This window comes from Mauremys reevesii, linkage group 3 (assembly GCF_016161935.1).
Source record: "Mauremys reevesii isolate NIE-2019 linkage group 3, ASM1616193v1, whole genome shotgun sequence".
NCBI classification, from domain to species: Eukaryota; Metazoa; Chordata; order Testudines; family Geoemydidae; genus Mauremys; species Mauremys reevesii.
Genome location: NC_052625.1, coordinates 113,180,390 through 113,667,976, shown reverse-complemented (window position 1 = coordinate 113,667,976; position 487,587 = coordinate 113,180,390). Strand labels below are relative to the sequence as shown.

The 487,587-nt window shown below is 41.3% G+C and overlaps 1 protein-coding gene and 2 long non-coding RNA genes across 16 annotated transcripts; 1 reads left to right on the top strand and 2 right to left on the bottom strand.

Annotated features, from left to right (window-relative positions):
- Positions 1–2,982: 2,982 nt before the first annotated feature.
- Positions 2,983–480,293, top strand: LAMA2 (laminin subunit alpha 2). 13 transcript variants are annotated; one of them, XM_039528768.1, is made up of 66 exons: positions 2,983–3,117; positions 156,459–156,632; positions 161,026–161,138; positions 186,147–186,389; positions 210,196–210,375; positions 214,401–214,490; positions 216,168–216,285; positions 217,961–218,139; positions 220,450–220,549; positions 225,297–225,457; positions 232,984–233,124; positions 234,586–234,759; positions 286,091–286,192; positions 286,783–286,994; positions 294,211–294,322; positions 298,523–298,576; positions 298,738–298,851; positions 306,937–307,064; positions 311,943–312,029; positions 319,882–320,093; positions 325,459–325,565; positions 330,233–330,413; positions 334,833–334,853; positions 337,837–337,913; positions 339,482–339,625; positions 345,225–345,404; positions 346,240–346,428; positions 346,521–346,654; positions 350,742–350,859; positions 356,099–356,233; positions 357,307–357,431; positions 361,928–362,014; positions 363,292–363,485; positions 372,945–373,087; positions 373,625–373,723; positions 380,907–381,018; positions 386,890–387,052; positions 388,545–388,755; positions 391,092–391,208; positions 393,738–393,901; positions 398,348–398,486; positions 404,630–404,732; positions 415,734–415,850; positions 419,321–419,503; positions 421,667–421,821; positions 424,581–424,724; positions 425,882–426,015; positions 432,787–432,946; positions 439,163–439,287; positions 441,020–441,182; positions 442,965–443,109; positions 444,260–444,398; positions 446,169–446,180; positions 448,732–448,852; positions 452,591–452,767; positions 454,650–454,798; positions 458,257–458,433; positions 459,078–459,309; positions 465,634–465,693; positions 468,297–468,409; positions 469,661–469,850; positions 472,784–472,939; positions 475,355–475,508; positions 475,819–475,949; positions 476,758–476,980; positions 479,913–480,293. In XM_039528768.1, the coding sequence occupies exons 1-66, from the start codon at positions 3,006–3,008 to the stop codon at positions 480,068–480,070; spliced, it is 9,267 nt and encodes a 3,088-aa protein (XP_039384702.1). In that variant the 5' UTR covers positions 2,983–3,005; the 3' UTR covers positions 480,071–480,293. The 13 variants fall into 13 exon arrangements, with proteins under 13 accessions (XP_039384702.1, XP_039384700.1, XP_039384694.1 ...); XM_039528766.1 differs by having other exon boundaries at positions 334,833–334,969; positions 337,677–337,913; positions 363,292–363,347; XM_039528760.1 differs by having other exon boundaries at positions 334,833–334,969; positions 337,677–337,913.
- On the bottom strand, positions 10,861–12,535 carry LOC120400337. The gene is made up of 2 exons (XR_005595744.1): positions 12,416–12,535; positions 10,861–11,541 (listed from the first exon to the last, which is right to left on the bottom strand). It is a non-coding gene; the product is annotated as an uncharacterized LOC120400337 (long non-coding RNA).
- On the bottom strand, positions 433,737–445,667 carry LOC120400338. Of its 2 annotated transcripts, none has more exons than XR_005595746.1 (4): positions 445,524–445,667; positions 443,902–444,020; positions 435,229–435,291; positions 433,737–434,298 (listed from the first exon to the last, which is right to left on the bottom strand). It is a non-coding gene; the product is annotated as an uncharacterized LOC120400338 (long non-coding RNA). The 2 variants fall into 2 exon arrangements; XR_005595745.1 differs by having other exon boundaries at positions 433,737–434,294.
- Positions 480,294–487,587: the final 7,294 nt, after the last annotated feature.

Genomic DNA, 487,587 nt, shown 5'->3' with positions numbered 1-487,587 from the left:
ATCTATTATCAGCAAAATACAGTGCTCTCTTGAGTGTGAACCTGAAATGGCTGAAAAAAATTATCAACAAAAAAGTTCATGACTTTTAGAGCTGAAGTAGGCATACCCAGATTTGTGGGACTATGGCAAACTTTCCATGTCTGAAATTGCTTGACGAATTCATTACCCAAACTCCATTTAAACAGGAACTGTCATAGGAAGTTCAGATAATGATTATGGACTTCAGTGCATAAACACTTATATGAGGGTGTATTTATGCCTGTGTCATAGGTTTATTCCCCACTTTGAACTTTAGCGTTCACAAGATGGGGACCTGCATGGACTCCTCTAAACTAAAATCCTAGTTTAGATCTGGTTCTCGCTGCCACCAGTCAAGTTTTAAGTGTCTGACACACTCCCTGTTCCCCCAAAAACTTCCCCTGGGGAACACAGATTCAAACACCTTGAATCTCAACACAAAGGGAAATAATCCATTTCCCTCCTCCCCTCGCCTAGTACTTAGGAGAGATACCTGGATTCAAATTCCTTGAATCAAACAAAGAGGGATTCACTTTTCCCCCTCCCCTTCCCCTGAAAATCCAAACAATGGAAGAAATCAATCAAGTTCTAAAAGGAAAAGATTTTATTAAAAGAAAGAAAGTACACTATTTCTGTAATACCAGGATGCAAAAATACAGGGTCTAATTTATAAATCTGGAGAGGCTCTCCCCCCCTCCTTTCTCAGAATAATCAAAGTAACAGCAAACAGAAATAAAGATATTTCTCCAGCAAACACACAATTGCAAATGTAGAAATCAAATTATAAGACTAATTCGCCTTTCTAATACTCACTATACTGGATAGTAGGAAATACTCCAGGAGAACTTGGAGACATGTCTGGCCTCTCTTAGATCCAAAGAGAGCACACAGCTCAAACAAAGAACACAGACAAAGCCTTCCCTCCACAGAGATTTGAAATTATCCTGTCTCTTGATTGGTCCTCTGGTCAGGTGTTCATCAGGTTACTGAGCTTGTTAACCCTTTACAGGTAAAAGAGACTTTAACCCTTAACTATTTGTTTATGACAGCCTGACTTGAGCAAATACATATAATTGTTTAATCTGAAATCTGAAGATTAATTAAAAAAAGCTAAGAAAACTTTATGGATGCATGGGTAAGCATTCAAATCAGGAAGTAGTTGAAAGTGCAATCTTAACTACTCAGTTTTGTGTGGATGAATCATAATGCAGTCTCTAGTTGCATTATTAGATTCCATTTTTCTAATACAATCTATTATACATTTTTCTACCTCAGATACACATTTGTAGTAACTTTTATATGTACACTATTTTCATTGTCAGAATGGCTTAACCTGTCTTTGACATATTCAAGTCAACAAATTGACTTGAAGTTCTTTTTCCTCCTTTAAGAGAGATAGTTTAATAATTGTAGTCATCTGCCATGTATTATACATTTTATTTTAATCCAATCTCACAACCTTCCTTTTGTGCACTTCAGGAGATAAGGCAGTTAGCTATAGAGGGAACTAGTTGTAAATTGATTTTACAATGCCAGCAAATTTTGAAAGTTACTCAGTTGTAATTAATTTGTAATGCTGTGTAAGTATTGATTAGTTTGTAATTTTCATAAAAATGTTTTTATGGCTCTTTCTGACATATGTATAGTAGTACGCACAGATGTGTATCTAAGATAGCAGGAAAATTATACATGGTATACTTGCATTTCCTGACTTGATTGCTTGACCAGGCAACTTTAACTTTCTCTTAATGTAGCTTTTCGGTACATATAGGATTTTCCAATTATTTTTTAAAAGGAAAATTAGAAGAAAACACTTGAAGAGGAGAAGCTCCTCTCTCCAGCTCTTAGATACTCTGCTGGCTTGCCAAAGATCTGTGTGCTATTAAGCCATCACTGGAATACCCTAGTGAAGGTTGGTAGAGAAGGGGGTGGCCCTGCACAGGATTAAAAGTCAAATGCTGTTGCACCCAGTGCAAAGCCTCCTTACTCAGCCTTTGTATGGGGTGAAGCAGCATTTCATAGAAGATTAGGGTTGGAAGAGACCTCAGGAGGTCATCTAGTCCAACCCCTTACTCAAAGCAGGACCAACACCAACTAAATCATTTGACCTTTAACCCTGTATGTGCCCAGTTCAAGCATATACAGTGCTCCATGTACCATAGGAAACAAGCCACAAGTGGCAGGGAGATGGATTCGATGGCATGATAGATCTCTCCTCCTTAATTTCCACGATTCTAAGACATGACTGGAGATGGGCTTTGCACCATATTCTGTTGGTAAATGGTCCAGCACAGCCCAAACCTGGTAGGGGAAGCAAATTCCGAAGTTGAGGGCAGAGAACTTCGCAGAGAACTTTCCCTCCATCAGCCACAGCCAAACATGAGAGCTGCCAGGTCATGCCCCGAGCTAGTCACGCCTGCTGTGGCTGGGGGCTCAAGGAGAAAGTAGTCTCAGCCTGGGCTCGTGATTGGCCAACCCCTTGGTTTTCACCTGGCAGCGCGGCAGTTCCCGGAGAAGCAGGGTAGCCCTCGGCTGTGGCTAGCACCGCTCCGCAGCACGCTCTGCACCCGCTGAAGCGGAGACGAGGGGCGCCCCCTGCAGAGCCCGCTGGCATCCCCTCTAGCGGCCCCCAGACAGTGGGAGAGCCCGGGCCATCAGCTTTTGCCTCTCAGGGGTCCCTCACCCCTGGGGCTCGCCTCGCTTTTGGAGCCACCCATCCTGGCCGGACCCTCAGGACCCTGTGCCCTAGAAAGCGCCCCTGGAGGCTGGCTGGCCCGTGCCCCTTGCGCGCCGGAGGGCGCCCCTCGGCGTGGGGCAGCTGGAGCAGGGCTCTGCAGGACAGAGCAGGGAGGGGAGGACAGGGGTGTGTCTTCCCCCCTCCCCCCCCACGCCCCGAGGCTGCAGGGTCTCTGCCTCCTTCCTCCGCTCTCCCAGGCGGCGGCTCACTCGCCTCGCCTACCGGGGGAAGAGGCAGCGGCTCGGGAGCAATGGCACGGGGAAGTCTGGGTCTCCTCCTGCTCCTCAGCGCGCTGGCCGGCCGGGGCAGCAGCCAAGCTGAGCAGCGGCAGCGGACGCCGCCGCCGCCGCCGGAGCGAAGAGGTACCGGAGGGTTGGGGGCTGGCGAGTTGCCGCCGAGCTCTGAGCGGCGGGGCTCAGGGGCGCCTTTGCCCGCAGCTCAGCACCCCCCGATTCCGGGGCAGGCGGGGACTCGGCGGGACAGTCCTGAGGGGACCCCAGGGCAGGCGTGGTGGTTTAGCCGGGCTGGCACTGTTGGCATCGCCAGTGGGCCGACGAGGAGAGACTTTGAGGTCAGGCTCCAAGTTTCCGGGCGTTAAGGTGGGAGGCAGCCGGCTGGGGTCCGACCCAGCTCAAGCCAAGCGGCAGTCGGCTGCTTGTCCGTGTCTCTCCCAACCTGCACTGATCGGAGCAGGTTTGGGTCTGGTTCCCAGCCCTCCACCCCCACCTGCGCTGTTGACTGACGCTTCAACTTTCCAGGCACACCGTGCAGGGCAGGCTCTTTCACGTGCCAGCTGAGACCAAATCTGATTCCCGACTAATTCCCTCCCGCCCCACAACACGCACGCAAATCCCTGTTTCAGGAAAAAGCCGAATGCCAAGCATTTCTCCTTATTCCCGTTTCAAAATATAGGGGGGATACAGCTCCCAGCACTCAGAGTGACCATTTCAGACACAACACCGAATGGGATTATTGCAGCTTGAGAAATACACTGCCTACAACTCCCGTATCTGTAACTCACTAACCCCCTCTTTTTGTCCAGTGACTGCAGCGGTATTAATGCAACTCTGTCTTGAAAGGTCCCTTACAGTATGTGATAACTACTTATGCTAAACAATCCGTTCCACCTTGCATGTCCCTGTGGTGCTGGGAGTATCTTTCCCAAACTTGAGGAAGAGCTGTGTGTAGTTCAAAAGCTTCTCTCTCTGGCCAACAGAAGTTGGTCCAATAAAAGATATTACCTCACCCACAGTATGTCTCTGAAATTCAGGAGTAGTCACTCAAAGTGTGATATTTTCTGTTATACTGACATAGTTTTATATTGGATTTAGTAGGGATGGACTTGAATATGACTTCGGTTCTCCTGTCTTCTGTCCAGCCCATGCCCCATCTAACATACATCTACAGGCATCTCTGTGATTGTAATGAAATATATATTGAGATCTATGTAAATGCATGCAGTCTTTATATGGCATTCCAATTTTAAGCAAGATCATAGGCTGATGCGGTAGTTTCATGATAGTTTAGAAGACGTGGTGTTATTCAAACTCATATGCATCCGACGAAATGGGTATTTACCCACGAAAGCTCATACTCCAATACATCTGTTAGTCTATAAGGTGCCACAGGACTCTTTGCTGCTCAAACTCGTAATTTTTAAAATAGAGTGTATCACCTCAGTGGAAGTGGGATCATGCCCTTCCCAGGTACCCAAAATGCTGCGTCTATAGTAATAATATTTTTTCAGCTATACAGTGCTTAATTAGTAACTTTAAAATGAAATGACCATCTTTTTCTTTTTGTTTTTTCTTGCTAAGTCTATTACTGAAGGTGGAAATAGGATATGAAAGAAATGTTCATAAAAAGCCATATAAAAGAAATAAGCTAAACAAAACTTTTAAAAGTCTGTTTTCTAGTACACACAGTATCACTTTTAGAGCCTGTTCTTCCTACCCTAACATTTTTAGCTCTGCTATTTTAAAAAAAAAAAGGAATTCAGTAAGGAGATACCATGGGTGTGTGATAATAAATCTCTGATTAAAATAGCTAGAATAACAATGAGCTCCTAAATGACCTTGATATCATGCTATAGCCTGAGAATAACACACAGCTTCAGATTTATGTAGGGTTTTTTCCTCCATTCAGGTTTTGGGTACAGGGATTTGACACCTACTTTATAAAATATGATGTATTGTCTCAAGCAGCTGACTCCTTAATGCTAATTTTAACTCTGAAGATAGATGACAGTTGACTAAACTTCTTCATAGAAATTAAATAGTTGTAGTAAACCAAGAAAATCTCACCCAGCCATGTTGACTACATTTGGAAATTGACTCACTGTAAATACTGAAGAGTAAGGAAGATCTTCAGAGAGTAAAGATACAGCACTACATGCATTTGCCATAATTTGCTTTTGCCCCAAATAATTTAATTCTCAGCCAAAGAAACACTCATTTTGGCAGGGGTTCATTCCCCCTCCCCCAACCATCTCTTATTTCTGGGAAATGTACTTTTCTTTAATCAATGTTTTTGGTTTTTGACCTCCATGATGAAGAAACTTGCTCATTACTTTCCTCTTAGGAAGGAAGTGGGAGTCTTTGGTTTTAATCTACTTCAGCTGTTCTCAGATTTCATTGTACCCGACCCCCTTCTGACAACAAAAATGACTACACCACCACAGGAGTGGGGGGCTGAAGCCTGAGTCTGCCTGGGCCCCACCACCCCGAGTTAGGAGGCTTGTAACCTGAGCCATGCTGCCCACGGCTGAAGCCCCAGGCAGTGGGGCTCAGGCTTTGGATTTGGCCCTGAGCAGTGGGGTTTGGGCTTCAGCCCTAGCAAGTCTAATACCAGCCCCAGTGACCTCATTAAAATGGGGTCCTGACCCACTTTGGGGTCCTGACCCACAGTTTGAGAACTGCTGATCTACTTTATTTTAGTATTATGCTGTATGAGTCCCATTAATTCAAAGAGGAACTCTAGTACTTCTTGTAATGGAATGTTAAACTAAGTGTAAATGGGACCTTTTAGACCTCACTGCTGAATTCCAGTACTGGACTGACAGTTTTCCACTTTATTTATACTTGTCCCTAATCTCTTTTTAAGCTGCGCTACAGCTGCTAGGAGGTTCTAACACACTATAGAGAGATCCCTCTACTGCTGAAGAATGATACAGTCAACTGTACTGTGATTTTTAAGGTCTAAAGTCTGATCTCAGTGAAATCCAGTGAACATTTTAACACTGACTTCAGTCGGACCAGAACTGGCCTTAAGTTTGTAAGTTTATGTTCAGTTTTTGTTTTTCAGTTAATTCTTTATTTAATGAATAATACTGTATGGCTAATGCTACTGTGTGATTTTGGCAGCAATCTGAGATTTTAGAGGGGAGGAGGAAGCTATGCAACATGTCTTAAGTGCTATTTTCCAAATTGTTCAAGACCTCACATGGAATTTCCATATTGCCTTTAAAAAATGTAAAGTTCAAGAACATCTTGTACCTCAAACATGAACAGTCTGTAATTCTATATTTTAAGCTGCTTTGAGATTTACTGTGGTCAGAAACCTGGAGTTAATTTTGTATTTTGTTCTCTGCTACAGATGTTGTTGTTTGTTCTGTAGACTGAGCAGTAAGTATTTTTGTAGAATTCCTCATAAACTGACAGCATCATGTCTGGCTCACAATAAGCTCTGGTCTACACTACAGAATTAGGTCAACATAAGGCAGCTTACATTGACCTAACTCTGTGTCTACACTAAAATGTAACTCCATCGATATAACTCTCTCACAACACTGACTTAACTCCACCTCCATGAGAGGTGTAGTGCTTAAGTTGATGTAGTTGCTTAAATTGACAATTGCTGCCTTTCAGAAGCCATCCAACAATGCTCCACACTGACAACTAAATTGGTGCAATCACTCCTGGTGAGGACACGCACTGCCGACACAAGGAGCATAGTGTGGATGTGTAAAACTGATTCAATTACTGTGATGGCTGTAAGTTGACATAACTTAGGTCAACTTAATTTTGTAATGTAGACTTGCACCAAGTGTATTTTACAATGCTATTTCTTGTAGGTTTGGGTATTTTATAGTTCAAGCAAAAATGCCAAGGAGTAGCCCTTTTTAACGCCCAACTGGGCTTCATCCTCCTCCAGAATATTAGAAATAGACAAATTGGTGGGAATTCAGAAAGGAGCAACAAACATCCCTGTGAACTTGGAGAGAGTGATTTTAAAAAGGAGAGATTGAAAAACTAAGTGTCTTACTGGGGAGTGAACATAATCCTGCAATGGTTGAAAGGTGTAAGCACGAAGGACCAGAACCTGATACTTCTGCTGAGGTGCACTGTACTCCTTACCTGTGGAGTAGGGTGTCCCTGAACATGACGAATGGCATCAGAATCTGAATCCAAATTACCTACAATGCCACCTATATGAAATAGGAAGAAATTAATGAAAGAGAAATATAGATTAAGTATCAGGAAAAACATCCTGAGGCCACTCTATTAGGAATAGAGCCGTGATACTTGGTCAGTGGTTCTAGAGTTGTATGCAGTTCTTTTGGGCACCACATAGGGCTTTCCTGGAGTCTGATGGAAGCTCTTCTGTGTGCTGGCCTGGTCTCATGTCATTGCTGATGCCTGGAGTCACTAAAATTCCTTCCCTTTTCTGTCAACAGGAAAGAGAAAAGGTAAGAGACAGCAGGCTTGACCCCACCTCACCTCAGTTCCAGTAGACAGGAGTATGCATCAAATGGAGTTGCAAAGAGCCACGAAGTATCCTGTCAGATGCTGTCAGTGCACATAATGATGCAGAATAACAGTGATCCCCACAATTATTTTGTCACTATCTGCAGCTCCATTTAGTGGCATTTCTGTGATTCTACTTCATGTATTATCTCTTTGCCTTCTCTTATCTACTGGGAATGGTGTAAGGAAGGGGACAAGCCTGCTAACTCTAACTTGTCCTCCTTCCTGACTGCTGACAATAGCAGGGAAAACAACTTTCCCTAGTCTCTGTACAGATCCAGAATCAGATGGCAGCCCACTTGTTTTTATTGTTGCTAAGGGTCTGTGGTTGTCCCGTCCTGTTCAGAAAATTTATTACTCTATTTATATAGAATGACTGCCACACAGCCTGTTCATGGGTCCACTTCTACAGAACTCTCATGAGAACTCAGATACCAATGCAGTGGGCACAGTAAAAGAACCCAGATATTAGGATCTGGCCCCAAAGCATAGAAGCTTCAGGGAGATAGATTAATAAGGATACAGATATAGCTGTTAATATGAAGGTCCCATTACAAATATTAAATCTTCAGAGTATTATGTGGAGTTAGGCTCTGAAGCATCTGGTATCGATTGGTGTTTGAGACTGAATACTAAACTAGATGTACTATTGCTCTGACCTAGTAGGGCAATCCTTATATTCTGATATAGAGTACTCTCTGGAGGATTTTGTTCTGTCAAAGAATGTTAGAATCTTGTAACAGATCTAATCCTGCTCTGATATGTTACGTGGTACTTAACCCCTTTGCTGCTGCTTCCTGGTGCAACATTACTTGGAAGCGTTGGGTTTCAAAATGACTACTTTTGGTATGTGAAGAAGTACTTTAGATGTTTTTAATTCTATGTACTAGGCATCAGTGAGAAACTGTATATATTTTCCTCACACTGGCATACTGAAATTTAAGACAATCAGTTCACATCATGGATCTTACAGAGGAGCAAACTCATTTGGCACAATCTTTTGAAATTGATTACTTCTAGAATGAACAAAATACAGAATTCTTTGAAGTTTCTTCATTCCATGTGGAAACCTGGTCCAGCTTCTTCTTGAAGCAGTAGATAGATGGATTTGACTTACCTCAGTCAAGGGGACAAAAACAAGTCAGTCAATCTCCCAGCTTCCTTCTTGCCTGTGGCATGGCTGGATTTGGCAAACACTAACTCCCTCCCTGCCCCCACACAGACTTGATACCCTTCCCTTACTATTCCACTAGCTGCAAGAGACCAGAACACCAGTGAAGGAAGATAAAATAAAGCACTAAACTAGAGTTCAGGTCAAGTTCCTTTCTTCAGGTCTGGCTTTATTTACAACCACAGAAGCTGTTTCAGCACACGGCCACCACCTCAGTAGTCACCATTGTGGTAGTTTTTATAGCCCCATCCATGTGCTAGTCAGGGAACTTGCATTCTACATGTAACTCCTTTCACACTGGAACCTATGTAGCACCTTTATACCTTATCACACTCCCGTTTATACTCCTGCATCAATGAACCCCAGATCCTAAGAGGAGATGGTGCTGTGGGAGCCTGATGAGAAACAAGCTATTTTACTGCTGCCACATCATTGCAATTGTTATTGGTGGTTTTGTTTAGTGAAGAAAGCAAGCTTGAGGCTGAATCTTGTTGGATAAATGTTGGTGCTCTCTTTATTAATGTCCATCAATGGCTATTAGCCAGGATAGGCAGGAATGGTGTCCCTAGCCTCTGTTTGCCAGAAGCTGGGAATAGGCTACAGGGCATGGATCTCTTGATAATTACCTGTTCTGTTCATTCCCTCTGGGGCACCTGGCATTGGCCACTGTTGGAAGACAGAATACTGGGCTAGATGGACCTTTGGTCTAACCCAATGTGGCCATTCTTATGTTCTTATTAGAGGGATTCCAGCAGTCTGCTCCAAGCACTAATTGCTCATGCACTAGAATAACTTTCACCAGAACTAAGATTCCAGATTATAGTTTGGTGGCCTTAAAGGGAACATATCATAACTGCTTCCCTCTGGTTGCTGAGTTGCTGATTAAGGCTCCATGCCTCCTCCCTTTAAGGGAAGCTGCTTCATCTCTAGGGAATATAGGGGAAGGAGGGAAAAAGAGTAGCACAAAGAGTGGAAAGGCTGAGGGGGAAGCCCACTATTGGCGATATGAAGCAAAGGTGGTTCCTGGGTTGACTACCACTGCCTCCAAAGTTACAATGTCCATCTGCACCTCCAGCTATAGGAAATCAGCCTCTGGCTACAGAGAGATGGGTTGGGTCTGTGTCTCTAGATGAGCAGCAAGAGCTCCCAGTCATCCTCAGCCTGTCTTCCACTGCCTAGTCATGCTAAGTGCGTTTCCAAAGTGAGAGGAAACTATCATCTGGTCTACTGTCTTCGCTTTTGCACTGGAAAGGTCTGGCCACAGATACCTTTCTTGTAGTTTAGCTTAGTGCCTCTGCTTAACTTTCCTTCCTGGTCACAGCATGGGTAGAGGGATTCAGGGATACTTTGCCACTTTTGAAGATGGCACAGGAGTGTGTTTGTATTTTCCCACACCTGACCTGGTATGTGTATCATAGGCAATGTAATTGTATGTTTTAGTTTGGTGACTTATGTTAATACTCCCGGTTTTATCTTTTGTAGTATTGGCTTGTGGAGATGACTGTCATGATACTTCTGAGGAAAATCTGAAGACTTTAAAATTTGAAAGCTCAGATTTTAGGACTAGAAATGGGTTTTGCCAATCAGTCTCAATTTTTTTGCCCCTCAAATTGATATTTATGAGATTACAAATAGCACAAAACAAATCAGTGTGAATTTTCTTATTTTTCACCTGTTTTGCTTTGTTCTATTTGTAATCATGTTCTTAAGGCAACTATATATCTTTGTCTTTATTACATACTGAACATTGGGAGACATCTTAAACTTTTGGAACTCCCTGAATAGGTTGGTTTCTTTGAGGTTGTTGATACCAGAAGCAATAGTTCTTTAGAACTTCAGAAAGATTTTTTGGTGTCACCTTTCCTCTTTATATCCTTCAAGCACAGCAGGTCCTGGTTATCTAATTCAGAGAAAACAAAAGACACTTGATTTCTTGTTAACCTCTGAGGCTAGGACAAGCAGCAATCAGCTTAAATTGCAGCAAGGAAGTGTCACTGGGCCCCAGTGGGTCACAGCTGATAATACCAGATTCAGGACAAACTGCTGAGAAATAGGGCAGACTAACCACCAGTTTGGGGAGACTCTGCCGTTAGATAGAATCTCCAAGGCACACTGGTTATCAAGAAGTAAAAAATGCAGTCTCCTTAGGCATTCAAGCACTTGTTTCACCACCCAGGTTTTATGATGAATGATTATTGAAAACCAGTTTTATCGAACAAAGGCTTCTTCTGGTCTCAAGAGATCAGCCACACAACCAGGTCAATATATAACTCAGCTCTTACCCAATAATCATGCTGTTGCCAACCCTTTACTAACTAAAATCTAAAGGTCTAATTTTAAGAGAAAAGAAGTAGAGAGTTAACATAGTTCAGGAAATCCTGTACATACAAGTGACTGCAAAGTTCTTATATCAAGTTTGAAGCAGTGATTGAAGAAGCTGCTAGTTTGCAAAAGTCTTTCTGGAAATTATCCAAACAGCTTGCGGGGTCACCAGTCCTTGTTCAGAGCTTCCTTGTTAAAAATCCAGTCCAGAGAAATGAAAAGGGAAATGATGACAAAATGGAGATGTTTCTAGAGTCTTTTATACCCTTTCCCATGTGGATGGATTTTTACTGTCCCAAACCAAGCTCACAATGTAAGCGTGTGGAAAATTACAGGCACAAGCTGGAGTCCAGGGTCACATGCCCTTACATGGCTTTGACTCACAGGAGCAGCCATTGCCCACGTGGAGGCTAAGGCATCCACAGGAAGATTTAATGGGAGGGATGAGTTTCTTCTGTGGCCCATTGAGAGAGCCAATTGCCTTTGATGGGCCATCAGTAGCAAGCTGTCTGGCTTCAGTGTTGGTTTTTGGCTGGTAGGAGTTACCCCTGGAACAAACACATTTGGGATACAGATCTATACCCAATATTCATAACTTCAGATACAAAAATACATGCATAAAAACAGGATAATCATACTTGGCTAATCATGACTTTTCCATTGACACCTTACATGATATACTTTGTACAAATTTTGCTGCAATTGTCTAACAGTGGTAGCAATAAAAATATACAGTAACTCCTCATTTAACGTTGTAGTTATGATCCTGAAAAATGCTACTTTAAGCAAAATGATGTTAAGCAAATCCAATTTCCCCATAAGAATTAATGTAAATGGGTGGGGTTTAGATTCCAGGGAAATTTTTTGCCAGATGAGACATGTATAAACACACAGTATAAGTTTTAAACAAACAATTTAATACTGTACACAGCAATGATTGTGACGCTTGGGTGGGGGTTGAGTCAGAGGGTGGGATATTTCCCAGGGAATGCCTTGCTGCTAAATGATGAACTAGCACTTGGCTGAGCCCTCAAGGATTAACACGTTGTTAATGTAGCCTCACACTCTACAAGGCAGCATGAACAGAGGGAGGAGACACAATAGACCATGGCAGGGGCTGCAAACATTCCCTGCGGAAACTGAATGGGATGATGAACCCACGCTATCCCACTGGAACGCCCCACTCCCTCCACTTTCCAAAATGGTGGGGGGGTGCATGTATGTGTGAGAGACACACATTGCCCCTTTAAGTATGCTGGCTGCACTCTAAGTACACTGCCTTTTTAAGTAGATCATCAAGTTGAGACAGCACCTGCTGCCAGCAAGCTCCCTCAGTCCTGAGCCCTGTCATGTCCCCTGCTGCTCTGTGGAGGTGGGGTACAGGAGTGGGGGGCAGGAGTGTGGGGAGGGGGACACCCTGACCTCAGCACCACTCTTCCCCCTGACCTGCTGCACAGCAAGCAGGAGGCTCCTGGGAGCAGCTCCAAGGCAGAGGTCTGGAGCAGCACACCGGACGCCTGAATTGCCTGGCAATTTATAGCCTGCTGGGCAGCTGCTGCACAGGGAACTTAGGGGGGCTGCCAGCCCACCCTGGTTCCAAGCCCCAACCAGCTAGCTCCAATGGGCTGCTCTTCCTGCAAGCGGTGGAGAAAGCAGGCAGCTGCCAAACAAAGTTATAAGGGAGCATTGCACAACTTTAAATGAGCATGTTCTCTAATAAATCAGCGAGGAGTTACTGTATGTGGTCACATTTCAATCATAGAGCATCTCTGACAGTTGAGGTTGGACATTAGGAAAAACTTCCTAACTGTCGGGGTAGTTAATCTCTGTCATTGGGAGGTTTTAAGATTAGGTTAGACAAACACCTGTCAGGGATGGTCTAGATAATATTTAGTATTGCCATGAGGGCATGGGACTGGACTAGATCTCTTCAGGTCCCTTCCAGTCCTTCAATTTTTTTTGATTCTCCCTGAGATTTACACTGCAGTTTCAGACAATTTGTCCCTTTGGTTAATAAGTGTCCAATTACAACATCCACTAATTGCTTTTAATTAATTCAGAATGAAGGAAGGAACTCCACCCCCACAAATGCCTTCACAGTCAATCTGGCTACTTGGACTGATAGTACTTGGAGAAGATCATAATTCTGAATAGAGGAAGCAGGACTTTCTCCTAAGTTCCAAATGCAAGGGTGATAATGCTAATGAGCCTCAAATATATGTATAATAAAATGTATATATTTTGTCTCCATCTCTCCCACCCTTATGTTACTTGTCTTTTTAGACTGTAAGCTCTTTGCAGCAGAGGCTTTGTCTTTCTTTGTGAGGGCGAATCATGCCAAGCATATTTCTGCTAACACCCACATACTACTACTAATTGAGGTTGCTGTCAAGGCTGAAACAGAACACCCCTCCATTGTAAAATAAACAGACAGAACGGACTGTAATCTGTATATTAAATGTCTTTGAGGCAGCAATGGGACTCCTTTACTGCTGCCACTAATCTAGTTCATAGTAAGCATCCTACTAGGGGCTGCATATCATTGTCCCTCCAAACCAGCTTCTGTAACCAATCATAGATGCTTGGTTCCTGCTTCACTGATGGCAGCTTGGATGCCCTTGTCAATCAAGAAGAGCAGATAGTAATTGATGACGTGCCCCAAAAGAATTTGATAACTCTTAGAATATTGTTGCACTGTGTGTGAGATAAAGAGTGAAACTGTGGCTAGCTTGAACATTATAATTGCTCAGGCCTTTTTTATTGACAGGATTTCCAAGAAAAGTAATGTAAATTAATGGGGTTTTTTTGGTCCTGTCAAGTAATAAGATAACTTCTCAGGATTAATATATAAAAGTCATCTGTCATTGCAATCAGTTATTTTAGCAGAGATTACTCATCATCATCACCAATAAGACTTTGACAAGGATTGAACTCACTGCCAGATTCCTCCAGCAGAAAATCTGACTCAGTGTAATGTCATTACAAGGTCTGCAACAGCTGGAGCAGCGATATGCCAGTGAACACTTGTGAAACTTTATAATGAATAATAAACATACTTTTACAGGATCCTATCCAAATGCTACTAGTACGCCTTGTCCTACTCCTAACTGCCAATAGTACATGCATGTATTTGGTTGACTTGGGTTCATGGGTTTGAGTCGTAGTCATATTGGAAAAAAAAATCCAGCAAAGTTGAGGTTTGACTTCATGCCTATAAGATCCTGTCGTTCTCCACTGCTTCAGGAATAGGCACAGTTACTTTGGTGACAATTAACAGTGGAGTCACCATTAGACTTACCAGTCTGTAATTGCCGGGATCACCTCGAGTCCTTTTTAAATATTGGTGTTACATTAGCTATCTTCCAGTCATTGGGTACAGAAGCTGATTTAAAGGACAGGTTACAAACCATAGTTAGTAGTTCTGCAATTTCACATTTGAATTCTTTCAGAACTCTTAGGTGAATGCCATCTGGTCCTGGTGACTTGTTACTGTTAAGTTATCAATTAATTCCAAAACCTCCTCTAGTGACACCTCAATCTGTGACAATTCCTCAGATTTGTCACCTAGAAAAGCCAGCTCAGGTTTGGGAATCTCCCTAACATCCTCAGCCATGAAGACTCCACACCTCATCAGTCTCAGATTTTGGAAAGCACTTCAGATTCTTAAACTTTGGGTCAAGTGCTGTAGCTATCTTTAGAAATCTCACATTGGTACCTTCTTTGCATTTTATCAGATCTGCAGCAAAAGTGTTCTTAAAATGAAGAACATCTGCTGGGTCATCATCCGAGACTACTATAAGATGAAATATATGACAGAATGTGGGTAACAGAGCAGGAGACATACAATTCTCCCCAAAGGAGTGGAGTCAAATTTAATTAACACTTTTTTTAAGTGAGTGTCATTGGCATGGAACATGTGCACTGGTAATAATTGGAGATATACCTATCTCCTAGAACTGGAAGGAACCTTGAGTCCAGCCCCCTCCCTTCACTAGCAGGATCAATTTTTGCCCCCAATCCCTAAGTGGCCCCCTCAAGGATTGAACTCACAACCTTGGGTTTAGCAGGCCAATGCTCAAACCACTGAGCTATCCCTCCCTCCTGGAATAGTAGCTGAAGCATGAAGGGGCATACAAGTGTTAAGCATATCTGGCATGTAAATACCTTGCAATGATAGCTACAAAAGTGCCATGCACATTTCACTTGACATTGTAAATAAGCAGCAGGCAGCATTATCTCCCATAAATATAAACAAATTTGTTTGTCCTAGTGATTGGCTGAACAAGAAGCAGGACTGAGTGGATTTGTAGGCTCTAAAGTTTTACATTGCACTCAAACAAAACAGTTATGCAACCAAAATAAATTCTAGATTTGTAAGTTGCACTTTCATGATAAAGAGATTGCACTACAGTACTTGTATGAGGTGTATTTGAAGTCTCTATCATTTTTACAGTGGAAATATTTCCAATAAAAATATAAAGTGAGCACTATACACTTTGCATTCTGTGTTGTAATTGAAATGGGATGTTTTACTCCATATTTATGAAAACATGCTTATAATATGAATGACATAACAGATATATCTTATGCAACATGGCCATGTAAGAGGTCATTGGAAACATGATGATTTATTGAATGTGATTATCCAGTCTGTATGTCTATCATTTCTATATCTGAAGTTGCATAGTTAATATTCTATCTGTATTTCAAATGTGTTACTTTGGGTATCACCCCAACCAGCCCTTCAGGTACAACAATGGAAAAGCCAGACAGGGCTAATGGGCCATTAATAGAGACAATGGATTGTGAAGAAGCATAGTCTTCCTGTGAATGCTCCAGATGGCCTACGAGTAATGGCTGCCATAGCCCTGTAGAGACATGGGTCTGAGTCACCTGGTGACTGGTTGGCTACAGCATCACACTGGAAGCTCATGTTCAGCTAATTATCCTCCATGACCCCAAATATTTTTCAGAGACATTGCTTCCCCGTTGGGAATCCCCTATCTTGTAAGTATAGGCTACATTCTTTGTTCCTAGATGAATATGTTTACATTTAGATATATTAAGGCCACCCAGTGTTTGCTTTTGCCCAGTTTACTAAGCAATACAGATAGTTCTGAATCAGTGACCTGTCCTTTTAATTATTTGTCACTCCCTCGACTTGTCATCTGCAAACTTTTTCAGTGATGATTTTATGTTTTCTTCCAGGTCATTAATTAAAATGTTAAATTGTGTAGTGCCAAGAACCTATCGATGTGGGAACCGCCTGGAAACACACCTACTGGATGATGGTTCCCTGTTTTAAAGTTACATTTTGAGACTTAGCAGTTGGCCAGTTTTTAATCCATGTAATGTATGGCAGGTTAATTATATATTTTTCTAGTTTTTTAGTCTAAATGTTATGCAGTACCAAGTCAAACACCTATATTACATTAACACTGTTACTGTTATCTACCAAACATGTAATCTCATGGGGAAAAAAATACCAAGTTAGTTTTGACAGCATCTACTTTTCATAAACCTATGTTGATTTGCATTAATTGTATTACCTGCCTTCAATTCTTTATTGATTACCAGATCAGCCAGTCAATTATCTTTCCTGGGATCATTGTTATGCTGACAGCCCTTTAATTACCTAGATCAGGGGTCGGCAACCTATGGCAAGTGTGCCAAAGGTGGCACGTGAGCCGATTTTTTTTTTCCCACTGTCACGCTTCTGCCAGCTGGGGTCTTGGCTGCCGGCCCAGCTCAGCCCGCTGCCTGCCTGGATGAATGGAATCCTAGGCCAGCAGTGGGCTGAGTGGGGGCCAATGACCAGGACCCCGGCTGGCAGGAGCTGGGGGCCAGAACTCCAGACCGTCAGCTGGCTGAGCCGCTCAGCCCGCTGCTGGTCTGGGGTTCCGTCCACCGCCCCACTCAGCCAACTGCCGGTGTACGGTCCTGGCCGCCAGCCCCTTGCCAGCTGGGGTCCTGGCCCTGCTCAGCCTGCTGCCATCGTGAATGGACGGAACCACCATCTGGCAGTGGGATGAACGGGGCCGAGACCCCGGCTGGCAGAGGCCGGCAGACAGAACCCCAGACTGGCAGCGGGCTGAGCGGGGCCGACGGCCAGGACCGCGGCTGGCAGGAGCTGGTGGACAGAACTCCAGACCGGCAGCGGGCTGAGCCGCTCAGACCGGCGGCGGGCTGAGGTGCTGGCCTCCAGCCCCACTCAGCCTGCCACTGGTCTGGGGTTCCGGCTGCTGGCCCCTGCCAGCCGGGGTCTCGGCCCCGTTCAGCCCACTGCCAGCCTGGGTGGACAGAACCTGGGCCAGCAGTGGGCTGAGCAGGGCTGGCGGACGGAACCCCAGACTGGCAGCGCGGGTGGCAGACGGAACCCCAGACTGGCAGCAGGCTGAGCCGCTCAGCCCACTGCGGGTCTGGGGTTCCGTCTGCCGGCCCCTGCCAGCCGGGGTCTCTGCTGCCGGCCCCGCTGACAGGGCCGGCTTTAGGCTGATTCTCTGGATTACTTTTTTTCCTAATATATTTTTAAAACTCCTTCTTATTGCCCTTAACTCTGATGGCCATAGAGTTCTCTTTGTGTCCCTTGGCTTCCCTTATTAATTTTCTACTATTCCTGATTTATATTCATTACTATCAACTTCCCCTTTCTTCGATTTGTTTTATATATTTAATTTATAAATATCTGCCTTCACTTTCTCTCTAAACCTGGTTGATATTTTTAACCAGCATGGCCTTTTCCCTCAGCTGTGGGATTATGGCTTCTTAATAAGGTGTTCTTAAATGATTCCTAATTATTGTTCACATTTCTGATGAAAGTCTTCTTCCCAGCTGATTTGGCTTGCAATTGTTTTCAGCTTTGTGAAATTGGCCCCATTAAAGCACCAAGTATATATATTACTGGTATGGACTCTATTCTGCTTGCACATTATAAATGTGATCAACTCTTGATCACTTGTATCCAAGTTACCATTAATTTTTAGTTTTGTGATCAGTTCCTCTTTATCTGCTAGGACAAGGTCTAATATAGAATTCTTCCATGTTTGCTACAACACTTTTTTTTTGAGCTCGGAAATTGTCATATATAATGTTTAAAAATTCCTAGGATGTTTTAGTACTGACAGCATGAGATCTCCAGCATATGCCACTCTAATTGAAGTTCCCCATGATAACAGATTTCTCCCCCTCTACACATTAAAGATAGGTGTGCAAGGAGGTGGTCATCCTGTTCCTGAGTGTGAATTGGTGGATATTAGCGGACACCAGCTAATATCCCAACTAATACCCCAACTAATACACTAACATGACCCAGATTCAAGCCTCTGCTTTGCCCCACACTTCATGGGCTGGAAAAGGGAGTTACATACCTAGGTTATTTTAAAAATTCTGCTAGGCTTCTGCATCTTGCATCTGCATCTTCAGGTGCTTAAATACCTTTGAAAATCTGGCCTTTGGTTGCTAGTTACCTCAGTTCCCATCTGTAAAATGGAGGGGTTTATAGCACTTCGCTATCTCACAGGGGTATTGGGAATTAATCAGCTTGACTAACTGTTTTTTTTTTGTTTTTTGTTTTTTTTTTGGTTAAACTGAGAAATTCGGGGGGAGGGGAAACATTTTGTGTTGACTGGAAATGAATTATTTTTGACAAACCAAAAGAGTTTAATTTTTGTTTTGGGTATTCAACCCAAAGTGAAATGTTTCTAGGTTTTTTCCTTTGAGCTTTTTAAAATTAAAACGTAAATAAAATTGAAAGTAAAATTTGAAATAAAGTCCTTTATAATAATAAAATCAAAACTGCTCATTTCTATAATGTTGAAATAAAATGTGTGTTCTCAAATTTTTTTCTGGATGAAACAATCCAGCACATTTGATACAAATTTGCAACACATTTCAGTCAACCTAAATTTGCATTTCTTGGCAAAAAATGGTTTGACAAATTTTTTTGACCCAGCTGTAGTTCAGAGGATATATACATTAAAGATTGCGAGGCACTCATACTATGCTGTGACAGGGCATGACTCACTAGTACAGTGCCTCCTGCTGGCTATCCTGGGAATTAGCTCAGGATTGCCAGTGTGTCCCTCTCCAGGTGGTGTCTCGTCATTACTCCTGTCTCCACATCCAGAACCCATGTCGCTCCCCAGACTACATCATCCTCTTCTGGACACAGCCCTACAGTTCTTTCCCCCCTTCCAAGGGACCGACAGTCCTCAGTGGCAATCTGCAATCCAGGTTCTACCCACTCATCTCAGTGGCAGACTACAGTTCATGCAGCAGCCACTCCCCTCAGTGGCCAGTGGGGGCAAGCCCGGGCCTGCCTGCTACTCTGGGCCCTGACCCAAGGGCCCTATAGCCAGCAGCCACATACTGCCCTTCCTCCAACTCTGCTGTCTTCTTCCCTGGGCCACTTCCCCTGCAGCCCCAGCATCTCCTCTGCCCTTGTACCAGGGCCTAGTTTGGCAGTCATACTCTGGAGCTTTCTCATACTCTATTGTCCCTGCCCAGCACTGCTCTGTCCATGGTGCTCCAGCTCTCTGAGCAGCCAGTCCTCCTCCCTCAAACTCCAGGGAGTGACTGCCTTGTTCTGCTCAGTAGCCCCTTCTTATATGGGCCAGCCTGGCCCTGATTGGTTCCCTCAATAAATGTTTCCCTAATTGGCTGTTACTACAAGCCTTTTCCTTATTGGCTGCCTCCTGCACCGCCTCCCCAAGGTTGCTTTAATCCCTTACAAAGCAGTGAGGCGCAGTCGCCTCATCACATATGTTAATAGGGTAGCATATAAATACCTAAAACAGATAGATCTCATTTTTGTTACTGAGGACTGGTCTACACTAGAAAGTTAGGCTGTCATGGCTATACTGCTCGAGAGTGTAAAAAGCTCACCTCCCTAAGACATAGTTAAGCTGACCTAAGCCCCAGAGTAGATAGTGCTAGTTCAATGGAAGAATTCTTCCACTGACCTAGTTACAGCCTCCTGGAGAAATGGATTTACTACAGCAACAGAAGAACCTCTTCCATGGCTGTAGTATGTGTCTACACTACAATGACACAGCTGCAGTGCTTCAGCTGTGCTGCTGTAGTATTTCTAGTATAGACATAACCTAAGACCATCTCTGGGTCACCACAATACTTCCCTGTTGTCGTTGCTATCTTCCTTCAGTTTCTCTGCCAATTAACACTGCAATCCATGTGTCATATTTTAAATATATTTTCCAGTTTTCCTTAGATCACACAAATTAAATTTCACATTGTTGGCACTTGGCCCAGAGCATGTTGCTTAGTGAGGCACTTTCCCGCATGTATACTAGTAGTTCTAGTGGAGGGCAGTCAGCATTAGCACCCTGGTCATCTGTGCTAGCTGCTGAATGGTCTGTATCCTGTTGCAAAGCAATATGTTATGGCATCCTGTAATACTGGCTGCATATATACGTGGCATGCAAACATGCATGTAAGGAAACATATCACATAACAACTTATTTGGGACCTTCCCCTGTGCTGCAGGCATCTCTGGTGGATGCAAAACTATTGCTATAAATTTGTTCTTGAATATTTTTCAGATGTGGAAAAATAAATATACAACTTTTTTTTATTCTTTATATATGTGTATGCAAAAATACTCATTACAGCAACATCTATTATACATATATTTTCTAAATCTCATATGCTAATGGATGGTTGTATAGGAGCATGGAATTCCTCTGGGGGGAGAGGGTGCCATGGAATAAATTGTAAACCTTGCCTTTTAAATAAATGTATTGTAGTATGAACTAAAATATTTTGGGTTTGATTTTAAAAAAAACCTAGTAGGCATGCAATACTTGTGCCTATGTTGTGTGAGCAAATCCCAATACTGTTCATGCAAATGACCAGTCTAGTGATTTATGTGTGAAGTCATTGCACTAGCATATGTGAATTCAGGGTGCAATTGTCTGCATATTTTGTTGAGAATCCTCATAAGGTAGTGTAACTGACAGAGCATCATTAGAGGTGTGTTTTACCTCTCAAACCATGCAGTGGTTATAATTGTTTTTTTTTCTTTGTGCCATTTTCAGACCTTAGGATGATATCTAGCCCCACTATAATATTTAAAAAAAAAACATAACTGAAAAAAGTTTAAAATGCCAGATACAATATGCAGCAACAGAATAAACCATTCATTAGCAGTACAGAGTTGTTTTCTGTTAATGATGTAGTACAATATAACTGATCTATGATGCCACCACTTGTATTAACTCCTCTCAATACGTGTCTGAATTGAAAATGCATATTTAATTGGCAGTGTATTTTCAAATAATCTAAAGCTTGGAGGATTTCTCTTTTGAGCAAGTTGAGCTTTCTGCAGCTCGGCAGAAAGCCTTCTGAATTAGTACCATTGTAAACTTGTATGTTGTGTGGGTTTTGGATCTGCTTAAATGTGCTTCTCCCTCCCAGTCATTTCTTTATGGATGTACAGTAAATATGGCAAATATTTGCTACATTCAGAGTGGGCGGGCAGCTTTTACACGCATACCCTATCATTATTGATTATGCATGGGGCTACAGTTTTCCGCTTCCCCAGCTGCAGATTGGATGCATAGTAAGACACTAGTTTTCCAGCAAAGTGTATGAATATTTTGTGCCACTTTTATAGCTTGGCAAACAAAGGGAAAAACTCACTCAACTTGTTTGTTTTATTGTAGGATATGGAGTCATTTAAAAACTTTGTAGTGTCTTTAGAACTCACGGATTAATTGGAAAAAACTGTGTGTGTGTGTGTGTGTGTGTGTGTGTGTGTGTGTTTTAAAAGCAATAATAATCCAGGCCCAAGGCATTTTCTGGGGGATTAATGGCTGTCCAGGAGAGATGATGACACAAAGTAAGACTGAAGCTATTGTATCCAAATATTCATTAATTTCCCTGGGAAATCCCCTGCATCATAGTCAGTATTGCTACCAGATCATCATCATTATGTTCCCGCCCCACCATCACCATTTCTCTTCCTACAGTATAACTTGGGAAATACAGTGTTTTGAACAATTAGTGGATCCAACTGTCCTTTGTCAGCCTGAGACGATCTAGTGCAGACAAACAGATGGTGTAAAATCTTCAGAACAGGGACCGTTTCTACATCTGTTTGTAGAGCACCAACAGCAATGGAACCTGTATCCTATCTGGGGCCTCTGAGCATTGCAATAATAGACATATTTAATAATTTGTCTGATCAAAGGTGATTATGGATTCTTATTGCAACTTTCATTGTACCCCCTCTGTGTGGCATCCACTTGTTGTCTCTCATCTTACATGAGTCCCCTGGGACTAGTCATGGAAGTAAAGTTAAGCATGTGCATACTTGTTTGTAGGATCAGAGCCTTTGACTATCTTTTTGGTATATGATTGTACTGTGCTTTTCACTATGGATTCCTGTCCTTTAGTTGCTACCAGAATAATAACAACATCTTTATTTTTAAAAGAGGGAAAATAGCCTTTGAAAAGTTGTTCATGGCTTTTCTTTTTAAGCCCAATAACATACTTGGTTGATGTATATAGTCTGTCACTGCTTATTCCTAGAAGTGTTATTGTGGGGAAAGGCAGTGCTGTTTATTGGCTATCTGTGGGGGAAGAATTGGAGAAGAACCATTATCCTTGCATTTTTTGCCAATAGTATGTCTGTAGGAATGAAGATCAAAAAAAGTTAGAGGTTCTCTGAACAATAAAGACTGCTAAGAAACCAAGCTGTATGTGGCATTTTTCTTGCCACTTTAGGTTTGTAATAAATAATTATAAATGGAATTGAATGCTGAGACACAGTTCAAGCAATCTGACTGGATAATAGAGGGCATTAATTCTCTAGAAATGTCCTGTACAGCACAGAGCAAATTAAAGTGATTCACCTATGTACAACAAAACCCACTCATAACCCTTTTTTCTTTTTAATCTTACAATAGCAGTAGCTACCTTGGTGCAGAGCAATTTATTGAGAATTAATGATGGCCCACTCTGGTTAATGGCCTGAGACACAGCCAAGGGCCATCTACTCTCCCAGCTGGTCATTAATCCCTAGGAAATGCCTTATACCTTGACTGTAATTGCTTAATTATATTCTAACAATCTAGAAGTAGAATGTTTAATTTTCATACTATCAATCCACATTTATTCTGAATACTGGGCAAGTCTTTCTTTTACAAGCAATGCCTCTTGTGCATAACTCGAAAGAAATAAAACCCTTCCATTTAATAAGATATTGGGTTGTGTAAATGATTAGAGTGAAACAAAAGATTTATGAAATTAGTTTCAACATCTCCTAGTTGGTGAGGAGTATTGCCACTGTGTCTTTGGGGGCTGCAGAATTGATCTCTCATTCTAAAGACAGGCTATCCGTTGCTCTTGATCATTTCCAAGCTGCTAAAGCATCATCCAATGATATATAGCACAAGAGCCCAAGTATGAAATTTAGATCAGATTTTAGGATGAGGCTCTAATTGGCTATAAGAAAATGATGTTGGGGGTATTTCTCTGTTTGGCTGATTAAACTAATCTACTCACAATCAGGTGAAGTCAATTGGGGTGCTGGAAAAATTTGTATAGTGGGAGTTTTGAGAGCCATTGAACCAAACTGTAAACCCTGTATATGATGGGAACCACTTCAAGCCAGGGGTACAGCAGCACCCCCAGCACTCTTAGTTCCAGCACCCATAAAGTCAATAAAATGAGGTGTAAATTTAAGAAAAATTAAGCTCCTTCTTTTAAGTAAAGGAAAACCTTATATAATCCTTTTTTAAAAATCATGTAGTGGGTTGCATGTCAGTCATCCTTTTTCTGTCTCCTTGTTATTGTACCTGTGGAGACCGTAAAAGTTGCAGAGCAAGGTGGGTAGGTACTAACTACATACCCTGTATGAGTTGTGAAAGATGATTTAATCTTTACTAGAGAGATTAGGAGATTTTGGTAGCATTTTAAGCATGTAAATTCTATTTTTTAAAGGCTTTCTCATTCGCGTTATTAGATTTATCATCCCAATAATCAGGAAAGAATTTTATACAATGCTAACTAATGTTGATTGCTTCAGGAAGGAATCTTTGCTGATATTGGGTCTATTTTAGTCTCTTCCTCTCTAACTAGCATTGATTCTGGAATGTAATACAGTACTACACTGCACATGTGAGATAGCTCAGGTAAATGCAAGGGGGAAAATTGGGATAGTGAGCAACAGTAAATTACATGTATTTAATTGATGACTGTGCTTGACACTGTAGAGGACATAGTGAGTTCTTACCAGAAGCAGCTCAGTCTAAGGGCTTATCTGTATGAACACTTCATTTGCAGCAAGCTAGGGTGTAAATCTACCCCACACTAGGCATGCCATATACTAAGTGTCTGTGTGGAGCCAGCTGCCGTGCACTAAAAATTCTCCAGTGCACTTTGATCCACTGTGTTTTGAAACAGAAGTAGATTAAAGAGTGCTAGGGAACTTTTAGACCATGGCAGCAGAGTCCACATGGGCAATTAGAATGGAGCTGGCTAATGTGGGGTAGATTTACACCCCATCTTGCTGCAGACTAAATGTTTGTATCGACAAGCCCTAAGAGACAGACATGGGACAGAAATGCTCACTCCAAAAAAGTTGTAAAATATAGGATTTGGCATGGTAAATTTGGGACGCAGGTTAGGATTAGAATAGTTTCATCATCCCATGGTAGGGTTATTGTGTGGTGCCATTTGATGGTCTCAAAATCCATACCCAACACCTATTCCATTCTAAGTTTGGGCTAAGGTTAAAGTTATTGCAAATTTACAGGCTATGACTAGCATAAGGGCTGTGGGCAGTTCAAGGGTTTTGACTAAGAATAGGTTTGCCTGGGATTGGGTGAAATTTAGTGCTGATTGGTGGAGCTGGACTAGGGTAAGTGTTGCAAACTGTTCACTGTCCAATGGTAGGGTTAGCATTGGGGCTATCTGCAGTAGAGCTGGGTGAATAACTGATTTTTTTTAGTTTGCTGGCAGATCATGAAAATAAAAAAAAAATTCTGTTTGGGTTGACCATAGGCTGGTTACTCTTGTTCACATGCAGCACTCCAACTGATGTCAGTGGTAGTTTCGGGCAGAAATACAGGGTGGAATGGCTATCCTAGCAGTTTATAGATATAGGCCTATATCCAGCAGATGGATGTCTGCATACAGACCCCTGTGCCCCATTTGGAGGTCCTTTGGGCTCCGTTCAGGCACACTGCTGTGTCTGCATGCAATTAATTGCAGAATCCAGGCCCTACATTCCTATGAGAATGACTGAGTTTATTATCACGATTCTGTCTCTCTTAGTGTTAAGAGTTATGGGAATTGTGGTCATATAGCGAGAAAATAAATTTCTAACTCATTACTATATGAATTGTTACTAATGCCTCACTTGAACAACATTTTTTTGTGTTTTGTCAAGTGACACACAGTACAATTATTAGACTCATAGAATAATAGAAAATTGCATTGCTCGAGCTTGTGTTTTGCAAATGCAAATAATTATTAAATCACACATTTACATGCCAATACACTTCCCAGAGCAGAGATGTTTTTGACTTATTTTGAAATTGCAGTTTAAAAATATGTAAGCAGAGTCAGGATGAGCCCTACCCTGACATCTGGTGGTACATTATGAGGAGTGGGCAAAGGAATTTTAGGAATGTGCATTTGCATTGGTAAACCCACTCCACTTAGCATAACACACAGCAGCATGGGAAGGTTATTTTCACACTGTGGAATCCCCAATTTCTTTGTTATTGGGGCAGGAAGGAAAAAAAGGGGCTGTTACCTTAATTATGTGAATGAGGAACTATGAGACTGCTTTATGACAGAAATGACTCAACCTACATTAAATAGTACTTGCCAGACAAGGGACAGGGGTTCCAAAACCCAGTGAAGGGAGAGAGGCTGGGGACTGGTGTGTGTACCTGATGGTATGGGCCCCTTTTGAGGGCCTGGAACACCAATTGCACTTCCTCCTCTCTCCACTGTTAAAGAGCAGAGCTAATTTTAAATCCTTTAGGAGTCCATCTAGAGGCTGCTGACCTGAATTCACGTTGGGCCATGTGGCAGTGGGGCTCTCCTACTACAAGTTGAAATCACTAAAAGAGCTAAGCTTACTAAGCTAAGATCACTGAGTGCTGTGTTAAGTGGTGGGAGAGCCTGAAGATCTATCACCAAGCAGCTGGCAGAGCGGAGCAGTCTGCAGCACGTTGGAGCAGCCCATGGAACAGTGAGCAGTGTGGAGCGGTTTGCGGGGACGGCTGACGTGGTTCACGGGTCTGCTGGAGGAGCGGCACAGCTGGTGGAGTGGAGCCAGTCGTGGTGAAGGCTGCAGCAGAACTCCACGGAGAAGCGGGGCAGTCGGCCCTGGCCCACGTAAGGTGTCCCTAGCACCCTGTGTGTGCCCCCCCCCCCATTTCCACCCAGGCTGGGGGGGGGTAAAACTCTGCAGATAAACTTTTGAACTCTGGGGTGGCACTGACCGGAGACTGAGACTGTTGGGTTGTTGGACTGTGGGGTGATTGGACTTAAGACCCTAAGGACAGTGCCAACTGTACTTGGAGGGGGGTGTTGCTTAGGGGTTGTGTATAGTCCTGTTTGTGGTGTCTCTCCCACGTGATGCGACATTGTTTCCTCCTTTATTAAAAGGATTTTGCTACACTCAGACTTTGTGCTTGTGGGAAGTATTGCCTCCTAGAGGCGCCGGGATGGTAGGTAATTGTCCCAGGTCACTGGGTGGGGGCTCGAGCCGGTTTTGCATTGTGTTATTGAAACGGAACCCCTGGATACTGAACCCGGCCCTTGTTGCTGCCAACTCAGAGGGGCAGAAGGGTTACATTTTTGGGGGCTCGTCCGGGATCCCTGGGTCAGTACCCCTCGCAAGCACCTGTTGAGTGTTCCACTGTATTGAAACAATTGTCTTTATATTTTGAGGAATTACTGTTTGTATAATGGCTAATATGTCGGATTTGTTGGGCCCCAGTCCTGCAGCCCCTAGCTCAGGGCGGCAGCCTCAGCCAATGATTGGGCACAAGCACTGGGGCATATATTGGAAAAGATTGTGTTGGCCTATGCTACGTCAAACTCTTGTCGTAAGTTAAGGTTATTTGCTGGGAAGAGGAGTTTGAACCCTGGTTGGAGCATACCACTGAAATGCTGCGGGAGTGGGCCCTGATGTAGAAAAGCGAAGGTGTCTAATAGACAGCCTTAGTGGCCCAGCATTAGATGTGCTTCGCACCCTGAAGCTCATTGACCCTAAGGTCAGTGTGAAGGACTGCCTAGAGGCCCTTGATAATACCTTTGGGAGCGTAGAGAGCCCTGAAGACAGTTACTGTAAATTCCTTGATTCCCGACAGGAAAGGGGTGAGAAAATTTCAGCCTATATACAGAGGCTGGAGAGACTGCTTCAGAGAGCTGTTATGAGGAGCAGTGACTGCTGAGCGGATGGATCAGACCAGACTGGCTCAAGTTGTAAGAGGGACTCAGTATCAGAACCCGATCCTACTTCATCTCCGACTAAGAGAACGGCAGGATCATCCCCCAAGTTACTCCCAGCTGATAAAGGAGGTCAGGAAGAGGAAGAAAGGCAGGCTGCCAGCGAGTGTTGGGAAGCCCAAACATTGGAACCAGCCAGCACAATGCCACTGCAAATGGCCAGTGTACTGATGGTGAGCACTACAGAGGAACTTGCCCAACAAATGCAGGTCCTGACAGAACGGATAGCTGAGCTGCAAAGCACCGTTGACCGAGCTAAGATTTCCAGGAATAAGGAGCCTCAGACTGTGACAATGGAGAAGTCAGTATCTAGAGCCACTGTCCCACCCCGGCGAAGGGGGAAAGGGCAATTCTTTTGCTATCGGTGTGGCCAGGATGGGCACAGTGCTACTAACTGCCATAAGGAAGAGAACCCCTCCTTAGTGTAGCTGAGGAGCAGTTGGGAGAGACCCAGTAGCGGCCGGAAGGTCTGGGGACAGAGATCACCTAGACCTACAGGATTTGAAGATTCCCCCAAAAGAGACCGTCCAGCTGGGATCCCTGCAGGACTGATAGGGCCGCGAGCAGAGGTCATGGTGAGGATTGAAGGGGTGGAGTGTAAAGCCGTGCTTGACACTGGATCTCAAGTGACTATTATATTTCAGTCATTCTACCAACAGATGCTTAGGCACCTGCCTATACAACCACTGACTGGCATTGGTCTGTGTGGCCTCAGCATGGATGAATACCCCTACCAAGGGTATGTCATAGTGCACCTGGAATTCCCAGAGGAGGTTGCTGGGGTAACAGAAGAGGTAGACACAGCTGCCTTAATATGCCCTGACCCTAAAGGGACCTCTGATGTGTCTGTGCTGATAGGGACCAACTCCAGTCTCTTCAAGGTGCTCATGGATTACTGCAGACGACGGGCTGGGGACCAGTACCTGAGTACCCTGATGATCCATACGCTTTGTGCTGAAGCCTATAGGAAGATTGAGAGTGCTAAACGGAGACATCTGAGCTACCGATTGGGGCACTGAAGTACATGGGCACAACCCCCTTAGTAGTGCCCGCAAGGACAGAGCAAGAGGTGCTTGTCATGAGTACCAGGCTGAAAGGCAGTAAAGGGACATTAGCAATGATAGAGCAGCCAGTTGAAGGAGAGCTCCCGGAAGGAGTGCTGGTCCCCAGTGGAGTCATAACCCTACCTGCTGAAGCCCAGGAAAAGGTGACTATACTGATTGCTAATGAAACAAGTCGAGATGTTGTTGTGAAGCAAGGACAAAAGATAGCAGACCTCTTCGAGCCTGAATCAATTGTGAAACCCCAGTGTGAGACTCAAGTTCCGACAATAGACCCAGCAAAGTTTGACTTTGGAGATTCACCATTGTCGGAGGAGTGGAAAGATCGTCTGAGGAGGAAACTTTGTGAAAGACCCAAGGTGTTCTCACTGCATGAGTGGGATGTGGGATGTGCAAAAGGAGTAGAGCACAACATCAGACTACATGACTCCCGACCTTTCCGAGAGAGATCTAGGAGGCTTGCTCTCTCCGAGATGGAAGATGTGCGACAACATCTTCAAGAGCTGGCTGCAAATGGCATCATTACAGAGTCCCGCAGCTCATACGCCTCACCCATTGTGGTGGTCCGTAAAAAGAATGGGAAAATCCGGATGTGTATTGACTACCGCACCCTGAACCGCCGTACAGTGGTTGATCAGTACACAATGCCTCGAGTCCAAGATGCTTTAGACTGTTTACTGGGAAGCCAGTGGTTCTCTGTGTTGGATCTTCGGAGGATACTACCAGATCCCTCTGGGTGAAGAAGATAAGGAGAAGACAGCCTTCATCTGCCCATTAGGGTTTTATCAGTTCGAACGCATGCCCCAAGGGATTTCTGGAGCACCTGCCACATTTCAACGTCTTATGGAGAAAGTTGTGGGAGACATGAATTTACTGCAAGTGTTAGTTTATTTGGATGACCTGATTGTGTTTGGAAGAACTTTGGAAGAGCATGAAGAAAGACTTCTTAAAGTGCTTGATAGGTTGGAGGATTATGGTTTGAAGCTTTCAATTGACAAATGCCAGTTCTGCAGGACCTCAGTGAAGTATGTGGGCCACATCGTGTCCCAAGAGGGTGTGAGTACTGATCCTGATAAAATAGAAGCACTCACTACATGGCCACGTCCAAGCAACTACAGAGAACTCAAGACTTTCCTTGGGTTTAGTGGCTACTACCGCAGATTTGTAAAAAACTATGCTACAATTGTAAAACCCCTCAATGATCTTACCAGGGGATATCAGTCCAGCAAGAACAAATCTAAGACCAGGAATAAAAGGCCTTCCGTGCAGAGACACTATGGCCCCTTCAACCCTTTGGGCCACGGTGGAATGAGAGATGTGAAAAGGCTTTTCGAGAAATCATTACTTGCCTAACTCATGCCCTGTCCTAGTCTTTGCTGACCCAAGCAAATCATTTATCCTGCATACAGATGCCAGTTTGGAGGGTCTGGGAGCAGTACTGTACCAGGAGGCGGAAGGCACGCGTAAACCTGTAGCCTTTGCCAGCCGAGGACTGTCTGATAGTGAAACACGCTATCCCACCCACAAGCTGGAGTTCTTGGCCTTGAAATGGGCCATCACTGAGAAATTTCGAGACTACTTGTATGGTGCTCAGTTCCAGGTGTGGACAGACAACAACCCACTGACTTATGTGTTAACAAGTGCTAAACTGGATGCTACAGGGCAAAGATGGGTGGCCGCTTTGGCTAGCTATGACTTCAGCATTCAATACCGATCAGGAGAAGCAATGTAGATGCAGATGCATTGTCCAGGCGTCCACAAGCACCAGGAGTTGCTGTGATACCCATGGATGGAGTGAGAGCTATTTGCAGTGTGAGTCGCCGAGAGCCAGAGGCCCATGAGAGCCTTCATGGATGCGTTGCTGAAGCTTTGGGACTGCCCCCTGAATGCGTGCCTTCTGCTTCAGTGAACTATATTGCTTTGGACCAATCTCCTTGCCCGTGCTCAATGCGGCTGACTGGCAGGAAGCCCAGCTGCAAGATATTGACATTCGTGATACGCTACTTGCCAAAAGGGAGGCGAGGCCCAGCTGCGGTTGTCCCACCTACCCCAGAGGGCAAACTACTATTGAGAGAATGGACCAAGCTAAAACTGATTCAGGAGTGCTACACCGTGTGACCACAGACCCTCTACAAAGGCAACGGAACCAACTAGTGCTGCCCAAAGAGTACAGAGGCCTGGCCATGAGGGCCCTGCATGATGACTTTGGACATTTAGGGATGGAGAGGACCCTGGAACTTATCCGTAGGTTCTATTGGCCCCGGATGGCTGAAGATGTTCGCAGGAAATGTGAGACCTGCGCTCGATGTGTTCAAAGGAAAACTCTGCCCACGAGGGCTGCATATCTGAAGAACATTACCAGCAACAAACCTCTGGAGCTGGTTTGCATTGATTTCTTGTCTTTAGAAGTGGACAAGAGGAATATTGGGAACATTCTGGTTGTGACCGACCATTATACGCGATATGCGCAGGCATATCCCACACGTGATCAGAGGGCCACCACTGTCGCCGGGTACTTTGGGAAAAATATTTCTCAGTTTATGGATTCCCAGCCCGGATACACTCGGATCAGGGACGAGACTTTGAGAGTCACCTTCTGAAGGAGGTGCTGAGGATAGCAGGAATTAAAAGTCGAGGACAACGCCTTATCACCCGCAGGGTGACCCTCAGCCAGAGAGGTTCAACCGAACCCTGTTGGATATGTTAGGGACTTTGCGGCCAGAGCAGAAGGCAACCTGGAGCCAACATGTTGCATTTCTGGTGCACGCCTACAACGCCACCAAGAATGATGCTACGGGAGTCACCCCATATCTCTTGATGTTTGGGCGAGAACCAAGATTACCCATAGACCTGTGCTTTGGTGTATCAGAGGATGGCGATAGCTATGAAACCCATCAGCAATATGTATCCCGACTACGAGAAAAGCTGCGGGATGCTTACCACTTAGCTGCATCTGCAGCTCAGAAGAATGCAGATCGTAACAAACATCGATATGATGCTAGAGTACGTCCGCAAGAGCTCCAGCCAGGGACAGAGTCCTGCTGCGAAATTTGGGTATTGCTGGCAAACACAAGATAGCTGACAGATGGAAGGCAATACCTTACTTGGTGATGGAAAAGCTAGGAGACCTGCCGGTCTACAAGATCAAACCTGAAGAGGGTCCAGGGCAGACAAAGACCGTGCATAGAAACCTTTGCTCCCGGTGGGGGGTGGTAGGCAGCCCTTATGAGATGGGCCACAACAGGGCAATTGGGCAGAACGAAGGTGCTGTACCAAAGCCACTTCCCAACGTGGACAGCCAGCCTCCTGCAGCTAACCTACCCCTACTCAGCACATCTGAGAGTGAATCTGAGGAGGAAGACACAACCATGGTGTATCCTAGGATGAAGACAAGATTGCAGTCTCGATCAGCTGAATCAAAAGAGACTACCTCCTCTTCCGCCCTAAACCCTATGGCAGAAGTATTTAGGCCCATTCCTGACACTCCTGAGCCACTGGTGGAACCCCCATGTAATGACTTGCACAGATTATTGGACAGTGGCGACATACAGATGGAAGATGTCCCAAGCACCTTCGATCCTCCACGGTTAGAACTAGAAATGCAGGGGCCTATGCCAGTATCTGAGGGGAACTCACAGGAAACCTCCCCATCCGTCACTCAAGAGGATGTCCCCCCTACCACAGCAACAGAGTTTCTTCATAGGCGAGACAGAGTAATAAGACCAGTGAAACGGCTAACTTACGATGCACCTGGGGTGATTAGTGAGGAGCCAATACCTTTAGCACACAGGTGTGTGAAAGCTAAAGTGGGCTATCTGAGGCCCTTTGGAGGGGACCAGTAAGTTGGTATAGTAGGGAATGTGATTTGTCGGGACGACAAATTCTCGGCTGGGGGGAGGATGTAAGCAGAGTCAGGATGAGCCCTACCCTGACATCTGGTGGTACATTATGAGGAGTGGGCAAAGGAATTTTAGGAATGTGCATTTGCATTGGTAAACCCACTCCACTTAGCATAACACACAGCAGCATGGGAAGGTTATTTTCACACTGTGGAATCCCCAATTTCTTTGTTATTGGGGCAGGAAGGAAAAAAAGGGGCTGTTACCTTAATTATGTGAATGAGGAACTATGAGACTGCTTTATGACAGAAATGACTCAACCTACATTAAATAGTACTTGCCAGACAAGGGACAGGGGTTCCAAAACCCAGTGAAGGGAGAGAGGCTGGGGACTGGTGTGTGTACCTGATGGTATGGGCCCCTTTTGAGGGCCTGGAACACCAATTGCACTTCCTCCTCTCTCCACTGTTAAAGAGCAGAGCTAATTTTGAATCCTTTAGGAGTCCATCTAGAGGCTGCTGACCTGAATTCACGTTGGGCCATGTGGCAGTGGGGCTCTCCTACTACAAGTTGAAATCACTAAAAGAGCTAAGCTTACTAAGCTAAGATCACTGAGTGCTGTGTTAAGTGGTGGGAGAGCCTGAAGATCTATCACCAAGCAGCTGGCAGAGCGGAGCAGTCTGCAGCACGTTGGAGCAGCCCATGGAACAGTGAGCAGTGTGGAGCGGTTTGTGGGGGACGGCTGACGTGGTTCACGGGTCTGCTGGAGGAGCGGCACAGCTGGTGGAGTGGAGCCAGTCGTGGTGAAGGCTGCAGCAGAACTCCACGGAGAAGCGGGGCAGTCGGCCCTGGCCCACGTAAGGTGTCCCTAGCACCCTGTGTGTGCCCCCCCCCCCATTTCCACCCAGGCTGGGGGGGGGTAAAACTCTGCAGATAAACTTTTGAACTCTGGGGTGGCACTGACCAGAGACTGAGACTTTTGGGTTGTTGGACTTTGGGGTGATTGGACTTAAGACCCTAAGGACAGTGCCAAATGTACTTGGAGGGGGGTTTTGCTTATGGTTTGTGTATAGTCCTGTTTGTGGTGTCTCTCCAACGTGATGCCACATTGTTTCCCTCCTTTATTAAAAGGATTTTGCTACACTCAGACTTTGTGCTTGCGAGTGGGGAAGTATTGCCTCCTAGAGGCGCCCGGGGGGGTGGTAGGGAATTGTCCCAGGTCACTGGGTGGGGGCTCGAGCCGGTTTTGCATTGTGTTATTGAAACGGAACCCCTGGATACTGAACCCGGCCCTTGTTGCTGCCAACTCAGAGGGGCAGAAGGGTTACAAATATTAGCACCGTCTGCCTTTTCAAATAAATAAATAATTTTATAGTACTAGTGAAGAAGAACTTGTTAATTCCTCATCATAGACGTCTACTAGACAGTGTCCAGAAGGCATCAAGTGAAAATCAATATTAAAGAGAAGAAATTCATTTCATTTATGATTATTATAATCTGGAATTTTTACTATGATACTTCTCTTAATGTGACATACGAGTTAATATATCAGGTAGGTGCTATCAACACATCAAGGTGAATCCTGGCCTTACTGTAGTCAGTGGCAAAACTCCTATTGACTGCAATGGAGCCAGGATTTATTCCCCAGTCTTTATGAACTAAGCCATATAGTCCAGAACACTAATTCTGTTATATCCCAATTATCCACTGAATATATGTGAATAGCTACAGTTATTTATTTCTACAATAATCAAATGAACTAGAGAATTCAAACTGGAAGGTCCTGTAGCTATCAGCAAGAACAATGTAACATGGAGAATCAGTTGTAGTTGAAGGCTATAGAAGAATAAATCTTTACAAACAGCTATTAACAAGGATTTAGTAATTTCCTATGTAAGTGACAGATTTAGCTATTTTCTCTCTCCAAATTGTATCAGTACTGTAAATATTATACTTAGTGGTACCAAAAGGACAATAAAAAAACATTATGTTTTTAAGAAATAAACTTAGCGTGGAAATGGCATATGAGGGGAATGCTTTAAAGAAGACATATCAGGTTTAATAGTAATCAGTTTCCAGGAATTAAACCACTTTTGAGTCTGAGTTGAAATCTGTTCCTAAAATATCAGCTGGACCTAATAAACATCTGGCTCCAAAGCTCTAAGGAACAAAAATATTGATCAGTATGTCCTCTGACAGCACTACTGGCATCCCACTGATTTGTTTCAAGGACATAATTCATATACATTTAATTTAAAATGCAACCAGCAACAATTTGAAATATGCACTCTGTTGTTGTTTTTATACAATTTTCCCCCTCACTCCTTTGATAAAGACATTTGTAGTTTCCAGTAGTGCAGTAGTGAATTATTTGCCAAATTCTTCTCTTCAGAGACCACTAGTGACGTTCTGCTCAGGACACTCAGAACCATAAGAGACTGTGTTACCCTGCTGCTCAGCAAGAATGAGCTTGGTTGTCGATTAGACCATGTGTCCTCTCCCTGTCACAAAAGTCTATCTACTTCATCAGCCAACTCCTTGAAATTCTGCCATTCTGCACCTTGCCTTGCCGGTAATATACAGTGAACCCCAGTTTCTTAGTTTCTCCCTCCTCTCACTGGACACTCACAGAAATTAAGTTCACAGCCTCCAAAGAGACAGAGCACACACCAGCCTGTTAGTTTAGTTAAGGACACAAACCTACCACAATATAAGAGCAATGAAATGGTTTTTATAGTAAAACTAAGAATAAGTTTACTAACAATGAATAGAATTGTAAGTGATACTAAACAAGAGGAAAAAGTGACTGGTTTGGTTACAAAGAAAACAAAACAATACACACTTTCTAGTGATCAAAACTTAATTTTAGTAAGTTACAATATTTGCCTAAGCAGTTTTCTTACTGACAAGTACTGACAGCATCCTTAGCCCTCAAGGCTAAGGGACCCAACTTTCACAGGCTCAGAGGGTGCTGTACTCTCTGCCCCCTAGGTGATGGGTAACTAAAATGTCTTTTTGCTTCCTTTATATTACCCAAAGTCCATTGTCTCTACCTCAAGAGCTAGGAAGCATTCCTGGAGTGCTACTTGTTAGCTTGATGGCTTTGCTTACTTTATATATAAATGTACTTTCATTGTCCCCTGCCTGTAATCAAGCCAGTCAGACAGGGGAATACACATTCCTTTGTTTAGGGCAGGCTGGCTTTATGCATTGCCACCCAAACACATTTTAAGAACATATTTCTTGCACCGATCTATAACTGTTTGTACACAACTTGTACATACAACACACAATGATTTTCAGGATGAGTGTGTCACCAGTTTTCATATGACACCTTTAATGACATCTTTTAGATACATATTATGACAACAATGTATTGAGGGTAATGAGTGTGTCAGGCCTGATGGGTCCTGTGCCAGTTGGCATTAGTGGAATACACAAGAAATATTACCCCAGATCCTGAAATCCTTAGCTGTTTTCACTCAGTCCTTCCTCAGACAAATCTTGTATTAATGATCAATAGAAGTTCTTTATAACCTGAATTGCAATTTGTACATTATGGTGTGCTGGGGACACAATTGGGGAATGTGATTATATCACTGTATAAATTAAATTTCACTCTATTCAAATTCAATACAATTGGGTGTTAACATTTGGAATAACAGATGTTAGTAACCGTAAACTATTATACTCTATTAAAATGCTGTCTACATTTATTTTCCAGGAATTTCAGTTTTAGGGAAATGCCACTGAGAGAGGGGTATATATTCTGAAGGAAATTGTGAATAATAGAGTTTCACTGTATTTTTACTTTTAATTTTATAATTAAAACTCAGGGTGAGAGACAGAGAAAACTTCCCATCCTTAACAGCAACCACTTGTTTTCTTTATTTATCCCATTATTACATCTTCCAACTTTATTCTCCATTCATTTCCCATGCATAACTTCCATAAATGGGAAATACTTGTATGCATCAAGAATAGATGCATTCTTGGAGGGTTGACTCAATTGTTCTTTTCAAACTCCAGGGATGAGACAGTGATTGTGCTATTTGGGTAGGTACATAGCACTTCCAAAAGGTTAAATATGTAATGTGATATTGAATGAATTTGCAACAGCACCTCCATGAACATTAATATTAGATGCATAGTTTATACCCACATACTGACTCCCATCCATGAGCTACACTTGGTTCAAGATCTGATGAGGTGATTAGAGGAGGATGTATGCCACACTTCCCCAATTATCTAGGCCAGCCTGGAGGCTAAGGCTAACTTAGACTAACTTGTAAAACATTGCCTTAGGGGGCCATTACATCAGCCAGGCATTTCTGGACACAACAAGCTTTGGCTATTGCCACCTCTCTCCCTGATATATACCTAGTATACCCATAGGGTAGGGTCCAGGTGTGGGTGACGTAATGCTGTCTTCACACCAGCTATGTATTGTTTAGTTGTTCATTTAGTGCAGTGTGGACCAGGATTTCATCCACTGTGTTCAAGATTTTAATGTCTTCGCCTCTCTAATATGGTCATGTTCTTTTGGCCCAGGGATTTTAACTTGGCCAGCTACGGTATCACTTTAGAACATTGTTTTTCTTTCTCTCACCAGTGGCCCAAACTGTCCCTTTTGGTTATGGGAGTAGAAGGGTCTTAATACAGATGAAGGTCTCATTGGCTAAGCAGAAAGTTTAAGTACTGTTTGTGCTATTGTACTCCACAAAGACCTGTAATTGGAGTTGGTGCTTTCTAGGCTTGGAGTACAGGGCAGGGGTAAAAGAGAATGAGCAGCTTGCCAGATGCTGCTTTCTACTCAGCCTAGGGTTTCTCCATGTTGAAATGTAGGAGGTAATTAATCTTGTTTGAAGCAGCATTATCTCCTGAGAACTTCTTTTTCTTGCTGGCACAGAACCAAGTGAAGTGAGGAATGACAGTGCTGCTGCTTCTGGAACTGCTGCTGTGGGGAAGAGGAAATAGGTGTACCCTTCCCAAAATGTTTTCCACAGGAAAGGGGAATCTGATTCACATTATACTTTTTAAAATGTCATGTTTCTGATAAGACAAACAACTTTGCATTAGAATATAGACTCTTGTCCAGCTTTTGATTTGGCAAAACTTTTCAGCCTTGACTTTTTACACTTCCAGTCTCTTTCATAGTAGCAATATCTGTCCCTGGAACCTCAGCTGAAATGGTGAAGTGCCCACTTCCAAACCTGAAGTTTCATGGATCAGGCAGTAGGCACTGCTGAAGAGTGAGATGGTTGGCTGCCTTTCTTTCCCCATCTAGTTTCCACCTCCTCCCCTCTGATTCCAAGTGGTTTACATAAAAGATATGCCCCAGTTTCACCCCAAGTTATCAGGCTTTATGCAGGAATTGCTGAGTGAAGTTCTGCGGGTTGTGTTATGCAGGAGGTTAGACTTTATGATCATATTAGTTCGTCTGGCCTTCGAATCTATGTATCTATAATTGGTGTGTTTGGACCCTGTTGATCCAAGAAAAGAGAGTTTGGAGTTCCATTTTCTCTTCAAGTCTCAGTGCTTTGACCACATCAGGATACTCACCTGATTAAAGCTATTAAGAAGTGCATGATCTAGTGTCATGCTATTTCAGAACCTCTGTTGGTAGTTCAACTATAGTAGACCTTAATTACCCTAGAGATCGCTCCTCCATACAGATAAAGTTACCAGCAGAATACCATCATGATGAGTTATGTAGGTTTAAAATGAAGTAATACTTATATTATGGTAATACTCAAAGGCCTTAAACATAAGTGTTTCCAGGATCAGGACCTAAAAAGACTAGTAATACATGAAGGGTGGGGGACAGTCATAGCCTTCTAGGTCAGGTCAGGGTGTATCTTTTTGTTAATAAACAACTGTAAATTTTGAGTTAGAACAACGTACACAGGAAGTTATAAATTTAAATAATGGTTACAAAAATAAAGTCATAGATTTACATCTGGATTTTGTTACTAGCCTCAAGATGCTACTCAGAGCAATTGTAGTATAACATACTGGAAATCTGATTATGTTATACAAGTCAACATCATGCTGTCTAATTTGGAGCATAGTTTCCTGCAGTATTGCTGATATGCCAGATAAAACAAACACGTGTCCAAAATCAACCTCCATTATCACTGAGCATTCTTCGTAGTCCCTGTCTGTGCTGTAATTTGCTATTAACTGTTCACTGTCATAAAAGTGCAGCAAGAATGTTTTTGCCTGCAGTTCTGTGTGTAGTCTGAGCTCACTTCTGGATGAAAAAAACAACTGTGGTTTACATGATAGTTTGGTAAAGATAATAGACTTAGTATTGCTTTTCTGCGATGGTTAAGTATACAAATACTTTGATTCAACAAAAGTGTCACAGTAACTGTTAACTTTCATGAAACTGTCATGTCTTCTCATCACCCTGACATAAATATTACTGTGACCAAGGTTCTGCAAAATAATAAGCATGGTTCTTTCTCATTCAGTTAAAATGAAAAGTAGGGCAATCTATGTTATCTATAGAATTATTTTGCATAAGCAGATAAAAAATTATTTGTTTTGCTCTTTGTTTTTTCCCCTCTGAAAATGTTGAGTAGAAGCTGTGACTAAACACTGAAGATACCAAACCTTTTTCCTTCTAACCCTAGACAGAGTTTTTCATCAGAAGCATTGTAGTTTACAGTGGGGTTTGTGAAATGCCCAAAGTGACATTTTGTAATTCAAGAACTAAGAGTATGTCTACACTGCGATCAGGGTGTGTGACTGCAGAATGTGTTCACATACTTGAGCTGCTCAAGTTCCAATAACAGTGAAGCCATGACAACACAAGCTTCAACATAGGCTGTACTAGATTAAAGCTTGTGCATGTATGTCTACACATGCTGCAATTGCAGTGTGGCCATACCCGAAAATAAGAGATGTGCTGTGTTTGCCTGCAGCAAAACTGTAGTTATACTACAGGCGTATTGGTCACATTTAAAGTTTCTTCCATTTTGAAAGGTTCAAAGTGTTTGTTTGAGAGAGATTTGCTGTATTTAAAAATAGGAGAATACTGCTGTAACTGGTGGTGTATCTCAAGCATGGAAATCTTTAGAAGTGTGATCACTGTATTGCAGTATTTCACTGTGTTACACTAGTAGCCAAAATGGTATGGAAAATATACTCCTCCTTACCTCTCCCCCGCCACTCCCCAACCCCCCACATATGGCGCGATTAGACAACAGCTATTCTCAGCAGAGCAGACAAGTAAAGGAGACTGAACAATTATGCTGCCTTTAGTGGTCCCTCCAAGCTAAGGGTGAGCTACATAGGTGGAACAGTAGGAAAAAGTTTGCAGTGAGAAAGTGGCAGTGTGAGAGAGCTTGTTTGGACTGCACCTGTTGCATGGAAAAAGTAGGGCTAGTTTTTAGGCCCTTTATGAATGCTAAAACCCCGTCTGTGCAATGAGATGCACGCATGTGGACTCCTGAATCCATATGGAGCCCCACTGAGTTCACTGAAGCTGCAAGCACAGGAGTTTGCCTGCGCACATCTCATTGCAGAATTGTGGCATGAAATAGGCTAGTAATAATTTGCACTTTGGCACCTTCATCCAAAGATCTTGAAACATACTCCTGGGGGCATTCTGTGTCAAAAAATAAAAAATTCTGTGCATAATATTTTAAAATTCTGAAAAATTCTGCAGATTTTATTTGTCAAAATACCACTACATAATCACACCAGTTTCAAATATTTTGGTCATTTATTTCAAAATACCTGTCACCGAGTATGTCTGTAACAATAGAGAGAGAGACGCAAAAATTCCCCCAGGAGAAGAGAATTAAAGAAACCCTATGACAACCCAGTTCCTGTTTCTCTGCCCCTCCCCCAAGCCCAGATGGAGGGGCCAGACACCCAACCCCCTGAGCCCACTAGCCCAGATACCCGCACTCCATCCGCCCCAGAGCCCAGCCACAGGGTCCCTCCCACCCAGATACCCACACCTCCTGCTCCCAAGAGCCCAGCCATTCCCTCCCCCTCCCCCTGGTCAGATACCCACTCTCCTCTCCCCTCAGAGCCCAGGGATCCAGAGGGAGAAACAGCCTGATGCTGGGTCCCAGGCTTGCATGGAGTTTCCTGTGTGCCACCCTCTCCTTCCCACAGGGCATGCTGGGAACTGCAGCTGTCAGGAAACCCTCTCCCTCCCTCCACCCAGCAGTGACTTCTATGTGCGAACTGGGCTCTGCTGGGTCCAGTGGCCCCTAGTGGCAGCTGGCAGCACTGCAGCCCATTTCTGCATGGGAAAGGAAATTCTGCATGCAGAACGTCCATTTCTGCAAAAGTCTGCATTGCGCAGTGGCACAGAATTCCTCCAGGAGTAGAAACACTAAATAAATACTAACCCTCAAAACACCTATGGTGGTGCTAGAGTTGCTGACTTTAGGTGCATGGTTTTTTTTCCTTTTTCTTTTTCGTAAAACAGCTACTCATGGACAGCTGTGAATCTCTTGTGAATTTCTGCCCTTATACAACATGGATGTCATCTTAGCTTTTTTATCTTGGGACTGAAGACAGGATGCCCTCATTGAAGACAACTGCTCCCTGATCCTTACAATTTGTAATCTGAACTGAAAGGAAGCTGTGGGGTCAGGGGAATGTGGGATGCAAGAGGGAAATGGATGGGGGCATGCAATGGAATGTGGGACCAAGGAAAGGAATAAGGATCTGGTAGCCGGGAGATGGCATGGGGCAGTGGGACAGAGGAACAAAGATAATATGAGGGGTATCAGGCCCATGAGAAAATGAGGGAAAATGTGGTGGGCAATTATGGTACCAGAGACTGTTGGGGAGAAAAAGAAACTGGGACAGTGGAAAGGATAGTGAGGGTGGCAGGAGGGAGACTGATAGGGAAAGAAGATGTAGTGGACAGCACTCCACCTACGGGTGAAGTGAGGGCTACTGAGGAGGCTTTCATTTTCATTTTCCAGAGCTTAAAAGTTCCCGAAATGAAGAGAAATCAAAGCTTGTTGCTTACCCCAGAGGCTGGAAAAATCACCAGGCAGACCAAAAATGTAATTTATTATTCTTTGATTAAAATCTCACATGTTTGAGCACTTGGGCACGGCAATACTGTGTACACATCATACTGCTGGATAAATAGAGGCACAGGAAGGTTAAATGACTTAATCAAGGTCATACTGAAAGTTAGTGGCAAAACTGAGAATAGAAACCAGGAGGCCCAACTACCATTGTTGTGCTGCTACTAAACATTTTTGCCACAAAAATAGAGGGAAAGGTAGCATAAAATCCCTCCTTGGCAGCTGTACTGAATCATCTTACCTGTAAGTAATCCAAATAACCTAGTTGGCACCTGACCAGAAGGACCAATGAGAAAAGAAGATACTTTCAAATCTGGGGGGAAAGGGTTTGTTTGTGCTCTCTTTGTTGTTCCCTCTCCGGACGGAGAGAGAGACCAAGCAGGTATAACATCTCCTGGAAATATACCTGGAATAATACATCTAAAACCGCAGAAATTGTAAGTAGGGCAAGGAAATGCGTTAGGTTATCTTTTGTTTTAGCATGTGAATTTTTCCCATGCTACAGAGGTAGTTTTATTCCTGTTTTTATAACTGTGAAGCTGAGCCCGGGGGGGCGGGGGCGGTGAATCCTCTGTGTTTTTAAATCTCTTTATTATCCTGTAAAGTTATTTTCCATCCTGATTTTTCAGGTGTAATTCTTTGACCTTTTCTTTATAACTAAAGTTCTTCTTTTAAGAACCTGATTGATTTCAGTGTCCTGAAGACAAAGGGTCTGGTCTGTGCTTACAGTGCTAAGGCAACTGGTTGATATATTATTCTCAAGCATCCCTAGGAAAGGGGGTGAAGGCGCTTGGGGGGGATATGGATTCCAAGTGACACTTCCCTGAATTTTTGTGTAAATCACTTGGTGGTGGCAGCAATACCGTCCAAGGACAAGGAAAGGAATTTGTGCCTTGGGGAAGTTTTAACCTAAGCTGTAGAATATAAACTTAGGAGGTCTGTACTCCAGAGTTCAGAGTGGAGGGAGAATCTTGACAATTTCACCTCTCGATATAAACCAATTTCCTGGAACATGAGCCACCAAGGGGCAGCCTGTCACCAGCTACTTCCTCCCCCAAACATTCCTTTAGCTCTGTTATGGAATAACTGATGAACTGATACTCACTGTGCTCCTATGGATGCCTTGCTCTCCTAGGTTCAAGAGAGGCAAGTGACCACTTCCTCATCTTGTCCCTTTGGGGGTACCAATTTTTGCTGTTACTTTCCCAAATCTCCAAGGGTCCAGGATATGGCCTGAAATACATTAAAATATGGTTTACAGGATCAGAATTAGTATTCAACAGATAGTGTAAACTGAATTAGTGTATAACTGGAGTATGTGGACAGGAAGAATAAAAATTCGTCTTCGTTTGGGCAGCCTGACAATGCCTGACTCTTGTTTAGAATGTAGCTGCAGCAGCAGCTGTAGTCTTGGGTACCTTCTGAGAGTAGGTGTGGTTCACACCCACCAAACCCAGCAAGACTGTTTAGATTTATTTGAAAGGAACTTGGCTCTCTTGCAAATGAGCTTGAATAAACAAAGGGGGGAGGGAAAAAAGGAAAAAGTACAAATTTTCCTGTGAGATTTTCTTGTTCTTTCTTCTTAGAGCGATGAGCCAAAAAAAAAGGATCGTCTGCCTTAATGGTGACAGACATGAAAAACAACCCTTGTGGGGAAGTTCTGTTTTTCCTTTTCAGAATATTGGAACTATACATATTCCTAAGGTCAGTGTTCAGGGCACCACTGATATAACAGATCCTCAAACACAGGTGGCCATGTAATCTGTGGTGCACAGTGCTTAATTTGTGCGTGGGGTTGCAGGGCTGAGCTCCGGCACTTCTAGGCTTGGCAGTTCATAGCCCCAGCACTTAATCGCTTGAGCTCCGGCACCTCTTTCATTACAAATGAAGCACTGGTGGTACCATTTAATTCAGTAAAGTTCAATGGTGTTGAAATGCTGTTTAGGACCAACTGCTGTCATAATGGAGAGGGAATGGGAATTCTCTACATCTTAATGCTCCAGTCCTGCACACGCTACTTCAGGTGGACTATTCAAGCATTTAATATGAAACCACCGATAAGCACTTGCAGACTTGAGTCTTGGATCTGAATTTGTTTGACTATAGTGAATGCCCCCCATTGCCTCAAAGAAAAGAAACCAAAAAAGGGGGAAAATAGTTATCAACATATCTAAGCAAAAAGCTGATGCTTATCTGAATGATATGAATAACTCAGTCCTTTTGCTATTAACATAATATATTAACCGGGCCATGCTGCTACAGCTGAGACCCACAAAGGTGCTCAAGCTGGAGCACCATTGGTATAAACAAGGGCATTCTGTTTGAGCGCCCCACAGTTTTGGAATTTGTTCTCTCACTTGGATGAAGTAGCCTGAATCCGATGCCCTTTGGGGCATGTTGCAAAGCTCATTTTTCACCCAGGGATCTGAAAATGAGCTGAGGAATTGTGGGAAGGCCTGGGTGTTTTCTGATGGGTTTTCTTAAATTGCTCCCCCTTGTATTTTTAAATTATGTCAAAGGCCCAATTGCCTTTTTTGATCAGTTTTATAAATGCAAAATGTTTAAGAAACACTATCGGTGCTGGCAGGCCTAAGATGTAATCTCTCCCATTATTTGCTCATTTTTATTGGCCCACCAATACAGAGGTGAACATATCAGCCAAATAAGAGGCTACAACCTTGTTAAAATCCCAGATCATAGGCTGAGCAGCCCACTACTAATTGATAAATCTGGGACATTGGGTTGACTGCAACTTGTGATTGAGTGCACTGATTCTTTGGACATTATGGGCCTCTAAAGGAAGGTCATGCAGAGTCACGATCTAGAACTAGGTTTCTGTATCTGATTCTGCTTTGGAGTGTCCCAGTGTGCCGAAAGTTATTGGAGGACGCCCTAGGCTGCAGGCGAGCCTAGTTAGGCTCCGAGCCTTAGAAAAAAGCTGGGATCTTTTTCAGGGAATAAGCAGATGGGGATGTTATCTTAGAAGCTAGGACAAGGAGTTCTGGAGAGCTGCTCTGTTAATATTGTTTTGGAGTTTAGCTGCAAGAAGGGAATGTGGCCAAGGATTTAGCTAGTCTGTTTTTATTTTAGTTGTACCAGAAAAATGTATAAACTGGAAATCCTAGAGAGGGCAGTTTTTATGCTTAACCTCTGGCTTCGGCTTTCATTTCTGACAAGTTGTGCAGACTCTGGCCTTCCAACATAGTTGTTCATGCTCAAGCATATAAAATAAATGATGGTATCATTCTTTGATATTGCTGTAACTTTTACCTGTGTTTTCCCTATGTACTCCCCCCATGCCCAGCTTCCACTGCTGCCACTTGTGTCTAAACATATAGCAGGGAGTAAAGCCATGTTATTTATTCACATGTGGGGAATTCTTTTGCCCCATCAATACCCCCAAGGTGAGAGGAGCTATGCTCTTCATGCTTGTTGTAACAGTTTAGAGAGTCCTGCCCCCACCCCGATATTTCTCCTTTTATCTCCCTTCCTCCACCTAAGACTCATGGGACTGGCTTCAAGGGACAGCTTCCTGTTCTATTGGATGCAGGTTACAGCATATTGCCAGCTGCCATTTCCATCCACATTCCAGATCCCATCTGCATGGGGAAAAAAGGACGTTTGCAGTTCTAGATTGTTTTTATCTTAGACCCAGGCTCCATTTCAGAGCATCTTTCTGAAGACATCTTTGATGCTGAGGCAATTTCTTTCCCACTACAAATCTGCCCAGATACTTGCTTCACTGGTCCTTGATACAGGGACCAGTTGTGGTGGGATGGATGCTGTATTGACATAAGTACCGTGAGGTGTGCATTTTTCTTCTCAGGGAAGGCCTCTGAATCTATGGCATCTTAACCTTCCTCTCCAAGATTAGGATCATCCTTGTCCCATTCCTCTGGCAATCCTAAAACCTGGAGGAAACTTTTGTGCAATTCCTCATGAACACAAAGCTCATTCCCACTCATAAGCAGGGCCGGCTCCAGACCCCAGCGCGCCAAGTGCGCGCTTGGGGCGGCGTCCTGCAGAAGGGTGGCAGGCGGCTCCGGTGGACCTCCCGCAGGCATGCCTGCGGAGGGTCCGCTGGTCCCGCGGCTCCGGTGGAGCATCCGCAGGCATGCCTGCGGGAGGTCCACTGGAGCCGCGGGACCAGCGGACCATCCGCAGGCACGTCTGCAGGAGGTCCAGTGGAGCCGCGGGGACTGGCGACCGCCAGAGCACCCCCCGCGGCGTGCTGCCCTGCTTGGGGCGGCGCAAATCCTAGAGCCGCCCCTGCTCATGAGGTGAAAGATATCAGACCTGAGAAGCCAGCTGAGTAATGAGAGTGATCCAGTGGAAGGTGGTCAATTCTTGGGGCCAGCAGTGCAGAGGTTTAAAAAACAGAAGAGGATAAATGAACCTAAACTCCATATTTCCCAAATGAGAAATGGGTAAACTCAGTTTATCCAAGTTTACTCTCAACTACACCACCGTGTGGGGTCCTTTCTGATGATGTTGGTCTGTTTGGAGACTGACTACAAGTCTGAAAGTTGGGGTTGCCTATCAGATGCCTGGCTGAAAGGAAAGATTTTCTCCTTTGCATATAGTGTATAATATGTCATCCTGATAGCAGGGCAGGTGCCCTGTGTCACTACTGGGAATGAGAGGACTGCAATCTGCTGCTGGAGTATTGCCCCTTCAGGGCCTGGAACTGAGACTTCTAACATCCCTTTTGATGGGCTTGAAGTGATCATTCTTGGCAAGTAGCCATGCCTCCTCCTGTGGCAAAGACACCTCTATCTCTGGCAGAGGTAAGAAATGTTCAAATATTTGTCCCCTGGCCAAAAGGGTTAAACCTCTGAAAGCAATCTGGAGGGAGTCCCTCTAGTGTTTACAGAAGATGCCTCTGCCAGATCTATCTCTAGCAACCATAGGTGGGCTCTCTCACAGTGTGTCCAAGTCTGGACAAAATATTATATCTGGTCAGTGCTTAGATATTATGGTGATGGGTGCTATAGAAAAATAAGATTAGACCCCACTCCCACAGCAGCAAAAATGTGGATTACAGGTGATTTAGAAGACACCCCTGCCTCCAATCATTCCATCCAAGGCAGCAAGGAATTATTTAATGCTGAAAGTCCACTTGGTACTGTAAGAGATCAGACAGACACTTCTTACCCTGGGGTATTCTCCCAAAGATACCAGCGCCAGGACACAGAGGTAGTACCACAAGATAATATTTATGCAGGCTACACAAGCTGTATATTACAAGTTCTAGACTTGGTGTAAATTTGAAATTCTGAACCGATTCATACTGCCCAGCCATTTAAAATGTCTTCACAGCCTAGAACGTTCTAGGATGTCTAGGTAGTTATTTATCAGAGTAATGAAAAAATTCTCCCACTCTTTAGCACATGGATTTTATGATCTTTTTCTCCTCACCTTATAGGAAGTGGTATGCCTCACAAAGCATGGAACAGATACAGAAACAAGTGAGGTCTTTCCTATTTCTCTTGACTTTCCAGATGTTTCCTTTTGAAGATTTAGTTAGTTCAAATTAACCACTAGTTAGAATTTCAGACAAGTTAAGTCTGTCGTCTATGGGCTTGTCCACATTACTGCTTAAATCTACGTAAGTTCCATTGCTCAGGGGTGTGAAAAAGCGCCCCCCCAAGCGACGTAAGTTGCATCAACTTAAAGCGGTGTCTATACCATGCTATTTCAGTGGGAGAGGCTCTTCTGCTGGTGTAGCTTCCACCTCTCGTTGAGGTACAGTAATTAAGTCAAGGGGAGAGCAATTTCCCACCGACATAGCAGGTCTTCACCAGACCTGCTACATCGACACAGATGCATCAATGCAGCTGCACCAATGTAGTGTGGTATGACAACAAGCCCTATTTCATCTTCATATTCAGAGGAATTTTTGTTACTGTTGTATCTTTCAAAAGTTTTAGCAATTTGTTTTTACCCATTATAAACAGAGGTATCTGTTGTTTGTAACATGTTTATCTGCAATATGGAATCTTCTGGGTATTTAAGGTGTGTGTGTGTGTGTGTGTGTGTGTGTATTCATTTTACTTCTGGGTGTTATTGTTATCTATGTCATCCTATGCAGCCTTCTCTTTTGTGTCCATTTAAACGAATTTCCCAACTCTTACTTTAGATGTAAAGACCTTAACTCCAACCACCTGATGGATTTAACAGTCAAGATAATACCCATAAGTAAAAAACAGCGATAGTTTGTGCATATGAAGAGATGTGCTTATTCATAAAATCAAAAATATTCAGGCTATTAAGGGAGACATAATAATATAGACTAAATTGGTTAGATTTTGTCTGGGGAGATGTTCCACCACCTTTGCAGTTACATAAACTACCTTTCCAGGAGAATAGCTACAATTACAGCCAATCATGTATTGAACATTATAGCAGAACTATACTGAAGTTAAATTGCATTTTGACAATGTCAACAAGTCAATATAATATCGTTGGCTCTTTCCTTTCCCTCTGCATTTGAATAGTGGTAAGTGAAGACATGCTGTGAAAATGCTGTTAAAGTGGGTTTCTCTGCAGGTAAGCTCAGCAGTACTCACATATGACAGGCACCTAGTCAGTAGTTCTGATATATGGCAGTTTTTACTTAAACCGTATGTGTATGTGGAACACATTGCTTTAGGTACCTACATAGAAACATAATGTACAATTCAACATGACGATGTATATACAAGGAGGTTTTCTGACAGTAGATTGATAGTGTGTTTAATGGACCTCAAGATTAAAATCTAAAATTTAATACCACATTAGAACACAACACAACATTTCTAGTTCTAATGTGACATATTTAGGCACTTACATGGCTACTCACTGTACTATCTGAGCTATTTGGATATAATGTATCTATTACTTCTGGGAGAATTCTGCGCCACTGTGCATGCACAGACTTTATGCCCCCTGCAGATTTATTTGCTTCCCTGCAGAAAAATGACTTTCTGACAGGGAAGCAAAGGGAAGCCACGAGCAGTCATGCAACCCTTCCCAGCAGTATGTTTCTGGGGCCCAGGGAAGCCAGTAGAGAGGTAAATCACTGTGAGGCAGGAGGTGGGACTGGGGAAGACCCGGCAGGTGGGTCCTACCCTGCACCGGGCTCAGCTGCTGGTCCCGACTGAGCTGGGGAGTACAGGACTTCCTCTTCCGCTGCACAGCATCCAGGGCCAGGTCAGACCCACCCTCAAATTTCTCCCTCTGCTGCAGGAAGCTCTGCAGACTCCCATCCACCTGCTTCCTGCACCCATTGCTCCTTAGTTGCAGGGGGAGGGATCCCTGAAGAGTGAGCTTCTCCCCCATCCACCCAGCCCCAATCCACCCAGCCCCCATGCATCCAGATCCTGTCATAACCAGACTCTCCCGCCTCACCTCACCTCCCCGACGAACCATCCCCACCCGGATCCCCACCCCACTGAGCCCCAACCAGCTGCATCTGGATCCCCATCCCACTGAGCCAAACTCCCCCAGCATCTGGACCCCCCACTAAGACCCCACATCCAGACCCCTCTACCAAGCTCTATCCCCCCCAATGCTCAGGCCCCCCTGCTGAGCCCCAACCACCTTCACCTAGATCCCTCTGCAGAGTCCCTCAATTGGATTGCACCCAGAATCCCCCAACAAGCCCCAATGCATCCAGATCCCCGCCACACCTGGATCTCCCACTGAGATGCCCGCACCCAGATTTCCCCACACAGAACCCAGATGGGATGCTTCTAGGGTAGGACCAGTCCTTGTGCTGTGTCAGGATTGGGTGCAGCTTCTCCACTGAGTCTGTGTCCAAGGGGAAGCAGTGATTTCCCACCTCTGTGCAGCCAGTGACCTATGCTGGAGTCACCACATTTATTTGACAAGCAGTATTTTGCAGAATTTTAAAATATTGTGTGCAGAATTTTTATTTTTTTTGGCACAGAATGCCCTCAGGAGTAATCTATTAATGACTGTACTCAAGATGGTGAGCTTTTTAAAAAGAACCAACTTTGAAATAGACAAAATCTGTCAGTGTAAATTAACAGCTTTTTCTGCACTATTGTTGGTGTCAACTAACTGGTTTCAGTTTCAGCATTGGTTGGTGGTTTACGTATTCTACTTGGAGTTATTCTAAAGCAGGGGTTCTCAAACTGTGGGTCAGGACCCCAAAGTCGCCAGTGCTGATTTAGACTTGCTGGGGCCCAGGGCTTCAGCCCTGGGCAGTGGGGCTCAGGTTACAGGCCTCCTGTCTGGGGCTGAAGCCCTTGAGCTTCAGCTTTGGCCCCCCTGCCTGGAGCGGTGGGGCTTGTGTTTTGTCCCTCCCACCCAGGGCAGCAGCGCTCAGGTGGGCTCAGGCTTCGGTGCCCTCTCCTGGGGTTGTGAAGTAGTTTTTGTTGTCAGAAGGGGGTCGCAGTGCAATGAAGTTTGAGCACCCCTATTCTAAATAATACTGATGTTGTTATATAGTAACAAATTACTATTGCTTACAGGTCCTATACAGTGGAATCAGGGTAAAGGTTAAAAATGAAACTGCTTGTAAGCTGCTGCGTGTAGTTAGTGGCCTTGATTTTGGACCCTGCTTGTAGGGACTGATTCAGTGCTTGACACTACATAGTGTTCTCCTACAATATATGCTTCTGATAAATTAACCCTTATTAATCATGCTTAAAACTTCTCCTCTCTTTGCTATATTTACAATTGGGTTTGGAATAGCAGCTACTCTGTTCAGACTTACACCTCACCAAAAGATTTGTCTTGTTGCTTTGCAGTATCACAAAGAACAGAAGGCTAAAAACAAATAAACCCTGCAGATTTAAAAAGTTTTCATGTTGCTTTCTTTGCTGCTGCACCCTACTGACAATATCCTACTTATTCATCATTTAATTACTTGGCAACTTAGCAGCATTTCCTTGCTCACCTTAAGTTTACCAAAGTTGTATCCAGCCAGGCCAGTGAAATTTGACCTGATAAATAGTATGCTGTTGTCTAAAAGACAGTGGAATCAGGCTTTTCTGTAGCTTGTATGCATGTGTTGCTGCAGCACCAGCCCAGCACTCAGTCACACATGGAACAGAACCCAGATGCTGTGTGGATCAGTGTGACCCATGTCGGTTGGCCCACTGAGCCGCTAGGAGGCAGTGGGTAGCTACTGTCCCACTGGCCGGCCCGCATCAGGCTGTCTGTCACTAGGGAATTAGCAGAGGGAGGGACGCCGGCAAAGGTCTATAGCACGCCCCTCAGGCAGGGGAGCGCCGGCAAGAGTCTGTAGCGCTATCGGGACTTTGCTACCTGAGGTGGGTTGGTTGGGGCAGGGGGACGCAGGCCCACCCAACTCCACTGTGTTCCAGCCCAGGGCCCTGACAGTGGCGGGGCGAGAGTCCCGTCAGCGGGGTCCCTCCAACATGCTGACCAAACAGAATCACAGCACTGTGCAGTTCTGTCCGTGGGCTCCTTCCTACTCGGTCCCTTGAGCGAGTCCCTCTGGTCCTTCCAACTCATCCGGGTATTCTGCTGCTGGCAACTCCAGCCAGGGGCGGCTCCAGGCCCCAGCACGCCAAGCGCGTGCTTGGGGCGGCATGCCGCGGGGGGGCACTCTGCTGGTCGCCGGGAGGGCAGCAGGCAGGCTGCCTTCGGTGGCATGCCTGCAGAGGGTCCGCTGGTCCCACGGGACCAGCGGACCCTCCGCAGGCATGCCTGCGGGAGGTCCACCGGAGCCACGGGACCGGCAACCGCCCCCCGCGGCATGCCGCCGTGCTTGGGGTGGCGAAATATCTAGAGCTGCCGCTGACTCCAGCTCCCCCTCTGCCTCAGATCCTCCAGTTCCTCTGGATACTCTGCGGTGGGTAGCCCCTGTCCTTCCTCCAGGTCAGGTTTCTCCTGGTGAAGGGCCTCCTCTGGACCGGCAGCAGGGTCTGAAGGGAGCAGCCAGCAATCTGCGTCTGCCTCCCTCCCTGGCGCTGTCCTGACTGGGCTGAGGGCCCCACCCTTTGTACTTCCTGTTCCACGTCTCCCCTTCCAGGGGGTGGAGTAAGCTTGGTCTGGCCCCGCCCCCTCAGGCTGAGAGTGGCTCTTTACCCTCAGGTTCAGAGGGAAGTCACCCTGGCTCCCTACAATCAGATTATGGTTAACACTCTTTGCCAGTTAATGGAGAACAGGTAGGAAGGTGGGAAGAGGATAGCATATGTAAATGTACCTGAAATCCCAGAAAAGGGAGGCCACATTTATCTCAGGATTGGCAGAGATAATGCTGTAAAGATGTTGCCTCTTGGGTATTAGGAAAAGGACAAAGGGAAAGAAACAGAGAAACATTACAATTTTGGCTTACATGGGCACATACACAAATATGCACATGTTCTGTGTCTGGCAGTTGGGAGTGGTCTTTCTGCTACTGCTGGTACTTATCATAGCAGGGGTGCATAAAAGCAAGAAAAGAATAGAGACTGTGCCTGCCGTGCACAAACTCTTCAAAACGTCTCACAGCAACAACATAATGTTCAATAAGTGTGGGAAGTAATTGCATTTCAATTTCAGGGTCTTTCCTCAGCTGGGTCACTGTGTATGTGAGTGCTTATTTTTAAGTTTTGGAATGTTTTTAATCTTAATATAGACTGTCCTTAGTGAAAGGTTCTAACTTCCAAATCTGTGGCTGAATTCCTATTCTGTTTGAGCACAGCACATGCTGCAGCAGAAGCACATTCCACACACTTTGATGTCCTCTTCATGTCCCCTAATATTAATGTCCTAACATTATGGATGTGTGTCTGACATTTGTCTGAAGCTCACAACCAGTGAAATTCTTTGCATTACTGTTTATATGTGTGGGGCTAGGTTGTGCATATAGGAACAGCCCTGAGGAGGGAGTGGTGGTATAAGCTGTGGCACCTCGAGAGTAGCCTCAGGAAGCACTCAGAATCACAGTTCCCTGCATGCGTCCCCCTCACTCTGGGAGTGTGTAGGCCAGCAGGAAATTACAACATCCCGTGCTGGCTAAACTGTGCTGACTAGCATATATGGTAGTGGTGGCCAAACTTTTCCAGTATCGCCCCACTTACCAGTAATGGAATCTGTTTGGGCTGCCCCTCACTCCCATTACTGCACAGTCAGGGCTTCCTCAGCAGCAGAGCTTGGGCTGAGGATGGAGCTGGGAGCAGAACTGGGGATGTGGGAGGAGCTAGGGCTAGAGATGGAGCTGCAGCTGGGGGTGGAACTGGTCTGGAGTTGGAGGGAGCTGCGTCTGGGGTCAGAGCTGGTCTGGGGGCAGACCGAGGCTGGGTGTCCTGGGCCCCACTGGGTGCCCCCCAAACATTCCGCTGCATTGCCCTGTGGGGGTGTGCCCCAAAGTTTAGGGAACCACTGATACATGGGGATGCAGGGCCAAAGCTCTGTCCTTCCTCCATCCCTCCCTGGGAGGATGTAAAGTAAGAGAGCACATGCACCTGAACCCTCAATCTGGGTAGCTCTTACTTATCTTTAAGTGGAGGGTTCTTACCTTCCTGGGCAGGTGAATAGTCCAAACCACAAGTTATCTTGCAGTCTATTCTCTGCCTCTCATATGAAAAAATGAATTCTATAGCCTCATTTTAGTATTGACTGTTATAAGTAATAGGATTTTTTTCATATATTTTTACATGAATTACACAGTGTCATTCCTTTTTGGTTTTAATATAGAAGCTTAATGAATTTTTAAATAAAACAGCGTATTCTGTTGTGGGAGGGAGAAGGTATTTTCTTTTAGCAGCTGTCAAGTGTTCAGCAAAGTGGGTTGGAAAGATGTCTTTCTGTTACTGCAATGCACAGTTTGTCACACTTCTTGCAAATGATGTAACATGACATTATGCTTGAATTTGCAAGTGAAAAGATTGGAAACATTGCATAAAGCAAGTCCAACATTTGACAAAAGAATCCACTTTCTGTACTTCAGTAAGTGTTTTCACTCCTTCCCAATGCTCTGCCCTCACTTTAACCTAACATGTGCCTGATATACAAAAGGGGTTGGGGAGGCTCAGACTGTTCCTTACACGCTCACATTCCATTGAAACCACTGAAAGCTTTTGAGTGAGTGAAGGATGCAGCATTGGCCCTGGTTGTACAGATGAGATTTTACAAATTGCCCCTACTAAAGCAGCATAAATTACAAATCTAGGTAAAATATCTAAAATTGTATCTTCTTAGCAAATACATCATGTTCTAATATCTAAGTACACATCTTCAGAATCAGAGGTAGCCTAAGTAACTCATTTTGCTTGTTTTCTAAGCACTTCGCACCCATCTCAAAAGATATCTAGGTGGCATTTACATGTCATAGCCAGTGGCCTAGCTGAGAGAGAACCCTCAACTCTGAAATGTGTGAAAATGTTCACTGTATTATTTTGTATAAATACTTAATGATCTGTTGGTTGTTTGAAATTTTCTGTGGAGAAATGGGTTATTATACATGAGCTGAAGCATTACAGAAAGGGGGTGGAAAAATTACTAAAACTGGGAAACAAATGCATTCTAATTTTCATGATTAAGTATAGTATGCATTTTTTCCATTGGCAAATGGGCTGCTAATACTGCATTTTAATCTCTGCAGTTTACACAGACTACCCATGCTGTGCTCAGTGAGTAAAAGATATAATAGCTTTATATAACTGGGGCATTTTATCACTGAAACTCGTAACTATACAAGGAATCACCTTAAATGCTTAAGCAATTGTATCCCCAAAGGGATTAATGATTTAAATGTGCTACTGTGCTAACTGCAAGAGAGGTAAAATAAAGAATTCATCACTGAGGGAGAGGTCTTCAAAATAAATTAAATGTCTCCAAGTCAGAGAAGTGCAGGATTGTGGGGAAGGAAGCACAGAAAGAAAACTGGAAATTGTGGTGGGAAGAGACCTGAATAAGAAGAAGGGGTGCAGTGTTATTCTTATACCTACCCTCGATTGTCTGGGACACTACTGCACTAAGAGCTTTGCTCACTAGAGCAGCTTCATGCAGTGCCTTTGAACAGTATCCATCTACCTGATGTGGAAGGTCAGGCAGAGACTAGAGTGTTACATGAAGGACACGTGTCCTCCCTTCTCTATCTAATCATCAAGAATGCTCCTGTGGTGTTCCATTCCCACTGTTTTGTCCATCTGTTTCAGGCCAAGTGGGATGCCAATTGGAGGCGTTTCAGCTGTGATCTCAAAAGGAGACCCCTAATTTTGATTTTCCTCACAGGGACTTGAGTATGTCTCTATTTTGCCTGCTACAGGTGGGTTTATAGTTTAGTGCAGAAATGGTACATAAACCCAGCAATTTAATGGTATGATCCTGCTCCCATTGAAATCAACAGCAAAGCTGCCACTGATATCTATGAGAACCTGATTAGAGCCTGTTAGAGGACTCTATTAAATATACTGATTAAGGGATAAAAATATGAGGGCAAACCTGGAGAAGAGCAAGTGTGTCGTAGGCTGCTGACTTGAAACTGCCATATGGTTTTGACTGGATTTATCCTGAGTTCGAATGTCTATTGCTGGGTAAAATAAAAGATAGAGAAAGCTGGAAGGACCAATTAAAGGCAGATGTAATCCATATCTATACAAAGGGCCATATTATGTTTTCTCATGTACAGGATGAATGGAGTGGAAATCTTGCTGCTTTGGTCCAAAATTTTTTGTGTTTTTTTTTCTGTTAAGAAACCATGTTGTTGCAGACTGAACATAGAGAAGCAAATTATATTTCCATTTTCCAGCTAATTTGTTTTCTGTGGTTCTGTTGAAACAGCACAGATTTCCACCCTATCTAGATTTTTAAACTCTCATTTTAGTGGGGGTTGAAGAGCAGCCTAACAAATTTCATACAGATCATAAGGAATCAAACTGAAGAAGTAGAAAAGGGAGAACTAGTTGATGGGAAGATTCTGGGTGGTAATTGGTCATTGTCCTGTCAGAGCAAGCACTGAGGAATAATCCAGCATCTTCACTGTCTTGTATGAAACACAGATAGCAAAACAGCTGGTAATTGGCAATATAATTTATTTTCATTGAAGAAAACAGATAGTAATGCTACTTTGAGCAGTGGTAACTTACTTTTGGCAAAAACAACACATTAGCTTGGCAAAATAATATTTCAATGAATGTTGACGCATACGAGGATTGTTGGCAAAGGATTGCAAGAGGCTTGGAAAAGTTTGCTTATTATCATACGTCTTTACTTCTTACTACAGATTATTATTATTATTTATTATTTATTTGTATTATTATAGTGCTAGGAGAAGAAAACCTGGGGTCAAGGTATCATGGTGCTAGGTGCTCTACAAACACAGGGTAGGAGATTCCGCCATTTGAGAAAAGCATTGCATTTTAGCATGGATCACACAAAGGGAAAAATTGTCAAAACTAAGAGGTGGCATGGCTAGAAACACACAATGAAGATTATAATCTCTATTGACCCAATTCAGACCAGGTTTAGTGGGCTCATCTCAATTGACTAAACTTACATCTGATCTGAATTTAGCCAGTTTTGCCTATAATGTTCTGTGTTTCCAGTCATGATTTTATTTTCCTCATGACTGGATGGTGTGATCCATGTTAACTTACAGTTCAGTTGTGTAATATATCTTTGAGGATCTCGGCCCTTTAGTTCAAGGTTTATATGGCTCCCAAAGAGCAGATATTAATTTTTTTCTTTGGAACTAACTTTCACCTGAGTTCCTGCGGGTACAACATTTGGCTACTGTCTTCACAGTTGTTACAGATCTTAACAATAGCCAAATCTATCAAGTAAGGATCTCCATGATTTTATTATAACTCATTTTTTCACTATAAAATTAATATTAGGTAGATATCTGTGTTGAGAGAATTCATTTGCCTGGAGAATTGTATTGTATGAGATACATAAAAACTGTGCATTGATGGCCCTTTCAGTTGTTGATAGTGGAAGATTTAATCTTATTCATATTAGCGACTTGGAAAGCTTACACAGTCCATGAAGTAACTATTTTGCCTTTATAAAGGATGAATTGTGGCTTCTATTTAGCTAGGCCTGTTTTTATGTTGAGAGCTGAGCAAAGAATCAATAAAAATTATTTTCCTTTGTTGTGATTTCCTTAAATGTATTTGCTTGGAAGTCCTTCCTTCCTTTCTCCCTTCCTTCCTTTAAATGTTTTTAACTCCATGGATTGACTATGACCAGTTGTCTACAATATTTTGCTATTTGAATAGTGTTGATTGGCTTCTTCAACTTTTTTGAAGCCTGTTGTGGATGGCTGGATGAATAATATGTTGTTGTTTCTGATGCCTGACTGGATGAGGAAGCAAGCAATAGTGGCATGAATTTAAAATTGAGTTCTATTAATAGTTGCACATTCAACTTTGAAATCTGTTTTCTGTTGACATTTATGTGAGTAAAACACGATCACTTAAATATTTGTCTGAAGGGAACATAAAAAGAGCATGGCCAAAATTTTAAATTAAACATTCACACAGTGTTAGGTTTTTCAAAGACACAGAGGGTAATTAGGAACCTAGTTCCATTTGTGTCTTTGAAAAATCTATTCCAAATGTTTTTTGTAGTGTTTTTCCAGGACTGGCTATTTCAGATAACTTAATGTGCCAAATTTTAGTTTTGGTAAAATATTCACCTTAAATTGGGGAGACACAGACAAAGACACTTCAGCTGCTTGGTGTTAAAATAATCACTGTAGGCAATAAGAGCTGGCAGAGAGGTTTAGTACTCAGAATGACTGTACTTTGAGTATTTTGAGGTTGGTAAACATATGGAAACAGTGAATATCTTTGCTTCAAGGAGATGCTGTTAAAGAGGCTACATTCTAATTTGTTATGAGATGTTGGTAACAATTTCCCAGTGAATATATCATGAGAAGAATACATCCATATTTATTTCCATTATGTTATATACAGTGCTGCTGTAAAACACTTGTCCCAGTACAAGGTGTGACCCATGATCTTTTGAGCACTACTTTCCTGTATGTTAGTTTCTTCAGGTTATGCCATTTTGTGGGGTGAGCAACAAAGGAAAACCACGTGTCTGTGGATTTGAAGATAGTTTAAAAAAATCTATATAAATGACAGTGACAGCATATTATAAAGAATGGAACAATCGTACCTTTATTGTAGCACTGGGAGGACACACTTTAGGTAGGCGGTTCAAGAATACATTCAGATAGGAAAAAAGATTAAACACTCGCCCTCCACTAGATATTCTCACAGGCCTACTGCCTATGCTGCCTCAAATATTTGAAAAGTACAAAAGATACAACCTTGGTGGTGTAGGCGTCGGGGGTGTATTCTGTTCATAGTATTTCTTTGCTAGGGGAATACTAGTATTAGGGTCTCTCAGTAACTGCCAAACCAACTTCTGTGATACTACTTAGATAGTGCTGCACATTGGATAGTTCTTGCCCCAGACTTTTGAAGCAAACAATAATAAAGTAGACAACCAAAAAAGTGAGGGAGGCACAAAAGTATACAATTTGAGCAAAAAGGACACAGACACATAATTAAAGACAAGTCTATAATTCAGAGATGTTTTGCCTGTAATTATATCCATGCATCCCTACAAAATGTCTCAGTAAAGGACCACAATCCTGAGGGATCTGTTATCCAAAGAACTCTGCAGATGAATGGAACAATTAAACTGTCTGCACAATGTGTGATCTCACTGTGGATTTTGTTTTGTTATACATATTCAACTTGCCTGTTTCACATGGCTGTTTCTTGTAAAGTTTGCTCGTGTGAAACTGTAGATAGTGTTTAGGGGTTAACACTCCAAGAGCCATACAAGCAAGCAATCAAACAACCTTGCAGGTTATGTTGTCAGGTGCAGTTATGTTGGATATAACTCAGTCACGCTGTTCTGAAAAACTTTCTTTTGGAGTCCAACATAACCTGCAAATTCTTTGTGGATTTGAAGCAATTTTGGAATATGGCCCTGTATATGTAAAATGGGTGCTGTTTTTCATCACAGTTACCTAATTTGCTAACATAAGTGCCTATTGACCTGTACAATGAAGTGTTGGGGTCAGGGAAAGAATGGGGAAATTTCACTTTAATTAGATAATTACTTGGTCTTCCATACAGGTTAGTAAGTCTTCCATTATTAGTAATCAATCCATACAAATCAGTCCATAAAGAAAATGAAGTTCTCACAAAACACTATATAATCTGTCAGAACACAGCCAAACCATCCCAGATAGCGTCTACCCAAACTTTGCAAACTCCTCTGTTAGTCCAATTAACGTTGTAACCAACCTCTCATAAATTTGTCACTTTTTCAGAATGCAGCCAATGTTTTTTAATGTGATGGAAATTGTTACATGTGCATACAGCTACTTCTGTCCCTGATATATGATACTAAGGAATTTATTCCATCAAGTTGCATTGACTCTTCAGAGCTACTTTGAGTAAAGAAGAAGCAGAAGAAAAAAAAATGATGTTCCCCATCATGCTGGCTAGTGCCAGAACTGTAAGCTCAGCCAGCAAACATGTAAGAGGATCATATTTTCAAGTGATTTTTCCTTTTCCTCTCCAAATTATGAGTTTGTAGGAATTCCAAGTGACTCAGAACCAGGGAGATGGTGTGTTGCATTGATATAAAAACAGGCATAGGTCATACAAATTGCCACAGAATCCATCCCATGCTATAGATTTTTTTACCACGGAAACTAAGCTTTCATTGGCCCCTTCTCCCTCTAGTTAATTTTAGCCTTCATGATTCATAGATTCCCTGTCCAGAAGAATGATTTTATGATTTCATTACTGATTATTTTAGCAGAAACATCCAGGTAACATATTCATCCCATAAATACAAACTGCTTCCCATGCCTTGTAAGATGACATAAGCCCCAACTGGTTCCTACCCATCTGACAAAATCTCTAGCTACCCCATGATAAATTCTACAATGTACTTAGAGATGACCAGTAAAAAAAAAAACCCTGTAGCACATAGAAACTAAAAATATGAGCACAGAATAGAACTGAGTATAATACCAAGATAACACCAGGGCCACTGTGCTGATTTTATTACTTTTTGTATTAAATTAACTTCAGTTTTTTGTTTTATTTAAATGAAGCTGCCACATGCAGTTTGAAGCAAAATGGAAATCCAGTTTGTTTAGGAATATAGGAAATGCCTTGCTGCATCAAACTTGAGGTCCATCTTGTCCAATATTAAGTCTCCAGTTGTTGTTCACCTCAGCGGAAGGTGCAAGAATCCCCATAGCAGGCACATATCGGGTAATCTTCTCTGCATGGGACTCTCTTGTAACACCTAATAATTAGGATTGGAAGCCTGGAAGCATGGTGCTTTATATCCTTATTAAAACTATTGAAGAAAAGATTTACTGTTGTAGCTCTTATTATTCTTGTTATGCATATAAATGTCCAATCCCACTTTGAATCTTGCTGAGTCATTTCTTTAAATAATATCCATACCAAATCTAAGGGTTTCACTTCCTTTACTTTTTTGTCTTTAGGTCCTTTTTAACTAGTCTCCTTTTTTATTGAAATCTCCCTTTCTAAAGTTTAGTGTTACTGTGTCACTTTTTGGTAGCCTACCTCCTCCTAGTGTGTTGAACTTAGTCATGTTTGTGGTCACTATTACTTACTGGCTCACCTATTGTTACTTGTTGAACGAATGCTTGCACGTTACTTAGGACTAAGTCAAGATTAGTCTCTCTTCTCATGTAATCTAGAACTAGCTGCTCTAAGAAGCAATAATTTAGTGTTGAGAAACTGCTTCTTTATGCTATTGACTGCTTCATATGTGGACGCTTGAAGTCACCTACTATCATCATTTCGTAATTTGCTGCTTCCTTGGTCTCTCTGAGTATTGTGCACTCAGTGCCCTTTTCTTGATCTGGAGGCTGGTGGTATAGCCCTCCAAGTATATTAATAGTGTAAATACAGTAGTAGGGATTACCGCAGAGTGTGTTTGGCCTTGGGTATAGGACAGTCTGTGCTATAGGAAAGCAGATAAAGTTGACCTGATTAGAAATGGGTGAACTGGTTTGACTGGAATAAGAATTGGCCTGAACCTCATCCTAATTGAATCCAGTTTGGATAAATGAAATCCCCTATTCTGCCCCCCAAAGTGCACTCTTTCAGTTTGATAAAGCTGCTTGGCCCCAAAACTCTCACATGTTCTATTCAGCACTCTCTAGGTTCTCTAGGTGTTAGACTGGAAATCTTGAGCCCGGTAGTGAATGATCTGTCTCTTGACAGAGGAATCCATAAGGAACACAGAATCTGAATTCAGAGGTAACAGGGTTCATCTCGGGGAGTGATAAAGTTGTTGGACTGTTGCTTGTTTGTTAATAAAAGTAACGGGGGCTGTGTACAGATTGGGGAGGCCACGAAGCCTTTGAAGGTGGTGGAGGCAGCATCTTATTGAAGGGAATAGGAAGACTAGTGGATTGCCAGGAGACTGTCCTGGAGCAGGGGTTAGGAAGATAATTAGTAGGAAAAAGGTTTGCAGACTTGTGGTAGCCTTTCACTGCAGGTGCACAGAGTGAGGAAATAAAGGGTGTGCCACAAGGGTAGCTCTAGGTTGCCAGGAGTTTGTCAGGATGGTTACAGCAAAGAAAAGTAGTAGATGGCTAGGACCCTGCCTGAAGCTTGGTAATTAGGCATAGTGGAGCAGGAAGGGACAGCCTGTGTGGTGTTGTAGAGAGTCAATTTTTATATTAACCTCAAAATGTTTGGGTGCTAAATTGAGTAAATCTTGTTTTGAGGTTCACACGCTAGTCTTAACTAGCAGCTATCTGTCTCTACTGTTGTGCAGTATAATTAGGTTCGCCAATTTTGGTTGGACATATTCCTAAGGTTTCATCACATGACATAATCTTTAAAATTAATCTTTAATTCCTGGAGACTCCAGGACAATCCTGAAGGATTGGCAACCCTCTGTGTAGTACATGCAGATATGAAAATGATTTTTTTATAAAGAAAAAGAGAGAGATGAACATGTCATAGCTGGGAAATAATACATAGTAATAATGCATTGTGTCAATGTTTGAATTTGCCTTTGCACTGGGGAAACTTGGCTTAGTAGGCTTTATAAGGAGATATTTTGCATTCTGTTGGCTCTCTCTGTTATGAATGACTGTTTCTAACTGGGATGGTGAATTAGACGTGTATGGTTCACAGCAACGATGACTTGTTCAGTAGCAGAAGTGTACATCTTTGATAACCCCATCAAGAATGATCTGTGTGCATTATAGGCATAATGTAGAGTAGAAGGGCTGTGTCAGTTTAAGTTAACAGTGTTTCCATGGTGGGGAGAAAAAACTATTTTTCTGATCAAGGCAATAATTTTCCCTCAGACTTTATAGTTTACAACTGTGACATTCATCATTAATTATTTTTAGATCTGTATGCAGCGTTCAATGTTAAGTAAGCAAAGACTTATTCTCTCTGCTACAAAGCATACTTTTACTTAATCCTATAGGGGATTTGTTTGGAAATCACATCCTAAAATTCATTACCTATTTGAAGAATGGATTGAACTAGTTCTGAGAAGGCTAGAATCAATCAGAACATCCAGGTCATCCATTGTCGCCTTGATCTGATGCCTTCCCAGCTATTGACTTTCCTTGTTATTAATCTCACACATGATGTTAGGTACTTATATGGCCCCCATTACCATGGTGTCTGAGTGCCTCACAGATTTTAATGTATTTATTCTCTCACCACCCCTGTGAAGAGGGGGAAGTACTCTAATCCCTATTTTCCAAACAGAAAAAAATAGGCATAGAGAGCTTGTCTTCACTGCAGTGTTAGCTCAGGCTTTAACTCAAATGTAGACCAAAACCAGCTCCCCTCTACACAAATGCATAACTAGCTCACATTAAGTGGTATTTTAAATGTCAGATAGCTGGCCTGTCCAGAGGTATGTGTTGAAGTTTGAGTGCTGCTGATGCTTGAGCTAATAATACAGTGGGGGTGCACCTACAGCAGTGGTGCTTAAACTTTTTCAGTCACATCCCCCTCCCTTACTAGTAATGGAATCTGTCCGCACCCCCACCTCCATTACTGCACAGCCGAGAATTCCTCAGCAGTGGTCCTTGGGCTGAAGGTGGAGCTGCAGGCAGAACTGGGGACAGGAGAGGAGCTGGGGCTAGAGGCAGAGCAGGACTTGGGGCTGAATGGGATTCGGGGAAGAATGAGGCTGGGAACGGAGCTGGTCTGGTGGAGAAGTGGGGCTGGAAGCATGGCTCTACTTCCATGCTCTCCGTAGGGGCTGGCCCCAACCCTGCTGGGCCCCCCAAACATTCCTCCATGGCCCCCTAGGGGTTTGTGCCCCACAGTGTGGGAACCACTGACCTACATGTTACAGCCCAAGTTAGAACAACTGATTGGCTGCTAATCCAATCGGTGGATCTTAATTGTTGTTTTGCAGTGTGGACACCACTCTCACTTGAGCTAGGCTGGCTTGAGTGGAGTAACGTCAGCTAACTCTTTCAGTAAAGAGGAGCCCGATGTGACTTTCAAAAGGTCATGCATGGAGTCTGTAGTAGAGCAGGGAACTGAACACAGGTCTAAGTCCCAGACTTTCATCATCAAATGGAAGCTCCTCACAGACCAGGAGACACTAGCTCAAAGCAGCACCAATGCTGCTCAAACAACAGGTCTGCAGTTTGCATCTATCTCCCCTGCCACAATGACCAACACCCCCTATAGCACACCTTTCAAGATCCATGGATCCCACACATCTGTATCACAATATGTGGTGTACTTCATCTAGTTCACTAAATGCCCCAATACCAACTATGTGGATGAAACCAGACAATCACTACGTTCCTGAATGAACTCACACAGGAAAATGATAAAAGACAAAAACACCCTATCATCTGTGGGTGAACACTTTTCACAAAGTGAACACTCCATATCCGACCTGTTAGTCCTTGTCCTTAAAGGAAATCTGTGCAACACTTTCAGAAGACAAGCCTGGGACCTTAAATTCATAACTTGCTAGACACTAAAAATCAGGGATTGAATAGACACTGGATTTATGGTTAAGGCTAAGTTTTAGTCACAGTCCATGACTTTTACTAAAAGTACCCACTGTGACTAAAACTGGGGGGGGGGTTGCTGAGGGAGGTGGCCCGGGGCGTTGGGAGGTGGGGCGCCACAGCCCGGGACTATCGCTGGTGCGGGGGAAGGGGGGTTGGCGGGGCTGGCAGGGGCTTCCTACCCAGCTCCACATTCCTGCAGCTCCTAGGCGGTGGAGGGGTCAGGGTAGGGGCTCCACTGCTCCTGCCACAAGCGCTGGCTGCTGCAGCTCCCGTTGGCTAGGAATAGCAGCCAATGAGAGCTGCGGGATTGGGGCCTGCAGGCATGGGCAGCGCACAGTGTGGAGACCCCCCCCCCAGCCCTCTGTTGCCTAGGAGCTGCAGGGCCATGCCAGTGAGAGCTGGGGGACCCCCCCCACCCTGAGGTAAGCACCCCCTGAATCCCTCAACCTCCTTCCCCTAGCCCTGAGCCCCCTCCCAGATACCCAAACTGCTGCTGCTGGCCCAGCTGGACAGCCCCTGAGCCAGCACCAGCCACATAAGAAAGGCCGTACCGGGTCAGACCAAAGGTCCATCTAGCCCAGTATCTGTCTACCGACAGTGGCCAATGCCAGGTGTCCCTGAGGGAGTGAACCTAACAGGCAATGATCAAGTGATCTCTCTCCTGCCATCCATCTCCATCCTCTGACGAACAGAGGCTAGGGACACCATTCTTACCCAACACCATTCTTACCCAGCCACTGCAGAAGTCACAGAGGTCATGGAAAGTCATGGAATCCATGACTTCCATGACTTCTGTGACAGACTCGCAGCCTTATTTGTGGTTTCTTAAAATAATCTGTAACCCATTAGCAACGCCCCCATCCCCAACTGCTTCTCCCCGCTTCTTTCCTATGACTGGAGAGGTGTTAATGGGCTGCTTCACCTTGAATGGTCCCTTGAAATATATGTTCACTACGTATGCTAAACAATCTGTTCCACCTTGTATTTAGCTATGACACTCTGAGTATTTTTCCTAGACCTGAAGAAGAGCTCTGTAGAAGCTCGAAAGCTTGTCTCTCTCACCAACAAAAGTTTGTTCTACAAAAGATGTTACCTAACCCACCTTGTCTCTCTAAATCTTAGTTAACACATTTGTTTCAATCTCCCATCAAGTCCTGTCTAACTCAACTGTGCCTGTCTTTTAAACTATAAATTCCTTGGATTAGGGTCTGTCATTAATTTTTGTCTTGATCAGCATGAAGCACATCATTGATACTTTACAAATAATAAATAACCCTCATCCAAAATTTGAACCAAACATTTTTTGAGGTTTAGAAAAAGTTTAATGTTTCATTCTAACCCACAATTTAATATTCATCCATTTCTGCACTTTCTGGTTCCAGCTAGATTTGGAAGTGCAGATGCCATAAGGAAGTACACCCGACATAACGCTGTCCTCGGGAGCCAAAAAATCTTACTGTGTTATAGGTGAAACTGCGTAATATCGAACTTGCTTTGATCTGCCCCCCTGGAGTGCTGCTTTACCGTGTTATATCTGAATTCGTGTTACATCGGGTCACGTTATATCGGGGTAGAGGTGTAGTAGAAATCTCCTTAGAAAATTCCTAACTTTTATTTAAGCTGAATTTTCCTTGCCCTATTTTGAAAAAAACAGTACGTTTACCAAATTATCTCTGGCTGACTTTTGTGCTGTTATGCCACTCCTCCAATGTTTACTGTGTAATTTTGTCTTTTTTGCTTTTATGGGAATATTTTATGTGCATGAAACCTTATGGTTACCAGGTAATCTGTTTTTTGGAGTTCATGTCTTCCTGACCATTGGAATTATATTTTCTAATTTAGGAAAGAAAAACAGACTTTGTGTTAAAGCTGAAACACATTTGAAGTGCTAAGATATTGGCAATAACAAGCACAGAAGACATCAAAGGCTTATTTTGGAAACAAAATCTGTAGTTCAGAATGACACTTTATATCATTGTCACTGCTGAGGATGGCTATCATTTTAGCTGTTATAAAACAGACAAAGACATCAATGAGCATTAAAATATAATGCTTGCATTCACCATAACATAAAATTAAACAAGGTGAATACATGAGCATTAGTTTTTGATCTGAGACATTTAAATAAGATTTATTTATTTTTGATTTTTTTGTGATATATCATTATCTCTGGGAGAAACAGTAAACTGTGTGGCAATCCTTTGTGTCTCAGATTTAAAGAAGCTTTCGGTTTTTATGGAATCTTAAAAGAAACATAATGTACCAATGTAAGTCAGTTAAGAGTCATCAAAGTTGACTTTGTTTTGAATATGTTATGTTCACCTCAGTGGTTTTAATTTTTTTTTGGTTGGCTCTTTTATGTTGGTGATGACTCATTTTGATTTTTGCTTTAGATCTTGACATGTCACATGGTGTAAATCAATGTGGTAAAGCTCTGGTAGTCAGGTAAATGGTAGAAGATAAATTTCCATGAACAATTCTACAAAGCACAGGATAAGGAGAGGATATGAATAATTCTTGTGAAACACTTACAAAGGTTAGGATCAGTGGGATTTTTTTTCTTAGTAATCACTGAGGACCAATGTGTTGGTCTGAAGCCATAGGCTTCTGTAAGGTGCTGTGTGGGCAGACACTGCCTCAATTTGGAAGGGTGCAACCAGGGGCGGCTCCAGGCACCAGCGCACCAAGCGCGTGCCTGGGGCGGCAAGCCACTGGGGGTGCTCTGCTGGTTGCTGCTAGGGCGGCAGGCAGGGTGCCTTCGGCGGCTTGCCTGCAGAGGGTCCGCTGGTCCCGCGGCTTCAGCGGACCTCCCGCAGGCACGCCTTCGGGAGGTCCGCCGAAGCCGCGGGACCAGTGGACCCTCCGTGCTTGGGGCGGCAAAATGTCTAGAGCCACCCCTGGGTGCAACATGTGCTCCTCTGTTTATTTTCCTCATGCTTTTTAGGGAGGCTATCAGTTCTGGCCTTGCACTGACTTTGCACAATGCAACACTTTCTCGGGGTATCTAGAACTGTAATTCAACCTATCACCTTTCGGCCTTAACAAAAGAGGAATTTGTTAGTGCTACACTCTGTGACATCTCCCTGCCACCACAGTCTGCTAGCCAGTCAAACAAACTCCTTAAGACTCTGCCATTTCCAACTTTGCCTTGCAGGTTAACCCTTGTGTACTTCAGTTCCTAAACTCTCCAGAAGCATCTTTCTGCAGCATCCAGTCTCTGACACTGGATGCCCACAGTAATACCAAGTCTGCTGTCTGCAAAGAGGCAGAATACACACCAGCCTGTCGGCTCAGCTGGGGTTGCACACCTCACTTGAATGTAACAACACTGAGATGAATTTATAATAAAAGAAAAATAAGCTTTTTAGTAAAGAACAACGATGTGAGTGATACTAAGAAGAAATAATAGACACAGAAACAAAAAGATAACATGCTTCTAAGAGACTACATATAACTTTAGCAGGCTCCAAGCTTTGTCTAAAGCAGTTTTCTTACCTACAGCTACTTCTTGTGCCACCATCCCACGTGTCTGGGGATCCACCATTCATAGATACAAAGAGCGCTGACATCCTCGTTCCCACAGTGATGGATAACAAGATGCCCTTTTGCTTCTCCTTATATTCCCCAAAGTTCCCCAAACAAAGTTGTTTGTGTCTCAAGATTCAGGATGACCTCCTGGGGTTGAGACTCTCACATGTCCTCTGTTGTGCTGATGCTATGCTGTTTCCTAATTCTCCTGGTAACCAGTGTTTACCTCAGATGCAAATGAACTGCCCATTGTCTCTGGCTCACCCTGCTTAATTTACATTCAAGACCTAGTCAAACAAGCAAATCAACATTCCTTTGTCTAAGACAAACTTGTTTGTCAATTCTGTCTTCAAAACATTTTTTAAGAATGTATTTCCAGCACAGATACCTAACTCTTGACACACCCTGCCTTCCATACATCACTCAATGATATTAATGATTGGTGTGTCACCAGCTTTCATTTGCTACTTCACATAATATTTTTTAGAGATAAAAATCATGGCAGTAAAGTGTAGTGAGTTTGTCAGAAGATTTTCTGACACAGAATAGTGAACCACCAATGGGCCTCTGTGTCACACATGAATTCAAGGACCTGCCCCTGTATAGAGTATAAGGAGGGGATAGGGGAATACTTCTTGTGCTGGATTTTGGCCTTAGTGTAGACAACAATCCTGCATTAGTACATTGGGATGGACCAGGTGATCCAAAGGGCTCATTTCAGTTTTGCCATCTATAGATTCTCTTCTCCTTTTCAAGGGTTTAAAAATCAAGGGCAAAATACACTCCTGCAAATCTGTGATTGCACCCCAAAGGTCAGAGGTTTGCTTTGTGTATTGGAAGCAATCAAGTGAGACTTGCATGGATTGTACACAGGATTCTTTAGACTAAATCTAGCTAAACACCTTTAAATAAACTAGGGCTTTGTCATGAAGTCCATGTAGCCAGTTAGAAAAATCCAGCTCTTGAGCTCAGATGTCACATCCTGAGAAAATTTTCTGGAGGAAAAAGGATTGCTCTTTCTGAACTATGAAGAACAACTACATTTTACTTTAAAGGGCTGCTATCATGATTGGCAGGCCCTGTGTTTTACCAAACTTTCACTGTTTTCAAAGTCCATGTACTACAATGTTTCCTTCAAAAGCAAATGCTTTTTATGTTTTTAAAAGGAAGCCATTGCTAGCTTTTGAGTACTTATGAGCAACCCTATAATAATAATAATAATAATAATAATAATAATAATTTGCATGTGTCATGGAGGAAAACTCTTCAGGGCTATATTTTGCAACTCTTACTCATGCTGATGAGCATGTACTGGTATAGTGAAGAATAAATTCATTTCAGTGGGACTACTCATGTGAGTAAGTGCCCACCAACATGAGTAAGGGTTGCAAAATGTAGCCTTGAGCAAGGAAATGGATTTCAATTTGCAGCTTCCAAAAGGCTAATAGAATAGCAAAGTTATCTTAAGAACTATGGAAAATAGCTTGTCAGTGTCCTTTAATATTAGGTTTATTAATTCTATATTTGTAGTTTACAGTAAATAGTCAACTCTCATAGTTGTCCTGTATTCTAAACTGTTACAGAGAGAAAAGAACTTGTGTTAACATCCTTTTTAATATAACATCATCACTATTATATTATGCTTGCCATTTTATTCATAGTAAACTTCTGTCTTCAGGGGTTTAAAACTTGCCTGAAAAAAGTCTGAGTAAATTTGACACACAAGATTTTCCACCAGACATAACTTTGGTTTTAAAAGATAAACTAAAGTATAAACAAGACATAGTTAAGGATTTTGGATTATTTCTGTGGTCAAATGACTAATAAATGTTTTCCATTTAAACAATAAAAACTGGAAAAACTCATAGTGGGCCAGCTTAGTCTTGGTGTAAGCAGCTACTACTCTAAAATTCAAAAGAAGTAACAAAGCTTATGCAAATTCTATTAAGCAAAAATGTCTACTTTTTGGAAGGAATAGAGGGGCAGGGGGAGGGGAAAGATCCTAGGGTGCATGCAGCTATATTCTATTTGTTTAAAGAAGGATTAAAATAGCCATTGTTTTAGAGCTACCCTGTGTATTTGGAGAACCCCTTCATTCTTTGCCCACAGGATAGTCTAGGGTAGTCCTGCTTCATCTGCATCTAACCATTTTACATGCAATGTTCTAATTGGTCAATGAGACAAATTTCAAATAGAGAGTGATGAGTGGGTGGTATAGAAGGCATGAGTGTCTGCTGCCCTTTATGCTGCTGTAGTTTGGGAATGTGAATCTACTTATTTCCAAACGTCATCCAAATATGGTTACAATTTTTTTTTATCCATTAATATTCAGGTACCACATTTTGGTTATGGTGCAGTAGCCTTGTAAATGATTGTGTAGGCCAGCCACCACAAAACGGCAATGGTTCCTTCTGATAGCTGACTGAGATCGACTATGACTCCTATTTAACAGAATATATGTACTATGCAATTTCATTGTAAATCATACAAATTGTGCCCCAGAACTACTTATAGAGTTGAAAAATAATAGCACAGGAAGAAAGAAGCTTAGGAAGAAAGGACAGTGGCAAAGCCATGGCCCGTGTTAAATGAGCGGAGACATCATAGTCAGGAGCGAGAGAAGATGAGTTGCTTCTTAAAGCCTCCCTGATTGTCTTCATGATTAGCCATGTCAATGCTGGAAAGCCATATTCTTAGCTCCTGAATAGAACAGGGTTAGGTTTTTACTCTATTTTTCCTTACATTTTAATCTTTGTTAATATCTAGTATTGCCTGTATCAACATTTATGCACATAATCAATATGTCTGAGAATTAAAACTGTTTTTAGAAACTCAGCTTTTACCGCTCTGATGTCACAGCTGTGAAATAAGGCCTTCTGATGCTTCCATTCCTTTGAAATTAAATGGGAGGAAAAAATCAAACTATGTGAGTAATTGGGACTTGTTACAAGATGCCCCAAAAAAACCACAGTTTCACAATCACAAAAGAAGACTTTATTGGTTAAAAACCATCCCAATAAAACAGCAATATTTAACAAATGAAAAAGGGGAAATTTGACAGCAATGACTATAAACTAGCAATCCTGAAATGCAGACAATTAATGAGGAAAGCTACAAGTATCAATGAAAAAAATCAGGCCACTTAAGGCTAAGGACAATAAGAAGGAATTTTAAAAATATATCAGATTTAAAAAGAAATCCTAGGAATGATATAGATTTATTCTAGGGATTGGGAATGGTAAAATGACATTCTGAGCCATTGATATTGATATTTAGCAAATCTTACAATACTGTAGAAATTTGAGGACAGGAGAAAAGCTATTCTGGTGCCAACATTTAAAAAGAGTAAATGGGATGACCCATGTCACTATAGTCTGGTGTGCTTTACTTTGATACCAGTAAAAATCATGGCAAGGCTGATATTGGAGGCAATCAGTAAGGAAGAGAGCATAATTACTACTAGCTAATATGTTTCTCTGAAAAACAGCCCTTGTCAAATGAAACTCAATTTTTTTTTATAAAATTAAGATTGGGGGACAAAGGTTGACATAATATAATTAGATTTCTATAAGAAGGCATTTGACTTAGTCCTGTATGACATTCTGATTAAAGAATTAGCACTCTACCAAATCAGCACAGCACATATCAAATGGATTTTAAAAGTGGCTAAGTGATAGATCTCAAAAAGGAATTGTAAATGGGCAGTGCACATCCAATAGAGGTGTTTCTAGTGATGTCCCATGGGAATCTGTTCTTGGACCAGTATTGTTCAATATCTTTACCATTAATTTTCCCTCTGCTGATACTCACATCTTCTTGTCAGCTGTTGGAAATGAGCCACCCTGATTGCATTGGCCTCATTAGCACTACAAAATTAATTTCCCCTCCCTTGGTATTCACCCCTTCTTGTCAACTGTTGAGAATAGGCCACTTCCACCTTAACTGAATTGGCTCGTTAACACTGACCCCCCCACTTGGTAAGGCAACTCCCATCTTGAGTATGACTATGAGTAGGCAATGTGACTATGAGTAGGCAATGTGATGTGGCCGTTAAAAAAGCTAATGCGGTCTTGGGATGCATTAGGCAAGGTATTTCTAGTAGGGATAAGGAGGTGCTAGTCCCATTATATAAGGCATTGGTAAGACCTCATTTGGAGTATTGTGTGCAGTTTTGGTCTCCCATGTTTAAGAAGGATGAATTCAAACTGGAACGGGTACAAAGAAGGGCCACTAGAATGATCCGAGGAATGGAAAGCCTGTCGTATGAAAGGAGACTTGAGGAGCTCAGTTTGTTTTCCTTAACCAAAAGAAGGATAAGAGGAGATATGATTGCACTTTTTAAATATATCAGAGGGATAAATACCAGGGAAGGAGAGGAATTATTTCAGCTCAGTGCTAATGTGGACACGAGGACAAATGGATACAAATTGTTAGTCAGGAAATTTAGGCTTGAAATTAGACGAAGGTTTCTAACCATCAGAGGAGTGCAATTCTGGAACAGCAAACAGTAGGACCTCCATGACTTTAAGATTAAGCTAGATAAGTTTATGGAGGAGATGGTATGATAGGATAACGGGCTTAGTCAATAGGTCAATTAAGTGCCACACTGGTAATTAGTACAATGGGTCAATGATAGGATATTGTTAGCCTTTTTCCTGAGGGTATGGCTGGAGAGTCTTGCCCGCATGCTCGGGGTTCAGCTGACCGCCATATTTGGGGTCGGGAAGGAATTTTCCTCCAGGGTAGATTGGCAGTGGCCCTGGAGGAAAGCATGGGGCAGGGGTCGCTTGCTTAAGGAGTGGGTGGATCGGCTTATGTGGCCTGCATCTTGCAGGAGGTCAGACTAGATGATCATAATGGTCCCTTCTGATCTTGAATTCTATGATTCTATGATTCTATCTTTTCATGTGCTATGATACATATTTTGCTTACTGTATTTTTCACTCCATGCATCTGATGAAATGGGTTTTAGCTCACGAAAGCTTATGCCCAAATAAATGTGTTAGTCTCTAAGGTGCCACAAGGACTCCTCATTGTTTTTTTTTTGGATTGCATAGTAATCTAGGCTCTCTTGAATAACATGGGTTTTTAAACATCTAAATCTAAGATCATACATCTAGGAATCAAAAATATAGGTCACATTTATAGGATGAGAACTGCATTTTGGAAAGCAGGGATTCAACAAAGTATTTAAGGGTCACAGTGGGTAACCAATTGAACATGGACAGACAATGCAAAGTGATGGCTGAGAGCACATATGTGATTCTTACAATTGAATTATGTCTAAATTTATTTTATGCATTCATATTAAATATATCTGATATGCCTTAATTCTAAAATACTCCTCCATTTATTCTGTTTTGTTATGATCATTCTTGTTTCTCAGGTGACTGTAGTACAGGCTCAGAGTGGGAGCTGTATGGCATCACTTAGTGAGTGAAAGCATACACAGCATTGATGAAACAGACATATTTGTTTCTTTGGACAATTTATTTAAGGAATTTAGCACTTTTTTTGTACAGATTTGCTGATTATTTGAAATTGCTTGCTGAATCATAGTTATTGATTACTGATGCTACCATTGTATGAGCCACTCTACAAATACAAAGTTACACCCCAAAGAATTTACAGAGTCAGACAGCAGATTGTTCTTTTACTGTTTTTGGTGAGTATTCATTTGATTGTGGAATATCCCTAATTTGCATTCAAGCTTTGTGACTGCCATAAATCGTATTATCATACAATATAGGGCTGGAAGGGATCTCAAAAGATCATCTAATCCAGCACTCTGTGTTGAGGCAGAACCAAGTAAACCTAGGCCATCCCTGACAGGTGTTTGTCCAACCTGTTCTTTAAAACCTCCAGTGGTGGGGATTCCACAACCTCCCTTGGAAACCTATTCTGGAATTAACTATCCTTATAGTTAGAAAGTTTTCCTAATATCTAACCCAAATCTCACTTGTTGTAGATTAAGTCCATTCCTTCTTGTCCTACCTCCAGTGGACAGGGAGAACAATTTATGCTTGTCCTCTTTAAAACAATCCTTAACACATTTGAAGATTGTTATCAGGGGGATCCCCTCAGTCTTCTTTTCTCAAGACTAAGCATGCCCAGTACTTTTAACATTTCCTCATAGGTTGTGTCTAAACCTTTTCTCATTTCTGTTGTTCTCCACTGGATTCTCTCCAATTTGTCCAAATCATCTTTCTTAAAGTGTGGTTCCCAGAACTGGACACGGTACTCCAGCTGAGCCTCACCGCCACTGAATGGAGCAGAACAATTACTACCTAGTTACTTGGTATTGTTTGTATTTCCTGACTGGATGCCATAACCTTAATAAACTTGCACTTTTGTCAGATATTAATTTTGTTTGTTTGTTGAACTAATCTTTGCTACAGTTAAAACTGGACAAAATATTTCATTAAAAAAATTTTCAGCAAAACATAGCTGTGTGAAATGATGAAAATTTTCAGGGAATTTTTGAATCCCTCTACAGAAAAATGTCATCCAAAACTTAAAAAAAAAAATGTTGTGGCTAAAATCTGATATTTTTCTGATTTTGACTAAAATGTTCATTTTTGATACCTGAAAACAAAACTTTGTAGTCTGAGGTTTTTGACAAAAACTTTTGCAGAAAATTTTCAATGAAAATGATTTTTTTTGTTTTCATGGACGTATTCATGGAAACATAAAACATTTCCCCATAAACATAAAGCATGGAAACATAAAGCATTTCTCTGTGCTAGAGTCCTGAAGTTTGCTTTCAATGAACACCTGTATAAACAAAACATCCATTCACAAGTAGTGAAGAGTAGAGACAAAACTAAGATGAATCAAAAAATTATCTTTAAATTTCTTGTTTTTACACTATTTGACCAGCTCTTTTCTGCTCCATACTGGGCCTGCCCCAGCAGTGTCCTGTAGGTTTAAGACAAGTTTGACTAATTGGAAGTCTAAGCTATGTTGGTTCATAGACCTGGAGCATTTTACAAGGTATTTGTATGACAGGTTCACTGTCTTTTAGCTGTTTAGTGATTTACTATGAATTATTTATTATGATATCCTCTCAGTTCACTTTTTCATATACAATAAAATTGGTGGCGAAGTTCACATGTATTTATGCAAATAAAAACTTGATACAGCTTAGTTCAGTGGGATAAATATTCTTTGGTAATAGCAGGAGGGTTTTTTTTCCCTCATGAAGATAATTTAATAGACTATTTCATAAGTTCCCTAATTTCCTTGCTCAGTAATCAGGGTAGCTACAAGAAAGACATCCATTGTCTCCTGTGAGATGTAATAACTTATGTAGTATGGTTATCATACAGAGATTTCCCAGGGCTTCCCGTGGTCTCCTTGAGAGTTTATTATAACTATAAAGAAACTGTTGTCTGTTCCAATCTGGTTTATTTGCTTGCTTCATTTTATTTTTTGGACAGGTTATACTAATGCATTCCTCTAATTCCTCACTGCTTCAAGAAGTCATAGTAGCAGAGAATAAAACCAAAGAAGTTGAACTTATTTATTTTGTGTAATCATAAAATCCATATAATCTTTTTTGGATTTTTTGGGATGCAGGGGGGATGAACAAAGTGAATATTTTCCCACTGATAGAGGACTCCAGTGAAGGAAAGCAACTCTCCACAATGGCAGAGTGGAATCCTTCCCTCTCCATTTTTATAATATATATCATCTATGATTTCGAAGACCAGAGGAAATTCCAGGTGCCAATAGAGTGACCACCCATCCCAAATTGGCAGGGAGAGTCCTGCAATGTAGAGTTCAAGTCCTGATCCCTGGCTGAATGACTCTGGGACAGCATTTGTCCTGAATTCCCTGCGGCACTGCTATGCACCTGCCCAAAGCTGAGGGGTGGTACCAGCCTCTTCCTGGTGGGAGTGGGGACTCAGATGGGCTTTAGCCCTGCCCTGCCCTGCCCTGCGAGCCTGCCCCCTGCTTCTCCTCTTTCCTCTGAGGCCCCACCCTGGCCAGGCTGGAAGCTGGAGCTGCGCTGTGGTAAGAGCCACCCAGGGAGCCCAGGCCACTCTGGGGAGACATGGGCCTTCCACTTGCCCTGCGTGGTGTACCCCACGGGGGGCGGGCATTGGCTGGGGGGTTGCTCTTGGGCAGGGCCTCAGAGGAAGAGGAGGGACAGGAAGTAGAGTCACAGGGGTGGTGGGGCTTCTACATGTGTCCGCTTTTGACTTTTGAAAAGGTGATCACTCTAGATGCCATATTAATAAAGAACTACAGACATCAATGTACTAAAAACTAGCTCATCATTATGGTCAGATCCCTTTCTGACTAGTGTCAGAAGTGAAAGCTAAGAAGTGCCTTTGCAAAAAACCAAGCACATATCAGGTTAAAAGCTTTTTTGTTCTGGTCTAGGCCCCACCATACAATATAGGAAGTGAAGGAAAAATTAAAATTTGCACACTATGGGCATTATCTTGACAGTAGCAAAACTGCTACTGAAATCACTGGAATTTTTGCCAGAAGAAGGACCAAGTGAAGAGTTCAGGATTTGCCACCATGTTATTAAAGAGAGATAATTATCTTCTGCCAGTAAAGGCTCTTGAAAGACCTTGTGTTAATTTTAGTCATAGCAGAAACAGAATTGAGGTCACATGGATGCAGTAAATGTTTTGACTGATAGGGCAAAAGGCTTTGCTGGCCTAAGCAGCCACAACTCCATGGAAATGAATGCACCTGCTCATATGAGCAGTGTTCCATAATCTTTCAGCTAAATAAGTTGTGAGTACGTTGACCTTTGCCATTTGACCTTATCTCTCTCACAATAAAGTATGATTTTTAAGTGCTCCTCAGGGCTACCATGTTGACAGGTTTTGGGGTAATATTTTAATATCTATTTTAAAAAACTTTATTTTAGAAGAGGTATTAAGATACACAATATATGACATTAACCCGTATCCAGCCTTTTTAATGCAAGGACCTCAAAGCACTGTATAAATATTTTTGAATTAAGCCTCTCAACACCTATATGAACTATGTATATATTGTTGTTTGGGTGAATGGGTAATGGAGGCTTAGCTTGACATTTTTCAAAGGTGGTAGAGGAGCCAAATATCTTAGGAAGTTTTGAAAATCTCTGTTGAAAACACCTGCTCAATGGTATTCAATGAGTCATTGATAGAGTGGAGACTAAAACCCATGACTCCTAAGTACTATATGGATGCTCTAACCACCATACCAAACTTTCAGTCAAGGAGATAGTGATTGATGACATATTTTTATTGTCTAGAACAACTCAAATAAAACAAATGATTCTAGCATAAAATCTGTTCAAGTTGTCAATGAAAGCAGACAGTTCATGTCACTCCAACAGCTAAATAGACTCATCCTACTTGCATGGTAAATCCATGTGTGCTTTTGCTAAGGCCAAGATGCCTGCATATTATTAATGGACATTGGCACAGAGATAGAGGCAAAAATAACAGTCAAGTTCACATTTTAGTTGATGAAACATTCATTGAAATGTTATCTCTGTAAGTAACTGGGAAACTCATCATTAGGAAGTTAAATAGGCTGAATTATAGTACAGGAAGAACATAATCTACCAGGGGAATTTATCTTCAGCATCCAATTGGCCTAAATTAAGTGAAAGTACAGATGTTTATAATCTTCATATGTGGTATCCCATCTTCAGTTTAGCTATTCTGTTTATTTTCTGAACATTTTCACACAAAGACCTCAATTAAGAGCAGATTAGTTCACAACTGCTGTTTACAGTTTTTCCTTACTGCAGAATTACTAGATAATTGGATGGATGGGAAATGAGATGAGTTTTCGGTATTGCATTAACTATGTACATATGGATACCTTAAAAAAAACAAACGACTGTAGCAGCTTTTATTCCTGAAGAAAAAAAATCCTGCTTTTAAACTGGGATATGGCAAATTCAAGTTTTTACTGAAGTAGTTTAAATTGTATATGATGCCTGACACAGTAAATAAGAGGAAATAAGCAGAGATGTAAATCTTCATAACAGCTGCATTAGCCTGCATTGGTAAAGACTAGCTGTATTTTTAGTTAAGTGTTGTAGATGTGTAAAAGTTGAGTTTTCATGCACAAAATGATACTTGACAATTTTGAAATCTATTCCATCTTTATTTCAGGCTTAAAAAAACCGCACTTGTTAAAGCTGCAAAGTGAAGCACTCAAAAGTTAGGAAATGCCATAATGAAGGTTGTCTGTGCAACCTTGATTTGCCCCCCTTGTGCATATACATTATGATACAGTCTTTGAGTATGTCTAACATGTTACTGCGGTTCTAAAAACCCAAAGCTCTTGGTAACTATTACTCTGGGTGAGGCGTTAGCAGGAAATAAATTAGTGGAGACATGTCTGTCCGACCGATAGATGGCTGGCATAAACAGTACACCACAAGAGTGCTTTCTCTTAAAGCTGTACTTTTAGTTGCAAGCACTTACTAACCTGTTGCAGATACGTGTAAAACACCTCCAAAATCAATAATTACCAAAGTCTGGCACAATCTTCAAGTGGCACAATGACAGCCATCTGATTGGCCAGTCTTTCAGCTGCTATTGGAGACACTATGATGTGTCCACAAAGTGTTCCTGAAGAGCCCAACTACCCCATACTTTCTCTCCTTATTTATTTGGGTTAATGTAATAATAACATGTCAATTAAAAAAAAACTTGTTAAGCAAACAATTTCAAAGTCTAAGCAAGAGATTTCCTCAAACCATTAATTAGACAGATGTGTTTTTGCAGATTCTGCATGTCTTGTGGGCCCTGACAAACACATCCCAAAGGGCAGATATGGATAAGCTTCCTGTTTTTCTAAAACACATACCTCAGCAATTTCAACAGAGATCTTGTCAGGAAGGACAGAGGGTCAGTCTCTCCCCAAGCCCTCCTGACTGCTTGCTTAGTTATGCTAAGGCCATTGCAGAGGCCTGCTAAGACCTACTGATTTATCTGCTTTTGGCAATAAGCATGATAATCAATATTCCAATTATCTGTAGTGGTCTGGACATTTTGCTTGTCTGCCAAGATCTCCCTGTACATACACTGCATGCTTCTTTCAGCAGCAATTAGAGTACATACCCACATAGCCCACCATAGGTGCTGACTCTGTGGGTGCTCTGGGGCTGGAACACCCATGGGGCAGGCCCCCATCTACCCTCCCATCCCCCAGTGCCTCCTGTCCTCTGGTGGGCCCCATGGATCAACGCTTCCCCCTCCCTTCCAGTGCCTCCTGCCCCCCACGAACACCTGTTTTGTGGTGTGCAGGAGGCTGTGGGTGACGGGGGAGGAAAGAGGATGTGGCGCTCGCAGGGGAGAGGGTGGAATTGGGCGGGAAGAGGTGGGGTGTGGGTAGGGCCTTGGGGGGAAGGGGTGGAGTGGGGGTGGGGCCTGGGGCAGAACCAGGGGTCAAGCACTCCTTAGCACTTTGACAAGTTGGTGTCTGTGTAGCCCACCCAACATAGGTGTAAATAGTAGTGTAGCCGGTGAGGCATGGCTTAGGCAAGTAACGACATGCCTGAAAGGTGTGGGTATTTTTGCAAGTACAAACCCTACACACTCTCTCCTCCACAAGCTGTCCCTCCCCATCTACACTGCTATTTTTAGCATCATAGTGTCTTGCTGCCTCCCTGCTGCTGGAGCTCTTCCCCTCCACAGGAAAAGACTCCTCACAATAGGGAAAGGCTCTGGCAGCGGGGAGGCAGCTGAGAAAGGCTCTGCCAGCTCCCCACTGCTGGAGCCCTTCCCCTGCTGCAGGGAAAGACTCCAGCAGTGGGGCAAGGCTCTGGCAAGGGGAGGAAGTGGGAAAAGGCTCAGCCTTCCAGCCTCCCATCTGCCTTTCCTCACCTCAATGAAAGGCTCTGGAAGATGGGAGCTGCTGAAGCCTTTCCCCACTGCCTCCCCTCTACCAGATTATTTCACTGACATGTAGCTACACACTGGAGTATAGATGCAGCCTGCTTTTCAGTGCAGCGTGTAGCAACGTGTACTGTACATGCCGCCGCTGCCACCAGTGGTGTGTTGTGTAGACTTAAATCACGTGATCACATACAGTTTTTCCCCAGAGTAGTTATTCAATATTTCTTTTTATCATCATGTTTGGCCCCTGGCCTTATTCACCACACACCATTCAAACCCTGCACTGATGAGAGGACTGATAATTTCATCCTGGGCATTTCTATAGTGCTCTCACTATAGTGTTTGAGTGCTTCATGAGCATTAATGAATTTATCTTCTCAACATCCCTGTGAGGTTAGGTGGTGGTATTTACCCCCATTTTACAGCTGGAGAACTGAGGCACAGAGAGATTGTGGTAAAAATTGTCAGAAGTGTTCATTAATTTTGTGTGCCCAACAGAGACATCTAGGGACTGACTTTTCTGAGTACTGGGATGAAGCATGCTCAGTGTAGATAGAATTTTAGGAGAATCTTGCTGGCAAACTATAAGTCTCTAATGAGCATGTGTGAATATAGATTTTTTTTTTTAAATGGTGGTTCAAACTTGGCCAGATTTGGACAATTGTTAAGGCACATCCATGACACTGGGGTGACTCCCCTGCCAAATTTAATGTGCCTGCTCCAAAGCATGAAGGCACTTGTGCTTTTCAATGGAAAGGATGTAAGAAATTAATATGGGAAAAATATGTTTCCCTAATCTTGTCCTGAGAAACATCTGAACTGTTTAAGATGAAAGTTTCCAAAAAACTAATCCCGAGACAGACCTCTGATATGGAAAAGATCAGCCATATAGTTAAGCTTGGCAAAGTTATAAATAACTACAAATAGGATCTTATAATGGAACTCTTAATTATAAGCAGTGCTAACATCTTCACCTATAGTAAGAAGGGTTTTGCCAAAGTATTACTACTCAGTAAACTTGTGTGTAGGTTTGTTGGTGTAAGATTGCTCTTGTCCTTCTTCTTTTATGGGTTTTCTTAGGGTACTCAATGGTGAAACTATGCAGAATTATAGTTTTCAATCTTGAGTTTGAGGGTCTGGAAAAATTGGTATTTTGGTTTAATAAGAGGTCTCACTACAAATAGGATAAAAAAAATAAGTTGTGTCCTTGAAATAATCCAGTCAAGTCAACTCTCCCTTTTAGATAAAATGTTTATCTCACTACAAAATTGCTGGTGATTTTATTAATTGTTCTGGTGTGTTTTAATTGAAACTTCGTTACACAGTATTTTGGATGTATATTACTTTTTTGTCATTATAGTGCACCGTTCTTCAAAGTACTTAGTAATTAATAACAAAAGAGGATGTTAAACAGCATTTAAAACGGATAAACACTTTAAAATCAGCAGGCTTGCTGGATAACTTGCACCCAAGAGTTCTAAAAGAGTTGTCTGAGTAGATTTCTGGCTTGCAGATGCCAATTTGTAATACATTTTAGAATAAAAGGGAAATTTCAGAAGGCTAGAAGAGCACTAATGTCATGGCAATATTCAAAATGGGCAAGCATTAAGACCTGGGTAATTATAAGCCAGATAGCCCAACATCAGGCCAGGGCAAAATAGTGGAAAAGCTGACAATGAACTCAACATGAGCTCCCAGTGTGATGCTGTAAGAAAAAGGGCTAATTTGACCCTTGCATGAATAAACATGGAAGTAATGAATAGGAGCATGGAGGTAATTTTACCTCTGAATAAGGCAGGTGAGACTGATATTAGAATACCGCATACAGTTCTAGTGTCAACATTTTTAAAAGGATATGAAGAATTGGAGAAGTATAGAAAAGAACCACAAAAATTATCTGAGGGCTGGAGAAAAGGCCGTACAGTGAGAAGCTTAAAGAGCTCAATCTGTTTAGTTTATCAATAAATAAATAAATTAAATAAAGATTAAGAGGTGACTTGATTAGATGAGTATGAGTACCTTCACAGGAAAAAAAACAACCAGATATTAAAGGGGTTTTTAATTTAGCAGAGAAGGGAATATCAAGAACCAATGCCTGGAAGCTGGAGCCAGACAAATTCTGATCAGAAATTAGGCACACATTTTTAACAGTGAAGGTGATTACCATTGGGATAAACAACCAAGGGGAAGTGGTGGATTCTCCACCTTTTGAAGTCTTCAAATCAAGACTGGCTGCCTTTCTGGAAGGTGTGTTTTAATCAAATACAAGTTATTGGGCCCAATACATTGACTGAAATGTAAAGGCCTGTGTTATACAGGAGGTCAGACTAAATGAACTAATAGTCTCTTATGAACTTAAAATCTATGAACCCATTAAAAGTACTCAGCTAGCATTGGACTGGATTCACATTTTATTCCTTACAGGACTGGAAAACATACAATACTCTAATGCACGGAACACTGGTGTTCTGCATGATGTGAATAGGTGTTCTGTGAAAGAATCATAATTTAAAAAAAGGATCTTTAATTTTTTTTAATTTTAAATTTGGCATATTTGAAGTGTAGTTTACAACTCTTTTTGAATGACTATAATTTAACATAAAACTCTTTTTCCGGTTATTGATAGATCTCGTATTGAATATCATGGTGTAAAGAGAATGTGGCACAGAAGCATGTTGACGTCTACCCCTTTTGGGTACGTTTCAGTTAGTGATGTCAGACCCCTTCTGCTCGAGGCTGCGCGAACTGTAGTGGTATGCACACACCATTCTCTTTATGCCATGTTGAATATAACATATTCACACAACACATTCAAACCTGTGGGTCTTTACCATGTGTGCGGTAAGCACAACTAAACTAGCTTTGCTCAAAACAATATAAATATTTGTGACAAACAAAATTTAACAAAAATAAGTATTTCTAAATATTGTTACTAAACCTAATCACCATCGAATTGTGGCTAAAAGAAGGAACTTTGAAACGAAAAGCAAGTTCTTCTGGTACTCCAACTGTGGCTGAAATAAATGAGCAAAATATTGAGACACTTCAAAGTGAGGATGAACAATCACAGTCTTTTGTTGCTGAAAAATCTGTTAGTACTAGTGAGTTATCCAAGGTTATAGAATTTCTACCGAAGTATATAAAAAAACAAGAAGAAGCAGGTGTTAAAAGACTGCAATGAAAGTATGATGAAAGTTATTTGTCTTTCGGTTTTACGTGTGTTGGAAATAAAGATGTTCCTGATGCGCAGTGCGTCGTGTGCAACAAAATACTAGCAAACAGTTCATTGGCTCCTTCTAAACTTCGTAGGCATTTGGAAACCAAGCATGCTGAATACAAAGACAAAGATATAAGTTTTTTCAAGAGGAATCGTGACTCACTTGTAAATTGTAAACTTTCGATGATTAAAATTGCTAAAACAGACAACAAAAGTGCAACAGAGGCATCTTATCGAGTAAGTAACTCTATAGCGCTTACCAGAGAAGCTCACACTATTGGAGAAATGCTTATCAAGCCTTGCGTGAAAGATATTGTAACATGCATGTTGAGCGAGCAGTCTGGTAAAAAAAAAATGATTCTGTACAGTCGTCAAATAATACTGTTGCATGCTGTATTAAAGATCTTGCCGATGACATAGAAAAAGAGCTCGTTTGCCGACTGAAAATTTGCCATGACTATTCATTGAAGCTAGATGAGTCCACTGATGTTTCAGGACGTGCTGTGCTATTAGTATTTGTCCAATATAGATGTTATAATATTATTGAAGAGGACCTGCTCTTATGTGAATCTCTGCAAAGCAACACAACTGGAGAAGAAATATTCAACTGCATCAACAATTTTATCAGAAAACATGAAATTAGTTGGGGAAAATGTATTGATGTATGTACTAACAGTGCTCAGGCAATGATCTGGAAGATGAAGGGAGCTGTAACCAGGGGCAGCTCTAGGAATTTGGCCGCCCCAAGCAGTCATGCCTGCGGGAGGTGCACCGGAGCCCCGGGACCAGCGGACCTCCCGCAGGCATGACTGCGGAGGGTCCGCTGGTCCCGTGGCTCCAGTGGACCTCCCGCAGCTGCAGAGGGTCCGCTGGTCCCGTGGCTCTGGTGGAGCATCCGCAGGCATGCTGCGGATGCTCCACCGGAGGTCCACCCGAGCCGCGGGACCAGCGAACCATCCGCAGTCATGCCTGCGGGAGGTCCACTGGAGCCGTGGGACCAGCGCACTCTCCGCAGTCATGCCTGCGGGAGGTCCGCTGGTCCCGCGGCTCGGGTGGACCTCCGGTGGAGCATCCGCAGCATGCCTGCGGATGCTCCACCAGAGCCACGGGACCAGCGGACCCTCCGCAGCTGCGGGAGGTCCACTGGAGCCGCGGGACCAGCGCACTATCCGCAGTCATGCCTGCGGGAGGTCCGCTGGTCCCGCGGCTCCGGTGGACCTCCCGCAGGCATGACTGCGGAAGGTCCGCCGGACCCGCCTGCCACCCCCCCGGCAAAATGCTGCCCCACGCGCGCGCTTGGCGCGCTGGGGTCTGGAGCCGGCCCTGGCTGTAACGCGAATCATAAGTGTGGCACCAGAAAGCACTAAGAGCCATTGTGTTCTACACAGACAAACACCTGCAGTTAAAAAAATACCAGCATATCTGAAAATTGTGCTCTATTAAGCAGTACAAATTATCAATTTTGTCAAATCTTGACCACTTCAATCCAGGTTATTTAAAATGTTGTGTGAGGAAATGGGTAGTCAGCACAAAGCGCTTATTTTACATACAGAAGTGAGGTGGTTATCCAGAGGAAAAGTGCTTGTGAGGCTTTTTGAGCTTTGTAGTGAACTACTGGTGTTCTTCACTTCAGATAATTCAGGACGGAAATTTAATGACTGTCTGTCTGACAAATTCCTCACAGCTAATGAGACTTGCATATTTTGCAGATATTTTTGCAAAATTAAATGAAATTAATCTGTTGCTGCAAGGAAAGAATGTGACCATTTTTACTACAATGGATAAAAATTCATCGTTAAAAAAGAAACTGGAATCCTGGGCATCTTCTGTAGAACAGAATAACTTCGACTGCTTCCCTACAGTACAGAATTTCTGACTGAAATAAATTCTACAGTCCATGAAGAAGTTTCCAGCACCATTTTACAGCACTTACGTGACTTGCAGGCCTCTTTATTAGAATATTTTCCTATAACTACTTATGATAATACTTGGGTTTGAAATCAGTTTGTAATTACAGCCAAACCAGTCGGCTTTACTGCGCAGATTATGAAAGCCTAATTGACTTAATTTCTGACTCTGATTTGAAACAAAAGTTTAAGGATCTTCCGCTGAATTAATTTTGGAGCAGCCTAATAGAAGAGTACCCTAATGTAGCTAAACATGCAGTTCGAGTGCTCCTTCCTTTTGCTACAACTTATTTGTGTGAGACGGGATTTTCGTATTATATTGCAACAAAAACCAAATATAGGAATAGACTTGATGCTGCGCCTGACATGAGGATTCAACTTTCCAGCATTATTCCTAATATTAAGCAAATTTGTGATAGAAAAACGCAGAAACACTATTCCCATTAAATTCAAATGTGTATTTCTGTTTATAAAAATAGATTTTCCTAGTAAAAATCTAATTTGTTTGGTGTTTGTATATATATAAAACAGTTTTTTTAAGTAGAACACTGTTTTTAATTTTGACTCTTGCACTTGATTTTTGTACTACTTTATACACGCTTTCCAGTTAGAAATTGTTAGTTCAAGTTATTTTAAATTTGTATTTTTGCTTTGTTTTATAAAATAAAATATATTTGAGCATAAATAATGCAATTTTTTATTTGAAAACCAAATGACTACAAAATAATATTATAAGTGTTCTGTAATATGCTAGTATCAGAGGGGTAGCCATGTTAGTCTGGATCTGTAAAAGCAGCAAAGAGTCCTGTGGCACCTTATAGACTAACAGACGTATTGGAGCATGAGCTTTCGTGGGTGAATACCCACTTTGTCGCATGCATCCGACGAAGTGGGTATTCACCCACGAAAGCTCATGCTCCAATACGTCTGTTAGTCTATAAGGTGCCACAGGACTCTTTGCTGTAATAGGCTAAAAAATGTTCCATGGCCAAAAAAGTTTGGGAACTGCTGCTCTAATGTTACCTTTCCAAAGAAATATTAATACACCCAAAAAGACAGCAGAGTATGAATCTGATTCAGAGTAAATGAATTAAAGCATCTGTGAATTTTTGGAGGCAGGGCTTCTTATCTTAAAATGAATTTGTAGGGTGCCTAACATAATCAGGGGCCTTGCTCCTGATTGGGGCATTTGGGCTCTACCAAATCATAGATGATGGTGCTAAATCTGTGTGATCCCTTCATTTTGAGATGATGATTTTATGTAAATCTTTCTGAAAATGGCACTCTCCTCAGGAATCAATGCAATTCACTTCTTTTGTTCTCTAGGAAAACAGAGAACACTAAAAGATGCAGTCTTTTAGTTTTTGAGCATCCTCCTGTCTAGGACAATATTTCTGACTTTTCAGATAAATGCTCTCAGGAGTTGTTGTGGCTTGCTCATTAAGACCTCAGTCCTGCAAACAGTTGTGCCTGTAGTTAACTTTAAGTAGCCCCATTGGGACTACTCATGTGTTAACTAAGCATTTGTTTAAAGTGTTTACTGAATCAGAGCCCAAGGACCTGACTCTATACCATTGTCATCTTGCCTTTGACATTACTGGGAGCAGGAATAGTCCCTGAAAGACATTATTTATTGTCGAGTCCCCAAAAGTATGCGAGGTGCCGCGCAGTCCCTGCCTTTGACGAATTTACAGTCTAAAGAGACAACCCACAGAAGCCAGGATGGTGGAAAGGGGAGAAATACATTAGTGAAATGATTGAGATGAAGTTCTTGTTAGTTTCACTATTTTGAAAATATTAAGTCCAGCTCTTTTCTTTCCCATTCACTCCCCACCCCCAATTTCCCTTTTGTTACATTGTGGCAGGAAAATCTTATTTCCTGTCCTCATAACTGTTTTTTCTCCTTCAACATGCACTAGGGATCAAGGGGTGAAAGAGTCTACATTAATCACAGTATCTCTACTATTCAGGGTGTTCGTAATAGAAATCTAGATGCACTTTTTTCAAGTGTGTCCTCTTACAGCTATCCCTCAGTGGTTTGAGTATTGGCCTGCTGCTTAAACCCAGGGTTGTGAGTTCAATCCTTGAGGAGGCTACTTAGGGTTCTGGGGCAAAAAATTGGTCCTGCTAGTAAAGGCAGGGGGTGGGACTCAATGACCTTTCAAGGTCCCTTCTAGTTCTATGAGATTGGTATATCTCCAGTTATTACCTTTTTTATTACAGGGTGCTGCCATGAGCAATCTGGATGAATGGAGATATACTTAATATAAGACATTTGCAGTGGTGCATATCAATATATTATAAAACCTTTTGGGGGTTTTAGACTAAGATCCACTTTACTCATTAATTTTTTGCTAGGAAAGACAGGACTGAATCTTAAATTGTAAGCTCCTGAGTGCAGAGGCTGTATAAAGCTCTCTATTTGTGCAGTGCCCAGCATAATGGAGTCTGACCCTGGTCAGGGGTTGTGAGTGTTATCATAAACTAAGTTAAATTATTTGTAAATCCAACGCAAATCACCCAAATAACATCAGTTAATACTATATAACAGAAAAAGAATAATTTAGACAGCAGTACAGGTGAGGTAAACAGATTGAACACTGGAGAAGCAAGGGCATTAAAGTATGATTGTGGTGGTATTTCAGCCTTTTAGTTTCTTCTCTTTTTGAAGATGTATAATATTCATCTTTATTTCATTAATACCTATCTTCCTTTCTTGCTTAGCTTTGAGGGTTAGTAATAGAACTGTTGAAAAAACAGAGTTAGAAATAATTTAAAAATTCATAAACACAGATAAGACACTTACAACTACACCTTCTGAATATTTTGTCACAGGAAACAGTCAACATTTTAAAAAAACTCAGCAATTGTCCAGACAGTCTATTACAGTACTTTAGCACAGAGAAAAGTAAATTCAGTCTTTTGTAGTATTTTTTTATTTTTCTCAGTAACAATAATTATATATCTATATCTATATCTATATCTCTATATATAGCTTCTTACAGATATACTACACACAGTAAAATGAATGATTTCACACACACACACACACAAGATTATGGGATGAAGCTTCTCATCCTCACAGATCTTCTTTTCCCCAATGGCCTTTAGAGGTGAATCCTTCATAGTGTCTTTTTATTAGAAGACAATCAATTAATGCCCAAAGGGAGGAGGGCATAAAAGCATCTAAGTCTATCCATGAAGGGGAAGAAAAGCTGGAAAATGTATGCTGACATGCAAAATAGAAGAGCACTTCCCAAAATACTTTAGGGATATTTGATTGCTGAGGTGGTATAGAGATTATTTATAATCTGGTATATGAGAAACTGAGATCCTCATAGCCCAATGGAAAAAATGAAGATTTTTTTCTGAGAAAATCTGATGCTTAAAAAGATGAGGCATGAATAAAGAAACAAATGCTGACCTTTCATATTTTGTTGACTTTTGCACTGGGTTCAACATGTGTTCTGAAGTAGAATGACTAGGATGGTTTCACTTCAGTCACTGATAGACATTGCTTTGAGAAGGTAAACTATTGCACAAATTATGCAACATTGTTGACAGTCTGGGGTCTGCCTAGCATGGAAAAAATTGTCACCCATAGACTCTCTAAATTCAGTTTGTGATCACTGAGGTTCCTATCTGAGATGACATTGTTGTCGTACTTTTCTTCCCCTGTACTCATTTTGAGCCACTCAGACCAAAATAAGAGTGTTACACAAGCTCTACAGCTATGTCTACACTATGAGCTAGGGGTGTGATTCCTCTGCTTGCATATACATACTTGCACTAGCTCGTGTATAAATCATAGTGAAGCTATGGTAACATGAGTAGCAGTAGCAGAGGCACACCTTAGTTGTGACAAATATAAACCCACCTGAGCCTTGTGTATACGTACTTGACATAGCTAAGCCATACCTCTGCAATCCATACCCGTGATACCATGGCTACACGGCTATTTGTAGCTGGGCTAGCTTGAAGAGAACTACTACGTGTATTTGAACAGGGGATTCACACCCTTCATAGTGTAAATATAGCCCATAAACATACCTTTAAGTTAAACCAATGCAAGTTTGTGTGTAGACAAGGCCTTATTTCTTGATATACAGTATATGGACAGAACTTTGCAATCCTTATTGAGGCAAAACTCTCAATGCACATAAGCTGACACAAATTTAGAGACACTTTAGTATTTCTGATGGAGCGGTTACAGGTTTATTTTATGATGCCCACATTTTTAGAATAACAATTTATGGATAGCTGAAAACTGCTACCCAAGCATCAGAAAGTTGTGTGCTGGGATCCTAAATTAACCATGGCTGGTAAAAAACATGCCTGTGGCTCTGCCCCAGTGTTAATGCGTTCGGTATCCACTTCCCAGTGCTCAACAGTTCAGCTGGGTTCAGGACTCAGTATTTCTCTACTCCATGTTCTTTTTGCATCTTGCCCTGGCTAGGAGATAAAGCCCACACACAGGAAGGAACATGGCCAGACATTAGCTGAGCTGCGGCTTGAAGATTATTTTCTTTCTCTACAGGCGTTTTGTTATGATTCATAAATAAAGGAAGAAAAAAATTGTATGATGCTGGCTAGAAGTTGGGTCAAATTCATCACTGGTGCAATTTAGCTGGTGTCCTAGTTGTTACACCTGGCTTATTGTGCTTATATAATCTCGTCTCTTAATTCGTCTGTCTGTACTACACAGGAATCTTTCATTAAGGCCCTGATTCAGCAGCACACTTAAGTATATGCTTCTGAATAACTGAAAACAGCTGCCTAAGCATTAGAAAGTGAACCTTGTATGATGTGATCCTTAATTATATCTGTCTGTCAGAAGACATGTTAGTGGCTCTACCCCAGTGATTAAGACCCACTGAAATCATTGTAATTTAGGCTTGTATTTGAAGTTAAGCATATACTTAAGTGCTTTGCTGAAATGAGGCCTAATTTACTGGTGCAATTTTTTAAAAAGCATTTGAAAAGCTTGCTAATGGTAGCTAAACACATTAGAGCCGCTATTCATGCATTAGGTATTCATTGTGATAATGTTATTACTGTACTTAGTCCTGCCTGGAGTGCAGGGGACAGGACTAGATGGTCTGTTGAGGTCCCTTCCAGTCCTACACTTTTATGATTCTATGTAATTTATTATATTTATTTTTCTTATTAGTGTTTATTTTTATTAATGATAGTTATTATTGTAGAAGCAGCAAAGAATCCTGTGGTACCTTATAGACTAACAGACGTTTTGCAGCATGAGCTTTCGTGAGTGAGTACCCACTTCTTCGGATGCAAGAGACTAAGGTCCAATCAAGAATGAGGCCCCATTGTGTTAGATGCTGTACAAACACAATTAAATAGACAAGATAAGACCAAGGGTTGAGGGAGAGGCAGAACCCACAAGCTGAGTGAACAGTGTGATGGCAGCAAACACCATGTTAGTGCTATGATTTTTTTTTTGGTGGTGGGGGAGGAGTTAGGAGGGGATAAATTAAATGGAAAGAAAATAAGGGAGAGGGAACATGGAAGGGAAGGGGATGTGGAGCAGGGAAGAAGAAGATAATAGGGGCAGATGTGGAGTGAGGCTAAGGAGAAGGGAGGGAGGGAGAGAGTGGAAGGTTTGGAACGAGCAGCCAGGCAGCACAGGGCAGAAAAGGTCCTGTCAAAATGGATGTAAGCAGGATCTGAATGAACTCTCCTCTGACATCTTGTGACGCACTGGCGGGGGGGCAGGGAAGACTTCAGGAGCAGACTGTGTTTGCATAGACACGCCTACTCTGCCTAGGTGTGCAGCATAATGGAGCTACAAAAAATGACCAGTTTTGGCTGCTTTGGGGTTACAGATCATTCTACTATTTGAATGCAGGGATTATGGAATATTGTTAACCTTATTAAATGAGTAAAGGGCAGCAGAACTGTGCTTAGTATGCCCTGACTGATGGGATCACTCTAAACTGAACCTCACTGGCTAAGCAGGAAGTAGGAATACCAGTAGAGAGGGGGAAAGGGAAGAGAAGAGGTACCTGTGTTCCTACTTGGTGATATGGAGTCTACCTAAAGAGTTCTAGACATCATTTGACCTGTCCTTCTTTAATGTTTAATGGCACAGCTGTAGTAGATGCAATTAGGAGTTCATGTTTTCAGTTGGTGATTTTTAGAGCTGCCTTTACAGCTGAGCAAGTCTAGGGGCTAAGCCTCAGATCTTGTGTGAGAACAGTGAAAGGCAACGCAGAAACTGCACTGACGGTAAGGTTCCCCACTACCTGCTGAAATCACTGAAAGCTGGGTTAAGTTGTGGAATCTCGGAATGTGACATCACAGCAGCAAGCAGCACTGGCTGCTGGTGGTAGCAGAGAGATGGTGGCAGTGGTGGTAGATAGCAGTGGGAGAGAGACAGCAGTAGCTAGGAGCCAGTTGCAAAGGCGGCAGCAGCGAGGCATTGCTCAACACCCCACCTTGTGAACACACCTCTGACCTCTGGGTCACCAACTGTGAATGGGGTGCCGTGGAGGGAGGGAGAGGGTTGAGGTGTGTTAATGGAAATTTGTTTGTTGGACTTTCACACCACAAGGTAAGAAACTGAGGCAAAGGACACTGCCCAATGCACTGTGGGGTGGATGTTTGCCTATGGTCACATGCTTTTGAATCGTGGCTTTGGTGTTTTCCCAAATTAATGCTGGATCCCCTTTTTCCTTTTAATAACCTCTTACTTAGTTCCCCAAGGTCACAAGGCAGAGGGGAGGCATCCCTGTGGTGCTAGTTTGCTCATATTGTTGAGGAGGTATCTTCCCTGTGCTGTCCCAGATCCAGAGGGGTGTGGTTGGAGGATAGGTGGTGCCATCTGGGCACCATTTTACGCCCCTCACTACCAACGCAGCAGTCTCTGCTTTGGCAGCTGCTGCAGCTGCTGTTACCAGGGGCTGGAGCTGTTGGCTGATTCTATGATTTTTACCTACTTTACCCACAAAAACAAACTTCCAATTAACGATCAATCTTCACTTTGCTATATTTTCAGTCAGACATATTTTAAGTGCCACGGACAACAGAAAAAAGTTTCTAACAGAGCATCCATATTTCAATTGCATGACATCTCTGGAGCCCTTTATAGCTTCCGCTGTCTTATGGACACTGCAAGTTTTTGGGGAATTGGTAACGAGTATCCTGATTGTAAGGTTTTCTCTCCCACAGCACAGAAATAGACTGTGCGGCTATTTACAAATTTGGTTCTTTGATTAGCGGCTTCTGTATATTTGATTTTGTTCTTTAGCTAATCTCATTTGTATATAGAATTACAGGGATACTTTAAAATCAAATAAGAGACTTTAAACATTTCTGATGCTTCCCCCCTTGACTTACCACTTACTTACTGGGTACAGTACATAGAAGTTAAAGGATGGTAAACATTTGTTCACCTTGGTATTTAGCAGGAAAGCCCTACTTTTCAGATGGAATACTCTACCCATTAATATTCGTAAAAATTAAGTAAAGGTTGATATTTTCCCCTTAAGATTACCTGTACTATCTGCTCCTATCACTCTTCCTGGTGGTATTTGCAATGTTCTGAAGATCCTTTTGGTGAAAAAACTCCTCTCCATCAGCTTTAAATTATAACCACCAATTTTTGTGATCCCTCTGTTATGTGAACAGATCTCACTCAAACTCTTGTTACAGTCATTTTAAATACACATGTACCACCATGAAATTCCCTCTTGCTCTCCTCTCAAGGCTAAATGCAATCTACTCTTGAAGCCTTTCTTCATAAGAGAGACCTTCTAATCCCCAAATAAACCTTGTAACTTTTAAGAATGTGAATATCTTTTACAGTTATCACTGAGTCTTATTTTTTCATCCTTATTTGTACATGTGCTGGAGTAGTATTATTTATTAAGAATGGTATTGTACCATAGAACCTTTGTGGACAGAAATTCCATGCTTGAATAATAAGAGAATAGCAGTAGGAATATACTGTTGAGCACTTGACCAGGATGGTGATGGTGATTATAAAATGTTCAGGGTGATTAGAGAGGCTACAAAAACAGAAAACCCAGTAATAATGGGAGATTTCAATTAGCCTCATATTGTACATATTGTACATATTGTCACCTCATAATGGGATGCAGAGCTAAAATGTCTAGACACCATTAATAATTGCTTCTTGGAGCAGCTCGTCCTGAAACCCACAAGGGGAGAGTCAATTCTGGATTTAGTTCTAAGCGGACCGCAGGATCTGGTCCAAGAGGTGAATATAGCTGAACTGCTCAGTAATAGAAACTACAATGTAATTAAATTAACTTCCTTTTGGGGGGAGGGGGATACCAAAGAAACTCATCACAGTAGTATTTCACTTCAAAAAGGGGAACTACACAAAAATGAGGAAGCTAGTTAAATGAAAATTAAAAAGAATAGTCACAAGAGTGAAGTGCCTGCAAGCTGCATGGAAACTATTTAAAAACACCATAATAGAGGCTCAAATTAAATGTATGCCCCCAATAAAAAATAATAAGAGCGCCGAAAAAATGCCACCATGTCTAAACAGAGTAAAAGAAGCAGTTAGAGACAAAAAGGCATCCTTTAAAAACTGGAAGCCAAATCCTATTGAGCAAAATCAGAAGGAGTATAAACTCTAGCAATTCAAGTGTAAAAGTATAATCAGGAAGACTCAAAAAGAATTTAAAGAGCAAGTAGCAAAAGACACAAAAACTAACAGCATTTTTTTAAGTTCATCAGAAGCAAGAAGCCTGCTAAACAATCAGTGGGGCCACTGAATGATTGAGGTGCTGAAGGAGCACTCAAGGAAAATAAGGCCATTGTGGAGAAACTAAATGAGTTCTTTGAATCTGTCTTCAGTGCAGAGGATGTGAGGGTGGGGGATTCCCACACCTGAGCCATTCTTTATGTGACAAATCTGAAGAACTATCCCAGATTGAGGTGGCAGTTGAGGAGGTGTTGGAACAAGTTGATAAATTATACAGTAGTAAGTCACTGGTATTCAGATGGTATACACCCAAGAGTTCTGGAGGAGCTCAAATATGAAATTGCAGAACTGCTAACTGTGGTATGTAACCCATCGCTTAAATCAGCCTCTGTGCCAGATGACTGGAGGATACCTAATGTAACACCAATTTTTTTTAAAGGCTCCAGAGGTGATCCTGGCAATTACAGGCTGGTAACCCTAACTTCAGTACCCAGCAAATTGGTTGAGTAAAAAAAGTAAAGAAAAGGAATTATCAGACACATAGATGAACACGATACATTGGGGAAGAGTCAACATGGCTTTTGTAAAAATGAAGTCATGCCTCACCTCTCTATTAGAATTCTTTGAAGGAGGTCAACAAGCATGTGGACAAGGCCAGTTCATTGGATATAATGTACTTGGATTTCAAGAAAGTCTTTCACAAGGTCCCATACTAAAGGCTCTTAAGCATAGTAAGCAGTGATGGGATAAGAGGGAAGGTCCTCTCATGGATTAATAACTGGTTAAAAAAAGATAGGAAACAAAGGCTTGGAATAAATGGTCAGTTTTCATAATGGAGAGAGGTAAATACCACTGTTGCCCATGGATCTGTATTGTACAACATACTCATAAATGAAGGAGGTGAACAGTGAGGTGGCTAAGTTTGCAGACAATATTGAATTACTCAAGATGGTTAAATCTAAAGCTGACTGCAAAGAGTTACAAAAAGGTCTCACAAAACTGGGTTACTGGGCAACAAAGTGGCAGGTGAAATTCAGTCTTGTAATACATATTCAAAAACAAAATCCCAACTATACATACAAAATGATGGGGTCTAAATTAGTTATCATTCAAGAAAGATCTTGGCGCCATTGTAGTTCTCTGAAAACAATTGCTAAATATGCAGCAGTAATCAAAAAAAGCTAACAGAATGTTAGGAACCTTAGGAAAGAGATAGATAATAGGACAGAAAATATCATACTGCCTTCTATACAAATCCATCTTGAATACTGTGTGCAGATGTGGTCACCACATCTCAAAAAAGATATATTGGAATTCGAAAAAGTACAGAGAAGGGCAAAAATGACAGCTTTCATATGAGGAGAGATTAAAAAGCCTTGGACTGTTCATTTTAGAAAAGAGATGAATAAGGAAGGATATGATAGAGGTCTATAAAATCATGAATGGTGTAAACAAAGTGAATAGGGAAATGTTATTTATTACTGCACAATGCAAGAACTAGGGGTCACCCAATGAAATTAATAGGCAGCAGCTTAAAAAATAACATAAGGAAGTACTTCTTCACACAATGCACAGTCAACCTGTAGAGCTCATTGCCAGAGTATGTTGTGAAGGCCAAAGGTATAACTGGGTTCAAAAAAGAATTAGATAAGTTTGTGGAGGATAGGTCCATCAATGGTTATTAGCCAAGATGGTCAGGGATGCAATCCAGGCTCTGGGTGTCCCTAAACCTCTGATTGCTAGAAGCTGGGACTGGATGACAGAGGATCGATGACTCGATAAATTGCCCTGTTCTGTTCATTGCCTCTGATGCATCTGGCACTGGTCACTGTTGGAAGACTGAATATTGGGCTAGGTGGACCATTAGTCTGATCCAGTATGGCAGTTATTAACTGGCATCTAACTTTCACTTAATGGTGGTGCACTATTTAATTAGACTGTGATTGCTGATGAAGCAGTTTATAGTCTTCACGGCTCACAAGGAAGAGTGGTGAGGAAGGGACTGGAGCTAGCAGAAGCAAGCTTGCTATCAGGCACATGATGTTTCCTCAAGCAGTCATATGATACCCTTATTCATCTCTCTGGGGTTTTTGTCCTCTTTCATGTTTTTCAATTTTTTTAGGTGACTATCCAGTCTATAATACATAGGAGACCTTGGCGTATTGTCATGTATGTTTCAGCCCCACTCTGTAAGAGACTGAGATGGGAGCATTTAGCCCTTTTATGCTTAATTGTAAGTTGAACCTGAAGCTGTTGCATTCTTCACTGACTTTCCCAGCTAAACTATTGCAGGAATATTACTACAACCAACAGTGCATACTGAACAAGAATCTGGAGGTGGTCAAATTATAAAAACTATAGGTGCCTTTCACTTTCATTTCTCCCAGAGCTATGTCACAACAATGAAGCTGCAGGCTGTCTGATCCTCCTGGAGAATTGGTGTTAAAGGCAAAATGAAATGCTAGAAACTACAGATTACTAGAGGGAATGAGAAAACACTAAAAAGATCTCCTGAAAAGCAAGGATCACATGGGAGGTGAACTTATTCTAAGAACACAGTGACTCTCTTCTTGCAAGAGAAAACTGTTACCTGGATGCGTTCCAACTTGTCTGATAGACAAGGAAGTACTTCTTCACACAATGCACAGTCAACCTGTGGAACTCATTGCCAGAGGATATTGTGAAGGCCAAAAGTATAACTGGGCAGAAATAAAGAAACTTGTTTTTACACAGTGTCAGAATGAGGGGCAATAATCAGATGCCATGTAAATAGCATTACCACCAGCTGTAGTATCAGTCTGCTTATTATACATGTGCTTTGTTTGAGGCAATCTTTTCAGTTTTCCTGATTTAAAAAAAAAAATCTTTCTTGCATCTGTGCTTATTCTTATGATTTGATAAGCCAATATTTCATACACCTGGAAGGCCACAAAGCTGATATTTTGGGGTGTCTGGAGTCCATAGTTCCTGTGAAGAAGGTTTTTTTGAATCAGGTCTTAATTCAATATTTTTTTATTTTTACTAGTTTCATATTCGTGAAAGATGTTGGAATGGCAGCCCTGATGACGGGAGTCCCCTGCATAGGCCTGATCCAAAGGCTGCCATTGGTTTCAATGGGTTTTGGATTAGGGCCTATAACCAACGAATAGGTTCAGCAAGGATAACAATGAGGCAGACTTTCCTGCCATCATACCTTGTCTCTGAATTGGAGGGACCATTTCTAGGGCTGAGAGTTGCTCATTCTCTATGCCCTTTTCCCTCTTGGTTGAGATGCTAACAGTGGTCTTGTAGGTTTTTGTGAAGTAAAAATGGGTTTGAGGTCTGTTTCATATGGGTCACTGATGAGTTATGTCATTTTTATTGGCTTTTTAAATTTGTTGTTTGCCCTTTCTTTCATGCCATCTTTAATAATCAACATGTTTCTCTTGTTCTTGCTTACAGGCAGCGGGGCCACATGTGTTCTGCTGTTACTAATAGTGTGTGTTTAGCTGGTTGGGAGGCCATGGTGGGCAGAGTGTGACTGGATATGTGTGAGAACTGCTGTGTGAATACTATGACTAGTACGCTTGCCCTGAAGACCGAAATAAATACTCTGGGTAGGATTTGCAAAGCTACCTTATGAATTTGGGTGCTCATTTCCTGTTAGTAATCTAACAGCCAAATCCCAGTCCCACCCTTTATTCATGCCCATACTCCCTCAAAACACAGCGTGAAATCCTGAGCTTGTATTTATTATACGTTTTTGTAAAACACACTAACTTTATCAGTTCCCTATAATTATACACATTCTAACCCAGGTGCATCTAGTCATGATGTGCTGATGCTGTCACTTTGGGTCATGTGCAACAAATGATTGCAGGGGAGTTGGAAAATGTACTTTCCTGGAAACTGCCATAGAACACAACTCAAAATGTTGAGCACTTTGAATCAATGGCAGCTGCATTAATTTTACAATGTACTCTTTTTCGACCCTTAGCAAAAATTTTATTGTAAATCTTTCAATAATGCTGAGAACTTTTGATTATTCCACCCTACATTTCTCTGGTGTAAAAGCCTATTTTAAATTTGAGTAAAGGTCTCTGAAAATTAGTTACAGACTTCAGATTTTATGTACCTTTTTAGGGGTCAAATTCTGCCTTTGGATGCTCATCGATTGCTCCCATTAAAGTCACTGGAAGCTCCATGCACATGTGTGAATTTTCTGTCTGAGGCCTACAACAGAATTACAGCCAGTGGGAGCTGTGGGTGGCCATGCCTGCTGAAGGTCAATGTAAACACTGTCTTGCGGCCTGCCAGCGGATTACCCTGACGGGCTGCATGCGGCCCACAGGCTGCAGGTTGCCCACCACTGGGATAATTTATAAGCCTGTAGGCGGGGTAAAAGTCCCCTGACTCACACTATGACCCATATTGTACCATCACATGATGAAACACATAGGAGGGGAACAGAGGGCCCAAGAACTCAGTCAAGATTATTTTTGGAGTTTCCTTCAAGTGCTTCTAACAGGGTTAGGGGCCTGGATTGGCCTCAGAGGGAATGGAGATCAAGGCCTACAACCCCCCAGGATCCAATCCTACCAGGATTCTCTAGAAAAGAATGAATGCCATTTTTGGGCACACCTTTCTCATTGTTAGTATTCTTGCCCATGGTGAGGGGACAGTAAAGAGTAGGAATTAATACTGCTTCGAGCAGTGATCATTCCTGCTGGGTTAGCCAGTAGTATGAGGACAGAATGCTGCATAGACTGGCTGCTCTATCCCCTACTATCAAACCACAAGCATTCACATTTGACTCTGGGATTCTGGGCAGGCTTCTTGGGAACCGGGATGAACCTGGCACTTGCTCTGCTTTGCTCCCTGTTTCCACTTCTTTTGGGGGATTCTGTACTTCCCCTACAGAATAGAAGAGCCTAGGTTCCAAATAGTGGTATCTCTGGGATCCTCTGTAAAATAAACAAACAATAATCATCTCACAAGGGTCCCTTCTTCCCACACTATCCTTCACTGGACTTTCCTGTTTGCTCAGTAGAAAGCATTCTTCTTATTATGAACACTGTTTTATTTCTCGGCACTATTTCTCTTTTTATACTGTTTGTCCAAAGCTAACCAACTCTGGTATGAAGGCCTTTCTCTAGTGATTGGAAAAGAAGCTTCATGTAGTTACCGAAGCAACTCACTGAGGAAAGAACTGAACACGTTTTTTATTAGATGTCAATTAAAATGAAACAGATTGGGGCAGAGAGCAATGGGGATGTTTTAACCTCAAGCTATTGGATTCCATTTTCAAATTACACTGTAGTTTAATCCCAAGAATCAGTCGCTTGCTGCAGACAACCAAGTTTTTGATGTGTTCTTTGTTGTGTTTTCATTTCTGTAGGGCTAGCAGGGGGTGCCTAGGTTACTGTTATGGAACACAAATTGCATTCCTAAACCTTAGGAATCAAACATTTTGAAGCACTATAGTGTGTTAAACATAAAGGCATGACTATTTCACTGTTCTCTAGAAACTCTCACTTGCTTCCTTCTGTAGAATATTCTACAAATTAATTAGTTGGTGGGTCTGAATTACCTGTTTTTTATTACATATGCAAAGACAGAATACCACATTTTATTCTTTTGATGTAAATCATCGTGTAGTACTCTGTAAGTACTGTACTGCTCATTTTCCCCCCTTGTTCATAACCTATTTCATCCCCTTTTGATTTATGTCTGTTACATGTGTGTGGTCATGAATGCAAAATGTATCCCTATGAATGAAAATAGGTCAGTTGCTTGTACAGATCTGGGAGAAATTGATGCCTTTGTAGGCTCTCATCTGAAGAGCTCAGGTCTAAAATATAGATCAGTTAAGACTGACAGTGCTGCTACCAGATAGAACGCGTGTAATGGCTGTGAAGCTTATACTGCTTAATGTTTAGGGTCAAATCCTTTGCTTATGAGGATTATCTTTTATTTTAAGGATTGCTGGGATGGGGCTGGGATCTTGTTCATTCTCTGTGTGTTTGAATACAGACCAACATACTATGTGTTGTTGTTTTTGTAAGCCTACTTCTGATCATACATGGATGTTACTTCCCTTACTTTTATTTCTACCATGTGCTTCATCATTGATTACTGAAACCAAAATGGCATCACAGTTTTATCTTCCTATGCATGATTAGTAAATTAATGACTATTGTCAATAGTACTGCCCACCAAATAATCAATGGTCAGGTGAAAATCAAACATCAGTTATTACAAACATATTTACAAAACAATTTAGACATTTGAATACTGAAAAGACAGCTGAGACACCTTGCCAAAGGTTGCCATACTCCCTTATGTAGATCCAAATGTGTTTTTGTATATCCCCCAAAGTGCATCTATTCAGGGCTGGCTCCAGCTTTTCTGCCACCCCAAGCAGCCAAAAAAAAAAAAAAGCTGATCGACGGCAGCTCTATCGTGCTGCTTTATTCTTTGGCAGCAATTCGGCGGCGGGTCCTTCACCCCCTCTCTTCCTCTTCGGCGGCACTTCAGTGGCAGCTCAAAGTGGAAGAGAGGGACTGAGTGACCCACCGTCAAATTCCTGCCGAAGACCCGGACGTACTGCCCCGATACCGGACGGAGTGCCACGCCTTTGTATTGGCCACCCTAAGCACCTGCTTCCTTAGCTGGTGCCTGGAGCCAGCCCTGCATCTATTATAAATAATGTCAGAGACTTTCCCACACAATAAACAAACAATTCAGATGCAAGTTAACGTCTGTATTCTGGGCTGTATATGCTATATCCATTGCATGTGCAGAAACTCATGATAGGGCTCAGAAATCTCTGTTTCTCTGACCAGTAATGGCAACTGCAGTTATGTTTTTGCAGAACAGTAAAACTGAGTTTATATAATCTCACATTTTGGTCCAGTTGTGTGGGTTCCCTCTTCTCAGGAGATAGGTGGAGTTATCAGAGCTAACTTGATCTCAGGTTCAGTAATATATTCAAGGGTAAATATTTGTCAGATAGAATTCAAAGGATTCTGACATTTGAAGATAATCCTCAAGATATAGACACACACAACATAATCCATTAGCTGACTTTTACAGAACTAAACTGGCAGGATGAAGAGGACTGGGTGACATTCAGAGTACATTTTCAAAATGCTGTGCAGGTTTTTAGCCATGCGACTCGTGTTCGGGTCAATGAGAGCTGCACATCTAAAGCCTAGGACAATGCTTTGAAAACTTAGCCTCGTGTTACAGGATGAAATCTCAACAATGCTTTCAAAACCTTCTAGAAGGTGGCAGAGTTAAGTGTTAAAATAATGGAAAGGGGGGAGTCAGCTTTCACTCCTCTTCTAAAAGCGGATGAGTGTTCCTTTCCTCTCCTTGACTTGGGCAAGCAGACCATGCTCCCATGTGCAACTCCCCCTCCTCATTGGTTGGTGTAGTGAGCTCTCCTCCCTTTTCTTTCAATCTCCTTTAACCTCTGGGTTGGAGGATGTCAGAGGACACACTTTAAGAGCAGGCATCTCAGAAAGTTCCTTGTCAGCTAATGATTTTGGGAGGCTCAGGAGTTTGAGATAAATATTTCATTACAAACAGGGCTGGCTCATCAGCTCAGGAAAAGGAGGCACAGCCTAACCAAGATTTTCTAAAAACTACAAAATACATTTTGCATATTCTTTTAAAATTGATAAGTGTATAGGGATTTATGGTCAAATTATGATTTGATGTAAATGTCACAACTTATTCTCTCTCCAGTAGCCAAATGTAACACCAGAAATTGTGAAGTTTGAAGTGCTAGGTGAAGCTTGAATCTTGGTTTAGCTAATTGTGCCTCACAAAGCTGCCTCATTACCAGGGCAATTTACCACTCCCCAGAGTGACTTTGTAAGGGTATTGCTGTGGTAACCACTGCTTGGTAGGGACCACAGCTGGATTGTAGCAGTTAAGCCTGGACTACAAAGTGCTTGCAGCGGTGGAAATGGGGGCCTGTACCTCTCTGGCCCTCTTCCCCATGGGGGCAGGCCTAATGGATGTGCGTGAGGCGTCAACAGTGGTGGCTTCAACTCTCAGGTCCGCCTGCTGCTGCTTCACTATTAATAAGGTAGGCTTTTAATAGCTAGTAAGTTATACATTGGGTGGGGGAGGAAATAACTAATTGTGATTTGTGCCTCACCTGTTAAAAAAAAAAAAAAGCCACCAGCCACCGCTGGTTATGAATCTATTGTACGAACTGGCCATTTGTTTTCTGGAAATGGCCAGAAATAGCATAGAACTTGTGGGTTTATTTACTTAAATTATCCTGATTTGTATCAGAGCACATCCTCTCTCATGGAAAACTTCCACAAAGCATATAAACATCTACTTGCTACCAACCTAAGTGGGACCCGCACCATCCTGGATTAGGAAAACCTGTCTCAGGGAGTGGTTTTCCTGGGACCCGGGGAGAGCTGGCACATACGGGAACCTCCAAATCAAGTAATAAAACTAGTAGCTCAAACTACTCTGCTCCCTGGTCCACTTCTTGCAGGAAAACAGCCATCAGTTCCCCTGTTTGGCTTAAGCTGCTGCTGCTCTCCCAGAGAGAGAGCAGGGAGGATCCAGTTCCTGAGGAGCTAGGGCGGAGGGGCAGTAAAAGGAGCTGGAGCTGGGGGCCAATGAATTTGTAAGGAACAGGGGCTCTGCTCCTCCCTCCCTTCCAGTAAGACAGCTTTTGCTTCTCTTAGGTCTGAGTTACTAGTTTTTTTGGAGAGAAAGATTAGTAGGTTGTAGATTGTTGTAATAAGCCATAAATCCAGTGTGTGACTGAGGTCTGGTCTACACTACAGACCTATAACAGTATCCACACCCCAAGCAATATAGTGATACCGACCTCACCCCCCATGTAGACAGCACTATATTGGTGGGAGAGCTTCTCTTGTCGACATAGGTAGTGCCTTTCAGGAAGGTGGATTAACTATGCCAATGGGAGAGCTCTCTCCTGTCGGCTTAGAGCATCTTCATTAAAGTGCTACAGTGGTGCAACTGCACCGATGCAGAGTTTTAAGTGTAGATGTGTCCAGGGACTGCCAATGGGATGGTGTAAACATGCATGTGTATGGCACAGCTGTGAGCGCTCCTGAGTTTTGAACATCTTTGCTGCAGAACTGGAATCCTGGTCAGTACCCCAAGGCAGTGCCAGATGGCAGGTTCCTCACGGTCTGCTCCCTGCTTCCTTTCAGTAAGACAACTAGCAACTCCTGGTCTAGAAGGGTCTGTTACCGTTATTGGCGGGAAGAGGGAAGCAGAGAGCTCTGGAATTTGTGTGTGTCTGAGAGGGAAAGGAGCTGGAGCCCTAGCTACTCCAGGGCATCCTGGAAGCAAGAGCTAACTGGAGAGCACCCATGTGCTACTGTGGCTCTAATTCTCTCCCCCATAACAACCTGCGTAGGGGCTCGCTGGGAGCAGAAGCTGCAGGGTCATGGGGTAAACAGATGGAAAGAGAACTATACACATCCCTCCCACTCATCCCTGTGAAAGATGGGAGGGATGCCCCTTGAAAATACCAGAGTAGAGAATAAGCGTGAGGGGATTGCAGGCTACTAGTCCAAAGAAAACTGCAGATCATAGCAGGTATAGGCCTATAGGGAAGAAGATTGGTTGAGAAGGGATGGGCTCTCCATAGTTTACAGCTCCTTAGCTAAACACTCCAAACATTGACAGATTCATATTTAAAATAATTCACAATTCCCTAGAAGGTACAATTCTCCCTGTTAAGTACAGAGGGTGGTTTGAGATATTCACATTGTGTTGTCTTGTCAGAATTTGGCCCATAAGTGGCAATGAAATAACAAAGTGTCATCCATTATCTAGAACTTTTCATCTATTGATACAATAAATACAAGTTCAGTTACCACCACCCACTCTCTGGTGCTTGGGAAGCAATTTTCTTTTCTATACTCTCTCTCCATTGCTCTTTTTTATGGCTCAGACTCTTCTAGTGTTGCTAACCTTGAAAATCGTGAATCAGGCCCCAAGACAATCATGAGATTTTTAAAAATAATACATTTTGGATTCTTTTTATTTGCCTGCTGGATGTTGAGCCTTCAGGATACATTCAATTTGCGTTTTCAAGAGTTTCTTTACAATCATGAAGACAAGAAAATTACTTTTTAAAAAATGGAATCTGAAATTCCCACATAATAACCTCCAGGAGCTAGGACATTAAGAAAAAGTACCAAAGCAAGAATCGCAATAAAATGAAGGAAATTGGTAACACTGTTATAACGGAGAGCTATCATACCAATTTTGTGATACAAATGCTGGTAATGCAGTGAAATATTGCCTTATTATAAATGAGCACCTTTTAAAATCTTCAATATAAAGTCTTCTCTCATGGAAACAGGGATGCAAGTATCATGTCAGCACTGGCACTTGTTCCAAATATTAAGCTGGGTAACATACAGTGTATGTGAAACATAATTTTAATAAAAATATCAGATGTGTAAAAATCTATTGTTTATTCCTTTGGGCTTAGACATTAAGTATTTTACTTTTGGTCTTTGAAGCCTAAAGCTTTGAATGAAGTTCTCTTACTGCTTTAGCAAAACCCAGATGTTAAGAGATTTGGGTGTTGGTAAACACTCCATCATACACTCCTTGTGGTTTGCATTCTTGAGACTAGATTTGCTAATATAATAGAGACTATTAATAAAATGATTAACGTTAGCCTCCAAATTAAATTATCTGCTATTTTTGCTCAGTTGAATAAAAATGAAGACATCCCTTGCCGCTCCCCCCAAATAAACAAAAATTCCCAGAGCTTTCAAATATTTATGACAACAAAAACAGACTATATTATGCACATATACTGTTGTTATAGTTTATATATTATTTACATAGGACTACCAGTTATGATATTATATGTTTCTCCCCAAAGATTTGTTTGAAAATCCAGAAAGGAGTAACCAAAAACACCAGCCATGTAACCTTCAATTCTAGTTTCTCTTTACAATTGCTTTAAAGTAGCAACATAGCTTTTAGACTTGTCTATCTTGACAAGCTTACCTTGCCCCTTGGCCTGCACTGAAGAACTTTGGTGCAATCCAGATAGTATCTTGATTGTAAAAAGCAATGCATGCTGCCATTGGAAAACTCAAATAAAGGTTGATACATGATTTATTGCTAGACTCACAGGGGTACGTGTTCTGAATATATGGAAAGAGTTTCTGTCCACAGAAATCTCTTACTAAAAATGGGCTGTATAAATTGATATATGGTACATCCTCCACTCTGAGAGAAAACTGCAATAATCCACAGTGGGGGTGGCTGCCAACACCTGTTGAAGAGAACTAAAAAGTTTCTTTCTTTTGGGAGTGTCATAGGTTTATTCCCCACTTTGAACTTTAGCGTTCACAAGATGGGGACCTGCATGGACTCCTCTAAACTAAAATCCTAGTTTAGATCTGGTTCTTGCTGCCACCAGTCAAGTTTTAAGTGTCTGACACACTCCCTGTTCCCCCAAAACTCTCCCTGGGGAACACAGATTCAAACTTGAATCTCAACACAAAGGGAAACAACCATTTCCCCCCTCCCCTCTCCTAGTGCTTAGGAGAGATACCTGGATTCAAATTCCTTGAATCAAAACAAAGAGGGATTCACTTTTCCCCCTCCCCTTCCCCTGAAAATCCAAACAAGGGAAGAAATCAATCAAGTTCTAAAAAGAAAAGATTTTATTAAAAAGAAAGAAAGAAAGTACACTATCTCTGTAATACCAGGATGGAAAAATATCACAGGGTCTGACTTATAAACCTGGAGAGACTTCCCCCTCCCTCCTCCTCAGAATAATCAGTAACAGCAAACAGAAATAAAGAATTTTTCCAGCAAACACACAATTGCAAATACAGAAAGCAACTCAAAAGACTAATCCGCCTTTTTAACTAATACTCACTATATTGAATAGAAGAGGCTATTTCAGGAAACTTGGAGAACTTGAAGGATATGACTGGCCTCTCTTAAATCCAAAAAGAGACTAACTCCAAACAAAGAAACACAGACAAAGACTTCCCTCCACAGAGATTTGAAATTATCTTGTCCCTTGATTGGTCCTCTGGTCAGGTGTTCATCAGGTTACTGAGCTTGTTAACCCTTTACAGGTAAAAGAGACTTTAACCCTTAACTATCTGTTTATGACAGAGAGGATGAAGTGGTGGATTTCAGCACAATATGGTGTCATATGTGGAAAGCGGCTAATGCATTTGTAACTATTTAATGCTTAAATAAACTTGTTCCTTAGTGTTATATATGACGAGCACATACTGGCTGATGTTCCTCTGTACATTTAGAAATCTGGTGAACCATTTATGCCATCCCACATAATTTTGCGGATGTTTGGTACTCTCAGAAGCAATAACTTATTGTGTCTCTCTTATAATAAATTATGCTTTTTCAAGGTATCAGAGTGGGGTTTTTGGACTTTTCCCACATTTCTGCAACTACACCTTTCTCTATGCTTTGTGAATCTATTTTAGCACCTTCTGCTTGTGACCATTTTTGTGCTGTAACTTGGTATGACATGGGAGGTTTTGGTTTGTGGTCAAGCTTTTGTAGTAGGTAGCTATACTTTTTGGTGAATAGTCCATTATAATGCCCATAGCAAACAAACCAGTACAAATATACCACCTCACACAAGTGACTTCCAATTATGAATATGTCTGTGATCTGAAAGATGTGGCAATCTGATTCCACCAGAGCTATTCAGAGCACCATGAATACAGCTGGGCCCCATCCAAATTGCAGTCTCAGGGGTTTTGTCTTTCTTATTGCATATCTTTGTAGCATTCAGATTGTTCAAGATTGTACTCGGTAAAGTTTTTTCCCCTTGTGTCTAGGCTGACAGATTTGTGGCCTCCTTCTAAATATATGTATCCCCATTGAGGGCCTGCTTTATTTTATTGCTGATTCTGAAACTATTTTGCATCCTGAAAATGAAATATTATTGCTTTTTCTGATACAAGTGGTGCTATCAAAACTTAATTTAAGTGGGTGAAAACTGAGCCATCTATCACATGAAAGCAATACTCTCTTCATATTTTTCTTTTAAGAAAGTATTTCAAAGCATAACACTGTCAAGTTTCCAGCAACCTGCAAAAATCTTAAATTTTCAGAGTTCCACAAAATAAATTGTATGATATAAAATAACCTTTAAAGAAATATTAATACAGTGTGTGTGACTGTATTAGTTCCAAGAGCAATTTTAAGTTTGCTGTGTTGCCTAAGGTCACGGAATTATAGGTCAACCAAATAAAACTGTACTGAAATTCTGGTCTTAATTCAATAGGGCAAAACATGTAGAAATCTGACTCATTTCCATACAGTATTTCTGTATTCTGTAAAGAGAAAATGCAACCAGGAAGAAGCACTGTGAATATACCCTTGATTTAATGTTCTGAAATTTTGAGCCTTACTAGTAGTAGTAATAAAAATAATTTTTAAAAATTGTGTAACTTTCTACTGGTTTGTTGCAGAAGGATAAGTTATCCATCTGGTCATAAAAGACTTGTTTACATCTCAAAGACTCTTCAAAAGCTATGCATGGCCTGTTAAGATGCATACAAAGGTCAGTCATGTAAACAATTAAGCTAAAATATATTGTAGAAAAATTAATGAGACTGGGAAGATTAAAAGGAAGATAAAACATGTTCAAAGGGATTTTTTTTACTACTCTCCAGTATGTCAGTTGTGTAATTAGAAATATATTAGTTACTTGGTAGATAGTTCTTCATTGAAAGATGCTTGTGAAACCATTGTGCTGTAAGAGTGAAATATTATGTTAGTGTTAAAAGCCAGAAAATCAGTTTTTCAGATGGTTGCAATTAGAATTACATAGAATACTGTATAATATGGTGTATATCATCGCATCTGTGAATGCTGTTAAAAACTGATGGAGCAAATCAATGAGGAATGACAAGGAATCTTCCTAGGACATCTGTGTGCCTGGGATGGACGGCACTGTCATGTGGAAAGAGCAGCATGTTATCTAATATTTTCTAGAGAATGCCAACGAACACTAAAGCACAGACCAGCAGAGCACTCCTTGGGCATATCACAGATGGCATAGCTAGCTGGGCTTAGTATTTGAGGAGACGGAGAAAATGGTTCAGTAGATGAAGTGGTCCTAATATCTAGTGGATGTTGCCCATCTGCTTCACCTTAAGCTGTTGGCAAAGACATGAGGCAAATTTCCTACTTTTGTCTCCAAAAATAAGAAATGGGAAGACTACAAATGCCTTTGATGGGGTTTGACAACCTGCAACATGGTAGCATAAGCATGAGAAAGTGGTTACCATTCATAAACAAAATTTACTGGGAATAAAACAATAGAGCATGCTGATGTACAGTTTCAAGTGATCAATTTATCTGAATAAATCTTTATAGTTTTGCTTTCGACTATCAAAATCCATGCCTGAAAAATCTATGGCTCAAGTGCCACGCACCCCAGTCCTGTCTCTACCCTGACCCTGGTCTACACTATGGGGCGGGGTCCATGTAAGATACGCAACTTCAGCTACGGGAATAGTGTAGCTGAAGTTGACATATCTTATTTTGACTTTCGACAGCCGTGGCTCCCCCTGTCGACTCCGCTACCGCTGCTCGCCGTGGTGGAGTTCCAGAGTCGACGGGAGCGCGTTCGGGGATCGATATATTGCATCTAGATGAGACGCGATATATCGATCCCCAATAAACCGATTGCTGCCCGCCGATCCGGCGGGTAGTGTAGACATACCCCATGAGTAGGTAAGATTGGCAGAGAAATTGGCTGTGATAATTAGTTGATATTTTTGTCATCTGAAGTAAAGGAGGATAGAACTTAAGTGTAATATGTGTGGGTTTTATTCACCTCAGAGCAGACAGTGACAACATTAACTATCAGATGCTATGGACAGTACTGAAGCTACTTGAAACAAATTCTGCAGAAACTTTTGTCCGCAGATTTATGAAAGAAAAGGATGAGATTTTGGAGTCAAAGGGGATGATGCAAACCAGTTCAGACTAAAATTAGAGCTGAATATAAGTGCCTACTTATTTTTGTTCTCTTGCTTTTGTCATGAACATTCCTGTCACCTGCAATGTTCATATTAATTTTACTGGCAAATCAGCTGCCACCAGTGAGAATGTGTAATGTGCCAGTGCTGTCATTACTTCCTGGTGTGAGAGGGGAAATGAAATGTTCTTCACATCATCAAAGCTGATTTGGATATTGAAGTTTGTCAGTCTGTTGACAAATGATACTGAAGATTGAGGGCAAAAATAGTCCAAGTTGCTGTATAGCTCCTGTATAAGTGGTCTTATTTTGCAACTATGCACCAGACATTTCTTAATTATCAGGATATGCTTTCATATGAACTAACCCTTTCCCATGATTAGGAGGTGCTGTAAATCCATGTGTTGTGGTCAGGGGCGGCTCTACAAAGTAGGCTGCCCCAGCCAGCCAGCGCGCCGCGCCGCCCAGTCCCCCAGGCGGCGGGTCCCCTCCCCCCAGGGCAGGGCTCAGGGCCGACGGGGGAAGGCGGGACCGCCGCGCAGCAGGACTGACTGCGGCAGTCCCGGGTCCCGGGCTCGGTGGACCTGCGCATGCATGCGGCGAGCTCAGAGAGCCAAATGCCGCCCCCCCCCCCCCCCGCCCCCGCCCCGCAGCAGCCGCTGCTGGCCGCCTGAGCCCCTGGTTGTGGTTACAGGGCTAGCTGCACCTCTGACCCCTTTTTGGTCTCTCTGAGTGCACCCCCTTAACTGTCAGGTCCTAGTACTATAGGCAGCTTAGACAAGTCTCTGTCTGTTGTAATCTGTATATCAACTATGCTTACCCAACAGGTGTTACTGAGTCTGAGACTTGAAGTTCTTCCCTTCAAGAGTCTGAGACCAGTGGTGTATGTTGTGACCAGGCAGCCTCGTGGAAGCTGTTTATTTTAGAGAAGAAGGATTTTAAAATGGCAAATAGTATATTCACATCTACCTTACCTAAAGTCTTATCCCTAGGCAGGCCTAACTTCTTCAGACTTCCCTCATGAGTTTCTATGTGTCAGTCTGATTCCTCCCTACATACCCTGCACAATTCACTGAACACCTGCCGCCACTTGAAGGAGTGTTCCTTTTTCACTTGCTACAGTACTTTTGATCTTCTGGTTCCCAGGCCTTAAGCCTCATCATCAAAACCAGTTCTGTAAACTGGCTAAAGCCAGGAGGTAGAATCTTCCAAGGGAATTGTCTCTTAATCACGCTCAAGTGTTTTCTGAGAAGTGGCTTATCGTAAGCCATCTTCTTCTCTTCCTGCTTGTTTTCTGTACAGCCTACTATTAAACTAAATCAATACATTCATACTATGAACATCCGAATAACCAAGTCAACATACAGTATATATAGTCCCCCAAAAAGCTAAAAGCATGTTCTCTATGTACAGTTTATCATTAACAGAAAGACAAACATGTTTCATATATAACTTCAGGTGCCTGGAGAGGATTCAGTTTCAGTACTTTGTAACACTGTCATAAGTGTAAGTGATGGATCATTTTGCAGTGTAATAGCATTACTTCAGGGACATCATCCACCTAGCCTTTCGGGATTTTTCCAGATGATTCACACTTAGCTTATCTGCTGGGAAATACTTGAAAGATGACAATAGATACTTAGGTCACACCAGACGTGAACAGTTGGGTGTTCTGCAATTTTACATAAGTTGACTAGATTCCCTCACTGGCCATGCAGCTGTTATACAATACAAACAGTTTGGAATGACTGGTTATAGGAATTCCTGCTATGCTGCAGAAGAAATTCCAATAAATAGATCTTTCTTTGTGTTCTTACTCGCAAAAGTAGATATCTGAACAAACTACATAATTAACACTTGAACATTTTCATCCTAAGATACTCCCCATCATGAAACTGGAAGTTTGGGTGAATTACATGAATATAGTCAATTTGAAAAACAAATTTCCATCTGAAATTGTGGTAATAAATTTATACCTATAGATGCTATAACTGAGCAATGAGGGGAAATTATTTCTCTTTTCCTTTGTTTAGTCAGTTTCACTTTTCAAGAGGGGGTAGGTGTTCAGTTGTGCATCTGGTCGTATGTATTGCTAGGGGGTGAGCTCACAGCTCACATATCTTGCAGATCATGCAGGATGATGCTTGTCAGTGATACACAATCATAGCTGAAACTCAACAGGAAGCAGTCAGGATTGTGCACAGTAAAGGGAAGTGTAAACTCAAATTATATTTGGCAATGCAGCACAAAGGCTCACCCAAAAGACTCTTCTACACTAGCAGGAGAGCAGAAAAAGCCCCTGTAAAATTTTTTAAAGGAATTTATTGAAAAAAGTGTCAAGAAATGCTATTGAAAGGGTTTTATATTAAAATCTTTGATTTCAAAAATTAGTAAAAATATTTACAAGTGTCCTTGAAATTTCAGAGAACCTGCACCCTTATTCTAGGCTATTTTCCCATTATATGGGATGTGGCACACCCTTTCCTTTATAACTATGCTCATAGCATACTCTTGTGCTCTTTTCCTTCTCTGACCTATCTTATTTGAACCTTGCTTTCACAAGGTATCACCTCACTCTTAGATGTCCTGAGAATCACATCCTTTTGGAGTCCCGGTGTTCTCTCTGGCAGCACATATTGTGCTAGGATTTTCAGAAATAATGAGTGATTTTGGAGGCCTCAAGTTTTTGGGTGTCCAGCTTGGTACTCCTTAAAGGGGTTTGATTTTCAGAAAGCAATGAACATCTACCATCTGAGGATCAATCCTTTTAATCTCAAATTAGGGACCACTGGAATCCATAAAGTCTCTAGACAAGCTGGAAATTTGTTTTCTAATGCTAATAAAATATGTTATAGTCAGGAATATATTGTTACTATTTTAATTATTTATTATTTTTACAGGCATGGAACCAATTTCAAACAAATGGAGAGTTCTACATTTCTGACTATAAAATGTGAAATTACATATACATGAGATATATTTATATATATAAAATAATATGGCACATACATGAATATATAAAATGCATCACATTTTCCTTTCTGCTTTCTGATTGAAAAAACAGAACAGGTCTAAAACCAAGATCAGGGAGAAGCAAAAACTAAATCAAGGTGGGTGTCATGAAAGGGAATTAGAAACTTGGTATTGTAAATAAATAAATTTAATTAAATAAAAGATTTTCATCAGACCACAGGACTTTTACTTAAATATTAGACCTTTATGTTATATTAATGTCTGTTTTCAATGTGGGGGCAGTGCTTGGAGCACAAACTGATTCTGTGCAAAATCAAGGCTAACTGAGGAGGTTACCTTTATATTCCTCCTGTTGCTGATTCAGATTGCAAATGAGCACTTTTTTGAACTTAGACTCTGAGTAAGTTTTTTTTATTTTTTCTTCTAATACCGGTCTCACAACCTGTAAGCTGCATTCAGTTTTCAGAAGATGACCTTCACTGTAACTTCCATATATAACTCATAAAATGCATGGCTCTGGAGAACAATTATAATGATGGCAGGATGTACTTTCATGATTATACAGTAGGGTCCTGTTTCCCACCTCTGTTGCTGGAGGATATTAAAGGAAATGTTAAAAATGCTGCAGTTGTTCTGCTTGCCTGATTGTAGCAGTGAAGGAGACAAAATTTGATTCCAGCTTACGTCACTGTGTTTCAGTGTTGATCAGCAGCACCTGTTGGCTACCAGCTGTTCAGCATTGTTACAGGTTTCTTAGTCATGAAGAGGGTAGCAGCAATAAAAAATCAGATTTAAATTAGATACTCAAGGGGTTTGTTTAAAATATTTAAGTATTTTTATATTTGAAGATGTTAATTTTAATTTTTAAACTAGATATCTCGATAAATACAGGCAATTATTATACATGCACCAATATCTGTGGATTCCCTCTTAGATTCCATCATCACCAGAGGAAAAAAATGTCAAAATCAAACAAAACCTATAAGCAGAGAAATAATTTCCTTTCTGACCTTTAAATTCATTGTCTGGGTGAAATGAAGGGTACCTCATCCCGTGATTAGAATTTCTTACAGTTTGTCTCTCTCACAGACATAAGGATTTTATTTAATCAAATCTCCATTTTGTGAGAGGGGCTCTTTGCAATGAGAGTCAAGATATTTGCAGAAGAGTTGGAGAGTAATTAAATGCCATATTTACTGCTTCTGTCATGAATCTGAGGATTAGTGTTGTAAAGTCACTAATAGACTTTTTCTCTCTTATTGTTTAACCACAGCCATCATAAAATGATATGTACATTTCTTGGAACTGGGGAGAGGATGATAACTATAGCAAGACCTGATACTTTGCAAAATACTGTCGTGTTTGATTATTTTATGAAGTTATAATACTTCAGATTGGTTTAAAAAATGCAATTTTGTTGAAAAACTTCCTAGGTCTGTATTTTTCCCTAAAAGCTAAAATATATAATATGATGATAGCTTTTGTTTTTAAAAAGTTTTAGTTCCTTTTGCTTTAAAAAAGTATGGTTTTGTATAACAGATTGCCAGGTTTTAGATTTTGGATTTATCTTGGTAGGAAGGGGATATTTTTGATTATTTCAGAAGCACTTCATGTGGTTTTGTGTGAAAGCACATCTGTCCCTGCTCATTTTACTTTGTTCTTGAATAGCTGTTGTTTTTCCACTTACATCTTCTCTTACTAGCACAGCATACAGATCCGAGGGCATGAAAGGTCGCCTTCTGAAGAATAATTTAAGTTAACAACAGACATCATTTTGGTGGCAAACCACTTAGCAATCTCTTCTACTTATTGAAGGTTTTCACCCCTTCCAGTTACCATGAGTAGTGAATTTTGTGAAAGGGCTTCATATGTAGAAAATAATCCTTTGATTGCTTTCCTATTTCAGTTGCTTTTCTTCCCAGGTGTATGCCTCTGAAATAATACTAATTTATCCCTTTACGCTTTCTCAAGCTTTCTAATGACTGAACTGTACCTAGGTGAGTGGAAATTCTTTTGTGCTGTGCACAGGTGACCAGTCCGTCACTGAGTCTCATAAAGCATTTCTTCCGACCATCATTGTGCTCTGCTTCAAAGAAGAACTATGGATTAATCTTATGACCTCCTGTTCTGAGAGCGACTATTTTGGCTACACTCCCATTCACTTGGGTGTTTTCGGGCATACCAGGAGACTTATAGTGATTTATGTCATGAGTTATGATCAAGAAATTAATGAAAGGTTGTAACAGCAGAGAAGTTGTTATGGGAAGATCGGGATGGTCTATGGCTTCCTGAGATTACTACACTCACTTGCAGATAATCATTGGTCCATTAAATAAAAGATCCCTGTGTGAAAATATCTTGCCACTTTTGGAACAAATATACTGAAACAATAGGAAAGTGAGTCTTAGAAATATTTCTGCATGTTATGTTTGCTTTAACTTGTGTTTCCATAGGTAAGTAATATATTACCACGTCATCAGTTGATACTCAACAGTATACTCTTTGTGTATGTAGTTGTGTATAGTGGAAAAAACCTGGAAAGAAGGGAGAAGTGCAAAATATGATCCCACTTGAGTCAGTTTAACATCAAGATTCACTACAACTGAAATCAGTGACTTTATATCAGGATTAAATTCAAACACAGCACTGTATTGGTTTGTTGTAAAAATAAAACAAAAGGACATAGGTTAAGTGATACCAAGTAGAAGGAAAAAAATAGAAATGGTTAAAAACAAAAATAAAAATACACATTCGAAGACCTAACTTAACAAACTACAGTCTTTGTTCAAGGTAGTGTCCTCACCAGTCGTCTTTTTCCAGCAACAGCTGACTAACTCTTAGCCACAATCCCCACAGAGTCCAAGGCACTTATTTCCCTTGTCTCCTCAGGTGAAGGATAATTGAAAGTTTTTCTATGTGTTCTTATATCTGAAACTCTGCTTTTTTTTCGAGGGTCAGATTGATCCCCTAGGGTTCAGTCTTCCATCTTCTCCAGGGAGCTGACTCCATATTTATTAAGGGGCCCCTTGATCTGTTCCAATGTGATGCTTCCTGCTAACGTTTTACAATGTAAATGTTCTCTTCTTGCAACCTTTGATAGCCCATTGAATTTGGCCACACCTGATTTAAGATGTTGTCTTCTTTCTTTTGTCTTGAGAAAACCTGTTTATCAATTCTCCCTGACATACTTGGCTTAATCATTTTTGAGTCAGAGACTTCAATGAGTGAGTATCCATAATTCCACACACAGCATTGTCTCATGCATTTCAGAATGATATTATTGACCAGTGTGTTATGAGTTTTCAAATGATAACTCACATGGCATATGTTGTACAAATATCATTGTGGTGGCATGCAGGGTGTGAACAGAAAGGGTGCCTAGGGTCACACTAACATATTGCAGTTAGTCATATTTTTTACACTGTATGTTTTTACATTATTTGCACATTTTATGCCAAATTTATTAAAATTCATAGTTAAAAATATGGGCAAATCTTAAAAAGTCCAGAAATTTGGATGAGCCTGGAAAATTTTGAGGCTGACCTAAAATGGATCTAAACCATTTTTGAAGTCTCTCTCTCTTTCTTCCTCGACACTTCCTACTCTTCTGCCTTTAGTGACATTCCAGCTGCATATCCAAAGAAGAAGGGGTGTGCTTCAGTTTGAGATTTATGTGGAGGATTGCGCCAGTTCTTTTTAGTCTCAGACTGGCTTCCCTCATCCCTAATTCTGATATTTGTCCAAAATTTTACCTCCAGTCTAGACTGCTGTAGCTCTGCTCTAATAGACCTCCTGTCATTCAGAATTTCCTGTATTATATTCAGTTGATTGGTACTGTTTCACTTTGTTAGTTATGTCATAGTTATTTTTGATGTTGGTATTGTAAAGTTACGTCAAAGGTGATTAGAGGGTAAGGATAGGTGATATTTTACTGTTGTGTGTATAATAACAGAAGAAAAATGAAATAAATACTAGACTTACAGGTTAATAATCATCTTATATTGCTCTGGTTTTCCACAAGAGGTGCTAGTTTGTGCTCATATTAACTATTTTGCTTTTGACGTAGAAGGCCATTTTTCATATTGGACTTTATCTGCATAATTGATTACATTTTTATCACGTGCATTTCATGCTCTGTTTACTTCTAACTTCTTATCAAACTATAGTTTCTGTTACAGATGATGAGTGCTATGATCTCATGTGTATATATAAGAGGGATAGCTAACTCAGAAAAGTGTAATAGTCTTTTCACTTCTTCGGCAGGGGTTCTCCTTTTGTTTATTGGATAGAGCTGCTCACTTTGTATACTATCAAATCTTGGACAAATAAAAATAGAATCAATTTCTAGATTCATTGTATAACAAGATTTCCACTCTAAGCAGGTAACTTGGAAAATATTCTGTTTTTGAAAATACCAAGGATAAAACCAAGCAGAATTTTTGTCTTTCATTTAGATGCATAGCAGACCAAGAATCATTATAGGCTAACTTCTGCTTGCCTTGCTCAAGTCTGACTTCAGTGTGACTATTCATGTGAGTAAGAAAAGCATGATTTGGCTGTAAATGGGTGAGTCATAGCAATCTGCCCCATCAATCTCAGATTGGTTTTTGCAAAAATACAACACAACATAAGGCGATTTCAGGGCTACCCAGAGGATTCGGGGGCCTGGGGTCTTTGGCGGCGGGGGAATTGCTGCCGAAGACTTGGCACTTCGGCGGTGGGTCTCAGAACGGAAGGACCCCCGCTGCCAAATTGCCGCTGAAGACCCAGAGCGGAAGAAGCTCCAGGAGCCCGGGCCCAAGAGAGTTTTCCGGGGCCCCCAGAGCGAGTGAAAGGCCCTGCTCCAGGGGCCCCGAAAAACTCTTGTGGGGGCCCCACTTGCCCCCCCCCCCAGGCGGCCCTAGCCAATTTATAGAATGAACTTCCAGATAAATTGTTATCTTGATACTGTCCACTATGGATACAGTATCATAAGCTAGATTCTATGATAATTGGTTCTCTATAAATGGCAAAAATAGAATAAAAGGGCTTATGTATGCCTCTGAAGAGGCTGAATGATTCATAAGAAGTGGCAGTGCTGTGCCAAGAGGCAGTGCCTGAAAGCCTAATACCTTGAGATGCACGCAGGGGAGTGGAAGTGGGAGTGGGCTGTAAGACTTGATAAATTTGTTCAGCCAATGTAGACAGTGGTCTTCTCTCAGCTTAATACAGGTATGATAGTGTAGGAATGATGGGATGTGTGGGGCAGTGACAATGTCATGGCCTTGCCTAGACATGTGCTCACCAGCAGCTCTAGTGGAGCCCTCTTCCCAGTACCTGCAGCCAAATTATAACTCCTTCCTGCCTGGGTATCCTGCTGAGTGAAGGACTCCCTGAACCCTTTCCATCCTAACACTCGTACTGTAATTAGGCCCATAGAATTTAGAGATAGAAAAGACACTAACTCAGGTTCTGAGCATTGAATATAAATGCTAGATAAAATCTGTCATTGGTGAGTGCTTCTGTAATATCTACTAATTCTTGTGTATTTTCCCAGCTGTAAGGGTTATCCCAGTCTTAAACAGATTGATCCATACCCAGGTCACATTCATCCATGCCTGTTAGCCAGTAATGGGGGGTTGTTCTGTCCAACTGGGCAGTTTCAAAGGGTATGTCTACACTACAAAATTAGTTCGATGTAATAGAAGTCGATTTTTAGAAATCGATTTGATACTGTCGTTTGTATGTCCCCACTAAGCACATTAAGTTGGCGGTGTGCGTCCACAGTACCAAGGCTAGCGTCGACTTTCTGTGGTAGCTATCCCACAGTTCCCGCAGTCTCCGCCCCCCACTGGAATTCTGGGTTGTGCTCCCAATGCCTGATGGGGCAAAAACATTGTTGCAGGTTGTTCTGGGTACATGTCATCAGGCCCCCCATCTCCCTCCATGAAAGCAATGGGAAAAAATCATTTCTCACCTTTTTTCCTGGGTTACCCATGCAGACGACATACCACGGCAAGCATGGAGCCCACTCAGCTCACTGTCACTGTATGTCTCCTGGGTGCTGCTGACAGAAGTGGTACTGCAGTGCAACACAGCAGCAGTTCCTTGTCTTTGCAAGTTGGCAAAGATGGTTACCAGCCATACTGTACCGTCTGCTGCTTTGCAAGTTGGCAAAGACGGTTACCAGTCATACAGTACCATCTGCTGCTGTCTTGGGTGCTCCAGGCCAGCCTCAGTGAGGTCAGTCGGGAGCACTTGGGCAGACACGGGTGCTCATGGCTGGCCTCGGTGAGGTTGGCCGGGGGCGCATGGACAAAAATGGGAATGACTCCCCAGGTCATTCTCTTCTTTAAGTTTTGTCTAATGGAGAGTCAGTCCTGCCTAGACTATCAGGCAAGCCTACTAAAGAACCAGAGAGGCAAACGGCCACTCCAGGTCAGAGCCCCAGACATCCTGCAGAAACAATGAGCTGCATGCCATTCTAGGGGGTGCCCCTGCAACAACCCCACCCGTTGCTTCCCTCCTCCCCCACCCCTCCCGGGCTACCTTGGCAGGTATCGCCCCATTTGTGTGATGAAGTAAAAAAGAATGCATGAATTTGAAACAACACTGACTTTATTACCTCTGCAAGCAGAGAAGTAGAGTGAACCACCATTCTGCACTTGCTCAGCCTATTGTTGGACTGCTCCTTACTACTGTCCAGGCTTCATGAGCCATGGGAGCAAAGGGTAGGTGCGACCGCATGGTGCTGCCGACTGGGAGAGCAGCCTGAGGCAGAATCCTCCAGATGGCATGATATTCCAGGCAGGACTGAATCTCCACTACACAAAACTTAGAGAGAATGACCTGAAGTCATTCCCATTTTTGTCCAGCCACCCCCTGACCGACCTCACTGAGGCCAGCCAGGAGCACCCACGGGACGACGATGATGGGTACCAGTCATACTGTACTGTCCGTCCGCAAGACAAGGCAAGGGGATGCTGGTATGTAGTGCTGCAGTATGGCGCGTCTGCCAGCAGCATCCAGTAGACATACAGTGACAGTGAAAAAAGGTGAGAAACAATTTTTTCCGGTTGCTTTCACGGGGGCGGGGAAGGGGCTGACGACATGTACCTAGAACAACCCGTGACAATGTTTTTGACCCATCAGGTATTGGGAGCTCAACCCAGAATTTAAATGGTTGGTGGAGACTGCAGGAACTGTGGGATAGCTACAGACATCAGTCGCCCCTCCCTCCATGAAAGCAACTGCAGACAATCGTTTCACGCCTTTTTTCCACCGCAAGCATGGAGCCCGTTCAGCTCACCGCAGCAGTTATGAGCATTGTAAACACCTTGTACATTATCGTGTAGTTTATGCAGAACCAGAAGCTGAAAAACCAGGTGAGGAGGTGATGGCAGCACGGTGACGAGCGTGATGAGGACATGGACACAGACTTCTCTCAAAGCGCGGGCCCCGGCAATATGGACATCATGGTGTTAATGGGGCAGGTTCATGCCATGGAACGCTGATTCTGGGCCTGGGAAACAAGCACAGACTGGTGGGACTGCATAGTGTTGCAGGTGTGGGATGATTCCCAGTGGCTCTGAAACTTTCGCATGCATAAGGGCACTTTCATGGAACTTAGTGACTTGCTTTCCCCTGCCCTGAAGCGCCAGAATACCAAGATGTGAGCAGCCCTCACAGGTCGCAAGTGGAAGTTTGCAACCCCAGACAGCTACCGGTCAGTCGGGAATCAATTTGGAGTGAGCAAATCTACTGTGGGGGTTGCTGTCATGCAAGTAGCCAATGCAATCACTGAGCTGCTGCTATAAAAGGTAGTGATTTTGGGAAAGGTGCAGGTCATAGTAGACGGCTTTGCTGCAATGGGATTCCCTAACTGTGGTGAGGCAATAGACGGAACCCATATCCCTATCTTGGGACCGGACCACCAAGGTAGCCAGTACATAAACTGCAAGGGGTACTTTTCAATGGTGCTGCAAGCACTGGTAGATCACAAGGGACATTTCACCAACATCAACGTGGGATGGCCGGGAAAGGTTCATGATGCTTGTGTCTTCAGGAACTCAGGTCTGTTTAAATGGCTTCAGGAAAGGATTTACTTCCCAGACCAGAAAATAACTGTTGGGGATGTTGAGATGCCTATAGTTATCCTTGGGGACCCAGCCTACCCCTTAATGCCCTGGCTCAGGAAGCCATACACAGGCACCCTGGACAGTAGTAAGGAGCTGTTCAACTATAGGCTGAGCAAGTGCAGAATGGTGATAGAGTGTGCATTTGGACGTTTGAAGGGATGCTGGCGCAGTTTACTGACTCACTCAGACCTCAGCGAAATCAATATCCCCATTGTTATTGCTGCTTCCAGTGTGCTCCACAATCTCTGTGAGAGTAAGGGGGAGACGTTTATGGTGGGGTGGGAGGTTGAGGCAAATCGCCTGGCCGCTGATTATGCGCAGCCAGACACCAGGGCAATTAGAAGAGCACATCAGGAAATGCTGCGCATCAGAGAAGCTTTGAAAACCAGTTTCATGACTGGCCAGGGTACTATGTGACAGTTCTGTTTGTTTCTCCTTGATGAAAACCCGCCCCCTTGGTTGACTCTAATTCCCCATAAGCCAACCGTCCTCCCCGCTTCGATCAGAGGTTGGAAATAAAGTCACTATCATTTAAAAACCATGTATTCTTTATTAATTGATTATAAAAATAGGGAGATAACTCACAAGGTAGCCCGGGTCGGGTGTGGGAGGAGGGAAGGAAAAGGCCACTTCAATATTTATTGAATGACAGCCTTCTGTCTACTGGGGTGGAGTGGTTGGGTCCCCGGAGCCTCCTCCCCGCCCCGCATTCTTGGGCATCTGGGTGAGGAGGCTATGGAACTTGGGGAGGAGGGAGGGCGGTTAAACAGGGGCTGCAGTGGCAGTCTCTCCAGCTGACGTTCCTGAACCTCCACCAGATGCCGGATCATGTCCGTTTGATCCCGCAGTAGCCCCAGCATTGCATCCTGCCTCCTCTGATCTTCCTGCTGCCACCTCTCCTCACATTCACTGGCCACTTTCCTGTCCTGTGCTATTGAGTCCCTGCACACTTTCTGCTGAGCTCTTTCAGTGTGGGACCCCTGCGTGAGCTCAGAACATTTAATCGCGCATGCGTTTTTTTCGCCACCTTATCTGAGATAGCCTTTGGGATGGATGAGGGAGGTTTGAAACATTTGCAGCTGTGGGAGGGATAAAAAGGGAGAGAAGTATTTAAAAAGATACATTTTACAGAACAATGGGTACACTCTTTCACGGTGAACAACACTATTCACATTAAATAGCACATGTGATTTGGGTACAAGGTCATTTTTTACATCTTATATTGAGTGCCTGCGCCTTTGGTGTCAGAGATCAAACACACCGGGCAACAGAATTCGGCTTGCAGGTGGCCATGGTAAGCTATAGTCTTTCAGCTTCTGCAACCTTCATAACTGCAGCGCCCTCCTTTCCCATACCAAGCAAAGCCTGTTGAGTAGTCCATTTAGGGCTGCGGTTTTCATGTTAACGTGCAGCAGCAGAAACCAAACTAATCCTCCTCCCCATCCTTTCCTCTGGGATGACCGCTTTAACCCTCCCCACACCGCACCACGCGGCTGGTCTCAGGAAGAAACACAAACAGTTCAGTGCCAATGCCCCCCCCCCACCGCTTGGCTAACAGTGGGGAGGATTTCTTTTCAGCCACAGGCAAACAGCCCAGTAGGAACGGCCACCGATGAATGTCCCCTGAATTAAATTCCCGTATTTCAACCAGTGATATCGTTCATAATACCATGAACGATATCACTCTCCTGAGGAGATAAAGAACGGATGTTGCTTGTGTCAAAGTTAGAATCAAGACTCACAATTTGTCAGACCACTCTGTTTTTATTAGCAAAGCGCTCCGCCAATAACACTCAGATAATGTGAGTGGCCATGCAAGACCCAAACAGTCTTATTTATACAGATAAAAGAGCGGGAATCAAACAAAGGGACAAAGGAGAAAACAGCAAAATTCACCTGGGGCATAGCATGCATATCCTACTTCCTTACTAACTCCTATCGATCTAATTGTTCTATGTTAATGTCTGTTTTCCTGACACCTGGACTCCAGCATTCCAGCGACTTTCCTTAAAGGTACAGACAACATTTCTTTAATCCTATCTATTTTTGTAACATAATTCATTCTACTTTCACAATCCCTCCTTTTGGTCACATGACCAACGATGGACTAGGTTCCACATATTAACGTTCTTTATCTTTTTGTTCATCAGCAATATTTAAAATCATCATATTAGCACTCTGTTTTGGGGCAGTCACCTGGGTGGCATATTTTACACAATTTTGGATACAACAGGAGATTAACTGAAAACATACAAAAATCACTAAGATTCCAAACAGGATAGTCAGGGCTCCCTGAAACAACCAGTTTCCTAGGTCAGAGAAATTGAACAGGTTGCTTAGCCACTTCCATAAAGAACTCGGCTCTTCATGGGGAAGATATGCGATTTGTTCTAATCTATTACCTCATTGGTATTGTCAGGTATATACACAACATTCTTTTCCAATGAGTGCACAGGTCCCTCCTTTGGCCGCCAGCACTATGTCCAATGCCTGACGGTTTTGAAGGGCCACCTGTCGGATCGCCTCTGTTTCTTTGGCCAGAGTTTTTAAACTCTCTCCGGTTTCATTTGCCATTATTTCAACTACTGCTTGTAACCTCAGGAGCCTTTTTGCATGGTGTATTACTCCCCCAAGTGGGATAAGGGAACCGCCAATGGCATCTGGGGAAGGTTCTATGGCAGCAGCATGTTTAGCAGAGGCATCAGCAAATCAACATCAGTATCTGGTGGCCAGGGCACTTAACAATAGCTAGGGCAGAGGGAAGTAAAACTGCATACAGGAGAGCAGCAATGGGTGACAAAGTTATGTACAACCCCAAAAGCATAGCGGGAGTCAGTGTAAATGGTGGCGGAGCGTCCCTCCGCCAAAAAGCAGGCACGGGTGAGGGCAACTAATTCAGCAACTTGTGCTGAGGTCACAGAAGGTAAAGGCGCAGCTTCAAGGGTTTCAGAGAGTGACACAACAGCGTATCCTGCAAGGAGACGACCTTGGCTGTCTCAAACAGGAACCATCAGTAAACAAAACAAGGTCAGAGTTAGGGAGAGGGACATCGGAAAGGTCAGGGCGCGGGACAGTGACAGCAGACACAGTTGCAAGACAGTCATGGGGATCACCATCATTAGACAAGGGAAGGAGAGTGGCAGGATTTAACTGAGAACAACGCTTTATGGTGATATGACAGCAGTAGAAGTCGCTGTAACAGCAGAGTTTCCACAGAGTGAGGGACCATGAGAGTAAAGGACAAGGGATTCAGACATTTCAGCACGCAGGCAGGAGGTAGGCCTAGGGCCACAGGGTCCAAAGTGGCAGAGAAATAAGCTACTTTTCTCCGTGCACCTGAGTAAGAACTCCAAGTGCACATCCAGATTGTTCATGGCAGAAAAGGGTAAAAGGCTTAGAATAGTCTGGCAGCCCTAAAGCGGGGGCAGAAGCTAAACCTTGTTTGAGGGAAACAAAGGCAGAGTCTGCTTCAGGGGCCATGGCATGGGATTAGGCACAGAGAGTCGAGTGAGTTCCTGGAGAGGTTTTGCAAGGGAGGCATATTGGGAATCCATTGAAATCCAGCCATGCCCAAAATTTTCGGACCTGGCGTGGGGAGCAGGGTCGGGAAAGCTAAGGATAGCCTGGACACGGGTGGGAGAGAGCATACGGGAACCCTGGGAGAGGAGAAAACCAAGGTATGAGACAGAGGCTTGACAGAGCTGTAGTTTAGAGCGAGAAGCCTTGTGACCTTTGTTTGCTAAGGCAGTAAGGAGCACTAAAGAATCAGTTTTTGAGGCAGATAACGAGGGGAACAGAGGAGTAGATCATCCACATATTGGACTAGAGTGGACCCGGATGGGAAAACAAGGTCAGCTAGGTCTCGGCTAATGCCTGGGAAAAGTAAGATGGGCGAAGCATGGTCCATGTATATTGCTGTCCCTTGTAAGAAAAGGCAAAGAGGTACTGGGAGTCAGGGTGAACGAACAGAAAAGAAAGCAGAGCACAAATCAACAACAGTAAAATGAGTTGCAGCTGGTGGGATAGAAGCCAGAATCGTTGCTGGGTTTGGGACAACAGGAAAGGTGGGTATGACAATACGATTAATGGCTCGGAGGTCCTGAACAAATCGCCATGATTTGCCATCAGCTTTTCGAACTGGGAGGATAGGGGTGTTACAGGGACTGGAGCAGGGAACTTATGACTGGAGCAATGCCAGCCTCTGCCTCAGGGTTTAAAGGGTATTGAGAAAGGCGAGGCAGGGGTTTGGAGGAGTCCACAGTAATGCAGACGGGTCAGTGTTTGCGGCCCACCTCAGAGGGATGGGTTGGCCACAGAGAGGATGGGACCTGCAAAATTAGGTGTTCAAGGGATGGGACCAGTGGGCAACAAGGGACTGGAGTGGAAAGGGAAGTTTCAGACAGCAGGAGGCTACAGAATCACTCAGAGAGGACTGGGGAATTTGTAAATAGACCCCATCCGAGGAACAGTATATGGTGCAGCCAAGCTTACATAACAGATCCCGACCCAAAAGGTTTGTGGAATCAGAGAGAAGGAAGGCATGATCGGGACCAACCTGGACTGGTAGAGGTTTTGAAAGGGGATAAGAGGTTGGGACTATGCCCACAGCGGACACAGTTTTTCCGGAACCGCAGGCAGATCAGTAGTACGAACTGCAGAGAGTGAAGCTCCGTATCAACAAGGAAAGGGAGAGAAAGATCATTGATAGTTAACACACACTCACCCGTAGGAGTGAGTGGTAGTAAAGGAGTTAAAATTTCCTGAGGTTCCCCGGCATCCCATCATTGCTGTGAGACAAAGTAAGGCTGGGGACTGACTGGCTGTGCTGGCAGGGGGTCTAGCTGGTTATTTACAGAATTACCAGGCCGGCTGGGACATTCGTTCTTCCAATGTCCGGGCTGTGTACAGTAATTACAAACATCCCCATAAAAACCAGTTCCTTTGCCTGGTATTTTCCCCTTCCCCGGAACTGTTTGCCCTGCCCTGAATAATGCTGTATTTGCAGGGCCATTAACTGTTGAGCTGATTGTTCCTCCTTTCCCTTTAAAGTACGTTGGCAATGCTCTGCCACTGTTTGCAATTTGTCCATGGTTTCAGTCTCCCACCCAACACTTATTCGTTTTAGCATATTGCCAATAGCAGGTAGGAGGCCATTAACAAACGCACTAGCCAGGCGCCCTGTCCATTTCTGTCTGGCTGTTGTATACCAGAATGTTGCAGAAAAATGTCAGTTAGCCGAGTGCGATAGTCGCCCGGGTTTTCCCCTGTCGTGCTTACAGCCATTATGACCATCCAGTTGGTTTTAGGAGTCCATACCTGAGGTTGGCTTCAAATAGATTTTTAGCTCGCTCTTTACACTTTTTCCGTAATCAGTATCAGGACCAGTGTCTGGTAAAGTAGAGTGGCGGTCAGCAGTGAGCCAATTTGCTGCTGTGAGCCATTTTCATGCTCACTTGGGGCTGCTACAAGTAGCTTGCACAGCTGCAGGAGGTCTGCCTCAGAGGGTTCATAGGTGTCACATACTAACAAAAATTCCTCTGCAAATTTGGTAGGATTTTCCGGCTTTGGAAAGCCTTTTACAATTGAAAGGAGCTCTGTGCGAGTCCAGGGTTTATAGCTCCAAGTGCCCCCAGTATGCAGGATTCGGAGGAGCCTGGACATTTTAAGGCCCAAACGCGAGCGGCAGAGTGGGTTCAGAGGAATGGGCCTCAGCCGTACTGGATGATCCAGACAGGTCTGAACTGGAGATCTCTGGGAATTGTTCAGGAGCTGAGAAATCTGGTGACGGTTGTTCCTGAGCTGGGGCCGTGGGTGGCTGTCTATTGATCCGACGCAAGGCTGCCAGGCCAATTAGTGCGTCTTCCTCATCATCGTCCCCAGACTCTAGCTAGGGTTTTCTTTTCCCACCCGGAGACAGGAGTATGAAGGGGGGTCTGCTCGGAGAACAGGATAAAGGGGAGCGCTCGGTCTAGTGGTGGGAGAGGAGGTTTCCAATAAAGCTTTTAACTTATCATTTGAATCTTTGAGAGAGGCGAGTTTCGATTCTGTCCATCTACGATTTGCCTCTTCCCACCATTGCATGAAACAGTCAACCTCTCCTTTTGCCAATTTAGTTTTAGATTGGCCGAGTTTGTCTTTAAGAGTCCTTGTCCCAAGATCCTAACAGTGGCCACTGAGTTTTGGGATCTCCTGAGTTAGCCTAGACCATTTTCCAGAAATTTACAGGAGTCCGGACCCTTCCTAAAATGCATAAATGAGCCGGGTTCCTTTAGGGAACTGCCCCGACTTAGACGTCTGGTTACCCATACAGGAGGACTTTACACACCAATCACACAAGAAGGAAATTCGGGTTTGTCAGAGTGATGCCCGGTGCCACACACAAAAGGAGCCCACAGGCTACTGCCTCAATCGCCCTTGCTTTCACACCAGGGGCTTTTGCAGATTTCACTCACTCAGACCGCGGGGACAGGAACCCCTTGGTCGGCCAATCCCCGGACGGAGACGGCACCCAGACTCAAACACTCCACAGAGAGGACGGATAGACACAGAGACAGGACAGTCCTCAGTCCGGACAAAACACAGATATAATTACCTGACCAGATTCCTGATGCCAGATCCTGGGATCCCTACCAGAACAGAGTGGGAACCAACAGGTTCGATGGCGTAGACTTCACTGTGGTTGTGCACCCTTCCGTTCAGAAGGAGGACCGCTTGGGCCAAATGCCCAGGTGCTGGCTGCCACGGTCGTCCCACAAAACGGTCAGGGATCACACAGCCCCAGTGAAGACGGTTGCCATCTCGGTGGAACCTCCAAATTGTCAAAGTTAGAATCAAGACTCACAATTTGTCAGACCACTCTGTTTTTATTAGCAAAGCGATAACATTCAGATAATGTGAGTGGCCATGCAAGACCCAAACAGTCTTATTTATATAGATAAAAGAGCGGGAATCAAACAAAGGGACAAAGGAGAAAACAGCAAAATTCACCTGGGGCATAGCATGCATATCCTACTTCCTTACTAACTCCTATCGATCTATCACCAATTGCCCTTAAACGGTGCAATTGTTCTATGTTAATGTCTGTTTTCCTGACACCTGGACTCCAGCATTCCAGCGACTTTCCTTAAAGGTACAGACAGCATTTCTTTAATCCTATCTATTTTTGTAACATAATTCATTCTACTTTCACACTTGAATGCCAGCAAACACTGGGACCATACGCTGCCAGGCTTTGTCATGCAATGATACCAGATTACTTGCTACATGCATGGCGTGGTAAAGCGTCCTACCATGGAGGACGGAATAAGGCTACTCTCCCCAGAAACTTTCTGCAAGGGCTTTTGGAGTACCTCCAGGAGAGCTTCATGGAGATGTCCCTGGAGGATTTCTGCTCCATCCCCAGACACATTAACAGACTTTTCCAGTAGCTGTACTGGCCACAAATGCATCCAAAGTCCTCAGGGCAAATTAATCATTAAAAAAGCTTGGTTTTAAACCATGTTTTATATTTACAAAAGGTACACTCACCAGAGGTCCCTTCTACAGCTTCATGGTCTGGGATACCATGTTGAGAAGGTATTTCAGTCAGGGTGAGGAGAAGATCCTGACTGTTGGGGAGAACAGAGTGCTGTGTGCTCTCCTCAACTTCGTCGTCCTCCTCCTCCTCATCTTCCCCATCCGCAAAATCGTCAGGCATGGTGACTGAGAGTACCCCATCATCGGAGTCCACGGACATGGTGGAGTAGTGGTGGTGCCCCCGCCCCCCCCAGAATTGCCTGCTGCTCAGCATAGAAGCAGCATGTCTGCGGCTCTGTCCCGGAGCATCCCTTTGATTCTTTGCCTTTCTGGTACGCTTGTCTCAGCTCCTTAAGTTTCACGCGGCACTCTGGTGAGTCCCTGTTGTGGCCTTTGTCCATCATGACCTTGGAGATTTTTCAAATGTTTTGGCATTCCATCTTTTGGAACGGAGTTCTGATAGCATGGATTTGTCTCCTCATACTGCGATCAGATCCAGTACCTCCCGTACGGTCCATGCTGGAGCTCTTTTTTGATTCTGGGACTGCATGGTCACCTGTGCTGATCAGCTCTCCACTCTGGGCAAACAGGAAATGAAATTCAAAAGTTTGCAGGGCTTTTCCTGTCTACCTGGCCAGTGGATCTGAGTTCAGATTGCTGTCCAGAGTGGTCACAATGGTGCACTGTGGGATAGCTCCCAGAGGCCAATACCATTGAATTACATCCATGCTAACCCTAATTTGAACCAGCAATGTTGATTTCAGCGCTACTCCCCTCGTCAGGGAGAAGTACAGAAATTGATTTTAAGAGCCCTTTGTGTCGACAAAAATGGCTTTGTTGTGTGGATGAGTGCAGGGTTAATTCGATATAACACTATTAAATTTGACCTAAACTTGTAGTGTAGACCAGGCCAAAGAGATGGAAGTATAAAGCTGTGTGGTCATCCCATTGAAGACAATGCAACACATACTTTCTCACTAACTTCTCTAATGCCCCATATACTTATTAAACAAGAAGGGTGACAAGGGGTCTCATATGAGAGTGCATTCGTAAAGCACCAGTCACTGTCATTCACTATCATTAGTCTAAGGTGGTTCCTGGATAGATTCCCCAATGAAGCAACCATCCCAGCATGGCATTTGATACTGCAGTCTATACTTAAGCAAAACTCATTGTAGACAAGTCAAGTGTGCAGGATCAGGCCAAAAGTCCATTCAAATTGAGCCAATTAAGTGGAGTGTACTGTCGAGCTATAGCTACACAACATATTACATATAAAATTGATTAATAAAGGGAACAAACTTATTAGCTAATAAATGGTTCACCATGTTATTCAGTAGCACAGATAACTGCACAGGTGAGGATTTGCTAGGTATGTGTCATTGGAGTCACAAATCCATATGTCCAAAAGAAAATTAGTAAGAACAATCTGTTACTTTTCTACTGTATTTTACTGTTCTAAAATTCATTTTAAAATTAAATTAATATTAAGAAAAAGCCAAAAAAGCTCCTTAAGCCCTCTGTCATCTGAATTTGATGCTTCTGTCCCCTTTAAAGTACCCTTGACTGGGGCTAATGCTGATCTCAGCAGAAAAGAAAAAAATGATAGTTTTTTTAAAAGCATTTAAATCTAGTTGCAGCTGGCACCTGGGGGGGGAGGGCAGTGGTACAGTGCCTGTAAGTTAACTGTTTTTTTAAGCTTACAAAGGCAGGAGATGCTGCAGAGAAGGCGACAGTGTCTTCTGCCTTTGAAGTGTATATGCAGCACTTTTAGTCATTAATATATTTTCCTGGATGTCTGGGTTGTATCTAGAATTATTAAATCACAGAGTATAATATTAAACTGCTTTGTAAAGAGCCCCAGGATGTCTTTTCTATGAAAGATGGCACATAAATGTTCATAGTATGGTATATGTACATACTGACAGCATTTGTTAAAAAACAAACAACAACAACAAAAACCAACTTTACCTGTCTGAAGTTCATTATGAAGGGCTTCTATTCTATATAGGTTCTTATACCACTCATCATCACAGGATCTGAGGCCTTCCTGTGGTGCATTAAGTGATGTGACAAACATCTGTCACATGTGATTTGTTCTTCCTCTCGTTCTCTCCCAAGGGAAGAAGACCTGTGTGTGCAGTGTAGTGTTTTGTTTTGGTTGAGGTTTGATTTGCAGTTCTTTATTTAAATGTACATGCTGCTATGTGTGTTAGAGAAAGCAAGGTCAAAGAAGTGTATCTTTCACTTGGAATGGAAAGTGGTAAGGTTTGTGATGCTCCTTAGTTCTTACAGGAGTTGGTTCTGCACTCTTGGACTGGCCCCTGAAAAAGTTCTGTCACAGACAAAATTTACTCTTTTGATACAAAGTTCCATTAGGCCCGAGGACTGGAGTCTTCATCCAGGAGCTTTAGGTGATATTTTGTACGTATACGGGACCTAGGCATTGAAGATAAAAACCATGAACTTGACTCTGTAGCCTATGATCTCTTTGTAGATTGTGTTGGTGAGGAGACATACTGCAGCGTCCTGTATTATTTGGAGTTTCCTACGGCCTGATGGCTTCATACCAAAATATACTGCATTACTGTAGTCTTCATGGCAGATGACAAAGACATGTATAACTGATGCCAGGTCATTGTATGCCAGGATCAAGTTGAGTCTCCCTATACACCCGGAGATGACAGAAAGCATTACTTGAAATAGCACTTTATTATTCTAAGGCCAAAGTCCTTCATCCCGATTTGTTATTTTGGTGCAAATATATTCTATCATGGGTAGGAGAAAAAGGATATCACCTCCAAAGAATCAGTGGAATAGATGGTAGTGAAAGAATGTGTATCTGTGCAATAGCCTCAGCTAGTTTGTGCTAAATTAAGGTACCAGCCAAACCTATCTACTCTGTCTAGATATCTGTTCTGTGCTTATCACCTTGGTATCTGAGTACATATTGAACTTGACATGGGGATTCCACCACAAAGGGCATTAAAGGGGACAGTAAAAGGTTTAAAGCAAACTAACTTTTTATGCTGTATTGAGTAACAGAAAATAAAGTTATGCACAAGAACTGTGCAAGAACTGCCTCATAATGGTCTATGCTGGTTGACTCCAGCTACCCACAAAATGCTGCATTCAAATAAGCTGATACAGTTTCTATAGCTGGGAAAAGGGGCACTCAATCGTCATCTCAAAGTGAGAAAAATAATTTTTTTTGGTTCCTTACTAACTTGTGCTGAAGGTCTTTAGACTCTACTTCTACCAATTGTTTGAGCAGAACACTTTTCATCCAAGGATCCCTATAGGCTTTACAAAGGTGGGTAAGTATTATCCATGTTTTACAGATGTGCAAACAGAGAGCTTTCCACAGATGTGCAGAAAGGAAGTGACTAACTCAAGGTCTTACAGCAAGTTAATAGAATTGTGAATAGAACCTATAGCTCCTGGCTTTCTTTAATTTCAACTAACCACTTTAAATGCTGCCACTTTCTTTATGATAGTGAAATTTTTACAACTTAACCCCAATGAGAGATTCTAGATGGGATTAGGAACAAAATCCTGCTTCTTCTTAGGCAACTGCATGCAGGAAACTCATTTTTTCTTGTTTTATCCTCACAAAGTTATTTGCTAAAGAAAAAGTGAACATGAAGTTATATTAAAGCAAAGCAGGTTCATATTTATCATAATACACTGGAAACTGTAAAGGAACAATGCACTTGTATTTAAAGATGCCATTCTGTTGCCAAGGTCATCAACACCTTGGGTTATTTTTCTCTGTAACTTACTGCCATTTGCTCAAGTTACAACCAGCGGAGTCTAACTCATACAACTGACCCTTTTGGTGGTTTTTTTAAATTTTGAGGCCATTTGCTTTGCAAGGGGCTGTCCTCTAGTCTTTTCTTTTCCTCTATTCCCTACATATCTTTATAATTGTACATCTTCCTAGTACTTGAATATGTCAGATGTGTATTATAATATTCATTCCAAACCGCATGTGACAGAATACCTGTTTTGCATCCACTGGTTGGGAGAGCTTAATTTTACCATTTTTTCTGACATGAAAAAACAGATTTGCTGTGCATGCTGTAGCTCTTTTAGGAATACTTGTCCCTAAACTAAACATTATCTTGAGGCTGAAATATTAAAGGCGTTTGGAAATTTTTAACAGTTCATTTCACAGTATGATTTAATAGCCTGTAAAACAACTATAATACTTTCCCTACTTCCATAAATTGTTCCCTATTACACACTTTTTCTCTCTTTTATCTGTAAGGCTGATCTTTTCATATAGCTAATGAATCCATTTATTTTTAGACTATGCTGCTTTTTTGTGTTGTTTCGATCCCTATTTGCATTGTCAGTATGAAGTTCATTTGGTCATGTGATTGTATGTTTATCTTTAGAACTGAAGGGAAATTTAGGGCTTAATGGTTTTAAATGAGAGCACTGAGAGAAAAATCAGTGTAAAATGATAATGTTGAACGGAATTGAATAAAATCTGTTAAATTATTTGATAAAAGTTGCTGAGGTGATTCCAGGAGTCCAAATTTCAGACTAAATTAGAATTATAGAATCATAAAAGTATCGTTCTAAGGGCACCTGTTACATCCCACTGCATTGAGGCAACACCAAATTGTTCTTCAAACAGCTCATTCTAGCTTTGTTCCTCACATTAAAGGGAAGGTCTATTGTTGTAAACTGTACCATAGCATGAGTGACTGCTAGGAAGAGGGAAAGAAAGATGTAAGGTTAGAACCCGGTCCTATTAGATTCGCAGGAGAGATTTACTATAGACTAGAGCTAGTTGATTGTTTTCATTCAAAACATTTTTTTAAAACAAAAAAAAGGCCTTGTTTCAAAAATGATTTTTTTATGGAGAATTTTCAAAATTTTCAATGAAGTCCCCAAACCTGAATTTTTTTTTGTTCTTTCCACCTCTCTTCCCCTTCTTTCTTCCTCCTTTCAGAGTAAAATTGGGACTAAAAAGAGGGAAAGGGTAGATAGGATTTGGGGGAGGACTGCAAAAACTGATGAACTAAAAATTGAAACCTGAAAAATGTTTGGGTTTGAGGTTCTTTTAATCGAAAAAATCTAAAAATTGAGGGTTTTTTTAAATGTAGGTAACGTTTTTCAACCAAGTGGTACCATAGATTTAATGTGGGAGTTGGATCAGGTCCTGATGTTGTATCCGAGAGCTTTGTTGACAGGATGTAAAGGGAGGTACAATTAATTCTTCTGGGTCAATAAGCTGTCTTACGTATTTCAATGCCTTTGAAAGTGGGGGAAAAAGGGAAAATGTGGCAATTCTGTGCGAGTTCTTCACAAAAGAGCAGAGGCTTTGGTACATTTACACAAACAAAATGATTATTAGAGCTGGTCCAAACACTTCCACAAAAACTTTCTTCCAGTAGAAAATGACAGGTGAGAAACAGAGATAAAAACACCTCACACCCCCCAATCCATTTTCATCAAAAACCAAAAGCCAAATTGTATTTGTTTTTTTACAGAAATCTGAAACACTTCAAATATTTTTTCATTTTTGACATTTTTCTGAGTACCAAAAAAATTTTTTTTTTCCCAACCAGGTTTTCTGATCACCTATCTACCCATCTTGCATACTGCGGTTCCCTTCCTAAGCCACTGATTTTAAATATCTTCCCCCGCTAGGCCACTGAGGAAAACCAGGCTGAAAGACATGTCAATTGGGTTTATGATCTGCAGAGCTCAAGCACAGCAGGGCTCCCTGATGCTTTAGAGAGTGTCAGAAGTGAAGGAACAATAAGAAGAGCTTGCAGCATTAAACACCCTTACTGTGAGAGCTCCCTGAATGGGTGACCTCTGTAAAATAATAACAAAACAATTTTTTTTCAGGAACCTGAATACAATTACTTCATGGCCTTTCATTATTTTAAGGCAGGGATTATAAAATTCTTATATTTATTGGGGGGAACAGTAGCCATTATAGTGAAAATAAAAAACTTTCAGATCTGTCAAAAAATCTGTAGAATGGCAAATATAGGCACAAAAATGTGGAACCAATCTATACCTAGTTTAAAAGTAAAATTGTATTGGAAATTTAAATTACCACTTCACAAATAATTATGATTCTGCTCCATATTGGGGGGAAATAGGGGTGCTGGTACAATTTGTATAGTGGAGGTGCAGAGAGCCATGGAACCAAACTGTAAACCTTGTATATGATGGAAACCACTTAAAGCCAGGGGGTGCGGCAGCACCCCAGCATCTCTAGTTCCAGCACCTATGGAAAGTTATATAATTGTCTCAGTCTAAGAATCTTAATACACGTCTATCCCAATATAACTCAGTCCTTGGGAGACAAAAAAATCTCACTGCGCTATAGGTGAGACCACGTTATATCGAACTTGCTTTGGCCCCCCCATTCCTTGTTCCCTGACTGCCCCCTCCAGAGACCCCTGTCCCTAATCACTCCCAGGACCCCACCCAACCCCCCTGCTCCCTGTCCCCTGACTGCTCCGACCCCTATCCACGCCCCCACACCCCTTGACAGGCACTCACCGGCAGTGGCGGGAAGTGGTGCAACGTGGCCCCAGCCCGCTCCACTCTACCATCTCCCAGCCATGGCGCTCCGCTTCCCGCCACTGGTGAGTGCGGGGAGGTTGGGGAAAGGACGGCCCCCATATTCACCTGCAGTGGGAAGTGGAGCGCCGTGGCTGGGAGCTGGTGGAGTGGAGGGGGCTAGGGCCGGGCTGCTCCACTTCCGACCGCTGGTGAGTGCAGAGAGGTTGGGGAAAGGATGCCCTCCGCACTCACCGGCGGCGGGAAGCGGAGCGACGCGGTCCCAGCCTGCTCCGCTTTCCTTGCCCCAGCCCCAGCCATGTTGCTGCGGGATGGGGGTGAGTGCAGGGAGGTTGGGGAAAGGTCCCGCACTCATCTGCGGAGGGAAGTGGAGTGCCACGGCTGGAAGCTGGCAAAGTGGAGCTGGCTGGGGCCGGGCTACTCTGCTTCCGCCACTGCCGGTGAGTGCGGGGGTTGATCCCTTCCCCCAAGCCCCCTCTCCCGAGCAACATGGCTGGGACTGGGTGAGGGAAGTGGAGTGGGCTTCTCCCGGCCCCCCGCTAATCCCCGGGCCACTCTGGGACTGCGGGGCTCCCGAAAGTGCCCTCCCACAGCTCCTGCCTCCCAGACCCTGCGGGGGGGAGCCCTGACCAGCCCCGAGACCCTCTGCCCCTTATCCAACCCCTCGGCTCCGGCCCGGCACCCATAACACGCTGCTCAGAGCAGCGTGTCAGAGCTTTACACATTGTATGCGAACCTGCATTATATCGGGTAGCGTTATATCGGGGTAGAGGTGTACTAGAGACAGATTATACAATTACCTACTTACCCAGTAATGCAACTATAGGCTTTGATAATTTACATCCCCTACCTTCCCAATTTACTTACAATAGTATTTTATTATAACTGGTATGGCCCCCAGATCGGTTGATTTCTGAGATCTGGGTCATCCACACAGAGCTTCTGTGCCTGAAAGGTGTGTATTGCTGTGCAATAGCCTACACTACCCAGCATAAGGAAAGAATGAATCAGCAGGGACATTTGTACCTTTGAGTCCGCCCAATGCTGTGCTGCCATTCCTCTCCCCATCTGAAGAGTTAGAGCTGAACAAAGCCCCAACTTGTGTGTGTAAAAATACAGCAGGTCTTGTGCAGGAGTTGTGCTGGGTCTAGTTGGTCCGCACTCAATGGTAGTCAGTCTATAGAAGAGTTTAATGGAATGGTTATAACACACATACACTTTCCCTTGCAATTTTTTTAAAACACCTTCATAAATTTAAAACATAAATAAACTGGTCTCAGTACATGGACTTGATGACTTGAGAAATGGCATTTTGCTGTTGGGTCAAATGAACTTTTATTTACACAAAGTGACAGCAGAAGTATAGATTTTGATGTTTGAAAGCAAAGCTGACTAGAAGATGTAGCAAGAGGAGGAAAATAAAATCAGATTAGTGCTGAGTTCTGAGCTGCCACTCTAAATTAAACAAGAGTATGGAAGGCTGGGGGCTGGGATAGCTTAGTGGCCTAAGCACTGGATTTGTAATACTCCTTGAAACTACCAGTTCATATTCTAGCAGGGTCATCTCAGTGTTTCATCCATCTGAAGTGGGTAAACTATTTAGCATGCAGTTTGCTATCTGGGTGTCTTTCAGATGTGGCCATAAGAACTTAAGTTCAGTCTAGTGGGGGGACGTTAAAGATTCCCTGTCACTCTTGTAACAGAATGCTGTCTCCCTCCCACTACTTTCAGATTAATTGTACAGTATACATATTATCAAGAGTGACTAATGAAAATGAGGGAAGAAGTGGGGTTAAATCATAGAAACACACATACACACAGAGAGAGAGAGAAAATATACAACTCTAAAAAGATGATATACAAATGTTACACAGTTCAGCCAAGCCTTAGAGCAAGATGTATTAGGTAGTAGCACCTCTTAAAATCAACGGAGAATAAAAGCGTTGCCAGATGACAGCAGGGGTGCTTTCCTTTGATCACAGTATTGACAGAACAACTGAACTGTAATTTAAGACAGAATAAAACCTGGTAATATTATTTTACATGAGAGAATATTAGCAGAGAAAAAGCCTTCCACTGCCATAACAATATTTTAGTGAAATATTAAATGTATTGTATGCAGGCAAGTCAATGAATAGAGATCTGTATGGAACATTTGTATGTAGTTTTAATTTGGGTTGAATGGTAAGATAAAGAGCCTGGGGGTACTTATTAAATGTGAAGAATTAATTGAAATATATACTTCTGCTAGCTCTACAATAACTGCAAAACTTTTTCTAATCAAGAAACATTCTTCTCTTACAGGAAATTAAAGTGATCTGTTCTGTTTGGACTTTTCCATTGTCCCCGCCTATTAGTTACATCCATTTGTAGAAGAAAATCAGGGAAAAAGTATAAATAGATCGAAATCATTTTTAAAAAATTGAGACTGCTTTGTGTGGGACTACAGTATATGTCTGACTGCATAGCATGTAGGGCAAGTTTTAGCTGGCTGGGGTTACATAGTCATGTGGAAACCTGAGTTTTAAGGCGGAGCCCTGGCTAACACTGGTCTTGGTCCAATAATAGCTGGATGCACTGTTCTCTTTTCATATATGTAGAGGTCAATGCAAAAGCAGTAAGATTCTATGTTAACTAAACCATTAGGGGGAGTTCTCAACAGCTCCTGAAGTACAGAACATGGGTAAGAGGGTTGTAACATGTAAAGGTACTAGTCAGATAAGACCTAACAATCCAAGAGAGGAAAAAATTGCTAGATTGTAATGAGACCATGTGATACCCATAGGAGCATGAGTAAGGCATTCTAGTGTTTGTGGTCCCAGATTAGAGTAAACTGATTTGTAGGCACACATTTTCTTTTTTGTTGTTGCTGGGTTTTTTGTTTTAACTCTGTGCTGCAGTGACACAATGAGACGAGAAGTTTAAATGTCCTTTGTGGAATTCTCTGAAGAACATTAGTCTTCAGTCTATGATGAAGAAACTTTCATTTGTGAAGAATAAAAGCCAAAAAAATGACAAACTTAGAAAACCCCCACACCTGTCAACATCTAATAGAGCCTATGTACATAACTTCAGGGAAGTTTAACTATGAGAAGTTTGAAGACTCTGCATTATTCTATTATTAAGACTACTTGGTGCTAAAGAGCCCATTTTAAAATTAACTTTACCTTAAACTAATTTTTACAAGTAAATTCTCAGAAAATTCATTAGTCAAAGAGCTTGGTATTATAATTTTGGGAAGGATACACTGTGTTATTAATACATAACAGAAGCTGAATCTTTGGTTTAAGGCAAAGCCCAACTCAGCATTAACTGCCGCCTCTATAATGAAGGAAGTATCTAGAAAAGGATGTGCAGTTTTCTCCTCAGTACAATGTAAAATTAAGTGAATTTTTAATATGAAAGTTTTAAAGTTGACAAAAAGGAATTCCAGAATTGAGCAGTACTGTCTCTGTTAATGACCTGGAGAAGCTGAAGACAACCTCTGTAAATCTGAAGACCAGGTAAAGCAAAAAGCTGCTGCTGAGTACACAAGGCCACTAGAGACCAGTAAAATTTCCCCTGCCCCCCCCCCCCACTTTCCTACTTTCAGGACAACGGCATAGCCCCCCAAAAGCGAACTCCAAGGTAAACAAAGTTGCTTCAAAAAAAACCATTTGTCCCCAGGCTGAGAGCCCATGATTGCAATGCTTACTTATGCACTTCATCCCTTACTTTTGAGAGTAGTGTCATTGAAACCAATCAAAATCCTATATGAAGGACTGCAGGATTGGACTTCTTGAGGTCATCCTATGCATTTTTAACCTATCATCTGTATGCAGTTCCAAATTATATTAATGAAATGTAAAGATATGTTCAGCTTTGTGTCACTTAAATTCCAGAAGAGGACGGGTTTGTATAAGGGAATGTAGGACTTCCCTAGTAAGATTGTGCCTAGTAGATATGATTACAGTTTAATATTCCTGAATGATAAAATAAATATAGAGGAACATTACAATGATTTCAAGCAAGATATCTTTTTGGCATTTTATAAGCAGGAACTCTGAACTGTGTACCATGTTGCATATTTTTGTGCACTAATTCTAAGCCTCGGTATGCAGTCATTGGTTTGCTGACAGCCGTCTGCTCAGACCTCATTTGATCTTCCCATTCAACTGCAGTTTGAATTTGGTGGGGTGGGGGTAGAGAGAAGGAACACATTTTTTTAGGGAGAATATGAGGTTTTGCATAGATCCTGTGGAAACTTATGCTTTTAAAATGTTATTTCTTACTAAATATGTAAAAATAAAAATAATAGAAATGAGCCATTCTCTTATATTTTGGGATCAAAAGGAAAAGATTTAGACAGTGTACAATTTATCTGTATCTATATCTATCAATCTATCTATCTATCTGTGAGTGTGGCTATGCAGGCAAAAAGCAAATAAAATATTACTGTAGTAGGTACTGCATATGCAGCTTGATTCCTCATCCTGTTACAGAAAAAGCTATGACCTATGTAACAAATTGCTACAGTTCAAACATATCTGAATAAAAGCAGCCAGAGAAATTGATATAGAATTTTCAAGTCTTCCCACAGTATTATGTATAGTTCAAGAGCTTCTGCGTTAATCAAAGTACAGTAAACTCCAATATGTGTTAGTGCACAATCCATTTAATATGCAGTTTAATTGTGCACTTTTGGAGGGCTTCTAGGTACCCAGCTAATTGCTGCCTAACAAGTTGGTGGGAAGAGTGGGTACAGACAAAGAAATTAAATCAAATAAACCTTTTCTATTTAAAATTGGGAGACTGTGTTTCAGAGTTTAGAGCAGGGAATGGGGTCTCATGGACTCCCTAGTTCTGTCGCTAGTACTCTTGCAAACCTTTCTGCACATCTGCTAGCATGGAACAGCTTGCAGATTGGGAGCCTTCTGGTATGACCTAAGGAAAGTAACGTCTCTGTTCTGCATTTTAATAGTTGTAAAATCAGGCTAAATAATAACTACCTAGCAACGCTGTGTTGAGGTTTAATTGATTTGCAAAGGCTGCAGAGATCTTCATATAGAAGTGACTATAGGAATGCACAGCATTATTGGTGGTTTTGTAATATGAAAGAGATGTGACTCTCATTTGTTTTCATCAGCATGTATAAGTATAGCACTATGGTAGTTTTTCAAAATGGCCACAGGCTATTAAGGATGAGAAGAACATAAGAATGGCTATACAGGGCCAGACCAACAGTCCATCTAGCCCAATATCCTGTCTTCTGACAGTGGCCAGTGCTTCATGCTTCAGAGGGAATGAACAAAACAGGGCAATTCATCAAGTGATCCGTCTCCTGTTGTTCAGTGCAGTGATCCCTGATTTTTGTGTTATATGAAGGGGTAAATAATACTTATCTATTCATTTTCTCTGCCATTCTTGATTTTATAGACCTCTATCATATGCCCCCTTAATCATCTGTTTTCTAAAATGAATGGTCCCACTCTTTTTAATCTCTCCTCATACGGAAGCTGTTCCATACCCCTAATCATTTTGTTGTCCTTCTCTGTACCTTTTCCCATTCTAATATATATTTTATGACATGGGGCAACCAGCACTGGACGCAGTATTCAAAGTGTGGGTGTACCATGTATTTATATAGTGGCATTATGATATTTACTGTCTTATCTATTCCTTTCCTAATGGTTCCTAAGATTCTGTTAGCTTTTTTGACTACTGCTACCACTGAATAGACGTTTTCAGAGAACTATCCATGATGATTCCAAGATCTCTTTCTTGAGTGGTAACAGCTAATTTAGATCCCATCAATTTGCATTTATAGTTGGGATTATGTTTTCTAATGTTTATTATCATTTATCAACATTGAATTTCATCTGCCATTTTGTTACCCAGCTTTGTGACATCCCTTTGTAACTCTTCGCAGTCAACTTTGGACTTAACTATCTTGAGTAGTTTAGTATTGTGGGCAAACATGATTCTGATGTACTTTAAAAAATTTGCAATTAGTTTTTGACTTTGCTAGTTGCTCTTCAAATTCCTTTTTGGCCTGCTCATTTATATTTTTATATTGGACTTGCCAGAGTTTATGCTCCTTTGCATTTTCCTTAGTAGGATTTGACTTCCAATTTTTAAAAAGATGTCTTTTTGTCCGTAGCTGCCTCTTTTACTCTGTTTGGCCATGGTGGTGGGTTTTTTTGGCTCTTTAACTGATTTATTTTTAATTTGGTGTATACATCCAATTTGAGCCTCTATTCTGATGTTTTTAAAGTTTCCATGCAGCTTGTAGGCATTTCACTTTTTAGTAGATGGGTGAGGTTCTGTGGCCTGCAGTGTGCAGGAGAGCAGACTAGATAATCATGATGGTCTCATCTGGCCTTAAATTCTTGAGCCTGTGAGTTCCTACCTGTACTTTGTCAGTTTCTGTCTTCTCTTGGTTGCTAGGATATAGAGTATCCCCTTCAATAAATCCTCCCCTAAGAGTATATCTGTCCAAATCACATGCTCTTCTGCACCTGTTGGCTTTCCCCCAGGCCTTAGTTTAAAAAATCCGTGACCTTTTTAATTTTATATGAATGAATAATGAGCGAATAAGTTCAGTTCAAATAGGAAATGACCTGAATGTTTACCCATCCCTCAAACTGAACCCAGACTGATGAAGCTCAGTTAATTTAAAATTTCCCATCTCTACTCCCTGCTGTCATTTCCCCCTGCATCTTCCCATAAGCAAAATGTTCCTCTGCTCTTTCCAGCCCAATCTAAAACAGAACTGTTGGAAATCTCTCAAGGAAGCCTGTTATTCCAGCACAGTAGCTAGTATTTGGTGAAGTCCAATATAAACCAATAGTTTAGATAGCAAACTGGGAGCAGGGAATATATTTTTGTTTGGAAGAAAAGCAAAGGTAGGAAATAGGTAGCGTTCTTACTAGTGTTGTACCAGATTTCACTTTACACTTATTTGCATGTCAGATTTTGGTAAGTATGCTCGAGAACTCATATTTGAATATATACTAAAATGTGTGTTGCTGCTTTGAAATACAGGGATAAGTTATTTAATCATTTTTGCTCAAATCATTGGGGCTTTGTAGATGTAACTGAGGTGAGTTCTTTTTGCTATGAAAAAGAAAATTTTGCCCTGGAGATTTCTGAAATTTAGCTGTGAAGTCACCTTTTTTTTTTAAGGAAAGATATTTTAGTACTGCAGAAACCAGTGGAAAAAATAAAGGTGAGATGACATAGGGCTTGCTTTCCACACCTGCCATGCACATACAACTGCAGTTGAAGTTAATGGATTGTGCTGGTGCTCAGCATTTTTTAAAATCAGACTCCCAATGGGAAAGTGTTTTTTATGGCTGAGTAAGTGGTGAGAACTTTTTCAAAATAATGGCTTCATCCTACAAGATGCAGGCTTGGAATGTGGCATAAATAAGAGCAGGGTAACAAGTAGCAAGCAGCACAGAGAGCCTATTCCTGAATTAATGAGAATGAAGCCACAGGACCACCAGTTTACTCCTGGCTAATTGGAGGACTATGGACAAAGACTCCGTCTCTGTACAATAGGATCAAAATAAGATAGTTTGCTCTGGCATGAGTCTTCCATTTTTGTGCTCAGGATTGGGATTTTTCTTGCTTGGGATTTTTCTTCAATGCAGAGGAAGTGCAAGTGCTTGCTTTTTACCTGTGCTCGTGTGTTGCCTTTACCCCCACTTGCACTGGAACGGAGCAGATGTTCAGGCCGCTCTGGGTAACTTGCAAAGATTTGCAGGTCAAGTACCACAGTGGTTCGAATTCTGGTTCTGCAGCAAATTTCCCCAGGTGGATGGCAGTTTAGATGGTAATGTCAAGGCTGCACAAATGAAGTATAAAGCTTAGTGTTTGATATCTTTCCACATCCAGGAGGACAGGCACATAATAGTGCTTTCCCATGCATAAAACAATAGCTTTGTCAAGACAAGCGGGGAGTATATCTAGACAAAACAAAAGGTGCTGTTCATGTGGAAAATGAAATGTCTCTAAAAGGGAACATGTGTATATTTAAAGAACAACATTTTGATTGTAGGCTTAAGGCTTTGCCAGAGAGCAACTCTATCTGTGGCTTTTTCCCCCCCTTGACAAACTCCACTTCATGTTTTTATTCTTATGCATTGTCATTGCACCATATCAGTTATTTTGTTTTGTAGAGTTGGAATAGAATTCAGACAGGCCTCATTTAGCCATTTGGGAAAACCACAGAGTGTCTCCAGGATAATTAGCGTCTAAGGGAGATCCGGAAAACTCAGTCATAGCAGCTTGTAATCGGTTGCGCCGGGGCTCGACCCTCCTGTCGGCAGGAGGGGAGCCACACCGACTCGCTCCTTGTCTCCTCTAGCTGGCTGAGCGACAGGAAACAGTATTAGAACGCTCAGGCCCTTCGGTACAGGGGCTGAGTGGCAGTGCAGAACAATAAGCTCAGGTCCTTGGCTGCAGGGATTGAGCAGCAAATAGTCATGAAGCTCCGGCCCTCTGAAGCAGGGGTGAGCAGCAAATAGTCGATGAGCTCAGGCCCTGTGAAGCAGGGGTGAGCAGCAAACAGTCAATGAGCTCAGGCCCTGTGAAGCAGGGGTGAGCAGCAAATAGTCAATGACGAGCTCAGGCCCTTTGGATCAGGGGCTGAGCAGCTAATAGTCAGTAACGAGCTCAGGCCCTTTGGAGCAGGGGATGAGCAGCAAATAGTCAATAACGAGCTCAGGCCCTTTGGAGCAGGGGCTGGGCGAGGGGGAAAACTGCCACCCGTGAGTGGGGTGGCAGGGGGGGACACAGGCCCACCCACTCCACTGTGTCCCAGCCTGGGGCCCTAGCAGCGGCTATCACTGCCGCTGGTCAGTGGGGTCCTGACCGCAACACACTGACATTGGGACTTCTGCTTCTGTAGCCTGACAGGGGTCAGCTACCCCCGGGCTACTGTCCATATCCCCCTCAGGGCCTACCTCGTCAGTCGCACCAGATCCAGGCCAGTCTAACTGCATAGGCTCCTCGGGACCAGGGCTTGGTGGCAGGTCCGGTAGCTCTTCCGGGAAGTCTGACCAGGCGTGCTCAGGCGGCTCCTCCGGGTAACAGCAGGGACAGGGAAGCCCTGGCGGCTCCTCTTCGTACCGGGCGCGGGGCAGTTCCAGCGGCCCCTCTGGGTACCGGTCACGGGGAAGCTCCGGGGGTTCCTCGTCGTACCGGGTGCGAGGAAGCTCCGGCCAGTCAGGGCAGCTGCCTTGGGCCCTGGAGGGTTCCCAGTCAGGAGCTCCCACCGGCACGTCTGCTCTCGGCGGTGGCTGGGCTCTGACTGAGTTCTGGCTGCCGGCTTTTCTACTTCCTGTCCCGCCCCTTGACTTCCGGGGGGCGGGGACAGGTGGTGGTAGCTCCGCCCACTTGGGTGTCTGGGAGGGAGCTCCCTCTGCAGGGCAGGAGGGGAGCCACACCGACTCACTACACCCCCCCCCTTAAGTCTGGCTCCCGCCTGTCGGGGCCAGGCTCTTCCATCCCCCCAATACGGGACAGGAAGTCCACGTTGGCATGGTCCTTGCCAGCCCGATGCAGGATGGTAAAAGCATATGGCTGCAAGGCCAAGTACCAACGCATGATGCGGGCATTATTGTCCTTCATCCGCATCAGCCACCTGAGGGGGGCATGGTCTGTGACCAGGGTGAAGGGCGCCCCCAAGAGGTAAAAGCGGAGGGCTTCGCAAGCCCATTTGACGGCGAGCGCCTCCTTTTCTACCACCGAGTAGTTCCTTTCTCGGGGGAACAGTTTGCGACTCAGGTATAGCACGGGGTGGTCCTGCCCATCCACCTCCTGGGACAGGACCGTCCCCAGCCCTACCTCGGAGGTGTCTGTCTGTAGGACGAACCTTCGATGGAAGTCCGGGCTGTACAGGACCGGCTCCCGGCAGAGGCATCTCTGGAGGCTCCGGAAGGCCGTCTCGCACTCCGGGGTCCACTTCACCTGTCGGGGACTGTCCTTCGTTAGCAGGCCGGTTAGGGGTGCCACTATGGAGGCAAACTGGGGGATAAACCTTCGGTAGTACCCGACAATGCCCAGGAACTGCCGAACATGTCGCTTAGTGGTCGGGGTCGGACAGTCCATTAGGGCTTGGACTTTTCCCACCAGGGGTTTTACCTGACCTCCCCCAACCGTGTAGCTGAGGTAGGTAGTCTCCTGCCAGGTGATGCGGCACTTCTTGGGGTTGGCCGTCAACCCCGCCTGCCTCAGGGACCTCAGGACCACCGCGACTTGGGGCAGATGGTCTTCCCACCGGCGACTATAGATGACGACATCGTCTAGATATGCAGCAGCATAGTCGTGATGGGTTTGGAGCAAGTGGTCCATCAGTCTCTGGAAGGTCACGGGGGCCCCATGAAGACCGAAAGGCATCCTGGTGAAGTGGTATAGCCCCGTCGGGGTGGCAAGGGCGGTTTTTTCCTTGGAGGCCTCGTCAAGGGGGATTTGCCAATACCCCTTGCTGAGGTCGAGGGTGGTAATAAATCGTGCCTCTCCCAGTTGGCCCAGTAGCTCATCCACGCGGGGCATCAGGTAGGCGTCAAAGCGCGAGATGGCATTCACCCTCTGGAAATCGATACAGAAACGGCGGGTGCCATCTGGCTTGGGCACCAGGACTACTGGGCTACGCCACTCACTTTGGGATGGCTCGATGACTCCCAAAGCCAGCATTGCTTGCACCTCCTCCTCGACGGCCTCACGCATCCTGTAGGGCAGTGGCCGGGTGGCTTCCCGGACCACCTTCCCGGGCTCGGTCTGAATTGAGTGGCAGACCAGAGTGGTGTAGCCCGGGACTGCTGTGAAGGTCTTCTGGAAGGCCCGCAGGAGACAATTGGCCTGCTTGCGCTGGTCTTCGGATAGCGACTCGCCCAGCATGGGGGTCGGGGGGTCCTCCATCTGGGGCACACGGGGGCCCAGTTCTGGCTCGGGTGGGTACAGGTTGATTAAGAGGCCCTCCCAGTCCCGCCACGGTTTTAGCAGGTTTACATGATACTGTTGGGTCCCCTTGCGTCTATCTGGTTGGCGCACTTCGTAGTTGACCGGTCCCACCTTCTGGACTACTTCGTACGGCCCCTGCCAGTGGGCCAACAACTTAGACTCGCTGGAAGGTAGGAGGAGTAGGACTCAGTCCCCCGGCCTGAACTCCCGTACCTGGGCCTCTTGGTTATAGGCCCGCTCTTGCTGCTCCTGGGCCTTCTTCAAATTCTCCCGTGCTAGGGTCCCCGCCTGGGACAAGTACCCCTGCAACTGTAGAACGTAATCCAGGAGGCCCTGGGCTGGGGAGGCCGACTGTTCCCAGGTCTCTCACATCAGATCTAGGAGGCCTTGTGGCCGGCGTCCGTATAGCAGCTCGAACGGAGAAAACCTCGTCGAGGTCTGGGGGACTTCCCGGATGGCTAGTATCAGGGCCGGCAGGAACTGGTCCCAGTGGCGGAGCTCCTCTGGTGGGAACTTCCACATCATTCCCTTGAGGGTCCGATTAAACCGCTCCACCAGCCCGTCGGTCTGTGGATGGTAGACCGACGTGCGGAACTGTTTTACCCCCAAGTGGATGCATACTTGTTTCAACAGTCGGGAGGTGAAGTTGGTCCCTTGGTCCGTTAAAATTTCCCTAGGGAGCCCTACTCTCGCGAAGATCTTTACTAACTCCCCGGCAATAGCCCGGGCCGTAGTGCTTCGCAGTGGGATGGCCTCTGGAAACCGGGTGGCATAGTCCACGAGTACCAGAACGTACTGGAATCCGGTCGCACTTTTTGGTAGGGGCCCCACGAGGTCCATGGCAACCCTTTCAAAGGGTATCTCCACCAGGGGCATGGGGACCAGGGGCGCTCGAGGCATCCCCGGCGGAGCAGCGAGCTGGCACTCCGGGCATGAGCCGCAATACTTCTTGACGTCTTGATAGATCCCTGGCCAGAAGAATCGTCCCAGGATCCGTGCCAGGGTCTTTTCCTGTCCCAGGTGCCCGGCAGCCGGCACATCATGGGCTAATTTCATTACGGCCCGCCGGTGACACTGGGGAACTAGCAGCTGAGTCTGCGGTTCCCGGGTGCGCGGATCCCGGTCCATCCGGTAGAGGCGGTCCCGGCGTAGTTCGAAGTGTGGCCATTGGGCAGCTCGCTGGGGATCAAGGACTGCCCCATCCACCACCGTGAGTTGCTCGTAACAGCGGCTGAGCGTGGGGTCTGCCCGTTGGTCCCGGCAGAAGTCGGTGTAGAGGCGGGGTTCACGGGTGGGCTCTGGCCATCTCTCTGCTACGTCTGTAGCCTCTGCCTCATCGTCTGTGATGTCTCTGGTGGGCTCGGGCAGGGGCTCCCGGGGTTCCGCTTCTAAGGCCGGCGTGGCTCGAAGGACTTCTTCGAAGGCGGGCCAGTCCCGACCGAGGATAATGGGGTAAGCTAGGCGGGGGGCTAGGCCAACTGTCAAGCTCCGGGTGACCCCAGCAATCGTCAGGGAAACTCGGGTGCTGGGATAAGGCCGGACATCCCCGTGGATGCACTGCAAATGAATCGGCTGTAAGTGGGGGTCCGCCTGGGGTCCCAGGTCCTGCCGGACTAGCGTCTGGCCACAGCCGGAGTCGATCAAGGCCTTGATGGTCCGGCCCCCAACGACCGCTGGGACCGTGAGCTTGGGGTTCAGGGCCGGCCGGGCCCGGTTGTGCCCCGCCCAAACTTGCCCGTAGCTGCAGTCCATGTCAGGGCAATCCCGCTGGAGGTGTCCCATTTTCCCGCAGCCAAAGCAGGGACCGAGCTCAGGCCGTTTACTCCGGGAGGCCACTCGGCTCGGACTCCGGGGTGGGCTTCGTCGGATCCCTGGGGTCCCTTGGCGAGGGCCCGTTAGTCCTGTTCGGGGGCCTGCTTCCAGACCCCGGGCCCGAGACTCCGGGTGTGAGCTAAGCCCGCGGCCTTAGTACCGCGCCTCGCTCGGGGTGTTCCCCTTTTTCTCCATGCGGGCGGCTTCAGGCCTTGTGCTGGGACGCGGAAGGGTGGGGCCCATCGCAGTCTCGGCGGCGAGGAAGTCCTCCATGAGCGACACAGCCGCAGCGAGCGTCGCCGGCCGGTGACGGAGCACCCAGGCCCTTCCTCGGGAGGGCAGGGTGTGGATAAATTGTTCTAAGATGACCTGCTCAGTTACTTCCTCCGCCGTCCGGACGTCAGGCTGTAGCCACCGCCGGCAGGCCTCCTTTAACATCTGGGCCACTGCCCGCGGCCGAGCGCCCTGTGGATAGCTCTGGTTCCGGAATCATTGTCTGAAAGTCTCGGGGCTGACGTCCAGCACGTCTAATATCGCGGCTTTCACTCGGTCATAGTCCCGGGTGTCCTCCGTCGTTAGGCCGCGATAAGCCGTCTGGGCCGCCCCGGTCAAATATGGGGCTAACAGCGTAGCCCACTGGTCTCGGGTCCACCCTGCGACGAGGGCCACGCGCTCAAAGGTGACCAGGAAGGCCTCGGGGTCATCGTCCAGGCCCATCTTGGTCAATCGGAGGGGGGCCGCCATCTGGGGTGGCCCCGTCCCCTCACCAGCGGGTCCCTCCACGGGGCGAGGGAGTGTAACCAGCAGCTGTTGCATCTGGTTCCCCAGCTGCTGTAGCAACTGCTGCTGTTGTTCCAGCTGGGCCGCATGCAGCTCCTGTTGTAGCCAGAGGTGGGCGGCATCCCGCTGTTGCTGTTGCTCGCGTTGGGCAGCCTGCTGCTGCTGCTGCTGCTGCAATTGAGCGGCCTGCTGCCGCTCTTGACTCTCCACGAGCACCTGGACTAAATGCTCCATATCCATTCCGGTCTGGGGAGGGGTAGGCAATCACCGCTCCCCTTCCTAGCCCTTTCTCACAGGGCAGGAGTTCGTCTCCTCAGAGAAGGCACCAGTGTAATCGGTTGCGCCGGGGCTCGACCCTCCTGTCGGCAGGAGGGGAGCCACACCGACTCGATCCTTGTCTCCTCTAGCTGGCTGAGCGACAGGAAACAGTATTAGAACGCTCAGGCCCTTCGGTACAGGGGCTGAGCGGCAATGCAGAACAATAAGCTCAGGTCCTTGGCTGCAGGGATTGAGCAGCAAATAGTCACAAAGCTCAGGCCCTCTGAAGCAGGGGTGAGCAGCAAACAGTCACTAAGCTCCGGCCCTCTGAAGCAGGGGTGAACAGCAAATAGTCGATGAGCTCAGGCCCTCTGAAGCAGGGATAAGCAGCAAATAGACAATATGCTCAGGCCCTCTGAAGCAGGGGTGAGCAGCAAATAGACAATGAGCTCAGGCCCTGTGAAGCAGGGGTGAGCAGCAAACAGTCAATGAGCTCAGGCCCTGTGAAGCAGGGGTGAGCAGCAAACAGTCAATGAGCTCAGGCCCTGTGAAGCAGGGGTGAGCAGCTAATAGTCAGTAACGAGCTCAGGCCCTTTGGATCAGGGGCTGAGCAGCTAATAGTCATTAAGCTCAGGCCCTTTGAAGCAGGGCTGAACAACAAATAGTCATTAAGCTCAGGCCCTTTGAAGCAGGGCTGAACAGCAAATAGTCAATAACGAGCCCAGGCCCTTTGGATCAGGGGCTGAGCAGCTAATAGTCAATAACGAGCTCAGGCCCTTTGGAGCAGGGGCTGAGCAAGGGGGGAAACTGCCACCCGTGAGTGGGGTGGCAGGGGGGACACAGGCCCACCCACTCCACTGTGTCCCAGCCCGGGGCCCTAGTAGCGGCTATCACTGCCGCTGGTCAGTGGGGTCCTGACCGCAACACACTGACATCGGGACCTCTGTTTCTGTAGCCTGACAGGGGTCGGCTACCCCCGGGCTACTGTCCATATCCCCCTCAGGGCCTACCTCGTCGGTCGCACCAGATCCAGGCCAGTCTAACTGCATAGGCTCCTCAGGACCAGGGCTTGCTGGCAGATCCGGCAGCTCCTCCGGGAAGTCCGACCCGGCGCGGTCAGGCGGCTCCTCCGGGTAGCAGCAGGGACGGGGAAGCTCCGGCGGCTCCTCTTTGTACCGGGCGCGGGGGAGTTCCAGCGGCCCCTCTGGGTACTGGTCACGGGGAAGCTCCAGGGGTTCCTCGTCATACCGGGTGCGAGGGAGCTCCGGCCAGTCAGGACAGCTGCCTCGGGCCCTGGAGGGTTCCCAGTCAGGAGCTCCCGCCGGAATGTCTGCTCTCGGCGGTGGCTGGGCTCTGACTGAGCTCTGGCTGCTGGCTTTTCTACTTCCTGTCCCGCCCCTTGACTTCCGGGGGGCGGGGACAGGTGGTGGTAGCTCCGCCCACTTGGGTGTCTGGGAGGGAGCTCCCTCTGCTGGGCAGAAGGGGAGCCACACCGACTCACTACACCACTACACAAAGACTGGAGCCTTTTCATGAAATATAGGGAATGTGTAAGCTGCTGCACACTAGATTAGAATAAGAGACCAACATGAGTTTGGGATTCCTGCAGCATGTCCCACATAGCTCAATATGATCTCTCAGAGGTCCTTTCAACTTCTCCTCATTAGGCTTAGTTGGCTGATCAGAACCATGATATTACTCTCGTGTGGGCTTCAAAGACAGTCATGGAGCTGTCTGATTAATAGCTTTGAACATGCTGCCGTTTTCTTCAGATACTCTTTTGGTAGTTATTGCATTTTGCATTAATTGTTTAATTTCTACAACAATATGTATAGGGTGAGATTTTCAAAGGTGCCTAAGGGAATTGGAAAGTTAATGCGGTTTGAGTACCTCACTCTCTCAGGGTATGTCACACAGCCCATGGCAGCAAGCCTCCCACCCCAGGTCAGCACATTCGGGTTAGTGGGGCTCACGCTAGAGCTCTAAAAATAGCTGTGTACACAGTACTTTGAAGTTGTGGCTTGAGTTGGAGCTTGGGCTCTCAAGCCCAACCCCACCACCACCACCCCAGGCTTGTGTAAATGTACACTTATTCTCCCTTGAAAATCACAGCCTGAAAGTGACCCTGTTCCATTCTATTGAGCCCCAAAAGAAAACCAATGAGTTGCTCTAACTGAGCTCTAAATATGCTGTTAAGAATATTCTTCCACTGTCTCGATGGTTTGTGAGGACAGAATTCCTGGGGAGTTTTTTGACCTTCAATATACCTTAGTCCCAGTCATATCAGGAAGTTCCATTGCTTTTATTGCTCCCTGCATGGGACAAGACAGGATAAATCGGTAAAGTGATGGTGTAATAGGATGTACTTTACTGCATGAGTGCCTCCTCCTGACCAGGTGTGGCATAGCAGCTTTCTTCCTGTATGGCCACTTCTGCTGATGGTCATTCCATCACTGCAATAGTCTCTTTCCCCATAATTCATGGTGCTTTCTTTTTGTGACTCAGCTCTGACTAGGTCATTTTATGGTTCCCCCCACTTCTGGGGTATCAAAGTCTTGCCAGGCCAGCTGTCCAGATGGTACCTCCAGCAGTCCTGCACCACTTCCCAGTGGCTGGGAGGAGGAAACCAGGCCCTTCCTCTACACTGGGTTCCAGTCCAGAGACCCTATAACCAGTAGCCAAGGTCTATACAGTCACTATCCATGCTGCTGATTCCCTACGCTGCCTTCTCAGGCTTTCTTTCTTCACAACTCCCCAGGGTGACCCTTCTTCCAGGGCTAGGATCCCAGACTTATTCTCCCACCTGGGTTTCCTCCTCCCCAGTCTCTCTGCTCCCAGAAAGTAACTGCAGAACCTCTTGCTATAGCCCCCTCACTAGTACCAACTTCCTGTCTTTATATTTTTTGTCCAATCTTTGTTGTTGTTGTTTTGTTTCATCATCGTCTCCCCCAACACCCCAGGCTCCATCAGCATTAGTATTTATAAATCTCAGGGCCTCCCTTCAGGTGCAAATGTAAAAGTTAATTGGCCTCTTCTGGGACACCTTAACCCCTTCAGGTATGATGTGGGGTGAATACCCCATCACATATGGGTTATTGGGTAAAGTTCTGGCTCTGCTGATCTCACTGAGTGTTCCATCATCGACTGCAATAGGGTCAAGATGTCATCCATTTTCTGTTTTGCCTTCTATGCTTTGTAAACCAATTTGCTGCCACAGATCTGAGAGATGAGATCTGGGTTCTTTTCCTAGCTTTATGGCAGACTTCCTATGGAGTGATCAAGTATCTGTGTGACCCAGTATCTCTTTGTGACTCAGTTCCCAATCTGTGAAATTGGGGTAACTGAGATGTTGTATTGCTAAACCAATGAAGTTTCTATGGTCCTTCGAGATACTTGGATGTCAGGGGCCATAGAAGTGCACTAGAAATTATCACTAGATAATCAATATTTCCTTTTCCAGATGCCCCCACTAGTTATAAGTATTGTGAGCAGTCTTGTTTAGTGCTAGAAAATGCCTGTTACTTTGAGTTTCATGCTGTGTATTTTGACTTGAAGATGAAAATACTCTTTCTAAAAAGGTATTGTCCTACAGTACAAAGAGAGACATTTTCTTTCTTTAGAGGGATAGAAGAGAATGGGACTATTTAATACTATATGAACTGTTAGAGCAGCAAACGTGAACTGGAACTACAGTATGTGCTCTCTGATTTTGTCTGCAGCTGTGCAAATGGGCTTAGTGTCATTTTTTCCTGTCTGCAAGCACTGTCATGTCTGGACAGTTATTTTTTTCAAATTGGAGTTATTTTCCAGTTGTATAAAACTCTTAATCTACATTGTGGATCGAGTGCATTAAGTTACTCCCCGTAGTGCACAGCTGGAAACCATTCTTTGCTGCAACATTTTGTTTTGTTTTGTCCCAGTTTTTTTCTACCCACTGTGTTCCCACACACTAGCATAGCTTAGTACTACAACAGACAAGTATCTCTTTTTTTTCCACTGACACTTCTTAGAACATCTTAAATTGGCATGTTCTCTTTTGTCTTTTTAATACAAATTCAGTGGCAAACGGCTCGGCTTGCTTGCACGAAGATTTCAAAGTACTTTGCAGACTAGGAAGACTGGTTTGAAAAGTTAGACACATTTAGCAGACTGTTTTCTTTTGCTGCTTTGAAGAGACGAGAGATGTTCTGAGAAAAAGATTGGAGGAGTACACTGTGTCCAATAGTGGTGTGTTAAAAGAAAGCATGGGGACACAGGTCTCAGTAGAACTTTCTTTAAGAAAAAAATGGTAACAAAACCCTTCGGTTCCTTATGAGATATTAATGAATATATATATATATATTCATTATATATATAGTAAGATCTTTAGGGCAGGGACTGCTGTTTTCTGTCTGTTTGTACAGCTCCTAGCAAAATGGGGGTTGCGATCTAGGTGCTACCACAGTCTAAATGTTAAATAATACATACACGTATGTAGTACAATCAAGTGTTCCTTAGTACTGAATGTAAGGCTTTCTCCATGAACCTCCCTGTGCCATCTGCCATCAGCCAAATTAAAGGCAATGCCTAGGGGCCTGGTCTGACTGCAATTATTTGCAATGAACTGGTTATGTGAAAAACAAAATAAAACCAAAAAATATGTTCTAAATGTCAAAATAGCATATGTTAGAGTGGTTGGAAGATTAATGTGAAAGGTATTTTTTTTATTTACTTGGATTCATATCCACGTTTGTAAAAAAACAGATTTCAGTAGGTGCTCCTTGACATAATTTAAAAATAGTTATGCTAGTAGACTGCTACAGAGACCACCACCAACTTGTGCCCAACAATTAACATATAATCATCCAACAGTTGAAAACATACACCTCTACCCCGATATAACACTGTCCTTGGGAGCCAAAAAATCTTACCGCAGAAGGGGATGGGAGGGTGGCACACAGGGAATTTGTGGGGCAGGGAATGGAGGGATGCAAGGAGCCCATGGTGTGCTCAGTGAGCTCAATTTGCAGAAGCAACAAAGCGTGTGACCCCCGCCTCCTGTTATCCCCATTTTAGAGATAGGCAACTGTGTCACAGAGACCAAGTGACTTGCCCAAAATCACACAGAGACTGTTGCAGAGCCAGAAACTGAACCCAAATCCCTTGAGTCCCAGATCAGTGGCTTAACCACAAATCTTCCTTCCTCTCCTGCCCCCCAGCCTAATTGTCAGAATTTGGCAGGTTTTTCACAGTGAAGCTGTTCTCTGCAAAGGGCAGGAGGGAGGGAAAAGGGGGAAGGCCCGACGAACATGTCCATTGCCCACCTGGGTGTTGAGAGAGCTAGGCTGACAGAGGGGAGCCTTGACCCTCCAACACTTGGCACCACATGTGGTAGTTTTACATGCACTGTGCAAATGGGTATAAAACATTTTCATTCCTATTCAGTAGTACGTTAAACCCTCTTTGCACAGGTGCAAATGACTACCTAAGGATCCAGGCAGTGAGGAATCAGGTCCACCGAGTAGAATTGAAGGATTGTTCCTAAGCACCAAGGTCTTTAGGTCCGTGTAACAGGGCCGTACTCACCCCTGCCGCACCTCCTGCTGGTCGGTCCCGGAATGTCCCTCAGTCCGGCCCTGGAGCGCCCTCGGCAGGCTGGTGACCCGCTTCTCTCCTGGCCCCCCCCTCCCTCCCTGACCCCCCGCCTATCTATTATAATTGGGTCCCTCCCAGGGGGACCCCCACGCTCCCCGCCTTGCCTCAGTCAGTAGTACTGTCAGTGTCATGGGTCCCCACACCCCCTGGGGCAGACTGCAGTATCAGCCCACCATCACACACAGGGGGGGGGGGCTGCCTGTGCTGCTCTGCCCCTGGCCTGCCTCTGCTCCCAACAGCCTTCCTTCCTCCTCTGCTGGCCCTCTGCCGCTGCTGGGCTCCTGGCCTGCTCAGCCTGGCCCTCAGCTCATTCCCTCCCCAGCACTCCCAGGGCTCTTTGTCTTAAGCCCAGCCTCTCAGGCCTCTCTCTCCCTCTCTCTGAGCTCTGAGAGAGCCTCTCTCTGGCCCTGCCCTTTCTGCTCTTGGGGCGTGGCCTCAGCTGCAGGGCCCCAGCAATCCCAGCTCAGCTCCAGCAGCAATCAGTCAGCCAGCTTAAACTAATTTAACCCTATAAACTCCCCTGCTACAGTCCGCAAGACTGGAATTTCCTTTTCCTGCAGATTCCCAGATTTTCCTTCTCTTTATTGGAGCTCTCTGGGTGAGTTTCCTTCTGAGAGACAGTTTGAAAGAAACTCAACAAGGTGAGCCTCAGTATGTAGGGCTCTCTTGTCTCTTTCTCACTGGCTTTGGAGGGAGAATGTGATGTGAACCTTTTGGAAAGTATAAACAGTCTGGATCAGTACCACAAATGTGTTTAAATCTCCGTTTTAAATTCAAAGAACCTGTTTATAAGACTCAAGCCAACCAGTGCTTTCCATTTGTGAATTGCTAGAATTGCACACTTGTATCGTAAAAGTATGGTAGATCCTGGGTGCTATGAGTCAGTCTAAATGGCCAGGCTCCCCACTTCAGCACATGTAAAAGCACAGCAGTGCTTTGGGAGGCAGTGGCTGCAGAGGGGCATTGTTGCAACGAAAGCTTGAATTCTTTCTGTGGCTTGTGGAGAGAACTTGCTGCTGTCCTGTGAAAGGCTGCATTGTGAACAACCTTGTGTGCCTGGAAAACCCTGCTGGGTAGTTCAGAAGAAGAGAATCACCCCTTAGTTTGGACCAACTCAACATGGCTGAGAGTAGCTACAGCTACATGCTAGAGCACCACTAATGATGTTAGGCTCTGGAGAAGGAGCAGAGAGGAACTGTAGGGGATAGACATCTGATCCTACCTCTTCCTGCTCCTTTTGAGGAGGCTAACATCATTGATAGTGCTAGTATAGAGTCATGCCACTCTCCACCATGTTGGGGTGGCCCAAACTAAGCCATGAAAGCTCCATACGCCCGATCCCATACATCTGCACAAGGGAAAGAAGCAGGATAACCATATATCTGGCTTTAAAAGCAGGTTCATATTTTGTCCAAATAATGTATAAATAAATTGCAGTACATAAATTCTGGGTGCTGTTCATTGGGACTTGCCAATGTCTTCTGCATCCATAATTCAAAATGCAAATTGGGGGTCACAGAAAGTGCACCCTGAGAAAAATGTGTTTATTGCATCTCAATATTTCAAAAGCATAACAGGGCACTTTAATATTAAATTGCACAAATGCAGCCCGAACTGTAGGAAAGTTGACTATCATTTTGGATCCAAAAATGGCCTCTCTTGCAATCAACACCTGAGGCTGACAGGCTTTTGTCAAGAGAGACAACCTGTGATCTGCCCCATAAAAATTACACTTCCTGTTCTACAATGTCAACCTAAATGAAAAAATAACCAACACCCGTTCAAAAGAAGGGCTGGCTGCGTAAAACAGTATGCAAATATGTGTTTATCAACTGTGATAAAATCCCAGCTCCAAAGCTGAGTGACTCACTAGCAACAAAGCCCAAGTGCCGGGTATGTGGCAGAAGTATGCATGCATTTTGTGCAACTTCTGTGCTCTTCCTGTCAGCTCCATTCTTATGAGCCAGCAGGGAATTGAAAGTGACAAGTTTTCTTCTCTCTGAAGCACTGGGACCTTAACAGTGTCTCTTTAATGAAACATCTAACAATATGATGATTAACTAGGCTCTGCCTCATATAATAATAAATATCTAGCTCTGACATAGCATTTTCACTAGTAGGTTTCAAAGTAGTTGTGTGTGTAAATTTAACACACGCAACATACATGTGCATATATAAAGTGTGTGTATAATTAAAATATAGTGTGTGAATGTGTACAACATAGTGTGAATGTATATTTGTAGAAGTGAGCGAGAGACAGGCATGCTGTAGTCTTTTTCTGCTGCTATCTGTCACCTTCTCCATTACTTCTCGGGGTTTATTTTCACCAGATCATGTGCTGGAATTCTTTTCGTACAGTACCATATTCTCCTCTTATGCTGGGATCCCATTAGAGGAAGCTAGTTGCTGTATTCAAAGCTGAGTGCCAGTGTCATGTTGTGGCTAACTGATCACTGGCTTTTATGTTATTAACATTACACAGCCTCAAGATGGAATAAGGAGGCAGTAAGTCAAAGTGGTTCTACAGCTGTTCACAATTCATTTGCGCTTGCAACGCTTACCCAGTCTTTAGCATGCAACCCTATTGTAGATAGCAATAAATATCACTGAACGCTTTGAATAGAAATACAACGGGTATAACAATATAGATTTTAAAATGTAATGAAAATGAGCTGTAATCTGTAAAGAAGCAGCAAGCTGCAAACTCAATAAAATCCCAGTTATTGACTGACTGACTGTACAAATTGGACAAGCGACTAACTAATTGGATGCCTTACTCGAGCAATATATTTAACATTGTTTTAAAGTGAGCTGGAGAGTCACTAACTTATGTCAGAAGATAACTGTACCATGACCACTGAGCTCTGTAATTAAATGGCAAACAGGTTAATTGCAGGGACAGACAGGAGAACAGAGTTAGCAGGTCAAAATGAATCAGCTGCATGATGTTGTATTAATTCAGCTAGCACAGTACATCAAGGAGAAAGAGGAGAGTCATTACCAAAGGAGTTTCATAAATGTGCAATAATTTCAAGACCAGTTTTGGCAAAGGACCTATTTTGAGATTAGGTTTATGCTCTTTAAAATTGCATAAATTAAAGCCAATTAAACTGCCTAGAACCAGGCAAGGGGCAGGCAGACATTGGTGCAAATCTCCAGATAGATCTGTCAATGTCCCAATCCAAACTACTTCCACCTGTCTTTATTTTTGTTAAATTGCAGTAATGGCAGTTTTGAGGAAGCAAAACTGCGTTATAGCATGAAAGGTTAATGTGTAAGCTCAGCCCACCACATCAGTTTGCATCAGCAGATCATTTTTTTTCTACAGCTCATTGGATTTGATCAGCATTTGGTGGGAAGGGGAGTAGACTTTACTTAATGATTGTTCCTCAAAGGATTTGTAATCTTTATTGCTTGCTGTGTTGTTCATCGTATAGGCCTTGATTCAGCAAAGCACATGCTTAAGTGCTTTGCTGAATGAGGATCACAGCGTGCAATACATATAGCAGCATGTACATTATACACACACAACCCCCCCTCCCAACAACTATCAAAACAATACTGCACACACAATTCTCTCCCCGAGGAGAGGATGAGAGAGGGAACCAACCACACATGACAGATATTAGTCTTGTTGCTGCATGACCTATTGGAAAGTGCTCAGATACAATAGTGATGAAAGTCGTATAAGAACCTATACAGAACAATAATAAAGTCAAAATGTAACACAAATTATACAGCGTATGCAAGGCAAGATGGGTAATGTTCTGCCATGGAGATGAAAATAGAGTGTAAGAAGTTGTGCAGGTAATTTGCAGATGTGATTCAAATAATGTCCAACTTGTCAGTCACTGGAGAGTTTGGATTGCTTATAATATCATTTCTTGATGATACTTTGAGTAAGCTACTTTGCCCAACCTTTCAAATAACACAACAATAGTATGTTTTCAGATGTATGTAACTACAAGATATTTTTTGTAATCAGATTTTAGAATGTAGTAAGCATGATGACACTATTAGTAATGGCCTTTAATTAGATGTCTGAAATCTAGATTGAAAAATGGAAAGGTGTTTGCATTCTTCAGTATATACAGCCATTGAATCTTAGGTCTTTTGCTTTATTGCCTTAAAAAGGCTAAATATGTAGTATATACATTTCTGTTTGTGCTACTGAACTCGTCTTGTCCTCACTTCTGTTGTTTTTTTTCCCCCCAGGATTATTTCCAGCAGTGCTGAACCTGGCTGCCAATGCTATCATCACAACCAATGCTACTTGTGGAGAAAAAGGCTCTGAAATGTATTGCAAACTAGTTGAACATGTACCTGGACAACCAGCAAGAAACCCCCCACAGTGTCGTATTTGTGACCAGAACAGTAGGATTCCACATCGTATGTATGCGATTTTGTTACGTTAATAGACATGCGCTTCAGAAAATATTTCTATGGGAGTTTTGTCTAGGATCATTCATATTCAGGGACTTCGTGACCAAATGATTGGCAATGGATGGGGGGGAGGGGCGGAAGAGGAAGAATAAACTTTAGCTCATTGTCTTGGTTACTTTGGAAAATTCCTCTTGTTATGAGTAAAACAAATTTTTTGTGCCTGGGCTAGCTTTGCAAAATTCTTACCTGTAAATTAAATTAAACTCATTGGGTCAAAGAGTGCTTAATGTTCAGCAACTAAATCCAATATTAGAGTCTCTGAAGCTCTCACTGAGTTCATATGGATTTGTGATTGCTCGACACGCATAAAAATCCGGCCATTTTTTAGGTACCTAAATATGGGATTAGGTCCTTAATTTTAATCTGAAAATTCTGAGTTTTTTTAATAATTTACAAAATTTTAATTTGGGGTTAAGGCCAATTTTATTTATCTTAAGCTTGTTCTGTGATTTCCCCCCCCCCACCTCCACCCCTTCTCAGCTTGATGTTAATTCTAATTTCACTGACTAAAAAGCCCTCAAACCACTGAGTTTTTTTAACATTTCATTTTTTAACACTACAACTGATCTTTGCTAAAAAAATTTTTTTAAAGACCAGCCTCAGGGTAAAATCAGTTTTCAAGCATTAATTTATTATCAGGTACAAGGAGAGTTTTGTACCTCCTTCACGGTAAATGCATACAAGGAAGACTAGAACCTAGATAGAACTGTATGGTAGTATTCACATATTTTCACCCATCCTTTCAGTGACAGAGGTGAACAGCATATTAGCACTATTCTCCATGGTAATTCTGAAGAATTTCCTGTATGATTAAAATCACATCCTCCATTTTGGGAAGAGCCAAATATGTTGTTAATAATAAAAATACATAATCTGTGATAATTCACAAGGCAAACCAAACACACAGTGTGAGGAATAGATTTTGGGTTGCCACATCCCTGTGCCCTGCTCCAATCACTAGACAGCGCTGTCTCATTTATATATCAAAACAAACAAGTGTTATAGGGCTGTGTGTCTTTCCCTCTTATTAACCTTCAACTGTCCGGTTTTAGAATGCCTGGTCTTTCATAGCCAGCCACATCTCAGTTTAAGGTTTTCCTAATGTTAATCTGGCACTGTGAAGAGCCTTATTTAAACAGAGAGGACTCATTAATCAGAGTACCATGTAATGTAACCAGACTTTAAGTGATCCCCTTGGAATCTGTGAGTCTGGTGTGCCTCCCCTTAATTACTGTAGAAGGAAATGAACACAGACTCCCTGGTTAATCACATGTGAGCCCAAATTAAAGGAAACAGTGGGATGGGCTTACTTTAGGGGCGATTCCCCTTTTCATTCATCATTCAGGTTAGTCCTTGGAGTAGCTTTTCAGTCCTGTCCCTTTTGCAAATGTTATATTATTTTCTCTCTCATGTTAAATAGGGAAAACATGCCAGCAATTAATCAATGTTTTCAAATTAATTATGATTAAACTTTCATAATGGGGATTACAGTTAATTGTTGGTTCATCTTCCAACCCTACTTTTCAGGACTAAATCTCTCATCAGTTTGGCTGGAGGAGACTGATATCAAAATTTCCAATTAGACAGCTTCTATCACAATCACCTAGGAGCCCTGAGTTGAATTTACAGATGATTTTTGCAAGCACACATTTTAAGACAGGAGCTGTAATGATGATCAGAGTTGTTAGCTTTGACAATGCCTAGAGCATCAGTTTTCCTCTCTCTCTCTCTCTCTCTCTGTGTGTGTTAAATACAGAGATGATGCCAGTTGTCATGGTCCCCGGATAAGCTGTCCTGCTGAGGCCTTTTTTCCAGTCCTCTGTGTTTTGAGTGGCAGGCCTTGCCTCCACTCTGTCTGGGACATGGCTCTGTGGCACAACCACTCCCCAATTGGGTCTCCGTATTCTGCCCCCCCAGGTAGCCTACCGTAATACCTAGCAAGCCCAATGGACTTGTCACCTGCATGTGTTCTTGTGGATAGTGGTAATATGCAGTGACATTTTTCAGGGTGTATTTTTATTGATTTTTGAGTATTTTGTAGATGTCCAAAAATTGGAGTTTATATTGTACATATACAATGGTATATACTGTAATGAATAATCTCTTTGTAATGTTGCCTCGTTCACTTTAATGTAGTACTGTTTCAAACAGCACTACATTAAAGTGCAGTGCAGGAATCTTTAGTGCATGCCAGCAGGGTCTGTATGCACAACAGATTACTACACAATTCATTAATGCACAACAGATTATTGCACTTTAGAAATCACACCCTATAGAGCACATTACGCCTCTTTCTAGACAAGCCTTTAGATACTTAGTAACTGGAGTTTTTACATTGTTTATTGAATAAACCCTGATTTAAAAAAAAATTGTATTGTAGGTATTGATTGGTTAAAACCTAAAACCTAACCTAAAACCAGAAGCCCTACCTACTTTCTTGTTCCCCTTGAGGCCCTAGGTAGACATGACTTAGCCTTGAAGTCCCCCATTCTCTTGGGGACCAAACTGTAGCCCGCTTGCTGTAGCAATCTCGCTCTCTCTCGCTCTCTATCAGCTTTTGATCCCTCCCATCTTGGCCTGAGCCAAATAGCTCTGTTGCTAGAGTGGGATCTGAGCAGTCCCTCTTCATGGGTATAGACCTGATTATTGTATTTGAGGGGAAGCTTCTTATCTGGGCTGTTGTTTTACACTCCCTGCCTGATTTCTATAACAACTGCCTCTGATCTAACTGTATATTCAGGCAAATATTTCCCAATTACCCACACCAGTTATGCTTCCATTTGTACCACTAATATTATAACAAGCAAATGCTAGTGCTTACTGGTGCCACTGAATCATTTGATATTTAAATACACTTCTGGCATTTGCAGTTTTAAGGACTGACACCTCCCCTCACTCCCACAAAACACTTTAATTGTTTCTTTAAATATGTTCAGACATTCTGGCTTTCATTAATGAGGCAGGATTCCTGTCCTCCACAGACAGCTGACGTGATACGAAACCTCAAAAAAACAGACTCTCAATCTGCTTAGTTGACTTAAAAACAAATAAAAGGTCGGTAAACTCTCCAGTTTTAGTCCCCTAGGAATCTAAGAACAATAAATAACTTCTTTTTCTTCCCATTTTATATATCTAGCAATGTATTTTTTAGGAAGTCATTCTAGGTGAAAAGGTAACATTTATCATGTGCTTGATACCACAAGAATAATACCTTCTCTGACTGTGTATAATGTCTTCAATATCTAGCAGCTGGGGGAAGGAGACACATTATTTTGTAAATAACTTCTGATTTTTTCCCCTCCTTTGGATGTAGTCTTGCTCCCAGGTAAATCAGTGATTTCTGTGGGTGCAGGATCAGATCCTTTAGAATTGTGGGTGGGCTACCATCCTGTATGCACAAGAGCAGATCCTCCTGAAACATGGATAGACAAAAAATACTCTTTGCAATTACTGGGTGATATTTACCCAAATGCAGAGAATGCAAGCAAGACCCTATACCTTCTAAATACCATAACATAAATAGTTCAGAGGGTCTTGAGGAGAACCTTGAGGGGAGAGAGAGAGAGAGATGGAAACCTCTTAAGCAGTGGATTATAAAGCACTCAAATACTACAGTGATGGTTCTTGGATGAGCTCTGTGTAGAATAAAATAAAATTTCTTTCTGCATGAAAACTGCATGATTGCATATGACTTCCAAACATAAATACTAGCACATGAACCACAGTACCTTCTCCTTCACCTGCCTTCCAAGTCCTAAATTCCTGGTTTGTGTTCATTACATTAGCTGATGATCTCACACTACCTGTCTGGAGATGCTGGTTTAGGTGGCTGTGGTCTCCTTGGAGGTTGCAAGGCAAACATATAATATTAAACTTCCTTCAAAAGTAAAGATGATCAGTTATTTTGTTTTAATGTACTACTTTGTCATTTTAAGTCTATACTTGTATTCTGTTACTGATTTGGGGTTTTAAAATAAAATAAAGCTTTGTGGTTCACCTTTAATAATAATAGGAAATATACCTTGAAAGGTCATTGAGTCCAGCCCCCTGCCTTCACTAGCAGGATGAAATACTGTTTTTTGCCCTAGATCTTTAAGTGGCCCCCTCCAGGATTGAGCTTATAGCCTTGGGCTTAGCAGGCCAATGTTCAAACCACTGAGCTATCCCTCCCCCACAGGGGGAGCATGTTGCATACTGCGCCATAATACCAACAAACACATGGACGTATTTTTATGTACAATATTATATTTATATCCTGTATTAACTAAATGCTACCACCAAACCACTGCTGACGATTCTAAAGGTGTTTTTCTTTTACATATTGCCAATGGTTCAATAGAACGACATCCAATAACTAATGCAATTGATGGGAAGAACACTTGGTGGCAGAGTCCCAGTATCCAAAATGGGATAGAATATCATCATGTTACCATTACATTGGACCTTCGACAGGTACTGTTTGTTCTTTGTTTCTGCAAACCTTTCTCACTCACATAATTGCTGTCTCATTCGTCATTCCTTATTTTGTCAGTGATACTTTTGGATCATAAAGATACTGCCAGCTTCATTATAACATACTGAGTTATATGGACTATGCACAATGTAGCTTATTCATTGTAGCATAATACATATATCGTTTTTTTTGTTTTTTTGTTTTTTTGCAAAAAGATCAGATTTCAGGTTATTTGTTTTTAAGACATTTTGAATTAGTCTAAATATGAAGTATTCAATGTTTGTTTCAGCTGTGGGTTTAGATCTTTAGAAATAAGTCTAATTAAAATGGTATGTGTGGAGGCAACAAATTTATTAAAGGTTTAATAGTTTAAAATGCTGCATTTTTTAACTACTAAAATAATAAAGCACTAAGAATGTCTTCAGCTTTGCTAAGGATAGGTGCACTTAAAGTTGTTGTTATTTTGTTTTTGTTTTTTTGGGGGGCTAACAAAACCCTTAAATAAATTGCTTCTTGTTACTGAAAGCTCTGCAAGCTGTCAGCTGGTTTTAAATTAAACCTGGGCTACTTGGAGAGTTAACAAGGCTTGTTGTATTTGCATAGACTCAGTAGGAGTAGCCTCAGGTTTCATGTTGCATCTTCTGCCAATCATCTCTGACTCTTTCTATGGTATTCTTGACAGCTGTAGTTTTCTGGAATACCGTTATTTGATGCTCACAAATTTGCTGGATTATGCCAGACATGCAAGCAAAAGGATTTTGGGTGCTGGAGGAGAAGTAGTTTTATTTGTATTGTGCTAATGCAAATACAGAATAACTATCCGTCACCAGAAATACACATCATGCTATTAGACTTTTCATCCTGCTACTCAATATCATAGAAATTAAAGATGGACTAGATAATCCAATAGGCTTTGACCTTATCCCCAGAACAATGGAATATTGTCACCAGGTTCCCTCAAAGTTCCCTCTTTTCTGTGGTCTATAGGCTTGTCCCATATACCAAGATGATTTATAGGATGGGCTAATGTGAGGAAAATGCAGTTCTTTTTTCCTTTGTAAAAGCAAAAGGGAATGTCCCCATCTCTCCCTGGCTTGGGTAAGTAGCACAGTCCTCACAACTCTCCCTTCTCTGTAGCTAAGTGTGCAGAGATCCTCTTACAATCTCCTGATTCAATCTACTTTAATCCCTGGATAGGATTTCTTGGTTTATGACTTTCACCCAGAATCTGAGTGTTGCATATCCTCAATTATTACTTCTCAGAAAGACCATTAACCTCACCACAGGATTACAGGGGTTTGTAGCTGATTATCCCAGAAAGAGTCAATGGTCCAAAAGAGTCTTGAATAAAACACAGTTTATTAGAAAATAAAATGAAATCAAATGTAAGAGTACAACAAAAACATATCTAGGACTAGGAGTCCCTAGCCTTGTCTAGTTTGGGCCTCACCCTTGAAGTTAATCAAAATCCATCAAAAATATGATGGTTAATTTTCTAGAATTCTTTCTTTCATTTCCTCAGAACAGACAAACCACTATCTAGATACAGGGCGGTAAAAATGCTTGTGGTTGTTTTATATTAACTTTCCCTCTGGTGGTGCTGCAGTGGTCAGAGAATTTGAGAAAATGGATTTGCAGACATGGTCTCTTGCTCCTGTTATACGTTGGAGATACTCTGAAGTTCAGGTGTGAGTTCCTTCCATCATTAGCATTCTAACCCTGGAACCACCTTTTGTCATTACTGTGACATTGCACTCCATATGATTTTATGAAAATATGCTAATGAGTGTGAATATAATGTAACTGGAATATGCTTCATGCAAAAGGTCTCTTGTGTAAGATATCATTACAAAGCTTATAATCTACTGAATGTGTTCACCCTATTTGTATGAATGAATCATTCTTGTATTTGAAACTAGAAATATGAAATATAACTCTGAGGTCCTATTGTAATTATGCAAAGTGTGGGCCATTAATGGTGGTTTGGAATCTTGATGGCTCCCATTAACCAGGACAATTTACTGTAGATGGCTCTGTTTACTTGCAAGCCTTCCTGTGAGTTAGGCAGGGAAGAATGAAGGCTTGGGGTCTCAAAGGACATGTGACCATGTCACCTAGTATTGGAATCCATTTTAAACCTGTTGCTTTTCCATTTCAAAGGAGGGGTGGGGACCCAGAGAGACAAAAGATTCCCACCTTGTGCCAAAGGTATAAGGGGGTGGAACAGAACAAAGGGGGCTGCAGTCATGAGAAATCCTCTAGCTACTACCTGAGCTGGAACAAGGACTGTACCAGGGGAAAGAATTGGGCCCAGACTAGGAAGGAGTCTAGTCTGTGAAAGAAGCTTATTGGAACATCTCTGAGGGTGAGATTTTATCTGTAATCAGTTCCTTAATGTATTAGGCTTAGACTTGCGTATTTTGTTTTATTTTGCTTGGTAACTTACTTTGTTCTGTCTGTCATTACTTAGAATCACTTAAATCCTACTTTTTATATTTAATAAAATCACTTTTGCTTATTAATTGACCCAGAGTAAGTAATTGCTCCCCCAGGTATTAAACAGCTGTGCATATCTCTCTATCGGTGTTATAGAGGGCAGACAATTTATGAGTTTACACTGTATAAGCTTTATACAGAGTAAAACGGATTTATCTGGGGTTTGGATCTCATTGAGAACTGAGTATCTGGGTGCTAGAGACAGGAACACTTCTTAAGCTGTTTTCAGTTAAGTCTGCAGATTTTGGGGGACGTGGTTCAGACCTGGGTCTGTATGTGCATCAGGCTCGACAAGGCAGAGTTCAGAAGTCCCAAGATGGCAGAAAAAACAGGCTCTGAAACCCAACTCGTCACAATTACTATATTGAAAATGAGGTTGCTCCAGTCACTCACCTATGTCATCATCTCATATCCCTGGCCCAGTGTCTAATGAATATTTTTATTTTATCCAATAAGATATTTGTTTTTTGCTGGAACATGTTTGATTTTAGTCTTCTGCCCTTTAAAAATGTTCCTTTGACCTTACAGGTACTATTACCTGCCTTCTCCCTATACATTGATTTTCTCTCTTGCTGGCTCGGATACATTAACTAGCAAATAGCTCTCATGCATCAGAAATAAATTAGCATCCTTAGCCTTCACCATTCACCCCCACCCCCAAGACATTCCTTCTCTGATTGTTAGATGGTAGGATGGTTTCATTCAACTACAGTTTTAAGAATAAGGCTCCCTTATCTGCCAATAATTCCTTTATGTCAATCCCAGCCTCATAAACTATTCCATCCCCTTTAGTGCTGGTATCCAAACTATGACAGGGAAAAACCAAGAAGAGCTTTCTTTAATTATATGTTTTGCTTACATAAAAAGGGCTGTGGTGACTATAGAGTTACAGTGCCTAGACTGAAATGTACATGAGGTGGTGGTTTGACTGTATTTCAGGAATTTCTGCAGATACTAATAGCATATTACAATTAGCACACTGTGACACTGTGTTTGCTTAAATAAAACATAAAGTGTGTGATGGTGTGAAAGGGGGAGATTGTACTGTTACCGCTAGCCCATGGTCGCTGCACAATTCACTGTTCCAAGTATAGTCCAGAGAAAGCGTAGACCAGTATCAGATGACATCTTCTTCTGCACCAGCTCAGCTGTGCAGTCAGTGCTTTGGAGGAGCAGATTCAAAGATCTACCCTTTCATTCCCTATCCATCTTCACATAAGTGGGGGAAGTTGTGAAGCCTGTATTCTCCCCATGCTCTGGCTGGCAATGTGAGTAGTCCGTGCAGTTAAGGAGGCACCTTCTACCACTTACCACCTTGCATAGGCCAAGGGATAATTTTGCCCCCTAATGGTAGTGATATATATCAATATTCATGGCTTTAAAATGTCAAATATATAGCTCTATACTATAAGAAGTGGTTTTCTTTGTACACACAGAGCTGTAGGCTTTAATTGAGTATTCAGTAAAAAATGAGATGCCTATTCCAGCTGGGATCACAGACAGCAGTCACCATGAATGGATGAAGGTCACAAGATGCCTCTGATGCATCATTTAAAAAAAAAAGATTTTGTTCCTTATCTTTGTTGGCAAACATGAGATTCAATAATTGCCAGTGATTTTACTGATGTGTTCTTGCTGTAAGTACAAAAAATGTGTAACTTTTTAAAAACAGATTTGTCACGTTATTTCTGCAAATAATGGACTGTAATTTGCAGGAATGCATTAGCAGTATGTTCTATTACTAATAATTATGACTATACATGGAGAGCTTTTAGCAAATTCTAATTTTATGAAAAAAATTAGGAAAATAATTACTATTTCCTTCATTAAATAATTCCATACCTTTTGAGGGTAATTGCATTATTTTTCTATTATGACTGCACTGCCTAATAAAGTAATGGTGCATCATAGTTAGTAGTAACTAATGAGTTATTTGAATAAGTGACACATCTAACTTAGAAGAAGCAGAAAGATTATCATTCATTTAAAAAAGGCAATTATATTCTTTTTGCATTAATTAAAGAAAAGGGGTAAAATATTTTTAAAAGGGCTTAAGACCTGGGAATTAAGCTCTTAATTCACTTAGGTGCTGTTAAAAACTTTACCCATAATGCCTTGTGGTTAGGGTGTATTCTAGGAATCAGGACTTCTGGATTCTGCTCATGACTTTGATACTAAATTTGGGGGGTAGCTTGGGATGGTCACATAACTTCTCTCTGCAAGAGTTTATCATTGGTACACTCAGGGGCAGCTCTAGCCATTTCGCTGCCACAAGCACGGTGGCACACGGCCGGGGGCGCTCTGCCGGTCGCCGGTCCCGCAGCTCAGGTGGACCTTCCGCAGACCTGCCTGCGGAGGGTCTGCTGGTCCCACGGCTCCGGTGGACCTCCCGCAGGTGTGCCTGCAGATGCTCCACCGAAGCCGCGGGACCAGAGGACCCTCTGCAGCCACGCCTGCGGGAAGTCCACGGGAGCCACCTGCCGCCCTCCCGGTGACCGGCAGAGCGCCACACGCGGCATGCCGCCCCAAGCACGCGCTTGGTGTGCTGGGGCCTGGAGCCGCCCCTGGGTACAATGGTGATTACATCATCATTTACCTCCTCACAAGAGTGTTTTTGAGGTATGATTCATATGTATAAAGCATGTTGAGATTTGTAGATGAAAAGCATTGTACATATACTGTATAAGATTTATTATTCTGTTACAATTAATAGCTGATCAAAAATATTCATTCAATGGAATTTGGTAAATGTAACTGTGCTTTGTGCAGACTGTTCATATGGCAAGTTTACTTGGGTCTAAACACACTTACATTGAGCTGGTCTGGTAGTGTAGCAGGAGCAATTATGAATTTGATTTTAACTGGACCCTTCATTCCATGTAGTGGGAGCATCATATCTATGAAATGTGCATCGTATAGGAACAGGGAGTGTTGTGCCTCCTGCATGTGGTTGTGTTAGACATGTGGTTTTAGCTTTGGGAGCAAGGGGTAGTTTTGCATACATCTTCATAATGCAGCAGAGGAGATTCTGATGCAATGAGATCAATTCCAGCACAATGGAAAGTATTCTTTTTTTAGAAGGATTACACCCTTTCACAAAGAGCAGGGGAAGGAAGTGGGGAAAAGTTGGAAATACGTGGACTTTCATGGAGGCCTGGAATTGCAAGTTCTACTCCTTGTAGTATTGATTCCCTTAAGTCCTCTAATGGTCAGAAGCTACTGAAAGATTAGCAGGGTTTCTATAGGGAAAACAGGCAAATCCATGGGGAAGCTGATAGGTGGATGCAGGTGAGATGGTCATCCCTTCCAGTTCTGGTCCTGGAAAAGAAAAAGCAAAAACAACATAATTTGAAATTATTAGAATCTCAAAATATTTCTTTCAAATTTGGTTTAAAAATGAGGTAGGGTCCCTAGTTAAGCTCCCCATCACCTTTGCTTTCCTACTTCTAAAGACTTCTGATAAACATTCTGTTCTATTGTTCATGTTTTGAGTTGTATTTTAGCTGCTGGTGCCTTTAGAAAGCAAGCTTTCAGAGGCAGGGACTCTGCTATTCAAATAGCACGTTTAGTGCTTTGAACAGTGCCAGATACACCATGTGGAGCGAGCTATATAAAAAATAGAATGGCTGGGAGCAAGAGGGAGACATATTACTTCATCTGAAGCAGTTCTCCCATCCCCAGTGATGAAACATGTACAGCACTTTCATGGATGTATACTCTGAACTCCTTATTTCATGATTTTGTGTTGCCCAAACATCACTTTGAGGATTTTCATCTGGTTCAGTAAAATCTTTTATGAAGTGAACCAGTTGATTATCTTTTGGAACAGAACCAGTTGATTGCCCATGAGTGAAACCACAGAAAATGAACTTCTGCCTTATTACTAAGTTCCTCCGTAAACTTAATAGGACTAGTGTCACGAAGAAGAAAATTGCAAAAGGGAGAGTTATGTGTTTGGTTTTGTTTGGTTTATATACATGACATTGCAGAACTGGGACACTACGTGCTGAAAGAGAGACATGATGGAACTAGGCAACTGTGACAAGTTAAACTGAGAGAGGCTGGAACATGAAAACAACAGGATAGAATTCAGGCTAGTACTATAAAAACTCAGTATAGCAGTAGGTGGAAAAAGCTCCTTAGAGACACTGCTGTCAGTGGAAGGCAGGATGAAATCAAAGCAAAATTTTCTGCAAAACAACCACCAAATTAGAAAAAAATCATTATGGGGAGAGAGATGAATGGGAAAAATCATTTAATCCTTTTTGATTACTACAGTTATGGAAAGGACAAAGTAAGACCAATAGAAATAAGATATGATAATGCCTTTAAGATAATTTTTCACAGCTGTATTATGGGTTCCACATATAAAAATGGATGGTTTCATCATTTTGGTAAAGTACTTTTTTTACTTTCTGACTTTTGTAAAGCTTGAGCATATAGGTTTGTATGCAATGGAGTTGTTTATGCATCTGCAGCTGTGTTTTAAAATATATCTGTAATATGGGCTATATATGAATTTGAACATTTGGGGCCAGATATAAACAGAGCTAAGAAAAAAATATGAATATCAATGTTTTGTGAGTACCCAGCCTGATCAAAAAATATCAAAAGCCAAGTTAGTATCAAGAACCTATTAGTATTTATCTACCCCAGAGCTATGTTTCAGGATGGCCTAATGTAGTAGTATTGCTGATTCATGCTTGAGAAAAAGAAATCTTCTGTGAAGAGGCCAAGCACACTCTCTCCTCCTTAATTTGTGTCCATCTAAGGTCTGACTGGCCCTAATGGCTGCTTGGGAAGAAGTTCCCTACAGCCACCAGGGCAGGATTCCCATAATGCACACCACAGAAGGGATCCTGGAGTGAGGTTCAGCTGTTCTTTAGAGCTCTTGGCCAACAGAAAGCAAAGAAAGTCACACGTTCATTAGAGATGTAGCTTAGGCTGAGACACCAGTTTTTTCAAATTTGGGTGCCTAAAATTGGGCACATAAGGCCATATTTATATATCAAAATGAGGCCTGTTTTACAGAGATGTTGAGGAGCTTCAGCTCCTGTTGAAGTTTGTGGGAGCAGCGGTCAGGGTCTTATTTAGGTAGTTGAGTGCCCAAACCTCAGTGCCTCAAATTAAGCTCTTAAATCTGTACTTAATTTTCTCAATAAACTTAGCCTCATTTTCAAAGATGCTGAGCACCTGCAAATCCCATTTGACTTTGCAAATCCCATTTGACTTTGGGATTTGTGGGTACTCAGTACAAATGAACATTAGTGCCTTTTATTTATGTTCCTAAATAGGGATTTAGGATCATAACTTTAGGCACCCATGTTTGAAAATATTAGTCAGAGCTTTCCCCCCCTAAAAAGTGTTTGAACAAGAAAGTTACAAACACACTGAAGTTGGAATATGTATGTAAGCTGAAAAACATTATGTTATTTTTTTCTGAAGAGCCACTGCTGAAGTTTTGAGTAAACGAGTCTAAGCCTTTCTGCTGTCCCATCTCTGTTCACAGCTGTATTCCGTAGGAACTGTGTGTACCATGGTGTAAATTAAGTGCCAGATGTTTGGAATTTATTAAACCAGTGTCTGTGTCCACTTATTTCTCTCCTAAAAGAGATACAACCCACTTTTTGAGTCCTAAATCTTAATGATTACACAAAAGTTGTGGCATTATTTTGGATTCTGAAAGTAGATCTTTGCAGTCTCAGTTCAGAGACCCTCTAATTTAGTGGATCAAAGCCCCTTCTGTTGACCTGCCTCTCCTGGCTCAAATCACATGGTTGGGACTTGTTCAACTAATACTTTACGGAGCAACATCAGAGTCTCTCTTCCAAAGTAACTTACGGTAGAGCAGTAGGAAATGTTACTCACACAATAGGGTTTCTATATTGTTTATTATTTTGTTGCTGCAATTGAAAATGACTATCCAAGGAGTGGTTGGTGAACCAGAACCTGTTTTGCCTCACAGCCATATTGCAGTGACACTTGACACCATTGATATGGTCCATGCTGTAGTGGGTAGAAACTAGTTCTAGACATCTGTGCCAAACTTTGATCTTAACACTGTGCTGTAAGCCATTTTCTTGCCTCCAAGGAAGGGGAGTAATTTTTCTCAGATTGAAATTTTATGTGATGTAATAAACCACCTTTTCATATCTGAACTTCTGGCCTCAAAGATTAGGGTAAGGAGCAGGGCCGGCTCCAGATCCCAGCGCGCCAAGCGCGCGCTTAGGGCGGCATTTTGCCGGCAGGGCGGCAGGCGGCTCCGGCGGACCTCCCGCAGGCATGACTGCGGAGGGTCCGCTGGTCCCGCGGCTCCGGTGGACCTCCCGCAGGCATGACTGCGGAGGGTTCGCTGGTCCCGCGGCTCGGGTGGACCTCCCGCAGGCATGCCTGCGGATGCTCCACCGGAGCTGCGGGACCAGCGCACCCTCCGCAGGCACGTCTGCAAGAGGTCCCCCGGAGCCGCGGGACCGGCGACCGCCAGAGCGCGCCCCGTGGCGCGCCGCCCTGCTTGGGGCGGCGGAATTCCTAGAGCCGCCCCTGGTAAGGAGGCAGGGAATAAAGGATTGGTTTTGTTGTGTGCTAATCTTCATGCCATTGGTTTAGAGTGGAGATGGTAGAAATTATATTAGTCAACTTTAATTCCACTGGGACTTTGTGTGTTAGGAATGTATTTACAGCCATGCTTTTTACATACCTTTACTTAGATATCTGACCAATGGGGAAAAAAAAGCCAGATATCCTGGGCTTTAGATGTTTTTGACAAAAATCAAAGTATAGTTACATAAAAGATAAAGCCAGCAGCTTCCCTCCACCCCAAAAGCAGAGTGTAACCAAATAGGTATTAGATCAAGTCCAAATTGTGCACCTCATTACCAACAAATGCCAGCCTCTAGTATACTGGGATAAAGAGGGCAATGTGCACTGAAAATCAACCGAGTAAGTCCTGGGACACAAGAAAGAGGGCTCTGGAAAAGAGAGAGAACTAAGTTTGGAATATTGAAAGAGATCTAGCTCTGCAGGCCCTGAGAGATTCAGCCAGGGCCTGCAACTCAGAGATTGATTTTATATAGTTGTTTGTATTTTTCGCAATGTAGTAGAAGTAAATTAAGCTAACTATTTAAAATATTATAGTTTTTGAGACTTTGGAAACGTTAAGATTCTTGCAAGGAAGCCCTTGATTCTTATATACATAAAAGCACCTTTACACCAGTCTGACGACCATAAAGGGTCTTAAAGTGGATGTGAATTACATTTGTTACAATCATACTTACTCCTACTTGAGACTCCCTTATTTTGCCAGAATGGTGAAAAAGGGGCCTAGAGTAAAAGAATGAGGACCTCATTTCTAAGAAACATCCAGCGAAATTTCTCACACATGAGAAGCTTTTTTAAGCCATTGAACTTTTGGATATTTATCAGAATTTAAGCTGAACTCTGATCCTTTTGAGAGTCACTCATCACTACTTCAGGTTTTTACTTTGCTGGTACTAAGGGACATATACAAAATAGTGATTTATAGTATGTGGCAGATTATATTTTCCTCCTGGGTTCTCAAGGACTCTTTCTCTGAAATATGTGCCTGCTGGAGCTGAAGTTATTTTATAATTGTGCTCATTGTTTCTGATCATTTAAAGCAATTCTGCCATCAGCTTCTGATAACAAATATGCTGAGGATATATAATCATAAAAAAATATTTTTTAAAAACAAACAGAACTGTGGTAAGTGTTTTGACAACATAGTTAGCTTTTTAATCACTACCTCTATAATGTGTATTGTATCTAGTATACCTCCTACCCTGTATTTTTCCCAGCCTTTTCCTCTGTTTGTTTAAAATATACTTTTACTAAATTCAAAACAATGTACATACATTGTTGATAAATGTCAACCCTGGTAGAGTCCTGCCCCAGAACAATACAGTACTTACTATTTCCCCCACACTCCTACTCCTCAGACACATGTCCAAGCAAATAGATTAATCTTTCACCAAGATTAACAAATGCAGGTTCTTCCATACCACCATGGGAAAGGAGTTCTAGAGCAAAGGATTCTCCAAGAGAAGCTCTTCTATTTTTAATGGCTGAATGCTTAAGACATGATTGTCAATAAAACCAGTCCAGTTGATCTCTGCTTTTGTCACAGTACATAAGAAAGACAGGCTTCTCTTGGATAGCCAGGAGACAAAACATACATAGGGAATGTACATACATAGGGAAGCCATACCTTTCAGTTGCAACCTAAATTGGTTAGGAAGCAAATATATCCCTCCAAGAAGAGTCATAATATCCTCTGTGTACAGAAAACACAGCTAACTTGTTAGGTAATTGGGTTGCCAATAAATCTCTTTGGAATTATGCTCCCCAATCTCTTGAACTCATTACTGAGTCAGACTACAGAATTTTCAGAAAGAGAAACCCTTTCAGTTTCTTGTTTCATTTTTTTCCACAGATGACGGAAGTATTGATTAATATTATTTTTCCTCCTTCCCATTATGGCTGTTACCAGGGGCGGCTCTAGAAAGCGGCTCTGGTTGAGCTCCTGCCGGCATGCCTGCGGCAGGTCCACCGGAGCCCGGACGAGCGGACCTGCCGCAGTCAGCCTGCGGCGGAGCTCAACCGAGCGCGGGAAGACGGGACCCGCTGCAGTCATGCCCTGCGGCAGGTCCGCTGCCCCGGCTCCGTGGACCTGCCGCAGGCATGCGCTGCAGAGCTCCACCGAGCCAAATGCCGCCCAGAAACGGCCGCCCTTTCAAGCGCCTGTTTCATTTTTGGCGCTGGTGTCTAGATTAATATTATTTTTCCTCCTTCCCATTATGGCTGTTACTATAGTGGCATTTGCCTTTCTATCAATGGTGAGATAGTTTCAGGATATATGTCCTGGATACTGTGATGTGCCTCTAAATCCCAGATGACACACTGTGACCTAATGCACACCTGTATTCACATCCTGCACACTATTGTAATAGTCTTTGTCCAAAATATGCCTTGTGAGGTATCATTTGAAAACTAATAACTCACTAATCATAATATATGGTAAAATATGTGTAGCAACATTATATGTAAAATTATGAACATAAGCTGAAATTATGACTGAAATGTGTTTGCCAATCAAATTTTACACCTGGCCAGAGGCATTAGCTTATCCTTTGTCTTTGAGGAATAGGTTTACCCCCTCCCCAGATCTGTCTGGTAATCACCTGTCAAATGGCCATTCTTTGGCAACAGAAGGGAGAAGGAACAGAAAAAACTGCATTTTAACAAACCAACAACATGGAATCTCTTTCACCACAAGACTCCATATGTCCGTCCTCACAATGGGAAGGAATTTTATCTAGGGTAACCTTCCAGAAAATGCATTTTAAAGGGTCACTGGACTCTGAGGGGGAGGGATAGCTCAGTGGTTTGCGCATTGGCCTGCTAAACCCACAGTTACAAGCTCAATCCTTGAGAGGGCAATTTGGGGCAAAAATCTGTCTGGGGATTGGTCCTGCTTTGAGCAGGGGGTTGGACTAGATGACCTCCTAAGGTCCCTTCCAACCCTGATATTCTATGAATGTAGGGTCAAAAACAATACAAGTATTCTCTCGGTCTCTTGCTCTCTTTCAACTAAGAAGACAAAGGAGCCAGCTTTTGGATTTTCGGAGGCATTCTGACATGAGAATTTGGTGAGCCCTGTTGCTGGAAACATGTGGTAAAGATTTTACCTTGAACCAAGTCTAGTTGTTAAATTTTAGTTACTAGAAAGAGTTTTATCTTTATTTTTGTCACCATTTCTTTAATACCTGTTGTATATGTACTCACTTAAAATGTAGCTGTTTGTCGTTAAAGAAACTTGTTTTATTTTTTAAGCAATACTAATCCAATGTTGTGTTTAAACTGAATTGTTTGGGTAACCTCAGTTAAAGTAGCAAACTATTGCATGTTGACCCAGTATAGGGGCAATGAACCTATAATATCTGAACTGTCTAGGAGAGGGCTGAACAGTGCAGAACACATGTTTTGGGGGGAAAATCCAGGACTGGAAGTGTATTGGGGTCACCCTGCAAGTGGTAACCAAGGCTGGTGGAAGCTAGAGTGTTGACTGGAGTGTTGCTGACCGGCTGAAGTGATACACAGAAACTTAGGGTATGACCTGCATGCTGTTTGGCTGTTTGTGAGGGGGCCGAGGTTGGGAGCTACAGCAGCAAAGCATGGTGAGGCACCAAAAGTTGCGGAACATTTGGTGACACAAGTTCTCATTGGTCTAGATTGCACCCCAGAATGTGATACACACACACACACTGGTGCATTCCAAAATGATTATATTTATGACTGTGTTTTATTGGCAAGTCCTCTACTGAACAGAGTCCACAGAGAGTCTGAGAGACTGGTAGCATGACAGGTAGTAGAATCAGAGGAATCTAAGTCTTGGACAGATTTTGCTCCTCTTGCTGAAATGTGTTATAACTGAACAGTTGTCAGTGAATAAAAACCAAATCCTTAACAATTGATTTTTCTGGTGTACTATATGGGAATGCTGATGGTCATAAAATATGGCAGTGGTACGGTTACAGCAGACATTTATCACAAAGTCATTATTGAAATGTAGGATCCATGCTAAAGCTAAAGAAATTTAAGGGCAGCAAGATTCTGTGGTAGCTGTTGTGTCACAGGTGATGCGTGTGTGGGGGGGTATATGTGTGTGTGGGGGTATATGTACAGCCCCTCCCCAGATTTCTACTTGGCCTGATGTAGGGAAGGGAGAGGAGCTCTGTCCTTCTCCCACTGCACCTGCCCCCCCGGCATGCTCGGCTCCTGTCCCCAACAGGTAGGCCCGGGCAGGGAGCAGAAGGGGTGGGAGCAGCCACTTCTCATGCTTGCCATTCTGGCTTGGTGCTGTATGCAGCATGGCAGCTGGCTGCCAGAGCCCAGATGGGGAGGCAGTGCCTTCTGCCCGCCAGCTCAGGCCCGGCTGCCGGGGACTGGAGCCCTCTCCCTGGCAGATTTCCAGCTCTCTTGGCTCCTGTCCCTGGCAGCTGGGCCCAGGTGGAGAGTGGGCCGCTGCCTCCACAGCCAGGCTCTCTCTGTCAGGCAGCTGCTGTGCTGTGCAGAGCAATGACATAGAGCAGACAGCTTCAGCTGGTTTGACAAGTGGCTCCCTCCCACTCCCCACCTGGGCCCAGCTGCCAGAGAGAATGGCTGAACATGTAGAGGGAGAGGGAGGCGCCCCATTTTCCACAGGTAACTCTGGTGGGGTAGGGAAAGCACAGTGGCCCTGGGCTGGGCGCAGGGTGGTGGGTGTCACTGGGCAGAGGAGACACGTGGAGCAGTCATGTGTCCTCCCTTTTAGATTGTGCACCGCCTCACCCTCCGGTATCAGGAAGCACGAGTCCTCTATGTATGGTGTCATGAAAGCCCATGATGATAAAAGCAGGATGATATCAGCAGACCTAGTAGGAGGTTGGTTATTGATTGATTAAGTTGCTTTTGGTGGTATATTGGCTTTATGGTCATAGGGCCTAATTCTGCAATGAGCACCCTAATGGGAGTTCAGGATGCTAAACAACTTGCTGTAGGCATTCAGCAGCTTGCAGGATTGGGTCAATAGTAATAAACTGACCTACTGACATTTGCTTTATTTCCTGCCCTTTTTTGTATTAGCTGATTTTGGGCTGTAAATATTATTTAAAATATTTAATAAGATACCACTATCCCATATAATATGGGTTAATAATAATAGATATGCCAATCTCCTAGAACTGGAAGGGACCTTGAAAGGTCATGGAGTCCAGTCCCCTGCCTTCACTAGGCAGGACCAATTTTTGCCTCAGACCCCTAAGTGGCCCCCTCAAGGGCTGAACTCACAATCCTGCATTTAGCATGTTCAATGTTCAAACCACTGAGCTATCCCTCCCCCATGATTACATGTCAAGACATTGCCTAGGCCAGACCATTGCATTTGAAAAGATGACTTGCCAGCAGCCTCAACCCAGCAGTGATCTAGAACCACCCCAAGGTAATAATGGTGTGGTGATAATAAAGTAAACATTTTGGCAGAACCTGAGGTTGTTGAAAGGCACCCAAGGTTTATTGATTCAAGATGAGGAATGTGTATGTGTGACTTTTTCCTTTAAAGATGGGAGAATTCATTTGTTGCTGGCAATATTACTCTCTGTTTCTGCTCAGTTAAATCCATGTGCAGCAGTGTGCTGCAGAAGTGCTTGGGGAGTCACTTTTCAGTGATTCAGTTTAAACAAAAAGAAAAGACACTCATTACCACATGCCTCTTGATCTTTGATATTCTAAGTTACTGAACATACTTAACGAGGAGGATATTTATTGTGTCTCTTCTAAACACCAAATAGTAGAGGTTTGGTCTTTCCTTACATAAAGTGTACAGTTTTATTGCCAAGGAACAGCTTTTGCTTGACTCTTGATCTTGAAATATTACAGTTTCCTAGGGAAATTCTTTTTATATGGATGACATAATTTCTCTTAATACTTTTTCATCTGAGAGTCCATTCTTTATGGTCCTTCACCCCCCAACCTCATCCATGCTATCTTGTGCTTATATTTAAAGTAGTCCTCAAAGTACTTTGAAAATATTTGGTTCAGTTAAGCACCCAAAAATTCAGATGGTTAGCAGAATGTGCATAAATTTCTCTGAACTGCAAATCTCAACCTTTTTTGTGTGAAATTTCTAATGCTCCCTGGCATCAGCCAGGTTGGGAACACTGCCAGAACTGTCTTTTACAGTATTTCCACTTCCAATCCCAGGTGAGGCAAAGAAGAGCAGAGATGAGGAGCCATTAAAGAAAACAAACAGCTATATAATTTAACTTTAACAAAACTTTTTCTGTCATATGAAAATCTGCAGTTTTGGTTGGAGATTTGTTTGAAGGTTTGTGTCAGTTCAGTAGTACTTCTTTTATTATTCAGTTTATCCATTCATATTATTATTATTTATGTGTCTACATAAATAATTTCAAGTGTCTAAATGATATAGGAGCTTAAATCCTGTTTTCAGAAGTGTCTTAGGCACATAGGAACCTAAGTCGCATGGAAAGTCAATGAGACACAGGCTCTTAAATGCCTAAATTACTGTTGAGAATGGGACACACACTCCTAAGTCACTTAGACCCCTTTGCAAATGTTATCCCTAAGTTAAAATGAGTCTTTTGGATTTGGTGTTAAGAGTCCCCCTCCCCTCCCAATCTATTTGAAAACAGTTGAATTTTCATTAGAATAGTCTAAGCACATGCTCACTAAGATTTCAGTAGAAACATATAAAGATTTTAAATGTCAATTATATTAAAGTTGCTTTCTGCTCAGTGGTACAGCAGTTTCACAGACATGTGTTATATCCTTCTTTCCAAAGTGGGTAACAGATGGGTGTCACCTCAGATTAAAAATAAGCATTTGTTTATATAATATTCATGTAATTTTTTTCCACTGAATAGAAAAGTACAGAAATCATAAAAATGAATAAAATCTTTAGACTTCACATTCATAAAACTGCTTAATGTTGTGTGAACTTGCTGTCACTTGTACATAAAGCAAATCCTAAACAATTTCAGTGAGAAAATTAGGCTTTCTTTGGGGAAGATAGCTTAGTGCATGTTGTACCTTTATCTGACCAAAATAGTTTTATTTGTTTCGATATTAATATTAAGGTTCCTGTGGTGGAAATAAAGCATATATTAAAATGGAGGATATTATTGATGGTGTTTTGAGTCATTATTGGAATCTAAATGATCTTTCATTGTTGTAGGGTTGGCTCTGTAATTAGTGCTGAGATTGAGAGTGACATTGTAAATAACTGGAACTCCTGATCAATGTATTCCAGAAGGTTTCAAATGGCACCTGTAGAATTGCTGCCATCACTACCAACAACTCAAGCATTCAGACAGCTCACTTTGGAATGAAGTAGGTGAGAGGAGCCCCAGTGGAATTTCCATTAAAGTACATGAAAACTCTCATTGTCTTTAAAGGGAGCTGGATTGGCCCCAAAATTAACATCCCTTATTCCCACTATACCCCACCATGAGTGCAGTTCTGGCTTGCAAAGAAAAAAAAAAGCATCCCAGCCTGTCTTTCTTGAAAGTAATAAGAATATAAGAACGGCTATACTGGGTCAGACCAAAGATCCATCTAGCCCAGTATCCTGTCTTCCGACAGTGACCAATGCCAGGGAATGAACAGAACAGGTTATCATCAAGTGATCCATCCCCCATCGCCCATTCCCAGCTTCCGACAAACAGAAGCTAGGGACACCATCCCTGCCCATCCTAGCTATTAGCCATTGATGGACCTATCCTTCATGAATTTATCTAGTTCTTTTTTGAACCCTGTTATAGTCTTGGCCTATTACACAACATCGTCTGGCAAGGAGTTCCATAGGTTGACTGCGTTGTGTGAAAAAAATAATTCCTTTTGTTTGTTCTCTCCATGGAAAGAAATGTAGAGCCATAGGAAATGAAGAATGTAAGTTGCTTTCTCCCACTGTCATACAGGGGAAGTGACTGGGAAAGACTAACTTTGATCCTAAACTCTGGTGTGATAAAGGCTAAAGACAAGAAGCAGCAAAAGTTGTCCAGAGACAGCAACTAATCCTTTATAGGCCTTGACAACTAAGCAGTAAGTTCAGAAAGTAGAGAGAATCACAAAGAACTGAGGCTGCTAGAAACTATGCTGGCACTTATGCTCCTCACTCAGCTGAATGTGTCTCTTAAGTATTCAGCAGCTGGGCAGATTGGGAGTCAGGTCCAGTTTTGCAGTGCTCTGGCTTTTCACAGAGTGCTTGTTTTTTGTTTTGTTTTGTTTTAGTAGACTTTCCCTTTAAATGTTACAGTAATGAGATGAATTCTATTGCTCTGCTGCTTAGAGCATTATCAAAATGTGAGAGCTGTTATGTTAGTAAAGTATCTAGTTTTCTTAAGAAGAACATGTTTTTTAGAGGCTCTGTGGTCAGTCTGATGGTTAAAAGTGGTGGTAGTGGAGAAAGCTGGAACCGGAAAAAAAGGCATTTTTATACTCTTATTTAGGGTACATTTCTCAAACGATACATTTGATTGTATTGATTAACAGAATTGAAATGTCCATATGAGTGAATATTATTGTTTCATGAGGAAGATAAATACAATTTCTAATTGGAAAATGGATAGATTTACAGATATTTAGATTTTTGGGGTTCACTATGTCAAAGCTTTTCCCACATTTGCCCCCAAAATCTGTTCACTGGCACCTTATATTCTGTGACACTCTGTCCTGTTAAAATATCATGAAGAAAGAGTCCCACCCTCATCAGTTGTAACTAGTGAAGTCTGTCACATTATGGAGAAACTACCTTGGAATCAAGCATATGCTGCTTTAAGCCCAAGCTCCCCATCTGGTTGGAGCATTTCAGCTGGCAGCAACTCAGATGAGCAGGAGAGAGATACTGTCATTAGAAGGCAAACTACAGCATGGTAGGGAGCTGTTCAGTTCTCTAAATTGATATTAGTTGACTCCTACTAAGCATCTTTTTTCCCCATGCTGGCATTTTCAATTATAGCTTCTCTGACTGTGAGAGCAGAATGTTCAAAAGTGATGTGGCTGTCTCTCTCATGACAAAGTGTTAGCAAGAAATTTACATGGCAGCTTGAGGAGTTTTGAGAGAAATGCTACTCTTAAATGAGTTTCTTTTCCACATCTGAATTGGGCTTTAGAGGTTTAAAAGTTGTTGACATGAAGAAAGCTGTTTTTTTAAAAATATCCACTACTTTAAAAATTCTGATGTGAAAGATTCCTATCTTCTGTCAGAAATGAAAGAGGCACATGATTTAAACTCTTGTAATGGTCTCTGACCACACGCCATAACCGACAAATGACTGCCTACATGGGGTATAGGGAACTGAGTGCATGATGGCTGTCTTCAAAAGCATGAGCTGCTACACCAAGTACTAATAAAAACCCAGCTTATTAGCTATCAATAGTAGTTGGACTTAGTATTTCTTTCAGATGTAAAAGCCATTAGAAAGCAAGACTATTACAAAATGACAAACACTGCAGGTCTAATATTTCATCCAATGGAGAGATGTGTTGTTCTGCATACAAAGAAACCAGTATACACTGTTAATGATGATTTTAAAATATGGATAGGAAACTGTGTAGTACAGGAATTGACATTTTATTAATTTCATTCGGATGGTGATTATATTTGGATTTTCTGATGCACGGGTGATGTTCGGCACACAAAATCTGACTATTAGAATACTATTATTAATCTGAGGACTCCTTACTCTCTCACCCCAGCTACATCCTTCTGCAGCTGGCTCTGAGATCCTCTCTTACGAATATATGCATTTCAATATTACTCATCACCAAAGTATCATCTGGGCTTGGACTAGTCCCTCCTTTTTAATCAGGGTGAGGTGTCTACTCTTCCCATGTCCTCAGAAGTAAAGGTCCTCTGCAAGGCATTCTGCAACAGTGGGAACAGGAAATGTTCTTGCTGCTACTATCAGCCCTGATTCACTGGCTCCAGGCTGAGTTGCTTCATGAGCTTATGTGTGTTGCTGCTAGCCCAGGGTGGGCAAACTTTTTGGCCTGAGGGCCACATTGGGGTTCTGAAACTCTATGGAGGGCCGAGTGGGGAAGGCTGTGCCTCCCCAAACAGCCTGGCCCCTGCCCTCTATCCGCTCCCTCCCACTTCCCGCCCCCTGACTGCCTCCCTCAGAACCCCCGACCCATCCAATACCCCCTGCTCCCTGTCCCCATAACCACCGCCTCCCGGGACCCCCCTCCCCTGCTCCCTGTCCCCTGACTACTCCAACCCCTATCCACACCCCCACTCCCTGACAGCCCCCCTGGGACTCCCACCCCCTATCCAACTGCCCTCTGCTCCTGGTCCCCTGACCACCTCCTCCCGGACCCCGCCCCTAACTGCCCCTGGGATCCCACGCCCTTATCCAACCCCCCCTTCTCCCTGTCTCCTGACTGCCCTCCTGACCCCATCCACATCCCTGCTCCCCGACAGGCCCCCTGGGATTCCCACTCCCAACCCTCCCTGTTCCCCATCCCCTGACTGCCCTCCCAGAACCTCCACCCCATCCAACCGCCCCTTCCTCCCTGACTGCCCCCCAGGAACCCCCACTCCCTTACCCAACCTCCCCTCTCCCCGCCCCCTTACCAGCAGCAGGAGCTTGCAGCTGCAACACCTGGCCAGAGCCAGCTGTGCTCCTCACGCTGCCCAGCAGGAACAGTGGAGCAGAGTGAGGTCAGTGCGGCAGCATGGCTGCGGTGGAGGGGGGACAGTGAGGGAGGGGCCGGGGCCAGGCAGGACAGTCCCGTGGGCCGTAGTTTGCCCATGTATGTGCTAGAGAAATCCCAAGTTTTCAGATATGGGCAACTTAAATTCTGAAACATCCCTTTGTCCTGGTTCATTATCCACCACTGCATCCAGCATTAGTATATGTTTCTTGTAAAATGATCAGCAGTAAAACAGTTAACAATGTTGACATCCCATTTATTATCATTGCATTCCAGAGTTAATGCATTATTGAGATGAATGGGTAGTTCATACCTATCAGAGTTGTTTTAGGTTGCCTGTTTGTAAATTCAGGAAGATGAACTGACTATAAACAATGCTAGTGTTAAGTTTAGGAGGATATTTTTGCAACCATAAGGATTAAAAATTAATTACGTATGGAAAAAAACCCTCTTAGATTTATCAACACAATTTGTGGAATGAGGTTAATTATGTTCATACATCTTATGCATCTAAATAAGAATATAAACCTTTGTCCAAATTCTGAATGCCACATGTATGTTACAGCTTACCTGATTGATGTATAGAAGAAAAATCAAAGAGAGAGCTATAACAAGAAAGAAACAAGTAAAGAAACATTTTGCCCCAGATTGTTGGTATAACTCTGAGACATTAGCCCTGTTTTTCGGAATTAGATTCTGAGATGTTGGGCAATATTCTATATAATTGGTCATTATAACTGGTATTTAATTTGTGATGCTATTCTGAATTACAAAAAAATGCTATTAGCTGATGGATTTATTTTTGAAATAGACGAGCTGGTGGGAGTAACACACAAGGAAATTCCTGCTTCATTGGCTAACCTTATGCAGATTAATGATTCACTTCAGCACAATCTGAATAATATTAGTGTAGTGAATTATCCTGGACAGTAGGACACACTTTCCTATATCTTCTGAGCCATTCTTGAGAAGACAGTGCTATAACATATGGAAGTGTATTTTTCAATGTGTGTTTTGAAGACTTTGCTGCTGAGATAATTAGCAATGAAAATGAGACCCAAGACTCATTTTGTATGTCATCATGAGGCCCATTCTGTCTATAATTTGGGAAAGACTCAGAGGGCTATTTAGAGTATTCCCCTACTAATTATATTATAGTCACATGACCGAAGTAACTGGAAACAGCTCCATCTGTACAGTGGCTGCTGTGCTAATTGGCTGCTATATGCCACTTGGCAGTTTGGTACTGCTCTGCTCTTTTTTCACATTCAGATTGGCAAACGTTGATTACCAGGTTGTATTCCATTGAACTTGTGTAAAAAGAGAGATGCTCTAAGACTGAACTATTGTGATATTATTTACACGTATCAGCCTACTGATCCAATCAATCAGAAAGATGTATTCCATGAAATACCCTATGGGAACAAGCTCAGAGTGAACATTTCGCTAAGAATTTTGACTCCAGCTAGCAGAACTGGTTCACTTTTTGTGTCATTGTGAAATAAACATGGTGACAATGTGACATAAGTGCAGTAAAGCTCAAAGATACTTTAGGTTTTATCTGTATTAGAGCACACAGTTGCTGAGTTCCAGTTGGTTGTATTGTGCTAACTGAAGCACCATTGACAAGTCTGTCCACACTAAGGTAAGGTTGCACCCACACCAGGAGTGCCTTACACTAATTCAGGTGGGAATTAGTTTGGCAAAGATGACAGCTACCTGAACTAGAAAACCTCCTTTATCCACTGGCTGAGAGTTCCTTCTCAGCTACCCATCTTGCCACGCCCCACCAGTGCCCCACAGTACCCCCCTCAAAATCTTCCCCAGTCCTGGTCTCTTGCCATGCCCCCCCCCCACATTATCCACTGAAAATTCCCTGGCTGTGTGTTTATGGGTACTGTTCAATCATGGTGTGTGTGTGTGTGTGTGTGTATATATTTTCAGATGGTGTTAATCAATGGAGTTTATTGACTTACACTAACTGAGGGATCTGACACTGAACATTTACATTTTAATGGTGCGTATTGTAGCATTACCAGCCCGCCCAAAAGAAACTGTTTCTCCCTGAGCTCCTACTGGCGTTCACTTCCACAACTCTCCCAATGCATATCTATGTCTAAATAGGACCATTTAGTCCACACTCTTTTGTGGGGTTAAAGAAAAGCAGGAATAAATTCATTTAATTCCCAAGTTAGGCTTTCCTATTCTATTGCATGGCCCAGCCTGAAGGAATAATCTTGTTTTATTACAAAGACACCCTCTTTCAGGTCAGCTGATGAATGGAGACATGAACTAGAAAAATGGAATGTATTTCATAACTCTATGGAATGTAAATAATTTGGCATCATTTCAAAAACTACTTTTGGAATTCTCAAATCAAAGGCAAGACAGAGACAATGCTCTGGGTCAGCTGAAAACTCTAACTAATGTGTGTTTAAAAATGAATCTTTATGTACTACACTAAAGTGTTTTCTTAAGTTAAGAAAAAAATTCCATGAGCTGCAGCATGTCAACTGTTTATTTTCTTTCCCTTTATATTTTCTTTCAAACTTTATTGTATTTTTAACACAAACAAAACCAAAAGATATGTAATCAACTGATAACTCATCCATAATGTGCAATATGGAATACAAGAGAAAGGAATTAGGATAAGTCTTCTGCAGTATACACAGGACACTTATTAAAGAATGATTCCAATCTGAAGAATGATTATAAAAATGGCACCTTCATACTCAACAAGTTTGCTTACTTTAGTTGTAAAAGCAGCCTTTTACTTCCCTTTATTCCTGTTAGTCCTGCAGAGCCCAACACAACTGAGAGTGTTAAGTGAACACTGGCAGCAGTTTTTGCAGCAATGAGAACATCTATTTGAGCAATGATGATTTTGGAGAGTGAGGGTATTCAGCACTAGAAAATACTCCTAGTCCATCTCTGTTTTTCAGTGAATACTGTAGGGTTGTCAAACCAAACAATACACGTCTCATTTGCTATCATGTATTTCAGTGAGATTGCACAGATTTCAGCAGTTCTGCTGTTGTCCTAATATCTGATATTCGAGTATAAACTCAAATACTAAAGCATTTGTTAGGAATACTTCACATTGAGATCTCTGGACTGGATGTTTTGAGCCAAAAAAGTTTACATGGCTGGACTAGATAAGACCTATTAGTGTAATATAAAATTATTTAGTTCAATGGAGCCATTACCATGCAAAAAAAAGTCCAAAATAACTTTCTGAACAAATATATCAGAAATGGTCTCCTAGACAATGCAGTTTTTTCTTAACAATCACAATACGATGTTTGAAAAAAAATTATTGAGCACTCCAATTAGATTGTTTCTTTCCCAACAACATAATTTTGTGAGGGGAGAAAATAAAGTTTAGCTATTTTTAAACCATCTTACACCATTTACAGGAAATGACATATGTTAGTGTGATCTGGTGTGGCTGTAATTTATGGCTGCAATCCAATCTGTCAGTAAGTGGGAACAATGAAGAGAGTAAAGGGCATGTATGAAATAGGAGAAGAGTGATTGAACGAGAGCAATGAATAGTGCGGTTAGTCTTTCCTAGCTCAGGGGTTTGTTGGTTTATATGCTGATATACGTCCACCAAGAATAGTGTTCATAACCAAGTTCTAATGCCATGAGTGGACACAGTAATACTCACCATCTAAGGCAACCCTCAACAAATCCACTCCCATACACATGTTTTTCAAGTTGAAAAACAGATGGCAAGTGCTGTGACAGTATGGTGCTTGAAATTACTGCAGGAGTTTCTTCTTAAGAGGGCAGAGAACAGGGAGCTATTCTTGCCTGCCCCTAATCCCATCCCAAAGCTCTGCAAGCATTGTTAATACTTGGGCTTCACAAAGGGCAGAATTCACCTCTTGAAACTGCACTGTGGAACTTAACTATTTTGTTCTTGGTATGTGCCTGGAGAGCAGAATGATGGAGTTGAGGTGTAGATCTGATAATTTTTTGTCATATATGTTCTTCAGAGGTACTCTCCTAAATCCAACATTGAAGCCATTAAGCCAGAAATTAGCACAATATTCTCCCTCCGGCCTCCTTCTGTATGTGCTCACGGCACTACCTCATAGAAAGGTGACTCTAACTATTAATTCACTGTACATTCATCCCTTCTAACAGGGACCTATGCTGTCACTCCTCTGCTTCATTGTTAGCACTCTGGTATCTGTATGTTATTTGGGGGAAAGATGCTGCATCATTAGCAAATGTCGTTCTGGAGCTATAAATGTAACTATTGTTTGTGGCTCAAATCCCAGCAACCAGGATAGCAGAAAAAAACCTTGAGAAATCAACTGGAAAGACAGATGAAGCAGACAATAATAAGTGTTGATTACATGCTATTATTCTGTTTATAGTGACATTTCATAAGAACATAAGAATGGCCGTACTGGGTCAGACCAAAGGTACATCCAGCCCAGTATCCTGTCTACTGACAGTGGCCAATGCCAGGTGCCCCAGAGGGAGTGAACCTAATCAAGTGATCTCTCTCCTGCCGTCCATCACCACCCTCTGACAAACAGAGGCTAGGGACACCATTCCTTACCCATCCTGGCTAATAGCCATTAATGGACTTAACCTCCATGAATTTATCCAGTTCTCTTTTAAACCCTGTTATAGTCCTAGCCTTCACAACCTCCTCAGGCAAGGAGTTCTGCAAGTGTATCATGTATCTCTATCCTATTAGGCTTATTTATGGCATCTGTACGGAAGCCATGTGATGTGGCCAAGAATGTTTTATGGAGAGATTTCATATGACATGATTACCCACTAGTGTCTTAACCACACAGTTTCACATAAAAGAGAGAATCATAATCAAGTTTGGGAAATGGGTAACTGTTACAAAAGGGGTGTGTGTGTATGTATGCACAAATGCATTCGTATATGCACATATTGATATATAGTAAATTGTACAAATGTAAATACCATATGCAAAGATAAAATTTTGAATATTTCAAATGAAACTGAAGGAGAAGTTTGGCAATTCTCTAGTGAGTTAGATTGACTCTGGAGGGTTATTTTTTATCACACTTCAAAAAGTCTGGGCTGTCACAGTGGAACTTTCTTTCTTGCAGAAATTTTACTGGAGAAGGGATATTTTCACGGTCAAAGAGTTTCACTGCAAGGTGTTGCCTCCTTTCATTTTCAGGGAAAAATTCTCAAATGAGAATTGACTATATTTAGCTTTTTTACTTTGGCAGAAAACGAATATATAAATACACATTTACGTATATTTTTAATTGGTTCTCCAGGTATTCCAGATTGCATATGTTATTGTGAAAGCAGCTAATGCCCCTCGACCTGGGAACTGGATTTTGGAGCGTTCACTGGATGGTGTTAACTATCAGCCATGGCAGTATTATGCTGTAACAGACACAGAATGCCTGACACGTTACAACATTCATCCCCGCAGAGGGCCTCCATCCTATGCAAAAGATGATGAAGTTATATGCACTTCATTTTACTCCAAGATCCAGCCACTGGAGAATGGAGAGGTAAGATGGGAAATATACTGCAGCAAACATGCCAACCGAAATATTCTTTTGCTTAATTGATAAGTATATGCCTTGTGCAGACAATGTTTTTGTATGGGCTTTATATGTGAAGGATGGGGCTCTGTTCCTTATATATGCATCAAGAGAGGTTGCCATATACCCCATTAAACAGGGGGAAATGCACACTAATAAACACATGCAGTGTGAGGGAACTGTGTGGACCTTAATCTCTAGTACTTGCAGGCAACTCCTTTGTAGTTAGATAGGCAGCAATTCCAATAAGAAGGAAAGAAAGACTGGGTGAAACTCCCACTGACCTCAGGGAGGGTTATGATTTCACCTGCTGCATTTAAATGTACCTCTTACAACTGTAAGCAGCTTTCCCCTTCCCTTTTCTTATTAAAGTGGCAAGAAATGAATATTTTTCACAGAATAAATTTTCATATTTATTAAACTTACTCACATCCTGATAATTCATAAAAATAAAATGACAGTTGAATATGGAATAGATTTTAGGCAACACATTTTGGTGTACATTAGTCACAAAGTGGGATATTTTTCTATTACTGTATTGACTCTGATTGCTGAGTAATTCCTAACTATCATGCAAAATCTCACTCTTTTTTTTTTTAAACCAAAACTGCTTTTGAGTTTGTGGAGCTTCTGAACTTTCAGCTTTTCTTCTTTCATACTCCATGCCTATTTCACTTCAACTATGCAACTCACTACATATCCCAGCTAGATTTTTTTTAATGAATGGAATGGCATAGCTCCTAGTTATGGGTGACTTTATTGCATTTTTTTTCAGTAGTTTATATTTCAAGGCCCATGGATGCCTGACATGCTGCAGTCAGGAATGCTGTCTACAAACTTTTCACAATTCTGGACAATACTCAGAACATGCACGTTTCTGAGCTCTCAAAATGCTATCTGTCTAGAGACACAGTGGATTGAACTCGGAAGCTGGAGGTCTGCATTGAAGAATTTGTGTATTTGCAAGCTTATGTTTGTGTGTGTAATTACCATGATTATCTGTGCAAATTGGGTGCTGAGGCATGGAAAAGGCCATTTCCTAATGCGGTTGCAGAAATAATACATATAAATGTAAGCATGGAAATGTACACAATTTGTTGCAAAGAAATTTTCAAAGGGATCTAAATCTGCCCTTCTAGCATGTGCAATCAGATGTGTAATCAGTTGCACACAAGATACAACTCAAGACAGATACCATTTGTGTTCACTTTTCATGTGAAGTAGAGTTTACCATGTGTGCACAGATGTCATATTTCTAAAATATTTATGAGTAAATCCAGGGAGTGAATAGGGGATCTGAAGCATCAATTTTACTAATATAGACATTTCAGACAGTTTAGTTTGATGAGAACATTTGTATAGTTAAACCCGATGCCACCAGAACCCTTTCAGCTTCTCAGCTGATTTAAATTCATTCTCTTTCTTTAAGGGCATAATTCTCTTCTGAGACTTGCAGGCAAATCTTAACTCCAATCTTCTGCTGTCCCATGAATGAAACTGTTCAATCAGATCCATGCCTCCTTATGTTCTTAACGTAGATTAAATTGGTTTCAGTGAGCTATGGGCTCCCAAGTAACAAAGGGCCCCACTTCAGTAAAGCACTTAAGTATGTACTTAACTGTGAGCACATGCTTAAGTCTTATTGACTTCAATAGAATTTAGCCCATGCTTAAAGTTAATCACTTGCTTTAGTTCTTTGATGAACTGGGTTCCATGTGTTGTTAGATTGGGATGTTGCATCAAAGCTCATAAAGAACACATACCAGTGATTATGGTGCTTAAACAGGGCTCTGATTTTAAGAAAAGGAGACTTGGTTTGAACAAGGGATGTATTCAGCATAATGTCCAGCTAAAGCAAATTCTTATCCAAAAACTCTAGACCACTGGAGGCATAATAATAAAAACATCCCTCTGGAAGCTTCTCTCACACTTTTTAAGTATCCTTCCATGATGCATATCTATATGGAAAGTCAACTATCTCCAGTGGAGAACATCCAGTGGAGTTTGCACAATCATTGGAAGAGTTTGATTCCATGCAAATTAATAAACATAACCTATAGCCTACACAAACCTTTTACCATATGTGTAATGTCAATCTTATCTGTTTTATTATTACAGACAGCACTATGAAATAAATGACAGCCACAGTCAGTTTTTTAATGTTCAGTCAAAATGCGCATGAGGTGGGAGAAACAATAAAATAGAAATCCATACAGACTTCATAGTTAACCATATCTTACATTGCGGAAGAGTTGATTGGATCCTGGTCTTTCAGCAGAGCTAAATACGTGCATTACTTATTTCACTTTCCAGTATAGAACTGTGATCTATATACTAGTTACTGAAACCAAGATTTGCATGCATGACTAGTGATTGTGGGTATCTTCATATCTTGGTGTCCTGCTTGGGATACCTTGAAGGAGCCTGATTTTCAAATAGTGTGTACTCATCATCAAGCCTGACCATGTGCAGAATGTGTATGGATCTACAAGACACTGCCAAAATCAGATATATGCTCTGGTATTACACATTTGTTCATAGCAACATTTGAAATTAAAACCGGGCAAATTAGAGGGGGGAAACTCCTATGTTGGAGCCCTTTTAATGCACATTATCTACATATATTTTAGTCAATGAGTTTATTGATGATAATATTAATGGAAATGGCAATTTGAAGTAAATATTAGATATATTAATCAAAATGCAGATTTGGAATTCATTAACATGGTATTTGCTCCAGAAACAAGTTTCTAAGATATATTCTCAGCCAGTCAGGGAATAGAAACAGTACCACATGACTTGTCTCCAAGCCAGCCTAGCCAACACAGCTGAATTTCATATATCAGCTTCTTTACAATCAGGTGCTTGTAAACAATCTACAGGGCAAGAATTATTTACAGAGATGATTCAGTGACTAATTTTTTTAACAAATAAATTTGAGAAAATCAAAACCTGCTCAAGAAAATTTGCTGGATTACTTGATCAGCTCTATTTGAATAGCACCCTGAAAAGTGTTGACTTAATTAAATGCATCGATACCACTGAAACATTCAAACCCACCACACATTCTGAAGTCATTGGGACTTATGGCTTAGAGGAAAGGTAATATGTTAGTCACACTCCACTGCAAAGACTGTGACATTTTGTTTTTGGTTATTGCATGTTTCTCAAAGGACATCAATACATGAAAGGACCTGCAGTATGGTGAAAGCTTATTTTCAGTATGAAAACATATCTTCCAATATCTCAAATATATTCAGATAAGGGTTTCTTTCACATATATATTAGTGGATGACATGTTCTTTATTGTTTTTAGAAAGCAGGTTCCTTGATTTAATGTTATTTTGTTTGACATCAGTCGGGGGGCATATAAGGAGGCTGTGACTGCCATGTTTTGGTGTGGGGAGAGGACCATAAGAATTGGACCATGTTTCTTTTGGTTTCATGACATTTCCATCTTTCCTTGCTGGGATTACTACTTTTGATTTCCTCAGATCATCATTAGTCTGAGAACTAAAAATTAATAGTTACTATAGTGATTTTTTGCTTCATTTCCTTGGCACAGAAGTCTATTATTTACATCTAATTTGTTCCTTTTTTACTGCAATGACTTTCTTGTTTTTCTGGACTGTAACCAGTGCCTGGACTTCTGTTTGATGCTATTAGGTAGATATTGGTCTCTGGAACATTATCTTAGTACCACTTATTTTTCTGAGGACTGTATAGAGTTTTCATCTATTTTGATGTTTTAAACAGCATGTATAATGTCACATACTGTAAGTTTTATACTTAGACACATGGCGTTCCCCCATTGTATCCTGTCAGTCTTTGCTAGATGCTCCTAAGTGCATCTGAAGAAGAATGGGAACTGAGGTGCTTCTGCCTCTCACTGTAACTCATTAAATGTTTTAGACATTTTCATCAAAAATGACCTTTTCTGCTGTGCTGCAGCTTGATTTGGGGTGGGGGTGAAATGGGGAAGTCATCTCTTTTCACCTCCACCTACAGAAACATTCCCTCAGGCACAGTCAGATGTTTCAAGCCTATTATAGGGAACAGGTAGAAAATTAGGGGAAAATAAATTGTTTTGCCATTTTCTACATAACCAATTGTCCCTGCAAGCAGAGCTTGCAACTCTAATCTAGTGAAAAAGGGCAGAGAGAGCTCTACTCGGGGTCTGTGCCAAAAGCATTCAGGGTCACTGGTGAAGCAATAAGAGGGATAACTCATCATCCAGGAGGCTGCATGCTTCTTGTTTGGGCTTTCAGCCTTTGGCAACTCTATAAAAGATAGGATTTGAATTTAGATTCCTCCTTTGGCAGTGATGAAGGAATCTAAATCCAAATAGCCATTTGACTACCTGGTTCACTTTACTGTGATCCCATACAAGAGATCTGAAAAACTGCTTTTCAGAAGATATGATTAATATTGATGCACAGCAATTATGTAAACTTGCAAGGAGGAGAAATATTTCTCCCTGTGCGGGTACAGTCTGTCTTCCTGAGCTATTGCTTCAAAGTATCAGTCTGCAGTAAGTTTAATAAAAATGTGAATAGCTGAGAGTACATATAAATTGCAAAAGTTAGTTCAGTTTCCAGATTTAAAAGGCACACAGATTTGTATATGAGGAAGACAGGTTCAGGGAATCAGAGCTGGGAATGATTCTGTTGTGAATGGAGAGTGGGTATGCCTTGGATTGGTGACATGGTCACTTAACATGAATGGTGGGCCAAGCCACTGGGGGAAAGAAGATAGTTTGGATCCAGAGACCCTGCACGAGGAATAATTATTGTTCAGTCTCTTTTTAAAGTCCCACCCCCGCCCCACCTAGGGGGCATGAATTTTCAGATGTAGTGGTCCCTGCTGAGGGGAAATCGGATTAATTCCGGAGAGCCACACAGCTGGCTCTTCCTTGTACACGTTGCACTTACCACATCTCCTCTTCATTAGACCCAGCAGCAGAAAGGCAACAATGTTTAGGCCCCTGCCTATTATCCTGGACCGGCCATTTTTACACCTGATCTGTTTGACATATGACCTTGACAGGTCAGCACTAAGCATGGAATGCAGAGGAGTTGGTTTTCAAGCAGAGCCTAACTATGTGGTGCATAGTGGAAAAGAAGTGTGCATAAGGCAGATAAACTGACTCTATCCCAATATGGAAAGAAGTTGCTAGAATGGAATCATCATGTTATACTGCAGCTCTCTGAGAGTCAGAGGAGAGCACAGCCAGGCATAAGTCACAATCACTTTACTTTTGCCTTTAAGGCTCATATGCAGGGGGCTTATTTAGTTCCCTCTCACTGGTTCCCTCCCTTCTTTGTGAGCACGTTCAATTTACTAATACTGGTCAGTCTTCTATATATTGGAAAGAATTACTTCTTCCTAGACTGTAGTCAGGGGGAGGTTGTTGTAACTCCGGCTCTGTTCTGTGACAGCAGAGCTGAGACTTCCAGTTTGTTTTATAATCCTAAAATCTCATGCTTCAAGCTTCAGCCAGTCCTCTGCAGAGGTCAGAAATGGATCACCTCTGCCCCTCTCTCTCCCCCTGCCCAATTCCCCATGTATTCTGGCTAATTTTTTGTCTCTTTCCTCTAAAGTATCAGAGATGCCTACAGCTGGAGATGAGACACTGGACAGAGTGGGCCAGTGGTCTGAGGTGGTACTGAGCATTCTCTTTCAGGTGCTTGGCTGGCTGGTTCTTGCTCACATGCTCAGGGTCTAAGCATATGTAGGATGGGTAAGGAATTTTCCCCCAGGTCAGATTGTCAGTGGTTTTGGGTGGGTTTCACCTTTGTCTGCAGTGTGGGGTGCGGGTCACTCTCTGGGATCATCTCAGTTAATCATTTCCCTGCCATTGTGGGGACCTCAGCTATCAGTGCCCCTTGGTCCCTCCTATTCTCTGCTAATGGTACGTACTAGCCTAGTCTCTTTTGCATTGTAATACTTTAGTGTAATGTTGGGTGTTGGATTTAGTGTGTGGGTGCTGGGTGGTGATGGTGGCCTGTGATATACAGGAGGTCACACTAGATGATCTGGTGGTCCCTTCCGGCCTTAAACTCTATGACTTCACATGGACATCATTGCTCTGGAAAAGCAATCTGAGACGTAACAATTTAGCTAAGCACTGATGCATGCTTTTTAATTAAACCTTTCACAGTAATAATAAAAATATATATATTCTTTTTTCTGTCACACTCCTTTTCCCCCTCCCCCATCACCTAGAGAGTAATCAAATTAACTAGGATAATTGCGAGCTTTTCTGCTTTCCATCACATTGTAATTTTACTATGTTCTATTTCATTTTTCATGACAGTATAAGCTTCAGTGTTCAGATTAGTTATGTCAGGATTGTTAAACATCAGTCACTGGTAACCTAATACAAAGCCAATATGGTATCACAGCACAGAAAACACATGTGTGCACACACTCATCTCACCCCCGCCCCCGCTCCTCCCTGACACACACACATTTAGCACACAACATGCCACTAATGGGGAAAAAAAGCATTCCGAAAGCCACACGCTCCTGAATCTGGAGTTGGTATGGGAGAACTCAGAGTTTCAGGCACTAGCAAGTATATTTTGGTAGAGATGGGGAAATTATTACTGTTGATAAATACCTAACCCCCTTGTGGGAGATGCTTTTCATTAAAAAAATTAAGTCAGGAAGGTTTAATTTTGGGATGTCTTCCATTGTCTGTGGTCTTAACCCTTCCCTCATTTATATTTCTCGCTGGGGGTAGTACTAGTCTTTGCTGATTCCCGGGATCTGTAAAGTTATGAAACTTTTTAGCTGTATTTTTGCAAGGAATACCTGCCTGGGAATAGGAATCTGGCATAGATGGATTTTGGCCATATTTGCTATTTCCTAACATGTAGGCCAGGAATTTTGGTTCAAACCTAACATCTCTTCTCTGATCTTTCTGAGCCAGTGGCAGTAGATCAGTAGCATGCTGGAAGCAAAATATGTAGATAAAGTTAAGCATACAGTGGACTTCCTAGGATCTGTAAGCAGATACTGTATTTTCTAACCCATGAAAGTTACTTACATGATTCTGAGCCATTTCAGCCCAAATGTACCTTTAGTGGGTCATAAGTACTTAAGCAGTGGGTTATTTATTTTAACAGTGTCAACCTACTCTCACTGTCTCATTTAATTTGATAAGTCTGCAGCATAATGGATAAAAGCATGCTACCCATGGCCAGATGTACAGTGTTAATGTAATATTGATTCTTCATAAATAGAACAGGGAAATAAGAGGGATTTAGAACGGAGCTATTAGATGTCAGAGACAGCAAGGCAGACAAACAGGAGAAGAATACTGGAGACAAATAAAAAGACATGTATTGATCATGCATTCTCACACAGTCACTGTGTTCTGCTGATTTGGTACTTGGAGAACTACAGTTATTAATTGTGGGAACCACATATATTCACTGGCTTATATTTTATACAATCTTATGTATAAATAATGCTTCAGCTCCATATCTGCTCCATAAGCAAATATGAAATTGCAGAACTACTAAGTGTGGTATGTAACCTATTGTTTAAATGAGCCGCTATATCAGATGACTGGAGGATAGCTAATGTAATACCAATTTGTAAAAAGGGTTCCAGAAGTGAACCTGCCAATTACAGGCTGGTAAATCTAACTTCAGTACGAGCCAAATTGGTTGAAACTATAGTAAAGAACATAATTATCAGACACATACAGGAACATAGTATGTTGGGGAAGAGTCAACATGGTTTTGTAAAGGGAAATCATGCCTCACCAATCTTAGAATTCTTTGAGGGTGTCAACAAGCATGTGGACAAGGGTGGTTCAGTGGACATAATGTTCTTGGACTTTCAGAAAGCCTTTGACAAGGTCCTTCACTGAAGGCTCTTAAGTAAAGTAGGCAATAATGGGATAAGAGGGAAGGTCCTCTCATGCATCAGTTACTGGTTAAAAAAAGAGGAAACAAGGATTCCCCCAAGGATTTGTACTGGGACCAGGACCAGTGCTGTTCAACATATTCATAAATGATCTGGAAAAAAATCATTCCACAGATACAGGGGCCACTTTAATAGTATTGTGCCCCTAAATTTTGTCCTACTTGGACTTCATTTTTTCACTTTCTGTCTTTGGCTCTTGCTGTTAAGATTCTTCCTCCTCCACGTTGTTGCCTTCTCTCTCTAATTTCTTCATCCTTATTTGCTTTCTACCTCCTCTTCCCTTCAGACTTCTTGTTCTTGCTCCCTGATTTTTTGGCTGCTTTTTGGCCTGATTCTTCATCTCACAGAAACATTTGGTAATTACACTTCTCTTCTTTTTCCTTATAGTTGTTCTTGAAGCACTTGAGATGCCATGGTAATAAGTGTAGTACAAATACCTAGATACGTAGATCGATAAAAATGTAGTGTGCCAGTGTCTCATAGATAACTGTAACAAGGACTATAAAAATGTCGCTGATAAGTTGAGCCAATGTGTGACATTAGCCAAAAGGAAAGACCAAAAAGAGTAAAGGGAAGAATCTCAGAGGAAATGAGGAATTTGCTAGAGAAGCAGAGGAATATGAAGCAAAATGATGGTGACAAACTTGAGTACTCTCTCCTCTGCAAGCTGCTAAGAAGAAGACTAAGGAGAACTTTGAGAATCACCGAAATGAAAGGGTCTTAAAGACATCTGAAGATCGCAGAAGCCTCAAAAAATGCAAAGGTGAATTAATGCTATACAGGTTGACAATAAAGGTGCTGAAGAACGAGGCTAGAAAAGCAGTAATTGACAGAACAGGGATGGAAGTGGTCTGAAAAGATTTCTACACTGAACTCTTTGTGTCTCATATTAATGGTCCCACTATCAACACTTCAACAGACCAACGAGTGCGTACTTCCAGTCCTTGTCCGCAAAGTTCAACATGCAATTTACCAAATGAAGGATGGAAAAGCTCCAGGAAAAGATGTATTGACAACTGAAATTATAAGAACTGGAGGTCATGACCTCTGGAAAACCCTTGTTCAGAGGTTTAGCCATTACTTGGAAATGCAAATTTACCATCCGACTGGAAGGAGTCCAACACCAGTTTGCTGTGCAAGAAAGGCAAACATGAAGATCTAAAGAACTATCATCCAATATGCCTGCTCTCACATCTACAAGCTATTTACCAAAATAATAACAAATGAACTCTCACAGAGTCTGGATGAGCAGCAGCTAAGAGAGTAGGCATGTTTTCAAATGAAATTCAGTACATTGGACCTTTTCTTTACTATAAACCAGCTATTAGAGCACTCAGGGGAATACAAATTCAATTTATGCATTGCCTTCATTGACTATGAAAAAGCATTCGACAGCATAGAGATCAGTGCAATGCTGCAAACTCTTGCAGAGCAGGGCACTGATACAAACTACATCAAACTACTAAAGGAAGCAAACTCTGACTGTACTATGGACAGGGGAGGCTCCAGGCCTCAGCACGCCAAGCGCATGCTTGGAGCGGCATGCTGCAGGGGGCGCTCTGCCGGTCGCCGGGAGGGCGGCAGACGGCGGCTGGTCCCACGGCTCCGGTGGACCTCCCGCAGGCGTGCCTGCGGCGGGTCCGCTGGTCCCACAGCTCCGGTGGACCTCCTGCAGGCGTGCCTGTGGAGGGTCTGCTGGTCCTGTGGCTCTGGTGGACCTTCCGCAGGCAGGCTGTGAGACACAGTTTCACTGAAAATCTTCACAGCCTGCCTTGAAATGGTAATGAGGTGGATGAACTGGAAGGGTGGAATCAGCATGAATGGAGAGCAGTTAAGCCACCTCAGATTTGTGACTGATATTGTGTTGATTGCTGAAAACACTATCAAACTACAGAAAATGCTGCGAGAATTCAACACAAAAAGCAGCTAAGTTGGACTGAAAATGAACCTCTCTAAAACAAAATGTATGTGATTTGATGCCTTGCCAAAAGCCCAAATATTAGTCAAAGGAGAACAAATAGAAGAAGTTGAACAATACGTCTATATAGGCCAAGAAATTAACATGCGCCACGACCAGGAAGGGGAACTCTCGCAAAGGAAGAAAGCCGGTTGACGTGCATTCAGTTCTATCAAGGATGTCTTCCAAGGAAAAATCAACAAGGCAACGCACATCAACCTCTTAGACTCAACAGTACCGCCAGCAATGTTGTACTCCAGTGAAACATGGGTGCCGACGAAGATAGAGAGGACGATGGAAAGAAGAATTCTGGGGATTTAAATCTGTGACTGTGAGTCCCCAATCAAGTAATCAGATAGCAGAGTGGAATGCAGAACATCATTGTTCAAAGCAGGTACAGTAAAATGTGATGGGCCAGGCATATAGCTAGGCTCACTGACAATCGATGGACTGCAGCTGTCACTGAGTGGTACCCACAGGAACTGAAACGACCACTCAGCCGAACTCCAAAGAGATGAGAAGATTTTATTGTGAAAAGGCATGACTGCACATGGAGAAGGTAGGCCAGGATAAGAGAAGAGTAGAAAACCTGTTGTGATCGGTGCAGTCTATCTGAGGGCTGAAGGACTGATTGATCAAGGAGCCAATGTAACAATTTTGGTGGATTGTGTGGGTATTTCTCATCTCCCCACAACCATCATTGACATGATTTTACTGTTAAAACAAATGTCAGATATTGGAATGAAATATCTGTCTCTTCTACACTTCTTGTAGCTACTGTTTCCGATAGTGCTAACATTATATTTAATAAGCCCCTAAGAGCCTCTGTGTGGAAAGTCAAGATTTGGGAAGAGAGGCAATCCACAAGAGGATCTTTCTCTCAAAATGTGGGAGAACCATTGCTCTGAACTGCCCATATCCTCAAAGCCTTCAGAAAAGGATTTCAATTATAGATTCCTAGGAGGCACAAGCTGTTCTACAAATTACTGAACACTTAGCAGATGCAGCTTCTTCAGCTGTTTTTTAAAGCATTGTTTGTGTTAGGTGGGGGAACAGTGTTTTGAGGATATTTTCACAAAGAAGTTAATACCTCAGTCTTTCATTTTCTCTGACAGTGGCACACAGCAGTGTAGTCTCCTGAGGACTAAAATAATTTAATTTAACTGAAGCATTTGGTCTCAACATAGGGGTACTTGGGTGAAATATAATGGCATGTGATATGTAGGAGGTCAAACTAGATCATCCAAGGGTCCCTTCTGGCATTAAACTCTATGAAACTATGAAATCAATATTTCAATTTTCCAGAGCCCCTTCCAGATGAAGATTCACTGAGGTGGGAAAATGAGAGGCCAAATGACTTTCCCTGTGACTGACGTAGGGTGATCCAGGAATAGAAACCAGGTTTTTTGGGTCCCAATCCGAGGCTTTAATAACAAGACTTCCCTTCCTCCCTAAGATCAGTTGCCGAAGCCAAATGATAAACTGAGGATGTAGAGGAGGTGATGTAACCTTCTATTGTCTTTTTCCTTTTCCTTCCCTTTCCTCACATGAGCTTTCCTGTCACCATTTTTGCTATGGTGAGAATGTTGATATAGCGATGTTGACAATGCTGTGTTGCTACCTCAAACTCTTTACTCCATGGTCTTCCTGAGATGGTAATAACATAAGTGCAAGGTCAAGAGGTAATTTCCTGTTTCTGTGCTTTAAAAAAAAGTCTGATCTGACAGAACAGATGCATCAGTCTTTGTTTATTTCCTCCATACAAGTGGAAGCCTGCAGTACACATTAAGAGACTGAAGGATTATGAGAATCCTTAAATACACAGAAGAAAAATATTCTTTCATTAGAACAAATTTAGACACAATTTAAAATTACACTAATGGCTGCAGCTGAGAGAGAAGTGATTTGATTTAAAAATGTTGCCATTCCATTAACTTGCCATGTGCTCAACTTCTATCTCATTGCTCCTTCTTCCAGTCCTCTTTGTGTTGCAGGTATTGATTCTCTTGACTCCCTCAGATATTTTTTTGGGGGGTAAGCGGAAATTCCTCTCCCTCTGCAGGGACTTTGTTCCAGTCCGTGGTCACTTCCCCTCCCACATAGAGATGATGGGTTTTGCTTTGATGGGGAGCCTCCCCTCTCTCTTACTCACTCAAGGCATGAGCTGGTGTCTCTAGGAGTTGAGTTCTTGGTGGGCTCCCCTGCAATCTGCTTTACAGGTATAGACTCCCCATGCATCAGGTCACAACACTATTTATTTGGCCCAGTTACTTCTCCATCTGGACAGAGAGGTGGCCAGTCAAATTTCAGTGGTGTCACAATGCCACACATTGAAATTTGGTCCACCCACCCCTCTGTCTATAGGGAGGGGTGGCTGGGTCCAATTTCAGTGGCATTGCAATTCTCGGACAGTCGCCATACTGATTTAATACAGGTCTGCTTAAAACTGGCTGGGCCATGGCGCCTCCCCCGCCACCCCTGATCCCCCCGGCTCTGCAGCCTATGGAACTTTGAGGAAGTGCAAAAATTTGGGAGGCATTCACCCCATCAGGCCCCTCTCATAAGCACCACTGCTTCCAAGACCCCACTTACTTGGGAATTTACAGCTCCTCTGTGCTAGTATCAGACCAATGATGTCAAGAGTGTTGAACTCTGCCACTGCTCAATGCTTGCCTGTTAGTGTTTTCTTCTTTATGTCCTAATGCTTGGCCTGTTCACTAGAATATAACTGGCTGATAGGGAGCGGCAAAGAAAGGAAAGGGGAAAGGAATTTACAAATGAACTGTAAAGTTAATTCTCCCCACAGCCAGATTTAATCCTTGTACACTAGGAGTTGGGGATTGCCAACACTAACAGGACAAAGGGTCAGCATTTCCAACAGTACTCAAAACTAAAAGGTATTCAGTCCAGTGCCAGTGAGATTGAAAATTTGCGATGACATCTTTCTACCTAATAAAAGATAACTTGGTTCACATAGTGATTCCAGCATACATAAAAAGGGGTTTTGCATTGGAATTTATGGATAAACTCAATCATACCTACTTTACTATTTCCATTCTTACTTTGACCTTCTGAGCATGCAAACTGCATTTTGTATGTTGTCTTTGCCTGTGGGAATCTGACTCCAGACTTTGAACTGTCAATTTGCCTTGAGTTGCTACCATAGTTCTCTGCAGCAGGTACAGAAAAGATGCCTGCAACGTGAATAATAATGCAAATAATCTCTCTCTCCATGGGATCTGTTGCAATCTCTCAAGGCATTTCTCATGGACATGAAAAATTTCAATTTCTCTGAAATTATTATACAATTAAAAACAAGACACCTGTACTGTGCATTCCCCTAGAGTATTTATTTGTAAATGTGTGCACGGAAAGATGTTACTTTGTACCAATATTTAGTGAAGATACAGAGTATCTTCCCAGCTCAGATAGACAGACATTCTAACTTTGCTTGAGCCAGCATGCTAAAAATAGCGGTGTAGGTGGAGGTAGCACAGCTGGCAGCCTGAGTAACAAACCCACCAGGAACCCCTGTTACATACTGATGCCGCTAATCTGAGCTACCGCCAGTGCTACTCCGGCTACACTTTTAGCATGGTAGCCCTGAGCTAGAGTGTGTCTGTCCAGCTGGGAAGCATGCTTCCAGCTGCATTATAGATGTACCTACTTGTTTGTTGCACAAAGGATAGTGGGAAAACTTGTAGTAACAGTCATTTATTATTAATAATTCTGAAATTTGGCCTGGCTGTCCTAAGCATTTCCTTCAAACAATTTACACTTGAGCAAGAATCACACAGGCAACCTGGTCTCCTACATGTAACTTGGCACTTGGGAGTCCTCAGTGCTAATCCTGACTTTCCCACTGACTTGTTGTGCAGTCTTGGGAAAACAATTAATGTCTCTGTCTCAAGTTTCCCATCTGCAAAACAGAAATTGTAGTCATCTTATAGAGATATTGGACCTAATCTTATGTCCACTGTAGTCAAATGAAAGACTCCCATTGACTTCAGTGGGCATTGGATCAGGCCCTCATTCAATGCTTTGAAAATATACAGTGCTATACTAACATAAAGGTGTGGAGGGTGCAATCCGTACTCACATTATTTACTAGAATGAATAGTTCCATTGAGTTGAATAGGATTACTCATGTAAATAAGTGCTTACCCGTGGGAGTAAGAATAGTACAAACTAGCCCAAAATATTAAGTCTGCAAAACTGGGCTGGAGACCACCCTTTCTTCCAGTGTTTTGGCACTTACACTTTTAGCTGGAGTTAGAAAGTTCAAATGAGAACACAAACATGAAAAAAAAAACAAGTGTACAAAAAGTTTATCCAATCTTTTCCCAAACTAATACGAGGCAGTGCAGATGAGAGTTTTCGGCAAAGGTTCATGCCTGGCTCTACTATATTTTTTGTCTCGTTGAGTAAAATGGAACTCGAGTGACCCACACAGAAATATCTATCTATTTGTCTGTCTCTTACAAATGAGTGCCATATAAGAATACATTTTACATATTGGACTTCCACAATCATATATTGTCTCATTAACTAATATAATGGAAATAATGACTAATATTTCATATAATGCAGTTCACAAACATGTAACATATAGTAAAATATGGCATGCTGTCTATATATGTGACACATGGGGGGGAGGGATAGCTCAGTGGCTTGAGCATTGGCCTGCTTAAACCTAAGGTTGTGAGTTCAATCCTTGAGGAGGCCACTTAGGGATCTGGGGCAAAAATTGGTCCTGCTAGTGAAGGCAAGGGGCTGGACTTGATGACCTTCCAAGGTCCCTTCCAGTTCTAGGAGATTGGTATGCCTCCAGTTATTACCTATTTATGCTTGTTCCACATGGGGAAATTGTCTGGGCAAACTTTTATTATGTGGAAGGACCTATTGGTGCTATTAAATTACAAATAATTATAATAAATCAACTGTTTAACTGGTGTGCACCTCACTACTATACATTGTAGCAAGCTACACGCTTTGGTGTTGAGCCAGAAGAAGAAAACTATACTAGTTGTCGCTTCAAAATGTTGTGCTATTTTGCAGAGCATTAGCATCTCTTTCTTTGAATTAAACCTGGCTTGTGACCTTTTCAACTTGTAAAATGTAGTGAGGATATACAATTACTGGTAGATAAGAATATTTAAATTATGAACCAGAATGAAAGTGACTCTTAAAAGTTATTAATAAGCTGTACAGCAATCTGTCATTAGTTTGAAAACAAGGGGGAAAGAAGTTTGCTGTTATTTCCCTGGGGGCCAACTTGGAATGAAAACTTCCTCCTGGTAGCACATGAGACAATCCATTTTTCCATTTTGGCGTTTCCTCTGTTCTTCAGTAGACACTCTGTTGTAATTTCTACCATTTGTGGAAAACAGAACAATGATTTATAGCATGAATCATAAAGCTTTCTGGGATAATGTGTTGCAAATTATTTAAAAGTAACAATTTACAGAGTACATACTGTACAGAACAAGGTTTCATAGTTTGGGGGTGGAGGATAGAAAGGATTAGATAACCTGTTTAGTCTTTTCTCTGCCTAATTTTTATGATTCTATTGACTGTAATTGTTAACTGAAAATTGAAATGTTACAAATAGCTCAGATTTATATAAATATCTGCCAGTATCACCAAATAATAATCCAAAGATTTATACCTATACTTGCTAATCATATTTGTATATCATACTTGAAACCTGACTCACTGTTTTAGGGCTACATAAACTTGAGAGGTTCCTGAGGGAAATGCACTTCAGAATTTCAGCATTTACTTGGGTCATGGGGATGACAATTGCAATGCTGCTCTTTTTCTTTTAGGCTGGCAGCCATGCTTTGGCCAGTGGTTGGTTTCATTCCAGCAGAAGAATATCATGGTGCACTAAGCAAACTATACATATTTTTTTCTTCTTGTGCATGAGAGGAAGGAATTTAGGGTCCCTAAATAATTATTTTAAGGGAGTGGATATCTGAATACCCTGCACTGATGTCTGAAATATACAGTTGAAAATGTCATGTATATTGAATAAGATCATTAATAACTTTTCAGAACCTTTATGTCTCTCTCTCTCTCTCTCTCTCTCTCTCTCTCTCTCTCTCTCTCTCTCTCTCTCTCTCTCTCTCTCTCTATCGTATAGGGCCCCAAAGTGAACCAGTATAGAGGAGGATGTGAAAGAGTTAATGTGGTTGATTACTTGTTTCATTTTGTTGATTAGTAAATTCCAGGAAAGACTTAGTGGGGGGCTGGGAGAGGGTTGGTTTGGTGCTGGACGTGTGTGTGGTAGGGTGACTTGGAGAAAATATCAGAAGATAGATGAGGGGATGGGATCCGGGGAGATGAAGAGAAGGAGGAGCAGGCATTCATTAGCGCCAGGTGAGAGAGGAGGTAAAGGAGAGTGAAAGAAAGGGCAGGAGGAGGGACAAGGGATCACTTTTTTTATACATTTATAGTGGACTTTATGTCGTATTCTTTTAAACATGTGGAATTACAAAAACTCATTAAAAGTTTGACAAAACCCTCTCAGAACTTGTATTTATAGCCGCTCTGAGTAAGTGCTACAATTTTTGTAATATTACAGCAATTAGTGAAAGAAGTCCGGAGAAAGATATAATTGTTTCCATGGCTATAATTTTTAAATCTGCTATATTTTAAATTAGTTTGTTTAGACAGATTTATGATACTGCTGCTGACCTTTGCTGTTCTCTCTGTACTACTTTGAAATGGATTTGTTCTGTTTCTTCTATTAGCCCCCATAAAATAACACCAAATTTGGAAAGGCCTGGATCAGAGTGGGAGAGGGATAAAAAAAAAATGCTTATGTTCTACAGCAGAATGTCTTGTGTCTTCTCCTGTTTTGTTTTTAAAACATCTAAATGATTTAAAAGGCATTGAATGCTTCTCATTCAAGAGCCTCCCATCTGTTTTTTCAAAACTATTTGTCAAGTTTATGTTCCATTTGAAATGACACAGGTTCTGGCACTTTGGATAGAGCTTAAGCTCCAGCATTGTACTGTAATTGTAACTGGCTCCTCCACATGTGGAACTGAAATACAAAAACAAAGAAAAAGCACAATGTGTTACTTAAATTTCCCCTGATCAATCATTCTTGCAAATCATAGCTCAAAACATGCATGGTTGGTATAATGTAAAGGCACATCGGTGCAGTTTATGTAACAATATTCTGTAGCAGGTGTATTTGTTCGGTGTTTTAAAATGTACTGTTTTTGTACTATCCTCATCCTCCTTACCCTTTATTAAAGAAAAGATCCTTCAAATCCTCACACTCCCCATCCTTTACACCCTATTTGGGATCCCCTCAGAACTGCTTAAAAATCTGGTCAAGGTCAGGTGGGTTCTTTCCTCTAGTCATTGTCATGCTCTGGCCATGAATTGTCTGTGATCCCACAGTGCACACCATAAATGCTCTCTTATCAGAAGGTGTGCTAGGACATTTGTGGAATATGCAGTGGGATCACAGAACAACCTCATGGTGAACAAGTGAAATCAAGACTCTGCAAATTTGGGGAGTATGTTGGGGGGTGGGGGGGTGGGGGAGAGAGATCTCTCATCATTATTTAGATCCCCTGTTGGTTAAACTTGTGAATCAGTACTTTTTTTTTTTTTTGGTATTCTCCTTAAGAAAGCTTACAATTTAATAAATACTTGTCTGTTTTTGTATAGCTATGCTTATGGAATGGTTTGCTTCCTTAACAATCACTGTCCAAAAATAATAATAAAAATAAGCTCATAACTGTCAAAAGAAAATTATCGTGAACTAATGAAAACTATGTCAAATTAGGAAAATGTGCCATTTATTTTTAAAATGAATTTTTTAGTGCTTGTGAAAGATGCCAGATTGACAACCCCAGAGACTGAAGTACTTTATTTATAGAGTACAAGGTAAGAGGTAAAGTAAGCTTCATAACACTAGTGTGCTTCAACCCTGTGAAGAGGGACCAGGAGGAAGAGCTTATTCAATAATGTTCAGAGGTGCTATGCGTCTACAGCTTCCACTGCCATGAAGCAGTAAATTAGTACAGTCTCTATGTTCTCTGTGGGTATGTCTACAATTAAAAATCTGTGGCTGGCCTGGGTTTGCGAAGCTTGCGCTAAAAGGACCATATAAATGTAGTGTAGATGTAACCCTGACTGACCCCGGTTGGTGACAGGGGAGATTGAACTTGGGATCTCTGCAGCTTAGTGCATGCGCCTCTACTGCATGAGCTAAAAGCCATATACCTCTTAGCTAAGGCTGTAGAGCAGACTCATTAATCTCTCTCTTTAAATAGTCTTGGTGCCACTAGATGAGACAGAACACCACACCCAGGAGGTGTGTGGGTTGCATAGACATTTGGGCTTAGGCTGGGGCTCTCGTTCTAGGATGGTGGGAGGATCCCAGAGTTCAAGCTGCAGCTCAAATGTCTACTCCAAAATTAAATAGCCCCTTAGCCTGAGTCACCTGGCACAGGCCAGCCACAGGTGTTTAATTGCAGTGTAGCCATAGCTTCAGTCCTTAGCCTGGCTGCTAAAGGCAGTAGTTTTGCGATGCTGACATCTGTAAACTTGGACTGACACCACCAATTAATTTTTCAGAGGGATCAAGGGCCTGATCCCCAATGTCTTCGATGGAATTTGGATCAAGTACCAAATAGCCAACCAATGATAACTTTGAATCGCTGACAAACTGACAAAGGCTCAAACTGGAAATCTGGAGGTTGAAGATTCTAGAGCCTTTTACCAATCTCCTTTAAAAAAAAACAATTTAAAAAGGGCTCCAGAATTTTGCACTTTTGAGAAAATTGTACTTCCTGTAAGAGATGAGCCTTCAGCCTTTTTTCCCAACCAATTTAGCACATTCTGCTGTTTAGTCTTGAACACAAAGGAAGTAAGAGTCTTTTTTAAGGGTTTAAGGAGTCTCCAGAGTGATATGAATGAGATTTACATTTACAAGTATATTCTGAGAAGTCAATAGTACAGAACCAAGCAATGCTGTCTTTGTAAGGGTATGGTACGTTGTATCTATTGGCTAAATCCTTTATAGGTTTATCTATGCACAACTGTTGCTGAAACTTTCAACCTAATGTAATATTTCCTCTTAGCTGCTGCAGCAACAAAGGAAAAATAAAAAAAATTAAAATGACAAATATACTTTCAGGAGAATTGAATTCCATATTATACTATGATTTATTAATAACCATTGCTTTGACAAGTAACAATCTGTTTAAATATCTCATGGAGGACAATGTCGCTGACAAATTATTTTTCATCCAAAAATGACAAATGTGAGAATTGCAGTACTGTAGAAGAGGAATGGCTAGGGGAAGCAATTTAAGTTTCAGGTGCAATTGGAACAAGAAGATGTGAAGAGCAAGCAAAGTAGAACTGAAGAGAGGAAGTCCTACTTAGCCTAAGCTGTGGGGCATAGCTGTCAATGACACAATAGTATTTGCTAAACAGTTCATTAAGCGGATATTTGCCTGTATTCTTTGGGGGAATGAGTTAGCTGAGGTAGAGCCTGCATGCACAGCCCTTGACATTTTTCTGCAAGTTTAAAGCATTGCATTTCAAACAGCTCTGTACTCGTTAACCATACAGAGAATAGGAACCGGTCTTTGGTATAATAAACTATTAATTTGCTAAGAGAGTCAGATGTTTTAGAAATGCTGCAAACTCTGTTTAATACACAGTGTATTATACAGAGAAAGGAATTCTAACTATTTTATGTAGGAACATTATGACACAGGCTATGAGGAATCATCTGGATAGAAATCATCTGTTACATGTGCTTCCAGTCTATTTTTTTTTCTGTTTTGAAAACAACTGTAATGATGTCTGAAATTATGAGCTTAGGATCCTAATTTAAAAGCTCATGCTAAGAAACACCCACAGAGTTTTTTCTTTAGGCTCCATGAACTAGCTGCTAAGGGACTGATTTGCCAATAGTAATTTAAATGAGTTGAAAATGAATTGTTTACAATGGGTTTATTCCATCATTCCATTATTAAAGGCTGCAGCAAATAAAACTACAAGTAGAAATAATTGGAAAAAATGGTGGATTAAACCAGATGTGTTGTAGCTGAGCTAAAATATTTGGATAACCAGCAAATGGGACCTACCCAAATAACTGTATAATACTCATTTGACTGTTCTACTGCTTATTGTCCATCTTCATATATTTAATACTTTTGCATAATATTTCAGGATTATTTCACATTATGTCTTGCTTTTAATAATTTTAAGAATAAAATGTCTGCCTCCCACTCCTCAATAATTTATTGTTATGCTTCATGACAGAAGCTTCCTGCAGGGGCCAGAAAGGAATTTTCCCCTCCATTGCACTACTGGTAAGGTACATAAAGGGGGATATTCATCTTCCTCAGAAATATATCTCAAGTATTACCCACTGTCTTGCCCTAGGTAGAATACCAGGCTTGATATGCCAATGGCTTTACTCTGAAATCCAAAGCAAACTGGTGAGGAGTGGAACAAAGGGGTGCTATGTGGGTAAACAAAGGTTACTTTGAAGTGCTGGTATTCTCCTAATGCATCTCTGAGACAGGTCCCACTGAGATGCATTCATCTTTTAGAAAAGAATTACAACTTCCAGTAAAATCAGGACCTAGACTAGTTTATTTAACCATCAGCATATAGATATGCACCAGTGAAAACATCCCAGACAGTGGTTTAGTTTATTTGAAAGGAAAGTGAACATGAAGGTTTCAAACAACATAGCCAAACATCTGGGTTTTTTTTTTATATCCCCAAAACAGCTTGGGACTGACTGCACTCAGTAGATTGCTTGGCAAAATAGCTCACTTCAAATACCAAAGCTGTGAGTAGGAGAAATACTGTTTTGTTGAATTCCTCAAGTAGCTATCAGATGGTTTATTAATTTAAATGAGAAAATGTGCATGATTTAAAATAAGAAACAACCTTATTTGTTGAAATATGCGTTGATTTTAAGCTGAAACCATACTGCCATATGAAGCACAAGTGTTGTGTCTATTTTATTAATCTAAACAAAAAGAGAAAAAGTCCCCTTTGAAGCTGCAGGTGCTCTACAGAAAGCTTTAAGGTCATCATTGGGATTTTTCTCTACTCCAAGCACAAGATCCATTAGAAATGGAAGAACAAGGAAAGATAAACGTGACTGAGGTTTAAGCAGACGGATATGCAGTAGTTGTAAAAGAGCTTAGACTCCAAAATGAATCTAGAAAAGAGTTTATTTGGTAGCTATTTGAGGACATACAGCTATCACTGCAGATATCAGGCCAGATTCTGATGCCATTGTATTAAATAGTACCTAATTCAGCAAAGTGCTCCATTGAAATCAATGGCCTGTTGAATAAGTTATTAATAAACGCAACTGCGAGATGTGAAAAGCATGAGGTGTTTTGCCATGGTGGAAAACACCTTGGGCTGACCCTGGGCAAGGACCACATCTTCCTTTTTCATTGATTATCATCCAGCATGCTAATAGTGCTTTCAGTAAGTGCGAGAGTTTGAAAAAATGAATGTATGCTCTTGAAAAACACTAAAATCTTATTATAAAAGTGTTAAATTGAAACAATATTTTATCTGTCTAGAGCTGAAACTTCTTTTTAAAAAACACATATTTAAATGAGTCATAGTTAAAATTCTAGCTTCATATTCCTGATTTAATGGCAAATGTTTCCTGGGTACTTTTAGTTCTTTCCTGTTCTCTTCTAAGAAGTAGGAACATCTTAGTCTGCACTATGAATGGAGATTCTAAAATGTTTCTTGGGGGAAATTAATGATTTCTTCCCAGATGCTGAAAAGAAGGAGAAATTATTTGGGTAATTACATTTTGCCTACCTAAAATTCCCCCTACACATTCAATTTGATAAAATAATACTCATTTATTCTCCTAAACTGAGGCGTAGTGTTTGTGTGCAACATTTAACAGGCACCACATTTCACCAAAGAGGTGACTACATTTCATTGAGTATGTGAAGTGATGCCTATATAGATTTAAAATTGGATTATATAGTACTTAATGATCATTCTGTATGAAAGATGCAGTATAATTGGAACTCATTACTGTTACTGCGTTAGCTTGCAGAAGAGGTGGGTTCGTGGCAGATAGACCCCTGGAGCCTTTTAAAGTGTAGTTTTATTCTGAAAAGGCATTCCATAAAACTACAGTTATGGGGGATCCGTGTCCATGTCACAATGACTTCCAGAGTCAACTTGGTCTTTTTGTAAGTAAAAAAAAGTCTCATTCCTAGTTGCTAACTGTAATGGTTCACGGTCACCTGTAATCTCTCTCCCAGTCTCTCCTGTAGGCACTTTCTCCGCACTCTTTCCACAAGGCTACAGAAACCCCCATTCCCAGCATGCTGTCACAGCTACAGGCTGAGTGGCATCTTATACAGCCCCTTTGCAGCCCCTCTGAAGGGTATCCCTCAGGTGGCAGGTTCTGCTACCTTCACCACTCTCCAGGTGGTATCCTACAGTTCTACCACTCTCTGACTAGATACCAGGGTGTCAGCCTCCCTCTTTCCAAATGTTTTGTTCGTTCATCCAAAAGTACACAGCAGGCAGATAAGTGTTTAAACAACAAAAATCTATAGGTATCTGGTCTCACCTAAACTTTATCCTTCCCTTGCAAGTTTTGGTAGTTACCGCCTAGGCCAGTTAACTTCCTTGCTGGGCTGGAAAAGACAGTCTGGAAGCATTTTCCCCTGCAGTTCTCTCTCTCTCATTCATGTTTTCCCCCTGAACAGCTGCTGCCTGCGCACACCTCCTTTCTTTCAAGGTTAGGCTCTTTAATAGTTTAGTGCCCCGTTGATCAGAGGTGTGAGAAATATTAACCTGCCAGCATGCTTGGAGACAGGTAAGTGGGCATTTCCCAACAAATAAGTCCCCTATTGTTTCCATAAAAACCCTTGATATGCTCTCTGGTGGTAACTGATCTTGGTCATTGTATTGTTCCCCGTTTGCATCCCCTCTGGCAGCACCCTTTGATTTAATTCCATTCAGTGAGGCAGGATTATATCAAACAGGTGAACTCAGGTGAATAGGATAGTGATAAAAATAATACAGATAAATCCTTTGTAAAGCAACTGCTCAGTCCAACAATACAAAACAGGACTGTAGGCAGGAATTTGCTGCTTTATTCCACTGCCTCAAAAGTGTGTGTGAGAGGGAGAAAACTCTTACTTTCAAAACAGGAAGTCAGGGAGGAGTGGTGCATGGCTCTAAATCGTGTAACAAACTGGACAACCTAGTTAACCCTATCATGATCACTTTACTACAACTCCTTCATTCTCCACTCCAGCCCTGCATATTCAGTCTGGGATCTGAAAATGCAGTCATGTTCTTTTTGTTCATCAGCTAGTAATAGAATAATAGAATGTAGTTTCTGGAAAGGACCTCAAGAAATCATTTAATAAAGTTACACCAATCAAAAGTTAACACTCCAGACCATAGAGTAAAATGTTTTGGTTTTCCACAAGTGCTCAAGAATGGTATTTTATTACATGTGATGTTTTCTTCTGGCAGAACTTTTCCTAGAACACTTCCCCTGTAATCCCTTTTCTTAAATTTCTTGCTTAAAGACTTAATAGGTCAGTCTAGAACAGGAGAATTTATCTGCCTTAGGGTTGGACATATTATTATTTATGATTTATATATTGGTTGGAGTCAGTTGTGCTAAAAGCTGTTCAATATACAATAAATCATTTTTGGGTGGGCAGGGCGATATTTGCTTTCTAAAAAAGAAAATGTTTGAAATAGTACATGCTCATCTGCCTCCTTATCTGGTTTGACACCATAACCATGACATTTGCTGGTATCTTCACAAGCAATATTCATTTAACCTGATCATTTCAATAATTCTGTCTTTAGATTCACACATCACTGATCAATGGACGACCTAGTGCTGATGATCCTTCCCAAGTATTGCTGGAATTCACCTCAGCTCGCTTTATTCGACTGAGGTTTCAGAGGATACGGACACTGAATGCTGATTTAATGATGTTTGCACACAAAGATCCCAGTGAAATTGACCACATAGTTACAAGGAGGGTAAGTTCTGGTAAAGACACAGATTTGTATAATAGATGCTGGACTATCCTTACTAATACTGTATCTGCCTTTGATCACCACAGGAAATCTTGGCAGAATATGAATAACTTCTGTTAGCTGTCAAACTCCCAGTGGCAAATAAATGGCTCCCCTTTCTTCAGTCTTTTTTTTTTCACCTCAGCAGAAGGGAAAGTTTGTTTATATTTTCTGTTTAATGGTGTTATTAACTTGAAGAACCAGTAGCAGTGCAGCTCTGGCTATAAAGATTTGTGGGATTATTGTACAGATGATCTGCAGGAGATTGTTGTCAGATAATGTCTTTTGCTCCTCATGCTATCCCCTCAATATCCTTTGGATCATTGCACAATACTGGCGTTAACATTTTAATTCAAGAGCAGGGGTTGCTCTAGACATTTCACCTCCCCAAGCACAGCGGCATGCCGCAGGGGGCGCTCTGCCGGTCGCCGGTCCCGCAGCTTCGGTGGACCTCCCGCAGGCGTGCCTGCGGAGGGTCCCCTGGTCCCGCGGCTCCACCGAAGCCTGCGGGCGGTCCACCAGAGCCGCGGGACCAGCGGACCCTCCGCAGGCAAGCTGGCAGAGCGCCCCCTGCAGCATGCCGCCCCAAGCAAGCGCTTGGCGTGCTGGGGGCAGGAGCCGTCCCTGTTCAAGAGATTTATTTCATTATTATTATTCATATCAGTTTTAAAACATGTTTTAGTGTATAAGAAAAGGGGGTGTGCAGTGCTTTCATTCTCATCTCTGCACAGTTTAGTGTTTTACTCTATATGTTGTCATTTTGAAGACATATTCCATTTGGTAGCTAAAGTTTCAGGACTTTGTCTGGTGTTACAGTAGTGCTTGTAGGAAACTTCCCAGCTGTGTGAACACCAGCTAGCAACTAGGTAAACTTGACAGTTTAGGTGTGGGGAAGAGACTTGAAATAATTTTTGTGAGGGGAAAATAAACCTCGTAAATCCTAAGGTCAAAATCTGATTACCCTTCCCCGCTTACTGACAATATGTCTTTAAGGTGGAACAATGATTCTTCCATTGCTGTGAGTGTTATTTATTTTAATAGTTCCTAACTGTAGACAGTAATATTCTGGAAGCTAATTGCTCATATCTCATGACAGGAAGCACAGCTGATCTAAACTAAACAGGCTTGACAACTGAATCATCTAGCTAAGGCCGCCTTGTGCTGCTCAAGCCCCAGTAGGAGGATCCACAGGTAGTTAGAACGAGCACAGTGGTTTCTATACTACTTCCTACCTGTGGTTGCTGCATCCAGATGGTGTGGACAGGGGAAAGAGGGCATAACTGTTATTCCCTTGTATCCCGCCCACCCATTCCCTGCTGCCTCAACAGCCCCTTGGGGGCCATATTGGCTGACACATGTTTAGAGTAAACTTTAGGCTAAGTGACAGAAAACAAAGGTTAGGCAAAAATGGTAAATTTTCAATATGGCAACAGTTTAACAATTTTCAATATGTGCCCAAGGTTACATACTAGATCTACTATTGTTTAATGTATTAATGACCTGGAAAAGAGGATGAGTAGCAAGTTAGCAAAATTTGAAAATAACCCAAAATTACACAGGCTAGCCAAGATTATAGAAGAATGTGAGGTGCTTCAGTGGACACTAACCAAACTAGGTGAATAGTCAACAAGATGGCAGTTGAAATTGGCTTTTGACAATTGCACAGTGGAAGGAATAATTTGAACTGCTCATATATTTTTGCTGGTTTAAAATTAATTGTAGCTACTCATGAAAAAAGACATTGCAATAGCTCAGTGAAAAGGCTTTGTTCAAGATGCACCAGTGGTTTTAAAAAATGTTAGAATGGAAAGTAATACTGATATTATTATAATGCCTTTAGGTCGGGGTGGGCAAACATTTTGGCCTGTGGGCCACATTGGGATTGCAAAACTGTATGGAGGGCTGGGTAGGGAAGGCTGTGCCTCTCCAAACAGCCTGGCCCCCGCCCCCTATCCAACCCCTCCCACTTCCGGCCCCCTGACAGCACCCCTCAGAACCTCCCACCCATCCAACCTCCCCTGCTCCTTGTCCCCTAACTGCCCCCTCCCAGGCCCCCACCCCCTATCCAACCCCCTACTCCCAGTCCCCTGACTGCTTTGACTCTTACCCACAGCCCTTAAGGGGGGAGGGATAGCTTAGTGGTTTGAGCATTAGCCTGCTAAACCCAGGGTTGTGAGTTCAATCCTTGAGGAGGCCACTTAGGGATCTGGGGCAAAAATTGGTCCTGCTAGTGAAGGCAGGGGGCTGGACTTGATGACCTTTCAAGGTCCCTTCCAGTTCTAGGAGATTGGTGTATCTCCAATTATTACCTATTACCCTGCCCCTTGACAGGTGCCCCAGGACCCCATGCCTATCCAACCCCTATCAACACCCACACCCCCTGACAGGCCCCCCAGGAGTCCCATGCTTATCCAATCCTCTCCATCTCCTGACTGTCCCCCAGAACCTCCACCCCATCCAACTGCCTCCTGCTCCCCTGTCCCCTGACTGCCCCTTGGGACCTCCCACCCCCTTACCATGCTGCTCAGAGCAGCATGTCTGGCAGCCATGCCCCCCAGCTGGAGCCAGACACACTGCTGCACTGCTTGGCAGGAGCCAGAGTGCTGCCCACACAGTGGCGTGGCTGCAGGGGAGGGGCCAGGAGCTAGCCTCCCCACCTGGGAGCTCAAGGGCAGGGCAGGACAGTCCTGTGGGCCATAGTTTGCCCACTTCTGCTTTAGGTAAATCAGTGGTGTGTCCTCATCTGGAGAATAGTGTTCAGTTCTGATCCCTCCTTGGGAAAAGGATATGGCAGAAATATAAGGTGTGCAAAGACAGGCAATGACAAATATCAGAGTAATGTGAAGACTTCCATCTGAGGAAAGACTAAGAGTGAGCATGTTCAGCTTAGTTAGGGGATATTTTCAGTCTAATTAAGCTCGGTGAGAGGTCCCTGCCAAGCCAGACCTTGTCTTCAGTCTTCTACAGAATCTCGTGCAGCTGTGCTACTGCCAATTAAGTTTTGTATGGTTATATGCATCTGGGGGTTCTAGTGCGGGATCTGCAAGACCAGCCATAAATCTCTCCCATATATAAGCAGTTTAGCCCTACTGAAGCCTGTTTATTTGAAGGGTCTTGCAAGTATTCTTTCACTACCATGGATGCATTCCTGGCTTTTGTCTGGGCCTTTTAGCCCCACCAAAATCAGAAGGGAATGGTCAATGGGTGGACTGATAAACTATAAGTACAAGGATAGATCATTGGTTTGAGATTGGCCTACTAAATCCAGCATTGTGAGTTCAATCCTTGAGGGGGCCATTTAGGCATCTGGGGCAAAAATATGTCTGGGGATTGGTCCTGCTTTGAGCAAGGGGTTTGATTAGAAGATCACCTCCTGAGGTCTCTTCCAGCCCTGCTATTCTATTCTATTAAACAGGAGAGGGAACTCTCCCTTCTCTCCACCCCTGTTTCCTATCAGGTCAATCTGCAGACCAGCAGGAAATTTTAACTGTACTTCTCACTGTCTGGGGCATGCCAAAGCATTACCTTATTGAGATGACCAAAGGCCTTTGATAGATAGCATTTGTTTAAAAAAAAAGTGGGGGGGTGTTCTTTCTTTAATACATAGTATGTATTTGCTGAGTAATTTTGTACCATTACTATTAGTGTATTTTCTTCATGTGTTCTGAGCTTTCTTCCTTCACAGGTGTAAAATCTACATATATGACCTGATCTTTTATGCTGTATATGAACTGTGAGCCAAATTCTATGGTGTATAAATTGGTGCAGTTCCCCTGACTTCAACAGAGCAATGACAACTTACACCAGCAGAGAATTTGATCCCTTTTCTTTTTCACTGAGGCCCGAATCTGATGTTCAGGAAGCAGTTACCTATCTACCATCTGCTGTATTTATAATACATAAAAAGGAAATAAAATAAGCAGTTTCAGTACTTGGCCACCTGCAGCTTACAATCCATTTGGCAATTCCTTCTCTGTTTTGTCTTACAGTATTACTATTCTGTAAAAGATATATCTGTTGGAGGCATGTGTATCTGTTCTGGCCATGCAAGGGCTTGTCCTTTGGATCCAGCAACTAACGTACGTATATTTCTAGGCTCCTTGTTCATGGTGTAGAAAATGAATATTCCCGATTGACAGAGTTCTGTGAGTTGATGTCTGTTCCCCACTTAGACAATATAACCAAAACCTGTGCCAGGGTGAAATAACGTTGGAAGTCAGAATGATGAACTTTGAAATCCACCATCACAGTAACAGTGAACGATTTTCTCTTAAAAAAAAAAAAGATGTTGAATAAATCCATTCTTTTTGAAAACTCTCCAGCTCTGACAGCAAGTTCCATGATTTAGCTTTGGAGACTGAAAGCCCTCAGTCTTTCTATTCCTTCCATGGTATTAATCACGATTCTTCTTAAACACACAAACATCACCAATTTAATGGTTATAATATCTTCGATATTTTTAGCTTTCCACTCAAGTTCAACTCTATCAGAACATAATCAAGTAAAGAATTCAGTTTAAGACTGATTCTCCAGCTTCTTCCCAGTTCCATACACATGCATGAAATGAAATTGCTGAATTTATCTATAATGCTACTAGCAGGGGCGGCTCTAGGAATCAGGCTGCCCCAGGCAGCGCGGTGCGCTGCGCCGCCCTTCCTCGGTCCCGCGGCGGGTCCCCTCTTCCGGGGGGTTGAGCTCGCGCAGGCGGCAGGTCCCCCGGAGCGGGGACCTGGGACCTGCCGGCATGACTGAGCGGGAGGCGGGGCGCGCCGGGGGCAGCGCCGCCCCCGCGCATGCGGCGGTCGCGTCGTCCGCGGTCCCGGCGGCTCCGGGCTCTCCTGACGCAGCACTGCGGCACAGCCTGCCCGCCCCCCCTCCTAGCGCCCAGATTTGGCGCCCCCCAGTTGGTGCCTGGCTGCTGGTGTCCTGGCTACTAGCATGCAACAGGGTGAGATCACACCCAGGTTTCCGTTATGGAGAAATCCTGTAGAATTTTATAGAAAATAATAATCTTTCTATAGGATTCTGAACCATCCTATAGAATTTAATAGAAAATCATATCCCTGCTATAAAGTGAAATAGGATATTTCAAAAGCCCTCTAGAAAAATCTCGTTCTGCAAAAATATCTATAGTTCTGAATAATGTCTATAGAATCCTGTTGGTTTTATTCTTATAGGCCTTTTTCATAAGATCTGCATAAGAAATGCTGCACCATTTCTGCAGTTATTCTCAAAGAACAGCTGTCAGACTACGACCAGAACCTTAGAGCTATGCCTATCCATTGGGCTTGCCTTGGAAGAGTGATGGTAACATTGCAGACCCAGAAAGGGTTCTCTAGAAAATTCTGTTTCGATGTTCTCACTATGCAACATAGTGAGGGGTTGCAGTGGGGTGAAGTATCCTGTTCTGCCACTATGCAAATATTTGTTGTCCGAATTGTGTTAAATAATACATAGAAAAAAATAAATGAAATATACATGGAATCTGGTGTAGATCACTTTGCTTGCAATAATTTGCATAAATGTATTGCTGGAAGGGGACAGGTGTCAAATATTTAAGATCATTATAAAAATATGATGAATAGATTTTAAAGGACCACTGAAGAAAACAGGATAATATAAGAGAGGGTTTCAGTCATAGGTGGGCTGGTTTGCATGTATTCCTAACCTCCACCTGTCTCAGAGCTCTTCTCTTTGCTTTGTTCTAACATCATGCTGTGTTAATACTTTGTTTTCTTTTTTTTAATGTCAATTAGAGATCGACTTGTCAATGTGAGCACAACACATGTGGAGAAAGATGTGATCATTGCTGTCCCGGTTTTAATCAAAAGCCCTGGCGAGCTGGGACATTCCTGGTCAAGTCTGAGTGTGAAGGTAAGTTATAAAAAAGCAAAGCAAAATAAAAAAGTGTAAGCTTAACTCCTGGTCAGCTCTGAGTAGTATTTAGTCCTTAAGACTCTGCAGAATTCATTTAACTTCAAAATAACACTTGCAAGTGATTGTAAATGTAAACCACATGTTCAGATCCACTATGCTATTTTTTACCATATAATAAATAAATGTGGTTGAAAAAGTTTTGATTAAACAGATTTCCACCAAAAATGGAGTTTTGTCAAAATTGAAATGTTTTGAGAATTGAAAATTTAATCAAAATTGACTCAAGAGAATATCAAAACAATTTGTTTTGACTTTCTCATTTTGTTTTGATAAGGTAAAGATGGTTAATTTCAATTCAATTCATTTTGACTAAGATATTTATATATTTATATGAAATGTTTCAACATTATCTAATGAAATAATTTGATATTTCCAAATCATTTTTTCAAAATTTACATTTTGTGAAAAATATTGATATTCAACTTTTCATTCTGGTTTGAAATGAAAACAAAGTTCAAAAAGCTGGAATTTCTCCCATCTCTAATAATAATAGTTAACACTGATGTTCACAAACTACCTTAATTTCTGAACCGATTAAAATGCAAGGCTACTACTGTACATGAATGTTCATATGGCTACAGGAGTGCAGATGCATTTATTCTAATGCTCTTCACAGCCCTTTAGGTGCAGGGCTGTACCTAAATAGCGCAAACGAGCCCATAGGGTCTGATCCAAAGCATGCTGAAGTCAATGGAAAGACTCCCTCTGAGTTCAGTGGGCTTTGGATCAGGGATTCCTCTTTATTAAAATTTAGAAATGATAATTACCAACATTTTACTTATATACAAACCAGGCACCAAACTTGTTTATAACACACAGGAAACTATTAGAGGTTGGCCAGAGAAGTGGAATTTAGATCCCGGTTAAGTTGAGCCTAAGGTTGGGGGTCTGAGGCCAAATCATGGTAAAAGGGTTGATTCAATAGTGCTGAAATCTTGCAGACTGTTTTACACATTTTAATACTGGAAATCTCATGGAGCAAACCAGAATATTGTCCTCCTGTAATTTTGGGTCCAGCATGGAACAAAAGCCAAAGGGGCAATTTTGGATCTGAAGATTCAAATTTGAACTGCCCTGAAATTTGAAGGGGGTTGGATTCAAAGTCTCTGTTCTGACCATCTCCAACGTGCATTATATGTAGATGAAGTACTTCCTTTGAGCTTCCTTTTTAGCTTTGATGAATATTAATGTAGCCAACAGTTTTAACATTTCAACAGATTCTTTGTAGTTCTTGTATCTTCTTCTTGTCTTGTACTATCCAACTTTCTCATGAGCAACATGTGCATTCAGCAAAATGTTATGGGATCACCAATTTAAAATGGCATATTGCAGCATTTTTTTTTAAAAGAGCTTTTAGGGCTTTTTCCAAAGACAAGACCCTAGAAAGAAATCTTATCTGAAGGAACTCCAGGCACCATTTGTGAGTGGACCTTATTATATTTAAGAGTTGAAGAAGTGGTTTGCTCATGAGTAAAGGTGCTATTTGTTTCAATGTTCACGGCATAGATGTAAAAATGATGAAAGAATGTTGTTAATACTTCAGTAAAAATGTTATTTCTGCATGTCTGTAGCCTGGGTGTGAGGTTTGCTATTATGGTTGTCTCTTTTTCAGAATGCAATTGTCATGGGAAGACTAAGGAATGTTACTATGACCAGAATATTGCAGACAGAAATCAGAGTTTGAATATCCATGGAGAATACACTGGGGGTGGACTGTGTATTAATTGTACACACAACACTGCAGGCATAAACTGTGAGACCTGCACTGATGGCTACTTCAGGCCGAAAGGGGTAAAGTATGCTCTGCTGTCACTTCTGTGTAGTTCAAGCTATCACTTCTGTGTGGGGAGTTAGGTTATTAAGTAGAGCAGACACACTTTTGATTGCTATTTTATGAAGGTTAAGTTCTAATTCTGACAGCAAACTAGTCGCCTTTCACAGTTGGAAATCTGTAAAGTAGATGTTCACAGGAATATGAAAGCAAATTGTGTTGATATGAAGGAATGTACTTAAGGTCAGGGCCTCCAGCTAGTACTTCAGTTTGAATTAAAGGATGATGCAATCCTATAAACACAGCTTTTCCATCATAGAGAATTTCAGCATACATTCTCAGAAAGCAGAGAGATATTGCTGTAGTTGTTGGGGGTGGTGAGGAAATTGGGAGAAAGGAGAATCTCTAATTTGTTTAAGCTCTTTAAATATAATGTAGTAATACTTCTAAAACAATCTGTTAGCATCTCCTGACCTTTATCAGGCACGGCCAAAATGCAGTTGCAAACCAGACATAATCAACAAAATTCTACAATGTATCCTGGGGATGCCTTCCACTTCAGTAGAAAGAGATATGGTCTGTGGAAATGCTACGCTAAATTCCAGAAGGTGATGCTCCATCTTGGTCTGAAGAGGCCATGAGACGAAGCATGACATACTGGGATCCATTAGCTCCATGGGCTGCCGTCACTCTGTATTAAAGATCCAGAGAGCTGCTCTCTATTCTGTTTACGTGTGCCTCTTGGGTGACTGGAGGTTCCTGGTACATTATCATTGTGGCCCTCAGTTCAGCAAAGTTTGGCCACTAGGCCTGATTGTTCTTCCCTCTGCTACCATGGAGACTAACAACAAATGAATAAAATTAAAAATTCCCCCTATATAGCAAGGTTGGACTTCGTCTTTAAAGCATATAGAAGAAAGAGTTTTGGTCTCTTGTCACCAGCTGGATGGTTAAACTGATTTTGGAGCAAAATTTAAGCAGTCCTCCAACTACTAATTTTTGTGTCCACAGTCAACTGCGAGTATAGAAAATGTGGACAAGCTTCTGAAAATACAGTAGGAAGGCCAGGCTTTTGAAAATGTAGGGCTAAATGACTTGTCCAAGGTCACAAAGAGAGAGTATGGCCAGCCTGGGAATAGAACTCTCACGTCCGAAGTCATATGGTGGTATTTTCAGAAATGCATGAATGACATATAGGAGCACAAGTTCCATTAACTGTCAATAAGAATTGTGCTCTGAAGTCACTTAGGCACTTTTGAAAATTCCACTCTAACATCTTTGTCTTAACCATGAGACTGTTCTTTCTTCATAATAATGGAAAAAGACTGTGAAAACATTCTCAAGTTTCAGTGTGGTTTTAGCAGCTTTCAGTGTTCAGAGATGCTGGTTTATCAATGGTAAAAATGCAGAATCTTGGAATAAGGGTGAGGATACATAGGGTTCAATCTATGTTGGGTCTTGTCCCCTGTGTTGTTGGGGATCAGGCACAGAATGGAACTGTTAATAAGCTTTTACAACCAACATGATAGCTCTTTACTGCTTGTGCCCAATTCATCAGGCAACACCAAGTAGAGGCCAAGTGACCTTAAGGACACTTGAAATGAACAGCTACATGGGGTCCCAAAATGATGGGGTACTCACAGAGGGAAATATGATTACACTTGCCAGTCATAAGCAATACAAGTTCCATCCCCTTCCATGTAAATCCTCTGCTGCCCACAGGAAAAAAAGAATGATGGAATCTGGACATCTAGAGTTCTCTGCACTTTTTACTTTTTGTCCCAGGCATAATAAAATCTGGGTCTTGTCTGGTTCCTTTTCTAAGATGAAAAAAGGGAAGGTGAAAGCAAATTGTTCAATTGTCTAGTGTTCACTTTTCTTCATTTGTTTTTCACTCATCTCGGACTGTGTAACTGAACTACTAGAAACCGAAAAAGGTTTAAAAACTAAAGCATACTTTCACTCACCGAAATTAAAAAATGATAAAAATATTTCTGTTAACACTAGTTTATATACAACTGTTTTTCTTTAACAAACTAAATTTGGGACCTCAATTACTTGAGTGTCTCTTTGGTAAAAATTTGCTAAGATTAACATGCAGACTGAATAACAAACTAATAGACTGAATGAACAATGCTGTTTCAGTGTTTGTTAAAACTTGCACATTTATTTGAAACAAACAAACAAACCTTAAACACAGTATGATTCACTCCTGATTTTGTTGTTGTTGGGTTTTTTTTAAATTAAGTACCAGTTTCTAATATTTAAAAGGTAAGATTTAGCTTTGAAACTCACTGGGTTTTTTTTGTACTTTTATTTATTTATGATAGGTATTACCAGATGACCCTAACCCGTGCCGGCCATGTTCCTGTGATCCAGTTGGGTCTTTACATGCTACTTGTGTCAAGGATGAGAAACGTGTGGAAGGAGGTAAGATTACAGTTAGATTACAGTTACAGTGTAAACATTGTGCACAACATTGTTAAAATGAAAGCTGAATCATCTCCCTTCACTGAGCCAGCCCTCACAGCAGACCAGTGCTAATTCATTCACATGGTCACTAATCCGCCTGTGCTCTCACAGCGTTCTCTCATACTGTTTTTCAGTTTTGCAGCCTGCAGGCATGTGCACGCTGGGAAGAATATTCCCAACTGAACTCTTTTTATGTTGGCTTTTCCCATTATTCCATGGTTCTCTGAAATGTGGTAGATACTGGCATTCAAATATACACACATACTAGACTTCCCCCCAAACTCAGCCTATAGCATGTCTCCTGATTCTGTGCTGGGAAGCAAGATGCATGCATGAAGCACACAGCATGAAGTTGCATCCTTGTAAAGGATTTTCTAGTCCTCTTGACAAGAGCAAAGAGCTTTCTCTTTCAGAGACAGAGATTAAAATAAAGCAGAATCTTAATCTTACCCTCTCTTTTCTTCTGAGTGCCTATTTGCATTTGAAAACTAGGAAAAGTCCCTTTGAAAGATGTCACATTTACCTACCATCTCTATTATTACTGTAGGATTATAAATTTTTCACCTTAGTTTCTTTATAAGAGCCATCTTCAAATAGAGAACATGCTGCTTTCTTGTAGCTTGGAAACAATGTTTTTGTTGTTGTTGTTGACATTTGGTTGGAGTGCAGCAGAACTTCAAGGTCAGGTTTTAAGAGATTTTTTTAATTGGACTAATTTTACACCATTGATAAAAAATACTCTAGTGATCTTTTTTTCCCCAAGTAATTCAATGGCACATAAAAGAAGCACAACAGAGCTGTAAATACAGAGCCCAGAGGTACAAAATCTACTACATCAGCCATGTACTGCTTACATGAGTTAAATAACATGATTAAAGATTCTAAATAGAATGATAGAGCCTGATTAATACAGAAGTGAAAGGAACAGTATATCACACAGATTAATAGGAAATTGTGTAGAAACTGAAGAGAACATGACTCCCAGGGTTAGAAAAGACACAGCAAGACAATGTGATGTCTTTAGCAAACCTGTGGATTAGAGTGCACAGGTTATAGATGAAGGGTTTAAAAAACTAAAGGCTACCTTCATGCTGTTAAAAGGAATACCTTTTATTCAAACATCTGCTACTGCTGATGTTCAGTCTCTTTAGTAAAATAATGAGGCTATCATTTTGAGAGAAAAAGGCCTTAAATTAAAGAAATGTGGTGCCATGCATGCATGCATGTCTCCAGGTAGCTGTCAGCTACAGTACAGTTTATTTCTCATACCTACTGAACTAACCACAGAAGGGGGCATTCTACAGAGATTTGTACTGCGGTGAGCAGGATTTTAAACCTGATTAAAAATAACTGTATCCACCATGCCCTTCTTGAAACCTTGTCTTCCCTTGCTTTTGTGATTCTTGTCTTCCCCTGGTTCTCCTCCTGCCTCTGTAGTCATTACGCCAGTGTTTCTTCTGAAAGGTTCTGCTGCTCCCCTCTTCCTCTTTCTGGTGGTGTCCTTCAGAGCTTTATCATTGGTCCACTCCTCATCTTTCTCCACAGTCATTCTCTAGTGTCTCAATCCATCCAATTCCATATGTCAGTGTCTCTCTTTAACATGTCTACCTGGATGTCTTGACGTTTTTTCCCTCTCTTCACACCATTAAACCTTTTGTCTAGGCCCTCATCATCTCCTAGCTTGACAGAAGCTCCTCCTTCCTGACAACCCTCTTCAGCTCCATCTATGTTAGAACACTCTTTTATTTTCTCTGCTGGCTCTGTCTTCTCTATCATATCAGATACAGCCCCACCCTTTAAGGTCTCTAACACCTCTGTCCCTCCTTGCTTACTTGTTCTTGTAACTTGTCATATTGCCCTACAACTCTTAATTCTGCCAATGATGCCAGCCTGAGTTATCCATTTGTCCACATCTCCAACAAACTCCTCCAGTCTTTTTTTCCATTCCAGCCTTCATTCATGGAATAGCCTCCCTGAAGCAGTCCGTGCAGAAGGACAGAACACCTTCCCTGAAAAAGGCTGTAAAGCCACTCTTCCTTCCTCCTTGAAGTCCCTCCACAAGATCCTTTTCTACTATGTTGCTTATGGAAAAGGACAATTTGTGATGGCTGGCTAGAAGGCCAGTAAGGGAGTTCTGATATTTATCTTATATATATTTAAAATTAGCAAACTCAAAACCATCTGTGCATACAACTAGACTACATAATCACATTTCTGGCCATAGTACCTATATCCTTGCTCCCCTATTACCTCCAGTTATTTGTAACTCATTGCCTGTTGTCTTAGACTGTAAATGCTTTGGGACTGGAACTGTTGGTGGTGCTATTGTTGTTAAAGTCTTTGAAATCTTGTTTGATAGTCTCTTAGATGGGCTCAAGGATGATAATAACTGTCATCCCATGTGGTGTTTGGGATTCAGCTGGAGCTGGTAGGGGTGCAATGTCACTTGGGTCCCTCTCTTTCTGGCCTGTTCTGATCAGGATTAGGATGATGAAGGGCTGGGTTCCCAGGAAAAGGTGGAGGTGGCAGCCATGATGGTGAAACTCATTCCAATGAAGTCTGACTGTTCTTTCTGTCTGTTTTTTGTTTTGTTCTTTCATACTTTCCCTGCAAAAATCTTTCTTTTAAGAACCCCAAAAGGGAGTGATGGGTGGAATAGCCCATCCCATCATTACTTTGTCCTCCAATTAGGCCTAATATCAGATATGCCAATTTTGGCTCATTAACCTCTGGTTTCAAGTCTTCTATTTTTAACAAGTATAATTTTAACACAGTCCTTGAATCATATCAACTTGTCCTGTTGCATTTAGACTAATTTAGTTTCTCTGTCTGATTCTCTTGCACCTGTTTATAACATGTTTTATTGAAAATAACGTGACCTACTTTCCATGGTAAAGTAGGCAAAAGTTATAGACCAATTGTCACAACAGCTTTTATACTGCAAGCATCATTGTAATATCTAGGCACAGATCCAAACTTTTTTCTTACAGATCCCTGTTCATTTCTGTCTTGAATATGTGTTCTCTAGCTCAATGAAACCCTATGTATTTAAAATATATATATATTGTACCCAGCCAATTGTGAAGGAAGTACTATGTATTGAGCCCATAATAAGTTACCTTGACAGAATTTCTATTTCAGTGAAGATAGCAAAAAGCCTCTCATCCAAGACAGCAACTGAAAAAAAGCCAATTTACTTGAGTATTTGTAAACTGAAATGAGTCTGTTTCTTGTCTGAATGAAAGGCTGAGAAACATGATCAATTCCAATGGAATTTCTCTATATACTTGCAAATCAGAATGAATACACATTAGATATATTGAAACACATTCCAGAGGAGCTGGCTGGTTGTTTAACGAGAAATTGTTTGCATGGTGTAAAATGGAAATCTGCTTCTGAAGCATGTGGCACACCAAGCAATAAACAGGTTATAATTCTTAAATTTAAATGGGAAGATTATGATGATTGGGGGTATAGGCTAGTAATGAGTGCTTCTCACTGAGATGGAGGTTGCAGGATGAACACTCTGGGTATGTCAAGGCTGAGGATTATTGGGTATGAATATGTTCCACTGATAATCCTAAAGGTAAATAATGATGCTTCTGGCATAAATAGCACATTTTAATACACCTCTACCCCGATATGATGCTGTCTTCGGGAGCCAAAAAATCTTACCGCGTTATAGGTGAAACCACGTTTTATCGAACTTGCTTTGATTCACCGGAGCATGCAGCCCTACCCCACTGGAGTGCTGCTTTACCGCGTTATATCCAAATTCATGTTATATCGGGGTAGAGGTGTATTTGAATCTCAAAGTGCTCATTAAACACTGATTTTGATAATAGTCCTGTGTGATAGGTTTATGTTCAATATAGATAAGGGCCAGAACCAGAATCTTTTATGAAACCATACCCTACCTACAACCTTTGGTATGGATAAAATGGAGCTCTGACCCAAACAACCCTTGGTTTTGGATTTGAAAGGCCATAATCCATGCAAAATTTTGCCAGATTAAACAGTGACCTCTTTAGCCCATCTGTAATCTATGTTACCAGTGGATATTAACTGAAGTACAGAAGTTTAAATGTTTCAGTCCGTAATCACCCAATTCAGTGGCAGAGCTGGGATCTCTGAGACCTGGACCTCCACTGCTCTAAAAATTAGACAGCAATCCTTGACTGAATCAACCCACCTCTTCATCCAAGGCACTCTACTTTGGGGTGAAATAAATAATCTCCTAGTAATTTAGCTTTTAAACAAACTGTAACAGCTCCTGTGGTTGGATGCTTCCTGAATCAGAGACTCCATCATGCTGCCATTTTTTTTTGCCTGCATATTTGTATATGTAATGCTAAATCTCAATTATAGCTGTTTATTTTAAATGTAAAGCCTGCTCAGACAGTGTGGGGTAAATAAGACCTAGATGCTGCCTCCCTGACTCACATTTAGTAGTACTTTACTCAGGGAGCAGTCCCATTGATTTCAATGGGGTTTCTTGTGGGGTTAAGGTGCTACTCAATTGGAGTAAGAGCAGCACACTGGCCCTAGGATTGTTAGCTTTTCAGGGCATGGTCTGTGCACACAATTTATACTTGTACCATGCCTAACACAAGTGTGGCCCTGATCCTTGCAATCATAGTACAAATAACTAATAAAGATAAATCAATACATATATGGATTTAGTGTTTTCTTTGACTTTCCATAGGCATGCTCCCTGGATTCTGCCACTGCAAGACTGGCTACGCAGGTAAAAGCTGCAATCGATGTGCATTGGGTTACAAGGGTTATCCTGACTGCGTGAGCTGTAGCTGCTCTGTGAAAGGCAGCTTGAATGATGACCCTTGTATAGGATCCTGCATTTGCAAGGTATGAGTGTCAAACTATTTTCAGCCATAGTTAATCACCATTGATATTATGAAAAATTAAAACCCATTATCCTCTACCATCATTGCAATGTTGTTATGCTGTTCTTTTTCTTCGAGTGATTGCACATGTCTGTTCCACTTTGGGTGTCTGCACACCTTGTGCACAGTTGTTGGAGATTTTTCCCCTAGCAGTACCCGTCAGGGCAGCGTGAGCGCCCTCTGGTGCCTCATGCCACTGTACACAAGTATAAAGGGCTGTGTTGCCCCCGCCCTCCTTCAGTTCCTTCCTACTGCAAGTAATGGTTGTTGTTGGAACTGCCATCTTTGATTCATCATATTTTCCCTCCCTTAGTGTAAATAGTACCTGTAGCATTAGTTTGTAGTCTTGTATAGCATATCTGTAAATAGTTAGTTATAAAGATAAGTTTGGAATACAGTCTTTTAGTATACAGTTGCTGGTGCCTGATTGGGTACTGGGCTTGGTACCAGACTGATGCCCTGTTCTCCTGGCTTTAAGGCCTGTTGTTCAGGTCTAGGCCAGTGAGTGACCCATACCCCAGCTGCCTTAAGTTTGTGGGAGAGGCGCATGTAAGTGACAAATGTCACATTTGTAGAGGGTTCAAACCCTGTTGGAAAAAGGGCAGGACTGACAGATGCAAGTATCTGCTCAATGAGTCTGCACTCTATCCATCATCAGAACCTGCCCCCACTCCAAATGGGTTCCAAGCATGTCCAAGTTTCCTAGGAGTGCTCCTCCTGTTCTGACAGAGTCCTCAGGCAGATCCGTGTCACAGGAGCCTAAGAAGAGACTGCATGAGTCTAATAAAGATTTGGTACCACCACCCTGCAAGGAGAAGCACCAAGTGTTCACAAGACCTCAGAGGTGTGCTCAAAAAAAGTCACATCCCCAGGAGCAGGGTGGACCAGGAAGGGTCAGTTGAGACCATTCCCCAAAGGATTGGCACCACTTGTGGTACCTCAACAGGAGCCCTTTCCAGTGCCATTGACACCTGGGGCTTTCGAGGCAACCTGAGAGTTGCTTAATTTGTCGGTACCAACTTCTCCTCTGCTCAGTACCAGCCACTTCTACTCTTGCAATACCTCTATGTAGGATTGCATCTACAGGCAAGCCAGCAATGATTTGGCTGATACCCTCTTCCCAAGACTTGGAACCTCCCTCCTTGGTACCAATGGGTTCAGCTCCCCAATGGTCACAGGAGATAGACTCCTCCTCAGACTCAGAAGTTGTATCCTTTGAGTCCTGACATGAGCATGCCCAACAGCCCCAGTGGGGTGCCTGCCTGTTGTGATACTGTCCACAGGCTCATCATTTTAATAGCCAGTGGTCTGCACATCATCCTAATAGCCAGTGGTCCAACCTCCATACCAGTAACCCTTCCAGATCTCTTGAGGCTTCCCTCCATGTTCCAGAACCTCTCTGTTGCCTCCCCACACTTCTATGTCAGTCAGGTGCCAGGAGCATCTGCAAGAAGGTCACTATCTTCCTTCCCCTGGTACCAGTATTGGTACCATGCAAGTGGATCTGCATGCTCAGGACTCCCCGATAGAGGGATTGGAGGAGGTATTTTCTCAACCTTTAGCCTCTTCTATGTTGCCTGATGAGGCAGTAGTGACTGACTCTACCTCTTCCCCTCCTGATGATTTTAGAGCTCATCAGCCATTGTTGAGTAGGGTGGCTGTAGCTCTGGATATCCAGACAGAAGAGGTACAAGAAAGCTGTCACAAGCTTGTGGGTATTTTAGGTTCTGCGGGCCCCTCTATGGTAGCTCTCCCTATTAATGCCAAGACCTCCCATTTGAAGGCTGTTGTCCAGTAAAACTGATCAGAGGCGTCATAGCCTTAAGGATTCAAGGGCAACCCTTAAGTCTCTGAGGATCTATGCACTGGCGACAAAAAAGAAAGCCGTTCCACCCACAATATTCCCAGTGGTTTCAACTCTTCTTGCCACATTTCCAGGACCTGCCTAAAAAGGGGAAAGGAGTTACAAGATACATCTTCCTCCTCCACCCTCCTCTGCAGCTACCAGCTCTTCTAGGCAATCTGGATTATCTAAGCAATGATTTTCACCTACGGGTTGAGGACAGTATACACTCCCCATAGTACCATCTTTCCTGAATGCTATTTTTGCCAACTGCTTATCCCACTTACTAAGCATTTGGACCCACATCACTATGTATTAGTGGGTCCTAAGGAAGAGGAAACTGTAATACACCCTTCAATTGATTTCTACCTCCCTTCCCCATCCCTCTTCAGGGAGCACTCTCACAAGAGGACGCTACATCAGGAGGTCCAGTCTCTGCTCCTCCTGGGGGACATACAGGAAGTTCCCATGTTGTTCAGAGGGAAGAGATTTTAGTCCTGTTACTTTCTGATCCCAAAGGCAAAGGGGAGGGGTGTCCTCAGGGCTATTTATTCTGAATTGCCACTATAGCATCTGGTATCCCTTCCTTAGATCCCAGGGGACTGATATGCTGCTCTCGACTTAAAAGATGTTTATTTTCACATGGCAATTCACCAGAGCCACCAAAAATTCCTCAGGTTCATGGTCAATGGATTCCACTGACAATTTGCAGTGCTGTCTTTCAGACTATCAGCAGCTCGTAGCATATTCACGAAATGCATGGCTGTAGTAGCGGCATTCCTTAGCAAGTCTGGACTGCATGTATTTCCTTACCTGGCCAGTCCAGGTCTCTGGTAATCTCCAGTGTACCAACTATTCAGTCCACTTTTGACATACTGGGGGGCTACTGATCAAGGACAGATTTCACTGTATATCTCCTGTTTAACTAATAGAATTCATTGGAGTAGTTCTGGACTTGGCTTGACACAGCAGAGGTTCCAAATAAGGTGACTTATTACTCTAGATCTAAAGGCTCATTCTGGCATCAGAGTTTGAAACTGCCTCAAACTTCTAGGACACTTGGCAGCATGCCCCTACATAGTACAGCATGCCAAACTACATCTGAGATATCTACAGGGTTGGATAGCCTTGGTGTACTCACTGGCCCATCATCATATAGACATAGTGGTTCAAGTACCATCTGGGTCTTGTTGTCAGAGCGGTACCGGTGTGGTGCTCTGCTGTCTCCTTGTTGATATCACTCGGCTGCGTGCGTGAGTTCCCTCTGTGTGCTGCCCCAGCTCTGCGCAGATAGCTGACACAGCAGACCCGACGAGAACCCCCAATAACCACAGAGTCCAGTAAGATGCAAAGTCACGTCGACTAGGTTTATTGCGATCTCGGACACAATGGCAGTTCCCTGTAGGTTTCTTAGCCTAATTCAGGGCATACTACGAGAAAGTGCCTCTTGGCAAGGACCCGGCTTAGTGGCGGGACTTTCCACTCCCCCTACGGCCGGACAAAGACACCGCCCCAAGGATGCATTCTTATACACAGATACAAACACGTTACACATCACACCTGACGTATGGAGGTGCAACCTTTCTACGTAGCACGGTACAACCCCTCTACGTATTAAGGTGCCGCCTCTCACCTTGTACATGTTGGTTCGATCAAAACAACTCTATCCATCATTTTACCCTTTTGCCCCTGTCATTGGGATGGGTCGGCCTATCCTCCTGTTATCTAGGGAATGTTTCAGTATAGTGTGTTCTAGTGCTGTGTTTATGCTAGGTGAATATATGTTTATGCAGCATCAGCCCTTTTCATGCCAGCTTCTGTGAGCAGGGCCTACCTCTGGCTCACAGCTTAACTTTGCTTTATGTTAGCAAAGTCTTGACCATTACTTTAGTTCAGGCCTCAGGCCTCATACTGGGCCTTTATCAGGGCCTGCACTTACTACAGGTCTTATCCTCCATGGACTGATGAATGTTTGCAAGTAGGGGCCCAATCCACAAAGTTATGCCAGGAGGAAATCCTCCTGTGGAATTTATGCTTCACCAGTTCCATCAGCCTGAGAGCTGCTTACGTTCCAGGAGCTCAGACTACTCTGTGTTAGCAGGTCATTCACAGGCCAGCATGAGTAGTCTCTTGGACCAGACTTTTCCAGCTGCATTTTCCAGCAGAGGGGAACTCCTCAAGTGGACCTGTTTCCAACAAGAGAAAGCAAAAAATGTCATCTTTGTTGTTCCCGAGCAGGTCACAGCCCAGGTCACAGACAGATGCTTTCCTTCTGCCCAGGTTGAGAGGCCTACTCTATGCCTTCCCTCCAGTTCTGCTCCTGCCCAAAATCTTATCCAAAGTCAGCAAGATTCCATGCACTTTATTCTAATAGCTCTAGTATGGACATGTCAACATTGGATTTTGACTTTACTAGATCTATCAGTCAGACTTCTTCTGTTTATCCTGATGGATGTGGATATGATATCCCAGGATCACAGTCGCCTTCTTCATTCCAACCTTCAGACAAAAAAACAGTTACCTACCTTTCCGTAACTGTTGTTTTTTGAGATGTGTTGCACATATCCATTTCATGACCCACCTTCCTTTCCCTCTCTATTGGAATCTTGCTGGTAGGACAGAATGGAGAGGGGTCGGGGCAGCGCAGCCTTTTATAGCTATGTGCCGTGGTGTGAGTCACCAGAGGGAGCTCACACTGCCCCAGCAGGAACCGCTCAGGGAAAAATCTCTGACAACTGTGCATGGGCTGCACACACAACCATAGTGGAATGGACATGTGCAACACATCTCAAAGAACAACTGTTGCGGAAAGGTAGGCAACTGGTTTTTAGCTGTGGTGATATGTGTCAAAAATTGTGACTCCTTTTAGGGTTAATGTGTTTCTGGTCTGACTGTGACACTTCAAGTCTTGAGTACAAGTCTTAAAACAAGTAATTAGGAATCAGCTGCCATTCAGGTAAGCCCAATAGAATTATACTCAAGATAAGATATTTAAGACATTCAGAAAGCTGTGAATTGCTTATTTCAAATTCCCACTGCCATCCACCCAGGAGCTATACATTAAAAGCAGCTGAGCATTGTCAACTCTAAAAATAATCTGTCATATGTTTTTTAAAAAGCAAATATTCTGAACTATTGGTTAAGGGGAAATGGCATTTAAGGCCTCTGTTTTATAGGTTGTTATGTAGTATATTTAGTCATTCTGCTGCCAAAGTTTGGACAAAGGAGATTCTCTTTTCCATTTTGGTCCCTTTGTTTGGAAACCTCCAAGGTATTTCTGTCAAAGATGCTGTTAAAATCTGACTGCTGAGGCTGTATGTGATGTAGGCTGAAGTTCTTAGTGCTGTATGTGTGTAAATTCAGAAAGCCAAATATTGATATAGCTTTTGAATTAAAACACTATTTTAAAATGATACAAACTATTTTTAATTTAAAAATATCCTCAATACCAATAATACACATGAAGGTCCTGTTGTCCAAAAGATGCAGCTTACATGAGAAATAAGTCATCCTGAATATGCTCAGCAGAGAGCAACATGGTAGATACTGTGGGTTATTTTTCAATAATTTGTTGTGTATGTTCCATTTGGATGTTTAATTTACAGACTCTGATACAAGTGTAAAAATGCTTCTATTAAGTTCTCAAGAGCACAAGTGTACCAAAAAGTTTCATTCTATCATCTCATATTGAATACACTCATAAACCACTAGTGTGACAGTTGAACAGCACTGAAGTCTGTTCAGGGTATTAATCTTATCCTCACTTGGCACATATATAACACTCAAATGTTCTCTGTCAGAAGTAAAATCTCTTCCTATCAGGGTTTTAATTTTTAAGCTATCGTGTCTAGAGGATCAGACTTCAGGCACATTTCATTATGCTCTGATATGAAAATGAGCTTTGATGATGAGTTATATAGTCAAAATATACTTTACTGTAGGAAACAATTCTGCACTGGCAGAGGGATGGGTTACATATATTTTTCCACCTTCAGGGTTTAGGATTCTGTTAACTTATTGTCTGCTCACAAGAATGGTGTAGATTACTTGCAGTTATAGAGTACAATTGTGCTCTGCTTTGTTACTGAAACTTTTATTATAACAAATACATTTACTTTTCAGTCCTCACTTTTCTTTCCTCTTCCCACCCTGCCCACAGTAACACATCAGCAATTCAATTGGATCATATTAAAGGAACTTTTAGGGCCAGATTTTCAAAGTGGTTTCAAAAATTGCAGCTGCAAACATTTGTGTGCATAGAAACCAGAGGCCAGCTACAGTTAGAGTACAGTAGTACTACAGCTTAAATTTTCAGACCAACAGCCTTGACAGTTGCTTTAAGCTTTTGATGTACAGACTCCAAATGATGTTGCTAATTGGCGAGAGACAATGAAAACAGATAAAGGAATAGATACAGAATTACCACATAAGTGGTGATAACATCCTTATTTGAATCTGCCCTTTGCCTGTTTTTCTTTAGCTGTGTCCCGTTTTTCTCTCATTTTTCCCTCCTGTCTTCTCTTTGCCCTTTGTGTTTCTGCTTTTCTCCCCCTTCTGCCACTTATCCTTTATTTGCCTCACTCTTTCCATCTCTCTGGCATCTCTGACCAGAAGGCAGGCAAGTGGCTTTCAGTTAACTTATTTCTGTGCCACAAAGCCAGGATGATCCTAATTTACTTGTGTTATGGGCAGGCATTCCATAAACTATTCAGCCTCTGCTGGCCTGGAGCCAATGATTCTGGTACATCTGTGCACATTTCATAGTGCGGTGTCCAGGATTAAAGAGACCATGTGCAAAATAATTTGGAGAGAGTTCTTATAAGGATAATTCTTCTCTGGGGTATCTTTGAAAAATACTGTTGCATTATTCAGCTCCCACCACAGTGTGAACCTTTTTGTAATGCACCCCATGTGTCAGAGAGGCATCTCTGTCTCTGCATATGGGCCAGATTGATTACATACTGGTAACCCAGCATCTCAACTGGTAAAATAAACCTTTGCTGTAAAACAAAATTACAAAATGCTGCAATGATCTGGCACTTGGGTCCTTTGCTCCAGTTCTCCGTAGGTTCACAGATCATCTATGTGGTTGGCAAATACTGTCAGTCATGGAGGGAGAAATACAGGCCTTGCCTATACTTGGATTAGCCCTCATTTCAGCAGTCAGTGGCCAGCTACAGGAGTAGCTGCACTGGTGCAAAGCCCAAGCATAGACAAGAAGGACTGAAAAGCTGCATTTTGCGCTGGATAAGCATACCCTGGTTTCAAGTAGCTATTGCAGTTGATAGACACTGACTGCTGATTCCCAAGAATAGGCAAGTTGTACCCCATGCTTTCCTTCCTTTGGCCATCCATGTTTTAGAGGAGATTTATTAGATTATTGTGAAAAAATAATATATTCATGGAAAAGGTATAAAGTTAAATGGCCAAATTCTACCTTCAGTAGCACACATGCAATCCCTTTAACTTTAGTTGGGTTGCACCAGCTTAATTGTTTGGAGATTTAGGCTCTTATTTTGAAAAATTAGGGGACAGTTTCCCATAAATGTCTTCCTTTAGCATTGTTGTATCAAACCAAAAGAGAGCAAAAAGCCTTTAATTTTAATATGTGATAGCTGAAGTAATATTCTAATGTGCATTTCCAGGAAAACGTTGAAGGAGAAAACTGTGATCGTTGTAAACCAAGTTTCTTCAACCTGCAGCAAGATAATCCCAGAGGCTGTGAGGAGTGTTTTTGTTCAGGGAAAACAAACATCTGTATAGACTCTCACTGGACCTACAGCGGTGTAAGAAAAATAATAGTCAACATCATAGCAAAAATATGTCATTGGTTATGCTGTCTTTTAAAACGTATCTTGTACAACACATGTTATCCTAAGATCTGCAGGCACATGATATACCATGTAAGTCTTTTCAGGTATCCAAAAGAAAAGGATTTTTCACACACAAGAACTGATCTTTCTTTGTTTTCATTGTGAAAATGTTCTGAAATCAACATTGTGATTGATATAGAAAGCAATTCAGAAATGTCTGTCAGAGATGAAGCTGTGTGTGTGAAACAGTCATGGCATGTGCCGATGATGAAGTATGAAAATATGAGGATAATTCTGTCCATAGAACAGTCTCTTTTCTGGGCATGTAATAAATATCCATATAGACACATATGGGTTAATTAAGAGTTTGCACTTACAAATACACAATTTGTGTGAGAAATAATATCCTTTATCAGGGCATGTAAACAGTGAGGGTCTTATGCCTCTGGTGAATTTCTTTTGTACAATATGTATATAGCATTGAAGCTAAATGTGGGGTGACCCTTCCAATGGTCTTACTTGCAAAAGCATATTGTAGAAAATATTTTTTTTTATACAAGCATGCTCTATACTTTCAATAAGGTCTCAAAGTCTGGACACCAATTTCTTTATAAAGGGACTGTAATACATGTCTGTAAATCTAGCTTGGGAAAATTTGTTTCAGGTTAAATAGCTACTTGTTATGGCTGTTTGGTATATGGGAACTCTGGGAGTAAAGCAGTCTGCCTGGTGTACTGCTCTACATACCAGTATCCAGAAAGCTTTTCCAGCTCACAGCTGAGCCATTTCATAGCTCTGCTGGTATCTAGGCATCTGAAAACAAGCCAAAAGCCTTGAGCATGCTTGTATGTATATTAAGCTCTTCTGTACTGGTTAGTTTCCTGATAGAGGATTTCAGAGATTCAGGATCTGAGGTTTTTGATCTTTGCTAGCTGGTGCAGTAGAAGAGACCTTTGAGCTTCTAAGATACAGGTCTTTAGAACAATAATCTACATTGTCTATGTCTGAATAATATCTGTTCAGATTTGTTGAACTCTCACTTCAGGCTTCTGTACCATGTGGGACTTATATCACTTACAGAGTATTTGTGTTGTGTGACCTACAGTGTAAGCATGAATGGCTCTTATTCAAATATTATTGGGAATTCTCTGTTAAGCCACTGGGAACAAATATTTACCTATGGCATCCCCTAACTTTTTGGCAGCCTAAGTGGCTGTCCAGGACACAAAAATCCAAGAGCTGGTATGCATACAGTAGATTCATTTTCCTATGAATAGTTTCATGTCACTGAATATGATTCTTCACTGAGATTAATCAAGATCTTAAACCAAATGAAGCTGCAAAGAAGACAAAAAACAAAACAGAGGCTGGTGGGTGCTGGGACTTTGATATCTTGACTCTCCTTCCAACAGGTATTTTATTCTGTCATTATAGGTAGGAGACATGAATGGCTGGTATCTGACTGACGTACCTGGTCTCCTTCGAGTTACACCTCAGCAGGACAGTTTTGGTGGACCTCAGCAGCTTAGCATCAGTAATGTGGCTGCCAGAAGAGTGCTGCCGCTGATTTATTACTGGAGTGCACCCAGTCCTTATTTGGGCAACAGAGTAAGTGCAGATGGTCCTTACCTGTATGATAATTTAATTTATTGCTAAGGAAAGATGTAAGCAATTTTTTTTTTAGTTCCTGTTGAAGGGAAGATTGAGTTGGATAGATATTTGACCAGCAAAATTGCTTGCTGAAAAGAACTGAGTTGCGCATGCAGAGAATCCTTATGAGACACAAAGTATCAAGGGAGAGCAGAATTAACTAAGTACTTCAATTCTGAGACCTCTTGAGGCCTCTGCTGTCAGTTCTTACAGAAGCTCAGATAATTTGCAGTGTTGTTTTTTGAACAAATTGGTTGGCATATGAATATGTGTTTCAGGTTGTCCTCTTCTCTTTCCATCTCATCCTTGGATATGAAAGGCTGTTTCCTATCCTGCTTTTCACAGATGCAAACTGTATATCAGATGTTGTGAGTTAGGTTACAAAACTTTAATGCTTGGCATAAACTTGTGTAGGGAACTCTGCCCTGGAACTCAGAAGGTGCTGTATTAAACTTTGTGCCAGTTTCACTGCTCATCTTTATTCAGATCCACTCCCACCCCCCCACCCAAGCACGTAAATATATAAACATATAAGTGTCTGCCCTCTGAAGGTTACTGCACTACGTTACTTTTAAAATCTTTGAAGATCTCCCTGGCTGCCTTAGTGGTCTCAATATCAGGCTTGCTATCCACAGACTTTCTGTCATCACAGGTGGTGTGTTCTTAAAATGAGTTTTCTGTCAGTCTTTGGAATTTGGGACTGTGTTCAGAACTTGAGCTTTTTTCTGATTATGGTGAAGTATATGGAACTATAGTGTGCTTCAGCACATTTTTCATTCTAGTCTCTTCAAACTCATCTGCCTATTTTTGTCCTGTTGGCTGGAAATCAACATGACAAAAGGTAAGTGAGCATGTGAAGATTAAACAGCATCATTTCCAAAGAATGTGGGCATCCTATTCATGGCTATAAGATGCTTAAAGATAGTCAAGCCCATTCAGCTGGGTAAGGGAAGTTTTTTATAGCTTCCATACACAGTGAACTTTTCCTGTACCCTAGTGAAATTTTACACAGACAAACTTCTTTTCCATTTAGTGAACAAAATAATGGGAAGAGTGTGTGCAAATTGTCTGAACATAGAAGACATTTTTTCAGTGTAATTTGAAGGTCCTTTGTGGTTTACTGTCAGACATTTCTGTATGAATGAAACAATTTGCCTTAATAACTGAACCATATAAATTTTTGATACTACAATAATACTGAAAGCACTCACAAATTACCACAGTACATCTTAACTGTCATGTTACATCATGTAAATTATAGTCATGATGACATGCTTAGCTTGGATGATTTAGTGTATTGCTATGGAAATGGAGTATTGCAGGTTCTTATTTGTAAACTCAATAAAACATCTCTCTAAATAGCTGAAACTGGATTAAACCAGACCTTCTCAACTATGACTGCTAGCTGTGTTACACGTATAATAGTTGCTGTTTTAGGTTAGGTGTGCTTTACCTGCCTTAAAAGTATGCAGAAAAAGGTTTTAAGAAGTTTTATATCAAGACATTTAAGTTTACTGTAATCCATAACTCTGGGATCCATGCTACAACTTCAACCCCCTTTCTTTTTGTCTCTACCCCTTTCATTAAAATGTTCTCTCTAAAAATAAATTTGAGTAAAACATGAGGACAACTGTCCCTCTATATTGAGAGATCCCAGTTTTCAAACATACCTGAAAACCTTTATTTGAAAGGCTTCTTTTAACATAAGGCTGGCATGTGGTGCACATGTTGATTTCCATATGTATTCTAGCTGCATGTTTTCAACCCGCCTACAAGTGCTACTTTCACATGACACAAGAGTTGTAAAATGGGATGATACTGAGTTTGTAACCCTGAGCTTTGCTTAACAATGGATGACACTGGAGTTATATAAGATTGTTCTGTGGCAGATTCTGGTTTCTCTAAAAAGGTTGGGCTACAAAGTGAGTAACGGGAGACTGTAGGTAATGCTCTTAGGACTCTTGTTTATGTGAAAGTGACTGACTGTATGACTGGGGACAAGAAAGCAAGAAAATGAATGTAACATCTCAGTTGTTGTTGTTCTTGTTTTTTTAGAAAAACAGAACAACAACAACAACAACAAAATACTACTGCACTACTAGCAATGTCAGAAGTTAGGTGAAATTTTACCATATTAAAAATATAAAATACATGCAGTTCTTGTGTTATATAAAATGCAGATTGTTAGGGTTTTTTTTAAAACAAAAATAAAAGTTTTCAGATGCTTGTTTTAGCATATATTGGTTTAAAATGAAAATTTGAAGGCGTGGTTTATTTATCAGATGAAAGGCTGTTATTTGGATTATTCTGAAACAATATAATTTTGCAAACTGCTAGATTATTTTATTAAGAAGAAAGTTTTTGCTTGGCTACTATTAAGATTTAACAGGGATCATATAATAGCTTTTCTGTCTATTTTATGGCTTCCAATTTAATTCTGGATTGAGGCAGTCATAAGTACTTGGTAACACAATACTCTGTAAGGGTATGTCTACACTGCAATTAGACACCTGCGGCTGGCCAGTGCCTGCTGACTCTAGCTCCTGGGGCTTGGGCTAAGGGGCTGTTTAACTGTGGAATGTAGAGATTCTGGCTGGTGCTGCAACCTTAGCTTTGGGACTCTCCCACCTCACAGGGTCCTAGAATCTGGGCTCAGCCCAAGCCCCAACATCCATACTGCAATTAAACAGCCCCTTATCCCAAGGCCCATGAGCCTAAGTCGGCTGGCATGGGCCAGCCCCAGGTATTTAACTGCAGTGTGGACATATCCTAAGACAGGGATCGGCAACCTTTAACACGCGGCCCGTCAGGGAAATCCACTGGCATGCCGGGACGGTTTGTTTACCTGCAGCGCCCGCAGGTTCGGCCGATCCCAGCTCCCACTGGCTGCGGTTCGCTGTTCCAGGCCAATCGGGGCTGCGGGAAGCGACATGGGCTGAGAGATTCTGCCTAGTGTAGAAAATGCTTTTGTTCTATTAAACAGATAAATATCAAACATTTTAAAGCCCCTGTTTGGTAAAACTGTCTTTTTAACATTTGCTTCCACTAGGAATTTATTTTTGATTATCTTTAAAAGAAAAGGGAATATGTTAATATAATGTTAGCATTCTGTCTTAAAGCTCCAAGAACCAAAAAATTGAATTAAGGCTAAAATTTCATCCATAACTCTTTCCACTGTGCATAGGTATTATCCTTCTGTGTAGGCCCCAAAAGAATGGCTGCTTTAATGTCCCATATGATCTGTATCAGCAATGCAGCACAAGGTGAGTGAAGGGCATATTTTTAGCCTTAATTAGTTTTATTCCTTCAGTAGGTTTAATTTTTAGGGCTAAACCTTAGAATATTTGCATCTAAAGGTGTTCCTGAAAAAATACTGTGCGACTACACCAAGGAAATTCGGCAGGAATGGTGTCCCTAGCCTCTGTTTGCCAGAAGCTGGGATTGGGTGACAGGGCATGAATCACTTGATGATAACCTGTCTGTTCATTCCCTTTGGGGCACCTGCCATTGGCCACTGTCAGAGAACAGGATACTGGGCTTGATGGCCCTTTGGTCTGACCCAGTATGGCAGTTCTTATGTTCTTATGAAATTGCCCAAGCAAATGAACAATTGCACATGGACAAATAACCATTTACATGGGCAATTATCTGATTGTTTGCATATGCGTTGCCATGTGCGATGTATAAAATAACATCACCATAAAAATGCTATGACTTTAAGACCCTGTGCTGCTTGGTATTATTATGCAGCAATGGGAGTTTAGGTGTTGAAAACGACTGCAGGTACAGCTTAGTGAATGCTGCAAAATAGTACATCACCATAGTTTAAGGAAAAACAAAAACAGTGTAAGTGTCTTACTGCTATGTGTATAACAGGGCTTTGCGCTTTTATTTCCTTCCATTTGTGTTCATTTTTGGTGCAGTTCTGGTCCAAGAAACAGAATCATGCAAAAGAAATGACAGAATACAGATCACACAGAACCCGCCCCCCCCATAAACCAGCATAAATAATACAATGATGGACTGAAACAGAAATGCCAAGATCAATTGTCCTAAATTATTAATGCATCTGGACCCTCAAAACTCCATCTAGTATTCCCATGGTTTAGCTTCAGATAGCAAAAATTGGAGACTGTTTCTAGATCATCAGACTTGATAGCCGCAATTTGATACCAAAATATGAAAACATTTTGGCTTGTTTTCACTGCAAGCCTGGGAAAGGACAGCAGTCTCTGCTTGACACTTCCTGATAGTTGAGATGACAGACAAAGTGCTATTGGAAGCTAATTTTTTGATAAGCTTTTCTTTCGAGATCTGCTGGCACTTCTTGGAAAACCTTAAATGTTAACAAATAACATTGATAGCACTACGGTATGTCATAACTGACCGAGTGAATTTTGCTCAATTATTAAGAACTCTAGCTGCCCTGAGATATGTATATATATATACACACACAACACTCTTTTAAGTTTGTTAGTTTGTTTATTTTGAGCTAATCAATTCTGATGGATAAAATGTCATATTTATTTAAATGGAAGTAAAATCAAATGGGTGTCCAGCAAGGTGGATAAAATTGAATTCTTATGTTTCAAATCAGATATTTTACTTTATTTTTTAAATTTAGATTTGTTTAAAATTAAAATTGGAATTTACAGCTGTGCCCCAAGAACCCCTTAACCAGGGCTGGCCCCAGGCACCAGCACAGCAAGAAGGTGCTTGGGGCGGCCAATGGAAAGGGGCAGCACGTCCGGGTCTTCGGCAGCAATTCAGGGGCGGATCCCTCGGTCCCTCTCGGAGCAAAGGACCTGCCACCGAATTGCCGCCGAAGAATGAAGTGGCAATTTTGGGGGGGGGGGGGGAGAGTTCTGCCGCTTGGGGCGGCAAAAACGCTGGAGCCAGCCCTGCCCTTAACACCAGTTGGCAAGGGGGTGCAGAAGAGTTACAGGGATTTCCCAACTCTGGTATATACATAGAATCATAGGAATGTACCCCCCTCAGCTTTCTCTTCTCTAGACCAAACAAAGCCAGTGTTTTCAGTCTTTCCTCATAGGTTGTGTTTTCTAGACTGTTAATGATTTTTGTTATTCTGCTCTGAACTTTCTCCAATTTGTCCACAACTTTCCCCAAGTGTGGTGCCCAGAGCTGGACACAGTACTCCAGTACATTCTAGTTCACCAAAGAATGTCATATGAAGTCTCAAAAGCTGATGTCAAATTGGTCATCAGTATCACTGTGGAAGGAAATACATATAGATGCTTACAATTATATTCTTAAGATCTCTGTCTAGGGACTGGTTGCCAGCAAAGGTGAAAAATAGATTTCTGTTAGACAAGAAATGTTTATCTATTTGGCTGTTTGCATGTCAATTAAATATTGTATGGTTCACAGTGACTCTCCTCTCATCAGTCTGAACTGAATGCTAGTGAAAGACTGTAAAAATTTCAAGGGACAAAGAATAACAGGAAGAAGTAAACAGTGGGGTGGGGAGAACCCTATCTTGAGGTGTGCATCAAAAGCTTGCACTAGTTCATTTGGGGGACAAAGAAGACACTGTCATTATTCATCTACAAAGTAAATGGACAGTGAGTTTGCTTCATGAAAGACGGGTCTCATTCAGGCTTGGTTGAAATCACCGGAGAGAATGTTGTGTGAGACAAGTCTGTTTAGATAGGAGTATAATAATTATTATTATAATGATAATTACATAACAGTTTAAAAAACAGAAAGCATAATTCTATAAATTATCCAGAATCCTCAGTGTTTAAAAAAAGTACATGAACAATTAGACCATGGCAGAAGGGGTGTGAATCAATCCCCCACACCTGCCGCAGACTAACTGTTCCTCTACAGTTTTCTGACATGCGTTAACAGTTCGTTAGAGCACTTTGATCTAGTCTTCTCTGAAATGGGACTAGATGGACTAGATAGGCCCAAAGTAAGGTCTATGAGGCAGATCCCCAGCTTGTGTAAATTGACTAAGCAGATTACTTAACAGGGCCTGATTTTCAGAGGATGGATGTTCAGCACTTTCTGAAAATCCTTTCTTTAAGGTGTGTCAGGTTAGTCACCCAAAAATCAAGGCACCCAACATCACTAGGAACTTTTGAAAATCTTGGCCTAATAGTAAATAATAATGGTATGATTCTTCCAGAGGTTATCCAAGCATTCACCTAGCATTTAGCATCATCAATATTCCTGGAAGAAAATGAGCTTTTGAGAGGTCAGCACTGAAAACTGGAGTTTTCTGATAGACTGAAAAGTGGTAATTCCTTTCCTGGACTAATAAACAACTTTCTGTGTGCAATGTTGAGAAACAAATGCCAGTCAGAGATGACAGAAAAGCAACAGACCAACAGGAAACTTGAAAAAACAACAAGGAGTCCTTGTGGCACCTTAGACTAACAAATTTATTTGGGCATAAACTTTTGTGGGCGTATAACCCACTTCATCAGATGCATGGAATGAAAAATACAGAAAGCAGTATATATATTACAGCACATGAAAAGATGGGAGTTGCCTTACTGAGTGGGGGGTCAGTGCTAACAAGGCCAATTCAATCAAGGTGGACATCACTCAACATTTGACAATAAGGTGTGAGTATCAGCAGAGGGAAAATTACTTTTTGTAGCGACTGATCCACTCCCAGTCTTTATTTAGGCCTAATTTGATGATGTCCAGTTTACAAATTAATTCCAGTTCTGCAGTTTCTCGTTGAAATCCATTTCTGACATTTTTTTGTTGAAGAATTGCCACTTTTAAGTATGTTATTGAGTGTCCAGGAAGATGGAAGTGTTCTCCTACTGGTTTTTGAATGTTACAATTCTTGATGTCTGATTTGTGTCCATTTATTCTTTTGCGTAGAGACTGTCCAGTTTGGCCAATGTACATGGCAGAGGGGCATTGCTGGCACATGATGGCATATATCACACTGGTAGATATGCAGGTGAATGAGCCCCTGATGGTGAGTCTGATGTGGTTAGGTCCTATGATGGTGTCCCTTGAATAGCTATGTGGACAGAGTTTGTAGCAGGGATTGGTTCCTGGGTTAGTGTTTTTGTTGTGTGGTGTGTAGTTGCTGGTGAGTATTTGCTTCAAGTTAGGGGGCTGTCTGTAAGCGAGGACTGGCGTGTCTCCCAAAGTCTGTGAGAGTGAGGGATTGTCCTTCAGGATAGGTTGTACATCCTTGATGATGTGCTGGAGAGGTTTTAGTTGGGGTGCTGTAGGTGATGGCTAGTGGCATTCTGTTACTTTCCTTGTTGAGCCTGTCTTGTAGTAGGTGACTTCTGGGTACCGTTCTGGCTCTGTCAATGTTTCTTCACTTCACCACATGGATGTTGTAGTTTTAAGAATGCTTGATAGATCCTGTAGCTGTTTGTCTCTATCTGAGGGATTGGAGCAAATGCGGTTGTATCTTAGAGCTTGGCTGTAGACAATGGATCATGTGATGTGGTCTAGATGAAAGCTGGAGGCATGTAGGTAAATATAGCAGTTAGTAGGTTTCTGGTGTTTATGTGAACATTGCTTATTTGCACTGTAGTGTCCAGGAAGAGGATCTCTTGTGTGGACTGGTCCAGGCTGAGGTTTATGGTGGGGTGGAAATTGTTGAAATCCAGCTGGAATTCCTCAAGTGCCTCCTTCCCATGGGTCCAGATGATGAAGATGTCATCAATGTAGCACAAGTAGATTAGGGGCACTAGGGGATGAGAGCTGAGGAAGCGTTGTTCTAAGTCAGCCATAAAGATGTTGGCATACTGTGGGGCCATGCGGGTACCCATAGCAGTGCTGCTTACTTGAAGGTATAAATTGTCCCCAAATCTGAAATAGTTGTGGGTGAGGACAAAGGCACAAAGTTCAGTCACCAGGTTTGCCGTGACATTATCGGGGATATTGTTCCTGATGGTTTTTAGTCCATCTTTGTGTGGAATGTTGGTGTAGAGAGCTTCTACATCCATAGTGGCTAGGATGGTGTTTTCTGGAAGATTACCAATGGATTGTAGTTTCCTCAGGAAGTAAGTGGTGTCTCGAAGATAGCTGGGAGTGCTGGTAGCATAGGGCCTGAGGAGAGAGTCCACCTAGACAGACAGTCCTGCTGTCAGGGTGCCAATGCCTGAGATGATGGGGCATCCAGGATTCCCAGGTTTATGGATCTTGGGTAGCAGATAGAATACCCCTGGTCAGGGCTTTAAGGGTGTGTCTGTGTAGATTTGTTCCTGTGTTTTTTCAGGGAGTTTCTTGAGCAGATGGTGCAGTTTCTTTTGGTAACACTCAGTAGGATCATAGGGTAATGTCCTGTAGAATGAGGGGTCAGAGAGTTGCCTAGCAGCCTCTCGTTCATATTCCGACCTATTCATGATGACTACAGCACCTCCTTTGTCAGCCTTTTTAATTATAATGTCAGAGTTGTTTCTGAGGCTGTGGATAGCATGTTCTGCATGGCTGAGGTATGGGGCAAGTGATGCTGCTTTTCCACAATTTCAACCCGTGCACATTGGCGGTAGCATTCTATGTAAAAGTCCAGTCTGTTGTTTCGACCTTCAGGAGGAGTCCACGCAGAATCCTTCTTTTTGTAGCACTGGTAGGAAGGTTTCTGTGGGTTAGTGTGCTGTTCCAGTGGTGTGCTGGAAATATTACTTGAGTTGGAGATGGTAAAAGTAGGATTCTAGGTCACCGCCAGGGCCGCCCGGGGGGGGCAAGAGGGGCAATTTGCCCCAGGCCCCGAGCCCCACGGGGGCCCCCACCAAAGTTTTTCGGGGCCCCCGGAGCGGGGTCCTTCACTCCCTCCGGGGGGCCCGGCAAACTCTTGTGCGGCCGGGCGCAGGAGCTTCTGCCGCACACGGTCTTCGCCGGCGGGGGGTCCTTCCGCTCCGGGGTGGAAGGACCCCCCCGCTGGCGAATTGCCGCCGAAGACGGAGCGGGACCCACCGCCAAAGTTCAGCCCGGTCTTCGGCGGTAATTCGGCGGCGGGGGGGCCTTCCCTTCCGGGACCCACCGCCGAAGTGCCCCGAAGACCCACGGCGGGGGCCCCCCGCCGCCGAATTACTGCCGAAGACCGGGCTGCGCTTTGGCGGGTCCCGCCGGCGGTAATTCGCGCGGGGTCCCGCCGCGGGTCTTCGGGGCACTTCGGCGGCGGGTCCCGGAACGGAAGGGCCCCCCGCCGCCGAAGACCCCGGGCCCCCGGAATCCTCTGGGCAGCCCTGGTCACCGCAGAACTGTATCATGTTCGTGGGGATGGTGGGGCAGAAGGAGAGGCCCCGAGATAGGACACACTCTTCTGCCAGGCTAAGAATGTAGCTGGATAGATTTACAATATTGTTGGGTGAGTTAAGGGTACCACTGTTTTGGCCCCTTGTGGCACGTAGGAGTTTAGATAGTTTAGTGTCTTTTTTCCTCCGTAGAGAAGTAAAGTGTGTGTTGTAAATGGCTTGTCTAGTTTTTGTAAAGTCCAGCCACAAGGAAGTTTGGGTTGGTTTTTATGAGAGTCTCCAGTTTTGAGAGCTCATTCTTGATCTTCTCCTGCTTGCAGTATAGGATGCTGATCAGGTGGTTCCTCGGTTTCTTTAAGACTGTGTGGCACAATCTCTCACCATAGTCTGTGTGGTATGTTGATTATAATGGATTTTTTACCTTCAGTCCTTTTGGTATGCTGTCCATCTGTTTGCATTTGGAAAGGAAGATGATGTCTGTCTGTATCTGCACGAGTTTTTTCATGAAGTTGATAGTGTGTATTTCAATTGTTTTCTTTTACAGTTTTTAAAAGTAAAAACAACAAAAGTTTCTAATAACATGAATTACTTATGCTTTGATCTGATTATCTAACATCTGACTAGAATATTGTGTTTTTTAAAAGCCCTCAGGCCCTTGTCTCCTTTACTCTATCATTACCTGCTGCAAAAGATTTCTGAATGAGTCCAGACTGCTTGGTTAATCCCTGGAATGCAAGCTGAGTTGCATTCCCTTAGGATCCCATTAGCTTTCACTACCATATTTTGATCCTCAACAGGATGGTAAGGCGAGGCCAAAGATTTTGTTTTTCAGAGAGATAATTGAACTAATGACAGCAAATTTCTTTAGAAGGGAAACCTCAGCAGAGATTTTAAATATGCAATAAGTCTCTTGAAGCTAACTTTTTTAAAAGTTCTGTCTATTTCCATGGGCCCAAGAGATGAAAGAGTTAAGACCAGACGTTCAGCAGATTGAAATGGGAGTAATATGATAAAACCCCAATTTGAAATGTGATGAATTATTAAACAAGCAGTTTGTTGGGTGATTGAATATTACCTGCAAAGTACTGCTCATCTCCAACTCCTTGAGGCACATCCAAAGCTAACGGAATTGAGCCAATTAGACTGACTGTCTCTTCAATGAGTTGTGACCTATCAATGGTAATAGCTTATTATGATGATAAATGAACCCATCTCTCAAACTGAAGCCTGAGTACACAGTTCAGCAGTTTCCTTGAATCATGGGGCCATTTCCTCTCAACTTCAGATCGACAGGAGCGACAGCAATGCGAACAAATAGCATGCATGAATAGACACAGATGATTGTTTTACCCAAATGAATATATTTACAGTTATTTTTGGTGACGCTGGTTTTTTTTTTAATATGGACCTGTCTGAGCATTCCCTGTTTTCACTGGAAATATATATAGCATTTCTCACAATGTATGAAGAACACCACCCCCATCTCGTGAGATGGCTGGATGAATTTCTGATTGGTATCTACATGCCTTTTCAATCATCAGGGTTTCAGAGGCATTGCTATATGGCAGAATATCTTTTCTGACTGAAAAGTTTGCTTTATTTATTTAGTCCCATTAGCCCTTGTAATTATTGTGCCAGATGTAGTCCATTTTGGGGAGGAGGGGAAGAGGAAGGAGCAGGAGAGTTGTAACATCAATAGTTTTTTCATTAATATATTCTTGCTGTAAAGAAGTTTTTTGAAACTTTCAAGTGAAATATCATGAGGCATTTGAAAGTTTTTTGGAAGAATCTCATTTAGTTAGTTGTGAAGAAGGGACGTTTATGTAAGAACAGCACGTGTTTACAACAGTTTTCTTTCTGCATTAATTTGCTCATGTTTTGAGTAAGAATTCAGTTTTATTAACATGGTGATGCCAGAGGCGCACAGAGTACGTTCATAAGAACATAAGAATGGCCATACTGGATCAGATCAATGGTCTATCTAGACCAGTATCCTGTCTTCCGACAGCGGCCACTGCCAGATGCTTCAGAGAGAATGAACAAAACAGGGCAATTATCAAGTGATCCATCCCCTGTCATCTAGTGTCAGGAAAGATGACTGATTGACAGCCCCCAAACTGTACTTCTTTTATCCACCAGATAGTTACTTTGACCTGGAGTGACCACCTTCTTGAATGAAAGTGTAGTTCAGTCTCCAGAGCCAGTCAGTCACTTGTGTATATATAGTGTGACAGTCTTTAATTATATGATCACATGCTACTCTCAAATAATACAATTCATATCAAAATATCTCCTGCAGAGCCCTGTATCATTCAAATGCACACTTTATTGTGTATTTAATGAGGCAGGACTCCTACAATTACATCTACATTTTTGCATTGCAGAATTGCACAGCATGTCTGCAGAGGTATTAGTAGATGTGGAGAGTACTCTCTGCAATTTATCCACCAACTTTGCATCTTCCACCCTAAAGAACTCTACAGCAGCAATTATCACTTAATCTTCTTCTGGTTCCTCGAAGGTCATACAATCAAAGTTTCTTTCTTTCTTTCTTTCTTACAGATATTTTATCTAGAACTAAACACAGCTATACATTTTAATGTTAGTCATTTTAGTACAGTACATAAAAATATGAAGAAATTAGTCAATATTTTATTGTCCATGGCTTTGGAAACAAGATTTCCTAACTGGCAAGCCTATGCAACCAAAATTAATAAAATTAATTGGCTAAAACGACTTTATTTAACTTATGCCATAGGTTTGAGACAACAGATGCCTTTAAAGCTAATCAAATACATAAACACGATGATATTTGGTCAGCTGTGTCTTCTGATTTAAGTGTTTCAGTTAATGTTGTTTAGTCTGCTGGGATTGAAAGACCTCTCTGGAAAGAAAGTTTATACTGCATTGCTCCTTGAGGTCTTTTGTGACGTGAAGTGAAGTTCAGTTAACTCCTCATTGGTTTTTTTTGTTTTTTGTTTTTTTTTATATTGATATAAGATATATGCAGAGCTCAGGCAGAAATACACAAAAATCCCATTCTGTATAGCATTCCTCTTTTGTGTCTTTCATGGTATGTTGTGCAATCACATTTTTCTTATACTGATGTAAGTAACATATATGTCTGTATCTATATAACTATAAAGGAGGGAGGGATAGCTCAGTGGTTTGAGCAGTGGGCCTGCTAAACTGAGGGTTGTGAGTTCAATCCTTGAGGGGGCCATCTAGGGCAAAGATCAGTATCTGGTCCTGTTAGTGAAGGCCAAGGAGCTGGACTCAATGGTCCCTTCCAGTTCTAGGGGATAGGTGTATATCTCCAATTATAAGTTAAATCCCTGTAAGAAAAATATGATTGCATAATACACACAATTAGAGACAAAAGAGGAACACTACACCAAATAGGTTTGCAATTTTTTTAAAAACGGAAACTTACAAATGTGCTTTATGCTTATGTATTGGAATTGGTTGGTGTTTTCCCAGCCGAATATTTCCATGCAAAATTCTAATTTTGCCAACGATTGGGAAAAATCAAAATGAATTTTTTTGTTTCAGGTTTGGTCAACCTGAAATGAAATATTCTGGTTGTTGAACTGAATCAAAACATTTAGTTTCAGGTCAGTTTGACATTTATCTGTGTCTGCCTGAGCTGCTGCAGTGCATCATGGAAGTTGTAGTTGAGGTGCCTCATGCCCCTACTCTCTTCTGAAGATTGAAAGGGGGCTCTGAAGGAGTAGAGAAGGTGCAATATTTAGTGACAGAAACACCAGCCCACAATCCTTATTCTCATCCCCCAGTAAAGATTTGTTGCAGTAGGCATAGCCCAGGAACAACCTCCTAGTGGATGGTCAGACCCACAAAGTGTCAGGCCTCCCTAGACTCCCATGCAACAAAAAGCCCAGTCAAGGATCTGCAAATTGCATTGGTCAGTGAGACAAGCATCAGCCCAAAATCTGTTGACCCTTCCCAAAAACTGGGGGTCAGGAAGAGTGAAACAGCTCAGCAGCCCTATCGAGAATCCTATAAGCAGATGGTCAGTCACACAATGTATCCTGGCCTAGCCCCATTCCAAACCCAAACAGATTAGCAGTTTACCTTCTGTGCCATGAAGAACAACTGAGCCAATCATATGTTTTTCTTCAAATGATGGTTCCTATTGTATTCCACTGAGGGTTATATGCATGCACCTGGAGTCAGAACTTTTCAAAGTAGTAGTGTCTGTTGGTCCTTGCATGCACCCTTGTGCTACCATTCCAGCTCTGGTTCCAAATCCAGTTCCAACTGAGGAGCATGTACTACTGATGCCAGGGAGGATCAAATTGGCCCTCAGGCCTCATGAACTCTTTGCCTTGGAGATAAGGTCTCCAGCTCTTCAGGGGGTATGATCTCCAACATTGTACTTACCTTGTTTGGGTCATGTTCACACCCACTCTCCTACAACTCCTGTGGTTCTTCCGGTACTGCCATTTGAACTAGGCTCTGACTTCTCGGAATCAGAGGACTTGAATGGAGTGCAGGGTCCACCCCTCCTGTGCCATTGATATGACTATTTGAAGGTTCTACCAATTTAGTGTCAGCACTCTCCTTTTTCTCAGCAAAGGAATCATTGATACCCCACTCCTTGGAGTCCTCTGCAGCAACCATTGGATCCACCTTGTTGGCTGTCCCGGGGGTCCTGGCCCCAATATCCACCTTAGGAACCTTTCTGCTCAGCTCGGTAGGGGTTCCTCCATCTCACCTCTTCAACTGTCATTGAGTAGGCATTTAGAACTCGTATTAGGGGAAGAACTGCTTAGCCTGCCAGAAGTGGAGTGGTTCCTTTCCTTGTCCCTGGATGCAACAGTGTTTTTGGCTCCCTCCTCACTCCCGGATGACTACCGCCAGTTCCAGGACCTATTACGTAGGGTGACTGAGTACCTCCACATCCCACTGGAAGAGGTAGAGGATGAACACAACTAGCTGCTTGACATCTTATGTGCCTTGATACTCTTGGACTCTTTGGAAATTGTAAAATATGGGCTAAATTCCCTGACTCTCAATGCAGATCTCTCTTGCATGTTCTGCACAGGTTTTACTCTTGATATCCCATTAAAATTAGTGATAGTTTTGCATATGGATAGGATATACAGAATGTGCAGTTGTGCTCTGTTTGGTAGGGAAGAAGGGACATTGCTGATCAAAAGGAGAAATTTTATTTACAGACAATAACTGTAAATAAACCACCAGGGACTCTTGAAGTAGAGCTGATAAGCAGCAAATTCTTTTCTCAGTGACACCTGTGCAACATCACTAGTTTTCGTCCCCCTTGGTTTCAGTTGAGTTGCATGGTTGTAATAGAGTGCAAAATTTGGCAATGTTCTCTAGCTATCCATCGCATTATAGTCTGTAGAATCCTGCTCTTTGCTTAAACCATAATGAAAAGTAGCTGTGTGTGTTTTTCTGAAAGGTTCTTTGCAGGAATTTAGAAAACTATTAGGCTTGATGTGCTCCCTGTGACACCCAAAATTCTACTGGGGAGAAGCTGCACACTGCCAAAAAAGCTACACAAAAAAAATCAAACTCTAAACTGTGCTGTAGTGCCACTACTGTTTCATGTCTTAGGGCCACAATTTTCAAACAGCTGAAAACGTAGGCATCTAACTCCATATATGGGTATCAGCTACTCTTGATGGTAGTGAAACTCAATGTTTATTTAAATGGCTAACTTCAGTCATCTGTGTTTGAAAACTTAGGTCTGAGGATTCCTCTTCTTTCATTATCAATCACCACCCCATAGAAGCAAGCTGATTTCATGTATAAGACGGCTTAAAATTTCATAAATAATAAAGCAATGCTGTAGTATGTGTGTTTTCAGTGGAGTTTTACATCTGACTTGTAGAGCTTTGGGATTGCCAGTATCCCTTTGGACTACCCTGGAGCATCCTGAGAATTTAAGTTACCACTGCAAGGCAGGGTTTCATCTTCCCTAAGTAGGCAGTGAATACCACTTTATAATAAGTGAACATTAATTAATGCTCAAATACAATGGAAATATTACTGGAATTATTTTAAAAAATCTACATTATTACTGAAAGGAACCATCATAATGAATGCTACAGTCCATGTTGAATTACAATGTAATGCTTATGGAAGGGTATGTGTCATACATTAGGTATTATAATGAATGTTATTATGGTCAATGTTAATACAATGAATACCAAATTAATTAATATGAAAGGGACACTAAAAATAAAGTATAATCATTAGCTATGTTGGTAAAGATATGCAGTCTTATCAGACAATTATCCAGACACCACAGCTTACCATGCACTTGTTGTGGGTGATCTGAGAACTTTAGGAAAATGTCTTTACTTTGAAATTTGACTTTGCAGGAAGTCAGGAAATTATAAACCACTGAACCAGAAATACAGCCATATGTTCAACGTAAAATATTAAAAATGCTAAGAGTGTAGTACTAATACTGCCCAAAAGGCAATAATGCATCTTCCCTTTCTTTGATATGTGAGACAACCTACACAGAAATCCCAGCAAGCTGGCAATAGAAATTAAACAAGTAAACATTTTTCTGTTTGTGTGCTTTACGATGTTGATTGTGTAAACAAAAATGTGAATTCCCAGTGACTTGGCTTGCCCTTATAAATATGCCTCCATAGGACAGTATTCAACATTCTGTTTAGAGCAGAGAAAAAAAGGCCCAGCAAACTGGCCCAACTATTAATATGTATACCCGAAAGTTCAGTGAGCTCTTCGAAGTTCCGAAGATTCTTGTTGTTATCCCTTGAGGCTTATTTTTCATTGGAAGTCATAAAGTCTTCTGTATGGGGTTTTTTTATAATTATTATTAATGTGCCACCAGGACATGAGGAAATTCAGATTGCTCCAAACTCAGGAGACCGCAGGCTTGTGGAAAAACAAAGTGATACTCAGAATGAGAGTGTTACACATGATCTCATTGAGCTTTTCATTTTTTAGCTGGGATGAGGAAAAAGAGGGGTGGGGAAAAAATTGTAGAAACACATTGATTATCAAAGAACTCTTTCACAGTATTTATTTAAGCATCTAAGAGAAGAAAGAAGGAAAAGATTATTTTAGCCACAAAGAACAAAACATTTTCTTTTTTTTCCTTGAGTGTATAAGAAGCTACAGTTAAAATTCTGCTCTTTGATGTACAGTGTGGATCTGTATTAGATATTCTACAGTAGCTCTGAGGGAAGAACTTCCTCTGTCATCACTGGGAGTTTTGCTCATGAAACAGGTACACAACATATAATGTAGCTGCAAACTGAAGCCAGGAGATTCACACTGCCGTGAGAAAGGGAGTGTAGACTGAAGTCCATAACTACTCTTGTGCTTATTTTTTCTTGACTCTTCATAGGGGAGAAGCAGGGGTATGTGGTAGGGATTGTAGAATAGTCTTTTCTCAGGACATAATGCTTGGTGCAGGAATTAAGCACAGGCATTAAAAGGAGAATATGTACTTCAGTTCTTGGTGTCAAGTCCTGTGCTCAGAACTGCTTTCTAGAGAATGTGTTTGGAGGCCCTAAATCGGGCATTCAAATACTGAAGAAAAAGAGGGACTCTGAGGGGTCTGAGACTGAAAGCCTGTCTCATTGCTTTCTCCCTCCTTTATAATTAATTTTGTATTATTACAGAAAATTGTTTGAGGGTATAGAAAAGATGTTAAGCTCAGGAACAGCCCTTTCCCACAAGCCTCAAGAGCATTTTTAAATGTTCTGTTGTCTTGGGAGCAGAGTGTGATTGGCCTTAGTGTGGTTCTGCCAAGGAATAAAAGTGGAGTAGGACTCCAGATCCTGCATGGTTGTGTTAGTGCTTGTTGTGGCGCTATCACAGCTTTTTCATGAGTCCTTCTCCTAAGTGGCTGGGTGAGGTAGGATTGGAGAGATGCAGGCCAGCTGAGCTGAGCTGGCTTGATGGGGGTGGGGATGGGGAATAAGATCTAAGAGAAGGGCTGCAGCTAATTAGTTTCCCCTGGGAGTAGGGCAAGGAACTGTGACGCATTTCCTCCCCAGATCTCCTCCTTAGGCAGGGACAGCTATGAGCTGGGCATAAAGCTAAGGTTCAGTCTAGCCAGTTTGGGTTTGCTGTATTATATCTGACACCAGACAGAGAGAAAGGAAAATATTTTTGAGACTATAAATAGTAAAATTCTTTAATGCCTTTGTTCTTGTTTTTTCTTAGTGGCTTATTTTTGCCTCCACATGACATTCCCTGCAGTAGCTAATCACATCCCTTGTGTCAGCGATGCCTGGAATCTAGAGGATTTTAGGATTTAATCTGTCTTTTCCTGGATTGGCTTCAAGAAGATTGTAGCATTTTAAAATTCTTCTTGCTCAGGCTCAGAGCAACATCATGTACTAACACACCATCTATTGTTAGAGCATTACACTAGTTCCAGGTCTTAACTTCAGTACACCCATCACATGCTGCTCTTTGTGCTCAAGCATATCAAAAGCAATGGATCAAGGAGAGAGATTTGAAGTAATATGGGTACCCAGTCTTAAAAATTGCTTAATGGGGTTGAGTGAAGGGAAGTGAAAGGACAGGGCAGGCAAGGACACAGAAGGATTACTGGTACAGGAACAATCTCATTACTAATAATTTTATTCTTTAAAAGGCCTTCTCTTGAATGGGTTTGTACAAGGGGAGTAGAGAGAGGGCACGGCAGAGATTGAACATCTATACTTGTTCTGTGTTGTGGGCAGCTAGGATCTTGAACCTTGTGTTCTCTGCTGAACACAAGATTGGGTTCCTTTAGGGTGATCAGTTATATGAAACAGGAGTGTATGGCCATCACCTCAACACTTTTCTTCACCAGCTGGCAGTCTAAGACCAATGCTTGTGGTAGCACTCTGTGTACCCTTTTAATGATGTAGCAGTTGCTGCTACTTTGTGCACTGTCCCAAATACCTTGTGGTATTTTAGTTCTTAACCATGTAGTACGTTTGTAACAGACTCCCAACATGGTATTGGCTTTGAAAGCCGCAGTCTAGACCATAGAATGCAGATACACTGAGAGCCATAACAACCACAAATAAACTCAAGAATCCAGATCTTTAGCTGGTGTAAACTGACATGGCTTCATACAAGCCAACACTGCTCCATAGAATTATACTATCTGAAGGCTGGGGCTAAAGTGTCTAAATACTGTACTGCTAGTGTAACATTGTTGGTCAAATTATAACTCAGAGTAAGAGAGTGAAGTGGTTGAAATCTGACTGATGTGTTTAGAGATTGTGTTGTGACACCAACTTTAAAACAAAGCCTCTAAAAATTGAGGCAACTTTACTGGACACAACAAAGTCCTTATTAAAATTTCAAATCTGTAAGAGCTGTGGAGTTCATATACCTTGCAGAATGATTATGGGAGTCATATAAATAATTCCATTGTACAAAAATACATCACGTAGGCACTATAACAAATTAATTACTTTGCAGCAGTTCCTAAAAGTGGGTTGCATTATCAGATTAGTGATATAAAAACAAAATGACCTGAGAAATCCTTCTGCTTTAGGGACTGAGTATTAGGTCTGACCGTACCAGTCAATTAAGTTAATAAATTCTCACATCTGAAGTTACATTATCCACTTTTCTATCTTTTACAGAATCCAGCTAGGCTAGATCAATATCCTGAGGAAATGTAGCTTTCTATTTTAAGATGACATTTTCTTACTTGGCAGGATATTATCCTCATACAGCATGTGTACAATATGGTAGTAATTTGGGTCTCTATGTGTTAGTCTGGGAAAAGTCACCCGACTCTTACTACAGTGAGTCGGGGCTTAACTCTTACTTTTACATGCTTTAAAACACTTTTAGAATATCTTACTTTTCCTCCTCCTTAAATTATCGTCAGATGATATTGAATGAGTGAGAGAGGCAGTCAATCACAGAGTCTGCTGGTGTTGCAATACTGTGGATAAGGGCCTATCCCTAATTCCATAATGAAATTTTCTTATCAGGGTGTCAAATTTCATCTGAACACTGAAACTGGGCACATAAAATTCTTGAGGTCTTTGTGTCTATATTCGGCAAGAGGGTCAACTACAGGGTATGGTTTGATGCGGTTTTTTGGGTCCAGAGATTACCTGTGGGAAAACTAATGTGGAGGTTAGTTGGATAGTACTTTCTGAACTAACCCATCAGAAGTATCACCAATGTGGATACTGAAGTATCCCAAGACATTTAAACTTCATCACCATGTCACATAGGAAATGTCTACACTCATAATAATCCCAGGCTCTGACTCAACCCCCCCTTCCATCCACCTACAAATTAGTCTTACTTGGGTCAGCAAGCATTCAGGATCCAGATCTTAGGACCCTGTTGGGGTGGGGTGCAGTGGCGTTGGATGGGATGGGCTAGGGGAGGGAGTCGGGGCAGTCAGAACCTGAGTCCCACTGATACTCAGGTCCAAGCCCTGTCATTTTTCAGTGACACAGCTCAAGCCACAGACCTGAGTCAGAAGGGTCTGTGTACTGAAGTATGGATGCACTAGCACGACTGCGAGACCAAGGTCCAGCCCATGTTTACAGTGCAGTGTGGACAGCCTAGTGTGGGCTTGCTACACTGAGTCCACTAGTCCGGGTCCCATAGACATGGGATTACAATGCTGTGTAGATATACCCATAGTGTCTCTGTCAGCTCCTCTGGGAAGCCTTTGGTGTCGGGGTATTTGAAGATTAGCAGAATACCCCAATTAGGTTTGTCTCTGGAATCACAAATTAAGCAAATACATTCAGAGGATTTTACCTGAAACTGATACTATGACAGTAAAAACTTTTTTTTCTCTCTCTCCATCTTTATTTTCTGTCCTGCCCTTCCACAAAGACACTTTGCTGCTGGGTCGTATGCAAAATACTACTTTTCACCTATAAACTACTTCCTGACCTAATCCTTCTTTTCTGTTGCCTAAATAGAGTCCTATGGGCTAATATTTTTACCTTTCAGATTCAAGCAAAGCTGAAATTTTGCATCCAATTGATCTTAGAGCAACCCCAAAGCACCATTAATCATTTGGTAAGATGAACTCCACCAGAGAAATAGTTCTATGCACATTCTGATTAATTACTACTCATGCAGTTTGTAAAATGAGAGTCTCTTATATTAGAAATGGGAAAGACCTGTTAGTCCATGCTGCTGTGTTAGTATGGTTCCCAACAATAACTGAAAGTAACTCAAGTATCAGAGGGGCAGCCATGTTAGTCTGGATCTGTAAAAAGCAACAAAGAGTCCGGTGGCACCTTAAGGTCTAACAGATGTATTGGAGCATAAGCTTTCGTGGGTGGATACCCACTTCGTCAGACGCATGTAATGGAAATTTCCAGAGGCAGGTATAAATATGCAGGCAAAAATCAGTCTGGAGATAATGAGGTTAGTTCAATCAGGGAGGGTGAGGTCCTCTGCTAGCAGTTGAGATGTGAACACCAAGGGAGGAGAAACTGCTTTTGTAGTTGGCTAGCCATTCACAGTCTTTGTTTAATCCTGATCTGATCAGCAGTTTCTCCTCCCTTGGTGTAAAAACAAGATAGGTGAGGTAAAAGAGGTAAATGTGTCCAAAAGGAGCGGCATCCCTAAAATTGAAGATGAATTGAGAAGAATTTTGAGTAGGACAAAGGCAAGTGTGTAGGATGCTGATTTTTTTTTCTCCAAAAGTCACCCTCTGCCTGGATAGGTTTCAAGAAAAACACAGTTATTTAACTTGCGTGGGAATTAATTTAAAATTGAAAGTGTCTAAAGCTGTATAAATATTTGTACCACCCAAGAGAGTGTGAGAATAGCGGCAGTCTACATCCTGGTGGATAGTCAGTGCTTTCATGCCCTGCTTTGAACTCTTAGCAGAAACTCCATAACGTCCTGGGGGCCTGCCTTTGCAGAGCAGAAACTCCTGTTTTCTTAGAAAACAGCAAATAATAACACAGAGTCTAATATAATAACAGTCTGTGTCCTGAGGATCCACCTGTGATTTATGGTACATATCCAAACTAGAAGGAAGTCATAAAAACACTTAAATTATCTACATTAAGAAGGCTATAAAGATATATATTCCACACTTTGATGTTCATAGTCTCTTCATACAGGGTTAGATGTTTCATCTGCAGTGGGAAGGTCATGATTTGCACTATGTATAACTCATATGCATTGGAATTTTAATTTTAAGCACTAAAAGATACAGCCAATAAGAAAGAGGATCAGAAATGTAACAATGTGAATAGGCCCTGAGCACAAATTCAAAGGGCTCTTCTGCTCCTTCTTTGCTCTCAACATTAGTTTTCCCTCCTGCTCTTGCTCTATTCCTCCCACGGAGGCCAGTCAGAGATAGGAAGAGTAAAGATATTGGAGTCTTACTGTAGTTCCTCTGGTCCCGGGTAGCAGTGGTGCCTCTTGCAGGGCCCCTATTCTTACACATCGCCCAAGCATGATATTGAAAGGCGTATGCCATTGTGGAATGTGGATGCACCCCTAACTTATATTGTTTGGCTTGGGCGTGCCCCAGTCACCAATCACAGTGCAACTGGAAGAAGCTGCCTTATTGATAAAACATTTGTATTGGCTTGCTGAACCTTACTTAGATAAAACTGAATTAATTTGGAACATTTTGTACTGAAAATCCTTGAATTTTACTCAGATTATTGTTAACATTTAATATCGTAGCTCAATCCCCTCTGTTGCACTTCAGTGAAATGCTACCATTTAATAACAGTGTGACCCCTTTCCACAGCTGAGGGCTCAGACTGAAAACTCTAAGGTGTCAATGTGGTTTTCATTGCACCTTTTTTTTGCCTAAAGTAGTAACTAAATCTAAAACTTTCATGGCATGTTTTTCATAAACAAGAAATACAACATTGGAAAGATATTAACCACTTACCACTGAACACTGTTTTAATAACCTTACACGCACTACTCACAAGAACAAACACTTGTTTCATTGATTCTTCGATGCTTATGAGCACATTGTGATGGCTCTTGTTCTCTGATTTTCTGGGACAGATCTTTTGAGGTGCTAAGTATCCTGAGCTCCCCTTAATTTCAGTTCAGTTTACTGAATTGAGTTCATTGGACTGATGTCAGTGACAGCTGAGGTTGCTCAGAACTTCAAAGGCTCAGAGTCTGTGCCTTCAGGTCTTTGTCAGTCACTCATCTCATGTGAGAAGACCAAGTCTTCTCCACAAACAGTAACCAAAATGTCACTTACACTGATTTTTACCTGTTTCTGATAGGAATATCATTGCTATGCAAAAGTAATCTCTTAAATAAATCAACTATTCCAGTTAGATTATGAAAAGACAATAGGTTTTCAATTTCTGCTAAGATTCAGTATAATGAAGAAAACATTAAGTTTTAAATCCTGAAGTTTGTACTCAGGCAAAACTCCCATGGAGAGTTTTTTTTGTCTGAAGGAGGACTGATTAAGGAGTTCAGGATTTGGCCCTCTGAAAATAAAAAGCATTATATGTATTGCATGCTATCCTTTCATGCCAATAGAAATCTTAATTTTGGTAAGAAAAACTAAATTTAGCAAAATATCTTCTAGTCTAGTTGTAGAAACATCATTGATCCTCTATCCCTAGCACCAATGTTTTGTGCAATCCCCTTCCAAACCATAGTGTACACTAACTTTGTTCAGGCATATATGATAACAGTATATAAGGCACTGGAGAAACAGATGCATAAAGTGTTGTATGGGTGTGCGATGGGGTGAATAAGGCCCAAAGGCCCCCTGCTGGAGACCTCAGGGTTCTGCCACACCCATGCCAGGAAAGGAGCAGTGGAGAGGTCCTCCAAAGAGGCTAGAGTGGCTGCAGGGGAAGCAGCCAATCAGGGCCCAGGAGGGCCATATAAAGGGAGCTGCAGAGCTGGAGAAGAATGGACGGCAGGCCTGGCTACCTGGAATAGCAGTAGGACTGTGGACAGCTAAGTCTGCTGGCAGGGATTGCGGGAGTGAGAGGCTCCTGGCTGGCTGCTAGGACCTGAGTAAGGACTGAGCCTGGGGAGGGCTACAGAAAGATAGTGTTTCCAGGGAGGAATTCCTGGGGATATGGTCCCATACCAGGGCTGGACTACTTAAAGACTAAAGCTCAAGGAGGGCTTGAGACACCCTAGAGAGAGAGACACCACCAGAGAGGTACTGAAAGAGGCCTCTATGGACTGTATATCCCGGAAGGGGGTTGTGCTGGCTAATGTGCAGACAATGTGATTCGGCCAGAGGGCTGAGTCACTGAAAACCCACCTGAGAATCACCAAAACGGAGCTCCAGAACTAAAGAACACAGACACACCCAATCAGAAGGGGGTAAACATGAGAGGTGGGTGTCAACCCTGTTGTAGGGTGTCAATATTAATATGCAGTAAGAAGAGATGAAATTATAGTGATGCTTTTCAAAATGCACAGACACACACCAAACTAAAATCATCATCAACATTAAACTTACATTTATTTGTATAACGCCATTCATCCTGAAGAACATTTAAAGTGATCTTCAAAGAAAAATCCCTTCACCTGCTGTTTAAACACAGACACCTCTAGGTTGGAAAGTCAGCAACCAGCTGTATATCCAAGGGCTTAAGGTGAGCCAGATTGCGGCCCAAACAAACTATATATTGATATGGCTCTGAAGCAGGTTACTTGATGGCAATTGGGGTATTGAAGAAGATGTCTAAGTCCTACAAGTTTATTAAAAACAAAGGGTGGGATTTTCAAAAGTGCTCAGTGTTGGCCAGACTCTCTCCCACTGAACTCATATGGAGTTTTACCATTGATTTTCAGTAGAAGTAGAGTTAGACGTACATTGTACATTTCTGAAAATCAAATCCTGAAGCAATGACAGAGCTGGTACTTCTTAGAGACAACTGTAAGCCCTGTGGACAACTACACACATCACACTACAGTGCAGTGCGGGGAAAGAACATTTTTGATTAAGGATTCTGGGGAAAGCCCTTCGTTTTATTAATGGACCTTTACGGCCATGTTGACAGAGAGTCTCAAACTGGTCTCCATGTGTGCACAAAAACACTTCAGTTATTAATACCTGCTAATGCAGTTTATAAAATTACATGCACAAAACCCATCACAAGCACACAAGGTGGTAGAGTCCGTGCAGATGCATGTTCAGTCAGAGGTGGTTGTTCACGCAGAGTTGAGACACACAAATGGAAGCTGTGTTTTGTAAATTTGGCATTTTGATTTCCCATGCAGAGCACACGTCAGTTTAAAAGTCCCACCTGACATCCCACGTATGTAGAGTTGTATGGATTTAGTGTTCTATGAAATTCCACTGTTTCAATATATGTAGTGTATGTTGTATGTATGTTCCCCTCCTTCTTCCCTTTCCTCAACAATGGGAAGATCTTATTACCAGCTGGACAACATATTTTGGTAGATACAGTGGACTCAGGGCCGGCTCTAGGCACCAGCCCTCCAAGCATGGCTTGGGGTGACACTTTCTAAGGGGCAGCAACCCGCCCCTTTTTTTTTTTTTTGCTTGGAGTGGCAAAAAGCCACTCGCTCTGTCAGCGCACAAGCCGGGATCCGCGCCCCCTGCCCAGCCCGGTGGCACCCTGCACAGCCCACTCGGGTGGGGAAACACCGTGCCACCCTGGGGAGACTCAGAGCGGCAGCGGCAGCAGGACCACTCCTCCGTCCCTGCATCCCAGGCCCCACTTCCCTCCCTCCCCGACTCCTCACACACTCCGGGAGCCCCTCTCGCCGCCGCAGCCTGGGCTCGGCTCCCCCTCCCTCCCCAGCTCCTCACACACTCCGGGAGCCCCTCTTGCCACCGCTGCAGCTCCAGGGCCCAGGCTGCGGCGGTGAGAGGGGCTCCCGGAGTATGTGAGGAGCCGGGGAGGAAGGGAAGCAGGGTTCTCTGGAGCTGAGCCTGGGCTGTGGTGGCGAGAGGGGCTCCTGGAGTGTGTGAGGAGGTGAGTGGCTGGCTGGGCTCGTCGGTGCTGAGCAGGTAGCCCCGCAGCCGGAGATCCTTGCCTTCCTACCCGCCGGGGCTGGGCCAGGGCGCGGTGAGGCTGAAGAGCAGCAGGTCCAGGGGACTCACCAGGTCCTCGGCCACCAGCGCATCGGGGGTGAGGGCGGTGAGCATGAACTTATCCGCCTCGGCCACCAGCAGTGCCACAAAGCCCAGGGAGGGGGCCGTGTTCTCCGTGCCACCCCGCAGCTGCACCGCCACCTGGAAGTACTCCCGCTCCGTGCCGCCCAGCAGCTTCAACCACATGGGGATGGAGTCGCGGCTGGACCAGGGCTCAGCTGCCGTGCGCTGGTAGCGGAGCCCACGTTTGGGGGTGGGGAGCCTAGTGCTGGGGCGGCAGGGGTGGTGGGTGGGTGGGGGCAGCCAAAATTTTTTTTGCTTGGGGTGGCAAAAAACCTAGAGCTGGCCCTGAGTGGACTGCAAGTTTTATGAAAGTTAATAGCTGTGAACCTGCAAGTCATGTAGTAGCTAGGAGCCCCAAACTTGCAAACACGCATGAAAGTAACTTTACACACAAGATTATTCTAATTTAAATCAAACTACTTTACTTATGTGTAACAATTTACAACATATTCTTATTTCTCTGTTGTTTGCTGGCAAAGGTGATGGTCCAAATACTTGTGTTACATCATGTAGACAATTGTCCTTCACCTAACATATGCTTTGAACAACCCTAACCTAAGTTCAACACTTTTAATCATTTTTCTCTTAATGCTATTGTCAAGCAATAGCTCTTTTATCCACATTTTATCTTCCATCTATAAAGTTAATCATTGCTTCAGACTACACTATTTGCATTAAATCTAAGGCATCGTGAAACCCTGCTAACTATTAAAGAGTTTGAAACTGAAGCAGAACATTTACATTGTTAGTCAGGACATGTTTTATTAGGGCCTGGCAGCCTGATTTACATTGAAACTAAGCAGAAAATACACTTTGCCGACAGACAGAAGGAAGGCATAGTGTATTGGAACACTTTAATTAAAAGAATTTATGTAAGTAATATATGAATCACACTCTCTGGACCTCGTGTTTATATATTACATATGAACTAGACCTACAACAACTACATTTTGACTCGTGTTGAAGTTTTAAGTTAACTGTTGCAACATGAATTGAAAAAGTGATTAAGTTTAATTAAAAATGATATGCTGGAATAAGGATGAGATTTTCCCAACAGCCTAAGGGAATTAGGTCTGACTCCCATTAGGCACTTTTGAAAACCTCACCCTGAGTTCAGATGTCTCAAATATAGTGAGTGAAATTCTAGTCCCGTGGAAATCAATGGCAAATCTCCCACTGACTTCAGTAGGTCCAGGATTTCACCCTTGTGCATCTGATGAAGTTCTGTTCTGAGGAATTTCTGTTTTTGGCTGCCAAATTATATGACCTTAAATACCTTATACTAAAGAGGGTTCTCATTGCTGGGAAGAAATGACAAAGGTAAGAAAAATGCTGGTAGGAGTCTATTAATGGCTAGCAAGATTGCATACTTCCCCTCTTCTTGATTGGTACAGAAGATGCAGTGTTATGGATAATTGGTAGTTTGGAATATAGATTTGCAGAAGGTTATTTTTCAGTGGTAGTGAAAATTTCACATCTTTATCTTGTACTGCTCTATATATGATGTCTTATACAAGGTTTATCCTGTATATCCATTGTAATCATATTGTATTTTTAGAAACCAAGAGGTTGTAGCTTTACACTCCACTATGAAAAAATGATTACTTTTCTGCCATGTCTGATATTTTCCAAAAATTAAATAGTTGGAATGTAAGGAAATTTGGACAATGGATGGGGTGAGTATGTGGCAAGGAAAGGTGGCTACTGAGAAATATCTCACACACACTTTAATGCACATGCACACACATGTAGTTCCACTTCAATAAGCGTTGCAATATATCCATATGGCACAGGGCTAGGTTGGTAAAGAAGGCAGGCCCGGGAACTCAGGAAGGAGCTTGAGAACATTTTATAACAATAATACTTTAACTCACCTTGTGGAGCTTCAGTCAATGTGAAGGGGACAGGGTAGAGCATGGATTGTGAGCTTGGTGGGATCTGTATTTAGTGGGCATCTTGGTTCCCTCTAGATACCCACTTGCCACTCATTTTCTTAGCACATTTTCCTGCTACCAATGCACCTTCATCCTCCTTGTGGATGGTGCTAATGCATCCGAAACACAATGCACAGCCAGAGAATTTCTCCATTATATTGCCCAATGTTTTGTCCATGCATTTTTACACAGGAGGAGAACATAAAGGTCCTTTTTTCCTCAATACAAATTATATTACATGATTGTAATAGACAGAATCTTCTAAACAACAATGAGGAGTCCAGTGGCACCTTAAAGACTAATAAATTTATTTGGGCATAAGCTTTCATGGGTAAAAAACCCCCACTTCTTCAGATGCATGGAGTGAAAATTACAGATAAAGGCATAAATATACTGACACATGAACAGAAGGAGAATTACCTTACAAGTGGAGAACCAGTGTGGACAGGGCCACTTCATTCAGGGTGGCTTCGGTCCACTTCCAATAATTGAGGAGGAGATGTCAATACCAAGAGAGGGAAAATTGCTTTTGTAGTGAACCAGCCACTCCCAGTCTCTATTCAAGCCCAAATTAATGGTGTTAAATTTGCAAATGAATTGTAGCTCTGCAGCTTCTCTTTGAAGTCTGTTTTTGAAGTTTTTTTGTTCAAGTATGGCTACTTTTAAATCTATTATAGAATGTCCAGGGAGATTGAAGTGTTCTCCTACTGGCTTTCGTATGTTACCATTCCTGATGTCTGATTTGTGTCCATTTATTTTACATAGAGACTGTCCAGTTTGGCCAATGTACATGGCAGAGGGGCATTGCTGGCACATGATGGCCTATATCACATTAGTAGACGTGCAGGTAAATGAGCCCCTGATGGTGTGGCTCATGTGGTTGGGTCCTCTGATGGTGTCACTAGAGTAGATATGGGGACAGAGTAGGCAACGGGGTTTGTTACAGGGATTGGTTCCTGGATTAGTGTTTCTGTGGTGTGGTGTGTAGTTGCTGGTGAGTATTTGCTTCAGATTCGGGGGCTGTCTGTAAGCAAGAACTGGCCTGCCTCCCAAGGTCTGTAAGAGTGCAGGATCATTTTCCAGGATCGATTGTAGATCTCTTGTAGGAAGTGGATCTCTTGTGTGGACTAGTCCAGGCCGAGGTTGATGGTAGGGTGGAAATTGTTGAAATCCAGGTGGAATTCTTCAAGGGCCTCCTTCCCGTGCGTACATGTGATGAAGATGTCATCAATGTAGCGCAAGTAGAGGAGGGGCACTAGGGGATGAGAGCTGAGGAAGTGTTGTTCTAAGTCAGCTATAAAAATGTCGGCATACTGTGGGGCCATGCGGGTACCCATAGCAGTGCTGCTGACTTGAAGGTATAAGTTGTCCCCAAATCTGAAATGGTTGTGGGTGAGGACAAAGTCACAATGTTCAGTCACCGGGTGTGTCATGGCCTCATCAGGGATACTGTTCTTGATGGCTTGTAATCCATTCTTGTGTGGAATATTGGTGTAAAGAGCTTCTACATCCCTGGTGGCCAGCCAGGATGGTGTTTTCAGGAAGATCACCAATGCATTGTAGTTTCCTCAGGAAGCCGGTGGGGTCTCAAAGATAGGTAGGAGTTCTGGTAGCGTAGGGCCTGAGGAGAGAGTCCAAATAGCCAGATAATCCTGCTGTAAGATTGCCAGTGACTGAGATGATGGGATGTTCAGGGTTTCCAGGTTTATGGATCTTGGGTAGCAGATAGAATACCCCTGGTCAGGGCTCTAGGGGTGTGTCTGTGTAGATTTGTTCCTATGCAGGGAGTTTCTTGAGCAGATGATGTAGTTTATTTTGGTACCCCTCAGTGGGATTGGAGGATAGTGGCTTGTAGAATGCGGTGTTGGAGAGTTCCCAGGCAGCCTCCTGTTCATAATCCGACCTGTTCATGATGACTATAGCACCTCCTTTGTCAGCCCCTTTGATTATAATGTCAGAGTTGTTTCTGAGGCTGTGCATGGTGTTGCGTTCTGTATGGCTGAGGTTATGGGGCAAGAGATCCTGTTTGTTCACAATTTCAGCTTGTGCACATCTGCGGAAGCACTCTATGTAGAAGTCCAGTCTGTCATTTTGACCGTCAGTGTTGGTAGGAGGGTTCCTGAGGGTCAGTGCACTGTTCAGTGGCATGTTGAAAATATTCCTTGAGTCAAAGGTGGCAAAAATAGGCTTCCAGATCACTGCAGAACTGTATCATGTTCGTGGGGAGGCAGAAAGAGTGTCTCCAAGATAGGACAGACTCTTCCACTGGGCTAAGTGTGTGGTTGGATAGATTAACAATATTGTTCGGTGAGTTAAGGGTACTGCTGTTGTGGCCCCTCGTGGCACGTAGGAGTTTAGATAGTTTAGTGTCTTTTTTCCTTGGTAGAGAAGTACAGTGTGTTTGTCTTGTTTTTGTAAAGTCCAGCCACATGGAAGTTTGTGTGGAAGTTGGTTTTGCATGAGAGTCTCCAGTTGTGAGAGCTCATTCTTGATCTTCTCCTGTCTGCTGTACAGGATGCTGATCAGTTGGTTCCTCAGTTTCTTTGAGAGTGTGTGGCACAATCTCTCATCATAATCAGTGTAGTATGTTGATTGCAATGGATGTTTTACCTTCAGTCCATTTGGTATGATGTCCATCTGTTTGCACTTAGAAAGGAAGATGATGGCTATTTGTATCTGCATGAGTTTTTTCATGAGGTTGATGGATTTCCACTTCATATGGCTAAATTCAGTGTCTTGCATGGTATCAAGTATCAGGGGGTAGCCATGTTAGTCTGTATTCATAAAAACAACAATAATCTTCTCAGCAACTGACATCATATGCCATTTCATAAGCCATATTGCACAAGCCCACAGTAGGAAAATATTGCATTCTTAGGAATCAATGATAAGCAGAAGTGACAATTTATGTTGGGCAACAACAAAATAATCTCATTATCTCCTGATCAGTGTAACCACTGCAGAACAGATTTCTTTTTGCTGTGGTGGTGGTTTGGGTTGTTTGTTTTAAATGAAATAATAGTAATAAAATGACATTAAAGGTAAGAGACATAAACAAACAAAAGCCAGGAAATTCACAGAGATAGATTATCCTTATAACGCCACAGGGATTTCACATGTTCAACTCCCATTAGTGTGAATGGGAGTTACAAGTATAATTTCTCCCATGTATAGAAGCAAAAATATAGCCTTATTTAGGGCTAATAAAGCATCCCTATCTCACTCTCCCTTGTGCCTAGAAATCAATTCAGTCATCCTCACTATCTCTTTCCCCTTTATTTCCCCTCTAGAAATAAACACAGTTTTTTCTACATTGAATTTGATACATAGGGAAGTTTATATAATTCGATCTAAGAAAAATAAATTTAAGGAATTCCTCTAATGAACCACATTGTTGCAATGCAGGGAAGCTGCTATAAAGTAACAAGACTCTGCAAGGATTTTCAAAGAAAGCTTTTTTTTTTTTTAAGGTGATATTCATCACATTTTTTTAAAAGCATGAATGGTTGCTTCTATGTTTGTAGTTAGGCATATTTCCTACACATAATTTATAGAGACTAACACAAGCCAAGGTTTGTTTATATATACTATAAAAATTTTCTGGACAAGTAATCCATAGATTACCCTGGAAGATATCCTGAGTGTCAAATCATCTACTTGGAGGACGGGGATACAGTGGAGCAAGTGGTTTGTCTACTCTGTGATTTTTAATTGTGTTTTAACATGTTAACTTATGCAGTTGAGTTTTATCTACACTAGACTTTACGAACATTTGTTCCTCATGTAAAATGACTATTAAAATTCCCAGGATTTCTACACTGGGAAAATGCACTATATTAACTGACACATGTTTTAACTTGCACAGTGTTAAACAGGATTTTTGTTCTTAATGCAAAACAAAAACAGATGTGCTAAAATGTGTTAGCCAGTCCTGGGTTAATATAGTCAGAGGAAGGCTATAGTGCACATAAGCTCAGAAAAAGTGGCCATAAATTTATTTATGACAGATGATTGGCGGTAGGAGCAAAGTAACTCAAAAAGTTGATAGTACAAGCTGAAAAGGGTGTATGGTCAGAGCATCTGAGTGCTGATTCACTGATACTCCTTAACAGCTCCTGCTCTCAGAGATCTCATAGACCTCTGGTAGGATTTAAATTTGGGACTTTCTTAGAAATTCCAGGAGAGGGCTGAGGCAGTAATACTGCATAGGGGGATTCATTTATACTCTGAAACAGCTTTCCTGAATTTGAACCATCAGCAACTTGTTCAGTTAACTTTTTTTAAAGGGTTGAAGTGTACAATATCGAAATTTAACTTTTTCATCTCAGAACTAGTGTCAGTGAGTTATGGTAAATGGTGACATGTTTTTACCATTTTATGTTTGTTTAATGTTTCACTGTTTATTTTTACTGTCTATTCTTTTGCTGTATAGCACTTAGAAGTCTCCATGATATATAGTGATGTTCTAAATAAGAAATAATAAACGTGAGTCACTGAAATGCAAAGTTCTGGCCTTCTCAGAGTCCTATGTGGTGTTATAGGGAAGTGTGGAACCTGCATTAAATTGGTGGCTCTCTTCTTACAAAGCCTCCCACTTCATTTTTAAGGAAAAACATATTTAAAGCTAACATAGGGAACTTCTAAGCTAACATAGGGAACTTCTAATGGACAATGTATATTCTTTGTCAGAAACATTTACAAGATGGATGCTGTAGTTACGTGAGTCTTGTCAACTGGAAACATTAATCATAATAAATAATAATTTATATTTATGCATTCCTTTTAATGAATGATCCCCAAGTTCAAACTATGATATATAGTCATGAATCACTTCTGCAGCCATTTTGGGGTTGGTATACAGCAGCACCTGGCAATATTACAAAACAGCTTAGAGCAAGGAGATAAGAGTAACCATTTCAATTAACTGTACAGAAGGGAATTAGATAAGTACTATAAGTATTATTTATTTATACTGAAGTAATGACTAGGAGCTCCAGTCATGAACCGTTGTGCTCGGTGCTGTACAGACACAGATCAAAACACGGGTCCCTACCCCAAAAAGCTTACAATCTAAGTAGGTAAAATGTAGTTACCCAAAATGGAATTTAATCAGTATTTGCATTTACTCATGCAAAAACTGACTTTACCTCTCTGCTAAACATGATTGTTTGGGACCTTGGTTTCACATTTCATGCATAATATGTATATATTGACTGCCCCCAAAGGCATAACAAGGCTGAAGACAATATGTATCATCAAAGGTGCTATTTTTACCCATCTTTTAAACTGTTGTTGACCCTAAAGACAGTCACTATATGTTTCATTAGCCCCTGGGCTTTTTTTATTTTGTGTTTATGAGAGATGGCAAAGTCAGAGCTTGCAGTGGGATGGCTTCATGCAAGGAACCTACAGAAATACAGGTTTCCTTAAGTTTTGAAAAAAATATATGCATATTTTTGGTTTTAGCCAGAATCTTCATGCAGGAATACAGGGATGATGCGTCAGCTCTTGTCATTTGAAACAGGGAAGTTGGATGTAGACAGACATTCTTATTCTTATTTTATTTTAATATTACAGGAAGGCATTAATTGATCTATCGGCCGTAATTTGGCCATTTGAGGTCTATGGCTCAGGAACCGATAAGTAAACATTTGGTCAGTGAGATTTAGAATCAATAAAGTTGTGGGTAGTTGTCATTTGGAAATGCTTGCTGAGGATATACTATTTGGAACCAAAGATGAGACTCAGAGTGGATAACCAAATTGCTGAGTTTGATTTGCATCACCATTGGTTGTCTGTAACCTCTCCAACACTAAAAGAAAAAGTGGTACTTTGTCCAGCCCACTCCACCCCCCACTAAATTATTGTTCATTAAGGGAATAGCAGCTGTTGCAAAAATCTACTCAGCAGCTGGTGAGCTTGTATTAGTTTTTTTTGCAGTTTAACTACATTCAGACAGGGAATAGGGGTTTGGATAATATTTGTAATTCTGATGAAGCACTTAGTAGATTTTTTAATAGCCCTTCATGATGAGGGCCTGGCATATTCTATAGCAGGGTCACATCTGTTGGCATTTTTTTGCCAGACTGGGTGGCTTCCAAGGTCTAACTCAGACTGTTTGTCACCACGGTACTAGAGGATGTGAGTATATTGTACCTGAATTATCTCCACCTAGCTAATATCGGCATAATATATGGTTTAGTTTGGATTTTAAGAATAAGTTTGAGGCCTTGATCTAACTGCAAGCAATGTGTGGGAGTAGTGTGTAGGAAGGACACAACCACATAAGGTATTTTTAGTTATATGCAAGGCAGCTAACAATAAGGGGTATAATAGTGATCTTACACTACGTATTTCAAGAGACCATCATTGGCAGAGAGGATATTTGTCACAGGGAATAGACTTATGAGATGGACTGGAATCCCTACTCCCAATAAGAGAATATGGTAATGAGAAGCGGGAGTGGTGGCAGTGCTTTGTACATTCTTAGTACATGCGTTTACAGCAAGATGCACATTTTCAGTACCCAACAAACAGCATGGGGTTTGATACTGCCACCCTTATGTAACCCATGCTTCTGTCACGGTTCCTTTGAAACAGCAATAGTCAGTTTTGTTTTTTGCCAGAAGAGTGGAGCAGCTCTCCACTGACTCCAGCTAGTCTGGGATGAGTAGGTAAACAAAGGGCAAAAAGTTCACAAACTCTCGAAGCATGTTTAATAGGGCAGCTCCAAGAGTGGAGGCCAATTCCACTCCCAAGTATGTCAGAAAAAAGGGCACCAAACTCAGTTCAGCAAGATCCAGAGGGAGGCATACTGGCGGGGAGGGGAAGATCACTACCCTGAGGGCTGATGCTTAAGGCCTGCCTTTTTACTAACTGCAGGAATATGCTGGAGCCAAACTTAATTAGGGATTCCCTGTTAGGAATTGTTGTTGTTAGATGTTTAAGAATACTGTATTGTGTGTGTTTGAGACATATGTTTTATGTATGCAGGGGTGGCTCCAGGCCCCAGCACGCCAAGCACGTGCTTGGGGCGGCAAGCCGCGGGGGGCGCTCTGCTGGTCGCTGGGAGGGCGGCAGGCGGCTCCGGTGGACCTCCCGCAGACGTGCCTGCGGAGGGTCCGCTGGTCCCGCGGCTTCAGTGGAGCATCCGCAGGCACGTCTGCAGGAGGTCCACTGGAGCTGCCGGACCAGCGACCGGCAGAGCGCCCCCCGCAGCATGCCGCTGTGCTTGGGGCAGTGAAATGGCTAGAGCCGCCCCTGTATGTATGTGTAACTTTAGCACCCTCGTGGCCAAGATGGAGTCTGCTCTGCATGCAGCTCTGGCCAAGAGAAGGCGCGTGCAGGAATGCAGCAGGAGAAATCCCTTCCACCTCAGGGGCACCTGTTCCAAACCCCTCCAGAGTGAACACACACACGCACAGGAAAAGTACAATGGATATAAGAAAGGGAAATATTTATTTACAGAGGGATGAGAGGAGAAATACAACAAGGGGAAATATAGGGGGAGCAGTAAAACAGGGCTGCATCCAAGCCAAGGCCCCATGGGCCCAGTGGTAGCAAAGTCTGACAGGGCAGACACTGAGCAATGTGTCTGCACACAGAGTTCAGGAGGCCTGAGCAAAGTTCCAGTCCAGTGGTGAGTCTTGGGGGCTCCTGGTCGTCTTCGGTGCCAGTGAACTTTCCCCCAACAAACCCCTCCGGTGCCCTCTTCTGCCGCTCTCTGCAAAGCCCCACAGAGCGACCACCTCCCCACTTAACTAGCTACAACCTCCCTCCTTGTTCCCAGTGCAGAGTCACAACCCCCAGTACTCACAGCCCCATACAGCTCTGGGCAGCCATGATACTGGGTCCAGATCTGGCCTGTTCTTCTGGGGCGATTCCTCCCTGGCACAGGGCTCCTCCTGGCTCCTGTCCTGGGGTGTCCCCGATCGGCCTCTCTGTCCTTCCCAGGCTTCAGGCAGGTTCTCTCTGCTTCCTTTGCGAGGGCCTGCGAGCTGCTCCCTCTCTCTCCCTCCGAGCTCCAGTGCCACCCCCTGGAGTTTCCCTCCTTTTTTCTCAATCTTCTCCTTCCCCCTAGGAAAAAGATTTAAAGGGGCCATGTTCTCTAAACCCCCAAGGGGTTACGTGTGTGTGGGTAGGGTTGCCAACTTTCTACTTGCACAGAACTGAACACCCTTACCCCTCCTCTGAGGCCCCGCCCTTGCTCACTCCATCCCCACCCCCCCAGTCACTTGCTCTCCCCACCCTCACTTGCTCATTTTCACCAGGCTGATCACTGGGGGATCAGGGCTGGGACAGGGGGTTGGGGCATGTGGGGGGTGTGAAGGCTCCACCTGGGGGTGAGGGCTCTGGGGTGGGGCTCAGGATGAGGAGTTTGGGGTGCAGGAGGGTGCTCCAGGCTGGGACCTAGTGGTTCGAGGGTGGGGGGGGGATTGGGGCTGGGGCAAGGGGTCGGGGCATGGGAGCAGGTCAAGGATGCAGGCTCCTTGTGGTGCTTACCTCAGGCAGCTTCCGGAAGTAGCAGCATGTTCCCCCTTCCAGCTTCTATGTGGAGGTGCGGCCAGGCCGGTCTGCATGCTGCCCCATCTACAGGTGCCACCCCTGCAGCTCTCATTGGTCGCAGCTCCTGATCAATGCAAGCTGCAAGCTGGTGCTTGGGGAGGGGGCAGTGTGTTGAGGCCCCTAGCTGCCTGTAGGAGCTGGAGGGGGGGACATGCCACTGCTTCCGGGAGCCACGCCTTAGCTGCACTGTGCTGCTGACCAGACTTTTAATGGCCCTATCAGTGGTGTTGACCAGAGCTGCCAGGGTCCCTTTTCTACCAGGCGTTCTGGGTCGGGACTCTTGGGAAACTGCTATAATACATGTTCCGTTCCACTGATTTCAATGGCACTACTTGCAGAGAAAGTTATTACTCAGCAGGAATAAAGGTGGCAGAATGGAGACCATAGCAATCAGGACTGAGAAAATGGTGTCCTACAAATCCTCTCTTCCTAATGAATGAGATATTGTACTCAGGTGGTAAAAAAAAATTCTCTCAAAGTTCCATTATATCATTGTACACTTTGATGCTCTACAAAATGTGTATTATATACAATAAATTGTTGAACTTTATTTAGACAAGTGAGTCTTTTTTACTTCCAATGAATGATGTAGTCTGATTCATTTAAGAGTAGCTGGTAATGTTTATACAGTATTTCAATAAAAGTGAGATTGGGCTGGATTTATATGTATAATTTAGAAAATCCTCAGATAATAAGCTTTTTATTGTATTAATCTTTTCCATTGAAAGATTTCTCATTATGGCAGATATATTGAATTGAAAGAAAGATGTAAGACAGATTTTTAATTAATGTTTATTGCATGTGACAATCTGTCTGTTCCAAATGTAAGGTGCCCAATTGATACAAGAATTTTGATAGTCTTGTTCAAGATAGTAAGCAGCACAGACCACAGCTCAAGTGGCTGGGCCTCAATTCTTCTGCAGCAGGAAGCAAGAATAGATGAGACCTGAAGATCCCTACACATACATGCTGCAGACATTAGTATTACTGATGTACTCGTATTAGAGTAGCACTAATAATGTGTTTGGCACTGTGCAAACATAGAATAAGACACCAAAGCAATGGTTAGGGGACTGGTGATGGGAAATGGAGCCTTTTATCTGTCCAGTTTGAGTCTTGCTTGGTCTGAAGAGAATGAATGGATGGGTTTCTGTGACCTGTGTCAAGGGGGCTGTTGATCTCTTCCCATTTCCTAGTATACACAAAGCCACCACTACGGTTGGGACCCCAATAGGCACTCTTATAAATGAGGCCATGATTGAACAAGTATAGAAAGTAGACCAGTGGTTCTCAACCTGTTTACCATTGTAGGCCGCATATGCAGCTCTCTATGTGCTAGGTGGGCCGCATCCACACAATATATATACTACCTGTACAGCTACACAAAAAAGGTTTGGTGTTTGTTATATGACAGCAATATGATTCAAACTCATTTAGTACCTTTCATTTCAACACTGGCAAATGTCTACCAAGAGGATTTGCAATTAGCAAAATAAGTCAAAACATTAACTGTTAAAATTAACTAATTTACTGTAAGGGTAGCACGGCATAGTGTATTGCCACCCTCACTTCCGTGCTGCTGCTGGCAGTGCAGCTGGGCTGAGAGCCTGGAGAGAGCAGCTGCAGAGCCTGCCTACAAAGATGGGGAGCCCTGCCCACTGCAAGGTGCCCCCTCAGCCAGGGGCTGTTCCGCCTGCACCCAGCCCCCCATCCAGGGACAGTCTCCCAGTATCCAGCCCGCTCCAGCCTCTTCTTAGACTGCCGTCCTAGCCAGGGAATGCCGCACCATCACTCACCCACCTCGGGACTGTCCCCCCCCCCCCCGCATCCAGACCCCCCTGACACTGGCTGGCACATGTGCCAGCCCTGCAGAGACAGGATGCCCTTTCCAGGGCAGAATGCCCCCCCCTCAGGACTGCCCCCAGCATCCAGTCCCCATCCAGTCCCCAGCAACTGCCCCTAGCACTCAACCTCCCCTCCCCCTGCCTCTCAGGACTGTGTCCCGGTATCTAACCCCCCATCCAGGGACTGTCCCAGCCACCAGTTCCCCTACCTAGAGTCTGTCCCCCATGCACCGGCTGCACCCCCTGCCTGCAGCCCTAGCCCCCTGCATCCCCTCCACTTGCCCCACCCCCTGTGACCCCTTCCCCGCACCTGCTGGTCTCCTAGCTCGGCTGCACATAGCTAAGCCCTGCAGCCCACCCTTCCCATCAGCCATTGTGGTCCTAATGCCACTCCACCCAGGGTCACTGGACCTGCGATCCTGCAAGGGGGAGGCACTGAGCATCCTGGCCTCCTGCCAATGCTGCTGGGCCTGATTCTGCCAGGGGGAATGGTGGGGGGAGAGGGGCTGATGCTTGGCCCGATCCAGTGCCACCCCATTTTTGCATCCCATCCACCCCCTGTCAGCTCTGCACCTGGTGCAGGTGCCCCCCACCACTCCACCCTAGTTACATCCCTGAGGATGTCTCATGAGCTGCAGCTATGTGCTGATTGGGCCGCAAGTGGGCCACGAGTTGAGAACCACTGAACTAGACTATCCTTAGGGACATGGTCAAGGCACATAAAAGGTGTTGTGTGGGAACTCCGATTTGCTGTTCCTTCTCTGTGAATAGACGATATCATTCTCTTAGGTTGCCTTCTATATTCATTCAAAAAGAGAAGAGAAAAGCAGAAGAAGAAACAGATTCAGTGGTTTTTTTTTTTTTTTACTTTCACTGCTGGGAAGCAGCAAAACATTCAGGGGTCTTGTGAATTCTTGAAGCTATTGTCCTTTATCTAATATCTATGTGCACTGTGTAAAAAAGCTTATTTTATGAGTTTTGTGAGAAACTTTTATCTAGATTTGCCATGAAAATCTTTTGAGTAGAACTGAGGGGATGTGTTCTCAGTGATGTTCTTTATAATTGATGTTTATCCTCCCTAATATAGAACCTTGGTATGGTAGAACTAGCTCTGATAAAACGAATACCCACCCTGAACAAAATCACTATTGAAGTTTAAAAGAGTTAATTGTACCTCTGAACTGCCTGAACTTCCAGGCCTGCCTATGGGTCTGGAAGTGAAATATTAAAATACGAGTGCATAGCATAGTATTTCTGACATGGTTTCAAAAAAGAAGTAATGGAAATCCTTTGACTTCCTGAACTCATGAGATTTCCAGTCTGATTTGTTGATCAGAGAGGTACGTTCAAGTAAACTGAAGGTTGCTACTAAATGGTAATTTTTAATCATGTCAAATTAGTCTGAGTAGTTTATCTTGTAGAAAACCACTGACAGATTTGACGAAAGCTTCAGGACCAGGGAATATAGTAGTAGGTCTACAATGTACACTATGGAAGTGTATTCCTTAAGAACACGGTTCTGAAACATTTCTGGCTGTTCCAATGACTGTTCTGGAGTATTATTTTGAATGAATGTAGGTGATTTTAATGTACAATTCAGCTTGTGCAGATATAGAATTATTAAGTATTCAGAGTATTCCTAAATAGTAAGCCTGCATAAGACTAAGGGCTGGAAATGTCTTTTGTTGTGCACTGTTATTGCACCCAACAGACCGATTGGTGGTGATTGGAGGTGGATTCCATTGCACAATATAAAGACTACCTTCCTAAGAAAAATATTTATAGGAGGCAAAAACTCTAAACGGTGAGAAAAAAGTGAATCAGAACTATACAGTTATTCAAACAGAGCCTGGCATTACTGCTTTCTCCTTTATCTGAAACATTAATACAAACTCTTGGCAAAGTTTATGTATGCTACTTAAATTCAAGTCCTATCTAGTGCCTAGTCTACACTGGGGTGGGGGGTGTCGATGTAAGATACGCAACTTCAGCTATGGGAATACCATAGCTGAAGTCGAAGTATCTTATTCCGACTTACCTCCCATCCTCATGGCGCGGGATCAACGTTCGCGGCTCCCCTGTCGACTCCGCTACCGCCGCTCGCTCCAGTGGAGTTCCGGAGTCGATGGGGAGCGTGTTCGGGGATCGATATATCGCATCTAGATGAGACGCGATATATCGATCCCGATAAATCGATCGCTACCCGCCGACACGGTGGGTAGTCTGGACATACCCTAAAATAGTGGAGACTAGTTACTCTCTTTCCTAACAAAATGCAACTTGAATAGATCTAAAACAGTGAGGACCCCACTGGAATTTCTTTCTTGTCCCTTCCCCCACTCCACATACATGCACACCAAATGCAACACTAAGATTGAATCAGCCATACCAAACTAAATTTCCTTCGGAGTTTTCAGTCTGTATTTGGCTTTTGTTTTAAAAAAAAATGTTAATCCAGACCTGAGCTGGATTAATGATGGAACGTTGCCTTAAACGTAACAAGTAAACTCAGGACAAACAGATGTTTGGACAGTCCCATCTGTGAATCCTGCGCACATATATAAACTCTTCGTACTTACATCCATCTGTTAAGATGGCATGCTGTCCAGTCACCACTTGTCAAACCCAGTCACTATAGCATAGGTGCCAGTCAATCATGGATTGAGGAAACAGCCTATGGAACACTCTGAGTGCTATTATTTTTGTGGGGATTTCTTCCTTATTGCAACCACTGCTGTACTGGGATCAGATGTCTCTATATTTGCTAATACCTCTGACTTAAAAATAAATACATACCTGAAGAGTGGATGAAAGTGAGACAATCCAAATAATGTGGATTGTATATAATGTGGTTTCAGTATCTCCCGGCATTGTGTGTAAAGAAAATCTAGTGGCAGATACTACCACTAGTATGCTGACAGAACCCACAGAGTACTGAACAAGTTGTCAGGTGTCAGAATTTGGGATCATGACAAATGATGGGAAGTTCATAGGCATGAAGGGGGAAAAAATCTTAATAGGCAACATTTTCTCTTAGCATGCTCAGTTAGTATCAAATGGTTGGTGTGGGACACCTTCCCAACTTTGGTTTGCTGGAAGTAATTTGGAGAAACTCCTGACTAGAACATTCTTCCTATTAATATATTGATGGTAGCAGAAATACCGTTGCTTCTTACATAGTCTAAGTATACCATATAAAATGTGTTATCTAGTCAAATTTTTAAATCTTGGTAATGGATACAAATTGTTAAATACGATCTCTAACCATTGAAAAAACACATGTAACGCTGCTTTGATGACTAATCTGGTTTCTGATTGTCTAAAACAAAGGATCAATTTGGTCTTGGCAGCTACAAAAATAGAGGTTGGGGTCTGTGTCAGTAAAAGTGAACACCGATATTTTAGTAGCTTATTTGATATCTCTCATTCATTCTATTTTATATCTGTGTAATGGCACCAATGCCAATGGAATGTATGTGTAATAGTTATGGAATCACTGATATTAGAAATGGAAAAGACCTGTTGGGACATTTTGTCCACCCTTCTGCCAGTATGCACTTCTACCCCAGAGTGTATTCATTGCATTTCTAAAGCCGTGTAGTGTAAGTAGTGAAATCCCTGAAAACATAGCATGAGTCCGCTTCCCTGCAGTAATTTCCTTCTGCTTTTTAAAGTATCATGCTCTCTTGGATTAGGTCAGAGATTAAAGCCTCTCTGAAAGAAATCCATTCTGAGGCAGGAGTTTTACTACAAAATGCACCACTGCACTCATGGGCAAGGTACATACGTTTTATATTCAACATTACTATATCGGTGTTTTTACTGAGAGGTTTGGGATTTCTTTTGTCTTCCTAGTTCATTTTCACTGCCAGAAACAAAGGAAACTTTATAGAACTGACCTGAAACATCTTTCTGTAGAAAGATGTGAAAGCGATGCACCATATGTTAAAACCTTTTAATGTGTATATTTTAAATGTATATAACGTTTGCTAAAGATTACTGTCAGAGTTACAGGGCTAGCTGCACCTCTGTCTCCTTTCTAGTCTCTCTTAGTGCTGTCCTTCAAACATTAGGTCTCATGCCCTGACCTATCTGAGGGTGGAAAGTCACAATTCTCCCTGTTAGACCAGGATCTGCATGCAACACTCTGTCTATGCTAGCTTATTACTGTGCAGGTCTGACTGGACACCTGTGTTTCTTCCCTTCGGGAGTCATCACAGACTCCTGAAGGGAAGAAATGCACGTGTTCAGTACATAGTGATATAGTGAACAGCAGCCTTCTTAAAACAAACAAGTTTATTAGCAAACAGTACAAAGCATTAAAGAAAACTATTTCAAAACAACAAACAGCTGACACTCATATCTAAACTCATTTAATCTTGTTGTTCATTACAAGCTCATCTAGATGGGCTTCCCTTTGAGTTGCAGGAACAGAACAGACCCAATTTACATTCTTTACCCAATTACCACATATCCCAATGGATTTTCTTATAGAGCCTACATGTGAAGTCTTCTTTTAGCCAGAGACTTTTTTTTCCCCCAGGTAGCCAGCCAGACCATCTCAGATAATGTCCCTATGATGGCTGCTCCACTGTTTGGCAATTAGACCTAATCACCCTTAATGGCCTGTATGACACTCCGGGGTGCAATCCAGACCAGTGAGGGGCTGTCTCACACCTGTCCTGCAACCTGGGGTGCCTCAAAATGCTTTGCTGATGAGTCCAACCTGTGCAGCCTGGGTTCCTCACAAAAAACCAAACAGCATGCAGGTTACACCCTGAGACCTGGTCTACACTACAAGTTTATTTCGAATTTAGCAGCATTAAACCGAATTAATGCTGCACCTGTCCACACAACGAAGCCCTTTATTTTGATATAAAGGGCTCTTAATATCGATATCTGTACCCCTCCCCGACAAGGGGAGTAGCGCTGAAATTGGTATTGCCATTTCGGATTAGGGTTAGTGTGGCCGCAATTCGACGGTATTGGCCTCCGGGAGCTATCCCACAGTGCACCATTGGGACCACTCTGGACAGCAATCTGAACTCGGATGCACTGGCCAGGTAGACAGGAAAAGCCCCGCGAACTTTTGAATTTCATTTCCTGTTTGCCCAGTGTGGAGAGCTGATCAGCACAGATGATCAAGTTGCAGAGGGGGAGGTTTAGGTTGGACATTAGGAAAAACTTTTTCACTAGTAGGGTGGTGAAGCACTGGAATGGGTTACCTAGGGAGGTGATGGAATCTCCTTCCTTAGAGGTTTTTAAGGTCAGGCTTGACAAAGCCCTGGCTGGATGATTTAGTTGGGTTTGGTCCTGCTTTGAGCAGGGGGTTGGACTAGATGACCTCCTGAGGTCCCTTCCAACCCTGAGATTCTATGATTCTATGACCATGCAGTCCCAGAATCAAAAAAGAGCTCCAGCATGGACCGTATGGGAGATACTGAATCTGATCTCTGTATGGGGAGATGAATCTGTTCTATCAGAACTCCGTTCCAATAGATGAAATGCCAAAACATTTGAAAAAATCTCCAAGGCTATGATCGACAGAGGCCACAACAGGGACTCGACAGAGTGCTGTGTGAAACTTAAGGAGCTGAGACAAGTGTACCAGAAAGCCAAAGAATGAAATGGACGCTCACGGAGGGAGGGGCGACTGACGACTGTAGCTATCCCACAGTTCCCGCACTTTCTGAAAACCATTTGAATTCTTGGCTGAGCTCCCAAAGCCTGAAGGGTCAAAAACATTGTCGCGGGTGGTTCAGGGTATATGTCGTCAGCCCCCCCACCTCCCCACCCCCTGTGAAAGCAAAGGGAAAAAAATCGTTTCTTGGCTTTTTTCAATGTCACCGTATGTCTACTGGATGCTGCTGGCAGACGCGGTGCTGCAGCTCTACACAGCAGCATCCCCTTCCCTTCCCTTCCCTTGCGGACGGAAGACGGTGCAGTATGACTAATATCCGTCATCATCGTCCTGTGAGTGCTCCTGGCTGGCCTCGGTGAGGTCGGCCGGGGGCACCTGGGCAAAAATGGGAATGACTCCCGGTCATTCTCTTCTTTAAGTTTTGTCTCCTGGAGATTCACTCCTGCCTGGAATATCATAGCAGCTGGAGGCTGCCCTCCCCTCCCCCCTTTGATCTCTGCTTGCAGAGGCAATAAAGTCAGTGTTGTTTCTTATTCATGCATTCTTTCTTACTTCATCACACAAATGGGGGGATAACTGCCACAGTAGCCCAGGAGCGGTGGGGGAAGGAGGGAAGCAATGGGTGGCATTGTTGCAGAGGCACCCCCTAGAATGGCATGCAGCTCATCATTTCTGCAGGATGTCTGGGGCTCTGACGCGGAGTGGCTGTTTGCCTCTCTGGTTCTTTAGTAGGCTTGCCTGATATTCTAGGCAGGACTGACTCTCCCTTTAGACAAAACTTAAAGAAGAGAATGACCTGGGCAGTCATTCCCACTTTTGTCCATGCGCCCCCAGCCAACCTCACCAAGGCCGGCCAGGAGCACCCATGACAGCAGCAGACAGTACAGAATGACTGGTAACCGTCATTGTCAACTTGCAAGGCAGCAGACGGTACAGTAGAGCTGGTAACCGTCTTTGCTAACTTGCAAAAGGCAAGGGGATGCTGCTGTGTAGCGGTGCAGTACCGCATCTGTCAGCAGCATCCAGTAGACATATGATGACAGTGAAAAAAGGCTGAACGGGCTCCATGGTTGCCGTGCTTTGGCATCTGCCAGGGCAATCCAGGGAAAAGGGTGCGAAATGATTGTCTGATGTTGCTTTCACAGAGGGAGGATTGTCTGATGACATTTACCCAGAATCACCTGCGACACTGTTTTTGCCCCATCATGCATTGCTATCTCAACCCAGAATTCCAATAGGCGGGGGAGACTGCAGGAACTAAGGGATAGCTATGGGAGAGCTACCCACAGTGCAATGCTCCGGAAATCGATGCTAGCCTTGGTACATGGACGCACACCACCGAATTAATGTGCTTAGTGTGGCCACAGGCACTTGACTTTATACAATCTGTTTCCAAAAACCGGTTTCTGTAAAATCGGAATAATCCCGTAGTGTAGACATACCCTTAGTGTCTGTGTATAGCCACTGCCCTGGTCCAGCACCTGTGACCCCAGCAGCCTATTAGCAAACACCAGCCACACACTAGCTTCCAGCAGCCTTGGTTACTACTTGCAAGGTGACCCCAATGCACTCTCAGTCCTGGATTTCCCCCCCAAAACATACGTTTTACACTGTCTAGCTCTCTCCTGGACAATCCAGATATATTAGGTCCATTGCCCCTCTTAGGGGATCAATATACAAAAGTCTGCTACCGTAAATGGATTTACCCACACTGCTCACAACACTGGATTACTTTTGGTCCAAGAATAAAACTAGTTTATTTAACTACAAAAAAATAGGTTTTAAGTGAGTATAAGGCACTAAAAGTCAGAAATGGTCACACAAAAAAGAAAGATAAAGTGAGTCCTAGTACTAAACTTAACAAACTAGACTTGGTTCAAGGTGAAATTCTTACCACAGGTTCCCAGTAACACTGCTTAACAAGTTTCAGGTCAGGATCTGCTCCCAAAGTCCATAGGCTGTTTCTTTTGTTTTCTTAGGTGAAAGAGAGATGGATAGGGAGAGATAACTTGAGGTGGTTTTGCCCCTCACTTTTATAGTTCAGTGACCCTTTGAAATGTATTTTCTTGAGAGTTACCCTGAGATAAATTTCCTTGCAGCTGTGAGAATTGAGACATGGGGGTCTCATTGTGAAAGAGGTTCCATCCTGTTGTTTGCTAAAATGCAGATTTGCCTTGTTTTCCTCTTGCTGTCTCAAGGACCTTGTTTATTATTTGTATGTAAATGCGGTAAACACACATTTTTTTGTTTAAGTTCTGCTTGACCAGTCCTGGCTAATCGGGGCTAGGTGGGTTTGAACATGTGCTACCAACAATATTCGGGGAATTCATAACTTTATATATAATGTTGCTACATGCATTTCTCCATATTACTAACCGGTGAATTATTAGTTTTCAAAATATATCTCACAAGGCATACTTTTACAAAGATTATTACAATAGTGTGAATATAGAATCATAGAACTGGAAGGGACCTCAAGAGGTCATCTAGTCCAGTCCCCTGCACTGAAGGCAGGACTAAGTAGTATCTAGACCATCCCTGACAGGTGTTTGTCCAACCTGCTCTTACAAATCCCCAATGATGGAGATTCCACAACCTTTGCTGCAGTTTAAGCCCATTGCTTCTTGTCCTATCCTCAGAGGTTAAGAACAACAATTTTTCTCCCTCCTCTTTGTAGCAACCTTTTATGTACTTGAAAACTGTTATCATGTCCCCTCTCAGTCTTCTCTTCTCCAGACTAAACAAACCCATTTTGTTCAATCTTCCCTCATAGGTCATGTTTTCTAGACCTTTAATCATTTTTGTTGGTCTTCTCTGGACTTTCTCCAATTTGTCCACATCTTTCCTGAAATGCGGCACCCAGAACTGGACACAGTACTCCAGTTGAGGCCTAATCAGCACAGAGTAGAGCGGAAAAATTACTTCTTGTGTCTTGCTTATAATACTCCTGCTAATACATTCCAGAATGTTGTTTGCTTTTTTTTGCCACAGCATTACACTGTTGACTCATATTTAGCTTGTGATCCACTATGACCCCCAGATCTCTTTCCACAGTACTCCTTCCTAGGCGGTCATTTCCCATTTTGTATGTGTGCAACTGATTGTTCCTTCCTAAGTGAAGTACTTTGCATTTGTCCTTATTGAATTTTATACTATTTACTTTGGATCGTTTCTCCAGTTTGTCCAGATCATTTCAAATTTTAATCCTATCCTCTCCAAAGCACTTACAACCCCATAAGCTTTCATGGCCTAGAGCCCACTTCATCAGATTTCTACAATATTTCTTAACATTTGCTTACAGAGTTCGCCTGTCTGAAACATTAAACAGTCAAACCAAAAGTATTTTTCAGTTGCAATATAACTTAGGGCATGATCCTGCAACCTACTGAGCAATTCCTGGGAGTGCTGAGCACTCTGTTTATCTTGAATTCAGTGCGATTTTAGTGAGCTTGCAGGATGGAGCCTTAACTCATCATCTGGCACAGACAGAAGAGGAAAGATTATAGGGTTCTTTTGTAGAAAAGTTTTCTTCTTGCTTAATCATTCCCTTCTCTATTCCTCTTTCTTATTCTTCCCAGAATTTTTTTTCCAGAAGATACTTTGTGATCTCACAGCTATACTACCTTTGGCATTACCATACATATGGGAAAATCTGTCAGCCTCATTAAATCCCTGATGCAGTGTGTTGCATATGTACCATATTATTACTGGTGACATCAGGTTATATTGCTCAATAATTGTAAAGTTACTTGTAAATATGTTGTTTCTTCCCCTCCAGGCTGAATTAAGACAAGTGCACATGGAAAGGAGATTATTGGGTTTTTGTTTTATTTTAATTGGCTGAACTTGATACTTATGATAACGAAAGACTTGCAGTACTAGCTACCTTCAGGCACAGTGTGGACTGGTGCTGTGCAGTCTTTTTCTACAGATCTAAGGTACAGCACCTGAATGCTGACTAGCTTCATTCCTCTTATTTCTGTCCTTGAATCGCTCTTCAGCAAAGACTGGAAATCGTGTCAAATCATACTAACCTGTAATATGTGCTATTGATATGCATATAGTACCCAATACTTGACAACATTTGGAAGATATAAGGAGAGAAATAAAAAAGCAGATAGAATACCAGGCATGACTGCGGCAGCTCAATCGGAGCCGCCGGACCCGCGAACCGTCCGCAGCCGCGGGAGGTCCAGCCGAGCCACGCGGGACCAGCGGACCCTCTGCAGTCATGCCCGCGGGACGTCCGCTGCTCCCGCGGCTCCGGGGCGCCTCCCGCGCATGACTGCTTGGGGCGGCCAAAAACGTAGAGCCGCCCCTGAGCAGAACAGATGTGGGGGTAAAATTGATAGGGGGTGGATGGACAGGCAGGTGTGATATTGCTCTCATTTCTGCAGAAAATGATAGGGCCCTCCCATTTCTTTCAGACAACTTTAAGTGCTGGCTCTATGCTCTTCTCAATCTTCCTGTTCACTTCCACATGCAATTTAAAAAGTGTTGGTTGCAAAATATTTAGAATCCCTAATGGTCTCGGATCCAAATTTGCGAGAAATTCCCTACCATCCTGTGTCCTGCTGCAGAAGTTAAGATCTGCTGTGTTTCTCCTGCTGACTGGATCTGGAACTTAATTGTTTAAGATCAGTGGTAGGTCATTTTTGGTTGAGAGTAATCAATAGGAGGATGGGAGCAGGTGTGGCCTAGCCAAAGCTGTAAATGTAGAGGGCTCATGAGAGCAGAGAAAGCCCATGACAGAGTGAGTGTGAGAGAACATAGCAACTGAGTGAGCTGCCAAGGTAAGGAGAGTTTAACTGTAGGGAGAGGAGTCCGAAGGATTTAACAATTAGAAAGGCACCAAATTCCCAAGAAAAGTAACTGATGGAATAAAGAGATCCCAATACATTTCACAAACATCTAAACTTAGGCTGAATAAAAAAGCAGATAGAATACCAGTATCAGATGGGGGCTACCCAATTTATTGCACTAAGTGTAATATGTATGATTACCTGCCTCGCAGGCAGATGGCGTATGTGTGCATGCAACTCAAAGCCCTCAGAGACAGAGCATGGGCTCTGAAGGCAAAGGGAGACAGAGAGGCACACAGAGGACATAGAGCAGTCCCACCTCTTGTCCAACAGCCCTGTACTATTAAGGAGGATGAAAGTCTGAGGCTGGAGACCATGAAGATGGAGTGGAGGGAAATGATCCCATAGCTGGGAAGCATCTTCTAGATAATGTCATGGTATCTTCTCACACTGAGGATGTCCCTGTTGCGGGGTGGGGAGACGGGATTCTAATTATTAGGAAGACACAGGCAATAGCAGTGGAGGAGTCAATTTTTAGAAATACAGATATTTGGGTTTGTGATGACCAGGAGAACCACATGGTAAATTGCTTGCCAGGTAAGAAGGTAGCAGAATTGCCCTGTTCTGTACACTTCCCCGTGAGGCCCCGGTATGGGCCATGGTCAGAGAGAGGGTCAGAGAGAGGATACTGGGCTAGATGGACCTGGTCATAGTCAGTATGGGAATTCTTATGTTCTTATGAGGCATATTTGTTTATGCAGCACAGCGATGGCAGGACTACAGTTCATGAATTTAAACTGATAGCCTCAGAGTGACTATTTTATGTCATGAAATTTTAAATGTGTTATTAAATTGCCCAGATGCTATGATGGTAGTTCATAAAGATACCAGAATAAAAAACAGACTTGCCCTTCCTAAATGAAGATAGTTGATATCAGACAAAGACGAGACCACACATTCGTTTTTACCCATGACTTAAATTGTAACTTAAATCTAGGTTGCAACAGAGGAAGGCTAGTACATTCAAAAACAATGGCAAATGTAAGCGATAACTTCTATCATGTTGTGAGTCTTCAGTTGTATTGTTAACCACTTCAGTATTACATAGAATACCAGGTAAAATACACTTCCAGAGCTGACCAAAATACCTTGTAAGTGCCACTTTGAAACATTAGAGAGACATGGTGGGTGAGGTAATATCTTTTATTGCACCAACTTCTGTTGGTGAGGGAGACAACATTAATTGGTCCAATAAAAGATATTATCTCAACCACATTTTCTGTCTAGTATCCTGGGACCAAAGTGCAGCTACAGCAACAGTACATACAACTTTGAAACATTGGCATTCCTGTGCTACCATTATGGTGGCATTTAAAGAAACTCTTCTTAGCTGTGGTGGCACTATGCGTGGAAGGGGTGACCACTGAGAATTTATATTGCATCCATGTGTTCATTATCTGTGCTAGCTAAAAAGGGATGGGTCAGCTAGAGAAAATAAACTGACCTCATTCAGACCCTTTCTGAGATTAACTAGACAACTAGACAAAATAAGAACTGATCTGATTTAGACCTTTTCTGAGGTTGAAAAAAGCTTGACTATCTTTGCTTTCTTATTGCTTTTCATTCTCCTAAATCCCTTCAGGCTCAGTCAGGACTAGAAGTAGAAGTGCCAAAGCACTGCATTAGAGGCTAAGTTTTTTTAGGTGTTTTTGGTGTCACCAGAGGCTGGAGGTAGTTTTGTAGACCCGACTGGTCTGGATGACATTTGGATACACATTCAAACTTTTGGTTGCTAATGAATCCTGGGAGCCTTTTGTAGTTTTCACATGGCTACTAACTATACAGCCTAAATCCACAGATTTTTATACTTCCATATGTGATCTAAAATGGGCTGAGGCTGCATCTTAAATAAGGAGATTGATTTTTGTCCCCCCTTTTTTTAAATACAGTGCACAGGAAAATATGAGCGCCCTTTGCTTTCTGTTACATGTGTGCAAACACGCTGTGTAAAACATCCAGTATGATGAATGATAGAATACAGCACATTGTTCCCTTGGATCAGCCTTGAGAATAATCATACTGTTCTCCTTCCTGCAGAATACTCACAAGACTGCTCTGTGGTCAGCTACATGGATTGGAAGGGCAGGGAGTTTGATGTTGTAGGTTGTTCATCTCAGAGGAGGTGTTACACTGGAATACAAAACAGAGACTTTTTCATATTTTTTTAAAAAATTGTTGGGGTTTTTTTTAACAGTGTTTTGGTGCAATAAGCAAAGAAAAACTGCTGTATTTGCAGTGAATTCAGTCATTCATGACGGCAGTTTTGATTCCTGTCCTAAAAATGATCTATACGCGTTGTGATTTTTCTCCGGAAGGTTATTGTCAGGGCCCTGAATTTGGGTGCAAAAACAGACTAGGAAAAATATACTGAAATGACATGATATGACCTGAGGTTATTAGCCTCTTATTATGGAGAATGACTCAGGCTGAGATAAAGAACCATAGCATTCCTTTGTTTGACTGCATGGGGACAGATTATTACATTCCTCTATTTTAGGTTACAATTGATATGAAAGCAAAACTCTTTTTTTTTCCTTTATAACAGTTTGCCTTATGGGTATATTTTGCATCAGAATAGGAGCTGCTGTATCCATTATTAATTACCATTATTGTTGCTTATTATTTGTATTATGGTAGTGCCTAGCAGTTCTAGTCCTGGATCGGGGGGATCCTGTTATGTGAGGTGTTGTACAAAAGGCTGGTTGGTTGATTCTTAAGGAGGCAAGGACCAGATGTGGGCTAAAGTGGCTGAAAGACATTCAAAACCTATCTTTGAAACAGCCCTTAGCCTTTCACAGTGCAGCGTGAAGGGAGATGTATTTGCACAGATTTCAAAGCTGTTTCTGAAGAACTGCTGCTGCTTGGTTTTACTGTATTTGGGGTGATTTGCAACCTTTGCCTGGCACTGGGGAAAATATTAGTAGATGAGAGTGAGTCCACTCATGCTTGGGGCAGAGAGGGAATGGTTCATGAGGACTTCTCACTTGAGGCACTAGATCATCCACATCTCCTTTCACAACACTGGAAGTCTGTTTCCTGGAAATATTGTCATAGGAAAAGAGTAACCCAGGATGATTAAAGGCACGTTTCCTATCATGTAATAAGCGTTATTCTGCTTTATTGTAGATAACAGCTGCTGGAGGGCATCTGAAATTTACCGTCTCCTATGAGCTCACAGGACAGGAAGAAGCTATTCAAACAATACTGGAGTCTGATATCATCATAGAGGTAAAGTACTTCCATTTCCAGCAACAGACTTTTGTCCATCTCTTCTGTGAACACTGAAGGCTAATAGCATCCAAAAGTGAGCAGGCGAAACTGACATGTAAAGGTGTGTCTGCAGCCAATTTACAGCAATAAATAATGATCAGAGCTTAATGACTTAAAACTAGGTAGGCAAGACTAAATACCTCTACTAATGTTAGAAAATATTGTAGACTACATTTGTAATGATGAGGAAGAAAAATGAAGAAATATAAAACATTTGTTGATTGAAATAGCATTTGCAGACACTTTAAACCAATATAACACTCTAAACATCTGGGCTATATAGTATCATGTATACTGTGCTTCAGTGGGTTATCTGGATTTTCTCATGCCACTGGGTTCCAATTGGGTTACCTGGATTTTGCATGCACTGACTTTCTGCAACATAGTTCATATCAGGAACATTGGAAAATCCAGTGCATTCCTGATATAGACTGTTCTTATAAAATATGCTTTACAGTTCTTCTTTATACCAAATATCTACAATGATACAGCATCTTTTCTACCCTTTTTTATATTTAATTATATCCCTAACACACTGATCTCTCTAGGGAGCTGGCTTAAGAATCAGCACTTCAAAGGAGGGCATTCACCTGCAGCCATTTGAAGAACACACTGAAGAAGTTGTGCTGAAACCGGACTTATTTACTGTGCACGGCACTGACTCTCCAGTCAGCAAAAGGGAATTCATGACTGTGCTGGCAAATATAAAGAGACTCCTCATAAGAGCCACATACAGCTATGGGATCGCTGCCATCTACAGGTAGATGTGGGAACTGCATTTATGACTGTGTTCTGCAGGCCCTCTGATGAATGCTTTTATTTTCTTTGTGCAGGGCTGAGGCTGGTGTAATTTAGAAGGATGCTTATTGTTATTTTTCCTCAATTAAATATTTAACATTTATTTAAGTCTTAACATTTTCAAATAGTCCGCATTTTTCCCATTCTGACTCTATTTTTTGGCTTCTACTGGCAAACCCACAACAAAGTGAAATCATGTGGACTATTAAAGAGAGAATCACAATTCTATAAAATAAATCTATTTTGAAGCACTGAAATTCCCTTGTATATGATAAGTGATTCTGACGGCTCATAGTGCTGAGATGCCTTGGATATGAGAGGAAGATCTTAATTTTTGTTTCCTCATTTAAAGAATAGACTATGCCAGGATGTTCAGACCATGCATCAGAGAGGTGTCCTTTAGCACTCAACATGAATAAAAACCAAATTGACAAAATGTAGCTAGAGGGATTTTTTTAAAAAAATTGGCATTGTATCTACAACTAGGTAATCCCAAACCTTTCCCCTGATTTATGTCAGATTATTCTACTGTCTGGTCTTCTTAAAATCAATAGTTTCATTTGAAGTCTTCTGAACTCTTTCTATAAAATGAATGATGTGTGCACTGAGGAGCTTTATATGAGCTGGCACAGCAGCAGTCCCATCTAGGTGGCTGCAGTGTGCAGTCTACAATACCTACAAAACTCTGTGGTTCAATCTATAAAGCTAGCATTGGATTTGAAATTTCTGTTAGTGCATTAGTGGACGCTGCAGGTGGGCCAAAATCAGCCTGGTTCCTGGTACTGTAGATTTATCCTTTGTTAATACACTATTGCTCAGGGACTTGAATCATGTTTGTAAAACTTGGTACTGGAATTAATTCCAATTTATGTTGCATTGTGGTTTTCCACTCATGGGGTATAATATCTGAAGTGTAGACTAACCCACAGACCAGTCACTTCAGTGATCTAACCAACTGGAGGTAGAGGGAGCTGACTGCACTCCTGTGATTATTTGCCTTGAAAGAAGTATTATATGAAAGAGGAGAGTAATCAAAATCTCTGTGTTGCCCTGTTCCACTAGAACACATTCCTAGATATAGTACATGGAAGCATCTGCTAACATTTCCAATACTTTCCAATTTCACACCTTTGCTTAGGGAGCTCAAAACATAATCATTTTAAGTGGTATCCAGCTGAAACATGGCATATAATTTGAAAGCAAATAAATATCAATTTTGCAACTGTGCAGAGTGTCTTAAATCACTAAAGCCATTGTTTTAATTCCAAGTCGGTTAAACAAAGATTCCAACCTGTAGATGTTGAAATGCAGGTCATGGCAAGCATACAGCATACAGCTTGCTGACATCAACTTTTGTACAGATGTCCAGGGATATTTGTCCCTGTAACATTTGCATCTTTAATCTCTTCCTTCCACTTTGTTACTTAAGACACTTTTCTGTGTCTTGCTCCTTTAAACTTGAGAACAAGATAAGCTGCAAAATTTGGTTCTAGATCTAAATTTTCCTCAACTTAGTAGTGTTTGGATCTGGCATTTTAGTTTGACCCATTGTGGAGGAGAGAGCATGCCATCAGGTTTAGCTCCAGATCCAAACTTCAGCAAAGGTCAGGGGGTTTCAAATCTGAGTATCTTGGCATGGGCAGGTCTCTATTTAAAACTTTCTCCTACAAACTCCCAAGTACTGTCTAGAGTCCTGCCTGCCAAGTACCAAGTTTCCACTCCCCTTTTGATTCCCTAGTCATCTTCTTGACAGAGAACTCCTTTTAGCATTTAAAGCTAATATGCTGATTCATAAACTGTGCCATGCAGATTAAATATGCTAGCTAAACATTGTGAAAAGATGCATAGACCCCCAGACTCTCAGAAACATGGTAATACTTTTCTTATAAGCACTTTTTCTCAAAAGCAGATCTCAAAGCACTTTGTAAAAGAAGGCAAATATTATTTTCCCCAACTGTAAAATGGGGCCCACCATTGAAAGGACTTACCAGGGCATTCCAGAGGCTGCTGGCAGAACCCAAGACTCCTGATACCCCGTCCAGTGCACTATCCACTAGCTCACAGTGCCTCCCTTTTAAAGGAAGCCCCTTTGTTGCTGAGATGGCGCAAAGCATTTTGGGGGCACTTGAAAGTTTCATGGAAAAAGGAACCACTCTGCTGAGAAGTATCCTTAGGAAAGCTCACCAGGGGAACATATGGATGGGCCAGAATAAAAATCCCTAAGTGCTCTGCAGGTTTGTGGCAGTCTCCCTCCAGTTGCAATGGGATTATGGTTGGAAATGCAGGTCCCACAAGAGCTATGATAAAAAAGTAGCTGTTGGTCATGTAGAAGAGTGTTCTCTCTTTTTATTGTCTTTGGCTAAAAATTGACTTTGAGTTACTCTCAGTCCATATCTCTCACCATCTCTGGGGATGTTCTGCCTACATTCACCACAGACATACTACTCCTAATCAGTGCTGATGGTACAGCCTCCCTTCCGCACACAGCAGTGGCTGGTAAATTTGTGATCCACCCATTAGTATTGTTTAAAGTAGCTTTTTGTGTTTGTTTATAATACCACCAGTATCATGCAAAGCCTTTCAAACTCTGAAGATAGTAAACCATGATAACCAAAGAGCAAGTTGAGTGCCATCAGGGTGCTCAGTGCTGTACAATACAGAGGAAGACATGGTGTGAAACCCAGGCTCCCACTGAAGTCTATGGGAGTTTTGCTACAATTTCACCCAGGGCCTCTGTAATTAAGTTGATCTTTTGCTGTCCATTACATCACACATGTACGGCCAATTTCCAGTGAGTGCCTAGGTCTGACTGTTATTTTCTGTTAGATTCCATTTCATTCTAATAAAATACTGTAGACTCTGGGGCTATGTGGTAATACTCTTTACTATCTTGCAAAATACCTGATTCAATTCTCAATTGGCTGAACACTCAATAATAATATTGCACATTAAAATAAACGTATAATATTCTGTTCTCTCCATAAAGGATTTGGCTAAACATTAACTTTATTTCCCATTCCCTTGGCCCTACAAGTCTTGGGAGTACTGTAGGGAAAATCTTGAAGAGTCGGTGTGCTTTGTGTCACTCAGCAGTGACTCTTCTGGCTGTTTAAAGACTAGTGTTGATGGGTTTGGAAGGAAGTCAGACTTCCTCAGAAAGCTCAGATAGCCCCAAGACTAGGAGTGTGAAAAAAGAAAGTATGTGTGAAAATGTTCCTTGGGGGTGTGACAGAGATGCAGAAGTCCCCTCCATCTGGTAAGCATTTGAGGGTTATTAGGTTTCTCCAGTGGGTAAGTTCCACCTCAAAACAGCAGCAGAAATTCAGTAGCTTTAATACCCTGTTCTTTTAAATAGAGCAAATATTCAAACTTCTAATGACATCACATCTGCAAGGATTTTCAAGGGTGATTTGATAGTTTGTGTTTGAGAATCTCTCCACAGAGAGAGTAAATGAGTTGCACAAAGTCAGACAGAACTGAGAATTGAACCCAGGTGTTATGAGTCCCAGTCAGCCTGAGCCTTAACCAGAAGATCATCCCCACAGAAGGATAAAAAAAAAGCCATAAAAATTTCAGTATCATAATAATTTGAGAATACTTCTTATTAACGTGTAATGACTAATGTGCCCTTGACTAAGCAACAGCATTTGATCTTGAATGTCTTGTGGATTATTTTAAAGCTAGGGATGCAGTTATTACTCTATCTCATGATTAGGAAGTCTCCTCAAATTAACATCTAAATAAAAGCCCATTTAGAGAGGATAAAAACATGAGGAGAAGAGTGAAATGCAGCAGAGAGTTCGAAAGTGATTGTTGCTTTTCTGCCTAAATGGGGAGACTCTGTTAGAGCTGGTGGAATCTTTCAAACTGATCGGACTTTTAAGTGTATTTACTGTAGTTAGGCAGAACTGAAAAGCTCTGTTGTCATGTTACTTAATCCAGTATTGTTTAGACTCTGTTCCAAGGAAACCTGTAGTAATAACACTGATTCTTCACTGTTAATATTTGCCATTTCAGATAATGTAAATGTGGTGGAGACTGAGGTGGGCACTGGAGAGCAGTTCTAGAAATCCTGACCAAGACAATGTATTACTTACAATCTGAAATAGACTCGTCACTAAAATAGAGGGGAAAAGGATGGGAAAGGCAAAGCAGTGGGGTCCCCTAAGTATACAGAATTAGCTAAAAGACAAATGAACAATGCTCACGTCAGTACCTCATGTTCCTTACGCAGCTGATGTGATTCAGATGCTTGCCATAGCAGGCAGTAAACTATGCTGATACTGTCTGAAATGTCTCCTTCCTTTTTAATCTTATTTGTATTTAGAAGTCAGCAGTTGCCTGCTGACAGTAACAGTCAGCTTAAATATTTGGTCTAGATGGTGAATCTCAGATTGTTCATGTATCTCCAGGATCCAGTGCTCCATTACTGCCAGCATTATGTATTTTAATGAATGCAGAATGGCACTGAGGAATAGAAATTACAACAATGAAGTGGAAAAAATGCACTGCAGCTTTCTTCAATGAGTAACTATTTAACACTAAAAACTGTTAAACACATTAAAATCCCATTTAGCAAACAGCAGAACCTAATGAAAACTGGAAGTATTCAGTGAATACAAGTGTGGAATAATATTAGGTGAAATGTTTCTGTGTAACGGTTTCTCATTGTTCTAAATTATATTACACAGAGCTGGGAGCAGACCAGCTGTAGTCAATAGGCAAATGAGATTCAACATTTCACTGGCAATTTTTGTTTTGTTTATAGGGCTTTCAATCTAAATTCTTTGATTTATTCTGTGCCTTTTTCTAGCTTTTCAGTCATGTTTCTTTAATATCTGAAGGGCCAGGGATTGTTCACGGAAAGTAGATGTAATTGCACAACTGGTTTGTAGCAAGGAGCAGGGTGGAATAATGAAGGAGAGAGGGAGCTTGCTGGAGACTCAGGTGTGAACTCAGCTCACCTCTCTGGGTTGAGTTTTATTGCAGGGGTTCTAGGTTTTGTCTGAATTGACCCCACTTTGGCAAAAGTCTCTAGGAGGGGGTGTGGGCTCTAGGGTGGGGCTGGAGATGAGGGGTTAGGAGTGCAAGATGGTGCTCCAGGCTGGCACTGAGGGGGATCAGGGCTGGGGCAAGGGGTTGGGGCATGGGAGGGGGTCATGAGTTCAGGCTCTGGGTGGTGCTTACCTCAAGCAACTCCTAGAATCAGTGGCATGTCCCTGCTCCGGCTCCTGCACAGCCAGGTGGCTCTGCGTGCTGTCCTGTTTGCAGGCGCTGCCCCGCAGCTCCGATTGGCTGCAGTTCCTGGCCAATGGGAGCTGTAGGGCAGTGCTGGGGGCAGGGACAGTGTGCAGAGCCCCCTGGCTGCTCCTACGTGTAAGAGCCAGAGCGGGGACATGCTGCTGCTTCTGGGTGCCGTGCGGAGTGGGGCAAGTCCCTGACCCCACTTCCCGGTCAGAGCTCAAGGGCCGATGAAAACATCTGGAGGGCCAGATGCGGCCCCCAGGCCATAGTTTGCCCACACCTGTTTTAGTAGCTAATCCCTCTTCCTTTATTTTCATCTGTTCCCCTCTTTCTCTCTGGGAGCAATCCATATATAGCTGGTTGGGGAAATAGATTTTTTTTTCCTGTAGAAAATTTTGACTGTGTGCGCGCATTTTTTCAAATCAACATTTTTTTTTCAGTTTTTGGCAACCAAAATACCAAACTTTTTTGTTTGAAAACCAAACAATTTTCAGTTTTTCAGTGAACATTGATTTTTTTTTCACAAAAATTACCATTGTGTCAAAAAAAGCTATTTGCCTTTGAAAATGCAGTGCAGTGGAAAGTTTGCAACCACCACTAGTAACAAAGGCCTCCTTTAAGGGTGCTAAGTGAAAATAGGTCAGCAGCACCTCACTAATTCAAATGGAGTACCTCTGAGCCATAGGTGTAGTTTGACTTCTATATTTGCGGGGAGAAAGCAGCTCCAGTTAGGCCAATGGGGCCACAGGTGTGTGTGTGGGGGCGGATATTCTGTGCCTGCCTCAGGTTGCAGTTTTCAGGGGCAGCAGCCTCCTGTCCCCTTCCCCTCCCAAACTATGCCTATGCTCTGAGCCCTGGCTGAGACTCAACCTCACAAATCCAAGCCTGCTATCTGCCAGAAGGGTATCTCTGAAACAGGGTGCAGCAGGGACGCATGGTCCCTTCCAGGACTCACCAAAAAATTTGCATAGTCTGTCACAGTGTACAAGGAGATGGGGTCACTTACAACTCAAATTAATATTAAAATAGCTGTCAGCTGTAATGATGTACTTTCTTGATTTGCTGATTTATACGTTTTTGAGTGAAAGTTTTTTAAATAATAAAAATAATACTTAAAGTTTTGCCAAATCATTTATGGAGAGCACAGAATATTGGAGCATTTTCTCTGACTGGGTAAAATGATGATTATTTGTCTCCTTAATTTTTTCAAAGGAATAGAAAGAAAGTTACTAGTGCGGGGTTTTAGAGCTAGTTGCCACTGAGATAAATATCAGCCATATCATTGAGATGCCAAAACAATTCCAAGAGAGGTAGACTTAACATTTTCTTTCAGTTTTCTGCTGCAAGATTATGGAAACAATCGAAACTTCCTGTGTGTGTCTCTTCTCTTTTTGTGGCATTTGGAGAACTGGAACTAATGACTCTTTCTCATGTGCAAGGTATAGAATTCTTCCTGCACAGAGCTGATAAGTTGAAATCTTTTTCAAAAGGGCAAATCTGCAGAAGAAAAATGTCCTATAATCAAAGCTCAGTAATGTAATGTTTTAAGCAGGAGAAAGTGATTTCACAGTGTAAAATTCTTTGCTACTTCATTTACGACAAGCAGGCTATTTATATGTACATCTGTAATGGAAGCTAAAGCATGTAACTTGCGTGCCAAGAATAGCCTTCCTCCTCCAGATACAGTATTGTGAGTTTTCAAGTGTGTGCTGACCATATTCTTCTTCACATGATGAACAGAAATAGCTACAAGCCTGCAGACATTAGGCTAGGAATTAGAGACAGTGGATAAATGTGAATGCCTTCCTATATTTAAGCAAATAAATGAGAAAAGCACACTGAGTCTCCCCTTTTAGTTGCATCCAAGTGTACTGATGTGCCTTCTATATTTGGTTTGTGAGTTAACTATGTTATTTTTGTTAATCTAAACTCAGGTTGAGTGGGGTTAGCCTTGAAGCTGCTGATCGCTATTCAACTGGTAGGAAGGTGGCGTCTGCTGTGGAGGTTTGTCAGTGTCCTCCAGGGTATGGTGGTACCTCCTGTGAAGTGAGTATCCATGTGGAGCTGAGAGATATATCTCAGTACAAATCACTTGTGCTAAAGCCGCAGTCTATTGGAGCTGCCTGTTGATGCAACATACCAGCTGAGCCATCCCATTTAATAGATTCACTTTCGCTTGGATTTTGGATCGAATGGGAAATTGCTGCTTGAAATTTCAAGTTGCAGTCTTGTGGTGGTGGTGGTGGTGGTTGTTGTTGTTATTCGATTATTACAATTTCCAAAGTTCCCTAAGTATTTGCAAAACATAACTTTTGGTTCCAAGTGCCTCTTCTGTAAATCTGGTTTGGTCCCTTGTGTAGTTACCCTAATTCAAAAGCAACAGACTCATTATATTTGATAGTATTTCAAAGATGACATTTTAGACCCCAACAATGATTTCCACGTTATGGAGTGGAAAAGTATTTCTTTAGAAAATTTTCTTGTGCTCTTCAGATCATTTGTTTTGCAACTGCAAGATTCAGAGACATTTCACGTGTATGTAAGATATTGCTTGGCAATAATCTTATAATTTGTGAGCATGAGCTGGTATCAACCATTATCAGACTTTGGCCATGTCTGGATTACAGATGTCTGATGGCATAGCTATGTCAGTGAAGGCGATGAAGAGGTGTGATCACTGACCGACATAGCTGTGCCAGTAAAAGCCCTAAAGTAGATACAGTTATACAGCAAAACACATTCTTTCCCCAGTATAGCTTGTTTCCATCTGTGGGGCCAGAATTACCTATTCCAACAAAAGGACAGTTTTGCTGGTATATGCTGCATCCATGCTAGGAACACCTTGCTGGTACAGTATACCAGCTATACTGGCAAAGCACTTGTACTATAGACTTGGCTGCAGTGTAGTCATGGTCTGAGTGCAGCTGAATTCCCACTTTTGTTTCCCCTGGCTCTTTGCATGAGAACTGTTCAGGTTTTTCCTTTTGTTCAGTCTTGTTGAAGGTTAGAGGAGTAACATACACATGCTCTCAGAACATGCATATGTTCACACAAGCTCACTAATGCACCCTTAATGCATGCACACACATGCACTTATGCTTAACTAAGAAAGGCATGGCTTGAGGTAGATTGGAGCGCAAAAGTCTTCAAAAGCTATGCCTCTAAGGAAATGGTTTCAAACACCAAGATGCTCTGCTTCACAAAACTACAAACAATATGCCATTTACACAGACACTCTAGGCATTTGCTTGTCAACTCTCTTTTTCTTTAAATCACCCCATGCTTATATATGATATTTAGGGCTTTGAGTCTTGGTTCATGCCAAATGCTTTTGCTTTTTGCTGCGGCTAGTAATACTAATCTAGAAAGAAGACCTAAAGGAATTCACAGAAGCTCATATCACTTCCAAAATGATATAGATAGGAACAAAATCAAATGAGACCATTGCTTAGCTAGATAGATGCAGCTTTTACAGCCTGTCTCCAGTAGGTACAATTACTTGGGGAAGCACAATTGGCTGAAACACCATTATTATCCTGGACACTCATGCTTCTGACTCTGCCATTACTCTTTTTAATTCAGACCTTAACTTTGATCTCAAGGCCAGAAATTTTAGAGGCCCCTTGACTGCAATTGTGTCTAATTCTGCCTACTGCCAACTTTGGAACACTGGCAGAGCTCCTACTTACCTTGACTGTGCTGAAATTCTGACTCATGCCTTAACCACTTCTCATCTTCATAGTCCTAAATCCCTATTTTCTGATCTCCAGGGTGTCCCAGCCAGACCATTCTCTTGCTCCAGAAAGTCAGACTGTATTACCCTCATATTCTGTCTGCATATCCAATTCACAGTTATTGCCCATTTGCAACACTCCTTATGGATTTAACCTACATAAAGGCCTAGATTCTACAATTGACAGTACATGTGCAAACGGCTGCACTGTCACAGAGCCCTAGCGGAGTCCATGGGGCTCTGCATGGGTTCAGCAGTCTGCCTGTGTTCTTTCAATTACACAATTGGAGCCTTTGTGCTGAGCAAATAATGTGCTGTGGAAAATTCTGTTTGACAAGTTTAGCCTTTATTCCTGCTGACAGAATGCCAGTGAGCAGATCGTGATTTCCTTATATTTATTTATTGAATTGACTGTTGTGAGCACTCCCTACTAGAGATTCAAAGTCTGAGCTGTGTGCTGGCTAATTGAGATTGGTCAGAAAAAATCACAAGATATTGTTTCTGGTCCCTGACTGGATGACTATGACTCTTATAATCAGGAGACATGAGAAGGAGCCGGTGGGGCTTTGAATCTCCCAGGGAGTATAGCAGTTGAGAGAGTGCAGTTAAACAGGATTTTAAGGAACTTTAACCTCTTTCTTTCTCTGCAATATTGGGCCTTGCCCAAAGCTTTGTTTCTTCAGAACTGAGGCTACTGTAGATTTACTAATATGGTGCAGATTTTAAATTTAACTTTCTCTCATCCTGTTTATACAAGGCAATTGCATGTGTATATACAATACAACTGATAAATAGGCACTACAGCAAGATAAATAATCACAAGAAGAAAAATAGTTCTGAAAAGTGAGGTCAGACCCTTGTCTAGATCATTTAGTTGCACCCATGCTAATGCTCTAGTGAGGTGTTTGGGGAATCCAGTTTCCTTGCTATTCTAGAAAGTATCCAATCCCATATTAAAGATGTCACCACCAGGGAGAATACTCAAGTGCATGAGCTTAAATTCACTTTCTACAAGAATTTGGGCAAGGAAAATTGTTCAGTTAAATGTTCATGGCAAGAAGTATGGGCACAAGTGGATCAATTTTTAAAAATCCAAAAATGTTCATGCTTCACCTAGTTCTGCCCACGTCACCCCTCTGACCTTATATCCACCTGTTTCCTTGCATACTCACTCCTCCCTCTGGCCTTGGCTTCTTGCTGACTTCCCTGCCAATCTTCCACCGTGGGGAGTCAGTGTCTCACTTGTGCTGCCATGTTTATGTGGGATTCAGTGCCCATCCTCTAAATCAAAGTAATTTCCTCTCTTTAAATCTCATCCCATAAACTCTCTCCATCTCTTTGGTGCAGTTTCTTCAATTTATGCTTTGAATCTCATCTTGGATGTCCCACCACCAAACCAGGCTGGGATTAGGCATCCACATCCCTTGAATGTCTGAAAGTATCAGCCTTAAATAGTACAATGTGGTGCATGCTTGCTAACCCCTTCAGACTAGATTAAGTTTCTCAGACAAATTAAAAACTGTATATGCAGTTTATAAAGGAGGGAAAGATTAGAACATAGAAGGTGGCTGCTCAGGAACCTATTGATGTGTCTTGCACAGCAGGAGAAAAAAAACTTTGTTAAGGTTTTTTGTTCTTAATTTGACATCTACAGTTTATCTTGATTAAGAATGCCTAGCCAAAAACAAAACAGCAACAAAAAAAACCAACATCTTTTTCTGGAATGTTTCTCAAAGAAAATCTTCCTTTTCTAATTAATCTTCAAAGCTATCTCATGTTATACAGGAACATGACTAAAAAACATAAAAATAAAAAGCAACACCCCTTAAAGGGGAAATGAGATCACTTGTCAACTGTAGGTTGTTTGGAAAACATTTTTTAAAATGTAGGATAATTTTATTATAAATATCTCTGTTTCTGTAAGGCTACTCCCATCTTATATAAGGCTGGCTCTCTCCAAGGTCAGTATAGTATGTCATGCACCTATTTACAATATGCAAAATCCTTGGATCACATGAACAACTTTATAGAGGAAGAATAGTTTGTGAAAACTGTAAAGCCATTTTTGAAATATATAGTAAGACTGCTGCCTGACATCTTATTATGAATAAGTGAAACTGCTGAATTTTTGCTGATGAATCAGTTGTATGATATCACCTTTGCCAAGAAAAATCTAGTCATGCATTTATTGGATCTAAATTTAAAGTAAATAATTTCAGACGTGAAACTATTATACATGCATGAAGAAATAAAATTTGCAGATAAAGGAGTATGCTTTGTTTTCAACCTATGTTGTAATTTAATGCAGTCTCCTGTTAGCCTTGGAACAAGAAAGATTGAAGGATATCTTAGTTGTACATTGTTTGCAGTTAAGCTTCTCAAAAAAGGTCCTTGCTTTTTTCTCTCTCTCTTTCAGTATTTTGTCTTCTGGCTATTTTTCAAACTGTACCTCTCTTGCTTTGACGCTGTCATATTTCCATTCTTCATTTCTCTGCTTTATTTTACCATTTCAGAAGAAAGATCAAGTTAATGCTTCCTCTAATCTCACACCTACCAATAAAGCTAAGGTCAGTGCAAAGCCACAGTGCCAGGAAGAATAGCTTTCTAGAAATATTTCAATATTTTTAGACATTTAGCAAATACATTTTCCGAGCCTGTCTATCAAATTCAAAACTGTTTAAAAAATAAAGTCACACACTAACTGACAAATTTGTTGTCTTTCTTGCAGTCTTGTTGGCCTAGACACAGACGAGTGAACGGCACTATTTTCGGTGGGATCTGTGAACCATGCACATGCTTTGGTCGTGCAGAATTCTGCGATGACATCACAGGAGAATGCATGGTAAGTGCTGCTGCCTATGGGTAACCTGACTGGTGGCACCAATAACTGCTCAATATACCAATACAATTGAATTAACCACCATTGGGACCTCAAGTACTTGAGGAAAAGAAGCAGTGATTTGACAGAAGAGATCTTTATTTTGAACTGCTTCTGAATGCCCCTATATCAGGATAAAGTAGCTTCTGCAAATAAGGAAAAAAGAAGGGTTTATTCACTTTAGTCTGAAGTGGTAAAATAGGATCAACAGCATATGATATGGCATGATGGAAGGGAGCAAAGTATATCAATAAGCTTTCCATGCAAGATTTCCCATCATCTCCCATCTCTGTCTCCTGCCGTGGGGTTATTCTGTTTATTGTCTGTAGAAGATAACTTTGTAAATTCTGTTATAATATGACAAGAAGGTATTGTTGCTGGCTTCCTCCTCCTAGCTTCAAAGAAATGCTTAATAAATCAGGAAACTTTTTTTGTATTTAAAGCATATGGTTCAGAGTAAATAGAAACCATCATTTTTCTTGCAGAATGCATATATTCACTATAGTTCCCGGCTAATTCAGCAATTAGGTCCACACTATTATCCAGAACAATCTTACCCAATATACAGCTGTTTCCACCCTCCTCTGTAGCCTTTTGGAATGGGAGAATTACGCTGAATAGACTGTTCTGATTAACTCAAGGGCATTTTAGTTTTATATTCTCTGACATGGCATGAAGCTTGAAACAACATTTCTCATTTCATTAGTCTTGCAGAAACACAATTTGAGCCGGTGCCAATTTAGTAGGATATCATACTCTCATTTCCCTGTAGAATTTCAAGCAGACTCCGTATTGTGCATGTTTCTAAATGTTCCCTTTTCTTTCCTTAAGAAAAAGCTTCTGGGAAAAGTCCAAAATGAAAATTCAGGGTTTTTACAATGTAATTTGGCATTTAGAATTACCGCTGGTCTTCCTGTTTTCCCCCATACAGGATGTTTAATTGCCTTGCAGTATAAAACAAGTTAGCCTTAATTTGTGGATCAGTGGATTTTTCAAATTGCTTTTCCATGAATAGCATTTTAATTATACAGTAAGTCTTAAAGATGTACCTAGGAAAACATAACCCTCCCGACAGTTACATTTTGAATCCTTCACTTTAAATGCAATGAGAAAAATTCATGACTATGCTGATATGGGTTTGTCTTTCCTTACACAGATAGGGAGAATTTAGTATATTACTGATTATAGCTCCCAGCCACAATCTCTGTAACATCAATATGGGATAGAGTCAGTTAAAAAGAATGAAAAGGGAAGGCTTGCCAGTGAGTCAGTGTTTAAGGCTCCAGAAGGTAAGTCAGCTGCTCTGAGCTATTTTGCTTAGAAGTGCACGGCTGACTGGATCCACTTGCTCAGCCAAAACAACCCAATAACCTAGGATTTCTCTTCATTTTTCTCTACCAATCATTCACTTACACTCTTTCGTGGGGAGTGATGGAGTGTTGTGGAGCTTGTGTAGTCCACTGATTTTGATGTTCACCAGTAAATCAGTGACGGAGACTCGTATAGGTTCCCCATCAGATGTCCCTAGGAACACTACTGTGAGAATAGCACACTAGTGAAAAGGACTTTGAAAATACCCAGTTGAAAAGAATAATAATACCTAATCTACCTACATTATCAAGCATTTATGCTGTGCTCAGCACTGTACTATCTGTGCATGTACTGTATATTCTGTCGAGTGAGAGGGCACAGAAGGGCTTAACAGTCTGTCTGGGGATTTCTTGTGGCTTCCATTAAGTGTACTCTAAGTGAAGTTAGATTGGTTAGTATCCAGGCAGACTGTTAAATGCTGCTGTTCAGTTTGGATCCTAAGGCTTTTGAAGTGAAAGAGAGAGAAGTTTGAGTGCTGAAAAAAATGTTTCACATCAAAGGCATTCTTTCTATTGAGATTTACACAGCCTTTTGGCCTCCTTATTATAATTCATGGTGTTTTTTCAGTAATACAACAGACAATTTAGGCACCTAATTTACAGATATGATACTTCTTTTTACTCTTCGTAAGCTTTGAAATGTGGTTGAAAAGCAGCTGAAATATGTTTTTGACTCATGATAAAAGCTCAGATCATCTGCTCCAGCATAGGCCTGTATAAAAAGCTCATTTCTAACGCACATCTTGCAATAACCTGCAAAGCCCTTTGATCCCCAGAACAACTATACAGAGAGCTGCGTGCTATATCATTCACATTACCATTGTGATATACATGATAACTGCTTTGGTAAGCAGTGCAAGTTCTAAACATGCAGAAATCCTCTTTTGTAGTGGTACGAGAGCACAGTTACTATGCAGCATTAGGAGACTGGTTAAACCTAGTCCTTGTGAAGAACAAAAGCACTCAGTGACGTTAATATTCACTGCAGCTTACAATATTTGTAATGGAATATTAAATCCCCACTAGTAAGTTAGGAGAAAATAGGCCCTCTGAGATTTTGTTTTGAATTTATTCGTGTTGGTGATAGTATGGTTACCAGACTCCTTCGGGAAACAGGCCTTCATTGTTTCTTCAATCATCTATAAATGGGGCACACACCATGAGGACCATAGCTAGGAATAGGCAAGGATTGGAAGATGGCTGGAAGGATCATGGTGGCCAGAAATATGCTAATTTAATATCTCCTCTCACTATCCTCTGCGAGCTTAAAATAACAATGGGCATGACTCTCTATGGCAGAAATCCAGAGGGAGGGCAGCAGTGCACAACCGTTCTGCTCTGGCAGGCTAAAGGGGCCTTAGTTTAAATAAGACATAGATTCTTAGTATATAGCGGTGTTAATGTTTATGCATTAGCCAAGTTATATTGAGGGTCTTGGGTATTATTCTGTACTCTGACAGAACTTTTACTGTGTGAGCTCCAGGACAAACAGTATAATACTTTGAGTGCTATCTGAAACTTAGATATAACATCCCTGGTACCTATTGGCAACATTGTTATACTGTAAGTCATCGCCTCATCTGGTCCTGGCCACTTTCCTATTAAATAAAATCCATTTCATGAATATCACTTACGGCTTTCATGTTGACCTTTGTAATATTGTTGCATGGTTCTTCAGCCTAAGTTTTTTAAAATAGCTATGCACATCGGTAACATCACATATGGCATAGAGTTGCTATATCAATTTACAGTTGTTCTGTCTTTGCATTTCATATTGATTGCAGTATTGTGTAGGATGGAACAGATGCTGGTGAGAAGGGTAACTGGTGGATAGGTGTGCTAAAAAGGAAGGCTAAAAGAAAGGAATAGGTGCTTAAAAATTAAGTTGCTGAGCTGAAGATGGAACTTCAGTACACAGCAGGAAAGGAAAGATTTGTTCAGCATGGGAGGCATTTGTCTTTACAGGTCATTTAGGAAGTCAAGAAATGCCAGGGTAGATGGCATGTTAATTAAATGATACAAGGTAATATATTCATCTGATGTGCCTGCTGGTGGGCCTTTGATTCTGGCAAAAATCAAAGAATTTGCAAATTTGTGTATGAATTTGTAATTATTGTATGTATACATCATTTAATGTGTAGCCCACTGATAGACATTGATAATAAGGTACTTTTGATGCTGAATGTTTTTGTGTAAGATTCCTTTATTACTACTAAAGCCAGTCACAAACAACTCAAGAATAATAAAGCACCAGGTCTTGACAACATTCCCACTGAATTATTAAAAACAGAATGGAATAAGGAAAATCATAATGTTTGCAAACCCCTTTTTGTTGGTTTGGAGATATGAAAAAATTCCAAAAGGATGGAAGGAGATGGTAATATATCTGATTTTGAAAAAGGGATACAAAATGGAATGTGGGAACTATCATTATATATCCCTCCTCCTTACAGCCTATAAGGAGGAGGGATACTCTTAGATAAACTTAGATACTCTTAGATAGACTTACTTTGTACGTTGAGGAGATAAAAGGAAATTATTATTGTGGATTCTGAAAAAATAGATCCACTGTGGATGGAATATTTTCAGTTCACCAGGTACTTGAGAAAAGATCGGAGTATGATCACAATACACAAATAGTTTTATACACTTTAAGAAAGCATATGAATCGCTGACAAAATCATAAGGATGGGATAACTTGAATTTGTGGTTCAAAAAGTAAAGTATGAGTAGGAAGTGAAATCCCATCCCTATTTGACATCAGTACTGGACTAAGGCAGGGAGATGTATTTTTCCTGGTACTCATAGACTCAGACTTTAAGGTCAGAAGGGAACATTGTGATCATCTGTCTGACCTCCTGCACATTGCAGGCCACAGAACCTCACTCACCCGCTCTTGAAATAGACCCCAACCTTTGGCTGAGTTATCAAATCATGGTTTAAAGACTTCAAAATTTACACTAGTTTAAACCAGCAAATGACCTATGGTCCATGCTGGAGAGGAAGGCAAAATACCCCCAAAGTCTCTGCCAATCTGACCTGCGGGAAAATTCCTTCCCAACCCCAAATATGGTGATCAGTTAGACCCTGAGCATTTGGGTAAGACCCACCAGCCAGAGACCTGGGAAAGAATTCTCTATAGTAACTCAGAGACCATCCCATCTAATGTCCCATCTCTAGCCAATGGGGATTTTTGCTACTGGCAGTTGTCCATGGGTCACATAAAATTGTAGGCAGTCCCATCCTATCATCCCATCCATAACTTAACAAACTCAGTCTTAAAACAAGATAGGTTTTTTTGCCCCCACTGCTCCCCTTAGAAGGCTGTTCCAAAATTTCACTTCTCTGGTTAGATACCTTCACTCAATTTCTAGCCTAAACTTGTTGATAGCTAATTTATATGTGTTCTTGTGTCCACATTGGTGCTTAACTTAAATAACTCCTCTCCCTCGCTAGTATTTATCCCTCTGATATATTTATAGATTCCAGTCATATCTCCCCTCAGCCTTCTTTTGGTTAGGCTAAACAAGCCAAGCTCTTTGAGTCTTCTCGCATAAGGTAAGTTTTCCATTTCTCGGATCATTCTAGTAGCCCTTCTCTGCACCTGTTCCAGTTTGAATTCATCTTCATCTTAAACATGGGAGACCAGAACTGCACACAGTTGTATTCCAGATGAGGTCTCACCGGTGCCTTGTATCACTAAATCTTAAGGTTAAGATTTTGTCGTGGGCATTTTTAGTAAAAGTCACAGACAGGTCACTGGCAACAAACAGAAATTCACAGAAGCCTGCAGCCTGTCCCTAACTTTTATTTAAAATACTTGGGTGGGGGGGAGACAATCCCAGCCCTGGCTGCTACTCCAGGGCTGCTGCTCCAGCTGCAGGGGGCTGCTCTGGCCACTGCGGAGTGACCCAGCGCCAGCCACTGCTCCTGCAGTGGGAGCTGCTCCTGCAGTCAGTTCTGAAGCTGAAGACATCATGGAGGTCCATTAAAGTGACAGAATCTGTGACCTCTGTGACCAGATCATATCCTTAATAATGGTACTTACACCTCCCTATCTATACTGGAAGTGCCTTGCCTAATGTATCCTAGGACTGCATTAGCCTTTTTCATGGCTGTATCAACTAATACACCTGGGTCTTTCTCCTCCTGTGTTGCTTCCAACTGATAGCAAAAATTCTTGTTGTTAGTCCCTAAATGCATGATCTTATACTTTTCATGATTAAATTTCATCCCATTTCTATTACTCCAGTTTATAAGGTCATCCAGATCTTCTTGTATGATATTCCAGTCCTCCTCTGTATTGGCAATACCTCTCAACTTTGTGTCATCCGCAAATTTTATTACCATAAACTCACTTTTTATGCCAAGGCCAGTAAGAAAAATGTTAACCAATATTGGTCCCAAGACCAGTCCCTGAGGAATTCCACTAGTAAACTTCCTCCATCCTGACAGTTCATCTTTCAGTATGACTCACTGTAGTCTCCCCTTTAACCAGTTCCTTTTCCACCTTTCAATTCTCATCTTAATCCCCATCTTCTCAATTTAACTAATTTCCCATGTGAAATTGTATCAAGTTCCTTACTGAAATCCAGGTCGATTTGCATGCATCCGATGAAGTGGGTATTCACCCATGAAAGCTCATGCTCCTATATGTCTGTTAGTCTATAAGGTGCCACAGGACTCTTTGCTGCTTTTACAGATCTACTGCTTTTCCTTTGTCTTAAATGTGGCTGTGGGAAAAAGTGGTATGATCATTGCAAAATTCTCAGGATGGGATAAATTGAAATGGCCTACCCCAACATTTTGGATATGCTGATGAATTGGCTATCATAGGAGAGACAGATGATATGGTTCAAAGGATGACAGGAGATTTGAAGGAAGCAACAAGAAAAATTGGTCTTAAGATTGATGAAGTAAGAAGCAAATATATGGTTATGAGCTGATGAGAGGAAAAGGGACACATTTATGTAGCAGTCTATAATCATATATATAACCCAGTTAGACAGTTTAAATACCTAGGAGCATTAATTACCAATAACAGTATGGTGAGTGAGGAAATTAAGGTATGGTTTCAGACAGGGCCGGCTCTACAGTTTTCACCACCCCAAGCAGTGCACTGAATTGCTGCCGCAGACGGCAGGGGCAGTCTCTGTGCCCTTAGGGCGGCAGGTGCGTTTCCGCGGCGGCGGCAATTCGGCGGCAGCTTCTATGTTTAACTGAAGCCGCCGTGGACAGCTAAACATAGAAACTGCTGCCAAATTGCCGCCGCCACGGAAACGCGCGTGCAGCCCTAAGGGCACAGAGACTGCCCCCGCCATCTGTGGCGGCAATTCGGCGCGCTGCTTGGGGGCAAAACAACAGGGACTGCCACCCCTTGCAGATTGCCGCCCCAAGCACCAGCTTGGAATGCTGGTGCCTGGAGCTGGCCCTGGTTTCAGAGCAGGAATGCCTGTTACCTTTCTCAGCAAAACAATTTCAGCTCCAAACTACTACTGAGAGAGACCAAGCTTCAGATATACAAGACCTTGTTTTATGTGGATGTGAAACCTGAACACTGACTAAGAAGGAAGAATGATAGCTAAATACTTTGCAAAATAAAGTGTTGAGATGAACTTTTGGGCCAATAAGGGAGAATGATGTATGGAGGAGTTCTAATAAGGAACTGTCAAAGGTCTATGGAGAACCAGGTATAGTAAATGTAGTGAAATACCAACAACTTCAGGGCACAGGTCACGTAGTTAGAATGACAGAAGACAGACCAGCTAATTGTCTCCTGCCAGGACATCCTTATGGTGTCCAAGGTCATGGTCGATCAAGGAGAAGATGGAGGGACAATAAATATTGAGCAAAATCCAAGAGCTTTCAATGTGAATTACCCTCAATGGGAAAAGTTATGCCCTTGGCAGAAAAAGGTAGGGACAAATTGTGAGTGCAGCCAAGGACCTCCATGGTCTATAGAGCCAGGGACTGAATAAGTCACTTTCTAACAAAGGAGCACACATGGTTGGTTGAGATTCCATATTTTGGGGGGCAAACGTATAAACCCAGTTTCTGCCTTCTAATTAGAAGTAAGACTTGAAGGGAATTTCAAATCTTACTTCTACCTGCAAATCATAACACTGATCCTGTTATATAGCATAAGTAATAAATTACCAGGGGTCAGCTTCTGATCCAAAATAGAATGGATTGCCAGCCACAGACCTTGTAAAATGAGTGACTGTACTTAGATGTGCAACTGATACAGTTATTTGCAAATGACTGGCTGATATATTGTGTGCTGTATATGTGAGATCAGCATCTGAACCCTTTAATTTTTCATCAAGAGTATAAGATATAAGAGTAAGGCTACATTAATAAACCTTTTCACATTGCTAAGTGCATCAGGCCCTCTTTAAAATATGCCAGTTCTAAACAAAAACCAAGGAGATATAAATACTCTTTTTCATTTTGCTAAGAAAATCTCTCCAGAAAGAACATGAACATAAATGTGTCTTTGAACCACTGATTGTAAGAGTTAGTTCCCTGCTAAACAGCAAAGCAGTAGAATGTGTACTGTAGGAAACAACCCTGCACTAATGGGAGAATGGATTAGATGACTTTACAAGGTCTTTTCCATTGCTAGGTTCTTTGATTTTGAGATTGAATTGACATTCTCTACTTTCCATCTGCTATTCAGGACTGCAAGTACAATACAGGTGGCCCATACTGTGATAGATGTCTTCCTGGTTTCTATGGCGATCCTACTAAAGGGACAAATGAAGACTGCCAGTTGTGTGCCTGCCCATTAACTATACCTTCTAACAAGTAAGATGCTTATTTACTGTATAACAATATTTTTTTCATACATTTAATAAATTGTGTTATTGTTGTGTTAAGTGCTCTTGCTCTTTTGCATGAGGATCTCCAAATGCCCCTTATTTAAAATAAAAACAACTATAATATTATACAATAATGATCTAAACCATGTAATCTTATCGTACTGCTACTGACTCATTTGGGCCAACCAGTGCTGTAGAATATTGTCTCACAGGGGTTTTATGAACATTAATAAATATCATATGACCTCAGGTAAGTATTAGTCCCACTTTAAAGATGGGAAACAGTGCCATAGAACAGCTGAGTAGCTTTAGTTATTATGCTAGTTAAGGCTGGGGCCAGAAGTAAAATCTAAAATTCTTGACTCCCTGTCCTCTGTTCTCACCACTAATCAGAATTCCTTTTTATTAAAGTCCCCCTTCTCACTCTGCCCTCCCCTACACCTACACAATAGCTATCCATTTAAATAGAAAACTGAAATTACAGATTTTGTATGTGTTTTCCTTTGGAGTTGAAGTTGTTTTTTAAACTTTCTGTATACTAGTTGGATAACCAATCTGGCTGAGATTCCTTCTGCCTTTTTCTTTTAAATTGGAATTCAAATAGCTCATGGTAGCTGCTTATTCATTCACAATCTGATGTACAGAACAGAATTTTCTCAATTGAATTCAGCCTTGTAACTTGCAAGTCAAGATAATCTAACTCATTTATAAATATTTCTTAGAATACTTACTATGAACTTGTATTGTTAAATGTTGAAAAATATTGGTGAGATTGTTAAATTACGATTAGTGGCAAAGAGCACTATTGTTTTGGTAACTGCAAATATTTCTCTGTGATGCTTAAGTACAAGCAATTCAGTAGACTGTGTGCTTTGAAAGACAGTTCACTGGGTTTAGCCAGTGCAATGTCCTGACAGTTCAAAATACCAAAATTCTATTGATACCATGTAGTCCAGGTAAAGTTCTACTCTCACACCCTCATATTGGATCTTCTGACTATCGTATTCTGCTTGTCTCACATGTGAAGGCATATTTTAAAATAAATATATGGGTTCAAATTAACTTCTTTAGCATATTCCAACCACAAGCTGATTTTGGCCCTCTTGCAGCAAAGTGTCATTGTTAGTGCCACCAGCATTTTAGGAGCCCAGTGTTGAAGATTTTAAGTCAATCTCCAATCTGCTTTAATATTTAGGAGACAAAGATGATGATCATTTCATAAGAAGTTTAGGGCTAAATGATTTCTCTATGGGGCAGAGCTCTGCAGGGAACAGGGAGGGAGGGCATCACCTGAACGGTAATCTGCCTGCATAGGTGGCCCAGTTTTTGCTCTATTTACATCCCTCTAACTCTGACTTCAATGACTTTGTTCCACATTCACATCTCATTTTAAGTCAGACCAAAAGTGTGCGGAGATCCTGGAGAAAAGTGATGTACAACTTTCCCTCTCAACAGCACTGTCCTGGTGGTGGTGCTGCTCTTCAGTGTACATGTTTCTACACCTACCTGGCCCCATATGATCCCCCTGGAACCACTAGTACTGGCATGTCACCTGGTACTCCCCAGCAGAGCCAGTAGATTGCCTTCGTCTAGCATGGGTGTACTGCAGTGGAAGGGCTTCTTGCACCCTCACCCCGTCTAGCACACACATTTGTGCAGAGCACCTTTTGCTTTTCCTTGGTATTGAACGCTGAAATTGCCCTATGGGCCTCAGTTTCCCATAACCACACAGTTTTGAGCACTCCACAGGCTGATTCTAATAAAGAGATATCTATATTGCAATCACTGGGTGTAACTTGCAGCTTGAGTAGACATACCTGAGCTAGCTTTAATCTAGTTAGCTTGGTTCCCAGAGCAGTGAAGCCAGGACAGCATGCTTCTCAGCATGGGCTATTCAGCCCTTCCTTGGAACCCTGAGTAGTCCCTCACATGGCTAGCTCTCCCTAACGGGCATGCTGCCACAGCTTCACTGCTCCTGTATGTTGGCTCAAGCTGCAATCACACCCCATGATTGCATTATAGACATACCCGGCCTCATTCATGTTACTTGTACTTGGCTCCATGCTCATGCTCACATGTGATAAGATTGCAGTAGCAGCTGCTGCATAAACAGCATGAGGAGCTCCCCACTATGGGGGTGGAAGTAGAAGAGTGAAGTAAAGTTCCCTACTGTAGCAATATATCCTGGAGTACAGTCCTGCCCTCAGTTAACCAGGGGAGTGCTATAAAAACAATACCAGAATTTTATATTGTGCAAGAGTGGCCTAAATCAAATCTTGTGGTGGGGTTAGTTTTCACTGGCAAAATGTCTGTAACAAAATGCCTATATCAGATAGTTTACTTGCTGGCAATATGCTTTTCTTACAACTGGATGATGGAAGCTCTTCTTTCTATACTGAGATTTTTTCCTTAAAGATATGGGCCCAAACCAGCATGCCATTTGATCACTCCTAAGCTGTGGTGGAGGAAGTGTTTGGAATCCAAATCGAATCAAATTTTACAAATGGATAGAGCCAAAACTGTAGATACAAACATTCCCAAACTTTTTTGTTGTGGTGGAAGTCTGGGCTCTAATCATACTGTTCAGGGCCATCTGTAAATGTGTTTTATGATATTAAAACAAAATCAAATAGTAAGAATGTCTATTGCACTAGGGCATATTACGAGGTTTGTTTAAAATATTCATTTTTTCATCATTACTGCTTTTATGTCAATATAACTTGGGTTTATTTGGTGACTTTTTTTGGTATTTATGGCCTGGCTCCTGTAAACCATTCAGAAAGTAATAGCAAAATTCCTTCAAAGGTGGGTCAGAAGAAAGATCAAAGCATTTCCGGCAACTTTCTGTCTTTCTTCACTGACACATAATTTTCCCCAATTATTTATGTACCTAAAATTTGCTCAAAATCTCGAGGTTCATGGATATTGATCCACCAAATCTGCTTGAGCACACTCTTGTATGCAGTGTTGTTGTAACTGTGTCTGTCTTGGGATATTATAGAGACGAAGTGGGTGAGGTGGATCAATTGCTGTTGGTGAGAGAGACAAGTTTTCGAGCTTACATAGAGCTCTTCAACACTTTGACTATGTTTCCCAGACCTGAAGAAGAGCTCTGTGTAGCTTGAAAGCTTGTCTCTCTCACCACAGCAGTTGGGCCAATAAAAGATATTACGTCACCCACATTGTCTCTCTGAGCATACAGTTAACACACAGTTTCTGTTTTTAAAATATAATTTAATCCATTTTTTTTTGCGTTACATGATTTAGTTTTCAAGAACCTAGGAAGTGGCCAGCGTATGTATTATGTACATACAAAAGTCTAAAGAGTATTCAACTCATCAAATTACATGATTAATTGGACATCCCTATCTCTCACTCTAAATCTGAGTAAAATGTGTCTGGTACAACTCAACAATGTCTATACAAGGAATTTCTGAGCAGGTCTTCAGACTTAGCTTACTTTTTTAAGTCACAAAAAGAAAACTTGAAAAAAACAGATCTGAGTGATATTTTTCTGATAATTAAAAGTGTGGAAATATGTTTATACTACTAATTTTATTATTACTTCTATATTACTATATAGTAATATATTGTAATAAAATAGCTGCTAAACTATGTAACATGAGCCAATTTCACATTACTGTAAAGGTGCATTATATAGGCAATAAAAGGTATCACAACTCTGAAATGTCAATTTCTACAGGAATGAATTAATTATTCTGCACTTCTTTTGGCTTCTCACAGATTTCTAGATCACATTCAGAGTTTGATACATGGCTCATAATAGTGTAAACAATACCTACCCCCAGGGGAAAAAAGAGAAAATTACAAATCCTTGTTCGTGTTTACTAACCCTACTGCACTCATTCTTTTCATGGAGCTTTGTCCTAAGGCTGCTGGACCACTGGTGTGTCCTGTGGCAGCCAGAGTGGTTATAAATAGAATTAAATTAATCTATAATTGAAACAGAAGAAAGAATAATTGAGGGCAGATTGCTTTAAAGTGGTAAAGCAATGGATCTCCTGTTGTTCTAAAACTGTTGATATCTTTCTGTGTGCCAGCAGATTACCTCATTACAGTGTGTCAGTCATGTAACTGGGAGGAAAAACATAGAAAACAAAATGCTACAGGGCAGAGGAACACAGCCAGGGTAAAACACCATCAAAGAAGGGTTGTAAGCATGCAAATAACTGCGTTGCCAAGACCCGACTATTACCTCTGTTATATAAAACCACAGCTAAAAATATACATGAAGTAAAGCTTAGTAGTCTGCAGACCATTCTGAAATTGCAGTGTGACTGGATGGCTTGTTGATACTGCTATTGCCACTGGATTTGCTCAGATAAAGCTCAGGCATAATTTTTATCCTGAATTGTGTTGGAAATTTTGCCAAATATTTTCCTTTAGCTGCCCCCCCTCCACCCCCTTTTTCTGTTTGTGCATTGGGTTTCTTTTACGCTCCACGTAATCTATGTTAACGGAGCTTTCCAAACAATTGTCCTTCAGTACCAGAGACGTTTAGCTGGAGAGCGTAGTCCGAGGTTTCATATTTTGCCAGGCCCTCAGGGGCTCAGACAAGCAGCTGTACATTCCTGCTTTTTAATGGTGTACTGACTCAGTGAAAGGCTAACGTCCCATAATAACATGACATTGGGATGGTGCCATCAGTTGTGCTATATCCAGTGTCGGTAGAAATAGCAGAGTCATTCCAACTTCTATAGGCTGGAGCCAATCCTAAACACCATGTGCTAGAACAGAAGGACTTTCCCTGTGCCTTCTGAAGAGAGAAGGGAACTAAAACGCTAATGATTTTGTTTTTATGTTTCCTCCTTATCCCCGTTCTTGCCCAAAATCAACAACGTAGCTTTAGCCCAACATGTCATTTAGACCGAAGTCATGGATTGATATGCGATGAATGCCCTCCTGGGTATGCAGGACCACGCTGTGAGAGGTAAGCAAATGCCATACAGCTCTCTTTTTACCAGTTCTCCCTTAAAGTCCAAAGCAAGAGTGCTTTTCACACAGGATTATCATACCTGTTTGTTCTCCCTGTGCCCCCCAAACTTGCAATGAACTCACCAAGGAGGTTCCTGTTCATACTTCTCTATCACAGAGTATATGTATTCATTTAGATTATTTATTCTCTATACTAGTCTTATGTTGCTTTATAAATCAGCTGCAAAAAAAAGGGATCATTTATGATTTTAGGGTTAAACACTGAGGTACAACTTCAAAAAAGCATTTGTCAGAAAGCAATCAGAGTTTTTAATTTGATCTTTCTGGCTATTTTGTGCCTCTTTCGAGTTTACATAATTATTTTTGTCTCTTTAAAATGTAAGTCAAATGCTTAGAGCATGATGAATCAATTATTCAGTGTATTACTGTTGGTTTTTTTTAAAAAGTCAGGGTACAGCCAAAAATGCAACTTTTCTAACAGGATTTATTTGTTGTGTTAATTATTTTAAACCAATATTTAAATCTTTGTTGCTTCTAGAGCTCTATTGCAGTACCTTACTTAGCAAGTGGAGCTTTTAAATAGTGACAGAAAAATATCTGTTACAAATATTCAGCAATGCCCAATACATAATTTAGAGACTTTTCTGTTGCTTGAGAATATTACATTTTAAGCTATATAGAAAAAGACAAAAAGAGAAGTTTTATATATAAGAACATGAGAATGGCCACAAGTGGTCAGACCCATGGTCCATCTAGCGCAGTGTCCTGTCTTCCGACAGTGGCCACTGCCAGGTGCTTCTGACAGAATGAACAAAACAAGGCAATTTATCAAGTGGTCCATCCTCTGTCATCCAGTCCCAGCTTCTGGCAGTCTGGTGTATTTTGGGTATACTTGGTCTTAGTCTAATTTCCCTCCATGAGCTGCTGGTATTGAGAGAACCTAAGGCAGGTGTCGGCAACCTTTCAGAAGTGGTGTGCTGAGTCTTCATTTATTCACTCTAATTTAAGGTTTCGTGTGCCAGTAATACATTTTAACATTTTTAGAAGGTCTCTTTCTACAAGTCTATAACATATAACTAAACTATTGTTGTATGTAAAGTAAATAAGGTTTTTAAAATGTTTAAGAAGCATAGTTTAAAATTAAATTAAAATGCAGAGCCCTCCCCCCCACCCCCATCCTGGACCAGTGGCCAGGACCCGGGCACTGTGAGTGCCACTGAAAATCAGTTCGCGTGCCACCCATAGGTTGCCTACCCCTGGCCTAAGGTTTGGTGAAGGTCTTCTTCCATCCCCCCCATCTCTTTTCTGGGTTGTACTGAAAGAGCCAAATTTAAATGACTGTGGAAGTTACCATTGTGTAAATTGAGATAGGTTGGGGTAAAAGCATTTGACTCACTAATGCTAATCTGGGAGGTGCATATTGCACACCTTTGTACCACAGGGAACAATTGCCCATGAGGGGAATATCACGTATATGGGAGGGAAGGCAATGTTTACACTGTCACCTCCTTTAGGGGCTTCACCAGAGAGGGCAGTTTTTAAGTTAGGCAGTGCTAAATCAGCATATCCCTAGGCACCCTGGCCACAGCCCCTTGCCCTCCATATCAACATGTTCTGCAGGGCACTGTCTGGATCCTGGATCCTCCATGGTGCCCCCTTGACCTTTCTTTTGGTGGGCTTTCTGCCAGTTGGGACTCACTGCTAGAGTTTCCTCCAGCATCTTCCAGCACAGACCCTAAAGTGAATGAAGATCACTGAGTGTAAACTGATGTATGTTACAGGATGAGAAGTGGGAGAGAGGGGTTGTAGCAAGAAAATTGACATACAAGAGGTGTAAAAGAAGGCAAGGGGCCTGCTTTACACCCTTTTTCACCTTCCTGTATATTTATCCTTGTATAGCTCTGCCTGTCCAACTTACAGTCACGGTGACTTCCCCTGAAATCCCCTACAGTGCAGTATTTTCCCTGCACCACAGAGAGAGAGAGTTTGCAGACTGTCACCTGTTCCCACCCATCCTCACTGTGGCTGCTCCTGCTGAGTGCTATTTTTGCCTGTCTTTTCCTGTCCGCCTTGGACAGCATCCTCCTCCTTTCAGCTAGGGAGCTACGAAGTTAACGACTGCAGGAAGTAATCACATCAGGAGCACTTTGGTAGCAGTTTGTCAATGCAAAGTCATTGACAGTTTCCATCAGCAACAAGTGCTGTTTCAGAGTGGAGCATAATCCGTATTTTAGTGCCCAGGATGGAATCTGAAAAAGTGGTGAGTTTTTTTTTTCAAATGTAGCAAGTTGTGTAGAACAGCTCACGTCCATTGATTATATTAAACATTTAGAAGGCAGAAGAAAACATGTTGTATTTGCTATTAAAAGTGTATGTGTAATTGCCCAAAGATTGTACATGAAATTCTTTTTTATTTTAGCAACTGCAAGCTGACAACAGATCTGAGTCATATGAAATTATTAATTTAAGAGTCCCAAATTATCATGAAGTATCTTATATACAGTTCTCTCTCAAAACAACAGCCTCATACCTTTTCATTCCTACAGCTGCCCACAAACCTGCTTTTGCCTGTTGTAGGGGGATCTGGTCAGGACGCCTTTATTTAGGATCCATAATACTCTCCATTATAAAGGATTCCCGGGACATTTTCATTGTGAAACATCAACGCCTTCATTGTTTACAGCAGGTCTTATATTCAGCTGGGAAAAGCTCCTCCCCCTGCCCCCTTCCCCCCCCCCCCCAAGCTTCTGAAGTGCTTTTTATTTGTCCTATGAAATTGAATTCAGATTTAGCAGAATAGCAAAGTATCAGAAATGACTGTCAGTTCTCACTGTCGTTCTGGGATTGTTGGGAAAATTTTGGTAGCCTGTGAAAATCACTGAACACTGAAAAGTCTGGCCTGTGTCACTACCAAAACAGTGGCAGCAGAAGGAACTGCTCTGGGAATGCTTGGGAGCTGCCAGACCAGCTGTAGGTGGGGGATGTGGAGGAGACAGCAAGGCTAAATTCCCCTAATAATCCTTCTTTCCCAGACTTCCATTTTCTCCTTCCTCAGGGGTGTGGTATAGGGCCGGAGCTCTCCCAACTCTGAGGGGCGAGAGGGAGCCAAGCCAAGACCCCTCATAACCCATCTCAACCCAACACATGGCCCAAGTCACAATTCACCTACTCCTCTCTGGGGGCATGACATAGAGCAGGAGCTCCCCTGACTTGTTGGGGAGGGAGGCAAAAGAAAGCCAAGTCGATCTTCCCCATAACTCCCTGCACCCAGCACGTAGTTTCAGCCATCCATCCTCCCCTCTAGGAGCATCACATGGGGAAGGAGCCTCCGATCTCACAAGGCGGGGAAGAGAAAGAAGGGCTGGGCTCCCCCAGACCACCTCCTGGACCAAGCACATAGTGCCAGCAGCCTGTTCCTTCTCTGTGATAACAGCTTTTTCTTGCTGCCAGCTAACAAAGGCTCAAGCAGTAGCAATCTCTGCAACAATGCTGACTGCTCAGGGATCAAACCCTGATGATGATGTTTGATGGGGGGGATTACTATAGTGATAAAAAATAGAATGTGTTTTTTACCTTTGTTCTTTTAAAAATACAAACAAAAACAAAAACAAAAAAACACACCTATGTTAAAAGAATATTGTTTAGGTTGCAAAGCCAGGCACTCAAAAGTTAGGATTTAGCCACTCTGTGCATATTCATTATGATGGTTAATCACATGATCACATGCTATTTTTCCCATGGCACCATTGCTTTATTGAGTGAATAGGTTGGAAGCACAAGGGAACCAAATTAAGGTTGCACAGGCAACCATGAATCTAGTATTTGCCTAACTTTAGCTTTGCAACCTAAACAATTTTTAACAGTTTATAGGGGTTCTTGGATCAAAGTAATTTTTCTATTGGTTGGAAATTAGTTAATAATTGCTACCTAGGTCAAGCTCAACCATATAGTTGGAAGAGGCAATAACCAAGCAACTGGAGTAATAAAAGATTTAGCATGAGTTTGATTCTGCATGCTTCTCTAGTGTTGAGTAGTACCATAATCCATGAGCAGGCCTCTTTATATGAGAAGCAAAATCTGGTGTTCTGTGGCTCCTTGTGTGAGCACAACCTACAGGTGGTGAGAGCAGGAGTTATATATTTTCCAGATTGCCTAGGGCTGCAAAAACTACGCAGCTACCACTGGCTATATGTGCCAGATAGATATAGAGGATGCCAGTGACTTTGTGGTTGTGTTGGCATCCTTTCGTCTGCGAGAGACGGTGGGAATTGCAGCCTATGATGTAGATAGTTTGCAATGTCTTGTGACTGAATAGGCCAATCTGAAATTTGCATGATCTTTGGCAGTTATTGCAAATGTATGTATCTTAGTTGAGAGCTGCTTGCTTCCCATGGGCTCTTTTCCCCTCATGCTGTAGGAGCCAGCTCCTGTCATGGACTTTGATACCCCGATGGAGACGATGGCGCCACTTGTTACGATCACTGTCAGGGTTCCTTCCCTACTCTGAACTCTGGGGTACAGATGTGGGGACCCACATGAAAAACCCCCTAAGCTTATTTTTACCAGCTTAGGTTAAATCTTCCCCAAGGCACAAATTCCTTCCTTGCCTTAGTATTGCTGCCACCACCAAGTGATTTAACCAAACATTCAAGGAGGGCCACTTGGAGCCCTACCTTCCCCAAATATCCCCCCAAGCTCCTACATCCCCTTTCCTGGGGAGGCTTGAGAATAATATCCTCACCAATTGGTACAGGTGAACACAGACCCAAACCCTTGGATCTTAAGAATAATGAAAAATCAATTGGGTTCTTAAAAGAAGAATTTTAATTAAAGAAAAAGTAAAAGAATCACCTCTGTAAAATCAGGATGGTAAGTACTTTACAGAATAACAAAAGACTCAAAAACACAGAGGATTTCCCCTCTAGGCAAAACTTTAAAGTCACAAAAACAGGGATAAACCTCCCTCTTAGCACAGGGAAATTCACAAGCTAAAACAAAAGGTAATCTAACACATTTCTTTTAGGCTATTACTTACTATTTCTAGAAAACCAGATGCTTAGTTCAGATATAGCTAAGGATATGTATTTTCCCCTGCCCTGTTTCCTGGCTGGCTCCAAGAGACACAGACAAAAAAAACCTTCCCCCACAAATTTGAAAGTATCTTCTCCCCTTATTGGTCCTTTTGGTCAGGTGCCCCCAAGTTATCTGAACTTCTTAACCCTTTACAGGTAAAAGTGGAATTAACCCTTTACAGGGTAAAGAGGGATTTTATGCTACCCTTAGCTGTATGTTTATGACAATCACATGCCAAGATTTCCAACCTACTCCAGCCAACGCAATCGTCTTTGCTTGAGCAGGGCTGTCACAGTTGGTAAATTTGCCCTTTGAAAACCTCTGTGTTGGTGACTTTATCTTGCCATTTGGTGTTGAGTATGTGGTGTAAACAGCGTAGGTGGAAACTGTTCAACCTTTTTTCCTGATGAGCATATGTTGTCCAAATTTCCTCACCATACATGAGAGTGCTGAGGACGCAAGCTTGGTACACTAGCATTTTGGTCTTAATGTCAGTCACAGGATACATATTAAGTGGAGGGTACAGAAAAGTGAGTGGAATGGAAAGAAGAAAAATACTGAAAGAGTATTACAACAATTCTTTCTCTCACTCTATCCATAAAGCTCTTAGTCATTAATCAGCATTTTATAAGATTTTTTCCCCTTAATGCAGGAAGTTTACTTTCCATGTCACACAAAGTTTTGCTCTTCATTTACATGAGCCTTCCCAAAGGCACATAGCACACTGAATCAGACAAGAATAGCTGAAGTGGAGATGTTTTAAAGAAAGCACATACAGGATTAGTGAAAGTGGATTATTTTAATGGTCACCTGCAACTGTTGGGGAGGGGGAAAACACCTTAGTTCTATGCTGAAGATACCCTAGTTCAGGGGTTCTCAACCTTTTTCTTTCTGAGCTCCCCGCACCCCATACTATAAAAACTTAATGGCCCACCTGTGCCACAACAACTGGTTTTCTGCTTATAAAAGCCAGGACCGGCGTTAAGGGGTAGCAAGCAGGGCAATTGCTTGGTGCCCCATGCCACAGGGGCCCCTGTGAAGCTCAGTTGTTTAGGCTTTGGCTTCAGCCCCGGGTGGCAGGGCTCAGGGCCCACCTTGTGGGGCTTCGGCTTTCTGCCCTGGACCCCAGCAAGTCTAACACTGGTCATGGTTGGAGGTCCCACTGAAACCTGCTCACGGCCCCCCCAGGGGCCCCCGGACTCCTAGTTGGGAACCACTGCCCTAGGCTTCCCCCTACTTTCAAAATGTATTCATGGTTCAAGATAATATATGCATGTATTACCCTGACGGGCCACATGCAGCCCATGGGCTTCAGGTTGCCCACCACTGACCTATACGGATAGTCCCTTTTGGACTGTTTGTGTGAGTAAGGCTTACATAATCTAGCCTGTAATCGTTTTCAATTTTAGATATGATGGGAATAGGAAAAAATATATTTAAATTGTATAGCATCCTGCTACAGATAGATATTTGATCAGATCCAGATAGAATTTGCTCTCCAATCTCAATCATCCAGCACTTTATGAGCTCTGTTAGTATTGAAACTAATAACCGTTTCATAAGACAGTATTACAATAAAAGTGTTAGGATCCCTCTAGAAACCTTGATGGGATGTGCTGAGTGCAAAGAAAGGGTGAATTTGAAGGAAATGAGTGAAGTTGCCTCTGAAGTTCTGAGAGGGAAAGTGTAGTGGAGATGTATGGATATATCCAGGCATGATGCACAAGATCCTTGCTCATGTATCCTGCCCAGTATGTGATGAGATGGAGCTGTCAGCTAGTTGGAGACACTGGCTTAAATAACATGGCAGTTAGTAGAGTTTTAGCATTCCTTTATGTTAGTCTGAATTCTTATGAGATGACATGAACAACAATATTAGCCTGAACTAGGAGATTTTTACATTCCTCCTTTTACTTCTCCCTATACAAGTTGGTCTTACTATGAAGTGTGAGCAAATGCAATGGAAAGGGAGAGCAGACCTGAATATAGATAGAAAATGGGCTGCAACAGTAAAGATACACTTTCAAAACATGCAGTAATGTTCATTCAGATTCAGTAATGTTTTACACGTGACCTATAGAAAGCAACTGATCAGTAAATTGAAAAATAGGTGACTTTTTTAACATCCCTATTTTGAAATTTTCAATGTGCAGTATATCTTACATAGCTACAACTACGTGGTTCCTGCATTACTGAGTTCATTCTACATGACCTCTGTGTGACAGACATACATCCCTCTAATATTAAACAAATTGTTCCATGTAGCAGATTTGGTGTTTATTGTTTTGTTTTATTTTATTTTATTAGGAAAACAAATAAATTTGCTGCTCTATTATCAGGTGAACTTGTTTTCCCCAAAAAGATTTTATGGCTAGGGATTGAGGTGGGGGTGGGGAATTGTCAGTCTTCCTGATTAGTGAGTACAGAAAAGCAGCCTACTTGGATAGCTACACATGATGTGCTGTACAAAGCCTTTCCAGCATGGACCTGAATTCCTCTGGAGTAATAGACAGATTTCTTATTATGCTTTTGTCTCGTCTTCAGTGCCAGTGACAAGATTCCCCCACCCCCACTGAAATCCAATTACTAGCAGAGCTGGCAGGATTTCAGCTGGTTCTGTATCTACAGTGCTGTTTTTTTAAGGCACTTAAAAGAAAACAAATACTTGAAAGCAAATCAAACCGTCCTTAGTGATTAGTGAGACAACGAAACTGTAAACATTTCTCCTAACAGGACTATGTAAGTACCTTGATTGATAGTATCTCTTGTCTTAGGTGCGCAGATGGCTATTTTGGACAACCTTTAATACCAGGAGGATCATGCCAGCCCTGCCAGTGTAATGACAACCTTGACTTCTCCGTTCCTGGCAGCTGTGACAGCTTATCTGGAGCTTGCCTGATATGTAAACCTGGTATAACAGGTCAATACTGTGAAAGGTGCGCTGATGGATATTTTGGAGATGCTCTTGATCCAAAGAATTGTCAATGTAAGTCCTGAACTCTGGCTGCTCCTGACAGAACTGATATATTCCATAGCCACATAACTAATGAGTACCTGAGATATGTGTGTGTGAGGGGGAGGCATGCATGTGAGTGATTCAATATATTTATATAAGTAAAAATGATGCTATATATCTATATCTATATATGTGGAAGGAGAGATTTCAGTGAGTATATAGAAAGTAGAAATTGTTGAAAAGCATCCTGCTACACATGAACAGTGACAAGGATAAATCTGTGTGTTTGGTATTGCAGCAGGGGCTACATTTTTAAAATGGTGTTTTAAGAGATACAGTAATCGGTAAACACAACTGCCATTTACTATTAAGACCATGTGTTTTTCAGGCCCACTGGTTGGACATTTTACTTCATTTAGGACTTGATTCTCCCCTTTCACTGGGATAAATCAGAAGGCCACAGAGGCCAATTTAGTTACATCGGTGTAAAACTAGTGTAAATTAGAAGAGACTCAGGCAATTGTTTTACTGCAGTATGCTGCATAGGTTGCAGTTTCTAGAGCATTTGGCTAGAATATGAAACTTTGGGCCATCACTACTGTGGTTTGTAGTTTTATCTGATACTGACTTGTAGTTTGATAGTGGGAAAGTCATTTAGAGAGACAGTTTCAAAAGTGGTCTGTAAAATTTGGGTACCTTAGTTTGGGACCCCAACTCTAAGGACTCTTTCCCATACGTTCTGAGCACCACCAACTCCCTTTAAATTAAATTAGGATTGTGGTCAGTACCCCTGAATATCAAACCACTTGTATTTCAAGTTGGACATCCCAAAATGGAAGTACAGGGAGTCCTCGACTTTACGATGTTTGATTTACGACGAATGGCACTTACGATGCTTCTGAACTGACACCCTGATTCAACTTACGGCACTTGGTTTTGACTTTACGACACTTGGTCCCACAATGGCGAGGATTGCGGTTCTGAGTTACTACATTTCGACTTACAATGCTATTTTCAGGAACCAGTTGTATCGCAAGTCCAAGGACTGCCTGTACCCCAAATGAGAGGCCTCCTTTGAAAACGTTGGTCTTTACTTAGCAATATATTTAATTGGTATGCAATTATAATACTTCTCTCCATCAGGGGTTGAATTAATTATTGTAAAGCATTTTGTTCTTTGTGCATAGAGTGACTTTTATGAAGGATTTCAAAGCATTGTTATTGACAAGTTATCAATTTTTTCCATTGTGTGGATATACATGTGTGTCCATAAGCCGTATGGGTGCATAAAAATATTTTGTGTGTGTATATAGCTAAAGATATGGTCAGATATGTATGTATACCTATCTCTATACACAGTATGTATATGCAAAATTATAATGCTAATATCTAGCTTCTATGTAGCACTTTTCCTCATCAAAGAGCTTTGCAAAGATGGTCAGTATCATTCTCCTGTTTTTATAGATGGGGAAACTGAGGCACAAAGCGGTGACATGACTAACAAAAGGGTTTCCCAAATATTCTACGCCTAGACAGTGCTAAAAATTCAGCATTCACAAGTGGTCTCAGAACTGGTTAATAATTCATGATTTAAGACTTTATGTATACAATGTCACATAAAAAGCAGTGCATTTCACAAATCAAACTACAGGTGCAGTCACAGTTCCCAGTATTGCCTCGCCCTCCCTCAGACATTGACATGGCTGAAGCTTTGAACATTTCTGCAACAGTGGCAGCTGCAAAGGGGAGGTATCTGGAGTATGATGAAAACATATAATAAAAAATAAAAAGTGTTATAAATACATTTTAATGCAGAATTACAATTGTTGCTTTGGTAGTTATGATGACAGTAGAGCCTTTCAATGTATTCATATCCTTGTGTTCACAGTTACCTTGCCTTTATTTTCTCTCCATCTTTCATGTGGATTTTCTTTTTGCATAACATTTTATATTTCTTTAGCAGCATTCCATGAAGTTTGCCCTGCAGCTACAATATCAGAGGGACTATGACTTTACTTGGTTGTTTTCAATTTTCACTTTTTATCAAAGAGCGAAATCCAAGAGTACTGCAAAGCATGAATTTTGCGCTGAGATTCTTGTTTGAAATGTTTCCTGCTCTTTCTTAAGTAGAATTCTATTGTCATTTGCATTAGCCATTTCAAATGATGGCCCAGCTGTATATTATCAACATTTCTGAATTTCATAGTGTATTTTAAAAAAAATTCAAATCTAAGAATATTGAACAAATGTCCTAAGCCTATTTGATTTGATTCTTCTGGGTTGGTTTTTAGTGATAGTAGTGTGAAACAGCACAATCTGGCAGAGAAAACAGCTAGCAATTATCCTGGTAATATCACAGTTGGATGAGATGAGAAAAATTGTGTAATGATGTGTATGTGTGTGTACCATACTGTAGATAAAGATAGATGAGTGAGTGTTTGTGTATATGATATGAATAGTAGATTTTGACCAATGTAATTTGGGGGGAAATTTCCATATTTGCTGGAAAGAACAAAACATTTCCCTGACAGGCTATTTTATTAAATGGCAACTTTTTGAAGTTGCTCAGAGTTTTGGATAATAACAGTGGAGGTGAATCAGTGAGCAGTATGTAAGTGAGATAAATACAGTTTATTGTGTGGATCTGTAATTTAGCAGAGGAGACTACTAAATACATGCTACTCCTACTCGTGCCCAGTGGCAGGACTGGGAAAAAGAACCAGACTCTTGACTTCCAACTTCTGCCCTAACCACTGTATTACACTCCTTCTCAAGAGCTCATCTGTAGTCAAAGTAGGAGGACACTGTGTGGAATTTTGAGTATGATGATATTAACAACGTAACCTGATCTGTGTAAAAAGTCTAATTTCTGTCTTAAATTCTTGAGATACCATATTTGGAAATGTGTGACATACAAAAATCCAATGAAGCCCTCAATAGACTTACTATATATATATATATATATATATATATATATATATATATATATATATATATATATATATATATATATATATATATATTCCAAAAGGATACATAATGATTATTATTACATACCTGCTTCAAAATAGCTTTCTAATTCTCAGGTCAACAGTGTAAGATGATACACTTGTAAACCTCCATTCTTAAAAGCATAACACAGGTTGTCAGCATGTAATATATATATATAATATATATATATATATTATATATATATATATTACATGCTGACAACCTGTGTTATGCTTTTAAGAATGGAGGTTGTATGTAATATATATATATATATATATATATATAATGCATGTAATATATATATATATAATATATATATATATATATATTATATATATATATTACATGCTGACAACCTGTGTTATGCTTTTAAGAATGGAGGTTTACAAGTGTATCATCTTACACTGTTGACCTGAGAATTAGAAAGCTATTTTGAAGCAGGTATGTAATAATAATCATTATGTATCCTTTTTGGAATGTAGATACTTTTTAAAAGTAAACAATCTGGGAGGCAATAAGGAGGAATGGTGGATACAAAGGTGAGGGAAGTGGGCCAAAGATGCACCCAGGGAAAAAAATCAGGGAAAAGTGGGGACAAGCGATATAATCTACAGGAGAAGAGGTTTTAAATATTTGTATTATATTAAATATATCCCCAAATGTAAGTAGATTAAAGCATTCTGAAGACATCAACAAGCTTTGCTTGTTACAAAAAAGACATTAGGATAGTACAGTTTTTAATTTATGTATGTATTTATTCCAGTATCTGAAGTGCTTATTTAAAGACCTAGGAAAATGGGACAATGAATAGACTCACAAGTTATAAAATCCGCAGTCTTTTGTTATGAAGTGACAATCATCACATAGCACATCAAAAAAAATCAGAAAATACCATTCTGTATAAGAGCCAGCATTTATCTGCAGATCTGACACAGTCATGTGAGACGACTGCAGTATTTCTCCATACATAGACTAGGAACAACTGCAGTATCTGAAATGCCATGTGGTGGTATGTGAGATGCTAACTTTTTAATAGTGATCACAATGTGTACTGTTGGGAATACAAGTGTTTCTTAAAATGAAACTGTCAAGTTGGGTCGAGAAAAGGACCAGAAACAGGCATTCAGGGAAGCTGGCAGGGGCAAAAGATACTGGAGCAGGGACCTGATAGGCAGAGGGAATGTACACTATAAAAAGGATAGGACTATATGCACTCCTCTCCTGGGGAAGAAGGGAGACAAATGGTCCTGTTCATGGAGGGGAAGGGGGATGTGAAAAGTGTCTATATGGTCACATTCCTCACCATCATATTCTCTGGTCTGTGTGACTGAGAGGCATGATCAAAGGGAGTGGGAGGAGGAGGAGTTGGTACAATAGCCTCGCTGTGCATCAAGTTCTTCCTCTCTCAGAGCATCAGAACTTAGGATGCAATGCATCCAAAAGTATACTGCCTTGAGAAGCAGTAACTCCTTTCCATAGCTCTTTCAAAGCGGGATTGGGCGTGGGTTGGATGGGGGCCAGGCAATGGCAGCAGGGGGCCTACCTGAGTTACATTGCCTGTTGCTGAGATGGAGGCATGGAAGCATATGATCTCCAGTTTCATCTTTGGGCATTACAACAAGCTACTCTCTAAACCTCAACCCTGTACCTTTCCATTGCTACTCATCCACCATCCTGCTGATATGAAGATTTGGTACAGTGGACAGGCTGCTCTTTAAAAGCAGTGAATTTCAGCAGATCTCTTTTCCTCATTCCTTAGCTTTCCATGAGCTTTTGAGCATATAATCTATAGAGTAGGAAGTAAAAGTTTCAGACCCTTGATTATAGATGAACATGTCCATAATAGTATGCTCTCCTTCTATTTTTGGATTCTGGTGACATGCAAATGATTTGGTTTATTTCGAAGCAAAATTCCTCAGTGTGCATATAGTTTTGTAATGTACAGTTAGAGGTGCACTAATCCTAACATAAGGTTTGATTCTATAATGTGCTGAGTACCCTGAATCCTGTGGCACCTTATAGACTAACAGACGTTTTGGGGCATGAGCTGTCGTGGGTGAATACCCACTTCGTCGGATGCATGCATCCGACGAAGTGGGTATTCACCCACGACAGCTCATGCCCCAAAACGTCTGTTAGTCTATAAGGTGCCACAGGATTCTTTGCTGCTTTTACAGATCCAGACTAACACGGCTACCCCTCTGATACTTGAGTACCCTGAATCGCCTTTGTCTTCAGTGAGAGTCTAAGGTGATCAGCACCTCACAGGACCTTGCCAGTTATAAGTCTAATACTGTAAATGCTTGGCTTAAAAAAACTGTTAGGGAATTGGAGTGTAATCTTTCACTTGTTATGCATTTCATGTCCTCACAAAGTGCATTGTGACAACTCTGTTTCCCTGTAGCGTGTCAGTGCAACATCAATGGCTCATTCTCAGAGATCTGCAACTCTCAGACAGGGCAGTGTGAGTGCAAGCCCAATGTTGTGGGGCGTCGCTGTGATGAGTGTAAGGTGAGTAATCAGAACTGGGATTTCATGTAACTCTTCTCCACTGTTTGACATGACTAAGTGCTTTTCCACTTGAAAAATATGATGGATTGTTCCAGGCAAAGAAAAACAAAAGTTAAATGCTTTTATTACTATAGCAGGAGATCAGTGTGTATTCCGGGAGTTTTCTGGAGGAAAACTCAGCACTAAATGAATATGCCACTTTCTGTGTAATGAACATGTATACCTTTTTAATCTAAGTCACCTGAAAATTATATATCAATACTTAATGTATATGAAAAAAGGTAATACATATGAGAGCCCTGAGGAAAAAATTACTGCCTCAAAAGAGACTGGCTGATTTGCAAAAAAGCAAATGCTTATCTCTGCATTGAATTTTGTGCTTTATGCATTGTGAAGATTTTCATGGCATGAAGATTTTCATGGCAAAACTGCCTTTTGTCTTGGTGCATTAATTCAAAAGTGGAAAACACTGCAAAAGACAGTTTCTTTTATGGACCCACCCAACAGCCCAGTCCCCAAATCCTTGATTTTCAAAGTGTTTTGTTCTTCAGACCACTAGGAAATGCTTCATAGATATTGTAGCTCCACAGACTGCCGAGTAAGAACTCCTGGCTTTGGCCCCTCTCTGTTTAAACACCTAAGCAGGTGCCTAATTTAAAGCACGTGAGGAATTCTATGGAAATGGAATGGATTATTTCCACGCTTAGCTGTGTACTTACTCAAGTAGATTTCTGGATCAAGGCCTTCATAAATGCCCCACTTCAATTTTCAACATTAATCAAAGGTTTTAGTCAAGGGGGCCCCACTGATATCAGTGGAACATACCAGGTGTAACAGAGGGAAGAATTTGTCCTTTGCTGTACAATATGCACATACAATAATTAAAGCTAGTTAATACTAACCATAGAGTTTATATTTTAGTTCCATTATGAAATGCAATGTTTTGTGTATTTTGTTTCATAAGTACATTATCAGATGGTAGATGCAGGGCTAATCTTTGTTTAATGCTGCACTTTTTTGTCAACATCTTTCCATATCACTTCTCTGCCTTTGTTGGCTAACTATCTTTTGCCTTTCACTCCTAAAGCCCAACTATTTGTGGGCCCCAGAAAAGCAATTCTGCATACCCTGTGGCTGCAGTCCTTTAAGATCCATGTCACTGCGCTGTGATATGTCGGGGAGATGCAACTGCAAATCAGGATTCATGGGTAAACGCTGTGAGAGCAGACAGGTGCATAAACGGAAAGAAAATCGACGGGCCACTCAGCAAATCCAAGTCCCTTCTCAGAGATGGGGCTTCACTGGTACCAGCGGGTGCCCCCGGGGTGCTTACAGGCCTGTCGCTTTGGTAATCAGAAAACCTGTGTGATGCATGGGCTGGATTTCAGCTTTTGTTTGTGCATGGGGACTCCCAAATAGTGGTTGGAGGGTTTTACACCCATTCTGTGTTATGCTAAATTAACAGTTTATCAAGAAGCCACAGGTTTAGGAATATGACATGGTACAAATGCAGACTTCTGAAATATTTACACTCTTTCAGGATTGAACCTAGCCCAAAGCACAATATAGGCAAAACCATAAATACCAAAATAAGTCTAGAGATAACATAATCAATAGTGACACACACAGAAATTATGGGTGAAATCCTGGCCCCATTGAAGTCAATGGGAGTGTTGCCACTGACTTTATCTGGGCAGGATTTCACTCTATATCTTTACTGATTCCAGATACCAAGAAGTTTAGCCCAGGAGAAGGATCAACCCTGGTGGTGATGAACATATGTAGGAATTCTGGAGCATCATGTGTAGTAGACTTTGAGTTTTCAGTAATTCACATGCTAGCTACTTGGGCTGACTTCTTTTATTGGCTAAAGTGCTTATTTGAGGAATCTATTTCCCAAACTGAAAACAATTATCAGGAAAGTCTTGTTATTTTTCATGTCTAGTCAAAGCAGTCTTTTTTGAAGCTGGTGTAATTATAATGCCCTGTTCCTAAATGGAAGTGTTTAGGATATAATTTTGTTACCCCAAACCATATACATACATACTATTTGCACATATATTACACACACACAAACATCCATCATAAGGACAAAACATCATAGTATATTCAGAAAGATTCAGCACGCTCCTTTTTTTTTTATCCAGGATCTTGGAAGTGAGAAATTTGCTCCCTGTTAAATGTGATTCTTATAAAATAGAGTATTAATTTAAGTATATAAATAGATTTTATTGAGGATTAATCTGGGGGGGACTGCATGATTTATCAGAATGCTTTTCACTCTGCAAAACTCATCACTGTAGAAAATACAGTATGCTGGTGATCCTTCTTTCCTTCGTTCACGCTGTGCAGTTCTAGCCTGTGAGCCAATATTACTGTTTTTCACCCTGATAAACAGAATTTATTAGATCCTATCAAACCTTTCATTGAGAGCTGAGCTGCATGCTGGGTTATGCTTACTTCGCTGCATTAATCTGAATGTCTGTCCTGAGATTTTGCATATTCACATTTCTTCTTTTGAATTCTATTTCTTCCTCTTATGAAAGAAATCTTTAAAGATGGTCTGTAGATTTAATTGGACCTGGAAATTTAATCACATGAGTTTGGGTATTCCTTTCTCTCTGTTATGTTTCATCATGCTAAGGTACATACCAGTGTAGCATATCACTATAGAATTTGGAAATGAAGATTTGGATAATTACTTGTTATATGTATGATCCTTCATTAGTTTTCACATGATTCTTCCAGTTGGCCTCTGCCCAGATGACCTGTTCCAGCAATCTGATCCATGTAGGTGATCCCTATGGCAGTGTGGTATCTGAGGATTCCTCCTTCCTGGATCAGATTTCAGTACGCAGGCCTTAGTTGCAAGCATGGTATTTCATTGAAAACAATGGGGTTTCACACATACAGCAGAGGGTTACAGAGTTTGCCTCAGGTGCTGTAACTTCATTGACTTCAACCAACCTACACTGATTTACACCAGCTGAGGATCTAACCCTATTAATCTAGGTTACGCAGTAATACATTTTTTCTCCTTTCTCCATTATTTAATGTCAGTGTGAAATAATATTAACTAATAGTTTTAATTCTTTTATATCTAATTTTTCACTGTCTCCATTCACTGAGATGTAGCAAGCTAGCTACCTGGATTTTTCCTTAAATGTTGTGCCATAACATGAAATCCACAGTGTTCTGGAGTTTAACATTCTCTGAAAATCAACTCAGCTAAACAAAAATACTCCACTTCTACAGCCTCATGCACTTTAATGACAAAATCACTATATGCAAAGTTTGTTTTCCCTGTCATATTCACAGTAAATATACACCTAATGTAAAAATTGAACTCATCATTTTAATACAAAGAATTTTGTGCTGCCATAGAACTTCTGTTCAGCTGATTCAGTGTCAGCAGTTTAACCTATCAGCCGAAAGCTCAGTATAGATCTGTCCATTGTGATATATATTAAAGCCTTATCTTCCTTTCTTCACAAGTATTTTCACCTTATACAGATTGGGTTAAGGGGGGGAAGCTACTTAGTGTTATAACCACTGATATTCAACTTTTGTAGAATCTTTGTCTTCAGGTTTTGATTTTGGAAGGCCCCTGTAGCGGTTATTGCAGAAAAAGTAAAAGAATAAAAAGAAGAGAAACAAAAGGCTCATTGGATAGCTTTATCTTCAGCTGTCAGAGCTATTTAATTGCCCTGAAAATACTGGACAACACTCAAAACTAGAATAAAAGAATGCAACTCACATTGAAGTAAATAAAGTTGCACTTGCTTATACCATAGCTGAATTTGGCCTGTGAATTTTACCCTGATGCTTCCTTATCCCTCATTCCCCCACCCCCATTTGGCAGCAAAATAGAGGGTTCCGTTGTTTTTTGTAAGTTATCTCTATGCATTATTCACAGAGTGCTGTAGTCATATATACAGTTTGACAAATGTGTGAGAAATGGTCCCTGGCCCAAGGAGGTGAAATCTATCCTCCCATTCCATCCTGTTTCCCTTCTGTGGGAGCAAGAATGGGCCTTAAATCAGACAAATGTAATAAAAATCATAATGATAATGTACAAAGCGTATAGCAGACTGTGCTGAAGCACAAGTCAGTATTTGTATTTATTCAGTTAGCTTATGACTATAACCTTCAATAATATCACAATCCAAATACTCAGTTCAGCAAGATGGAGCCGGCATTCCAGCCAGGTTAAATGGCAAAGTTCTACAAGTGATCTTTTAGAGCAGACTTCAAAATCTCCCCATTGAAATAAATTGCTATACTTAGGGATGCCTTATGAGTATGTCTTTGGGAGGTTGTTTGCAATCTGATTGCCTTCCATTTCTGCATGTGTAGGAAGGCTCTAGAAACAGACATCATAGGAAAATTCAGCAGGCTTACACAGCGACACAAAGTGCCCTAATTATAATAAACATTGGATCAAATCCTTAAGTCCTTACTCAGATCAGAGCCAGCAAGATACATCATGTCCTCAGGCTTTAGGGTCTGGTCCTTTATTTGTAATTTATTTCAGATTATTCTTATTGCCGTTGAGGAGGAAAGAACTCAAATAAACCCTCTGCCCCCAGCACTTTTACTGTTCAACTCTTTGTTCTGTGGATAGACATTGTCTATACTAAATGCTCTTCCTCTGTCTTATGTGGCAGCCTGGAACATTTGGTCTACAGTCGTCTAGAGGATGTGTTCCCTGTAACTGCAATTCTTTTGGTTCCAAATCCTTCGACTGTGATGAGAACGGACAGTGCCATTGCCAGCCTGGCGTAGCAGGAAAGAAATGCGATCGCTGTGCTCATGGGTTTTATAACTTTGAAGAAGGAGGATGCACTCGTACGTAAACAATCAGGTCCCATTTAATGGCTTGTTGCAGACTTTTCCCTTCTCAATCTGTAGCATGTTCTTCCTTGGACTATCCTATGCTATATCTAAGGTGGGGCCATTGCTATGAGCCGAGCTGCATACAGAGAGAAAACAGGATAATATGGAGTGAGCCACTCTTACCTCTTTTTATAGCCAAGCTGCTGTAACATGGGTAGGCATAAAAGGCATAGGGACAGAGCTGGTCAGGAATTTTTAAATTAAACAATTTTTGATTGGAAAATGGTGATTCATGTAAACTTTTTGCGGAAATGATCAATCGGGAAGGTTTCTCAGATCATGGATGGAATTTCTGGTCAGAGAGTGAGCCCTACAATAGCCCAGTGGCTAGGGCACCAGGAATGTGTGAGAGCCAGGTTTAAGTCCCTGCTCTGAATAAGGAGTAAAGAGACTGAAAAGGACACTGTCCTGGTAGCTAGGGCACTCACCTAGGATATGGGAGACTTACTGACTAGCCATGAAGTAAGGAATAGCTTCAACAGATGAGACTGAGAGAAGACCCACACCAGACTATCCCATATTCCAGCGGCTTGGGCAGTCTTCTGGATGGTGGGAGACCCCTGTTCAAATTCACTCTCTACATTAGCCAGAGTGGGAATTGAATCTAGGTCTCCCACATCCCCTGTGAACTAACCACAGGGCTAAAGTTATAGGGAGGGGAGCAGCAGTACCCCTTCCTTGTTTGGCCATTTTGTTAAATAAGCCCTTGAAAGGAATGGGAAACAAAATCAGTTTTGTTTCATCTGAAACTGATTTTTTTAAATTCACCCAAATTTTCACAATTTTACTGTTCAGTTCTACCTGAAATTAATTTTTTGTTCATTTTTTCCAAAAATTCCTGTGAACCAAAAAATCAGTTATTCACTCATCTCTAACAGTAACTGCCATCATCAGGCTCTTAGCACGTAAAACAAGAGAACTGTGAATGGAGTTCATGATTGGTAGAGCTGGTCAGGAATTTTCCAACAAAATATTTTTTGTCAGGAAATGCCAGTGTGCTGAAACAGAAACATATCAGTTTCAGCAAAGCTTCTGTTGAGAAAGATTCTCAGCTCTATATTTCTTTGGGGAGGGGTAGAGAGAGCTCAAGACCCACCCAGACTAGCCAGGAGCCCAGTGTTTGGGGAACTCATGTGGGATATGGAATACCCAGGTTCAAGTCCCTGGTCCAAATCTGGGATAGCAGAGACTTGAACTTGGCTTTCCTGCTTCCTAGGGAGTGCCTAAAGTACTGGGCTATAGAATCAGACTCTGCTTCTGTTGATCGGTCCTGTTGGAGCTGTTCCACTTTGTGTAAATAATTAACTATTCATTGGGGCAGAGCGAGGTCCTGACACTTATAGCCCAGTGGTTAGTACATGTCCCAAATCTAGAGTTAGTATCTCTGTCTCTAGCTCAGTTTTGAAAGTTTTGGTTTCATTCCACATTGGAGCAGAACCAAATGTGGAAACCTCAAGGTTTTTCATTAAATGGAATTCTTGTTTTCTGGCCAACCCTAATGATTGGTCTCTTCTTCTAACAGTCACAGAACTAGAAAGCACATTCCTTTTGTGAAATCTTTCTGTCTTTAATCATCCTACAGATAATCAGAACACTTAAATACATGTTTTCCCCACTCATTACAAAATGTTTTTCATGTAGTTGGGCAAGGGGCATGAAAGGACAATAAATGAGATTTTACATTAAAATCTTACATTCTGTTTCTCCAAACACAAAAAGACAAAGTTTAAGACAGTATATTAAGCTGGGAAAGCAATCCAGGTAAAAAGGGAGTTTTTTCTTTTAGGAGGGGTTTTATTTTTGTTTTGGTTTTTTGACAGAAATATATTTGTTTTGTACCAGATGAGAAAGCCATTGAAAAAAAAATCCAGCTACTCAAAATGTCAGGAAGACTCCAATTTTTAGAAGTTCTAAACTGAAGAAAACAGACAGGAAGGAATTCTGTTAAAAATGCAGTCCCCCCCCCCATTTATTTTTAGTAAGCTTTTTATATGTTATTTCAAAAGACAAAAAATACAGGAATTGAATAATGAATCACATAGAAAAGATGGAATGTTTTTAAGTATATCAAATCATGCTAGAAAAAAGTCCATGAAAATGAGCACCAAAGAGACAGTTAAGTGTAGAATAAAATATTGGGCCTCTTTTATCTAGCATTTATCCAAGAGGAATGTAATTTAGAGATTTTTGGCATAATAAAAAAAAACATAAAACCTACAAAGGTATATTGTAGAAAAACAAAGTATCACAATATATTATTGACATCTATAGAGAAAAGATGTATGAGATTTCTACATGTGAATCCAGTTCTTCACTTACAACAAATGAATTCTGCTTTTATTATTATTATTTATTTTATTAAGGTCTTACTCTAAAATTATTGTGTATTATAATATCAATTTATTTTTAATTAAATAACATTTGTAGGGAATAGTACTAAAGTCTGGAAATCCAGAGAAGAGAATTCAAGTGACAAAGACTCAGTCCATCAGTGAGCTCCGCATGGCTGGGCCTCTATGCCAGCATGCAGTCAGTGGAGCTGTGTGGGCACAGGAGTCCATCTGCATGAAGGTCATTGTAGGTTCAAGGCAAAAGTTTAATAATTTTCTGCAGCAGTTGATTTGTTTTAGAGAGATCAATTTCTACCAACCCCCAGCCAACTGTTACATCTTCATGCCATGCTCATTATCTAGTTCTGGTTGGGGTAGAAATATTACAATATAACAATAGAAGGCTTTTTATTGGTATATTTTATCTGTTCAGTGAGCTAAATTATGCTTGTGCCACAAACCCTAAGTAAGGGGTAGTACATTCATAGAATATCAGCATTGGAAGGGACCTCAGTAGGTCATCTAGTCCAACCCCCCTGCTCAAAGCAGGACCAATCCCCAGACAGATTTTTGCCCCAGATCCCTAAATGGCCCCCTCAAGGATTGAACTCACAACTCTGGGTTTAAGCAGGCTGATGCTTAAACCACTGAGCTATCCTTCATGCCTACATTGTTGTGCTGCCCTAGAAATAGACCAGAGAACATTCCCTTTCTGCTGTAGTGGGGAGTGTGGGAAGGAGGGTGGAGTTCCTGTGCCAACCCTGTTCCTGCACTATCTATATTTTTAACAATGGGGGTCAGTAACCATTGGAACAACTTACCAAGTGTGGTAGTGGATTCTCCATCATTGACAATTTTTAAATGAAGACTGGCTGTTAATCTAAAAAATATGCTCCAATTCAAACAGGAATTAATTTAGGGAAGTCCTGTGGCTTGTATCATACAGGAGGTCAGACTAGATGATACCAGTGGCTTTATAATCTGTGAATCTATGGACCTGGAGCAAATTACTTCTTCCAGCACACTGATGCAGTTGCATTGGTCAGAGCCCCCACTCACCCACCTGTGAAAGCAGCTCTCCCACCCAAGATGCTATCCATGATGTATAGTCAAGAGTTGTCCTGTGCCAGCCTTCATGGAAGTGTTCGATTGACCATAATCTGGCTCATTATATTTTAAGATGACTCAGTTCCAGCCAATAAAGTTAAAAGAGCTGAAACTTTAACTGATAGTTCTTCAATCACAATTAGTTGGGAATACCCAGAATCCAAACATTTGTAGATTTAATCATTTTTTCCATAAATTCTGGTTTACTATGAATAGAACATTATCTCTGATAAGTGCTCCAGTTAGAGCTTTAGTGCTATCATTCTCTTCATAAAAATCCTGGATTTTATCATCCAGCTCATTGATTTATTTCTTCTATTGCTGTACTACGTTGTTCTAAACTTACAATTTTATTTTAAATCAGAGTCTAATTTTGTTTGAAGAGTTTATTACAGAGCCATTAAAATCAGAATGTGGTGAAGAAAGAGAAATGGATTTCTGTTCTACTGATTTAACTGCTTCTGATGCAGATGCAACTAAAGGGGATCCCAGTGGCGAATGTGGGGTTTCTGCTGTCCACAGTATTAGTGCCACTTGGAGTGGCAACCAGTTCAGTGGTGGGATATTTAATCAGACTGCCTCCTTTTTTATCTTTCTGTCACCTCTTTGGAGGCAAAAGGATGAAAAGAAGGGGAGCCAGGAAGATTAGATTTTTTTTAAAGATCTCCCTCTTAAAATAGAGGTGCTTGGCTACAAGTCAGCCTCTCTGCAGAGAAATTCCAGAGAACAAGAAGAAATGGAGAGAAACCCTTAGACTTCAAAAGGGAAAAAGAGGAAAGAATAACTTTATTTCATATAGATATAGATATGACAACAGAAAAGTGTCATGTAGTGAAAGCTCTGATGAAAATGGACTTAACCTTGCTCTCTATATGTCAGGGAGGGAGGGTGACTTTATCTCTGTTTTATTTCTCTCTCTCTCTCTCCCCTGAAGCTTGCGAGTGTTCCCATCTTGGTAATAATTGTGATCCAGTCACTGGCCGCTGTGTGTGCCCTCCCAATACCATAGGAGAGAAGTGTGATAAATGTGCACCAAATTACTGGGGTCATGACATTGTCAGTGGGTGCAAGGTGAGTGGATCTCTTATTTTCTCTCTGTGTTTTCCATGCTTTTTATGGGGTAAAGTACAGTAGTTTGAAGCTACAATGCAATTCTAGGCTTGTAAAGAGCCACATGGTTGCATTTGTGAGTTTTGGTATCAATCAGGGCAGGTGCTGATGACCTGTATCTGAATACTGCAGACTCTGTCCTGGAATGCAATCTGTTATTTGCTGCATCAGCAGATCTGTTTGTACCATACGTTCATCCATGCTGAAGCTGTTGGATATTGTTTGTTTATAATTTCTGTATTCTAGGGAAGATTACTGTCACAGTTCAGGGCAACTGTACCTGTATTTCCTACTCTGGTCCATCAAGGACACCCACTCTTAGTCTTCTAGCACTCCAGCGATCACCTCTCTTGGGCGGAGATCCACATTTCTCTCCCTACTGATGAGCAGGCTGCACAGCTCCCTGCCTACACTGTGAATTCATCAGCAACGCAGACTGACTCTGGAAGCTGCTTTGCCTTCCTTCCTCAGAGACTATAAACAGCATAACTGCCCACAGTTAAGTTACCATGCAGCTCTTTCAAAGCAAGTGCATTTCTTCTTAAGATGAAAGCACTACAGAGAAAACACACTAAAAATAATAACAGAACCTACACATGTGCTAATAAGCTTACCAGAGATCACACCCTGACTTCAGGAAGGGCTCTGGCAGGTGACCAGCCCTTCAAACTCCACCTAGGGGGTTACCAGTGATTACAAGTTCATAATTACCATGGCACACAACACCCATGAATCTGAGAGCATCTCCTTTATACAGTCTGGGTCTTTGACTTGGTAATAGTTGGAAATTAAAAAGTGCTTTCTAAACCGGGTTGTATGCTTCTATTTTAAGAGATGTGTAAACCTTCTTATGAGCATCTAAATCCCACAAGAGTTTGTCACAAGAGTTAAGAAAGAGAAAGAAGGGAAGGAGAAGAGAAGAAAGGAGAGGGAATGAAAAGATGAGAGGATGTGAGACAGGCAGGGGGAGGATTTGAAAGATATGGTAATGACATGCACTGAAGTAAGGTGAGTATCATTCAGCCAAGGCTGAAAACTAGTGACAGTGAATATTATGCCACGTTCAAATATCTGCTCCTCTCTGCCACTCACCTTGACAAAATGGGGTTTAATACTGCTGCAATTATGCCAGAAGAGAGTGCATTGCCTGAATGTAGTCATATACCCATTAATGACCTTCCTTAAAGGGTTGTTTCTCATCTAGTTCAAGCTGCTAACTAATTATGTAGAATCTTTTCTCTGTGTGTTTAAAGCTCCTCTTGTAAAAATCTTTGTCTTTCTGCTGCAATATAGAATGCTTGGCTTGAAACCAGCCTAATAGGGGTGAAGACCCTTGTCTGAGTTGTGGAATCCATTCTCTGTTTGTCTTTTGTATGAGTGTATTAGCATGGCAGCTGCTATGGCACTACCGAAATTAATAATGATATATCAGTCACATCTTCCCTTCTAGCGTGTTGCAACTAATTTCTCCAAGGTGAGGTGTGAATGCCCACTCCACTTGAGCTCTTAGTGGAGCAGGTTTCAGAGTCTCTCATAACTCTCAGGCTGGAGAATGCTGCATAAAACTGGTTCCTTGCAAAAGAAACATATGTGATTGTTATTTAGGTTTTGATATTGTACCCCGAGCTATCTCTGTGTGTGGTGAACAATTTGTTCTCTGGGATTTATCTTCCAGCATAACTTATTGAATAAGCCTACTGCTTTGAAAAGGTTTTAATTCTTAGACTATACAGCAGCCTGTCAAACATTTGCTAACCATTAGTGTTTCTGTTGCAGTCAGTAAAGATTGAGTATGTGTCTGTCATATAAATGACCTGTGCTGTGAGCAGGTCTTTTGAATTCAGATGGGATGCTGTAGCTAGTCATGTTAACAAGATTTTAATTTTGAGTGGAAACTAAATCTGCAAATTTTGTCCCTCTCCCTGCCAGCTTTGCTTCTTTAATTTTAGTGAGCGTGTGTCCATGCCAGTTACTGTGGCAACTTGTACTATTGGCACTGGAACAATGTTGCTATTGCAGGCAAAGTTTTCTTGATATGAGGCTCCCATCCTACCACTGATTAAATTGAATGTTCTCTGCTAGCATTACCGATACTACTTAGGGATTGATTCTTCTACCCTTTGGAGGTCTTCAGCTTCTCTTACTACCTGCTTCTCTATAGGACCCTTTACAAAGTCAGTTCTGTCTGCACTGTGAAATGTGTTGTCCATGCACTGGAACATAATTAATAACCATTGCACTAGCTCTGGTGAGACTCAGTGGCATTGGGATTGAGACCTTTGACAGCTGCAGTTCTGGCAGTGTTGTCTAAGACTGCCCTGCACCAGATGTCAAGATTTGTTTGTGGGTTTAACAAAGCACATTATATTTCTCACTCTGCTACTGCACACCCGGCTACTAGACTGGTTCATTTACAATGCATAAACCTCAAGTGATAAATAAAATATGATGAAAACAATATTGTAAATACATGTACTTTTCACTCCTGGCCCCTCCCTTACCCGAACTAGATTGCGGCCTTCTGATACAGATGCACTGCTGTTAACACTGGAAATACATTCATGTATACGAACTCCCAAGTAACCTGTGTTCATCTATGGCTGCAAATGACAAGACTTCCTACAAGAAATGTGATTAAAATCTAATGTGGTGTCTCTCTTCTTTATAGGCCTGTGACTGCAGTGTGGTTGGATCCCTCAGTTTCCAGTGTAATCTAGATACAGGGTGCTGCTCCTGCCACCCTAAATTCTCTGGGGACAAATGCACGCTGTGCAGACCGGGATATTGGAAATACCCACAGTGCATTCTCTGTGACTGCTTTCTGGCAGGGACTGATCCTCAGACTTGTGATGCAGAGATGGAACAATGTTCATGTGTTGATGGTACAGGGCAATGTAGCTGCAAGGTAAGGCAATGAGGTATGCAAGCTGACTTAATGGTGCCATTGGAACCTGCTTCAAAGTTAATGGGGGTTAATATGTTGCTCTTTCATCTACTAACCTTTAATAAAGCACGTTCCCAAATGTGGCCTCAACTTAGATTTTTTTTCTTATTGTATGTCTTTCTTCCTGTCCTTACAGAACTGTTACCATGATGACCATATTCAGTGCACAGAACCAGCTCTTTAGCAAATTAGAGTGACTTTTTGGGTGATAGCAACATTTGGGCCATATCCCATAGTCCTTAATTAATCCTTACTGGGACATTGACTTCAATGGGAGCTTTGTTCAGTAAGGGCTATAGAATTTGTCACATTAATACTCATCTCATTGGAGTGACTCCATTTTAGGATCCTTCATTCTGTTTCAACATCCAGACACGTAGAGAGAGTAGAGAGCTAGTAATTAAGGAAGAGGGAGCTGAAATTACTATTATTGCTTGATAATTCTTTTACCAAATGGACATTAGTTGACACATTTTAAGCCTAAACTATAGCTCCCAAAGGGAGAAAGGGTGTTTTACAAAGCCTTATAAAAGAAATGTTTTCTCTGGTTGCTTGGTTTTTAAAATTTTGATGAAAGCAGTTGTTTTAATTTATGTGATCCTGGCATGATTGTGAGTCTAAACACAACAGCATGGAGCTCCAGAAACCAGAAACCGTAACTGAGTAGGAGCAAAAGCAGTGACATTGACCATTTAAGGTTGATAGAAAAAAAGTTAAACAAATGGTGTAAATGAAATTAGATAGTCAATATTCTTTCAATTTTAATACTCTGATTTGCTATTAGTAATAGAAATAGAGATTTTTTTTCCTGGCATGTTTTATGTTGACATTATTCTTTAAATAAAATATTCAGCTCCTTAATATTGCCTGTGAGTGTTAAAATGCCACAGAATTGGTATAAAAATCCTTTCAAAAAGGCTCAGTGTAAATGATGGGTACATCCAGTGCTACACAGTCTAGCTTTCTTTATTGGGAATAATGGCATAGTGGAATTAAAAGTATTGACATTCCAACAGTGAATAGCTGCACATTTCAGCCCTTTAAATATTGTTCAATGATGCAGAAAAACAATCAGACGAAGAAAGAAAGTGGGAACATTTTTCCACCCTTGATATTTCTATAAAAATAAATTCCTCAGCTAGTACAGTTAGTACCATACCTTAATTATTCTGATGTGTCAAGATAAACTCATAGCAGACAAAAGGTTTGATTAACCCATCAATTTTGGAGGGCATAATTCCACTGATTTTATCAATAAGCTGTTAAGCACTCCATATCAAAAGTGCAATTTGTTTTCCTACAAGTACCTCAACCAACATGGAGCCAGCATCCTCTGCCCATACTTATCTAGTGGATAGAGGACTGAGATATGTGTGATTGGAGGCTGAAAACCTTAAGCCTTAAATTTTTCCTTAAACCTACTGTTCTCATCCAAACCCCTTTATTGTGCGTGGGATGTGGGGCAGGGGGTTGGTTTTGTTTTTTGGTGTGTCTAAATAAAGCTCTTCCCCATGCTCTTTCTCTTGCAGGTTAACGTGGAAGGTGTCCGTTGTGACAGGTGCAGGTCTGGAATGTTTGGACTCTATGCCAAAAACCCACTTGGCTGCAACAGCTGCTATTGCTTTGGCCTGACTACTCAGTGCAGTGAGGCAAAGGGGCTGATCCGCATGTGGGTGAGTAGGGAACTGCTGAGCCGTGTAATGTGATAATGTTGTTTCCTGCTGGCTTCTTTTAGTCAGGCACAGAGAGGTAGCTAGGAAATGGCAACACGTTTAAGCAATCTTTTCCCCTGAGTACTTTGAGAAGTAGAGAGAGGAGCATGTTCCATTAGACAATCAGGGTCAAAGCATTAAAAAAAATGGTTTGATAGTGTAATAGATGTCAAGCCAAAGTAAAGCTATTAAAACCCAGTAAAAAGCAGTGTACTCAAGTGTGGGAAAATTGTACTGTGACGATCCAGCGCCATAGAGCACTGACACAGAGACGAGAATCTGAACTTGTTGCACAGTTCCCTAACCATATACCAGGGTCATTGTTGCTTGTTGTTAAATATGTCGATTTGATTTGATTAACTCCTCATTTTTCCCCTTATAATTTTTTTTAAAGTCGTGCTTCTGACAGATGCTAATCTATTTAAATCCTGGGTTGGTGGGTGGAGCCCACTTGAACAACAAAAGACCTGTCCCCTCAGAAGAGAGGGGTACCACAGATCCCATGTTGGATTGACAGTCCTGGTGACTGAAGTCCGCTGTTTATCTCTAGCACTTTTCTTCCTCCTGGTAGACGGAGAGGGATTCCAGATTAGCTGTGTTGGTGCAGCTTTATCATCCGACATGGGTTGGGTTGAAAGGAAGGTGATAACACCAGTCATGCCACAAAGCTAATGAAAGCATCAATCCTTTTGCAAACTCTGTTTTGGTCTTTACATGAGGGTATAAAGCTGAAGCATTATTTAAAGCTGTTCCCTTTTCTTTATTCGCCCTTCTCTGAATTCTGAGATTTAAACAAGACTTTGCAGATTCACATTGTAGGCTACCTAGGCCTTTATAGTTTTGAATACTCCAGTCTATCTCAAAACAGAGTCATTGCCATTTGAAAAGCCACAAATTCACAAACTTCATACGGCTGATGAAAATCTTTAATGTAGTTCACGTGTGTAAACCATTTTCTTGCTGGCTGATGTACTTGGTGAAAGGTGGCAAGACCCACCTCCAGGAACATGACTTTGAAGTTGGCAGCTGGAAAGAATACTTCTGTGTTCTGTCACTGCACAGCAGCTCCTGAGAATACAATCAGCACAAAAATTGAATACCATGTTGGGCCTCTCATCTTCCTCAGTGCCCAAATGACATCTTGTGAAACTCAGATGTGATTTTTCATTGGCTTAATTGTTGTTCCTGACTCCTTAGCATTATGTTGTCTACATTTCTGCTTTTTATTTTATTGTTCTCTCTGTGTTTGTCCAGCTTGCCGCATGCTTTCTATGAACAATCTCAGTAATTCTGGGCAGAAGTTATTCCCGTTTTCTTTTGACCACAGCAATGATTTGGCTGGCATATTATTGATTTTCTTTCAGTGAGGTTGCGAACATCTAAATAGTTGTGGAATACCATTACATTATCCAATCAGTGTGACTTTTGAGCTCACACAGTTTAGTGTATTTGAGAACACAGTAATTTGTTTGAATTTTAAATGAAAGAGATGCAAGTGGAGCTGTGCAGTACAAGAGTTCATACACTTGCCTGAGACCCAAAACAGATTAGACCTGGAAAAGGAGATATTTTTATTGTGGTACAGGTTCACATAGACAACTAATCAGCCTACATCTTGGAAAAACTTCCTCATTCCCACCCCCCCATCCTGCTCTAAACCTCCTGAAGCATGCTCAGTACAGCCTTAGGGCTGCTAACGGTAAATATGTATTCTCACGCTTGCCACTAGGCAGGGGCGGCTCTAGGTATTTTGCCGCCCCAAGCATGGCAGGCAGGCTGCCTTCAGCGGCTTGCCTGCGGGAGGTCCCCGGTCCCGTGGATTCGGCAGCAGCCTGTGGGAGGTCCGCCGAAGTCACGGGACCAGCGGACCCTCCGCAGGCATGCCGCCAAAGGCAACCTGCCTGCTGCCCTCGCGGCGACTGGCAGAGCACCCCCCATGGCTTGCCGCCTCAGGCACGTGCTTGGCGTGCTGGTGCCTGGAGCCGCCCCTGCCACTAGGTTTCACCAATCATAACAAAAATACCTAAAACATTATACTCCTTCCCCTCTTAATCATTAGTAATAATAAACATAAAACATTAACATTACAACAGCAAAACAAAACATCCTGACTAATTGGCTGGGTACACTACCTCAAACCTCAGGCAAGTGCAAGGGATTTTTCTGCCATCTCTAGCATAATTGCCTTATCTTTGGGCTCCCCTGAAATCCTTCCACTTTGTCCCCAAGAATTCAGTCTCGTCACTCAGGTTCTTTTATTTGGCTGTAGACGAGCACCTCCTTGCTCGCTGCACAAATTAGCCGGAGACCTCTTATTTTGCAACCCAGTGTCCTTTTATTTCCCTGTGTTCATTCCTATCACCATCTATATACAACTCTATGTACAAGTCAATTGCAGTTAAGTAGCCAGCCGGGGGACAGCTAGTGCCTGTTGCTAGCTAGGAGCAGCAGTTCCTTACTCCTCCTGTTTCTCCCCACTCTTCACTTCCTTCCTCTCAGCAGGCTCACAGGTGATTGCTCTTAGGCGCCTTTAATAAGCCACATCCTGCCAGCTCCAATCAATTCCTCTGTATGGGAGCTACGCTAGCAGGTTCTGAGCTAACAGGGGCTGGTTCAGTGCCTCTTAGGCCAGCACCCTGTTACATTGGCGTACAGGAAAGCTACAGTGAGTTGATCTGACTCAAACATAGGTGGGTGGAGGTAGGTCAGACCTCACATCCAACGTTACACAACAAACCTCATACTTTGTTAGAGTTACACATGACATTACATTTACTATGCATTGCATCACATGTTTTGGATTGGCCTGGTCACTTTGTAGGAACCAATCCCTGTACAGCATGCTCTGTCCACACACTGTCCATGCACAACTTATTCCTTACCTCATCTTATATTTCAGGGATATCTTACCCATTGTTATCTCGACCACTGTGAATGGTTCCCTGGGTGTTCCCCCTTATCTTAGTTAGAACAGACATTGCGTTTCCAGCCTGCTGATCCCTTTACCTCCTTAATCGTGTCTCCCATGAGTCCTCATCCATGTCCATTACTCATGTCAAGCCAGGCCTTACTAACACAAGTCCAGTCTATTTCTAGGTTTGGGAGATTTTCTGGAACTGTGCAATGTAAACACCTGTGATCCTTGATCAGTAGCAGGTGCAGAGGGACTTTCTGATAATACAACCATCTCTGCAGACTTAATGTCCAAATCTGCTCTAGTGGTTGATATGAGGTCCCCAGCAATCTCACTATTTCTGGATGTAGCAGTTGGGTTGTCTAATGACTCTGCAACACCTGTTACTTCAATATCCAAATGAGAATTATCTACTGGTGACGTCTCGTGGTACTGCAGATGAACATGATTGTGATATCTATGAATGTGCCTCCCATCTGATAACTCAGTTACCCAAGAAAGTGGTTTTGCATGTGCTGTGATGCGAACAGATAACCAGTTTGTGCCATAAGACCATATACTGTATTATGTGCACCTAATGTTCTTGGTGATGCTCAGACATCATAGTATAACTTTTGTGCTGCCTGATTTTCCTTCAGCTTAGCAGCTTTAACAGTGTAGAGTGTCCAAATGAGTTCTTAGTTTCCTTCCCATTAAGGTGACTTTCCGTTTTTGGCTAGTGGCATCATGCAGTAGTGGAAAAGAAGACTGGCCAGTTTGGCTTCTATGTCATCTTCTGCATTCCCTCTTTTATGATTTGGACAGCCCATTCTACTAGATCATTTGAGGAAGGGTGTTTGGTGCAGTTCTACTGTATTTGATGCTGTCCCCCCCCCCCCGATAAATTCCTGAAATACAACACTAGTGAGCTGGGGACCATTGTCACTCATCACTGTCTCAAGCAATCCAAAAATGGAAAATGTAAGTCAAAGTTTATCAAGTGTAGTCTCAGCTGTGGAGGACGGAATTACGTATGCTTCAGTCCATTTTGAATGAACACCAATTATTTTTAAAAACATTTCCTCCATAAATGAACCAGCATAGTCTACATGAAGTCTCGCCTAGGATCACTGAAGCCACCCCTATGAGTGCAAAGGAATTTTCAGTGGAGCATGGCAGCTAGATTGTGCAACAGTGTGTGGTTTGCCAACAGTCTCGATTTTCTGATCCATTCCCGGGTACCACACACAACTGAATGTGACCCCCTTCATGTGAACAATGCCAGGATGTGCTTCATGTAACAACTTCAGTACCACTGATCTACTTACTTGGAGGTACGATCACTCAGGACTCTAATAATAAGCACCCAACCTGGACACTTAAAGAATCCTTTAGTGAGTAGTAATATTGGAGCTCTGTGCTTACTCTCTCTGTCCAGCCAGTTGTAACCATTCTCTGCAGTCACAACAATAATGGGTCTCTCTCTGTCTCTCTTTTTATCTGTGCTGCCTCAATTAGAGAAGTGGACAGTAGTACAATAAGGAGAATGGTTCCTGTAGGTTGAGGTACTCTGGGCTGGCTATCCGGTAAAGGAAGTCTACTCAGAGCATCTCAATGCTTTTCCAGATTTATAATCAAACTCATAGTCATAAGCTGATAAGGTGAGAGCCCATCTCTGATTTCTGGCAGATGCTATAGGGGGTATAGGTTTGTGTTCACCAAACATATCTTTCAGAGGTTTATGATCTGTGTATAACAAAATGCCTGCCATATAGATGAAACTTCTTTATCCCCCAAAGACTACTGCTAGCCCTTCTTATTCTGGTTTGGGAAAAAATTCTGCTGGAGCTAGTGACCTTGTTGCATAACTGATTGGATGCTCAGACCCATCTGATATTCAGTGGGCTAGTACCCCTTCCTTCCATATGATGAGGCATCACAAGACAATAACTGCTTTTTCTGGCTTTTATAATGAACTAAAGAGTTTGACTGTAGCAATTAGAACTGAAAAAGGAAATATTTTATTGTGGCACAGGACCACACAGACAACTAATCAGTCTCCATCTTAGAAAAAAATCCTCACATCCCTCCAACCCAGTGGAACATGCTCAGTACAGCCTTAGAGCTTCTAATGGTAAATAGTTATTCTCACATTGGCTGCCCGGTGACCATAAGTGTAACAAAAAATGCCTGTATTACACCTGTCTACCCTGTAGGTCTAGATCTCACGTGAAAATAAGAGGTGTGTTTCATCTTAATATAAGATTCTCAGACTCTGAACAGAAGTGTGGCCCAGGACTGACATAACAGACATATCAAAGTCTTATGAACAAGCTACATTGGCAGAGGTCTGTGAAGAGCTTGCAGACCCGTGCTTATATCACACTGTATTTGGCTCTAGCCAGTGCTGCTTTTTCCTTGCTTTCATGAGCACTAAATGCAAAGGGCTAGATGGTGGAACTCTTACAGTGCACAATATTTACTCAAATAGTTCTATTTAGTGGGACTACTCACATGATTAAGGGCTCCACAATCTAGTGTGAAAGTAAGTACAACCAGTTTTTAAGAGAATAAAAAATAAAAGAATAACAAGACTTTGCCTACATGAAAAAAGCTTGAAAAAATAAACTGTCTGGTTTTTCTTTTTAATCCCTTTAATATGTGCAGCTGACCTTGAAGCCAGAACAGATGGTTCTGCCACTGGTAGATGAAAACCTTCAGGACAGTACTACCAGAGGGGTTGTATTCCAGCATCCAGAGATAGTAGCTAACATTGAACTGGTGATGCAAGATCTCCAATCAGAACCTATTTACTGGAAACTTCCAGAGCAGTTTGAAGGACGAAAGGTAAAGACGATTCCTTTGAATTGTGCCAAAAATTGACATTTTAGAAATGCTTCTGATTCCTCTATTGGGAAAATCACAGCAAACTGGAAGGTGCTTGCAAAGAATAAATATTTTTGTCTTTACCATTTGTCATGACAAAATTGTCACAAAAATAATAGGAAATTCTATTAATTGTCATCAAAACTTGGAGTCCTGTAACATCAATACTATCTTAAACTAGATATTTAATCATACAAATATATAATAAATATGCTACTAATGGGAATTTTATTGTCCAGGGCAGGCAATGATAGCCAACAGATCTGTCAGGAATTCCAGATTTTAGCTTGTGATTTTATTTATTTGCACAAGATGGAACATTTCACAAAACTACTATTTAAAAAAAGCGGAAGGATTGTATTAATATTTCACTCTGTTGACTCCCTGCCTCTCCCAATCTGACAGAAATGTTACACAAGCTTTGTATGTCTTGTGTAGACACAGTTTGTTGAAAATGTTTGAAACAGCCTTCTCTCTGGGCCTTTTGCACCTCTGTGGCTCTATTGTGTGTAGCACTTTTGAAGTCCCCTGTTTGGGCTCATGGGAATGTTGATATTCCCACAGACTCTCACAGAGAGGGACATTTGTTTTTACAGTTCTGCAGAAACAAATTACTTTCATGTATGTCTGTGCACAATCCTTGATTTCCCTATATTCCAAGTAGCACATGCCTCTGTACATTCTCTCTCTCTCTCATGTATCTATACATCCATTTGTAATACTTACATATCCATCATGTATGCACAGAGATATATTTGTAGCTAACTGTAACTGGTATCTCTGTTTGCTTTGTTAGCTGACTGCCTATGGAGGGAAACTGAAATATGCTATCTACTTTGAAGCACGCGAGGAGACGGGTTTTGCTACCTATAATCCCCAGGTCATCATCAGGGGTGGGCCTCCCACAAGTACTAGAACTATCATCCGGCATATGGCTGCTCCTTTGATTGGTCAGCTGACAAGACATGAGATAGAGATGACAGAGGTAATGTTTTAGTCTGTTCTGTTTCAGAATGTTAACCCTTAGTTCTGTTGATACCGTTAACTGGATGGCTTTTGTCTTACTGTTTCCTTCAGCATGAATGGAGATATCATGGTGATGACCCAAGAGTCAGTAGTACTGTGACACGTGAGGACTTCTTGGATGTGCTGTACAACATTCATTACATTCTTATTAAGGCTTCTCATGGCAGTATCATGAGACAAAGCAGGTAACAATTTCATGCAATAGCCTGAAATACTGCAGCCATCCCAGCTAATTCACTTGAGACTTCAAACTGAATTTTTAATCTAGGCACAAAATCAGTGGGACGTAAAGCTGGAGAAGTTGGAGAAAGGCACTGTATTAAGAGAAAACCATAAGTATTGTAGCCAAATGAGACTTGTATTCTCAGTATCCCAAAGCCAAGAAAAAACCAAAAATATATTTTGTAAACAGATTTGAATGCTATGCAAATATTGTGCTATTATATAAATATGAATTTTGGCCTGTGAAATATTTGTCTCTTGGCAATCAGTAGTGAATAAATGATTAGTGATTCAAATAGTGCCCACTTAAAATGACACTTATGCCAATATAGTAGAGTAATAGGCTACAAATATCTCTATCTAGATATAGAATTTCAAGAAGGTACTACGTGGTAGAACTAAAAAGATGTGTAACTTTGCAATATTTGTGTAACAGAGACATGGGAGACTAGTAGCTGTGCCCTAGAAGTGATAGAAGCAGATGGTTGTTATTTATTATTAATTATTAATTTTTGTAAGTAATTTTAAAGGAACTAACCAACTATTCTCCAAAACTTGGATGTCCCCTGGAGCTGCGGGTGTCACCGTCATTTCAGATTGTCTATTTTTGGCATGTTCAGTTTACAATATTGTGTGATGTGCACAGGGAAACTTCAGTTTAGAGGAGTGGGAAAGCAATTATGATTTCTCATGGGAAACTTTGAAAAGCATTCTCTTTGCTCCGGAAAAATATTCCATCTACTTATATCAATCACTGTTAGCACTACAGAGCCCAGCTCGGATGTGGAGAATGAAGTGAACTCTATCCTGGCTCATGTATCATAAGAAAAATTGCTATATGATTTCCATTTTCAGAATCTTTATGCTAAGGTGTACAGAGATGGACACCTTATTCAAAGCTAGCTACACCAAAGGATAATGCATCTCGATTGGATCAGGGCTACCAGTGATGATGTGTAAATCAGGAGACGAGAGATCGACTTTCCAATTTCAGGGTGTGTTTGCAGGGATAGCAGTTACAAAACCAAGGTGCGATTTTACAGAGTCACATTACAGAGTATAGCCTTTTATATAGCAGCAGGACTTGCTAAAGAGTTAATCTTTCCCCGTTCTGGTACCTCTCCACCTGTGTATGATATCACAATTGATGTGGAGATGATTGTCACAATAAAGTTTTATGATATCTGTCTAGGCATTTATGTAACGCTCATCACCATGATATTTGAGACATTAGGTGGAGAATTAGCAGGCAAACCCCTGCAATCTATACTCAGACAAAATGCCTATTGATTTCAGAGGAAATTTCATTTGAATAAGAACAGCAGAATCAATCCCAAAAAGTCCTTAGAAGTCATTGGGAGATTAGCCTAAGAACTACAGACTTGGATTCAGGAGAGAAGTTAAACCACAGACTTTTCCATCCCTATTCAGAACAGCCCTTAAGCACATGCTTACCTTTGAACATGTACTTAAGTCCAGTGACTTAACGTTAAACATGTGCTTTAGTTGTGTCCTGGATGCTTTCCTGAATTGGAGGCTAACTCTGAACAAGCAAAGCTTCTCTTCTCATCCAGTTGCCATTAGAGGGAAGAGAGTTATAGAAAAAAATATTACAAAGGACTACTGTCAATGTTTTTCAAAGTGTACAATGAGGAGTTAATAGTTCTTTAATTCTAACATGAAAATTCTTTCAACTCAAATGTTTGAAAAAGCAGAGCTGCAGATGACTGATATACTGTAGAAAAACACTGTCAATGAAAATTTGAACCAGGCCCAAGTGTAAAATAGCTTAATTCCAATGTTAGCCCTATATTAGCCATATAATTTATAATTTGTTTTTGCAAGAAAGCTATGCTATTAAGGAGAGTTATTTAGAGGTTTCTACTAAAAATCCAAAGGCAAACATTTTTCTCCTACTGTATTCATTTTGTTGTTCTCCTTTTTCACATTCACCACTCAAAATTGAACTATTTCTTTCATAGATTCAAATTAGATTTTGTTTTGCTTTTCAGGCAATTGGATTTTGATAATAAATTAGTTTGGATTGGAAGTATGCTTTCAATTTTACTGTTAATTGTTTCAGAATACTAGATGCTGATCAGGTAGCAGTGGTTAGACTGGTTCTCGTTAGACATGCTTCAGGAAGCAACTGAACCTAACATACCTTAAGTAGCGCTTTTACCCAGACAACAAGTAGCTTTGTGGTCCCAAAGTATATTGTTATGTAAATTCAGCTCTGGGACAGTATATAGTTTGTGCCGTACACAGAGCGTTGCCTCTGGTTTACAACTAGACTGCAGTCTAAGGGCTTCATTGCGGGCTTTATAGGCATGACAGGGACCTTGGATTCCTACTTGCATTGCTAGCCCATGCTAAAGCCCATCCCTTCATGTACACAGCTATTTTTTGCTGTGCTCACATCATACCATAGATTGCAGTGTAGGCATATCCTGTATCTTGAAGGTGATGGGGAAGCAGATTCCACTCTGTTTTTATATTAAATGTACAGGGAGTTCCATTCAAGCTTGTGTTGACACTCCATACAAAAACAATAATTTTGGACCGTATTTATTTTGCAGTCCATTGTTTTTGTCTCCTCCTTGTTCTAATTCTCTATTCCAGGTGACCATCCTTCTCAAGTAGGGTCAAAGGTATATGGGCTGGAGAGTGCTGCTGTCACTTGGGACAGTGCATTGACTCAAGATATTAGTGGTGAACTCCGGATCCCATTGAAGTCAATTGCAAAACTCACATTGATTTGAATGGGTCAGGATTTCACCCTAGATTTGCTTATGGTCTTCCTGGTGTTGGTGGCTATATACCAAGATGACAGGTGCAATAGATGTGCCTGGCCCTAGACAAATAGATCAGTATAATTGAGGAAATCTGTGAGTTGGGTCATTTGGGAGTATGAATAGGAGCTAATTATTTCCATAAGTTTCTTTGTACTAACGCCTACACACAGATATTTAATAAATAAATTCTAGCTGGATTAGCTTCTTTATTTTGATTTAACTCTTATTATAAGTATTCATATTCACTGATAGAAGAGAGAGAAATTTCCTCTCCTTGTTAGATTTGGAATTATTTTTGGAAACTTTAAAATTTACATGGCTTGCCCTATATTTTTTACTTATTAAAGAGCAACAAATGTTTTCACAGTTTAGTATTCATTTAAACAAAAAAAAGAATGAGAGGGCTAAAATACCTCCTTTTGGCAAAACAACAATTTTGCAATCCCCTGGGATAAACTAATGCTTTAGAAATGTCTTTTGCTGTCATTGTCCATGCTTCATTTGATGCCCTTTAGAATCATTTTGTCTGTTCAGTGTATGTGGGGAGGATAGTTGGGAGATGAGGGTATAAGATATTAATATAATCAAGTGGACATTTGGGGAGGGAAAGAGTTGGCAGTCCCAACATGAACTGACATTAACCAACTTCTATGTATTTCTTTGTTTTAAACATTTTGCTTATTTATCCTTGTGATTCTGAGATAAAAAAAAGAATTCTGGCTAAGGTCTTAAAATTGCTGCTAAAAGGCAATTAACTGTCCAATGTCTTTGAAGTCTGTTCTATAGCTTGTTAGCTTGCTCTAGTTGCTGGGGATACATTTTATTTTTAAAAATGCCTCATTAGAAGCATATTTAGTGAATAAAGTTATCGTTGCACTCCTGTGAATTGTGAACTGGATCCAGGTTTAGTGTGAGACATCAATTTCTTACTGATCTGTTCAAATGAGGAATCAGATATGGGCTTTTGTCAGTATTTTGGCTGCAAATAGAAAAGAGTAGATGGAAGTAAGAAGAGTAGGCGAGTTAGTTAAACTTCAGGGTAGAAATGGAAAATCAAATTGAAGATATGTTGGGTTTGAAGTTTCCTTCATACATAGGCAAAAATAGAGCAGTTTTTGTCTCATATTGATGAGGCCAAGAAGGTTCAAGACAGCCAAAGGAAGCTTTTTTCTCCTGTACTGGCTGTCTTTGAACCTGCATTGAAACAGTGCTTTATGGAGTTGATAAGCTTTATTTGCTGGTTTGTGTTTTCCAGAATTTCTGAGATATCGATGGAAGTTGCTGAAGAAGGCAGTGTGTCAAGAATGAGTCCCCGTGCTCACTTGATTGAGAAATGTGACTGCCCACTGGGCTATTCTGGCTTGTCATGTGAGGTACAGTTTTTGGTTAACCTTCATTAAATGTCAGAGTATCACACATTCTTATTTATCACTGCAGCTGGGTGGATGCAGCCAAAAATTGTCAGTGACTTTTGAACGTTTTAAAACAAATTCCTTTTAAGTTCATTCACATCCCTTTCGCTTGTATTTTAAAAAAACATTCTCTCAAATGCATTTATAGGCAGGAGTGTTCCCCCAAAACCAAGATTTTTAAGTGGATATTACAAAACCTTTCCCTAGTGACTTTTGAATTTATACCTGTGCAGATTCATATTGAAAAAATTAATCTAAGTGATGCATTCATACAGTCGAGTAATAGAAACAATAGGTAGCCTCTGGGTTCAATAAAAACAGCTTGAATTTTGAATATTAAATATTTACCATGAGTCATGAACAAACTATAGACTAACAAATATGCACAATAGCTATTTGGTGAATTTCACTTAATTTTCAGCTCATGACTTGTCCACAAACAGATAGTAATTTCTTTGAAATTTGTCACCAGACAGTTATTTATTATTACACCCCCAAAAACTTCATTAAAAGAACACTGTTAAGGTTTCAAAGTCAAACACCCAAAAGTAGAGCTGTGTAGAGGATGGAAGTTCCATTTCATTAAGTATTTTGAGTTTTGGAAATTGGACTTTCATCATAAGGCCCAAAATCAAAACAATTTTTTTGAATTAGGTCAAAATGAAACCTTACTGACTCAAAAAAACCTGACTCAAAATTCTTTCAACTTTTCAATTCTCTGCAAATTTTGTTTTCATTTTGAATCAAACCAAAACTTGTTTTCAGTTTTTCAAATTGCAAGCAAACCAAAAAATCCATTATTCACCCAGCTCTTATATGTGGTAATGTAATTAGAACAGTATCATAATGCACACTTTCTGGGGAGGAGAGGTAAGGTTGAAGTTACAGAGTTGCCATTTCCTGCTTAATTGTGCAATATTAATACTCTCACAATATATATTTTAATAGAATATTCTATAAAGGATTAAGCCCCCATATTCCAATAGGAAAAGAGAAAGATCTGATACCCAGTTGCTTTTTAGCACATGCTAATAAGTAGTAAAGCTTGTCCTATTATCTGGAATCATTTCTACTGCTTGGCTTAGTCCCTATCCCAAAATTGCAGTATTTTTGCCTCAGATATGTCAGAGGTGACATTGGTGTCCAAAATTTGTATTCAAGTGCGTGCCCAAAATATAAGGATAAAAGAGACCTTTCCTGATAAGCACTTGCTGGTATCTTTCAGAAATAGTTGTGGCAAATGCATTCAACATCCTCATAATTTACTTCATATTATAACCATATTCTGGGTCATTTCATAATTTTCAAATCAATACAGATGAGAAGAATGTCAATAGCATATTAGACAAATGAGTTAGAGTTTCAACTTAGGTGAGGACTTACCAAAATTGCATATTTGTACCCTAATCCTAAGGCTCTCAGCACTTGTAAAGGGTTCCACTGTACCAGTTTGTTTTGGACAAGGACATTTTTTAGGGGAAAAACTAAGAATCTGTAGTAAGGAGCAAAATTACTTCCACTTGAGATTATTCCTCTAAATTAGAATTCCTCACAAGCCGTGGTAAAGGCAGATAGACTGTTTCTGTGCTTCACTGATTTTAACATATTCTAAAGCAAAATAAAAGTGAGTTGAGATTACTTACTTCTGACTTTAAAGAAAATAATTGTGTTTCTACTTTCTCTCTTTCTTAGATTCTTGAATGGGTCACCAATGATTATAAACTTAACATACTGCTACAGGCTTTTGTACAAGCACAGTCAAGCACATGTCAATTAACACTTCACTCAAATATCCCACTTTTGATAGTGCAAAGCTGCTGCATAGTCTTTACTTCAGTTTCCCTTCTGTTTTAGTTTGCATCCATTTTACTGCCATGTAATGGAGGCAGAACTTCCACCCCTTCAGAAAAGCCTAAATCCTCATCAAGAATAGGACATGACCTCATTAAGACACCCTTAATAGGATTTGGTGATCTGTTCTGTTGCACATTATACTATAAAACTGAATATCTTATCTATGAGGACCAAAGTAGGTGAGGTAATGTCTTTTATTGAACTAACTTGTGTTGGTGGAAGGGGCAAGCTTTCGAGCTTCACAGAGCTCTTCTGCAGGTCTGGAGATGGTAACCAGAGTGTACAAGCTGAATATATGATGGGACAGATTGTTAAGCATGTGGGGTTGTAGACCACTTCAAATAAAGTGGCCAATTAACACTTCTGCAGTCATAGGTGAATGGAGGGTTAGGCAGCAGGGTGCATTACAGATTGTTGTAATAGGCTGTAACATTAATGTCTCGGTTAAGTCCATGGATTTTAGTGTCCAGCAGAGTTATGAATTTAAGTTCCCAGGCTTGTCCTTTTAAGGTTTTGTGCAGATTTCCTTTGAGGATGAGGACTAAGAGGTTAAATATGGAGTGGGTTTGTTTTATACCCCCTCCTACCCCCCCACAAAAAAAGTTTGTCATCAGCTGATAGGGTGTTTTTATCTTTTATCATTTTTCTGTGTGAGTTCATTTGAGAGCGTAGCAATTGTCTGGATTCACCCACATAGATGTTGTTAGGGCATTTGATGCACTGGAAGAGGTAGACCACATGTTGCACTAGGCATGTGTAGGACCCATGAATCTTGAAAGATATGTCGTGGGAGGTACTGACCATTGTAGCACTGGAAATATGTTTGCAAGTTTTGCACCTGTTTCTAGTGTCTAGCAAAGTTATGAGTTTAAGCTCCCAGGCTTGTCTTTTGAAAGTGTTGTGCAGGTTTCCTTTGAGGATGAGGACTGATATCTAAGCATCTTGGGGATCCCCTGTTTATGCGTAGAAGTATTGCCATCTCCAAATTCCAAGCAGCATAATGTTACAGAATCTTTGGGTCAGGGATTTTTATTCCCTTCCCCCAGAGTTCAAACTGTGATGAGATGAGGGTTTGTGCACGTCCCCTCTTCATGGGTGTGAGGGAAGCAATCAACAAAGTCTTCTGTCTGCTGATGTTCCACAATGGTCTGTCTGGTGTCTATAGGTCTTCTTTTGTTGGACAGGAGACTGCACCTCTTGTGGTAAACTAGTATTTAAGACTCAGTAATGCTTTTCCTCTGACTGGGTGGGTGGGGTCTTCCAGCTTCATAGCACACATTTTTATAGTTACAAAGCAAACACTTAAATATTACCTTATAACATGGGATACAGATATTGTAAGTGAGACTAAAGAATCCAGCAACTCACAAGCATTTCATAAAGTCCAAACACCAAATATAGTGCTATGAATCTAATACCTATTTTAACAACACTAACACACAGGTGAGCCACACTGGTTTCCAGCCATTCTTTTGTCAGTCTTCAGTGAGACTTAGAGGCCTTGGCATGAGCTGGCACCTGCGTCTGCTAGCATAATAGATACCCTATATGTGTTTTGATGTGGGGTGACAGGTGATAACTAGGAGTGTGCAGTCAGTGGGGTTTGTTTTCTGTACTGAAGCAGATTCTTTGGGGATATTTGGGTGGCTCATTCTATGGTGAGATCTACTTATCTGGTGGTGTGTCCTTGTTTGATGAAGGCTACTTTAAGTGTGTTTAGGTATGTATCCTCGACTTTTTCTTCAGAGCATATTCTGTGGTATCTCAGTGCCTGGCTGTAGATAACAGATTTCTTAGAGTGTCTAGGGTGGTTACTGGATCTGTATAGGTAGATGTGGTGATCTGTGGATTTCTTGCATATAGTGGTCTGTAGTATTCCATTGTTAAAGCTGAAGGAGGTGTCCAGGAACTTGATACTGGTGTGGAGGTGTTCTAAAGAGAGTTTGATGGATGGGAAGTGGTCGTTGAAGTTGTGGTGAAAATTTATGAGGGAGTTTGGGTTGCCTGTCCAGAGGATGAAAATATCATTCATGGATGTGTGTTGCATTTGTCCAGAAATTGTTCCTCGAGGTGGCCCAAGGAGAGGTTGGCATACTGGGAAGAGATCCTGGAATCCATGGTTGTTCCCATGGTTTGGACAAAGTGTTGTTGTTAAATGTAAAGTTGTTTTGGGTGAGGAGGAAATGGAAGAGTTTGGCAATGTGTTTGGAGTGGATTTCTGAGCTTTGTCCATTGTCTTGTAGATATCTGAGGCAAGCAACAATGCCGTCATGGAGAGGGATGTTGGTGTTCAGGGAGGTGACATCCATGGTGGCAAGGATGGTGTTCTGAGGGAGGTTGTTAATCTTGTGGAGTTTCTGGAGGAAGCTGGTTGTGTCCTGGAGGAAACTGGCCCTTTGGGTGGTGAGTGGTTTCAGGATTGTTTCTGAGACCCAGTATTTCTTCAGTAACAGTGCTGTTGCCTGATATAAGGGTCTGCAGCGGTCTTTTGTTTGTTTATCTTGAGAGGCATGTAGAAGATCCTTAGGGTGGGTTTGTGGGGGGTTGAGGTTGTAGAATTTCTCTTATCTATGTACACTTTCTCCTAATGGGATGAAGCTCCAAAACAATCCTGCTTTGGTTAGGTTTTTTTGTACTGTCATAGCTGTGTGCTTTCAGAGATCCACATTGATATACTTACATAATAATGTAGATGAGGGGTTTGATCTTGAAATGAAGATGGAGGGATTGATTTTGCACATCAGCTTTGCTAACAATGTTTGGTGGGCTCTCAGAATTTTATTACCAAGTGGAAAAAAACAAATCAAGAATAAATTTTATTAAAGCTTTTATTATTTTTAATTCTTTACTTTTATAGTATTTAAATTATACAGATATAAATAAGACAGTCATGAAGACATTTTTTGCTCAGTATTGCACATTTGCTTGTTTTCCATCAAGCACATATTAGCTTGTCAAATCTGAAAAACCCACCAAGGACAAGGGAAACTGAATCCTCCTGCTTGCTCCTTGTAGCCCATGCAACAATTTTATTTTGGAAATAAACCTCTTTCTCAAGAAATGAAGGGAAGGATGCTTGATGCACAGTGAGAAAGACTGGGTATTTTGCATGTGAATGAAAGGTCTCTCTAGCTGTAGTATGAAAAGACTGGTGCTAGGGCAGTGTTCCAGGGATTTTGCAATAATGTTTCCAATTTTTGTTGGTTCTGCTATTTGTAAAGTACTGTATATTGTTTCTAACACAGCTGGAGGCGTGGCAACTTGTAAAAGCTGCTGATGGTGAAGATGAGCTTGCCGTACTCCCAGTATCTGTCCATTATGTGATGATCTGTTTTCCTTCTTGTAGGCGTGTTCTCCAGGATTTTATAGACTGCCTTCTAGATCATTTGGCAGGAGACCTGGCCCAACCCTGGGCACCTGTGCCGCATGTCAGTGCCATGGACATAGTAATATGTGTGACCCTGAAACCTCTATATGTCAGGTATAAATCGTAGGCTCTTCCTAACCTAGCACACTATGTTCTTCTAAAATTAATCTGCTGTGTGCCAAAATTGAAAATCTGGAGGACATATTTTAATCTCTTGCTTTAAAAAGAGGACACTGTCACGGTTGCCGGACCAAAAAAATTAACCTATCTTCAGAGTTTTCCCAGAATGACCTTCCTGAATTAGGGATTCCAGTCATGTAACATATTTTTCCTCCTCCAAACTACTGCTTGTTGAAGCAGGAAACCTATTGTAGAAAGTGCTCCTCTCGGGGCTGGAGATACAAGAGAACCTGGGGAATGGAGATAAAAGGGGCTGGGTCGAAGCGCCTAAGGAAATAGCAGCAATGGACTGGAGTAAGAAGTATGCACCTGCTGTTTATAGGGTTTCTGGGTGGAATCCAGAGTAGTGAGCAGGCCCGGCTTTCCATGCCAGCCACAGGTAAAGGGGCATAAACCCCAAGCAGGGGACAGGCCTAATTTGGGAGCCTGAATGGAAGGGGTTCATTTAAATTTTCTGAGTGGACCACAGGGCCAATCCACTGAAGACCCATCAAGGTCAGCCAGCAGCATGCAGGAGGAACCAAGGGTGAGAAAAGGACTGTGATACTGCACTTTGCCACTTGGAGGCTTTCCAGAGGTGATTGTCCCATTACACCTGTAAGCCCAATATGCAACTCACTGTTTGTTTCACAATAAACAACATGCTATTCTGATAGACAATAACATGCCTGCATTGGTGACACATTAAGATGGAGTGTTAATTGTTTCTCCTACTTTAACAGCTGGAGCAGAGAAAGAAAGGGAAAGATAGATGAACAGGGTGGGAAACTGCAGGAATACATGTGGCTAGTTGCAGGCCTCCATTCCTCCTCCATGCAAACCCATATGTAACACCTACAGCATGTCTTCTGGAGAGTCTCAAAGAAGGCAGCTCCAGTGAGAACTGCATCAGAGACAGTAATGAAGAACTCATTCCGGGAAAAAGATCCCTCGTATCTAAGAATGTTTGACTCCCTTGGGCTGGGAACAAAATACAGTCCACTTTCTTTCTCCCTCCCTCCTCACAGAACTGCAGGCACAACACCGCTGGCGATCATTGTGAGAGGTGCGCAGTTGGATTCTATGGGAATGTCCGAGGCTCTCCAGAGGACTGCCATCCTTGTGCGTGTCCTCTGACCATTCCCAGCAACAAGTAAGCCTGTGGCATTAAGCTGCCTCTTCTAGCCAATAATAACATTGTCTTGGTCTCACTCAGTATCCTCAGTCAGCTGTACACAGTATAAGTGCATGCTAAAAAGTGTCCAATCCACTTTCGCTAATTGATCTTGCTGAAAGAGTCAGGGACTGCTCCCATGCTAATTAGTGATGAATAAATTAATAATGGGTGCAAAATGCAGTGCTCCACAGATAATGAATGTGTGTTACAAAAGATTTCTCGTAAGTGAAGCTAGAGCAGAGCTCAAGTACAATGTAGCCACTAAGGAATTGTAAATAGTCTTTTGCTCATATATTGTGTTGGTATAAATGTATTACAGTGCCTTTCTCTTTCTGCTGTGCAATTTATTGATTCCTTATTTAATGTTACATGAGTTTTAGGCAATTTGTGAAAGATAGAATAGTTTATTCGCAATGCAGTTATTGCAGTTTCCACTTTATTGGTTGCCTTATGCTAACGAACCTTCCCACCTCCCTCTCTCCTTGTTTCCCACAAATGATACTTGAGATTTGTTTGTTATTGTGGTGGGAGGCCCTAGGTGCCATCAGGAGTCATTCTTTGTTACCTCTATAAGAGGTTTATGGCACACGATCTTTCTTTTGAAAGGCTGAGGGCATACAGCTTTCTCCAAAGCCACATTCTGTGTTCTTTCTCACTGATTGACTTTTAGGATGTGCTAATAAGTACTTTGGTCAGTACACTTCCCCTTTGAGATGTCATCTTCTGTCTTCATCATTTTATAATTTTGGGGATGGTTTTGGTTTTTTGGGTAGGAATGGCTCCTATTTCCATCCTCAATACCCAAGATTTCATTGATCTTTCATGTGAATCAAACGGCATCAAGAATTCTTTCAGCGTTCATAAGTGCTGAGTCTAGACCAACCAAACTATTACTTAAGGATGATTCAAGATGTTCCATTTTCCTCAGGAAATTGCTGTGCAACCTCCATAGCTCTTCCAAGTCTTATCAGCCCAGCCAATGAAAGACTTGAATGCGACTTGAATCCAGGTTTCTTCTGTAGCAGTGCAGAGCTTTAACCCCCGGGACATGGTCCACCTGCCTTATTTATAACAGAAAATGTTTTTTTGTATTGATTAGTTCAACCTTAGATTTGATAACTGCCAGCCTGATTATATTTGTTCCACTTTCTCGCTACAAGCAGTTTGAGATAATATTAGCGGGGGGGAGAAATCTATTGTAGCCCCTTAATAATAAAACTGCAGACACATAGGTGAAATACACACGAGCTGGTAACTGGATGACACAGATTGACATGATAACATTTTTTGAAGAAATAGAATTCAATTATTTTTAAAGTTTTACAAGAACACAACTAAGTTTAAGGCTTTAAGTTTTTAAAGATGTTTTTGTTTTTCTGCACAATCAGCATTCAGCTTCAAATATGATGAGCTGAAAAACTGGAGGGAGTAAGTTGCTTATGGGTATGTGGATGTATTTTTATGCAGTTGAAAATGTGTTGGATAATGAGTTTGTGAGTAGTAGATCAATTTATTTACATTTTATGCAAAGGTGTAATTTTTATTACTCATTCAAGCACTATTGATTTAATGCATTATAAGGATGCTGACTGCAGTATACCAAATGAGGGAGTTCTGGGTCACCACCATCTCAGTGCTTTTTCAGCATTAATCTGGTTTGGCATTTCCCTGCACAAATACTTGGATACATTTTGTAGCACTGCACCGTTTTAATGCTTAGCTTAGCCACCACCACCACTCTTTTTTTTTTAAACTATGAGTACAGGATCCTGACTTACTAATATCCCAATAGTACGCCACTGTACACATATTTCACGGGTACACACTACAGTCACCAGTTTACCATATGCATATGGCATAGCGAACAGAACTCATTATATTCTGCATCTAAAATACACACATTCACTGCTTGAGCTAAAAGAAATTATTCTTTCATTAGGGTAGTGTTAGGGCAAGAATGTGTGATCATGATAAACAATCTTGCCAAAGTCTTTAATGACCTCTTCCTAGTCAAAGCTCAGAACCAGTATTCCATCCTCATGCTCCTTGGTCTGTTAGCCATCTTTGACATCATCAACCATGCTCGTCTTGAAATCATATCCTCCCTTGGTTTCTGTTACTCTGTCCTATCCTGATTTTACTCCTCCCTCTCTGATTGCTCCTTCAGAGTGTCTTCAAGAGGTTCTGCCTCATCCTGCTCTGTCCTGGGTCCCCTTCTCTTCTCCCTCTACACCATGCCTCTGGGTATTCTCATCCACAAACAAAAAATCAGCTGTCACCTCTCTGCTGATGACTCACTGATCTACCTCTCTACTCCAGACCTGTCTCCTTCTGTCTAAACTGAAATCTCAGTCTCTCTCTAACATCTCCTTGTGGATGTCTAGTTGTCAGCTCAAACTCAACATGGCTAAAACAGAGATCATAATCTACCCCTGACCTCCGAAGGCCTTCTCCCAGCACCACCATTCTGCCTGTCTCTTACGCCGAAACCTTGGCATCAATTACCCATGAAGACAAGCCCTAAGATAATGGCCTTTCCTATCCATGCACACAACTGAAACTCTTGTTCATCTCATGTCTTGATTACTGCAACATCCTTTTCACTGACAAACATAGTTTTGTCCTGCTCATATCTATTCAAAAATGTTCCTGCAAAGATAGTTTTCCTAGCCATTCACTTTGACCATGTCAACCCTATTCTTTGCATCCCTCCACTGGCTCCTTTTCTCTGTCACACCAAACATAAACTACTCATCTTCACTCTTAAGGCCTTACATGGCCTATCCACATGCTACCTATCATCTCTCACCCATTATCAAGATGTCAACCCCACCTCCAAATCAGCTCATGACGTCAGCCTCCATTACCCGCTAGTTAAATTTTCAAACAAGCACCTTTGTGCTTTCTCCCTTGCTGCCACTCATGCTTGGGAGGCACTCCCTGTAAACAGTCTCAAAGCTACCTCCTTATACGCCTTCAAAACCCTCCTTCAAACTTTCCTTTGCCATGATGCTTATTAAAAACTTGACAACAGTTAGGCTGCTGGCTACTCCTGGGGGAATTCTGCATCACTGCACATGTGCAGAATTCATGTCCCCCGCAGATTTATTTGTTTCCCCACAGAAAAATGACTTCTGATGGGGAAGAAAAGGGAAGCTGGAAGAGTGTTCACCCATCCCTCCCCAGCAACACAGGCAGGTTGTTTCAGGTGCCCGGAGCAGCTAGTAGAGACATAAATCACTGCTGGGAAGGGAGGGGGACTGGGCAGTCATACGTGTGAGAGAGAGACATTCTGACCCTCTTACTCACTGTTGTGGCATGGTCGGCGTGGAGGGACAGGTCTTTGGGGTGTTTCTGAGGAGGTAGGCATGGGGCAGGCTCTGTCCCCTTCGGCAGAGCAAAATGTAGCAGCCTGCCCGCTTAGTCAGTTGTTCCCATTGTTCTTAGTGAATTCCCCCAGAAGTATAAAACAGATGTAAAAGTTTTAAGGCTCCTTCACATTGCCAGAGTGGTATAAAGGGACAGTATGGCCTTATAAAAGCTTATGGTGCTTTAGTGATTAGAACTCGTTTAAATTTTTGGACTGAAAAAATATGATCCATGAACTGTTTGCTACTGACCTGTCAGTAACCAATGTAAATTGTGAGTTTGATTCCCCAGCCCTCACTTGCTCTTCAGTTGCCTGTGATGTAACACTGAGCATATGGCTGCATATATTGCTTGACTAATAACTAGAAATTAAGGATCAAACCTAGCTACATTACTATTTGGGGTTTGGGGATTTCCTCTAGCGCTCCTCGCTCCCATTCTCCAGCCATTGTATTGTAGTTTAAATAAATTACCTACGTAATTTAAACCAGTGTGATTATATTGACCATCCACAGGCATGGCCGCCTGCAGCTCCCAGTGGCCGTGGTTTGCCAGGAGACGGAGCATCTTTTTGTTCTGTTTGTACAGCACCTAGCACAGTAGTGTCCTGGTCCACAACTAGAAATCCTAGGCATTATGGTAATAATAATAATAAATAATAATCAGAAGAAGAAGAAGTAACACTTCAGCAGCTCTGAATCTATCCATTAGAGAGCAGAGGCACCCATACACACCACCAGGCGCTACATTACAAAACAAGGACCAGAGGACATGGAAATCAGCAAAGTGTGGCTGAGGTGGGAAAATTTACTGTTGCTGGAAAAATAGCAGAATTTTTCCCTTCGCTGCTCACCCTTTGACACCATTCACATCACAGGTAGGGACTTATAGAATTGTTATCACTGATGAGTATCTCTCCACTAGATGCACATAGTAGCTACATAGTGGGTAAGAAAGAAAGTATGTAGTGGGCAAGAAATTCCAGATATTAACATTGAAGAGCAGACTCTATTACTGGCCTTGTACAGCTGCTTAGAGTGAGATGGCATATAAATGAAGTACAGTAGAAATGGCTTTTTATTCTTTTTTCCCCCCTGGTTTAGCTTTAGCCCTTCTTGTGTTGCGGAAGGTCTCAGTGATCACCGGTGTACCGCTTGCCCACCTGGATATGAAGGCCAGTACTGTGAAAGGTATGGTAATTGTGTGGTCTGAGATAGAGAGAGAGAGAATTAGAAAGGGGACAATGTAGAAAGAGGCATAATGCCTTTCAATGGATGTCAGTAAACAACTCAGCATCTTCTAAATATGCTTATTTTGATAAGTTATTTCCTCTTCTATGTATGGTTTAAAAACTGGATTTATCAGGTAGTTTTTCAATTTCTATTGTAAATTGACAGTGGATAAACTCATTATTATTATTAATGCTAAAATTCTATTGGCTTAGTCCAGGGGTCAGCAACCGTTCAGAAGTGGCGTGCCCAGTCTTCATTTATTCACTCTAATTTAAGGTTTCGCGTGCCAGTAATACATTTTAACATTTTTAGAAGGTCTCTTTCTATAAGTCTATAATATATAACTAAACTATTGTTGTATGTAAAGTTAAATACAGTTTTTAAAATGTTTAAGAAGCTTCATTTAAAATTAAATTAAAATGCAGAGCCCCCCGGACTGGTGGCCAGGACCCAGGCAGTGAGAGTGCCACTGAAAATCAGCTCGCATGCCGCCTTTGGCACACGTGCCATAGGTTGCCTACTCCTGGCTTAGTCTTTTTTTACTCCATGTTCTTTTTCATTGTACTCCAAGATCTAAAGAAAATGATATATTTATCTAAAATTATGTAATATATATATAAATTGTCCTGATGTCATCCTAAAATTCCCTTTTTGGCTATTAGTGAAGCCTTCTTGACCTTGACCACAAAGAAGAAATTTACAGTTAGATTTATTAATAACCAAGGAGACTGCAGTTGTTCTACCCATAACAACAAATAGCTGCATAACACAGTATGAATAAGCTGATCACAGTTAGCAGGAGATTATTAGTACAAATTTCACTTTTAAACACAACAGCCAGGTGGTCTCTTGGGGAGAATTTGGAAGTCTCTTGGTAAAAGGTAGATCATGGAGGGAGATTTCAAGTCAGTCTGTTGATGGGGCTTGAGTGTCTGCAAAACTTTCAGGGAGCATTAGGCCTTGGCACCACTTTTGCCCAACCCTGCTGCCCTGATTGAAACCCACATATTGATTACAGGATTGTGCCTATAATTAGTTGGTCAGGCAGTATGCACATTTTTCCCTTACATAAATATATATTTGTTCATAAAGTGCCAAAAAAAAAACAACCAAACCCAAGACTTGTGCTTTTGGGCGCTCAACTTGGTATAGTCTTGGCAACTGCAGACAAGATAAATATAATACACTATGCATTCTTAAGAGGCCAAATCTGTGTTCATATTTATAATGTCTAGATGTTCCCCTGGCTTCTCCGGTGACCCAAGAACTCCAGGAGGGTCCTGCCAAGAATGTGAGTGTGATCCATACGGTTCACTGCCTATCCCCTGTGACCCTGTCACCGGACAGTGCACCTGCAAACCTGAATCCACAGGGTGGACTTGTGCAGGCTGCAAGCACCAGCATGTGCGTGATGGCATGGAGTGCATTTGTACGTATACTAACATTACCTTGGGGGTCAGGGGGTGTTCAGGGTGGTTTGTGTTGCATCTCCAGAGGTGAATCTTGCTGTGGTGCCAGTCGATTCTGTAGCTGTTTTGGTTTGTTTTTCTGAAAATACCCACCAGACTTCTCATTTCCGTAGCATTCTGGCCTCCCATTTTCACAAGCCTCAAGCTGCTCGGAAAATCTTCAGTACAGTTTAATAGCATCATTGAAAATCCACAACAAGGCTCTGAAGGACTTCTTTTAGTCAGTTTCAAAGTTTGCAGTTTTGCCAAAGGTTGGGGATGCTACTGTGACAGATTAAAGATCTGGGTTTATTGAATATTTTAGTATGCTCCTAAATGTTTAATCAGCAGCTCCACTGCTTTTTGCCATGAATCATACATAGACTCTGAAAAGTATTCATCAAGGCTTATAGAAAGCCTTGGACATGCTGGTTCACAACCTCCTGTTGAAATCGAGAAGACAGAAGAAGTCAGGGTATAATCTATTCAGGAACAAAGAATGTCTTTTGTTTAAAAGAGAAAATGAATAGCCAATCCAGCCTAAAACACCATTGAGTTACATTTTACAAAACTCATACTTTTTGCCCTTGCTTTCAGTTTGTATGTGTTCAGATTGTCTTCTCTTTTATTATTTTTTGGAATTTGGTTTCCATGAAATTGGATATTATGTTTGTTCTGAGCCCAGAGTTTCATTTTTCTATGATAATTCCTTATGTATTATCAAACGCACATAAAAATCAGGTTGCAGAACATATTCTTGGACACTTAGTCAATCATGAACTGACATAAGGCATTTTCTTTAAAAAAGAAAATGAATAGGAACTAATTTAATTGTGATTATTTTCCCCCTCCAGGCCTTCACATCATTGTTCCATTTAAAACAGAATACAGATAGGGATCCAATAAGCCCCGGTATATAAGATTTTTATTCTGTGCATACTTGAATATATTGGCAGGGCACAATGAACTGGTTTTAATGTTTTATCTGAATTTTATCTTGTTATTGAATTTTACTTGAAGCTTTTTTCATTTTGTGATTATCTTTTCATGTGAGGCTCATATAACACCAAAGCAGATAGGCACCATAAAACTCAGATTTATTTCCATGTTGCATAAAATCCTGGAGTACTCATTTAATCGTTACCATTAAACCAGCTAATACGTAACCAGGACAAATTGCAACCGTGCAACACAAACAATGCAAAATAGCCTAAAAACCTAAAATTGACTTGGAATAATGTAACAGCTCATATTCATCAAGAGCTAAGTATGTCTTTCGAATAGTGGAGTCCTGTTTAAAGTATACTAGGCATAACGGGTCTGATGCTGTCAGGTGCAGAACATTGCAGTCATTTGGGCTTTCAGCATCTCTCAGGAAGTGCTCAGAATCTGGCAGGATGAGATTTATAAGTGTGCATACAGTGCTGGCTCTGTTGAAAGTATTACTCCCACTGCATAGGGACCAACATTGTCTTGTCAGTGAACAGAGAGCTAGGTGGGAAACGTCAGTAAGTGCTGAAAAAGGACACTACACTCTCTGTATAAGTCTGTTAATATCTTCATATATTAGAGAGACTGATAGACAGACCCAATATACCCTAATGTTATAGGGCTTGGTTCTCTGTTGTCCTGCACCTTGTCTTTTCATTTACATTGATGCAATGTGAGAGTAAAGTGCATGTAAAATGCTACTAAATCAGAATGGCAGTGTTCTACACCCTCTCTTCAGTGTTGTCAATGACAGCACAAGGTGCAGGGCAATGGACCATCAAGCCATGCTGTATACAGCTACTTACCTATAAAACATTGACCGCATTTTCCAGTGTGGCATCTAAAGTAAGCCATCTAAAGCCATAGGTAGGTACCTAAATGGAAGAGGCCTAATTTTCAGATGTGCTGAACATCCAAAACTCCCAGTGAAGTCAATGATAATTTGTAAAATACAATACACTGTATTCATGCAATACTAAGGAAAAATAAGTCTATGGTTATTGTGTTACTTATTAGTAATATAGGCAAAATTGTCAGTGCAGCCTCAGCTCAGCTTGTATTTTTGTGTGTATGCAAATGACTTGCATATATACAAAACAACATTAGTACTGAGTTTGCATGTGCAAATGGGTTTTAGCATTTGCACACACAAAGCTCAAAATTGCATGTAGAAGTGCCAACTTGCAAATGTACAAATAGAGGTATTTTCTCTAATATGTTTTAATATGTGACCCACATTTTTCCTAGTTGTGCACCAGAGGAGATTAGTATTGAATAATATAAATCAGATATGACTCTACTCCCCATTTCCACAGGTCTGCCTGCTCCAGTGACAGGTTGCCTATTCCCCAACCATAGTGGAAACCCCAGGTAGCCTAGAAACAATATAGCCAGCTCTATGCTTCTCCCACCTAGCCCATCAACGGCATTCTAGGGGCATAACAGAAACAAGAAGTGTTGGTGATACACTGCTGATCTCCACTGATCACCAGCTGTCAAAGGGCCTACCATGAGCCATTGCAGAGAGCAGGGGCGGCTCCAGGCCCCAGCACGCCAAGTGCGTGCTTGGGGCGGCACGCCATGGGGGGCGCTCTGCTGGCACGCCTGCGGGAGGTCCACCGGAGCCGCGGGACCAGCGGACCCTCCGCAGTCATGTCTGCGGGAGGTCCACCGGAGCCATGGGACCGTCGACCGGCAGATCGCCCCCCGCGGCGTGCTGCCATTTCGCCGCCCAAAGCACGTCAGAGAGGCATCATTTAGAGCAGCTCTGAGGCTTTGTCCTCCTCCCCAAGCCCACAGCTGTACCAAGTTTAGCTCTGGTGCAGCTGAGAATTTGGCCCCTTTATGTTGTTATCCTTCAGCTTGCGTGTATAAAACATTTTTTCCCCCAGAAAATGCAATAGAACTCTTCTGGCTAACCACTTTCAACTGTAATAAAACCGTAATATTAATTAAGTGACTAATAGTGACTAAAATAGAGCAAATTAATGCCCCAGAAGGAATATTATATACATTCAGTATTTCAAACAAATGATATATGAGTATTCGCCTGGATATTTTTCTTCCCTTCAATAATTTCATTTTAAATATTGGTGCATTGGTGGTAATTGTGATTTAAAGTCCTAGGTTATTAGATGGTTTAAAAATGGTTTAGCTTAATGCAAATATACATACACACACATAAAAGTAATATAAATTTAAAGCATAGTCCTGTTAAACTATTAACGCTTTGGTCTATCATATTTAATATTTGTCCATTGATTTTGGATTGTTAACACCAAATGATTTCTACTAATTAATTTTTTGGAAGCTAAACTAAACATCTTAATGGTGGAACAATTTAAAGTGAGTAGGCAAAAAATAAACAACAGAGAGGTGTGCATTTGCATTTAAATAATCATATTTTTGACTGAACATAAAATTTATTTATTTACAATATAGTGTCATCTTGTCTAGCAACTATTTCATAACATCATTTTTGTTGCTTAGAAGCTGGCATTTTTGTCTGTGTTGTTTTGTAATAATTATATTTTAGAGAGCCACAGGCAGAATGGAAAAAAGGGGATTTTTTTAAAACATACAATTGTTGTACAAAGGGAAGAATTTGTGTACAGTCACACAATAACAGAAAGATAATTACATGTGGATAGCATAGACACATGGAATAAAGCTCCTTATTACACTTCCAGAACAAAACAATGTTAGGTCCAGTCTGATGAGCAATGATGAGAAAAATTATATCCAAAAATAAATTTCTTCTGAGAAGTTCAATAGTCAAAATAGCCTAGTATGCCTCTGAATTCATTCTAAGCTATTTATTTATTTATAAATAAGTAATTTTTGGCACTAATATCATTGCCCCCAATTGATTGGTTCCTGCTGAAACTATCAGATTTTCAAAAATTCCTGGGAGTGAAGAGTTTGTATGCTCAGTGTCATGCTGAGGAGGCCTCCATACTAATTAATATACATGATCCTTGAAATTTGTGTTCTCATGTAGTCCAGTTCTAATGTCTTATTGTCCCCTTTTTGTTCAAACAAACAGTAGCCTTCATAACCAATTAGAAAATTAGAAACAGAGCTTATTTTTAATGATGCTGGGAACAAATTGTTTAATTTCAAATATGAAAAATTTCCCCCCAGATTTTCTCTAATTACTCACATATATTAGTTTTAATTTGTAATAATTTACTCTGCTTAGGCACCCCTATGATGTTAAATAATAAAAATATCTATGCATTTTTCACCACTATAAAATGTCACCATTGACTGACAGCTACCACAGCCCGGTGTCAGAGATACAAGCAACACAATATCCTACTTGTAATAGACATTAGTTGTGGTATCTCGGGTATGGGGGTGTAAATGTTGACCTTTTGACAGTGACCATTGTATTTCAGAAATATGTACTTCTCTGTTGGAGTTAAAAAGGGATGGCCGCAATCCTTTATGCCCATGAGTAACTCAGTGTATGGGTGTTGTCTTTTTCCAGCTCTCTGCCCTTTCACCTGCATTAGCTGGTTTTGGGCATAAAAACTTAAAATTGTGCACATGGCCACAATATGTAACTTGGAGTTCCTAAAGTTCTCACGCTTGTCCTCCCTCCCCCTTTCTCCTCCAATATGGCTTGAGCCAAAGCCTACTGAAATCAATGAAAATATTTCCATTCATTTCAATCAGATTTGGACCAAGTCTATAGTCTGTTGCATCTTATCTTAAATTAGATCCCGATCCTGCAAAAACTTACACATGCTTAACTTTACGCTCTGTGAGTAGTTCTAGAGACTTCAACTGGACTGTCCAGAATGCATAAAATCATGAGTGAGTCGTTGGAGAATTAGGGCCTTAGATTGTAAACTCATCTGGACAGGAGCTAAGACTTTGTGTGTTTGCACAGTGGCTAGCACAATCCTGATTGGCCCCAATCCTTATAAGAGCTTCTAGGCTTTGCTGTAATACCCATAAAAATAATAAAATAATAATTCACCTACTAAGCACTTTTCAGGGGATCAATTATATGTACAATTCAGACTCATCTGTAAAAGTTTAGTCACAATATTTTGAGATCTGCAGCAATATTTAAACAACAAATCCTTATCCTCAAATATATGCTGCCAACATGGTACTAATGTGCAAACAAGGACTTAAATGAAAGGGTGAAAAATAAAAGGGAAAGGGAAAAAATGTACGACAAATAGAGAAGCTGGAAAAGATATTTAATTATATAGAATTTTGTTTATTTAATTTAACCCTGTGAAAAGAGATGGACATTGCACTATGCCATGTAGACAACAGACCTTGCACTCTACTACTGGAGAGAGAAAATTTGAGTAAATGTCCTGCCATCAGCCCAGCAATTCCCAAATTCCCCAGCAATGGTGTAGCATCGTCAGCAGTTGGAATTGCAATCCTGTGTGAGGAGGATGCCTTTTTTCTCTACAAAATGGCAGACTCCCATGTGGCGTGTCTTCACATGTATGGCTCATGTGAAGTCACACTGTGCAGAGGAGCAAAATACCATCCTGCATGCTTTCTGGGGTGGCACAAAGCAATAAGTCTGAAAATGGGGTTATGAAAGCAAAAAGTTTGAGAACCACTGCACCAGCCTCTGCATGTTTAAATCTTGCTAGCTACTGAGTCTCAGCCATCTGCAACAAATGGGGAATTATGAACAGTGGAGAATAGAAGTGAACCTGAGCCATAAAATTTTGACCCAGATCTGGGTCTGTTTTTTCCCAAAATTTGGAGACATAGAGATCACAGGTGAAGTCCTACCTCCAATGAGGTTAATGGGAAAACTCCAAATACATTAAATGAAACCAGGATTTCACTTCTTTTTCCCTATGGAAAAAGGGGTAGCGATTATATAAGATTGATTAGTTTAGTGAGTGCTCTGCACAATCAAGAAAGACACTTGGGATTGATTCCAGGTTCACCCTCCCACTCTCTTTACTGGCAGTGCCTGGGATTGCAGAAAGAGGAGTAGATAGTAGTCAACATTAAAAAATCAATAATTATCAGAGGTTGCCATATAGTGATATCAGAGATTCCATGGATTTCCCTTATACTTAAACTGGGAAATAACTCTGTGTAATATGATGTGTTGGCACTTCATTGCTGATGATAATATTTAAGACAAAATTCTGGGTTCAGTTACACAATGCCAATTTCTGCCATAATATTTTGCTCTCTTTTGTCATGCAGAACTTACACTGATGTGAATGGGTTTTCTGCACACGTAGGGAGAGTGGTATATTACACTTGAGGTATTTGTAGTACTAAGAACAAAATTATGCTCCCAGACACTGGGTTTGCCTTGCTCTGGAGCATTCACTTTTACAAAAAAGTATCAGCATCGATCACCTCAGGAGTGAATCCATCTCTGCCCTACTCATCCAGAAAAAACCTTTAAAAGATATAGCACTGTATAATGATTCAAAACACTAGAGCTTACAGTGGTTTTACTACAGTGTTTTGGATCATTATTAGAATATTCCATGTGGGTATTTTTGTAATGGAAATTCCATGTCATATGAGGGCTTGAAAGTTAACAAAGGGAAAATAAACAGAGGAAAATGAGAGATCTTGTGAGATCTTTATGCCATACAAAAGAATTCCAGAAAAAGGAAGACTTGATGGAGAGCCTTTAAAATATGATCTGATCTGTGTGTATTTGAAAAAAAATCTTATTCCATTATCATTATCTTTTGCTTTTTTACTTAAAATAGGTAAATGGGTAGATGTCTGTAAAACATATATATCTTGAAGTGTCATTTATTATGAGATCAGTGTTTTGTGAAACCATTTTTCTTTGGCATACATGCTTTCTGAGATGCTTTTCACTAGGAGGTAAATCAGAATATTTACAGTACATATTATGCATGAGAGATTGTGGTGAAAACTGAAAATACAATATTTTGTATTAATTGCCAGCCGAAAAGATTGTAATAGTGATGGCATGATTTGCCCCTTACACTTGTGCACTGTTATAATGATCTGAATTTAAAGTTGCATTTGTTAATATTAGACAGTGATTTATGCTGACAGTTTTATAGATAAAGCTTTGGAAACATTTAGTCATATAAAATACATTCATGCTATTGCTCAAATACATTCAGACTGTGTATTGGAGTAACTGTCTCTTCTCCTCAGCTGTGGTCCCGACTTGATGTAGTTCATCTTTTCAGCCCGATTATCAAGCAAGAGGTGTTAATTCATATCGCTTGCTCACAGAAAACTTATTAAATGACAGCCGTTTATTCATTGAGAATACTTTATGTTATAATCTATTCAAATTTTTCCTGTTACGGCAAATTAAGTTGGGTTTTAACTTGCAACCCATTTTAATTTCTAGTCTCTTCAAAAATATTGAGGGCAACTAGAAATTTCTTATTGTCTTATGTAATATACAGAATAAAATAAATCAGAATAAAATAAAATATCCCTAAAAAAATTCCCACACTTTAAAAGAACACTGTATTTCTCTTAGGTAATGGATTTACACCCTCCAAAATGGCTATCAGATCTGTGTCTCTTCTTGACCAATTAGGAGACAGATGTTGGTATATAGAACACACAGCTTGCTGTAAAACATGCCTTTAGCTTATGGAAATATGTTTTTTCTCTCTAAACACACAGATGACAAGAGGTGAGTCAGTAATAGGCTTTTTTACATACAGGCATAAACCAAAATATAAGAGCCTTCACTAGAATAATTATAATGCACTTCATCTCAAGCAACAAACTATTGAGACATAGGGAACAATTAAATGAAGAAAGTATCAGAGGGGTAGCCGTGTTAGTCTGGATCTGTAAAAGCAGCAAAGAGTCCAGTGGCACCTTATAGACTAACAGATGTATTGGAGCATGAGCTTTCGTGGGTGAATACCCAAGTATTCACCCACGAAAGCTCATGCTCCAATATGTCTGTTAGTTTTTAAGGTGCCACTGGACGCTTTGATGTAAGGTGCCAGAGGACTCTTTGCTGCTTTTAAATGAAGAAAGGAACTCATCAAATAACAATATCTATCCTCCTTCCAGTATTGGAGGGGTAGCCGTGTTAGTCTGGATCTGTAAAAGCAGCAAAGAGTCTTGTGGCATCCGACGAAGTGGGTATTCACCCACGAAAGCTCATGCTCCCAAACGTCTATCCTCCTTCCAGTGTGGCTAGCCTGCCTACTTCTTGCTGCACTAAACCAACATCCATTTTCTCTCATGCCTCTCCAAGTAGCTCCTTGGTGTATTAAACCAGTATCCATTCTTCTTTCTACATCCACAATTGGACCAGCCCCCTGCTTCACAATTCCACTGGCCTCACCTGATTTAGAATGAGGGAACATTCTGATGACTGTGACTGAACATTATGAAAAGCAGAGGAGATTTAATCTACACGGAACAATAGATTTCAGATGAAACTGTCATTCTGCATTGAAAATCATCTACCATACATCCTATTTTTACAAAGATGCACATTTTGCTTAATGGTTTCCTACCCATTAGGCAGCTTAAAAGGGTGTTGTTGAGTGAGATAATTACATCCTTGTAAAATTTTAGGCACAGCCCTCTGTGTCTCTTGGCATCCCCAATGTATTCATTGTTTCACAATTACTCCACCTTCCGAAATGCTGTATAGTTTTACTGAACCTATGTAACACATTTGTGCATGATGATGAGAGACTCATACTCCTAGAGAGGCATACCCATAATTTTCTGTTTACAAGGTGAATAATTTTCTGTCTACAGGGTGAATAACATTAGACTATAAGGTTATGTGAGCTTCTTTTAATGGATGATATAGTACTGGGGAGAAAAGATTCAAACGCCTTTAAGGCATATGCAGTACACAACAGTCAAATAAATTATAATCTGAATAATGAAATGAGGTAGAGGAAAGCACTAAATAATGGGAAGTGATCAGCATTTTCATACTGACCCTTTTTGCAATCTGCATTGCAGTTTAACTTGCTTGGCCGTGCTGCTATGTGTGGTGTGACTATAAAGTACATAAATGACATGAATTCAAGAGGTTTGCATCTATTCAAATACATGGCAGCACAATCCATAGTTCTTTTTTTTAGTGCTCTTTAGATTTGCTGAATTACCTGCCTGCTTTCTCGAGACTTCCTCTAAATTGCTCACCTAAATTAGGATTTTGTACAGGCTAGTCTATAACATGTAATTTTTTCCCTCTTTATGCCAGGTAAGACTACTAATTTAACTTTATAGGTTTTATATCATACTGTCCCATTATCAAGTTCTAGGCAATATTCCCTAGTTATTGTTTTCATATTTTTTCTAGTACCAGACATTTGTTGGGTTTAATTATCTGAGATTGGTGGCATTATCGTTCACAGAATTGTAAGTGTACTGTAAAAGATTTCTGACTCAAACATCTGCCTTAAATGCTTAACAGGAATAAATATGCTTTACTGTCTCTGTCCTTCCCACAGTTTGTGATGATGAATGCATAGGACTCCTTCTAAGCGACTTGGATCGACTAAACCAGATGACTCTGAGTGTCAACCTCAGTGGCCCGCTGCCTCCTCCATATAAAATGCTGTATGGCTTTGAGAACACAACACAGGAATTAAAGGTATATGCACAGCACACATACATCAATCCAAGGATTCAGTACAAACATGTATACATTTGCCTGTACGCATAACCACAGCTAGAGGTAGGGAAAAAGAAAAATTAAAGGTTTAATTACTTCAAACTTGTCACAGTTGGTAAATAGTTATTACAATTATGTATTTTGACTTTATGCTAATAAGTAAATCATGCAGTGGTAATTTATGTTTGTTCACTTGGATGGAAGGAAATATATAGCAGGCATAGAGACAATGAAAAGAAATTCTAGTAAAAATAAATAGTATTCTTGTTAACAGTCCATAGAGCAGTTACATTGTAGTGAGTGTACTGTGTACTCTACCACATGCATATATTTTATATCCCATATTAAAAGATTTAAAGCTGTCAGGACCTCTGAGTAAACAGTTTTGAATGGGTGTGACATTAGTCATTAGTGTCAAAAAAGGAGTTGCATCTGCAATGAGAAGAAAGCTTTGATGTTTCTTCCCTCTATTATTTCTGAAGCCCTGAAATCCATGAAATGCTTTTTTTCCCCCAGCATTTGCTATCACCTCAGCGAGCACCAGAGAGACTCCTTCAGTTGGCACAAAAAAACCTGGATACCCTCGTGACAGAGATGGACGAGCTACTGACAAGGGTAAGTCTGTAGCATTCTGAGGTAAAGCTAGGGGTTGTTTAAAGGGATGCTTCTAAGTGACAGACAAAATTCTTTTTGAAGATGAATTAAACATGAATGAATGGCTGAATTATAAATCACTTTTCACTCCCAAAGTGCCAGTTTCAAATCATTCCCCACCCCTCCCCAATATCATCTTTTGGGGGGGGCAGTATGTTGAGATGTGTTCTTTTCACATAAACATATAATGTAAGCAGAAGCAGGTACTCAGCAAGAATGAAAGGATTTGAAAAAGATAGTGCTAAACAAAAGAGAGCCATTATTGTGGCAAATATGAACAAGTCTCAAAAGGGGTGCTCCTAGGAGTTATTTTACAAAACCAACAGGTTAAACCTCCAGATTATCACAGAGTGACTCCTGTGGCTGGAGCCTGTCTTTGGAAAATAGAGTCCTTCAGCAAGTGAGTTAGTAGATTTCTCTCGTTTCCCCCTGCATTGAAGTGTTGCCTCTTGAACAGTCTTCGGATTTTTGCAGAATCATGTAACACATAACACACATAATAAATGGAAGGAAAGGGAGATTGATGATAATGAATATAAATCAGAAGTTAGGAATTGTAGGAAATTGATAAGGGATGCAAAGGGAATGGATAAAAGAAGAAATCTATGGCCAGCAGAGTTAGGGACAATAAGAAGGAGTTTTTAAAATATATTAGGCACAAAAGGAATCCTGACAATGGAATTTGGTCCATTACTAGATGGAAATGGTAAAATTATCTATCATAATACAGAAATGGTAGAAATGTTCAATAAATATTTCAGTTCTGTATTTGAGGGAAAAGAGATGATATAGTCTTATTGTATGGTGATGATAACATTCTTCCCATTCCACTAGTATATCTGGAGGATATTAAACAGATTATACTAAAGTTAGATATTTTTAAAGCAGCAGGTCTAAATAACTTGCATCCAAGAGTTTTAAAAGAGCTGGCAGAATTGCTCACTGGACCTTTAATGTTGATTTTCAATAAGTCTTGGAGCACTGGGGAAATTCTGCAAGACTGGAAGAAAGCTAATGTTGTGCCAATTTTTTAAAAGAGTAAATGGGATGACATGGGTAATTATAGGCTCGTCAGCATGATATCAAACCTAGGCAAGATAATGGAGCAGCTCATATGGGATTCAATTAATAAAGAATTAAAGGAGGGTAATGTTATTAATGAAATCAACATGAATTTGTGAAAAACAGATACTGTCAAACGAACTCGATATTTTTTTTTATGAGATCACAAGTTTGGTTGATAAAGGTAACAGTGTTGACATAATATACTTAGACTTCGGTATGGCATTCAATGATATTGCATAACATTTTGATTAAAAAACCAGAACGATATAAAATTAACATGGTACACAGTAAATGGATTCAAAATTCGCTGACAAGTGTCCAGGTGTAATTGTAAATGGGGAATCATCATCAAGCTTGTGTGGGGTCCTGCAGGGATCAGTTGTTTTAACATTTAACGTTTTTATCAATGGCCTGGAAGAAAACATAAAATCATCACTGATAGCATTTACAGATGACACAAAAGTTGGAGGATTGTTAAATAATGAAGAGAGTAGCTCACTGATTCAGAGCGATCTGGATCACTTTGTATTATGGGGTGGAAGCAAAAATACATGTTTTAATATGGCTAAATGTAAATGTATACATCTAGGGATAAAGATTATGTAGGCCATAATTACATGATGAGGGACTCTATCATGGGAAGCAGTGATCTGAGAAAGAAATGGTGGTTGTGGTGGAGCTGAACATGAACTCACAGTGCTTATGTGATCAGGAGATGCATAAAGAGGAGAATTTTGAGTAGCAGTAAAGAAATTATTTTACCTCTGTATTTGGCACTGGGGTGACCGCTGCTGGAAGGGTATAGGTTTGATTACAGTCTATAAGTATCTACATGGAGAACAAATATGTAATATTGGGCTCATTGGTCTAGCAGAGAAAGGCATAACATGATCCAAGGGCTTGGAAGTTGAAGCTAGACAAATTCAGACAGGAAATAAGGTGCACATTTTAAATGGGAGCAATTAACCACTGAAAGAAGTTACCAAGGGTTGTGATGGATTGTCCATCAATGACAATTTTGAAATCAAGATTGGATGTTTTTCTTTAAGATCTGCTCTAGGAATTATTTTGGGGACGTTCTATGGACTGTTACACAGGAGATCAGACTAGTTGATCACAGTGGTCCCTTCTGGCCTCAGAGTCTATGAATCCCTTTTCAGAGGGGTAGCCATGTTAGTTTTTATCAGCCAAAACAATGAGGAGTCCTGGTGGCACCTTAGAGACTAAAAAATTTATTTGGGCATAAGCTTTTGTGGGCTTATAACCCACTTCATCAGATGCATGGAGTGGAAAATACAGTAGGCAGGTATAAATATACAGCACATGAAAAGATGAGAGTTGCTCAGGGGTGGCTCCAGACCCCAGCATGTGCTTGGGGCGGCACGCCACGGGGGGCGCTCTGCCGATCGCCAGGAGGGCGGCAGGCGGCTCCGGTGGACCTCCTGCAGGCGTTCCTGCAGAGGGTCCGCTGGTCCCACGTGGCTTCGGTGGAGCCGCGGGACCAGCGGACCCTCCGCAGGCACACCTGCGGGAGATCCACCAGAGCCATGGGACCGGCGACCGGCAGAGTGCCTCCCGCGGCATGCCGCCCTGCTTGGGGCGGCGAAATGTCTAGAGCCGCCCCTGGAGTTGCTTACCGAGTTGGGGAGTCAGTGCTAAGGAGGCCAATTCAATTACGGTGAATGTGGCCTATTCCCAACAGTTGACAAGAAGGGGTGAGTATCAACAGAGGGAAAATTATTTTTTTCTAGTGACCCAGCCACTCCCAGTCTTTATTCAGGCCTAATTTGATGGTGTCATTCTTTATGAATCCCTTAAAAGCATAATTTTCTCTTTCAAATCCCCTGGGCCTGAATATTTCAGAGAAATAATACACACATTTGTGGGATTGCCTCTCACACACGGGTACCACAGGTTCACTCAGTGTTCACGATGGAGTTTTAAAGTGCCCAAGAGGTCTCAGACATGTTTTAGAAAAGGTTTTGCTGTTTATGCATGTTGGTTTGCCTGTTTTAAATAGTCACATGATCTGTTTGTTGTGGTTGTTCATTTCTCATTAAGCTGTACAACAAGTGGTTCTCAATTTACCATTGTGGGCCACATCTGCAGCTCTCTGTGTGTCATGTGGGCTGCATCCACACAATATATATATTACCTGTATGGCCCTGAGGATGTAACATTGGCCGCAGCTGTGTGCTGATTGGGCTGCAAGCGGGCCGCAGGTTGAGCACCACTGCTATAGAGCACTGTGCTATAAAACTGCTCTCAGCACTGAGAGTTGTTTCCATTCCCAGTTAAGAAGCAAGACAGAGAAATTTCTGATTTAAAATCAAATCTACTTATCACGAAGAGTCAATTATTGGGTCTATCAAAATGGCAATCGCATTTACAGTGATAAATCAAATAATTTTTAAACCACCTTTATTTTGAGAAGGTGAGGGTCTCTGGATGTCACTTCTATGTGCTAGTTATTCTTTTTATTAGGAAAGCTTTTATTTCAGATTAGAGCTTCAGTGCAGAGATTGGAATATTGTTAGGTCACCAGGGAGAGTCTGAAAGGAAAATAATATAAAGTATGCCACCTAATGGTCGAGAACTCTGAGAAGGGGAATTGATATCAGCAGTGCTGAAGTTCAAGTATTTGATGGAACATTAATATAAAGGACTGGCAGACCTGGAGAGATGATATTCAGCAAAATAGTTGAATTGCTTCTCTGGACATTAATTAACACACACACATGACACTGAGAGTTGTATTGCTAACATCAGCTGCTGAGTATGCACCTGAAATTTTAAAAGTTCCATGTAATTTTAAAAAGTGACAAAAGTGACAAAAAAGTGCCACCTTATAGACTAACAGACGTATTGGAGCATAAGCTTTCATGGTTGAATACCCACTTCGTCAGACGCATGGGTATTCAACCCTTTCCATCAGCTCATTCTTTTCTCCCCCCTCTGGCTCTCCATTTGACTTTATTCTCCCTCACCCACATTTCCATTCATTCATTTCTTCCAGTCCACCCTCACTGAGACTCAGGTGGTGCATTGGGGACTGCACCTGTAAGAGCTGAGCTTTTCAGGGAGAATGTCAGAAAACCTCTTCACCCATACCTTACCCTGCAAATCAGGATGTCCCTGTGTCCATCCATGACAGCCTCCACAACTCAGAAAACCCTGTTACTGGATCTGGAAAAGTAGGCGGCCGTGGCAACGTTGGCTGTAGGTAGAAGGAAGTACTTGAAGAGGGGTCCAAAACCTGCCTCTGTGCAGCCAATCTGAATTAGCTAAATATATGTCTGCATTGCGTGTTCACTCCACCTGAAGCATGTGTTCAGTAGAAGCTCTTGGTGGAGCTATTTCCCTGATGGCATGCAGCAGGGTAGAAGCAGCACCACAGTAGGAGTCCCTTCAGTCGGAGCAGATGGTTTTAGAAGATCCTATCACACAGAGGGAGAAGTAGAGTTGAACACAGATGCTAATATTTGTATGGATTTCAGATTTGGCAGAAAGGGATCCAAATGCAATGGAGAATAAAGATTATATATATGGAAGTGTGCCACCTGTGAACCCTAGCCACACAAGATGCTTGTAGGACCGCAGGACTTAAAAACATTCCCCCTTCCTGAATTTCCAGGGATAGAATCTTGTGTCTAAAATTCTATAACATTTGAACCCCTCCAGCCCCTGTTTAAAAACTCATTCATGGATATCACTCTACCAGGGGCGGCTCTAGAAATCAGGCTGCCCCAAGCAGCGCGGAGCGCTGCGCCGCCCTTCCCCGGTCCCGCGGCGGGTCCCCTCTTCCCGCGGCTCCGGTTGAGCTCCTGCCGACATGACTGCGGCAGGTCCACCGGAGCCCGGGACCAGCGGACCTGCCGCAGTCATGCCTGCGGGAGCTCAACCGGAGCCGCGGGAAGACGGGACCCGCCGCAGTCATGCCTGCGGCAGGTCCGCTCGTTCCGGGCTCTGGTGGACCTGCCGCAGGCATGCCGGCGGGAGCTCAACCGGAGCCAAATGCCGCCCCCCCGGGAAACGGCCGCCCCAAGCGCCTGCTTGGCGCGCTGGGGTCTAGAGCCGCCCCTGCACTCTACCACCTTCCTCTAGTTCGTATCTGGATGGCTTTGGTAGTTTCTCAGAAAGGAATTTGAGATGTAACTTTCAACATAAGCAGTGTTTTCTTCAGTTGAAGCCTGCCCCTGTAGATATGGGGAATTCTAATGAACTCAATACATGGAAAATAGTTGGCACTTTATTCACAAACAACACCACCTGATTGTCCATGTTATGGTGAGACAGCGTCTGAGTGATGCTATCTGTTGTTTAATTTGGTTTGTAGAGTTGAAGTTAGGCCAAAAAAGAGAAAAAATAAAGTGAAAAATTTATTTTCCAGTAGAGCAAATTATGGTATTCAACCATAATTCATTTGTAGTGAAGGACTAGAATATTATAGAACAACCATTCTAGGAAAATCAAAGACAGAGAATAAAAGGATGATTGCTGAAGAAGTGATGATAAATAATAGGACAATTCTCAAATACATGAGGAACAAAATGACATCAGAAATGCCATCCTGTAGTCCATCAAGACTAGGTACATCCACCAATCACCTGTTCTGGATGCCCTGTATAATTTACCAAGCCAGTTCTGCCTCTGAGGCATATTTTAAAGGTTTGATCATCCAGTAACATAGGCATAACTTGCATAGAAATGATGAGCCCATGTTCTTTTAATGGTCAGGGTAAGAAGGAAAGACTGGTGCTTCCACTCACCTCAACCATTTTTAATGTAAATTACCCATGTTGTAATGGCAGGTCAGTATATTAGATTGAAATCATCCATGGATTTTCTTTCAAGGACAAATTTGGCCATTTATGCTTTAAGTACCATAAATTATTATTTCTTGCATTTTTAATTCATTTCTGTGCAGTGACAAGTACTGTATTCAGTTTTCCTGCGCAGATTTAGGGATTCCTGAGCGAGATCTAGTGTGATAAGTAAGGATTCACATACAGCCAGCTTGGACAAGACTCAAAGTTTTAAAGTGTCATTAATTTCCGTGGACTAGATTATTGCAGTGCTTGTTCGGATCTGAGAACAGGGTTTGCATAGCTGTAGCCAGATAAAATGTAAGCTTGCTCCAGATCACATAGATCTTTCAACCCTTTCCCAGGAACTGGAGAGAGCATGATGCCCTGTTTCTAGGGATGTTCCTTCTGGGCAATCACATTCCTACACAAACAGCTTATATTCCTCCATTAAATAGTGTTTACACTCAATATATGAACTGTTTGGAAGAAATGGTCAGATATCATATGGTGAATGTAGGTGTATTATAAATAGGGATGTTTTGAATGTGAAAATAAAGATGAATGTATTTGGATTTTTTTTTCTGACTAGTGCTTTGTCAGACTTGTGTTTGATGTTCATCTCCATCCTGATCTGTTGTGATTCATTAAGACTATAAATCATGTAGGTACTCATAGTCAAAACTGTATTGATCACTTGAAAATGTTATATACAAAAGATTTTAAGCAAAATGAATGAGAGTGATTCTTCTTCCTTTTCTTTCTCTTTTTTCTTTCTTCCTCCACTTAATTAATGTATTGATTTAAAATTCTACTAACTTATTGAAACAGGACATGTCTTCTTCAAAAACACCTCAGGGGAGGTAACAGGTAGGGAGTGCTGTGTATACTGCACTCTGTCATCAGGAAATCAATCACATAGTGAAACTATTGGAAGTACGCCCTGAAGTATCCATTAAAAGCTTTTGAACAACATTGCTTTAAACACATTCAAAGAATGTTCTCAACTTGAGTCCCTTTGTGTGCTGTTCCACACAACTAACATTTCCAAGAACCAAAAATAAAGCCCTCCAATTTCCATGTAATGGAAGAGGAAATAAAATGTAATTGTGTACTTGAGCAGTGTGTGTCATTTCCAGTACATCTGATCAATAATTCATTGATTGCCTTTTGCCTGAGGAAAGATTTGCAAGTGGATGCAGCAAGTGGGAATATCTCCTGGTGCAGTCTTGTCATGCCCATTAATTATACTTTTCCTCAATTTGGATCACTAGGCTACCAAGGTGACGGCAGATGGAGAACAAACCGGGCAGGATGCTGAGAGGACTAATGAGAGAGCCACGTCTCTTGGACAGTTCATCAAGGACACACTCCAGGCTGCGGAAGGTATTAGAAAAAGAAAACTATGGCAGTTGCGCCTCATGGAAATTGAAAGGCAGTAGGGAAAGAGACAATGAGAGAGTGAGAGAGCATTAGCTGGTAGACATCCTGTGATTTAAGAGTCAGGCTAAGAAACTCCAGCGAACTATCTGCAGACTTCTGTAATCGACAGGGTGCAGTTCATAACAACAGTTAGTGGATTGGTAATTATGAGCACAGACTAGCAAGAAATTGGATGTGTTCCTTCAGGAATGTTCCAGTTCTTGAGAACAGCTATTATGATTACATAACTAATGGGTGCCTTCTGCTAAGCTGTTGTTTATTTTCAAGGCAGTTAAAAAAATTCATTTGGGCAGAACAAAAAAGCCTCATATAATTTTATCATTTCACTTGGTGTATTGAGGCTACATCTTAATTTCTCAGAATTACTTCAAAAATACATTACTACTTGCTGCTAATGAACATCTGCTGCTTGGAATTTGCAAGTGAGTCCTAGCCATGAACAATGGCATTGAGCCAGTTCTCCCCCAAGAATTTAATTCTCTGCACCTACAAATGCAGTTGAGAATCACGAGCGGAAAGATAGCAGCCAGCTTCAGGAAGCAGAACCTAAATACTCTACAAAGCTATAAAATAAGAGAAAGGTAGAGACATTTGAAAAACCTGGCTTCTTATAATTAACTGTAGTTTAATTTGAGAAATATCGGGCTGCTTTCTGCTCTCCTATTAGACTCTTACTACCCCTCATTGTTTTCAGTGGGGTTGCATGGGTGTTACTTACAGCAGAATATAGCCTATCCGTTTAAAAAAAGAATTGTCACCAGACTATATTGTAGATTAATTTTATATTGACTTTCATGTAATGCATCCCAATGTGCTCCACCTGGTAGAACTAATCAGTTATTTAAAATATCTTTTGATCTTGCAACCCTGACATAAAACAAGTAAGTGTTAAAAAAAACAACATGAAAAGATCTGCAGTTTTCAAAGTGAATTTAAATAGAATTAGGATGAGCTCCTTGCACTCAAGGTGGGTGAGGAAATATCTTTTATTGGCTCAACTTCTGTTGGTCCGATAGATATTTCCTCACCTGCCTTGTGTCCCTAATATCCTGGGACCAACTTGGCTACAAAAGTGCAGACTCCATGCTCTTAGACTAAAGTGAGTTTGAAGGATGACAAGCCAAAGCTGTTACTCCACAAAGTTTGTGTCCAATGTTTGGAATCACCACAGAAGATGCTTCCGGCAGGTTTCCAGGGACAACTGGTAACATAGAATTAAAAGATTTTGATGGGGTTGAAACAAATACACATAATATCCTAGAAGTAGAGAGAGTGTTTGACCAGTAGCCAAGTCAGCATTTTAAGAACAGATGAAAATGTGCTTCTGGCACCAATTTTTCATTATAAACCATCGCTTCTTTACCAGTCAATCGACATCCAGGGTTAACCAACATTGTGAATCAAACTTAAGGGCAAGTTTTGCTCACAAGTACATCTGTGCAAACCTGGCAGATGTTAGGTACTAAGGCCAGGATCCACAGAAGGACTTAGGTGTTACAACACTAAGCTTCACAATGCCTAATTTTATCCACCTAGGAAATTGCAGGAATAGCACTCTGATCCACAAAGCCTGAGTTAGGCACCTAGGCTTCCCATATAATTACTGAGGAGAAATAGGTGCCTTAGAATGTGATCCATAAAAGCAGCATGTTAGGCAGGGAGCTGCCTAAGCTAGCCAATGGGAGATATTGATGAGAGGAGTGTATCTTAAGACCCACCCCTTTCATAGAGATAGGCACCTAAGTCAAGATTGGCAGGGAGGTGCCTGTCTCTGCTAGTCAGGGCTGTCCCTAGGAGGATGCGGGGCCCAGGGTGGAAGTGTTGAATCCATCACTTCTGGGACTGACCTGTCTCTTCCAGGACTGACCGTGCCAGCCAATTGCACCGGCCTGCGGGGCCCTCCAAAGCGCAGGGTCTGGAACGGTCACCCCGATTCGCCGTATCCAAGGGCCGCTAGTGATCCACAGCTGGGAACCTCTCTCCAGGAGTCAGGCAGCTTAGCAACCTAAATTGTTTGTTGTGAGAATGATTGATGTGCCTGCCTCACTCCACACAAAACTGCTGTTGGTGAATAAATACTTGAAGAGCCATTGGGCCACAGACAGTGAGAGTGAGTAACTCTTTAGCCTGGCGGTTAGCATATCCATCTGTGAGCCTTTTAAAATCTTTTCTCCCTATCGAGCAGAGGGGGGAATGAAACAAGGGTCTCCCATATCCCTTACTACTGGGCTAAAATTTATAAGATGGGGACCCCCACCGAGAGTTTTGAATGGTACTTGGTCAGACTGGGTCTCACATGCACGTTAGGTGGCTGAACACCCGTCTTCCCCCAGTTTGTGGCTCTCTCTGGGCTTAGGTGAGAGATAAGTGCCAGGACACCTACAGGGAGGCAGCAGTGCACATGTCCAGAGGCAGAAACTGAGGCTCCAAGGAAGTTTTACTGCAAAAAAGTAGGCACCACGTGAGTTCGGGCACCTAGGGGGGTAGGCAGCAGCTGAGCGGGAGTTTTGCGGATCTCAGTGGAGCCTAAGTCTGACAGTTAGGGGTTAAGTATCTCCAAGGACCTGAGCTTAAATATCTGATCTCATGAAGTTCTCACAACCTTGAAGATTCCTGATTGACTATTGAGGAGTGAACAGTAACTTTCCTGTAAGTGGAACATTCCGTTCTACCAGGGTGCTCTCATAACAAAAGCATTCATATAAACAAAACAGGCAGAGGATAATAACTAGGAATAAAATGTCGCAATGATTCTATTAAGTAAATATGTACTTTTGCATACTATGGCAAATTGCCAGCACTATTATGATGGGTCTCGAACTTTCTCTTCTTTGGGGGGGGGGGTTCAGGCCGCCATTTCTTGCCCCTAAATTTGAATATTAATTGGCCCACTAGTGTCCTAGAGGAGGGGAGTGGAGATGGAGGGACCTGGGCCCACCCTCTACTCCAGGTCCCAGCCCAGGGCTTCCTGCCCTCCCTCTGCACAAGCCAGGTGCCCCTTACCTAGTGTCTAGGACTTCTTAGCCCACCGCAGCACTTCTCCAAACTTTCCTCTGCTTCCCTTCAAGCTGTTCTCTGCTCCAACTCCTCCAGACTGTTCTCTGCTCCAACACCAATCCTTTCTGCTCCAACTCCTCCCCTGTCTGATTGAAGCAGGGGGTTTTATCAGGTGACTGGCTTCAGGTGCTCTAATTAATCTATAGCAAACTTTCTTCCCTCTACAGGGAATAAGGCTCCCTTCTAACCCTCTCCTGCTGCACTCTGGCCATGCTGTATCACAATACTTATGGCAGGATAGTTCAAGAAGTGCTTTGTTTTCTTTCATAGTTTTCACCCATTCTACTGACAAGATGCCACCTTTATGGCTCAAGTGATATTCCCATTTCTATGTATTGATTTATATAAAGAGAGTGCATGAACTGGCATTTATACAAAGCCTTACTACCATGTGCACCAGCAGACACTCACCTTGTCTGGCATGAGAACAGAACATTTGTCAGATAACTCAAAATATTTAATATATAAAAGATATGCTTAAGTAGGAAAAATACATATTCTGTCTAATGTAATATTTTCTGTGGTGGTGGTGATAAATATAGAATATATGGCTTTTGCTGTTTATCTTTGCTTTATCTGCACTATGTTCACTAACCCATTTCTATAGGACTACTTCTCACTTTCCAAGCCAGTGAGTAGTTGTACACAACCATCTTTAAAAACCACAACAAAATGTGCCAGTAAAATGTTTCCTTTTTTCTCCTCAAATTTTGAATTTTCCCCAAATAGACTTATTGCCGTTCATAGACAGGGACTATCCAGCCCCGGAGCAGTAACATCATTGTAGTCTGATAACTTGCAACTCAGCAAGATTACAACATGCAGGTTGTCTTCTTTACAGTTGGATGAACAACATTTGCTTCTAACCTTTATAGGTGTGAAATATAACTTATGTCCAGTAATTTCTATTTTAGGTAAATCTTAGTGAATTCCTAAATTATCTATTTCTTTCCATTTAAAGAAAATTAAAATTGGGTGCCTATCCACATCCTTGGATGCCCTGACCATATTTTTAAAATAACAGTCCTTACAAGGAATAAGCCCGCAGTAGCATAGCAAAGCCCATGCCCCCTTCCCCGCCCAACTTTAAATTAACCAGCCAGAAATTTAAAACAACAAAATATATACCGTGTCACCCCAAAATCCCATCCCTTACCCAAACCTCAAGCCTTCCCTACAGACCTAGCAAATAAAGAGTCCTTGCAGTGTGCCCTAAAGTTCATATAATTGGTTATATGCTCAGACCTGTAAGGTTAGACTAATAGTAAGGGGGACTAGTCCTGCAGTGAGCTCTGTGTGGGCATTCCCCTGTGCCTGCATGGAGTAACAGTCAAGTCAATGAGGCTCCACACAGCTGGAAGGATCTCCCCACGTAGCAAAGTTCTTTGCAGGATTAGGGCTTAAGGAATACAAAAAACAATGACACATCTATAACAATTCTCTGATGAATTGTAAAATAGCTTTTGTTGTTGCTTTTTTGTTAAAGCTGTAGGATAAAAATTTCAAAAGTGATTATGTCCCAGTTTGAACAGAGACTGAGGGTATGTCTGCGCTGCAATCCCAGCTGTGACTGCAGCACAGGTAGACATACCCGAGCTAGCTTTGAACGAGCTAGCTCAGACAATAGCAGTGAAGCTGCAGTAGCATGGGCTGGTCACTAGAGTACATACCTGAGGTCCTAGGTAGGCTTGTACAGCCTGTGCTACTGCAGCTTCACTGCTATTGTTGTTTTTAGATGAGAGCTAGCTAGGGTATGTCTGTCCATGTTGCAGTCACACCTCTGACTGCAGTGTAGACATCTTCTAAGGCACTTTGCATCCTAATCTTATTGAAAGTCAGTGGAACTTTTGCTCCTAAATGCCTAAATCATTTTTGAAAATGGGGCTTAGGCAGGGCCACCGAGAGCAGGTTTGGGCCCTGGTGAAAAAAGGCGTACCGGTGAAACAGGGCCGATGAAGCTGGGCCCCCTTCTGGATTGCCGGGCCCCGGTAATTTGTACCAGCTTCTCCCCCATCTCATCAGCCCTGGTTTAGGCATATAGGTGCTTTAGAAAATTTTACTCACAGTATATTCTGAATATACCCTGGGGTGTTATGGCATAAATATTCTATCAGTACTAGAATGAGATGCCCTGCAGAGTGGCTTTGGCATTTATGAGTAATTCAGCCATCTTGAACACATGCCCATAAACTTTTATACACACCACTATGCAGTCTATCCCTTTTTGCCCCCTTCTCCCCTTCTGCGTGTCTGTGTATAAACACATAAGCTTGCACTCTCTCACCAGTGCTCGCTCGCTCTCCATTTGCAGAGGGGGATCGTCATTTATTCTTCTTATCATTAGTAAACTTGAATTTTAAAAACAGTAAACCGTCCTCTAAAACTCATTTACATTTCACTTTTTCATTCAATTTCTTGCCCCACCCCCTCACTCCCTGCTCAGTGTCCCAAATTATCATCTGACATTTCAAGGGTTTGGTACCTATTTTCTATATGTATTTCTTACTTTAGATATAAAACCTTCTCACTTTAATTACTGTGCCTGAAAGTGAAATACAATAAAGGATTTGATGGAACATATAACATTTTCTCATTTGTTACTGATCGTTGGATTAACTGCCCTTTATATTTCACAGCGGGAATACCCATTGCAAATTGCATTTCCCTTGGTGATGGTGATGACGTGCGGATGCTGAAAGTCTCTGTGTCACTTTTATTTACTTATTCCCTATATGTGTTTTTTGCCCCCCTCTGCAGCTGTAAATGAAAATGCTGTAAAACTGAATGAGACACTCCGAATCCAAGATAAGACCCTGGAGAAAAGTCTTCAGGCTCTGCAGAGTGATATTGATAGAATGATGAGAGAACTGAGGAGAAGAAAGTTGAATGTGCAAGAAAGGGCAGCCCAAGATGAGTTAGAGTAAGTAGAAGAGCCACAAGCTTCTACCTCCTGAGCCCAATAAGAGAAGTCTGATTAATGTAATTGTAATCCATTCCGATGGGATATCAAAACTGGAGGCCACCGAAACATAAGGGGAAAGGATTCTGATATTTCATGTCTATTTTGTAGCCCTTGGATTCCTGAAAGTGCTAACATTTGTGCAAAATTATCCACCAGCAGAGGCATTCAGAAGGATACGTTTTTCCATATTTGAATTATTATAGGCCAAAAGGACTTTTGCCATTGACTTCAACAAAAGAGTTGGGTAAAAATTAGCATTACCATAAAAAAATTGTCTGGAAATTCTCTGATCAGACTCTTTCTGGAGTTATTCAATCATTCTATAAGGGAAAGAAATACAAATGCTATCCTTAAAATTATGTATTTATACTTTTTAAAATTCATAGTTTTCAGGAAAAAAAAGCCTTTTTGAAACATTTCCATTATGAAGGGGACTGCAACCCTTGTGAGTACTTTGAAGTAATTAATCATGTTTACTCTTTTATCAAATGATTTTGGACAGTTGCTGGTTCTGGCTGGCTAGTTTTCAGGATTCTGGCCAAGGAAACAAGTGACTAGGATCTCCCCCTTCCCTGTGTTTGCCATGAAGTTCTACGTGCTAAGTGAGGAAGAAGGCTGTTATAATTGTTCCCTTATAGTTGTCTTCTTGCTCCTATAGTCAACAGAACTTTACTTGCAGTTGTTGCTTCCCCTCCTCCCCCTTCTTATTTCAGTGTTTGATTGAATTCAGGTCTGTAATCCTATTCCTCCCAGTCCACGTGAAGGACACATTACTGAACATAATTAACAAAAAATCCACCACTTTCTCATCAAAAACCCCAAACCTAATAACTACACATGAAGTTTGCCCACTCTCATGATTTTATGAAGAATCTTATGATAGTTGATATTTTTCTTAAAGTGCCAGCTCCTGGAATCATGAGACTATGTGATAATCTCAATTTTAATTTAAAAAAGTGTCTAACCCTCTAGAGGTTGGTTGTAGCAAAGAAAAAAGCAACAGACTTAATTATTTCAAACTGACTCTCACAGCTTGTCTGAAGCTTTGCTTTGAGACTGCTTCAGATCAGGCATGTCCCCTCCATTCAAGGTAATGGACCACTTTGTGACAAGTGTCACATTAATGTGAATGAGAGGATGCTTTTTGACAAGGGTAGTGATTCTCAAAAACTCACTTTATCAGTCAGATTGCAAAAATGACAATATAAAAAAAGACTTCCCTGAAGACCATTTCCTAAATAAGGACTCAGGGCGAATTTAAAATTCCATAGGAAAACCTAATATGAACTTGTCCTTTTGTTTTACTAACTGTGTACTCTCTTCAAAGCTGTTTTCCACTTTTATTTAAAATGAATATTTCAGCTGTATGGAATTAAAAATGATGCGATTACTAGGTGTGGTGAAGATGGATTCAATGCCTGTTTTTTGTTTGTGTTGGTGGGAATTGCAGAAATGCAGAAGCCCTTTTGAACAAAGTGAAGAAATTATTTGGAGAGCCCAGAGAGAAAAATGAGGAGCTCAAGAATGAGGTCAGGGACAAGATGGCAGATTACAAAAACAAGGTTGACGATGCTCGAGACCTGCTGAGAGAAGCCAGTAGTAAAATTAGGGAAGCCAATCGCTTATCTGCAATCAACCAAAGAAACATGACAGTGATAGAGGTTAGTGCTGATGATCAGATTCCCTTGACTTACCACCATCTTGAGGATTAGACCAGAATCTGGAGCTCTGACCCCTTTGGGTCACATGAACCTTTTTACAACCAGCAGAATGTATATATGCTGTGAAGAGTCCCTTCAACTATCGGTTTTTGCTCTCTTCATCATTCTGATATATATATATATATATAAAAACCTATTAAGGTTTTCTTATTATTTCTTCTAAAAGCAAGTAGGACCCTAAGAAATTTTAGGTGGAGGATGCCCTGGATCCCTATAGTGCATGTGGGGTGAAATTCATCCCAGTGCAAAGACCCACAAAAGTCCCTATGCAAAATTTAAACCCTGGGTTAAGGGTTTTAGCAAGAGACCAATTACAGTTTTCACCATCGTCTATTTACATCTTGTAGCCTTGCACTTTCACCTCCATATCCCACCTCTAGAAAGAAATGAACTGGGTGTGTAGCTGTTAAAGAGTAATAAATCAAAGTATATCTTGGGTAGTTAGTAGCTGTTATAAATGATCTCCCTGGTAGCAGGGGTGTCTGCTTCTGATTTAATTTTAATTGCAAAGACTTGAAAAGCACATTATACTTTTCATTAACAAGCATTTATCCAAGACAGAAAGAGCAGAGTCAAATGTAAATGAAGATAAATGTTTCAAACTCCTGTTGCTCTCGATGTGCTTTTGTCTAATATACAGTGATGAGGTTAGAGTTCCAGGACCTGAGTTTTCATCAGAGGTTTGTGCGCTTGATTGATTTACAGAGAGATGCTATATTGTAAAGAAGTTAGAAAATATCAGCTTCTCTATATTTCTTTTCCAGTGGGGTTAGAGCAGGAAAGATGGGGTGATTGTCTTTTATCTAGGTTCTTATGCATTCCCTAGCACCATAGATTATACAAATAAATAATAAATAATAATAATAAATAATAATAACAACAATTATCTGAATGCTGTGAAGAGTCCCTTCAGCCAATGGTTTTGCTCTCTTCATCATTCTGAAATTTCCATCTTTTTTGCCTTTCTCTTAATATGTGGTCATTATAGCACTTTCCTGTTTACCCGAATGGTGCAATTTCATGGCCTGCTGTCAATCTACTCTGTGATGCTTAATGGCTCTGTACACGATGTAGCTAGTACTTTGAACTAGAGACAAAGGAGGTGCCATCCCTCTTGTGCATGTATCCAGTATCCACAGGGCCGGCTCTATGGTTTTCGCCACCCCAAGCAGCGCACCGAATTGCCACCACGGGCAGCGGGGACAGTCCGGGTGCCCTCAGGGCGGCAGGCGCGTTTCCGCGGCCAGGGGCGGCTCTAGACATTTCGCTACCCCAAGCACGGTGGCATGCCGCGGGGGGCGCTCTTCCGGTCGCCGGTCCTGCGACTCCAGTGGACCTCCCGCAGGCGTGCCTGCGGAGGGTCCGCTGGTCCCGCAGCTCCAGCGAAGGCGGGACCAGCGGACCCTCCGCAGGCATGCCGCCAAAGGCTGTCTGCCTGCCACCCTCCCGGCACTGGCAGAGCACCCCCCGCGGCATGCCGCCCCAACAACGTGCTTGGCGTGCTGGGGCCTGGAGCCGCCCCTGTCAGCGGCGGCGGCAATTCGGCAGCAGCTTCTGTGTTTAGCTGAAGCCACCGCAGACAGCTAAACATAGAAACTGCTGCTGAATTGCCTCCGCCTCGGAAACGCGCCTGCCGCCCTAAGGGCACATGGACTGACCCCGCTGTCCGCGGCGGCAATTCGGCGCGCTGCTTGGGGGCAAAAAACACAGGGACTGCCACCCCTTGCAGATTGCCGCCCCAAGCACCAGCTTGGAATGCTGATGCCTGGAGCCGGCCCTGAGTATCCACTAGTTGGAAACATGAAAGTCCCAAGGTTGCTTCGCAAACTAATAAAGCAATTATGTCAAAAAAACCAAACCCTCCAAACTTTTATTAAATGTGGGATCAACAATTAAAATCAAGAATGGAAATTAATATGGATACTTCAGGAATCTTCACAACATTTTGGTTTGGGCTAATTCTCTTGCCATGCTTGGAGAAAATAACACTATCAAAAGAAGAGGAAGGGTTGGGATTTCTGACTTTCTGAACTCATTCTACTCTAACGCTGCAGTCAGGCAGTTTTGTGCTGGGGCAATATAAAACTCAGATATTGATTATCTTTGCCATTGAGACATGCTGTATTTTTATTTTTTGCTCTAATATTTCTGAAGGTTTCAGAAATTTCATGTGGGGGGCCCCAGAAAAAAATGCAGAGGTATTGGAATGCCCGGCCACTCCTGCTTTACCTTTGCTTAATTAATTTATTTCATTGTGTGGATTATTCAACCTATAGAAAAGGAAGCAAGCTGTAGAAAGTAGCAGACAAGAGGCCGAGAAAACACTAAAAGAGGGGAATGACATCTTGGATGAAGCCAGCCGTCTTGCAGATGAAATCAATTTAGCTGTGGAGGTGAGTGTTTTTGTTTTTGTTTTGTTTTTGAGGGTAGGCACATTGAGGCAGCTAAGTGGATAATTAAAGGAACACCTAATTAATCCAACCTTTATCAGTGCTAGAATATTTGAATTGGAAGCACTTGGCTTTCCACTGTTGTGTGTACTGCCTGGTTGTAAAGGATAAATGGGTATATAAACTGATCCAGGCTGACCCAATCTAATTGTATTACACACAAATGCACATATACACATCCCTCACTTTTTACAGACTATGGGCTTGGCTACACTTGAAAGTTGCAGCGCTGGGAGTTACAGCGCTGGTCGTGCAGCTGTGCAGGGCCAGCGCTGGTGTGTGGCCACACTCACAGCTACCAGCGCTGGTGTGTGGCCACATTTGCAGCATTTACAGCGCTGTTGGGAGTGCTGCATTATGGGCAGCTATCCCAGCATTCAAGTGGCAACAACGTGCTTTTCAAAAGAGTGGGGTGGAGGGTGGTGTACTGTGACAGGGAGCGGGGAAGATAGAGAGAGTGGATTTTTGGAGCCAACACTGTGTGTTAGCTTCCCTGGATTGAAAAATCACAAAATGTTTGCGAACCCTTAGTCTTAATTGCAAACAGCCTGCATCCAACGCTGTTTCTCTGTCAAGCAAACTGCTTGCCTCTCATTTGATCGTTCACAGCCAGGTACAGATAGCTCCTGTTTGCTGTGATCAGTGTTTGTTTTTTAAATAAGCAGTTCAACGGAGCTCCGATTGGAGTTCACAACAAAACAAAGAGAGGCTGCATAACAAAACAAAGAGAGTAATTTAGTTAAAAGCATTCTGGGATATCTCCTTATTCCCTGGAGGCCAATAAAAGCGCTGGTGTGTGTCCACACTTGATGAGCAGCGCTGGATCACCAGCGCTGCAATCGCTACACCCCAACCTGGCCAGGTGTACAGCCAGCGCTGCAGCCAGGGAGTTGCAGCGCTGGATGTGCCTTGCAGGTGTGGACGGTTACTAATTGCAGCGCTGGAAAGCCTGTACTAGCGCTGCAACTTGCAAGTGTAGCCAAGCCCTCTGTCTGCTTCTGTAAGTGTGGTATTAGGCATCTAGGCTTGAATAAAGGATAGTAGCCTTAGAAGGTGCAAGAAGTCCATAGGCAGTGCTACCCTTGGCTCTATTGTCTAGATGCACATGTAAACACAAAAAGAGTGTGAAACACAACAGAGAAAAGAAGCATAAGAAATTATTACATAAGGGCCTGCGGCTGCAGACCTTGGGCTAGGTAGATCAATGGGACTTGCACACCTATCTCACTTGAATGCTTTTGAAAAGCCCACCCTAAAATGTATATGGACATGAGTTTGGGGGGATAGTCAGAAGTAGTGATGGAATGAAGGAATTTTTCAGACCATTCCAGCCAATAAAACATTAGAACAAATCATGCCATCATGTATTCTTCATATGCCATATTGCCTACAGAAAAATACCTTCAGAAATATTTGAGAGTTTTAACTTTAACATCGTTATTTTTGTATCAGTTTTAGGCTAGTTTAGCTATAACTTTATTTCTTTCATGCAGTTACTTCTGATTTGCACCAGTGCAAGCTAGAGAGAGCGTTAATGGAGAAAAATGAAAATAAATATATTTTAGAAACCTCTAAATTTCTATTAGGGGAGAGAGATAGCTCAGTGGTTTGAGCATTCGCCTGCTAAATCCAGCATTGTGAGTTCAGCCCTTGAGGGGGCCATTTAGAGAACTGGGGTAAAAATCTGGGGATTGGTCCTGCTTTGAGCAGGGGGTTGGATTAGATGACCTCCCGAGGTCCCTTCCAACCCTAATAGTCTAAAATAACTTTGCTATGATTTTACAGTCTGATACTTTAGTAATATACACTCCCATTTCTATCCCTGATAATTTGCAAAATATTGAAATTCAGAACAGCCACTGGTCCAAGAAATGATATTTTCTGTCCTGCACCTCAAACAAGTATAATTTTGGGGAAAATTCCATATGGGGGGGCAGGATTAGAAACCCTTTTGAGGTCATTTCTTTGCGGGGAAAGTGGTGGGTATTTCAAAAGTGTAGCCCTTATTGATATGGATTAATAAGCAAAAGTGCAGGTGAGTCAGTCAAAGGTGCATGATAAACAGAATTTGTCTTATGGCTGGGCAGTTTATCTCAGGGATATCACCACAGCATAGTATAAATATTTCTGCATCCATAATTTAGAAAATATCTCCCTAAGTGTGTGTGTGTGAGTGTTGTGTATAAAGTGTGTTTTTATCTTTTCTCATCCATCATTTATCTTTTCTCATACATCATTAAGAAATAGGGAAGAACACCAAGTTCAAGACAATCAAGTCGTCAATGGAATAGTGGCTTTCAAAATAGCCTAATTGTCCCCATATTTCAACACTGATGTGTTTTTCCTTATTAGTTCGCTGAAGTTTTATTAAATGTCCAAGCACATGTGATTACATCTCATAGAGAAACAATATGCGAAGGACTATGATGTTTGCATTCAGCTCTTTAAACACCTTTGTTTCATGGCTTTCAGTATGTAGAAAACGTGTGGGATAAAATACAACCACTCGCTGATGAGCTGAAGCTTAAAATAGACGATCTATCCCAAGATATTCAGGATAGGATGCTTCCAGAAAAGGTGTTGCAGGCTGAGAACCATGCAGCCCAACTGAATGAATCATCTGCAATACTGGATGGGTAAGACAGCCATTTCTTGATACTTCTAAAACTCTGATAGCTTAGTGTCTAGAATTCTCTGACAGAAATAGAAGAGGATTATTTTCAGACTTTAACTTCTGTGATTATGAATATACAAGACTCCAATTCTCTATATAGAGCCCAATTAGGAGAGGCTAGATTCATTTCTTTGGAGGAGCATCAAAAGTCTGAGTTAGATATGAGGCTTAGGAAGGTATTCTACATGTCTTGGGCAATATCCAAGATAATCAAACCCAAACATTTCTGAAAATGAACCAGTAGATAGAAAGTACTGACACTTGCACAAGAAGTTCTCCTATTTAAAAAATATGTTTTCAGTCTGATCTCTCCTGTGCCTTGTACCTTGTGTTGTCATTTACACCAGGGCACAGTGAGTGCAAACTGGTGTAAGATGCTACCCTTCTGATTTAGTGGCATTTTTACAGTCACTTTTCCACAGTAATAAATGACACTGCAACAGGCAAGGAGAAGTCTGTTTATCTTCGTATGTTTGAAATTGGCAGCCTTTAAGAGTGTGCACTTGCTGACTCTGGGGTAAAGGAAGCAATTTAAGCATCACTTTCAAAGCAAATTGAGAATACCTAAAAGTTGTTCCCAAAAGCTTTGGTAGATTATTGTTTAGAATTCAATTGCTGAGCTCCCTCATGTCATTTGGAAAGAGTCATACAAACTGATGTGATGTGCAACAGACTGTGGAGAGGAAGGTACACACAAAATACTGTTGGCAAATAAGTTCCTGTGGCCATTACAGCATAGAAGAACAGAACTCATAGCATCTGCTTTAGAAAGTGCAAATTGCTACAACTTAAAGTGAAGGAAAGTCTTCCTGTAACAGGGAGCTGTTACTCTTTTGTGGCTGGAGGACCTGGAGCTAACCAACCCTGATTACTAAAGGAGTCACACCTATGTGACAGTGGTTGATTCCCCTATGTAGTGCAGCAGGTGGCTGCAGTGAGGTGGGGATGCGTGTGCAGGAATCAGAATCCTGAGATGCTATAGCTGATGAGCAGCTGCAACCACCAATAATGGCTCTTGCAGAGACATTGAATTGAGCCCCGGTTCTGGGAAACATTTGGGACCATGTTGAGTTTGTTTGAGGAACTGCTTTCCTCTGAAGAAGAGGAAAGCAGAGATGGGGTGGGAGGGAGACATAGAGCAACCTCTAGCTATGAGGGGATGTTTGTCATTCCCTGCTGTGCCTCCTTACTTGCTGGTAATCATGGGGGGCAAGGCTTGTACTCTCTCCTCCTTTGATAGATTAAGCTAACTCAGAAAAAGGCACATGTATCAGTGTGTCCAGATGTGGCGCTATTGTGAATAGTTTGCTCTGCATTAGCTATTCCAGTCAATTTCTTCATGTAGACAAGCCCTTCATCCACCAGAGGGTATAGAACCAGTCAGGAATTTTTGACAATTTTTGTTTTCAGTTGGGAAAGTGCTGACTAGTCAAACCTGAAACTTTTCACAGAAAGGTTCCTCAGATTCAGGATGGACTTTCTGGTGAGAGAGAGTGTGACACAAAACCATCCAAGAATAGCCAGTTGGGTAGGACACTGAAGTGGGATGTGGGAGATCCTGATTCAAGTCCCTGATCTGCCTGGTTCAGAGCACCACCAGGCAATAAGGTCACTCTCAATCTCTCAAGCTTGAGCTATTCCACTTTGCATACATAATTAAATATTCACTGAGTTAGAAAGAGAGAGACTCTGACTCTGTAGTCTGGTGGTTAGGTCCCTCACCTGGGACGTGGGTGACTTGGGTTCATAGCTCTGCTCTAAATCAGGCAGAGCAGGGACTTGAACCTGGGTTACCGACAGTCTAGGCTATTGACCACCAGGCTATTGGCTATTCTGAAGCGGGTTCATCTCTCTCATTTTTTTTTGCAAATTTTTTTGAAAGATCTCAGTTTTGTTCCAGGGCAGAACTAAACACATTTCAAAACCTAAAAAAAAATTCTTAACATGGAATTATTGTTTTCCAGCCAGCTCTACTCATAAACTGATAAGCTTGAGAAGGTTGATAGACTATGCAGTAGATGGTGTTTATACAGAAACACCATTGAGTCTCATACAAATATGTCACTCAGAATATGGTTCGGCTCCACAGAAGGGACTATACAAAAATAGCACTGGGGGCTCCCTGTTTATTGTGTCTCTCCAATTCCATATCAAATTTAATGAATTCACAGATGAAAAAAATGCTTTTTTCTACTTGTCAGCCCTGCAAACTTTGGTCACCATTTTGACAGTCAAGCTGGGCTCCTTCCTTCTCAAGCATCATAATATCGCTGGTAATAAATATCCTGCAAACCATATATTATGCTCTTTGTTACATTTGTGCAACTGCATTGTCTGCAATTCGTGCCCTCACTTGTACCTGAAGTTACAGAGATATAAAAGGGGGCAGAATTTGATCTACCAGACATTTATTACCAGTGTTGATGTATCAGAAGGAAAGAACCCAGCTTTCATTTTCAGAACCCAGAGTGAGTTTGCAGGGCTGGCAATGAGGGGTGGGGGGAGGGGAAATATTTTCATATGCAAGTTGAGCAAATTTGGTATGGAATCAATGAGACACACATCATGGAGTTGCCTGTTGCTATATTTTCATAATAAAGCCCCCTTTTGAAAAGGGAAATGATCCCCAGGATCTCAAAGCACTTTCCAAGATAGCACTGGCCAAAATGTTCAGACCTCGGTAGGTAAAGTTAGGCTCCTAGATAAAAGTGGCCTAAGTGCACATCCAACTCCCATCAACTTCAATGGGATTTGTGTGTCCAAAACATTTCTATGATGCCTTCCAGATGAATGTTTCAAAATCCTTTACCAAGCAATCATGAATTTAGTCTCACAACGACACTGTAAGGTAAGTAATAGTTCATAGATGGAGAGACTGAGGATATGGCTAGGCTGTAATCATTGGGTGTGATTGCGGCTGGAATAGACATCCCCAAATTAGCTTTAATCTAGCTAGCTCAGGTCCCAGAGCAGTGAAATTGCTTCAGCGTTGGCTGTACAAATCTGCCCAGAACCCTGCTGCTGCAGCTTCATGGATCCGGGACCCAAGCTAGCTAGAGTAAAGCCTACCTCAAGTATATCTACTCAAGCTGTAATCACACCACCTTGAGGAATGAAGAGGAAGAGCGATTTGCTCAAGGTATAGCACTCAGAACATGGACCTTTTGATCCCCGGTAGCCTGCTGTAACACAGCCTCCCATCTTTGGCCATTTTTGTTTTTTCAAAGCTGCTACGTGGATAAAATCACATCTTTTAAAGTGTATATTTTTAAAACTCCCACAGTAACTTACAGCTTTGGAACAAGCAATTTATCTCAATGCCCACATCTTTTGTAGATAACTAGCAGGTCCAATTCTAAAGACTTGTGAGTAGAAGCTCTTAGCAGCTATTTCCATGCCAGTGTACAGTATCTCTGGGGAACAAGTCATACAATTACCTCAGATAAAGTATCTGATTTGATAGTTGCAAAATTACCATTTTCATATTCAATGGAGTCATATCTGAAAAGTAATCTTTAAAAATTGAAGCTTTTAAGGTGGTCTTATGTGTGAGATCAAGAGGGAGAGGAATTACACAGTCTTGTGTAGGGATATCCTGTCACCTTGTGTCAGGATAAAGCTATTTACCTCAGACGCCTAAACACTAGACAGTTGTACTTTCTATTAGCTATCTATGGTATTTATATGGACCTCATTACCGTAGTATCTATATGCCTCACAATCTTTTTAATGTATTTAACCTCAGAACTTGGCTAACCTCACAGGGCTGTTGTATAGCAATATTGCTAAGACACGGAGAGACAAACAATGATTCTACACTTAGAGCTGAAAGTGTATTTTGTGACCCCAGGAGACATACCTATACTAGCTCTGAGCAAACTAACATGCTAAAAATAGCAGTATAGCCGCAGGAGGAGCTAGCCACCTCGAGTACGTCCTCAGGCAGCTAGCCCTTCATGCTCCTTTAGCTACATGGCTATTTTTAGTGAGCTAGCATGGATACATCGTCTCAAGATGGAAATAACATCTCAAGCTCGTAGTGTAACTGTACCGTGACTTGCCCAAGATCACCCAGGAAGTCTGTGGTGGAGCAGGGAATTGATTATGGGTTTCCTGAGTCATAGTCTAATGCCCTAACCACTGGACCATTCTTCCTTTCAACGTGAAATATCTCCTTAACCCACGGTATACAAAACTATTGTTTCTCCATGTGACATTATGAAAATAAAATTTGACACCCCCCTTAAACACTTAGCACCCACACTCCGGAAACCTCAATTATGGCATTGTGCACTAGAGCCAATCATTAGAAATCTGGGCTGTTTGGCTCAAAGTGCCAATGCATTTTGCTCTGTTGAGCTACAACTGCAGTTTTTAATGGTATGCTGTACCTTTTCTACCCTAACAGAATCCTTGCTGAAGCTAAAAACCTCTCATTCAATGCCACTGTAGCTTTCAAGGCGTATAGCAATATCAAGGACTATATCGATGAAGCAGAGAGAATCGCCAGGGAGGCCAAGGCCCGTGCAAATGAAGCTATGCAACTGGTAAGAAAAGTGAATGATGTCTGTTGGAAGAGAAGCTCAGGCTGCTCCTAAATCCCAGGCCCCCTGCACCCCCTTCATTCCAACTTCCATGCTCTACCATCCTAGTGCTCTATCTATACCCTCTCCTACTGCAAGAGCCCCCAGTTCTGAGACTCCTAATCCAGTGGTCCCCAACCTTTTTGTGGCCAGTAGCACATTCATGTTTTCAGAAGAGTGTGGCGCGCAAATTTTTTTTCAAGGTTTATTTTTTATTTTGTACATAAATAAAAAAAAAAAAAAATTTAATGCAGAGAACACTGGCGCCCGCAGCCCCGGAGTACTCTGTCCCCAGCAGGCGCGGGGGCCCGGATTCTCTCCCCTGCTGGGCACTAGGCGGGTCCCGCGCCTGCCGGGGACCAAGAACACCGGCACCCTCAGCCTGCAGCCCCGGAGCTCTCCGTCCCTGGTAGACACAAGGATGCAGCTTCTCTCCCCTGTGGGGCACTAGGCAGGCCCCAGGAACAGAGAACACTGCACCCACAGCCTGAGTTCTCTGTCCCCGGCAGACACGGGGCCGCGGCTTCTCTCCCCTGCTGGGCACTAGGCGGGCACACATAAATGCCCTGGAGGACGCCATGGTGCCCGCGGGCACCACATTGAGGACCACTGCCCTAGTCTATGTCCCTCCTGATCCCATTTTCTCCTCTGTGCCCCCTATACTATCCTTTTCTGGACTACTTCCCCTTTATTTTTATTCCTCTCTCATACCTTTCTGCTCCTGACTCCCCTCACCCCCCATCCCTGACTCAAGCCACCAGCTGCTGCAACAAAGCCTCGAGAGAGAGCAAGTCAGAAGCAAAGAAGAAATCTTTATCTTGGCAAACCCTCACAATAGCTCCCTACAAATATTTAAGGGCATTTCACCGCAACAAGGCCATTGAAACAAAACAGAACTGGAGATGGTGGGGCCAGTCCATTCTGCAGATGTGATGAGTCACACAAACTTGGGAAAACTTTTGGGGAAGGAAGGGCAGAACGATTTTTAAACACTGGAAGCAAAAAACTGCATTTCCAAATTGTACCAAGCTTCACAGAAAAGCTTCATCCCCAATATGAGATGCAACAAGTAAAATTTCCAGGGGTTGGTTCTTTGGGAGGGTCAGGGCAACTAGAGGGATTTTAAAGGGGTATTATAATGGGAAGCTAGCTCTTAAACTTCACCTATCATAGGAACTACCTCTGCTCTGCAACAAACTCAGCAGAGGCAGAAAGCCAGAGATATTTTGTATTGGGAGTAATGAAGGAGTTAAAAGCTTATTGATGGAGGCAAATATGTGACCAACTGACCTGCGCTTCACAGACACACAGGCTGAAAATACCCCTGCAGATTACAGAAAACAGTGAAATTGGAAAGTCCCTATACCAGATAAAGAAATTGCACTGATACAAATAGCTAGCAGAAACAATACAAATCCCTGTGGGTTACAAGGCTAGAAATACGGACAATGTGACCAGTCCATATTCATGAATAAGATAATAAGGTCTGGCTTTTAAATCGGTGGTGGTCACATTTTTAGCAACTTCAAATATTAACTTACGGTTCAAGTAGCACTAATTACTGAATTTATCTCTTGATGGGAAAATGATGCCTCAGATATTGATATGTGCTGGTGATCTATAAACATAGTTCCTTCTACCAAAATTACCAATTTTAACGCAAAGGCAAATAAAGAGTAGTGGGTTTATTTTCAGAATAAAAAAAAAAGAAAAATATCTGTCTTTTGGTCCTTTGATGCCTCAGAGACAGTGAGGGAGACAGATATGATGATTGAACGGGAAAGGAGATGCAATAGTCAGGAAACAAAGTAGGTGATTGCTATATGGCTACAAAAGGGCATATGTCAGAGAGGCAATGAACCAGCTGATTATACTATAGAGAGAAAAAGGATAGATAATTTGAAATGGAATGAAGAAAGGATGTGGATAGTGTGATATAAATAGAGACAAATATTTAGCAAGTAAGGAGACCAAGGCATGATTAAGGCAGAATTTTTAAGGGCGCTCATTCTTATGGACTCAAAAGGTATAGCCTTATTTGTTATATGCAACTTGTATAGAATAGGGATCTAACTGATAGAAAAATAGGAATGTGGAGGAAACTGCTGCCCTTTTTAAAGTAATGAGTTTAAGGAAGTTCTTCTTGCTACATATTTGCCATTCCTACCCTACATAACATATAATAAAATACCTACTTCTGTATCACACAGATTCTTAAATAGAAGTGTGATGTGTGGCCATTTTAGGGTTTTATTTATGTTAATGGAAAGGATGCTTTCTTTTAAAATGAAGCTGACAATATTAAAAGCTAGAACTAAAGAGACTAAGAAGCATTGCAGTAGCAGGAAGCCTGATAAATGACTAGAAAATATAATCCATATTTAAAAATATGACAGAAGAATTCCTCCCATTTTTTTATGATGGATTCATTCTCCCTTTTAAAAGCAAAATAAATTAATCAGTGATGCAGCTCCTCCAATATTCAAGCAGCTTACCACGACCCATTACTTAGCCTGGGTAGCGATGGTGATTGGGTTAACTGACTGAAAAGTTAAATCATGATAAAGGATTTGGCTTCTAGTTCAGAGTTTAGAATTACAGTTTTAAAGTGACACTTCAAGAGATATTTTTAATGTGATCACATTTTTTTAAAAGTGCAGGTGCCGTGTACTAAGCAAGATCAAGGGACTAGGGCTTGCTCTATACTACAGAGTTAGGTTGACATAAGGCAACTTGTGTCAACCTAATTATGCCAGTTGCTCCCACTGACACAAGTGCCATACTACACTGACATCGTAACTCCAGCTCCTCGAGAGGCGTAGGGCTTATGTTGGTGTAGTTAGGGCAACGCAGTGTACAGGGCCAGCTCCGGGCAACAGCTAAAGAAGCAGGTGCTTGGGGCGGCCAATACGAAGGGGCAGCACTCTGGCCGCTATTGGGGCGGCACTTCTGGGTCTTCAGCGGTAATTCAGCAGCGGGTCCCTCAGTCCCTCTGGGAGCGAAGGACCAGCCACCGAAGAGTAGAGCGGCGCGATTGTGCAGCCACAGCTTTTTTTTTTTTTTTTTTTTGCCCCTTGGGGCGGCAGAAAACCTGGAGCCAGCCCTGGCTGTGTAGTAGACACTGCATTACTTACATTGGCTTGTGACTGTCATTCTGATCAGTTTCACAGCTCCAGCCATGACAAGAAAGCCTGGGGCCCGTGGTGGCCTCCAGGTAGAGCCTGGCTGCCATCACAGCTCCTTGCTCCCAACCGCGCTGCTGCCTGTGCTCCCCGCTCCTGCTGGCGGCCCTGCTGCACCTGGGCTCCCTGCTCCCAACCGTGCTGCTGCCCGGACTCCTGGCTCCTCGCTCAGGGAGCTGAGAAGTTTGGGTGGCTGCCCCCTGCTCCTGGCAGGGAGGCAAAAAGCCTAGGGGGCAGTTGGGCTCCCAGTAGGGAGCCATGGGGAGCTAAGAGCTCTGGCTCTCAGCCCCCCACACTGCCCCTCTTCAGTTGGTGGAAGTGCTCTGATGAGGATGCACACCACCGACAGAAGGAGGGTAGTGTGGACATGGTTCGACAGTGCTTTTCTTTTTCTATCATCTATTTTTTAGCATATGAACTGATACAGGAAATCTAAACGCCATATCAATCCATATGTCTAAACACACAGTATCACCTGCTATTAAAACATGAAGGAGTTCACCATTACACATTTGCCTACACACATAAACACTCACGTTGCACACAGTAAGATATTGGTAATGTCTGTGCTTTTCGTTACGTCAGTATCTTATGAGCCACAAATCACCAAAATGCACACTTTGTATAAGATGCTTTGATTAGTTGACTCTTTTTGAATAGCGTAATTCCTTTTAAATTGTTTTCAATCTGTACATCTCTATTTATCTCTGAAAAGGTCTTTGTAAATATTATCTTTATGCTGTATGTAGTGCAATCAGGATTGCTGGCACAAATATCAGCCCGGCCCTAATTACTCAGCCCCTTATTCAACCCACATCTTGTTTTTGCATTGCAAATGCAGCCTTTCCAATTCATTTTATCTAATATAAACTGCTTTAATAGCCAGTCAAGCAAGCCCAGCAAATTGTTAATAATAACAAAAATGATCATTAAATCTGAAGTTCCATGCTCACAGAGTGATCATTCCCTAGTTTCTAAAGCTCAAAGGGAAAAAGAACATAAAAACATAATCTGATTTGACAGGTATATCTGCTGCCAAAACTGGCCAAACATGCCTCCTTCAGGAGCAATTCCCTTACTGCACTGGAAATCAAGTAATGATTCCTCCTGGATACTCTTTAAGGGATTATGGGTATCCTTTTTTATTATATGTGCAATGAATTACATTAGCTGTTACTCTGTTAAAAATAGATATAAAAACTGCAGAGCTGGGTTTTATATGGGTATGTTGAAATCAGCAGTTCCGTGTGCACGGTGACTGCAGACCTGGGGTCTGTGAAGCCCTAAGTGAGCTTGGAAGTGTGGAATACTATTGCACAATAATGCAGTCACCTGGATTTTGTTTCAAGAGGGCACTTAAGCACATGCTTTAGTCAGTCTCTATTCAGGAAAGCACTTAAGTATGTGTTTCATTCCTATATGATAACAAGGAGCCTGAAGCGGGTAGCTGTGTGTATATGGAGTACAGCACCATAAGAAGTAAAATGCTCCCTTACAGAGAACCATGCTTTGAGGGTGTATTGAATTTCCAAAGAATCCAGGGCTTCTGATAAGATTTTTATATGAGCAGGCAAATGCGTGGGCTCTAATGTACAACAGAGAAGTGGGAGAAATCTGCGAGTGTTCAAAAATATGACCTCTGGGATTTATGGGACTATAAATATTAAATAATAACAGTATCATTTAATTGGCATGTAGTTAATTTTTAAGTCCATGTATCTGCCCTGGAAAATGAAAAGTAGTTACTTCTTAATTACGTACTAGTTACAAGGCTATGACCCCTGACTAATATTAAATGTTATCTGGCTGTTAGGAGTATTCTCAAAGAAATGCAGTCTGTATTAGGGAGTGACCAGAGTTCATTCTCTCAAAGTGAACAGTAAATGATTCAGATTCTAGAGTATTTCCTAGCAAGTTAAAATACTAATTTAATTTAGAAAAACAGTTTTTCCTATCAGTCAACCTTTGAACTGTAGGTGCAGCTTTGTGTGTTTCTCAAAAAATGAGATTTTTAAATAGTATTTAGTAGTTAAGAATTTCAGATTTAACCACACCTTACCTTTTTGTCCCCCTCCAAAGCCTATTTTCTTTCATTTCACCTTGACTGACTTGGTTTGATTCAGGAAATACAATTGCTATGAGAACATCTCTGTGGTCTATATTAGAGTCTGTATTGTGAGATCTAGTTTACTTATTAAATATTTTATAGCTGTTGTTAGGGAGAAGTACTGAACTGTATTATTATATTATTGTGTCCATAGTTGCAGGAAGAAATCCAGACTGAAAAAATATGTTTACAAAGATTTGAAAAAAATCTGTTCCCAGATTCTATTCTGCTAATTGATTCTATTTCCCTATGTTAAGTTCTCCTCACACCTTCTATGGGTCATCTCAATTATCACTTCAAAGGTTTTTTTTCTCCTGCTGACAATAGCTCATCTCAATTGATTGGGCTCTTCCAGTTGGTATGCATTCTTTCACCTTTTCATGTTCTCTGTATGTATAAATATCTCCTGTCTGTGTGTTCCATTCTATGCATCTGAAGAAGTGAGCTGTAGCCCACGAAAGCTTATGCTGAAATAAATTTGTTAGTCTCTAAGGTGCCACAAGTACTCCTGTTCTTTTTACATTCAGAAACAATTTCTCTTTCTCTCTCTTTTATTAACTTCATCATTGACATTCCAAGGGAGCCCTGGTTTCTTGTAAAAAATAAAAGTAAATTAATAAGTGAAAAGTATTTTATTACTCTCTGTTGGAGGACCAGTGTAATGGCAGCAGCATATAATTCAGAGTACATTGATGACCGCTTAAAATTTCAATGATTCTTCAGCTAGATCTTCCTCCTGTACTTTTTATTACTTTAAACTTGCCCTGAACCAGCTTAAAAATACTTTTCTGTAAATGACACTGCTTGTTGGCCTGCAGGCATCTGGTCCTCAAGGATCACTGAAGGATGGTGCCAAGAACTCGCTTCAGAAAAGCTTCAGGGTTCTTAATGAGGCCAAGAAGTTAGAAAATGATGTTAAAGGTATGTGTACTATATATGACATTAGTTTATGTTGATAAGCTACTAAGATCTGGTCTGTTCCTAGTGCAAGGAAGACACATCAGTGGGAAGCTAAAAAAAAAAAAAAAGCTCAGCCAGGGGACACTGTGGCCTAAATCCAGAGCCTTAGACCACTAGGTCATCCTGATAGCATGAAATGAGTATAATGTGTAACTTTATGACTATTTATTTAAGACTGGCTTCAAATTCTGATTGTTGGTTCATGCAAAGTCTTAATGAAGTAATATGTGCCACCATGGGCTACCATGGGCTACCTGGCTACGGTAGGGCTACTTGCTCCCTGATACTGGTGGGCAGATAAGGGGGTGTGGGTAATGGTGGAGCCTTAGCTTCATCACTGATTCACTGGCTACATTAGGTGAGCCAGTATTATAGGTGGTGGGTTGTAATTTACTACTGTTACAAGCCAGCAATAAATTACTACTCCACCACCTAGGAGTAAGGATGAAGCAATGTAGGTTTTGCAATGAAGAGCTATGTCTCTAAGTCATAATGTCTCCCTGGACTATTCATGGCTTGGTGTTAAAGCTGGGAAGAGAATTGAGGATTTTTCCACTGAAAAAAAATTTTTCATCAAAATTTTCACAGGAAAATTCCAACTTTTCATTTAAAAATTACAATGTTTCACTTTTCAATAACTGAAAACCATAAACGTTAAGCCCCAAAACTGCAGATTTGGGGCTAACAACTGTCAAAAACCAAACCAATTTTAGTTTTTAGCAAAAACTTTTTTGCTGTTTAGTTTTCAGTATTCCAATGAAAAAATCAAACATTTTTGAGGAAATGAGACACTTTCAGTGAAAATTTTCATTGAATCAAATGCAATTTTCTGTTGCAAAGAATTTTCAACAGAAAATTTTGACCAGCCATAGTTGGTGCAGCTGATGCATTATTTCTTGCTGAGGGCTTTGCTTAAAGTCAGATTCTAGCCCTTAAAATATGTGCATTACCTTACTATATAGTAAAGCAGGTCAAATCATATTTATATATAATGTATTTGAATATTTTCCTATCAATTATTGAATGCATTATTGGTTAATATATATGTCATTATTTGACCGGTACATCTTGCAGCCAGTAGTAGCCTACTTCCAGAGCTTTTTATCCAGATAAATCCTAAACTGTTTTATAAACTTCTTAAAGAGTATACAAAATCACTTCTTGTAACACTAATGAAAGCCATCTCTGGATGGAGTAGAATATAACATCTGTTTAAAGTTGTCAACAACCCTCCATAACAGCTTGGGACAGAAAGTGAAGAATACCTTATTGGAATGAAACTGAAGGGGAAATATTTGGTAAGCAGAATACAGTTAGCCACTTTGAATTTGGCCAGTACTCTGAGGTTCTCACCTCTGTGCTTGTGGAAAATGCTAGGGGTCTTTAATGATCACAAGTGGTCTTGACTTCTGTTTTTATGTCAGCCAAAGAAAAACACCTCCAGAACTACAGCATTTTGGGTCAATGGTTTAATAAAAACTTGGAAAGAAGAGTGCCACCTCCTGAATCAGCCTTTGAAGGCCTTCTATCCAAGTACTAACCAAGTTTAGTTTAGGATTATGAGATATGATATCAAGTCCAGGGTGGTAACTTTGTGGCTTATTTCAAATTAAGATCCAGTAACTTTGACATGGATTCCTTTATTATAGTTTGAAATGTCATCCTGGATCTTCTGGAAAAAAGCTATGTGCAATGTTCATAGCATCTCTTGAATTTTAAGTAATAAGCTTGATCCGACTATGTCATGATTAACTGGCTGAAATTATCATAGCAATCTAGGGACACCTGGAAATAACCATGAAGACAGGAATGTTACAGTCCTTAGAAGCCTGTGAGAAGAGCCAGATATGGGGCCTGCAAGGAAATAAAAATGATGACACCCTGTAAACAGAGAGACTGACATGATTTTTCTTGCTTACAAATTGCAAGCTCATCATAGTATCTGACAATCAAGATGATTTCTTTGCTTTATGCATCATCACTAGAAAATCACCAACAATAAGATTCTGGGATCAGGTCATAGCTGGTTATTTCCTTGATGGTGCCTAAAGCCATCCATAGCGCCAACATTAGTTATAAATTGTTTTTGTTAGAACGTAAACAACTTTTGTTCAGAAAACGTTGGGTCCAGTCCCCTTTGGTCCTTTTCCTGCAAAACCCCCATTGACCTCATGCAAGTTGTAGCACAGAAGCATAAGGTCTAAGGGATCAAACCCAGAGGAGGTAGAACATAGTGTGTCTTTTTCGCTTTTTGCACTTAAACATATTTTGGCAGCCCTAGGAATTCAACCAACAGAACATATTTAACATGCAGTAAGTAGCTGTCAGGTTTAAAGAGATCATTTATTATGTTTTACTATCATATTCTCTTTGGGAATTAAGAACATTTTATTACAGTCTAAAAGTGCAGGAGATGTGAACATTTGTAGCACTGATAGCTTGTAAAGCTGGATGTACATTTTGGTTGCCCATTCCATAAAATTCTATTGTGTGTCTTGACTGCAAGATTTAGTAAAGATATAGTTCATTATTATATGTTATGAAATTTGAGAGCAGTCCATAGTAACATGTGGTGCAGATCCACCAAGCCATTGGAGAGTGGGGAGCAGGAAGTAGTCAGGTGAGGGAGGAAGGATGCGTATCTCTCTCTCTGAACTCATAGGCATTCAAGCAGTAAACCCCTTTCTGGGATACAGCTTACTCCATCATGCACTGTTGGCCTGTTTCAAAGACCTGTGTATATGGGACAGTAGAGATCTGGCTTTATCTCCTCCCCATCCACTTTGATGACCACATTTATTTTGAATACACAGTGCCACAAACAGTGGAACATGGTCCATAACAATGATTGATATATTATGACTATTATGATATGGGATTCTATGAATAAAATTAATGCTATGAGTTTATGGAAAATAGATCCTGTTAGACTAACTTGATACCTTTTTTGATGAGATTACAAATTTGCTTAATAAAGGTAATAGTGTTAATGTAATATATGTAGACTTTTGTAAGGTGTTTGACTTGGTGCCGCACAACATTTTGGTTAAAAAACTAGAACAATCTTAAATTAGCATGGCACGCATTAAATGGATTAAAAGCTGGTTATCTGATAAATCTTAAAATAAAATTGTAAATGGGGAGTCATGATCGAATGGGTGTGTTTCTAGTGGGGTCCCACCGGGATTGGTACTTGACCCTATGCTGTTTAACATTTTTATTAATTATTTGGAAGAAAACTTAAAATCATCACTGGTGAAGTTTGCAGATGACACAAAAATTGGGTGAGTGGTAAATAATGAAGAGGACAGATCACTGATACAAAGTGATCTGGATCCCTTAGCAAGCTGGGTGCAAGCAAACAATATGTTTTTATAATATGGCCAAATGTAAACATCTAGGAACAAGGAACACAGACTATACAGATACAATGGAGGACTCTATCCTGGGAAGGCTCTGAAAAATATTTGGGGATCATGGTGGATAATCAGCTGAACAAGAGCTCGCAGTGCTATGCTGTGGCCAAAAGAGTTAATGAGATCCTTAGATGCATAAACAGGGGAACCTAGGAGATGTTATTTTACCTCTAGATTTGGTACTGGAGCGACCACTGCTGGAACACTGTGTCCAGTTCTGGTTTTCACAATTCAAGAAGGATGTTGACAAAGTGGAGAAAAGAGCCATAAAATGATTAAAGGATTAGAAAACATGCCTTATAGTGATAGACTCAAAGACCTCAATCTATTTAGCTTAACAAAGAGAAGGTTAAGGGGTGACTTGATTACAGTCTAAGAACCTATATGGGGAACAATGGGCTCTTCAGTGTAGCATCCCATTGGCATTCCATGATCCAATGCCTGGAAGTTGAAGCTATACTAATTCAGACTGGAAATAAGGTGTACATTTTTAATTATGAGAGTAGTTAACCACTGTAACAGCTTACCCAGGGTCATGGCGGATTCTCCATATCTGATAATTTTGAACTCAAGATTGGATGTTTTTCTAAAAGATCTGCTCTGGGAATGATTTGGGGGAGGTTCTATAGTCCGTGTTACACAGGAGGTCAGAGGAGATGATTAGAATGGTCCCTTCTGGCCTTGGAATCTATGGCTATCTGAAGAAGTTACACAACTATATTGGAACAGTCATTTATTATGGACACTGCTTCACAGTGCAAGACATCTTGTGCTCAAAGTAAAAAGTGAGGACAGAATTTGGCTCAGATATGAGTGAATTCCATATGCATATATAAGCATATCACTTGGCCCTGAAAAAGCATATTACAATATAAATTATATATTTAGGGGATGTTTTAAAATACACTCCAACCAAAGTTTCACTCCTATCAAAATTCACAGAAGTGAAAGTGCAAATAGTGTATTTGCAAGACAATTTCAAGCGGAAAGGGACATTTATAAATTCACAAACTAGGTTCTCATCTACACTCATGCAACCCCACTGAAACAGATGTTTTTTCATTAGGATTCTTTAATAATGATTTATAGTAAAATTGCTTTGTAGAGGCATAAAACAATGTTTCATTGCATGGATTCTGAACATAATAAAATATAGTCTCAAATTCCACCTGCCCTGCAGAAATCAGTTAAATTTGTGCCCTGAATGCAGATACAGCAGAGTAAGATCAGTGAGCAAATTTCCCACCTCCCCCTGCTTTTACATCAAAATAATGATGTTACTGGTATTAACATAATCCTTCCTGTTGGCATTTCTGGGATGGAAAGTGAGAGCTGAGATTAAAACTAATAGAATGAAACCTCTTTAGGATTCTTACAAAGCTGCCCTCTTCAGAATCCCTACTGGAAATACAGAAGTGAAAGATGGATGATGGGCACTCTATAAAGAGCTGGTAGACAGAAGTGATCATTAGTTTAGAATTTCTCTCTCTGCACTACAGGTAGTACATTAGTTAAAGTAATGAAAACCCGTAAACCCACTCAACTAATCTATCCTCCAGGAAGCCAGGCCTAAGCTATGACGGAGATGAGAATGTTTTCTTGTTACATTATGACAGTCTCATGATCTGTGGCCAATTACACTAGTTATAAAATGGCTGTGAATCAGAAAAATGCCATATATTACTTCCAAAAACTGCTGAAATAGTCCTTATAGAGCAAAACTTCTGACAGCAGCTATTACAATGGAGGTTTAGTCATTTCTCTCTCTGTGGGACTGAGAATTAGAAGAAATAAACTTGGTGGGAGAAGTAGATTCTGTTTGTAGTGCTTTGCCTAAGTGTAGAGTTTCAAGAATTTGGCTGTGGGGGAGTGAATGCAGCTGCCTGCCAGCTTTTCTCTCGGTCTGTCTGTACCTTGACAGATTCTCAGCTTGCCAGGAGCATTTTGTCTTCCTTAAAATTTTGAATTTACATTTTTTAAAATGATTGCCCCTGTGCAGATTTGAGGTTAAATATGGAGTTTAGTCCAAACAGATCAATGAAAAGAGAAGTAAAATTATGTACAAGCTCCCTTTAAGCTGGAGACGTAAAGTCAGGTGGCCTTTGAAATCCAGCTCATATCATTTTCTTTAGTTTAAGAAGTGACAGCTTGAGGAGACTCTACCTCTCTGACAACAGATGAACATTTTTAGCTAAAACATTTCACTTCTGACAAGTACAGGTAAATCACACACAGGGAATTTGTCCCTACCTGAAGTGGATTTTAGCTGAGCTAGTGTGTTGTAATCACTAAATGGTTACACAGAGTAGAGCTCCTGTATTAATTTTGATAACTAGCGTATTCTTCAGTACAAACATTACAATCAATACTAAATATACATTTTTTTAAAGTAAAGATTGACCAAGACAGGCTGCATCTCTCTCAGTACATCTCTATTTCTTCTGCTTATTCCTGTCTACTCTCTTGCATATTCTGTAAATAAAGAATTAACTTGGGACTCATAATCCTCTTTATAGGATAAGACAGTGGGGAGCAAGAATTCTATTTGCGAAGGAGCAAAACAAATGTAATAGAAGCAGCAAGATATATACATAATTTCACCAGCTAATTTGGACGGTACCCAGCCAACATTGTCTACGGTGTATGCAGTTTCTATGGTTTTAAAACTACTCTTTAAAAATAATCTAATGAAGCTTCCTTTCCCATTCTTTGATGTCACACATTTAACTGTGTGTTCTTTATGATGGCGTCTTAGACAGTTTCCCATGAGAACATGCATTGGGCCATGTTACTATAAGAAAACTATATTTTCTTATAGTATAGCAGCCAAGTTAAGGTATTTTAATGGTGCCATGTCATTGGCAATGAATCAGTGGCCCCAATATATAAAATCTGCAGAGACCTGAACTATTCCTTAGATATATAAATGGATAAATCATCCTCCATTTATATGTAGCACCTTAATCACCTACAGTACTCAGGCATATATGGTACCAGATTAAAATGTGGGGAAATGGTTTTGCTCTTATGACTTCTTTAAATTTGTTTCTTTTTCTGCTGAGTAGACAATGCTTTATCCCTTAGTGCTATGTTTAACAACAGAAACGTAAAAATGATTTGGCCATCTTAATCCAGGTCACCGGAACAGGTGTCCACTGCACAAAACACAATCACAACCAGCACTAATTGGCGTTCTTGTGCAACCCCCTCACAGACGCTAAGAACTGAATGGGTATACAGGGACCAATCCTGCAAGGCATTCAGCCTTGGGTGTTGAGGGTGCTCAGCAGCTTACAGGAATTAACCCATTAACTCCTCCCAGGTCAGAGGTACAGCATGTTAACTGAGCAGTGTGGGCAAACTTGTATTACAGCTGCTCATGTTGTACCTATTCTCCAGCTCACTGAAGGATTTTGGTCTCCAGCATCTTTCAATACTAAATATTTAAAGGAGAGGAAAAAATTCCATGTTAAATGAAGCCAGTATATGTCGTGATTAATATACAACATACCTGCTCAGTACTTAATAAAAAGTACTGTCTGCGTGATAGATTTACAACAGGTTACTTCCCAATATGGCCTTTAAGAACTTTATTACTGAGCAAAATTTTTAAGAGAACTTCTCATTAACAGTAGTTTTAGGAGCTCCTCCCTTTCAGCCAGGGACTGCCTTAGGGCATTTATTTATGGCTTTATTCTTCTAATACTAGGAAAACAATTAAAAATGCATTTGATAAATTAAAAGGAAAAATATTTAACAGCTGGTGTTTGAATATTCAAATTTAGGAGTTCCGGAGGGACTGAACTTATTAAAATCCATAAAAATTAGTTTGATGCTATGGTTACAAAACTGGAAACAGAGGTCTGGAAACACGATGCTTCAGAAATATAGGAGGGGAATAATTAGCATAATTTCTGGATCTGGCAGGCTAGAGAGGAGTGGAGACAATTTAAGACCATACAGCAAAATTACTAGAAACACCACCTGAAATGAATAAAGTATGTCAGAATTATTAAAAAATTTATACACACTAATCTTCCAAAAAGGGACCAGAGACACTGGGGAAATATCAGGCAAATATAGAAAATTAAATGGATCTAATTAAAACTGTTTGGAAGCTGATCTTAGTAGACAAGAAATTAGCTCTGCTACATTCTCTGATCATTTAGGACTAGATTCTGATGCTTTTACTCTTATCTAGAAGCACCTTACTAGTAACCCCACTGACTTGACTATTCAATGAGATTAAGAGTTTCAGAATCTGGTGCTTAAAAGTACAAGGCATCTGGGCATCCAAGTTAACCTTTATACTGTAAGTCAAACAAGATCTTTCCTGGGGCTTACTGCAGCCTCAACTCACCTCCCTGGCTCCCCCAGCTTGCCCAGACAGGGAGGCTACCTCCTGTTCCATGTGAGGCACTTCCCAGGAGTGAAGCCTTAGCTCCACCCAGCTCAAAATATTCCCCACCCTCCTACCTTAAATAAGAGGAGCAGATTCTTCCCTGGTTGACATTTCAGACAGTCTTGCCACCCAAAATGTATCTCCCACTTACATGCCCCCCCCCAAACATTGCCCCTCCCATAACAGCAGAAGAGGTAAAGGTAGGGGCCTCTGGTGCACAAGGGCTTGATCCTGCAATATGCTGAGTGTCCCCAACTCTCAGTAAGTTGAAGGTGATCTGCACTTGGCAGGATCAGGCCCTACCTGGGTAGTTAAATGTGTTTTTAGGGAGCCACAGATTTGCTTGGACTAGCTCCCCATCTACACCCAGTTCGAGGCTGGCTCCTAATCCCTTCCTTTTTCATCCTCCATCAGGATGACTGCTCATGCTCCAGTGGCTGCTGTCCCTCAGCCCCCTTCCTTTCCCACCTGTGACTGTTTCTCTCTTTCTGCCCTTTGTTGCACTGCCTGTCCCAGAGGTTGTGCGGATGTGTGTGCTCTTTTGCTCTCTTTTCTTCCCATTTTTTTTAAAATACAGCTTTTAAAAAGCATTTTAAAAAGTGCAGGCTACTAAAAAAAGAGCCTCACTTTATAAGGCCAATGTTAATACTGTTCAAATAAATCACCTGGAAAGGAATAAAAAATCTGAATACATATCTGGTCATTCATTACAATAATTGGTCAATCAATCAAAGAGACAGCTATTGTGCAGCCATTAGAGCGCATGGGATTCAAGCACAGAGTATATCATCTAGCCAAAGATATTCAGTATCCAAATGAATACTGTACACTTGGCCAGTTAATTAAGAAATCAGGAAAATAAGAATTTTTTGACACACAAAATCATTCGATTCACTGATAGTAAGTGATTAGCTAGTTTTGAGAGTTACAAAAAATCTTCAAGCCTTTTCATAATCTACAAAAATGCATATCTTAGTTTTATAGGTAATGTATAGTTTTCTTAGATTTTATTTTAAAAAAATAACAATTTGTCTTCCTATCTGTACACATCCATCTTTGAGAGATTTTAATCCTTTATAATCTATTGACTGGTTTCTCTCAAGCCACATCCAGAAAAATTAATACCCATCAGTCCTGAGAAAAGCAAATATGCTTTCTTTTTTAAAAAAATATCTTTGTAATAGTCACTGAGAAAATTAGAAGTAGTTAACAAAGTTCTTTAAATCCTCTTGTCTTACTATACTGTTCTGTATAGCAGCTCAAACAGAGGGATCCCAACCTGTTCCAAGCCACTATGTGTCACTGTAATACAAACAATATTAATAATAATTGTTTCAGGTCAATGTAAGACAGACGCAACTGCGACACTCTTTGCATAGATAATAGAGTCAAATTGCTCACACAGTCATTCTTCTAATAGTTTGGTAAAGTGGACATTACATCAAAACTATTTAATTTGATGTTGAACCTTAGGTAGGGCTGTATGAGATTTTTCAGTCTGTGCCACCAATGTTTCAAGTCTCTCCGATAATTTAACTCACACTGGGAGCATTTTTGACCCTTAGTCAGCCTATAATCAGGGGACCAGAAAGGTGACTTTGATCTAGCCTGGTAGGCACCACAGGCATCTGTTTGGATAAGTTTTCAAAGTACTAATGTGTTTAATTTCACTAAACTTCTACACTTTTGAAGGTCACAGTTAGAGTTTATATCCCATCCCCTTTTCTACAAATTATTCTACGTCTTCTGCAATCAGTTCAATCAGTTATTCTGATTCAGGGAGTGCATTGGAGCCAAGAAATTCCCACCTTTCTGTTCCTCAGCTGCAAAGAGCTCCATAACAATGGGAATAAGTGATTAAAAATGTCCTCCCCCCCCCCAGTATGTGTTTTCAGACTTAACTAGCATTTTCTTTCCCAGACTCTACTCTGGACTTTTTGAAATAAAGATTTCTAAATAACCTCAGTTGGAGCCTCTCTCTGCAGAGTCTGAAAAATCATTTTTATGTAGCATGTGGTTCCAGCAAAAATATCATTGTTATGCAAAACAGTTTGTGAAAAATATCGACTTATCTGTGAAGGATAATGTCAGTTTCATCCTTCATGTACTGATTATCACATTACTGTTCCTCTGATTTGTACTAGTTTTTCAGTTTAAACAAATTTTGATATATGCTTTTATCTACAAAAAAGTTTCCCCCCCCAAAATCAATCTGCGTATTTCATTATAACTTTTTCTTGATGTAGCCTCCTAATATTGATCATGATGCCGCTAATATGGTTTCATGCCCTTTCTCTGGACATTGTATCAGCAGCTGTTGCCTTACTTTGAGAAAGTCCAGCAAGAACTGGGAAATAGGCATGCTAATGGTGATAGTACACTACCCTGATTGTATTGTTTTGTCACACAAAATGGATGAACCACTGGCCCAGGGCAAACACCTGAAGAAGAACTTGTGAGGTTACCATAGAAGAGTTTAATGTAGCCCACCTTCAATGTAGCACAGGTCTGGTAGTTTGGCTCCTTGGGTTCTTTGCCCGGTTTGCCATTGACTCACTGGGTGGCCTTGGATAAATCACTTAGCCACTGTCTGCCTTATTTTGTATACATACCTTACAGGAGCATTGTGTACATAAAAGTGCTTTGAGAGCCTTAATAAAATCCTTCTATAAGCACCAAGTATCAGTAGTCTAAGGAAATCAAGCACTTGGATACAAAGGAATTAGGTGCCTTTAAAATACAGAAGATAACATTAGTAAACCCTGGAACTGTGTGTTACATATGTTCATTGCAGTAACTTAGTAAATTAATTAAATATATGTATATTGATGACAAATGGGTAGTTCATGGTCTGTTTTATTACCATACATACCAAATGAATGTGTAAATGTAACCTGTGCCTGCTTGGTGCGGCACTCTGTCCCTATCTAATGGCACCTAGGCCAGTTACAGATTGATGAGTCTGCTGCAAGCTTAGCTAAGAGCCAGATGGCTTTTAGCTCATGCAGTAGAGGCTCATACACTAAGCTTCAGAGGCCCTGGGTTTGAGGCTGTTTGCTGATGACCAGGGTCTGTCTGTGTTACATAAACACAGCACAGTGAAAACAATGAGTTAAAGCTTTTTCGTATGTGTACTCTCTGCAGAAAATGGGGATAACTTGAATAGTATGCAGAACAGGTTGAAAAATGCTGATGAAAAGAATTCTGATCTCCTGAGAGCTTTGAATGACACCTTTGGAAAGCTGGCAGCCATTCCTAACGGTAAGTACAAAAAGTGCTGAAGCACTGTGCTTCACTGTGTCATCTTACATCTTTTAAAAAATGTGTATAGGTGTTATTCTTTGTCTACATACACTCCATCCATTGGCTGCTCTCTCAGCCACAGTGCCCCTTTCACAATGAATGTACGCTGTGTGTGAGAGGGAAACTGAACTGAACACAAATGCTTGGGGTTCATTTGCATTTTGGACTTTTAGGGGCTGCCATGTTTTTGTCATTCTCAGATGGCCCACTTCTGGAAGATAGAACTTCTGGAAAGGAGTGATGGTGTACTGTTAGCCAATCAGTCTTTTTCAGAAGCTGTGAGTCCATCCTGATAGTACCTCTTGTTGGAACAGTGCTTCCCAGAATGGTAAGAACAAAGATGATGGCATCAACAAACAGTTCAAAGAGACCTGGGATAAATAACTATCTCAAATTGCCCAAAGGACTCCAGATAGTCTGTATCTAGAGAGACCCAAATGAGCGAGTCATTTTGGTCCATCTATACTTTAGAATACTGCTCAGTCAACAGTGAATCATGGTAGTTTCTGTAAATCGTATATCGTTTTCCCAGCACTGTCATTTGTGAATTAAATAAATGATTGTGTGTCCTACACTAATGGCCCAGCACTTCTTTATATATAAACATTGATATGTGCAGAAATAGAATATATACCCACACTAACGAACTATTGCTCTGTTACCTTAGGACTTGTCTACATGGGGAAATAGCTCAGAATAACTATTGTGGAATAAGTATTCTGCACTAGGTCCCCATATAGACACTTATTCCACTTGAAGAGTTCATGGATTAAGCTAAACTGTACAAAGGCATTTTTAGTGCAGAATAAGAATGTCCACAGAGAGCTAGTGTGGAATTGCTTTTGCACTTTTAATTCACACCTTAACTTATTTCACAATCATTTCCCAATGTAGACAAGCTCTTAATGAATGATTGCTCTAGTAATTATTATTAAAATAGCATAAGAGTGTCATCCTCAGCATCTCAGTGGCTCTCAACTTTGTTCTTGCTCTGCCCTGTTTCTTTTTTTCCTTCAACATCCCATTTCACATCCTATACTGTACCTTGGTGCCCTCTCTTTTTTCTCACACTGAGGCCTCTATGACTTCTTGCATGTTGACCCTGTCCCTGGAACTGCCTTCCTGATCCAGTGTGCCATCTGTCCTCACTTTCCTTCCTTAAAATTCACCTCCTTCATTATCTGTCCACCACTGAGTTCTGCTGCTATGTCACCTGCTCCTACTGTCATGCTTGACCTTCTTCTCCCAATCTGAACAAGGAAGAAAAATAATATTAAATAATAGGAAGAGTAAAACACAACACTGATAAAAATCAGAACTAAACCCAACAACTTCAGAAACAAAACTGTGTGATCCTTATTTGTTGTATCTGTCCTCCATTCCCCACATCTCCTCAGACACTTGTCTTCTGTCATTACTTGCTGGGCTCTCTTATTTAGACTATAAGTTCCTCAGGACCAGGACAGGCTTTATTCTATTATCATAAAGTGCTATGCAACTTACGGTTCTTTATAACTAATAGCAAAGAGTCTTTCATACTCATTAATATGCAAGAGCTCCATATATTTGATACCTTTTGTGATGCTAGTAAGGGACAGAGAAATACATTATAACTTCATTATAGTGGACACATAAACTGAATGCTTGTTTATGGTAAACAAAAAATCTCTATCATCTATTTCAGAATGTAGTTTGCTATGCCTGCTCTCTCTAAAGAACTGCTCATTGTTGTTATGAACTGAAAAAATGCCCTGGAAATGTGCACCAAAGAAAAGTTATAATCTATCCATTTTGAGGTGTTCTCGAAGTACGGACTGCACACAAAGCTCCATGCAAAATTTTTCACCAATTCATTTCACGCATTTTTGCATCTTCCAGATTTCACGTAACTGTAGATACTCTATTTTATTCACCCAGATCCTTGAAATCTTTCATTCAAGAGATTTTGTGCTATGTCATGCGCACTTTAGTTAATTTTGTGATGCTACTGCAACAGCTACTGGTGTGCCTGTGTGCAGATAGATGTCTCAATCAAGCAGAATGGACCTCAGAAGGCCGTCGCCCTTAGGACTCAGAATACTAAACACAAAGAAAGCATAAGAAATATGAAGTATGCAATCAATGGCAATGTAGATTAGAGTTAGAGCGTGCTTGCTCTTGGGACAAGGACACATGTGCACGAATGGCGTGCTTTGTAAATATGATTCAAACAAAGACTAAAATCTGTAGCAAATAAATGTCAAAGATAGGAAAATGTAGTAAGTTGGTTATCAAACAGGGAATTAACAAGGAAAAGCAAACAGCTCTAGTCATATCCCTGACTCATCAAAGAGTCAACAAAACAGAATGGCCTGAACTAATACTTCAGGCTTGACCAAAAAAAAAAAAATCTCAGCAGGAATCAAAGTAAGAGGGCAGTTCACTTTAGGAAAAGGACCATATGCTTAGGAATGGGTGTATTTTATAAGTGTGCTGAAAAGTAAGTACAAGGTATGCAGTGAATAAATGTCAAATTAAAGCAACACGGTGGCCTGAATTTATATTATTCTAAGGTAGATATCACACAAGGAAGGTCAGAAGGAATACATTCAAACACCTTGGGGAAAAATAGGGAAAGAAATAATCAGATCCCACTCTTTTGCCTGTAAAATATTATTAATAATACTAGTGTTAAAGAGTTCAATTGTATTTCCAAAGCAAAGTTGGCTTTTCAGAACCAGCCCACTCAGAGGGTGCTCTGGGCAGTATCCTTCCTCAAGAAGCAGAATTCCTCCCAGAGTGCAGCCTAAGTGACTTGCCTAAGGTCAAACAGGAAGTCTGTGGTGGAACAGGAGATTGAACTCTGATCTCCTGAGCCTCAGTTTAGTGCCATAGCCACTGAGCCGCTCCCCTTTCCCAATCAACAATATCTAATAGCTTCCACAGCATTTTCACACCTAGCACTGAAAATCATCTTACTCAAAACTTTGTTGCAAAAGGAAAAAAATGCTCAATTTCACAGAAGTTCAGGTAATTTGTCAGGAGCCACATTTTGATGAGAAATATTATTACCACAAATATTTCACTCAGCTGTACTTCAAAGTAACCATAAACTACAGAGCAGCAGCTGAGTTATGTGGATCATGTAGATTAATATTCCGTACTGTCTTCACCAACACATCAAAGTGCTCCCTCATACCATGGGTTCTAAAGATCATCACTTTCATTCTCAAGGTTAATCAAATATTCCTAGCACAGGGAAAGGATCCATAGAAAAATTAATCTGGCTAAGAAGATATTTCATTCTCTACATTTAAACAGGGCTGGGTGTTCTGGTTTTTTGTTTTTGTTTTTAAAGATGCAAGTGTCAGGTCAAGAAAGACAGAGGGTCTGATTCTGCCATCTGTATGCATGATTGCTCTGACATTTTGATCTTTTCTTGCCCACAGATACAGCTGCAAAAGTGCAAGCAGCTAAAGATAAAGCTGGACAAGCCAACACCACTGCAAATGATGTACTGGCTAGGATTAAAGACCTCAACCAGAACCTCCTTGGCTTAAAGAACAACTACAGCAAATTAGCAGATGATTTGGCCAAAACAAATGCTGTTGTGAAAGATTCCACCAAGAACAGTAAGATCTTTATTTATTTTTTATGCTTTTCTCCTCATCTCCCAAAAGAAAGAGCTTTCCCTGCTGCCATGATGTGAGTTATAGCTCATCAATATAGTTTTTGTTACAATTCAGTACATGATCTTACTAGAGTACACTGCTGTAATAGGAATCTTTTTGTATAGCCTCCATATTATTATACAGGCCTTAAAGATGGAAAAGCCTTTGAATCTAAAGGATTGCTGCTGGTAACATAGGAAGAAAGTCTAGCATCAGCAGAATGAACACATAGTGGATATATTTCCTCCAAAAACTATTCCTTAAATGGATGGAGGCAGGAGAAGAATCGAAGAAGCTATCATTGATTGGAGATTCCACCTCTAGATTCATCAAAGCTTCCCTGTCCACCCCTGTGCTAGGTTAATCAGCTAATGAGTTCTATTAGGCATACACTTAATGACACCTTTTGTATTGATCATTGTCTTCTTTATAGAGCATAAAGGCAGTTCTGAGGCATAATAATTAAAAGGGACTTCCAGTGAGGTTGTTTACATGTATTTTAGCATTGAAGTGACTCCTGCTATCATATAGTGATGATTGTGTTAGAATTTTCACTGGAAGACCTTTTGTGTTTAGTGGAAAAAGTTCAACAATTTAAATTGCAGCATGCTGTATAGTTCAATAAATCCTAGATATAATATCATTTGTTGTGTTCAGAAACATGTTGACTCAACAAAAAGACAAAAAGATCTGTCACTTAAAGTTGGAAACCTAAATTAGGTCACATGGATGAGTGATCAGATTGGCAGTTAGGCACCCGTTTATCCTGTTTAAATGACAGTAAATCTGCCCAAGTTTGATAACTAAGTTCTAGTTGTGTATTTCTGGCTGTGGGGTGAGTAGTGGGTAATGAGTTTCTCCAAAGAAATCCTGTCCTGTAAGTACTTGGCTTTTGTGTTTTGCACCCTTTTAAAGTGTTATATTGCAATATTTTCTTTTGTTTCTCTCTCATCTCTATACCTTGCCTACAGAAATCAGTAAGTGTGTATGTGTGTTTATATAGGCATTGCCTAGGCAATAAGGCATCAGATATATACTATATATAATGCATGAGTGTGTGTGTGTATTGCTATTTTTCAGTATCTGCTGCCTCATTGCCTACTGCAAAAGCTTTTGCATAGTGCCACATTTTGGTGCTGCATTAGAACATTTACTTGTTTAAATGCTGCAACAATGGAACTAAAGATTTAAATTATTCTCACAGGAGGTACCATAAGAAATATGCCTTATCTCAAAGTGAGGAGAAAGAGATTAACATAGGAGCTCTCGTTTTTTCTCAAGAACCTGGTGTCTTGTGCCTACTGCGAGGTGAACCTTATATAGCTTTATTGTTCAGTTTGGATAAACATCCAAAATTTGGATATCTGTTTGGACCTTATCCAAACTTTTTGAGGCTGCCTTCCTATTACTGGTTTGCCCCCCTACTATATCAGCCACACAGACTCTCCTTCCTGGACACTAGCTGCCATGCAAGTCAGATGTTTTACTCTACAGATCTTCTAGAGGTTGAGGGAGATTGAGAAAGCTGTGGGACTATTGGATAGCTGTATGTGGGAGGGAATTTCAGTCATTCTAGAACTCAAGAAAAGAGGGAGAGGAGAGGAGATCCTTATGTGAACTAATGGAGTTCATCTGAGAGATGGGAAAATATATGCAGTGGCTAATATTCTGTATAATATTTTTAATCACAATTATTATTGCACATGGGATAATCTGAAACTTGTGATCAGGATCAAATTTTTCCTAGTTGTGACCATATAACTAAGTTAAAAATTAATTCTCTAAATTTTGTGCAAATAACTAATGAATTGCTTTTTTAATCCAACATGTTTCATTAAAGCAGGAGTAAAGAAGAAAGGTAAACTCTGAACGTGGAGCTGTATTGTACCACGGTTTTTTCTACCAGTACCAACCTCAGACATAACTACTGATCCATACCTCTACCATTTTTTCACATTGCAATTTTAAAATCAGTCTAAAAACATTCCTAAAATCATTATCCCCCTGGTTGTCTCAGGAAGCTGAATTTTCTGTAAGAATTTTCTTGGATTTTGCTATTGGTGTTTGTGTCCACTCTATCAGACTCTCCCTTCTAAACTTCTGCTTTTTTTTTTTCATATGAAGTTGCTGATGCAGATGCCACTGTAAAAACCCTAGAAAAAGAAGCAGATCGGCTACTGGATAAACTCAAACCAATCAAAGAACTTCAGGATAATTTGGGGAAAAACATCTCTCAGATAAAAGAACTGATAAACCAAGCCCGGAAACAGGCCAATTCTGTAAGCACTTCTTTTTCAGTAACTCTATCTTGTGGGTAATTTGTATCCTTTCATCCAGCAAAAGAAGCCATCCCAGTCCAAAATACCTATGGCAAAGACTGCAGTATAAATATCTAGGCAGACAGAACCCAGGATACCTGATGTCTGATTTTTCCCTCTGGTTTGCTCCTCATTTACAACACAGCCCTGTTGCATGAGGAATACCTATAGAAATGTTAGTACTATGGGACAATTGTGGGGGGGGAACTTGGATAAGGGTACAGGGAGGGCTCACGGAGGAGAAAATACCCCTCATTCGATAGTTGTGCACAAATTAATACTGAAACAATACCAAAAAGATGTTTTCTGTCTCAGCATGGGTATAGGTATTTAAAACCTAATTTTGTAGGAGTTCCATTACTTATGAAACATGTAATTTGGCTGCTCTTTGGCCCCTGGTTGGACCATCTCAAGCTAACTGAAAATGTAGAGTGCACGTGCTTTCTCCTTTTCTTGATATTTACTTCTCCTGGTAACAATTGAATAGGCTCTTGTGCTTGGGTTACGAGCATATTTCCTTACCTGGTTACTGAGTCCCAAGTCTGTATCTCCCATGTAATTATATTTTTTAAACTCAGGGATCAACTAGTGACGATAAACTTATTTGGCTTCTGACCTGCAATAATCAAGAAAACTTAAAGAAAATCCTAAGAGATGAACATTCAGTTAAGCTCCTGTATAATTCAAACAAAACCAACATACTGGAGCACAAATGGCTGAAAGGAATGTATGCACAATAATGGAGCACAATAATGACATGTCTGCTCCATCTGATAAAGTGCATTTTGTATTCTCATAGAAATATAGGTAAGACAGAAGGGCAGGTTCTTCTTCATCATCATCCTTTTCCCCTACATAACATATTTCATCCAAGGACTTCAAAGTAGTTGGCCTCTCAGCCAGGGACGGCTCTAGGCATTTTGCCGCCCAAAGCACGGCTGGCAGGCTGCCTTTGGCGGCTTGCCTGCGGGAGGTCCCCGGTCCTGCGAATTCGGCAGCAGCCTGCGGGAGGTGCACCAAAGCCGCAGGACCAGCGGACCCTCCGCAGGCATGCCCCCGAAGGCAACCTGCCTGCCACCCTCGCGGCGACCGGCAGAGCGCCCCCCGTGGCTTGCCGCCCCAAGCATGCGCTTGGCGTGCTGGTGCCTGGAGCCGCCCCTGCTCTCAGCATTTCTGTTCACTATTGTTATCCTTATTCTATGGATGGAAAAGCTAACATGGAGTGAAATTAAATGACTTGCCCAAATTCACATAGCACTATGTCTGAAGGGCCAGAAATGAGTCTGGATCTCGAGATTGTCTTTGCTAACCAGTAAACCATGTTCTTTTACCGTCCTTGATCTTTTATCCTTTCAATGTTTTTTTTTTCAGGTTCATAAAAAGCTCTCATAAAACACATAAATGGTTGCAATCATGCAGGCTCCTACACCTTTGTGAATGTAGCATGATATATTTCAGAATAGTTACATTTTATAAATTAGTATTTTAAAACTGTCTGGAGGCTGCAATAGGACCCTATTATAAGCGTACACTCCTGAGACAAATATAGAATACAAATATCAGTTGATTAAAACTAAATGATCCATGAACGCAACAAAACTTTTAGTGCCCCCCAAAACATATCTCACACATGACACATACAGACCCTATCCACTCCTCTCTGCTGCCCTTAGTGAGGTACTGGCTTCCCTCAGTTCACCAAACCTGAATTCTAAGTAGGCCCCAATCCAGCGAGTAACTTCAGAACCTACATAACTTTAAGCACATATGTAGTAACAATGACCTCACTGAGACAACTCACATGTTTAAATTTATGCAGGTTCTGCAGTGATTTTCAGGATCAGGGCTTTAATTCATTTCTGTACCCAGAAAAGACATTTGACTTGGAGAAAGCAAATAACAATGTTTGTTTGCTTGCTTTTGGTACCAAGAATCCAGAAGCCATTAAATGATCCACATAATTACTGTGGAATTTTTTCTTTAGTGTGTATGCCATTCACCTTAATACCCCATGAGTTGATCATGGTTATTAATATTACAGTCAATGTCAAAGGAACTTATGATCGTCACTAATAGATTATGATATTTAAAACGTAACAAGGATCCATTAAAATGGAACTAGCAACATCTGACAGGAAAAGGAATCTAATCTTAATATAAAACAAGGAATCCTGGAATATAATAGTGGTGAAGAATGTCTCAGTTGGAGGCTACTTCAGAACTATGCAGTTATGAAGCCAGTTATTGGTAGAAAGTGCTTTGAGATCAACTGATGAAAAGTACTATATAAAAGCTAGGTATTATTACTATTTATTACTATTTATTATTTATTAAATAGAGCAGCCATACAAGTCAAGATGGTGTCTCTATTCTTTTATCTAGCCAACTTTTTAATATCTCCACCACCTGAACTACCACAGCTTCCCCATTATCTACTGTAGTAATTCTTAATGTAAAATAAATTTCCTTCTGATGTCATGTCTGAATGCCAGGTAAAACTCCCACTGCCCTTGATCACAATCCATCCTCCCAAACAAGGAAATCACATTTCAGTGTTCCAGATACTGAGTGGCAAGCACCAATGCCTACTCCTCAGTAATACGTGTGACACAGAAATGAAACAAAAGCACAATCTGATTGCAGTTATTCTGAAGCCCCATAAGTTTTCTCTGGAATAATGAGCTGCAACTCGGGTTCTCTCTGCTATGTTTTCTTTGAAGATCAAAGTCTCTGTGGCTTCTGGAGGTGACTGCATTCGCACGTACAGACCGGAAATAAAGAAAGGAAGCTACAACACTGTCATTGTCAATGTGAAGACAGCAGTAGCCGACAACCTTCTTTTTTATCTTGGAAGTGCCAGATTTGTAAGTGTGGTTTCAGTTTTCCCTTGTCAGAGTTTCTCAATCAAACTGGATCACTGACATACAAAAAAGAGGAGAATGTTCCTTCCCAGAGGCTTCAGAGAAACAGCATAGAGCCTGGGAGTTTTACTGGTTCACTAGTTAGTTACTAAAAAAAACAGGAGTACTTGTGGCACCTTAAAGACTAACAAATTTATTTAAGCATGAGCTTTCGTGAGCTACAGCTCACTTCTGTTTCTCATAGAAGAAGCAAAAAATATTGCCTTTTATATTAATGTAAGTTTTTAGAAATAACATAGGTGGCAAATATTTTGTTTCTAGCTAGGAATCAAATCTGTGACTCCTATATGAACTGCATTAAAACTGTAAGAACTGCCGTATGATGGGGGTGACTTTTGGTTTGTTTCTCATGTATTTTCCCTTGGAAATGAAGTAGATAATCATTTTAAATCTGTCAAAGATCCTGCTTAATATGACTTCAAGTCAAGACTATAACTTCAGGAATGTGTAGTGATAAAAGATTCCGTTTTCCGTGAGCCCTCCAGCAGACAGGCTTCTAGAAACATCAATAATAATTCAATAATGGAAAAAGTGTTCTTTTCCTAACATCCTGAGCTATGCGTTATTTTCCTACTATAAATGAAGATTTAGGATGGCAGTGTGTATTAACCTATAAAACACTTGCATTTTCCATTGTAGGATTGCCGGCCAAATTAATGTTTGTATAGTATTTCAGTTAACAACTTGAGAGACAGTCAATGATCCAGCATTGTGTGGACACACATCACTTGACAAGATGGGAACCTGAGGCTAAGAGGTGGAGGTCTGAACTTAGGTCTCTCATGGGAGTTATTGTATACATTTTGTTATGTATCAGAGAGGTAGCCGTGTTAGTCTGGTTCTGTAAAAGCAGCAAAGAATCCTGTGGCACCTTATAGACTAACAGACGTTTTGCAGCATGAGCTTTCGTGGGTGAATGCCCACTTCGTCGGATGCAAGAGTGGAAATTTCCAGGGGCAGGTAAATATAAGCAAACAAGAAGCTCAAGGCCCATTAGGTTACTAATGATCTTAAGAAGCTTGAAGGGGTAGGGATTTACAGGGATTGTTCTAATCCAAGTATTTGATTCCTTATCCCATAGATTGTTTTTTGTGTCTTAGACTGACTTCTTGGCCATAGAGATGCGTAAAGGCAAGGTGAACTTCTTGTGGGATGTTGGATCTGGCGTTGGACGAGTTGAGTATCCAGATCTGACCATTGATGATGCATTTTGGTACCGGATTGAAGCCTCTAGGCAAGTATTCAATTAATTTGCAAGCTTTAGTTCTTACCCCCCAAAAATGATGAAACTGAGCAAGCAATCTGTCAGGTCCACTCTCTTCAGAGTCACATTCTTAAATACAGCATTTGTAACAGTAGTTTTAAAAAAGAAGTACCTTTGATGATGATAAATATAATCCAGTTTAATGGATTTTTGAATCTGTGTCCAATAGTCCGTTATCAGAGAGTTTGTAACCAAAGAGATTATAAATGTGTTACAGTGTGTCTCTCTGACTGCTATTGAAATATATTATGCATGTTTAATGTCCATAATCTTTTATCCATGTACTTCTTTGCCCTTCCTCCTTCAGTCCACACAAAATCCAACTACTAAAAGCTCCCCTTTTTTTACTCCTCATGTTATAGCCTCTTGTCATCTCTTTAAGATCCTTCACATATTTGCCCCTCCTTCCTCAGCCACTCTTGTATTTTATGTGGGAGCCCCCAGCCCCCTATTCTGTCAGTGATGCCAGTCTTACCCCCATTTCCACTTCTCTCAAATTCCTCTTTGTGCTGGGAACACCTTTCCTCAATGCATCTGTAAGACAAACTCGCGCCTCTAAACTTCTTCTTATGCAGGGGCAGCTCCAGGCACCAGCACACCAAGCGCGTGCTTGGGGCGGCAAGCCACGGGGGGCGCTCTGCCGGTCGCCGCGAGGGCGGCAGGCAGGTTGCCTTCGGCGGCATGCCTGCGGAGGGTCCACGGCTTTGGCGGACCTCCCGCAGGCTGCCGCCGAATTCGCAGGACCGGGGACCTCCCGCAGGCTGCCTGCAGTGCTTGGGGCGGCAAAATGCCTAGAGCTGCCCCTGTTCTTATGACACACTTCTACCACGAGGCCTACAAGAATTTAGCCAAATAACTGTGGGTTGGTAGACAAGAATTTTGGGATCGATTATCTAAAAAATGCAGTTTATGTGCTGTTCCACTCCCCTATTTTTTGTCTGTTTGCTTATCAGAGTGTAAGTACTTCATGTCAGGGTCTGTCTCTTCATGTGTGTGTGTACACTGTACTGTGGGCACTACTATAATACAAATAAATATTGATAATAATGTTTAAAAAGTTACTCATTAGCACAGAATCATTTTTAAAATGTTTAAAAGTTAAAAGCTATTCTTGCACTCAAACTGAAAACTATATTTTTCTCTCTGGCTTTCAATGAATTGTGTCTTTTCAAAACCTCTTGGTTTGATGCGGTATTGGGAATGGATGGCCTGTCAAATCCCAGTACATTGATTCTTACTCAACATGCCAACCTAATAGGCACAACGCCCCTTCATGCTGAAAACATTTGAAAAGATGTGGTTTATGAGAAATCAACATTAAAAATATTTTGGTCCATTTAAACAACACAGATTTTTTACATATTTTGAAAAAAAGCAAGCTTTGAATGTTTTTAATTTTAAAAGTTTAGATAAATTAATAGCTGAAAATTATGTTGGCTTCCTGATCCATATATTTGGACGCACTATATTGGTATTTCCCTGAAGTGCATACCATCTGGTACGGCAATTAAGGCAAAAAAAATAGGTTAGTTTAAAAAAAACTAGATGTGTTTGAATTTCTGTGCATACTATGTATTTACCATAGCATAGGCACTATTAAAATCTTTATAATTTTTGCTTTGGTAAGTGGGTAACATTACTGCATTTAACATAAGGAACACTATATTTCATGCATAAAGAATATCACGTCAGCACTTGCAAAGGGAACTGTAATATTTCAATAGTAAACCATGCTACATGTGTGTACTATGTATATGATGTCCTTTTTTTGCTAGTGATGAACAAACCCCTATAATTTATGTAATATCAGATCAAATGAAATCAAATAAAGAGCATGAATCCTAATTTGAATAAATCTTGTCCCATCATAATATGTTAATTTTACATAGTGTTAGACGCACAAAAGATAAAATAGTCATCAAATGAGACAAGAATTAAAAATAGGAGTTTTAATTTCTATTATGTCCATAGCTTTCAGAAGAGGAAAATGATGTTCAATTTAAACAATTTAATGAAATCACCGAATAAGCCATTCAAAGCAGAGAGCTAAATAAAATTACAGCAGAGTGTCCAAATGCTGGCTCAATTAAATCTTATAGCTGGGAAAACACAAATTGGGATATGCAAGATCTTCATCAGGTTAGTGCAGTCTGAGTTCATACTACACATACTGAAATAGCTGCATGTCACAGTAGTACAGGACTTTCATTTACAGGAAAACTATTTCAGCAGAAAATGGAGTCAGGACATGATATAGACATCCTAGAAATGCACATTGCCTATTAAGCTGTAGTTCGTGATATATAGGGCATTAGATCTAAAGCAACTGGAACAAACTGCTAAATCAGCAAGGGAAGCAAGTTCAGTAGCACAAATCTGAGGACTGGAGCAGTGTTTAGAAGGATTAGATTATGGAGACACTAGTTGGATTTTTAGGATCAAGATGAAGAACTCAGGACTGGTTTTGAATTCTTAAAGCAGAATTGAGGAAGCACACAGTGAAGACCTTTAATTTGCATCATTATTGTATCACTAGCATTCTTGCCTCCCTTGGTAAAGGTCTCAGACCAATTGCACCAATTTCACTTTCTCACCTTCTGTCTTTACATTTTGGCCAGATTCAGCTGCATACTTCTGAATTTACCTGACACCACTAACAATATATCCAGTGGTGGGGATACTCGCTCCCCTAATGGGCTCCCTGCAACCTCTGAAGCTTTGGGACTTTGTCCAGGGAACAGAGAGGAAGAAGATAGTACACACACACACAGCCTTGGGTCTCTAGGAAGCGTCTAGGTGGGTGTCACCTGAACAAAAGAGCAACTGGAAGAGACTGCTCAGTTGAAGGAGCAGACCACTGGGGGATGGGGGAAGGTATTTATATCCCACTCCTATCAGCCATAACCCCCTCTTCCATGAAAGCAGCTCTGTAGGTGTGTGTATATGCACAGATACGTACATATACAAATGATCATATTGCAATTTTAGAATTATCCAGCACCTCTCATACAGGGATCCCAACACATTTTAAAAAGGAGCAGAAACTGACATGCAAAGATGACTGAATTGTTCAAGTTCACTCAGCAGAGTGGGGAGGGGATATTCTTTCTCTCATTTTGAGGCAGCATGGTCTAGTGGTTAGAGCAGAGGACTGAGGCAGATTCTAGCTTGGATAATTCGCTTAACTTCTGAGTCACAGTTTCCCGATCTGTTAGATGGGTACAGTAATGATTGCATATGTTTTGTAGAGTATTTTTTTAATTACAGTCTAGAAGGACTTTTCTATGTTTATATGTTTAAAGTATGTCTATATATAAATATACATACAGTATGTACATACACATATACAGTATGTATCTGTGTGTGTGTATCACCTTGAACACTTAATATTGTTGCAAGTAATTACACTACAACTTATGTTATCCCATTGGTATTCCCTAGTGCAGGGACTGTTATGTATATTGTGAGTATGTTATTTACTTGTAAAGGTAAAAACTAATTGGGATAAAAATCCTGATCAATGAAAACACTGAAAAGAAAGGAAATTTACATAAAGTTTTACTGTATGAGAATCATATTAAACAAGGTATCAATACACAAAGCAGTCAATTCTGTGACACAATCAAATACAATAAAGACTTGATCCAAAGCCCAACAGAGTCAATGAAAAGATTCCCAGTGACTTCACTGGGTTTTGAATCAGGCCTAGTCTAATTCTTGTTTTACTCAAATACTATTTAGATACCACCTCATTATTATTCCTTAGAAATCTTGCGGAGAACGTTGAAACTATGTCTTTTCCAGTAAGGGGAACCTTAACTTTCGGTTTTGAATACTCTTCCCTTGGGGAAGAACAGCTGTAGAAAGAGAGGTTTATTTTAGGCACATAAACTTTACTGCCAGCCCACTTTGCTCCTTGTAACTCCCATCTCAAGTGGGTCAAAGAGCAAGTATTTATATGCGGTGCTACAAAAGTTATTCAGATGTTGATGGATAGTGCAAGGTGAAGCCCACTTGCTCCATGCATCTCTTAAGTAGTAAGTGTTTATGAATAGTGCAGTGCGCATTTTTCAGATTGTCAGTTACCAAGGTGCTGGTACATGTTCCCCAGTCTGCCAAGTATCTCGTAGGAACCCAGCTGTCACTCAGAAATACCATTCAAATCCTATTAATGTCTCTTATCCTGACAAGTTAGTCAACTGTTCTTCCTTTAAAGCTCACTAGCCAGGGCCGCCCAGAGGGGGGAGCAAGTGGGGCAATTTGCCCCAGGCCCCGGGCCCTGCAGGGGCCCCCACAAGAGTTTTTCGGGGCCCCTGGAGCGGGGTCTTTCACTCACTCTGGGGGACCCAGAAAACTCTCGTGGGGCCCGGGCCCCCGGGACCCGCCGTCGAAGTGCCGGATCTTCGGTGGCAATTCGGCGGTGGGTCCCGGAGCAGAAGGACCCCCCCCCCACTGCTGAATTACCGCCGAAGCAGGGGGCCTCCCGCCGCCGAAGACCCCAGGCCCCCTGAATCCTTTGGGTGGCCCTGTCACTAGCCCTTCTCAAATGAGAGAAAGAGTTATTTAAGGAAGAGGATCTGTTGTTAGCACTTTATTCTAGTTGGAGATCAAAGATCCCCTATGCTGTTTGACATGTGAGAGCTCTTAAAAATGTGTACCATATTCTGTTCAGTGATTTCAGATGTATTGAATTTGGTCTTTTACTCTGGTTTTACTGAATATTGATTTTAGTACATTAGCATTTGAAAGCACCAAACATCTTTCAGTGGCCTCCAAATATGAGTGGCTTTCACCAGTTCCTGTACTGACTATTTCTACCCTTTTAGGTATATAAGCCAAAGGTCTATACATTTTTTAGATAATAAAATTCAGAGTTTCAATGGAAATGAGATTTATATATTTACAGGAGTCTTGCTCTCTTTCCTCACCCCTCTCCAAAACCTTGATTCAGTAGAGTGCCTAAACTCATGTGTAATTTTAAACACAAGAGTAGTTCCACTGACTTGAATGGGACTACTTGTGTACTTAAAGTTATGTACAAGCTTCATTGCTTTACTTTGGATGTGGTCCTGAAGTAAAATATCAGATAGTGCTAATGACAAGTTCTTTCTAAGTGGTAACTCTTAGGTTTACTGCTTACTTCAGTACTCACAGACATCTTTTCTTTTCTTTTAATGAGAAAAAATTGATTTTATATGTTTAAATCCAGACAATTTTATCATGCTTTGTAAAACCAAAGTAAAGTTTTGATTTGCCAGCTGAGACATGATAAAGGGGTGAGACCAGTGGCTATTTTTCAATCTAGAAATGCTACCTGGGAAGGCTTTAGGTGAAATGTAATCTTATTACATCTGTCTATCCAGAAACTCCCTTGTATTGGAAATGCAAATATCAGTTCTGGTTTCTGAGAAAAGGTCATTTAGCTTTGCTTGCAAACAGTTAGGGAATTATTTTTTAGAATACAATGGGGTAGCCCACAAAGATACAGAAGATGAATAGCTAAACATTATTCAATTAGCTAGGTAGCAATTCTTGACAGATATAGGAAGTAAGCAGCAGTGGGTGAAATGTGTGGACTGTTATAGAAGAAAAAGACAAGTTGTAGTAAACGCAGTATGTTTCCCTATTAATCACAGATAACGTAAGTTAAATATGTTCCATATAACCCCATGAATTCATATTTCAGTCTATTAGGATTGCATAATGATATGCCCATATTAAGAATGCCCACATTATCACGACATAGATCATATGTGAGATCCAAGATCTAATTGTAAAACCAGGGGATTTACCTTTCCAACGATTTTGGCATGAAAAAACCCTCTTAATAATGTAGGAGGTGTTCACATGTGACAGTTCAAGGTCAAAGGTAAAATCCCAACGGTCATACTTTAGGTCCAGTATTGAGACATTGTTGCAAATTAATAGGAAACTAACCTTTCCTTTGAAATAACCTTTCCATAAGGCTAATAGTCTGTGGGGGAGTTCATACCTTATCGTGCAAAGGTTCATAAAGTGGTTTCCATTAAGTTATAAGTATTGGCCAAGAGTTACCACACCAATATCTGAGATACTGCATTTATTTTCTACTGTGAATACAGAAACAGAAAACACTGAATAAACTGTTCACAAAGCGGCAAATCATATTATAAAATATAAAAAGACAATTTTAAACACAACAAGGCAGCCATTTTAAACATAATGGGCTTGTGCCTGAGTATAATAAAAAACCAGGGAGCTCCTTTGTGGAGGATGCAGGTCTCCTGCATTACAATGAAATAAATTAAAGGGTTTTGTTATATGATCATCCACTTCAGAGGAATAAAATTAATCAAATACCCCATATGAAGTTCAGAAAGGAATTTGAATCATAGCCTACTTCATTTGTTGTCAAGATACAATTACACTGTACTATTTTGGTCATAGAGAATCTTCACTTTTGATAATTACTATTTTAGTGGGTGAATGCACCATGTAATGCATGCATATAGTGAATTTATGCACTGAGGATACTGAGGTGAGAAGAAATATCTGTTATGTGATCAGATTTGGCACTTGCACAGGTATATGAGAGCTAAGAAACCTCTATTGATTTGTATTAAAAACTGAATAATACCAGGTTACAAACGGACCAGTAGTGCGTGTCATTTGTCAAAGATGTCTGGAAAATATAAGGCTTTATTTGTTGTGGTTTAACAGCAGATTTATTTACTTATTTATTTGCTTTGGTCCAATTCCAAGGACTGGAAGAAATGGCACAATTTCAGTACAAGCTCTGGAAGGTCCCAAAGCAACCATCATGCCAAGTACCTTCAGTGCAGTCGCTCCACCTGGTTATACTATTCTGGATGTAGATGCAAATGCTGTGTTGTTTGTTGGCGGTCTAACTGATAAAATTAAGGTAATGTACTTCCTCACTCTTGGTGCATTAATCCTTTGCTTTGGTTATTTACATGGGCAGTGCCTGCTATTATAATTAATGAATGCATATTTATTGTAGTGAAAGCATGTGACTCTCTGGCCAGCACGGGTTCCCTAGTGACTGACCATGCCATGGCAGACTTTTCTCCTTTTGTGTCCCCTGCCAAAAGCCATTTTGTCTCAGTGATAGTCTGCTGCTTCTTGCGACTTGGCCCTGCATCTGGGCCCACCCCATTCAGGGTAGACCATTAGTCGCACAAATAATAGTTGGTCAACTTCACATTGGATCTTCAGTCAGACTCCAGACTCACTAGTCCTTACCCCTGGTGTCAGGGGGTTTCAATAGTCCTTACCCATTCTTAGGGAATTTCAGCCACACCTTTCTCCGTGGGCTGGTAGTGGAATCTAGGCCATCCCATTTTACTGGGTTCTGGTCAAGGGACCCTTGAATAGGCAGTCAGTGCCTGACTGCACAGACCTCCCTAGACCACTTCCTACATTTTCCTTTGCCTTAGCCTTTTCCTGGGCTCTCATGTATCGCTCTGTTTTTGGTAAGCCTCCTCTCCGCGGAGCTTTTTAGAACTTTCTGTTAGCCAGCTGGTTCTGCTGCAGAAGGGTTTTCTCCACTCCCTCACAGGGCAATCCCTGAATCTGTAGGAGTCTTTCTACTCCCTGCCCACCCCTCCACCAGTGTACAGAATCCAGAGTGGACTCATGTCCTGCTGCTTTCTTTTTCAACTGCCCTGGGCTCCCTGCTGCAGACCTATCTACCTTCTGTCTGCCAGCAGCCCAGCTCAGCTCTCTGACTCTAGCGAGTCTTCTCTACTGAGTGAGAGCTCCAGGTCAGTCCTTAACTGAGCCATGTTCAGCCCTTTTAACTCCTTCCTTCTGGCTTGATACCAGGTGTAGTGGGGTGAGGATGATTGTGCCTACAGGCTCTCAACCCTTTCAGCCCTGTATGGGGTTGGTACACCCCATCACCTAAACACTGCCACCAAGTTAGGCCCTGTTGTGCTAGGTGCTGTACAAACACACACACAAGCTAAGCTCCTAAAACAATACTAGCCCCATAACAGGGTGTATTCATTCTACGAATTTATGTTCTTTCCACCAAGTCTCTTCTTTTTCCTTTCTGTATGCTAATCTGCTTTTTGCTTTATCTTTCTCTCATTTGGACACTGGTATGTTCCGCCTAATCTTTTCTAGAACCCCTCTTCTTCCAGCTGCTGACATTTTCTCAGTGTGTCTGAGACATCTTCCATTCTTCTTTCTGTTGGCTCCTCCTCCTAGTCTTATCCTGTGGGTGCTCCTCTGTATCCTTAGTGCCTCTAGCTCCAAGGGATTCAGGATAGGGATCAGGAAGAGAGAGATTAATATCATGAGAGCTGTAAGAAGTTATTTTTTTGCCTACAATAGAAGGTGGTGCACAATATTTGCAGCACCTGGGTTGCATTGGTAAGTTACCAGGAATCCAAGGGCTGCACTTAACTTAGATATAAATGGAAGTGAGATTTATTCTGACTAGAGATGGTTGAAATTTTTCTACAGTAAAAATTTCCTAACAAAATAAGTATTAAAAGAAGTATTAATTAAATTAAGAAGTATACATTTTTTGTGAAATAATGTTTTGCAGGAAAAAGTCATTCAATGAAATTTTCCAATTTCCAGGAAAACTTGAAATAATGTTTAGTTTCAAATATATTTTTACATTTTGAAATGGCAAAAATGTCAATGTCTAAAAACAAAATATTTAATTTCTGTCAAAAATGTTGAGATTTTTTTTATTTAGACATTTCCAAACTACAAATTTTCAGAACTTTGTTTCACTAAAATTTTTAATATTTCAACTTTTTGGGATGAAAGCAAATGTTGAAATATCAGAATTGCTCATGGGATGGAAGTTCTGTTTTCTGAAGTCCTAATTCTAAAATATGCAGCTAATTGCTATTGTTTTTTATGTATAGAGTGCTGTAAGTGCATGTTGTAGGCTTGCATAAATAGCAGCTGTTTAACATAACTCTGAATATCAGACATTTGACAAGCATTTGTAGAAATTCAGAAAAAATATTTTAAGAGATTTGGATTGGAGAATTGTAAGTCAATCCTTATTGGCTGAACTTTGATTTAAACTCCTTCTGCTTTACCTAAAATGGCTCTGCAAACAACATGCAAACTTTATTCTTCTTTGAAAGTTTTCTGAGCTGTTGATCTAATAAATCTTGAAGCTTCTTCTTGAATCATTAAGTGGAAAAAATAACTCACCGTAAGTTCTTTATCATTTGTTTTCATATCAGAAAATAGGAAAGGCAATTCCACTGAAGATGTCTGAAAAAAAATATAGTGACAAACAACAGCCTTTGCTACCCTCTCTCCCCAGGCTTCCCTAGCAGCTGCAAATGGTGGCTCTAGCTTGCTTTCCCAGCAGCTGAAAAGAAAGATTTAAGCTTCCCCGGTGAGCCACAAACAAGAATCCCTGCAGCAAACACCCAATAATAATATTCTGCCAGCTACTAAGAGTCCAGAGGAGGCTTCAAACTTGCAGAGAGTATTGAACCTTCCACAATTACCAGCTGCTGAACCCCTGCCAAATCTATCTGGCTATTTAGCACAGCAACTCACTATCTTTCTTCTCTATATTCTGCTCCTTCAGGGAGAGAGAGTGAGTGTCCAGAGGCTACAGGTGGTACATCAGACACCTAATATGGCTTTTTCTCTAGTATCTATTTTCTATGGTGTTTGGCCACGATGGATAAACATCATAGCTAGATATTTCTGCTATAATGCTCAGCAATAACATATTTAATAATGTTGTGATGCCAATGCTCATCATTAGGCTTCAGAGTATATACTTCATTGAGATGCATGGAGACAGTACTCAATTTTCAGAGACATAGTCATAATCATCAAACCCCCAATTAGACACAACTAAATTAAAGTCCGTAGAACTGCTTCTGTCTGTACCAATAGTAAATTTGACCCATTGTGTCAATCTGGCTACAAACACAATTAAACAGCAGCACATCTGGGTCAGATCACAAGGGCTAGGACCCTGGTTCAGATAAGCATTTAATCATGTCCGTGCTTAAGTCTTTCCCTATGCATTAACTTAAGTCCTAGGGACTTAGATGGGGATTTCAGCATGTTTAAATGAGTGGTGCTTTCCTGAATTGGACCTAGAAGTTTAATTTAAAACAAATCCAATGTTTACATTCTGCCAGAACTGAAAAGCCATCAACAGACTTCAAGAAGCCCCTCAGCCAGCATATTTGGCCTGTCGGCCAAGAGTGGTACACCACAGCACTCAAAGCTGCAGCACAAAACTAAAAACTAAAGTTCTGTCTATGGTTTTAGTTCATTTCAGATTTTGCTTTTGTGTTATCAAAACACAAGTGAGTCAAGCACTCACACTAGTTTGTTTTTATTTGTACAGCTCTACCATTTTAAAATGTCTGCACGTATATTTTTGAGCATAAATCTGGAGAGGAAAATATACTCCCAGACTGAGCCTTTGACTTATGTTCCAGCTTGAAACAAAAGTTGATGTCTAGGTTTTAAAGTCTGGAGAATCAGAAGGCTGTTGTGGAAAAGCTGCCACAGTCTTCACTGCAGCTGTGCTATCCGATAGAGCTTGTAGAAGCAAAATCACTAGCACTGGCCAAAGGCTGCCAATGCAAGAGGAGTTCATTTAATTAAATAATGTTTGTACTTGGTATTAAATTCTGCAGCAATGCTGTAAAATGTCAGCTGTGTTTCTTTATAGAAAAGATTATTTAAAAGGTATAAATCTAAGAGACCGATATCTATTTGATCAATCATGACTTTTTAATGGAAACTATTGATCTCACTGTACTGAGTAGTATCTTGAGAGTATGCTACTGTCACTTAACTAGGATATCTGCTGTTACCCAATATTCCAACTGCATACAATATTTAATAATTGCTATAACATATCAAACTTTATTGATATCATAACTAGTTTAACTTGTCATATATATATTATTTCCTTCCCTAACGTATTTAATGTGTTCGCTCCACAAAACAGTTAACCAGAATAACTTGCAAATGATGCATTATAAACTATGTACCATATAAAAACTAAAGAAAGGGTTAAAAATCTAAAGTAGGATCCCAGAGGGGAAAGAGGTTAAGGGGATCTTGAAGATGATGAGACGAGAGATTAAAAAGTTCTGGCCCTCAGCAGGGTTCAAATCTGAAAATACAATTGAAAAATAAGTGCTATTGTTTGGTTTGGTTTTTTCCAAGTTAGGAAGGTTGGGATAAGGCAGATGTGCCGTGGAAGCAATTTAGCACTTAACTTAAAGCATTTGCTATCTGAACTGGGGATTCTAACGTCCCAGGCATTCATCAGCATGAGGCATAGAAGTGGAAACCCCAAAGTCACTCAGACTGAGACAGAGTCCTACCCAGGATGAGATTTTGCAAAGGTTTTTTAATAGATCTAATTTCTTCCCTTGGTAGTGGGGCTATCTTGAAATCAACCCTTCACCTGGCAACCAGGGTCAAGAGCAGTAGTCTGGCATGACTGCTGGTTTTTGAGGTTATATTTAAGAGTCAGAAAAGACAACATTTTCAGTGACTGTACTATATTCTAACAAAGTCTGTGAATAAAGGAGAATACTGTAACCTTGATTTTCCTCTATAAGAGAGACAAGGTGGGGGAGGTAATATCTTTTATTGGATAATTTCTGTTGGTGAGATCCGAAGAATGGCTCTGTTTAAGCTCAACAGCTTGTCTCTCTCACCAATAGAAGTTGGTCCACTGAAAGATATTAGCTCACCCACCTCGTCTCTCTAATATCCTGGGACCAACGTGGCGATAACAACTTTGCAACTTCCTCTGAAAGTAAGCTTAGTTGTTAATTAGACAAAATGAAGTCCTGCAAAAACTTATAGCTTTTCATATAGCAGCTTGTATAAAAAACTGAAACTATGTGGACATTCATCAAGATCGATGATACTTTAAAAGGCTCTTTCTTGCTCACAAATCTCATGTTTCATTTCACTGGGTCTCAATCTGGGTGATCAGACAGAGTCACAGATTTGGCCCAGGATATAACACAAAATCCCTTGTTGTTTGTGTGTCTCGGCTTCTTTCATATCACTTGCCTGCCCTGCAATGTTTATAAAATGTTCCTTTTCAGTTTTAAAACATTTGTCTTACTTAGACATCATGAAGTTCTCATAAGTAACAGTAAATTCATACTTGTTGATCATTAAAACATTTATGATTACCCCAGGAAATATCACCAGCACATCTAGACTTTCAAATCAGACTCTTCCTTGAAAGTTTTCAAGATGTTCTTCTCCATGTTCTTGCAGATTAATATTCTTAATATTGATAACTGCTTCATAGAAAGCAGCAGGAGCTTGTATGTCTCAAATTCCTAAATGCATAGATTTTAAATCCGCTCATACTGAAGCAAAACTTCAAATGAAATTACTGGTAGATATTTTAGAAGAATGAACTGAGATGAGATTTCTGTGCTCTGTCATTTATTAGCTGAATATAGTCTCATGTTAATTTCGGTTAAATAAAATGAGCAGGACCCCAAGCATTTTGTGTTAGCCTATCTTAGCCTAGTAGGCTTTTGATATTTCAGGGTTTAATTTTGCTTTGTTATGAGTATTTTTTTAAAATTCCAAAATTAAATGATTGTTTCCCCAGGTTTAGCCAAGTGGGTTAGTGATGCTCATTATGCTAACTTGGTTTGTTTCCAGTCTTTACTTTCCTGGCTTTCAAGGACAGAATATAATGTGGAAACAACACATTTACCATATTGTGGAGGAGATTACACAGTCCCTACCATGATCTGTAAAGGAAAAACACTGATAAACTCTGAAGAGAGTCTTCCATAGGTGGAAGGGTAATAATTATCATGAATACCTGGGGAGGCAGGTGGGGCAGTGGGATCAGGAAGAGAACCAAGAATTACTGTGCCCAGACCTTTTCCCTAATCTCACATATCTTGCCTCTCCAGCCCTACTACCCTCCCACACTAGCTCATCTATGCCCTGCCACTTATTTAAAAAAAGAATTTGTGGAGTGAGAATGATATTTCATTAAAAATCCCCAGTTTCTTCCAGTATTTGCTGTATCCATTACACAATTATGCTTTGAAGATAGCAGATCACTTCAAGCTGCATTCTAACAAGTTCCGTACTTTCCTGTTTGCAGAAATCAGATGCTGTAAGAGTCACTACCTTCACTGGCTGCATGGGTGAAACTTACTTGGACAGCAAGCCCATAGGACTGTGGAATTTCAGGGACACAAAGGGTGACTGCAAAGGATGTGCTATCAGGTTGGTAATGGACTGGCTTCTTTTTATGTTCCTCACCCTTTATGAACCTGTCTGTGAACATGCCCCATTCTGTTGTAGAGTAAAATAGGAATATCTACACCAGCCACACCCCTGTAAGTAAGCAAGTACAATATGGTCTACTGCACATAAATCAATGAATTAAAAGGAATATTAAAAATTAGATTATAATAATGCCAAGAGGGAGTGTGTGTCCCCCATTTCATGAAGGAGGTTAGCGATACCTTCAGTAGAGTTAAGACTAATGGGGAGAGAGTTCCATGATCTGAGCATAGTAAAATCTTGCTCCAAAAATATTGAAGTTGTGGAAAATCTCCTGTTGACCTTATTGGGCTTTGGATTAGGCCAATACAGAGTAAATCTCATTTCTCAGACACATTGGTGATAATCCTGGACTGCTTGATTGGAAATCAAGAGACGGAATGAAAAAGAGTGTTGGGGCTTAGAAATGTGTAGGCAAGTGCAAACTTACAATACGAACCTCGAATTAATCACATAAAATTGCTCTTCTGGAAAATATACTTGAGAGCAACTTGCCATTAAAAACATGGCTATGTGGGAGTTAGAAATCTAAATCTAATGTCCTTTTTTACATGTAAAAATGGGGGAACAGCATACATAATGAAGCATTTCATGAAGACCTGTGCATGCCAGTTCTTTGCCTCTAGATAACTGGTTCAAATCTAGATGAACTTAGTAGTGGCCAAAAGCCACTGGTTGTCTGTCTGACAAGAGTGGGCAAGAATCCACATCACAAAAATCACCACCATAGTAAGTTGACATTAATTGTGTCTCTTGTTGGAAGTCTCAGAAGAGAAGCCACTCTTTGAATGGCAAGGGAAATTGAACTATCTTCTACCTGATACATGGTCTCTTCTTAACTGTCACGACCATGGTGTGGGCGGTCTAACCTAGTGTTTGGAGCAGCTGTTGGGGGTCAGGCCGAGTCCAATACCAGGAGATCAGAGTCCAAGACAGGCCAAACCAAGAATCAGATGTCAGGAGGTAGGCAGGGTCAGGTTACAAGAAGATCAGCAGCGGGCAGTAGAAGTAGGTATCTTGGGGAAACAATCTGAAGCAGAGGGAACCCAGTTTCACAGACAGCTGCCTGTGCCAGTGCATGGTTTATATAGAAGCTGTGAACTAACCAGGAGGCCAAGCAATCAGATTCCAAGACTGGGGTCCTTGGTCAGAGTTCAGCTCCTAGTCTGGCAACATTTAGCAAGTCACTGGGTGGCAGGTTGGAGCTCACTAGCTCTGAAAAGTCCATGGCCCAGGGCTCAAGACCTGTGGTCTCTGACATTAACAGAGTTAAAGCACTGTGGCAGAACAGTGTGAGGAGATTGACACTGCTGTTCTTGTGCTGTATGTCATCTGTGAATAAATAGAGGACTTCAGTCTCCAGGGCTGTCAATGTGACACCTTCTAATATCACTTAATAATAATATGAGAGATTACATAATGCTGTCATGAATCTTTTCACAATAAAAGATACAAGATGAAATTATATGGACCATGAAATATACCAGGCAGACATGTCCCCTATCTTTCTCCTAGACTACTTTCCACATCACGTGGACTGAGTTTAAAGGTTCAGGTGTCAGAAAACATGTTTGTATAAAATTTGGCTTCCCTCAGATTCCTGTGGTTCCCTTTTGCCTCAAAGCAGCTGGAAAAAACTGGTTGGAATATGAAGAATTTCTTTCTTTGATAGCCCACAGGTGCCAGACAGTGAGGGAACTGTTCAATTTGATGGAGACGGTTATGCTTTGGTGAGCCGCCCAGTCCGCTGGAACCCCAATGTTTCTATGGTCATGTTCAAGTTCAAGACCTTCTCTTCCAGTGCTCTGCTGATGTACCTTGCTACACATGACTTGGTAAAAAATAAAAACTTCTCATCATGTTTCTTGCTATCTTTAAAATAACTGAATACCTGTTACTCAAAAGGAGAAATGGAAATTAAAAAACAAATGTGCTGTTACAATACTGATTATCACTTCAGTACTGAAGCTAGTAGGTTTTATGGCTTGTGAATTGTGTAGTCTGCTTAGCACGCTTGAATATTATCATATACAAATCATTTCAGAGTCCACAACTCACAAGCCATAAAACCCATTAGCTTCTTCTGTTTGGATGTGAGGGATGGGGGGCAGCGGTGGTGTGTGTTCATGTGAGGAAAATGTCAAGGGTGCAATTCTGGCCTCATAGAGTCAATTACTTTAGTGGGGCCAAGATTTTACTTCAAATTTAGAAATGTTCAAATTAGCAGAATTCTTTGATTTCTCTCCTTCTTTCCCCCCTCCCCCCCCTCCCGTTATAGTTAATGTTTTGTGGCTGAAAATATAGCGGATGGGAAATGGATAGGCACAAGAAAGGACTGAGTACAGAATACTTTGTATGCAAATTAAGAGTAGTAGTTTGTGCCCAGTGTGAGCAGCAGGATAGGGAAACTATGTATGGAGCAGCCAACAGAATGTGATGCTGGCATTTATTTAAAAATATTAGTTAATGTTCTCACACTACAGCTGAAATGGATAATTTCAGACATTTGTTTATTAAGGTTGTTTAACTTATTCATTTGTCTGTATTGTCAAGGGTCTGTGGACAGCAGGACGAGGTTATTCCTAAAGACAGCTGGCCAGAACCTGATCTCATTTACACTGAGAGTGTAAATTAAATCTGGAGTAGCTCGAGTGAATTCCAGTATGGCTGCTCCAAATTTACAACATCCTAACTGAGAACAGAATCCAGCCCAAATTATCCTTCTAACATGGGTTGTGATCTTCAGTACAAGAGCTTTCAAAACTGTGTTTCTTGAACCTTTGCAAAACACTTACTGGTGGGCATGTGCCATTGGCTGATCACATTGTGCTGGCCTATTTCCATCACTGAACTGCATTAAAAGAGAGCCAAAAATACGTTGTTTTCATAAGATTACTTTTTCATGTAAGCAACTGTGGTAGTTGCTCTAGGGATGTTTTGCAGTTGTGAGTAGGAAGGTGGGTGGGACATACAATGGGAACACAAGTAGTCCATGAAATCATTTCTCTATTAAAATGTGGTCTCACACTAGGTTTGATAGGAGCAGCCATGAGAGAAACAACAACTCAAATTAAAACTTCTCTGATGGGCTCATGCCGCTGGATTAGTAGTTCCCCATTTCTCAAGTCCTACCTTCCCCATTAGCCTGGTCTCTGGCTCCCTCGTGAGCTAGTAATTGTTCCCCCCAGCATCCTACCACCCTTTGTTTGCCCTGGATATTGTAGTTTATTGTACCACAGGTCCAGTCAGCCACCAATGCTGCAAATTCAGGGTATTTAAATATCAGCACCAGTGGTTGATAGGAATTATAGCAAACTGAACTACCCAGTTCCATTTGGGGTAGATCACTGACTAGAAGGAAATCACCCACCACTTTAGCCAGTGACCTGCATAAGAAGGTAGGAAGTAAAAAAAACCAACTCTTTGACAGTACTTTTCAGTGTACTTGAAGTTAGGCACAATAAATATCTGAGGAGTTTAACAACTTAAATAAAACCCCTGTACATTGTCACTCAGAAAATAAACAATTGTTTCATGTTAAATATTGCTTATCACAGAGAACAGGAACCAGTCTTCCAGTGTGTCTAAACAATGTGTCTAATCTGTCTCATTAACAGAAAGATTTCATGAGCGTAGAGCTCAGTGATGGGCATATAAAAGTCAGCTACGATCTAGGTTCAGGTACAACTTCTGCTGTTGGCAACCAAAACCATAATGATGGGAAATGGAAATCGTTCACCCTCTCAAGAATTCAAAAACAAGGTGAGTTCCTACAGTGATAACATCAGAAGTGCTCTAATTACCCTATCCAGCACAGCTAACCATCTAATCACAGGGAAGATGACATACAATATTGCTGGATTAGAAAGTTCTATAAGAAAGTGATTTAGCAACTTATTTTGCTTAGGTTGCAGGTGGCTTAGGTTAGAAATGACTGATTACAGTGTCAACCAGGTCTTTTATGATTTTCTTTTGAAACCGGTAGCTTAATTTTCAGGCATAATTCTGCGTAACAGCTGGCTAAATTACATTCTAAAATGCATTTGAGTGAAAAATGTTTTCTTCATGCAGTTCCCTGATGTTGTTTAAAGTTCATAAAACAAATCTATGTGGTTTCTGTTAGAGTAGAAATTGGTTTTAGGCTTTACAATGCTTTTCATACTCTGTGTATCCCAAAGTGCTTTAAAAAGTAATGAGTTAAATACTGGTAGTGCAATAATTATGTAAATAAACACAGCACCTATTATATATTCAGTAACATCTTGCACAGTGTCATGACATTGGAACCCGGACTGTGGAAACTAAGCATATTTTCAAATAGTGCCATAGATTCTTTAACCACTACTTGTACAAAAGCTAAAGCTAAGCAGGAACTACAAGGGTGAGAGGGGAATTTAGCTTCCATATCCATTCTGTGTTTCACCTTGGTTGAGAATCCTAGCAATTGTGTGTGAGATGGGGTTTGTTTTGTGAGGTAAGTATATGTCCAATAGGACTTGAATTGAGACTCTTATGACACTCAGCAACTATCGTATGGTAAAAGCTTTTGCTTACTTCTGTCCTGCATTGGATTCAAACCAGCGAAGTAGATGTGAAATGATCTCCCCATTCTTGATCTTGTCCTGAACTCTTCACTGAATAAAGTACTGACACTGAAGACAAACCAGTTAGGGCTGGGGATAGAACATATTTGAAAATAAAGTATACAAGATTACTATGGCATTTTTCAGATTGTTATGGCAACAGAGAAAAATGTTTTTTTCTTCCACACAGCTAATTTATGATTTGGAAATCCAGTATCTGACCTGCAAGTTACTACCCCACTTCCTCCAAAAAAAAATGTTCATTCTGTTTTTTACCACAGGGTAATATATTGTTCATGTCTGATTTTCAACTTCTTAATCTTTTCCAGCCAATGTATCAATTGTAGACATAGACACCAATCAGGAAGAGATCATAGCAACATCTTCTACAGGAAGCCATTTTGGTCTCAACTTGAAAGCTGATGAGAAAATATATTTTGGTGGATTGCCAACTCTCAGAAACCTGAGGTAATTGGACTTAAAATAATATCTTTGCCTATTGGGAGAGCAGATAATGTAAGTTTATTATATGTACCTATTTCTCCTCAAGTTTACTTGCCAAGAGAATTGTGAATTCCATTCCCAATGCAGGATCAAAGGTACCTGACATTGATACTCTTGAGTGATATTTCCTCTGTAAGTGCCAGCTCACACCTTAAGATGGATTGAATTCTTTTACTGCTCCATTTGAAATACACAGTGAGCTGCGATTATACTACAGTAAAGGTTCCTGATGCTGTGTATGGAACCATAATGATGTAACTGAGCTTCTCTTTCTCCATACATTTCTTTGCTTCCTATAAGCATGGAATTTGCAGCTCGGAACCTATAGATCAGAATAAAGCCCAAGTCCTGCAATGACTTAAGTACATGTTTAACTTTACAAACATCAGTATCTCACTAAAGTCAGAAACTACTCATTTGCTTAACATTAAATGATTGCATAAGTCTTTGCAGGATCATTTCCTACTATACTTTCAATATGTGTTACATAAAATTTATGGCATGTTGTACATATTTTAAAATTTATTTGAAGACAGAAGTTCCATTCTTGAACTCTTCATTAAGATAAAATTCCTTGGGCTCAAGAATTTATATTGAATAGATTTAAAATATCATGCAGTATATTTAAATGCAATGAAATGTGGTTAATTTCATTGTATTTTATTTTTTCTGAGTCCAATCCTGAACTGCTTACTCAGGAAAAAATCCTCCACAGTAAATTTCATTATGTATAAAATATATTGCATGTTCTTTTCACTATACTTAAGTATTTAAGAAATGGGATATGAGATGCTGGGATTTAACTGGGGGCTTTTAAATAATCTGACAAATCTTGTTGAGGTTCAATGAATGCTCAGCAATTTCTGCAACACAAAAAATCTGAGCTACAATGAGCAGATGAACTATAGCAAAAACAAGCCTATTAATCTGTGTCAACTTCATTTACATTTCATAATGACAGTCATAAAGTCACCTTGTGCACCGGGAAGCATAGCTGTAGTTTAGTGGGCTGTTTCACAACCAAAGGGAGAACAGGCATATTTGTTAATTTATTACATTTAATTTACAGTACCTCTGATATCAGTTTACCTTGTAATAAAAAACCAAGCTGTTTCCCTCATGAAGTCTCACATTGGATTATGTAATTTTGAAGTCACACTGGTGTGTGCCAAATTATGTGAAGAAATTACTCCTAGGCATATCCTTTATGGTTGCTTAGGAAACCAAGAACACCCTAGCTATTTGAAACTGTGGGAACCATTGTGCCTGCAGCTGTGATTCATCAGTTGTGACCTGGTGCAAGATGCATGTTACAGTAAATTGCTATCAAAGATAAAGATCATTTGAGCTGCTGCAAGCAGCGGACATTGAGATACCTGTGACTTTATAAATGCCAGGCTGTATCAGTCCCAGAACCATCTCCTGCCAGTTACTTTTATGATTTTATTTTACTGATGACTAATTGTAGCAACATACAATAAAATAATTTACTGATCTATATGACATTTTACGGGAGAATGTGTGGAGGGGAATAACACTGTTAATTGTGCTAGCCTATTAAGGCCTGTTGTATATTTATTTATATTAAAAGAATCTCACCAACCAGCATTTGTTTTCACTGGGAGATCTAGATCTATTTCAGTCTGAAATGTTCTGAATCTTGATAATGAATATCATTTTCTACAATGAATGTAATTAAAAATAAACTTGTTTTTTCCCTCTCTTTTATCCTAGTATGAAAGCAAGGTAAAAATAATTAAATATCTGCATGACTTGCATGCGTTGAGTAAGTGCAGCTTGGTTCAGGTGGCAGTGCAGGAGCTATGGGTAGCATTTACACCAGCTGTTCCGCTGGGGCTGTTAATTGAGCAAGTTGTTCCTGCTGCAATAGGCAAAGCTGCTCCTAAGTGCTTAACACTCTCTTGTTGCACGCTGTGCACACACATACCAAAAAACCTTTCTCGCCTCTTCACATAGCTGCTTGTCTACTGTTGTTTTGTTGTTGTTTTTTAATTCGATCAAGATCCTAGTTAAAGAAAGCTAGGTACAGGTGATTTCTGCCTACCATAGGGCAATTTAGTGGCTCAACAAGTTCAGGGACTAGAAGTGCTGTTCTCCAAGGCAATGATTTAATTCCTAAAAATGGCAGGAAGGTTAGCAGCAGATCTGTGTGAAACTTGCCAGTTTGGGGTTGTGACACCTTTTGTGCATGTTTGTTTCAGTTTGGGTGGGTTTGTGTTCTGGAATTTTGCTTTGACTTTTCAGGTGTGAATTCAATTTTGCCCAAACCTCCAAGTTAATACCTGGTTTTGAGTCAGAAACACGCAATCCCCAAATTAACAAACCCCAATGATTAGAACAAAGCCATACATGTTTCCCTAGAAGCCACCTTACTTCAGGGAAACCATACTCAGGTTCTCCTGAAATTCAGCCCAGGTTTTCAAAAACTATTGTGAATCTCAGAAAATGTCTAGATGAACTTTGACCTTGTTTCACTGAAGCCCCAGCATGAAAGCAGAGTTAAACTTTCATAATAGAGGTAAAGTTCACATAACTCTAGTTAGGAGTCTGAAATTGGAGATGTCAGTGAAAAAGGGTGGGAATGTGGAATTGCTGTTTGGATGGCAGAGACATGCATGTGGGTATTTGTATAATCTGGTGGTGTTTGGGCAACTGAAAATAATTGCTGGCAATGAGATTGTAAAACAGCTCTGCTGCTGTAAAGGTAAATTTCTAAAGAGGCATCGATGGGATGTAAAGAATCAGAAATGAAAGGCTGACTATAACTGAATAAAGCAGAGTGGATTATTTTAGTAAACCAGAGGTTTAGTCTAATTTAGATAAAGGATGCAAAATTGTCAGAATCTGTGCTGTGCTTCCTGAGATGGCTATAATGCAAAGAATGGCTTTCAATTAAAAAAATATGTATTTGAAATGATCTGTTTATATCAAGTTATTTTGTAATTAATGGCCTTGAAAATCATACTAAATAGTTTTTTCCAGGATTCTGAATTTAATGCCCAGTTATAGTTCCTTGTTATTTTCTAAAAACATTTTTTCTTTTGTTTGGTTGGTCAGGTTGTCCCCATGTCCCAGTAAATGTTTGTTTGTCATCTCCAAAGACTGTAATAACATGAATTATTAGTGAATTCTTCACTCCAGGTGAATTAACTACAGTATCAGTGAATTAGCTATAGGTACTGCTGCTCCTTTTGGATTTAGTCTCCATGGCTTGAATAGCTGGGGGGTGCAGTTTCAGCCAAACTGGGGATTATGGAGCAGTTCATCCTTGCTAGATTGGTGGCTAATGACTATAATAAAGGGCAGACTTGGCCATGAGTCCTGGGGCTTGATTTAGTGCCCTTAGAACTGAGGTCTCTGAATTACTTCCACACTAACATGGTAGTTATGGTGGAATGCTCAGCGTTTTTGTCATTTCTCCTGGCACTGAAAGACTATGCAAACCATAGGACAGGAATTTTGCAATTACATTAGGATACCTTTCATGACTTGGCTGTATAGTGAGGATCTAGATCAAAACCCAAGTGTTTTGTGGGGGACAGAATTAACTGGCTGGGAAAGGCTGAAATAATACTATGGCTTTTATAGAATGGTATTTGGAAAAAATTGGGGATACGTAAGGAATGAATCTCAGCCTATGAGAGCATAATGGCTTCTCAGAACAAGAAAGCTATTTTAGTCAGAAAAATCCAAGACTCGGAATGAAATATTCTTGCAGTTTTTAGCAAATGTTTCATCCTAAACTTCTTCAAGTTACAAAAGTCCCTCTTCCATCAAGATCTAATGTATATATGGAAGAAACATTTGTCTTCCAGTCAAGGTCTTTCCCTGTTGTTATGATTTCCAGCCTGCATCTTTCGGCTTTGCCTGGAGGACAGCTACCTACTTATTTCATAGTTTATTGCATTTAAATGTCCAAGGTAACAGCGCTCCTTTTAAAAAAAAAAAAAAGGGAGGGGAGTAAAGCCAAAGACTGTTCTTGTTGGGGGATGAGTGAGAAGAACATCCTTTTACACCCCTATGGATGATGGTAGCCAGACTATACTGTGTGCTGATGGGTGATGGAAAGCAGGATGTACTTTGTGTGTGCGCACACAATGCTCACCCATTCAGACGTGTGCCTGGGCCTTAAAAAAAATTCAGTAGAGTATCTTTGTGCATACGAATGCATGAGTGTGTGGGTCTGATTGACAAAGTCTCTTTAGTGGGCATAGAAAACATGTTGCATGTTAACTCACATGATGAGCGCTATGTTTTTAATTTTATTTTTTTACAGGCCTGAAGTGAACTTAAAGAAATATGCAGGCTGCCTCAAAGATATTGAAATTTCACGAACACCATATAATATACTGAGCAGCCCTGATTTTGTAGGCATAACCAAAGGATGCACACTGGAGGTTGGTTAGTCTGTCATGTATTTACTTTGGGTAAAAGGGTGAAGAAAAATATATTCTGTTTTTGCGAACAATGCAAGATAGCAATCACATACTGCATGCATAGGGTGGGATTTTCAAAACCACTTAGCATTGGCCTACGTTTGCCCCAACCTACTGAAGACAACGGGAGCTTTACTATTGATTTTAACAAGAATAGAGTTAGGCCAACTAGGTATTAGTTACTGTTTATAGCATCTTTCATTATAAAGGATCCTAAAGCACTTTACAAAATACAGTACGTACCATAGATTGAGGATAATTGAAATTCAGCTACCTCTAGGTGACAACCCATTAATGCACAGTCCTACACAAAGGACTCGTACAGTAAGCTACATAAAAATAATTGTTTCTGTCTCAGAAAAAAAGAAGGGTTGAGTAACCCTACCAGGATTTAATAATATACCAGTATTACATAGCACTTCTGAAGCGCTTTCTATTTGAGTGTCTCAGAGTCCTTTAGAAGCATTCATTAATTGAGAATTGTAACAGTACTGTAAGGTAAGTATTGTTATCCCTTTACTGTAGATGAGGAGACTGAGGTATTGAAGAGTTATAAAGACTATGGGTATGTCTACACTGCAGTTCAAAACCCAGTGGCTGGCCTGTGTCAGTTGACTTAGGCTCAGACTGAGGGGCAGTTTAGTTGTGGTATAGACTTTTGGACTCGGGCTGGAGCCCTAGCACTGGGACTGTCCCCCTCATGGGGTCCCAGAGCCCAGCCTCAGCCTGAATGTTTACACCTCAGTTCAACAGCCCATTAGCCCCATCTCAGCAAACCCGAGTCAGCTGACATGAGCCAGCTGATGGTTTTTAATAGCCACTGTCATAGGTCTCACCCCCACTTAGAGCTGTTGGGTTCCAATATGGGGACCTGCATGAATTTATCTCTAAACTAAAATCCTAGTTTAGATCTAGTAAAAGCTGCCACCACCCAATCAGGTACGTGGATTGGGACACAGTCCTTCCCCAAAATCCTTGGGGATCCCAAGAGCCCCAAATCCATGGAGTTCTTACACCCAGGAGAAATAAACCATTCTCCCTGCTTCCTCCCCGCTCCCTTTTCCTTGGAGAGATACTGGGATTTAACTACAGAGGGATGCCTCCCCCTCCTCCTTCCCTGAGAATCCACCCAAGGAAGGATCAACCAAGTCCTTAACAGAAAAGAATTTATTAAAGAATTAAAAGAAAGTCACTGTCTCTGTAACCAAGATGGAACAATATACAGGGTCTAAACTTATCAATCTCTGGAGAGAATTCCCCCTCCTTTCTTTCTCAGTAAAAGCAATAACAGTACCAAATTAAAGAAATTCTATAGCAAAACACAGAATTGCAAATACAGAAATAAAAGTATAAGAATATTAGTTCCTTGCTAATACTCACTAGCTTGAATAGAAGAATTTATTGCAGAAACCTGGGAGGACTTGATTAAGATGTCTGGACTCTCTTAATTCCCAAGAGAGACTCTCTAAAAAACAAAGAACAGGAAAAAAAAACTTCCCTCCACAGGGATTTGAAAATATTTTGTCCCTCATTGGTCCTCTGGTCAGGTGTCCACAGGTACTGCTTGTTAACCCTTTACAGGTAGACAAAAACCTTAACCCTTAACTAACTGTTTATGACAGCCACATAGACATACCCTTACTCACAGTCACTCAAAAGACTGTGGCAGAACTAGGAATAAAATTCAGATATCTTGAATCCCATTCCTGCTCTTGTGTGGTACCAGGGAGTTGTAGGTGTTTGAAACTAGGAATGAATGGACCCTATAGAAGTCAGCTGATGAGGGCTTCATGAACCAAACCTTGCACAATCTGTTTGCAGGGACTGGCCACAAACCCAGCTCACTATGCCTCCCCACCATCCACTAGGTTCACTTGTGGGGGCAGTTTCTGTGGAAACTGAATATCATAGAAACCTCACAAGGCCACAGAACCCACTTAGGATGTTCAGCTTTTGTGGACAAGGTCTCAGGTTCACAGATTCCATTAAAATCCAAACCCATCATCATGGTTTCAGGTTGGTTCAGGTTTGGAGGAGAATTTGTCTTGCAGGGTTATTCCCACCTGAGACATAGGCCACAAAGTCATCAAGATTTCAAATGTGAATACAAATATATTCTAATTTTTACATGTGACAGACATGCAGACAAATGCCAGTCAGTGCTATATAAAAAGTCATTTATTTTTAATAGCCCTCCACTGAACTATTAGACATATTATGTGTAATTCTCTAGTAATATAATTGTTATCTCTAATAATGTAATGTAATTTGTTTAGCACATTAAATATAGATATTTATTTTTAATTGTTGTTGCTTCTAATTAAATGAAAAGGCTTTTAATGTATATGAAGCAGAAAAAGAATCAGATCCCAGAATTGGGAGTAGGATAATATCTTCATTCTCCAGACATAGGAAGAGCCTCTGACTTGAAGGAATGACACAGAATTTATCCAATATTTAGAGAAATTTCTTTTCTCCTAATGAATAGCTTGCACTTCTTCTATAGCTAAGGATAATTTTGTTACTTGATGGATGAACTGAACATTCAGTTCAGATAAGAATCCAATAAATCTGAATAATTTAGAGTTTGTCCTACTTCATCCAAACCTCTTTGGTCTCCAAATCAAGTTAGAAATCTCCCTAGAACAGTAGTTCTAGTTTTGACCAAGCCAGAAATACCACAAAATCAGCCTTTTTTGTGGTATTTTGTTGCTTCATTCTGCCCCAAGCCAGACCTAGAAAGAGCAGAGGTCTGTGACAAAGTTAAAATAAAATCAAACAGAATTACACAAAGTCTTTTGAATCTCACAAATTTTGGGTTTTATTGTAAATTTTACAATAAAAGGACGATACTAAATAAAGGAATGGGATAGGATAATAAAAGAAAGGAAAATATGAGTCTTGAAATAACACTCAGCTAGTTAAATGCCCTGGAATTTCAAAGAAAAATATTGCAGATGTCTGTCTGCCTCTCTCATCTGGCACAATCTACTACATCTCTGTCTGAGGGCAACTCCACTCTACTGACAAAAAGGTAAATTATTTTAGAAAGTCAGCGTTTCTAAGAAATATTCTCTCCTCCTCAGTTGGAATGACGCACAAATTGGCAGCAGTTACAGAAAACCTGATATAAAATGCATTGATTTATTATTTGATGACATACTGCATGTCTTTAAATTGTGCTATCTGACAGCGTGCAAAGCAGTTGGGCCATGAGCAATACGTGCTTCATTTATGAGTTTGTCTCATCAGTGAAGCAATAGTGTTCAGCAGATGATGAAGCAATGATGAATGATTAATAGAAAGTATATTCTGGTCAAATTTTACAAATAATAGAATACAATGCATGTTCATATTGGTTATTCTTTACTGGATCGATTTAAAAGTGAAAGAAAAACAGGAAAAGGAAAAACAGTCATAGAAAATAACAATAAACAGTCACTCTTAAATCAACTGGATATTCTGAAATAAGGCTGCAATTACGTAAACCATTCATTCCCGCTGAAATTTAGTATTCCAGGAATGTTCTAATAATGATTGATGGTACAGATTGATTAATGCTTGTCCAACACGTTGAAAATGTAAATTGCTAAGTATTATAGTCTATCTCAATAGCATGCGTTAGTAAATATAACTTTATGGGAGGTTCGTACTTTGTTTTGTGTCAAACCAATTCACCTTCTCTTTCTCTTTCCACAGAACCTTTACACAGTTAGCTTCCCCAAACCAGGTTTTATGGAACTGCAGCCAGTCTCATTTGACATGGGTACAGAAATCAACTTGTCCTTTAGCACCAAGAATGAGTCTGGGGTCATCTTATTTGGCACAGCGGGGACACCTATACCCCCAAGGAGAAAACGCAGACAGACTGGGCAGGTAAAGAACAATACAGTAGAAGATATGGAAAACTCATAACTTCTGCTGAGCATTTTTCACACAGCTTGTTGTACCTAGCCACTGCATTGCCATGATATATTGATGATGAGGTAGAAGTCCAGTGCTGCTGAATGAGATTTTCTTTCCAAAGCTTTTGTTTGTTTGAAAGAGAAATAAAATGGGGGTTCAGAATTTACTTTTGCATTGAAGATTGGTTTATTGAGGATTGGGGGGGGTTAAGTCCTCAGAATTCTGTCAATTTGTGTTTTCATTTTTTGGGTTGGGTAACACAAAGCACTAATATTGCACAGGGTTGTTTTTCTTTGGTATAATGATTTGACAGTATTTTCAGATCAGTTCTGGATTTCTCTAAGTGACTGCTACAATAGAACCCATGTTTTAGCCTAAATAACAGATTTATTTTTGTGTCCTATATTTGCTTTCATTTTTTTTATCAGACCTGAGTGACAGAGAATATTGTTCTTTGGTTCTCCTCAGGACTACTCAGACAATGCCTACATGCTGGATTTAATTAAATAATTACTGCAGTTTCTACAGTAATTTTCCAAACCCCCAGCTTCCTGTGGGTCCCATTCTGCTTTCCTTGTGAACCCACACCTCCCATTGACTTAAATGCCTCTTGAATGTTACTAGTGTTTGGGGCTCTTATTGTAGAATACTGGGGTTTGTTTGTTTGTTTTTAACACAAGGTGCAGCTTAAATGACACCCCAATTTCTCCTTCCTCCCCAAAATACAGGCTAGTTTAAAAACCTTGGAGACTTTGGATTAACACCAGGAAAGCACAGTTTCTACACTACCCTAGTGACTAATTAGCAAAACTACCGAAGTAGTTTGAGATTATTGAAATAGTGAAACAAAATGCTTTGCTATTTTCCTGTACAGTACATTTGGTAATTGATTTTCCACTGCTCTCCCCCATACTTACAAGGATGTATTGGAACAGAACACTTGATGGCTTGAAAGAACATACTCCGGAGACAACACATTTAAATGGCTGATCCATAGAGAAACATACATTATATTAATTGTAGGGTGGGAGCTACTTCTACAACTTCCAAGCTCTTCAGGACACAGACATGAACATGACATTGGTTGCTGGAGTGACTGTGGGATGGATCCTGGAAATCCGCCACAACGTGATACTGGTCACTGGAGTAACTATGGCCATCATTCTGCAAGCCCTCCATACACAGAACTCCTATTGACATCCATGGTAATTCTGTGCATGGAAGGTTTAAGATCAGGCTTTGTAATAACAAAGAACAAGGATGCTTTGGAGCTGAGATTCTCTTTTCTTCTCCCTATTTGCATGAAAAAAGGGTAAAATATTTTTAATGGCACTTTCTACATTCCTTGTTGTGAAATATCATGAAAGATGTTGCTTATGTATCTTAGTCCTTCTGAATATAGCAGCGAAACTGCAATGGCTATATCTTAATTCCCTCCAGGAGCGTAACAACCATTCTAGCTATCAACATCAGATGCCAGGATTTGAGTATATTCCTGATTAAATTAGGCTCTCTTTCATACCACTGTCAATGTAAAGTAACACCTTTGGCTTCAAAAAAGTTGCTCCTGATACATACTAGTGTATGAAGGCAGAATTTGATCCACTATCCTCGGTGGCTGGAATTCTAAGTGCAGCCTCAGCCGATTACTATGTTTTTATACCTTAAGTAGGATAGTGGCACAGTTCTTGAGGAGCCTGTAATGAGGTTAATTCCTACCGGCAGCAACAATAGGTGGAGCAAAGGAGAAGGGATATGCTTTACTAAGGGAGAACTTGGGCAAATGCAAAAGTAAGACAAGCAGTTCCCTTCTGAACATGGCTTGGCTTTTAATAACTGTTCCACATTACAGGCCTATTATGCAGTGTTCCTGAATAAAGGTCGATTAGAAGTGCATATCTCCACCGGAATACGAGATCCACGCAGGATCACCATCAAGCCTGAATCCGGTGATTTTCATGACGGTAGAGCACACTCCATCCGGATAGAAAGAATCAAAGGGTAACAAACAAGGAATCTGGGGTGCTACACAACTCATAGTACAGTTAATTCAATCACCATCATAAACAGTTGACTAAAATCAGTATTCCTTTTTATGAAAGGAGGAGAGTATAATGTGTGCATTAGTTTCCTTACCAAAAAAAAATAGGCAGTTTCTGACTGCTAATTTTATTACTGTATAGGCTAAGGTTATATGCTTTAGTGAGGTTATCAGGCAGCTTTTCTTAAGATTATCATTAGTCAAAATTGCTATATTTAACCTTTTGGTACTTGGCAAGTGTATTTTATTAATCTAATTTATGTGGATGAGGAATAGAACTTCAGAACAGTAAATCATCTTTGCAAGAGTTGCGGAGAAAGACAGCTTTCAAAACAGCAACAGCAGCAGATAACCTTTCCCAAATACCACATGCTAATTTTTATATATATGGTTACAGTGGTGTCCAATTGAGTGAGTTAAGAAAATGAAGATACATAGTAGTGGATTAACACTGTTTCTTTATCACAATTAAGTCATTGCAGATATTTCAACTATATTCACCCTTTACTAGCTCAATGTCCCTTACAACTTTTTCAGACACATGCACCCAAAAGGCTATTAAGGAGATGCACATTACCATTTATTAAGGATGCCTGCATTAGAGACAATAAATATATTGTCATCTTGATGTGTAGGGATTTATGCAGTTACTATTATTTATATTCTGTTACTGCCCAAAGTCTTCATTCGGGACCTAGGCCCAATTGTGGAATGTACTGTACAAATATTCAGTGGACTTGTGCACACTAAGAGAAAAGATGTTTTTATAAAACGTTGTAAGTAACATGTGATAGCTAGCATGTTACAAACTCCAGTATATCCAGGGCAGGTTGTAATTGAACACATTAGCTGATCGAGGTGAACCGTAGGCACCTCACTATGATTCACCTAGACTAGCTAATGTGTGAAAACTACAGTTATGGTCATCTAGTCTAAACTCCATTTATGACTTTGTGTCTTTTTCCCAACTGCCTACCTCCTCTTCCATCTAGTCACCAGGTGCTTTCCCTCCCCTCTACCTTAAAACTCACTTCTTTTGGCTTTGCCTTCTTTCACTATAATCTCTGCTCAGGAGAAATTCACTGCCTCTTTCACCTGTTTGTTGTAAATAATCCCCTACTGCAATTTGTTCCCCAGCCCCAGCATTTCCTATCATTTGTTTGTTGTTAGATGGTAAATTCCTTGGGGCAGAGATTTTTTTTCCTCTATTTAAAAAAAAAAAAGAAACCATCATGCTCTCTTGACAGACTAATGTTAGGTGATGATGATACAAATTTTTCAACATACAGGTAAACTCTTTTAACTTGAATACCAAATAAAACTGCTTAGAACAAAGGTAATAATCTGTTACGTTAAATCAATCCATAACTGCTCTACAACGCCATCCAGTGATGAGAGATGCATATTAGAATCAAGCCTTCAAAATTTTCTCAGTAGCTCTGTTACAAAACAAATTAAATGAAGACTGTGCACTTTATGTAACACAGGCTGGATTGGAAATGAAAAGATATAAATTATTAAACCTAACCCCTTTATCTGCTTGTCATCAGCTCAGGCTTAAACTCTTCAAGTAGCTAACTGTCCATATAATTATAAACTAATTGCTTTCCATTCCAGGATAATTATAGGATAGTGTTCAGGACCAATGCACTGTATGGTAGTATTCTGTTGCAAAACATGTATATGTTTTCTATGGTAATCTGAAGATGAGATAAAGTACTTGGCTGAAGGTGTCAATAAGCAACAATATACAGTATAAGCAATTCCTGCAATAGAATGGAATCTAAGAAAGGCATACTGTACAACTTATGTCTTTTGATCAAAATGATGCTACCTGTAACTGTGAAGGGGTTGGATGTTTTGCACACAGTAAGCCTAATTTTTAATTTGTGTGCATGCATCTGAGTGCCCATTTCTGCATATGAGCATCCAAATAACATGTACTTGGGTGTCTTAACTTTGAAAATTGGCCTCCCCTGGGGAATGTTTTTTTTAAATTCATTTATATTCTGTAATTTACAAGATTTGTATTATTTGGTGAGGAGGGAGTGAGGAGGAAGGATTGAATTTTCTTTGTTATATGAATCTATAGTTGAGAAAATGAGGTAACTTGCCAGAAACTGACTCTTTCACAGTGTGCTGTGCGTGCTCACTTCTTCTAAACAAATGAGAATGATTGATTATTTAGGCACCTAAACATGGATTTAGATGCCTAACTCCAGGCACCGATGTATAAATATTTAGGCCCTAATATTTAACTTCTTGTGATCCTGAAATAGAGACTTACTTTAGAGATGCTGAGTCAACAGCACACTTGATAACCTGCACCAGAGTCTTCCAGATTTCTCTCTTTTTTTTTTTTTGTTCTTACTCTCTCGTGGTTAATGTCTATTAAATCCAGTATAGCAATGTAAAGAAATTATTTCAAATAGAGTTTCACTTGCAGCTTCAAACATACTGATTCACCTTTTGGCTCTGAGTTCACATTGAGTTAGACTTGCTAAATTGCTATAGCCTTTGCTCATTTCATCACTCATCTTCAGATTGTCCCAAAGACAGCAACAGATAGATGGCTGACCCTGTTATCGTTATGCCTTATTACGTTATGTTTGTTATCCATCAAAATAACTCATTGTCTCTCCACATCTACATTCTCAGTATTAGTACCTGTTTCCCTCTTTTCAACATACAGGTTCCTAACAACCTAGATTTCTCTACCCTCCTAGCCTTGTTATAAATGTGGTAAAAATCTTTCAACAATTTAACACTAACATACATGGGGGATGCCTCTATCTCACTGCTCTGTAGCATTGTCTTTGTGTGACCTCTTCTCTTATATTTGGACCATGTGTTTGCATAATTGCAGTGAACAATCCACATGGCTTTCTCCCTTACCGCCTTCCCACAAAACAGGCTAACCATATATTTTTAAAATGTACAGTATGTATCTACTGTTGATTCCTGCAATCAGAGCACTCCAGAGCATTGTTTGTCCCCTAGCAATAAAATAATAACTAGTACAAGCCAGAAGATAAAGAGCCAACCCCATGCTGTTATATCCCACTGAGCCCTATATGATTATACATAATGTCACATACAGCAGGCTTGACTTTTACCATGTCAGTGCTGTCATGCTTCAGACTACTATTTTCAATTCAACCAGAAGCTACTATTACTGCAGCTCCACTGTCTGGTGTTGCCAAGCCCTGCTGGAGAATTAATGAAGGAAGCATTGTAGTGGCTGTGAACCTGTTAGTAGCTAATATTTGCTTAATGTGGTGTTGCTAATCATACAATTTGGTTCATCCAGTTTTATAGCGGGTGCAGCAGTAAATGGTGCCTGCAAAATGATGATTTTAATGCAAGCAATAGCCATGGTAGATCGTTTTTTATTCATTTGCTTTTAATCTTTTCATAGGATGTTTACCGTTCAAGTAGATGAAGACAGAAGCCAGACTCAGAGGCTACCTACTGATCAGTCTATAACTGTTAAAAAACTCTTTGTGGGAGGGACCCCACCTCACTTTCAGGTTGCGCCTATCAGGAACATACCCCCTTTTGAGGGTTGCATATGGAATCTTGTCATCAATGCCATGTAAGTAGGTCTTACTAGTGCTCACAAATGTTTTGGTTACTGAAGCGATAAGCACCTCAGCTGCCAAGAGAAAAGTTGCTGTCAAAAGCTAAACCTACACAAAAGGGTACCTAAAAACTGCTTTATACGCCGTTGTTCTTTTTGATATATCAATATACAGTATGCACATGACAGGACATAGCTCTGATTTATTGAGGAAAGTCTTCTGGGTGCAAGAACCAGTGCCTGCCCACAAAAAATACCACCTACAGTGTTCTACAGCCACATTCCAGACCACAACAACTTACCCTAGTAATGCTTTGATGTTATAGGCCATTCCTATGGAACTCTGTGCCATTGTTTTTAAATAAGGGTGAGATCCTGAGCTGTCAGATTATGGGAATTAGTATGCTTAGCATGGAGCCTTAACCATAGGAAATGTTCTGCTCCACTAGGTTAATGATCTGGAGGGAACAGGTGGACAGAAAAAAAAGGAATGGTGAATGAAATGGAACTTCTGCAAAACAAATCACTTTGATAACACTTTAAAGCAACAGACTCAGTGCTTGGTCAAGTGTGAACTCAGAGCAGTACCATAGCTTCTTCAGTGACAGAGAGAGGCAGAGGAATTGATGAGAGCTATTGATTTCATTGTATCTCCATAGCCCCATGGACTTCGCTCAGCCTGTGTCCTTCAAAAATGCAGATATAGGCCAGTGTCGCACTCTGGAACCCGAGACCAGACTTCCTGAAGGAGAAGATGAAGATGAAGCTACCCCTGCTTCTGTCTTGATCCAACCTGAACCTGATGGTAAAGAGGAGAAAGAGAGCACAACTGCCACCCCCAGGTTTTCTTCCTCTCCTCCTCCACCACCATCACCTTCACCTCCTACACATGTAAGTGTATATTGCATCTATGAAGAACAGTTTTAGAAAAGAAGTCTCTTTTATGTGGGAAGAGGAGAGGAATTAGTAATGATGCCTTAAAATTATGATGTGTGTGTAGATGGCTAGAGGATATTGAGTACTTGGGGTATCTACACTATTATAGAGTTCTGGATGTTTCATCCAGCATGTAAATGAAGCAGATTATCAACTAAAGCTCAGGACAAGCTTGAATCCTGAATCATTTTATTTTTTTCCTCAGCAAAAGCTTAGAATAGGATGATCATAGCATCCTGAATCACACTGAGGTGATATGATTCTGTTATATATCCCCTTTCTCCACCTCTCCCCTCTCTAATCTCCCAAGAACTCCAGAAAGCCACTATGGCAATTACAGATTTTGTTTCTGTTGGCTTTTCCTTCATTCTCAACTCCAAAGAGAATTGCAAGGTTGGATAGGCCTTTTTTGTGTAATTTATGTCTTTTCTTTTCTTTTTTTTTTTCATGATCGAGGATGGGATCAGACTGAATGATTAAAAGCTCTTTTATAAAAATGCATGCATTGCTATCGCCATATTAGGATGTAATGCTTTGCACACATGTGTCACATACGTGTGTGTATGCTCTTTATATATGTGGACTCTGCTCACGTGCTATATTAACCCTACTGAAAATATAAAAAGGTGATTTAATTAAAATCAGCATCTATATCAGAAGACTGGAGGGTAACAGATGTTTTTTAAAAGGTGTGATAGGTAATTACAGACCAGTGAATCATACTTTGGCTTCCAGTAAATTAGTTGAAATTATAAATAAGGGCCAGATTTTTCAAACTAAATTAAAACAAAGGGAGCTGCTGGTTGGTGACTGCTTTTGAGAACCTGGCCACTTCACTGAAGTGCCTAAGTAGAAACTCAGATCTCTTGAAAAACTAGCCATAGAGAAAGATTAATAAAACAGCTGATTGAACATCATCAGAAATTCATGCTTCTCTGATCTACTAGAGTTCTGGGAACATATCAGTAAAATAATGGACAAAGGAAAACTGACTGATCAAATTTACTTTGATTGTCAAAAATCTTTGTTGAACTCCATCACAAGAGTATGTTAAAGAAATTAAATAGTCACAGGTTGAGAGTTAAGGGTGGGATTCCTCATGCTTCAGGATATAAAACAACAACTAACTGATTGGGATTAGAAAGAAGCTTCCCCTATGGGAAATTTATCTCATAATGGTGTTTCTTGCACCTTCCTCTGGTATCAGCCACTCTCACTGATGGAATACTGATCAAGGTGGACCATGGGTCTGATATGATATGATGATTCCTGTGAAATTTTATAACCTTAGCCAAAAGACTGCTGAATCATAGACTCATAGGACTGGAAGGGACCTCAAGAGGCTATCTAGTCCAGTCCTCCGCACTCAAGGCAGGACTAAGTAATATCTAGAGCAGTGTTTCTCAAACTGGGGCCACCACTTGTGTAGGAAAAGCCCCTGGCGGTCCAGGCCGGTTTGTTTACCTGCCTCATCTGCAGGTCTGGCCGATCGCGGCTCCCACTGGCCACGGTTCGCTGCTCCAGGCCAATGGGAGCTGCTGGAAGCGGCGGCCAGTAAGTCCCTCGGCCCGTGCCACTTCCAGCAGCTTCCATTGGCCTGGAGCAGCAAACCACGGCCAATGGGAGCCGCGATCAGCCAGACCTGCAGATGGGGCAGATAAGCAAACCAGCCTGGCCCGCCAGGGGCTTTTCCTACACAAGTGGCAGCCACAGTTTGAAAAACACTTCTCTAGAGCATCCCTGACAGGGGTTTGAATGACCTTCTCTTAAAAATCTCCAATGATGGAGAATCCACAGCCTCCCTAAGCAATTTATTCCAGTGCTTAACCACCCTGACAGTTAGGAAGTTTTTCCTAATGTCGAACCAAATCTCCCTTGCTGCAGTTTAAGCCCATTGCTTCTTGCCCTATCCTCAGAGGTTAGCAAGAACAATTTTCTCACTCCTCTTTGTAACAACCTTTTATGTACAGTAACTCCTCACTTAACCTCCTCCCACTTAATGTTGTTTCCATTAGGGAACTTCTCATTTAACGTTGTGCAGTGCTCCCTTAGCAGTCATTTGGCCGCCTGCTCTGTCCACTGCTTGTAGAATTCTTGGAAAAGCAGCAACTTTACAAGGAAGCATTGCACAAGTTCTGCTTCTCCACCTCCTCCCCCTCCCTCCCAGCACTTCCTGCTTAGGACTTTCTGGGAGGGAGGAAGGGATGGATCAGGGAAGCACCATGTCTCTGCTCCTCCCCTTTTTTCCTAAAAAGTCCTAAGCACTGCCAAACATCATTTTTGTTGCTCTTCTCTGTACTTTCTCCAGTTTATCCACATCCTTCCTGAAATGTGGAGCCCAGAACTGGACACACTATTTCAGCTGAGGCCTAATCAGTACAGAATAGAATCTCAGGCTTCAAACTCCTGGCAATGCAAAACTGGGGGGTGTTGGTGCAAATTTTAAAAATGTGTATCTCAGTAAAGGAGTTCAGATGATTAAACTGATTGAGAAAGTTGTTTCAATACAGTAATATTAAAAGTTGGCACAGCATTTCCTGGCTAAATAGTTCAGGTGCTTGAAATAGTAAATTGGAAAGTATTGTGAAAAAATCCAGTTTTGAGTTTGTTTTGGTACAAACCCAGAAGTTTGTTGCAACTTGTTAGGGGGCTTATTCTTTCACCCTTTCACTTCCCTGGTCCTTCTCGCATGAACAGAGAGCAACAATACCCGAAGTCTGAAGGTGCAAACAATTCGATGTTTATTGGGGTGAACTTCCAGCAAGCATGATTCCAGTTTCTTTCCTCAGTGTCCCCCTTCCCAGCTCTGACACCACAGATCCTTGCCTGTGTCCCTGTTCCCACTCCCTGTTCTCATTCCCCCCCATTAGTGAAACATGATTTCAATTCCCCCACCCCCATTCCCTGTTCCCATTCCCCTCCCCTTATTTCCTGATTGATTGCAGACTATATAATAAAACTTGAGTTCTGCTTAGCTATACCTTAACCAATCATTTTACTGAAATTTAACTAACCAATCCTAACATATTGTAACATGATTATTTAACCAATCATATCCCACCACCTTAATTGGTTTACACCCAACAAAATTAATTATACAGCAGACGGAAACAATTACAGAACCAGACAGAGATTATACAGACAAATAATAGGGAAGTGGAGACTACAGTGATAGAACAATACAGAAATGAAGATTTCGCATCCCAGCTATTAATAAAGTAAGTTCTTGCCAGACAGGATGCTATCAAACTAAGTTTTCTTTTACATCTAGACTCTTCCCTTTCTCTGGAGATGATAGGTATATCAGGACAGGATTGTATTCCTAACAGCCCAATAGCACCTTATTTCAATGTGACTAGTTGGAATGTAAGGATGTGACCATACATTTCCCAGCTTATGGCTGCCTCTGCTGTTTAGCCAAAGGCTTAGCCTAAGGGCTTGGCTACACTTGCAAGTTGCAGCGCTGGTAGAGGCTTTCCAGCACTGCAATTAGTAACCGTCCACACCTGCAAGGCACATCCAGCGCTGCAACTCGCTGGCTGCAGCGCTGGCTGTACACCTGGTCAGGTTGGGGTGTAGCGCTGCTCATCAAGTGTGGACACACACCAGCGCTTTTATTGGCCTCCAGGGAATAAGGAGATATCCCAGAATGCTTTTAACTAAATTACTCTTTGTTTTGTTATGCAGCCTCTCTTTGTTTTGTTGTGAACTCCGATCCATCGGAGCTCCGTTGAACTGCTTATCTAAAAAAACAAACACTGATCACAGCAAACAGGAGCTATCTGTACCTGAGAGGCAGGGAGTGAATGTTTGCTTGACAGAGAAACAGCGTTGGATGCAGGCTGTTTGCAATTAGGACTAAGGGTTCGCGAACATTTTGTGATTTTTCAATCCAGGAAGCTAACACACAGTGTTGGCTGCAAAAATCCACTCTCTCTATCTTCCCCGCTCCCTGTCACAGTACACCAGCCTCCACCCCCCTCTTTTGAAAAGCACGTTGTTGCCACTTGAATGCTGGGATAGCTGCCCATAATGCAGCACTCCCAATGCCGCTGTAAATGCTGTAAATGTGGCCACACACCAGCGCTGCTCCTACACAGCTGGATGACCAGCGCTGCAAACCGTAAGTGTAGCCATACCCTAAGAACAGGGCCTCAGGCCTTGGCTACACTTGAGAGTTACAGCACTGGTGGTGGCTTTACAGCACTGTAACTCACTCCCTGTCCACACTGGCAAGGCACATACAGTGCTGTATCTCCGTGGCTACAGCGCTGCAGGTACTCCACCTCCCCGAGAGGAATAAAGAGAACAGCGCTGGTGCTGCAGCACTGGGGTGCCAGTGTAAACAGGGAATAATCTTACTATGCTGTAACTGACCTCCGGAAGCTTCCCGTAATGCTTTTAAGTAAAGATTACTATCTTTGTTTTGTTGTGATGCCTCTGTTTGTTTTGTTGTGAATTCCAGGCTCCCGAAGCTGCTTATCAAAAAAACAAACACAACTACTGTTTGCTGTGAATGAGCTCCCTTTGGAACGCCCACAGCTAGTGTTTGCTTGACGAGAGAGGGCTTGAGGAGAGAAGCAGCGCGGCGTGAAAATTTAAATAATTAAAAATAAAAAAAATGCTTCATACCCATAATTTGAGCAATGGTGAAAATGTAAATTGATACAAATTTTAAAATGCTTAAAATAAACATATTACCTATTGAAATTATAAAAAAATAAATAAAATTGAATTCTGCCCAGCCTGTTTATATAGGAACTAAAGCAACACTTTTGACTTCTACCCACAAGATGGCGAAATTGTAACATGATGAAACTGATACATTTCCATTTTCAATAAAAAAAAATTATACAGTTCAAAAACACTGAGTCTATGACACAAATATTCAGAGCAAAGGAACTCCAAGCTAAAGGTGATAATCCATTCTCCTACTCTCGTGAAAGAGAGGAAGTCAGGCTGCCATAAGCATATTGTTTGAGAGAAGGATTTGTTTCTTTTTTTATTTCTTTATTTTGCTTCCGTTGCTTGGCTGTCTTCTGTCTATAAACCTGAGAGACTCTTTCCACTGTCTGGGTCCATGTGTATTTATACTAGCCATTTTTCAAGGGCAAAATTAAGAGGAATAATTATTAGTTAAATGTTTAATGTTATTTACAATAATTGTTATTTAATTTTGTTGTTTAATAAAGAGATGGGCTTTACACATGAGGTACATGGAGCCATGGTGAATCATGTAATCCACATATATTGCCCAGGGTGACAATCTGAAAAAAAAAAGTGTGAAAAATTCACACGTACCAACACCCTTGCAGTTTCTCTTTTGAAAAATAAAAGTGTTTTCGAATTCTTCATATTCAAAAGCACCTTAAATGATCTAGCTTTTCTTTTTTTTTGCCTAAATCCTGCTCAGTAGAGCTGGGCAAATAATGGATTTTTCAGTTTGCTGGCAATTCTGAAAAATTGGTGGAAAAAATCATTTTGGGCTGACTCACAAATTTATTAAAAATTTTCAGCAAATCAAAAAATAATTTTAGTTTGTGCACAAAATGTGTTTTGATTTTGAACATTGTAAATCATTTAGATAAAGACATTTTCTAAATTAAAAGTAATTTTGAATCAAAAAATCAAAATGTTTCATTTTGAAAATGTTGAAATAAAGCATTTGAATTGTTTTCAGAATTTTTTTAAGTGTTTTTAAGGGTTTTTTTAATTTTTGTTTTTTTGGGGGGGGCCTAACGCAATTTGCTGAAATTTAGGTGACTTCGCCAAATGTTTCAGTGTTGTGGAATCTGTATTTTTTGCCAAAAATTTGCACTGAAAAATTTTCATTCAGTTCTATTGCTCAGTATTTGCACCTGCAACAAAGAGCATAACCATGGTTTATATTGAAACAGCTGATACATCATTCATGATTCAGTAATGTAGTACCTCAAAGCCATTCTGGAAGAATCTTATGTGCAAATCCAGTAAGCGCAGAAATTCACCCACATGCAGGGTGGGGCAAAAAAGACTCTGCTATACTTAAATCCCACCCTTTCCTTAAGACTTAAGTACTCATGTGCTCTCCATCTCCACAGCAGTGAGTTGAACTCTTAATGAAGAAGTTGTATTTTAAAAAAAAAAAAAAAGACAGGACACAGGCTAGTCAGGTAGTTTAGAAATACCGTGGTTGCCTGTTCGCTGCTTTCTTCTGCTAGGATTGTTAAAATGTGTCTTGCTTGAGAACAATGCCTTGGTAACTGCTGCTTCTGCCTCATATTATTTACTGCTTCTCAGGACTTGTTTGCCACTGAAGTGAAGAGCGCCAGCATTTCAGCTGACTTTGACGTCATCACGGTATCTTCCAACATTTTCCCAAATGGTCCCCAGTTGTTTCATTTAACACTATTGGGTGAATTGTGGTGCTGCCTTCTTCCTTTGCTAATAAATGACTTTTCTTGTGAGTGCTAATGCAGTATCATTTGTAGAGAAATGTGTGAGACAGTTGGACAGTGAAGTTCCTATTTGCTCAGACAGCTCCGCTAAGGTTATCAGTTTTCTATGATATACATGGCTTCTGCTGATGTTTCCTATCATATAGAGAATAGTGAAGTTAAAGTAATTAATTAAATGGTTCAATTTTGAGGCTCCCAGGTGATGTTAGGGTTTATTAACTGGTTGGGCTTAAATGTGGGACACCTTAAGGCTATGATACAAAAATACAGAGCCAGGAAACTCCAAGTTGGGCTGATAATCCATGCTTTTAACTCACACACTTGTGAAAGAGGTAAAGTCAGACTGTCAGAGATAAAGTCAGGCCGACCTTTGTTGGAGATAGGCATGTGAATAAAGCCTGAATTTTCTAGAACAGTTCCCTTGGACAATTTTTTCTCACTGACACTTCCACTTCCATACAGTTGACTATTTTTAAGCTTTGTTTTTAAGGGATATATGAATAAAAGACCAATATAATGACAAAATAAATTAATAGGTGTGTTAACCTATTACCAAACCCCCAGCAACATTTGTGGCACCTACCATTAATTCCTTATTCTCCCAGTCCTCCTCCTGTGCCCCAGCATCAGTGCTTACTGAAAGTAGCAAGTAACTGAGACAGTTTAGTAATATTTGACATCTGACAGAACCAAAATTTTCCCTAACTGAAATCATTGGAGGCCAGAAATAGACAACCAAGGACAGACTTTGCCCCCTTAACATTGTAACATGCACCAGTGTGGCATTGAAATGTCCACTTTAGGTCCATTTTTTTCATTCTTCATCCATCTGCCAATTCCAGACTTTAATTTATCTCCAAGTTTAAACAACCGATGATGGATATATTATATATACAGTACCATTGCCAGTTGTTAAACTATCAGGCTAAGACTGTAACTGTTAAAACAGCTTTGGACATTAGCCAGCATTATAGGAATATTATCCTGCAACTACATCACCTTTATCCATTTGTTAATCACTGAAAGACTATCCTCACACATTCATCACTCTGTTTTGTGCCTGAGTAACATCTTTCTCCCATTTTTCTTTTAATTGCACATTGGTGTGTACTTGTCACAGTGCATGCTCTTCCACTGTACATGGAGGACTGTCATAATCAGAACAGAGTAGTTGTGGAAAATGTTTTTTAAAAAGTTCTCAACTGTTGTGAGAATTTCTTTGTGACTTATGAAAGACAAAATATCACATTACTGAAGAGGGGAATCACAGAGAGGGGAATTTCCTCTTTGCAATAGAAATTTCCTGTTTCCTGAGGAATCACGCATGACATCTTGAAAATGCTTCACAGAAAGAACACTTCGACAAGAAAACACCGCACATTGAACTTTGAGAGCCTCTGTTGAGTCAGGGCTCAGAGAGAGGCTGTGGCCAATCCAAGACTGTTAAACACAGTGCTTAAAAATAGAGCTTCCAAAGTCTGTTTTTTCCTGTGGTATTATTGTCCTAAGATCGTGCTGTCTTAGATCCTCTGAGAAACTTCTTCACAATATACCCCAAAGTGGAGTATCGGGGGAGATGATCATTCCTGTGGCCCTTTCATTGAACAATGCTAGACTGTGGCTATATGATCAAGATTCAAAGGGACACAGTCAAAAAAAAATCACACTTCTGCCTGAAAATGTTCTACCTTCTATCGTTACAAGTAACACCTAAGCGTAATGTAACTGAAAGAGACCATTGGTAAAAACAACATTTTTCTTTATTTCTTTGGTTCGTCATGTTTGTGCATTTGACAGCACAAAGTATATAGTACTTGTTTCTCCTCCGTATCAGCTAGTCAGTTTTTCTGGTATCTGTGTGGCTCTTTCAAACAGCAACAGGGGGAGAGAAAAAATTTTGAAAGACAGCAAAAGAAACCTGATTGTAAAACAAAAAAATTGGCATGGGGACTCAGTGGCAGGGGTAGCACCTGCAACTACTTCTATCTCCTTTTTTTTTTAAAGATTGGCTAGATTTCAGTTTGATAGTGTCCCTTTAAGATTTCAGTCCTGCTTAGACTCTATAAGACAGCACCCTAAAGTATAAGTGCCAGTGAGCTACATTTAAGGATGCACTGAGCTGCACAGAAATCATTTAAGGGTCTGGTGCACATACCCTGATGACGAAAAAGCAGTACATAAGTCTAAAGGAGCTCTGCTTTTAAAATGAATCTTCATTATATTGCCTGCTAACTTTATTTTACATGGAGAGACAAAAGACACTGGGAAGTTGCAGAGCCAATACCTGTAATAGGTAGAATATTCCAAAGTGCTCCAGGGTAAATGAAAGAACTTTAACTCTTGGACAGATGAGGTTCAGAATGAGAAGTTCTTCTTGAAAAATATTACTAGCATCCCTAGGAGACTATAGAAGAGGTTTTTTATTTTCTGATGTATGCTATATACTGCTGGAAAGCACATCATAAATTAATATGCTCGATCAATGGCATGATTTATATTTTGCAGGACTCTTGTGCTGCTGATACAGAGCCAGCTGTTTTGGAGGGTGGCAAACAATTTGGTCTTTCAAGGAACAGCCATATTGCGGCTGCATTTGATGATACCAAAGTGAAGAACAGGTACAATATCTGATTTTTGTGGTGAAGTAATAAAGTGAAGTCTTATGTGGATGGCTGACGAGCAAAATACTCTGGATCGTGTTTTCAAAAACTTTAGGCACATTCTTGAGTGCAATTTTCCGTGGCTCAGTTTTGTACATATAAAAACAGTGGTTAGTGCACACAAATAGCATTTAGGCATGAAGAATGGGTAATGATTAGTCTGCCTGAGTAGTATGCCCAAATGAATTTGGGGGGCAGGGGAGGAGGGAGAGAAAATCAAAGTTCAGGACATACAAAACTGGCCTGTGAAGAAAGGTTATGTGCACAAAAGTTATTCTCAGTTTTAGAGGCCAGGTGTGGCCCTTTTCAAAGTTTGGTATCTTGGTCCATAAATAACACAATTAGGAGTAATATTATATTTGTTTGTTTTGTTCAAACAAAGCATAGTGCAGTTGAATGATATCAATTGCCAAGAACCAGGATAGCCGGTTCATACAACAGAATTAATATATTGCACATGGTGTGGAAAGTGAAGTTCACTGAATCACAAACTAAATTATTTTTCTTATAATGATCAGGTCCCTTTTTCTCTTTTCTCTTCTCATCTCATGATTAAAATCAGCCAGCAAGGTTACCTGTTGCACATCAGGAACACTGCCAAGCTATACACCCACACAGAAGAATTAATAGAATTACTCCTTCTGAAAGTTATAGCTACGCACTGGCTGGTTCTAGCTATTGGACCAGAGATTCTGGAGCAATACCTGGTTCATTGCTCACTTTTGCAGTGAAAGAGTGTGACAATTAATAATTGCTTCAAGTGAAACTAGTGAATTGTGTTCACCTTCCTTTGATTGCACAGGCAACTTGAATTCTAACATTTCCTAATTTTGAGTGCTTGACTTAGTAAATATAATGTTATTTTAACATAGTGTTTGTGTGTGTAATTTCTTAGTTTAAAAAAAAAGGTGAAAAGACAGAAACTCCATTATATAGCATCGCTTGGACACCTACATGGGTCATCAGCAGGCTTGCTGTATTAGACAATATACATCTCCACAATAGGTGTTGGACTAACAAGTAAAATGCAGCTCTGAGATCTGAATGATGTTTAAGTTTTGATGGACAAACAGAAGCACTAGTATCTGGCCTCTTAACAATTCATTTTTCTGAAAGGGAGGAAGGAAGGAGGGAGAGAGAGGACGAATTAATTTTTCCTCCGTTTGATTTTGAGAAAAAATTTTCTTTGGTTCTGTTTTTCCTTTTCAGGCTCACAATTGAATTGGAAGTCCGAACAGAGGCTGAATCTGGCTTGCTTTTTTATATGGCCCGGATCAACCATGCTGATTTTGCCACTGTTCAGATAAAGAATGGACTGCCTTACTTCAGCTATGACCTGGGAAGTGGGAACACCAGCACAATGATTCCAAACAAAATCAATGATGGCCAGTGGCACAAGGTATACAATGCAGTGGGATACTTAGAAGTGCTAGAGAGATCCTTGACTTGTTCAGGAGATCTGCCTGAAATCTACATGAGCTGAATTTTTAGATACTGGCACCTAAGTTGTGCTTGGAGAATTTTTGCTTTCAGATGCACACACGTAATTGTAGCTATGTTTACACAGGTTCATATTCTGCTGGGTGCTGATATTTGAAAATTTGTCCCTCAGGTAAAGACGTATTTTGGGTCACATTTAGAATATACAGTATATGTAGCTGGGAAACCCAGAGAAGATTATAATGTTCTCCTCAACTGTCTAAGTTATGTAAGTAATGAGGCCCAGGTGACGCTCAGTGAGACACATCATTAGAGCTAACAGTCTTTTGAGGTATCACTGTGGCTGAAATGTGATACAGTTAAAAGACCAAAGAACTTTGAAAAAAAATCAAGTGAAGTTAATTTTGTTTGCACTATTACCTCAACTCGTTGGGGAGAAAATATGATATTCACAGACATGTTTGCAGTGTTTGTGAGCTTTAGGAAAGGAAACACTTATGAATATAAAATGCACTTGGCCTCTGGAGAACGGGTAGGAAATCATATCACAACCATCAATATGGTATATATTGAAAAGAGGTAACAAACACATTATAAGTTAGTAGGTACACGGAGAACTGTCCTAGGGGATTTACTAAATTTGACAGATCTGTTCTGCTAATCACAACACAAACTAAAGTAAATTAAAACCTGTCACTAAACAAGAATAACCGTAATAGCATTTCACCTTAATCATGGCTCACAGTACCCTAAACCCTGGTCTACAGCAGGGCTTTAGAGCTGGTCTGAAGATAGTTTTCCCTGGTGGAAATATTTAACAAAATCAAAAAATATTTTGTTTTCATTTAAAGTTTTTCCATGGGAAATTTTGAGTTTTCAGTGAAAATGCAAGACTGAAAGATTTCAGCCAACAGTGAGAGTTGTAGAGCCTCATGGGAGTGGTATTTTGATCCTCCTGCCCCGATTGTTCTCTATGGGATGGGACCCCAACTGGATTACATCTCCCATAATGCCTTACTGGTCTCCCCTTTTGGTGAGAAGAAGGAATGGAGTCCCTGGCCCCAGGTACATTAGGGGAGATATAGTCCAACAACACCTATGACAATTGCTTGGCATCAAAGGGCAGGACCATGTTTTCAACATGGAAGTCCTGGAAAAATCTGGTGTTAGACCTCCTGGGTGTAGAACCCAGGCCTGCTGGGCTGGGGACATTGCCATGCTGCCACCCAGTAACAGCTGTAACCTACTTGCGCTCCATGACCCCATGACTTGTTGTGAACAAATCCTGCATCAAGGAGTGTGACAGGCAGCAGTCTCATGGATCCTGATTGGCTCCCCATCCTATATAGACCCAAGGGATGTTCCAGGAAGAGTCTAGGCAACAGCTCAGATCTTCTGTAGCTGCCACAACTGTTTCTGCTCCTTGATCCTGAACTCCTGGATTTGATCTTGGCTTGACTTGGACTTCATCTCCTGACCCTGAAACCTGACTCAGACTCTAACCTTTGATATTGACCCTGGCCTGGAACCTGACTCTGAATTCCTCCACTGTTCCCAGCCTCAGGTTTGCCCCTGCTCTGACTCTTGGTCATTACTGCCCTTGTTGGGATCCTGATATCTGGTTCAGTCAGCTTCAAGACTCATTTGATCTGCACCGAATTGAGGTAGACTGGCCATGTAATTTGTATGCCTGAGACCCATTTATCAAAACAAGTCATATTCCAAATTAAGCTCCAGCAATCGTAAACATGGACAACAGATGAAATGTTTCTAAGACACCCTGAAACAAAATGTGTGAAAAACAAACATTTCTGACTTGACCTTTGAGCAACTGGCAGTTGATCGTATTGCATGGCGCCGCGTGGTAAGGGTGAGCATCCATGACTTTGAGAAGAATCAAGTTGAGCAGCTAGAAGCACACAAACAAAGTGCAACTCAATCACCACAACTAGACAAATGCCTCTGTGGCCAGTATGGGAAATGTTCTTCCCAAATTGGAATTGGAGTCACATGAAGGCCCATTAATACAAACTATGATTGTCACGGTTGTCCTTGAAATCGAAGTCACTAGCATCATTATCATCACCAGGGCGCTTTAAAAATGTTACCTTAGTTTAGCTACCATGTATACTATACATGACATTTCATCCTCTTAATACATAAAAGCACTGCTGCAGAAGTTACTGGGGAGTCTGATACATATCTTTGGAGAGAGAGTGGTTTAGCAGTAGTTATGGGCAAAGTTTGAACAACTCCTCAGCAATTGTTGTTCCTCCATATGAGTCATGTCCTATTTGTCTGAATAGGAATCTTATTAAGCCTGTGTGTGTTACATTTACTCCATCCTGAACTATGATCTGTAGCAAGAATAAGCTAAAGGAACAAGAAACTCAGTCATGGAATATGGTTCTTAAATATGTTCTGTAATAAACCTTTACGGTGGATGCCATTAAAAAGTCAACATTTACCATCCCAAATGCCTGCAGTTAGCACAGGATCGTCCTATATGTAGAAGAAGAGATGCAGCAGAATTGCTATCACTTTAGTGAGGCAAACATTGAGGTGTTTTCAAATGGCATCCCCTGTGCATTTAGTAATTCTAATACAAATACTCATGATGCTTCCTGGCATATTTGAATTAAAAGTTTAGTTCTGTGGTTGTGCAACACACAGAACTGTGGAGTCCTGGTGCATGACTAGGACTGCTAGGCACTACAGCCATACAAATAATAAATAGTAATAATATTGTCTGCCTTATTCTTTACATAGAGGAAGTTTTATTTGGCTTAAGGTGGAAATCTGAAGTTGCACTTTGAAAAGCATCCTTTGCTCCAAGGTTCTCTGGTACCAGAAAACTCTCACTAATGTGCTATATTTATGTCTTATTTCTAGGTAAAAATATTTCGAACCAAGCAAGAAGGAATCCTTTTAGTAGATGGTGTTTCAAACAGGACCACCAGTCCCAAGAAGGCCGATATCTTGGATGTTGTGGGAATGCTGTTTGTCGGAGGATTGCCCATTAACTATACAACACGAAGAATCGGTCCAGTAAGGAAGAACATTTAATAAGCCGTTTCAGTCTCTAAATATGTGTTGTCCGGTATCACGATTGACATTTCTTTTCCAAAATATAAAGGCAAATGGATAAAAGGGCCTATCCAATTCTTCTTTAAATAGTTGGAAGGACCTGGGTTAGAATACAGCCAGTACAAAGAATTGAAACTGGCCCATAGTCATTACTATGGGAAGAAGGAAAAGCTTTACAGTCCTGGACCCTTACAATTCCACTGTTCGGCAGGGGGAATTCAAGTTTAAAAATACAAGTCTCCCTTTTGGCAGGATTCTTGGAATTTTAAGGCTCCAGCACGGTACAGAGGGCTTGTGCAAACATAAAAGCTCAGTGAGACCCTCAGATAAAACTTAGTATCAGAGGGGGGGTACCCGTGTTAGTCTGTATCCACAAAAACAACGAGGAGTCCGGTAGCACCTTAAAGACTAACCGATTTATTTGGGCATAAGCTTTCGTGGGTAAAAAAAACCCCACTTCTTCAAATAAAACTTGTCCATTTCTCCGGTTCATCTGAAACTGACAAGTTTTGACAATTTTACCATGCAGTAGGCAAGTTTTGACATTTTGGTAACAAAATTCATTGGTTTGGGAAAATTTTTCATTAAGTGTTCTCCTAGAAATGACCAAAAGATCTAATCATGCAGTTCTTGGCTGAATTCACTGGTGAGTCCAAAACTACATTCACTAGGATTTTTTTCAAACTTTAATTAAAGTTTTGTACAGTTCTATTTCACAGTTACGAACTATATCTTACAAAATACCACAGCGACAAGATGGGTGAGGTAATATATTTTATTGGAAGCTTGAAAGCTTGTCTCTCTCACCAATTAGAAGATATTCCCTCACCCCCCATTGTCTGTCTAATATTCTAGTACCAATGCAGCTACAACAACACTGTGTACAAAATACTACAGGACACAAAACAGACCCAGTGAATAAGGATTTCTTATATAAAAGATTGTGCAAAGAAAATATGAATAAAACTGGAAAGGTTTTAGAAATTCCATTAAAATCAGTGGTCTTAAGAGACTTACATGGGTGTTACTGAGAGTAAGATTTGTCCCAATGTGTGTGTGTACCTCTCTTCCCTCTTCCCCCAATCTCCGTGTGTTAGTGTTTTTTCTCATTCTGTCTTTCCCCCCTCACACCAAATGCATGAGTGTGTGCACACCTTTGTCCTTCGAAGTGTGTGTTTGACATTTACCCTTCACTTCCCCAATATTACCACACTCCAGCATCAGCCAAGGCAGGGCTGGAACAATTTTTATAGTGCTGATGATAGAAACGATGTATTTGGGGTTTGTTATTACTACTTCAAGTCAAGGGGTGCAGCAGCACCCCCAGCACCTCTAGTTTCAACACCACTGGGCCAATGGCTTTCTTTAGAGCCTGTAGGCCCTCCATGCTCCTCAGCTTCCTCTCCCCAACCTCTGCCAGCACCAGTTGTCCAGTAGGTGGGTGGACTCCCAGGCCTTCTTCAGGGAGGAGAGAGGAAATGCTGCTCTGCACAGCATCCAGCATCAATGGAAAGAGACATTATCTGAAAAGGGAGCGGAGGAAAGTGCTAGTATGGCATACCAGCTACACAGACTCATTGCAATCCCTGCTGCTTCTTCCTTTAAAGGTCATCCAATGAGCAGCATAATAATAATAATAATACCTAGCCCTAGCTCTCATAGTGAAGGCTTGTTAAATTGTAAAACATGGATAAAGATGCAAGAAAATCATGCATATAATATCTTAGCTACAATCATACAATAGTTGTAGATAAGGTTATGTGGAGAGCCATATGATGCCATCAGTATTTATGTAAAACTTCCATTCACTTAAGCAGGAGTTGCACATTTTGAAGGATGTGGCCCAATATAAGCACAGCTTTAATATGTAAGGTTAGCCCCTCAATGGTCTGAGAGACAGAAAATGGAGTAATGTTACAAGTTATCTATGGGTGTTACTATAACATTTACTATACTCCATGCCTTTGTCCACTGGCTTAACTAGAAAGTACGGACTCTATTCAATTACAGAACTAAAGTATGGGCTATTACATTTCTGCATTGCCTGTGCAATTTGCTGTTTCATTATGCAGTGCATTATTTTATGCCCCTTCCATTAAGCCAAAGAGATGAGACTTCATTTTGTGCGATCTGATCCCTAGAATTTCAGAAAAGCAACATAATTAGTCTGTAGTATGATGGAGATTAGATTCTTATTACAATCAGATACTGTGGATTAGCCACGTAAAGTTCAAGACTCATTCAGCTCCACGCATGCTGCAGCAAAACACAGAATCAAAAGAAGGGATACTTTCTGATGCCATAATTGAGCCTTTCCATACCAGCATTTCTGCTTGCTTCTCATAACAACATTCTCTGTTTGAAAATTGCACCCAGGTCACCTACAGCATTGATGGTTGCATCAGAAATTTTAAGATGACAGAGGCTTCTGTTGACCTGGATAATCCAACCTCCAGCTTCAATGTTGGCAAATGCTTTACCAATGCAGAGAAAGGAACATTCTTTGATGGAACAGGCTTTGCCAAAACAGGTAATAAACTACAATTTTACTAGTGCTAAAAGAGAAACAGTTATAGCACGTGGGATTTTCAAAGGCATTCAGCATTGCCTAACCCCCATCGTGGGAGCAGAGTTAGGCCAGCTCTGACTCTAAGCACTTTTCAGAATCCCATTCAGCATGTTCAAATGTTACACCTGGTGTTTGATCATGTGTATTTCCAGCAAGATCTCATATTAAGAACTGGTACCATGAGCCACTATTTTACACTTGATTTCAGTTGGACTAAATAATAGTGTAGCTGTTTTTCTAAATGTATTACTGTATGTTTTCCACTCCCCAGTTGGAACATTTAAAGTGGGAACAGACCTACTAGTGGAGTTGGAATTCCGTACTACTCGAATGAATGGTGTTCTGCTGGGAATCAGCAGCCAAAAAATGGATGGACTCGGTATCGAGCTGGTAGATGAAAAAGTGAGTGACAGCATTGTGCAGTGAGGCATCATCTGATACATTTCTGGATATCTGTAGGGCATTTGTGTGTTTTAAAATGCATGAACAAATTTAAACTCCGATTTAATGTCAAGACATCTCAGTCAAGATCACAGCCCCATATATGCCAGTCAGTCCTTCCCCTTCCAAATTTGACTCACTTCTAGTTTTGCTAAGTCATCCTAACATGTTGATCTGCAACATTGCTCTGTTTCCTGTATTACAGCATAGGGCCTATGTTAGCAGGGTACTGTGTCTGTCATGTCATGAATATCAGTCCCTTGTGTGTGTAACTCAATGTTGGTACATAGTTTAATCAACCACTCAACTGCACTTAAAAGTAAATAGCTCTGTTTTATATAAGACCACCACAAAACCAATATTTTTGTCTTTGTATAGTTTCACAACAGAAAGTTGGCAAACCATGCCCACAGCTTTGCACATTCCTGCTAACCTAGGCCCCAGTGCTACACATGGATCTACACACATGAGCTCTGTTGACTTTAGTGGATTCTGTACAGGTGCAAGGATCCACCCACACAGAACTGGGTGCAGGATTGGAGCCATAGTTACTAAATTCTGGTGATGGAAATAAACACAATGGGGCTGAGCTGGCTTGTGTTGATTTTGAAATGTAATAAGACAATTTATGTTTAACTCTACATTTATTCTAAATCTATATGTAGCTTTTGAGAAGATCAAATTTGATGAAAACTAGATCACCGTGTTCTGTATAAGTATTATTTTGATAACTCGTCCTTTCCCCCCTCTTTCATGTTACATTCTCCAGCTGATGTTCCATGTGGATAATGGCGCAGGCAGATTCTCTGCCATCTATGAGCCTGACAAACCAGGCAGCTTGTGTGATGGACAGTGGCACAAGGTTACTGCAAACAAGATCAAGCACCGATTAGAATTGACTGTGGATGGGAATCAGGTGGACCGAAGCAGCCCAAATGGAGTCTCCAGTTCTGCGGACACTAATGATCCTGTCTTCGTTGGAGGATATCCTGGTAGGTGTCCAACACACAAACAGGGCATTATTCACGCTCTCTAGTAATGAGGCATTGCCAATGTCTTAAATATAATTCCGTTTCACACATTAATATCAATGGAGATAGCCTGGTTATGAATATCCAATATTCTCTACAGTATAAATGTCAGTTATCTATATTTCATTCTTGTGCCTTTGAATAACAGGAGCTCTGCAGCACTGAATTTCTGTCATGTGCTGCCAATATTTCAGCTAAGGAAGCCTATAGTTCTTTTTCCCTTGAGCTTATAATAAACCCTCTATCCAAGGGAGTGATGCACTTTCAGAGAGGAGCAAAAAGACCCTATTCCTTTCTTATCACATTTAAACAAAAACACTTTTTCATAGCCAAGGCAACAGCAACAGCATTTGACAAACTTGAACTGCCAAAAATGTTTACTGGAAAAAAAGGTAGGCTGAGTATATTGATCATATAACACAGAGCTCAGCCTGTGAAAATTGATTTAGGGAATGTGGGGAACAATCTGTAGAAGATAAGGCTGTCCTCCCTCAGGAATTTTTTTTAAATATTTCCCATTTGGTGCAATCTGGTTTATTTTTAAAGGCAAAACAAACAGGTGAAAGGATCCAGAGGCCTTCATACTTATTCTACTGATAGTGAATATTGACAACTAACTGTTCACAAACAAACAGACCAAGAATTATTTGAGGAATAATTTAATATTGAAAATCAAATTTCAGAAATTTGTAAAATGCTCGTAATATTGGGTTTTGTTTTTTTTTACTAATTCTGTAGCACTCCTAGTGCTGTTTTGTACTAGCTTGTGAACAGAAGCTAAATATCAGATAAGGGTGCCTATCCCAGTGTCCATTGAAGTCAATAGAAGGCCTCCCATTGACATCTGTGAGCATTGCACTGAGCTCTGAATTATTTTCTTTGCATTTTTCCTCCATTCTAAATGATGTAATACAATGTATCCAGTAACACTTAGCTTTCAGTTCCTCCAGATGTTATCTGATGTGTTTCCTGTATTGTTTGATATGTAAGAGAAACCCAGGCTCTACCACGCTGGCCTAATTTAGAAGGAGTGTTGTCCCATAAAGGTGTTCCCAGTGTTGTGGTATTTTTACATAAGAACAACCATACTGGATCATACCAACGGTCCATCTAGCCCAGTATCATATCTTCTGACAGTGGCCAATGCCAGGTGCCTCAGAGGGAATTAACAGAACAGGTAAACATCACTAGATCCATCCCCTGTCACCATTCCCAGTTTCTGGCAATCAGAGGCTGTTTTTACAGCAATCCTTAGACTCTAATATAAGAACTGGTGCTAAAGAAGAGTTTCCAGTGGTTATAAGCTGCATTTAGTCAAAAGAAGGGCAATCAGATGTAACACAGCAGTCGATATAAAACAAATCCACACCACTTGCATTGGAATGATACCCATGAACTGAGTTAAAGCTACATACTAAATTGTGGATCCATTTGATAAATAATTTATCATGCACCTTTGACCATCTCTCCTCCTTCTGTTGACTAGTCCATTTCCCCTTGTTTATTCTAACATTCCAAACACCTCAACAGTCTCACACACCTGCCTCTTTTTAATCAGCCTGCCAGAGAAATGTTTTGTCTTCCTCCAAATGTGGAATTTTCCCAATTTATCCTCGCCTGAGGCACAGAACAGACAAGATTCAGTCCAAGACCTGTGGCAGCATTTCTATGTGTACATATGTCACAAATTTAACATCCATTATCATGGGGTCTGGATTCAACAGTCCACTGAGGTTGTTTTATGCTTCATTAAACCATCTGAAATTGGCTGGTGGAGAATTCCCTTGGGCAGGGGAATTTTCCACCAGCAGACAGTTGTTGAGGTCAACTGTCATTGCCTCCTGCACCAACAACTGTCTCTCTCCCTGCCCTCTCCCGCCCCCACACACACATCCCCAGTGTAAGGAGAAGGAGGGGTCAGAGTTTTGGGGTAGGGGAGGGCTTGTAGTGGAACAGAGCTGTGCTGTGCCCAATCCTCCATTGATGTTGTAATGTCCCTGTGAATCCCTGTCTTGCACTAAGGCTGAATCAGGAAGCACAACTGGCTCCCTGTGGCCACTACTTCACTCAGAATAGAGATGAGAAACAAGGCTGGGAACTTCAAACAATTGTGAAGGGGAGATTCCCAGCTTCCCAATGGGACTAGCACTCACTTCTAGCCATCAGGGTTCCCAAGATGGCAGTCTTTAAAGTTGTGACATTTTTAGGCATGTAAAAGCTATTTGGGGTCATTTTCAGTATTTGGCTCTATCTGAGCCCAGTACAGTTGGACTCAGCGTAGCTAAAGCCCTTGCCTTTACAGACACAAAGATACAAAATATAATCCAAAAATAGTCTCTCCATAACATTGCTAAGGTAGCCTCTCTCTGATACCTGCAGCACATACAGAATAGACAGTATGTGCCCTTTGGGGATGCAGAAGTCGCCCTGACAACTTTGCTACTTGTGAGTAAATTCACCCATCCCAGACTCATGCTGATAACTCCTTTATACCACATGTAAACAGACTGCAAGTTGCAGATGCACAGAACCATTATTTGTCTCCTGCATACCATTTGTTAATACTGTAGGAAAAATGCCATTTGGATCTCTCAGGAAGGCTGAAGGCTGTTTTATTTAATGTCATGAACATCACCTGAACCGAGTTGTGTGATTTAAATGGAAGATTTAAATACGTTCTGATTTTACCAGTGGCACATTGAGACTGATTAGATAGTTGCCACCAAATCAAGCGTTTATCAAACATGCTTAGAGGTTTAACCACTCTCCTGCTAAAAAATGGAGTGCAGCCAGTAAATTGTGAAGAATATATATATTTGGGAATGCAAGTGGGAGAAGAGATTTGAAGAAGAAAAATGAGGTAACAACATTATGTTTTGTTTTGTTTTTTCAGATGGTCTGAACCAGTTTGGCCTGACTACAAATATCCGTTTTAAAGGATGCATTCGCTCGCTGAAGCTCACCAAAGGCACTGGTAAACCTCAGGAGATTAGCTTCAGCAAAGCCTTGGAGCTGAAGGGAGTTCAGCCTCTATCATGCCCTGCAAACTAACATGAGATCATTCAACTTTGACATGCATCTGATTGTTTTAAGTGCCTACATTTAAAAAAAAATGTTATATACAGTACATTAATAAAATGTCTTTGTGCAAGTATTTTGAGTTCTGTCTGTGATATTTAAATGGCTTTATTTCAAGGTAGCTCCAAAAGAAGATTAAATTAGTAATCATTCATTTCTTCTTTCTTTAACTGAATAAAGCAATAAATTACTCTAATCTTTTGTGCTGTTTTTCTGTAGTTTGAAATGGAATTGTTCAGCATAGTTTTTCATGAGTGGGACTGTATAATATGGAAAGGTGTGTGAGAGAGAGAATGTACTTCATATAAAAAAGTGTGCTAACTCATTTCAAAATTCAATTTTATTTTGGCCACTCCCAATTTTTTAAAAATGCTTTTAACAGAAAACTCTGCTTTGGATTAATGGACTGGTTCAGTTCGGGGCCTGGAACAAAGATAATTTATCATTGCTGGTTAGGGGCAATGCTGGGTGCCTATTTAATTTGTGCGTTGTTGTTACAAAGACTATATTAGACTTAAATCCTCTAATGTATCATTTGAACAGCTTTGGAATGTAATGTGTGTTTTTTGTTTGGAAATACAGAAATGGGAGCAAATTGACGTGGGGGATTAGTGTATTAGCGTTTCACACCTGGAGACCTGGATTTAAACAGGCCACTAGTGACCATCTCTAGTATACATCCTATACACACCATATGTGGCAGAATTTTCAGACTTTTTTTTACAACAGAGGCCTAGAACTGCCATGACAACAGTGCTGCAGCAAAATGGAGGTGAACTGGTAGATCAGCAGAGGGAGTTTTCACAGTATAGGTCTCTTTTCTCAACCATCCTCTCTTTATTGAACTACTAACCAAACACTTAATTTAAAGGTAATAATTGGAGATATACCAATCTCCTAGAACTGGAAGGGACCTTGAAAGGTCATCAAGTCCAGCCCCCTGCCTTCACTAGCAGGGCCAATTTTTGCCTCAGATCCCTAAGTGGCCTCCTCAAGGATTGAACTCACAACCCTGGGTTTAGCAGGCCAATGCTCAAACCACTGAGCTATCCCTCCTCCAAAGGAGCTTCTATATTGAGGTGATTTTTTCTCTAATGTCTCTTATTGTAGCTGCCTTTATCAGCAGTCTGAAAGAGAAGGATGCACAGAAACATCTCCCATAAAATCCTAAGAGCACTCTGTGCTTAGCAGTATGAATATAGAGGGAGAGGTGAGTGGGGTCAGACTGAAAAGTTGTTTCAGAGGTTCTCCCTAAAATACTACAGTTTGGTGGGAGGCAGGGCCATTATCATGAGTGCTCGATGCATTTTGTGTAATGATTAATTGGTTTGATGACTAGTCTATAGTATCTTTCTTGTATATTGTTCCAAATTGCTAACCTCTGCTAACCTCCGCATTTTCAAACAGTCACGCACAACTTCATTTTTGCCAAATGTTCACAACAGAATCTCCCTTCAATGCTATTCTTCAAAGCAAAACTTTGCTTTAGTCTATTGCAAGGGTTGGCAACCTCTGGCACATGGCTCACCAGAGTAAGCACCCTGGAGGGTCAGGCCAGTTTGTTTACCTGCCGCGTTGGCTGATCGCAGCTCCCACTGGCCGCGGTTCGCCGTCCCAGGCCAATGGGGGCGGCAGGAAGCCACAGCCAGCACATCCCTCACCCGTGCCGCATCTAAGGCCTCAATCCTTCAATCAGCTCCACATAGATAATTAGGCCTATGTAGAGCTGGAGGATGGGCTAGTGGTTTGGGCACTAGCCTGGCTCCCAGAAGACCTCATGTTCATTTCCTTGCTCCACTGTGGACATCTTGAATGACTTTAGGCAAGACATTTGGAGCAACAGTTTAATGCACCTGAAGGTGCAAATAGTGCCACTGGGATTTCAGAAGTACCTGCGTGAATTAAATTCCAGGGATTTCAATGAGCATTAGGGATTTAACCTGCTTAGATACTCCTGAAATCCCACTAGGAGCCCAAGTTCATCTTTAGGCACCTAAATACCTTTGTCACCCTGGCCCTGTAGCACTGCCCTACCTCACAAAGGTGTTGTGAGGATAAATACATTAGAAATTGTGAGGTGCTCAGATACTACCAGAGGCCATACAAGTCTCTTAAATAGGCAAACGCTGGGATCCTGATTCTTAACCAGTGAAAGCTGATATAACAGTATTGACTTCAATGGCACTATGCCAATTTACACCAGTGGAGCATCTCGTCTTGGGACTCCACACAGGTGCAAAGGTGGACCCATACGGATCCAGTTGCAGGATCAGGGGATTTATCTCATCCCTAACAGGACCTTATTAGGGCTGTCAAACTATTAAAAAAATTAATTGTGATGAATCACAATTTTAATCACATTGTTAAAAATAATAGAATACCAATTTAAATGTATTGTAAAGCTTTTTGGATGTTTTGCTACATTTTCAAATATATTGATTTCAATTACAATGCAGACTACAAAGTGTAGACTGCTCACTTTATCTTTTTTACAGTGCAAATATTTGTAATTATTAATAATAATAATATAAACCAAAAAAAAGCATGACAGGGCATACAAATGTTTAACATATTTGGCAAGTAAATATCTTACAACGCCAGCTACAACAGTGTCATCCAAATGCCCATTCTCACTTTCAAGTGACATTCTAAATAAGAAGCTGGCAGCATTATCGCCCGTAAATTTAAACTAACTTATTTGTCTTAGCGATTGGCTGAATAAGAAGTAGGAAGAAGTAGTAGTAAGACCACTCGGTATTGTAGGCTCTAAAGTTTTACATTCTTTTGGTTTTGAGTGCAGTTATGTTAAAAAAAAAAGAATTCTACATTTGTAAGTTGCACTTTCACGCCAAAGAGATGGCACTACAGTACTTGTATAAAGTGAATTGAAATATACTATTTCTTTTGTTTATCTTTTTTAGAGTGCAACTATTTGTACCCAAAAATAATAATATAAAGTGAGCAGTGTACACTTTGTATTCTGTGTTGAAATTGAATTCAACATATTTGAAAATGTAGACAAAACATCCCAAAATATTTATACTAAATTTAAATTGGTATTCTATGAGTGTTTAATGGCATGATTAAACTGCGATTAATCATGATTAATTTTTTTAATTAAGTTCATTTGTTTTGAGTTAATCACTTGGGTTAGCTGCGATTGACAGCCCTAATCCTTACTACTACTACTGCCTCTGCCCTCCTTGTTCCAGAGATTTCCTTTCATGTCACTCTTTCTTGTTTGTTTGTTTTTGTTTATATTAAAGTCCTTTCCTCCCTTTAGGGGAGGTCCTCCGCATATTTTCCCTCTTAGTTTCACTTACCAAATGCCCTGCCTTGCAGCGACCCAATTCGTATAGCTGGAGCGGAAATGGGAATCTTCAGCTGAAGAAACACATTGGTGCATTGAAATCATTTTTTATTCATTTACCCACCAGATAGGAGCTTTTTCTTCAAAGGGACAGAGGAATCACTCCAGCGCAATGTGAGGGATTCCTTCTCCAGGACCTGAGAGTACTGTCTCCATGGCTCCTGCTCCCCACTGGCTCAGGAAGCCAGGAACCAAATTGGTTACCACAATGAGATTCCAGAGCATCTCCTCTGGTCTGTGTGTGAATGATTGATTAAAAAGAAGCAAAGCCTTATGTACTGTCAGAGATGGATATCGCCACTAGCTTGCACAGTGTTTCATCTCATGCCATTGATAAAACCTTTCTTCCTGATTGGACTCAGGGGAAGCCAGTCTAGTAGTTTCTCAGATACTGTGATTGCACCCAAAGTTAATGTTTTTTAAACTGTGCCATTAGTTGCAAATCTGCAAGCTCTATAAAGCAAAGAAATGATCAAGGAACATAATGAATTTAGGGACTGCTTGTTTAAACACCATTTGCGAGATGACCTGTTTAAATCTTGTGGCTTAGCTCAGGCAATAATTTCTGCCTTTTAAGCACATTTGTAGACAGGGCAGTGTGCATCACAGTGGTGTACATTACTGGTTTTAATGAACACAATCAAATACAGGCCACAGGCCTGCCACCTTGGAAGATGCTGAGCACTTCAGCTCCCACTGAGGTTAGTGACTTAACTGACAATTGAGAGTGTGTGGCACCTTCTTCAATGGAATACTCAGCACCAGGATCAGATCCTGAAATACAAGCATTTCACCTAGATTTTAGCATGGTCCTTTTTGACGATGCATAAGGATAGCATGTTTCAGCTTGATCCCTTTCCAAAGGGCCCAGGACACAGGTGCTCTCTACATGAGGTGCTCTAAACTACGCAGCACTTGTCTCCTCAAGTTTGATTTAACCCCATTTGTGACCTTCTTTTACACCAGAAAAAGGAGGCAGGAATATCCAAGGAACATTCTTGCTTTGCATTTTTCTGTAGAGAATCTGGGGTTTGAAGGCCCCATTGCTACGGGAAAGGATTCTACTAGTAGTTTTTGCAACGGAAGAGACTAATCTATTGCCCTGAGACATGCTGCACTGCTGGGAGAAAAAACACTGGAAATGAAGCAGGGGGCAAGGCGGAATACATGATCATTTTAACGTTCATGCTGCTCACAGCACCAAGACTGGATGCAGCAAGATGCTGAGCACTCAGGCCTAGTGGTGCTGGAGCAATTTTTATAATGGGGATGCTGATGGTGGAAGCCATTTATTTGGGTTGTTATTGCTACTTCAAGCCAGGGAGTATGGCAGCACCTCCAACACCCCTAGTTCCAGCACCGATGCACAAGCCCCCAAGTGTGCATTAAGACAAGAGGGCTCAGCACGTTGCAGAATCAAGCCCATGTGCACATAAAAGCCCTGGTCCAGTAAAACACGTCTTTCTTTATGCTTGTGAGTACTTTCATCTGCTGGATGGGAGCTTTAATTTTGCTCACAGAGCCTAGTTGGCAGGGGCATGCTGCCCTTCAAACCCATTGCACTTCATGCTACAAAAGGCAGTGGGGGGTAACTGCTACTTTAAGGAGCAGTCAAAACAGGTGGAAATTTTTGGAATAATAAAGTTTTCCATTGAGTTAAAAAAGAGAGACCTAGTTCAGAAGAAGAAAGTTTTCATTAAATCATTTTCAGTGTTTGGCTAGTTGGTGTGTTTTAAGGAAACTTTGATGAAAACTTTAGCTAGGTGTTCACTGACCTCATTGTTGGATCTTGTTTGTCATGTGTTTTAGTTTGTTCTTTTTCAGTTTTCAATTGATGATTGCAATTGGCCAATGTAGTCATATGGGTGAGATTTTTTTTTCAAAAGCTTGAAAGTATCGATTTTGAAACAACAAAAGTGTTGATTACAATTTCTGCAGACATTTTTTTCAAAAAATCAATATTGTGTTTTCAGGTACATTTTTGGTCACGTGACATGCTCTAAGCAGTAGTTACTCACCCTCTTTGACTCTGACTATGTATATAGCAGGTAATATTCCTGGGGGAATTCTGTGCCAAAAAATAATAATTCTGTGCACAATTGTTTAAAATTCTGAAAACTTCTGCATATTTTATTTGTCAGAATAATACAATGTAATTTATTTCAAAATACCTGTCAGCAACTATGTCTGGTTTTGGGAGGACATGGGGACAGCCCAAGTTCTGTGGGAAAACCCCTTGTTGCTTATGCCGGTTGCTAAAACTTACCTCCTCACCTTGTCCTCTCCACCTTGCCAGAAACTCTACTTCCAGCAGGCGAAACTGTCATGAAACATGGTGAGAGAAAGGGCTGTAGAAGTTTGTTCTCTTAAACACGTCTGGGTAGGTATGGCCTTGGCAATGAATTGTAACATTCTTCCTAACACTATTTCTCTAATTTAAGTAATTCCAAACTATGTGTTGTGAACTAGGTTCAAGAAGAAAAAAACAAGTATTTTGGTTTTGTAACTGGTCAAATGCAAATGCACTTAAAAAACCCTAAAGCGCCCCAGGAGAATTTTACAATCTTTTTACCTTTTACCAAATGTGCAAGGTACTGTGTACAACATCATCTCCATATAACAGTTTGCCTGTGCAAATGTACCCATAGCAAGAACCTTTTTTTAAAATGTGCCATGAGAACCAATTTACCTCACACTGCTTGAGCCCTAACTGTAATTTGCTTAAATGCAGGGACCCAAATTGACTAAATCAAATGCATTTCCACAAGTTCAATAAACAGACCCATTACCCTTGAAAGTGCACAAGTCATTTAAAGAATCAAATGCTTCCTGATGGTGGAATAGTTGGTTCAGGACCCATGCACAGCTCCAGCTAATCACCCATGTTGCTCACTAAATATCATTTGCTCTGCCAAGGCCTCCATAAACGTATTTAAAGGGAGCACAGCAGGATACACAGCCTTATCAAGTAGAGCAACCAAAGCTTGTTTTCCAGTCTAATGGTATGGAACTAGTGGAGAAAAATACTTTTAAAAATCTCTGTTAACACAGCCATAGTCATTCTTAAAGATCTCAGCTACCTATTAGATTGTTTCCACTTATGTGGAAGGTAATAAAATGATGGGAGCACTTAGACCATTACAAGCATTTTATGGACGTATAATTTGGTTTAGGCACATTTAGCTAATCGCTGTCTCAATGCTTGAAAAAGGACATCGCTTTGCAATGTTAGAGTGATCATTTTAAAACAAATAGGTCTGCCTCTGTCAAGAACGTATTAAAGCTGCTCTCACTCTACCCTTAATAACTAAGGACCAAATCCTGGTCCCGTTGAAGTTAATGAGAGTTTTGCTATCGACTTCAGAGGGACCAGTATTTAGCCCCAAACATTTTGATAGCCTGATTAATGTTATATCAGTTGGGTTGTATTTTGAATACAGTGATAAAGGCAAGATAAAGCACTAAAAATGGAATAAATGTTTTGTATTTTTCACCAGTTAGACCAAAGCTAATTTGAAAGTATTCCAAGCTACAGGCCCATTCATATGGTTAATGGTAATATGGTGGTAATAAACTTATAAACCATAGCTGTTTGGTTGTATTGGACTTAACAGCGATATAGCAGGGCTGCTACATGAAGGAATCTCATGATTAAGACTCACATCTTGAGGACATGCTGCAAGATGCTTTTGTTTGGTTTAACAGCTGGTTAAGTTCATTCTTGGTTTCAGTTTGAAAGTAGGTGATTGTAAGTGCCTAGCTACCATGAGGAGAAATTGACTCTAGAGTTAGTAAAACAACAATTACTACAACATGTGTGAGAAATAAACTCAGTAAATTGGACTATTTGGACTATTAAAGTTTTAACCTAGCACACTGTAATTTGTAAAACAACCGGGGAGTGATATTATATGACTAAGAAAATGAATAAAACTTAGCATTTATCAAAAGTTTTTAATCTTTAAAGTGCTTTACAAATATTAACGCCTTCATTATGCTATTAATACACAAAGAACCTTGGTGTGAAGCAGTTAGGATTTCTACAACCAACATGCCTGACAAACCCACAAAAGCAAGGAAATGAAGACGTAAGCCACCTAACATTATATATCCTCTATAT

What these genes read in the sequence shown, in the direction of transcription:
- LAMA2 (XM_039528760.1), top strand. Translation starts at nt 3,006, where the DNA reads ATGGCACGGGGAAGTCTGGGTCTCCTCCTGCTCCTCAGCGCGCTGGCC. An exon ending in TGATCCAAAGAATTGTCAAT is followed by an intron (nt 320,094 to 325,458) that starts GTAAGTCCTGAA and finishes GTTTCCCTGTAG; the next exon opens with CGTGTCAGTGCAACATCAAT. An exon ending in CAAATGAAGCTATGCAACTG is followed by an intron (nt 398,487 to 404,629) that starts GTAAGAAAAGTG and finishes GTTGGCCTGCAG; the next exon opens with GCATCTGGTCCTCAAGGATC.